Source organism: Gopherus flavomarginatus, chromosome 5 (genome assembly GCF_025201925.1).
Source record: "Gopherus flavomarginatus isolate rGopFla2 chromosome 5, rGopFla2.mat.asm, whole genome shotgun sequence".
NCBI lineage: Eukaryota > Metazoa > Chordata > Testudines > Testudinidae > Gopherus > Gopherus flavomarginatus.
Genome location: NC_066621.1, coordinates 8,796,403 through 9,346,491, shown reverse-complemented (window position 1 = coordinate 9,346,491; position 550,089 = coordinate 8,796,403). Strand labels below are relative to the sequence as shown.

At 43.3% G+C, this 550,089-nt stretch overlaps 9 protein-coding genes and 3 long non-coding RNA genes across 22 annotated transcripts; 5 read left to right on the top strand and 7 right to left on the bottom strand.

Annotated features, from left to right (window-relative positions):
- Nucleotides 1-84,600: 84,600 nt before the first annotated feature.
- On the bottom strand, nucleotides 84,601-87,838 carry LOC127051736 (uncharacterized). Of its 2 annotated transcripts, none has more exons than XR_007774578.1 (3): nucleotides 87,533-87,838; nucleotides 85,400-85,522; nucleotides 84,601-85,123 (listed from the first exon to the last, which is right to left on the bottom strand). It is a non-coding gene; the product is annotated as an uncharacterized LOC127051736 (long non-coding RNA). The 2 variants fall into 2 exon arrangements; XR_007774577.1 differs by having other exon boundaries at nucleotides 84,601-85,063.
- A 20,353-nt stretch (nucleotides 87,839-108,191) lies between these two features.
- On the top strand, nucleotides 108,192-117,919 carry LOC127051744 (uncharacterized). Its single transcript, XR_007774587.1, has 2 exons — nucleotides 108,192-108,432; nucleotides 117,574-117,919. It is a non-coding gene; the product is annotated as an uncharacterized LOC127051744 (long non-coding RNA).
- A 3,211-nt stretch (nucleotides 117,920-121,130) lies between these two features.
- On the top strand, nucleotides 121,131-347,643 carry MAGI3 (membrane associated guanylate kinase, WW and PDZ domain containing 3). 5 transcript variants are annotated; one of them, XR_007774572.1, is made up of 22 exons: nucleotides 121,133-121,492; nucleotides 243,114-243,230; nucleotides 251,027-251,146; nucleotides 256,554-256,763; nucleotides 257,630-257,804; nucleotides 259,895-259,974; nucleotides 264,986-265,043; nucleotides 282,339-282,433; nucleotides 284,302-284,490; nucleotides 293,395-294,003; nucleotides 296,606-296,637; nucleotides 300,712-300,868; nucleotides 307,599-307,690; nucleotides 310,700-310,892; nucleotides 313,033-313,221; nucleotides 327,090-327,275; nucleotides 331,574-331,676; nucleotides 333,738-333,864; nucleotides 334,498-334,641; nucleotides 338,133-338,271; nucleotides 340,522-342,101; nucleotides 347,625-347,643. XR_007774572.1 is itself a non-coding variant. In XM_050954268.1 (22 exons), the coding sequence occupies exons 1-21, from the start codon at nucleotides 121,162-121,164 to the stop codon at nucleotides 340,016-340,018; spliced, it is 3,396 nt and encodes a 1,131-aa protein (XP_050810225.1). In that variant the 5' UTR covers nucleotides 121,133-121,161; the 3' UTR covers nucleotides 340,019-340,057; nucleotides 340,522-340,617. The 5 variants fall into 5 exon arrangements, 4 of the variants coding, with proteins under 4 accessions (XP_050810223.1, XP_050810225.1, XP_050810224.1 ...); XM_050954268.1 differs by lacking the exon at nucleotides 347,625-347,643 and adding an exon at nucleotides 339,969-340,057 and having other exon boundaries at nucleotides 340,522-340,617; XM_050954267.1 differs by lacking the exon at nucleotides 347,625-347,643 and adding an exon at nucleotides 339,941-340,057 and having other exon boundaries at nucleotides 340,522-340,617.
- PHTF1 (putative homeodomain transcription factor 1) lies at nucleotides 345,017-365,988 on the bottom strand. The gene is made up of 19 exons (XM_050954429.1): nucleotides 365,840-365,988; nucleotides 365,008-365,083; nucleotides 363,774-363,830; nucleotides 362,481-362,550; nucleotides 361,400-361,558; nucleotides 359,356-359,515; nucleotides 358,390-358,530; nucleotides 357,365-357,524; nucleotides 356,305-356,478; nucleotides 356,144-356,221; nucleotides 354,531-354,740; nucleotides 350,638-350,766; nucleotides 349,533-349,805; nucleotides 348,655-348,786; nucleotides 348,335-348,421; nucleotides 347,575-347,730; nucleotides 347,051-347,146; nucleotides 346,270-346,395; nucleotides 345,017-345,807 (listed from the first exon to the last, which is right to left on the bottom strand). Exons 2-19 carry the CDS (start codon nucleotides 365,050-365,052, stop codon nucleotides 345,787-345,789), a joined length of 2,274 nt encoding a protein of 757 aa, XP_050810386.1. The 5' UTR covers nucleotides 365,053-365,083; nucleotides 365,840-365,988; the 3' UTR covers nucleotides 345,017-345,786.
- An 11,239-nt stretch (nucleotides 365,989-377,227) lies between these two features.
- RSBN1 (round spermatid basic protein 1) lies at nucleotides 377,228-423,145 on the bottom strand. Its single transcript, XM_050954302.1, has 7 exons — nucleotides 422,430-423,145; nucleotides 410,546-411,216; nucleotides 383,143-383,280; nucleotides 382,561-382,703; nucleotides 380,013-380,180; nucleotides 378,873-378,981; nucleotides 377,228-377,968 (listed from the first exon to the last, which is right to left on the bottom strand). Exons 1-7 carry the CDS (start codon nucleotides 422,839-422,841, stop codon nucleotides 377,498-377,500), a joined length of 2,112 nt encoding a protein of 703 aa, XP_050810259.1. The 5' UTR covers nucleotides 422,842-423,145; the 3' UTR covers nucleotides 377,228-377,497.
- Nucleotides 423,146-428,494: 5,349 nt separating this feature from the next.
- Nucleotides 428,495-458,919, bottom strand: PTPN22 (protein tyrosine phosphatase non-receptor type 22). 3 transcript variants are annotated; one of them, XM_050954290.1, is made up of 21 exons: nucleotides 458,518-458,917; nucleotides 450,760-450,868; nucleotides 449,773-449,849; nucleotides 448,587-448,682; nucleotides 448,120-448,158; nucleotides 447,581-447,652; nucleotides 447,406-447,465; nucleotides 446,167-446,309; nucleotides 445,258-445,324; nucleotides 444,089-444,166; nucleotides 443,497-443,589; nucleotides 441,496-441,572; nucleotides 440,092-440,882; nucleotides 438,622-438,705; nucleotides 438,343-438,473; nucleotides 436,048-436,075; nucleotides 434,027-434,107; nucleotides 433,097-433,203; nucleotides 432,398-432,428; nucleotides 430,758-430,835; nucleotides 428,495-429,459 (listed from the first exon to the last, which is right to left on the bottom strand). In XM_050954290.1, exons 1-21 carry the CDS (start codon nucleotides 458,602-458,604, stop codon nucleotides 429,395-429,397), a joined length of 2,394 nt encoding a protein of 797 aa, XP_050810247.1. In that variant the 5' UTR covers nucleotides 458,605-458,917; the 3' UTR covers nucleotides 428,495-429,394. The 3 variants fall into 3 exon arrangements, with proteins under 3 accessions (XP_050810247.1, XP_050810246.1, XP_050810245.1); XM_050954289.1 differs by lacking the exon at nucleotides 428,495-429,459 and adding an exon at nucleotides 432,757-433,003 and having other exon boundaries at nucleotides 430,757-430,835; nucleotides 458,518-458,919; XM_050954288.1 differs by lacking the exons at nucleotides 428,495-429,459; nucleotides 430,758-430,835; nucleotides 432,398-432,428 and adding an exon at nucleotides 432,437-433,003 and having other exon boundaries at nucleotides 458,518-458,919.
- On the top strand, nucleotides 432,974-475,462 carry LOC127051711 (triggering receptor expressed on myeloid cells 2-like). The gene is made up of 5 exons (XM_050954381.1): nucleotides 432,974-433,012; nucleotides 465,167-465,475; nucleotides 467,270-467,581; nucleotides 468,076-468,196; nucleotides 475,080-475,462. Exons 2-5 carry the CDS (start codon nucleotides 465,184-465,186, stop codon nucleotides 475,294-475,296), a joined length of 942 nt encoding a protein of 313 aa, XP_050810338.1. The 5' UTR covers nucleotides 432,974-433,012; nucleotides 465,167-465,183; the 3' UTR covers nucleotides 475,297-475,462.
- A 1,268-nt stretch (nucleotides 475,463-476,730) lies between these two features.
- BCL2L15 (BCL2 like 15) lies at nucleotides 476,731-485,368 on the bottom strand. Of its 2 annotated transcripts, none has more exons than XM_050954414.1 (4): nucleotides 483,199-485,368; nucleotides 480,709-480,893; nucleotides 479,928-480,143; nucleotides 476,731-479,242 (listed from the first exon to the last, which is right to left on the bottom strand). In XM_050954414.1, the coding sequence occupies exons 1-4, from the start codon at nucleotides 483,329-483,331 to the stop codon at nucleotides 479,225-479,227; spliced, it is 552 nt and encodes a 183-aa protein (XP_050810371.1). In that variant the 5' UTR covers nucleotides 483,332-485,368; the 3' UTR covers nucleotides 476,731-479,224. The 2 variants fall into 2 exon arrangements, with proteins under 2 accessions (XP_050810371.1, XP_050810372.1); XM_050954415.1 differs by having other exon boundaries at nucleotides 480,709-480,836.
- Nucleotides 485,369-485,448: 80 nt separating this feature from the next.
- Nucleotides 485,449-498,677, bottom strand: AP4B1 (adaptor related protein complex 4 subunit beta 1). Its single transcript, XM_050954296.1, has 10 exons — nucleotides 498,543-498,677; nucleotides 498,117-498,341; nucleotides 494,567-494,697; nucleotides 493,782-493,929; nucleotides 492,524-493,020; nucleotides 491,637-491,720; nucleotides 490,574-490,677; nucleotides 488,474-488,681; nucleotides 487,736-488,020; nucleotides 485,449-487,441 (listed from the first exon to the last, which is right to left on the bottom strand). Exons 1-10 carry the CDS (start codon nucleotides 498,653-498,655, stop codon nucleotides 487,014-487,016), a joined length of 2,223 nt encoding a protein of 740 aa, XP_050810253.1. The 5' UTR covers nucleotides 498,656-498,677; the 3' UTR covers nucleotides 485,449-487,013.
- Nucleotides 498,678-498,907: 230 nt separating this feature from the next.
- On the top strand, nucleotides 498,908-506,047 carry DCLRE1B (DNA cross-link repair 1B). Of its 2 annotated transcripts, XM_050954338.1 has the most exons (5): nucleotides 498,908-498,969; nucleotides 500,352-500,569; nucleotides 501,130-501,295; nucleotides 501,686-501,868; nucleotides 502,260-506,047. In XM_050954338.1, exons 2-5 carry the CDS (start codon nucleotides 500,381-500,383, stop codon nucleotides 503,417-503,419), a joined length of 1,698 nt encoding a protein of 565 aa, XP_050810295.1. In that variant the 5' UTR covers nucleotides 498,908-498,969; nucleotides 500,352-500,380; the 3' UTR covers nucleotides 503,420-506,047. The 2 variants fall into 2 exon arrangements, with proteins under 2 accessions (XP_050810295.1, XP_050810296.1); XM_050954339.1 differs by lacking the exons at nucleotides 498,908-498,969; nucleotides 500,352-500,569 and having other exon boundaries at nucleotides 501,209-501,295; nucleotides 501,718-501,868.
- Nucleotides 506,048-507,971: 1,924 nt separating this feature from the next.
- On the bottom strand, nucleotides 507,972-514,798 carry LOC127051735 (uncharacterized). Its single transcript, XR_007774576.1, has 3 exons — nucleotides 514,570-514,798; nucleotides 511,395-511,922; nucleotides 507,972-508,252 (listed from the first exon to the last, which is right to left on the bottom strand). It is a non-coding gene; the product is annotated as an uncharacterized LOC127051735 (long non-coding RNA).
- Nucleotides 514,799-515,201: 403 nt separating this feature from the next.
- Nucleotides 515,202-549,723, top strand: HIPK1 (homeodomain interacting protein kinase 1). 2 transcript variants are annotated; one of them, XM_050954270.1, is made up of 16 exons: nucleotides 515,202-515,319; nucleotides 518,814-519,891; nucleotides 527,788-527,911; nucleotides 530,394-530,513; nucleotides 531,547-531,633; nucleotides 532,518-532,702; nucleotides 533,166-533,328; nucleotides 534,060-534,282; nucleotides 536,559-536,680; nucleotides 538,554-538,688; nucleotides 541,618-541,757; nucleotides 542,045-542,227; nucleotides 542,720-542,932; nucleotides 543,282-543,520; nucleotides 543,927-544,063; nucleotides 545,015-549,723. In XM_050954270.1, exons 2-16 carry the CDS (start codon nucleotides 518,816-518,818, stop codon nucleotides 545,498-545,500), a joined length of 3,633 nt encoding a protein of 1,210 aa, XP_050810227.1. In that variant the 5' UTR covers nucleotides 515,202-515,319; nucleotides 518,814-518,815; the 3' UTR covers nucleotides 545,501-549,723. The 2 variants fall into 2 exon arrangements, with proteins under 2 accessions (XP_050810227.1, XP_050810226.1); XM_050954269.1 differs by having other exon boundaries at nucleotides 541,615-541,757.
- The last annotated feature ends 366 nt before the right edge of the window (nucleotides 549,724-550,089 follow it).

The following is a 550,089-nucleotide window of genomic DNA, read 5'->3' as shown; positions in this document are numbered from 1 at the left end:
GTTGCTTTCAACTCTGTCCCAAACCCTTAACAGAGTCCTCTTTAGCAATCTTGGGTATGTCCCTTAGCCTCTTACTACCTTACTCCTCCAGCTGTATGAGAGTGGGGATAACATAACTGCCCTGCCTTCCAGTGCTGGGGAGGTAAGCACGTTAACAGTTATGAAGCATTCAGTGTGTGCAGTCCTGGTGTCCAGAGAAGCACCTGAGAGGGATGCGTAAACAGGATTTAAATCCAAACTCCCCTTGTTTTCTCACCCACATTATTTACCATCGAACAATTACTGGGCTCCAGTATTCACTTGCTGCCAGACTCTCTCGATGAAATTTTCTGGCCTGTATTAGGCAGCGGGTTGGACAGGATGATGGGAGCAGTCTCTTCCAGCCGTATGCTCTGTGAGGCAGAACCTTTATTTTCTGATGTGCCTTGGTTTGGAATTAGGGGCCAGCTGCGTTTTGCCATTGAGACAACTCTATGGCACAGAACATAAGAACGTCCAAACTGGGTCAGACCCAAAGGTCCCTCTAACCCAGTATCCTGTCTTCTGACAGTGGCCAAAGCCAGGTGCCCCAAAGGGAATGAACAGAACAGGGAATCATCCAGTGATCCATCCCCTGTGCCTCACAAAGGATGGCATTTCGCTGGTTAGGGCACTAGCTTGGGACCCAGGAGATCCAGGTTCAGTTCCCCGCTCCACCATAGACCTTGTGTGACCTTGGGGAAATTACTTAAACTCTCTGTGCCTCACCTGTGAAATGGGGATAATAGCACTATCTGACCACTCCAGGGTTGTGAGGGTAAATGCTATACATGTGAGATGAGTATGGCAATGGGGACCGGACAAGAACCTCAGTTACATAAAGCCAAGCCCAGCCCCTCCTGTGCAAATTCCAGAGTGCACTTCCCTGCTAGCCTCTGCTTCCAGGCAGTGAAATTTTCTCTGTGCTAACAGAGCCTTGGCTTGTGATGTCCTTGTAAATGGAACTTGTCTTCTGCCTGTTTTTTTCACCATGGTCATAAAATACAGGAAAGGCACAAATTGCATTTTCCTCCTCCTGTCTTGTGCTCAGACATCTGAACAAAATGCTTTGCATCATCTACCATTTACAAAGAGACTTTCCTGATCATCTAAGCAGTTGTCCCCAATTTTTCGTCTGGTGGGCGCCAGGCGAAGGACCGTGGCGGCGGTCGAGCATCCACCGAAATGCCACCAAAATTCGGTGGCATTTCTGCTGCGACACCTCTCGATGACGTCGCTTGTTGGCGGCAAGTAGCGTCATCGGGAGGCTTCGCCACCAAAATGCCACCGAAATTCGGTGGATGCTCGATGGCTGGCTAGGACATTGGGCACCCCTGATCTTAAGGGGTACAGTGCCTCCTAGCCCAGCATCCCTCTTACACAGAGCAAGGAGCAGTCCCTGGTTCTTAGCGTGTTGTTTTATGCCCGAGGCATTGGCTTTTCACTGCATTCTTTTCAGAGTGGTGCATATAATCTCGCTGCTGCTGTTAGTGTCCTTTTGGAATATGCCGGCAAACTAACTAGTAAGTTCTGCCCCAGGCCACCTAATATACAGTATCAGTGAGCATGCAATGCCAGAGGGCCTTGCATGCCAATTTAGTGGAAGACAGAGGTCCCAGCTCCGTCCAGGCCTGGGCCATGCTATACAAGAATAAAACAAGTGGCTGTTGGCATTGTATAGCCAAAAGCAATTAGAGAGGAAAAAACACTTTTTTAAATTCTTTAATAAAATAACTACACCTCTACCCTGATATAAGATGGGTTCGCATATAAGGCGGTAAAGCTCTGACACGCTGTTAAGGGTGCCGGGCCAGGCCGGGGCCGAGGGGTTCGATAAGGGGCAGAGGGTCTCGGAGGTGGTCAAGGGCTCCCCCCCTCCCAAGGTCTGGGGGGCAGGAGCTGTGGGAGGGCACTTTTGGTAGCCCAGCAGTCCCAGAGTGCCCTGGGAGATTAATGGGGGCCTGGGAGCAGCCTGCTCTGCTTCCCTTGCCCCAGGCCCAGCTGTGTCGCTTGGGCTTAGAGGAAGGGATCCCCACCCCGCACTCACCGGCAGCGGTGGAAGCAGAGCAGCCTGGCCCCAACCCGCCCTACTCCGCCAGCCACAGCGCTCCGCTTCCTGCTGCAGGTAAGTGCAGGGTCCGTCCTTTCCCCAACCTCCCCACACTCACCCACGGTGGGAAGCGGAACACCGCGGCTTGGAGGTGGCAGAGTGGAGCAGGCTGGGGCCATGTCGCTCCACTTCCCGCCGCAGGTGAGTGTGGAGGGCATCCTTTCCCCAACCTCCCTGCACTCACCTGCGGTGGGAAGGGAGCAGCTCAGCCCCAGCCAGCTGCACTCCGCCAGCTCCCAGCAGTGGCGCTCCACTTCCCGCTGCAGGTGAGTGCAGAGGGGCATCCTTTCCCCAACCTCCCTGCACTCACCTGCGGTGGGAAGGGAGCAGCTCAGCCCCAGCCAGCTGCACTCCGCCAGCTCCCAGCAGTGGCGCTCAACTTCCCGCCACAGGTGAGTGCAGAGGGGCATCCTTTCCCCAACCTCCCTGCACTCACCAATGGCGGGAAGCAGAGCAGCCCAGCCTCAGCCTGCTCCACTCCACCACTTGCCAGCCACCACACTCCGCTTCCCGCCGTCGGTGAGTGCCTCTCAGTGGGTGGGGGGGTGTCAGAGGGGTCAGGAGACAGGGGGGTTGGGTAGGGCGTGGGGTCCTGGGGGTGATTGGGACGGGGGTCTCTGGAGGGAGTGGTCAGGGAACAAAGAACGGGGGGGCCAAAGCAACTTTGATATAACGCAGTCTCACCTATAATGCGGTGAGATTTTTATCTCCTGAGGACTGCGTTATATCGGGGTAGAGGTGTATTAGGGAACAAATGGAATGAAGGAGAGGAAATTACAGAATGAGCAGTGAGGTGAATGGCCAAAGGACAAGGTCACTCCTCCATCCATGATGTTCCTCTGCTGAAAGATCAGGGAGTAGGTCTCCTGCTGGAACCCTTGTTCAGCTTGTGTTGGCTGACAGACTGATCCCCTGGAAGGGAACGGCGTAACTGCGGGCTCTCATGTCAGCCTTCCCCAGTCCCTGGGACAGCGTTGTTCCCTGAATGTGCCTCGCTGACTGAAACCTTAATCCATGCTCTCTTGAAATGTTAATTATTGAGTTACCTAAGTGATGCCATAGTGCTGGAGTAACTCATGTTAAATTCAACATGGTGCAAAGTAAATGAAGGCAACAAGCTGTAGTGTAACCTGACACGATAGCAAACACTCAAGTGGAACATTGTACCCAGCCTAGGAATGAACACCAGTCCCATTGGGATCCAGTATCTGACTCACTGGCCGTGGAAACCGAGTCTCTTGTCTAGCTATCTGCAAACCACTTCTGTGTAAACATGTGTCTGGGGTAGGTAGAGCTAAATATCTGCCTTTACTTTGGCACAAGTCCCTTTCTGAGGAGGCTGTCAGAGCTCCCGAGGTTTCTTTCTAACAGCTTGTAACTGGTCTGTCCTCTCTGGGTGCGTTTATCCATGACCTCTTAACTGTCTCTTTTTTCACCTGCATTCCTCTGTGTTGGCACGATTGTGTTAGGGCCACTACATTATCTTTAGACAGCACCTCAGTGTGCTTCTCACAACAGGTGCTCACGTTACTTAAATCCTGAGGCTGAGTTCTCCTGCAACCACACTGCTAAGGAGCACCCTGCTCTAAAATACTTGCTCTAGTGTCCAATAACCACATCTCCCTGTATGCTGTGCACCTTTCTGTTGCAGTCACAGTGAAAGGAGCAGCGTAACACACATGAAATGTTAACCAAAGCGTCTCTGGCTTGGATAGCTTGTGCCCACCCACAGCGACGGCGCTCGGCACCTGCAACCCTGCAATAAAAGCCATATCCAGCCTGTCAGATGTCATTGCTCCGTCCTGCTCAGTGCTGCCTGAGTCTCCAAATGGCATCCTCTATACATGCTAGGTCACACGCTGAGCTGTATGTGTGAGGTCACGAGGAGGGGGCCCAGAATTGCAGGAGGCTCCCACAGGCAGGGTCGTCCTTAGGATTTATGGGGCCCTACGCAGTATTATTAAACTGGTGCCCCTATGCCGGATGGCAGCCCAAGCTCACAGCCTGGTGGGGAAGGGGAGGAGGGACTTGACAGCAAAGGATAATGAGATGCCCGGCCTGCCTCGTGGTGGCGGAGAGTCACAGTTCCCCGCAGAGACTTCCATGCCCTCTCCCTCATGCAGAATGGACATGAATAAAGTACCTAATTAAAAGCACTAAAATTTGGGAATAAAAAATGTCAGTCACAGGTTTTTTGATATGCCCTGAAGTTTGTCAGAGATTTATTTGCAAAAACTTCATAGTAAGGGTGAGTCAGCTGTCCTGCTGAATACAACATTACATATAATGGAATACATGATGCAGCTCTTCTCTGTTTTACATTTTCTTAATCAGTATTTCGAAACTGAATTTATATTTTAAATGTACTCAGATCTTAAGCCAGCGTTCCAGATTACTACATATTTAACACACTGAAACAAAGACATTCTTTTAAATTAATCAGAGAGGTTTAGTGTGTTCATAACAATGTTCATTGCTTTTAGAAAAAGGGAACAGTAATTTACTTTGTGTGATCTCCATAACAAGAGACATGGTTATGAAATTTCACCAACTTTAAAAAAATATGTTTCCAAAGATTTTAGGTATAACAAGGATTTTGTCTTACTAAGGTACTGATTTTGCTGGAGGGTTCTTTTAAAACTAGTTCGTCGGATAGTCAGAAGTAAAGAAAGGGAAACTCTTTGTCCAGCTATCTGGAAGGGAAGGACTGTTGTCCCTTTAAGGGCTCTCTTCAGTGGGGAGTGGGGGGAGAGGTGGTGAAGGGATGGACAGAAAGGACACAGGAAGACTTGGAAGCACTTTTTTTTTTAACTATAGTAATTAAAATGTGTATTTTAGATAAGGGAGGTCTTTTGAAGGATTTATTTAAAAAACTGTATGTCTGAAGATCCACACATTTAAGGCTAAAGATGATTGTGCATCTAAAACTCTATGCAAGCATTTTTTAGAAATGTGATTTTATAATCTTCACCAGCTCACTAATGAAATATTTTTAAAGCAAATTTTAAAGTAAGGTCCTGTAGACTGACATGTTCTGTGTAAATATTACATTAATGCACAACTATTTTTGTCAGTAAAGTCAGAAACTGACAGTATAAAAATTTATTTGGGCATAAGCTTTCGTGGACATCTGATGAAATGGGTTCTAGTCCACAAAAGCTTATGCCCAAATAATTTGTTAGTCTTTGAGGTGACACAAGGACTCATCCTTGTTTTTGCTGATACAGACTAACAGGACTACCACTCTGAAACCTGTCAGTATATACCTTGGGGTTGGCAAATGCCTGTTAAATGGCTTTATTACCCCTTGAATGTCTCTTTAACAGTTTCAATGTTGTGCTAATAGGTCTGGCAGGCTGGAGGTTTTTTCACTTTTAACTACTAGATTCCCTCCCAAGGAAGACTCACCAGGCTAGAGCAGCCATCTGTGGGAGCCTGCAGGAAGAGTCAGAACAGGGATAGGAAAACAAGAGGGTGGACACTAAGACCCAGTGGTGCCCCAAATTTTCAGGTGCCCTACGCAGCTGCCTATGTTGCCTATGCCTAAGGACGGCCCTGCCCACGGGACAACACTGCCACTGCCCACTTACTCCACTTAGAAACCTGACAGTGGTCCTGATGTGCTGGAGCAGGTGATGTAGGGAAGCCATATTGTCTGTCTCCGTATCCATAAGCTTCCTTAATGCCATTAGACTTATCATGACCCACATTAACTTCAGACTTGCCCTTAGCCCACTCAATGCATACTGTGTACAGTGCCAGCACCTGTCTCAAAACCCTGTTGCCGCTCTAATGCTAATCCTGGCTGGTGGAGAACTGAGTCTCTGTATGGTGCTAGGTTTCCCCATTGCCCCTAACTGGGCTCCTGCACCCTCACTGGGAAGAAAGGGGATTTGCTGAAGACCGATGATGGAAGCATTTTTACCACAATAGCCTAGTGTGGGGATTTTAAAGGAGCTAATATCATGCAGAAATGCTCCAGCATCTCTTCATGGCAGGGTGCTTTCCCAAGGGATCCGAATCCTTTTTCTCTGGGTTTTGTGTACTAAAGTGTTCATAAAATGAAGCTGATAGTATTTAAAAAAAAAAAATCTAGTCAGTACTGGGGTCTAGGAGTCGCTTGCCCCCAGTTTTTAATTATAAATTTTGAGAGACAATAGAATCTTAATGAGATCTTATCTGTTGAGATGCTTTGTGTGGCTGCTGCTTGCTAATCTGCATTCCAGTAAAGGGGGTAGTGCTCTCAGATATTGAGCGCCCAGCGCTTTGATTGTGTGATAGATTTCTCCACAGTATGATTATTAACCACAATGGTTTTTGTGAGCAAAATTGAATCATTGACACCAGATCAAATTAAAGGTGGGGAATATGCAAACATCTATAAATCAAGTGACCTTGTTAAAGGGAGAGTACCCCGCCAGCCTGTGTTGGGTCTAATTGGCTTGAGCCTAGCCGAAGTGAGCTGAGGCGTTATTAACAGTAACAGCATCTGCTCAGACTGAAGGCCAGGTGGAAAGGTCACTTTCCAAATGCTGTTTCTCAGTGCTCCATATTGATCAAAGGCTCCTGCTTCACTCTAATGACCAGCCTGAGGGATCTGCATCCATTAGCCACTGGCATGCTGCCACGGTGACTTCCCTTGCTTCTAGCATTAGGTGGTGCTAACTGCACATCCCCTTAAATGTCTGTGTCTAGGGCCTCCCCTACTCCACTGCAAGGTGCTGGAAGGCAAGACAACATTCCCAGTGCCGTACTGGATGGCTCAGAGCTTGGGTAGTGGGGCCTTTTGGCTGGCCATGCCTGAAAGTTGTTGCCCTCTGAGGATGGCCGTTCTGCAGCGTGGACGGTCTGAAGTTCAGCTCCTTAGTGTCATTCAGACTGATGCAGCAATTGGCACTGTTAGCAGTCCCAGCAGAGAGGCCGGGGAGCTGAGGTGAGGTTACTGAGGCATTCTGACGGGGCAGTGTGTGGAGGGGGGAGCTTTGTGTTGGAGTTGTGCTGGGAGAGTCTCCAGGGCTGTCAAGCCAGCATGAAGTCCCCACTTGTAGAAGAGAACAACCTACAAAGAGTTCCCAGAGCAGCCTGAGCAGAGCTCGTCAGCATTCCAGTCTCTGCACAAGCTTCACATGTCCCTAGCTCGTAAATCCTATAGATGGTGCCATTCTCTGGTTATACTGCTGCTTTCTGTTGCCTTTGGCAAATATCTACCAAAGGTATTAGAAAATACTGGCTCTTTTCCCATGTCATCGCCACTCTCTTCCATCAGGAGCCTGCAGCGTGTTCAGCTGTTAACTTCAAGGAGATGTCCCAAGACAACTGCTTCATGAGCTATGAAACCCCAGGTCACTCAGGGATGATGAGCTGCCTCTTGCTGAGTGCTCGAAATTGCCGCATTTTGATAACTGCAAAGAGGCTGTGTTCCTGGAGCACAGAGCAAGTCAAACACTATGGGGTAAGTGCAAAGCCCTCAGATGTTAAAAACTGCTCTTTTGTGGTCTGTGTAGCCAAGTCTCCTGTCCCTGGTCAGTACAAGATGCTTCGGAGGAAGATGCGAGAAAATGTCCTATTGTCCAGGCAGTATTTGGATCGTACCTTGAGACAGGAAGGTTTATATACCCATAAATACTCTGTCCTTTCTTAAGTGACATACAAAATGGGAAATGACTGACTAGGAAGGAGCACTGCGGAAAGGGATCTGGAGGCCATTGTGGACCACAAACTAAATGAGTCAACAGTGTAACACTTGCAAAAAAGCAAACATCATTCTGGGATGTATTAGCAGGAGTGTTGTAAGCAAGACAGGAGAAGTAATTCTTCTGCTCTACTCTGCGCTGATTAAGCCTCAACTGGAGTACTGTGTCTAGTTCTGGGTGCCACATTTCAGGAAGGATGTGGACAAATTGCAGAGTCCAAAGAAGAGCAAGAAAAATGTTTAAAGGTCTAGAAAACATGACCTGTGAGGGAAGATTGAAAAAATGGGGTTTGTTTAGTCTGGAAAAGAAAAGACTGAGATGGAACATAACCGTTTTCAAGTATGTAAAAGGTGGTTAAGAGGAGGAAGAAAAATTATTTTTCTTAACTCTGAGGATAGGACAAGAAGCAATGGGCTTAAATTGCAGCAAGGGAGATTTAGGATGGACATTAGGAAAAACTTCCTAATTGTCAGGGTGGTTAAGCACTGGAATCAATTGCCCAGGGAGGTTGTGGAGTCTCCATCATTGGAGATTTTTAAGAGAAGGTTAGGTAAACACCTGTCAGGGATGGTCTAGATCATACTTAGTCCTGCCTTGAGTGCAGGGGACTGAACTAGGGCGGTCCCTTCCAGTTCTATGATTCTGTGTTCTCATTAGCTTGACACTCGCCTAATTTTTCAAAGAATCCTAGTAAGCTCCTAGGCTCAGTGATACCTTGTGGCAGAGAGTTCCACATGTTCACTGTGTGTCTGATTCCTCTTACCAATTTTAATGTTGTTACCTTCCAGCATCACTGAATGTTCCATTGCTCTTATATCCTATGAATGGCTAAACAGATATGGCTAACTTGCTCTTCTTTCCCGTCTAATAGAAGTGAAAGTCCTGAGAAAGATGGAAAGAGATTTTTTTCTATTCCTTCCCCTCCTGCCCACCCCTTTTCTCCATTGTCTGAGCCGCTTCACTTTGTGTGTAACGGGAAGGAGATTTTATGATGTTTCCTTGGCATTCTAGGGCCTGTATCAATTTCTTTATAATTGCATAAAGTCTGAATTGCATGATTCATGATCCCATAGTCTCTTCTGCACCAGATGGAATTTCATAGAACTCCTATCATATCTTACACTATTTTTTATGATATAAATTATTAAATTATCTGGGATCAGACATCTCCAACCAGAGAGGCTGTTCCAAAGAAATTAAGAACATAAGAACATAAAAACAGCCATACTGGGTCAGACCAAAGTATCCTGTCTGCCGACAGTGGCTAAAGTCAGGTGCTTCAGAGGAAATGAACAGAACAGGTAATCAAGTGATCCATCCCCTTTTGACCATTCCGAGCTTCTGGCAAACAGAGGCTAGGGAAACCATGCCTGCCCATCCTGGCTAATAGCCATTGATGGACCTATCCTCCTTGAACTTATCTAGTTCTTGTTTGAACCCTATTATAGTCTTGGCCTTCACAACATCCTCTGGCAAGGAGTTCCACTGGTTGACTCTGCATTGTGTGAAGAAATAATGCCTTTTGTTTTAAACCTGCTGCCTATTAATTTCATTTGGTGACCCCTAGTTCTTGTGTTTATAAAAAGCAGTAAATAACAACTTATTTACTTTCTCCAGACCCATTGTGATTTTATAGACCTCTATCGTATTGCTGCTTAGTCGTCTCTTTTCCCAGCTGAAAAGTCCCAGTCTTATTAATCTCTCCTCATATAGAAACTGTTCCATGCCGCTAATAATTTTTGTTGTGCTTTTCTGATTCTTTTCCAATTCCAATATATCTTTTTTTGAGATGGGGTGATCACATCTGCAAGCAGTATTCTTGATGTGGGCATATCATGGATTTATATGGAGTCAATATGATATTTCTGTCTTATTATCTATCCCTTTCCTAGTGATTCCCAACATTGTTTGCTTTTTTGACTGCCGCTGCACATTGAGTGGATGTTTTCAGAGAACTATTTACAGTGACTCCAAGATCTCTCTTGAGTCCTAACAGCTAATTAGACTCCATTATTTTGTGTGTCTAGATGGGATTGTTTTCCAGTGTGCATTACTTTGCATTTATCAACACTGAAATTCATCAGCTATTTTATGGCCCAGTCACCCAGTTTAGTGAGATCCCTATGTAGAAGACAAGAGATGGCTTGCTCAATGATGGCTTCCCTTGCGAAAGTCTGGAAAAGCCATGACTTCTGAAAACATACAAAGATTCGACTGATAAACTTAATTTTTTCCATAGCATTTCATGGATGTGAGTCATGGGAAACCAATGCTGCTGGCAAGAAGAAAATTGAAGCTTTGGAGATGTAGTGCTGGTGAAGACTCTTGCTTATCGCCTGGATTTAAAAGAAAACGTTTGTTAGAAATATTATTGGAGAGAAGCAGACCTTGCTGTCAGGAATCAACAGGCACAAACTTTAGTCACATCAAGCACAGAGAGGGAAATAACTTTCTTGAGAAAGTTATCATGGAAGGAACAGTGGCAGGGGACGACTGTAGGGGACCATCAGTGAGGGAGATGGATAGATGAAGTGTGGTAGGCCACTGGGAGGTCAGCTGTTGAATGCTTGAAGCTACTGATTGGGTCAAGAAGGTTTCCAAAAAATCTGCAGTGATGTCACTGATATTCAAATGTGAATAAACAGATTTTACTTAGTAATAATCTGGTCTCGAGAGAGATTCTGTGGGAGGAGAAGCATGTTCCATGTGTAATCACCAGCTATGATGATACCCCAGTTTCAAGGCCTCAGTTGACATCATACCCTCCCCCAACCTCTTCTTCCATCCCACGCTTTCTCTGTCCGTCCAGTGAAGCAGGTGGGAAGTGCTAACTCATTCAACTGATCTGGTAGCAAATGCCACTGCTGCTGAAGCTCTTTTAACTGTAACGGCTTCTCTGTCCCTTCATCCTGAGCTGGTAGCAAGGTGCATGTAGGATGCAGAGTGATCAGGAACCTGAGCGCTGGACTTTCTTAGGCGTATGACTTCAAGCCACACCCATTAGGAGCCCCAGCATACCAAGAAATGGCTAATGAGGCCCCAATACCTGTGGTGCTTCAAACACACACCAGCAAAAGCTGCTCTCCTCCCAAATGCTGTTGCTCAAGATCCAGTGTCTGCTTGGGTGAAACTGACAATGGGCCAGAGGCACAGAATTTAGGGCTGCTCTGCTCCAGGAATTTGGACAAGGTGAGAGGAATGAAGTGGTAGCCAGACTGGGTCAGACCCAAGCCCAGTAGCCTGTTTCAGATGGCAAAAGCACCAGATGCTCCAGAGGAAGGTGCACGAACTGTAGAGCGGGGAGATGTGGAATTAAGGTATCCTCCTCATCCTTAGTAATCAGAGATTCTTAACCCCGGAGGCATGAGGTATTACAGCTTTTCCAAAAGTTTTTAAACATTAACTGTTACAACTCAGTCTCTGGATATTGGTATGATCTATATAAAATGTCCAGTCCCTCTGTTAACAAGGCGCTCTCTCTCTCTCTCTCTCTCTCTCTCTCTCTCTCCAGATTCATGCACTGCTGCTGTGGATTCACTGTTCCTCTGTTCACTCTTACCTCACCAGGTAGTGACATTTGCTCAGGAGGCTGAGCTATGGAGCTCCTGTTCCCTGCACAATATGATGCTTGTGCTGTCTGACTGCTACTCATCTACTCCAGAGCTGACTGCGTTTCAGTGGCACCACACGTATATCCTTGGAACATCCCTTTGGATCCTTGGAGGCAGAGGCACTAGAGATGTGGAGGGTGTTTGATGGGAAGATTTTCGGGTTTAATACTCAGCAGGGAGAGATTTCCAGTGGAATTCTCCTGAGGGGTGTCATGCTCCTAATGCTGCCATGCTAGAGGGAACAGGAATCGTAAATGCTCTCGTCTTCCTTGCAGTGGGTCGTACCTGTCCTTTCCTGCATGGTCTGGTCTTTCCTTTTGGCTGCCCTTCACTCCACTACTTAAGCCTGACAGCTCTGATTTCACTCACTGTCACAGAACAGGAAGTTTTTGACAGCTGCCTTTGCCATTATTCTTTCCTTAATGTTGTTGTTGTTGTTGTTTTTGTGTTACTGTCAAATCGCATCTTATTAAAGCTCCTTCCCATCCTGTCAGCAGCAGCTGAAGATAGTGAATGGCCACATATCTCCAGCCCCTGTATGGGGAAATTGCCTTCTATTATTGATAAGAAAATGCTGCTCTGGGAGAATGTGACTCTGCTGCTTATCCAGGTCAATCCTCTGGCCATGGACTCACCGCACTGCAGCGGTTCTGACTGCAAAACAGGCTTCGGTGCAGATAACCCAAACACCAGGCTGTGTGCGCTGTGCGGGTTGTGTGCCTCTCCCTCTGCCCTGAGCACCACATGGGAGGGGTCAGGCAAATAAGTTGGTGACCCTGATTGGCTGATTCAGGGCAGTGTGACAGTCTTCCCACTGCTGGGGAATTTGGCTCTGCATCAAGAAGGACGACTCCTGCAAGAGATGACCGAGCCATGACCAGCTCAGGTTGGGGTAATAGCAGCTGTTAGCCAGCCACAGGCAGTGAAGGATGCAGCAAAGGGAAATATTTGCCATTGGAGCTGATGCATTTAAATTGTACTGACCATGGTTACCATGCTGCTGGTGTTTAAACAGGTGGTGAAAGGCGTGGCACTATAAACGAGGAGATGAGAGAGATTAGAGTGCTTTCAGCAGGAGGCCTTTCCTTCTGCAGTTAGTCCCCACTGGAAACCTGGCTTAGCCCAAACCTTGCCATATCTATAATGCATTGAAAGACTCTCCACCCCCGCCCAGAGTCAGCTCTAAGCACTCTGAAATTGCTGATGTGTCTGTGTCTGCCCATTGGGTTCCAGTGCAGGAGGCTGGGGTCATGGTAAATTTGCTCCTGTGACGAAGTGGGACTGGTTTTAATGTTCCCTCTGAATACTGTTGGGGGGGCCTCATCTCTGGCCGACCCTCTGTCACCTAGCAACTAATGGCCAGGCCCTTCCCCCTGCAAGGGGATGCTAAAGGTGTTGGAGACAGAGAAATCAGGTGACCTCCTGGCCCGGGAAAGAGAGACAGCCCAAAGAGGAGGGGCTGGAGGGGTTTTGGTAGTTTTTGGAAGCTGGCTGGAAAATGGAGGGGAGCCCTGAGGAGGTTTGGGCCTCCCAGCGGGGCTGTGGCCTCCCTGGGGCCCCAGATGGACCTAACTAAGGGGGTTCTTGTTGTCTGTACTGGCAAGACCTGTTTTGGACTATGTTCCTGTCATCTAAATAAACCTTCTGTTTTACTGGCTGGCTGAGAGTCACATCTGACTGCAAGGTGGGGGTGCAGGACCCTCTGGCTTCCCCAGGACCCTGACTGGGTGGACTCGCTGTGGGAAGTACACGGAGGGGCACATGCTGAAAACTTCCTGCCCTGGAGACAGTCTGCTCCAAGGGAGAGGAGACTCCCCAAAGTCCTGCCTGGCTTTGTGGGGAGCAGTTCCAGAGCATCGCCTGGGGACTCAGTGACAGCTCCCTCTGTTCATTTATTGCTTTGGGGTTCATTGTTCCCAATCTAGACTCTGTGAAGTGGCACCTACAACCACTGTGACAAACTCTGTATAAATTCCTGCTAGAATGCAAATAGGTCAGCCAGAAGAGGGTCTCTGCTAACTTTAATTTGTATGTTCAGAAGGCTTTGGGTTGTTGCTGTTATTAAGGTCATTTATATGTTTTTGTCCACATGTCTGCCCTGAAGACTCTTGGTTGGTCCCAGTGTGGTGGCTGGGGATAGGTCATCTAAAATAACAGAGGAACCATTCTCTGAAGGTTAAGTATATATTCACAACATGGTCTGGCTTCAAACAGCAGAGGAAGGGCCGGTGTGCTATGAGAGAGCCTATTGTTTGTGCTTTTCAGCTCAAGTAGAGGGATTGGAAATCTCTTGAGGGAACTCTCGAGAGCTCCAGCTCTCTTTTAGTAAACTCAAGAGCTGGAGAAACATGATCTGTCCATCTGATTTGGACCTTCTCAGGCACCAGCAATGGCAGCGATGTTCTGTGAATGATGGCATTGAGCTTAGGAATGGCTTCGGACTCAGAGGCCAATGTATGGATCCATTCCACCCCAGCCTTTGCTTGTTCTGCCCTTGCTCCTGTTTCTGTCCTAGACACTTAATGCATTAAATAATTCATATCATACACTTTTTTTTAAAGTTGTGATAGGAGTTCTATGAAATTCCCATCTGGTGCAAAAGAGACTATGGGATCATGAATCATGCAATTCAGACTTTATGTAATTTACAAAGAAATTGATATAGGCCCTAGAATGCCAAGGAAACATCGTAAAAATCTCCTTCCCGTTACACACACAGTGAAGCGGCTCAGACAGTGGAGAAAAGGGGTGGGCAGGGGGGAAGGAACAGAAAAAAATCCCTTTCCATCTGTCTCCTCTTCTCATTATCTCACCTTCATCTCACAGCACCCAAAGTTTCTGGTGCTTTCTCAGTGTGGTATTTTACAGCAAAGCAGCTGGGTAGAAGAGAGCTGGGAGCTGCTACTCACATTTCTGCAAGCAAATTGGGCTGGCTGATATCATCACCTTTTCAGAATGATAGAATCGTCATTATCATTGTTAACTGAGGGTTTCACTGACAGATGTGCTGGGGGAGTTTCTCAGCCCAGGAGATCACAATGGTCCCTTCTGGCCTATGGATCTATGAAACTAAACAGAAGGGGCCAGATGTCACCAGTGAAGTAGCGAGTAGGAACAAAACCACCCAGTCCACAAATGAACCGGGACTGCAAATGTCCAAAGGGGGAGAAGCGAAGTTACTTCGCCTCCAAGGCTACTCCCTGCCCCCAACTTGTGTTGGCCTTCTCCTTGCAAGTTTCCATTGGCCCTGAGCCTGGGGGCAATCTTCCTTGACCAGAGGCAGAGATGCCATTCCAGGTGTTTAGAAAAGATGGATGCTCTCCAAGGCAGGGCCTGTTGCACTGTGTGTTTTGTGCAGTGGGATCCTGATTCGGAGCTGTTAGGCACTGCTGCAATGCCTGCCATAACTCATGAGGTGAGGCACGGCCTTCCTGAGCTTGCCACAAGGCTCTTTCTTGGAGTACGTATAAGTCTCTGTTGCAGACCTACTACTTGCTGCCCGGAGTGGGTCTTGCTGGCTTCTAGAGTAAATCCCCTTGCGTTGTTTCCTGCCCTGACCTTTGAATGTGAACTCCCAGGGCCGGTGCCATCCTTTCCCTCAGACTTCAAAGGTACTGCCACAGGGTGGGAATTATTGCAGGGAAATGATGAACAGCAATGTATTGTCCACTCCTGACTTGAAGTGGTATCGCAGTGGGGGTGAGATCACATGGCTACTTGGGGAGGAAGGGCGGGTGCTGCACCTTGCGTATGTCCAACACTCACTGCTCTCTGTAGTTGTTCACACAGACCCCCCCTTGCTGCATCTACCTCTGCACAATGCACTAGATTTTGCTTAGGATCGAATGATGATGCTGATTTATTTTTCTTCATCAGTGCTGAAGAAGGTGAATTAGCCAAGAGGAACTCACAGTAATAGTTTAAATTGCACTTGGCACTTCAGTTTTCAGTTTGATTCAGTGCAATTAGATGCATCAGTGTGACCTTGAATATGAATAATGCAAGCCAGTCTGAACGGACTGTCTTGGATGTGATGACATCATGCTTACCTCAGCCAGTAAGTAATGAGCAGTTATCTGGAAAAGGCTACTGGGGTAAATCACCCCAGTTCCACCCCCCATCCTGAGTACAGGTCAAGAAGTCTCAGGCTAGCAGAAGACAAGTGAGGTGTCATTGATAGCAGAAGGAATCTTTCCAGCTGCAACAATAAGATACGTGATGGACAGGACCAGCAGGAACTGGGCTACGGGTCACTGCAAGTTGGCTGAGGATGAGGAGCTGGTGACACGTAGTTGTTTGGCTTTTGGTGGGCATGGGGTTGTGTTGTGCTTCCCATCCTTCCGTAAGGACATTGATAGCTACCCTGGTTTCCTTTTGAGGGTGTATGATCCCAGGCAAAATACACCTCTACCCCGTTATAACGCGGCCCGATATGACATGAATTCGGATATGAGGTAAAGCAGTGCTCCTGGGAGCGGGGCTGCGCACTCCAGTGGATCAAAGCAAGTTCGATATAGCGCAGTTTCACCTATAACACAGTAAGATTTGTTGGCTCCCACGGACAGCGTTATATCGGGGTAGAGGTGTAATGCCCAGAGCCCAGCCCTTGATTTTGGGAGTATTGGAGCCAGCATGCAGCAATAGCAGCCTGTGCCCCGGCAGGGCCTGACCACCTGGAATTCAGGTGCAGTCAGTGGGAGCTGCGTGTGCTCAGCGCATCTGGAAATCAGAGCCCAAATGTCTTTAAACAACACAGAATGAAAAAAGCCTAGAGAGATTTAAAGCAAAGCTGTGTTCCTCAGCAGTCCCTCCTACAGGGTTCCATGGCTTACCCCAGTATACCTGCAGTCTGAGTCTGAGGGTGCTGGGAGACTTCTGGACCAAACCCTAACTGGAGATTCTGCAGCCAAGCTTCCCATCATGCCACAGGGCTTTGGAGCTGTTGAAGTAATGTCCTCAGCCTGTCCCTTGAGTCCAGAGTGCTTTGAGCATTCTCACTACCCAGTCTCCTGTGCCTTAGGTCAAGGACAGGGGGAAAGAGTGGGAATGCAAGTAGCTGCAGTGCTCTGGGGCTTGTCTCTTCTCAATCCCAAAGCTGCTAGCTTGCAAAATCTTGGCAATTAGCCTAAGACTCTCCAATGACTGTAGCCTGGATGTTTTCTTTGAAATATAAAAGAAAATAAACCCCCACAGTTGGGCTGTGCAGACTCCCCTGACGTGAGCCTTCCATTCCGGACACCGAGCTGAATGGAATAAGACAGTATCAGATTCTCACCTCCTCTTCAACTCTTTTCACACGTGCTGTCCGTCTCTCTCTCCTGGCAGAGAGAGATTTTAAATGTTTGGACTAGAACAGATCAGGACTCCATTGTTGCGGTGTCATTCAGGTCCTTTCAGGCTAACGCAGACTGGGTGGTGGGCATGACTTACAGGGTAGCAATCAGAGCTGGGCATCTTGCTGAGAGGCATTGATTGCCTCGCTATGGTGACTCTGTCAGGGACCCTTTAATGAGATTCATTTCAAAGGGAGCACAAGCTGTGTTGTATCTACAGCATGGACTGGAGCTGGTGTTGGCTGGTTTAATGGAGCTGCTGTTCTGGTTGATCCAGGGGGGCTTGTAGGGAAGAGAGTTTTATCCTGTCTCAAGTAAGGAAGTGTTAACCCAAGCCCCTTGCTTGTGCGGGCAGAGAGGATGTGGGGCTGTGTGCGCAGGGTGCAGTGCAAGGCACAGGCCAGTTCGAGCCAGTGGGAAACAGCCTTTTGCAAGCACCAGCCGGGAGACCTGGGGAGAGATGGAGACTGGCTGTGGTGAGCCCCTCTTAGCAGTAATTGCTCCTGGGGATGTGACCTGAAAGCAGGGATTAAAATGACGGGGAGGGTAAGCTGTAGGCATCACTCCCGCAGCTCCTCCCTTACTTGGCTTGAGCGTGTGTAAACACCCACACAACTCCAGCTCCTCCTAGCCTGGTGCAGTGGGATCTGCCCTCCTGTTTCACCCCCTACTTTAATCACTGTGTAAAAGTCTCTATCCTGCCCCACGGGGAGGTGTGTGCAGGCAGGGGGGGGATAGTTATACCTCCCAGCAGGGTGGGCCATTGCTGTCTCCGATTTACAGGTGAGGTGTGTGAGGCACAGCAAGAGGCAGTGACTAAGCCCAGGTCAGAGGCAGTCAGTGCTAGAGCTGGGATCAGAGCTCCACAGATCCCTTTCCCTGTGTCCGTGTTCGAGCTGCTCTGCCTAGCCAGCGAACACATGCTGTGATGCAAAAGGCAAGCAGGGTAAGGAGACTGGCTAATGCGTCTGCCACCTCGGAGTGAGGGCCACCCCTGAGCCACGTGCACCATTTTCTGTGTGACAGACCTGCGTGCAGACAGGCACAAGAGCTGCTTGCTACTTGCTCAGCAGAGATGTGAAAGAGGCAGGGCGCCCCACAGACAGTCTTACTGGGGCTGTTCATTGGGCTTCAGGTTCAAGACCCACAACCAATGACAACCTGTTTGGGAGTATGCTGTGGGCAGTGTCCCTCCTCTGGTGGCCAGAAAGAGCTTGTCTGTGCTGGGGCTTACCAGTTGGGACAGAGCATCTGCTCCACGCCCACTGCTTTTGTTTGGTTCTGAAGTGCCAGGTTCCAGACCGGTACTTGCCAGTAGGTCTAGTAACTGTTGCTGTCCCTGACTTGCTAACTCTCAACTGCATACAAGCATGTGCAGCATGCGTCTGTCCATCATCCAGTGCTGGAAATTCAAGCCTGTGTGCCTGGACCTAGCTGGGTCTGCCTGTATTAATTCGGATAGAATAAAGGGCCCAAAGAGTCAGAGGTATCCCTGTAACTGTCCCAACATTAAACTGTGTTAAACAGGGTTCAGGGTTGGAATGCAGAGACCTCAGCCTGCGTAGAATCTTTTTAGCCTTCTGTTAAAGACTCAGAAAAGAAGGAAGATGTTACAGCATTTGAAATGCTGTATTAAATTAGGCTTTTGTTCTAACAATAACATCCCCTATTCCCTTTCCCTCTAGCTGGAGGGAGTCTTGGGAAGGAAAACTCCCCTTGTTTGACAGTCTCTCAGAGCGTAAGAACGGTCCTTCTGAGGGAAAGAGAAGAAGTTCGTTGAGATGGGCTGGAGCTGTCACTGTTGCTGTTGTTCTTAAAGGCCAGTGCCCTTTACTAGAATGATGAACGAGACAAACCCCAACACAAAAAAGGGGCGGGGATGAGGGGAGAGAGCAAAGGTAGAAAATGCAGTGTTTGTCTCTGGTGTTCACTTGCATTTGCAGCCTCACTGCTGGAGAAACACAAGCCCAGTACACGGTATGATCAGACTCTCTACAGTCTGGCAAGCTTGTACTGTCTCGAGCAGTGTTGCAAAGTATGCTCCCTAAGCCAGCTAAGGCAGACTCTTCTTAGACCAAACCAGAGATGGGAGGGATAGGAAAAAAGAAATAGAGTAGGGAAGGAAAAGGGCACATAGGGAGGCAGTCTCACTTTCTCTGTGGTGTACAGGATTTAGCTGGAGGTGGTGGTGTCATCCAGGCCCCACTCTGGCCCAGTCTAGTCAGGGCCTCTCTCTGGATTAGGAGAGGGACCCAGGAGATAGTGGGGATGCAGTCGCTCCTTCTCTCATCTTTCAGTCAGCTGACTTTACGCTTTGCTTCGCCTCTGCTGCCCATCCATATTTCCCCCTCCCCAAAAAGTCTCTTTAGGGGCCCCAGATGGAACTGCTGGGTGCAATATCCCTTTCCCTCATTATTTTGTCCACTAGTTGGGCCTAATTTCTGACACAACAATTTGGGCTCATTGATTTCCGGTCCCACTCTGCTCTGATTTACCAGGCAGGATTTTAACATCACCCTTGAATTATATCAGCAGACCTTTGTGTTTGGACTAATTCAGTCTGTCTTCATTTTGCACCTTTTCCTATCACCATGTGTTGTGACATTTTACAGCCTTACCCTCATTTTTCACAGCTGAGCTCACAATTAGGGTCCATTTGTTCTTACTGCTAGAGTCCCTACTTGCATGTGCCTCCTGGTCCGCTGCATGCCCTCTAACCAGTGTGGAGCAACTCTGGATTTTGCAGAAGCCCTAGCACCGCCACAGGCTAAAACTGGCTGGTACAGCCGGGGAAAATGGGCTCAGTTACTCCAGGCTGGGCACTGCTCTGCAGCAAGTGATGCGTTGCTAAAACCTTGTCCCTTTGCGAGTGGGGTCTCAGTCTTGTGTTCTGCTCCTCGCATCCTGCCCAGTGAGTGGCTCTCCCTGGAGCTGGTCAGGGGTGTGTATAGCCAAGCTGCATGACTTTCCTTTTCCAATTTTCCAGCCGATGCCCATCACCAGCATTTGGCTTCAGTGGAGGCTGCAGGTTTGTCAGCCAGCAGATGTTTGCCTAGTTTATTTTTTTATCCCCTTCATCTTTTATTGGTGTTTGAATGCATCTGCCTGGTACACAACAGATGGCAGCATGAAAGGAGACAGTCAGCAAATCTTTGGGGAAGAAAAGGGGATCACAGCAAGAATGGCTCCTGCTCCAATCCGATTACACTGCTTCTATTTTTAAGCCAGAAAGATTAATGAGGAAAAAAATTCATGTATGAGTGAGAAGAGAATTGGGGTGAGGGGAGGGACAGCAGATGGAGAAAGGAAGAGGGGAGATAGATTTGGATATCTCTTGATGAGCTCTGATTGCATTCAACTTTTTATGCAGAGTGGCCCCTTTTGTAGAATGGCTGACACTCCCTGCTGCATACTAAAACCTCTTGGCGCTAAGACAATATCTCCAGGGCTGTTCAGTTGAAGGATGTTGTATCTACTGATAACGCATTAAGTACAGGAAACACATCAGCAGTTTCTGAAGTGTTTGCTGGTAGGTTGTCATGTGAGGTGGAGAAAGGGGAACCACCTACTGTTAAATAGGAATTGTTGGGCTCTGGGCTGGTCCTATGTGTTAGGAGGATGGAACAGATTAATCTTGGTGATGGGGGCAGCTTGTGTAGGGCCCTGCCAAACTCATGGTCCATCTTTGTCCATTTCACAGACATAGGATTTTAAAAATCATAAATTTAATTATTTCAGTTATTAAAATCTGAATTTTAGTGTTGTAATTTTAGGGGTCCTGACCCATAAAGGAGTTGTGGGGGCAGGTCCGCAAGGTTATTGCAGGAGGGGGCGGGGGGGGGGTTGCGATACTGCTACCCTTACTTCTGCACTGCTGCTGGCAGCAGCGCTGCCTTCAGAGCTGGCCAACTGGAAAGTGGCAGCTGCTGGCCAGAAGCCCAGCTCTGAGGGCAGAGCCGCTGCCAGCAGCAGTGGAGAAGTAAGGATGGAATGGTAGGGTATTGCCTGCAGAGCTGGGCCTTCAGTCAGCAGCCACCACTCTCCAACCGCCAACTTCTGAAGGCAGCAGCACAGAAGTAAGGGTGGCAGGGGAAGGTATTGCCACCTTTACTCCTGCACTGCTGCTGGTGGGGCACTGCCTTCAGAACTGGGTTGCTGGGCCAACATCCACCACTCTCCAGCCACCCAGCTCTGAAGGCAGCATAGAAGTAAGGGTGGCAATACTGCAACCCCTCCCCCCTAAAATAACCTTGTGACACCCCACCCCCCCCCACAACTTCCTTTTGGGTCAGGACCCCCAATTTGAGAAACGCTGGTCTCCCCCATGAAATCCATATATTATAGGGTAAAAGCATACAAGACCAGCTTTCACAGGAGGAAGACCAGATTTCATGGTCCGTGACCTGTTTTTCGTGGCCATGAATTTGGTAGGGCCCTCCCTGTGTGTCATGGATGTATATAAACAACTCCCTGCTACAGCCTTCTGCACAACTGTCCGACGTCATCCAAGTGCATCATTAATGTCTGTCTTCCCTCTCTTAATAGCCAATTGCTGTGGTTAATGGGCAGCTCACCTTCCCACTGCTTATCCATCTCTTCCCTCGGAGCTGATGGCAGCTGTGCATAGAAACCCTCTGTGTGGGGGTCCTGTCATCACACCGATTAGGAACAAAGGGCAGAGTTTGGATCCCAATGGGGAAATATTAAATGTTGCCTTTCCCCCAACACACAAATAGAGGGTGGGGAGATCTGTTATACTCTGGGCCCATGGAGAAAGGAGCCAGAGGGCCTGGTGACAAGCTCTCCTTTGTAATGAGAAAGGGGGAACTTACATCCAGCACGTTAGCATAGCTATCAATCGATAGCATGCAATCTCTCCCCGTAATGGACTTTAACCATATTGTAAATTCCTCTCAAATGCGATTCACTTTTGTATTAGACTTGTCATTTGGTTTCCTTTAGGGCACACAGGAGGCAGCATGCCCTAATGGAAGGGGCACTGAAGTGGAACTCAGGAGACCTGGATTCAGTTCTGCCCTGACCTGGTGGGTTACCTTGGGCAAGTCATGTCCCCTCTCTCTGCTTCGGTTTCTCCTCCTGCCATTTGTCCGGTTTGCCTATTGAAACTGTAAGCTGTTTGAGGCAGGGCCTGTCTTGTAGTCCATGTGTGTTATGTTGCTACCACCAAGGGTCCCTGGTCACAGTTGGGGTCTGCACGCACTACCAGAATTCAAACACAAACAAGAGGACTTAGTAACCATATTTTCAAATCTCCACACGCTGATATGCTAGAACATCTGTTGAGGCTTTTGCAGCATTCTGATGCCTGAATATTCAAGGCTTATGGTGTGTGTTAATGTGGAATTGGTTTCTATGTTAGGGAAATCCCTTCTAAGTCATAAACATCACATGTCTAAGCCTTCCGACTGCCTTTACTAGGACTCCTTGGATAAATGAGTGTAAATATACTCAGAAGCTCCAGTCTGAGTGAATACTTCTCTGAGATGTTGCAAATGAATCTTATTTCTTCCAGTTCAACAGAACCCCTCTCTTTGGTGTAACTCTGCATTCTGGGTCCTGAATCTTCCATTCCAATAGCTGCAGAAATCAAGCCCATGTACTTATTTATGTACAGATTCTCTTGTCACCATCTTGCCAGGGAGCCTCAGGAGGGAGGAATATAACTGAACCTGCTGGAGAGTGTCCTGTTCTCTGGAGTCTCTGCTAAGTATGGCTTTTCAAGGTTCTCCCTCATCCCCTCTGCATTTCCTTCCTTGGAGAGAAATGGATTAAACAACGTGTGTGTTGTAGGGGGCAGAGCAGTGCAGTGGGTGCTGGTGAAAGGGTTGGACTGAATTCCCTGGATACTGACTATGCAGCAAAAGCAACTGGTGGGCATGGCAGTCCTTGTGCAGCATGGCCCCATTACATCCCTCCATCCCACCCTGCCACTGCTGGCACTGAGAAGGGAGTTCACACTCAGTCCTTGGCCTCTGATTTTCTGCCAAAGAGTGTCCATATCACATAAAGCCACAGGTGAAAGTAAGCCGGTACGGTCCGGTACGGCATACCGGCGGCCGGGCTTGGGCCGGGATTTAAAGGGCTCGCAGCTCCCTGCCACTGCGGGCAGCCTAGAGTCCTTTAAATCCTGCCCGTGGCTCCAGCAGCCGGGCTGGGGCCAGGATTTAAAGGGCTCAGAGCGCCCCGCGGCTGCAGGCAGTTCAGAGCCCTTGAAATCCCACCTGCGGCTCTGGTGGCCGGGCTGGCGCCAGGATTTAAAGGGCTCAGGGCTCCCCACAGCGGGAGGAGCTCCAGGCCCTTTTAAATCCCAGCTCTATCCCAGCAAAGCTCGGGGTTCCCCGCAGCGGCTAGAGACCCGGGCCCTCTAATTTGCCCCGAACCCCAGGAGGCTCCCAGCCATCTCTTCAGCTGGGAGCCCCTCTCCCAGCCACAGCTGGTGCACCAGGGCCTTTAAATCTTGAGAGGCCTCGCCTCTTCTGCTTGACAGCACGCCTCTTCTGGATGAGGCCACGCCCCCCTCAGGACTCCAGCAGTACCAGTAAGTCCTGTAAAAGCAGCAAAGAACCCTGTGGCACCTTATAGACTAACAGACGTTTTGGAGCATGAGCTTTCGTGGGTGAATACCCACTTCCTCAGATGCATGTAATGGAAATATCCAGGGGCAGGTATATATATGTGTGCTAGCAAGCAAGCTAGAGATAACGAGGTCAGTTCAATCAGGGAGGATGAGGCCCTGTTCTAGCAGTTGAGGTGTGAAAACCAAGAGAGGAGAAACTGGTTCTGTAATTGGCAAGCCATTCACAGTCTTTGTTCAATCCTGAGCTGATGGTGTCAAATTTGCAGATGAACTGAAGCTCAGCAGTTTCTCTTTGAAGTCTGGTCCTGAAGTTTTTTTGCTGCAGGATGGCCACCTTAAGGTCTGCTATAGTGTGGCCAGGGAGGTTGAAGTGCTCTCCTACAGGTTTTTGTATATTGCCATTCCTAATGTCTGATTTGTGTCCATTTATCCTTTTCCGTAGAGACTGTCCAGTTTGGCCGATGTACATAGCAGAGGGGCATTGCTGGCATATGATGGCGTATATTACATTGGTGGATGTGCAGGTGAATGAACCAGTGATGGTGTGGCTGATCTGGTTAGGTCCTGTGATGGTGTCGCTGGTGTAGATATGTGGGCAGAGTTGGCATCGACGTTTGTTGCATGGATTGGTTCCTGAGCTAGAGTTATTATGGTGTGGTGTGCAGTTACTGGTGAGAATATGTTTCAGGTATATACAGCAAACAGGAAAACATCAAAAAAGAGCTCTCCAACCTGGAGACTCTCATTAATAACCAAACTTCTATACAAACGGACTTCACTAGAATAAGACAGGAGATCTACATTACTCACTTCACCTCTCTTCAAAGGAAAAAGGACTGTAAGCTGTCTAAACTCCTACCTGCCACATGGGGCCACAACAGTGGTACCCCTAACCCACCCAGCAATATCGTCAATCTATCCAACTACACACTCAGCCCAGAAGAAAAGTCTGTCCTATCTCGGGGACTCTCTTTCTGCCCTGCCACCCCCACCAACATGATACAGTTCTGTGGCGATCTGGAAGCCTACTTTCGCTGTCTCCGACTCAAAGAATACTTCCAGGACAACGCTGAACAGTGCACTGATACACGGGTGCCCTCCTACCAACAGCACAAGAAAAAGAACTCCACATGGACTCCTCCTGAGGGTCGAAATGACAGCCTGGACCTATACATTGAATGCTTCCACCGGCGTGCACAGGCAGAAATCGTGGAACAACAACATCGCTTGCCTCACAACCTAAGTCATGCAGAATGCAATGCCATCCACAGCCTCAGAAACCACCCTGACATTATCATCAAAGAGGCTGATAAAGGAGGTGCCGTTGTCATCATGAACAGGTCTGACTATCAAAAGGAGGCAGCCAGACAACTCTCCAATACCAAATTCTACAGGCCACTTCCCTCAGATCCCACTGAGGAATACACTAAGAAACTACAGCATCTGCTCAGGACACTCCCTACACTAACACCAGAAGAAATCAACATACCCCTAGAGCCCTGACCAGGGTTATTCTATCTACTACCCAAGATACACAAACCCGGAAATCCTGGATGCCCCATCATCTCGGGCATTGGCACTCTCACTGAAGGACTGTCTGGATATATGGATTCTCTACTCAGACCCTATGCCACCAGCACTCCCAGCTATCTCCGTGACACCACTGATTTCCTGAGGAAACTACAATGCATTGGTGACCTCCCAGAAAACACCATCCTAGCCACCATGGATGTAGAGGCTCTCTACACAAACATCCCACACACAGATGGAATACAAGCTGTCAGGAACACTATCCAGGATGATGCCACAGCACAACTGGCTGCTGAGCTCTGTGCCTTTATCCTCACACACAACTATTTCAAATTTGATGACAATATATATCTCCAGATCAGTGGCACTGCTATGGGCACCCGCATGGCCCCACAATATGCCAATATCTTCATGGCCGACCTGGAACAACGCTTCCTCAGCTCTCGTCCACTCACACCCCTTCTCTATCTACGCTACATTGATGACATCTTCATCATCTGGACCCATGGGAAGGAGACTCTGGAAAAATTCCACCATGATTTCAACAGCTTCCACCCCACCATCAACCTCAGCCTGAACCAATCTACACGGGAGGTCCACTTTCTTGACACCACGGTGCAAATAAGCGATGGTCACATTAACACCACCCTATATCGAAAACCCACCAACCGCTATGCCTACCTTCATGCCTCCAGCTTCCATCCCGGGCACATCACACGATCCATTGTCTACAGCCAAGCACTGAGGTACAACCGCATCTGCTCTGACCCCTCAGACAGAGACCAACACCTACAAAATCTCCACCAAGCATTCTCAAAACTACAATACCCGCACGAGGAAATAAGGAAACAGATCAACAGAGGCAGACGTGTACCCAGAAGCCTCCTACTGCAAGACAAACCCAAGAGAGAAACCAACAGGACTCCACTGGCCATCACATACAGCCCCCAGCTAAAACCCCTCCAACGCATCATCAAGGATCTACAACCCATCCTAGACAATGATCCCACACTTTCACAGGCCTTGGATGGCAGGCCAATCCTTGCCCACAGACAGCCTGCCAACCTGAAACATATTCTCACCAGTAACTGCACACCGCACCATAATAACTCTAGCTCAGGAACCAATCCATGCAACAAACCTCGATGCCAACTCTGCCCACATATCTACACCAGCGACACCATCACAGGACCTAACCAGATCAGCCACACCATCACTGGTTCATTCACCTGCACATCCACCAATGTAATATACGCCATCATATGCCAGCAATGCCCCTCTGCTATGTACATCGGCCAAACTGGACAGTCTCTACGGAAAAGGATAAATGGACACAAATCAGACATTAGGAATGGCAATATACAAAAACCTGTAGGAGAGCACTTCAACCTCCCTGGCCACACTATAGCAGACCTTAAGGTGGCCATCCTGCAGCAAAAAAACTTCAGGACCAGACTTCAAAGAGAAACTGCTGAGCTTCAGTTCATCTGCAAATTTGACACCATCAGCTCAGGATTGAACAAAGACTGAATAGTTTGCCAATTACAGAACCAGTTTCTCCTCTCTTGGTTTTCACACCTCAACTGCTAGAACAGGGCCTCATCCTCCCTGATTGAACTGACCTCGTTATCTCTAGCTTGCTTGCTAGCACACATATATATACCTGCCCCTGGATATTTCCATTACATGCATCTGAGGAAGTGGGTATTCACCCACGAAAGCTCATGCTCCAAAACGTCTGTTAGTCTATAAGGTGCCACAGGATTCTTTGCTGCTTTTACAGATCCAGACTAACACGGCTACCCTCTGATACTTAAGTCCTGTAAGTTACTTTCACCCCTTCATAAAGCCACTGAGGAGATGCCAAGAATATTAACCTCTGTTTCTCCCCACTTGTGATGAGCTCTAGTACAAAGATGGTACATTCTTCTGGGCTTGCAAGCAGCTGAAAGGAACAGGAGAATGTGGGAGCTTGTGATCGACCCTTTCCCTGCCAGAGTTGGGGCAAAGCTCTGGTGTGTCTGCACTGGGAGGTGGCGTTCCCAGCTCAAGAAGACATGGCCACACTAGCTGTGATCAAGTTAGCACTCTAAAGGTGGAGCATAGCCATAGTGGCATGAGCAGCAGGAGGGCATAGCTGCCCCAGGCACATAGCTGTCCTGGACGTTCCTGATTAGCAACGGGCAGTGGGGGTCAGACTGAGCAGACGGGTGACTCTTCTCCAAACATCACATTTGAATTTTTTAACGAGAATTTCCTTCAGATCCAGTATAGGAGCAGAGTGGGCGGAGCAGTGCAGGTCCCCTTCTAGCCAGTGCATGTGCCTGATTTTGTACCAGCCTCGTCTATTCTGACTCAGATACAATCTATATTTAGTCTGATTTCAATGCCAAATAGTGGCGGACTGGGATAGAATCTGCCTATTCAGCATTCATGCTCTGGAAACATTCTGCTGAATATGATGCTCCCTGGCGTGGCAAGGGAGCAGTGTGCTTTGCTGATAAATCTGATTTTTAAATTAGCTGCATGTGAAGGCAGTAAATAATGCATCCCATAAATAAAACCAGCGTGTGACTCAGGGCTGGAGCAAACATCAGAGCTGCAGCTGCTCCTGCTCTCATGCAGCCAGGTAACAAGTGGCAGCGGTGCTGAGATCACCACCTCCTGGATTGCTTTATAAACTTATTTGTTATATTGCACAACAAATTCTGTGCACTTCTCCCATAAGCACAAATCAGCCAGAGGCTTTATTATGAACATAAAGATTGTGTCTGTCTGAATGCAGAGGAAAAGAGTGCAAAGCTAGAGCTTGTATCTCAAACTCTCTTCCAAAGTCCTGAGAAATTCCCAACTCTGGTAACTGGGCTTTAAATGTAATTCCTAATTGCCAAAACCCTAGAAACAGAGACCTCTTCCCCCAGGCTGGAGAACTGGGCTGAGAGCTCTGCACAGGGTGAAGTCTCTGCATGAAAAGGAGAGAGGCCAATCTCACGCATGTCTTTTCTAGGAGGCATTTCCAGCTAGGTAACAAGCTTGGCTCCAAACCTCATCTATCTGACCCCAGTAGCCTCTTAGAGGCAGATTCAAGCAAAGCAGATTGTTAATTACCAGCATATAGGGTGACCAGACAGTGAATGTGAAAAATCGGGATGGGGGGCGGGTAATAGGAGCCTATATAAGAAAAACCCCAAAATTGACACTGTTCCTATAAAATTGGGACATCTGGCCACCCTACCAGCATACGCCCAAGAAAACCATCCTATACAATGTGTTGTCTTCCTGAGGACAACTGCTGCTGACGCCTGTCATCAACTCCATGTGACAGCATTAAAGCAACATTGTTCCCATGTGGTCTAGCCCAGTAGCACAACATGAGAGGCAGTTTGGATTGCACAGCTTCTGCCTCCCACTGCTATTCTGCATGGGGAAATCCAGTCCTGTGTTTGGCAGGTCCAAGAGGGAGCAGAACTGTTCTGAGTGCTAACGACCTCATTGCTTCTTACACTCCTTCCTCAAAGGAGGCCCTGGGGTGCTGGAATCAAGGGTTGATAGTTGGAATGGCCCTGGATGAAAAACTGGTGTGCTGATGGGGATGCCGTAGAGAGTAAAAGGTGAGGGAAGGGTGGACACAGCCTCCCCATGCGGTTATGGGGTGAAATCCTAGCTCCACTGATGTCAGTGGTAATTCTCCCATTGATTCAGTAGAGCGAGATTTTACCTATGGTGGGTCTATGATTAGAGCTGTGCCTGCAGGCAATGTAATAACTCTTCTGCAGTACGAGACATGGGAATGGTCCTGATGGCTCGAGCTGTGATCAACCCAACAGGACAATAAAAAGGAAAGTGTCCGAAGTGTTGTGGTGCCTCCCTCTGCCATGACTCTGACTTGAAAACCAGAGTAAGAGCTGGTGTAAATAGTAGCTGGAGGAAGCTATTTGCAATGCACATCTGTCATAAACAGATAGTTAAGGGTTAATGTCTCTTTTACCTGTAAAGGGTTACAAGCAGTGAACCTGGACCACCTGACCAGAGGACCAATCAGAAAACAGATACTTTCAAATCTCAGTGGAGGGAAGTCTTCGTTTTGTGTTGTTGTTTGTCTGTTGTTCTCTCTGGGTTCTGAGAGTGACCAGACATACCTACAGGCGCTCTAATTTTCTGTTCACATAGTAAGTACAAGTAGAAGGTCGGTTTAGTCTTTTTGATTGTTTTCTTTATTTGCAAATGTGTATTTTACTGGAAGGATTTTAGTTTGTATTTGTGCTGGGGGGAAGGCTTCTCTCTAGTGTCTATAAGCTGAAAGACCCTGTAACCTTTACCATCTTAATTACAGAGACAACTTTTACTTTTTTCTTTCTTTTATTAAAAGTTTTTCTTTTTAAGACCTGATTGATTTTTTCCCCCTTGTTGAGGCTCAAGGGAATTGAGTCTGTACTCACCAGGGAATTGGTGGGAGACAGGGAGAGAGAAGGGGGGGGGGGAAGGTGGAATCCCTCTGTTTTAGATTCACGGAGTTTGAATCTGTATTACCTCTTGGGGAGGGGGAAAGAGGAGGGGGCAAGGTGTACTCCTCTCTGTTTTTAAATTCAAGGAGTTTGAATCACAGTGATCTTCCAGGGCTAACAAGGGAGGGAAAGCCTGGGAGAGGCAACGGTGGGGGAAAGGGTTTACTTTCCTTCTGTAAGATCCAGGGGGTCTGGGTCTTGGGGTCCTCTGGGAAGGTTTTGGAGGGACCAGAATGTACCAGGCACTGCAAGTCCTGGTTGGTGGCAGCACTACAAGATCTAAGCTAGTAATTGAGCTTAGAGGAATTCATGCTGGTACCCCATCTTTTGGACGCTAATGTTCAGAGTGGGGAATTGTACCATGACAACATCAACCATGCATCTTACTGGTCCTGCAAAACCCAGGCGCTGTGCTCTATATTATTGAGAGCCATCCGGTGGCAGATTGGCTGTTTATGTATGTACAGGTACAGAGCGCTCCTATAACAAACCACACAGAAAAGATCCACAGTCAGAGTATTCACAGTGCTGACAGGTTAATAAACCCAGTAGACACTGCAGTTTGCTTTGGAATTCCTGTCCCCACAACATACCCCTTGTGCGCTGTAGCTCAAGGGATTCTTCTGCTATCCAGGTATTTTATGGCTGATCCACAGGATATGTGCAATGCTTGGGGAAAAATGGCTAGCTGGTCAGATGGTAGATTGGGTGGCTCTTAAGTGGCAGCACAGTTAGGGTACGTCTAGAGTACCCGCTGTATCGGCGGGTAGCAATCGATTTATCTGGGATCGATATATCACGTCTCATCTAGACAACTCCGGAACTCCACCAGCGCGAACGGCGGTAGCGGAGTTGACAGGGAGCTGCGGACATTGATCCCGCACCGTGAGCACGAGAGGTAAATCGATCTAAGATACTTCGACTTCAGCTATGCTATTCACGTAGCTGAAGTTGCGTATCTTAGATCGATTTTCCTCACCCCCTCCCTAATTTTAGACCAGCCCTTAGATAGTGGCAGACCTTTGAGGATTTGGGTTTGTTTGGCAGAAGCTCCCTATGAAGGAAACTTGATGACACTGGATCCCTTCTTGCCTGTGATCTCTGAATGGGTCTTAATCAGGAGATTTTCATTTGAGAAGAATTAGGTGCCATTATTGCAAGCAATTATGAGTCAGGAAGGTGCTATGAGCTAATATCTGGAAGTTTGCTGGGGAAGTGTGAACAGAGCATCTTAGTCTTTTTGAATATTGCTAAATGGTTAGAGAATACTTAAGGGCTAGTTAGAATTCTGGAAGGATTTAAAAAACAATCAAAAGGGGATAGTCAAGGTATCTGCAAACTGTTGTTAAAAGAAAGACTTAAGGTTTGCGCTTGTGGGGTTTAGATGAGAAGTTCTAGAAAATACGCACTCACAAATAGCTGCCCTAAGGGTGCTTGTAGGATTTCCTTCTTAAATCATCTTTAAAATTTTTCTCCTTTTCCCTCCCTCCTCACCTCCCAGGATGCGCTTTATGATTTTTATGCAGTATGTAGTTTCTCCTCGACCTGAAATATCTGTATTCTTCCTGGAGGACTAAGTAATGACACCCCGTGCCACCTGTAACAAAGGCTGCTATGCAGAATTCAATTCCATTAACGGAGACTGGGATCAGCCTTTATAGAGAGGCCTATCTTAGTTTCTATTTTTACGTTTAATTCCACAAATGTCCTAGAGCCCTGCGTGTGTGCCCCAGCATCAGAGGAGATGGCTGTATGCTGAGCAGACCCTCATCACAATAAATCTTAAAACTGAGCCTGTCTCCTCCTACCTCCGAAATACCTGAGCCCTGTGGACATTCTGGCAGAATTACTGCAGTGCCGATAGCGCTGTCTCTGCCCCTTGTTCAGCACACTTAAGTAGTGAGGTCTCTACACTCTCCCTGTGCCTAGATGACAGCTTGCTTGACTAAAACTTAGGCTGGCTATGTACATTAAGAGTTTATAATGCTCCCATTGCAATGGACATAATGTAGAAAGTAATGTTCACTCAGGGAGGACCAGAAACCTTGTTCCTTTGTTGATTTTGCTGCTTCCAAAGTGGGTTTTTCATGTCCAACTGTTCTGTCATTGCTGTTAATACAAGAAGGTTTATGCAAATAGGAATACCATGGAATTGATGTGGGGCTTGAATGGACAGCAGAGGTGATAAAAGGAATGTTCCTGGAGAGAAAGCCCGTCTTGTGGGCTGCTCCTGGATCTGTCCTTAATAGCAGCCGCTCATAGTGTTCTTTATGTGCACTTGGCAGTGGTGCTCTTTCTCGCTTCCCTCTCACCTTGTCACCCCCAGGTTGGGTCACTGCAGTGTCCTCTGTGTGGGGCTGCCCTTGGAGGTCGCTCGAGCTTCACCTGCTGCAGTAGCTGTAAGCCATATGACATCATGTGGGTCATTGTCTGGCTCCCTCTGTTGGCTAGACCACCTATAGAGGTTTATGAGTCTGCTGCCACCTCCTTTAGCTCAAGCAGCACAAGCTCCTGCTTCCAGGTCCCTACAGTGTCCCAGCCATGGATGTCATTACACAAAGCAAACAGGGAGTAGGTGACACTTGTGCTCTGGAGGTTGCCCTGGTTTCCAGTTAATTCTGGGCGTGATTTGAAGTACTGACTTCGATCAGTGACTCCTTCCATGCTTTCAGTCATGGCTGATTCACAGTGCATCTTGCTCCCTGTGCTCCATCCGGGGAGCCAAGGCCAGCCAGGGTGTTCGTGATAATTCTCTCCACCACGCACGCTCCATTGATCTGGTCGAGCTTGCATGTGTAGGACTTTCAGAGCACAGTGCAGGTCTCCTTCTGAAGGAGTGGCCAGGAGGTGTGTTCTGTGGGGTAGGGTTATGTTTCTGTGCACATTGTCCTTAGCTGACTCTGTCATTCTAGCTGATCTTCACGTTAACGTGTGTCTGTAAATCAAATCTAGTGCTGAGCGGATGTCAGACTTCCATCCCTGGAGCATAAAGCCCTGTCTGTATCACCAGAACCCCTCTGCTCGCATGGCCAAGAAGGGTGCCATCGGTGGAGTGTGGCTATTGCTCTGGACTGAGATCTCGCTGGAGAAGGCATTACAATGGTGCACATGCAGATTCCATGGTGATGGGCATGACATAAGAACCTATATGCTTGCTGAGATCACCCTGGATCACATTAAAACCAGGGACATAAAGATAAAATTTCATATCCCTGTCTCCATCCCCTTGCCTGGCACCGGCTGGGTTTTAGCCAGCAGTGACCTAAACGTGGAAAACTAGTGTTCTATGGATTTGAATCCATAGTACAGATATGGCTAGAATGTCAATTTGATCAGGCTTTAGCAATGTAATTCCCATGGTGTTAACAGCAATTATGTGACTGATTCCTCGGGCATTGCATTACAAGCACATGCTCATTAGTGGTGCATAGCTAATTAAAAGGGCTGCTGTAAATAGCTGCAATGAGGATAGCCTATCCTATATGCATTCTGCTGTTAAAATGCACTTTCCCCAATACTGATAGCAGAGGACAGAGACCCCTCTGATGCCTTTTTCTTGTACTGTCAGCCCAGTCCTTGCAGAACAGCTGTATATAAGGAAGGGGGGTAGCACTTGAGTCTTTTGCACCACCTGAGTCTGGACTCATAATCTGAGCTCCTGTGGTGAGAGGCACTCTGCCTGTACCTCGAGTAGAGGGAAATAAGAACACAGAACCCTGGCTAACATGCTGCATAATAAGAATTATGCAGCACTCCCTACCAATCTCAGTGGTTTTTAAATGAGAGGAGGAAGTATCGCTATCCCGATGGTCTCAGCTGGGGGGCAGGGGCACAGTGAGATGTGATGTCTTGCCCAAGGTCATGTAAACCATGGCACAAATCCTGGGGCCTTCCCCACTGGACCTTGCTGTCACTGGCTGTTTTTACCTCCTGGAACCAGCTCACTTTCCTTATGTTCCATGTAGTAAAAAATAACATTGGTTTTGCTGTGTAGCCAACTTAGTCATTTAATCTCCAGTAAAGGGCAGGGGCTCTGGAACAATGTGTACAGTGGGGGCGCTGGGAGCCACTGAACCAAACTCAACACTGTGTATGATGGAAACCACTTCGAGCCAGGGGGTGCGGCTGCACCCCTGGTTCCAGCACCCATAGCAGAGGGCTGTTTCTGCAAGAGCCCAGCCAAGGCGAGTGGCTGATACTGAGCATCTGGAGAAGGAAGGAAGAAAAGCCTGCTCAGGATCCAGCTGGCTGAAGTACTGGTGAGTGTCATGGAATAGCCCTCATTGAATATCATGGTTGGAAGGGACCTCAGGAGATCATCTTGTCCAACCCCCTGCTCAAAACAGGACAAATCCCCAGATGGATTTTTTTTTCTTTTTTACCCCAGGTCCCTAAGTGGCCCCTCAAGGATTGAGCTCACAACCCTGGGTTTAGCAGGCCAGTGCTCAAACCACTGAGTTATCCAAGGGGGTGGCTCTGGTTTCATGCCTGTGGCTTTGGCCGGAATTACTCCATCATAAAAGAAACCCAAATGACCAACGAGACTCATTCAAGAAAGCAGTGGTACCTGTTGAGATTAAAGCTATCCAGTGCTTGTGATATGGAAACTCAGCAAGCCCTGCAAATAACAACATACAGATCCGGTGTGAAACAGATTATTAGCAGACCCCGATAGTCTTAGTGACAGAGGGTGGTTAAGAATCGCCATCCAAATGCAGGTCTGAACTACAGTCACTTCCAGGGGGAGGAACCAACTGTGCAATTATCTCTGTTAGAGACTTTAGGTATTAACATATCTATGAATGGCCTGTGAGCTGCTGGAATGGGTATGGCTCAACCAGAAAAAGCAGGCACAGCTGGTGGGTTGCATCTTTTAATGAAGAAAAGGCCAAATTTGACCTTGGCTCCACTGAAATCAAGTGGATTTACACAAATCAAAGTTTTTGGCCCCATGCTTGTACCAGGAAATAACCAGCAGAAATAGAGTAAATGGGGAAACTTCCCAGCTTGGGGCTCACCTCAGTGATATGAGTCTGAACGGGGAACCTGACCTTTCTAAAGGCATCCTCCCCTTGCCCCCTTGTTACCTAGCAAGCCCCTGCTCCTCTAACCCTGCCCCCTGAGCACCTGTGTCATGGGTGGGGCATGCTGGGCCGGGATTCATCCTTTGCTCTCTAGAACCAGGTAGGGCTCTCACACACTTGCACTTATCACAGCTTCTCTCGCTGGGGCATGTGCTCCATCACGGCCTTCTCAGTTTCATTCCTGCTGCAGAAGAGCAAGAGTTCAGTCTTCCTTGTGCTTTAGGTTTTGCTCTTAGTGGAAAGAGGGCTGCAAAGCTTCCTGATTCAAATACGAAGTCATGAATGAGGTCAGTACAAGCCCAGAACTCTCTTCTTTCCAGTAGACATCAAAAGAAGCTGTCGTTACCACATGAGGTTAGGAACTGGCCTCCTCTTCTGGCTTTTGTTTCAGTGGCAGGAAGTTTTAAAGAGAGGGAAAAAAGCTTTCTCCTTTTAACTTTGCGTACACACGAGCCGGTATTTTTGCAGATTTTGACTGTTTTTTCCAGCGAAACCGTAGGCCTGCTACAATCTCACCTGGGTTTGTGCTTCAGGTGATGACAGTAGGAGGAATGAGAAACCCACAGACCTGAGCAGTGAAAATTCACCCCCTTTTTTCCCCACCTCATAAGTATTTTTTTGCAAACTTAATGCAGAGAAAAATTAACATTTCAAATACAGCTTTGGGGGCAGAGTCACCAATTTTTGTGACTGACACATACAGAAATATCATCGGCTTTCCTGGAGAACTGCTTTCTGCCTACATATGTTGGGTGAAGGCCCCGTATTGGCACCAGAAGGGTTAAAGAAACCTGAGAGTGCTGGTAACCTCACCGATTGCACCTGGAGCAGGTGTGGCCAGGTGAAGGGGATGGATTTCAAAGAAACTAGAGGTCAGCTAGGAGGAGACGCAGGCGAGAGGGTGTAGACCAGCAGTTCTCAAACTTCATTGCACCACGACCCCCTTCTGACAACAAAAATTACTACAAACGACCTGGGGGGGACGACTGAAACCTGAGCCCACCTGAGTCCTGACACAGTTTGAGAACCGCTGGTGTAGAGAGTTCTTTTGTCTGGGAAGGGGCCTGATAGAAGGTAGGAAGGGCAGGGGAACAGATGGTTTGCTCCTAAGCTGAGCCTCAAGGCTGCAGGAAGATCAGAAACCACTGAGGGACAGCAGGCTGCATGAAACCTTAGGAAGGTTGAGCACACTGCCAGCCCTGATCTATGGGGCGGATTGAGGTATGGAGGCCTGATAGAGGTGATGACATTGCATTATAGATGAGGCTTGCCTGTAAGACAAATGGCCAGACAGCTGGGCCCAGTTGGGGCTGAAGGTTCAGTTGACTTTATATTTCCACTGGACTTGGTAAAGGACTTTGTGACTCTGGAAGGGCTGGAAACCAATCATGACACTGCCAGAGGTCCAAGGAAAGACCACAGCAGGGCTGAATCAGTAGTCAGCAGGGAGCATTAAATGGGGAAAGAGCCTGGGATTCCATGCCTAATTGTGAGGAACACGCCAATGGGTGAGCCCTCTGTTCTACGTGCAGAAAAAACAATTTTCATTTTCAGCAGTTCAACGCCAGAACAATCTCTCCCAAATAGGTGCTGATATGAGTTTGCAGGACTTCTTTCTCAGTGCTGAGAAATGTGTTGCATATCTCCTCATATCCTGGGCATTTGAGCAGAGACAATTGCATGGGGTTCCCTACACATGGCTGGGAAATCCCCACTCTAGCAAACAGTCTGCAGTGCAGCTAGAACCTGACTGCCTGTGAGCTGTGCTGGTAAGATGCCAGAATGACGACGTGCCCACTAACAAGAGGTGCAGTGCCGGCAGCTGCAGTGTGACACACCAGCAAGATGCAACATCTTGCTGTTGCCCAGGCTCTGTCTAGCCTTGTGACTTTTGTAGCCATAAATATAAGGAGGTGGGGAGACAGCCCTGAATCTCAGTGGTGTCCGTGCAGTTGCTGCTGCTTCAGTTTAAACTATTACGCTGATTTCCCACAAAGGTAATTTTCTGCTTCTCTGACTCAATTCCATTCATTTCTTAGAATGTAATTAGTATCCCTTCAGTGTTCTTTTATGCCCAACTAATTGCACCTTGGTTCAGGAGTTAGTTAATGCCTATTCATTTAGGCTAGGACAGTAAAATCTAATTAGAGACCAGAAATGTGTACTGGGGCTACCGCTGTCTGCTTTGCTGTCTAGGGTCTTTTGGCTTGCACCAAGGAAAACATTTCCTATTTTATGTTTAAGCTGTTCCTGAGCTTTCTGTCTGCGTCATAGTGAGGCTGTTTGGAATGCTAAAGCCTATTGCACGCTACCACATGCAGCATTAGCTGCATCTCAGAGATGGGCTAAAAGCAGAGAGGATTATGCTCCAGCTTTCACATAGGTTAAACTGTATTTGCAAGACTCATTGGACATAGTTCATAAATTGAAACAAAAAAAAACCCCAAGTTTTGAACCGTAGAGGTGGAAATCCTGAACACAGCACTGCTGCCCTTGCTACAGCAGGCTAAATGGCCAGTTTGTGCCCTTGCCGTTCAGATGGGATCTAAGCTGGTAACTAATGACCAGAGCAGTATTACTGACTGACACAGTGGACAGGTGTTCACTTCACCACCACAGCTGGCACCAGCAGGCTTATTCCTGTACAGCTGGTCAGAAATTGTTCCTCTGAATAGGTTCTTTTAAGAAAAATGCCATTTTTTGAAATTTTTTTAAATGACAATTTCAGGATTTGCCAAAGCTGGGAATGGTCGACAGGATGGATCACTTGATGATTACCTGTTCTGTTCATTCCCTCTGGGGCACCTGGCACTGGTCACTGTTGGAAAATAGTTCAACATTCTTGCAATGGAACATTTTGATTTTTCATTTCAAAACTACTTTTCTGAACAAAATTATTTTGTTTTAAATCTATAAGAACCTTTAAAAAAAGTTTAAAAGGATGAAATTGGAACTAATTATGGTTTTCTCAGTGAAACATTTCCAGTAACTTGAAACAAAACATTTTCAGAATTGTGTTGTGCAGGAAACTTCTATTTTTTTTCGTTGTTTTGGAAGGATTAAAAATTGGAAACAGACTGAAATATCTGGTTCCTGCCTGGCTGCCTTGTCTTGCTTTAGGTGGCAGTTCCCTTGAGGTGCAGCAGCAGAGCAAAGTGGAAAGAGGGCACTGGTATTGTCACTATCCAAGTTTTGGCAGTATTGACAGGGCTCATTCTCCAGTGCTGCTGGTGCCTTTGCCAGCTCTTAGCTCATCCCTGTCCACCAGAGACTAGGAGGGAAGAGACGAAGAGCCCAGCCCAGGTCTTGTGAAATCTCTCTCTTTAGACCATGGAACAACCTCTTCATGGGGTGAAGGGTCAAACTGTCCCAGCCCAAGAAGCGCAGCCAACAAGTCAGTTGTTCAGGCAGCTTGGCTGGGTAACAGGGAAAGACAAACAGTCTTGGGAGTCGTCAGAACCTCTCCCATCAGGAGCAATGTGGGGGGCAGGGGGAGCTAGGCTAAGGGAAGGGGATGGCTCCTGTGAGAGGTTGAGGATGATTGGCTTGGAGTGACCATGTGGATGAGGACAAAGATTGGCTGCATAGTGGAGAGGATGGGATGTGTGGCGTGAGGGGAGCGTCTTGCCCCAAAGGAGACTTTGGGGGTGGGATTGGAAATGTATTCTTTGTACCAAGTCATGTGCAAAAGAACTAAAGCGCCCCCCTCCCCCCAAATCCCCTCTTCCTTCTCTTTGTAATGCTCTGACGGGTCATTGTTTAGCTGTGAAGCTCTTTGGGGCAGGGAACATGTCACCTGTTCAGCATCTGGCGTGCTGAGTGCCACTGCCACGTCAATATTACAAAACCTGAACTCCCCATGCTAGAGTAGTGGTTTTCTGTAAACCTCTCTGAGCACAGCTCGCTGCTGGTGCTGGGTGGAGCCAAAGAGTCTTGGCCCCACTTTGCCTGGTGGCAGGGAACAAAGAAAACATAACTCCACTTGTATGATGTGTTCTGAAACTTGAAGCTTGCTTAGTACTTCCATGACACAGAATGCATAATACCAGCTGTAGCCCAGAAACACACCCTCTAACAGAAGCACATATGCAAACATGTGCCCATGTTACTCTGGAGGGAGTTCTGCACCACTGCACGAGCACAGAATTCAAATTCCTCACAGATTTTTTTTTTCCTCTGCAGGATAATAGTGTCTTCCAGGGAGGTGTTGCAGTTACACCTTTCGCCCACTAAGGGCTGATGTGATGCCAGAAGAGAAGGCAGCTACCTCACCACCGGAGCAGCCAGCTGTGGAGAGGGAGGGGGGCGCAGAGGCTGCCTGCCTCACAGCACCCTGCCCACAGGGCCAGGTGAGGAGGCACGGGATATAAGGGGGACAGACAGGGCACATGGGGCTGCTGGAGGTGGGTCACATAGACTGGGATTCAGAAGGGTTAGTGGCGGGGACAGACTGTGGCAGGGGCACAGGAGCTAGTGGGATGACAGCATTGAGCCAGGGGCTGAATGGGAGTGGGGATGCAGGAACACATGGAGATGGGGAGAAGGGGTGCAGAGCCACACAGGGACGGGGATGTGGCTGGCTGAGTGGGGTGCAGGGATACATGGGGATGGGCAGATGTGCCTGACTGAATGGGAGAGGCTAGAGGGTCAGTCAGGATGTGCATGATGGAGGCTTCCCAACTCCCTAACAATCCCCCCTCACCCTCCAAAAAAAACTGTTCCATACTTCTCCCACCCACAACCAATAGTCCTCCAGGATCACTTCCAGGTCCTTTTCAGCAATTACTTCCCTCTCTTTCTGCCCCTCCATTAGCCCTGACTCCCCCAAGCCTTTGCACTGCTTCTGAGGGGGGCGGGAAATACATTTCTGTACTGTAGCTTAAATGAATTATTACTCACAGTTCTATAATATGCCTCGTAAGGAATCTATTTGTCAAAACATTTCCTGCATCTTTTTTGTCTGTATTGTTACAGACATAATTACTGACAGGTATTTTGAAATAAATTACCAAAATAATTGAAATGGCTTGATTATATTGTGTTATTTTGACAAATAAAATAGGCAGAATTTTAAAATATTGTGCACAGAATTTTTAATTTCTTAGCACTGAATTCCCCCAGGAGTACCACATGCACAGGCACATGCGTACACACGCACTCACACCTGCTTTACTCATATTGATCCACTTCCTTTAAAAAAAACCAGGAATTTAATAAAAGTGAGTTTGTCTCCAGGATTGTTGAAAAGCAAAGAATCTCTGGAGCTCCTTGCAAATCTGAGGCCTTGGCTACACTTGCGAGTTACAGTGCAATAAAGCCACCCACAGCGCTGTACCTCACTCCCCATCCACACTGGCAAGGCATATACAGAACTGTCTCTCTGCAGCTAAAGCGCTGCTGGTACTCCACATTCCCAAGAGGAATAAAGTGTATTGCGCCGGCACCAATGTGGCCACCCAATGCGCTCTGATTGGCCTCCAGAAGTATTCAGCAGTATCCCACAATGCCTGTTCTAGCCACTCTCGTCATCAATTCGAACTCTACTGCCCTGGCCTCAGGTGACCAACCATCAGACCCGCCCTTTATATTCCCCGGGAATTTTAAAAATCCCCTTCCCGTTTGCTCAGCCAGGTGTGGAGTGCTATCAGCGAATCTTTCCAGGTGACTGTCTCCACGCACCAAGCGATCCCCAGAATGGAGCAATGGCGAGTTGCTGGACCTCATCAGTGTTGGGGGTGAGGAAGCTGTCCATTCCCAGCTGCGCTCCAGCCATAGGAATTATGATACTTTAGGCAGATATCAATGGACATGATGGAAAGAAGCCATGACCAGGACACTCTGCAGTGCAGGGTTAAAGTGAAGGAGCTGCGGAGTGCCTACCGCAAAGCCCATGAGGCAAACAGCCACTCGGGCCTTCCCCCCCACCCCCGTGACCTGCCAATTCTACAAAGAGCTGGATGCAATACTTGGTGGTGACCCCACCTCCACTCCGAGCACTACCATGGACTCTTCAGAGGAGGAGGAAAGCAGGAGTGAGGGTGCTGGGGCAGGGCAGACGCCCCAGAATCCCTGGAAGCATGCAGCCAGGAGCTCTTCTCGAGCCAGGAGGAAGGTAGCCAGTCACAGCAGCTGGTACTTGGTGGAGGACAAACAGAAGAACAGGTTGCCAGTAGCGGCTTTTTTTTCCAGGAAGGAATTTTTTCGGTGCAGGCTCTTTGGAGAGGAGGGTTAGGGCTGCGTGCATGCCTAGATGCGGAGTAGCGCATTGATGTGGTCTATCACATCGCAGTAATCGGCCTTGGTAATCTCTTTGAAAGTCTCATCCAGAATGTGAGTAATGCGCTTGTGCAGGTTTCTTGGGAGAACTACTGCGGTCCTTTTCCCAGTCAGGCTAACGTGTTCACACCACCGTGCCGTGGGAGACCATTGCTGCACACATGCAAACTGCATATGGGCCAGGGCAGACGCCGCATTGCAGTAGAAAACTCTCCCTTGAGTTCTGAAAGATGCGTGCGTCATGCATCTTTCTGGGCCAGCCTGCATTAATGTCAATGAAACACCCACGGTGATCCACAAGCACCTGGAGAACCATAGAGAAATACCCCTTCCGATGAACATACTCGGATGCTAGGTGGAGTGGTGCCAGAATAGGAATATGCGTCCCATCTATTGGCCCTCCACAGTTAGGGAAACTCATTTTGTGCAAAGCCATCCACAATGTCCTGCACGTTCCCCAGAGTCACAGTTCTTCTGAGCAGGATGCTATTAATGGCCTTGCAAACTTGCATCAACACGATTCCAACAGTCGACTTTCCCACTCCAAACTGGTTCGCAACCGATCGGTAGCTGTCTGGAGTTGCCAGCTTCCAGATTGCAATAGCCACTCGCTTCTCCACTGGCAGGGCAGCTCTCACTCTTGTGTCCTTGTGCCACAGGGTGGGGGCGAAGTCCTCACACAGTCCCATGAAAGTGACTTTTCTCATCCGAAAGTTCTGCAGCCTCTGCTCGTCATCCCAGACTTACATGACGATGTGATCCCACCACTCAGTGCTTGTTTCCTGAGCCCAAAAGCGACATTCCACGGTGCTGAGCATGTCCGTGAGTGCCACAAGCAATTTTGTGTCGTCTGCGTTATGTGACTCAATATCATCGACGGACTCCTCACTGTCACTTTGCATCTTAAGGAATAGCTCGACTGCCAAACGTGACATGCTGGTGAGATTTGTCAGCATACTCCTCAGCAGTTCGAGCTCCATTTCCCGCAGACCAAAACAGAACACAGATTGCGCTGCACAGAAACCACTGAAAGATGGTGCCACATGTGGACAGAAACACAGAGATTGCTGGGATGCGAAGCGATGCATCACGGGGCATTGGGACAGGACCCAGAATGCCCCTTCCCACGGCCCCTTCCCACAACCCACGGTGCCAGAACGGGAAGAGGTGCTCTCTGTGGGATAGCTGTAGGATAGCTGCTCATAATGCACCGTTCCCAATGCCGCTGCAAGTGCCGCAGATGTGGCCACAACAGCGCACTGGCAGCTGTCAGTGTGGACAGACTGCAGTACTTTCCCTACTCAGCTGTACGAAGGCAGGTTTAACTCACAGCACTGTACATCTGCAAGTGTAGACATGGCCTGAGAGAGGAAAAGTGGGAATGAGAAACAGTGTGGGAATTTAGTGGAGGAAATGCCTAATTAGCTGTTAAATCCCTGCTCTTTTCCAGTAGAACCAGGAAAGAGACAGGGTGTTTAAAAAAAAAAAAAGTGTAGTCAGCAGCTGCAGCCCAATTAGACTCAGGTGCACTGGTGGTGCTGGAGAATTCTCATTCCTCATTTACCTAAACTGATCCACTCTTCCACAGGCCCTTGGGACTGCCTCACAGGAATATGTTTCTCCTGAGAGATCTTTGAAATCTCGTTACTGAGAGCAGCTGCTTCATCTGTGATGAAAAAACCTGGCAGATGAAAATGAAGGCTTTGGTAAGCTCCAGTTTGAAAAGAAACCAAAGCATTCGCTTTTAAAATTCTCCAAGAGTCTTTGGTCCTTTGTTATCTCAAATCTGTCATGGTCCCTTTCTGAGGAGGGAATAGCACCTAGTGGTTGGAAGAGGACCAAGGACTCTGGGATTCTGTTCCCTGCCCCAGGAGGGAGCATGATAGTGGTTAAAGTATGGGACGGGGATATGAGGACTCTTGGATTCCCAGCTCTGTTGCTGACTTGTTGTGGGCCTTAGCACAAGTCATATTTTAACTTTTCTGTCTTCAGTCCTGTGTAAAATAAGGGTGATGTTACACTTCCCAGGAAACGGGGATCGGTTCGTATTTTGTGCTGTGAGCCTCTGGAAGAGGTCGTGGCCTAGAAGTGAAAGTGTCGGGTCTGTTCTCTCTCTGCCAGATTCCTTGGCTTTGGCTATTGTGGGAAAGCTCCTTCTGTCTTTCTCTTGCTCAGCTCTTCAGTGACAGCATTGTGCATGGCGGGAGCTTGACTTTTCGCCCCTTTTGAAATGAGAATGTTTCAAATCTGTCTGCGATGGCCCTTCCTCAGCCAGTTGCTCCTGGCTGGGTTCCTCAAAGGTTCACTCAGGTGGAGGTTGGTAAGTTAGCATTTATCCGACGTCATGTTTGATGCAAAGGGTATGAATGCTGCAACCTGGCAACCCTGCTATGGGAGTTGAAGAGGTTGGCGTACGTTGCCTTGTTGATTTTTCTGTGGAGGACATCCTTGATAGAATTGAATGCACAGCAACCAGCTTTCTTTCTTCACGAGAGTTCACCTTCCTGATCGTGGCCTGTGTTAATTTCTTGGCCCAAACAGACATATTGTTCAACTTCTTCTATCTGTTCTCCTTTGACTATTTGGGCTTTTGGCAAGGCATCAGACCACATACATTTCATTTAAAGCAGTTCATTTGCAGTCTGACTTGACCACTTTTTTATGTTAAGTTCTTGCAGCATTTTCTAGATAGTGTTTTTGGCAATCAACACGATATCATCTGCGAATCTGAGGTGGTTAAACTGCTCACCGTTGACGCTGATTCCACCCTTCCAGTTCATTCACCTCATTAGCATTTCGAGGCAGGCTGTGAAGAGTTTCGGTGAAACTCTGTCTCCTTGCTTCACACCTTTTTTTCACTGGGATGTGAAGGGGAGTGTTGAACAGAGTTATATCCATGATGCAGTCAGAGTTTGCTTCCTTTAGTAGTTTGATATAGTTTGTGTCGATGCCCTGCTCTGCAAAAGCTTTCAGAACTGCATTGAGCTCTACACTGTCGAACACTTTTTCATAGTCGACAAAGGCAATGCATAAAGAGAATTTGTATTCCTTCTGAGGGATGTGCTGAAATTCCTTCAAAAGCTTGCCTGCTCTCTCGGCTGCTGCTCGTCCAGATTCTGGAGAGTCAATTTATTATTTTGGTAAATAGCTTGTAAACATGTGAGAGCAAGCATAAGAATTAGATGGTATTATTTATTTATTAATTGTTGGTAAAGGGAGCAGCAGGCTGCCATTAATCTGGGAGTGGCTGTGACATTTAAAGGAAGGTTTGCAAAAGAGTAAAGTTCCTTGTAGTCATATTAGGATGCAGTTCCTTTTTGCAGGGAATCCCTGTGTCCTGAACCGTAATGCCTTTCACTTTTATATAATCAGAGAAACTTTATCTAAAGCTCATTTAGGAGAAGTGCCATTGGAAGTTGCTGAGCCTTGACTTTGGGAGCTATTTGAAAGTAAGGCTAGGAAAAGAATGGCCATTCCTTTATTCTGCGACCAGTCATAATAAAAAAGAGAGAGTAAGTAACCATCAAATAACCTAGCCTACTGACGTACATGGAAAAGCTCCTGTTGTGGTGGTGGTGAAAGGTGTCAATGGTTTGCACACTGGGGATTGTTGATTTCTGAGCACACACACCCTTGTTAAGGAAGTTGTGTGGGCTAAAGCAGTCTGGCAGGTAAAGCGCTGAGGTTCCTTTGAACAACACTGTAGCTGCACAAGGGGAGGATGGGAGGGTCGCGGAGTGAGGGGCTTGATGCCCAGACTTACCTCTGAAGGCCTAGTGGCCCCAGTAAAGCACTTTGGGCTAGGAATGTTTCCTCTGTGACCAGTTCAGGGCCTGGTGCAGGAAGAAAAGACTGACTTGAGAGACAGAGGCAGGACAGTTGCTTCTGGGAACAGGGTAGTGATGCCTGACATGAGGTTTCTTCTGCCTTTGCACCATTTGCAATCACCCCTGTCTCAGGGAGTGGGAGATGCATACATTTTGGGAATAAACCAATCATACTAAGAAAATACCTGACTCTGCATCATCGATTTCTCCTCCAGTGAGCAACTGGCCTGCCAGCCACCAAAACCTTCTTCTACTCAGCAAAGGGACAGGAGTATAAATCATCCCCTGTCTAGCCAGGGAAGCTCTTCCTTTGTCATGACTGGAATCGATATTGACAAATCTGACTGGCTAGTAAAAATTATTCTTGTCTCTAGTGACTGTTTCGTTTCTTCTAAATCTAAACAAGTGATGACTCCGTTTTCTGAATGTTCAGCTCATTTGTTTGTCTTAAGGGGTTGTTTTATTAATCATCTTGTTTGGTGACATTATGGTCCCATGAGACATGGGACAGCAGCCTCTATATACAGTACTTCATGCTAGTAGTCCGGATCCAGTCCAGCAAAGCTTCTTTAACATAAGTAGTCCTATTGAATGGGCCTTTGTGACTCAGTTGATGCCACTGGGACAATTCGCTGAGGATTTGCCGTAAAAGGTCAGATTAATGATCTAGGTAGCCCAGTACCCTGCCTCTGTGAATGGCCAGTACTGGACACTTCAGGGAACAGTACAAGTTATGGCACCACCTGCCCGTGGGGAAAGCTCCTTCTTAACCCTGGCTAATACTTGGAAGCAGGAGGGTTTATATCCCTTCTGCAAACTCTTTTGCTGGCTTAACTGAGCCCCTCATCCTGCTGCTGTCAAGCTTAAGTGCCGGCCTGGGGGGAGACATTACATTTTAATCCAGGCACAGGATTCAGTGCATCCCCACCAGTACAGTGGGTGAATGAGCACAGGGATGGTACTGAGTTCTCATTGCAGCTCTGGGTCACTGCTCCAAACAAACCTTTACTTACTTATCTTGCCGTTCTCTCCTCACCTGCCCTCAATTGCACTTTCTCCACAGGAGCACCAACACCTCCAGTTGTATCTGCTGTGCCTTTTTATGGACATGCTATAAAGTGTAAGTTATTGTACTCTACAGTTTTGTCTCCACCACATCCCTTAGGTTATTGCAAGTGATTAGGCAGGCACTGTAATGTAACCTGATTTATATAAAAAAAATCAACAAAAGCTTGACTTACGAGCATTTGAATTTTCATTTAGTCAGAAGTGAATTGTTTCCCTCAGTAGAGGGCATAACTATCTGTAGTTGTGTCCTATTGCTTCTGAGTAGTGTGTTGCTGTCTCTCTGGTCATCTTTTTCTTGGAGATGCCCTGGAACCTCCTTATTAGGAAGGACCGGAAGGTTAAATAATATTTCTGATGCTTGGCACCTTCCAAGCAAACCCAGTGTTAGAAAGCAGACATCTGAGTGAACTCTTTGTAGGTGGGGTTGCAGTGCTGAGGATGAGGTGATGGATGGCTGACCCAGAATTGAAACCCAGGAGAATGCTGCTTAAAAAATAAAATTGTGAATATTCATTCAGATTGTTAATGAACTCTGACTACATTCGTGCTCCTCTTGAGTGAATTTTCTACAGGCTGACTAATGTATGAGCCTGTTCACAGGACCAAGATAAATTTTAAGTGACTGTTACAAAGCCGCTCTGCAATGGAAACCTGATCTTAAGAACTGTGCACATCAAATCAGATAACAGAAACATATCGTGAACTGTGTCCAATGAAAAAGTTCAAATTTTGAGTATTAAATATTCACAAGTTGCATGTAGACAAATAATTAGCAGAAATTATATGAATAATGAATAAACCTGAGAAGTGCAGTCTGTCAGCAGATGGTCTATGAATGAAAGGAGTTTAAATTCATCTAAGTTATAAATTACTTGCTCTAATCTACTCCTGAGAAATTGTCAGGTCCCTGTTGGCTGACTAAAGATGACTGTGATTATGTGGAGCAAAATAATTGGGTACCATTTGGAATGTGAGTACTTCTGGAACCCACAGTACCTCCTGGAGAACTGTTGGGTTTGTGGTGTAGAATCAGAACCATAGGGTTAGAAGGGACCACAAGAGTCATCTGGTCTAACTACCTGCCAAGATGCAGGATTTGTTGGGTCTAAACCATCCAAGACAGATGGCTATCCAGCCTCTCTTTGAATATCTCCAGCAAAAAAAAAATATCTCCTTCCACGACCTCCCCCGCCAGTCTGTTCCATTGTCCTACTGTTAAAAGCAGCAAAGAATCCTGTGGCACCATATAGACTAACAGACATTTTGGAGCATGAGCATGCATCTGACGAAGTGGGTATTCACTCAGGAAAGCTCATGCTCCAAAACGTCTGTTAGTCTATAAGGTGCCACAGGATTCTTTGCTGCTTTTATAGATCCAGACTAACACGGCGACCCCTCTGATACTTGTCCTACTGTTCTTACAATTAAGAAGTTTTTCCCTGAGATTTAATCTAGATTTACTGTGCTGTAGTTTGAACCTATTGCCTCTTGTCATGCCCTTTGTGTAGCAAGAGAGAACAACTTTTGTCCATCTTTTTATGGCAACCTTTCAAGTATTTGAAGACCCCTATCATATCCTCCCTTAATCTCCTCTTTTCCAAACTAAACATACCCAGTTCCTTCAGCCTTTGCTCATATATGGCTTGCATTCCATCCCTTTGATCATCTTTGTCACCTCTGGATCGTTTCCAGTTTCTCTACATCCTTTCTATAAATTGGTGGCCAAAACTGGACACAGTACTCCAGCTGAGGCCTCACCAGTGCCCAGGGCCGGCTCCAGGCACCAGCATTCCAAGCTGGTGCTTGGGGTGGCATTCTGCAGGTGGTGGCAGTCCCTGTTGTTTTGCCCCCAAGCAGCGCCCCGAGTTGCCGCTGAGGGTGGCGGGGACAGTTCATGTACCCTTAAGGCAGCTCGCAGGTTTCCGCGGTGGCGGCAATTCGGTGGCAGCTTCTATGTTTAGCTGTTCGCGGCTGCTTCAGCTAAACATAGAAGCTGCCGCCGAATTGCCGCCGCCACGGAAACGCACCTGCCACCCTAAGGGCACATGAACTGCCCCTGCCGTCTGCAGCAGCAATTCGACGTGCTGCTTGGGGTGGCAAAAACTGTAGAACCAGCCCTGCCAGCGCCAAGTAGAGCGGTACTATCACCTCCCGTGACTTGCATGCTAGGCCTCTGTTAATGCAACCTAAAATTGCATTTCTTTTTTTGCAACAGCATTGCACTGTTGATTCATACTGAGGTTGTGATCCATCAAAACTCCCAGATCCTTTTCAGCAATGCTACTGCCAGGCCAGTTATCCCCCATTCTGTGTTTGTGCATTTGGTTTGTCTTCCCTAAGTGTAGCACATTGTCTTTGTTGAATTTCATTTTGTTGTCTATAGTCCAGTTCTCCAATATATCAAGATCCCTTTGAATTTTAGCTCTATCCTCCAAAGTGTTTGCAACTCTCCCCCTAGCATTGTGTCATCTACAAATTTGATCAGCGTGCTCTCTATTCCTACATCCAGGTAATTAATAAAGGTGTTAAACAACATCAGACCCAGCACAGATCTCTGTGGAACCCCACTCGAAACCTCCTTCCAATCTGATGTAATTCCATTAATAGCTACTCATTGTTTGCAGTTGTTTTTACCAATTATGTACCCCTTAATGGTAGTTCTGCCGAGCCCACATTTCTCCAGCTTACTTATCAGAATGTCATGAGGGACTGTGTCAAAAGCCTTGCTGAAGTCCAAATCAGTTCCCCTGTCGAAGGAAATCAGGCTGGTTTGGCATGATTTGTTCTTAGTAAATCCATGCTGGCTGCTACTGATTAACCCTTCATCGTCCAGGTATTTGCAAATCGAATGTTTTATACATTGCTCTAGTATCTTCCCAGGTATCGAAGTCAGGATGACTGGTCTATAGTTCCCTGGCTCCTCCTTTTCCCCCCCTTTTAAAGTGAGGCACTGCCTTGGCCCTGTTCCAGTCTTCCAGGATCTCTCCTGTCTTATGTTCTTTCAGAAAACATCCAAGCCATTCTGCTCAGCTGTAGCATGTCTTTGCCTGCATCCCAAGGTAAATACTCCAGAATGCATTCCCTTTGCTAAAGTATCTGTCTTTCGGCGCTGGAGAAGTAGCAATTCAATGCATATATGTCCAGCAAGCAGGTTTATTGATACTTTTGGGGCTTGGGTTGTTGTTTAAAAGAAGGTGATTTCTTTAAATTTTTACTGACTGGAGTATTCAAAAAAACTTTCAGGTCACACAGAAAGGCACCTTAACTACAGAGTGAGCAAAGAGATGACTAGTTCTGTGCTGTTTTAGTAGCTCCTGGGAATGAAAATAGCAGGTTCAGAGGAAAACCTCTCTGCTCTGAAATGCTCCTTACCTTCACAGACTTGAATGGCTTGTTGAAAAAGTATAAAATCAGCTGACATCCCCTTGTGTGTGGGTAACCTTTTAAAGCCACCGTGTGAACTGCAGCAGTGAAGAGTGGCTTCTGATTCCATGGAAGTGACAGGGCTAGGCATTTGTCTGGGGTTAGTAGCCAGCAGCAGCCCTTCAGTACCAAAAACTGTGATGCAACAGAGCATCTTGGCTTCACAGTACTAGGGAAGGAGCTTTTTCAACAGTGAAGCCATAATTTGTAGGGCAGCAGTAATATATTTTCCTTCTCTCTCAGATGTTGAGGCTGATGTTTGGGGCCTCAGTCTTTCCACTGGAGCCTGTTCTCATTTATTGTTAGTCATTAAAAATACCTTAGAAAACTTATCCTGGGTGAACTGTCATGAATCCATGAGCCCATAAGACTTAAGGGTGACAGGGTGGCTCTAGGGAATTGGGTATGGAATGCTTCATCTCTAGGTCTCTGGACAAGGTGGGATAGACCAACAGTTGTTGCACTACTACTGTCTGTTGGTAGGATTTGGGGGACATGGTGCCTTGCAAGCAAGGTGTCTTGGTCCCTGCCTTGAGAGGCTTGCAATCTGATTTGCCAGCCCATAGTTGTTTTGCTAGGTCTGGCTTCTAGAGAATATCACAACTGGGCCCCTTGTCTGCAGTCTCAGCAGAGAATCCCAGGTCTGAGTTGGCTGCAGAGAGTGGAGTCATGGATGAGGCGTGGTAGGGGTGGGGGTGCTTGTATAACTGCTTCCTCCATACTCCTGTTTTAGGAATAAAGAGAGGATTTTGGTTTCCGGGGCTGTCAGTCGGACTTCTTTCACCAGCGCTAAATGCACTGTACACCCGAAATAAAACCACAACCTTTGGAGGATGGACACCTCTTTCACCGATCTGTGCCTGTTATATGCTGCAGCTATCCAATGTCAATACACATTATTTAACAATCAATTAGCATTTTGAAAAAACAACAAACTACACATGGTGCCTTACAAGAGCTATGCAGAATGCGAATTTGGGAGCCTTCATTTAAAGGGCTGCTGATTATGCATCAGTGACTTTGACAGTGCCAGGGACTAGAAAGTAAATACTTAAAAGGAGACAAGATTTAGACTAGGGGTATGGCTACACTTGCACTTCAAAGCGCTGCCACGGCAGCACTTTGAAGTTTCGAGTGTGGTCGCAGCGCCAGCACTGGGAGAGAGCTCTCCCAGCGCTGCACGTACTCCACATCCTCTACGGGTGTAGCTTGCAGCGCTGGGAGCCGCGCTCCCAGCGCTGCGGCACTGTTTACACTGAGGCTTTACAGCGCTGTATCTTGCAGCGCTCGGGGGGGGGTGTTTTTTCACACCCCTGAGCGCGAAAGTTGCAGCGCTGTAAAGCGCCAGTGTAGCCATGGCCAGGTTGTACTTTCAAAGCAGCTTAGTTCTTAGTTTAATATTGTGATGTCAATGGCAAGACAAGTAATTGGGCTAGGGACTTGGTTGTATTGTATTGAGATTAAAAGAAGAATTTGAACTGGTGGTGGGGGTGCGTGGGTTTTGTTGCATTTTGAGTTTGGTTTGGTTTTTTAGATTCGCCCTCCCCCCCCCCCCCATTTTGAATGCGACTCAGGAGGTTTTATGGACAGTGATTGTGTTTGAAGCTGGTTTTTAGCAGATTTGTGGAGGGGATTAAGGGGTTCCACACTAAGTGCAGGAGGAGATAACTGGAGGAACCTGGGGAAAAGGAAAGGAAAGAGTGTCCGTTTTTCAAAGTGAAAACAAGACAATGGACTGTGTGCTGGCTTGGTTTTAATTATCCTCCGAAGGTCCCAGCTTCTGGTGGCTTGGCAGCTTAAGGAAATGGCTGGTTGTGTGGAGAGGAGAGGGGGAATCATGCCCGGCTGCAGCAGAGTAAGGAAATGCCAGGTGGCAATGGGCCAGCCCCAAAATGACAAGCAGGAGGTTTTTCCACCCATAGGTTTATCGGGTGCTGCTCCCTACAGGAGTGATTCTGGGGGGAGGGTTGGGTTTGTATCTTTATTCCCTATCTGATCACAACAAGAGGGTGGCCCCATGGAAAGTTGATTCTATGATAGCTACTCCTACTGCATGTGTAATGAACTTGCTTGGGCTGGCCCAGGTTTTCAGCCTGGGTCCTTCAACGTGAAAGGCGTGAGTGGGCTAAGACTTTCAGCAGTGACTAGAGCACAAGACATGCAGTTCCCTGTAATTTGAATAGGAGTTTGTGTCTGGTTGGCTTTGAAAGTCTCAATAGCGAGACTACTGCTTGAGCTAAAACACTAGCACCTTTTGCTGGCAGCAGCGGCAGTAGACTCTGAGGGTCTTGTGTGTGTCCCCTACTAGAATGGACCAAAGACCCACATGGTTACGCAGACATTGCCACGGAGGCTGAGGATCTCATGCTGTTGGTGAGCCAGACAGATGCTGTTGGTTTTTTCTGTTCCCTGCTCCGTTTTGAGCCAGGCTGGCACTTTTGGAGTGGGCTTCTCATAGCCCACCCTCCCTCTGAGCAGCAGCTATGCTTGGCTTCTCTGCTTCCTGCAGGGAGTGGCTGAGGTATGGCCTGCAGGGCTCTGTGTGAGGACCTGAGCACCTCCTCTTCTTCAGCAAGAAGTTGTGGCCCATGGATACAACAATTCCCTTCATGAAATGTCCCACCTTGACCTGGCATAACACCTTGGAAGCATTGCATACTGGGCTCTTCCATCTGCATGGCCCCATGCTGCTGGGATAGGAGAGTGTGCTCCATTTTATGTAAGTTAGACGTGACGTGGCTCAGCAATGTTTGTGCATTATCCCTGGGACAACCCCCCACCCCGTGCAGGAAGAGCAGAGCCGAAAGGAGAAGTGCATCCGACGAAGTGAGTATTCACCCACGAAAGCTCATGCTCCAATACATCTGTTAGTCTATAAGGTGCCACAGGACTCTTTGCTGCTTTGAAAGGAGAAAGGTGCTTTGCTAAAAGCTGCTCAGAGGAAGCTGTTTGCAGTGCCCAACAGCAGCAAATTTTGTTGGCCCTGCAAATCGCAGGAACTGTGCTACATATTTCTGGTGCTGCCTGCTGCTTCCATCTATGCAAACCTCTCTCGTATGGAGCACCCCTGTAGCACCCCCGCTCCTCTGCACCCAACAGACACAGGCGCTTTGCCTTTCAGACCTGACAGAAATCTCTCTTCCTTAGGTGCTCCCATGTCTTGAATCTTTCCAGCAGCAGCAGTGATCTGTGCAGGAGAGAACAACTCTGTTTTTAATCCTGGCCAGTGAGTGGGTTGTCTTAATCCCAGTGAGCCGTTTATATTGTTGGTTATTAAATGTGCTCAGCACCCACGCAGGAAGGGAGATGGCCTGTTCTGAAGAAAGCTTCCTCCGTTCCTGGCCAGGCCCCGAGTTTCTCCCCAATCACGTGGACGGTTAGTTTCATAGCCCTGTCCCTTTGAGATCTGCAGGCTCTTAGGGAGTAAGGGCTGTTTTCTGCAGAGGAAAAACAGGCTTAAATCCTGATCGCCTGCCAGTATGACTCCTTGTTAGCCTGTGAGAATGGCTCCTTTTACCGTTTTTGTAGACAGAGGGCCTTGAGGGGAGCCAGACTTGCCGGATGTGTTGCTGGCACCACAACTGCTGTTTAATCAGGAGTAAATTTTCAAAGGGGCAGCTGCTGTTGTATGCAGAGCCCCCTTTTTATGGCTAATAATGGGTACCAATAAGGACACATTCAGCAGTGAGTAGGTATGTGAGTGTGTCTGGTTGTGAAAGGCCCCAATCCTGCAATCCGATCGGTGCACGGGCAGGGATGGCAGGAGCAGGAATGGAGAGGGCGGATAAGTGTGTAAACACTTCCTGCAGCTGGTCTGTAAAGAGGTGATGCGGTAAGCCTCAGTTAGGAGAGTTGTATGTGGTGAGAACCTTGCTCAGCTGGAAAGGCAGCTGAGGCTGGGTGCATGCAGATGGGGAACTGCATGTGTAAACCGCACTTGAGAAAATAATTCCAAACTTGCACATGCATCTTCTTGCACTCTTGCCTGTCACATACCATCTCTGAATGCCTGAGACACCACTCACTTGCAACCTCCCTTGGTATGTTCCCTGTTGTTGCCCATTAATTCGAGATTCTCTGAGCCTAATGGTGATCTTCTCTAAAACCCCAAGGCATGGAGTGCCTCTAATTACACACAAGAAAATATTCAGAGGCCTTATTTTCTTTCCTTCAGTAGGTAGCGTCCTTCAGGCCAGTACACTGCTCCCATTTCCCTGTCGCCTGAAACATCCCTGTTTAAATGTCTTTGCATTGTGCTTCTCGCTGTGTGAGAACCTTCTGCTGACCCAAGTATCCTTCCAAGTGGTGGGCCCGTGAAGCCTCAAGGCAGGCCAGGATGCATCATTATCCACCATTCCTAGGAGCCGATGGCAACAAAGCAGCTCCCTTTTTCTGTGTGAGGGGGAAAGTGCACTGCAGTTTGACCTTCAGCTGTGTTGGGGGACATGGACTCATTATGGCCCATATTCAGGAGGGTGCTTAAGCTCATGAGTAGCCACAGTGAAGTCACTGAGCCTGCACATGTGCTTAAAGTCTAGACATGTTTAAATGTCTTCCTGAATCAGGGCCAAAAGGCTTAATTAAGACACTTCCAAGCTAACTGATGGGATGCTAAGCCTAGACCACGTTGTGTCATCTGCAGTTCAGAGTGGTCTTGTTGTTTCTCTATTAACCGGTCAGTCTCTGTTTCTCTAGATGGTCTCGAACATGCTTCTTGCTTGTCTACTGAGGAAAATTTACTGGCATAACTATACTTGTATAATTACAGTGCTCTGGCTATACCAGTATAGCGCCCCCTGTGGACTCTCTTAAGCTAAAGCAAGCCACTCTTTTATTCTGGAATAAGAGTGCCCACAAAGGGCATTGTACCAGTAAATTTTCCCTGTGCAGACAAGCCCTTAGAAACTTTCGTCTTCCCCTTTTCAACCAGTCAGATGAAAAGAGATAATTTTTCAGGGTAAGGATGACAAAGGTTTTACATTCCAAGTCCTAACCTCCTAAACCCTTCCATTTATGCATATCTGGAGTGAATATCAAATAGGTGAACTGGTCAACCATGCCTAATGCAGATTAATGGTAAATCAGCTTTCCTATCTTAATTTGCTTATGACCTAGAGTATTAGAGAATGGGATCTGTTATCCTTCCGGTACATTAATGACTCCTCCAGAAGGAAAACTCCCAGGGGAAGGAGTGGTATTTACTAACCTTATCCCTGCCACTCTTTACATAATAGCATGCTCCTCCAAACCTCCTTCACGTGCTTCATCATTGTTTGCTCTGGATCATATTTTACTTCTGAAATTGCAAGAGTATTGCACAGCATGTGAAGGTGCTGAGTTGTATTGTATGTTGCTTGTCTTGAGTTTCCCTTTGGAGTCTATTCTTAGAAGCCCAGTCAGTTTAGGAATTCAAAGTGAGCCAGCTTCCTCTTTGAGGGTCTCCAAAGATTTCCTGTATCCATATGTTGAGAGAGGGAAAAAAAAAAACTTCTTCAAATCTGAGGCAGATTTAGAGCAATATCTGCCCTTCTGCTCTCACAATAGACTAATTATCTCCAACATGCATTCCAAAGCCGTGTACAATGGACAGGGTGTTTTTAGGGACCTGAGTTACAGCAGAGGAACTTTATTCAACTCTGTTAGGCTGTGTGTTTGAAGACTCACACACATTGTCATTGTTATGTGCTTGGGGAACAGAGTGATCATTTGCCATCCAAATGAACAGAAGTGCTGGAGCCGGTTACTCAAACATTTCCAGAATGTTGCTTTGTTGTTGTTCTAATGAGAGATTGAGTTTATTCATTATTTTAAAGGAATTTTTAAAACTTGCCATAATATTTCAAAATAGTAAAATAATGACTGTCAAAAACTTGTCAGAATTCTCTGGCTGGGGTTGCTATGAACATATTACCCTGCCAGATAAGTTATCTCTGAAGAAATGAATGCAGAATGTGCATTCACATGCAGCTTACCAAATATTTTAGTTAACTGTTAAGTGCCCCTTCTTCTAACTCCCTGCATGCACAGAGAGAGGCACATAAGATAAGACTTAAACATAAATAAAGGCACCATCTTTTGGGGTAGGGGAAGGGGGCATCTTGACTGCTTAATGAATCCTGATTTTTCCATAGCACTGAGCACTCTCCCTGTTAAAGTTGGGTCACTTTTTAGGTGTCTCCACTTGGATACTCAAAATCACTTGTCACTTTTGAAAATCTTGCCCATAAAATGTATCTTGTATGGGAAGATTTAAAGTTTTTCTTTTGTAAAATAAGTCATTGCCTAACATGTCTTTGTTTTCAGTTTTTCCTCTAAGCTTTTCTTAGCATGTCAACAAAATCAAATGTGATATAGTTTCCCGATGGACTCCAGTGCTGGCTCTCTTGCTGCACTGTGTACAGCCACTGAACAATGCAAATAGGATATTAAATGTCCCTGGGCAGCTCTGAGTCAAGGCTTCATTGGTATATACTCAGGCTTCTGCTGCAAACATAATCGATTGAACAGCTTGAAGGATGATGCCTAGGAAGTTCCCTTCTCCAACATGACGTTGATTAATGACCTGTAGGAACATCTAGCAAGGTTTGTAATATTTCTCTTGAAGCTGAAAACTGTGCTTCCCAGACCCTATGAATGCTGATTCTGCAAGAGTGTCAGCGTGGATTTTTTTACAAAGCATGGGCTTCACCTTTTTACATCTCTTTACTTTAGGAATTGTTCATTGTTTTGTCTCCCAAACTAACATCAGCATCAAGCTGAGAAATGTAAATATGCAGCACACATTTCTGAATCCATGATCAATACATTTTTAACTTTAGAATAAACCGAAGCTAGGCCAGGGCAGCTAGTTATCTAGCCTAGTGAATTCCTAGTAAGTTGGGCCAGATGACCTTTGGCCGTCAGACAAATGATCCTTGGATATACTCTTGTATTTTAGGGTCTATCAGGCAGTGCATGTATGTGACTGCTATGAAATATCTACGTTAGTATTTCAAATGCTTGACCGAGCTGCATGTTCCTAGTGCATCAAGGTTAATGGATAGCTGGCGAGCAAGAATTTTCGTGCCTGCGTAACGCTAGAAATAAATAAATAAAACCAATCCCCGACATAGGCATTATTTGTACATGGCAGAAACTACATCTGGGCTGCTAACAAAGAGAGAACACTTTCCCCTTTTCAGGTAGTATGAGCAGGATTGGCACTCGATCTTCTTGCAGGCGTTTCTAGCCCAGGAGAGTGCTGCAGGTACCCTTGGGCCTGGCAATATGCAGTGACACAAACCGCTCTTACCAGTGACTCTACAGTGCTCTCCCAGCACTGTCGTGTTAATTGTGGTACAGAAGACCTGCCCATAAAGTGAGACCTGTCGAGGTGAAAAGTGACATGCAGGTCTTCACTGACCTGCTTTGAAAGAGAGAAGCCTGAGCAAGAGCATCTTGGTAAACCACCTCCATGTTTTAACCTGAGCCCTGAGCTTTCATCAGTACGGGGACAGATTCAAATCCATATACACTATGCAAAAAAATTCCCATCTGGCCTGGAGACTGTCCCAGCTCAGCAGAGATTTTGCTAACCAAGGCCCCAGTCCTGGTCAGGCCACCCATATGCTGATGTTTTTCCTTCTTCTCCTGGGATGCTTGCTTGGTTTCATGGGCAGTGGTAAATCCCCTTCCTAGCATGCCACTCCCATGTCGGGAATGTAATCTGAGCTCCTAAGGGTATGTCTGCACCAGGAGCTGGGCGTGTGATTCCCTACTTGAGCAGACATGCCTGATCCAGCTAGAGACTACCATAGAGTTTGGGACAGCAGTAGGCAGGGTGAGCCACCCCAGCACTAGGTACGTACTCAGGACTGCTACCCCCTTGCACTGCCGTGGGGACATTCTATTTTTAGCAGGCTAGCTTGGTCAGAGCACAGGTATGTCTTCTGGAGCTGGGAATCACACGCCCAGTTCCAAGTGTAAACATACCTTTAGAGATGCTGAGCTGACTTTCCATGGAAAAGGGCTACAGTGGTGAATATAGTAACCAGTTATACAGCAATGCACATAAAGAATAATAGCAGCAATGGCTCACTTGCTCTTGGCTCACTCTGAGCAGGAGACATTGGGACATATGAAGGTCTCATAACCACACTTATCTCCTCTACAAGCTGCGTGAAGTTCCAGTCTACCCCATGCTTACACAGAGTTTGTCAGTCTTCCTGGTCTCCTCAAGCTTTTCTGTAGGGCTGCTTGGCTGCATCTATTTGCAGAAATTAAACTCTTTGTTCTTGGGAGGAACTTGTTGAAAGCGCTTGTGTAGCATGCAGTGTAATGGGGTTCATTTTGCACTGCTCCCAGTGTTGGGAGAGACTGAGCTGTGAACAGAGCGGGTCTTTATTCCAGCTAATATTTCTTGTGCTGTTGAGAAATTTTGACTTTCATTAAGCAGAAAGTCTCAGCTGCCAGACCACCAAAAATCTGTGCTCTAGTTTCATTTGTAAGAAAGCCTCTAAAATATTAATGGCTTTATCAGGTGCACTGGGAATGAATCTTGCTACCTTCCTGAGCCTAAAAGGACATTATTGTAGTCTTGCTAACGCAGACTAATGGGGAAAGGCACAAGAATACCTGTCTTGATGTTTGTAGGATGTAATCGAAGTTAAATATCTACATCATTATCATAACTGAAAAATGAGATTCCCCAAAAAGGTTTCAGGCAATCCTGTTACCAGCTAGAAAATCTGTCAAAGATTGAGTATAGAGCAGGGCCATAAACCTTTTATAGGCCAGCTGTAGCCATGAAAGCACGTACTCTGCTTTGTTACCTGGAACACAGTGCACGGCTGAGTGTGTTATGATCAATGTTGGCGTGTGCATGTCACCCGTATCAGAGGAAGTGGCAGTGGAAAACCATGCTTCGTTATTAATGACAATGATCATGATTTTTTGGAGTGGTGTGAGTGTGTGGGTGAGTGTTTTCCCCCACCGGGGTAAAATAACCTAAAACATCAAATGTTGCATACACTTTGAATTGGACAAAGGAGCATTTATCGTTGGTATGCTGTCTGCTCCCTATTGCCTGGGCATGGGGCAGGGGAATGAGATGCTGAGGTGATGCTGCCAACCAGTATCCCCTGCCCTTGGTAGTCTTCGTCTCCTGCCCAAACCTCTCACCTTTCCAGGGACATAGTATGGGAAGCACCCCAATACTGAAGGAACATGGGGAATACAACAGTGCAGGAAGCTCTGAGTGCTGTAAGGTTAATTTCTTCAGCACAAATAATCTTTCCTATCAGCATCACCCTCTCCTGCATTTTACTATTTTGTCTGCAGCTCTGGCTGCAGGATAACCATGGATTTGGTCAGGTGCAGGACACGTAAAGGGAGGGATCTGACATTGAGTAGAGCTGTTTGCCTGGTTCCCATAAGGGAGGCTCTAGTGGTGCAGCTGGCCTGGCTTGACCTGCCTGCAGGGCCAGCTCCAGGGTTTTTGCTGCCCCAAGCAGCACAAAAAAAAAAAGCCATGATCGGCGGCAGCTCCACCATGCCACTTTCTTCTTCGGCAGCAATTCTGCGGCAGGTCCTTCCCCCCGAGAGGGACCGAGGGCCCCGCCACCGAATTGCCGCCAAAGACCCAGATGTGCTGCCCGTTCCCCTTGGCCGCCCCAAGCAGCTGCTTGCTGGGCTGGTGCCTGGAGCCGGCCTTGCCTGCGTGTGGTGAATAGTGTCCGATATGCACCATGGAGCAGTGGGCAGGGATGGGAGCAAGGCACCTTCCTGAAGCAGAAAGGCTCCTGGGTTGGCAGCTGCCCTTCTCTGGCTGTAGGTCAGTGCCACTGCTCCTCTCTGCTAGGCACACAAGCAATGCCAAAGCTTCCAGCTGGAACGGGGAGGGCCACGTGCAGCTACAGCCATTTGGCTGTTGGCGACTGTTTTGTTTTCTCAGTGCTAGCAGAGCTGGCTTCAGGCTCTGATCTGGGCATGTTCTCCTAAATGAAACCCAGCAGCTCTGTGCCAGCCAAGAGCGCTTTGGATCCACTCCCACATTGCTGGCAAGGCCACCCGACTGGCTGGTTCCTCTCCATGCGCCCTGCCATCCCAACACCAGAACCCACCTGGATCCTGCACCTGCTGAGCCTGGCATGTTTCTCTGCTTTTGAAACGAGCTCCTCTGCAGACAGAATAACCAAGCCCTTATACTAATGGCTGTCACACTCCAGCACCTTCAGGTAGCGGAGCCATTTATTACAGCAGCAGCCACCCCGCCATGGCGTGGTTATTATAACATGACTTGGTGGGACTTGTTTCTTCACTACTAACATCAATCTCTGCCCACGTGCCTGAAATACCTTTTCCCTTCTGATATTTCTTACACACGCAGATGTGGGCACATGTGTGCGCACACACAGGTTTTCTACTGAATCCATCCCTGTACACTCTCTCTTAAAATGTATTCAGCAGCTCTCCATTTCTCTGCTGCTTTATCTTAGTTCTTATCTCTGGCTTTATTCCATAAAGTTTGGTCCCAAACAGCTTCTCATTAGAGCTGCTATTGATAACCTACTTAGACAGAACCCAACCTCCAGGAGCCCCTGTAGAGAAATTGGTTGTGCCCTGTCCAGCGAGTTAACATGCATTCTGTGACAAGATCACCTGCGTGGTGTGGCATTCCCTCCCATAGTACATGTAACGGGAAAGTAGCCCTTGCTGATGGTTTGTTTTAACCTCAAATTTAATTCCTCTTACAGTGCCTCCACCAGCCAGGAATCTGGAATATTTTGCATGTATATGAATCCTTAAAACCTGCAAGATAAAAACTGCTGCTGAACTCCCAGTGAACCAGACCCTCAGATAGTGCAGATCAGCTTAACTTCAATGGTGCTGCACTGCATTACATCCCGTGGGGAATATTTAATGCCCCTGTGACAATACTTTTGATTTTGGACCATAAATGTCCATTTGTCATTAAGTCCCGCTCAGTGACATGCAGGTTTCTGGCTCCTCAGCATGCAGTCAGCTGGGCTATTCATGTCTCGTGGGTGAGTTGTTCTCCTGTCTGACATGGCACAGGTTTCCTTTGGAAATGCAAAGACATGCCTGCACTCAACTCTCTTCAAGCTAGAGGCCCACCACCACGAAAGACCCCAGCCCCCCTGAATCCTCTGGGCAGCCCTGCTGTAAGGCTCACTGTAAATTTGTGTGATGTTTCTGTCTGGGAATATTTTTACCTAAAGTGACTAGAACTGAAAGATTAGTTTCTCTCTCTCTCTCTCTCTATTTCACTGGGTGACTTTGTTCATTTGATAGCACTTTGTGTAAGTCTGGCAACTTGGCCCTTTTCCATTTGGCAGGCAGAGGGATCTTCCTCTGCCCCATTTATCTGATGAGTTGATGGTAACATTGCTTCCTTTCTTGGCTTGTTTGGCACTGGCCTCAGGGCTGATGGTGATAGCCGCAGTTGTGCGCATTGTTCTGCGAGTGTGTTAGGTAACGGCTTCTGTGGAGCCAGGCAAGAGGGCCCACAGATTGCTTCAGTGGGCCTCAGATGTAGGTTAAAATGTTCCATAAGTATCGATTTAAAGATAGGCCTGGGACTTACAGGTGCATTTTCCAGTGGGACTTGTGCTCCTAACTCAATTAGGCCCTTTTGAAAATCACCTCTAGCCTTTCACGGGGCCATTTGGGGAATATGGCATTTGAAAAGCAGTCACTGTTTAAATTTTGCTTTTATAAGGGCCTCTCCCTGGCACACCGACATGCACCATCCCTTAGTCTCAATCTGTGCTGCTGCAGCACTTTCAAAACCAAATTGATTTATTGCACTTGGCCTCGAGCAGGCGCATCCAGGCAGTGTGCGACTCAGGACTGGAAGAGCCGGGGTTTCAGATCTGGAGAAGGAGGCAGGACAGGAGTAGGTGGAAAGGCTACAGCACAGGCATGAGGTGAGCCTGCAGAGTGGACAGTGGACACAGGGCTAGAGCAGTAGAGGCTGCTATTGATTAGGACTGAGGCACATTGAGAGAGCTAGGGGTGAGGCCCAGGACTGGGATAGCAGGAAGGGCTACACATGAGGACTGTGGTGCGTTGGCAGACCTGTGCAAGGGAAGCTATTGCAGTGCCTGTAGGCATTACGCCTGGCTCTAGCCCATGTCCCCAGCCTTATGCTTTCATTAGCAGTTCAGAAAAAAGATAAAAACAAAAAAACCAACAACCCACCAGTCAGCCAAATCTTATCCCAAAGTGAGGCCGGTCCTGCCTAGCCAAGGGGGCAGCAATAAGCTAAAGTCAATGATTACTTTTTATATTTTCTCTTTTAAAGATAAGAAAAAAGCCTGTGAGAAGCACATAACCAGAAGCCATTTGCAGGCTGAAGCTAAGAGAGTGTGAAGATAAGGAGCTAAAGCGGAGAATAAAATGAAAATTGCACAAGAAAGCACAGACAGATAATCAGGAAATTTTCCAGTATATCAGGCGCAGGTGGTGAATGCAGAAGTCAAAGGCCCCAGAGAGATTGTAGGGGATAATTTAGTTACAAACAAGAACATGCCACATTAAAAGGAAGTGTCCGTGTCCCAAGCTGCCTCATTCAGAACTGAATCCCACCTGATGGCCACAGGCCCCTGGACAGAAATCCATCTTCCTTCCAAATGAGGAACATGAATATTGCAGGAGTTTTCTGTCACATTGGGATGGTGAACAAGACCTCGAGCAGCTATAAGGTGCCAGGGTCTGACAGGCTCCTTTGTGGAATTCTGGTAAAGAGCATGAGTAAGTCCCACTCCCAACCTGTTCTTAAATGCACTCTGCTCCACTCATTGTATAGAGCCCAAACTCTGCTCCACTCATTGTATAGAGCCCAAACTCTGCCCTTTCCTGGGCTCTGTTTGAGCTTTTAATACAGGAAGTAACAATATGGGAGATGTTAAGAATGAAGACAGTACATCTGCCGTGGCAGGTATGCCATGGGGCAGCAGGAGGAAAATGTAAGCAAGGACAACCCAAAAGAATTCCCCCATCAAACAATACTCAGAGAGGGAAAACTTTCAGGACCTAACAGCGAAAAGGACCTGCAATGAGCAGCCCTGGACAAACTGAGATGATGGAGCTGTGTGTGCCCTAAGCAATGTCCAATGTTACAAGAAAGATTCAAATTCACAGGTAACAATGCCACGACATGTAGTTAAACTTAAACCTTCTCCCACGTTTGGCTTCTCCTAAAGTTCCTCTCAGGACTGCTCAGCCAACACCTGACATCTTCTCTCTCCTCCAGGTACTTCCACCTCTTGTGTATCAGAGTCACTTAACTTGGTGAGTCAGCAAAACTCACTCAGATCTCTCTAAGCACAATCAGCACTTGCTTAACAGGCTGGGGTGTTTTAGGGAAGATGTGGCAGATAGTCATAGGAGGCAAATAAGCCAGGAGAACATTTAGTGACAATTCTATTTCCGAGTCCTGCTTCTTTGCCCCAGGATCTGGAAGCCCTAGCAAGGTGTTGAATGCTTCGTCACATGTTGAAGAATTGGTTTTGCCTTGCTAGGCTACGGCTGTCTGATGGTAAAAACTCTAGGAGGTGTGATCTGTGACAGGTTGGAGGAGCATTTACAGAGAGTTTATTTATAAGAACCATCTGCCTGGGCTCCCAGGATGCCAGTGAGACCATGCCAGTTGGGGACTGATACAAGCAGTGTCCAGGAAAGCTATGAATACAGCACTCAGGTCAGGAAGAGGAGGAGCAAATGGAGCGATCCTGATCCATTCATTCATCTTTGAGAAACTGCTATGGACCATGTGCTAGGCTCTGTCCGACAAGCTGAAATATCACTGGTACAGCATGGGCTGTCAACATTTGCAATGGAGGCCAAAATGACAGAGGGATGGCTCTTTCCTGGGATATTGCACTGGGATGGGGGCACCAGCCAGCACCAAGAACAACAAGAACATCCCAATGGAGACTCGGCCGTGGGACGCTTTCTGGGAGAGAATCCCTCACTCACCTCTCTGCCTTGGAGCCAATTCACAAGGGAGTTTTATTTACTTCCAGGAATCCATTAAGGTTTCAATTCAGTCTCCTTCATAGTCCAAACAGCTCTGGCTGCCTCACTGCTCCTTATTACTCTGCCACAAAGCCCCCGGACGCAGCCCACGGAGTTGAAATGGTGGCGGGGGCAGGAGCTGTACAGTAGATGCCATGTATGGCAAATCCCCAGCTGAGGCAAATTAGAAGAGCTGACTTACTTAGGATAACTCCTAGCAATCAGTGCAGGAAAAGTGACTTTTTACTCAGGACACAGTAACAAAGCTGGCAGGGCCCCGCTGAGTCTGTGCAGCAATAGGGCAGGGAGGGCATTCAGTCTGTGCTTCATTCTTAAGCAACATGACAATTCTCCTTTCTGCTGCCAAAAGGGCACATGGCCTCGTTTCCACCAGGCAGGCTGCAGCATCCATGCCAGGGCACCCGCTAGTCAGGCTGAGATGATGAATTAATTAGCTAATTATGGTAAAATGTTGAGCCCAGCTGATCCTGTCACAGGGGCAAGTGAAAGCTCATCCCTCTTAGAGAGCGAGACAGGAGCTTTACTGCTCTCTGGCATGGTTACTTGGATGAAGACACAGGGGTCGGGGTGTGTTTTTAGGCTGCAGCATGGAGAGGGGAGAATCTGCATTGAGGGTGGCAGCAAAGAGGTCAATCCCATTCTCTCACCCCTAGCTGTGGCACGAATTTTCCATCTGCAGCTCGGGGCTGGGTCCCTTCGCTGCCATTCACCTATTAATCACTTGCCTCACTGTCGTGTCTACGAGTCCTAGTCATGGCCCTGGACCCCGATGCACTAGGTGCTGCAGAGACACACAAACAAACAAAAAGGAGGTTCCTGCCACAGGAACTTACAATCTAAGTAGCTACAGGGAAAATCTCCGCAGAGACGAGTGGTTTTTCCAAGAATTGAAATTGAAGGGGTGTTCAAATTTACAGGGTGTGTGTCAGGGCCAATGAGATATATAAAAGAGATATGAATAAAGTAAATGTTTTGTTAGGATAATCCAAATTTAACATAAGGATAATGCAAGCTACACCAAAACACATAATGGGTCTAGATTTCTAAAAAAATATAAAATTAAAAAAAAATGTATTGAATTTAAATTGACTTTTGAAAAGTAAGCCATCCTGGGATAAGAGGGCAGTCCTCTCAGGGGTCAGTAACTGGTTAAAAGATGGGAAACAAAGGGTAGGAATAAAAGATCAGTTTTCAGAATGGAGAGAGAGAAATAGTGGTATCCCTGAGGGGTCGGTACTGGGACCACTACTGTTCAACATACTCATAAATGATCTGGAAAAATGGGTAAACAGTGAGGTGGCAAAATTTGCAGGTGATACAAAACTATTCAAGATAGTTAAGTTCCAGGGAGACTGAAGAGCTGCAAAGGGATCTCACAAAACTGGGTGAAAAAAGCAAACAGAATGTTGGGAATCATTAAGAAAGGGATAGATAAGAAGACAGAAAATATCATATTGCCTCTAAATAAATCCGTGGTATGTGCACACCTTGAATACTGTGTGCAGATCTGGTCACCCCATCCCAAAAGAGATATATTGAAATTGAAAAAGGTACAGAAATGAGCAACTAAAATTATTAGGAGTATGAAACACGAGGAGAGATTAAAATGACGACTAAGGGGGGATATAGACTCATAGACTTTAAAGTCAGAGGGGACCATTATGATCATCTAGTCTGACCTCCTGCACAATGCAGGCCACAGAATCTCACCCATCTACTCCTGTAACAAACCCCTAACCTATGTCTGAGTTACTGAAGTCCTCAAATTGTGGTTTGAAGACCTCAAGCTGCAGAGAATCCCCCAGCATGTGACCTGTGCCCCATGCTGCAGAGGAAGGCAAAAAACCTCTGGGGCCTCTGCCATCTGCCCTGGAGGAAAATTCCTTCCTGACCCCAAATATGGCGATCAGTTAAACCCTGAGCATGTGGGCAAGACTCACCAGCCAGACACCCGGGAAAGAATTCTCTGTAGTAACTCAGATCCCACCCCATCTAACATCCCGTCACAGACCGCTGGGAATACTTACCTGCTGATAATCAAAGATCAATTGCCAAATTAATTGCCAGAATTAGGCTATCCCATCATGCCATCCCCCTCCATAAACTTATCAAGCTTAGTCTTAAAGCCAGATATGTCTTTTGCCCCCACTACTCCCCTTGGAAGGCTGTTCCAGAACTTCACTCCTCTGATGGTTAGAAACCTTCGTCTAATTTCAAGTCTAATCTTCCTAGTGTCCAGTTTATATCCATTTGTTCTTGTGTCCACATTGGTACTAAACTTAAATAATTCCTCTCCCTCACTAATATTCATCCCTCTGATATATTTATAAAGAGCAATCATATCCCTCCTCAATCTTCTTTTGGTTAGACTAAACAAGCCAAGCTCTTTGAGTCTCCTTTCATAAGATAGGTTTTCCATTCCTCGGATCATCCTCGTAGCCCTTCTCTGTCCCTGTTCCAGTTTGAATTCATCCTTCTTAAACATGGGAGACCAGAACTGCACACAGATTCCAGATGAGGTCTCACCAGTGCCTTGTATAACGGTACTAACACCTCCTTATCTTTGGTGGAAATACCTGGCCTGATGCATCCTAAAACCACATTCTCTTTTTTAACGGCCATGTCACATTGGCGGCTCATAGTCATCCTGTGATCAACCAATACTCCGAGGTCCTTCTCCTCCTCTGTTACTTCCAACTGATGCATCCCCAATTTATAACTAAAATTCTTATTATTAACCCCTAAATGCATGACCTTGCACTTTTCACTATTAAATTTCATCCTATTACTATTACTCCAGTTTACAAGATCATCCAGATCTTCCAGTATGATATCCTGGTCCTTCTCCGTGTTAGCAATACCCCCCAGCTTTGTGTCATCCGCGAACTTTATTAGCACATTCCCGCTTTTTATGCCAAGGTCAGTAATAAAAAGGTTAAATAAGATTGGTCCCAAAACTGATCCCTGAGGAACTCCACTAGTAACCTCCTTCCAACCTGACAGTTCACCTTTCAGTACGACCAACTTTAGTCTCCCCTTTAACCAGTTCCTTATCCACCTTTCAATTTTCATATTGATCCCCATCTTTTCCAATTTAACTAATAATTCCCCATGTGGAACTGTATCAAATGCCTTACTGAAATCGAGGTAAATTAGATCCACTGCATTTCCTTTGTCTAAATAATCTGTCACCTTCTCAAAGGAGGAGATCAGGTTGGTTTGGCACGATCTACCTTTTGTAAAATCATGTGGTATTTTGTCCCAATTACCATTGACCTCAATGTCCTTAACTACTTTCTCCTTCAAAATTTTTACCAAGACCTTGCATACTACAGATGTCAAACTAACAGGCCTATAGTTATTTGGATCACTTTTTTTCCCTTTCTTAAAAATCGGAACTATTTTAGCAATTCTCCAGTCGTATGATAGAGGTCCATAAAATCTTGACTAGTGTGAAGAAGGTGAATAAGGAAATTTTATTTAATCCTTCACATAACACAAGAACTAGCAGTCACTCAATGAAATTGATAGGCAGCAGGTTTTAAAAAAACAAAAGGAAGTACTTCTTCACATAACATAAAGTCAACTCATGGAACTCTTTGTCAGGGGATGCTGTGAAGACCAAAACTGTAACAGGATTAAAAAAAAAAACTAGATATATTCCTGGATAATAGGTCCATCAGTGGCTATTAGCCAGGATGGGGATGGATGCAACACCATGCTCTGAGTGTCCCTAACTTGTTTGCCAAAAGCTGGGAATGGGCAACAGGGGAGGGATCACTTGATGATTACCTGTTCTGTTCATTCCCTCTGAAGCACCTGGCCTTGACCACTGTCGGAAGACAGGATCCTGGCCTATATGGACCATTGGTCTGACCCAGTATGACCAAGACCGGCTCCAGGAGTTTTGCCGCCCCAAGCAGAAGAAGGAAGAGAAAAAAAAGCCGTGATCACGTTCTGCGGCAATTGAGCGGGAGGTCCTTCGCTCCGAGCGGGAGTGAGGGACCCTCCGCCGAATTGCTGCCGAATATTTGAAAGTGCCACCCCGCTCCGGAGTTGCTGCCCCAAGCACCTGCTTGGTAAGTGGGTGCCTGGAGCCGGCCCTGTGTATGACCATTCTTATGTAAAAATTGATTATAATAATAAAAATGTTTAGTACAGAAACTCTCCAACATAATGACCTCTTAAGAGAGCAACGATGTGAGATAAGAACCTTGGCAAAAACCGCATTTTAAAAATCTTGGCCTACTAGGAAACATATTTAAATAAGTTGCCATTCCCAGTCACAAATCTGGCATTCTGGAGCAAAGTCACTAAAATATAGTCTAACAAATGATTATTTAACGTGCCCCTCTCTTTTCCGTCCAGTGCACCCCACTCACCGGTATTGTCCTGGGTCAGTGGAGACTCAGAGTTCAGAGGTGCTTTCACATGAGCACACCTCCCAGGTGAGGGGCAAGAAGGCACCTTGCTCGTTCCTCCAGCTGCTCACTGTTCGATCTGGCCACTGCTGCCACTGTTCACTCCACCACTCTGTTGCCAATGGCCCTGCGCAGTCACCTTCTGCAGCCACCTGCCACTGTGATCTCTGCAAGTTGGTCTCTTGAGGTTCCACCCAGCTCTCAGTGATTTCAGCTGAGCTCTCTGGGGAGGAATCTCACTGCTAGTGCAGTCTATTATTCTATTATTATTATTCTATTCTATTCTATTATACTTTTTCAGATACACGTATTTTATCACAAGTATTTTATCATACACTGTATATGCTTTTAATGTGTGCATTAATGTTTCAATTTCAGTTCAGATTTCCAATCAGTCACTAAATTGGCATGTTTCAGAGTAGCAGCTGTGTTAGTCTGTATCCGCAAAAAGAACAGGCGTACGTGTGGTACCTTAGAGACTAACAAATTTTTGTGCATAAGCTTTTGTGGGCTACAGCCCACTTCATCGGATGCATAGAATGGAACATATGCTAAGGAGATATATATACATAGAGACAACATGAAAATGTGGGAGTTGCCCAACGAACTCCAAGAGGCTAATTAATTACGATGAGCTATTGTCAGCAAGAGAAAAAACACTTTTGTAGTGATAATCAAGGTAGCCCATTTAAGACAGTTTGACAAGAAGGTGTGAGGATACTTAACATGGGGAAATAGATTCAATGTGTGTAATGGCTCAGCCATTCCCAGTCTCTATTTAAGCCTAAATTGATTGTATGTAGTTTGCATATTAATTCAAGTTTTGCAGTTTCTCATTGGAGTCTGTTTTTGAAGCTTTTCTGTTGCAAAATTGCCACTTTTAAATCTGTTACTGAATGGCCAGAGAGGTTGAAGTGTTCTCCTACTGATTTTTGGTTGTTATGATTCCTGATGTCAGATTTGTGTCCATTTATTCTTTTGCGTAGAGACTGTCCGGTTTGGTCAATGTACGTGGCAGAGAGGCATTGCTGGCACATGATGGCATATATCACATTAGTAGATGTGCAGGTGAATGAGCCCCTGATGGCGTGGCTGATGTGATTAGGTCCTATGATGGTATCACTTGAATAGATATGTGGACAGATTTGGCATCGGGCTTTGTTGCAAGGATAGGTTCCTGGGTTAGTGTTTTTGTTCTGTGGTTTGTGGCTACTGGTGAGTATTTGCTTCAGGTTGGGGGGCTGTTTGTAAGCAAGAACTGGCCTGTCTCCCAAGAGCTGTGAGAGTGAGGGATCGACTTTCAGATAGGTTGTAGATCTTTGATGATGCGTTGGAGAGGTTTTAGTTGGGGGCTGAAGGTAATGGCTAGTGGCATTCTGTTATTTTCTGTGTTGGGCCTGTCTTGTAGTAGGTAACTTCTGGGCAGGGCCGTCTCTAGCTTTTTTGCACCCCCAAGCAAAAAAAAAAATCTTCCTCCTACTGCTTTCCGGACTGCCGAAGGAGGGAAAAAATAAAAAGCAGCTGCAGTGAGCGCATGGAGGGCGGTCAAGGCAGCTCGCAGGGGGGTGAAGGGCGGTGCTGAAGACTGCTCACAGCTGGGCGACAGGGGCTCCCCCCTCCGGCTTTGGGGTGCTTCTCCTGGCTGGGCTAACAGAGCCCCTGGGGGCTGCAGGAAGTTCTGTCTCAGCCGCTCCTTTAAAGGCGGCTCGGCCAGGCCGGGCTCAGAGTGGCACGGGAGGCAGAGTCCGATGCAGGCAGCGAGGAGTGGCAGGGATCTCTAGTTCCGGCCCCCTAGGCCAGGGTCCATGCCCCTGCTGGGCTGGGACTGGCAGAGTGCGGGGAGCCGGCCGGGGGCTCCGGAGCTGCAGACCGGACTGCCAAAGAAAAAAAGAAGAACCGGGGCAGGCAGCCGGAATGTGCTGCCCCAAGATTGGCCAGAATGCCACCCCTTACAATGTACCGCCCCAGGCACGTGCTTTCTCATCTGGTGCCTGGAGCCAGCCCTGCTTCTGGGTACTCTTCTGGCTCTATCAATCTGTTTTTTCACTTCAGCAGTTGAGTACTGTAGTTTTAAGAATGCTTAATAGAGATCCTGTAGGTGTTTGTCTGAGGGGTTGTATCTTAGAGCTTGGCTGTAGACAATGGATCGTGTGGTGTATCCTGGATGGAAGCTGGAGGCATGCAGGTAAGTATAGCGGTCAGTAGATTTCCGGTATAGGGTGGTGTTTATGTAACCATCGCTTATTAGCACTGTCGTGTCAAGGAAATGGACCGCTTGTGTGGACTGGCCCAGGCTGAGGTTGATGGTAGGATGGAAATTGTTGGAATAATAGTGGAATTCCTCAAGGGCTTCTTTTCCATGGGTCCAGATAATGAAGATGTCGTCATCCATGTAGTGCAAGTAGAGTAGGGGCATTAGGGGACGAGAGCTGAGGAAGCATTGTTCTAAGTCAGCCATAAAAATGTTGGCATACTATGAGGCCATGTGAGTACCCATAGCAGTGCCACTGACTTGAAGGTATATATTGTCCCCAAATGTGAAATAGTTGTGGGTGAGGAGAAAGTCGCAAAGTTCAGCCACCAGGTTTGGCATGTAACTAGTTCACAAAACTGGGGCGAGGGGGTGTTGGGGAAATTCAGGAGGGGAGTAGGGAAATCACTGGCAGAGACACATTTTCCAGTTACTCTTCCTTTGACTGTTCTTTCTGTATTGGACCCACACCCACACTGCATTTCTGAACACTGCTGGCAGAGCAATATTTTTTTTTTTAGTAGCTGGATGACATGTCTGTGGAATCTCCCTGTGGTCCTATCATAGTCTTCACATTAGAGGCATGCACACACATACTTGCACTCAGCCTTCCTCCATTCATATACATTATCCTTCCTCCTTCAACAGGAATCAGGACATTAATTACTCCATCAGCGGTGCAGAAGTGCTACAGGTGCAGCTGTCATTATAAGCTGCCATTTACATGTTTTTATTTCTACATCTACTTGCCATTAAAAGCCGGTAATTAAGATAATTAGAGCAAAGAAATTTGCCTTCTAATCAGCCTACATTTCAATAAGGTTTTTTTAAATTTACAGAGCAAAGTTAACTTATTATTTAATCAATAATGTTATGTATATATATTGACATTGCATTACTACTGCCAGCCAAGTGTTTATGGATCCAATTAATTTAAAGGATTATTATAGTAATATTTTTAATTCCTTCAATTTGGTGATCACACTTAACCTTTGAGGAAATGACAGTGTATATTTTAAAGGAGGCCAGGGTCCTATCTGCTGAAGTTTCCAGACTGAGTTCTGACCCCTGTACGAACCAGTTCTGTTCAGGAAAAAGGGAGCAGTTGTGAAGAGCTGGGCCATTTTGCTGTAGCAGTGCAATTGCTAAGTGCTAAATATTAAGTTGTTGGAGTCTCTCTGATATGGGCTATAGAAAGATTTGTTACAGGGCTGTAACTCAGTCAAGGTGTCTGATATCCTACACCATGAGCACAGCTAGCCTCCAACCTGTTGAATAAGCTGGAGATAAAGTTTCTGGCCCTGGGAATTGATTTCTCACTATATCCAGGTTTAGAGTTGGTAAACAATGTCTCTTTCTTTCTTTGACCTATACCAGCAGCAGCCCCATCCCTGCCTCCATGTCCCCAGGTTTGCTCCTTGTGGTGCCTGTGTTGTGTAACTAGGTTCCTTCGCAGCCTTGGGGCTCAATGATCTCTCTTCCAGTGGCACGCCTGCTCCTTGCACCAGACTCAGGATTTCAGAGGCCATTATCAATGGTGGCCTGTTTGCCCAGTGTGGCCTTTCCCTGGGCCCTCATGCCCCGGCATCTGAGTGGGCTGGACACAGCTCCCAAATGCTAGTTCCTGTAGAGCTGCATCTTATTTAATCTCTCCTTGGAGGAGCATTCGGCTGGTGTTCTAGCATCCAGGAAGACACTGCACAGAACTACTGGGCTTTAACAAAATAAGCAGAGCAGTTTTCTGGCCATAACCTTTTAATACACGTCCAAATCTCTCCTAAAGCTGCTGTCAGTCCTGGCCAGCGCCTTTGGGAAGGGAGTTTTGCTGCAGCAATAGTTTTCCATTTCAGTGAATCAGTCTCAGAAGAACTTTCTCATCATAACGGATAATCTTCAAGTGCAGTTTATTTGCCTGGCAGGGAAATTCTGGCCCAGACCCTGGAAATGTTCAAGACAAGGTGAGAGAGAGCTCTGATGTAGGCTCCTTTCTATTGGATGCAGGAGGCCGTGTGTCCATTCTTGTTTGCCCATCTGTGAATACATGCACCCTCCAGGTCTCCTGGGAATTAGCTGCCCTTTATTTTCCAGATTCAAAAATAGTCACCGGCATTATAAAGATCCATACAGAGAGCATGACTTCAACTTGCTTCTCCTCCCATCCAGGCTACATAGGAATGAACGCTCTTATCTCACCTAAGTGTATTTAGTTTATTTCTCCATACGAGAGAGAAATATGAACAAAGGTGGCTCATCAGATGCCTCATTTTACTGAAAAAAATGCAGTAATCCCCCCGCCCCCTTATTTCCACAAAGCTTCACATTCTTCAAGGAGCACCATGATGCCCAGATAGCACAGCTGCTTCTGGAGAACAACCTGGCGCTTGTTACCTAATGGAAATAGCATCCACTCAAAGAGGAGTGAAAAGAGACTTCCTAAGCTGCCTACAGAGCAAACATGTTGGCTCTTTCTCAAAAGCTCTCTCCAAATCCCAGGTCTTTCTGACAGGCTCCACATTAATAAACACTTGCACATTAGCAACTGAGAAGTTTTTATCCTCTGCTAGAAAGGCATGAATTATGCAGCAGTGAAACACATTGGCTAGTGGTGTATAAACTCCTCAGAATCACCAATGCTGGCTGGCCCAAAGGTATCTTGCATAAAGGTGTAATTTAGCATTGAATGTTCCTGCCTTTGTGGCTCTGAGTCAGGCTGGCTGGCAGTTGGGGCACACACTTTTATTGCTGGGCGCATTCCTCCTGTCTCCAGCTCACCCATGAGAGCTGCTTGGTGTGAGGTCTGTGGGCATGTCCCTCCCTTGTATTCCCCTGGCACTTAGGGTGGCTGAGCCTCGGCTGCTGAATAATGCAGAGGTGGCCAGGGTCTCTATCTATAGCATGCCCATCATTGTACCAGGCCTTGACTGTTCTACCTTTTCCCCAACCCACGATAAAAGTTCTAGTCCAGAACTGAATGAATTTTAACAGGACACTGTCGAAGTACTTTTCCCCATATGTTTTTAAAACCCTTTCATTTCATCACTGCATATGAGAGCTCTATAGAAGCTAGCTTTAACCTGAAAATGTTCTTTACCAAAACACTTTTCTCCAGGAAGTGCATGCTTGTTTGTTTATGTAGAGGATGCTACCAGCACTGAGTTCTAAATTTTATTTTTAAAGACCAGCTGCCTTCAGCAGGTCTGGCACAAAGGGGTTGTTAGCTGTTGTTTTACAAAGCGCAGAATTTCCATAATTACTTGACTGTTACAGCCTAAAGATTTTGTACCCTGTTGTTTGTTACACTAGCTAATGTGCCTAATAGGAACCTGGACCCCACTGTGCTAAGCACTCTGCAAACAGGTCGTAGGTTACAGCCTGAGCCCTGAGGAGCTGGCAGTCTAAATAGACAATACAGATAAAGGCGAGAGAAGGAACGATTATTGTTCCCATTGCATAGATGGAGAATTGAGACCCAGAGAGATTGTATCCTGATGACTTGTAACTGTTAAGTTTCAATTCTTAGGTTCTTATGTGTCTTGCTCAAGGTCTTACAGGACTGGAACCCAGATTTCCTAACTCCCTATCCAGTGTCTTAACCAGCAGCCCATCCTTTTTTGTGTAGTAAATACACCCTGCAAGATTTAATTAATGAATCACATAAATGCTGCCAGCTGGAGCCCGTCTGGATAGTACCCCGTCAGAGTCTTGACTTACATGTGAGGATTTCCAGTGTCTTTGAAGGCTTAGAGATAAGTGAGATGTTAACTGACCAGTGCAATCTTCAACTCCGATTAAAAGAATTTTTCCTAGAAGATGAAAAGTTAAAGAAAAGGTGGGGGGCAGGGGAAATGTTGCCATTGCTAGCCAGCTTGCCCAGTATCACTGTCTCTTGGCGTGCGCGAGCTGTAAGAGAGGGTTATCAATAAGCAACAGGGAAGCAGTTTTACATAGTTTTATTTTCCTTTAGTGCTACTGTGATCTATGAGCTGTCACAAGCAGATCTCTTCCAAAGCAGCTGTAATAAATCATAAATATTTATGGCATTTAATCATGAAGCAGCAATAGAGCAGAAGAAATAATTTTCAACCCAGTTAGGATGCACTCCACATACTTCCCAGGAGTAGCCAGAAAGAGCCCATTCTTTATTCCAGCACTGAACAGGCCCCTCATGTTCCCTCACCCTGTGCAAATGGCACCTCGTCCTTCCATGCTGCCTAGAGTGTGCGAGTGGGGAAAAGCCTGGAGTGAGTGTGCGCGAGACAGTAAGAGTAAACGTGAGCTGGGTTAGGGAGAGGTGTGGCACTGCAGTTATCAGCAGGGACTTCGCAGCCCTGGACAAGGCTGGGGATAGAGTCACTGTCTCAGCCGAGGAGCATCCTCTGCTGCAAATTCCTTCATTGCAAGAGATGCCGGAATTCAGAACAGAAGACGCTGTATTTTCCACCACCTGTATCAAAGGGGCCAAAGCACTAAAAAGAGGGAGATGATGGGTTTGGTCTGGATGCCTATTAGGCCGCAAGAGCTCCTAGCAGCCAGGCAGAGCTGGGGCAACTATCAGCAGCCAGATCCCAGTTTGGTTTCATGTTTGTGCATTTTCAGGCTTGGGTATCTGTGTGATGTAGAATGTGAATCTAGTGCTCCCACATCTCAAGTGAGTGCCCTGACCAACTCTAATGGCAACCTCAATATTCAAAGTGTCTGATGCCCAGGTAAGGAAGGCCCCCTCTGTAGACTCATCATAGCCCAAGGCTTCTTCTGATGAGCCCATGACAGTCACCCTGTGCCCGGAAGTAAATCTATCATCTTAGTTTGTAACCACAACCGCCCCAGAGCAAGAGGTGAGGAGGGGCAGTGCAGTGCTGAGCTGCAGTGGAAGGGAGGGGTGGAGAGGAACATTTTAGCAGATCGTTGCTTTTGGCTGGCACTGAAGAAAGAACTAAAACCATGGCATATCGGAGGTTGACACTGAAGTTTAGAAAATTCATTAATCTCTGGTTCAGGATCCTGGGCAGCCAACCCAGAAATGGGAAGCTACTGGGATCTGGGCTTCATGGTGTTTTTCTTGGAGTGTAAGTGTCTGTAGCAGGTTGTACCTTTTTAAATATTAGCCACACCGAGTTACTTTTTCTGAATGTGTGTGGGTGATTTTAGGCTTCCCACAGAGATCACTGCTGACTCTGAGGACTCTCTTCCTTACTGTCTGTCTGTATCATTATGAGGATGATGTACAGCCCATTCTATGTAGGCTCAACTGAAAGGTGCAGAGCCTAACAGCTCGAAACTTTAAATCTTGCTGTGGTTTTGTTGTTCCCCAGTGTCGAGTTATAGTCAGGAGCAAGGGAATGTAGGTGACATGACAGAGTTGAGAATAAAAGTTCTTCTTCCACAAGGAATGTCAATGAACTGTGCTGAGCTTGCAGCATGCCATGCAGCTACAAATACATACCTAAGATCCAGGTAAGACAAATGTAGCATAGTCAGAGCACAGGCTGACAGCCCTTGTATGCCTGGCTGCTGGCGTTCCTTTCGTATTACTCCGATCATGCTCTGGAAAGGGGTGACAGGGCTTTGGTTCTAACCAGTTCATCAGTGTCTCCTTGTCAGAGGGGACCTTGTTGGGAGTAGGTGGCACTCTGACTAGCTGAGGAACGTTCCAGGAACAGGACATCTCTTAGCGTGATGCATTTAACAATAGAACTCTTATGCCTTTTGGCTTCTGTGTACTGCACCTTTAAATGTCTCAGGACTCTGGCAGCCATGTTATATTGAATTTGATGCAGACTGTTTCAGAGCAGACACACAGTGTGCATGTGTGCGCTCTCGTGGAGATTTGCCGTGCACATTGTATCAGAAACATCCAGGATCCAGGGCTCCAGTCCAGGGCTTCAATCCATATGAAAATATTGCTGAAGCCCCAGGGCCCTGCTGCTCTCCTCGCTGAAAAATCATTACTCTTCTTCTTGTTCTTTGCCAATTATTCCTTCTCTTTTGGCTTCATGTGACTCAGGGTATGGCTACACTTACAGTTGTGCAGCGCTGGTAGTTACAGCTGTGTTCGTACAGCTGTGTAGGGCCAGCGCTGCAGTGTGGCCACACTGACAGCTACCAGCGCTGCAGTGTGGCCACATTTGCAGCATTTGCAGTTTTGTTGGGAGTGGTGCATTGTGGGCAGCTATCCCACAGAGCACCTCATCCCATTTTGGCGCTGTGGCTTGTGGGAAGGGGACGGAAGGGTGCGGGTCTTTCTGCTTCCTGTTCCAACGCCCCGTGGTGCTTTGCTACACATTCCAAGCAGTTTGGCGGCATTGTGAGTCTGCAGCGCGATTTCTGTTACAAATGGAGCCCGAGCTGCTGAGGACCTTGCTGATGAATGTTGCCAGCACATCACGCATGGCAGTGAAGCTATTCCTTCAGCTCCAAAGTGACAGTGAGGAGTCAGACGATGATATTGATTCGCCTGACGTGCAAGACACTAAATTGCTTGTGGCAGTAACGGACGTGCTCAGCACCGTGGAACGGCGCCTTTGGGCTCGGGAAACCAGCACTCAGTGGTGGGATCACATCATCCTGCAAGCCTGGGATGACGAGTAGTGTCTGCAGAACTGTCGGATGAGAAAAGCCACTTTCATGGGACTGTGTGCTGAGCACGCCCCTACCCTGCGGCGCAGGGACACGAGATTGAGAGCTGCCCTGCCAGTGGAGAAGCAGGTGGCTATTGCAATCTGGAAGCTGGCAACTCCAGACAGCTACCGATCGGTGGCGAACCAGTTTGGAGTGGGAAAGTCGACCGTTGGAATAGTGTTGATGCAAGTTTGCGCGGCCATTAATCGCACCCTGCTAAGAAGAACTGTGACTCTGGGGAACGTGCAGGACATTGTGGATGGCTTTGCACAAATGGGTTTCCCTAACTGTGGAGGCGCAATAGATGGGACGCATATTCCTATTCTGGCACCACCCCACCTGGCATCAGAGTACATTAATCGCAAGGGGTATTTCTCTGTGGTTCTCCAAGCACTTGTGGATCACCGTGGGCATTTCACTGACATTTACTCAGGATGGCCTGGAAAGGTGCATGATGCACGCATCTTTCGGAACAGTGCCCTGTTCAAGAAGCTGCTGGCTGGGACTTTTTTCCCAGACCGCAAGATCACAGTAGGGGACATCGAAATGCCCACAGTGATCCTTGGAGACCCCGCTTACCCCTTAATGCCATGGCTCATGAAACCATATACAGGGAAGCTTGACAGGAGCAAGGACCGGTTCAACTACAGGCTGAGCCGGTGCAGAATGACTGTGGAGTGTGCTTTTGGCCGTTTAAAGGCGCGCTGGAGGTGTCTCTACGGGAAGCTAGATTTGGGGGAAAGCAGCATCTCCGCTGTTATATCCGTGTGCTGTACCCTCCATAATATTTGTGAAGGGAAGGGTGAAAGATTCAGTGAGGAATGGGCCTCCGAGGTTCGACGCCTAGAGGCTGAATTTGCACAGCCAGAGAGCAGGGCTACTAGAGAGGCCCAGCAAAGGGCTTCAAAGATTAGGGATGCCTTAAGGGAGCAATTTGAGGCTGAAAGCCAACAGTAATGTTTGGTGCCTTTGCTGTGCCCGTTTTTCCCTTGGGGTACAGTATTTATCACTTCCTTCAATAATAAAAAATGTTTTATAAGCCAAGAAATCATTTATTCAAAATACAGTACATAAAGGGCAGGGGGGTAGGGTGGTGGACTGTACATTCAGAGGTTTGAATATGTCCTGCTTGGATTGCTGTTCAATGCCTGCTGCACTTCAGGATTAATATGCTGCATCGTGATGGGGGCTGAGTGCATAGGGTAAGGGTTGTAGTTATCAGGGCTGGTAGGTGATCGTACAGGTGTTGGGGGCAGCTGGGGGTGGTAAGAAACAGGCTGCTGGAGAAAGGTGTTTTGTGCAAATACTGGGGAACGAGAGAGAGAGCTTTGGAAGGAGTGGGGGTTACCACAGTACTGATCTGCCTACATGGCTATGAGAGACTGCATACAGTCAGTCTGGCGAGCCAGGAGGCTTATCAGCTGCTTCGTGCTTTTCTTGGTAGCCAATTCCTTTCTCCTGCTTTGTATTTGCCTCCACTCATGCATTTTCTCTCTCCATTCCTGCATCATCTTACTCTCTCTGGCGTACTGATTCATAACTGCTTTGATCAAATCTTCTTTTGATTTTCGAGGATTTTTCCTCAAGTTCTGTAACTGTCGGGCAGGCGGTGATAGTGCTGGATTATTCAAGGTCACTTAAAAAAACATAAATAGAAACATTTAATACACAGAGGCTACATTGTTTATTATCACACAGTGAAGGAGTTTGTAGACTTCTTGTAGCATCATTCCCACATAGCACAGAGAGGCCACGGCAGCGAAGGCATGGCGAGCAATGGGGTGAGTGTTTCTGCCGCGACTTCACCTGGGAAGGGGAACTGCCTGAGGGCTCACTGGGGTTTCTGTGCACTGGGGAAAGCAGAGAGCAGGAACCTGAACTGGAGAAAGAAGAGCGCAGGTACTTTGGGAACTGCACTGGGGAAAGCAGAGAGCAGGGACCTGCACTGGGGAAAGCAGAGAGCAGGGACCTGCACTGAACACTATCCCTACATTCTCAACAGGATTTCCTACTGCCCCAGATATATCACTGCTGCGTGTTACCTGGCAAGAGAGGGAGGGTCTTCTACAGCAATGTGGATTCCGCCCTGGTCCCTATGCAGCTTGCCTGTGTGCAGTAATGGTCCCCCCACCCCTCGCGGCACAGTGGCGCGGACGTGTTAGCCTGACCGGGACAAGGACCACAGGGGCTCTCCCTATAAACTTGCGAAAGCACATTGCCCACGCTCTGGCTCCAACTTTTCAAGAGATTACCAAGGCCGATTACAGAGACGTGATAACCAAATCAATGGGCTATTCCACATTTAGGCATGCATGCAGGCAGCCATAACCCAAACCGTCCTCTCCCAAAACATTTCCATCCTAAAAATAAAATCTGCTTACCGGGAACCCGCTCCTCTGCTTCTTCTTCGCCAACAAGTTCCAGCTGCTGCGACTGGCTAGCCTCCTCCTGGCTTGAGAAGAGCTCCTGGATCCATGCCTCCTGGGACTTCAGGGTGTCTCCCTCCACCCCAGTAGCCTCACTCTCGGCTTCCTGTACACCCTACCCCACTTCTCCCTGCTCTGAACTCTCCATCGTGCTCCTCGGATTGGCAGTGGGGTCACACCCAAGTATGTCATCCAGCTCCTTGTAAAAATGGCAGGTCGTGGGGGCAGCTCCTGAGAGGCGATTTCCCTCACGGGCTTTGCAATAGGCACTGCCCAGCTCCTTTACTTTTACCCTGCACTGCAACGCGTCCCGTTCATGGCTCCTTAGCAGCAAGGACTTTGATATCTGACCATAGGTATCATAATTTCTACGGCTGGAGCGCAGCTGTGACTGCACAGCTTCCTCACCCCAAACACTGAGGAGGTCCTGCAGCTCGGAAGTGTTCCATGCTGGGGCTCGTTTGGGGCGTGGAGGCATGGTCACTGATTGATTGATTGATTGCACTTCACACCTGGCTGAGCAAACAGGAAGGGGATTTTTAAAATTCCCGGGGCATTTAAAGGGCGGGTCACCTGAGCCCAGGGCAGTGGAGTATGAAACGATGAGCAGAGTGGCTGAAAAGGTATGCTGGGATACCTCCTAATACCCTGGAGGCCAATAAAAGCGCTGGTGGTGTCCACACTTGATGACCAGCGCTGCATCACCAGCACTGGAATCGCTACACCCGAGGCAGACCAGGTGTACAGCCAGCGCTGCAACCAGGGAGTTGCAGCACTGGCTGTGCTTTGCAAGTGTGGACACAGAGTGACTTGCAGCGCTGTAACCCCATCACCAGCGCTGCAACTCTCCAGTGTAGCCATGTCCTCAGAGTTGACCTCATTGCTGCTCCTTGCTTAGGGGTAGGGCTGGGGCTTGAGCGCATGTGGTCCCACTCACTGCCAAAGTCTAAGTAGCATGCTCACCTCCCCCTCCCCCAGTCTTTGCACTTGTGGATTTGTTTCTGGGTATCCTCTCTAGGCTAATTTACAGAGGTACTTAGTATGGCAAATGCTGCTTCATCCTACCAGCACTTCCACATTCCCTCCTGCCCCTCTTCCACCACCTTTCTCCTATTAACACCAGCAAAGGCTGTTAAAATTAAATGGGAAGCCACAGTGAGCTAAGTCTCAAGATGAGATCAGGTTTCAGAGTAGCAGCCGTGTTAGTCTATATCCACAAAAAGAACAGGAGTATGTGTAGCACCTTAGAGACTAAGGCCATGGCTACACTGGCGCTTTACAGCGCTGCAACTTTCGTGCTCAGGGGTGTGAAAAAAACACACCCCTGAGCGCTGCACGATACAGCGCTGTAAAGTCTCAGTGTAAACAGTGCCACAGCACTGGGAGCACGGCTCCCAGCGCTGCAAGCTACACCCGTAGAGGATGTGGAGTACGTGTAGCACTGGGAGAGCTCTCTCCCAGCGCTGGTGCTGCGACCACACTCGAAACTTCAAAGCAAGTGCACGTGTAGCCATACCCTAACACATTTATTTGAGCATAAGCTTTCTTGGGAAGTGGGCTGTAGCCCACGAAAGCTTACGCTCAGATAAATTTGTTAGTCTCTAAGGTGCCACAAGATAAGAGCAGTTCCTAGGGGGATGCAACCCCAAGCCATTTCTCTGTGGCAGATCGCTGCCAACATGGGGCAGTTTGCGGTGCTCTGGGAAACTGTTTGCTTTTAAATTGATGTCCTGTTATGACACCAAGTAAGGGGATGTGAAATACATTTCTTAAAAGCCCTTTTTCTGAAAAGGAAGGAAAATGCAATACATTTGGGTACTTATTCAAGATAGATTTGATATTTTTTCCAGACTTGAGGGAAACACTTTTTTTTTCTTTTTTTCTCCTCGTCTTCTGATCATTTCCCAAATGCCTGATAAAGATGAGAGATGCTGATGCAGCATGAGATAAGTGCCAAGAACCCTAAAAAGCCTGGCCAATATATTTTTTTTAAATGAGTGCCCAAAGTTAGGCTCCTAATCCGTACTGAGGCACTTAAATCAATGGCCTATTTTTCAAAAGGTGTGAGCATCCTACAGATTCCACTGAGCTCACTGGGAGATGTAGGTGCACAGCAGTTTCAAAAAACAGGCTCTTTTATTTAGGTGACTACATATGGACTCCTTGAGCTGGATTTTCAGAGGTGCTGAGTATATGAGCCTCCCTCCCACTGACTCTAACAGGAGCTGGAGCAGTTTTGAAAATTAGGGCCTAACCCTCAGTACCTATTTCTGAAAATTCTGGTTCACTGTGTCAGAACAAACCGGAGAATTGTCTGTGTTGGTGCTTACTATGATGGAAGTCATTTAATGTGATCACTGTATGTGGTGATCAGTCAATTAATTGGATCTAGACTTGTTGGAAGAGACTAATGAGCTTCCTTTTTATCTACCTTATCTAATCATTTTAATTAAACAGTTTTGATTAATCAGGAAACTTCCAGTGGGAGGTTTAGGGCAGCAGCCTGAACAGGACTCTGGGAAGCTTCTTGGAATTTAGGATGTGGGGTAAAGGCTTGCAGCAAAACTACAGAACATCCCCGAAAGGTGCAATATGCCCCCACCCCACCATAGGCTGACCCTTCCCCCAGCAACATTGGAACCGCCTGAAAGCTTTGTTCATTCCAAAAGTTTCATGGACAGTTTGGGCTTTGAATCTGTTATCATGGCACCATGGTCATGAATCCATAGCTAATGCTGCAGCTGAGACTGAAACCTTGGCATGGATGGGAATAGTGGCAGGTCTTCTGAAATTAAGATGGCCCCCTGGTGCCAAGGTGTAACCGTTACATTGCAGGTATCCTCCCCAGCTCCTGTGCATCCTGCAGGCTGTCTGCCTCTGTCTGGGTCCTCCGTGGCTGGGCCCTTCGGCCAAGTCACGTACAAGTTCAAAGTTCAGTTCCCTTCCAAGGTACTTAAAATGTCCATCACAAATACTCAAACTAATGCTTCTTCCACCACTCCTAGGTTCAACTCACAGCTCTTTCTGGGCTTCTCTCCAGTCCTCTGGTCTATATAGGCCCTAGCTCTGGGATCCCACACAAAAGGAGCAGTTTCTGGTCCCCATTCTGACCCAACAGCCCCAGGACTGCCTCCCTGGATGCCTGGCCCCATGTGCTAGGGCCTCACCACAAGAGCTGGCTCTACTCCTGTGGCTCAGCTCTCCAGCCAGCCCTCAGCTACTGGACCTTCCTCGCCACTCTCCCTCCAACTGAGTTCCCTCAGGCCCTGATGGTGAGTGTCCCCCTAACCCTCTCTCATAAGGGAGGTGGTCAAGGCAGGTGTTCTGTTCTACACGCCTAAAGCTGTAGGTATTGCTGGTTGTCTTCTTCCAGGCCCGACCAGCACCTTCCACTAAAACACAAACTCCACTCCCTGGTCTGCTATTGTTTTGATCCTGCCTTCCTTCTGCCACCTGGGAGTTTGTGCTTTCGTAATATAATGCACTCTTCAGCCTCTGAACCTGATTTGTGGCACCAGGCAGTATTTGATGTGAACCTGCCGTTAATTATGTTTCCTTGCTAAAAATAATTGGGCAGCCTAAGTTTTGATCACTGTAATTTCATCCTAATGAATTTGTGTCAACTCATGTGACTTCCGCTTCAGCTTCAACTATAAATATGAAATTACGTTCATTGTACAGTCTCCAGTGCATGAAGCAGTTACTTCATTGCCTGCTTTGCAAAGCTCTTTAATGAACAGATAAGAATGCAGACAAATCACTAGCTGTCCATTCTCTTCCAACTCCGCTCCACCTGCAAGTTAGGAAGCAACAGTCTAACTGTGCCTGGGGGATGGAAGGTACTGCCAGCAGCTGGAATATCAAAGAAACACCCCAAAAGCAACTGGGAAAGGCACTGATACTTCCCTCCTATAAGTGCCAGGTAGCCTGCCTATACCCCCACAAGGTAGTGCTAGTTGTTTTCTAAGGCCGATCATTTATTTATTGACTTCTAAAGTGTCCTTATCTAACAAGCTCTAAGTATATCTGCAGAAGTTTAAATAAATAACACATAGCTCATTAATCATATCAAATTAAATGATCTCCAGAAGTGAAATAGCTCAATATTAGTAGTACCCTTACTATGCTCTCTTCCCCACCCTGAGCGCCTGAATGAATAGGTGGGTCTCACACTATCCTTCGAAAGCCAGTAGATTCAGGCTCTGACGGACTAATAGCAGGAAGCAAGTTCCAGAGTCAGGGGCCCTAGGATGTACCACCTGTTCCCATATGTTAAATGCTATGGACTGTTAGTGAAAATGCTCCAATTGTCATGCTGCTACCTGGTAGGTGGAGAGGTGATTTCCTGCTTAGTCAGGATACAAACTATATTTGGGGTTTATAGATCAAAAATGAACACCTTGAAATAAAATGCAGAATCCTATTGACTTTAGGAGGAGTTGCATGCAAATACTGTTAATAATTATTATTTAATGGGGAAGAGACCAGATTCCCCATAAGTGTCCTGTGGGAGGAAAGAGCATCTTCTGCAGACACTGTACAGTTGGTCCCTCCTCTGACTGATCTCTGTAGCGCTCTGTTTGTTGTTGTTCATGTTATTCACCAAAATACCACCTACAGTGCCCATACAAAACTGTGTGTGTTAGTTAACCTCATTAAATCCTAACGGATTAGTCAGCTGTTCCTCTACCACAAAGCTGCTAGGAAACATCTAAGCCTCAAAGTTATATGGCTTGGAAAGTGATTTTCTAATTCACAAACTTCAAAGGAATTTTGAAAACCTACAACATAAGGGAGACAGCCTGACGTTAATCCACTGGAGTGCTGCTTAATGGCCTGTTTAACTTTTGTCTTGATAGGTCTTTAATAAGCAGCTAAGCATTAAGGCTGTCTTCAGATAAGCACTGGTTTAGAATTAGCACCCCCCCCCCCGCCAATCACATCCTCCATATACTGTTGGGCTAATCTCCCTCCCATATGAGTGTCATCTTTTAAAAGGGCAGCTCTATCACTTGGGCCTTGTAAGGTGCCAAGGGAGTGGAAAATGCAGGAAAGTGCTCAGCTCTGAGCTGGATCAGACCCTCTGGAACAGCAGCAGATTCCCACCTTGCAGCTAGAGTCTTTGCAATTTCTTTTTTTTTACAGCTTCTGCTATGACATTCCACGTTAACCAAGCAATTCCTTTCAGCCTGACCCACAGGCTTGTCATGCAGAGCTGCTAGCAGGATTTAACATTTTGTTCTCAGCAATGGTGGCTGCAGCAAAGTTGGCAGCTTTACTATAAGTATAAAAAGGTATGTAAAAATATAAATGTGCTGCTTATGTTCTTTGCACAGGGTGTGTCTCTGTGTCATGTCAAGAATAGTACATTTCCGTAGCATGGTCATAACCAGCAATTTGGGCCCATATACAAAAGGACCTGACATATTATTGCCAGCCAAGCCTGGTGGTGTGGATTAAGCTGTGCAAATAATGGATTTGTCAGTTAGTTGGCAACTTTTAAAAGTTGGAGAGAATCTGTTTGGGTTGGACCATAAATGAAAAATGTTGGTGACTTAAGGTCACTTTGGGTCAAGCTACATTTTTATTTTGATCATTTTTTAATGTTTTTATATTTTTTTAAAATAAAATGAAAGTTTCAGAAAAGTAATTTCAAACTGAAAAATAATGTTTTGAAAATGTCAACATTAAACATTTAGATTTTTGATTGTTTTTGAAATGAACAATTCAGCAAAACCAATATGGATTTGCAAAATGTTTGTGTTGCCAAATCTGCCTTTTTTCCACTAGTGTGTGGGTTGTGGGTGATCTTTTATTTGTTTTTTTAAACAAGTTTCCAACATGTTTTTGCCCCACTCCATGTGTCATCTTCCTAAGTGATAAATTCTCAGTCTGTAGGAGCCACATTGCCTGGAATAGAATTAACAAAGTACTACAACCTCCGTTCAGAATTTGTGAACACACAAGAAGTTCATTCACCTGCATGACCTGTGCAGGGAGCAAATGAAGATTGACATCTTTGTTACAGGTAGCAGCGATATTGCAATCTTATCAATAAAGGTTCTTGTTCCACTCGGTGACTTTTCGCTCTGACATTGCAGAATGAACAATCCATTGTTAATTCCAAGCAATCACATTCCAGAATGGCAGCTGTGTGCTAACCCAAAGGAAGCTGCAATTCAGTGACGGGTGAGTGATCATTCTGTGCAGCTTGTAAAGCACTCTGGGATCCTTTCAAATGAAAGATAACGCAGGAATGTAAGTCACTGTTTGTTTTTCATTTCAAAGCTTCTGAAAATGACACAGGACTGAATCAGAATTTGAAAGTGTCCAGAGACACTCTGAAGTCCGAGTTAGAATGGCCACAGCATGAGCAATTGTTAGCACCAGCTACAGAGCTTATGCATAGGAATCCCTGTGCAGCATTCAATAAGCAAGCGTTCTAAAAGGAGTAAGCTCTGATATAGGCAATAGCTTTAGAATATTATCACTACAGTTTGATATTTCAGTGGCACTCGGAAAGGAGGGCAACCCACCCATGTCGCAGTCTGTGCTTGGTATAATTACCTGATGCTGAACTGCTCATCCAGTTGGCCCCATAGCCACACACTAGTCAGAGGAAACTGTCAGTTAAATCTATCAGGCACACTTTCTGGACTGTTGACTGCAGGCCTCAGAACCATCCATGCTCTACTTTGAGGGGAAAAACAGGTTGTCCTCATATTCGAGAGCTGCAGAATGCAGTGTGTTGCTTATGCCCCATCACCATTTGACATCACTAGAATGGTGCAGATATACTTTTAACAACAATAGGGTTTCCCTTCCAGAGGAGGGAAAAATGTTGCAAGTGCCTCTTTAAAGCAAAAGAATGGAAAAATGGGGTGCTGGAAACTGTGGTGGGGCAGGGACATGTATGGAGAGTGGGTTCCTGTGCTGTGGACTGAAATGCTGCATGGATTCAGAACAAGGCAGGGCCAGGCTGCCTGTGACTCAGCTGGATTCCCTGCAGAAGGTTGGTGTCTGACGCAGACTTTGGTATTGAGCTCTGAGCGGGTGGAGATGGCTGGTGTAATTTAAATGTTTGTTACAGCTATAGTTTCCACCGCAGAGTTACTGCTGAGTTTAAAAACTTCCTACAAAATCCAAGCAGAGTTGGAAGGGTGAGCTGCCTAAGATACAATTTGCACAGCTAGAGGTGACAGATTGGAAACCTTTTACCTCTCGGGACCCGCCCATGGTAATGAAGCAAGGTGTGGGGGGGGGGTGCTAGGGGCAGCTGGCTCATTCCATGGCCCCAGGGGTTCAGTTAATGGCCAGGGCTTTCTCCTGTAGCTGGCAGGTTAGGCATGTACTTCACCATCTCCACATGCACCAAATTGTTGTTGTCCCTGGCCGATAGCGAGTGATAGGAGGAGCTGATGGTCTAAGTGCAGGACTGGTGCTTACCATCCTGGCATGCTCCCTGATTCACTGGACTGCCCGACACAAGTCACTGCACCTCTCTGCACTTTAGTTGTCCTGTCTGCAAAATGGGAGTGATGAAACCTGCTTGTTTCACAGGGCTGAGGGTGGGTAAATATTTTCAAAGCACCTAGGGGTGGTAAAGAGCTCTATTACCAGAAACCCTAAGTGGAAAGACATGAGTCTAGTCTCCTGAGGTTAGCAATTGGATCTCTCATTCCATTTGGTTTCTTTTCTATGAGTAAAGAGCAGCCCTTGTCTCTCCTAAGGGGAGATATGATTGAGGTCTATAAAATCATGACTGGTGTAGAAAAAATAGATAAGGAAGTGTTGTTTACTACTACTCATAACGCAAGAACTAGGGGTCACCAAATGAAATTAATAGGCAGCAGGTTTAAATCAAATAAAAGGAAGTATTTCTTCACACAACGCACAGTCAACCTGTGGAACTCCTTGCCAGAGGATATTGTGAAGGCCAAGACCATAACAGGGTTCAAAAAAGAACTAGATACATTTACGGAGGATAGGTCCATAGATGAGGGATGGTGGCCCTAGCCTCTGTTTGCCAGAAGCTAGGAAAGGGCGATGGGGAATGGATCACTTGATTGACCACCTGTTCTTTTCATTCCCTTTGGGGTACCTGGCATTGGCCACTGTCAGTAGACAGGATACTGGGCTAGATGGACCTTTGGTCTGACCCAGTAGAGCCATTCTTATGTCCTTTCCAGCTACTGCTTCGGGAGGGCTACCAAACATGCTATCTAGAGCAGTGGTTCTCAAACGTTTGTACTGGTAACCCCTTTCACATAGCAATCCTTTTAAATTAAAAACACTTCTTTACATATTTAACACCATTATAAATGCTGGAGGCAAAGTGGGGTTTGGGATGGAGGCTGACAGCTCATGACGCCCCAAGTAATAACCTTGTGACCCCCCGAGGGGTCCCGACCCCCCCGTTTGAGAACCCCATAGCTAGAGAGTTCCAAGAGTACCTCTGACCTTGATCTTCCTGGGGTAGAATAATACCTGGGGCCAGGGCCGTCCTTAGGCATAGGCAGAATAGGCAGCTGCGTAGGGCCTCACACTGCCTGGGGGCACCACTCTGCAGGCAGCCCAGACAGTGTAGAAGCAGGGCTGCTGGGTCCTAGAGAGAGACGAATGCAGCACAGTCTGAGGGACGGGATTGGCTGCTGGGGTCTCTGGGAAGGGGAGGGGGTGGGGGTTGGGAAAGGAGCTCACCTGTGAGTGTGACTCTTTCCCCCCGGCTGAGGTCAGGTGAGGCTGTGGCTCTGGAACCAGTATCCTTTGTTGTCTCCCATAACATCCATTCTTCTCCCCCCTGCCCCACGGAGCACCCCCTCCTTTCTCCCTCCTCCCCAGGAGCACCCCTCTCTCTCTCCTCCCTCCCCTCCGTCAGGGCTGGGTTGGGTGAGGTGCTGGGGGTAGGTGGGGGGAGGGGAGGCTGCCTGCCTGCTGAGGAATGAAAGTGAAAGTAACTCACTTCCTGGGCAGGCAGCCAGAATTGGAATGTCACACAGGGCTTGGCTGGGGTTAGCCAGATGTGTGAAAAATCGGGATTGGGGTAGGCTGAGCAGATATCCCTATTTTATAGGGACAGTCCCAATTTTGGGTTCTTTTTCTTATATAGGCTCCTTTTACCCCGCCACCCCCCCCATCCCTGTCCTGATTTTACACACTTTCTGTCTGGTCACTCTAGGTGGGGGTAATTGGTGCCTATATAAGACAAAGCCCCAAATATCGGGACTGGCCCTATAAAATCAGGACATCTGGATCTGGCCACCCTAGCTGGGGAGCGCCTCTCCCCCGGGCTGGCAGCTGCCAGCTATCCATCTCATCCGGGGGGAGCTGCATAGGGCAGGATGAGCTGCTGTGGCTCCATGGGTGACCTGTCTGAGATCAGATGCTGTGCTAACTTTACCATGGTCCATAAGGCTGGTGGTGGTGCCCATTGGCGTGTGATTGGACCTGAGGGTTTGCTGCTGCTGTTGCCACTCTGCACCCCAAGAGGTGGATTTTGGGGTCCTGCAGTTTTCCACCTATCTCCTCCTCTACTGCAGCTGTTGGACCAGCGGGCTGGGGGGTGAGCCAAGCATGAAAGCAGTACTGTGTTGCCATTTAGATTGTCATTTAACAACTTTGTTTGCCAAAAATTCTTGCTAACAATCCTGAATCCAATTTCAATATTATTTAAAAAAAAATCAATATCTTAGCCAAAAACAGAAAATTAAGTTGTTGACAATTATTAGTGACAGGTTTGGTTTGAGGCAGGGAGTGGGCCAGTTTTCATCAGAGAAACAAAAAATGTTGACTGACTTTCCTATAGCCTGTTACTCCTGATAAGAGCCCTCCAACAACTGTAATATGCTCATCTCCTTACTAGTGTATAAAGCAGGGGTCGGCAACCTACGGCACACGTGTCAAAGGTGGCAGGTGAGCTGATTTTTGATGGTATGCAGCAGCAGGCTGAGCGGCTCAGCCCATCACTGCTCTGGGGTTCCGGCTGCTGCCCTATTGCCAGCTGGGATACCAGCCATCGGCCCCACTCAGCACCTGCTGCTGGCCTGGGGACCCCCAAGGAACCCCAGGCTGGCAGTGGGCTGAGCAGGCCAGCTGAACCACTCAACCTGCTGTCAGCCTGGGGTTCCATTCACTCAGCCGGCAGCGGGCTGAGTGGGCTGGTGGCGGGCTGAGCAGGGCCGATGGGGGGTTGAGTGGCTCAGTCTGCTGCCAGTCTGGGGTGCCAGCAGCACTCAGCCTACTGCTACTCCAGGGTTCCGGCTGCCGGCCCTTTGCCAGTCAGGAGCTCAGCCGCCAGCCCCACTCTGCCTCCTGCCAGCCTGGGTGAGCAGAATCCCAGGCTGGTAGCAAGCTGAGGGGGGGTTGGCGGCCGGGATCCTGGCTGGCAGGAGTTGGTGGTCAGAACCCCAGACCAGCAGCGGGCTGAGCAGGGCCTGGGATCCTTGTCTAGGGTTCCAACCACCAGCCCACTGCCGGTTTGGGGTTTCATTTACTCAGCTGGCAGTGGCCTGAGCAGAACCGGTGGCCAAGACCTCAGATAATAACAATAGTTTATTTATATAATATAGACATAGAGAGAAACCTTCTACAAACATTAAAATGTATTACTGGCACGAGAAACCTTAAATTACAGTGAACTTGGCACACCACTTCTGAAAGGTTGCCGACCCGACCCCTGGTATAGAGTGACCATATGTTGTACTAAGATTCTCCTGCTTTTTTTTTTCCCTGTGAGTCAGTATAACTTTTGCCAGCCCAGAAGTTGGGCAGCCAATGTTTTACGTTTTCACAATGTTTTCTCCAACTTTCATAAAGTAAATACATAGTTAATATGAGTTAAAAAGACCAGGGACACTTCTTTGTGAAGAATCTGTACAGCAGATCATGCCCATAGACGATCCAGAAAAGAAATTTGAGGTTGAATTTTTTAATGTTGTGATGGATAAAGCAGTATCTGCTGTTGATGAAAGGTTTAATACCTTGCAAGTACACCATGAACAGTTTGGATTTTTGTATGACATAACTAAATTCAACGAAATAGGAAAACAAGAGCAACTAATGACAGTGCAAGAACCTAGAGAGCCTCCTGAAGCACGGTGATAGTTTTGATTTAAATGGACTTGAACTGTACGAAGAATTGAGTACACTGTCATCAATGTTGCCACATGCAAAATCGGTGATGGACATTGTACAGTTTATTCATACCCGCAAACTTGTTGACATATATCCTAATGTGTACATTGCCACTCGTATTCTACTGACAATTCCTTTAACAGTAGCGTCAAGAGAACGGAGTTTCTCAAAACTAAAGCTCATTAAAAACTATTTCCGCTCTACAATGAGTCAGGAACGCTTAACTGGTCTTGCTATTCTTGCAATCGAACAAGACACGACTTTGTCTTTGTCATACGATGACATTATTCCTGATTTTGCAGCCAAAAAAGCCAGAAAGATTGCTTTTAATTAAAAACAAATCTTTGTTTCAATACCTCTTCATATAAATTTCCAATAAAATTTTGATAAATTAAAAAAAAATTTGCATCATTCTGTCATCAGAATTTTTTCTATAGTGCTGCTTCTTTAGTGCTAGTCCATCAGCATTACAGTGTGCTTAATTAAGTTAAACTGGTTTTAATAACGTGAATGTGGCAAGTTTTCCAATACTGTAAGCTTATGTTTGTGTTGCTAAGAGCAGATCAGGCACAGGGGCACCAGTTTAATAATCTCGCCTAGGGCACCATAAATCCTAAGGCCGGCCCTGCCTGGGGCCTTGGATCAGCTGTGTGTACCACCATCTTCAAGGGGCCACTGTAGCTTTAGCCCTGTGTGATTCTAGAAGAGTAGAACTACACATTCATGGTTTGCATGAGGCCTCACACCAGCCTGGCATTCAGAAGCTCTTTGGCACTGACACAGCTTTGCTGCCTCACAGCAGCGCTGCTCAAGGCTGTCTCTTGTGTGTTCAAGGGAGAGTTTCTCACTGGGTTTCTGTTGCTGTAGCACTGAGAGGCCGCAGTCAAGATCAGGGCCCTGTTGTGCTAAGTGCTGCAGGATGCTGACACCACACAGGAAAAACCAGTCCCTGCCCTGAAGGGTTTACAGTCTTAGACAAGACGGGTGAAGGGTGGGAGGGGAAACAAGCACAGAGAAGTGAAGGGACCTGCCCAAGGTCACACAGCAACCGAGAGGTGCAGCCAGATGAATAGGAATGCTCTGGCCCCATGGTTAAACCCTACCATGCTTCTGCTCCTGGTCTGCCTATGTCAGCAAAGTGCTTTTAGTGCATTCCAGGAGCCCCCTTCTTTCCTGCAGTGCACGTTAGCACCAGCTGAGGACCTGCAGGACATGATGGGCCAGTCCCTGTTCCACAGGACACCTAGGAGTAATGATTCACTCACATTTGAATTAAATACATTGCTCTTTGAGAGCACAATGCATTTAAAGACATGAGTTAATTAAGCATCACAACCCTCCTGTGAGGTACAAAGATAATTGCTATTCTCATGGCACATATCAGGAGACAGAAGGAGGGATTTATTATTGTGGTGGTGGTGGCACTATTAATGTAGTGCCAGAAACATGCTTGGTAGTTTAACCCCTAAGCAGTCCCTGCACCAGTGGTTCACAGTGAAAACAGACCAAATCTACATAAAAGTTGGGTGAACTGGGAATCGGACCTGGGAGTCCTGCCTCTAATCACTGGTCTGTATGGCTCTTCATTGTTTATCTTCCATTTGTACTAGGGGCTAATAAGCTCCTGGAGAGAGAGAACTTCTGTCATTTTCATTCCAAGCAAGAAGCCGAAAGGGCAGATTATCAACTGCACCACACTCTGATCTGGGTTAGTCCCACCTCTGCCTCCTAGAGACAACAGAGCTTCCTTTTAGCAGGCAGCAACCCAAATGCAGAGGAAGGCTGAAGTACTCTGTTCATAAACATCAGAAGTATGTTAGTGTAATGGAAAAATTAAGCAGTAGAAGTTAGTAACTTCGGTTAAATAATTTATTACGTGGTATGTTATCAGCTGAAAATCTGTTAGTAATAAAAACACACACGGAGAAGCAAGATGACATGAATATTTGATTTGCCAAGGACATCCTTTGAGATATGCTGCAGTGCTTGTGTTTGCCTTGGGCTGCATAGAGGGAGCCTTTTCCCCTATATGGGCATTTTTTTTTAAATAAGGAAAATAAATTCTCTTTCTTAGCAACCCTAGGAACAGCTTACAAAGACTCCCTGACATGCCTGTGTTGCCCTGGGAATTCTCTGATCATCTTCAAACAGTTAGTGAGTGTCCTTATTTATCTCTTACTGGGGCTTTTTAATACATTTAAGGGTGAAATGCACCCTTGTGCTGAGGCCTAACCTGAGGCCTGGCACCACTCCAGCTTTATTTTGAGGACATAAGTTGTGTGCAGGCCTCCTGCTGGCCCTCTAAACAGCTGTGAATTTCAGTTCTGGCGATTAGGTGTTTGGATCCAGCTTTTTTCTAGCAGGGATTATCCAGTGGCCACTCTAGCCGTGAAAACAATCAAGTTATTTACAACAGTTTGAAACAGGGCTGCCCAGAAGGGGGGCAAGTGGGGCAATTTGTTCCTGACCCTGCAGGGGCTCCCACGAGAGTTTTTCGGGGCCCCTGAAGCGAGGTGCTTCACTCGCTCCGAGGCCCCAGAAAACTCTTGCAGGGCCTGGGCCCCCAGAGCTTCTTCCACTCCCGGTCTTCGGCAGTGGGGGTCCTTCCTCTCTGGGGCGGAAGGACCCCCTGCAGCCAAATTGCCACCGAAGCGGCACCCGCCGCCGAAGTGCAGCCAGGTCTTCGGTGGTAATTTGGTGGCAGGGGGGTCCTTCCACTCCAGGACCTGCCGCTGAAGTGCCCCAAAGACCCGCGGCAGGGATCCCCCGCCACCGAAGAGCCGGCTGCACTTCAGTGGTGGGTCCCACTTTGGCGGTAATTCGGCGGTGGGGGGCCCCGCCGTGGGTCTTCAGGGCACTCCGACAGTGGATCCCGGAGCGGATCCCCCCACCGCCGAATTACCGCTGAAGCAGGGGCCCCCTGCCGCCGAAGACCCCAGTCCTCTGGGCGGCCCTGGTTTGAAATATCTGAGAATTTAACTTGTCCGGGAGAGAGAAGTCCCAGGCAGCACAGGGGGACCTAAGTATCCCAAACTTTGGCTTTAAGTTGGTTTTAATTTTTTTTTCCAAACCTAAATTTCACAGCTCTGATTTTAGTGGGCTTCCATTTCTTGAAAAAGAAAGAATTGCCCTGGGGAGCTTATTTTTCCCAGAATATAAAATTTAGAACAGGAATCTGTTAAATTTAAAGGCAGAATGTTAGAAGCCAAATTCCATCCTTCCTTCCCCATCACCATTCTGGGTGCAGGGGGATTTGAATACAGACACATTCTGGGAGCTAGCTTCCTGTACATTATTCCATAGAGGGTTGACCATTATTGGAGTGTGCAGCAGTCGTGTACAGGTCCACCATTTATGACCCCTGAAAGAATGGGAGGTTAGGATTTCCCAGTCTTCCCTAGCACTAATGTTGGAGGAGTAGCTCTACTGCTACACCACAGCCAGGGAAGGGGAGATGTTCATAACCCAGGCCAGCCACTTGTACTCAGGGCAGGGACTAAAACTGGTCCCTAGTGCATATCACCTGCCTGTCGGCCTCCCAAGAGGGGTTAATTTTGTATTTCCAACACAAGCCTATCAGCCTTGTGAAGTCTCCAGACCCTTCTGAGCAGTGCTCAACAACTCAACTCTTTGCTTCACAGCCTTGCAAGGTTGTCAGGTTACTTTCCTGCCCTTTGCAATGATCACTGATACCTGTCCACCAAAAATATTTTTAGTGAGCAAGTAACAACTGCAAGGCTAGAGACAGAGATATTATCTCATATCTAGCAGAGAGTCCTATGGCACCTTATAGACTAACAAGACGTTTTGGAGCATGAGCTTTCATGGGTGAATGCATCTGACGAAGTGGGTATTCACCCATGAAAGCTCATGCTCCAAAACGTCTGTTAGTCTATAAGGTGCCACAGGATTCTTTGCTGCTTTTACAGATCCAGACTAACACGGCGACCCCTCTGATACTATCTCATATCTAGGCACAGCTGTTCCCTTTGTAGTGCTGGTTGTCCTCCGTCTTTGTTCAAATTACTTCTTATTTATAACATACATGTCTGTTTCTCTGTTGGTCTGCACCACATACAGTACTTTCTCCAACATTTTCAATAAGCCACTTATCTCCACAAAAGGATTACAATGTCTTTGCCATCCAGTGAAACACTGACCCCTCCTCTTAATGTCTTACAATGCAGAATGCATCCTATCCTCTTAACGCTTGTTTTCACATGAGGAGAGGGAGTTTGGGGAGCTGATTTCAAAAGCTCTTCTGGTAAATGGGAATTGTTCCTTAAGTACTTTGTCTGCTCACATCTGGTCTGCTTGAGCCTAGGTAAAACTAGACTTGCCTAGACAGGTAATGTCTTGCCACATTCCCACAGGGTATGTGATGAGACAGCAGAACGTGGCACAAGATTTTTGCATCAACTATAATTAAAAACCATACTGAAGGTGATGTATCCTGTTCCCTCCAGGAATTCAGGGTTAAAAATCACCTGGCCACATTACAGATATGTAATCTTAGTGGCCTGATCTTAGCCCAGATTCGTAAGGCTTGCAGAGGCACTGCTAAAGTCATGGCTCGGTCAATGTCTAACTGGGGCCAAGAGGTAGTTAGGACGAATGGGGAGCAAGAAGTCTGAGTTGAAAGACAGTAAAGGATGCAGCAGGGACAGTTAGTGAGGAGAGGCTGGGAAGCTGGATGGCAGCTGTCACTGGAGGCTAAGCATTGTCCTGCAAGGATGAATGGCTGAAGAAGTGAGCAAGATTTGGTTGCTGCCTCTGCAATAGAGGGTCGTAACCTGGATGATGCTCCTTAGGGTTGATCTGTTAGCAGCAGCATGAGGCTGTTGGGGTGGGGTGCAGACTAGTCAACCCATCTAGATTAGACAAAGGGACTCACCTGGAAAGTGTATGCTAGATTCCCGCTAAGGAAAGACATTACAACACACAAGCATTTCCATTCAAAGAGTGTTGACCACCCAGGACTGGACTGTGCTTTGGGTTTATATAGCCGCTTGTCTCTTTCCCTCCCAGCAAGACTGACAGTGTGACTGAGGTGTATGAAGGAAGATATGTTAAAATGTAATCATAGAGTTGCCTTTCTCCTTGGAGCACATTTCACACGTGCACCATGATAGAAAAGGTACATGCATGTAGATACATAGAAGGTCCCTTCTGTGTCCATCTAGTCATGCTGTTAAGATATGTCCTCAGTTATGGTGGTCTGCCTTTGTGTTCCTCTCTCCATGAGTTACTGCTTCCCCTCGCATACCATGTTAAATTATCAAAGCAAACCAATGCTTGCTGAGTATCTGTTCAATCTCTGGCCTTTACTTTTTTTACAGACTTGTCACCACTGGCTCAGCCTTGCTGACCTTAGCAAAATTATGGGCTTCTGTTCTGAGCCTTTACGTTACTTTGAAAACAAGCATTGTATGCAGCAGGGAGAAGGGATTTTGAAATGTTACATTGCTGGGTCTCTTAAAATAGGGTGACCAGATGTCCTGTTTTTAAAGGGACAATCTCATTTTTTGGGGACTTTTCTTGCCTATTACCCCTCACCCCCTGTTTTTTCACAGTTGCTATCTGGTCACCCTACTTAAAAGACATTTATGCACTGTGAACAAATCCAGAACCAAATGCTTAAAAATGCCCTTGGAAAGACAAGATGAGTGAGGACCAGCTTCTGCTGGTGGAAGAGACAAACTTTCAAGCTTACACACCTTGTGTCTCTAGTATCCTGGGACCAACACAGCTACACCACTGCAGAAACACCCTTGGCTATGAGTTTTAGATGGGCAAGTGGATTTTTGTGTGTTAACTGTTATGTTTTCTCAGTTGCGTGCATAGACTCCTTCAGTAGATCAGATCAGTTAGGTCTGTCTTTCTCCATCTGCTTGTCTTATTTTTGGTCTTGTTTTAGAGGACTGAGCACAGAAAGGGAGCCAGGAACTCATAGTTCTGCCGTTGACTACCTGTGTGGCCCTGGACTCCCTTTGACTTTACAGGGGATGATCCAAGGTCCATTGTGGTTTCCTTTACCTGTATGGCTATAGTAACATTTGTCTCACTCATGGAGGGTTTTCAGGTCTCGCTAGAAAAATATTTGGACAAAGGAAAATGACAGTCATTGGCTCTTGGGTTAACACTGCTCACAAGGAATTTTCTTTAGCTCTGATATTAAGCACATAAACTGTGTTGATATATGTCATGTCATTTGAGACCACATATTTTCCACAATAAAGAAACTGTGAATGAAAGCTCCCCACTCTCTGAAAAGGACCTCCCCACTCTCTGAAAAGGACAAAGGCTTGGTTAGAAGTGTTCAGAGTGCAGTAGTCTGCGCTTTTGGGAAGGAGTGAATGTTGAGATGAATTCCAAATTCTAGAGGAAAAATTCATTGATGAACAATTGACCCAGAATGGTGAAAGGAGCAGAGATGAAGCTTTTCTGTGAAGACTGATTCATAGTCAGGATTTTATTGTATAAAGAGTTTGTTTTTTCCAGCATTATACAACAAAAGTCATTTCTTTAATAAATGTGTAAGAAAGAGCTACTATCCTTTCAGGATCAACCAGGGAAATCAAATGACTGAGATTAGCATAAATGCAGGCATATAAGAATGTGATTGCACAGTATTTACAATGAAAAGGGTTCACAGCTGCAATTAAGGCTATTACATGAGTGGTTTTAAGTAGGATGCAAGTGCCCATAAGAGGAGAATAGAAAGTATGTGCAATTTCATAGATGGTCCAAGGAATATCATTGAACATAAAACATGGGATAACAACAATACTCAACTCGTATATAGATCTTTTCATCTGCAGACATCAAAGTGCTCTGCAAAGGAAGGCAGGTATCTTCATCCCCATTTTCAAGATGAGAGGGTGAGGGAAACAGACAGAGAGAGGAGAAGTGACTTGCCCAAGGTGTTAGTGCAAGTCACTGGCAGAGCTAGAAGTAAACACAGGACACTGAACTAGCTCAGGAGCCATATCTGCTGAACCAAGCTGCCTCTCTTACTATATATATCACTTTCATCTCCATTAAATGATGAACCATAATTTTCAATCCCAATTTACCATTCTCGTGTTCCCTCAGTTATATTGTGAACAAAAAACTAACCCAGCAAAAGTGCAACAAGAATATTCCCACCTGCCATTCCACCACTTTCTAAAATCTCTCCTGGATTCAGAACGCATTTAGTTATCAAACTATTAAATACAATGGGGCAACTTATGCCAGCTGAAGATCTGGCCCAATAATATATATTAGGTATATTAAGAATATGAAAATGTCTGGTGAGAAACCATCAAGATCCAAGTGCAAGCAGCTAAACACCAGAAAGATGGGAGCAGAACCCACTTTTGTCTGTCTTGTGCGTGTCTCTTAGTTTAGTTCTTCAGAGCCTACATCAGAGATCGGCAACCTTTGGCATGCGGCTCACCAGGGTAAGCACTCTGCCGGGCCGGGCCGGTTTGTTTGCCTGCCGTGTCTTCAGGTTCAGGCGATCAGGGCTCCCACTGGGCGCGGTTCGCTGCTCCAGGCCAATGAGGGCGGCGAGAAGTGACGCAGGCTGACGGATGGGTTGGCCGCCGCTTCCCGCCACCCCCATTGGCCTGGAGCAGCGAACTGCAGCCAGTGGACGCCACGGTCAGCCAAACCTGCCGATGCAGCAGGTAAACAAACCAGCACGGCCCACCAGGGTCCTTATCCCGGCGAGCCGTGTGCCAAAGGTTGCCGATCCCTGGCCTATATACTATGCTGAATAGCTCTTCGTGAATTCCTAAGAGAGACACAGACACTCTCAGAACATGAAAATGACAATAAAAAATAAGCCCAGACGACAGAATTCTTTTAGTCTGCAACAAAATCATTTAATATTTCTAAGAAAGTGGAGGTTCTTGGTGTCCTTGATGTTTGCAGAATTTTTCTTTTAACAAGAATGATATTTTTTTAAAGGTCTGACATTCTCAGATTGACATCCACATAAATCAAAAGAATAAACAGATCCTTGTTTCCACTCCAATGCTTTGTTCTTTATGGGGAAGATTAGCTGTTATCTATAAAATCAAGTTTAGAATCAATCAGAAAAAAATCTCAGCTATCTAAGACAGAAATTAATTCTGACATCTTAATTATAAGCACAGAGAAAAGGTTGGTGCTAGAATTGTGAGCTTTGAAGGTTATTATTATATTGTCATTATTCATTAATGACTGCAAAAGAAACCATCTCTAAACGGTAATGATTTTCACAATGGAAAACCTATGGAACTACATATTACATCTCATTTGTTCCAAAGAAGTCCTAAAAACAGAGGTAGAAACAATGTTTTGATATATAACAATACATGTTACTTTACAAACATTAACTTCTTTATTTCTAGCAGTCCAGAAAATCTATTGTCTGTTTGTCATTAGCATAATTATTTTTAAACTAAAAAGTACATGGGGCAATTTATCTGGCAAAAGGATGCAAGTCTAAGAATGGAAAATCCCACTCGATAAGCTGCAGAGCTACTTCTGGATTGTGGATCGAACAGATTCGAATTACTAGGGTAAATCTTATGTCTAAAGAAAGTTAATTGCTCAGCCAAACACTATGGTGGACCTACACAAACATCCTACATCTTAATTTCGAATCTTCCCTCCTCCATTCATTTACCTTTGCAGCTTTTAATGGAAACTCCCCTCAGTCAGTGAGCTGCCATAGGTTTCCAGCTGCATTTTTGCCCTGCAAGCTGTAGAGGAAACAAGTGATTACATTTTAGGGAAAGTTATTGTAAACCATGATTTAAAAAAAAAAGTTAGGAAAAGATGCTTTGACCATGTTCTTTGAAGCTACAGCTGACATTTGCAAATAGTCTCTGAATTTGAGAGAATCTCTTAAACCCACTGAAAATTATGCTTTCTCTGTGTCATTTATAAGCTGTCCTATGGCAGTGGGTACTGTTATGTCTGAGCACTTCACAAACATGAAGGCTGTCTGTGGCAGATGCGCAAAGTCAGTCCAGATCTTGGGTCCTTGTCCTGTTCATTAATCACATGATCATCTTTCACCCCATTCAGATCTATACTGATTTGTACTGTCAAACAGATAATTTGAATGGTGGTTGGAGACATTTGGCGGAAAAGCGATTGAGGTACATTGGAAAGATTCAGATTTTTGTTCGGTGCAAATGGGCTCTCAGCCATTAGGGCTGCACAGTGAGATCCTTGAAAACATGCAAAACTTTAATTTCCTAATTATTCAGTAGTCTGCAGCAAGTAAACAATAATTTAAGCACACTTGCCTCTGTTCTTAACGGAAGCATGGCTTTTTTTAAACTGCATAAGAACAGCTAGAATAGATGGAGGTCTCCTGAGGGTAGTGCTTGAAGCTCTGCATTCAAAAACAGGTTTAATTGCGATTCTAAAACTTTCTTGTAGTGTGGACCACGTCCTAACAGAGCATTGCACTGGTGTCTATCCTGTACAATCATGTCATGTTCCAGTGGATTGGTGCGCAAGCATGACACTCATGTACACTCTGAAGCAGGGAAGTATTATCCCCATTCTGTAGATGGGAAAATTGATGTAGGGAGGTTAAACATTAATTTGCTAATGCTCACATAGGAAGCGTAGCACTCAGCAAGGAGTTGAACCCAGCCTTCTGAGTCCAAGTCCAAGTCCAGTGTCCTGTCTGGTAGTGCCTCCCTGGAGAAAGGTGCCTCATCTACATCACAAATATAAATTACTTCAACACGTTTTGATCATATTTTAAGTCACGTGGCTTCTACAGCATTTGCCTGTGTGGACAGCATGGTCCAATACACGGTTGGTTAAACTGTGCTTTATGATAAGTACCAGCCTCCTTAGTAGCTATGAAAGTAGCAACTTTGACTTAGCAATGCTGGAGCAACTGTGTTTCTACTGTTCTTTTACAGTTAACTCATGTCGCGAATTGGTCCCTTTTTAAAAAGGCTCATTGGGTGCAAATCCTTTGTAAAGTCAAGCAAGGGATGAGAAAATGACTCATTTTGTTGCTGCCCATCAATATCTCAGCACTGTTAGGTTGTTAGATGATGGAACAACATGTGATTAGCCTGTTGAGATACAGTTTAATCATTCTGGGTGGAACAACCACCCAACTCTGGGATTAATTTAGAGCAGCATCATTAATAGTCAAGAGCCTGCACTTTCAGAGATATTGTAAACCATGATTTAAATTCTGGAAAGTGAATTGGTGCCCTAATCCTTGTGCTCATTTTACTTTTTGTGACTTTTTGAGAAGCAAGACCGAACAAACTAAATCTTCCTACAAAGCTCATTTTTCTCTTAAACAAATTTCTCAACAAGTCTTAAGCTACGATAGCATTATCTAGATGTTCCTGCCTTAAGGTGAAGTCAATTCCATTTGTGTTCATTATATAGTTTCTTGTACTAAAATGCAAATTAATTTAAGCTAACTGTGTAAGCAGCTTATTTCAATGAGCTGTAATTATTGCTGGGGAAAGATTTCCTTTAAAAAGTTTTATCACTTATTTTATGTTCTGTGACAAAGTTCCTCCTCTACCTTGATGGCTCCTGTGCTTATTAGCGAGTTTGCTCACCTCACAGATTCACCCTGTGGGTCAGGAAACAGCCCAGAGACCTTCCCCTCTGGTAGAAACCACAGTCCAGGTCAATTCCCCCTGTGTTTAATCAGGAGTTGGGAGGTTTAGGGGGAACCCGGGCCTGCCTTCTACTCTGGGTTCCAGCCCAGGGCCCTGTGGACTGCAGCTGTCTAGAGTGCCTCCTGGTACAGTTGTGCAACAGCTACAACTCCCTGGGCTACTTCTCCATGGCCTCCTCCCAACACCTTCTTTGTCCTCACCACCGGATCTTCCTCCTGTTGTCTGATAACACTTGTACTTCTCAGTCCTCCAGCAGTATGCCTGCTCACTCTCAGCTTCTTGCACACCTCTTGCTCCCAGTTCCTCGCACCCACTTGCTTCCCTTGGGCTGACTGGAGTGAGCCCTTTTATAGCTCAGAGGGACCTTAATTAGAGTCAGATGCTTAACAACCTCACCTGACTCTTAGCAGGTTAATTGGAGTCAGGTGTTCTCATTAGCCTGGAGCAACCCCTGCTCTGGTCACTCAGGGAACAGAAAACTGCTTATCCAGTGGGCCAGTATATCTCCCTTTGACTACTCTGCTGTTTTCCCTTCGTTTAGCCCTGTGACCTCACCCTGATCCTGTTTTTTCATTAGTTGTCCTGCGGAATTAGTTGGTGTCACAGACCTGTGGATCCTCCCCTTAGGCTGGGGGGAGGTCCTTTAGAAGTGGGCGGGCTTTGCCCGCCCACCGCCTGGATACCAACAGGACTACTCTGCTGTTTTCCCTTTGTTTAGCCCTATGATCTCACTCCCAATCCTGTTTTTTTTTCCATTACTTGTCCCCTGTATTTATTTGGTATCACAGACCTGTGGATCCTCCCCTTAGGCTGTGGGGAGGTCCTTTTAGGAGTGCCCGCCCACTTCTTGGATACCAACAGGACTACTCTGCTGTTCCCAACTGGCCTGAGTCTATCACAGTTCATATTACTTGCTGTGATGTGTATCTGGATTTTATTACCAGTGTTAGCCTGAAATACCTCACCCTGTTAGCAGAGGTTGATTCTGCTGGGAAAGGGTTAAGTGCATTCTGCTGACTCACTGAGGCTCACTTGTAACTTCTTTCAGATTAAAAAGGAGGAGAGACTGGCAAGCTGGAGGGAGAGAGGATCTAGAGTGCGGGTTGAGCAAGAAGGAAGGAGGGACCCTAGAAGCAGCGAAGCCTGCAAGAGAAGACCATGCTGAATGTAATGTTAATTTCTTCTTAGTAAAGCTAGTCCCCAGGGAAGGGGAAGAGTTTGGACTCTACTGGTCTTTGGACCATGTTTCAAATCAAATTAGGAAAGGCATCTACTCAAACTGCTATTTATTATTTGTATTATGGTAGCACCCAAAGACCGCAATTGAGCTCAGGTTCAGACTGTACTATGTACTCTACAGACATAGAGGTTCTTGCCCCAAAACACTTTTAGTCTAACTTGCAAAATCCTTCCTACCTTCCCCAAATTTCCTGTCTCTCTAGTTTGCCAATTTTTGCTCCCAGTGGCCATGGTTTGCTGCTCCAGGCCAATGGGACCTGCTGGAAGCAGCAGCGAGTACGTCCCTCGGCCCGTGCCACTTCCAGCAGCTTCCATTGGCCTGGACCAGCGAACCGCAGCCACTGGGAGTCGCAATCGGCCGAACCTGCAGACGCGGCAGGTAAACAAACCAGCCCGGCCCGCCTGGGACTTTCCCTGCGCAAGTGGCGAAACAAGTTTGGGAACCGCTGTAATAGGAACGTCAGCACTATTTTCATTTGCTTGCTAGATAAAATAAGGACTTCTAAGAGTGTTGAGTGCAACCCCAAACTAACTGTACCATGAAAACAATAATAGTCTCTTTCTGCTACCTCATAACCTCTATTCAGAGCATTTACCCACAAGTTCTCAACTAATAATCACCCGCTGGTAGAGAACAGTACAGTAAAATTCATATCCCAGCCAAAGTGAAGTTCATGCTCTTATTTTTTTGATCCATGAGAAGGTAAGTACTTCCTCTCTACATATTAATAATTTAATGGGTTATAATAGGGCAATAGGTGCTGCTCCATTAACTTAATAGAAGTTTATCTGCTTTTATGCTAGGGCTGGATTTACCTCTTGGTCCCTAAGTATTTTCAAATTAAGACAAAAAACTCAACAGAATGTCAAGAAATATAAACAGTGTCAGATACAGAATTTTATAAAAAGCTTTGCCAATGTATAAAGTAGTGAGGGGGAAAAAAACAGTTATCTAGCATTTATTGTGTTTCCTGTATTGGGAAAAACTAACCCTCTGCAGCACGTCTCCATTTTACAGTGCATAAACTCCAAAACCAAAATATAGATAGTTTGTTTTAATGCAAAACAGTTACGGTTCTTCAGCATCTGTGCTACTAATATATGAAATGCACAGAATTGATGGATGTTCAGCTTCCATTCCTGCATTAACTCTTACTCCAGAAACCAGCATGTTGTATTGTAACCTGATGTACTTAATAAGGATTTTAAATTCTCCATTCAAAATCTGTCAAATAATCTGAAAATGCAAAACCACTGGATTTCATTATGGATCTCAGAGGGTGATTTTTGAGCTTGCAGTTGCCTGAACAACACAGAAAGTTGAGACAATAGCTGTTAGGGGTAAAGATGGGGCCTGTACCATAAGCCCACATCCAAACAACCCTTAAACTATAAGAACATCTGGATCTGCATGCAAACTTTGCAACATGGGTCCATCACTGCTTTAGAGTACTGAGAGCTGCAATATATGAACCAGTAGAGCTCCCTTTGCCTGTGCTGTGCACTAGCTTGTCCTACTTGCTGTTGCTGACGCAGCCTGTTTCCAGTTGATGGATACAATGCAAGAAATAAATCCTCACAGGGGCTTGACGGATGCAATAGAATAGAGAACTGCATGTGTATTGATGGGAAAGAGGATAGGAAGAAGTGACATGATGAAAGTCTTACAGATGTCTGAAAGGTATCAGGGTTGAGAAAGGCAAACACCTGTAAGAATGGCCATACTGGAGCAGACCAATGGTCCATCTAGCCAGTATTCTGTCTTCTGACAGTAGCTAGTGCCCGATTCTTCAGGGGGAATGAACAGAACAGGACAATTTATCAAGTGATCCACCCCCTGTCGTCAAGTCCCAACTTCTGGCAGCCAGATTTAGGGACACCCAGAACAAGGTTGCATCCCTGCCCATCTTGGTTAGTAGACGTTGATGGAATAACCAATCCTCCTGTTCAGGATGGTGCAGGTAAGGAGACCCATGAATAATGCGAAAAAATTCCTTAAGGGGAAATTAACAAACAAAGATCAGGAAAGTTTTCATTAAGGGTTAGAATATGGACTAGTCTCCTGAAGGCAGCTTGGAAGCTCCTATATCCTGACTGTAAATATTCAGAAGCAGGCTAGAGAAAGTATTGATGAATATTTACATTTACATCTAGATTTGATTTTGACAAATAGGGAGGAATTGGTTGAGAATTTGAAAGTGGAAGGCAGCTTGGGTGAAAGTGATCATGAAATTATAGCATTCATGATTCTAAGGAATAGTAGGAGGGAGAACAGCAAAATAAAGACAATGGAGTTGAAGAAGGCAGACTTTAGCAAACTTAGGAAGCTGGTATGTAAGATCCCATGAGAAGCAAGTCTAAGGGGAAAAACAATAGAAGACAGCTGGCAGTTTTTCAAAGAGACATTATTAAAGGCACAAGAGGAAACTATCCACTGTGTAGGAAAGATAGGCAGTGTGGTAAGGGACCACCCTGGCTTAACCAGGAGATCTTAATGATCTGAAACTCAAAAAAGAGTCCTACAAAAAGTGGAAACTAGGTCAAATTACAAAAGATGAATATAAACAAATACCACAAGTATGTAGGGACAAAATTTGAAAGGTCAAGGCACAAAACGAGATCTAACTAGCTAGACATAAAGGGTAACAATAAAACATTCTACAGATACATTAGAAGCAAAAGGAAGACCAAGGACAGGGTAGGCCCGTTACTCAATGCGAGGGGGAAAACAATAACAGAAAATGTGGAAATGGCAGAGGTGCTTAATGACCTCTTTGTTTCAGTTTTCACCGAGAAGGTTGTTGGTGGTTGGACAGCTGACATAGTGAATGCCAGTGAAAATGAGGTAGGATCAGAAGAGGCTAAAATAGGGAAAGAACAAGTTAAAAATTACTTAGACAAATGAGATGTCTTCAAGTTACCAGGGCCTAATGAAATGTATCCTGGAATACTCAAGGAGCCGAGTGAGAAAATATCTGAGCTATTAGCGATTACCTTCGAGAAGTCATGGAAGACAGGAGAGATTCCAGAAGACTGGGGCCATGGCTACACTGGCGCTTTACAGCGCTGCAACTTTCGCGCTCAGGGGTGTGAAGAAACACCCTCCTGAGTGCTGCAAGATACAGCGCTGTAAAGCCTCAGTGTAATCAGCGCTGCAAGCTACACCCGTAAGAGATGGGGTTTACGTGCAGCGCTGGGAGAGCTCTCTCCCAGCGCTGGCGCTCCGACCACACTCACACTTCAAAGCGCTACCGTGGCAGCGCTCCTGCAACGCTGCCACGGCAGCGCTTTGAAATATCAAGTGTAGCCATACCCTGGAAGAGGACAAATATAGTGCCCATTTATAAAAAGGGAAAAAAGGACAACTCAGGGAATTACAGACCAGTCAGCTTAATTTCTGTACCTGGAAGGATAATGGAGCAAATAATTAAGCAATCAGTTTGCAAACATTTAGAAGATAATAAGGTGATAAGTAACAGTCATCATGGATTTGTCAAAAACAAATTGTGTCAAACCAACCTGATAGCTTTCTTTTACAGAGTAACAAGCCTTGTGGATAGGGGGGAAGTGATAAACGTGATATATCTTGATTTTAGTAAAGTTTTTGTTACTATCTCACATGACTGTCTCATAAATGAACTAGGGAAATGCAACCTAGATGGAGCTACTATAAGGTAGGTGCAAAACTGGTTGGAAAACTGTTCCCAGGGAGTAGTTATCAGTGGTTCACAGTCATGCTGAAAGGGCATAATGAATGGGGTCCTGCAGGGATGAGTTCTGGGTGCCGTTCTGTTCAATATCTTCATCAATGATTTTGATAATGGCATAGAGAGTACACGTATAAAGTTATAAAGTTTGCAGATGATACCAAGCTGGGAGGGTTTGCAAGTGCTTTGGAAGATAGGATTAAAATTCAAAATAATCTGGACAAACTGGAGAAATGGTCTGAAGTAAATAGGATGAAATTCAATACAGTCAAATGCAAAGTACTTCACTGAGGAAGGGCCAGTCAGTTGCACACATACAAAATGGGAAATGACTGCCTAGGAAGGAGTACTGCAAAAAGGGATTGGGGGATCATAGTGGACCACAAGCTAAATATGAGTCAACAGTGTAACGCTGTCGCAAAAAAAAGCGAACATCCTTCTGGGATGTATGAACAGGAGTGTTGTAAGCAAGAGACACCAAGTAATTCTTCTGCTCTGCTCCACTCTGATTAGGCCTCAACTGGAGTATTGCGTCCAGTTCTGGGTGCCACATTTCAGGAAGGATGTTTACAAATTGGAGAGAGTCCAGAGAAGAGCGACAGAAATGATTAAAGGTCTAGAAAACGTGACCTCTGAGGGCAGATTGAAAAAATTGGGCTTGTTTAGTCTAGAAAAGAGAAGACTCGGACAGGACATAACAGTTTTCAAGTATGTAAAAGGTTGTTACAAGGAGGAGCAAGAAAAATTGTTTTTCTCAACTTCTGAGGATAGGACAAGAAGCAATGGGCTTGAATTGCAGCAATGGAGGTTTTGGTTGGACATTAGGAAAATCTTCCTAACTGTTAGAGTGGTTAAGCACTGGAATAAATTGTCTAGGGTGGTTGTGGAATCTCCATCATTGGAGATTTTTAAGAGCAGGTTACACAAACACCTTTCAGGAATGGTCTAGATAATTAGTCATGCCATGAGTGCGGGGAGTAGACTAGATGACCTCTCAATGTCCCTTCCAGTTCTATGATTTAGTATGATCCTGTGCATAGAGAGTGCGGCAGAGCCTGTGAGGGAACAGATGACTTACAAGATTGTTTTCACCTATAAAATTTAGAGTTCTCTAAAAACACATTTTCATTTTGCCATGAGTGAACTAGGGAGGAAAATCACATTATTGGCCCATTCTAGTTATGACACCTCTGCAGAGCACTCAGATACCATGCTGAGGGAATTAACATAAAGCCCTAGATGCAGTAGACAGAAAGAAAAGATCCTTCTGTGATAGCTCTGTACATTTACTAAATAGATTGTCCTTTTGCTTGCATTTGAAACACCAATATGGAGCCAATTGCTGCACCTTTCTAGTGATTTGTTCTTCAGATAATTAAGAGTGTATGCATGGAATTGTCTGTGCACCTGTTTTCACCAAAGACTAAGAAGCTAAGGGGCTTGACAACCGAAACTCATTGCCCAGGAACTGTATACAATGTAAGGCACTTCTGTGCCTTAAAGTAATTGAGGAAATTTAAGGGTCTGAATCTCTCCATTGTCTCGTACCTTGTGCAGTCATTGATGCCACCCCATCAGTATGGCATTCTGAAGGGTCTCTGTGTAACACGGCTGTATCATGGGATTCTGTATTTTAATCATGAAGTAAGGTTCACCCCTTTGCAGTGAGTTAGCACAAGGCCTGTGCACCTTGTACGCCATGTTTTGAGCACGTAAGTGAGACTTAAGTAGTGCAAGGGTTGTATTATTCTCTGCATGGGGTTGAATTTTGCCCTCAGTGACTCCTTGTTAGATCAATTCACAAGTAAGAGCATTTTTTTTTTGTTCTAAATGCCAGCATCCCAAATTCACTCCAGAATCTGGAAATCAAGCTGCTGAGTTTTCCTTTTTTCTGGTTTGTGCATCATCCCCAGAAGCAAACATTCTGCAGCTGGAACTTAGCTAACACTTAGGTGGATGATGGGTGAGTAAGAACAGAATGCAGCTTCCTTTCTCATCCCTATACAGGCTTTGCAAGGCTACATAGGGTAAAGAGTAGTAAAACCTTATTTTGGCCAGTGAAGTCAATAGATATGACCTTGATTGTACAGAGGGAGTAAGTCTGCCGAGAAAGAAGACTGCACTTTTAGTCAGCCCTCATTTTAGTCACAACCTCACTTGAAGCAAGTGGGGTACTGGTCTGGCATTGCTGCTTACTGTTTCTTATATGGATGCCTGAAGGCTGCATTGGTATCTGTCAGAAGCAAATCTAAAGATCAGCAGTTGATGAGCGAACCCCTTTTTGCTGGGCTTTCAGGAACTCTTAAGCTGCTTACCTTTATGTCTACCTTGGCTTCAGGAGTTCATTGGCTGACTGGGCCTTTATCTTTGCTTGGTATCTATCAGCTTCCAAAAGTATCTGATCATCTCGTCGCATTTCAGATATTTAATGTGTGCCCCAGAATGAATGGCTGAGGGGTATTTGCTTGGGCTTCTCCTTCATTCATTTTGACAAGTAATCTTAGTTCATCTTTTTAACTGTGGTGGAGTGAGAACTACAGCAATCTGTAACTGCCTTTCTGGCAGGCATATGTCAACCAGTTGCAATTACGTTTTTTAAAAATCTTTGATTCTTCAGGGTGAGAATTACAGGAATCGGCAAACAGGATCAGAAGTGATTACAAACATATTGACTGAGCTATTCACAACAACAACAGCTGATGAAAAGGATTTTTCCTGCATCTAAGCATGCCCTGTTTGTTTTTAAATATTTGCAAAGACTAAAGCTAGCCAAACACCCACTGTCTATTTAAAACCTACACGACCCATCTGCAGAATGGATGCATCTGTTGTCCTGGCTATGTACCATTTGGGGTCACCCATCTCAAAAAAGGTAATTATCCTTTTTTTTTATTTATCCAATAATATGTTGCCTCTCTGCAGCTCTTTCAATTTGAGTTTCTTGCAGCACTTCATAAGTACTAGGTTCAAGCCATTCTATGGCACTTTAGGTAATAAGCATCTCCAGTTTGCAGATGGGAAAACTGAGAGCCAAAGGAGATGTGACTTTGCCAAGGACTCACAGCAAGTGAGTGACAGAACCAGAAGAGAACCAGGCACGATGACTCCCAGTCCCGTGTTCTTATTACTGGAGAACAGACCTGTTCTGCAAAGGCTTTGGATACCGACAGCATCCTGTAAATATGTATGAACAATTGTTATTTACAAAGTGCCCAAATGTGTGCTATGCACTTATTTGTTTTGAAATGTGGGAGGGAGAACATGGTCCTGGGAGGCAGAATTGATGCTATTCTTGCTTATATTAGGTGTCTACATGCCATGGTGATGTATGTAATAAAAACACACAGATTTACTCAGCAACATTTCTGACTATGAGGTATGGGTTGATGCTGATATAGAGCCTGCTGGATTTGATGCCTTTTCCATTCCCATGTGATGATTCTAGATGCCGCAGATTAGTCAGTCCAAGTTGACACAGATCTTTAGTAATACTTAGGTTTATTTTCTCAACTTTCTTACAGCTTGATTAAAATCCCCTGGTAAAAACTTCTTGTGTGGCAGCACATCTTATAATGTAAGCTAATTTATGTTGCACTTAAAAGTTTGCCTTCAAATAACTGTATCCTGAGGTCACACAATGTTCAAACAGACAATCCCAGAAAATTATGGCCGCAGAAAAGCAAGTGTCTAGCTTTGAACCATTCTCCTCCACCAGTGATTTGTTTGGGATTCCTTAGGGGCACTCCACTCACTGAATAATTTGTTACCTACATTTGAAACATAAAGCCTAATAAAGTGAAAAACTTAGACTGCATTTCTTCTGTCATTTCAAAGTCTTTAATGTCCTGGTCTCTAGACCAGAGGTGGGCAAACTACGGCCCGTGGGCCACACCTGGCCCTGCCCTTGAGCTCCCTGCTGGGGATGCTAGACCTCGGCCCCCTCCCCTGCTGTCCCTAATCCTTAGCAGTTACACCTCCACATGGCCGGGCAGCACAGCTGCCAGACATGCTGCTCTGAGTGGCATGGTAAGGGGGCCAGGGGCACTGGATAAGGGGCGTGGGGTCCTGGGGGGCAGTCAGGGGACAGGGAGCAAGGGACGTTTGGATGGGATGGAGGTTCTGTGGGGGGGGACAGTCGGGATGAGGAATGCGGGGGGTTAGATAGGTGTGGGGTCCCGGGGGGCCTGGCAGGGGTGTGGATAGGGGTCAGGGGATGGGGAACAAGGGGAGTTGGATAGGCATGGGAGTCCCAGTGGTCCTGTCAGGGGGCGGTGGTGTAGATAGGGGTTAGGGGTGCAATCAGGGGATGGAGCAGGGGGGATAGGGGATGGGGTGCTGGGGGGGAGGTTAAGAGTGGGGAGTCCCAGGAGGGGGTGGTCAGGGGACAAGGAGCAGGGGAATTGGATGGGTTGGAGGTTCTGAGGGGGGCAGTCAGAGGGTAAGAAGTTGGAGGGGCAGATAGGGGGTAGGGGCCAGGCTGTTTGGAGAGGCACAGCCTTCCCTACCTGGCCCTCAATCCAGTTTTGCAACCCCAGTGTGGCCCTCTGGCCAAAAAGTTTGCCCACCCCTGCTCTAGGCTGTTGTTATTATCAGTTAGCATCATAGGCCAGGTCTACTGTATAAACTTACATTAGTGTAAGTACATCACTCGGGGGTGTGAAAAATCAGTTATCCTGACACACGCACCCACACACACACACCCATACACACCCACCCACCCACACACACACACACACACACACACACACACACACACACACACACACACACAGAAAGCACTGTCAATGACAGGGCTTCTCCTCTCGGCATCGCTGCTGCCTCATTTGTGGAGGTGGATTAACTGCGCTGATGGGACAGTGTCTCCTGTTTGCGAACTAACATCTTCACTGCAGTGCTACAGTTGCACCGGTGTAGCTCTGCCCAGAGGCGTAGCGAGCACCCTCCGTACCCTCCGACCGGAGGGGGCCCCGCAAGGAAGGGGGCCCCTAAAAGTGGCAAAAAAAAATGTAAGGTATAACTAGGTAAGTGACATTTATTGACGCTATTGCACAATCCATGTCGGTTTTACTGACAAAACCGTGAAGTCATTATGAGACATCATAATGCTATTGGCTCCATCAGTTGTCTGTCGGTCAGTTTCGAATTTTAGTTGGACCCATTCAAAGAATGTGTATTTGCGTTCATAATGGCGGTCGGCGGATAAATGTTATTAATTTAGTTGTTTAGTTTTTTATCGTTTCCAATGCAGAAGCGTGCTTTGTGATGTCTAAGAGAATGTATAAGAGCAGAGCTAGTAAACGAAAGGCAGCAAAAGATGCCGAGAAGGAACTTGAGAAAATTCCAAAGTTGTCAACGTATTTTGCGCTGCAATCCAACATACAGGTACAGGCACATGAAACGGACAGCGCTAGCAGCGACGAATCGTATCCAGAAGTATCCAGAAGTGCTTCAAGTGAGGTCGAAGGTGAAGCAAGTTGTTCTACCAAACAAACTTTGACAGATATTCCAGCTGCTGCTGGGAAAGAAGTATCTGAATCTGAACCACTGACTGATGATCCAGGAGATTGGCCGTCTATAATATCGGACAGGCAAGTGTGTGACATTGTTGCACATGGCCCACCGCAGCAGAATGAAAGTTACGAATTTCCATTTAATGAGGAAAGACGGAGGTTCACAAGTACTCATTTCTATCGAACCACGGCAAATGGCGAGAAAATAAGACGTTCATGGTTAATGTACTCAGTTCAGAAAGATGCCATTTTTTGGTTTTTTTGTAAATTATTTGGCACTGGTGACATACCGCTACGTCGTGGAACATCTGCTTGGAAAGCACTGTCAAAAAGACTTCAGCAGCATGAAACAGGCAAAGGTCATCAAGACTGTATGGTGAAATGGTTTGACCTTCGGTCAGGCATAGTAAACCGTACATCTATTGACCAACTCGAATTGCAGGCTTTTCTGAAAGAAAGAGATTTCTGGAGAAATGTTGTCAAACGCATGGTTGATGTCGTTATTTTCTTGTCCAAAAGAAACTTGGCATTTCGAGGAAGTAATGAAAAGCTCGGCGATCCTTCGAATGGCAACTTTTTGGGACTGTTTGAATTGCTTGCAAAGTATGATGCTGTCCTCAGCGAACTTTTACAGAGGATTAAGAAGGCAGAGACACAAGTTCAGTACCTCAGTCCACAGATCCAAAACGAGCTGATTCAACTTGTTGCCAGTAACATTCAAGAGGCCAACATAGCGCAGCTTAAAAAAGCAAAATATTATTCAGTTATTTTGGACTGTGCTCCCGACGTGTCACATGAAGAACAGATGTCTGTGGTGTTACGCTTTGTTGAATGCAACGGTGAAGATGGTGTCAATATTCATGAAGCGTTTGTTGGTTTTCTTAACATTCATGATACAACTGGCGAGGGCTTATTGGAAGCGTTTCTTGAAAAGGCAAACAACTTAGGAATAGACATTGCTGACATGAGAGGCCAAGCTTATGATAATGGCGCAAATATGAGAGGAAAGAATAAAGGAGTTCAAGCCCGCATGCTAGAAATAAATGACCGTGCCTTGTATGTACCATGTGGAGCTCACACTTGGAATCTTGTGATCTCAGACGCGGCAAAGTCATCAAAATATGCCGTTGACTTTTTCGGTCTGATTAACAGAATATACGTTATCTTTTCTTCTTCACCTTCACGTTGGGATATACTTCAAGAACATATGCCAATATCTGTTAAAGGGTTATCAGACACTCGTTGAGAGTCGAGAATTGATGCTGTGAAGCCATTGCATTATCACCTTGAAGAATTGTGCAATGCTTTGTCATCTTTGTGAGAATATGCGCTCGAAAAGAAAGATGGCAATACAGCAACAGAAGCTGGTGCGCTTTTAGACCATGTTACTACGTGGCCTTTTGTTCTGACTGTGTACACGTGGTATGATATACTATTTCACGTCAATAAAACCAGCAAATTAATTCAGTCACCAGATGTGTCAATTGACGTACTGCAGGCAGAAGTCGGTGCTACAATGAAGTTTTTGGAAGACTATCGAAATACAGGATATAACTCTGTGGTCACAAATGCACGTGAAATAGCAGAGCATATGGGAATTGAGCAGGTGTTTCCAGAAACCAGGGTGCGATGTAAGAAGAGAATGTTTGATTACGAATGTGCTGATGATTCGAGTCGTCTTTCTGTCGAAGAAAAATTCAAATCGCAGTTCTTTCTTGTTCTCACTGATCAGGCCGTATCTTCTGTTTCGTCACGATTTGACCAACTCGTGGAGTGGTATAAGTTGTTTGGATTTCTGTACAACGCTAACAGCCTGAAGCAGTGTCACAGAGAAAATGAACTGGAGAATCACAGCAAAAATTTTGAAAGAAAAATGGGAGACATTGATGCCAATGAACTCATAATGGAACTGAATCGTTTTATTTATGTCATCGAGAAGGAGAGAGGACTTGTCACGGCAAACAATTTTTTAACGTACATATACAAGAACAGCCTTCAGGAGATATATCCGAATCTTTGCATTTGCATCAGAATTCTTCTGACCACACCAGTTACTGTCGCTGGTGCTGAAAGGAGCTTCAGCAGAATGAAACTGATCAAGAATATCCTGCGCTAAACCATGACAGATGACAGGGTTTCTGCGCTTGCAGTTATCTCAGTCGAAAACAAGATTGCCAGATCTCTGGACTATGACGCATTGATTAACCAATTTGCGGAGAACAAGGCTCGAAAGAAGCGCTTTGCGTAAATACGGAATACATGTACACTGCAGGCCTATGTATACATAATATGAACTCTGTATATTGTATAAAATAAATACTGCATTCCAGTTTCTGCATTGTAAGGGGCCCCGGACATATGTTCGGAGGGGGCCAGGTTCTTTGTTGCTATGGCCCTGGCTCTGCCACTGCTCCGTTTTGAGTGTAGACCTGCCCATAGTGTTTATCCAAAATGCCAGTTCTTACATTTTAATAATGTTGCAGGTGGTCCATTGGCCCCTGTAGATCATGCAGGGAACATGTCATGAATCCACATACATAGCCCTACACTAGTATAACCGCTTTTCATTTTGTGCTTAGTGTTTGTTGTTGTTCTACTTGGATTCTATTCCCCAAAAGTATCCAGAATTAATACCCACGTTTCACACCATCCATTGAAACAGGCAACTTTAAGGTTTCTCAGCTGTTTTCTTGTCTGGAGGTCCAGTCTTCCTTCTTACCTAACTGGAAACATATTAGTCTGGCAGTCTTTGATGCTTTTTTCCCTGCATGGCTTGTGCAGAGATAAGGGAGTGGAAATGCAACAGACTGAAACTTGCAGAGTTTCCTCATAATTTCCTCCATCAAGGAGTGAGATCTGACCCCCCAGTAGAAGAAACCAGGGGATTTATTCTCTAAACCCACTGTGGATCCCTGTAGGGAGACAAATGGCAAGGAGGAGTCACCAGAATCAGGGATTGTTGGTGTGAGGACTCCGTGCCTCAGCAATGTTCTTTGTCTCATTATGACCTCAGGAATGAAATCACATGGCCAGGGACTTACCTGTTATTGCCACTCTCTGCCCCCATTCCCGTTTTCACAGTAGGGTGGGGCATAGTGGTGGAACCTATTCCTTTAAATCCTTTTAGAAGACATGTAATTTAAGTCTGATCCGGCCAGGTGCTCCATACCTCAGAAGTCAGTGGGGAGCTGAGGATGCCAGCACCTTGCAGGATTGGGCCCTTTAAGGGGAAATTTGAGGCTAAGCAATCTGCATGGACCTATCTGAGGATCCTATACTGTGCCAACTGGAGCTGAGGGGAGCTTTGTCATTGACTTTGGGAGCAGGATAGACCCTTTCTGTGCACTTATTGACATGTGCTGGTATGCTGTGCCACATTAATTTTTGTCAGAAACCGACCAAGATTTCTCTTTAGAAGTGTTCTACATTAGGAAAATAGTTTTGCACTTGTCCTAATGTAACACCCAAATTCCCTCTTCCTTCTCTCTGAAATAGCCTGTCCCTAATTATTATTAGACATGGATTCTTATGATGCACTTTTAATGTTTGGATTGCCTTTGAACATCAGTTGTGCAATAAACAAACTGTTTCCCAACCTACCAAAGAGTTCCATTGACTTTAAACTGTTTCTTCCTTTAGTTAGGATATCAGTACAGGCTTAAGGTCTTATTTTTGTGAGATTTGTATATGTGCTGACTGCTGATAGCTTAAGCAAGATTGCAGCAGCCACTGTATAATGCATATTGAACTGGATACATTTCTCAGCTTTGATGGAGCTTTAGCTCTCTGAGATTTCAAACATCAGCACTCAGTAAATATAAAATGCTTCACACCCCAGTATATTAGGTAAGGTGGTTGTAAAGAACACATTTCTTCTGCTTATCTTTAGGAGAGCTCAAATACTTTACATGTTTGCAAGCTGAAATAAGTAAATCAGAAGAGGAGGAGGAATTAAAGGTGAACATACTCACTGTCAGCATGGCATAAATTAGAATTAAATTTGTCAGCCAGTTCTCTGAATAGACTTCAAAGTTTTCATTACAGTAGTATAGCTTTCCTGAATTCAGCTCCTGTAGAATACATGAAGTAAGATACATGGGCACTAAAGAGACAGGTTTGTTGAGAGCATTAGTCTTGAATAAAGGCTTTTGGTGCTGAAATGTTGACATGTCCTTATGGGTACCTATGAATAGAACAAAGTTTTGTTAATTCAGCAATCTGAAATCAGTGAATTGTTTCTGATTATTCTTTCTTTCTCTGTTAAGGATTTATTCACCAAATGTCTGATGTGGCAAATCTCATCATAAATTACAGAAACTAACACAGATTAGACTAATATGTTCAGAATTTATTTACTTGTTTTTTTAAATGTTAGGCTCTTTGGTCTGTTTCCGCATATTTTTTCCTCTTTCAACTGGGACAAGGGAATTAGGCTGCTTAGTCTGACTTGGTCCTTAGCATAAAAAGGAGAAAGCAAGACAAAAAGATAGAAGTCAAAAGTGAGAAAATTAAAATCTGTATGGATTAAAGTTACTATGGGAGTTACTTTATCACATAAACCAGCTCTTATGGTATTTGCTTTTGTTTGTTTGTTTCTTAAAGCCCTGGAGTCACATGAATTCACCAGAATCTCAGCTTTAAGTGTTTTGGGTTTGTTTGGTTTTGTTTTTTTATTAGTAAGTTCCAGGCTTCATGGTTGTGTAGATCAGCTTGAAAATGTGAACACTGACGTTTCAAAACCCAGAAGGCAAATAAAAAACTCCAGATGTATTTTTATATCTAATAACTTTTAAGTCAACCCCTGATTTTTTGGGGGGGCCTGATTTGTGTATATATATATATAAATATTTAAAAACATTTTAGGTTGGCAGTTCTGCAATCTCAGATGGCTTCCATACCTCCAAACAAAAAAGGAAAGCAGGATATTAAGGAAAAAAACCTTCAGTATAGCTAACAGGTGAAACTGAATGCTCACAACTACAAGATAATAATGCTCATGCAACTTTTAAGACTCCATTCTTTCCCCTCTGCAAGCAGCTCTCCTGAGTGCAACTAACTTTTTTTTGTAGATTCCCTGTTTTTAGTAATAGTTACCATATGAACTGGGTATATGGGCCTGTAGAGGTATAGAGGTTTGTAAGCATCAGGAAACTAACAGAAAGGTATTATGTATATATTTGTTATAAACACATGTCATAGCAATTTCTGAAAGATTAGTCATTTTCTACATCTGCACTAATATTAACCATGGAAAAGGAGTTCAGAGTTCAAAGCTGTTATTGCTGGCAGTCTATATTGTTGTGCAAACTGATCTGACTATCAGGACATACAGGTCATTAGTGGGGTCAGTGAAACAATACAACACATTGTTTTATAATTCAGTACATGGACCCTTTGGAATCTATAGTTACCTGTTTTTCCTGTTCTTTTGTATACAAAGGAATGTAAGTGTTTGAGGAATGTAAGGTCACACCCCTTTATATTTGCAAACAATGGTATTACTATACCTTCATGGTACTGAAAGTTGAATTACAGTGTGTACACTTAAACACAATCATGTTTAAAGATACTTAAGATTCCTAGATCGTTGAATGGGGACTTTCATGTAGTCAGTTTAAATGCAAAGCAATACTTTCAAGAAAGGAAACAAATACTCTTAAAATGTTTCAGATAGTCAGAGCGATTTGTAGTGAAAATAGTTTCTAATGAAGAAAAAAACAAATAAATTAAGAGGGATGGGTCATACCAGTTTGAAATGATGTGAATCAGCAGACTTTAAAATCCATAGATGATAAAACTTACTTTGAATTAGCCTTGTAAACAGTAGTAGTTACTATTGTCATTATTAAACAATTACTCTAATGCACCCAAACTTTGACTCTAAGAACTTGCAGTCTTAAGGCCCTGGTCCTGCAAATAAATGTTTGTGTATGTGCTTAACTTTAAGCATGTGGTTAGTCACAGTGAAGTTAGCATATCCATAAGTGCCCATAAAATTGAGGCCTGAATGATACAGAGAGAAGATATAATGACTTCTGGTGAGCAGCATTTATATATTTATAAATGCATCTAAACAAGCTGACTGAGCTGCTAAATGGCCAGGCGCTAAAGCAATTCTGCAATTGGGCAAGGATGCAAGAATATTTAGAGTAGTTAGATGTATTCAAGTTGGCCTGATAAAATTCATCCTCAGGTACTTGGGGAACTAGTAGAAGCAGTCTTGGAACCTTTAGCAATTCTTTTTGAGAAGTTCTGAAGGATGGGCTGGGTCCTAGGGGACTGGAGAAGGACAAACATAATATCTGCTTTTAAAAAAGGGACAAAGAGGACCTGGGGAATTATAGACCAGCCAGTCCAAATTAGATACCTGGAAAGATGCTGGAACAAATTATTAAAAAATCCCTTGGTAAGTGCCTAAAGGATAATAGGGTTATAAGTAATAGCCAACATGAACTTGTAAAGAACTAATCATGCCATATTAATCAAATTTCTTTTTTTGACAGGAATGCTGATCTAGTGGATAGGAGTCCAGTGGCACCTTAAAGACTGTTAAAGACTAACAGATTTATTTGGGCATAAACTTTTGTGGGTAAAAAATGCCACTTCAGCTGCATGGAATGAAAATTACAGATACAGGCATATATACTGACACATGAAGAGAAGAGAAGGGGGTTACCTTACAAGTGGAGAACCAGTGTTGACAGGGCCAATTCAATCAGGGTGGATGTGGTCTACTACCAATAATTGTTGAGGAGGTCTCTATACCAAGAGAGGAAAAATTGCTTTTGTAATGAGCCAGCCTCTCCGAATCCCTTTTCAAGCCCAAATTAAAGGTGTTAAATTTGCAAATTAATTGTAGCTCTGGAGTTTCTCTTTGAAGTCTGTTTTTGAAGTTTTTTTGTTGAAGTATAGCTACTTTTAAATCAGTTATAGAATGTCCAGGGAGATTGAAGTGTTCTGCTGGACTCCTTGTTGTTTTTGTGGATACAGACTAACATGGCTAGCCCTCTGATAGTGAATGGGTGGAAGCAGAAAATGTGATATACCTTGATTTTAGTAAAGCTTTTCACACACACTCATGACATTCTCATTAGCAAATTTGGGAGTTGTGGTCTAGATTAAATTATTAGAAAGTGAGTGCACAGTTGTTTGAATATGGCTTTTCAAAGAGTACACCTCCACCCTGATATAACGCTGTCCTTGGGAGCCAAAATATCTTACTGTGTTATAGGTGAAACTGTGTTATATCAAAGTTCCTTTGATCCGCCGAAGTGTGCAGCTCCCCCCTCTCCTCCCCCCCCCCCGGAGCTCTGCTTTACTGCATTATATCCAAATTCATGTTATATCGGGTTGTGTTATATCGGGGTAGAGATGTAGTTAGTTAATGGTTTACTGTTAAACTGGATGTGTGTGTGTATCTATGGGGATCTTCCGGAGGCCTGTCCTGGGTCTAGTACGAGTCAATATGTTCAATAATGACTTGGATAATGGAGTGGAGAGTGTGCTTATAAAATTTGTGGGTGACACCAAACAGAGAGAGGATGCAAATACTTTGGAGGACAGGATTAGAATTCAGAACAACTTTTTGACAATTGAGAGAATTGGTCTGAAATCACCAAGATGAAATTCAGTAAAGATAAGTGCATTTGATTTTAATTCCTAAGTAGAGTAATTTGCACCATTACAAAATGGAGAATAACTGGGTAGGTCAGGAATGGCCAACCTGTGGCTCTGGCGCCACATGCAGCTCTTCAGAAGTTAATATGTGGCTCTTTGTATAGGCGCCGACTCCAGGGCTGGAGCTACAGGCACCAACTTTCCAATGTGCCAGGGGGTGCTCACTGCTCAACCCCTGGCTCTGCCACAGGCCCTGCCCCCACTCCACCCCTTCCCGTGCTCTCCCCTGAGCCTGCCTTGCCCTTGCTCCTTCCCACTCCCTCCCAGAGCCTCCTGCACACCATGAAACAGCTGATTGGGAGGTGCGGGGAGGGAGAGGGAGGTGCTGATCGGTGAGGCTGCTGGTGGGTGGGAGGCGCTGGGAGCTGCGAGGGAGGGAGCTGATGGTGGGGGGCTGATGATATTACTGTGGCTCTTTGGCAATGTACATTGGTAAATTCTGGCTCCTTCTCAGGCTCAGTTTGGCCACCCCTGGGCTAGGTGATAGTACTGCTGAAAAGGCTCTGGGGGTTATAGTGGATAACGAATTGAGTATGAATCAACAATGTGATGCAGTTGTGAAAAGGGCTAATATCATTCAGGAGTGTAGTATGTAATACGCAGCTGCTAATTATCCTGTTTTACTTGGCAGTGGTGAGGCTACAGCTGGAGTACTGTATCAGATTGTGGGCACCAGACTTTAGGAAAGATGGCTAAGTTGGAGAGGATCCAGAGGAAAGCAACAAAAATTATAAAAGGTTTAGAAAATCTGACCTATGAGGAAATTTTTTTTTTAAAAAAGGGCATGTTTAGTCTTAACATAAGGTAGACCTGATTAAGTCTTTTCTTATCAAATATGTTACAAAGAAGACTGTGATCAATTGTTCTCTACATGAACTGGAGGTAGAACACAACTAATGGGCTTAATTTGCAGCAGGGGAGATTTAGGTCTAACTATAAGGGCTAGCTAAATTCTGGAATAGTCTTCTGTGGGAGGTGGTGGAATCCCCATTGTTGGGGGCTTTTTAGAACAGGTTGGACAAACACCTGTCAGAGCTGATCTACATGGTCCTGCCTCCGTGCAGAGGCTGAATGAGGTTACGTCTTGAGGTCCCTTCCAGCTCTACATTTCTAACATTGGTATGTTAGCCAGGGGCATGATGGATATACCTAATTTGTACATAAATTCATATACACTTTCAAATAAAATAAATTTAAAACCCCATTATATGTGGTTATATTTCTATTTTCATAGCTGGATTAAAAGAGTGTCTATGACTTTGGGAGCAGCAGCAACCTGTATTTCAGACACTGATTTGTCCTCATCTTAGGGTGAGAAAGGAGAGGGTACCCAAAGGTGGCATTTGAGGACATTGGGGGACTGGGAGAGACAGATCCTGGGGTGGTGGGCAGAAAGACAGGTGCAACAGATTGGGGGCAGGGCACCAATGGATAGCCATGGGTGGACCCAGCAAGAGGGACAAATAGATGAGGGGGTGGATGGACAGACAGCAGGGGGCAGCCAGATGGCGGGTGCTGGGGGGGCATGCAGGTGGAGAAATAGCAGGAGGGACCCATAGGCACTGACTCCGTTGGTGTTCCAGGGCTGGAGCACCCATGCGGAAAAATTGGTGGGTGCAGCCAAGCTCCCCGCCTTGCCTTTGCCGCTTCTCCGCCTACCTCCCAGTGCTTACTCCCGTGAAACAGCTGTTTTGCTGCATAACAAACTCCAGGAGGGAGAGGGAGGAAGCAGGACCAGAGCAGGTACTTTGGGGAAGGGGTTGGAATGGAGGCAGGGCAGGAGTGAAGCAGGGGGCTGAGCACCCACTGGTGCCTATGGAGGGACCGGTAGAGGGGATGGGGCAGATGGACAGACGTAGCAGGAGGAACAGAGGAAGGGAAGAGAGGTGGGCAGATGGACATAGAGACAGCCGGTCAGACAGATGGGTGGGGGGCGAACAGGACCGGTTGGGGGGAGGTCGGACAGACAGACATGGGGCTGGGATGGAAGGTTGACCATACATCAGGAGGGTGGGGTGGGAGGGCGGACAGACAGACAGGCAGCAGGACAGGCCAGATGATGCAGTGGGCAGAGGGAGGGACCCTGCACAGCAGGTCAGACACACGCGGGGCGGACGGACGGACAGACAGCCGGTGCCACGCCCATTTCCAGCGCCAGCGAGTGAAAGTTCTGCCTGTGACGTCACGCGGGCTCGGCTCCGCCCGGCCTCGCCGGACGGGCCTTGAGGGCGTGGCCGGCTGAGGGGGCGTGGCCGGCGGGGTCGGGGCTCTCGGCGTTGGGGGCGGGGCCGGCCGCCGCCGAGCCCAGGGCAACAGTCGGGAGGCTGCCGCGGCCGCGTTCGGAGGCGCGCGGGGCTGGGCGGCGAGCGGCCCTGTGAGGCGGGCGGGCCCGGCCCGGCCCCCCATGGTGCGGCATGTCGAAGACGCTGCGGAAGAAGCGGCACTGGCTCAGCAAGGTGCAGGAGTGCGCCGTGTCCTGGGGGCCGCCGCAGCCCGGCGGGGCGCCCGACCCGGACCTGCTGCGGGGCGGCGCCGAGCTCGGCGAGTTCCCCTACCTGGGGGGCCGCCTGCTGCTGGGCGAGCTCGGCGGGCCCGGCCCGGTGCTGCTCTCCGGCAAGCCCCCGAGCCCCGGGGACGTGCTGCTGGAGGTGAACGGCACCCCCGTGAGCGGCCTCACCCACCGCGACACCCTGGCCGTCATCCGCCACTTCAGGGAGCCCGTGCGCCTCAAGACCGTGCGCCCAGGTGAGTCCGCCGCCCTCCTCGGACCGGGCCCCGCCTCACTTCCCCGCCCCATCCCCCCGGGCACCGGGCCGCCTCACTCTCCCCGCCAGTCGGGCCGGGACCGGCCCCGCCCTACTGCCATTGGCCCCACCCCTTGGAACCTGCCTGGTGCCTCCTTGCCCCACCGGACCGCTGCCCCTCGCATCTTGGGGCACACCTGGTCTTGCTCCACGCCCCCCGCGGCGGCTTGGGTACACACAGCTCTGCCTTCCTATCCTCCAAATCCCCTTCCTCGGGGCCGGGTTCGGCCTTGGCTCTCCCCTGCCCTGCTGCACCCCCCAGGTGTTTCCTGCTTAGCCACTTGTGGGGCTGGTGCATTATTCCCTGTTCCTTGTACCTGAACTGGTTAACGGGTTATATAAGGGCTCTGGGTCTGTCACCCACAGGCCCAGTGGACCCTGGTCCCAGCGCCTGCTTTTCCATAAATTGGTTTAATCATTGTCCACTGTACACTAGTCTCACTGGAAAAATAATCTCCCCTTCTATGTAGTGGGATCGTTTTCTAAGAGCCAGGCGGTCCTGGAATAAGTTCTTTTGGTGTAAAAATCCTTTCTAGCATGTTATATTCTTCACCTAGTTTATTCAGGGCTTTTTTTTTTTTTTTTTTTTTGCTCTCTACAACAAATGGTTTGGCATAGCTGCCCTTAGTATTCATTATAACTAGTACCAATTTTGTAGTTGAAAATATCATTACTCTTCATTTTATCAGTAGATTGGGTTTATTTTGTGCAGGAATACTGAGATCACTGCATCTCCTAGAAGGAATCAGTTATCTTTATGTCCATTGTAATCAGATGTATGTTGTTATGTTGTTACTTGGACTTTTAAAGCATTTCTCTCTCAAAAATTCCATGAACGCTGTTCCTGGATTTTTTCCATTTTCCATTCTGTGTGAAGCTTGTGAAGGAGAAGAGTTCTTGCATCTGTCCGTTTCTATCTTGGGAGAATTCCCTGAGATAAATCACTGTTGTTGTGATTGAAGTTTGTGGTTGAGCAAACATATTCTCACACAGTCTGTCTATCCAAGGTGTGGGCCCTGCAACTTTCTCAGAACATTGGAACAGATTCATGTTAAACTAAGTGTCTAGCTTTCTGTTTGATTTTTAGTTCTACAGAAGTCATTCTAGTATAATGTTGGAATGACTAATTTGTATTTGACCTTCTCTTCCAGCTTTCCCGTTTTATCCACGGTACAGTGCTCCCACTCCAAAGCACACTTTGGGAACTAAGTTGTTTATGTTATGTGAGTGGAGTTTATAGGAAAGTTGTGTTTTGAGAGCTAATGATACTCTTAGGGTGGGGGAGAGGGTGTCAGTAAAGGCTATCACTCAGACCAATAGTTAGTTTATTATAAACTCTGTTGGTTTGCTAGGCCTTCATAGAGAATCAGCACTTTTATGTGCAAGAGTCAGGTGGGTTTATGATAGTAGGGGTAGAATAGAGTTAGAGATGTTTGTTACAAAGGATTCTTTCTTTTAAAATTGAGGGAGAAAGGATGGACAGGATCAAGTTATATATGGAATTGCAACATTTATTGTAGTCTTCCCCTCATCTGAAAACAAAGTGCGACTTACCCTTCACAAACTAGTCCTGACATACCTGCTTAAAAACTGCCCTGTGGTCACCTACCAATGAAACTCAGTCCTCATCCAAGACTTCAGCCTTGTAGTAAAGAGTGGCCTTTCAACAGGGATCTTTTATAGTTTCAGCGTTGTAATTTCCCTCTTTTATTCTGTGTAAGTTATTTCCACTTCTGTCTGTCTATAGAGCATTCAGTATTTTGTTTTTTGAATAAAGACAGATCAACTATTGTAGATCATTTGGATGCTTGTATGACACACTGAATACTTTTTCACCGCCAAAGTGTGACGTGTGTGTGTATTATAGGTAACATTACCTCTCAATTTCAAAAAATATTTGCTGCAGCTGTGAGTAGCATCTGAGAGGAATGCCCTTCATTTCCAGATGAGTAAGTGGGTATTTTTAAATACATTGATGTTCTGTGTTTGGCCCTGGTCACATTACTTAATGGATTAACATCTATATAAGAATAAAATGCAGTAATGATTAAAAAAAAAACAACCTTAAAATCTCTCCATCTCCCTCTTGAAAAGCTAAACAAAGAATCTCAAGAAGATCTGAAATTAAGAACATGTATTGGCTATTTGTAAAAGTATTGAAACTGGGTAGGAGTATAATAGCAAATGTCCTTGGGGAAAGTAGGAGGTTCATAGATTCATAGACTCTAGGACTGGAAGAGATCTCGAGAGGTCATCGAGTTCAGTCCCCTGCCCTCATGGCAGGACCAAATACTGTCTAGACCATCCCTGATAGACATTTGTCTAACCTACCCTTAAATATCTCCAGAGATGGAGATTCCACAACCTCCCTAGGCAATTTATTCCAGTGTTTAACTGCCTTGACAGTTAGGATCTTTTTCCTAATGTCCAACCTAAATCTCCCTTGCTGCAGTTTAAGCCCATTGCTTCTTGTTCTATCATTAGAGGCTAAGGTGAACAAGTTTTCTCCCTCCTCCTGATGACACCCTTTTAGATACCTGAAAACTGCTATCATGTCCCCTCTCAGACTTCTCTTTTCCAAACTAAATAAACCCAATTCTTTCAGCCTTCCTTCATAGGTCATGTTCTCAAGACCTTTAATCATTTTTGTTGCTGTTCTCTGGACCCTCTCCAGTTTCTCCACGTCTTTCTTGAAATGCGGTGCCCAGAACTGGACACAATACTCCAGTTGAGGCCTAACCAGCGCAGAGTAGAGCGGAAGAATGACTTCTCGTGTCTTGTTTACAACACACCTGTTAATGCATCCCAGAATCACGTTTGCTTTTTTTGCAACAGTATCACATTGTTGACTCATATTTAGCTTGTGGTCCACTATGACCCCTGGATCTCTTTCTGCCATACTTCTTCCTAGACAGTCTCTTCCCATTCTGTGTGTGTGAAACTGATTGTTCCTTCCTATGTGGAGCACTTTGCATTTGTCTTTATTGAACTTCATCCGGTGTACCTCAGACCATTTCTCCAATTTGTCCAGATCATTTTGAATTTTGACCCTGTCCTCCAAAGCAGTCGCAATCCCTCCCAGTTTCGTATCGTCCGCAAACTTAGTAAGCGTACTTTCTATGCCAACATCTAAGTCGTTGATGAAGATATTGAACAGAGCCGGTCCCAAAACAGACCCCTGCGGAACCCCACTTGTTATACCTTTCCAGCAGGATTGGGAGCCATTAATAACTACTCTCTGAGTATGATTATCCAGCCAGTTATGCACCCACCTTATAGTAGCCCCATCTAAATTGTATTTGCCTAGTTTATCGATAAGGATATCATGCGAGACTGTATCAAATGCCTTACTAAAGTCTAGGTATACCACATCCACCGCTTCTCCCTTATCCACAAGACTCGTTATCCTATCAAAGAAAGCTATCAGATTGGTTTGACACGATTTGTTCTTTATAAATCCAAAGTTCTGTATTGTTGTGATTAATTTTGAATCTCTTAGATAAATATGAATGCAGAATTTAAGAAGGGATGTGCCATTTGTATTTTAGTTTTCCTTTTATCTGAGATTTACATGAGAAATGAGATTTTTTTTGGCAGTTTTTCATTAAACTACAGTCAGATGTACTAAGCACTCTGCATTTTGTCTGTACTGAACAGCAGCTCTAAAGCACTACACAGTAAATTATAATAGCAGAGCTTAACCTTGGGGTAAGATGATTTTGAGGTAGTGATTATTCTCCTGGCTATAATTATATATGAATATATAGGTACATAGTGTATGTCTGTACCAATCTGGGTGAAATTGACAGAATTACTAGCAGTGAAGCAGAATTTAAAAGACTCTTGGATAAGTGATTGGATTATTTTCTGACACCTTTTAGAATCCCTTACCCTACCAAACCTTTCTGTTTTGGGTATAGTAGAAGATGGGCACTATGACTTCAGTGTGTTACTCGTACTCGTCCCAGTGTCACAAAGCCAGGAAATTGAATCTCTGCAAGCTATCTCCATAGTAATGTGTACTGCTTATTTAAAAAGGGTTAAATCTCATTTGTTGAATGGTGTCTTAGCTTCGTCAATGGTCAGAACCAGTGCAAATGACATTATCCTGAGAACATTCTTGAAATTCCCCATTCCTATTTAATGATGATGTTTTCACTTTCCGAAGAGAGCTCAGCTTCCAATCACAGAATATCATTAATTTGAATATATTGTAATTTAACCAGGGATATCAGATTATTGCAATAAAATCCTCTTTACCAACATGGATCTCAAATGTCAAGTAAATGCTAAGTAGTATTACCTGCAATCAGACTAATGATTTACAATTGTAAATTTGAAACTAATTATAGCTTCTCAAGTTCTGCCCAGCACAAGTATGAACTTTACAAAGTTTAAACAAAATTTAATTATGAATGTTTTCTTAAAGCTTATTATTTTGTGATTCCTACAGTGTGTGACAGGTCAATATTGTCATGATTGACTCATGCAATATCTCATCTGTGCCTTAATTACATTTAGGACACACTTCTATTGTTTTGTCTATTACCCAGACTCCTGGTGTAAAAGTTGACCTTGAGCAAAGCATGCTTTCATCATTTCAGTTTCTTCTTCTATTTCCACTTCACACAGGAGGATATCATTAGAATTTCAGCACCCAGAGTCCAATTCTGCTCCCAGAACTTCCACAACTTCCACTTACTTGAATTTCTTGAGTAAATTTGGGAGCAGAATTGGACTTGTGCATGTTTTTATTTTATTATTTGGTCATTTGTTTACAGTGGAATTGAATAGTTAATTTCAAAAGAAAGGCGAAGTCTGTGGGCCATGACAGTGATCTTTCTAAATATTTTTTATTTACTTAATTCCAGTATTCTCTCAGTTTGACAGCTTCTCTCTTACCAGTGGCATGAGAAGCGTCCTAGTTGTAAAACAGCACACTCCATAAAATCATATGTGCAGTGCTTTATAATTTGTATTGTGTTAGGGCTGTGACTTTGACAGCGGCAAACACTTCTAGCAAGGAAAGGTGGCAGGGTTGGCCTCTGATTTCCTGTTTGTTTTTTACATGGATTGTGATTTTGATTATGTATGTGTGCGTAGTCTTTTGGATATGTTTTTTGTGTGTGTTCAAATCAAGTGAACATACAGACACAGATCAATTTAAATTAATACAGCACTGCAAAATGACAGGAAAAATATTGTTTCCTTCTCTTCCAGTCATATCAAGGTAAAAATAAAAACTGGACTCTCACAATTTAACCTACATCTTTAGTGAGAATTTCTAAGTAGGCCTTAGTGTGCCTGGAGGCTCACCAAACTGAGGCACTGTCACACGAAGAGTGTAGGGGAATTCCAAAGTTGAGAGCCCTGTACTAAGTATGTCCTGCCTTCATCCTCTTGACACTGAAGTATTTGGTAGTACATTCAGAATCTTTTTGTGTCTGTACAACCTCAGTGCTGACTAGCTACATCCATCTTTTAATCAATTCGGCATTTCATTAAAGTCTGATGCTGGTGTTTCGGTAGCTTTCAGCAGTGGATCAACAGGCTAGACTTGCTTTGTACCACATGGTGACACACAGCTCTTCATTAAGGAAAGCAATATCTTTATCTGACAGCAATGAAATCTGCATTGGATGTTTCTAGCAGGCTCGGTTATGAATCTAAAATGAAAATTTCAGGATCTACTTTAGCTTTCTTGAAATATATGAATGTTAATCAGACTGTACTTAACTACACATTGCAAGGCGTGGACTTTCACTGGTGGAGAAATTTGTGTCCTCCACTCTCTGCCCTCTTTTAGTTACTAACATGTTAATCTACATGTGCCCCTGATTTTTCACACTTGCTGTCTGGAAAGGGAGTGGGGGGTAATAGGCACCTATATAAGAAAAAAGCCCCAAATATCAAGTCTGTCCCTGTAAAACTGGAACAACTGGTCACCCTAAGAACATGCCTAGTTTTATTTGCTATGGGTTCAAGTTTAGGGCCTGCTATTTAGTTGTATAACTCCTGTCCTTGGTAAGATGGGAACAATAGTGGCACAGAGAAATGTGTAAGGCTTCCTCTTACCACACAGTATAAATACTAAAACAGTCCTTGTCAAAAATAGCGGACTTGAGGTGAACCCTATATTTAAAATACATTTTTGTTAAAATGGTGGCTTCTGGCTAATCCGCAGCATACAAGTGTCCACGTTGTAACTAACAATGAGGCTAAGGACCAGTATGGGCCATGGAGACCAAACTGTTCCATCATCAACTAAAAGTGTATCCACACTTCCACATGAGAGATGAGGCATATTAGTAAGAGAGCATATGGATCAAGCTTGCACTGCTGCTGACTGTACTGTTGCTATTAAGGGAATAAATGAAAAGTTTTAGCCTCTACTGCAGTAAAGTCAACATCTCTTAGCGCTGAGTTTAGTTAAAAATGAGCCTTCTGGACGCAGTAAGTCTCCATTTTTAGTTTCCAAAATGTTCAGGCAGGTTATGAAGCCCTGCTGCCAAAGCACTGCCCAGATATTGTGAATGCCTATATTGGCTAAGTGAAACGTAGGTTAATTAGTTTAGTAGCCAGTAGTGTATCAAGAGTGGGTTGAGACTACCATATAAAGTTCTAAAGTAGGAAGAATTGCTGATTATATGCAAAATCGTCAACTTAGAGTCTGAATAGCAGGATTATCTTTCTTCACTCCCTTCAAGATGACAGAGCATCAGTGAAGCTACTCTGTGGTCACTATTGCAGTTTCAGGACCACAGTATGCCCATTCTGGAAGAAATTTAGTGCTGTATACAATTGGTGTTCTTCAGTCTCTCTTACCCACTGGGGCACAGTAAGCACTCCCATAGAGTACAGCTCTGTAATGTACAGGGAGTGTGACTTGACACATGTACTCCTTTTGCAGTGAATTTACATTGGTTCTGCTGGATTGGAAGCCAGGGCAGTATTTGCTCCTTTTGAAATGAGCCAGGTAGAGAAATGTGTTTTTTTCCTACTAAATAAGTGGGGTACTAAAAGGTACCTGTAGCACTCTGAAGTGAGTTATTGGATGAATGGTATTCACCATGCACTTCTGAACTAAAAAATTTGGTGAAGTATTTGATATAGTCAATAGTAAATATGCAGCAAACTACAGCAATAATTATTTGAGGACACAAGTCCATTTATCTTAGAAGTATGTGTACTTATACTTGATTTACTTTGTCATCCAGTTTCATCAAAGATTTCTTAATAGGGTATGGTATAAGCATCATGACATGCTCCTCTCCTTAGTTAAACATTTTTTAAAAAATTAGCCATTAGTAGACTGTTTAAATGCTTTGGATACGTGTGAATGGAGATTGTGCTCATCTTAATTGTTCTAGTTCTGTTGGTGATATTTTTCTGTTAAAGTAAATCAGACAGTACTGTATTTTGATTTACAGACAGTTTTTTTTCCTACATGAGATCTGCAAATAGTTTCTCTGATAAATCTCTCTTTTGGTGGGATGGTGTAAATTATTTTTGCAAACAATTGCCCTGTTTTATCTAAAACTCTCAAATTTGTCATTGTATTCATCACCTGATATGCAGATAAAGTGTAAAACTTGCAAAATCCACCCCTTCAGTCTAATGGCCATAGTTCATTCATACCCTAACAGAAGATGATACATAAACAAGAGGAAAACTGATTCACTTGTTTAGCTTTAAGAGATTTCAGTGTCTGGAATTTGGTCCAATAGTTGCCCATTGTCTGGTTCCTGGCATAGGTTAGGTCCCAGTCCTGCAAATGTGCTTAACTTCACTACCCATGAGTAGTTCCATCTAAGTCAAGGGGACTGTTCTCATGTTCAAACTTTATTACTGCAAATACATGCAGTACTGGGGCTTTAGTTTTTAACATTTAGTTTTGAAGACCATAAGTCTTTTTTTATACTTTCTCACTAGCATTGAATTTTAACTGGGATTGAAAGTGTTAAGAGATTTTGCAGCATTCTTCCATTTAGTACAAGTGGAAGAAAGGGGGCCATCCTTGACCAGATCTGAGCCCAGTCTTTTTTTCTGCCAGTTCTGCAGTTTCATCTTCTAGTTGTGAAATAAATGGACAAATATGATGCCAATGAAGTTAATTGCAATCCAGTACTGCTTTGATATGTATCATTGAAAGTGCCTGACTGGGCAGCCAGAGCCTCTAGTTGTTAGTTCGTAGTCTAAATGTTAATACCAATACAGGGTACCAGATCTGTGTGTTGAAGCTGCCTTTTTCCTGTAATTGCAGGGTGCTGACAACGGTAATAAACTGTACAAGGATGTCCTATCAGGAATTAGAAGGTGATGATCAAGAGTATGTCTGAAGCCTTTTTTCTCTCCAATTGCTTGGTTGAGGATCACATGGTCATACCTTTAGTGATAGTGGCTGACTTTCAGATATTTAAACTTTAAAGTGTCTAAGGGATTTTTTTATAATATTGAATGTCTACTGTTATTGTAAGTTTTGATTTATAACTAAATGGCTTACAAATAGCAGCTCCCCAAATAAATGTGTCCAATAGTGTTACAACAATTGGGACAATGCTAATCTGCACCTCTGCAGTGTTTATTTTCAGTTAGTACTACTTAAAGAAAAAGTGTGAAGAGTGCTATTAAGGATTAAAGATTACTGATCCTGTTGTTTAAAACACCTTCCTGCATATTTTTTTTAAAATGACAAGCACTCTATTTAGTGAGGACTGAGGAAACACTCTCCAATCTTTGTCTTCAATAAAAGTAAGAAATTGTATTCTTAATGTCAAGTATCAGAGGGGTAGCCGTGTTAGTCTGGATCTGTAAAAGCAGCAAAGAGTCCAGTGGCACCTTATAGACTAACGGACATATTGGAGCATGAGCTTTCGTGGGTGAATACCCACTTGGTCAGTCATGCATCCGACGAAGTGGGTATTCACCCACGAAAGCTCATGCTCCAATAGATCTGTTAGTCTATAAGGTACCACAGGACTCTTTGCTGTATTCTTAATGTTGCCCTTGTTACAGATAAGTTGGTTTTAAAAATTTTACAGTTAGCTTATTCTTCAGTACAAGTAATTATCTGCTTCTCTAACTCATTTCTACTGTGTTGACATGCTTAGCACCCCACTTAAATTGAGTGTGTTTTTTTTAAATCTTATGCAATTACTTTTTCTTTCAGCAGCTTATCTAAAAAACAACTTCAGAAATGCATTTCTCTCTGTAGAAATCTCTATCCACTTACTTCAGTATGTCTGAACTCTGGTAGCATGGATAGACCTGTTAGAATGGTACATTAGATTTACTTTATAACCTCTTCTGTGGTTGGGTGGAGGGCTACTTTTGCTATGCTATTTAATTGGCTCAAAAAGAAATAAATAGCATACTAATCTCTATTTCTGTGGGAGTGAGGTCTGTTGGCTAGGGCTGGGCTACAAGGAGTTGAAACTCTTAGCTTCTATTTGTGTCTCTGCCACTCTTTTCTTGTTTGAACTTTGACAAGACACTTAACCCCTATCTAAACCTCACTGCTCTCCTATAGTAATCTTTACTTCATGTGGCCATCTGTTTATTTAAGTGTTTTTTGAATTCTCTGGTACTGTAAAAAACAATCGTTACTGTTACAGTACAGTGCATTATTATACAGACTGCATTAAGTCTACTTTTAAGATCTCCATCTCATTGCATGCAGCATCACACTTGTTTTTGAATGTGCATTTATCAAATCTGCTGTTGGTATCAGGAGAAGACTTTCAAAGTGAAAAATGAGAATTAGGAACCCGATTCTGATTTTCAGTGGGAGTTATGGAGTTACTGCCCTGTATGCCTTTGAAAATCTCACCTGGGACTCTTCAATTGAAGTCTGGGATTATCATCTAGGGAAAATTTGAATACCCTATTTCAGTGGTCCCCAACCTTTTTGTCTGGCGGGCGCCAGTCGAGCCTCTGCCGAAATGCTGCCGAAATTCGGTGGCATTTCGGTGACGGCGACGCCTCTCGATGACATCGCTTGTCGACGGCAAGCAACATCATCAAGAGGCATTTATGGCTCTCGCGGGCACGGCATTGGGGACCCCTGCCCTATTTAGATTGGAGTAACCTGGTGTTAAAATGTGTCCAATGCTAAGCAAATTTAAGTAGTTCTGCTTGTGTAGAAGTGGCTGATTTTCAGGTTTATGCTTGGGGGTTAGTTATATTCAACATTTTAGTATTTGTACTTTATGATTTTTAACTCCGCTTTTGAATCTTTTGAGTACTCTGCTGTTACACTGGTCATTAAAAATGGTGCAATACCATTAATATTATTAATACACAGATTACCAAACCCAGTTTTTTTCTTTTTGAACATAAATGGATCTCTTCATTATTACTGTGATCTCCCACTTATGATATTATTTGTTGCTGTAGAAAGCCACGTGACGCACAAACGGGTTTAATATGAATAAGATAGGAGGAGCAACAAATTTCTCTAAAACGAACTAACATTCTTAAAACAAGCATTATGAGACAACACCTGAGAGTGCAACAGATCTCTCTAAATCTTTCTTTTTCATCATATGTTTATGACTGATTGTGAAGGGCCTTCTTCTAAAGAGTATGATTGGCATTGGTAAAGTTTAGCAAGTTTGCTATCACATCTCTATAGAATATCTTTAATTGGGTGTCGTGTTTCCAATTAACAAGTACAGTCCTAAAGCTACTATAAGAGGAATTGTTTTGCATGAAGGTTCCCACTTGTTGGAATGCTTGGTAACTTCTCCTTTTCCCCCCTTTTTAGTGTCAGGTTTATAAACTCAGGAATATTTCTTCGAAGATGCGTTTGTGATTTAGTTCTATCTACAGTACTTACCAAAAATGAGGAATGTAAGTCTACGAGCTTGAATATTTTTAATTCCATATTCTTGATTAGCTGAGCCTAAGCACTATAATATTAATAATTTAGTAATAGCTGTGCTGGTCAATTGCTATTTTAATTTTGTTTTATTCATACTTATCCATCTTCTGAATAGGCATTTTAGTTAGTGTGAGATCAATTTAAAAATAAACTTTAATAGTCCATTTTAAGGATTTGTAATGTTCTTTCACACTTTCTACTTTAGGTGTGTCTTGGTATTGTCACCTTACCAGTCTCTAAGGGAAATCATAACCCTTCTGAACAATGCACTACCATGTTGTTCGTTCTTTCTGCTTTGTTCAGTATTATTTATTACCCCTATTCTGGAGTGCTTTATTGTGTGGCCATTGTTGTCCTCTAAATGTTCCATGCTTTTTGCTTCTCCTGACCATGTCAGTCAATTTTATATCAGTTTTTCCCCTAGAGGAGAAGCAGGTCCATCATCCAAGAATAATTCTAATATTGCACTGTGACTTGGCCAGCAGAGAAGTTTAAACTGATAATGGCTGTGCTCTCCACATAGCGGGGCTGTAGGACCAAAGCTCTGTGTGGCGTACCCCATCATGCCCAGCCTCTTGCTGCCTTGATAGGTATCTTGACATTTGCCAGCTGAAGAATAGACCATTTACAGTGCATAGAAAAACTGATTTTATTTTAATAATTTTATTAGTCAGAAACGTTGGTGTACTAGAATGCAGTTTTTTAAAGCCAGTTGTTTGAAATTTGGTAAATATCTTAACTATGTAACTAAAAGAGTTATTACCTCTTGGATAATTAATTGATAAAACTAGTAGAATACACAATTCAGTGCATTGTAAAGCCATGTCTTCTATTCATATAAATAATTCAAGATTTTACAACTTTTATTATGACAGTTTGTCTTACCAACTCACAGGTTAGTTTCCTTTTCTGACACAGAAATAATCATAAAATGGGAGAGTAATGCACATGATATAACATTTGTTAATTTTTTTGAATACTTCTTTAATGATTGATCTAATCTCTTTGCCAATTGTTCATGATGTTCTTCACCCTGAAACACCCTGATACACTTTTTAAAGAATATTACCCAAAAATGAAATGCAGTCCTCTTAGCTAGAACATAGGAGCTTTGTAGAGGTCTTACTTCAGTGAGAATTAAGGGTATGTAGCAGGTTCAGGTCCTAACAGTACACAGCACTTTCATACGCATATGTAAGAAAAATGCTTCATCACCTGGAATTGCAGAGTTTTCCAGGGCCAAGCCTATTCTTGTCTCTCAAATTCTGAGATCTCATTTTGTCTTTATTTTGTGCTAATTACCTCTAAGTTTTGTTTGTATAAAAATAAAATGACACTTAAATCATGGGGGCACTGATATGCTCTCTTGAGAGTAGGGGGTTCTTATAGGTTGGTGGTTTTGTAACTAAAATGTAGCATTGTTGTAGTGCATAAGAAATTAAAAATGCAAAAGCTAGAAACTGGCCATTAACAAAAATGAAAATGACCTGTCCGTTTTCATTGTCCAGGTTGAAAAGTGTAAGTGGTGAAACATAAATTAGATTTTTTTTCTGTTATGTCTTTGGATGGCTGTTTGTCATGTCTGCTAGTCTACTTGTATTGGTCCTAAAACATATGGCCTGCAATCTTTGCCACTTGGAGTTGTGTTAAGTCCATTTGGTTTTATTTAGTGTGATATCTCGTTGCTATAGAGCAGAGATTCTCAAACTGTGGTCCGCAAGTTCCATTCAGGTGGTCTGTGGAGGGTTCCTTCTAAGGTGCACGCCTGGACGGCTGCACACAAGAGAATGAAGGGCCACCCACCTAATTAGTGGAGCCGTGCAGGCATGCCTCCACTAATTAGGTGCCTGACCCCTGGAGAAGACACATGTGTAAGGTGAGATTGTGGCTTTGGGGAAATTTCACATCAGGCCATATTTTAACATATTAACCCACCTCTTGGTTCATTTTACACCAGCACTGGGCTATGGGAAAATATGCATTCCATTCAGATCCATAGTCTTAATTTTTCCTCTAGTATATCATAGAAGATTAGGGTTGGAAGAGACCTTGGGAGGTCATCTAGTCCAACCCCCTGCTCAAAGCAGGACCATCCCCAGCTATATATGCTGATTTGAGCTATGTTCTGTTAAAATTATACACAAGTAGGGGATTGTGGTTTGAAGGTGGCTGGCACAATTTACATTATTATCTTCAGATTTTTAATTTAGAGGAAACTTGCAGCCTACATGTGAAAAGTTTGTGACTGGTGAGTGTGTGAAGGGTTGGAAAGTTGAGTATTGTGCCATTTGGTCAGCCATTATACTAAACTATTATTTTGACTAAGAAACCTGGCCTTTTTTTAAAATAATTCCCATCATGCAGCTTGAATTTTTATATTAAATTTAACATTTTGTTGTAATGTGACATGGGTGAGCGTTATGTTAGAAAAGAAGATTCGATGATCTGAGGGCAGTAGTAAACGTGGTAACAGTTAAGTATTGGGAAATATGCCATTCAATATGACTGTCATCTTGTACCTCTCTATAAACTGACTTGATCGAAACAAAGATAAAATAACTTTTTTGCATAACATAGGGATTAAATGCTGGTTTCTGATGTTGCTGTAATTGAAAGTTGGTGAACATTTCTGTTAAATCCTGATAAGTGGTTTGATATCTCTGCTACTTCAAAATGCAGAATGAAATTGTAATCTGAAATGTATATTTTATTTGGAGTGGGAGAGGGTTTGGGAGTCTTGTAGTATTCTTAGTTAGTTTTATTGCTACTTGAAAAAACTAGATCAAATGGGTTTTTGCCAAATTTTTACTAAAAGATATTTTAAAAGAGAAGATATATTTACAGTTAATTCATTCTTAAAATAGGTTTCCCAGACAGCAAATTATTTCCTCCTAATATATTTAAATAACAAAATAGTTCTAAAAGTTTTCACTGACTAAGGATAATGGCTACCATTCTTAATGTTTCTGGGATTGTACAAATACCTCTTAGCATAAATAAGGTTGAGGATAGCAGCAACCTCACTGATCATATTTACTGAAAGTCATTTTGTAACACGCAGTGAAATCAGGGTCTACCATTTACATAGCAGGTTCTGTGAGTAGCACTCTCCAGGCTGAGGGGTATGTGAGGTTCTGCATAGTGACATGTGAATTGCAACTGGTTGTTCCCCTGACTTCCTTCTAAACAGGAGGAGATCGTGTCCAGTCCAATGTGACGTCCAAACGATTGTAAAAATAGGAATAGAAGCAGACATAAAAGAAGCAGTAGGCCTGAAAATAAGGAAAAAATATTTAGCCGATTGTTCAGTTGAAGATTTATTATGGGTTTCAGTGTCGTCTAAAGGAGAGAGCTGATTTAGTTATAATTTCTTTGTGGAGGCTCACAGACAGAAGAAACAAATCAATAATTTTAGAAAGAAGATCTTTTTCCATTCTTCACTAGTATTCAACTATGTTAGCTAATCTTTCAGTGGAAGGCATACCATTGATTTTTTTCTGGGTGCTATTAAAAAAACAAAACGTATTTAGCTGTAATATGTGTTCCTACTGTGTGAATAAGCTGAGAAGGAAATCTGTCACTTAACTAAGCTTTTCTGTGCAATAGTAAGGTAGAACTAAATTTTTCAGTGTTCTAGATTTTAGTCCTGCATTATAATATGCGGCATATTTTAGAAACTAAATTGTACAGGAGCTGACTCTTAAATTTTCAGTGTTGCATACCACATACTTATGGGTGGATTGAGTTCTGTTTTTGTATAGTGTCTTCCCGTTTGTCTCTGGGTTCGTGTGTGTCAAGTAAAATGATGGTTTAGTTTGGAGAGAAGTGCAGATTTTTTTTTTCTTATGCCTAATTGTATGAACACATTTTTTAGACTTGAATACAAAGGTTAAATTTTAACCTTTTATCAGAACACAGAAACTGCTGTACTGTATCAGACTAGAGGTCTATTTAGTCTGTTTTTTTATCTGATAATGGCCAGCACCAGATGCTTTAGAGGAAGGTGTCAAAAAAAACCTCATAATGATCACCTGCTTTGGACAGGTGACATTCCCATCAGTTCTGTGACACAGTACGTGTGCTGTCTATAGGGTCAAAATACATCCCCTTTGAAGTTTGACTTTGTTAACAAACAAATGAATAAACAATAAGGTCCAGTCCAAGCCTCATTCACAGGCTTGACTGCTTAGCCCATTGCCTAGGTTACCTCTTAGTTAATATGTTCTTGGAGGGATGTTTCCTCCTCTTGTTTCCCTGCTAGGCTTAATATTGCTGGCAGGTAGTGTGTGCAACCCTTTCTGCCCTGATTCAGTGTGGAGATTGTCAGACACTGCATTTCATTTTTTTTCATAGGGGAAGTTAATTCCTAAAATGAGTCAGCTATTTAGTTTAATTCCTGAAGCATATGAGGGTTTAATCCCTTGTATATTTTTAGTGTCTAATATAACTGTGGATGTTCTCATCCACAGAAATACCTTTTAAAAAAAAAAAAGTCTGGTTAAGCTTTTGGATTCCATATTTTGTGCAATTAAGTTCCCTAGGATAATTATGTATTTACATGGCCTACCTTTCTAGACACCTGTTTGATCTCTGGTACACCTCTAACCTCTTATTTCCCTCCAGTCTCAGTGGGGAAAGAGCTTTGCTTTCTCCACCCATCTTTAAAAGTTGCTGGCTTTCGGAGGGTGCAGCATCCAGTGGGAAGGTGTCAACAGAGATTTTGGCTCTTCGGTTTTTTTCCTGGCTTTGCTACCAACTTCCTGTGTATTAGATAAATTACTTAAATGCCCTGTTTTCAGTTTCTCTGTGCCTACAAAATGGGAATAATGTTAATCTAGCCTTGTAAAGTACACTTAGATCCTTAGCTGAAAGGTACTATATAAATTAAATAATTTCTAAATATGTAGTAGCAGCAAAGAATCCTGTGGCACCTTATAGACTAACAGACGTTTTGGAGCATGAGCTTTCGTGGGTGAATACCCACTTCTTCAGATGCATGTGGTGGAAATTTCCAGGGGCAGTATATATATGCTAGCAAGCAAGCTAGAGATAACGAGGTCAGTTCAATCAGGGAGGATGAGACTGTGAATGGCTTGCCAACTACAGAACCAGTTTCTCCTCTCTTGGTTTTCACACCTCAACTGCTAGAACAGGGCCTCATCCTCCCTGATTGAACTGACCTCGTTATCTCTAGCTTGCTTGCTAGCATATATATATACTGCCCCTGGAAATTTCCACCACATGCATCTGAAGAAGTGGGTATTCACCCACGAAAGCTCATGCTCCAAAACGTCTGTTAGTCTATAAGGTGCCACAGGATTCTATGCTGCTTTTACAGATCCAGACTAAAACAGCTACCCCTCTGATATTAAATATGTAGTGTTTTCATATACGATATGAATATTAATATAAACATCATTGTTTGCATATTTGTATCCCAGATCGTTTCATGTAAGGGAATAATACTCAAAATAATGGTCAGGTCAAAAACCTGTTTGTGTGCTGTGTAGTTCCAATATTATCATCTCAGATTAAATGTTTTAAACATGAGGTCTAAGATTTTTCCTCCACACTGTATTTCAGTTAAACTGTGGGACTAACAGACCTTTATTAGTGATGCTTCTGAAAATAAAAATTTACCTTAATAAAACCTCTGGAAGCAAAGTTATGGCAAGGGGCTGTAGGAATAGATGTTGACCACAGATTGTTTGAGGCCGCGTTTCTATCTAGATCTGTGCTTGTTTTTTTTGTGTTGTGTTTTTCTTTTAAATCCATGTTTACAATAGCATTTTCAGAGTATATTCTCAAATCTTGAAGCATCCTTTTAGAATATTTACTTTCAAAGTAAACCATTTTTTCCTTGTTTAAAAAATTTGTCTGGTGAAAGATGTTTAATGCTCAACGAAGTATTGCAAGCAAGATGCCCTGGCCCAGTTGTATGCTGCTGTCATACTTGTCAGTCTAGAAGATGCTTCTCCATTCACTTGATTCATGACACTCCTGCATTCCCCAAAGGAAACTAATTTAAGGGATTCACCACACTATATCTTGACATTTGGAATATAAATAAGTGCGTTAAACAGGTGCCATGTCTAGTGACCATTCTTCCTTATCATTCAAATATTTAATGTCTCTGTACAAGATCTCTATCAAATGTTCTTACAACTACAATACCCAGCTGCTGAAGTGAAGAAACAGATTGACAGAGCCAGAAGAGTACCCAGAAGTTATCTACTACAGGACAGGCCCAACAAAGAAAGTAACAGAACACCACTAGCTGTCACCTTCAGCCGCAAACTAAAACCTCTCCAGTGCATTATCAGGGATCTACGACCTATCCTGAAGGACAATCCCTCACTTTCACAGATCTTGGGAGACAGGCCAGTCCTCGCTGACAGCCCCCCAACCTGAAGCAAATACTCACCAGCAACCACACAACAAAAACACTAATCCGGGAATCTGTCCTTGCAACAAAGCCCGTTGCCAACTCTCTCCACATATCTATTCAGAGGACACCATCATAGGGCCTAATCACATCAGCCACTCTATCAGAGTCTCATTCACCTGCACATCTACCAATGTGATATATGCTATCATGTGCCAGGAGTGCCCTTCTGCCATGTACATTGGCCAAACCAGACAGTCTCTACTCAGAAGAATAAATGGACACAAATAGATGTCAAGAATTATAACATTCAAAAACCATTCGGAAAACACTTTAACCTCCCTGGTCACTCAATTATAGACCTCAAAGTTGCAATACTCCGACAAAAAAACTTCAAAAACAGACTCCAACGGGAAACTGCAGAATTGGAATTAATTTGCAAACTGGACACCATTATATTAGGCTTGAATAAAGACTGGGAGTGAATGGGTCATTACACAAAGTAAAAACTATTTCCCCATGCTAATTTTGCCCCTACTGTTACTCTCACCTTCCTGTCAACTGTTGGAAACGGGCCATCCTGGGTATCACTACAAAAGTTTTTTTTTTTTCTCCTCCTGATAATAGCCCACCTTAATTGATTACTCTCGTGATAGTTGGTATGGCAACACCCATTTTTTCATGGTGAGTAGGTGGGTGGGGGTGTGTATATATATCTTCCTACTGTATTTTCCATTGCATGCATCCAATGAAGTGGGTTTTAGCCCATGAAAGCTTATGCTCAAATAAATTTGTTAGTCTCTTCCGTGCCACAAATACTTGTTCTTTTTGCTGATACAGACTAACACGGCTACCGCTCTGAAACCTGTCATAATGTAAATGTATCTTATTGAATAATACTTTGAAAGGCTTTGCTTTTACTGTTAGAATCTTAAACTACTTTAGAAAAAGGATGCAAGAAATTAAGAATTGCTGAAAAGTGGTTCTGTTCTCCATAAGTAGCAATAAAGTAATGCAAAAAGCAGAGGGAGAGGGATGCCCTCAAATTTTTGTTGACAAATTCCTTTTTATGGACTTAAATGATAAAGCGGTGGGAACTTAACTAAGCCATTAATGCTGTGGTGGTGGAGGGAGCTTTTTGCTATATACAGCATATTTTATAATATGTGTATGGCTTTTGTAAGGGGAAGCCATATGGATACTCTGTCTGTCTTGAGTACTTATATGGTTCATTTCTGTAGTATCGCCATTGTCTGTGTTTATCCCCCGTAAAGTAGGGAAGTACAGTTATCCCCATTTTGCACATGAGGAACTGAGGCACAGAGAAGGCTAAGTGACTTGCCCAAGTTCACACGGAGTCTGTTGCAGAGAAGGAATTGAACCCAGAGCTACCAAGTCCTAGGCTATCTCTTTAACCACTGGAGCTTTCTTCCATTTATAGTGATGACAAAATTCCCAAGGTCGCCCAGGAAATATGGGCCAAATCAGGGAGCTGAATGCCGGTCTCTTAAGCTCCAGGCTAGTGCCATAAACACAGAACTGTCATCCTCTCTGTGGAAAGCTTGGAGTTATGACCCTTGGAGGAAGAGACATGAAGTTGTCATTGCACTCAAAATGATTAATCATCATGATAAACTCAAGTTATAGCAACATAGATGTATGCTTGCACAAGAGAGGATTATAATTAGGACTTTACCAAATTCATGGTCCATTTGGGTCAATTTCACAGTCATAGGGTTTTAAAATTTTTAAATTTCATTATTTCAGCTTTTAAATCTGAAATTTCATGGCGGTGTAATTTTAGAGGTCCTGACCCATAAAAGAGTTGGGTGGGGGGTGTCACAAGGTTATTATAGGGGGTATTGTGGTGCTGCTAGCTTTACTTCAGTGCTGCTGCTGGAGGCAGTGCTACTTTCAGAGCTGGGCATCTAGAGAGTGGCAGCTGCTGGCCGGGAGCCCAGCTCTGAAGGCAGAGCCACCGCCAGCAGCAGTGCAGAAGTAAGGATAGCATGGTATGGTATTGCCACCCTTACTTCTGTGCTGTTGCTGGCATGACACTACCTTCAGAGCTAGCTGCCTGGCTAAGAGCCACTTGCATTTGAAGGCTGTGCAGAAGTAAGGGTGGCAGTACAATGGCTCAGTGGTTTGAGCATTGGCCTGCCAAACCCAGGTTTGTGAGTTCAATCCTTGAGGGGGCCATTTTTAGGGGTCTGGGGCAAAAATTAGCCTGGGATTGGTCATGCTTTGAGCAGGGTTTGGACGAGATGATCTCCTGAGATCCCTTCCAACCGTAATATTCTATGATTCTACTGTGACAACCCCCCCCCCCACACACAATAACCTTGTGACCCCCCTGCAACTCCCTTTTGGGCCAGGACCCACAATTTGAGAAACAGTGGTCTCCCCTGTGAAATCTGTATAGTATAGGGTAAAAGCACACAAAAGACCACATTGATGAGGGAGGACCAGGTTTCACGGGCCGTGACATGCTTTTCATGGCTGTGAATTTGGTATGCCCCTAATTATAATGCAGAATGTGAACTACCATTAAAATAAACTGACTAAACCTTAAGTCCCTAGCTGTTATCTTTTATTGATTTTTAAAAGGTGAGTTGTTTTAACTAATTCCTTTACTTCTCTGACTATAAGTAATATTCCCTGTGATATAAAAATGGGATTTAGCATTTTATGTAATAATTTCATTTTGCACATAATACTAAGTCTATGAGTAAAGTGGTTATATTGGTTCATTAGCATCCATGCAAGTACAGTGACTTTATCAGGGCATTTCGTTTTGCATCATGTTGCTGACATTTAAGGGAAGATGGGTGCAGGTAGAGCATGACCAATTTATTTTTCTTAGTTTGCAAAATGAAATGATTTGGCTTAACTAAGTGTTAAACTGGTGTACATACTTAACTGTTCATAATGTGAGTGAGTAAACTTTCCATGGTAGCTGAGTTAAGAAGGAGAATGCTAAACATTATAGAAACAGTCAAGTAGGGCAGGTAATATTCACATGTAGTTTGAGTCTGCTTTTTCCTACATTCTGTATATAAAGACTTCAGAGTGCATAAATAAAGTAACTTGTGAACATAAATGTTTGAAACAACTTGATCAAGGGAAACGGATGCACTCTAGAGCATAAAATAATTACACGTGAGTCAGAAAAAAACCCTATTCTTATTACATGGAATTGCACAATTGCCTACATGTAGATACTGTGTGTAAATTTGATTTCCTCTAAAACTAGAGACGTTGATCAAAATTAGAGAAGTTTATTGGACCAGATGGACCAATGGAACCTGTTGAGGTCCCTTCCAGTCCTACATTTGTATGATCTGATTCAATATGGCACTTTCTATGTAAAAGGTGTAACTATCAGCTAACTAGGATGAGGGCAGTCTAACCTCGTGGCCAGAGCGGGCAGTAGGCCTAATGGTTGGGGCTAGAGCTGCAATCAGTCATCTGGAGCCAAACCAAGGGTAAAATCAGAAGGCAGAAACTGGGTACTAGAACCAAGGGTTGAGCTGGAGTCTGTAGTCAGGAGCCAGAGCCAGATGTCAAACTGGAGGTCAGGAAGTAGAGCAGGGAGGGGCCCAACGCAGGGCAGGGCAGGGCAGAGCAGAAGCAAGGCTGGATGCAATACAAGAGCAACAGGAAAAAGGTAACACGAGTAGGAACAGTAGTGGGCATGAGGGTTGAGAAGCCAGTGAACTGCTGGCCTCTTCAGCCAGTCAGGTTGTGTGGCTAATCAGGCAGCCTGCTGCAGGTCAGCTGTACTGATGAGGCAGCCTGGAGACTAGCCCTGCTGCAGGCCCTTTTTCTTCTTTGAGTGCTTGCTCATATCCATTCCAATTAGGTATGCGCGCGCCGCGTGCACGTTCGTCGGAGACTTTTTACCCTAGCAATGCTCGGTGGGCCGGCAGGTTGCCCCCTGGAGTGGCGCCGATATGGCGCCTGATATATACCCCTGCTGGCCTGCCTGTTCCTCAGTTCCTTCTTACCGCCCGTGTTGGTCTTTGGAACTGTGGAGCACGGCTAGCTGTTCTCCACCTCCCTAGCGTTTCACTCTAGGCTACCTCGGCTGGTGGACGACGTCCTCCCAAGTGTGTGGCGGCCTACCATTTCACACCCCCCAGCCCTCCGTGTCCCTGACAACGGACGCGTCATCGCTGGGCTGAGGTGCCCACCTGGGGACCCTGCGCACACAAGGCGTCTGGTCGCCAAGGGAGCTAACGCTCCACATCAATGTGCGCGAGCTGCGGGCAGTCCGATTGGCATGCCAAACGTTTCAACATCATTTACACGGCCGTTGTGTTGCGGTGTTCACAGACAACACAGCGGCCATGTATTACATCAACAAGCAGGGCAGGACTCGGTCCTCCCCGCTGTGTCAGGAAGCAATACGCCTGTGGGACTTTTGTATAGCGCACTCTATACATCTAGTAGCCTCCTTTCTCCCGGGAGTACGGAACACCCTCGTGGATCACCTGAGCAGGTCCTTTCTATCCCACGAATGGTCCTTCCATCCGGACGTCCTTTATTCGATTTTCCGGAGGTGGGGGTTTCCCCGAATAGACCTGTTCACCTCCAGATCGAACAGGAAATGCCAAGTGTTCTGCTCTCTACAGGGTCGCTCCCCGGGCTCCCTGTCGGACGCGTTCCTGATCCCGTGGACGAGACCTCTTTGTTATGCCTTTCCTCCCTTTCCTCTCGTCCACCGAGTCCTGATCAAGATCCGGAGAGACAGAGCCCGCCTCATCCTAATCGCTCCGGCTTGGCCGCGGCAGCCCTGGTACACCATGCTGCTCGACCTGTCCTTGGCAGACCCAATTCCCCTGCCTCTTTGGCTGGATCTGATCATGCAAGACTTCAGCAGGATGCGCCATCCGGACCTACAGTCCCTCCATCTGACTGCGTGGCTCCTGGCTGGTTAAGCCAATCGGAGTTGCGCTGTTCCGCAGCAGTACAGCAAGTGTTGCTGGGCAGCAGGAAGCCTTCCTCGCGTTCAACCTACCTCGAGAAATGGAAGCGCTTCTGCCACTGGTGCAACCAGCACGGCCATTCTCCACATTCTGTAGTAGTCCCCACTATTCTGGACTACATGTGGTCTCTCAAGCAGCAGGGATTGGCGATCTCCTCTCTACGGGTACATCTTGCGGCTATATCCACCTTCCATCCAGGCGAGGCTGGCTGGCAAGTCAGTTTTTTCCCACTCTATGGTGTCAAGATTCCTCAAGGGCTTGGAGCGACTATACCCTCAGGTCAAACGGCCTACCCCTACTTGGGACCTGAACCTTGTCTTAACCAGGCTCATGGTGCCCCCCTTCGAACCTTTAGCCACATGCTTGCTGCTGTACCTGTCCTGGAAAGTCGCCTTTCTAGTCGCTATCACCTCGGCTAGACGAGTCTCGGAGCTTCGGGCACTGACTGTGGACCCTCCATATACTGTATTCCATAAGGACAAGGTAGAGCTGCGACCACACTGGGCGTTCCTCCCTAAGGTCGTCTCCGCCTTTCATGTTAGCCAGTACATCTTCCTGCCAGTCTTTTACCCAAAGCCGCATTCCTCCAGATGGGAGCAACAGCTCCATTCTTTAGATGTCTGAAAGGCTCTCGCTTTCTACATTGAGAGGACCAAACCCTTCCGCTGTTCACCTCAACTGTTTGTGGCAGTGGTGGAACGCATGAAGGGCATGGCAATCTCCTCCCAGCGTATCGCATCCTGGGTGACATCCTGCATTCGGGCATGTTACAACTTGGCCCATGTTCCGACGGGTCCTCTTACCGCCCATTCTACCCTGGCTCAAGCTTCATCTGCCGCGTTTTTGGCCCATGTCCCCATACAGGAAATCTGCCGCGCGGCCACCTGGTCTTCCGTACACACCTTTGCATCACACTATGCACTGGTCCAGCAGGCTAGAGACGATACCGCCTTCGGCGCAGCGGTTTTACATTCTGCAACATCTCACTCCGACCCCACTGCCTAGGTAAGGCTTGGGAATCACCTAATTGGAATGGATATGAGCAAGCACTCGAAGAAGAAAAGACGGTTACTCACCTTTGTAACTGTTCTTCGAGATGTGTTGCTTGTATCCATTCCACACCCGCCCTCCTTCCCCATTGTCGGAGTAGCCGGCAAGAAGGAACTGAGGAGCGGGCGGGCCAGCAGGGGTATATATCAGGCGCCATACCGGCGCCACTCCAGGGGGCGACCTGCCGGCCCACCGAGTGTTGCTAGGGTAAAAAGTCTCCAACGAACGTGCACGTGGCGCGCGCACACCTAATTGGAATGGATATGAGCAACACATCTCGAAGAACAACAGTTACAAAGGTGAGTAACCGTCTTTTTCTAACTGTAACTGATTATCCAGTAGCTAGTAGAACTAGATATACTCATTCTGGAAGGCTAGGAGTATTTGTGTGGTGTCTTGCACATTGATTTCTTTGGAGTCCAATCATAATAAAATAAATCTAATAATTTATTGTCTAGATACATAACAGCTGAGTTAACTGGCATAACAGTGCCAAGAATAACTAACATTTTTATGGGTCTGACTAAGCAAAATCACTCATTTGGCCTTTAAAAATTGACCGAACTAAGTGCCTTTCTGGACCAGAATTGTTTGAAGGATTACAACACAAATATGGCTGAAGTAGAATTACCTTGTCATTTCATCTTATTTGGCAGCTTTTGTGTGTTTGCACAGCTGTGACCTAGTGGTCTGAGCAAGGAGCTGAGTCAGGAGACCTAGATTGTAATCCCAGCTCTCACTGACTTTTCTGCAGAACCTTTGGCAAGTCATTTCAACCTCACTGTCTCATTTTAACTCACCTGTTAAATGCTTGCTTGGTCTTGTAAAGCACTTTAAGGTTTATGGATGCAAAGTGTGAAAGTACAAATGTATTATAAAACAATGTCAAGAGGATTCAAACTTTGATATTCAAAATTGTAGCCGACCTTTGTTTTTCTTAAGCATGTAACGGATGTGGATTTAAATAGATAGTAGGTAGTGACTCATTCCCAACTATTTAAGCTTTCCCCTCTTTTGAGGTGCCTGTGCAAATATAAATAACTATGTAGAGGGCTAAAGTGACCTCCCTACAAGTTGAGGAATCACTTATAAACTAAAGAGGAGTTTGCTAGTACAACTCATTAAATCCTAGAGGATTAGCATTCAGTTTATTTCCTCTAAACCCACAGAACTATCAGGAAATAAGTAACCCTAAAGTTTTAGGTTTGCGAAAATGATTTCCTCCTAATGCATGTACTTAAGAGAATTTTTAAATTCCTCTGAGGTACAAGAGAAGCAGAGTCCAATTTTAATCCAGTGTAATGATGCTTAATGGTTTGTTTCATCTCTTATTGGTCTACATAATTCTTCAGAAATCAGACGACCAGAAGTATAAGTGAGATTGTCTTTTATCTATGCTGCTGAAACCACTATCAGAAATTTCACTAATATTTCCAGTAAGATTAGATTGTCAATACGTTCATGCAGGAAGTTAGCTTCTGCTGTGTGTGTATATGAATGGTGCCTAACGAACTGTGGGCACTATTGTGGTACAGATAATAAAACAACAAAAACATTTTGTTTTGTGATATCCCATTTCTTGGTAGTATTTTGGGATATTTGCATTTGCTGGGCATTGCTTCATTTTTTTTCACACCATTTCTGTGCAAAACAAACATTGAGCATTTTACAAACAACTCTGGTATGGCTTTTGAATATGATAGAGGAGTTTGCCATTCATTGACTGTATTGGATTGAATACTTAGAACTGCCATCATTTAGTTATGAAGAAAAGTTCTTTTTAACAGCAGTGCTGTCTTTCCATAGCACTCTTCCAAACCTTCTTGTGCCTTTTAAACAGTTGTAACACACAGCTTCCCAGAGCAAGTATATAGAAAAGGGAGCACTGTAATTAATAATATATAAATCTAGTGTACTCAGTTTGGTGGCATTGACTACCAGTTTGATTGTTAAAAGGCAGTTTCCAGCATTCTTCAGTTTGCCTTTAAAATGTATGGTCACTGTTTTTTGTTTTCAGACAGGCTGGATACTTCTATGCTGTATTCTGGGGTGCCGTGTGCTCTGTAAGATCATGCATCACCTCATTTCTGACTTGTAACACTCTCAGAATTGAAGAATAGTCCCTCTTTTGTACAAAACTCAATTATGCATTTGTGTCTAGATTGAGATCACAAATCCTATTTCATTTGGGGTCAAGCCAGATGTGATTTCTGGCAAATGGCAATGATTTTTGTTCGTTAAACCTATGATGCTTTTAGATTTCCCACATACACATGTACATCTTTATTTGAAAATGTCTGTCACATATATGGCAGCTAGAAATATTTCATTTTTACAAATGTTTTATTTCTTTCCATTTTATACATTTGCTATAGCTCACTGAAGGGTATAAAGCTTGAAATTCTAGATGTAAATAACTGGTGTCTAAATTTCGTGGAATAAGAGAGGTGGCTCATACCAAGAGCATTTTCATGTTCAGTCCTGAATTAATAGTCCATCTCTGAACCTTGAAAACAACAATAGGCAACGCCTCCTGTATAGAACTTTGAACCATTAATGAAATTTAGTTGTAGCTTATTTGAGAACAACCTGAAAACTGCTTCTCTCTTCCCCTCCTCTCCCTGCCTTGCAACACATTAAGTACTGCTGGTATGTAGTGGAAAAAAAACTGTACTAATGGATCTCTCTGAATTAGAGGCTTCTGTATGTGCCCTACTTACTCAGTATAAGAATTTGTAATCCCATGGATTTCAATTGTCTCACTGTAGGACGGTGGTGAGTAATTACTTTTCTGTAGTGAAGATGGAGATGCTGGAAAAAAGTTTAATTAAAGTACCCATTAGGAGATGTTGCTAATTCTTAATTTTAAGTGCCCTGCTCTAATGAATTCACTTAATGTTCATCAAAATAGCAGTAATTGTAATTGATTTCCATGTAGTATATGTTGTATCTGCTGTAGTGCACATTACAACCTGTGGTTCTGCACTATTTTGTGCTTACATCTGGAGAAGTTTTAAAAAATTTCTCATTGTTGCCTTCAACCAATTTTATGTATGTGGATTTAAACAAATAGATAGTAGGTTGTGGATTTAGATCGTAAACCTCTTGCCTCTTTGTCACTAGAGCCTTGAATCAAAATGCTAATGGTGCATTTCCTGATACAGAAATATTTCCCTTGTTGGGTCCCTATGCTTCCAGCTAACGGAACTCTAGGAACTGTACATCCTTATTCTAGGTCTCAATCCCCAGCTGGATATTAAGCTCTCTGTATTAGAAAGTAGTCATCCCACTAAAGCTGATATTAATGTGGCGAGCCACTTAACCAGCTTATTTGGGACTTAGAGGGCATATGTGAGCATATGTATGTCGGCAGTTAGCTTATATAGAAGCATATGGAATAGCATCACTCATTTGTACGTTCACATGGTAACCGAATGATCAAATGGACCTTTATGAGCAGATCATTTGGATCCTGATGGATACCAACCAGTTATGAAAGGACTAGAGTATGTGTTTTTTAAAACTGCTGGGAAATTGAACACAAATAATTCCAAAATATTTATTTATATGCTTTTCTTCATGGAATTATTTATTCCTTCTAATTGTTTTCTAGTGGTTTACAAAGTAAATTGTAGAACTTAATGTTCTGAGTTTTAAGGGGAATTACATAAGCAAAATAGTTTCTAGAATGGTTTGGTTGTAATGCTTCATACAAGTTGTTGCACAAGTATATTGAGTAATTAATCTGCATATCATTTATTCTGAACATCTGATGCATGCTCCATAAAACATGGTTTTAATATGTTCTGTGCCTTGTCCCATGTATGCCACTTATACTATAGATATTTGTTTCAGAATGTTATGTTGACTAATCAAATTACATTTCTATATTAATCTGATATTCAAATTTTTAGGGATAATTTATCAGCATTTCTTTTCTTAGCACTGATCTTTCTAAAACACTTATTATTTTTATGTATGCTTACTTCCCAGTAGAGTGAAATGTTTTTAGCACTACTAATCTTTTTATAAGATTTTTTTCTGTCTGTCCTCTTCCTGAGATTATTATTTTGTTGTTGATAGATCCTTGAGAGCATTAAGAAAGCTTGGGCAGATGAGCATCCCTTGCAATAGGATGATTGGCATGCAATGGACGAATTCTTTGCGTTGCTATTTTTACTTTTAAATAGGCTTTTGAGGTCTTTGGTGAGTAAAATATTTCTGAAATAGTTCTAAAGGCTAATTAGGATGCACCATTATCATTATTTATTTTGGACCTTATCTCTAGATAAAGGGCCTTTGGTTGAGCCTTAATCCATGTTGGGATCTACTAGTGTGTACCCAGTTGGTTTGAGTGTGGCCCTGTGCAGGCATAGATGTCCATGCTCATGGACCCCAGTGCCAGATTGAAGCCTTGATTTATAAATGTTTCATAATAGACTACAAGTCTAATATACTGTATTTGTACTATTAAATACACTAGGTATATGAAGTGTATTATATTAGACATAAACAAGCGTGATTAAATAGATATACAATGATTCTTAGAACTTTTTAAAAACTTAATTAAATCTGATGGCCTCCATGCTGATTCATCTTTAATTGTTTGATGATTTAGCTCTGGAAACATAGTTTCTTGTTGTTGTCACCTACAGTTTGTATTAGAATATTGCACTGTTGTGTCCTTTGGCCTGCATATGTATGACATAATGTAAGAACTTCTCAACTCAGTCAGACCAGTGGTCCATCTGTTCCAATATCCTGTCTCCAACAGTGGCATATACCAGATCTTCTGGGGGAGTGTATAGAACAAGGCAGTTGACGTGATCCACCTTGTCTTCCCCTCTCAGCTTCTGGCAGTCAGAGGTTTAGAGTTCCCCTGAATATGAGGTTGTGTCCTTGACTGTCTTGGCTGATGGTGACTGATAGACCTATGCTCCACGTATGCAGTATTCTTATAGCTGTTTCAGTCCCAGGATATTAGAAAGACAAGGCGGGTAAGGTGATACATTTTATTGGACCAACTTCTGTTGGTGAGAGAGACAAGGTTTTGACCTTACTCAAAGCTCTTTTTCTCTATCACTCCAGAAAATTATCTAGCTCTTTTTTTGAACCTAGTTATACTTTTAGCCATCACATCATCCCCCGGAAATGAGTTCCATAGGTTAATTATGTGTTGTGTGGAAAAAGTACTTCCTCTTGATTGTATTTAACTTGTGGCCTATTAATTTCATTGGGTGTTCAGTGGTTTTTATACTGTGGGAAAGGGTGACTAACACTTTTCACGTTTCCCCACCATTCATGAATAGACTCTTATGTAGAACCCTTAGTCGTCACTTTTCTGACCTGAACAGTCCTAATATTTTTAGTCTTGCCTCATATGGAAGCCATTCTGTACCCTAGATCATCTTTGATCAATGAGCGCAAGTTCACATTCACACTTTGATTTTTGTGTGTGGCACTATTCCATGGCACATAGTGATGCTTACTCTTCTTTTCCTTTGCTTTTTAAAAACTGATTTATATAAGTTTTGAAGTTTCCCTGATATTTTTATGTTGAAGAGAACAAATTCCTAAATATTAAGCAGTATTCACAAGATGGTAGGCAGCAGTAATGAGAGATGCTGCCGTGGGATATGTCTGATAATGCAGCAGTGGAAGGGTTGTGAGGAACAAGGTAAAAAATGTTATGTAAATTGAAGGATGTTGGTGTGAGACACAAATAGAAACTAGAACCTGTTTAAGGCTCTAACGCAGTGGTTCTTAACCTGGGATGCATGCACCCCCCTAGGGATGTGAGACGCCCTTTCTGGGGGTGTGAGACATGCCAGATTTTTTTATAAGGTAAATCATTGAAAACACAAATTAAGCACAGGCGCATAAGTATAACTACATTGTTTCATAAAAGCTGTGTATTTATTAACATTATACATTTTTTTAATGATTACTGTAATATACAAACAAAATATATCTAGGTTTAAGGGGTGCGAGAACATATTTTGAGAACCAAAGGGCTGCAGGCTGCAGTAAAGGTTAAGAACCACCGCCCTAACGGTAAATGAAGAATCTTCAGAGAGATTTCTCAGTCGTTGGAAAGTAGCTGGCAATAAGATAGGAATGAAGAAGGCATAAGAGCATATAATAAAAATAGCAAATGCTGTGATATGACAGAATCTGGAAAAAATCAGTTGTGAATTGGGAAAGGCTGTGTTCCAGTGCACATTGAGTGGCATCGAGTTGACTAGATTTTATGAAGAGCAGCAGTAAGTGTTTGTAACATTACTCCTGAGGGAATTCTGCACTGAAAAATTAAAAATTCTGTGCACAATATTTAAAATTCTGAAAGTTTATTTGTCAATAAATTAAAAAATGGAGGCTTCAGCGTGGCAGTGGGAGTACAGGCCACTGGCTGCAGGAAGGTGGGAGATCACCCAGCAGCCCCTCCACGCCACAACCCCAGGACATGGACTCAGCAGTGAGGCTGCACCGAACCTTGATGCAGCAGAAGGGCTGGGCCTGCCCCAGAAACTCCCTGGGGCCCTGCCCCTCTGAGACAGGTGCACCAAGTGTGAGGCAGGCAGGCTCAACCAGGCAGGATCCAAGTGTGAAGGGGCTCAGTGTGGGGGCATCCAGGTGTTGGATCAGAGGGTTCTGTGAGGGGCAGTCTGGGTGCAGGCAGCTCAGTGGGGGGTCTAGGTGTGGGGGGATCTGGATGCACAGAGGCTCGTTGGGGGGATCTAGGTGCAGCGGCAATGGGATTCTGTAAGCACTTCCAGGTGAAGGTGATTGGGGATCAGTGGGAGGGTCTGGGCTTGGGGGGCTCAGTGGGGGTGGTGGTGGTCTGGGTGCTGGGAAAGTGGGGGTCTAGGTTAAGGATAGATATATAGACTCAGGAATACAAATGAAAAATGGCAGGAATGGTTCAGAAATATATCAGTGCTGTTGTAGTCCTTTGAAAAGATGTGAGGTAAACAGCACACTCATGGAGAGAGGAGAATGGGACACTTCACCATGAAGAGCTTTCTCACAAACACTATAAATCAAATCATGGTGGGCTGCTTATTTAGTAGAGTAGGAGGTGTGAGAGGCAGACCTGAATGTTGCAGCTAATAGATCACTGCCAAGCCAATGGGAAACGAATAGGACCTTACCAAATTAATCCTCCATTTTGGTCAATTTCATGGTCATAGGATTTTAAAAATAGTAAATTTCATGATTTCAGCTCTTTAAATATGAAATTTCATGGTGTTGTAATTGTAGGGGTCCTGGCCCAAATGGAGTTGGTGGGAGGGGGAATCACAGGGTTATTATAGGGAGGGGTTGCAGTATTGTTAGTCTTTCTTCTGCACTGCTGCTGGTGGCAGCACTGTCTTTAGAGCTGGACAGCTGGAGAGTGGCGGCTTCTGGCCCGGAGCCCAGCTCTGAAGGCAGAGCCGCTGCTACCTGCAGAACTGGGCCCTCAGTCAGCAGCCGCCACTCTCCTTCTGCCCAGCTCTGAAGGCAGCAGCACAGAGGTAAAGGGTGGCATGGTATGCCACTGCCACCCTTACTTCTGAGCTGCTGCTGGCGGGATGCTGCCTTCAGAGCTCAGTGCCCGGCCAACAGCTGTTGCTCTATGGCTGCCTGGCTCTGAAGGCAGCACAGAAGTAAGGGTGGCAATACCATTATCCCCCCTAAAATAACCTAGTGACCCCCCTCTTCCCCTGCAACTCCCTTTTGGGCCAAGACCTCCAATTTGAGAAACTCTGGTCTTTCCCGAGAAATCCCTATAGTATAGGGTAAAAGCACACAAAAAGTCAGATTTCACAGGGGGAGACCAGATTTTACAGTCTGACACATTTTTCATGGCCATGAATTTGGTAGGGCCCTAGAAATGAGAGATCCTGGCACAACTGGAAGGCCTCTTTTCACTAAACATGAAAAGACTTAAATATATTTGTCCATGTTGGAGAAGGTAGTGGCCTTGGGCTACAAGGTCAGTGGAGTGACATTATTCTTTATATCTATCTATATTTATGCATGATAAATGCATGTAATATATCCGCAGGGAGCCTTTAAAGTATTCATAAATCACCAACTGTTCTTTATCCTCTTCTTTAATTCAAGACTACTATAAATGGAATTGCCTTCCATTCAGTCATCCAGCTCTGATGTGTAATGCCAAGTGACATATATTGCAGGAATACTACATCAGTTTCTACTTGAGAAAGTTCATTCTGTTGGCCATTTCCCCCCTCTTTTTATATGGAAGGTAATGCAACACAGCAAAAAGGATATATATCAGTTTCTGCTTTGTTGAATCACCTTTGGGGCACACAGTTATTAATCCAGAGCCAAAACTATAACCAGGTCACTTCTGAAATGCTATGAGTTTGCTCCATCTTGGAAACTACATTTCTGATACCTTATTTTTTAAAAAGAGGTTCAACAAGTTCATTTAAAGGTCCATTATCTTTCCTGATCTGTAGAGTTCCAAGACTCAATGTGGATTTTAGTGAGAATGTTAAAGAAAGGCTATACCTGTTTGTTAAAGGATGTGTGATTTAGATAGTATTTCATTACATATATTTTATTTTGTCTACAGATAATTACATTTTAAAAAGAAAATTGCATGGCTCCCATTTTTTTCTCCTGTTCTTTGTTTCCATATTTAAAATGAAAAGTTATTTTCAAGGTGATTCAGTTCTGACAGTAATGAGAGTGAGAAAATGGGATTCAAATGAGCAGAGCTGGGGAATATATGAATTTAGCTTTTGAATAACTCAGTAGCTTGAAACATTAGTAAAACCTGACCCCAATACTGGGGCTGGCATTTTTATGACCTTTTTAAAAAAAATAAAATCAAGGAAGTAATACTAAATATAGAAACATAATTGGCAGTTTTAGTTCTTTCTTGCCTTCTTTGTGCTGTGGATAGAAAATGGAAGAGAAGCAATTGTACAACGTTTGATAGATATAGATAGCTTCTTTGCTGTTTGCATTATTTCTGAAGTAGTGTTGAAAGTGCAATATGATTTGCCTGTAGCAGAGTTTAATGTGGTCTAATAAACTTGGAATAAGGAAAAGTACATGTAGTCTCCTGTTCAGGTTACTTTCAGCTACCTGAGAATGTTACCTGTCCATTATCACCTGTATGTGTCTATCTTGAATAAAAAAAAAAAAAGAAGTGATTTAAAAATGAATAAACAGAGGTAAGGTTAGGTGCTACAGTGAATTGAGGTAATAAGTCTATTTCATGTGCCCCCAATAAAATAAGTAAATAGTATAAATGACCAAATGTTCCCTAATTATAATGAATGTATGCTCATAGATTCACCATACACAAAACCTACGTGCACTCTGCAGAATGAATTTATCAGCAAGGGATTTTTAAGACTATGAATAAATCCATTTGTTTTTCAAAATCTAGGGTTTATTTTTTAGTTTCCCGGCCAGGGATTTCTTTATTGTAAATAAATTATGAAACCTTTTCGTTTATGCAGTGTGTAGTCCCTCAGACACAATTTAAATCTACCTTAAGGTCCATTGCAAAGAGGTGCTGAACAGCCAAAGTGCACCTTGGTGTAATTTATACCAAACAGTTTTTAACCACGTGTATTGCATTAATTTCATATAACCACTATGACAGTAATTTAATTCCACAATGATTTCAGAATGAAAAATTAAACTGGCTCATAAACGCAAGTGAATCTTTGCTGTAGCATAGCATTTAAACATCCCAAACCCTAACGTTGAGTTTCCTTTCCCAGTTGCTTCTGTATAGTGAGATCCAGGCTCCCTTGATGGTAATGAATATAAATTAGGAATTGTAACACATTGATAAGAGAAGCAAAAGGACACAGAGAAATCTATGGCAAGCAGAGGCTAGGACAATGAGTTTTTTAAGTAAAGGGGGTAGAGGGGATGGAGAAGAATCTTGACAATGGCCAATTTTTTATTTCTAATATTTTTCTCTATTGACACTTTCTTGGCTTAAACATACCAGGATATGGAGTTATTCCAAATAATATTTAGTAATGAAAAATCCTTCTAGCAGTCCATAGATGGTGTGTGTAATTGTCACAAGGATATCTAATGACTTCTTTAAAATATCCAAATCTATTTGGTAAGGCTGCAGACTTTCAAAAACCCTGCAGGGATGGAAGTACTTTTACTATCACTAGAATCAGGAAGGGAAAAATTCATGTTATGGTGAAGTGTGAAGACCTAAGAACATTTCCAACATCTATTGCAGAATCATTTTGCTATGTAAGGGCTATTATAGATATTCTGATTGTTTTTAAATTTAAATGTACAGAGGTTTTCATAGTGTGGTGTCTAACATCTCAGAACGGCAGCCGATAGAAATGACCTATTCAACTTTTCTGTTTTTTCAAGTATGTCAGCATTAGTATGTCTAAAAGTTCACAATACAGAGTGGAAGGTAAGAACTGCCCTATTAAATCAAACCCATAGCTCTGATTTGATTGTTTTAAATCAGTGATGTAAGTTGCTGATCTAAATCATTAAAATCAATAAGCAGGAAACTTTCGTTCAAATAGTTGATTTTAATCTTGTTTTGCATTTGTACTTTAGTTACTTTCCTACAGAGAGGTTAATTTTCATTGGTTGCTAAACATCAGATCATGTTGCTTTGCAACTAAATATAGCTTTACACTAAATTTGGTACTTTTTGCTAACCAAGGGAATCCACTATATTTATACATATAATTATTAAATAAATGTAGCTTAATATAAATTCAGATTTTTAATTTTTACATTTTTATTATGTTAGAAAATGGTGAATGATACGTTTCTTGTTTACTAGATGAATTTTTACTCATTTGTATCAAACTGCGTTTGGATGGAAATTGGAATTCAATTAAAAATGTGCAAAGCTAGCATTTTAAAACTGTTTTTATTACGTTAAACTACTTTAAATGTGCCAGGTACATACGAAAGAAAGTAAGCTTATCAAAACATGTTTTACATTTAAAAACTGACTATTAAACGAAGGAAGTAGTTAATCAGTTAAGCTGGTTGTTTCTGGTGAGCTAGTCTTGGAAAGTTTTTAGAACTAGTAGATCTCATTTTCTCACACCTTTGTCTTACTCTTCTAAATAAGTAAAAATGAATAAAAATAAGTGTTTTTTTCCTGCCTCTTCAACACTGTGTCAGTTTCTCAATTGAACTAGTTGAATGAAGTGAAGTGAACAAAATATTGAGTGCGTTATACACATCTCTTTATGGAACCCAGAGTGTCATGGCACTTAGAAAATCCAGGAACTAAACTATGATATACAAAGTCGAGTTAGGCGCATAAATTCCCTGTACAATGAATGGGAGGCGAGAGAGGTGCCTGAGACTGCAATCCATAAAAGCCAGCATGCTAGACAGGGAGCTTCCTAAACTAGCCAATAGGAGATGCTGATGAGAGGAGGCGTGCTAAGCCCTGCTCCTAAGTGCCTAAATCAAAGCTGCAGGGAGGCATCTTGCTCTGCTTAGCAATCCATGAACAGACACTGTGTCTGGAATCAGATGGCATTAGCCATCTAAGCTGCTTCTTGAGGGGATGAGTTAGACATCTGCCTTGTTTCATGTAAAACGTTCAGAGGAGGAAGAAGCAGTGGTGATGATGGTGCCCATTCCATAATATGTAGCCCAATGGTTAGAGTACTCACCAGGGATGTGGGAGATCCATGTTCAATTCCTCTCTGCTAAAGGGGGAGAGAGGATTTGAACAGATGTCTCCCTTCTCTCAGGAGAGTTGTCCCAATGACTGTTGAAGTATTTATCTGCAGTGGAACAGTCACTGGGCCACAGAGAGGGGAATGACTGTAGCCCAGTGGTTAAAGCACCCATCTAGGAGGTGGGAGACCCTGGATCCAGTTCCTCTGCTTCTACCACTCTCATTATTTATCCACAGCAGAACAGCTTCAACAGGAGTCTGAGTGTGTCTCGCATCAGAATATCCTATAGCTCAGTGGTTAGAGAATTCTCCGTGATGTGGGGGACCCCTGTTCAAACCTCTGTTCTCTGGCAGAGATGAGGAAATTGAACCTGGGTCTTGCGCATCCCAGGCAAGGGCTCTAACCCTGAGCTACAAGTTGTAAGCTGGCCACCATCACCTTGATTTTGAAGGGGACCTGATCTGGTAGAGGCACTCCAAGCACACCTACTGGATTGAGCCCCTTGTTTATGAATTGCTGTTGGGCTTAGGTAGGAGATGAGACTCTCAACACATAGAGAGTGGTAGCAGTGCCATGCTTAGATGAAGAAACATAGGCATTTAGGCAACTTTTACTCTGAAAAACTCAAGTGCCTAATTAGTTTAGGCATCTACTGCTTTGATAGGATTTTTGTGGATCACAGTGGAACCAAACAGGGACTCACGTCCCTAAAATGGGGACTTGGGTTTAGGCACCTAAGTACTTCTGTGGATCTCATCCATTCTCTCTGCACCTAGGGAAGAGAAGAATCTACTCTTGTGAAAAGCTGGTTAAACATGGCAGCAAACGCTGGTTCCAAGTGCTTAGCCAGTGACTTCCACGAGTTCAGTCGTTTGATTTTTTTCTTGACAACTTTGGCAGCAAACATGCAGTATTTGAATATTATTAGTAAATAATTTTAATGGATTATAGTAAATTAAGGGTTTATACAGTTTGTCATTTCAGATTTAACTTAAATGTTTATTTAAAAAAATAAAGTATTTAATTTAAATGTTTACTTTTAAAAATCATTGATTTTTATCAACCTTCCCAATGCCTATGAAGTTCAGTATCCTGTCTGATACTTAGAGAAAGACGCAAGAAACCCTGCGGAAAGAAGATATGGGACAATCTATACTTCATGTTAGTCCAAAACAGATAAGTTGGTGTTAAACTCAGAACCATGAGATTCTATACCCCTCTGCAAATTTGTTGGCATTAACTATTCTAACTCTGGATATTCTTGTTTATTTAAATGCCCAATCCACTTTTAATCTTTCTAAAGTCTTACTGACATCTTGTGGCAATGCCTTTCAGTCTAATTAAGTGTTATGTGACAGAGTATTTCCTTTTATCAGTTTTGAACTCGTCACCTTTTAATTGAATGTCCCCCTGTTCTTGTGTTATAGGGCATTCAATTATATTAAAAGGGGCAGATAGTAATTATAGAAAGGTGGATTAGGAATCATACCAAAAACCTCATACATATGTAGAACATATATTTATAAAAGTCTGCATTTTAGTAGATTAAAGTGACTTGCAGAAAAAAAATAGGCTGGTGTAGAACTCATTTTGGTTGTACACAGTTACCAAGAAAATTGGTAATTTTTGCCTCTTAAATGTTACTGGTGTACAGAAGTACTATATAATTTAGTTAATGCAATATATAAAGTTTTAGAAATGTGCACTTTGCATTCTGAGTATGTATACTACAAAATTACTGGTACTCAGGGTCACCCAGAGGATTCAGGGGGCCCCCACCGCCGAAGACCCGGCACTTCGGCGGTGGATCCCGGGGCAGAAGGACCCCCTGCTACGGGTCTTCGGGGCATTTCGGCGCAGGTCCCGGAGTGGAAGGACCCTGCGCCACCAAATTGCTGCCGAAGACGTGGAGTGGAAGAAGCTCCGGGATCCCTGGTCCTGCGAGAGTTTTCTGGGGCCTCCGGAGCAAGTGAAGGACCCTGCTCCAGGGCCCCTGAAAAACTCTCATGGAGGGCCCCTGCGGGGCCTGGGGCAAATTGCCCCACTTGCCTCCCTCCCCCTCCAAGCGGTCCTGCTGGTACTTTAAAATTATTAAATACAATTCATGTAGCATTGGTGAATCTGAAATAGTTACCTTCCATCCCATTTATAAATAAAAAGAAAAATTATTTTTTATGTTAATATTTTGGAACCATTGTACTTCCAATGAGACGATGAGCAGAGTAATAAGTTTCAGAGTAGTAGCCATGTTAGACTCTATCAGCAAAAATGACGAGGAGTCCTTGTGGCACCCTAGAGGCTAACAAATTTGGGCCTAAGCTTTCATGGGCTAAAACTCACTTCATCAGATGCATGGAGTGAAAAATAGTGAGCGCTGTGTGTGTGTGTGTGTGTGTGTGTGTGTGTGTGTGTGTGTGTGTGTGTGTGTGTGGTATCTATTACAGCACATGAAAAGATGGGAGTTGCCTTACCAAATGGGGGATCAGTGCTAACGAGGCCAATTTAATTAAGGTGGAAGTGGCCTATTCTTAACAGTTGACAGAAAGGGGTGAATATCAACAGAGGGAAAATTACTTTTGTAGTGCTAATGAGACAAATGCAATCAAGGTGGACAGGTTTCAGAGTTGCAGCTGTGTTAGTCTGTATCAGCAAAAAGAACAGGAGTACTTGTGACACCTTAGAGACTAAAATTTATTTGAGCATAAGCTTTCATGGGCTACAGCCCACTTCATCAGATGCAAAGAATGGAACATAAAGAAATACATATACATACGGAGAATATGAAAAGGTGGAAGTAGCCATACCAACTGTAAGAGGCTAATTAAGATGAAGTATTATCAGCAGGAGGAAAAAAACTTTTGTAGTGATAATCAAGATGGCCTGTTTTAGACAGTTGACAAGAAGGTGTGAGGATACTTAACATGGAGAAATAGATTCAATATGTGTAATGATGTGGGAAAAGAAGAGATTCCCACCCCCACTGACTTCCTCATACCATCTCCTCCTCTCTCACACACACGTATAACTGATTTGTTAGGGTTTTTATGTTCCTTTTTAGGAACCCCAGATCACATTTCCCCCTGTGGTTGCTCCAAGGAACTTACTGGTGCTCTGGGGCTGATTAACCTTTGCAGGCTATCCGCAGGAAGAGTGAAATAGATTTTAAAGAGGGCTACCCAGGAAAGAGCAACTCCTTTTACATGAGCTTGACCTATGCCCTGTTCCTGCAGGGCAGGTAAAGAGCTCTTCTTCCTTTCCTGCTTCCACATTGAGCCTAACTTGCTTCAAAATTGTTGAGGCTAATGTAGAGCTGATTTGGACTTTTAGGGTGAAACTTCTGAATCCTCCATAAAGTCTGAATAAACTGCCATTGTGTGGGATGGGGGGAAATAAAATGTAACCCTAACCTGTACGTTAGCTGTAAGGCTGCTGAGCAGCCACTCCGCAGATGGAACAGTTGTAGCCTTTGCATCACATAAGTTAACATTAAATGGCCCTACTCCAAGTTTGCCAGAGTCTATCTCAACTAACTGTACCTTATTGGCATCTTTGGTGATATTGTGTATGCCCAATACCAGGGTATGATTTTTTTCCATCACTGAGAGATTTGCACAGTTCCCACCTCCAATGAATTTTACCCTTAAGGGACAGTTATGAGGCTATGCATGCGGGAGATCCATGGATCTCAGAGGAGGGGATAAAATCCTGCCCCCTAGGACACAGAATGACTTTGTTACACCACTACTGCCAATTAGTCACTGTTCCACATACGGGCAACCCCAAGATCTGCAGTGCGTGAATTTGTTGCCCCTTTTTGACCTAAGCAGCTTGTCAAAGTCTAGGGCCCGGGAGATGTTCCAGATGGAAGGAGAAATTGATGGATCCTGTCCCCAGCCCTGGGTTTTTTGTTTCTGCTAGTGGTGCACATCTGCACATGACTTTAATATTGGTGCTGTACATAACAAAATTAATTTTCTACAAAGTGTAGAAAAAATTAAGGAGAACATTGGCCCTAACATGCAAATTGCTTAATGAATTAGAACCAAGTTACTTCAGAATGATACACTAAGATACTGGTGCAGTTGGAAAGAGACAGTTTCAAATATTTTTAGACAGAGGCAGGTCATTCTTGGCCATGGGACCTTGGCTATGGAACTCCTTGGCAAAGGAGATCAAATTTTGGAGCATTCAAAACCTGGGTCTTTGGGGCTTTTTGCTTTTGTTTTTGAAGCTTGATTCCATCCCACCATCAACCTCAGCCTGGACCAGTCCACAAAAGAGAGCCACTTCCTAGACACTACAGTGCTAATAAGCGATGGTCACATAAACACCACCCTATACCGGAAGCCTACTGACCACCATACTTACCTACATGCCCCCAGCTTTCATCCAGACCACATCACACAATCCGTTGTCTACAGCCAAGCTCTAAGATACAACTGCATTTATTCCAACCCCTCAGACAGAGACAAACACTGACGAGATCTCTGTCAAGCATTCCCATAACTACAATACCCACCTGCTGAAGTGGAGAAACAGATTGACAGAGCCAGAAGAGTACCCAGAAGTCACCTACTAGCGGACAGGCCCAACAAAGAAAGTAACAGAATGCCATTAGCTGTCACCCTCAGCCCCCAACTAAAACCTTTCCAGCGCAGCATCAAGGATCTACAACCTATCCTGAAGGATGATCCCTCACTCTCACAGATCTTGGGGGACAGACCACTCCTCGCTTACAAACAGCCGCCCAACCTGAAGCAAATACTCACCAGCAACCACACAACAAAAACACTAATCCGGGAACCTATCTTTGCAACAAAGCCCGTTGCTAGCTCAATCCACATATCTATTCACGGGACACCATCATAGGACTTAATCACATCAGCCACACTATCAGAGTCTCATTCACCTGCACATCTACCAATGTGGTATATGCCCCTCTGCCATCTACATTGGCCAGACCAGACAGTCTCTTCGCAAAAGAATAAATGGACACAAATCAGATGTCAAGAATTATAACATAAAAAGCCAGTTGGAGAAGACTTCAGCCTCCCTGGTCACTCATTACAGACCTCAAAGTTGCAATACTCCAACAAAAAAACTTCAAAAACAGACTCCAACAAGAAACTGCAGAATTGCAATTAATTTGCAAACTGGACACCATTAAATTAGGCTTGAATGAAGACTGGAAGTGGATGGGTCATTATACAAAGTAAAAACTTTTTCCCCATGCTAATTTTTCCCCTACTGTTACTCACACCTTCTTGTCAACTGTTGGAAATGGGCCATCCTGGTTATCACTGCAAAACTTTTTCTTCTCCTACTGATAATAGCCCACCTTAATTGATTACTCTCGTTATAGTTGGTATGGCAACACCCATTTTTTCATGTTCTTTGTGTGTGTATATATATCTTCCTACTGTGTTTTTCCACTGCATGCATCTGATGAAGTGTGTTTTAGCCCACGAGAGCTTATGCTCAGATAAATATATTAATCTCTAAGGTGCCACCAAGTACTCCTCGTTCTTTTTATTATAAGATGAAGCTCTGAGTGAAGGCTCTTGAATACATTTTTTATTTTTATTTTTTTTAGAAAAGTATAATTTATGATTTGTAATACAGTATCTGCTTTGTGAAACACTGCTCTGGTGAGACTAAAGCTTTTAAAAAAATCACTGTGTCCTAAACCACCAGCTATGGTCTGAAAAGTGTGACAGTAAAGGGAGTAATGATTACTCTATCAGTTTTGGTTTTCCTTTTAGGGTGTACATAGTTGCCTTGTGATAGATTAACAATAGAGACTAGAAATTAGATTGGCTTTGCTTAAGACACCTTTTTATTTGAAATATTTTCTTACCAGAATTGTTTTCTGTGTTGATCTTGAGTTTAGTGAGTGCTTTTTTTTTTTAAGCAGACGTAAATGTCCAGCCTCTGCAGACAGCTGCATAAAGATGGAAGACTGGCAACGTTTCCTTATTGAAACAGAAAAGCTAACTAAGCACTCCAAATGTGAACTTTTTATGATTGGAAATGAAATGACCCTTTCTTTCTCAGGGACTACACAAATATAATTCTTTGCTGGGGACTTCTGCCTGGGGAAATTGCTTTGGAGTGAAAATTCATCTGAAAAACACTTCCTGAATGTTAGTCACAGAGTCCAGGAAAGAGTCTAACCAGCTCTAGTGGATTCTGTCCTAGAAGGTAGTTCTTTTCTGGGTTTTTTTCCTGTATTTTTTAATGCGATTCACTATTGACTTGCTTATTTTGTGGTCCTCTAATGGTCAACTTCCATGGAAAAGAGACAAACACCTTGGAAGTGGAAGATTTCAAAGCCAAAATGTTCTAACTTAGATATCTAATGTCAGACACCTGAGTTCATACTTTAGGGTCCTAAATAAGCAGTCTGCTTTTTCAGAGGTGTTGCCATGCACAGCTCCTGTTTATCGATTGTGATTGTGGGTGCTTAGCACCTTTCAAAAATCAAGCCCAGTTATTTGCATCTAAACATGGTTTTAGCTCTGTAAATTAGAGACCCAAATTTAGTAACCTTGCCTTAGGGGAGAGCCCCTCCTTTGTACCTTGTCACTTGGGAGACGTGGATTGAAAAAAGTGCATGCTGGTTGTTTCATGACTGTTGACACTTCTTAATTTTTGTCAGTTTTACTTTGGTTTGTGCACCAAAATAGTTGTCTTTGAATGAAATTACTGTTTTTCTCTGGCCTTATTGAATTGGTGCTAGTTTCTAACATGTTTGACTGTTGTCAGTGCAGTTTGTTCTTAAAAAAAAAAAATGTTTTAAGAAAAATGGAAATGATGATATTCCTGTCAAATCTCATGCACAGCATTACAAATAAACAAATGTGAACCAGTGTTAACAGATGTAACAGTGGGAATTTTCTTAACGTTTTGCATGACTATTATGTGTCTGTTTCTCCTGTGTATAATTGTCAATGATGGCTGTAAAACACAGATGCTAAGAATTTGATTTTTGATCACTTTATGGCACACCTCTGTTTCTTTTGTCTAACCAGTTTGAAGGCTCCACCCAGAACAGACTCTGGACTAAAGCTGGTTACCACACCAGTATTAATAATATTTAGCTACATTATATTGATTTATGAATTACTGATGTCAGTCTGCTACAGAAGTAGTGCTCGGGAAGGCTTCAAACAAAAGATTGCTCTAACACCCTGTTTAATTGAACCATTGGCCTCTTTCTTTATAAAATGGAAATTCGTGGTTAGAAAGGGCATTGAGACAGTATTTCTAGCTATCGGTTACATAACAAACAATCTCTCCTCATTAACAGTTGCCTATAAAATCATATTCTGTGACTAAAACTAAAGTTTGTACAACACTATGAAACTGTTTTGTCAGTGTTGTTAAAAACTCAGTGTGGCAGCTACTCTAACTTGGGTCACCTCTATTCTACAAGCTTTAATCATCTCAAGTTACACTGATGCAGTGGTGACGTGGGGTGGGTGGCAAAGGGTCACATGACTGTCCCCAAAACTCCGGGGGCACGAGGGGTGGGGCAAGGCCAGCAGTTGGGGAGATGAAGGGTCAGGGCTGGAGCTGGAAGGGAAGAGGCAGGACCAGAGCCTCCCTTCCCCTCTCCTCCCCCAGGTAATGTGGGATGGGAAGGAACAGGACAGCATGGGGCTCCCAGGCTGGGGATGGGCGGGGATGAGTTTTATGTGGGGAGGTCACATTTCTCCCCCCTTTTAGCTGATGCCCCCTTTGTGTCCCTCCCACTAGTCGCCTCTGCATTGATGTACGGTCAATATATCATTCGTGCAAATGCATACTTGACTGCTTGCATCTGTGTTTTGTGTACTTGCTACGAGTGCTTGCATCAATGCAAAGTGCAGTGCACTGTGAGTAGGTATCTGGCATGTAGTCACAATGTGTTAGAAGGTAGATGTGAGTTGCACAGTGAACTGTAAGTGCTAGCAGTCAAGTTCCCATCATACAACTTTCTCCATCTCATAATCCCATCCGTATTCCATAGTTTTCATGCCCTTAAGACCTCACAAATCTGCGTTGTGCTGTTCAGTGTGTGCCATCTCTGACAGAAGCATGGTGCTCACATAGCTCTGTACTATTCTCTTGAACGTTGCAAATGAAGGATGCATGATTCTCCGGTATTAGAGCTGCAAGAAGAACTGTAACAGTGAGAGACAAGATTTCTTCGAGGACAGATTCTGAGGGACAAGACATAAACAGTTCGAGGTTGTTGGTAGTGTTCACGGAGCAGCTTCATGGAGTTCGCAATTGTCCAGAGCTGTCACCGTCGGGCATTGTGGGAGAGCTTCTGGAGGGCTGTTAAGGTTGACATAGGTCACGCATAAACTTGTGTTGACTTCAGTACATTGACTATGGCTGAGTGCCATTTTGAGGAGGCAATTTTACTGTGTTGCTGTAATGGGCTGTTTGAATGTAGTCACGTGTAAATAAATCGACGCAAGATAACGTAAGGCAACCCAAGTTTGTAATGTAGACCTGGGATCCCATCATGTGACAAAGAACAGTATGTTGTTAATGACTGAAAACCCTAGATGCTCAGTGAAGGAGTACCACTGCTTCAAGTACCTAATACTGTTTAAGCCTGTTGGCTTGTCCACCAGACCGGGGAAGTATCTCAGAACTTTCCTGACAGATATCAGTGAAGAGTGCTAACGCTGCTCAAATCTATATTTTTCCATTAAAAAAAAAAAAGTGAAATCTGTTGTCTGAGATCAGTCTGAGCTTTGCCTTTGAAATGGCCAGGCTGCTGGTTTCCGGTTTTCATATATTACATTGTTTTCCTACCTGCGTATAGCAGTTGTCATACCAAAGCCAACTATTTGTATGTTTACCTACATATAATGGTGGAGCACCAAATATTAGTTTGTATAATTACTAGAGTTTTTTGTGTACCATAAAATTGATAATACCTGGGTTGAATTGTTAGTAATATTTTCTATTCTTCTTGTACTTTTTAATGAGCCATTTCCAAGTTGTAGCACTGAAAGTTAAGTATTTTCATTCTGTGTTCTCATTTGTAGCACAAAAATTGTAATGTTATGTAGAAACTAACATTTTTATATACAAAGAAGAAAAATTTAAACTATTTAAAATCTGGTAATATAGAACGAAATTAGATGAAAAGCTTTTTTTAAAGGTGCAAAATTTAAAGTTCAGTTTTAAACCAAAGGAGAATAAAGATTGGTATCAATTGTGGGAGCTAATAAGACAACTTAAAGTTCTGCACTTTTTGTTAAAAAGCAGAGGAATAATGAGCTTTGTAATCTACCATCAGCACTCACTGCTATCAGCTAGCCTGCATTGCAGAAGCACTTGACAGTGGGCCATCTTTACTTGTGCTTGCTTGTTCAGGGACTGTTCTGAATAAGTACAACTACCTGTTGCTGCTGCCTTTCAGATTTTGATGTTTTCATCTGATATTTCTGGGATTTAATCTGATTCTTGTAGTGGGTTATAGATGTCAAAAATGTGTTAATTCAAAATATTCCTTCCCATTGAGGTCTATCTTGTGTGACAGTATTCTGTACTCCAGTCCAATTCTTCATTATGATTTATGCTACTTTGAACACTGGGATTTTTCAATTTTGTTTATCTTTGGATAATCATACTTAGATTTCAGTGGCAGGTAAAGAAATACATCCTCTAATTTTTCAGTCATGAGACTGAGTATGGCATTAAAAAGAAAACTAGGTAAGACACTGATAAATATGAACTAGGTTAACTGAGATTTTCATTAAAAAATGACTACTATTGTCCATAGCTGGAATGGAGCCATTATCCAAAGTTAATTGTATATAATTACTGTAGAAATTCTACAATATGCAATACATACTATTCAAATGATGATTGGCAATGCGTGTGAAGTGTATAATCTTCTTCAAGCACATTTTGCTCATGTGCTTAAGTGCTTTCCTGAATTGTGACCATTGTGCTGACTAATATTCATAATTGGCCCAAATTTACTGCCACTTAAATCTGTTTACTTTGTTCAGAACAGAAGCAGACACAATACCTAATCAGTTTAGTATATATGGCTGTCACTGGAAAACTGTTCATTTCTGATCAACTGTACTTTAAAAAAAGTACTGCAGAAATAGGTGTCCAGAGACAATAACAAGCTTAGTGTTCATTCCTGGTCTAAGGAAATTAAAGATTACATCTTTTTAGAGAAGGGGACATGACAGATGTATACAAAATAATGAATGTTATAAAGAAGGTAAATTGGATTCTTGTTTACACTCTGAAAATACAAGAACAAGGAGACAACAATGAAATTGAAAGGCAATAAATGAAACATTGGTCAAAAGAAATATTCAGGCACAGATGAACTTTCTCAAGTTCACCAATGTCAAATATTCAAAATTTATGTATGTTTCTGACTTAGTCACCAAAATCTCATCAAGCAAAACAAAAATTAGCATATAACTTGAGCTAAAAGAGACTTGCCTTCAGTATTCAGAAGCACTCAGGGTATTTTATACTTATGGACTATACATAAATGACATACTTAAAACATTTTAGAGGTGACACACATGTAGAACATAGGCTAGAATTCTGATGAGATAATTACATTCATCTTACCCATTTTTTATGCATCTCTTTAGCCTGTTTGAAAAGATACACTTAAAAACAACATTTTTAAAAATAAAGGTCTTTAAAGTGCAGGGGAGATGGTTAAGTTAACATTTGTGCAGTTATAAAAAGCTCTCATCTTCAAATTTTTCACTCTTCCTCAAAGATCTCTAAACCTGTTTCTAGTACTGGTACTTGTTTGAGAATTACTTGTCATTCAGTTTTGGTTACATCAGTGAAATATTATTTTATGAGTATTTTATACTGCAGATATATTTGAGCTTTCCACCTGTGTTTTGTAGACTTGACAGTAAAATTGTTCTGTAAGATTATGGAAGCACCATATTTACTGGTTTAGAAATTCACTGCTATGGAATGAAATATTGGGTATTAAGTGTTTCTAAGGAACCTCGTAGTTTAATGAAATAATTTGATTGAGAAGCTGTTCATTCCACAGGTTTGCTGAAACCGGTATGTGAGACCTGTTCTCTAAAAAGGCATAACTGCCCATGTGTTTTAATCATAATGAAGATCTGAAGGCATTGAAATTGGCTTTTCATATATATATCTAGTAGAATGGATGCCAACTGAGAACACAGAATAGATGAGCTGATGGGCTTGAGTAGGATGTTGATACAGTCACCGTCCTAACCAAGCACCCAACTCCTTGACTCAAGTTTTGACCTAGTTTGAATTGCTGCTTATTTATATAGTTTCAGTTGAGTGCATTGGCCTACTTGTCTCAAATAGGAAAATAAGTGATAGTAAGGATGAACAGTTTGGGGAAAGTAAAAATAAAAGATATATGCAGATTTGATTATATCACATTCAACCTGATTGATGTTTCTTGAATTATAGGGTTAAGTGAGGACTAGTTATTGTGAGCATTAACGGATCATAGTCAATAAACTCATTTATCAATCTCTGCTTCTGAGTATTGAGTTAATATGTTCTGCTGAGACCACTTTCTTACAAACTACTAATAGATAAAGGAAAAGGAAGAAGTAATGTCGAGAAGCAGATGTTGTATGACTAAAATACCCAGCTGTGTACTAACAAAATTAATCTCATGCCGATTATTTAACAATTCCTTGGCAGTCAGAGGCATATGTAAAGCAGTAAACACAGCATGGGGAAACATATTTATTTTTAAAAAAACCAAGCATTTTCTGAGCTTACAACATTGGCAGCATGGAGTCAACCATCTGTGTTACCCACAATACAATCAACTCTTCAGTAAGTCGTATCAAGGTCAGTTGAACTGACTTGGAAATCCTTAACCCTTTGTTAGCAAAATGTGATGTTCCTATTCCCTTAATTTGTTCTCAGACTCTTTTTGCATATGATGATTTGAATGGGTAAAACATGGACAAAATAAACTGATATCTGAACACAAATATGAACAAAGGAAAATGCAGCATCTCGAACTCTGCTTGTATTTAACTGCCCTAAAACGGAGGTGTTCAGCCAAGGCTGTAACAGGATTGGGAAGAACTGAAAGGGCAGGCAGCCATTTAATGTGTAATTTAAAAATTCTAGGAATATAATTTACCACTAGTAGGCCTCGTATGTGAGTGTGGCAATTAAGATCATTTATGACCTTCTTCCAACTGTACAATTGAATAGGATGTGATTATACTTAACTAGAATTTGCTTTCCGAAACAGTATTCTTTCCCAGGGCCCTCATTTTTCTGCAAGGTAGGTTAAACAACCCATTAGAAAAAGAAATGAGCGGCTGCTAGCCCTGGTGTGTGTTTGGGGTTTTTTACTTTGTTTCTTCTGCCTTCTTTGCAAAAGAAATATAACCATGTCTGTCTCTAGTAATCAAATAAATTACTTGTTGTCACAGTTCCTAATGATCTAATAGGGCACAATATTTTGAGGGCAAATTTGGACGCTATTTTTAGCATCCGAAGTCACTTTGAACATACTTTTTAGCACTTTGGGGCTTAGTTGGGTTAATCAAAGCCAGAACTAATTACAAGAACTCTAGATATTAGTTCTGCTTTGTGACAGTCCTCTGTGTTGCAGAGAAAACCCTCAGTGGTGTTGTCAAGAGCCTCTAGTTCCCATCATCACCAGTAACCCAGACCCTGTGTTCAAATGGAATATTTTATTGAAATTGCAATTAAAGTTCTCTTTCTGGCAACTCAAGGATATTGATGCATGTCTTATAGTTTACCTAGTATATTCTGAGACAGACTGGGATGGTGAGTCTGGAGGAATGCGACTAGCACTTTCTGGGTAATGAGACGGATTAGAAGCATGAGGAGCAGAGACACAGACAAGGAGCCAGAAGTGGTGCAGTAGAGAATAAGACTAGGACAAGAACAGGTGAGTGGAGACGAGGCAGAGGGTGTCAAGTGTTTTGGGAATGGTCAGAAGTCTGTGCCCATTAGAGCACACTCCTCTCCAGAGCCTGGAATAGAAACCAGGATCCCTGAGTCTCACCATTCCTCTGCTGTGAGCATATACTTGTGAAACCCACTGCAGAATAACCCATTCCATTCTAATTCTGACTCGTTTAGTAGCAGTAGGTTATTATCTTCTCTCAGTGACTCCATTGACTCAAGCGAATATGTCTGTGCAGTATATATTAAAGGTTTTTAAGGTCAGGCTTGACAGTCTCTGGCTGGGATGATTTAGTTGGGGATTGGGCCTGCTTTTGAGCAGAGGGTTGGACTAGATGACCTCCTGAGGTCCCTTCCAACCCTGATATTCTATGATTCTATATTTAAAGAGTCCAGTCTTGCTTATCAACCATGTTGCCACATGATGGAATTTCCTGGGTTTTTTTTAGTTTGCTATTTTTAAAACCTATGACGTTACATGGAGGAAAAAACCCTACATTAAAAGAAAATTAATGTTTCAAATTCAAGCACTCAAAAGTTAGTGAATTCCAGAATTAAGGTTGCCCTTGCAACCTTAATTTGGTCCCCTTGCATATATGCATTATAATGCAGATCCCCTGCCTCATTTGTTGCAGAAGTTTGACAGCGTGCAGTGAACGAAGCAAAGAGATTGCAGGGAGAGAGAAGACAGGCTCCTGGTTAAGGTAGCTAAATAAGAACCTGAGTACTTGGACTCTATCCCTACCTCTTCCTTTGTGATACTGGTCAAGTCACTTAAACCATACTTCTCACAGAAGCTCACTAATTGTGTGGTTTTTCTCATTTTCTGTGTGCCCAGCTTGAGACCCCAAGGTCTGAGTTGCAGAAATGCTAAGCACCGATAGCTGTAACTGAAGCCAGTTGAGCTGTACTTTGAGCATATATTAAATGATCAGTACTCAAAAGAAAAAAAAATCAGGTACTAGGTGTCTCAGACTGGATGCCCAAAATTAGTGATTACTTTTGACTTTATATCCCCCATCTGTAAAATGGGGGTAATACCCACTCATCTCACAAGGCTGTTTGGAAAATTAATGTCTATGAATCACTCACACTGTTGTGATGAGCACTAAAGAAAAGCATAGACAATTAGTAGTGCTATCTTCAGGGCCAGGTTTGAATAGGGTACAGTAAATAAGGCATGAGGCCACACATTGAACAACAAGAAGAAAAGAAAATATTAAATACCTGCTCATTAATTGAGTACTGTCTGTTCTTTGTACTGAATGGGGCATGGGTCTTGTGAAATAACACGGTCTTTAATTCACTGGTCACATACTAGTTATGGCCACCTTGCGAAAACGTATTAAAAGTTGCACTTGGCAACCTTCCTTCTGGCATTTCCTAACTTATGAGTGCTTGACTTTGCAACCGTAATGTTCTTTTAACATATCTTTTGTATTTGATAGGGCTATACAGTAGATTTTAAAATAGGTGAAATCCTGAAGTTAAATGAATCCATATTTTGACAACACAGCTTTGTGCTCAATCTGTTAGTGCATTATACTACAATACTGTACATACTTTATTCAGGAATTTCTCTAAATTGAGAATATAACAAAATAGAAGTATGGCATGTATATACTGTCATCTTCCACCTCCTTAGTTAATATATTTTATAAGATTGTTCAAACTTGAAATAGCTGTTGTTTTAAACTCCACACAATATATTCTAAGCATCTCTTACTCTTCGGAGGTCTTGAGTTATAATTTTTGATGAGCAAGCAACCACTCATAACATATAATCTTTCTTGCATTGCACGAACTAAAGAACTTCTGTTATCTTTTCCCCCCACACCATTTCACTCTTTTTCTGCATCCTGATTAATTATATTATTTCTGGTTTTGCAAGGGGTAGGATGTTTGAAGACAAGCGTATATCTTTCAATGATACAAGAGGAATTATGAAGTACACTTGATATCTACTTGTACAAATGGTTCATTTATCCTGTATTGCACTAACATATTGATAACTCGGCTCATTGCACCTAGGTCAGCTGACTTGGGCTCATGGGGCTCAGGCTGTGAGGCAAGAAACTGCTGTGTAGATGTTCAGTCCCAGGCTGGAGCTTGAGCTCTGGGACCCTGCATCCTCCACCTTGCAGGGTTCCAGAGCATGGGCTGCAGCATCGGTCCGAATGTCTACAAAGCAATTTTTCAGCTCCAGAGCCCAAGCCTCATGAGTTTGAGTCAGCTGACCTGGGATGACTGTAGGTTTTTAATGTCCTGTCGACATATCCTGTGATATCCCCCCCGCTGTAAATTATTATTATTGTTTTGAACCAATCTTTTTCCTGCTTGTTTTCCTTACTACACACTATTAAACTAAACCAACGTTCATGCAGTAAACATCTCAATAATGAGGCCACGTACAGCATTCACAAATTATTACACAGCAGTTCCATATTCATCACAAGGGCTCTGAGTGTTTCACAAAAATGTAATCCACCCAAGTCCCCTGGGCTTTGGGTAGCAGATCCATTAACAACAAAAGAAATTGACAGTTACATGGCTGTCCAGTTTTAGTGTGGCCCTCTCTATACACAATAAAGGAAAAAATGTTATTTTTATCATTGTAATTGCCAGGTGGAGTACTTGTTATATCAAATTTATCTTTTTTCTTATAAAACACACATCAGCTATATTTTATGATTTTATTGTTGAACAGTTATGATCCTTAAAAGGCATCTGTATGGTTCTCTTTATTTTCCATCTTAATTTATTCTTCACTCGGTCATAAAGAGGCAACACGTGCAGAGTACTGAAATGGAATATGTGATATACAAATGCACACAGCTTAGGCATTGTTTATTTTACTCTTTATTTTATTTATGTTGCTGCTGTTAATGCCACCCTGAAAAGAAAATAGACAGCAGATTAGGTTATAGGAATTGTGCTTTTAAAACAAACTTGAAAATTAAATGAGAGAACCTTTTTAAAAATACATTTTGTTTGTCGTGTCTTTGTGAAGTTACATACTTAGTAATGTGGTAGGTAGGAAGGCAAATATTCTTCAAATACATTCTACTTTTTAAAATGAGTTTTCTTTAATTGTAAAAATATTAAGTGTAGAATAGAATCTCACCTTCTGACTCTCCAAGGTCTGACAAGATTAACTTGGTATATACATTTATGGAACATTTTATAATCAAAATGTTGAAAAGTGTCCTGTTGCCTTGCAGCAAATTGAGGCTCTCTGCAGTATGGTGTTTCCTCTTACTAACACTAAACTAAGCTTGTTATAAACAGATAGCTAAGGGTTAATGTCTCTTTCACCTGGAAAGGGGTAACAAACAACACCTGACCAGAGGACCAATCAGGAAACAAGACTTTTTCAAATCTGGGTGGAGGGAAGTTTTGGGTGTGAGTCCTTTGTTCTTGTTCTGTTCTCTTTCTCGGCTCTGAGAGTGACCACAGGAATCTCCAGGCTTTCTAATCTTCTGTTTCCAAGTTGTAAGTACAAGGATAGTAAGACAATAGGTTTATATTGGTTTTTTTTTTGTATTTACATGTGTGTAGTTGCTGGAGTGTATTCTTTTTGGATAAGGCTGTTAATTGATTTTTTCTTTTAAGCAATTGACCCTGTATATTGTCACCTTGATACAGAGACCCTTTTATGTCCTTTTTCATTCTTTTTATATAAAGCTTTCTTTTTAAGACCTGTTTGAGTGTTTTTCACTGGTTAAGGCTAAGAAACGAAGGGAGGGGGAAAATCTCTTTGTGTTAGATTTACTAAGCCTGACTTTGCATACCCTCTGGGTGAGGGGGGAGAGAGATTAGAGCTCTCGGTACTTGTGTTTCAAGGACTTGAAGCAGGGAGTATCCTAGGGTCCCCAGGGTGGGGAAATCTGGGAGGAGGTAAAGAGGGGGAAGGGAAATGGTTTATTCCCTTTTGTTGTGAGAGCCAAGGAATTTGGGTCTTGGGGTCCCCTGGGAGGTTTGGGGGGACCAGAGGGTATCAGGCCCTAAAATTCCTGATTGGTGGCAGCGATATCATATCCAAGCTGGTAATTAAGTTTGGAGGTTTCATGCTAGCTTCTCATGTTCTGAACTCTAAGGTTCAGATCTGAGTAGGACAGTTGTGACAAACCTATTTCAGTGTTGTGAGGCAACTTCAGGGCCGGCTCTAGCCATTTCGCCACCCCAAGCGCGGCAGCACGCCGCGGGGGGCACTCTGCTGCTCGTGGGTCCCGCGGCTCCTGTGGACCTCCCGCAGGCGTCCCTGCAGAGGGTCCGCTGGTCCCGCGGCTCCGGTGGAGCTCTGGGACCAGCAAACGCTCCGCAGGGACGCCTGCGGGAGGTCCACTGGAGCTGCCTGCCGCCCTCCAGGCAACCGGTAGAACACCCCCCGCAGCCTGCCGCCCCAAGCACGTGCTTGGCGCGCTGGAGCCTGGAGCTGGCCCTGAGCAACTTCAGTAGTTTCTGCCTTAACTTGGAGATTATCTCTACTTCGGTGGCTATAATAATAAATTGTGAGGAATGATTGGTTCAAACAGGAAATGTAATCAGTTGAAATCTAATGAAGTTTATATGTCAGAGCAGGCTCATGTGCTAAAATATGAGCCTGGCTGACTCTTTGCTGTAAGTGGGTAGTGTCAGTATGCATTTCAAATTTTGGGTTGATGATTTGTGCTTTTATCTATATCGTTAAAACCAATCTGCCTTCAGTTAGCTGACATTTTTGCAGCACAGTCCTGTTTTAAAGAAACAGACAATTGGGGCAAGTTGCTTTTGTGAGCATTAAAAATCTGCAAGGGGAAGATATGGTTGAATCCCACTAATTTGAGAACATACAAGGCCCATACCCCTAATTTTTCCTTCTGCTGCATTATGAAGCCTATTTATCAAGTGCTCTCCAGCCAGGATGCATCCTGTGTCACAAATTATTACATCAGTTGAAATAAAACTTTAAATGTCTGCCATTTCTCAGTGGTATTACATTTTGCTTCTTTATCAGTGAAGTGTGTGGTGTTCACAGCTAGTGTGGCTGATACTTAATGAGGTCTGTCTTCCATGGTGCATTGCTGTATCTTATCTTGCTGTGACTACTGTTCACTATTTGTTTTTGTATATTCCCCACTGACTTGGGGATACTATAGGAATATCTGTAATGTATTAAAGCTTAATCCTTAAATGCATGTGGTTGCATTTTAAGAATATTGTTTTAGTTAATAGTATAAGTTTAGTGATCAAATAAAAATGAGAAATCAAGCCTAACAAAATATAGTAGTTTAAAAAATACTAAATAGCTGTTTTAGTGCCTTGTGACATACTATGTGCATACAGTGGCTCTAGAAGATTGTTAATGCTTTGTGTTGTATTTTTTAGTTAGGTTTAACAATGTGCAGAAACTTTCTGTTAAGTAAAAACACTAATTAGCTAACGAGTTGGCAACTTACAAACATACGGGTCAGAGGCCTGTTTGAGGCTCCATGATGCTATGTCCTGGTAAATTGCTCTTCTGATCTATTTCCTTAGTTAATTTGTTGTTACTTCACGTTGTCATTGATTACCTCATTTAAATTTGGTCTGACATGTTTTTCGGCGTTCTATCTTATTCTTTTCCTTTCTTGTACTGAGCAGTTTACCATTATGAGTTAATCATCATGCTGGTGGCGAACAGTGAGCAGGCCCTTGGCTCCCTTCCATGTAGTTCTGAGAGTTAAATTAAGAATTTTACTTATTCTTTCTTTACTCTGCCTACACACACAGGCTAAAGTTTAGGCAAATTCCTTTAAAAATTTAAAAACAAAAAAAAATCCAGCATATTTTGACGTCTGTGGATTAGAGTCCCTCATCTAATCATCTATTTTATGTGCTTATCTGCCACTCCCACCCCCGATACTATAATGTCTGAGTGCCTCACAGTCTTCAGTGCATTTAGACTCACAATCCCCTTTTGAAGTAGGGAAAAGCTATTATCCCCATTTTGCAGCCGAGGGACAGAGAGGCTGAGTGACTTGCTTAAAGTCTCACAGCTACATTGAATCTGCAAGCTTTGCCACCTCATTGTTTACCCCCTTTTGGGGATCATTTAGGAATTTGTTGAGCAATACTCCTCCCAGAAGAGCAGGGGTGGGGAGACTTTTTGGCCCGAGGGCCACATCTAGGTATGGAAATTATATGGTGGGCCATGAATGCTCACGAAATTAACAATTCATGTTCAAACAGGGACACCACGAGTTTGTTTCAAAATCAACACTATTAAAATAATTCTGTTGAACAATGCACTGTTAGTACGCTACTGAGCTGTTTGTTGATTTTTACCACGCAATTTTGCCCCTCTCTGAACACAAATTGAATGTTAGCTAAAACTTTTCAGTGTACTGCACTTCATAAGAGTTTTTGGTAGTTTTCATGCTTATTGCTGATTTCTTTATGATCTGTAATTAACTTTGTTGAATTATCAGTGTTTCTCCATTTGACCATGGCAATAACCGAAATACATTCAAACTATTTTAGCTTCAAAGTAAACCATAATTAAGCAATGTTGTTAATCTATTTAACTCTGAAGAAGAGATGTTAAATAAAGTTTATTTGAATAAAGATACATTTTAGTGGAAATAAACATAAAATCTTCCTTCCTATTATAAATATCACAGCATATTCCAGGCGCAGCATGCCAGCAACATCAACCATGCATTCTTTCAGAAATTCCCCTTCAGCAAAAGGCTTACTTTGTTGAGCAGTTTAAAACGTCAGAACATAACTTTCCTTTGTCGTGGCTTCCTGAACTGTAGCTTGTTGCACATAAATATTTTGCTGAGCTTTTAAGTTTGTGGCGACTTTCTCAGCTTTTCTTGCCCTTTCCTCAGTTGTTAAGTTGCTGCCATAATTAGGATGTTTCGTTGAAAAATGGCGATTCAAATTGTACTCCTGGAATACTGCCATGCTCTCCTGACAAATCAGGCATAGAGCCTTTGAGTTATCGTTTGTGGAAAAAATTTTGTATTCCATTCTTCATTGAAATCTTGATAATCACTGTCCGCTTTTTGTTGTTGTTGTTGCAGTGCTCATTTTTTGAAAGGGAAAAGAAAATTCTAACTGCTGCCTTTATTTCAAACTACTGTTCTACAAGATTGCAGGCACGTCACGCAAGGCCTCATTTAAAACAAAAAAAGTTTTTTTTTGAAGTTTTGACAAAGTAAGGAAACTGTTTCTATGCTCTTCATTTAAATGTTTAAAAGCAGCATTTTTCTTCTGCACAGTAAAATTTCAAGCTGTATGAAGTCAATGTTCAATTGTAAACTTTTGAAAGAACCACCATAACATTTTGTTCAGTGTTATGAACAACCTCCATTCCCGAGATGTTTGTAACTCTGAGGTTCTACTGTAACTACACTTAAAAATGTGGTACTACCTTGTTCTTACTACTTATAAGAGCCATGTATTTCTATACTTTTGAAAATAAAAATCAGTATTTAATTGCTCAACACATTTGTTTCCTTCCAACTCAAACATTGGCAAAAGAAAAATAAAATAATTGCTGTCTCTTACTCCCTGCAGTTTACAGATGGAGACCATACATATTTCCTAATTTACAGTCAAAAGTTTAGTAATTGCTATTTAACTGTTGACTTTGGCAGAAAGCAATATGATCCAGAAAGCTGAGCTATCATTTTCCTTTTGCTTGTTCTGGTTCATGCTTCATGTGGAAAGTGATATTTCACATTTAATTGAAAACCGTGGGTGCCATAACTCAAAATAAATCTTTCTTAATGAATAGTGATGAAGCAGTAGGGCATACTGTTCAATGGAAAAGATAAATTCCTTCATTTTTAATATTCCACCATGTGCTCCTATATGTGCCAAGTTCATTTTCTCTGCTTATGTTGTAATTTCAGTAATGACACACCTTTTAAAGTCATAAACATAAGGGTGTCATGGTATAACCCCCACTCTGAACCTTAGTGTCCAAAAGATGGGGTACCAGCATGAATCCCCCTAAGCTTAATTACCAGCTTAGATCTTGTAGTGCTGCTACCAACCAGGACTTGCAGTGTCTGGTACACTCTGGTCCCCCCAAAACCTTCCCAGAGGACCCCAAGACCCAGACCCCCTGGATCTTACACCAGGAAAGTAAACCCTTTCTCCCACCATTGCCTCTCTCAGGCTTTCCATCCCTGGGTTACCCTGGAAGATCACTATGATTCAAACTCCTTGAATCTTAAAACAAAGGGAAATGCACCTCCCCCCCTTTTCCCCTCCCCAAGAGGTAACACAGATCCAAGTTCGTGAATCTAAAACAGAGGAATTCCACCTTTCCCCCTCCCTTCTCTCTCCCTGTCTCCCACCAGTTCCCTGGTGAGTACAGACTCAATTCCCTTGAGCCTCAACAAGGGGAAAAAATCAATCAGGTCTTAAAAAAAGAAAAGTTTTTTAATAAAAGAAAGGAAAAAAAGTAAAAGTTGTCTCTGTAATTAAGATGGTAAAGGTTACAGGGTCTTTCAGCTTATAGACACTAGAGAGAAGCCTTCCCCCAGCACAAATACAAATTAAAATCCTTCCAGCAAATTACACATTTGCAAATAAAGAAAACAATCAAAAAGACTAAACCACCTTTCTACTGGTACTTACTATTTAAACAGAAAATTAGAGAGCCTGTAGGTATGTCTGGTCACTCTCAGAACCCAGAGAGAACAGACAGACAAACAACACAAAACAAAGACTTCCCTCCACCGAGATTTGAAAGTATCTTGTCTTCTGACTGGTCCTCTGGTCTGGTGGTCCAGGTTCACTGCTTGTAACCCTTTACAGGTAAAAGAGACATTAACCCTTAACTATCTGTTTATGACAAAGGGTATCCTGGAAAAGAGGGTTCCACAGTGCACCAGGCTCTGCAGCAGTGACCTCTCTGGTTACAGTTTTGAAGTCCACTGCCCATGGGTCACAAGAGACTGGAAAACTCCCGTTCCCCGTTTAAAACCTCTGTGTATTTGAAATGCCTTTCCTGATTGCACATCTAGCATCTCATCTTTGTCATCTGTCTCCAACTGCTCAATCGACTGTGCTGGCTGCATGTTCACAGAGAACTACTAGATGTGCATCTGCCAGGAGTAGGCAAGAAGTATTGGGTCTCCTCAGCCTGTGGGGAGAAGGGTCTCTGCAAGCACAGCCACAGGCTAATCATGTAACTTACCTAATGTCACAAAAGCAGCCTGTGGCAGAGAGAGATCTTCTGAATCCATGCCACAGCACCATCCTCGCTTCCAGCAGCTGGAAGACCTGTGGAGATTCTATTCTATCCAAAGACTGATACAAAAGATGGAATCTTCAAACAGAGTCTAGGGACAGCATCCATATGGAAATCCCAGCACCTTTGTCACTTCTCAGCATCTGTGGATCATGTGGGGCCTGGAATTCTCCTCAGGGTATTATCTTGGGCCTTGCTGATGGAGCTTTCTTTACCCCCCACTTACTCTGCCCCAGACTAAACAAACCCAGTTTTTTCAATCTTCCCTCATAGATAGGTCATATTTTCTAGACCTTTAATCATTTTTGTTGCTCTTCTTTGGACTTCCTCCAATTTGTCCATCTTTCCTGAAATGTGCTCAGTACAATATACACTATTCTAGTTGAGGCCTAATTTGCACAAAGTAGTGCAGAAGAACTACTGCTTGTCTGACAACACTCCTGCTAATACATTCCCAAAATATTTGCTTTTTTTTTTTTTTTGCAACTGTTACTCTGTTAATGCATATTTAGCTTGTGGTCCATGTTGGCCCCCAGATCCCTTTCTGCAGTACTCCTTCCGAAACAGTCATTTTGTGTGTGTGCAACTGATTGATTGATTGTTCCTTCCTAAGTGGAATACTTTGCATTTGTCCTTATTAAATTTCATCTGATTTCCTTCAGACTGTTTCTCCAGTTGTCCATATCATTTTGAATTTTAATCCTATTCTCCAAAGCACTTGCAACCCCTCCCAGCATGGTATCATCCACAAACATATACTCTCTATGCCATTATTTAAATCATTGGTGAAGATATTGAATAGAACTGGACCCAGAACTGATCCCTGCAGGACCCCACTCAATGTGCCCTTCCAGCTTGACTGTGAAGCACTGATGATTACTCTCTGGGAAGAGTTTTCCAATAAGTTATGTACCCACCTTATAGTAGCTCCATCTAGGTTGCATTTCCCTAGTTTGTTTATGAGAAGGTCATAAGAGAGAGTATCCAAAGCCTTACTAAAGTCAAGATATACCACATCTGCCACTACTTCTCTCCCCCCCCACCGGATCCACAAGGCTTGTTACCCTGTTAAAGAAAGATACTAGGTTGGTCTGACACTATTTGTTCTTGACAAATCCATGCTGTTACTTATCACCATATTATCTTCTAGGTGTTTCTAAATTGATTGCTTAATTATTTGCTCCATTATCTTTCCTGGTACTAAACTGACTGGCAATTTCCAACTGTTCAAAAGTAAGATAATGAAAAAACAAACTTTGGATGCTATGTAGAAAGTTAATTGTAGCTTCCAAATTATGGTTGGCCCCATGGAGATAGCTGACTTGTCACAGTGGAAACAGCAAAACCTTATTGATTTTGGTGAACATTGGAAAACCAGAAAAGACTGATTTCTACTGGTGTGAGAAGAAAATCTGGCACTGTTTGGTGCTGCAGAGGAATCTCTCTGGCCCCCTCCCTGCTGTTGCCTGTACATCACAGGCAGTGGCTTACTGTGAAATGGGCTTCTGTTGGCCAGTGGTGAAGTTTGTAACCTTTTAGGAAACCCTTAACATCTGCTGTAATGCAGAGAGAGCTTTAATTCTTATTTTTTTTTTTGCTAATGGATTTCATGACTTTTAACCCAAACTTCCCATGTTAGTGTAGATTATCAATTTTCTGTACTACTACATGTTCTGTTGCATTCCTTTTCTTATATGACACTGAAACCTAAACCTTTAGTTTTGATGCTACATGCTATGAAGTTACATTTCTGGTCTTGGTTGAATGTTTAAATGTACTGGTCACTATGTTGTCAGGTTATTCGAGCTTCTGTAGTTCCACTTTTTCCATGAGACTGTTGCTGATAACACAAACTTAATTGTTATCCTGTGCCTGTATTTAACTTTGTGAATTAGTTCTATTTGGTTTTGCAGTACAGGGATTAAATACTGGAGTAAAGCTGTAGGTGAAGCACGCTATTTAGTTTTGTTCTTCAAGACCTACTAATGCCTGAGACACACACATTTGGTTTAAAAATAACTTTGTATGCATAATTGTGCATGTCTTCCCTTTAAATAATAAGGATATATGCATAAAACCCACATATTTAAGAGCCTGACCTGCACTTCATTTGCTTCTGGAGGTTAGATGGCTTTTGTGTGTCAGGTGACAGTTGTGGAAATGACAATAGCAATATATAGGCCTTACAGAGGCCTTTACAAACTTCCTGCTTGTGATATCACAGCATGAAGGTTTGACTTCAGGTGGAGAATAAACATTAGGAGCAGATGAAGCTCTTCTTGATCAAATGCCGCCTTCATGCAAATACCCTTAGTCATAAAGAATAAATTAAGAGGAATACGGAAATTACAATTGTTTTCTAAATGGGAAGATTTTAAAAGCTTTCTGAGAACTGTCAACAAGCCTTGAATTCCTTGCTGTAAAGGGTACCTCATATATACTAACATTCTGATGTGACTCTGGTGCTCAAAATAAAATATTTATTTAAAATTCAGTATAGTGGGTATTACATTCTCAAGAGGCCTTCAAAGGGAATTTAAATCATGTGAAGTGGTTTAAGTTTTAGAATACTTACTGAATGTTAAGTGCTGCTTTCCTAGACAGTTCTTCGGAAAGTGGATCTTTTTACTGTATTTTCTTTTTTATTGTAAAAACTGATGTAACTGAAATATTAAAAAAGAGTTTTTGTTTTGAAAACCAGTATTTTAAAAATGTCAGCACTTATAAATAATTGTCAGTAACATCGATTTTCTGTAGAAAGGATTTAAAATTTCTCGTCAACTTTTTAACTTAACATCTGCTTTCCTCCAGCACGTGTTTTATAAATAGGAGGTAGGGGGAGGTGTGAGTTTTGGAGATGTTTTTAATTTATGAGAAATATCTTGGCAATGCCCTTTTATGAAATTTTGTCATCTTAAATAGATTTACATCCTTTGAAAGAATTCCATCACTTTCTTTTCTTTGGGCAGTTTTAAGGGTTTGTTATGGGATACTTTTCTGCAGATTTTTGCCTTTTATTTCTTAACTTGTAAATATCTCCTCTATTACATAGACACTAATGCTTCTGGTGCCTTAGAGCTAAGTATTTTGAAACACATCAGTGAAGACCTCTTTAGTGTGACAATTCCATTAGTTTCTTCCAGTAAAAACTGAATATCAATATCTATAGGAACAACTTGTAGCAAATATGCGTATCAGCGATATTCTGCGTTCAGTAGAACCTCAGTTATGAACACCTTGGGAATGGAGGTTGTTTGTAACTGAACAAAATGTTATGGTGGTTCTTTCAAAAGTTTACAACTGAACATTGACTTAAAATTTCAAAGCTGTATTACTATGCCAGAAAAAAACACTGCTTTTAACTGCACCTCTATCCCGATATAACGCTGTCCTCGGGAGCCAAAAAATCTTACTGCATTATAGGTGAAACTGCATTATATCAAACTTTATATATTTATATATACTATATATATTTGATCCACCAGAGTGCGCAACCGCCCCTCCGAGCGCTGCTTTACCGATTATATCTGAATTTGTGTTGTATCGGGCCACGTTATATTGGGTTAGCGGTGTATCTTAATTTAAATGAAACAAGCACAGAAACAGTTTCCTTACCTTGTCAAACTTTAAACTTTCCCTTTTTTTAATAGTTTGTTTTTAACACAGTACTGTATGTATTTTCTTTCTCTTTCCTTCTTCCTTTCTTTCTCCCTGATTACATACTTCCGATTCCAGATGAGGTGTATGGTTGACCGGTCAGTTCATAACTCCGGTGTTTGTAATGCTGAGGTTCTACTGTACTTGTCAGGGTATAGTAAGAGCAATTAACAAGAAAAAATTACCTGATTCCATTTTCTAGCTTCTCATCAGTTTATAGTTAATGCAGTATGCCTCCATCCTGCTGGTTTTCAAGAATTTGCAAATAGGTCAGATTCCTCTGTGTGCTATGTCTGTTTAAAAAAAAAAAATCAGTCCAAATGACATAGGTGCCATGTGGAAAAGCTGTATACCTCTTGTTATGGCAAAGACTAGATTCTTTCTCTAGAGACAGTTTTTGCAGATTTGTGGACAGGAACACCATTTTTGCCCTCACGCACATGAGTTGAACTTTGAGGTAGTAAGTTTACTAGAACTCAGTTTTGATTAATATTGTAGTTACCAAAATGGTGGATTTATCTTGTTTTCTGAAGAGAAGAACTCGCATTGATCTGTTGAATGGTTGTACGAAGCTCGAAAAATGTATCTAACTCCTACTGGCTGGAGGACTAACACAATTCACATCAGATCTTCCATTACATCCGGTCAGTTTGACAATTGCCAAGTCTCTGCTGTATGTTGAGTTGAGTTTTGTTTTGCTCCCTTTCACAACAGCGAGTTTAGAAGAATTAAAATCAAGCCATTTGATTGTGATGGGTAAATTTTAACCCAACTGATTTTATGTTTGTTGTGACCACACGGTACCATTAGGCATCGATTTTAGTCTTGATAACTCAGGGATGGATGAGGACGCTTGTGTAGTTGTAAGCAGACAGTTGCCTCTTGGTAGTAAAAAAGTTCAGCATTTAATTTTTTTTCACTGAGTTTGTATGCCTTCCATTCACAGCATTAGATGTACATTGAATAGTAATCACGTTGAACACTTAGGGCTTTCCATCTAGCGTTCTTAAAGTGTTTTACAAAGATTGATGTCAATATAGCCATCTTACATATTGGTGAACTGAGAAATTAGGTGACTTAAGCAAAGTTACGCACAGTAGAAACAGATCTGAGAATACAATTTCGATCTGCTGGCTCCCAGTCTCATGCTCCGTTTGGAGTAGAATATGTGGTCCTTCCTTCAGTAGAAGATATATTGACAACGCAGAAAATCTAACCTGGAGACAGACTTCTCCTTCATTCACTGGGGGTAACACAAGAAAAGTGTAACGTGGAGGATTTATGGAGTGTAAAGGAAATCTTCAATTGCAAAATAGTTTAAATGAAAAACTCTTAGTACCTTTCCTCACTTTCCAAAAGTAGTTTACAACAGTAGTAACCAGTAAGAACACTGTGTATAATTGTTAAATAATAAATAAGTTGCCTTTTATTGTAAGTATAATACAGTAAAAACTATGTTATCTGGCACTTTACCAACTGGAAAGCTCTAGAAACTGGCATTTATTATATCCATTAACAGTCTAGTTGGTGCGGGGCTGGCAGGCTCCTTATGTTGGTCTGTGCGCTTCCCAGGAAGCGGCAACATGTCCCTGCTGCTCCTAGGTGGAAGAATAGCCATGAGAGCTCAGTGCACTACCCCCACCCCACCCTGCATGCTGGCTCCACAGCTCCGATTGGCTGGGAACTGTGGCCAGTAGGAGCTGCAGGGGCAGTGCCTGCAGGTGGAGACAGTGTGCAGAGCTCCCTGGCCTTGCCTCTGCCTAGGAGCAGCAGGGACATGTTGCCGCTTGCTGGAAGCCACCCGAGGTGAGAGCCGTCCAGATTCGGCACTCCAAAACTCCTTCTGCGCCCCAGCTGTAAGTCCCCTCCTGCCCCCAAACTCCCTCCCTCCCTCCATATAACTCCATATAACTCTTAGTTAACCGGAATTTTTGACTTACCAGCACCCCACATTTCCCCAAGATGCTGGATAACAAAACTTTTACTGTGGGGGGCGGGGAGCAGGAGTGTTAGCTACATTGGCATTGTATTGTGGAGTAGGTAGTTAAATTGATTATATATTTTGTAGAGTTACATAACGTATCACAAAATAAGAACTCAGAATTATTGTCAAATGGATTCCACAGGTAGAAAAAGTATTTTTGTAGTTAATGTCTCTGGGAGATGGGTTATGTTTGCTTTCACAGTCATTTCCAAGTTCTCTTTGCAAGTTATATTAATTTATATACCTTTCTGCTATTCTTTGATTTCTAAATCTAATGTCTGTTTCATAATCAGATTCCCAGGACTATTTGCAGTGCAGTTCCGGTGTGGTCTTTTATATTGTGTGCCATAGCGGTAATCTGTTGTTAAAAGACTGTGAGTCATGCATGAACATTAGTTGTGGCTACTGCACATCTGGAGATAAAAAGGATTTTGCTGACTTTAAATATTATATTATGTGATTTTCTTTGGAATTAAACCCTTCAGACAGGCCTTTAATCAATACAGCTCTGACTAATTTATTTGCATATGACATGAGTTAATTTGACCCATGGGAAGTGCTGACTTGGAATTTTAAGAGAGAGAAACTATGGGTTTTGGGCAAATTCATCATAAACTTCTGTGGGAATAAGGTGATGCAAAGGTATAGTTCTTGAAACTTGAAATCATCATTAATCTGCCCTGGTCTGTGGTTTATGACCAAATGAGGAGTACCATAATTTTGTGGCTTTGAAAAGTTGAGATTTTCTGAATTCCCTGTGTAACCAAGATGAGATAATTTTTTTAATTTCCTTCCGAATAGAGAATTAATGATCATGCTCTTTGGAGCAAGGATTGTATCTTTGGATGTGTGTGTCTGTACAATGTTTATGACAGTGGAGTCCCTAGTCCTGACTGGAGTCTCTGGGGACTACTGCAATAACATGAATATGTGCGTAGCTCCCAGGGTGGATAAAAATCAGTGATTTTTTTTTAATTGGATTTTTTTATTTAAATAGAATTTTTTTGATTTTTTTCCTCAAAAAGCATTTTATCTAAAGATAGTTTTAATTAAAATACATTATAAATCAGATCTCATCATGAAATAGGGATTATAAATTCTAATTCTCTAGCATGAGACAATATATTCACGTAATGTTTAAGAAAAGTATTGTAAATGAGTTCTAATAGTTCATAGATTAGGGGCTTCTGTATAGATTATTTAGGTTAATCTCTCTATCTATTCAGTGGGACTCAGTGCTCAGTCTAGAAGATACCGTCAAAGATGCTTAGTTTTGCAGTTCTCAAACTGTGGATTTGTGTCTCCAGAGATAACATGATTGTTAATGACAAAAATATTTTAAATAAATATATAGAGGTGAGAAATAACAGACCTTAACTCTATTGTCGCTCTGCAAATTTGTGTACAGAGTCAATCCCTTACCTCTCTATAAAAGTGCGTTTCAAAAAGTTCAGTGAATAGATCTGGACAAGGAGAAGTCTGGAGATAAATGTGAGAAGAGAGGGATAGGCAATAGGAAACAAAAGTGAAACTCCTTTGTTCGAGCAGCATATTTCAGAAGTTTTGAGGTCTTTCTGAGTATAGCCTTCATTGATTTGAGATCTACCATGCCATTCCCTCACTAGAAGGGAAAACCTACAATGGCAGCAGGCCGTAAAAAAGACCCAGTTTGGGACTGTTTTAATGAAGTTTCTCTACCTCTGGGTAAGACAAGCATGCGTGCAAAATGCAAACAGTGCAACAAAGAAATGCAAGGCCTGGTGATATTCCCCTCCTTATATAGCGTGGCAAAAAAATCCTCTGAATCAGGGGTTGGCAACCTACGGCACATGTGTCAAAGGTGGCACACGAGCTGATTTTGCCTGGCACATGGCTGCCAGCTGGGGTCCCGGCTGCCAGCTGGGGTCCCGGCTGCCAGCCCGCTCAGCCTGCTGCCGGCTGAGCGAACGGAATCCCAGGCTGGCAGGAGTCTGAACAGGGCTGCCGGCCACGACACCAGACCAACCGCAGGCGCGCCCCCGGCTCCCCACTCACCGTGCTCAGGTTCTACGGCTCCCGGGAGAGTGAGCTGCTGGGGCACGGGGCCCTGAGCCTGATGCAGGAGGGGCGGCGGCGGTAGCTCTCACTCCCTGGAGCCGCAGAGCCTGAGGGCGGTGATGGGGAGCCGAAGGGCTCATGGGGACCACCGCCTGCTTGCATCTGCTGCAGGAGAACACCCACAGGGGCCAGGCTGCTACCCCTCCCGCAGCTCCCGCCTCCTGCTGCCTCAGAACTCTGCGCGGGAGGGGCTGTGCGCGCAGCAGCCCGGCAATGTGTTTTGCCACCACGTGGAGCCAGTGTCTGACCGGCATGGGCATGTTAAGGGGAGTCCTGGCGGGCAGTCAGGGAGCAGGGGGAGGGTTCGATGGGTCGGGAGTTCTGGGGGTCCTGTTGGGGGTGGGGAGTGGTTGGATGGGGCGTGTGGGAGTCTTGGGGGTCTGGGTGGGGGTGTGGATAAGGGTTGGGGCAGTCGGGACAGGTAGGGAGTGGGGTTCTGGGGGGCAGTTAGGGGCAGGAGTCCCAGGAGGGGGCAGTCAGGGGACAAGGAGCGAGGGAGGGTTGGGGGTTCTGACAGGGGCAGTCGGGATGGGAAGTAGGAGGGAGTGGATGGGGCGGGACTAGGGCAGGGCTTTCCCCTCTTTTTTTGATTGTTGAAATATGGTAACCCTAGGCAAGGGGGAAGCCAGGGGGCGCATGGGGGGCTGGTGCCCGCATACATCCACTGCAACCTGCAGGAGTTCCCAGGAAGTGCCTGGACAGCAGCCTGGACAGGATGGGGGGGTGCTGCCACCTTTGCAGGGCTGGTGCCCCCCCTGCACCACACCGGCTCCTCCATGGCTGGGGTTTGCTACTGCTGCAAGCGTGACGCTCTAGCTCTCCGATGCCTCCGGAAGGCGACTACTCCCTGCTGAGCTGCTGCAGTGGCCTAAACCTGGCAAGGCCTGTGAATGGAGTCGAGACGGGGGCCACCGGGGTAGGGTGGGGAGGGCTCGCGGGGGGGCTGTGCATCCTCCAGGGGAGTTCAGGGGGTGGGGAAGGGGGAACCTGGTCTGAGGAGCAGCCTCTGGGCCTGGCTGGCCCCTGGGGTCTTTAAAGGCTCATTGGGATTTACCCCTCAATGAACTGCTGTGCGGGGGGTGGGCGGGACACAAGGTGGAAGTTTCGCTTAGGGTGCAAAATATCCTTGCACCCCAGGTTAAGAATCACTGCGCTAAAATGATCTGCATTTTAATTTAATTTTAAATGAAGCTTCTTAAACATTTTAAAAAACTCGTTTACTTTACATAAAACAATCGTGTATAGACATAAAGAGAGAGAGACCTTCTAAAAACATTAAAATGTATTACTGGCACACGAAACCTTGAATTAGAGAGAATAAATGAAGATTCGGCACACCACTTCTGAAAGGTTGCCGACCCCTGCTCTAAATATTAATAATTAACATGTTGATCACCTCCCAATGACTTCATGAATATCTTCTTCAGTTACTTTTGGTAAATGAAATAACTAATCATTCATTTTCTGCTATAGCTAAAAAAATTATCTGAAAAGTGTTTTCAGAATAAATCACTTGAAAAATGTATAGTGTGTACTGTCTAAAAATGACATCTACATCTATCTCTTAGTTGTGAAGAATATCTATTAAGGTTATAACAGCTAACAAGAATGCACTTTTATGTAGAAATCCATGATTAAATCAAGTGTTCCTGACTAATGATTTAAATCAAATCCACCTTGACAGCGCTTAAGGGTTCAAGAATCGTAATGGCACAATTGGTGTCAAATGATATGATTTTGGATAGAAGGATTTTGGCCTATAAAAAGGAGGAAGGGACTTTGAAATAGAGGGAGGAAGACGAGTCTAGTCTAAGCCAATGCAGACTGCTCTAATCAGTGGCATTCATGATGGAGTCACATAGATGACTCTGCTCCACTGTGGTTAGTAGTGGTGAGAAGCAGCTAATGGAAATAATGGGAAGAGAAATCTGAAAGGATGGGAAGTGCCTATTTAGGGTTACTTGGCCTGGTAGAGAGTACTATCATTTTACAGTCAACCTAATTCCAGCTTGCAAAACTGAACTACGCAATAATAGTTTTCTTGGTGAGGGGAAAATTTTAGTTTGAAAGAGCCTGTTGACTACTGATCTTTGTTCAGCATGAGGTGGTGCTTGAAAACATGTCATATCTTGTATTATTGTGGTCAGAATTTTGTTTAAAAATATACAGTACAATGCCAGGATGTTTGGAATAGATCAGCTGTTTTGAAGACACAGATAGTTATTGTATCTTTAGTGCTCACCAGCATTATGGGTTTGGGCTCATATACTGTGGTGATAGAAGTTGCTGACAGAGGGGCCTAAATAAAAAGGTGTCCTTGTGTGATTTATAGGTAGAGAAATAGCAGTTGAACTTTCACCAAGTTCAACTTTCTGTCATTTATTGTCTCTGTTGCACTTGCATGAACTAAAGCATTGATTGTTTTAATGCTGTTCTAAAGTCTTGGGTAACTTATGGCATTCAGGGTTGTGAGGCACCATGTCATCACCTGACTGTGATGGGGTGTCCATCCTACCTAAGGCAGATCAGTTAGTTCAGACAGGTAACCTGACAGACTGCACCTGGGGGAGAGCCATGAAGTGAAAAGCTAACTGATGATGAAACCCAGCTGGGCAGGAGGAGGCTGAACTTGTATAATGCCTACAAGACTTGAGAACAGAAGAGGGTTGCAGGGGAAATAGTCTGCAGTCATTTCCTGAGAGAAGGGATCTCTGTTTGGGCAAGTAAACACAGGGGGCAGAAGATAGAGAAGGGAAGTAGGAAAGAGTACAGGGAAATAGCATTAGGGCCTGGTAGCAAGCAGGTTCCCCTACCAGCCTGTGAGGAAGTGGCATAAGAGCTGGTCTTGGACTGGAAGACTGTGGAATGGCAGGTGGACAGCAGACTCAGTGGGACTTGGATACCCTAGAAGAGGGGCTGAGTCAAAAAGAGGGAGCACCTTGAGTCTCGGAGAGATAAGAGGGAGGCACAGTGTGAGGAAGAAGGGGGAGAATCTGACCTGAAAGGCACTAATCTCCAGTCCCAGTCATAAGGAAGCACCCCAGCAGTGAATGAAACCTGTTACACTCCCTTTAGCTGAGGAAGGCTTGCCTTGCCTACCCGGGGTCAGCTCCCATATTCCATAAGCCATGGGCAACACAAGCGGTCCCCTCCCAGTTTCTGCAGGCCCTGCTATCCCTCTGCACATTAGCAATAGGCATACTCCAACTCGTGAGCCCTGCAAGTATACCCCTGGAATGTCCAGCCCTTGTTCCACTGGACACCCATTATTTAGAAGATTCACTGCTCTCAGTGGAACAGGCCAGCTTAGCTTACCAGTCTCACCTCAGATCATGAAGCATAGGATGACTACTTCAACTAAAGTAGAGAATCTGGTATTGTCCACATAGATGATAAAAGCCTATAGTTTAGCCATTAGACATGCACATAACACACTTAGGATGTTCTGTACCTTTTGGAGGGGGTTATTTTATTTTTAAAGTCATTGTTAGTAATCAGAGTAAAATAAAAAAAAGCCTAATTCCATCCCCCCCCCCACTAGCTTAGTATGCCTTGCTAGCTCATTAACACTTTGCATCTTTGCAGTATGTTTTTATGTAAATCAAGTGGGTTTTTTAATCTGCCATGGTTTCTCAATAGACGTGAGCCTTACTTCGACATCAGGCTTCTCATAGAATTTCCATTTGAAACATGTCCCAAAATAGGACACCTCATGAACTGAATTAATGCCATGTGGTTACCGAAGATTTCTGAATACCATTAAAGCTGTGAGTACTAAAGTGAGTGAGGCACTTCATCTCATGCAAGTCCAATAGATAAAATGCACAATAAATGATGGAAAGTTGAACTCTGTGAAAGTTCAGTGGCTATTTCGCTTCCGGTAAATCACCCAAGGAAATCTCTTTATCTAGGTGCCTATGACAATCGCCTCCATCATAGTATATGAGCCTGTACCATAGTCTGTTTTTATTCACACTGTTTATTCTGAGGTAGCAGTGTCTGTTCACTCATGTCTCACCTTGATAACAATGTCACTGAAAGGTGGTGTGTAGTCAGTGACAGTAGGTAAGATGCACCCTTTTGCATTTTGCAATCTGTACTTTGTACCTCTCATCACAGTTGAAGTGCCTTTTTTTGTGATGGTATAGATGTTTTCTGTGCTCAGGTAGGATATGAAAATGTCCTTCCCTTTTTTGTCTTCTGTTTAATAATGCTTTCCCCGCCCAGTACCTTTTTGTTTTTAAAGGTCTCAGTAAACTTGGGTGTTGAAGAGAGCTCATCAGCCCTTATTCATTAATTTCCATTTTTAGATGAGCTCTCAAGATAATACTGTGGCAATTATCCCAGAACCCTTTGAACAATACTCTTAATATTTACTGACAGTAGATTTTTAATTGCTTTTCTGCATGTCAAATGGTTATTGTTGGTGTAAAAAGGATTTTCATAAGTTTTGTAAACTGTGTTTTCATGTTGAAGTCGTCTTGTGCTTGTGAAGGCAAGTCTGATAGCATAAGCTAAATCAGGCATACAGCATTATGGAAGGGCTCTATATGAGCTTCCCCATACAGTACCTCCCTGGGCATCCCTCCTGACCTGATATTTTTTAATTCTCTGCTTCTTTAGAGCAGAGATTATGAATGGCTGTACTGGGTCAGACCATCTAGCTCCATATCCTGTCTTTCAACAGTGGACAGTGCCAGATGCTTTAGAGCAGTCATTCCCAAACTTTTCGGCATTACACCCCTTTTTAATTTTCGAGAAACCCTCAGGCCCTCCACCTCTCCTTTACCGTCATCCAACCCCCCCCATCCTTGTCCCATGACCGCCCCTTCCTGGGACCCCCTGACCCTAATCACTCTCCCTGGGACCCCGCTCCCTATCCAACCCCTCCCATCCTTGTCCCCTGACCATCGCCACCCCTAACTGCCCCCCACTCCCACTCTGGGACCCCACCCCCTATCTAACCCCTCCTGCCCTGACCGCCACCTCCTGGGACTCCATCCCCTATCCAACCCCCCATCTCCTTATTGCCCCAACCCCTATCCACACCCCCACTGCCTGACAGGGCCCCTGGGACTCCCATGCCTATCCAACCCCCCCTGCTCCCTGTCTCCTGATTCTCCCTCCTCCCCCCAAATCTCCGCCTCATCCAACCGCTCCCTGCCCCCGGGTGGGACCGTCTGCCTCTTATCCAGTCCCCTCTTCCTGCACTCCCTGCCCCCTTACCAGGCTTCTCAGAGTGGTAGGACTGGCTTATTGGAAAGCCTGAGAGGTAGGCAGGCACAAGCTGTGCTGCAGGGGAGGGAAGACAGGAGGGGAGGGGCCGGGGGCTAGCCTCCCTGGCCAGGAGCTCAAGATCTGGGCAGCCTCACACTCCTCCTTCAAATTTTGGCATGCCCGCCAGTTTGGGAACCAATGCTTTAGATGGAGTGAAAAGAACAGGACAATTATTGAGTGATACATCCGCTGTTGTCCAATCCCAGCTTCTGGCAATCGGGCTTAGGGACAACCAGAGAGAGCATGGGGTGACATCTTTGATCATCTTTGCAGATAGCCACAGAAGGAGCTGTTGTCCTTTAACTGATCTAATTCTTTTTTGAACCCAGTTATATTTCTGGCTTTCACAACACTGCCTGGGAATGAGTTTCAGGGTGAGAGTGCCAGTTATGCAGAGTTGTGGAGAAATTCCTAAATTCATTTCAGTTCTGATGTAAGCACTTTAGAACCCAATTGTCATTGTCTAAAGGTTGCTGTTTCACTGCTCCAGCTAGCCACCTCTTCAGACCTCCTGATTCTTTCAGCTTGTGGGGGCCCAGAAGAGAAAATGTCATTCTATCATCTGTCTGCTCTTTCAAAAGTCTATTCTGTGCCTTGATTTATCCTTACAGTGAATGTAAACATTTAGCATGTCTCTGCAAAATCAGATACAATATTTGATTTTTGACACTTTCTGACTTTGCCACATCACATCTGTCTGGGTCATGAAGTCCAGGGATCTTTGTTTAGGCTTTGCTCTCCCCAGTTACCCAAGCAGAAAATGCCACGTGCATCACCTTAGTCTTTATTGCTGAAGTAGAACAAATTTCAATCCTGATTCATGTGGGATTTGCTGACATTTTGTTTTATTTCTCTACCAGTCTATATTTCTGGTTGTCATCTTGATTAAAAAGTGCACTTTTTTCCTTGTAAATTTGTATTTGCTCTAGGAAACTGAAGATTGATTGTGGTCCTGTACATCCTACTGAATTTGCCACTTATGTTAAAATATAGCTTTCCTTTCTGCATTAGGCTTTTTACAAAGTTTGTTGAAATAGTGGATTTCTTATGTGGTTTATTTAGTTGTTTATAAGCGGTACTTTGCTTGTTAAACTTGTAGTTGTCTTTGAAGGCCGCAGTACACATGGACTTTGATTTACCAAGCTCTGTTTGTCAACATGTCAGCTGTTACAAATGTTTTACAATTCAAGGATAATTTAAATGCCTTTTGCTGGTTAAAAAACCTGACATTTCTGTGAGCATAAAGGTTATGAAAAAACAGATTCTAAGCCCAGAAATAGTCTTGGCAATAGAGATTTATAATTTGTAAGTGTGGACTTTATGAAAACCTTAACACAGAGGTCGGCAACCTTTCAGAAGTGGTGTGCCGAGTTTTCATTTATTCACTCTAATTTAAGGTTTTGCATGCCAGTAGTACATTTTAATGTTTTTTAGAAGGTCTCTGTCTATAAGTCTATAATATATAATTAAACTATTGTATGTAAAGTAAATAAGGTTTTTAAAATGTTTAAGAAGCTTCATCTAAAATTAAATTAAAATGCAGAGCCCCCCGGACTGGTGGCCAGGACCCAGGTAGTGTGTGCCACTGAAAATCAGCTCATCGTACTGCCTTCGGCACACATGCCATAGGTTGCCTACCCGTGCCCTAATCCTTCAGGTATTTGAGCAAGTATCATTAAGTAGCCCTTAAATTTGTGTGGGAACCTAAACTTCCATGCTTTCTCATTGCAGTTACTTTCTCTGACTATGCTTCCTTATTATAAAGAGAAAAACAAAAATATTTACTGAATATTGTTACAGGCCCCAAGTTAAATTATATTTAATGGGATAGGCGTATCTACCAGAAAAACTACTGGTGAAATTCAAACTCAGGCTTGGTAAGTTAATTTGTCTCTTTATACAACCCACAGATTTGTAGGAATATTGAGGCAGTCTTAGTGTTTGTAAATATTAAGAACAACTTTGCACTTCAACAGAACGATTATAGATACCTTCCATTAAATTATCCTGTAATTAACCATCTTGGACAGATCTGGGGCAGTGTTCCCACAACCTCATTATTTTCTGTGGACAATGTTAAATTTAACTGTATGGAATTAAGTGTAATATATTTTCATTTGTAAATAATGCTGGTCATTAATCAGATTATCATGGTTCATCAGAGTCTGTAACATTTGCCTTTCTAAAAAATATGTCATGGCTATTTATTAGCTCTCTAGAGCTTTCATTAAAAAAAAAAAAATTCCAGCCCTTATGTCTGTGAAGATAGTCTTCCATATATGACTGAGTGAAACTAGTGTAGTTCTGTCCAAGTTCCCCCAACAAACAGTGCATCTTCAGAGCATGCTCTTTCTTTATACAAAGATCTATAGGAATTCAAAAAGAGTAGACAATGCTTTGCCAAAATAGAACATTCTATCAGTTTTATAAGAATTGCTTTATCAGCATTTTGTATTATGGATTTTTCTTATTTTGAATAATTTTATTTAAATATGTTTAAATTAAAAAACAATATTTCTTTAAGAAATGCCAACCAATTAGAAGTGTAATGTAGTTTTCACGTGTGAACGGCATTATACAATGACATCGTGCTTTTCTTATCATACCATTTTGATGGGTAACTTGAGTTGTACATGTCCAGATTTGAAATATTTTGTGAATACCAATGTAAGATTATTAAACCATATCCAGTAGTTGATAAAATACTTGACTTGCAGTTCAATTACATTTGATTATGTTGCCACCGTCTTGTATTTTCTGCATGGTGCTGTTAATCCATTAGCCTCTTGGCTTACTTTTTAACTCTTCTTCAAGGTTAGACCTACAATGGACTACAAAGCACTCAACTGCATTGTAAGCAAAGACTAATCCACCATCATGCCTTGTAGAATCACTTGCCTTTAGGGTGATTATGTACAGTGGACCTGAGGTATTTAAATATTACTAGCCTAAGGAGGAAAGTTCTCATGTTTATTGAACTTGTATAGCATTTCTAGTACCTGATATTGCATTCGATCTGTTTTTGACTTGTGGCAAGTGTTTAGGAAATGGAGTTGGCTTAATTGCTTTTAAACATCAGATGAGACAGATAAGTTGAGGTCATTGCTGTTCCCAGTGAACATTAGACTTTATGGTACTTGTAAGAGCAGTGTATGTTGTGCTATTTTCACTCAACACTTCCACTTCTTTCTGTAGCATGGTATGCTGTATAATTGCTCTCATATTTTACCCCAGGGATAGCTGCATAGTTCCTCTGGATGTATGTATGGTTTATGAAGTGCTCTAGCATTTTTGAAGTACAGGTTCTGTACATACGTCTAACTTGTTTAGTTTTTAATTGCTCTATATATCACTTGAGACAAGTGAGTGAATATTTTGTTTCTCTACCAGGATGACTGATTGACCAAGGCCACAACAAGCAGGTGATGGTTATATGTATAGTATTCCAACCTATTCATTTTCTGGAAAGGCAGCAGAAAACCTTTACCTAGGAGGAAGCATGAGGGTGCTGTGAAGACAAATTTTAACAATTTTAATCGGGCTAACAGTCAAGCACACTATCAGTTTTTGCACAAAGACAGGATTGGAAATGGAGGTTTCAGCCTGAAATTGAGCTGCATCAAATTGGATCAGCTAGGGTTATCATTTAGCAGAGAAAAAGGCCGTCACAGCAGATATATTATCTTTCTCTGAAGTAGATTTTCATTGTAGATCTATATACACCTCTACTCCGATATAATGCTGTCCTTGGGAGCCAAAAAATCTTACCGCGTTATAGGTGAAACCGCGTTATATTGAACTTGCTTTGATCTGCTGGAGTGTGCAGCCCTGCCCCCTCAGAGCGCTGCTTTACTGCGTTATATCCAAATTTGTGTTATATCAGGATGCGTTATATCGGAGTAGAGGTGTATCAATGACTTTTTTTAGTTAAATAATTTCTTGCCATGTTTTAGATGGGCAACTGAAATTTTTTGAGGGGCACATGGACAGGAGTGTTGGGTTGGGTGCTTAATAAATGTATGTAATATCTATTTGTGAAGAAATGAGTAACTGTTTTTATAGTATGTGTTTGCTTGCTTCATTTAGTTGAGAAATACCTTTTACTCCCTTTTTCTTATAGAATTTGGGGAAAATCATTGTCCCATAATGCTACCTGAGTCATATTTGGGTCCCTCTTCTATTTTAGTGCCAAGCCTTACAAAGCTAGTAAACATGCACATTTTCCATGGCAGTTTTGCTAGCAACTACTTTGTTCCGTATATTTAATAAAAGGCCAGCCATTACGCTGCAATCTACTAAAGATGTGGACATAGAGCTCTTCATCTCCGTGAATGTGGGCCGTACTATAGGATGTGGGACGTTATTCTTTGAAGTATAGACTCTAAAAAGGATTTGGGGATCATAATGGATAATCAGCTGAACATGAGGTCCCAGTCCAGTGCTGTGACCAAAAGGGCTAATGGATGCCTAAACAGAGGGATTTTGAATAGGAAGATCTGGCACTGGTGTGACCACCACTGGAATGCTGTGTCTGTCTCCAGTGTCCACAATTCAAGAAGGATGTTGATAAACTGGAGAGGGTTCAGAGAAGAGCCACAAGAATGATTAAAGGAATGGAAAACATACCTTGCAGTAGTACACTTAAGGATCTTAATCTATTTAGCTTATCAAAGAGAGATCCTAGTGGATAACTTGGTTACAGTTTAAGTACGTACACAGGTTAGAGAAATGTAATGATGGAGAGCTCTTCAATATAGTAGACAAAAGTGTAACAAGATCCAATGACTGCAATTTGAAGCTGAACAATTCAGACTCAAAATAAGGTGCAGATTATTAACAATGAGGGTAATTAACCATTGGAATAATTTACCAAGGTCTGTGGTGGATTCTCTATTTCTGGAAATCTTTAATATCAATATTGTTTTTCTAAAAGATAAGCTCTCAAACTGGTATTAATCCAAGGCAGGCTTACAGCCTGTACAGGAGGTCAGATGGTCACAGTGGTCCTTTCTGGCCTAATAATTTATATATGTCTAGGTCACTGATTTGGATTCAGCTCAGATAGCAGCAATTTTAAGTTAATACCTGTTTGGAGGTTGATAGCCTGTATAAACTGAGCTGTTGTTTTCAGTCCAGTTCTTAATGCGCCAGGGGCCTACAGCACAAAAGTCTCCATCTCCCAGTAAAATGTCTCAGTAGACAGGCCAGAGTTGTTTTTTTCCAGGTTCTAGATTAAATAAAACCTAATTTGTTAAAGCTATATTTTTCCCCTACAGTGTTTCCTTTAAAGACAAGGAAAATTGCTTGCTAATATCTAGTTAAGGTAGATTCCTCTGTAAAGCCACATTTAGCCACCACTCTTCTACTGGGAAAGGGTTAGTAACTATCTTCCCTTGGATACTTGCATATAATTCCCATTCATGTCATTGAGAGCTATGCATATACCTAAAAATGGTGTATGTGGGAAGATGACAAATTTAGTTCCCTGTAATATGTGACCTAACTTTTATGGTGTTGAGTGAAAGGAGTTCAGAATTACTAGAGCTTTTCTTTTCTCTCTGGATTCTTAGCTATGAGCACATTCCTGTAGGCCAGTGGTCCCCTACCTTTTCGTCTGGGAGGTGCCAGATGAAGGACCATGGCAGCGGTTAAGCTTTTGCTGAAATGCTGCTGAATTTCGGCGGCGATTTGGCGGATCCTCGACCGCTGGCCAGGACGCAAGTGCATTGGGGACCCCTGCTGTAGGCGATGCTGCACTTTGCAGTTCTTAATAAATAAGTTTTCTTTTTTTGCAGCTCTTTGGCTTCCTAAATCACTAGCCTGTATTCCCAATAATTAGCTACTCTATCTTGTTACTGGTCTTTACGTGGCTGATTTTCAGATACATTGAAATCTCTTCTCTTAACTACTTATTCAATACAATTGGTTTTACTAGCAGATTCAAAAGAATTTTTTTATTGAACCAAACTACAAATCAAGATACAAAAATTATTCCTTCAGTTGAAATATGTTTAAGGGAAATTTCATTACCATTACTTTTCTTTATTTTGCTTTAAATACGTTTTTGTGCAGGAGTACAGTACTACCTTAAAGTCTGTAAGAGTACTTACTGAAGATTTTTTACAGAAAATTAGTCAGGCTTTAATATTCATAGAATCATAGATTATTAGGGTTGGAAGGACCTCAGGAGGTCATCTAGTCCAACCCCCTGCTCAAAGCAGGACCAGTCCCCAAATCCGTAAATGGCCCCCTCAAGGTTTGAACTCACAACCCTGGTTTTAGCAAGCCAATGCTCAAACCACTGAGCTATTTCCCCCCCGCCCTCATTGTGGCATGTTGCCGTACATTTATGTAAATTAATTCCCAGGCTGCTGCAGGTGAGTCCAGAATCCTGTATTGTTGTCTGACATGGAAGCCCAGCAAATGTTCTCTGCAGTGTTGGGATTACAGAACTGTCTACTTGGAAGTGGGTGTTTGGAAGTGAGTGGTTGTGATTAACCCAACACAATGGGATTTTGGAGTGCAGTGGTACACAAATGTGTTTGAATATTGTTATATGCCAGGTGTATCAAAACTCATAATGTAAGAACCTAACAAGGGACCTTCATCCCCCATAGACTCTAGCACCTGAGGATTTGTGCTCAGACCTATGGTAGGCAGAAAGGAAAGGTTGCAAATATCCTGTACTGGTGTTTCCCAAACTTTTAAAAGTGGAGCTCCGTATTTCATGAAAACGAAACCAGTGTGCCCCTCTTCAGCCATGTGATGTGGTTTAAAACCTCACCTAAAATGAATGGTCACTCACTGTGGATTTGAGTAGATCATAATATACTTCCTTTGAACAGTAAAATCGTTGTCAGTGTTTACAGGTGTCATCAATGTCATAAGAACCGGCCATACTGGGTCAGACCAATGGTCCATCTAGCCCAGTATCCTATCTGCCAACAGTGGCCAATGCCAGGTGCTTCAGAAGGAATGAACAGAACAGGTTAATCAAGTGATCCATCCCCTGTTGCCAATTCCCAGCTTTTGGCAAACAGAGGCTAGGGACCTGTAAATGTTGCAGTTTACACATCAGCTATTATTTTTTAAGTAGATAAACACCAGTGCAGTGTTTATCTACTTAATGTTACCTTTGCTACAGGAAACAATTGATGCCCAGTTTTAGCAGAGATTGTTTTGATCCACAGAGACATCTGTGGTTTGTCTGTAAAACTGGTTTTGCTTTTTTTGTGAACCGTGCAATTTGTAGCTTTCTTCTGAAAACAAAAATATGAGAGAGAGGTTTATTGTATTAAAAAGCTTTGGGGATCTTGATGATTCCACAGTTTAAACCGTAGAACCAAATTTGAGGCATGAAAAGTACTGAAAAAATCCTAAAGATTTAAAAAGTTATTGTAAAAACCTATTTGTGATACTCTTGATCAAAAATAAATATTGGGTCAAAGCAAGAGAAAGCAGGTTTGACTGAAGATTTATTGTTCACCTTGTACCATAAAAACTCTTTAAACTATTCCATCCGCAATGGTGCTTCAGAGACTTCCTGTGATGCATTATTTCATAATATGGAAGAATTCCATAGTATTAGCAACAGCTGGCATGTAGTATGTCTATTGGATGACTAGACCTATGCTGAATGACCTAATTATTAACAGTCCTGTGTCCTTCATGTAATTTCACTGTTTAGTTTACATATGGTCATTTAGGACTTGGTTGTATTCTCAGGAAGTAATTTGATTAAAATCTTTTTTCTTTTTTCCCAAGCAGTCTCTCTTTGAATGAGGCAGGATTACATGCGTCTATAGTGTCACGTGGAGACTACTGAGTGCGTGTGGTGCATCTAGGGTTAGCCACATCTCCAAGCAAAGGCAGAAGCAAAATGCTGGCTAGTGGGCTCCCTGTAAGGAATTAATCATCATGCATGAAAAACAGGAAAAAGAGGTGCTCATATTTAAATGAAACATTTTGAGTTTCCACCATAATGAAATATAAGTAACTTGGGGAAAAAAACCCTCTGATTTCATTAAGATTCCTCTCTGGATGCTAATACTTTATTCAAAGGTAGAAAAAAATCACAGCACATAATTTGATCATAATAAAATGTTTATGGAAGAAGACAGAGCTTATAGGAGCACTAGAGAAAAAGAAATGAGAGATGGGAGCTATGAAAATTTGAGAGAGCTGCCATTAGAACAACAGGTATTACAGTAGCTCTAATACAAGATTCCACTCTGGACTTAAAGATGTATTTGCTGCTGCAAAGTTTGTAGGTTTATTGGGAAAGTATTTAAAGGGGTCTTAATTATTTTCTTAATCTGATATTTAACTAGTAAAGTGGCAATATGCTAATATTTCTTTCTTGAAATTATTTTGAGTAAGAATATTCTGTTAATTGACCCATTATTTGAAATGAGCTTAATTGTAATACTTAAGATGGCAGCCTCTTGGATCACATTAGCTAGCCACATTAGATGAAATACTGGGCTGGATTCTATTTTACCCTTTTTATTAGAGCAAATTAACCTATACTTCACAATGAGAATACTTTAGTAGGTGAATGTGATTTGAAAGTGTCAGACCAAGAGTACATTCTTTAATACTAAAAAGAGTTGTTTGGGAATTACCACTACTTGTAATGTGTTACCTTATAGTTCCTGTCTTCATCTAATCAAACCGTTTTAATTTTGAGTGGATGTGATTAGAGCAAGGACGAATGTGGAGTTAGTTAAATTGAGAAGTTTAGGTCAGATTAAATCAGCAGCACAAGTAGGGTGGTCCAGTCCGGGCCGTACCAGCAAGATATTTATATCTGGTATGCCGTACCGGAAAGAGGAGGAACCAAATGTGGGCCCGCAGCTCCTCTGGTGCAGCTGTACCGCCCCCGCCCTTCCATGCAGGGTCTCTTCTGTCTGTACAGCAGCTGTGCCAGAGAAGCTATGGCCACGGGGCCGCCTAGTGCCCCCACGTTCTGCTCCTTTCCAACTGCGGTTCCCAGGAGAGTCCCACATGTGGTTCAGGGCTCTCCTGGGAACCACAGCAGGGAAAGGAGCAGAACCTCCAGCTCGCCCGCTGCCCTTCCACAGAGCTGCGTCTCCTCAGGTTCCTAGCAGCAGCTGCGTCGGAGGACAGGGCCAGGGGCAGTACCGCCACCGGAGGAGCTGCCGGTGTTCTGCTCCTTTCCCCACTGCAGTTCCCGTGAGAGCCCTAAACTGCAGGTGGTAATGCAAAAATCTAGTGCTTCCTTCCAGACCACTAGCCCTTTTGCTTCCCCAATCAATTTAGTGAGGAAATAAAAGCAAATAATTCTTAAACGTCATTCTGTTTTTATAGGCATAGAAGTCTACTTAACAATGACAAAGGAGTTTTTCTGTCAATGTTAAGTAAACGTCTGTGCCTTTAAAAACAATGATGCATTTTAGCTTTGTATGGTGACTGTACTTGCTATAAGGCATGCTTCACACTGCCCTCGTAATGATGGTATTTTCTTTTACTTATGTATCCCCATATATGTACACTCAGCACTTCACAGATATGTAAGAGGTCCCTGGCTAGAGGAGCTTGCAGTCGAAATTAGATAGATAAAACATGAGTAATAATCAGGTGGCACAAGAAGTGCAAGTGCTGCTGGAGAGGAAAGATTAGTGAGAGAATTTTGAAGAAAGGAGTGGACAGAGGGATGCTGCTCTGTTTGTAGAGGACAGTGTGAAAAAGGCCTGGAGTCTTGAGTGACGGAAGAGAAAGTGAGCCTTAAGAAGGAGGAGAGGGAGGAGAAGCACACGCATGCACACACGCGCTTGCAGAGATATTGCCTTTTATTAAATTGCCTACTCTTTTGTATGTGAATATGTATGTTTCACTCTGAACACAATGCCAAGGCTCTGACAGAAGAGAGCCATTTAGTTGCCATGAACAGCAGCTGCTAGGGCATTTTTTGACTTGCAAGTGTGACTGAAATGTATCAGTTGTTCTATAGAACTTCACACTCCCTAAGCAATGAAATATGGTAGGTTATCGATAGCTAAGCAGGTGGAATGCCACAGGCATAAGTCAAAGGCAGGGATAATTTTAATCACCCCAGAAAATATGCACTTCCTAGAAGGCCTCATTACAGAACAAAGAGGCATTAATATCTAGTGGCTAGAAGAGGGGATTGGGAATCAAATGACGGTCTGTTCTCAGTTCAGCGATAGACTAATTTTATAATCTAGAGGAAGGTAATTTACCTGTCCGTTTTGTTCTCTTATTTAAAGTGAGGATTCTGATCACAACTTTGTAAAAAGCTTTTTTAAATCTTCAGAGGAAGGGGGATTTGTGATATATTTATAAATATATGGATAACCTCGCCATAGCTGAAATAAGGTTCTTAATTTGTGGAAAACCAACTGTACACATTAGCCACTGAAATGGCCAAATAATTTTTCTGTGGTTAAACAGGCAAATAGAAAGGAGAGAATGAGCAAAGATTTAGACTACAGAAAATGTTTACAAAAAAACCCTCCTTTTGTTATGTGAAATTTTTAACACTAGGCTAGATGACTCCATATAAACTCTACATTGTAAATGCATTAAGTGCTATAGCTGTAGTAGTTGGTCAGGATGTTGTGCAATAATCAGCTTTCTTGTGTACACATGGACGTTAATTGCTCTTACAATTATTTTAGTAAAACCACAGCTGTTTTTATTAGCTGAGCGCTATTTTTCACAGAAATGTTCACAACAGTTTTTGTACACACTTCCTTTGCATTAAGATACTAGACTTTCAAGGCTTATTGTCTTTCAGCAGAACAGATATGATTAGCCCAATAGTGGCTTAGAGCAGCGTTTCTCAAATGCAGCCACTAGGGGCTTTTCTTGCAGCCACAGCCAGTGGGCTGTGATAGGGTGGTGGTGGGTGGCAAAATAGTCTCTCCCCCTCTCTGTTGCTCCTGGATGCACCGCCTTAGTGTTGATTGCTGGGGCTGCTAGCAGGGGTTGGGCCCTGCCCCCCTTTGGAGACACCTGGGGCACAATGCTGGAGGAGCAGGCAGCCAGTGAATTCCTCACTTTCCCGAGGGCGGTGGGGCTCAGGCTTTGATCTTCAGCCTTGGGGTGGCGGGGCGGCAGGTTCTGGCTGATGGACTTTGGGTTCCAGCCCCTGGTTCTGGCTGAGAGGCAGTAGACCCCAGGCTCCAGCTGTGGTGCTTTGAGCTGTGGTTGCGGGGCTTCAGGCTCCAGCCCCCCCACTGCCTCCCTCAATCCCCCTATCCAGGGCTTAATTTGTCCCCAGGCTTGGCAGGGCTGAGTAAGGCCATGGCTACACTAGAGAGTTGCAGCGCTGTTGAGGGGGTTACAGCGCTGCAACTTAGGATGTGTCCACACTTGCAAAGCACGGCCAGCGCTGCAACTCCCTGGTTGCAACGCTGGCTGTACACCTGGTCGAGCCTCGGGTGTAGGGATTCCAGCGCTGGTGATCCAGCGCTGGTCAGCAAGTGTGGATGCCCACCAGCGCTTTTATTGACCTCCGGGGTATAAGGAGGTATCCCAGCATACCTTAGAAGCCTCTCTGGTAACCATGCACACTACACTGCCCTGGGCTCAGCTGACCTCACCTTTAAATGCCCCGGGAATTTTAAAAATCCCCTTCCTGTTTGCTCAGCCAGGTGTGGAGTGCAATCAATCATTCAGTCAATCAGCGACCATGCCTCCACGCCCCAGACGAGCCCCAGCATGGAACAGTTCCGAGCTGCAGGACCTCATCAGTGTTTGGGATGAGGAAGCTGTGCAAGCACAGCTGTGCTCCAGCCGGAGAAATTATGATACCTATGGGCAGATATCACAGTCCTTGCTGAGAAGGGGCCATGAACGGGATGCGTTGCAGTGCAGGGTCAAAATAAAAGAGCTGAGGAGTGCTTACTGCAAAGCCCGTGAGGGAAATCGCCGCTCAGGAGCTGCCCCCACAACCTGCCGTTTTTACAAGGAGCTGGATGCCATACTTGGGTGTGACCCCACTGCCAATCCTAGGAGCACGATGGAGAGTTCAGAGCAGGGAGAAGTGGGGGAGGGTGTAGAGGAATCCGAGAGTGAGGCTACTGGGGTGGAAGGAGATGCCCCAGAGTCCCAGGAGGCATGCAGCCAGGAGCTCTTCTCAAGCCAGGAGGAGGCTAGCCAGTCGCAGCAGCTGGAAGTTGCTGGTGAGGAAGAAACTGAGGAGCGTGCTTGGGGTAAGTAGATTTTTATGTTTTGGGAGAGGACGGTTGGGATTATGGCTGCCTGCATGCATGCCTAAACATGGAATAGCCCATTGATTTGCTCTATCACGTCTCTGTAATCTGCCTCGGTAATCTCTTGAAAAGTTGCAGCCAAAGTGTGGGCAATGTGCTTGCGCAAGTTTATAGGGAGAGCCACCGTGGTCCTTGTCCCGGTCAGGCTAACTCGTCTGATCCACTGTGCAGCGAGGGGTGGGGGGGACCATGGCTGCACAAAGGCAAGCTGCATAGGGGCCAGGGCGGAATCCACATTGCTGTAGAAGACCCTCCCTCTCTTCCAAGGTAACATGCAGCAGTGATATATCTGGCAGTAGGAAATCCTGTTGAGAATTTAGGGATACTTGAGTGCAGGGCGCCAGGTTCGCATTCCCCCCCAGCCCCGCGGTGCGTTCCGGTCTCCCCACCCCCTTCCAGCAGGCAGCCAGCCCCACGGTGCGCTCCGGTCTCCACCCCCCCTTTCCAGCAGGCAGCCAGCCCCGCGGTGAGCTACGGTTCCCCCTCCTCCTTTCCATCAGGCAGCCAGCCCCGCGGTGCGTTTCCCCCTCCCTCACCAGCAGGCCGGCATTTACGCGGACCGCCCCCCCCCGCCAGCAGCTCACCACCTTCCTGTTCACTACTGTCCCCTGTGTAGGACACCAGCTACCTCCTGTACCCAGTGCAGATAAACCCCAGTGACCCATCGGTCAATTCCCCTTCCCAGGTGCAGTCGGGGCAGAAACACTCACCACATTGATCGCCATGCCTTCGCTTCCCTGGCCTCTCTGTGTTATGTTAGGTATGTGGGAAGGATGCTACAAAAAGTCTAAAAACTCCTTCACTGTGTGAACAATGTAGCCTCTGTGTATTACATGTTTCTATCTGTTTTTTTTAGTGACCTTGACTAATGCAGCCAGATCACCGGCCTCACGTCGCTTGCAGAACTTGAGAAAAAATCCGTGAAAATCAAAAGAAGAATTGATCAAAGCAGTTATGATTCACTACAACAGAGAAAGTAGGAAGACGCCGGAATGGAGAGAGAAAATGTATGAGTGGAGGCAAACAGAAAGCAGGAGAAAGGAATTGGCTACCAAAAAAACCTCAAAGCACCTGATAAGCCTCCTGGCTCGCCAAACTGACTCTTTCGAGTCTCTCGTAGCCATGCAGGCAGATCTGTACCGTGGTAACCCACACCCCGCCCAAAGCTCTTTCTTGTTCCCCAGTATTTGCACAAAACACCTTTCTCCAGCAGCCAGTTTCTTATTACCCCCAGCTGCCCCCAACACCTGTACGATCACCTACCAGACCTGATAACTACAATTCTTACCCTGTGCACTCCACCCCCATTACTCTGCAGCATAGTAATCCTGAAGTGCAGCAGACATTGAACAGTAATCCAAACAGGACATATTCAAACCTCTGAATGTACAGTCCACCACCCTAACCCCCCTGGCCTTTTATGTACTGTACTTTGAATAAAGGATTTTATGGCTTTTACAATGCGTTTTGTTATTGCAGGAAGTGGTGAATATTGTACCCCAAGGTAGAAAGGAGCACAGCAAAGGCACCAAACATTACTGTTGGCTCTCAGCATCAAATTGCTCCCTTAAGGCATCCCTAATTCTTGAAGCCCTTTCCTGGGCCTCTCTAGTAGCCCTGCTCTCTGGCTGTGCAAATTCATCCTCTAGGCGTCGAACCTCAGTGGTCCATTCCTCACTGAATCTTTCACCCTTCCCTTCACAAATATTATGGAGGGTACAGCACGCGGATATAATAGCGGAGATGCTGCTTTCCCCCAAATCTAGCTTCCCATAAAGACACCTCCAGCGCCCTTTCAAACGGCCAAAAGCACACTCCACAGTCATTCTGCACCGGCTCAGCCTGTAGTTGAACCGGTCCTTGCTCCTGTCAAGCTTCCCTGTATACGGTTTCATGAGCCATGGCATTAAGGGGTAAGCGGGGTCTCCAAGGATCACAGTGGGCATTTCGACGTCCCCTACTGTGATCTTGTGGTCTGGGAAAAAAGTCCCGGCCCTCAGCTTCCTGAACAGGGCACTGTTCCGAAAGATGCGTGCATCATGCACCTTTCCAGGCCATCCTGAGTAAATGTCAGTGAAACGCCCACGGTGATCCACAAGCGCTTGCAGAACCACGGAGAACTACCCTTTGCGATTAACGTACTCCGATGCGAGGTGGGGTGGGGACAGAATAGGAATATGCGTCCCATCTATTGCCCCTCCACAGTTAGGGAAACCCATTTGTGCAAAGCCATCCACAATGTCCTGCACGTTCCCCAGAGTCACAGTTCTTCTTAGCAGGGTGCGATTAATGGCTGTGCAAACTTGCATCAGCACCATTCCAACGGTGGACTTTCCCACTCCAAACTGGTTCGCCACCGATCGGTAGCTGTCTGGAGTTGCCAGCTTCCAGATTGCAATAGCCACCCGCTTCTCCACTGGCAGGGCAGCTCTCAATCTCGTGTCCCTGCGCCGCAGGGTAGGGGTGAGCTCAGCCCACAGTCCCATGAAAGTGGCTTTTCTCATCCGAAAGTTCTGCAGCCACTGCACGTCATCCCATGCTTGCAGGACGATGTGATCCCACCACTGAGTGCTGGTTTCCCGAGCTCAAAGGCGGCGTTCCACGGTGCTAAGCACGTCTGTTACTGCCACAAGCAATTGAATGTCTTGAGCGTCAGGCATTTCAATATCATCGTCTGACTCCTCACTGTCACTTTGCAGCTGAAGGAATAGCTCCACTGCCATGCGTGATGTGCTGGCAACATTCATCAGCAAGGTCCTCAGCAGCTCAGGCTCCATTTGTAACAAAAATCGCATAAATCGCGCTGCAGACTCACAATGCCGCCAAACTGCTCGGAATGTGTAGCAAAGCACCACGGGGCGTTGGAACAGGAAGCGGAAAGACCCGCACACTTCCTTCCCCTTCCCACAAGTCACAGCGCCAGAATGGGACGAGGTGCTCTGTGGGATAGCTGCCCACAATGCACCACTCCCAACAGCGCTGCAAGTGCTGCAAATGTGGCCACACTGCAGCGCTGGTAGCTGTCAGTGTGGCCACACTGCAGCGCTGGCCCTACACAGCTGTACGAACACAGCTGTAACTACCCGCGCTGCAAAACTGTAAGTGTAGACATGGCCTAAGTCTGCTGTGAAAAGTGATACTGGCATGTTTGTTAATATTGCTTTTTACAAGAGACTTACTGGCTAGCAATACATAAACTACAATGGTTTGGACATGACTGTCCACATATTTATTTGTTTTTCCTAAAGCTAGTTAAGTATTTTAGGGAAAAGTGTGAGAGCGGCCACCAGGAAGAGTTGGTGGCCGCACTTTGAGGTCACCAAAACTTTTTTCCTGAGAACCCCTAGCTTAGAGCACAGCAGTTTCTTCCATTTTAGTCACTGACCAGCAAGTGAAAGTTTTTTGAAGCTGGATGTATTGCGATAAAACATCATAGTTGCACATCTGTTCCAGGAGTTCATAGTTTCAGAATCTACATTTCACAATTCTTTGTTTATTAATGAATATAATCCAGACAATACTGTTCATTTCAGAAATCTCCACTGTCCAGAAAGGCAATTATATATTGACTGGACCTCCACAGGGGGAGCACCTTTTCAATTGTTACACTCGCCGTGTCTGGGTCTTTGGCAGCACTCCGGCAGCGGGTCCTTCAGTCACAGATGGTCTGCTGGGTGAGTGTAACAATTGAAAAGGTGCTTTCCCTGTCTCTCACCGCTGCCTAAGCAAAAAATATAAATAATAAAAACAGGCTGCCACACCTGAAACAAAATATTGGGACAAATGGCGTCCTGGCCGTACTTCGCTGGGGACGTGGGACAAACTGCTCAATATCAGGACAATCCCAATTTTCTCAGGACATCTGGTCACCCTAGTTACATTCTTGAATGTGGCAATTATATTATTGTGCACTTTTAAGTTGCAACCTGATCGAGCCTTGGTAATCTCTCTAAAAGATCTTGACATCTGACATTATGATCTAGTCAGATGACAGCTACATTATCTCTGATGCTCTGTAATTGCATATTTGTACTACTTTACAGCAACAGTGTCAAATATTTGGCTTTCAAGTCTGATCTAACTTGATATTTGTGAGCCATATGACAAATTCATGTCCTGCAAAATCTAAGCTTTTGTTTTTATAAAGAACACTCCTCACCCCAAAGTTGCTAGTCCTCATGGTTTCAAAGAACCTTCAAAAGTGTGTGTTTATTCCATGCCCTCATCTTGAGTTTGCAAGCAATAAATTCTATGAGATGTGTAAGTTCCCCTCATGCCTATTCTTCCCATTCAGTATTTTAATTTTTAAGGCCTAATGTTGATACTAGAAATGGAGTTGACATTTAATTGCTGATGATTTTAGCAGGTGCAATTGGAAAGGAAGTAAGACTGGGATAGTAGCTTAAGTAGAGAGAATTTGAAATTGCTGCAGGGAGGAAAATGTAGCGGAAAGAAAAGGAGAGAGAGAAAAACTTAAGGGAGAAGTGGAGAAACAGAGGAGGATACAGTGGTGATCCCAAAAGGCAATCATATTTCTTCCCCCCCCCCAAACGATACTGAGATGCTTAAATAATAACTAAAGTTTTAGTCACTACAGTGATGCTGGCAGACTAGGTGCCAGCTCATGCCAGAGGCCCAGGGCCTCACAGACAAATGTACAGCTGGCAACCAGTTTGGCTTACCTATGGGTTAGTACAGTTAAAATATATATAGGTGTTTATAAGAGTATGCTTAAGGTTTAGACTTTATGAAATACTTGTAGGATGCTGCATGTATTTAATCCTACTTTTAATATCTGTATTCCAAGGTATAAAGTTATATTGAGTGTTTGCATTGTAAACCTCTACAATTGTATAACTCTCCAAACAGGAAAGGAAGAATTAATTAAGGTAGAGTACTTGTCCTGCACTCATCCCATTTGGATTTTTGGAGTGAAGGGGATAATAATCCCTGACAAGGAGAAATTGGGGGTCTCTGTACTACCTGGACTCTTCTATGTTTAGGAATTTTTGACCCTGAGCAAGAGACCCCCATGCTGCTTGGTGTGGGTCAGCCCTAAAGGACATACAGAGCTGCCAAGTTTATATTATCCTTTTTAACTCTTAAGACTGTAACTCATTTTTGTGTATGTTCCCTGTTTTAACCTTGTAAATAACTTTCTTTCTTTTCTTAGTTAGTTAGTTTATTGCAGGGCTGGCTACAGGCCTGGTCTTTGGCTTGAGATCTAGGCACAGTTGACCTGGGGTAAGTGACTAGTCCTTTGAGATTGGGAGTAACCTGACTATTGTTTTTGGTGCAAAGTGACCATCTATCACATAGTCCAGTTTGTCTGGATGGCAAGATAGACCAGAGTGTCCAAGGGGGCTGTTTGTGACTCCATGGTAAGACTGTTACCTCCTGAAGCACTGTGACACCTGTTTCTGGGTTGGTGAAATCTAATTATAGAACATACAACCAGTTTGGGGTTTCTGCCCTGCTTTTCGGCAGTATGCTGTGAGGCTGATACTCGTGGTCATGAGTCACTCCAGACAGCGTGACAACTACACAAAGGTGAGGTTCTACCATGGATCTTGGGCCCAACACCCCTCTGGTGTCAATGGTTGAACGTTCCTCTGTGGATTGTGTATTAGTATATAGTCCAAAATCTGTACCGGGGCCCACAAACAATTAAAAATGAAATTGAGCTCTTTTCACTTTGGCACCTTGCTGTAAGGAGATGTGAAGTGTTCCATGGGTTAAGCATGCTGCCTATGCAGCTCATTCACAATCGGCTGGGAAGTTGACTATCTTGATGTTTTGCTTGTCATCTTATAGGCATCCTCAGAAAAATCTAGAATTAAATTGCTTAGATGCTGAAAAATAAGCACTTGCAGTTGAACACCAGTTTTTTCAGTGCAATACTCTTTTTAAGAAAATATCAAGTCAAACAGATGAAAGGAAATATATCCATGTCTAGTACAGAAGGTCAAGCTATTCTCTTGTGAAAAATTCTGTTGCATTTTTTCTTCCCACTAGTAAGTGGAAAAAGACGGTTATGCTTGCATTTTATTTGAAACTCATTCATTATTTTAATGATTGAGTTCTCTTCATATCTGCTACTTTGTCTGATCTTATATCAGAAACAGCTGTACAGTCGTCTTTGTGCCTTGCCATTCTCCAGTTTAATAATGGCTATGCTAGAATGCTTGGCATTATTAGAAAAAATCCTACTCACTGGTAATTCTGCTGATGGTATCTCCATGGTTAAGGGATTTTTGTGTGTCAACTGCACACAATGTATAATTACAATCATATCTGACTGGTTTGTTTGAGAAATTTGACATCCAGAGCCTCATTCTGTTTCACTTTAAGGCTCTTCGTTTTAAGAATCCTTGAGGTTGGAGATGGAAAAAGAGGTATTAGGCTGTCCATGCCATCTTCATGCGAATACAGCATGTAAAATATACTTAGAATGACTCCTAGTGTAGTTTCACAGAAATTAGAGTCTGCAGATCTCTAGATCTTGATTTAACTCATATTCTGACTTTTCCTGCTTGTAATTGTGTCAAATTTTTTTGTTAATTACATTTGTCATCCTTGAAATAATGGTAATATAATGTTAACCATTCAAATCTTTTCACTAAATTTCTAATACAAGTAATAACAAACACTTGAGTTTATTTTTGCATGAATTTACGTTCCCTCTAATCAAGAATTCGTATTGCTATGCACTAGGTGTCCTTGACATAATGTAATATTGATATGAATATTAAATTGCGACTAACTAAAGCACAACAGTGTCATCCAGTATGGCCCATAACTAGTAAACCAGGCAAATAAAAAAGCTAAAACCAACCTCCTTCTCCAGGACCTCATTCTATTCATAATTCTCCTCTGTTTTCAGAATCCTAAGAAGAATGTGCATTTTGTAGCATGTCTTGATGGTAATTAGACCAAGATATGAGTTCTAAAGGGGTGGAGCCCTTGTAGAAAATGGCCAGTCAGCAGCCTCTTCTGATTTACACCAGCAAGACTTCAGCTCAAGCATTTCGGCGAATGTTAAATGCAGTAGTATGGTATACAGATAGTGGCCCCAAATATGCAAGAATATTAGCAGGCTGGACATATCCTTGATTAATTAACTTTTAACTGGGCCAGATCTCTCTGAGATGGCTCAGCCAATAGCCCCTGCTTTTTAGATCACTTACAAAGTTTTATTTTGGCTTCTTTGAATATTCCGTTACTAGGAAAAACAATATTATTGAAGTATAACTGATTGAGCCCAATTCAGGGAAGCTCTACAGAATTTTAATTTTTTCAGTGTAGTCAGTCTTCTGGGATTCTCAGCTTTTGTTAAATCCTGTAATTCAATTACACCACAACCCATTGTCATATTTGTTCAGTCCCTCCAAAATGGTGGAATGTAATTCAGTGTCCTGCACTGCTGCTCCAGCTCCCATTCCTCCAGTGTTTGTAGACATTGTGAGCAGATTAGTCAGCTATTGTGTAATGGAGCACAGATGAAAAAGTGGGCTCGTTGCTAACATTGCATGTTACCCTTTCTCACTGTTGGCATAAATGGCCAAATGTCCTGTCTTCATAAAACTGGCTTAAACTGTAACTATTTTAACAGTCCTGGAGGTGTTACATTATGCCAGAATAAAAACCTCTTTTTTTAAAGTCTATTATAGTGGTTCCTAAACTTTCTCGGGCTTATGGGGTGGGACAGTGGGGGTTGCTGCCCCGACGGGGGGTGGGGAGGTGGGAATACCTGGGTAGAGTGGGAGGGTGAATTACACAGCAAACTCACAGCAGTGGCTCCTGGAACCCTGTCCTGCTGGGTTGGCTTGGCTCTGCCACTTGCTCCAGACATTGCAACCAGATCCCTGGCACACAAGCTTGCAGTGCTGCTCGGGTTTAGTCCCCCTACCAAGGCAGCCTTTCCCTGTTGCCTCCCCCCTTTCATTGACATGTGCAGCTGCACATTGCAGCACGAACACACATTACTTATCACTGATGCATGTAGCTACACATACCGCCACTGCCAGTGTTTTGCAATGTAACTGTACCTTCAGTGGCTTACTGCGTTCTCTGCATGGTACACTTGATGTGATTCTTCTTGTCTGTGGGTTACAAGGTGGAGTTCATGGTGTTGATTTTAATTTACAATGTCTACAGTGGTATGGAACAAGGTTATAATAGGCCAACCTCTCTCCTTATGCTATACTGCTGCAGATGAGGTCTACAGAGGTGCTGGCTGAGTGGCAGAGCTACCACCAATGTGCTCCCCATGAAGTCCCAAGACTCTGAAATTGCTTCCTCCTTGGTCCACCCTTACATCAGACTTGTTAACTTTCCAGTTACACTTCCCCACTTCTATTGTATTTTGGGACAGATGCAAGTTTGGAGTGGGGAGGGTTTAGTGCATCTTCACGCTTTTTATCTGTCATGGTAATAATTGACTACAATTACAAGGTAGGGTGCTGATGTTCATGGTGTCTGTGTATGATGGAGTTTTAAAAATGTGTTAAGGGTTCCCTTAAAATATTATAAAATGTTTTGCCAGGCTCCTTAAAAAGCAATTCTTATAATCTAAGCAGGTAATATATTTTTGGGTTATTAAACTCCAAAATAATACTTGGCTTGCAGCATGTTTAGGACTTGATACTATGAAATTCTACTTCTGACATCTGATTCTAGAGGTTTCCCCTTTATTTTAGGCACTGAATTTTCATAATTCCCTGATAAGTTGAAATTTTGTTATAGAATTTAATTTCAGTGTTTGGAATATATTTTGTACACCTAAAAAAAGTTATTCTTATGGCTACTTGAGATCTATAAGAAGCATGGCATCCAAACTAGGCACCCAACTCCAGGAAAGGTAGAGAAGAGTTAGATTTTGGAAACTAAATAATCTCATGTGGTATCCATAATGTATCTACACTTGTGTACACTGTTTCATGCAGAATAGCCACTGGTTTATAATAGAAGGTGGATTTTGATTCTATTCCAATTGCTGCAAACCTTTAATTAGAGTGGTTTTATTCTGTAAGTGGAAGCTCATTGGCCAGAAAATGTTCATGTTTGCAGATGGTTCCACACAAAAGAAGGGGAGGAGGGGAGAGTAATAGATATTCCTAACAACATTTAAGACCGTTTCAGTTCAGAAAAGCCAGACCCAGTAGTATTTGTTCCCAAGCTTTGTACAGTTTTATTTTACATGTCTGGTTTGAAGACTGAGGCAGCTGTTGAGTTAGTTGAGTAACAAATGCTGTTTTCATACGCTAGCCAAATGGCACTCCAGGAATGAATCCATGTAATGCCATCTACATTCTGGTAGTATTTTTCTGGTTCTCCCTCTTATTCCTGCAGGAAACAAGTACTGTTTATGGCAGATGGGGAATTCAGCTGTGAATCCTCAAATCTAGGCGCCTTTCACAGCTGACTCTGCTGTTTCTGTATTGCACTGGTTATCAATTTGCTAAAGGGCTGAATATAAACTCCTGCTGTATTTTGATTGCTTTTCCAGCTCAGCTCCAGTGTGTCTTTCACAGTTAATAATACTTTATTCGCCCCTCTGTTCTTTACATTTAGTTGTAAAAAAAACCTGTTGTCTAAGTATTGGTGAATAGAGTGAATGTTGTGGAAGGCATAGCATTTTTCTTATAAACTTTTTCTTCTGGTGACTAACTTCAATTAATCACATCAGTTTAATTTTCTCTTACAACAGGAATTTACTGATGATTAAAATATGCCCATAGAGAACTGGTTTGGTGCTAGTGCTTTGCGGTGCTGCCCAGCCACCAGGGTTTGGGAATGTGAGACGGTATATGGAAAGTCTGCCCTTGTTCCAAAGTGACCCCTTTGTTTCAGTATAAGTGAATATGTGTGTTGTCTTCAGCTAGGATTGTGGCTAGTGTAAACATTTATGATACATGATTCTCAAAAGGTTTGTCTAGATAAGTGTCCAAATTTTATTATAATCTTAATTTCCTAAATCTGGAGAATTTTTAAAACAGTCTTAAAATTTGTTGGTACTTCCTGTTTCTGATGTAGCTGTAGCTTTTCTCATGGTGTTATGACAGTGCCACTAGCTGTGCTTCTGGTAACTAAGAAGTGCCCAAGAAGTGCAAAGATAGCATAGATGAAAAATACTGAAGGAAAAATTATCCAAAAATATCCTTAATAAAGGTTCAATTTGGGCTCAGTTTGAGTTGAGTAAACATTTGGTTTGGGTCTTTGTTTATCAAAATCGAATGACTGTTCAGGAGAAAGTGGAAGAGGTAATTGGTTGGGTGTCAGGGCAGCATCAGATTGCTAACGAAGAACTAGAGGAGCCCTAGGGTAGAGTGAAATACTCAAAATAGGATGATGTGGTACTTGGATGTTTTGGTTTTTTTTGGTTAAATCTGTTTATAAAATAAATGAATTTTTTTTTAATCACTGTAAAGCCTTTAAGATGATTTCAGTTTTTCTGCTGTTCTAGGTAAATGGTCTAATGAGACTATAAGCCCTTTCTTATCTGTTCCAGAATTTTGATATATTATCTGGAGTTACTGTGTGCTCATTTTAAACATGAATACATTACCAAGGTTTTATTGTGCAGTGTATAATAAACTAAATTTAAACAAGCGCTTTCAAAGTAAACCTTTCTAATATTTTAAACTTTCAGTTGGTGTGTGAATCTGGTTAATCGGATATTATGGTTATAAAGTGCATTGAGATCTTTCTCAACAAAAGACTGCGTAACTTCTACTGGCAATTGTTCTGCATCTATCATGTGGATGTAATTAGACCATTCAGACATACTGATCCTTTACTTTTCCTGTATTGACAGAATATCTTTGACATAGCTATAGTTCAACTACATAAGATCCTTAATTAGTATTTCTTAATGGGAGATCGGCATAAGTAACATTTAGCCAAGTAACAGCCTTTATTATACAGTAGAGCAGGGGTTCCCAACGTGGTGCCTGCAGGGGCATCTAAATGCGCCCATGTCCTGGCCAGCAGTCGAGCAGCCACCGAAATGCTGCCAAATTTCGGTGGCAGTTCGACAGATGCTCGACAGCCGCCATGGTCCTTCGTCTGGTGGCCGCCAGACAAAAAGGTTGGGGACCACTGCAGCAGAGTAATCAGCAGAAGCTGTCAGTCAGAGGGCCGTTATTGTTTTTCAGTGCTAAGAAACAATTTATTATTATGAATATACATTTACACTTTAATTACTTGTATTGAAGTAGTTGAAATAGAATTTCCTTATTGCTTAATTTCCAGAGTAGAAAAGTCTTATGGTTTATCAGGAAGTTCCCTTTGAACCCTTTCAGAAGATGAGAACTCTGTCTCATAAAGCTTAACTATTCTGTGCCTGCACTGGGGGAATTCTCCCCTGGCCAGTTGTATGTCCCATATGGCTCTTGTATGCTACTGGGATGGCGTGTAGAGGCCAGAATGAGAGAGAGAAGCAGTTCCCAAAATCTTGGCTTCTTCTACATGATTCTTCAGTGTTTCACAAACCTCCCAACTCTTGGACAGACTGTACAGGCAGGTCAGTGCACACTTAACACCTGTACCCATAATTCAAAATATGAAGCCCTGGGCTTCATTTTACTTACTTGCCTTTATTGTACCTTCAGGTGAAATTAAATTGTATTCTTTCCTTTAGATCTATGTAGTTTTTTAATAATATAGTGTCTGTACGGAAAGGCTATTTCTTTTATAGCTCCATCCAGTGTCTTTGAGAAACCATTGAAAAAACTAGCAACATAAGATTTTTATGAAACAGAAATGTTAGTATGAAATCACCCTGCATTTTTTGATTCAGACTAATATGGTCGTGGTGAATAGATAATTTTATACAGTTGTCTTTTTTACTGTATTTTGTATTGTCAGACAGTGCCCCCAAATGTCTTGCCCACCAACTTCTCATCATTACTCTTCCCTTAAGTGACCATTGAGAGCTTTTACCACATGTCCTGTTTGTGAAGACACAATAGAGCCATAAGAACTGATTACTATGCCTTCTTGAAATTTACTTTGTTGTGCGCTGTTTTAATGCTTATTAGTAAGGCTGTGTAACTTCTTAGTTAACAGAGGTTAAGACTTTAAAGCTGAAATTAATAGATTTTGTGCATCCTTATTTAAAGGAGCAATCTACATAAATTATGTAATCTGTATTTCTGTCTTTACCATAAGAACATATGAAAAGGAAGGAATTTAAAAATAACATTAGTAAGATTCTTGAGTGTGAAGAGAAAAGAATCACCAGTAGGTTTGTTCTCTTCTACTAAAACTCCATTTTAGTAGCATCTGGAGTGAAGAATTTTCCCTTCAGGTAATGTTTTAATGGCCTTCTGTACTTCTCCCAGCACTGATTAGAAACTTCAGTTTGTTTTGATCGTTCTAATTTATATGGTGAAGCTGCACTATCTTCTTTAACAAAAAAAAATTCCCCTTTAGCTACAATTGTAATTTTGACATGCAATTTTTCATAATGCTCTAAATGCTCTGGAATTTGCTGGGGGAGCTAGGGGATTGGCAACATATCTAGGAATTTCATCCAACTTTGCCATATTATTAACTTTGTGTTTGGGCTTTCAGGTTTCAGTTAAAAGGCCAATTTCCTTCCTTAACTTTTCTCTTAGCGTATTTGTTTTTGTTCAGTAGTTGTGTACTAAGATTAAACAAAGCTCCCTTTTCCTTCTGATCTTAAATATTTTAGCCCACACCAGTTTAGAGATTAGAGACACAAAAATTATAGGTTTTCTCATTCTGTGCACTCACTTTGCCAACATAACTACTTTTTCTGAAAAACTGCTGTGGTAGGCTACCGGTATGCCATTTATTCTGCTGCTTTACAAGTAATGAACTTAAGCTTGCAAGTTGTTCTTAGATTCTCTAGTAATATCATTCAGCAAGACCATTAAACAGATTTGATGTATTTTACACTTTTTTCTTTCCAGTTAAGATAGGAGAATATTTGTATATCAATTTTATAGATTGCTACTGGAATAAAATACTTATTACAGCATTTTCCACAACTCATCTTCAAAATTCAGTTCTTGAAAAGAACTCAGTTTAAAAAAAAAATCTCTTTTAGAGGAGATCAGATGTCACTAGAAGATCAGATTGGTTTAAAAAAAAATTTTACATCCGATATCTGACTTCAGAGATTTTACGTCCAGAAGGGACCATTTTGATCTCGTCTGCCTTCCTTCATAACGCAGACCACATAATTTTGCTAAGTGATCCTTGCATGAAGGACCTGATAACTGTAAATTGATTTGGCCCATATTCCTTTTGAAGGATATTCAGTAAGTGGTGCCAATTAGAGAAGACTTGGGGAGGCAAAGCCCCCTCCTCCCCTCCCAAGATTTATGCACTTGGTCAAAGTTCCTTAGGTTGTCTAGTTCACGTGGACCATAACACTATCACTTTTAAGCAGTGGTCCCATGCTAAATTAATACAGTGTTGCCAGGGTGATCCTGACCATTGCTTCAGCTGTGTGGTGTCATTGGCACGGCAGTTTGACCCAGTCAGATGGAGAGGCACCCAGGCCAAATTTTAGTAAGTGACATTGTGACCAGGTGCATGGGGTTGCAACACCACTCAAATTTGACCTGGTGCACAGGGAATCTGTTCCTGTGTGATGGAGCGCAGGGGAGTCCACTGAAAGCTTGGTTTCTGGCAGCACTGGCTTGTGCATTGTATGGATAAGAGAAAGGAGAGACTGGGAGGCCTGGGGTTCCTGCAGGAGGAGGCGGGGAAAGCAGGACTGGAATGAGGTCAGTGCTTGGGAATGGGGGAACAGAATTTCTCCTGCTCCCCACACCCAAATAAATATCTGAATTGATGTCACTGTATCCAGTCTTGATCTATGTCAAGTGAAGGAGAACCTTTTGATAAAAAGTTGGAAAATGGATTCCTTTGGTTAACTACCCGGATTATGAAAAACTTGCATCTGTTTTCAGCTTGAACTGTGCTAACTTCAGTTTACAGTTATTGGTTCTTGTTATGCTTACATCTGATAAATTAGTGTGTTCTCTGCAGAAGTAACATGACTATAGTAGAGAATATCTGTAAAGTTTACCTTTTAAACTGCTTCAGTAACAAGAAAATGTGTATAAAATAGCAGTACCAAGAATTGGATTTTTTTAAAAATGTACAGCTCATAGGACAATGGGACCTGGATCCCAGTGATTGTGGTTTCCAGTCATTACTCTAATACAAATATTAAATTATAATAATACCACCAGAGGAAATAAGTCTGATCCAATCAAATCACTACTTGGTTGACTAATTTCTACTTATGATGAAGGGTTTGCATTGGGGGTTAGGGTTAGCAGAGGATACAAAACTGAAGAACAACAAAGGGATCTCACTAAACTGGGTGACAAAATGGCAGATGAAATGTAAAGTAATGCACATTGGAAAACATCATACAACTATACGGATAAAATGATGAGGTCTAAATTAGCTGTTACCGCTTCGAGAGAGATCTTGGAGTCATTGTGGATAGTTTTCTGAAAACATCCACTCAATGTGAGGTGTCAGTCAAAAAAGCAAACAGAATGTTGGAAATCATTAAGAAAGAGATAAATAATAAGACAGGAAAATATCATTGTCTCTGTATAAAACCATAGTCTGCCCACATCTTGAATACTGTGTGCAGATGTGGTTGCCTTATATCAAAAAATGTATACTGGAATTGGAAAAAGTTCAGAAAAGGGCAACAAAAATGATTAGGGTTGTAAAACAGCTTCCATATGAGGAGAGATTAAGACTGGGACTTTTCAGCTTGGAAAAGAGAGAACTAAGGAGGGATATGATAGAGGTCTATAAAATCACGACTGGTGTGGAGAAAGTAAATAAGGAAGTGTTATTTACTTCTCATTACACAAGAACTATGGTTCACCAAATAAAATTAATAGGCAGCAGGTTTAAAACAAACAAAAGGAAGTATTTCTTCACACAACGCACAGTCAACCTGTGGAACTCTTTGCCAGAGGATGTTGTGAAGGCCAAGACTATAAGAGGGTTCAAAAAAGAACTAGATAAGTTCATGGAGGATAGGTCCATCAATGGCTATTAGCCAGGATGGGCAGGAATAGTGTCCCTAGCCTCAGTATTCCAGAAGCTGGGAATGGGCGACAGGGTGTGGATCACTTGATGATTATCTGTTCTGTTCGTTCCCTCTGGGGCACCTGGCATTGGCCACTGTCAGAAAACAGAATACAGGGCTAGATGGATGTTTCTTGGAGGATGGCATAGAAGTTGGCCAATGTTTTTGTGTTCTAATAACACATCTGAATTCTTTCCAGGAGGGAAAGAAATGGATAAGACAGTATGCAATGCCTTAGTCTTGCAAAGGTGACTTCAGCCCATCTTGGTGGTTAATAGGAAATAAGGCTAAAAGAGGGCATTCTCTATGAAGATATCAGTGGAAAAGATTTCCTTTGTAAAATGAAAAGAGAGTTGTGAAGGAGTGCCAAGGTACTCCAGGTTGATAAATAACTTTAATGCTTCCTTAAGCAGTTTTATTTATTCTCTAATAACGGACTGTTGAATTTGCTCAGACTTCCTTTTTAAAACATTAATCATTTCAACAAACATTGTTCTCTAAGGCCTAGAGATTCAGCCCATTGCTCCAGTTTGTAAGAGGAATTCCAGAAAGCATGTTTGTGTATAATCTGTCGAGTCACTGGGAAGGGGAGAGAGGGAGTTTATTAAAAAAAGAAAATTTTGCAAAGGAAGAGACAGTGAATTTTCAGTCTTTTTTCGGTTTGTCCCAGAAGTCCTGCTTTGAAAGATGTGGCAAAAAAATAAATCCATTTGAATGTCTTGTCCTAGACAGTATTGCTTAATACTATCATTTAAATGATAGCAACTAGGCTCTGAAGTTGACACCTTAAGTTCACATTTTGTGTCTATTTGTCTGAAAGCAGCTTTCTTCAATGCAAGGCTGATAGTATATCAAGTTGTATAGGGAAGGCACTTTTAACAATGGAGTGTGCTACAAGCTCCTTATTGTTAGCTAGTGGCAATGAAAGCTTAATTTAGAATCTCCCATGTAAAAGAATTAAAGTTCCTTTTTAGAGACTACTGAGAGCCAGCTGTCTTAATATGTAACTAGTGTCAACTATCTCAATTATCTGAATGGTCCTCTCTTCTTCTGGAGTTCTGAGGGTCTTTTGTAACTTCAGATAGTCTTTTCTAACTTATTTTTTTTAATCCAAATCGTGAGGTGGTACAGATTCTACATTTCATTTCCTTTAATCAGTAAGACCAGTCACTGCAGAAGTGCTGAAAAGTTGCCAGGAAAACCTAATGTGTTGTGGAGATGGCAAATGGACTGCAGCTCTTGGCTTTGGGGGAGAGAAAAATTGACGAGGAAGCTTGACTCGCACATAAAATCTAAGATCTCCTAGTGACAATGATCTGGTGCCTCTCTGATTAGCTGAATGGATAAAATATAGAGCTTTAAAACCTACTTTAAAATGAGGATGACTTTTCAAACAGTGTATGCAAAGCTTTGGTCTTTGAGGAAACAGTAGGAGATGGTTTCTTGATGATACAATTCTGCCTTGAGTCTTCAAGTGGAATTAAGGTGTCAGTAAATGTACCAATAAAAAAAAAATAAGGCTTTTCAGCTAAGAGTTCTAAAACATGGAACTGAAAAGCTTTTGTTGTGCAGTGAGCTTTGATTATGTCTGCAAAGTTACTGAAGAAGGAACGTTCCCGGGAGGTACACTGCAACTCTTCTATATAAGAATAAAGTTAGATTGTGTAGAAGCTTGTGAAATAACAAATTGGACTGTTCCTTAAGCTTTGGCCCAGTCAAATAATGATACTGCAGTATCTGCAAGATGCTGCAAGAATAAAAATTTTACCCTGCTTTTCTGTAGCACTTTCCATCTTAGGATCCCAAAGTTCCTTTATATTCTTTCACTGCACAACACTCTTGTAAAAGAAGTATTGTCCGCATCTTACAACTGGAGAAACTGAAGCACAAAAGGGGGTGATTTCTTTCTTAAGGTCACAGTCTATAGCAGAACCAGGAGTATAACAAGGAATTCTGGCTTCTTTTACCTTACTCGCACTGAGTTTTGAATGTAAGAGGTACAGAAATTTGGTAATTTTAATAGAATTCCTAATATGCTTTAATTTGAATATTTAAACTGTCCCATTCTGGATACAATGCAAATAATAAACACAAATTTAAGATTAGAGTTTGGAAACTGAAAATGGTAAAATCAAAGCATATGGCTGATTAAACAATGTGTCTGGTTTCAGTGATGCAGCGTATGGGAGCTCATATGTTAAACATTGCCTAGCTACATCCTTCAAGTGAATTTGCAAACACAGAATTTGAACAGAAACTGAAACTGGGATTAAATGTATGTTGCTGATTTGCCTTTGTTAGTGTTTGTTCTGATCATTCCAGTAATTTTCCAGTTGAAGTAACTAACATTGAGTCACTACATAATCGTGCCACAGTATAAATATGTTCTACATCCCTTGGGTGAGGAATTGTTTCATAAACTAGCCTTGCAACAATAAAGTTCTGAAAGTGTGATTTCAAAGGCAGGAGTGTTGTGGTCTTGCCTAGTAGTTGGAGCAGGAGACAGGTCTAGTGGGTAGAGCAGGCATCCAGGTTAGGAAGCAAAGCCAAGGGTCACCAGTTGAATCCATTGCCAGTTACCAGAGCCAGAAGTCGAGCCAGAGTCAGAAGCAGGAATCTAAGATGAGGGTCAGACAGCAAATGCCAGAGTCAAGGGTGGAGCCAGGACTAATGACTGATGATTGGAGGCGAGGAGTAAGGGCAGGGACTGGAGGAGAGGCAAGGATCAAGCATGGAGCTGGAGCATGGTGAGAACAGGAGCGAATGCAACAGTGAGGGAGGAGCCAGAAGCAGACCAGGAACAGGATTGGGTGCAGGAGGCAGGCATAAGCAGGGTCTAATGCAGCCACAAAAGGAAATAATCTTGTTGCTGAGACAAACTTCCTGTGCCACCTCCTGGCTTAAATAGCATGGTTGGATCAATCAGTCGAGCTAGGCGATCCCCTCAATCAGGATCCTATGAGTGGTGCCTTGGCTGAGGTTGTATTCCTATTAGCTTCTCTGCCCACAGGGTTTCAGCAGACATTGGATGGAGGCTAGGATGCTGTTGCTGTGTGGGGACTCCCAGGCCTGGATTCAAGACTTGGGACGTCACAAGGAGAACGCCTGTCACAAAGCTACTTAGCTTTACACTGGAGGCTGTTTAAACATACCATAAGACTAACAGAAGATGTGCGTACATGCAGAAAAAGTAGTAGGAAAGCAGCGAAAATACCAATATGATTAAATGGCAAGTTTCAAGACAAACAAATGTCTTGCAGAAAATGGAAATCCAACCTTAGTGAAGCCAACAGAGAGGTGTATGAATTATGGCAGGGAAAATATAAGATGAAAATTAAGGATGAGAAGGAATTTAAAGGACACGTAGCCATAGAGATACATTATTTATATCAGAAGGGCAAGTTATTCTGCAGTTGCCCACTACTGGGGTTTTTGCAGCCTACTCTAAAGTGTCTGGACTAGACATACCACTGATCTGATTCAGTTTGGCATTTCCTGTGTTCTTTCAGATTTTTGCCATTACGTTTTTCACAATTCGTCAGCACATTTATATTATGCCTATTTTGCTGAGGCAAAAGTATTCCACTCAAATAACATTTGAATATTCCCTTACTGTTTTTCCCTCTCATGAGCCATGTACAGATAAATGAAGCTCTTATTGCAAGGCATGTAAAGTGATCTGTAGCAACTGAATTTGCTGTTGTCTTACTACTTGGTATCCTTTTTTCCTTTTAATTTGATGCCCTTCTTTATCTTCTGGCAGTTCAAACTTTCCATTTTTTTGACTAATAGTATTTTACATTTGCATAAGGCTTTTCATCTGATAGAATTCCAAAACACTGCACCAACTAGGATGGATGAGGTCACCCAATGAAATGCAGTCATTTTTGAGGTGGAGGGCAGCAGGAAGGCAGACATTTAGTATACATCTTAAAAACAGGTCTGGAGATAAGAGAGGAGTGTGTGTCTCAAAAGGAAATTTTGGCCAAGGATCTAAGGCAAACTCCTACCCTTAAGAAGTGTATCTGGGGTTCCTTAACGTCTGTACAGACCAGACAGAATGTAGTCGATATTTATTTAACTTATTGAACCTAAAACCCTACATTTCAGTAATAGAAATTGAATATATAAGCAAGAGGACAGCAATTGACCAAACTGATAGACACTCCAGATAAAGAGAATAAACTGGCTTTGAAAAGTAAAAAGGTTGTTAGTATTAAACATTAACCCCATAATTTTATTTTCAAAACACTTTCATCTAATTTACCTTTACCTTGAAATTATGTACTCAACTTTTACTCTGCAACATGAATAATGCTGTGCATAAACTGAGATTTGAGATGGTGTTTGCTAAATATGAGGTTTGGTTTTAAGAGTATCATTAGAAGTTTTAGTTTAAGTTTGCACTGTGTAATAAACCATCTTGTTTTATTTTCCCCATAAAACAGAAAAATATGCTGCCCTTTTCTTTTTTCTCTTTTTTTTTTTTTCCTTTCCCTTTGCTTCAAGGCATTAGTACTATTATTCTCTTGCTGATCCTAGGGAAGATTGTGTGCTGCGGCAATCTGACTGGTGTTAAAGCATTCTGGGTTAAGTCGCTGTTGATGAATCTTGCACACTAATTAAATATGTGTTTCCTAATATAGTTTGTCTGGCTTGTGTAATTGAATTTGGTGCTTTAAATGGTATATGCTTAGAATCTAATCAAATCATAAGTTATTTTATTTTTATCTTTTTTCTCTTTTGGTGCGGGGGGGGGGGCGGGGTTTGTACTAACTTCCAGATTTTATTTATCATTTTAAAGGTTTTCCACTTGGCCAGGTTGGATAATAATTAATACTTTAGCTGGTCAGTTACTCAGAAGATAAACCATTATGGCTGTTATATTAGCCCTAATGTATGTCTTTACGTGGAATTTTCACTTGTTCCAATCATGTTTAGCTCTTGTGCACATATTGCTAATGTAATACGCTTACATAGCTTTATTGAAAAAATTGGCCTACTAGTTGTGTGGAATTCTTCTGGTTTTTGTTTTTAAATGTTTGGATCAATTTTGTTTGCACAGTGCTAACTACAGTAAGTAAGTCATACTTCTGCTTTTGAGTCTCTTTGCAACCAAATACTTTCCTTACATTAGCTTTAAGAAACAATGTGACTCTGATCAATAGTGATCCACTAATGATCAATAGTGTATACTTTTCCTGGGTAGTAGTGGGTAATGTATGTGGTGTCAGTTTCAAATTAACTTGACTGACTCCCAGTATTCATTATGCAGTTTTATGTCATTTGTTTTAACTTTTGGTATCTAAGTGATTGATTAGTTTCCAAGATTCTGTTTTATGAAATAGCAGGTGTTTTCTCCACTTTCAAAAGCTAATTAGAGTTTTATGATTATAGTTTTCACGATCTACCCGCTGCATAAAAATAGCCCAACCTATGTAAACTTTGGGAGAAGTAAGCTTTGCTGACTTTAAGGTATAAGATTCATGGGTGCTGTACTGCATTAGCCCATCAAAGTTACAGTTTTGATGAACCTTAATATGGATTAGTAAACTGGTCCTTTTTATTACTTTCCATCTTCATTATTAGTACGCTGTATTTGTAAAGTTGAGAGGTTAGTGTAAATTCTGAGATTTTGACATATTAGACAGGGTGTTTTGAGTAAATGCTTAAATATGATTGGCTGTTGTGAATAAAGTGAGTGAAAATATTTGAGACCTGGAAATAGTCTTGAGAGTTAAAACATTAATCTCTCTTGTTAATGAGCTTCACTGCGTAAGGCAGCAAATCAGAACAGGAAGGTGCTATGTCACATAAAATTCAAGGATTTTTCTCCTAACCTTTGATACCCATCAAAACAAAGTCCAAAGTTCAACAGTTTAGGAAGGGTGGGGGATCTCACAACTCCCCCGAGAGATGGCAGAAAACTGCATTATGTTAACAGGTTGTTTGGAAGTGTAATTTGATACTATCAGGAGGTCATCTACAGTAGAGATTGGACCTGGGAAGCTTGGCTTTACAAACGGGAACCTCTACTGCCTGTTGGTTCAAAGCCAACAGCAGACTCATAAACCTCCTTGGGAATGTCTGCATTGCATCTGGAAGTGAGCCTCCCAGCCTGGGTAGACAGACCCATGCTTTTGGAGCTGGAGGTAGCATGCAAAAAATAGCTGTGTGGCCATTGCAGTTTGGGATCAAACCAAAAGGTTGAGTGGGCTTGAGAGCCCGAGCTCCAGCATCCACACTGCTATTTTTTAGTGCATTAACTGCAGCCTTGTTAGCATGGGTCAGTCTGAGAGGCTCGTTCCCAGCTGTAGTGTAGACATACCCCGTGGGATCGTGTCACTGGAGGCAGACAGAGCGCCACTTTGTGAAAGCCTAGTTTGCAGACCCACTGTTGAAGTCCACAGGAAGGTTGAGACAAGGTTTGTGCAGCTGATACTGATCTTCTCTTTAACTGAGTTAGTTGCCCTCTGCTCAACACTTAGGGAATGTTATATTTTGAATAACTAATATGTTGAATTGTGATTGGTGTATTTTTTTGTGAGAATAATATGGATGAAGGACTGTACGGTGTGAGGGGAAAGTTCAAAATTTGACTGACCAGAAAAAAAGAATTGAGATTTCAGTTTTTTAATGCAACAAAATTATCCAATTGCAAAATAAGATTTGCTCCTTAAAGTATTCATGGGACTGATGGATGATGCCTTAGGAAAATATCAGGTGTGTATCTCCAGGTCACTTGACTTGGATATAAATCCTGAATGATGTGATCTTCAGACTAATTTTAATATGTTCAACCGAAGATTTCCTTTATTTATATTTACTCACAAGTTTCAGACCTACATTTAAAGACATAATTAAACACTGTGACTTGGTTGCGGTCAGCATGCAGAGATCTGATTCACCATTAGAAATATTTATGACCTGAAAATCTTTCTGGCAAATGGGATCCAGCATGATGCATTTTTGTGAAATGTTCTGATGTCATTGCTGATGACAGGAGAGGAAATGGAATGAGCTCTCAGTAGACAGGAATGGACTGAAGTTTATGCTGCAGTTTTACCTTGAGGGGATGAAACACTGAACTTAATAGCTGGCATGATGCCATGGTGTGGGTGGGAAGAGCATTTGGAGCTGCTAACAAGGACTCCAGAGGGGCTGGAGAGGACAAGCTATCTCCTTACATTTGAGCAAATTACTGCCTTCTCTCCCTGTACCTGAATCTATTTTTCTGAACAGGAGGGCACACTGAGTGAACAGTGGTGGTGCAGACTAGCTGGGGCCTACTCAGGGGGAAAGGTGGAGAGGGGAAAGTTTGGGGGGGGAATTATATTATATTATATATTATATTATATTATATCTAATCTTGTCTGTATATTACTGTTTCTCTGTTTTATCTGTTTAGATTTTAAGTTCTTCAGGGCACAGACCATGTCTTACTTTGTGTGTGTGTGTGTTGTGCCTAGTCTAGTGGAGCCTTGATCATGATTGGGGCCCCTGGATGTTATAGAAATACAGATGATAATGATATCTTTGTTTTAGGCAGTTTATTTTTTCACACATTATTAAACTGACATTCCTCATTCTGTTGTTGACAGTGAAAATGCCAGCCTCAACCTGACATTTGCAAGGCTAGCTTTTGTGCTGTTACGAGTAAATTCAGGATAGTTACTGTGGCTCTTATGGAGTGACTTGGCCTCTGAATGCAGCTTCCTGTCCTGCCTTCACATTTTGAATGACAAATACATACATCTGTTTTGAATAAGAACTGAAGATGACGATGCTACTCTGGCCCAGTGTAGAATCCGGAATGGAAACAGTAGCCAGATGACAAGCCATGTAGAATTTTTAAAACAGAATCAATCTGTGTGTTTCATCCCTTTGGATTATCTCTATTTAGTCACAGAAAAGAGAGATTCCATTCTGTTTTCAGAGTAACGCAAGAGACTGAGGGAATCTAGCACTGTTTTTTTCAGATACTTTATTTCTTGATAACTGAACCACCCTTCTATGCAGTAGTTCTTATAATAGGTGAAACTAAATATCAATAAGCTGTTCATAATTTATTATGATTAGAGATCCTGAGATCAGGATTCCCCTGCATGCACTTACCAGATGTCAGATTTCATAACTAAAATGCTCACCCACTTTTCACATTATGACCTCTTCCTCATCACATTTAGCTTGTCATCACAAAATCTTCACGTACAGGCACATAATACGTAATTGAATAGGCCCAGTGGCCTGTATGCTGTGGATGTTGTTTTTTATTCCTTCCTTCCTTGTACCCTCTGCCCCAGATCTGCCAACTGACTGATATTTAGGGTACAGATGACTGACCCAGAAGATGATTCTCTGATACTGACATCATTTATGGCTTTTAACGCTCCATCCACAAAAGGGGAGGAGGTAGTTACTTTCAATGTAACTGGAATTTGAATACAAAATAAAATGGTTCATGACAATAAATAAATTTTAGCAAAGAATCCGGAAGCAATATGCATCTTTTCAAGCATGTGAAATGCCTTTTTCACAGACCTTTCCATAACACCACATTTGTAACAACCAAATAATCTGCTAAATCAACATGAGTTTAAAAAAAAAATAAATCAAATCTAGTGTAAATGAGTGACCAGGGGAAGAAAGTAAGGGTCCTTGGGGCGTGTAACAATCTCAGCCAAAATGTGTAATAGTGTGCTGTATTGCCCACACACCCTTTGTGCCATGCCTTTTCAGAGGCTCTTGGGCTTTGGAACAGCCTGCAGGTGCAGTTCCCCAAGAGTGAGGATCTGTTCTGACAGTTGCTCAAGGGAGAACATGGGACTGCTCAATGCATAACATTGTGCACTTGCCCGTATGTGGTGGTGGTGAGATCAGAGCATAATCCCTATGCTTGATCGTTGGAGTAGTTCCATGAATTTACAGGGGCCATCATATGAAACAAAGAGCTGCTTCTGAATTCACTGCTGGTGGCGAAAGAGTAAAAGTGAGGCGTAGTGACAAATCAGTAGTGAGCATGTGCAGAGCAGGGAGCATATGACACCTTAAAGGTGGTGAGGAGAAAACTGAATCCTACCCACTGACCAACTGTAGTGAGTAGAGCCCTTTAGAGTACCTTGACCAAGAGCAGTGGGAACTTACGTGCAGCTGCATGTGTCACACAACGTCCCTTACATGCAGAGATTGAAATACCTGATAATATGGGCTCTGAAAGCATAAGCCTCTGCTTCTGGCTCAGGAACCAGTTTACTTATCTCAAAGGCCATCACACAGTATACGTGTACTAGATATTGGGAGACAGAGACATATTGTATTTGTGTATGATATATATGGGAACACTCATCAAATGGCAACTAAATAGCAAAACCATTACAATATAATGTTATTTGAATCTTATAATAACCAAAATGTCAAGAAATTGGTAAACCACTGGTGGTCTGTGTTGTGTTTCTAATGAACACCTGGCTCAGTGAAACATGATTATATGCATCTAGTATGTTAACCTATTAATGCAGAGTATTTGGCAAGGTTGTAATTACAACTTCTGAGCCTGTTTATAAAACTCATTTATGTTTAAGGGGGTTGTAATGGCATCAGCCATGCCACATTGGGTTATAATCTTGTTAGATCTTCTAAAATGCAGGATGAGGCAGCCTTTTATTGGGAGAGCTTAAAGAAAACCTGTATCTGTTTTTAAGTGGTGGTGTTGATCCAGTAGGCAGCAGTTAGAGTGGTGAAGTGTCTGGGTGTGGTGGTAGGGGGTACTGTTCTTTTGAACTTGCTGTTTTTCGGATGAAATTTAAAAGTGGCAACCTTACTCTTGTTAAGGTATTTCAGTGCTTTCCTCAGGAGTAGTTTTGTTTAACCTCAGTATCCTACTTAAATTCCAGCTTGGGAAACTGTGTTGCATGTCTTGCATTCCCTTTTTTATTTCTGTTGGCTTATTGTATTCTTCACACCACCTCTAAACTGCTGGGTTACAGTTACTGTGAATTGGTAAGGTTGCTTCATTTCAGTTACGAGCGTGCAAGCATTATGAAGGTCTGTAAAGCATTTGGAAATGTCTCAGCTTGCTTATAAGGACTATTTAAATGTAAGACACCTATCATTTGTACTGATCTTTTGAAAAAAGCTGGGTTGGTATGATTGGCAGGCAAAAGCCCTATGTAGTCACTGTCACAAAGACCATGAAGCCATGCTACATTCTGCTACATTGCCTTGGTTCTGGGGCCTTTTAAAATGTTTTTTGCAGCTTCCATGAGAACAGTGCTTTAATAAAGCTGTTGTGGACACACACGTGGCATTCGGAGGTTTAATCTGGGGCCTAGTTGGTAACAGTTTGTATGGACTTGTGATGTTTAATGTGAAGTTTGATAGTTCAAATGTTTTCTGGAGCATCCTTTGAGAAGATGGGAGATCAAGCCTTAGGTGAAGGGCTACTACATTGCATGTGCCTCTGTCATGCTATTGCAGACCTCTTCTTTTGGAAATGTCTATGGTTGGACACACTTCCTCTTGACAGATAATCTTTACTTTTTCAGTATGCGTGCCTTTGTGTTCATAGACCTTCCAGCTATTAGATGGCATATCAAATTTTGTTACTACCTACCCTTACTAGTTCTGTGAAGGAGAGAAACTTATAACATGAGTAGCAGATGCTTTCTAATGGTAAAGTGAATTGCCGAGAGAGGTTGGGAGGCTTCTTTGCATTTGTAGAAATATGAGAGCAGAAGTAATATGAGAGCAGAGAGCTCAGGCTGAGACTTTAAAATGAAACAAAAACTGCCCAGTGAAGAAATGCATTAGAATCTCTAACAAGTTCAAGAGTTGAGAAGAGTTAGTAATTTTATAAGATTTGTTGTGTAATGTGTGTGTGCTGAGGGTAATAAGGTAGGTGCACCTTTTTAAGGAATCTAAATAAATTCATTATATTGTACGTTATGCTGAAAAGTTTTCAGCTGTAAAGAATCCCTTAGGGCTGCTGTTCAAGCCCTGATTAAGTTTCCAGAATGCTCTCTATTTGCAATTTCATTCAGAGAGACAGATTTATGCCCAATTTTTCCTTTGTTTAAGGAAGGGTTGATAGTCAGAATTTACATGTACACAATAGTTAAGCCTTCCTTTTCAATTTAACTAAGCAGCTAGTTTCCAGTAAGAATCCAGTGTATAGTGCCTAGCTGCTTTTGTTTAATAGAATAGGAAGGTGCAGACAGAGCACCAGGTGAAACTAGTCAATAGCTTGCATCTCCTTGCATGTCTGTGCTCCCAAACATCTCCCAAAAAAGCTGTCCCTGTACAATTATTGTTGTCTATACCCTCAGCAGAAGCTTCACAAGATGGTCAGTGTCATACACAAGTAATTTTTGCCTAGTTAATTAGTTGTCTTCATTCATCATGATAAAGAGAGACTTAAAATAGGCTAAGTTTTTGGATGAATGATGGATCAACTCCATAATGAAATTGATTTGCAACCTTTGGGGTTTCTCCCCAGTAAGGTAACTTGGTGAATTAAGGATTCGCATAACCCCAAAATAACCTAAATTCAGCCAGCTCAAAGACAAACTGATTATACATGTATTTAGAGTGTTGTTCAAAAAAATTGCTTAATAAAATATGGTACTCAGTGCATGATGCTGAATGGTAAAGTTCAATTAGAATTTTAATCAGTGTTTGGAACTATAAATCTAAAATATATATACAGTACAAAAGCTAGACTTGTTTGTCTTCTATATCAGAAGTATGTAAGCTATTCTCCTTATGATATATGCTGGCTTGTTTTTCCAGAGGTAGAAGAAATGGTTACTTTCTGTTACCAGGAAATAGAAATCACTCCAGAAGAATTTGTATATATCTCTGTTTACTGGCATCACTTTAATATACCATTACAGCCAAGAACAAATGCTCTATTTCAAGACTGGTAATATTCAAAAGTCTGGCAGCTCTTTGAACACTCAATCCATGTTGAAAATGTAAATTCGATTTTTTGTTGTAATAAATGTGTGGAATGAGTCAAGCTTTCCATCATTTTATCTGAAGAGAGAGTGCATGCTTTGGAAGCTAGATGCCATTTGTAGTTCCAGCAGTGATTGATTTTGTTTCTATTAATTTTCTGTACCTTCTCATTCCATTAGATAAGCTTGTGATGAGTTGTGGACAGATTGTTAATCTCTGTAAAGAGCAAAAGAGTAATGCTCATCTGATTTGTTTCCCAAAATCGATACTTCTGTTTTAAACATTTGTGAAGGAAAAGTATGAAAAGTACTAATAAGGCAAGCAGAGATTATAATCAAATAGTGCAATATGGAAATAATACACGTTACATTTACTAATACTTTTAAAAGTTGTTTTTGTAATTAAATATATAGTATCTTTGGATAATACGCATTTTTAAGCATGAGGTTGGAAAGAAAAATGCAGCACACCTGTACAATCAATGCAACAACACCCTCTTCCCCCAAAATCTTATATGCTGTCAGAGTATAGATTTCAGTGTCACTAGGAGTTATCAGCATGGAAACTTGGGACCAAAACCTTTAAAAAGTTCTCAGTTCTCTGAGGAGAAAAGATGTTCATTTTAGATAGGCTTGTATTTTGTTAAAATGTGTGCATGATATGGCCGGTGCTGCCATTTGTATTCCTCTTTGGAGAAAGGTTTAAAAAAAACAAAACTCTTGATAGGGGAAGGTATATCAGAATGAGGGGGGCAGGCTTTTTCTTCAGCATAATTTATAGTGAAATATTTGCTAAATTGTTCTGTCATCTTGAGTGTTGCTTAGGGGCATTACCAAGAGTTCTTGTGAGAAGTATTTTGCTGTGATTTATTTTGGGGCAATAACATTGTCCAGCACAGCTTGAATTCATAGAAAATATTTACACATTTAAGATATAAAGAGCCCGAGTCACTGAAATGTCAGCCCTGCCATTTTGGCAATGACCACTTACACGTATTTCTGTTTTTAAAAAAACCTTAAAATTCCAAGTGTGTTTAAAGTACATTGCCCTCTTTGGCTCCTGTATTTCATCTGTTTACCCTGTGGGATAATTTTGTAGCACAAAGAATAGAATGTCTGAGGTGCTGCCACAGTGGCTGATAGGATGTTTTTAAGAGGAACCATGGGCTGTCTGGGAATGGTAGAAACTATTCTTATATAAGAATAGGTTTCAGAGCTGGAGTAAAGCATTTTTGCTATCACTTTATTTTGTACTTTCTAATTCATGTTACCGTTCTGTAGTTGGGTTTCTGGCATTTTGTTTCTCCCAATATTTTGTCTGCCTTTATTCTGCCTTCCCCAGGGGGATCATTTCAGACTCTGTATAGTAATTTAGTCCTGAGTTATTCTGAGAATATAGCCCGAATCCTTGCATTAGGTTATTGCATTTTAAGACCAACTCCTTCATGTCAGTCTGTCTTTAAGAGCTTCATTTATACTTTGTCTATACCATGCATGTTGATATTTATTGAGAAATGTTTAGTGAGTAACATTCCGTTTGCTATAGGGGGGCTATCTTTATGTATTTTACCTTTTTATATAAAGTTTCTCAGAATATGCTGTACTCTGAACTAGCTAACAACCAGATTCATCTAGTTTATCTAAGTGAAATATACTTGTAATGTTAAAAGTGAAATGCAACAAATCTAGCTATGACTGGGAGATAGATGGGCCATTTGAGTAGTGAAACATTTTTTTCAATATTGAGAAATGAGCTTGTCTGCAAGCAATAAACCAATTTGTTCTAACAAATGGAAAATACTTTTTTGTTCTGGAGATTACATCATTTATTTTCATTTTCCATGACATGCCTTGCTCATTATATTGTAGGAAGCAAATCCAAAGCTTTGTGCAGAACAGTTCATGACAGCAAAAGAGGGAATTCAGTTCAAGGTTTGAGTTTCATAACATTCACACTGCCATAACAACAAAGAATGCTTAACCAAGTAGAGTAGTGATAAGTTGTTTGAGTTTCAGATTGGAAAATCTGCCACTGTTCTCATAAAATATTCACCCTCTTTGTGATAAATACTTTATAAACTGTTGGTTGCTTGCTAAAAAAACTGAGAGAGTTGCCTTATGGAATCCTCTTAATGCTGCTGTTATGCTTCTAGGAAATAATTATTTCAGTAGCAGACATTATTAAATGAAGCTGAGAAACAAATTGCTAAGCGGCTTATTGCTAAGTACTAAGTACTGCATGTTGTTGGTACATGCTAGTGTTCTTTTGCTAGTACTCATTTCAGGAGGAAAGTGGAAATGTTAAGGTGATTAAAATCCATTCAAGAGCTTTCTCTGCATATATAGAGTTAAATCTGGAAATTTTCCTTTTATCTGTTATCTTACTGGAAAGAAACTAAGGAAACCAGGTGTTACACACCTAGAGTACATAATTGCAGACCTGTGTTATTGTCGGCTTACAGCTCTGTGTGTTTGACACTGGTTCAAAGTGGATTTTTATACTCAACCTAGCAAAAAATAGCATCCAGTGGAGTGCTACAGACTCTTTTAACCTAGATTATTAATGGATTTAAGAGAAACTCTCTCCCAAATACTGACACAATCAGAATGTTGTTCCTATTCTGTTTGCTTATGAGCTTCCTTAGCACCCACATTTTGTTAAAGCTATGCAACATTTAAATTAAAGAGGGAAGGTGCTGAGAATTGTGGCCAGCCCAGAGGTGTTCTGCAATTCAGAATTAGTTTTCTGTATTTCAGGCAAAGTATTCATGGGAAGACCAGGTTTCTAGATGCATTAACCTCTGGATATACTAATCTGGTTTTGCCAATTCTGAAATTCACCAACGGACTGCACTTGAGAGCCAGCTCCCATATTTTGAGTAATTATGTTGTGAAGTGAACTTGAATAAAAATCATACTAGATATTAAGACTTATAATTTCCCTGTCAAGACAGTAGGTAAGCATTATTGATCTATTTTACAACTAGAAAATTGTGGCACAAAGATTAAAAATATCTCATCTAGCTGATGTAAAATGCAGTCATTTCTTAACCTTCACTGTGTCTGGAAAATACTTACTATCAGAAGAAAGAACATAAGAGTGGCCATACGGGGTCAGACCAATGGTCCATGTTGACCAGTATCCTGTCTTCTGACAGTGGCCAATGCAAGATGCTTCAAAGGCAATGAACAGAACAGGGCAAACATCAAATGATCCACCCGCTGTCATCTAGTCCAGTATCTGGCAGTCAGAGGCCTAGGGAGACCCAGAACAAGGGGTTGCATACCTGACAGTATTGGCTAATAGCCATTGATGGACCTATCCTCCATGAATTTATCTAATTCTTTTTTGAATCCAGTTATAGTTCTGGCCTTCACAACATCCCCTGGCAATTAGTTCCAAGGGCTGACTGCGTGTTGTATGAAGTACATCCTTATGTTTGTTTTTAAACCTGCTGCCTCCTAATTTCATTGAGTGAGCCCTGGTTATGCTGTTATGTGAAGGGGTAAATAACACTTCCCTAGTCACTTCTGCACACCAGACATGATTTTATAGACCTCTATCATATCCCTTGTTGTTGTCTCTTTTCCAAGCTGAATAGTCCCAGTCTTTTAAATCTTTCCTCAGATGGAAGCTGTTCATACCCTTCATCATTTTTTGTTGCCCTTCTCTGTATCTTTTCCATTTTTAATGTATCTTTTTTGAGCTGGGGAACCAGAACAGCAAGCAGTATCCAGGTGTATGCATACCATGGACTTATAGATGTTACTTTATAAAGAATTGCTCTATATATTTGTATTGTTACGACAAGCCCCTTTCAGTGATCATCTGTCTTCTCACTTTTATTATAATGATTCTCTGTCCTTGCAGTAATATGGGTAGGGCCCTACCAAATTCACCACCATGAAAAAGACATCATGGACCTTGAAATCTGGGCTTTTGTATGCTTTTACCGTATACTGTACAGATTTCATGGGCGAGACCTGCATTCCTCAAATTGGGGGTCCTGAACCAAGAAGTAGGTTCAGGGGGGTTGCAAAGTTATTTTAAGGAGGTGTCACAGTGTTGCCACCCTTACTTCTGCGCTGCCTTCAGAGCTGAACAGCCAGAGAGCAGCAGCTGTTGGTCCAGCACCCCACCAGCAGTAGCGCAGAAGGTAAGGATGGCAATACCATACTATGCCGCCCTTACTTCTGCACTGCTGCCTTCAGAACTGGGCAGCCGGAGAGAGGCGGCTGCTGACAGAGGGCCCAGCTCTGCAGACAGCAATGCAAAAATAAGGGTGGCAATACCATACCATGCTATCCGTACTTCTGCGCTACTGCTGACGGCAATTCTGCCTTCAGAGCTGGGCTCCTGGCCAGCAGCCGCAGCTGCCCAGCTCCGAAGGCAGCGCTGCAGCCAGCAGCAACTCAGAAGTAAGGGTAGCAGTATTGCAACACTCCATACAATAACTTTACGATGACGCCCCCCAACTCCTTTTTTGGTCAGGACCCCTACAATTACAACACATGAAATTTCAGATTTAAATAGCTGAAATCATTAAATTTACAATTTTTTAAATTCCTATGATGGTGAAATTGACCAAAATGGACCATGAATATGGGGCCTAATATGGATCTTCTCTTCGCATTGACAATTCTGATCTATAAATATATGGGAAATCTTGGTTATTGTTAGCATTAATGTTTACATCATCATGGGCCATACAACATGTAATAAATAGCACCTGGACTTTCATATTACATTCAAGAAGTTGTAATTATTTAACAATGACTCTCTTCCGCACTGATGTCTCTTAAAGGTCCCACAAGAACTCATTAAATTGTAATAAATCACCAAAATAGGATGACCTGGTAAGGTCTGAAAATGTGCTCACTGCCCTTTCCCTTCGAGCCTAATGCTGTAGTTAGCCTGTGAAATCAAATGTCACAGCATCTTGTCTTCAGTTTATTTTTGAGAGGAGTAGTTGAATTGGGATATGTGTTTATCCCACCAAACTGTCAGCATTTTAACTTCAGTGTGGCTCCTCTTCCTTTGATTGTTGGGCTTTCTCTTGAACATGAAGGATTTGCAAATTTACCTCTTTCAGTTTGTGCCTGGAAACTCACTCAGACTGCAACAATGGTTTCTGCCTCCTTTTGAGATTGGCTGATGCTGGAAAGACAAGGTGAATGAGGTAATACCTTTTATTTGACTAATTTCTCTTGGTGAGACAAGCTTTTGAGCTTGCACAGAGCTTTGAGTAAGTTTCTGAGACCTGAAGAAGAGCTCTGTTTATGCTTGAAAGCTTCTCTCACACCAACAGCAGTTGGTCTAAGAAAAGCTATTACCTCTCTCACCTTGTCTATAATATCCTGGGACTGTCAGCTACAACACTGCATACATGGAATGATGCTGTCACTTTTGCATGTTAAGAAGGCAGATACTCAGACAGATGTTCTCTGATCATACACCTCTTTTGGATTCTAGAGTAATCTTGCTTCTTCAGTACTAGGACTGATGAATGCCGGGGAACCTTTATGGCTGGCCAATTCACAAGTGCAGTGAATTTTTCATTGTCTCCAGAATAGGAAAATGATCAAAGAACTGGCATTAGTATACTAATAACAAACAAATGTACAGCGTGTATTCCTTAACATTTAAGAGAGAACCCAGGTCTCCAGTTGATGAACTCTAGGGGTAGAAAGGGAATAGTTGACTATATTCTGTTTTACTAAATATAAGGTGAGGAATGTCTATTTGGGTGAAATGTGGGTCATTTTGAGACCAGAGCAAAATCTCGCCTTAAAATAGAGAGCACTTTTGCATTAATGTAGCTCTGCATAATGATAGGACACTCTATGTTCATAAAATAAAAGATGCTGAGAAAAATTAAACAAGTTTTTACTGATGGAATGTTGAGAACGCTGCTGCTGATTATGCAGAGTGGACTGAATTCTTAAAAAAAAAAAAAAAAAAAAAAAGGTTTTATAGTCTGCCTGCATATATTTTTGTCAGCATCTTGAGAACTATATGTGACATTTTGAATCTTCTCATATATATTCTTGATTAATGTTCCATTCAGAAAAGGAAATGTGCAATGCTGTTTTTTCCTCTCTGCCTCACTTAGAAATCACTCTTAATAGACCTGACTGCTATGATTTAAAAATAACCTCACTATTACATTAACCTGATTTCCTCTCTACCTCATTCTTTTGGACCTCTTGGTTTCAAACACCCAAGTAAAATGTGGTTTATAGATGTCTGATGGTGCCCTGGACTTTTTGTTGTTCAGCCATCTTGTGCTGCAATCGTAGCCATAATTCCTCCCTTGGCTCTCTTCTGGAAGGAAGATCTCAGCCTTCCCTGTGCCAATGCTCCATTTTTTATATCTAATCGGTCACTCTTTCTTTTTCTAGGCAACTTTGTGCATCTCCTTTTTAATACTGACAGCACATGATGAGACACTAAGAATTAGCCATTTATTATTCCTGAGTCAGCAAAGTGTTAACTCACTAAAAGTAGAAAGTCCTCTTGTCTCTGCAATAGCCTGGCCTGTTTTTAGACTCTTGAGCTGACACATGGTGCCAGCACTGGTCGATTAAGGTACAAAATGTTTTTTACAATTGTAACTTCATAAAATTGCAGTTTTTCGGCAATGAGATGTGAATGACTTTGCTGCTCAGTGGTTTGAGCATTGGCCTGCTAAACCCAGGGTTGTGAGTTCAATCTTGAGGGGGCCACTTAGGGATCTGGGGCAAAAATCAGTACTTGATGCTGCTAGTGAAGGCAGGGGACTGGACTCAATGACCTTTAAAGGTCCCTTCCAGCTTTAGGAGATAGGTATATCTCCAATTATTATTATTATTATTATTTTATTATTATAAACTGGGACAGCTATACCTATTGCACTCTTTGCTATGGAATCTTACCCAGCTCGCTCACAGCAGCCTTTCTGGACACCTGTTAGAATAACTGTATAATGACAGTTTTTTCTTATTTTACAGCCATTTAAAAGTATTTCAAAATTTTGAGCCTATTAATCTATTATAGATAAATAGGGATTCAAAAGTATTAGTTTTGGAAAATATCTCTTGAAATCCTATTTTCCATGCTACTAGTTGTAGTACTAGTTGTCTACTGTATGGTTGTTTATTTCTATTGCAGCTAGGGCTGTCAAGCAATTAATTACATGATTAATAATAGAATACCATTTATTTAAATATTTTTGGATGTTTTCTACATTTTCAAATATATTTATTTCAATTACAACACAGAATACAAAGTGTACAGTGCTCACTTTATATTTATTTTTATTACAAATATTTGCACTGTAAAAAAACAAATGAAATGGTATATTTCATTTCACCGAATATAAGTACTGTAGTGCAAGAAAGTCAAACTTACAAATGTAAAATTATGTGCTAAAAAAAATCTGAACTCAAAAATAAAACAATATAAAACTTTAGAACCTAAAGTCCACTTGGTCCTACTTTAGCCAATCACTCAGACAAACAAGTTTGGTTACAATTTGCCGGAGATAATGCTGCCGGTTTCTTGTTTACAACTTCACCTGAAAGTGAGAACAGGCATTCTCATGGCAGTGTTGTGTCACAAGATATTTACGTGCCAGATGTGCTAAACAGTCATATGTCCCTTCATTCTTCAAGCACCATTCCAGAGGACATGCGTCCATGCTGATGACAGGGTCTGCTCAATAATGGTCCAGAGCAGAGCGGACTGATGCATGTTCATTTTCATCATCTGAGTCAGGTGCCACCAGCAGAAAGGTGATTTTCTTTTTTGGTGGTTCAGGTTCTGTAGTTTCTGCATCGAAATGTTGCTCTTTTAAGACTTCTGAAAGCATGCTCCACACCTCGTCCCTCAGATATTGGAAGGAACTTCAGATTCTTAAACCTTGGGTCAAGTGCTTTAGCTATTTTTAGAAATCTCACATTGGTTCTTTCTTTGCATTTTATCAGATCTGCAGTGACAGTATTCATAAATCAGATGTGCTGAGTCATCATCCGAGACTGCTGTAACATGAAATATATGGCAGAATGCGGGTAAAACAGAACAGGAGACAGACATTTCTCCCCCAAGGAGTTCAGCCACAAATTTAATTAACACACTCTTTTTAATGAACATCACCAGCACGGAAGCATGTCCTCTGGAATGGTGGCTGAAGCATGAAGGGGCATATGAATGCTTAGCAATGCCTGCTATAAAAGTGCCATGCAAATACCCGTTCTCACTTTCAGGGGACATAAATAAGAAGGAAGCAGCAGTATCTCCTGTAAATGTAAACAAACTTGTTTGTCTTAGCGATTGGCTGAACAAGAATAGGACTGAGTGGACTTGTAGGCACTAAAGTTTTACATTGTTTTGTTTTTTGAGTGCAGTTATGTAACAAAAAATCTACATTTGTAAGTTGCACTTTCATAATAGAGATTGCACTACAGTACTTGTGAGGTGAACTGAAAAATACTTTTTTTGTTTATCATTTTTACGCTGCAAATATTTGTAATATAAAGTGAGCACTGTATATTTTTTGTATTCTGTGTTGTAATAGAAATCAATATTATAAAATGTAGAAAAAAATCCACAAATTTAATAAATTTCAATTTGGGATTCTATTGTTTAACAGTGTGATTAATTGTGATTTAATTTTTTTAATTGCAGTAAATTTTTTTGAGTTAATTGCATGAGTTAACTGCAATTAATCGACAGCCCTAATGGCCGCAGAACCTTATGGCCCCAAATCAGAATCAGATTCCCATTGTGTTGGCACTGTACAACACATACAACATTTACTTCCTTAAGAACTTATAATCTAAAAAGTTAATTTTATTTATCATCTAATGTATTGTTTGGCTGGTGACATTACGAGGTCCAGAGGTACATATGTTATGTAAGTTGCGAAGTATATAACGTAGGAGTATAAATTTCAGTGCCCTTATTGTTGTGATTCTGTCATATACCTCCATATACCATCCTTTTTATAGCCTTTTGAAAACAAATGATCGTTAAAATTCTTCCACTTTAAGATTTGGACGTTCTGATGAAGTACATAACTTTAATTTGCAAAGCTCACTGAACCCAAGTGAGCGTGCTTTCTCTGAAGATGACAGCGTACAATAGATTGCTTTGTACTCTTCTGTCAGAGGGATAAAGGAGTAAAACAAGGGTTCAGTTATTTGTGTGCTAGAAGGGCAGTGGTTATCTGGCAATATGACAGGTTTGCTAATGGTACCTGACAGGAGTGTCACAAAGGAATAATTGTAAAGAACCTTTCTGTAACATAATACGTTAAGTGGAACACCACGAATGCAGGATCCCATTTGACAATGGATCTAGTTTAGATGCATAACCTATTTGTTTACTTCTGACAGGAAGTGTTGTTATTGCCTGATTTTAATGGCGTTTGGGGGATGGGTCTATCAACAGATATTTACTTAATTGTAATGTAATACTTTGCAGTTTAACATCACTTTCTTATCCTATCTATAGATCTCAAAGCACTTTTCAGAGATATTATTGCCTTTTTACAAGTGGTGTAACACAGGCATAGTGGCTGTGGCTCAAGGTGACACATCTAGTCAAGTGGCTCTCAACCTTTCCAGACTGCTGTACCCCTTTCAGGAGTCTGATTTGTCTAGCGTACCCCAAGTTACACCTCACTTAAAAGCTACTTACACATAAAAATACAGAAGTGTCACAGCACGCTGTTATTGAAAAATTGCTTACTTTCTCCCTTTTACCATATAATTATAAAATAAATCAATTGGAATATAAATATTGTACTATACATTTCAGTGTATAGTATATAGGGCAGTATAAACAAGTCATTGTATGAAATTTTAGTTTGTACTGACTTCATGAGTGCTTCTTATGTAGCCTGTTGTAAAACTAGGCAAATATCTAGATGAGTTGATGTACCCCCTGAAAGACCCCTGTGTATCCCAGGGGTCCCTGGTTGAGAACCACTCATCTAGTCAGTGATGGTGAGAATTAGGGATGGAACACGAGTTCTTATTCTCTGACCTGGGCTCATTCTGTTACAAAACAGCTGCCCCTCATGATTAACTTGACTAGCTGATTTTCTTGATTATTATATATTTTGCTACTCTGATTATTAAGATGTGATTTTTCTCAATTGCAGCAGCCAAATACGGCAACAATACCTTAAAGAGAGTTTTGTAGAGAGAGCGTTAATTATTTAAATGATTTCGAAACGTAGTTTTATCTTAACCGTTTTTATTTTAAACTGCAAAAATCTGTCAACATAGATAAGTCAGTAGACGGTGCTCCAGAAAAATCCATTTGCACAGTAGAAAGCTAAAGACCTTTTAAGTGGGGAAGGAAATGGGTTCTATTGTACGGCAGCACTTTTTTTTGTGTGTACCATTTGTTGTAAACTGCCGGAAGCATAAAGGCGGATCCTTAGTCCATGTGCTAGTTATCCCATTAAATACCAAAAACAGGTAGGCAAAGCACATAGTTAACAGACTCTAGTTGCAAACAATTTGACCTATTATTAAATTTCAAGTCATCTCAAACTCTGTATTCAATGTTCTCACACACCCCTTATGGTCATGGTTGGGACAAATATTCTATAAGGAATTTTGAAATGGAATCACTATGATGACAGTTCACATTTTTGTTGTGCTTCCAACTTTGGTGGAGCTGTTCTGCTTTTAACTGTTGGAGCTGACCACTGTACTGCAGTAATGGGTAGCTCTTGAATCATGGGCTTTGAGAGTCACTGCTTGGTTGGGTGCATGTGGCATCTCCCAGTACAAAATAAGAAACTGCTGCTGAAGTGCACGTGCAGTTTTTAATGGTAGGGACTTAGTTCAAATGTTGTTGTTTTTTAAATCTGGTGTGGACAGGCTTTACAGAACAGTCATTAGAATCCTGGGAGAATTTGTAAATCCAAAATTTGTGTGTTGGATTTATTTTCTTTCAATTTGCAAATCTGTAATAGGATTTATAGCTCCAAAGTGGGATTTATAAACTTTCATCAGGGTTTGTAAATCAGTTTTCTTATAAATCAATAAATCAAATATTTGCTTATTTAAGAAATAAAGAAGCTAAATCTAAGGATGCAAGATAAAAGTTTGCAAATCAGAACAATAATTTTAAGACTTCCTGACACAGTTTACACATTTGAAATAAAATATCTGGCTTTATTATTTGTGGATTAATACAACCTTACATGATTTTCTGATTAGTGATGAGCACATTGGTGATGCAGGCAACATTTAATCTCCAGCTGGGTTCTGAGTTGATTATATAGTCACCTGGATTGTACAGTTTCTCTCCACTATCTGCTTGTGAAGCAGTTAAAAGCACTGTAAGATGTGATTTTTTTAAAGTTTTTTTATTTTATTTTATTTTATTTTTTTAAAGCCCAGTTTGCCAATACTTTTTGTATGGTATTCTGCAGTTGTCTCTCCCATTAAACTATAGGCAGTATGCTATTATTCAGTTCCTGGGCCATTCTACTCATTCTGTCCATTCCCATAAAATGGTTTGGAAAGTCAATAGTCCTTAGCATTGCATCTGTTGTGGCCAGTAATCCTCAGCACTTTAGTACTTCACCTATGTTTTTCTTACCGTCAGAAGTAGACGACACTAAGATTGATGTTGCACTTATGCTTCTTCATGGGCTTACGTGTTCTTTGACGCATAAATATGGGTTGGCTAAAAGTATTCTGCTCTTAGCTTTTAGTGAAGTTTTAAAGTCTTAACATTTCATCTGTCCTGCATAAAAGGGCTGAGTCTTGTCACAAGGACTCTTGTTCATTGTCAACAGACTGGTGGAAATCCAGGAACCAGATCATCAGCTGGTTATAAAACAGCATAGCTCTAAGTCCATGGAGCTATACCAATTTACATCAGCTGAGGATCTGGCCCTGGGAGCATGCAGCTTTTCTATCTAGTCTAGTGCTTTTGAATAAACTAATTTATAGCTTCCTTTCTATTTTAGATTTTGCAGAGATGTTTACTGCAGTGAAATGCAGTTTAGTTGATAAGAGCATCATCTTAAATGTTTTTTGCAAGTTTTGCATTAATTGTTTTCTTATTTTAAAGGAAAAGTGATCAACAAAGACTTGCGTCACTACCTGAGCCTGCAGTTCCAGAAAGGCTCAATAGACCATAAACTCCAACAGGTGATCAGAGACAATCTTTACCTGAGAACCATCCCATGTAAGTATGCAGAGTGCTAGCATAAATTAATCTATTTCAGTTAAATTCTGCATAACTCAAGAATCCTGTAAGCTTTTTTCCTTTGATCCTATGTTGTTTCACATTTCCACCCTTTTAGTGGGGATTCCTTTGCATAAAGGCTATTTTTAGGTAGGGTCTTTGTTAGAACATTTCTCAATATGGATTCTAAGTTAACTAGAGATGCAATGGAAAATTAGTCTATTGATAACCATATTTATTATATATTAAAGGATTGACAAACCAGCAAAAATGTCAAAATTCCAAGTTCAGAGGACTTAGAGTATGTATATTTTTTTAAACTCATTGATACTGCCTCTAAAAAACATTAAAGAATGCAACAGATGAAGATTTCATTTTCGCATAAGAGTAAGTAAACCTGAGGGGATGGGGTGAAACATCATTACCATAACTAGTATAATATAACTCTCACCACTTACTTTGTGGCAGTCTCTCTCGCACACGCACACACCCACCTAGCCAGTTTTGTGGTTTATCACAAAGGGGAGATTTAATACCTCCAGGTGACCACTTGTAGATAGACTGGGTGTTAGAGAAAACAGAAAGGAGAGAAGAGAGAATAATTGTAGAAGAGCTGTTTGTGAGGAAGGAGACTCTGCTGGAACATAACCAAGCGGGGTGCACAAGGGAAGTTATGGGTGCACCTGTAACATATCTGAGCCTGAAATTTAGTGGGCTGGAGGAGGGACCTGTAGCATGGCCCAGTGATTAGGGAAAGGAGGAGCAGCCTTCCTAAACTGGAATAGGCACAGTAGAGTTGCAGAGCAAGCATTAATGAGAGGATACCATGGGATGAGCCTTACCTCTTGATCCACTATAGGCTGGAATGGCTGGCATCTCGTAGTATTTCCCTATCCATACAGCCCACCTGCTAACACGTCTTCAGCCAGGAATCATTAAGAGGTTGCTGCTCCGGCAGCCTGAGTGAAAAGACATTATCTTGTCAATTTCTCTCATTTCAGTCACCCATCACTGATCAGCTTCAAAGGCTCTTACAAATATGGTTAAAATGCTTGATGCTGATTGCCTGCTTGTATGTTATTACTGGGCTCTTAGACTTTACCGAGGCTAAAATTGTTCATTGGAGCAGTGCATTTTCAGCTCATTATCTTACTTAATTACTAAAAAAACAAACTATTCAGTGTACTTTTGATGCAAGAATATTTACTATTTAATTAACAAACAAGCCAAGGCAAAGCTTTACTGAAGTGAATGGTTTTCTAGTGGCAACAGAGACTGTGTGGCATGCACATGGCATTCAGTAAATGACTGATATAGGACAGTTCTGACAAAACATAAGGTCTGAAGCAACTCATTTTTATTCACTAATATGAATGCTAATGGATATTGAACACCATTTTACATTTCTAAATGCAATCTGAATTTTTTTAAGGAGTCATGAGGACCCAATTGGGTAATCATAGCTTTTAGAACCACTACAAACTGACAGCTTGGATAAAAATAATATACTTTCCAGCTTATCAGAGGGTATCTTTCAGTTTGAAGAACATCTCCACAATTACTGAAATACCTGTCTGTGCGATGCTTTTCACGTTATCATGCCATTCCATTTCTCAGTTATCCAAAAGTCACACTGTACCTTCCATATGAGATATTTACTCATTAGAACGACTGATCAAATAAAAATTGTGAAGTATTTTTACTTAAAAACTTGAATGATATTAAATTAACATGGCACACATTAAATTAATATAAAACTGGCTGATAGGTCTCAAAATGTAATCGTAAATAGGGAATCGTCATCAAGCAGATGTGTTTCCAACAGGGATCCATTTTTCACCCTATGCTTTTTCCTATTTTTATCAATGACCTGGAAGAAAGCACAAAATCTACACTGATAAAGGTTGCAGATGACCCGAAAATATGGGGGAATGGTAAATAATTAAGAAGACAAGTCATTGTTTCAGGGCGATCTGGATCACTTGGTAAACTGGGCATAAACATTATGCTTTGTAATACAGATTAATGTGAATGTATACATGTAGGAACAAAGAACATGGGCTATAATTACCAGAGGAGGATTATGCAGGGAAGCAGTGAGTCTGAAAGTATTTGGGTGTCGTGGTAGATAATCAGCTGAACATGAACTCCCAGTGTCACACGATGGCCAAAAGAACTAATGGGATCCTGGGATCACAAACAGGGGAATCTCAAGTAAGGGAAGAGAAGTTACTTTACCACCATATTTGGCACTGGTGCGATGGCTGCTGGAATACGGTGACCAGTTCTAGTGCTCACAATTCAAGAAAGATTTGGTAAATTGGAGATGGGTTCAGGAAGAGCCATGAGAATAATTAAAATATTAGAAAAGTGTCTCGTAGTGATAGATTGAGCTCTGAGAGTCTTATTTGGCTTACCAAAAGAGAGGATAAGGGGTGACTTGATTACAGTCTGTGAATATCTACATGGAGAACAAATATTTAATAGGCTCTTCAGTCTATCAGAGAAAGGTTTAAACTGATCTGGTGCTGGAAATTGAAACTAGACAAATTCAGAGTGGAAATGAGGTATAAATTTTTAACAGTGTGTAATAAACTGCTGGAACAATTTACTACATGTCATGGCAGATTCTCCATCACTGACTATTTTTAAATCAAAATCAGATGCTTTTCTAAAAGCATATTTTTCTAGGACTTATTTTGGAAGTTCTATGGCCTGTGTTATAGGGGAGGTCAGATTAGATGATCACAGTGGTCCTTTCTTGCCTTAGAATCTATTAATTACATGTTAAAGCATTTTTTGTTGTAGCTTCATACATGGTTTTTTAACACATTTTTTATTTACCAATTATTTTGTGACCAGTGTAATTAATGGCTTAGGTCTTTGCAAGTTGATGAGTGGTTCTAACATTCAGCATGCCAAGGATTACACCAGGGAAGATAAAATAGCCACTTAATCTTATGAGTAAAATGAATGAGGAGTTAAAAAAAAAAATCAGTGTAATGGAAATGAGGTTCATTTACTAACAGAGCTGTTCACATTGTTCATTGGAGTAAAATTGACAAGTATTTTTAAAAGATTGAGGTTAAACAAGATGGTATGCAATAATGAATCATTGTAATCCTTGCTTCAGGAGTGCGTTAATCACGCTTATGTTAACTAAAACTTCCTTGTTTGCTAGACTTGTATGTTTTGAACATTTCTTAATTAGCATGACCAGTTTGCTGGATTGCTTTGAAAGTTTAGTTTTTTTGCTATCCAGCATTGTTTACTTACTGGAAGACTCATGCAGTGGCAACACCACATTCCAGGCTCTATGATAATTTACATACTTGGGTCACATTCGGAATTATGAAAGCAGAAATGAATTCATCTAATAATAGAGTACAGGCATACAAATGACTGAAAAGACTGAAATAAATTTGATCCAACTCAATTATGTAATAGGTGGTCAGAAATCAATTTTGCTTTGTTAGTGACGACATTATACTAAATTTCCAAGAACATTCAAGAGAAATTAAGGAAATGATACATCGTCATAATGGTGGCAGACTATATACAGCTATTCCACAACCCCTCAAAAAACTCAATTAATATTGCTTGGCCCAGGTCTTCACACTTGCTGTGAGCCTGACTGATTTACTGTACAGAAATTGGTGAACATTTTTTTCTCACGTCACCTCATCCTCCAGCTTTTATTGTCTGTCTTCCTCTCTTATCATAATTTCTAATTTCTAAAACTCTCTCTTCCTCCTAAAATCATAGCATGATGATTGATGCTCCCTCATTACCTCCAGTTTTCATCTTTTCAGTGGTGTGTGACTGTATGCTGATATAGCTCAGCATGCTATAACACTATCTTATTCTTTAAATAATACTGCTTTATAGCAAGTTACATACAAGTCATTTTCATTATAATAATGGTTTTGCCTTATCTTTAATTGCTTCTCATTAGGTAACTCCTGCCAGCCGTAACTTTGCTTTCAATTAATGCTACGCATTGTGAAATTAGGAACACCCACATGTATGAATACCAATACTGCAGAATGGAAATCACTGATCTAACAAGTGAATAATTTGTTTGAGGAAAGAAACATTGATTAGAAAACTCATTAAAAAAGGACAAAAAAGTCCACTGAGCTGTGTGAATAGTATGAGTAAAATACACCTCTCCTTTCCCTGTGAAATAAGAAGACCCTAGTAATGAAGTCAACAGGACCTCCTTTTCTACAGGTTCGGAGGTGTATTGATACGGTATGTGGTTCTAGGGGTATAGTATTGCAGCTCTGTAAACAGCAAAACCAAACTCCAGTCTGATCACTACCATGTCTCCAAGAACAAAAAGCCCAAGATTTTAAAAAATGAGGTCTTAAATTTAAACTTAGGCTCCTAACTCAGTACTTAACCACCAAATAAGTGACCTGATTTTCAACAATGCTGCTCACTGAGAAGTTCTCACTGACTTCAGTGGAATAGGCTGGGGTGCTGAGCACCACCGATAAATATCCCAAGGAAGTAATTTGCATAGGAAGACCTTTTCAGTCTGTGTGACTTCTTGTTATCTACAAAATTCACTGGGATTTATGTGCAGTTCATTGGCATATCAGAGACGAGGCACCAGACTGACCAAATCACTGTATGACCTCCTGTTTTAAAGGATGATATGCATGATGAGACACATCCAGGAAGGTGAAAGAGGAAATATTTGCCATTTCTTTTTGGTTAAGTAGAAATTACAATAAAAACTCAGGTTCACCAATGAATCTCATTTGTTTTTGGGGAGTAAGTCTTATTGAAATCTCATGCTAGTGTGTGGGTGTTCTTCCACACTGAATTTATCTTGTACTGTGGACTTCAAAAAAAATCTTTAGTTAAAATGAAGTAATTCAGGGAGTTGAAGTGAGTTAAGTTGATATTTAAAACTGTTTCAACATGTGTTCCTTCACACACCTAATGTTTCCATCACACAGGATAACATTCAGTTTGTGTCATCAGTCTGTGTACAAGGGGCACATGTTGCATGGTATCAAACTGTTTTTAATTAGTATTGTATAACACCTACATTCTCATCAGAACATTTACTATAAATTTTATGAGATGTCTACCGGCAAAAGTTAAATGCTAATTTTATGTGAATGAGCTAGCAAACAAGCTAGACAAAACTGTGAGATGAGAAAGTAATTGTAAATTTAAATTTTCATAAGATTATACCTCTCAATCTAAAGTGCTGTCATATACAGAAGTAGTGTGTTGGGGGATGGGGATCAAAGGCTTATGAATGTTTTGTGTCAATATTTGTCATATGGGCACAAAAGCAAAGTGATTATTTTATTTCATCTTAGCCAGATTAGAAAATTTAAATCTAATGGAATTCTTGACAAAGTGATCTTATGCTGAAGGGCAGAGGCTGTTGTCAATTGGTTGTATCTTGCATATTGAAATACGATAACTTTAAGCCATTTGAATGTTTTGGATTGATTATTGACTTGAAAAAAAAGTCCATTTGCCTTTATTCTTAAGATATTTCCACTTTCTACACTCAATATAAGATTAAAAGGCTTTTTCATTTAATAGATGCAGCTAAGATACATGTCAAAACATGTAACTGAAGTTGAAAGTTTTCATCATGACTAATATTTAAAACTGTTCTGGATTCATTAGAAATGAAGTTTGTCAAGTATCCCATGTACAATGTGATATGAAAAAATATATGCTTGTTGCCAGAATGTCAGTTTCAGATGATTTAAAGGTTGTGTGTGTAACCCTGAAACTAAATAGCAAGATAGTCTATTTCCTCATCTTTTGTCAGGAGACTCCATTCCTAGGGAAGTAGGATATTTTTACATAACTAACAGGATTCTGGACTTGACTTAGCAGGTAAATCAATCACTCATTAGCACACCCTCTCAAGGTAAAGTTAATTAAAAGGCTCTTGTACTACTTGTAGAAGTACCTGAGATGTTTTGGCTTCATTGGCTACTATTCCTATGGCTTTCATTGTATGTAAGCTTGTCAGCATTAGCAGTTATAGGAAAGATTTGAACATGACAATTGTAGAAAAATTTGAACCATTTTGTATTTGCTGTTGTTTTTCACTTGTCAGTTTAACAGATTATCAGAATTCTAAAGAGTATGAAATGGATGTAGAATTAACTGTTGTCTAAGGCAGTGCATAACCTACAATCATCTGACAAGTTGCCAAATGAAGTTCATGTTGTTTCTATTGTAACGATCAAGTTGTATATTTCTTATTTACTCAGGAATTTCCATAATTTGTATAGATTGGAAATTAAACTTTTTTTTAAAGTTACACTCCTAAAATGAAATTTGCTTCACCTGCATTAAAAACCCTTTGCAATCTGGTTTTATGTTGGTGAAATGAACATGAGCTGAGAGGAAAAATCTACCCTCAACCTAGGTTCAGGCCACCAGATTGCAGTGCAATGTACTCTCCTTTCTAAAATGGCTACTATTTAGCCTATATGCTGGAATTATAGTCTTCATTCCTCTGCACCATTTGTGTGGAGCGCTAGGGCTGCTAGCCACAAAGATGTGGCCACCCCTTGTCATTTTCTGTATTGGCCTATGAGAAGCTAGTGTAGATACCCCTTCACAACATGCAAACAGTGCAGAGGTCCTTCTGTGCAGCCTCTCAGCTTGCAGCTTCTGCTGCACAGGGCCATTAGGTGCTACAGAGACACATGAAAGGACCATCTCAGCAGGATGAAATTTGCCCTATTGGTGTAATTTGATACAATTTAAAAAAAAAACAAAAACAAAGCTATTCCATGCTGTTTGAGATTTATAGGAAGCAAAAGGCATCAGATAGTGGGGGAGTAGCTCCTTTATGGATTTGTATGACTTGTCCAGAAAAACAGCTATGATCATAAAAACGTTAGGAATATATATGAATTACACCCCCAGAATAACTCAGAGCAATGAGCAATTGTTTGTATTTTAATAATGAAATCTTAAAATGGGGGCTTGTGGTGAAGGTGCAGTTGTAACCTGAATAATAGAAGCAGCGGAATGGTGAACCGCTTTGCTTTGTTCAGACTGAATTTGGACCATTATATGAATGTATTGTAATTATATATATTGATGAGTCTTTGGTCATTGCAAACCATAATATAGAAAGTGTTAAGACTTGTTGCCATATTAGTGAAAGTTGGGGACTGAGGAGTTGATAACAGCGAGAAGTTCTTAAAATTGAACATATCAGAATTACCAGAGGTAAGTTGCAGCATGGGTATACTGCATCGCTTTCTTGTCCTTTAAACCACTTCAAAGCGATTCCCAATGTTTGAAAGCATCGGAATGTGAAGGGATGTTGACTTGTTTTTCCTGGACATTGCTTTTTAAACATGATTGATTCATTATTTTCCAGTTGGAAAAAGGGATTCATATAACTGGTTAGTCATAAGATTGGCTTTCATAAAATCAAGGTCCTGCTGTATTGGGATTTGAATGTTAGTTCTTAGGAAGTTTAACTCTGGTATCGAAATTCCTTTTTGGATGTCCATCATAATAGTAGATTTAATAAATTCATGAGGGCTTCTATTTCTTGTTAAAATATCCTCTCTTATTCCTACATAATTTATTGACCTAGTTTCACATGCTGCAATGTTCACTTTCATGAGAATGTTCTGATCCTTTATCTTGCCAGAGTGGCACTGTAGCTCTGCAAAGCTTCAAATAACCACTGTTTCTTTTTATGTTGAATTCTGGAAGAGATAGTATTTTGTAAACCAACAGCACTAGACAACCATACAACAGTTTCTTCTCTGTCTTTTCAGGCACTACAAGGGCTCCCAGGGATGGGGAGGTCCCAGGGGTGGACTATAATTTCATTCCTGTTGAACAGTTTAAAGCATTGGAAGAAAGTGGAGCCTTGCTAGAAAGTGGAACATATGATGGTATGTTACAGAATTTGAACATGTGTACCTACAATCTTTTATAAGAATGGGAATAAAGACCTGGAAGAATTTAATGGCATGAGTGTCCAGTCTTTTTGTTTCAGGCTTGGTCTAAATTAGGAACTTATGTTGGTATAACTACTTCACTCAGAGGTGTGGAAAATTCACAACCCTGAGTGACATAGTTATACTCACCTAACTCCCAGTGTAGACAGCGCTGTGTCGATAGGAGGGCTTCTTCTGTTGACATAGCTACCACTTCTCAGATGGGTGGAGAACCTACGCTGATGGGAGAAGCCCCCTGTTGGCATAGGTAGCGTCTTCACTGGAACGCTACAATGATGCAGCTGTGCCGCTGCAGTATTTTTAGTGGAGTCAAGTCCTAAATTTGGATCCTTATACTCATGAGGCGTAACAGTGCTTTGCAAGGGTAGGGAAGCAATATTATCTCCATTGTATAGATCGGATAATTGTGGACCACAGTGGTTGTCTTGTCCCAGCTCACGCTGTGATAGTGACCCAGTATTAGAACCCATGTGTCCTGACCTATGTTCAGTTCACTTTAACACCTGTTTCTTTTCCATATCATGGTGCTTTTCAGAGTCATTCTAAAAAATTTTATGTATGTTTTTGGTTGACTTTAACTTTAAATATATTTGTGGTCATAGTTCTGGGTTTTGTGTGAAAAGTTTTCTGTAGCTTTAATTTCTTGCTTAAGAGTTATTAAATATATTATAAATTATTCCAAAGGTTTCTACTTAGTAGTCCACTTTTGTCTTTTCTGCTTTTAGTATTAGCCACAATATTTGCTAGAAGCTATCCTAATTAGTTGCTGACTTTATTTTTATTACTGTTGTAGTGGTTTTTGGTGTTTAGTCATTTTTAATGAGTGTCTCAGGTGAGGATGTTTCTCTAAATATATGATTTTTAGCTTTCATCACTAACACCTGACTCTTTCTGAATTAAAATGTAAATACAGTAGATGCCGGTTAATAGCAATCCTGATACTATCAACTTCCAGTTAATGGCAACACGTTGTTGTGAACTAATCCCATCCTATTAACATCAGTGTTAATGGTATTTGACTTTGCCACAGTATGCTGCTTAGTAGCAACTTTTTTTTAAGAAGGGCCCTCCTGCAGGTTGGTTTGTGCAGCTGCAGTCAGGGAAGGAAGTGCTGGGGCCTGCCTGTTTTGGCTGCAGCCCTGCAAACCTGGCTGCAGTCAGTATTTATACCATCCATCCCAGTGCTTCCTTTTTGGGCTGCAGCTGAGCAAACCTGCCTGCTCACAGGGACCACACAAGACATAAGGATCTGCAGGCCGGAAGAGAAGGCTATGGGCAGGGCATTAGCAGGGAGTGGGCTACAGCCTGGATGCTGGAGCTGCACAGTACCTCTCCCTGCAGTCTCTAGGCTACTCCCTGCCAGGGGACTGCATGCAGGGGAGGAAGCGCTGGGAAGCAGAGAGCACTGGCCCTCTATACAGCACAGGCTGAGCCTTCCCACCCATACCTGGTGCACCCGGTGCAGAGGGGCAGGGCCCTGGGGTGTTTCTGGGCAAGCCCAGCCCTTGTACTATGTCAGGGCCTGGTGCAGCCTCACTGCCAAGCCTCTGTACTGGGGAAGGTGGGGGCTTCAGGTTGATCTCCCACCTCAATGCAGCCAATGGCCTGTGCTCCCCACTGCCATGCTGGAGCCACATTTATTTATTGACAAATACAATTTTCAGAAATTTGCAGAATTTTAAAATATTGTGTGCATAATTTATAATTTTTGGTGCAGAATTCCCTCAGGAGTAAAACATGTATAGACATACAATACTGCTTCTTTTGGTAGAAAAGTTGAAATCACAACCTTACCATGTGATCTTGCACAGCTGATACCCTTCTGGACATAGTAACCTTTTCCCAAGCTTTCTGCGCACTGTACCAATGTTCTCCATGCATATACGTAGGATTCAAAGGCAATCTGATCCACATAGCCCCTTATGTCCTGGAGTCCAGCTGAAGTCAACAGGAGAGCCTACAGATCTGCGGATATCTGCTTTATATCCTCAGATGGATGCGGATCCAAATGCCCTATCTAGAGGCCTGTGTATGTTTGCGGATTGTGGGTTGGATGCGGATACAAATTTTGTATCCGCTCAGAGCTCTAATCAACACAACTACACAAATCCGATTACAGAATCAAAGCCTGAATTAGGAAATTGTCCAGGCATGCTAAGTCCTTTAATTAGCATCACACCTTTTGTACTTGTAATTATAAATTCTTCCCTATTTGGATGTAAAATCTCTTTAATATTGCAGATATTTTAGACAATAATCTTAGTTGTGTCCTCGTTTTCCCTTTTAATTGAAGTTTGTGTGTATTTCACCAAGAAAAGTCTAGTGTGGCCGGCTCCCATGGGTCCTTCAAGCTACTACATGGTTTCCTTCTCTTCTCCTGTGCACACACATTGTACTGCCATGGATCTTTCTCTGCACTCCCCCACTTTCTCCAGAGGCCTCTTCTCTGCCTGCTATCCTGTTCTTCTGGGTTTTTTTTTTAGTTTTTACACTTCAGGCCATCACAGTTAAAGCTTGCTGCCGTGGTTGCTGTTTGAGTCTTCTCTCTCTTTTGTACCTCTGTTCATACTAGGGAACTGAGAATATTCAGCCAGTCTGGGAATCTAAGGATAGGAAGGAAGGAGTAATTGTAGTGCGAGTAGACATATGCCTGCTAGCTTTAATTTAACTAGCACAGGTAACAATGACAGTGTAAACATGGCAGCACGGATCCCAGCATAGGCCTGCAATCTGAGTATGCCCCACAGTTCCCCAGTGGACTTGTACTGTTCTGAAGGCCATGCCTCCATGTCTTCACGGCTGTTGTTACCTGCACTAGCTGGATTTAAAGCTAGCACTGGTAGGCCTACCTACTGTTACAATAACACACTGATTTGTGGTGTTGACACATCTTAAGTGTCTGCCTGTGTGTGAGTGGTTATGGTTAAAAACTATTCTAAACACAGAGCCGGTGCAAGGATGTTTCGCACCCTAGGCGAAACTTCCACCTTGCACCCTCTCCCCCCTCTGCACCGCTGCCCTGAGGTGCCCCCCCCATGGCAGCTGTCCCCCTCCGCCTGGAGGCACCTCTCCCCCACCCCACGGCAGCTCTCCGCCCTAAGGCACCACCCCCCACAGCTCACTTCTGTTCCAAGCACAAGCACGCTGTGGCTGCTTCACTTCTCCCGCCTTCCAGGCTTGCGCCACCAATCAGCTTAGGCGCTGCAAGCCTGGGAGGCGGGAGAAGTGAAGCAGCCACGGCGTATTCGGGGAGGAGGCGGGGCAGGGGTGAGCTGGGGCAGGGAGTTCCCCTGGGTGCCGCCCCCCTCTTACTTGCTGCAGGCGGCCCTCCCTGCGCTCCCCTGCCCCAGCTCCCTCCACCTAAATGTGGAAGAAAATGGCGCCCCCCAAATCCTAGTGCCCTAGGCGACCGCCTAGGTCGCCTAAGTGGTTACACTGGCCCTGTCTAAACATGGGGCAACAGGAAGCAGTTAACATTAGAAATATGTTCTAATATTTTGTTAAACTGTAGCTAAATTATCATGAGTTTATGGTGGTCAGACCAGGCTTTTCTCTTTCTCTGTGAGTTACTAACATTATTTTTCCTGTTTCCACCCTGAGCAGGAATCCTCAGTCACTGGCTAGGTCCATTAGGAAGATGAAAAGCATTAAAGTATTTAACTAGGCATAGAACTGACTAAAGTATAGGAGTGATATGGTTAATATCCTTTTGCTCAAGGACCAGGCAGGCGTGGGCTCTGTTCTTGAAGATAAAGGTACAGTAGCTAAATCAGTGTCTCAGATGTAAACCCTTTTTTATAGAACATCCATAACCTAGCTCCTCTAAGTTTTCTTCTGGATTGAAATTTAGTGTTGAAGGTTTCTGTTCAGGAACAACTTATTTAAAATATATAAAATAAAAAATATAAAGTTTTCACAATATATTTAAAACATCCTTGTTTAGGTACTCTTAACTCAAATAAATGATTTTTTTCCCCAAGAAAAATCTGGCATGCATATATTAAAAATATATATATGAAAACTAAAGTAAAAATGCTATTTTTATGCATACACATTTTCCACTAGAAATATTTGTATTAATATAGATTATGTACACTTCAAGTGTTTACTTCAGTGACTAAAGCTTCTTCAAGAGTAAACAGTCTAGAAATTGTATGAAACCTTCTCTGTGTAAAAGATGATGAAACTTGTAAAGAATTGTGATTTATTGGACGTTTTCTTGAGACTTAATTCTTCCCTAATATGGAAAAAAACAAATAAATGAAAAGGTATATTACTATTAAAATAACCAAAAGAAGGAAATTTTTTGAGCAGCTCTCTAAGCCAAGCTCTTTTGAGTGTGCTGTGGTTTTGCTGCCCATACAGTATGCACAATTGCCTCAGCAACTAGACTTTAACAAGCCAGGCTAACCCAAAGCTTTCACCTTAACTCCCATTTTTAGTTGAAGCCTGAAAGGTATTTGAATATATAGGGGGTTTTATTTACTATTTTATGCAGTCCAAACAAAATCTATCTACCAAATGTTAACCCAGCAGGAGCCCTGCTAAGCTCTGTGCTCAACTCCCTAATTAAAATGACATGACTAATTAAGAGGAGAAAGCCAGTTACTTAAATTCTGTTTGAGCATTTATTTCATTGGGAAAAAAATGCTGATCCTTTGAACTTGTACAACATATTAGAATCAAAATGTTTTCAGTTTTCTCAGGTATAATTCAGTATTGCATTGATTTATTAATAGCTTTATTAGGTAAGAAAATTATAAGCTGAAAACATAGGATTACAGCTCTAAGAAATCATTTTTTAAAATTGCTTTTGTGCAAATACTTTGTGTTTCAGCACAAAATGAATTTACTTTTTAGCTTCAACCTGCCTACCGGCTGCAAATTACTCCAGATTAGTTAATTACTATATGCTGTACATTAGAACAGAAATGATTTTGGTTTTCAAGGTAATCCTCCACTTTACTCCTACCAGGCTCTGCTATAAATCTCATTCTGGAGCATTAGTGAATGCAAGGTAAAACAACAAGTCAGTCTCTTGATTTGGAAACCTGTGTAGAGCAGCCACTTTGGAATTAAATGCGTTATACCCAGATGCACAATAACAGCATTAGCAGAAATACAGTGTAGCTATAAATTCCAGGTTTTGAGCATTCATTGGTTACTGATAATGCTGATGTCTTAAGTAGTGAAGTAAATTACCTTTTCATTCATGTATTTCACAAAACTATGTTACAGTGGCAGTAGAATATGTACTGTGGCTTGAGTCATTCCTGTGATTGTAGAGATCTTTACCAGATATCACTGCTTCTGTTTTGTACCATTTGTTTCTTAATGCCAGGTAATTTCTATGGTACACCAAAGCCTCCAGCAGAGCCCAGTCCCTTTCAGCCAGACGCAGTGGATCAAGTTCTTTTTGACAATGATTTTGATGCAGAATCCCAGAGAAAAAGAACAACGTCAGTCAGCAAGATGCAAAGAATGGATAGCTCTCTCCCTGAGGAGGAAGAGGAGGAAGAAAAGGAAGCGGTTAATGGCAGTGGAGGTGCAGGTCAGTTACAAGGGGAGAAATTCCTGACTGCAGTCAAGATTTTAATCAATCAAATTGTTACTGACATTGTCAAATTAACTTGGGTAGGAGCACTGTCACATGATCCAAAAACTAGGTAAAGGAATGTTCAGAGCAAGTGATAATGAAGAACAGTGCGTTGAGTCTGGAACAAGGTGTCCAGTGGAGTGTTGCAAAGATTAGTCTGAGATCCTATTCTTTTTAACACCTTTATTATCTCAAAAGGGGGACAACCAGCACATTACATTTGCAAATTGTGCTGCATCTAGGCATTTCTTGGAAGTCACCCATTCAAGTACAGATCTGGCCTAGTCCCGTTTACCATCAGAGCGCAGGTGATCTGGCTGCAGTCCATATTAATTTGTCACAAATACAGAATTGTAAAAGTGAGGTTACTGGCAATGGTTTCTAAACCGAAGTGCTTAAATTCACACTATTTAAAACCTGCTGCACAATTGTTTTCCTCGTATCACTCGGGGTTCTTGTACCACACTTGGGTCTTGATGCACTGAGAGGGATGCTGATGTGGATTCTCTAATGAGCAGTACAAATGCTATTCTCTTTGATAGGAAATGCAGTAATTAGTCTACCTAGATGGGTTCCAGTGCTGTTTTTTCAGCCTAGGCTCAGACAAGTATGAGGTTAATGCTATTTGGCAAGGGAAGAACAGAACTCAGTGTGTTCACTTCAGTTTTTTAAAGTTCACAGCAGAAAAAAATGTAGTAGGAAAATACAGATAAAATACAGTGTTGTTTGGCATTCTCTCGTTGTAAGCAAAAGCGGTGGTTCTGTGTGAGCAAAGCAGCATGAAAATCTTAACTGTAACGCTTTGCTTTTAACAACTTCAGAAAACAGAGAGAGACATTCAGATTCTTCTGACTGGATGAAGCCTGTTCCTAGTTACAACCAGACAAGCAGCTCCATGGATTTCAGAAATTACTTGTCAAGGGATGAGAGCCTAGAGCCTCTACCCAAGAACTGGGAGATGGCCTACACAGACACAGGCATGGTCTACTTCATAGAGTGAGTAGAAGTTTGTATCTTTATAGATTTAATGTACCTTCCAGAAATGCATGAGCTCTAAGAGTTTCTAGTCATAGTCTCTATGGAGATTTCTGCTGATTTGTATATATCTTCCTCCCTACCCACTTTTTATTGCTGAGGCCTTTGCATGAAAATATAATCTTCTGGCTTTGAAGTCGCAGTCTGTTCTCACTCCATGATCTTCACTAAATGTCGCCAGTTTTGTGTGTTTGATTTCGCAGTGGTTCCTGTGAAGATTATTATAATGTCACTTAGAGAGGATAGTGATGTTGATCTGAGGAATAAGCTGCAAGAATTTTTATTTTCATATATATCTATATCTATAACAGAATCCATACTTGGTGTTGCCAGCATTTTCATCCAAGTAGCTTTTCCTTTCTGTCCATCTTCATAGATGGATATTTGCACAGGTATCTTAGCTACCGTATATAGGGACTTCAGTATGGTGTTTATTTTCATGGGGAAAATGCAGATAAGGAAAGAATCCATGTAAATACACAAAACACTATCATACTAATAGTATCTAAATAAATTAAGTGTGAAAGCACAGTAGTTCCAGCTACGAAGTCAGTTAACTTATTTATGACGTGCATTCTGTATCACACAGAATGCAAAGCTCAGGTTCTGTGTTGTTAGCTGGATAACGGTCTAATTTTATGTGTACTTTTACTCTGCAAAATTTCATTGTAATCCATGGGATTTCCCTTATTCTCTCTGCTCTGCCTGCGATCTCTGGTATGAAATCGAATGTGAAAAGCAGCTATTAGAATGTGTAATAGTCTCTTTCATGAATTTTAAAGCATCAGACTACACTGATGGCTAAGCATAGGCAGAAGTTAAGGGTTTATTCCCCCCAAGGTGAAAAGTATCAGATATCCTCAAAATGATTTTTTGTAGTTGCTTCAATGGTAAATGTATGGAAGGCTTTGTCATACTTTGTACACAGAAAAAAAATATTGGATGGAGAAGAACTTTATGCTGAGACTGTGCTGCCTAATGCAGATTTATAGAACAGAGTTAGAACTCCCTGAATAAATGAGTTTATAATCACAGCATCAATAGACCTGAGATAAAACCTGGTTTCTGGATAACTCTGCTCACTTACGTTACTGTGTTATCTCAGAGTTAACATGTACCATATGTTCCTGCAGTGCAATGATAAGTACTACTTGTCATGGAAGAGCAAAATCAGTAGTCTTGCAAACTCACTGGCAATTTCTTATGTGCTTTGGTTCAGAGTGGTGGCAGCCTTTACATCTACATTCATATTGTGACTTTTAAAAATATCGGATTTCTGGAATACTTATGTGTATTAACTTTTTAACAACTATAAGATGCTCTTTTAGGCCTTATCAGTTTTTCTCCATTACTTTTCCCATGACTCTTTTCATGATCAACCTATTTTAGAGGTGGTGTCTGACACCTTATTAAAGTACACAAAACTTTTCCTATCTGTTCCCCATAATTAAATTTTTAAAACCAGGTAAAGAAAAAGTTTGTATTTTTGGGTCTGTTCTGATGAGAACCAAAAGGGACAGGTATATTCAGTGTGCTCTTATTTCATTGGTTCTGTTCTCTACTTACAAATACATCTCCACAGTTCTTCAGAGCTCTTGAAGTCAGCTCCATGCACAAGTTGCATTGGCTAGTGAGATCTGATATTTTTTGACAGATGAAACCTAGGCTTACCTCACTCCCAGCAAACCTGCTACTTTTAGAATGAAACTGTGTAGATTGTGGCTATAAACATGTACCTTTTGAAATATTTGAGTGCTAAGAAACGTTTGCACCGCTGTAACCTCCCATGTCACAGTGGTACAGAAGAGCCTCAAGTATGTTAGTAGTAGTTATATTTAAGTGGTACCTTTCCTAGGTCGTATTTTTTATGTTAGAGGTGATAACAGCAGGTATGCTGACTGAGAGACACAGATTTGCATGTGGAAGGAAATTTATGAAGAGAAGTCCAAAATATAATAGGTTAAATCCCTTCCTTGGGAGTCTTTTTCGTCACTCTCCCTTTATCTCCTCCTGTTTTTCTGCTCCTGATTGGGTTGTCCTATATTCCGCAGTCACAACACCAAGACAACCACTTGGCTTGATCCTCGACTCTGTAAGAAAGCCAAAGCTCCTGAAGACTGTGAGGATGGAGGTGAGATGTTCAGAATTGTCCGTCTGCTATATGTAATGCATGTTTGGATGTTGTTTTTCCTGCTTGAAAACTAGACTCAAATGGTGCCCAATTAGCATGTTATCAGTAGAGTTTATGAAGGCATGAAGTATTGCTCTGGTAATTGTTTCAAAGACTTCATTTCTTCTTTGCCATTTGGGACTAACCAGACAGATGAATTGTACGCCTCTACCCAGATACAACGCTGTCCTCGAGAGCCAAAAAATCTTACCATATTATAGGTGAAGTTCCATTATATTGCACTTGCTTTGATCCACTGGCCTGTGCAGCCCCCTTTCGCCTCCCCCCCGGAGCACGGCTTTACCACATTATATCTGAATTTGTGTTATATCGGAGTAGAGGTGTACCTCCAAATGCAACCTGGAATAGGAGTTTACTTGTGCTCTTGCTTCAAGGTCAAGTTAATCTGAAACGAAATAGAATTCCTAATAAATCGGATGTATTTGCCTGTTTACCAACCAAAACTAGTCCTGAGTCCTGTGGAACTGGCTATCTAGCTATTTTGACTTGGTTCATGAAGGGACTTTCTGTGGGATTTGGTAGTAATGAATCCTTAAGCACTTTGGAAAGTCCTTTCCTTATGCATATTACATATTTTATATCAAGTTCATCTTCAGGGAGATCTGGGACATTCCTAAGAATGTCCTCTGCACTGATGGGAGAATTAAGTCATTTGGGGGTCTTCAGATAATGCTGTTTGTGACTGTCTGATGTCCCATATGGAGTCATTTCCAGGGTTCTTTACAATTCGATAAGATCTATCACTGCCAAGACAGAAGTTTCTGCCTGAAGTTTATAATTTTTATTCTTTCTACATCATACCCTAATGGTTTCAGAATAGAGGTAAGTGCCTGTGGCTTGGCAGCAGCAGTAGGATGACTGGGCTTAAGAGTGGCTTCAGTATATTTTCACTGGAACAATGGAGTTTAAGTGAATTGTGGATACACACGAATTCTGGAGAGCAGAATGACACATTACTTGGTTCTAAATTTGCTGTAACTACTGAGAGGAAAGACCTGGACATCTTTGTAGACAGCTCAATGAGCACCGTTGTTCGAATGAGCAAGGGAAAAGCCCTCAAATACTAGAATGCATAGATGATGGGCTACAATGTAATACTAAAAGTACAGCCTTGTCACTTTATATCAGTGGTACACTCTCACCTGAAATACTCTTCAGTTTCCGGTTGAGAGAGAAAAGTGAAATTTTGATAGAATAATGGCAAAGCTTTTGAGGACGATGTGGGAAAAAATTAGGGATACAATAAGTGTACAAAATAACACAGTAAATAAAAGGTAAATCAGGTGCTCCCTTTTACCCACTGTCATAATACAAGAACAAGGGTATGTTGAGTTAAATTGAAGGGGGCAGATTTAAAACTAATAAAGGTAAATACAATGTATAATTAAGCCATGAAAATCTCACTGCCACAAGAGATTATTGGGACCAAAATCTTAATAAAATTTTTACAAGGATTGGACATTTGTATGAGTGAGAAGATAGATTTTTGTTTTTAGAAGGGATATAAATACTCATGCTTTAAATCATAAGCAAGCCCTAACTAAGTTTAGGAAGAAACTTCATTGTCTAGTAAGAGATTTCTGTACTATCCTCTGAAGCTTCTGGCATTGGTCATTGTTGGAGGCAGGATACTGGACTATGAGGACTGCTAAGATAAATGGTAGTCCCAAAGTGAAGGGATAGAAGAGCCTTTGGACTTCATATGAATTGACCCTTAATTGGGCCAGGTGCAGGAGGTGCAAACCAAGCTACAAGGCTTGGGAGTGAAGGTGCACAATAATAGGTGGCTTTATTGAAGGAGTATTTTAAAATCTCTGAAGCAGCTGCACGTTTTAAGCGTCAGTGTCGTCTTATTTCCATTTAGGGGACAGCCGTAAAATATAAATAGTTTATAATCAAGATAGGCATCTGTATTAGCAAGTTTGAAAATAATTAGCCTCTCTTTAGATGCTAAAAAATACGATAAGATTTTTAAAGAAATCCTTACACTCTCCTTTCCTGTCCCTCTGGCATCTCCACCCTGTCTAAATTAATTTGGCTTAAACATTTCCCTGTTGTCTGGTTTCACATGGATAATTTTTCAACAGAAGTGCAAGTTCCTGATATGTGAAAATGCCCTAGAGAATTCATTTTGCCTAAGTTGTCTCATGTCTCCCTATGATGGCAGAGCTTAAACCTTCACTAAATAAAGCTTAAAGTGGGCTGAACACTGACAGAATTTTACTGCTTCATAAAATGACAGACATGTTTGAGAATCATAATCTAAGCAGGGTTCCATGGTTAAAGTGCTTGTCAGTCATGCTTTTTCTTCAAGTGAAATCCTATCAGTTAAATAGAGAAGAAGTAAAAGCCAAGATGCAGTACCAAACTAGCTACCTAATTTTGTTAGTAGTGACCCGTTGCTGTTGGGACTGCGTTGTTGAAATAACTGGCTAGCAACTGGGTGCTTTAGTTCCATGGAAGGATGCCTTGTTCTGCAGTTGCTGTTAGGGGAAGGAGTCGTCAGAGATTTTTGTCCTGTGTGGCAGCGCTTGGACTCAACCTGTTCCCCAGTGATACAGAATTTCCATAGCTAATGATTCTCAAACAAGAACACTCTAACCCTGACTCCTATGTGTATCATCATCTGTAGCATTTCCGTTGATCATAGCTGCCATGTTCAGTCAGAGAGAGTGAATTTGTCTATGAAATAATGTTGGTCTAGCCCAGGGACGGCATCCGGCCTTTCAGATGTTTTAATCCGTCCCTCAAGCTCCCGCCAGGAAGCAGAGTCCAGGGCTTGCCGTGCTCCAGCCAGGGAGTGGGGTTGGGGGCTTGTCCACCCCTGGTCTAGCCCATTCAGGGCTTTAAAGAGAGAGGCTAGTACCAAAACTGTATCAGCATTCAGACCATAGTTGTCACTAGCAATATCTTGAACTAACTTCCTTCTGTCCAGATTCACATTTCCTTGAGAGTACAATAGCAGGGATACAGCATTGTTTCCATTTTAATATGGAACCCTTAATTACTTAGTATAATAATTTTTATTTTATACTAAATCTAAGAAACTTCTAGTTTTACTTTTCAGTTCTCTTGCACCCCAACTGGCTTTTTAAAAATTATGCATATTCACTATCTTCTCTAATATGGGACAATGCAGGGAACTGACAGGCTGGCTGGCAGTAGGTAACTAAGAGTGGCCCTCTATCATAATTTATGATTGTTTGGGGAGAGTGTAGGAACTGACTTACATTCGTTTCTATTCACCTCTTGCATCAAGACTTCACATTGTGAATCCGATCTGTGAGAATGTTGGTGGTAATCAGCCTACAGGCAAATCCTGCAGACACTTGCAAGGCAGTGGTGCAGTGTAGCCAACCAATAACATAAAAATGTACAGAGAAGCAGTCTCGGCAGCAAACATCTCCCGAGTTACAAGAGTCAATAGGCGCTGAGATGAGACTGAAAACAGCCTTTTGTTCCCCTAAATCTGTTCATAATGAAGCCAGCTTGAGCCACTGCCTCATACTACTGCTTTTATTAAACATATGTGAAGCTCACCACTGGGAGAGGATGGGATAAAAAAAGGCGTTTTAAAGAGAAAGATGCAGGACATTCTAATGAACAGCACTTAAACAAATAGTCCCACTGGGGTATTTGTCAAGTTCTGCTGAGCTGTACTGATATTCATAATTCGTAACATGCTGCCACATGCTAAGAAAATTCCTGTTACCTTCAAGCCTGGGGCAGCCACAAACAACAAACAAAATAATTACACAGAAATCTTACCCTTCAAAACAATCCAGACATCTGAAAGAAAAATAAAAGGCAATTTGTGTTCCAAATGGAACAATATTTCCATTTTGTCTTAACTTTCACACCAAGCTCCTTTCAAGCAGCGCTTCCATATTTACATTTCTATGGTCAAACTACTATAGCTTTGCTACTCTAATCAGGCCTCTGTGGTGACAGCTCATTACATTCAACCAGTAATGCTCTGATTCTAGCAGCCATCCTACAAGAATTTGAATTTAGTTCAGAAACAAGGGAGCTTTCTGATTTTTATGCTGTTTCAATATGAATGTTTATTTTGTAAGGATTTAATTTCATATTGCACACAATTTTCAGAATATAGGATCATTAGTTTCCCTCTAGATTTGTTACTCTGGAGACTTGGATTCAAATAATAATAAACACAAATGGAAATTAATTTGGGGATGATATCTTTTTAGTCCTCATTTGTCCTTGTCACCACTGTACTGTACTCTTTTTGATTCTGATTCAGGAGCCTAGGTGTAAAGTAGCAAGTGATGTAGGTCAGGCTTGCAGTGCATTGGGAGAGCAAGGTGGGGAGTCTGGCCTGAAATGCACTGGTGTTAAGGGGATGTGTGTGTAAAATTGGAATAACAAGGGGGGTGCAGGTCAGAATTTAGGCCCCTTGGCAGAGGTTTCTGGAAGCACCACATGACTTGCCTAGCATGGCCCTACAATTCAGGGCTGAGATGGACTGAAAGTACTTCTTTGGGAAAAGCTTCAAAATCTCCTTCCCACTCTATGGGTCAGCCATAGACAGTGCTAGCCTATAGTTACAGATTGGGGAGTTAAAAACAAAATTACACAAATGAAACTAGTTATTTATAATTAATAGGCTTAGTCTAATAAAATGAGACCTTTGTCTTTCTCTTCTTTCTTTCTTAAGATATTTCTCTGCTTCACTTTGAAGCTTGTTAAAACTTTTTTTTTTGGTTTAAAATGCAAGTCCCCTCCTCCAATGGATCAGCGAGTACAAGGGGGCCCATTTTCCCTCTGGGAAATGCAAGCACTCAATTCATGGGAATATATAAATTGCTTTCATATTTCCAATACAGTCAGTCCATAATCTTTCCATTCTTTTTTTTTCCACATGAACTTTGACATTTTCAAATACTTTTGCATTATAGTACAGAATTTTGTTCATCTGTTCTAATTACAGAACTTCCTTATGGCTGGGAGAAAATAGAAGACCCTCAATATGGAACATACTACGTCGAGTAAGTGTTTACACCAATTATTCACTTCATGTGGACATCAGATATGGTAGAGAACAATGAAACAGTTTTCAAGTATCAGAGGGGTAGCTGTGTTAGTCTGGATCTGTAAAAGCAGCAAAGAGTCCTGTGGCACCTTATAGACTAACAGACGTTTTGGAGCATGAGCTTTCCTAGGAGAATACCCACTTCGTCAGAATCTGACGAAGTGGGTATTCACCACGAAAGCTCGTGCTCCAAAATGTCTGTTAGTCTATGAGGTGCCACAGGATTCTTTGCTGCTTTTAATGAGACAGTTATGTAATAAATGCAAATTGTAATGCAGCTAATTTAATGACTGTGTATCCAATGACTATATAAATTAAGGGCCAGTTCTGGTGGCTGTAACTGAATTGTGCACTATTCCTATAAGTTAATATGTAAGATGATGATGTGTGTAGCTTCCCTTCACACTAACTGAGATACATCCATCTATCATCTGAAGGGGAGGAATAAAGCAGTAACCACTTCCCTGGGCTGGAAACCAGAAAGCAGCAAGTAAGCAGTAGGATTCACTTTGCCTCACAAATGTCTGTGTGATTTTTCTTGTATAACTAAGAATTAGAGTAGTTTGTTACAACAGTAACTTTATCTGGCATTAATGACTTTGCCCAAGTGGTTGAATCTCTTTCTTAACATCCTTATTGTAATAACTGAAGATGCTGAAAGTTGTATGTTTTAAAGAGATCAGAGCATGTCTCTGTTCTGAAATACCTTTAAAATGGAGCCTCTCGAGTAAAACATGTGATATTCACAAACCAGCAGGAAATTGCTTTCCCCTCATCCTTGGGCTCCAAAGCAGTACCATGTAGCAGAAAATCCCTAACTTACTGTGACTGGGCTTGCTTATTCTTCTTCAACTCAGGCTGAATGAAAACCACCTTCAATCATCAAGAGAAAAATTAGCAGAGAATTGAAAATATTAGCATTTGTTTGAAAAATGTTAGAGAGATCTCTGCAGAGCCAGCACTGTTGTTTTAATATTGTCCAGGTTAATAAATATTTTGATACTTCAGCTCTGCTTTCATATTTCAGAGTTTAGCAACAAAGGCAATAAATACTATGGATATATGGAAGCAGCATCCATTTCGTGTCAGGAGAAGAAATAAATTTGCTTTGCTAAGCCGTTCTCTTATTGCCCAATATTATGGTCTACAGCGGCTCTTTTTAAATCTGCGAAGTTGTGTTAAAATAGATAATATGCTTGTTACTCAGAGTTCATCCTATCACTCCAAAAGCAGCCTCAAAAGTCAAGGCTGAATTGTACAGTTGTTGAGTTTCTGTTTTGAGTATTGAGAAATTAGTAGTTGGAATATGCTTCAAAGGGTTAATCTTTGAGCTCCTCATGAGGAGATGGTTGGTCCTGCCCCTGAACAGGAAACTGGCATTGTTCTGAATAACTAGTTACCAAGATACTTGAATATTTTTAACCAGGTTTTTTTTCCTGCTGTGTTAGTTGAAATTCCTTTGGTTTTGATAATCTGATTTTTCATCATAATTGTTTTCTTTTAATTTTTTTCTGTTTAGATACTGAAAATAGGTTACTCATTTTCACTTTCTTTGCTCTCATGAATTAGCACAATGCTGTTGTGTTTGAGTTGCACACACTACAGGGGAACAAGCTGTTAAGATTAGGCTTTGTATAACTTTTTTTAAATTAAATGTTAGTTCTCAATTGTAGTTACCCTTTGAGAGACAGGAGCAGAATATATGGACTTCTGTAATTTAATGGATGTGGTGCTGACTCTTAAATATATATATACACTAGAATTTGGACAGTCACAAGGGAATGAAGATTTACCACCACCCCAAAACACTTAAGTTTTTTTCAACATTGAGCTGTCCTTTTATATTTACCCTTTTGCTGAAATGAAGCAAATGTGAGCTTACACATTGCAACATTCTTTGATACACTATGTTAATCATTATTGGGGATCTGACAACATTTGGCAATTTAATCAAGGAGAATTTTGCTGTGCTAAGGTAGTATCTCAAAGTTTGGGGTTTTCTTGGGTTTGAACTTTTTATTAATGCAAAGTTACAATAAAATGTTAACATATTACATTGCATATTACTTATTCAGGATCAGGTTAATATTCATAGAACCCGACTAAAGGAGCTGGCTTGCTGGCTGGGGAGCCCTCCTCCATTCAGAAATGTGGTCACCCATCTTTTTGGCACTTCTCTTGTGTACATACTTGGTGTGAAAGCTTTTCCATTACAAGGACAGTCCACATTACTATACCAGAATTCCATAGGGGAAGTCACATTTTTCAAATAATATGCAATATGAAGTTTTGCTGCTAACAATAAAAAGGAATTAATTTGTCTTTCTGTTTTACGTAAGCAGATTAGGGGATCTCTGGGAAGCTGGCCCTTTTCTTATACGGTTAATCTCTTTAATAATTTCCTCTGCAATCCATCGAATTTCTGGACACAACCACCACATGTGCAAGTATGTTCCCCTATCCCTGCAATCCCTCCAACAGAGTGCCTCCCTAGTAGCAAAAATACAGTGAATCCTAACTGGAGTCAATTACCAACTATACAGTCATTTGTAAAAGTTTTCTTTGTGAGCTACACAAATTGAAAATATATATCTGCTTTCCCATATAGAGACCCATTCATCTAGATCAATTTCTTTGTCCAGATCTCTCTATCTTTTCATCAGGGTTGTTTTCCTATCAACATCTTTTTCAATCAAAATTGAATACATCTTAGAAATTAAACCCTTTGTTCCAGCTTCCACCTGGGTCAACTCCTCAGATATGTTTAAAGATCAAGATAGAACTGTCTTGTATCCAGATTTCACAATAAGGTGTTTTGACTTATAAATACTGATACAGGATCTTTCTAATATTTACTTTATTACATATGTCTTGGTATGATGATAAATCAGGACCCTGGAACAGCAGTCCAAATTGAGGAATATCAGCTCTTACCCAGAATGAATAATCACTTTGATATTTCCTAAAAATACATTCATGATTATTAATGAAAATAGCTAAGGGAGAGGGCTTGGCGACAGGAATTTTAAAAAGCTACGGTGGGCTGGATGAATGGGTGGCTTTTATTTTTGGTGATCTAAATTTCTTTTGAACCCAACCGTTACTATAAATATACCTCTAACCCGATATAACACTGTCCTCAGGAGCCAAAAAATCTTACTGTGTTATAGGTGACTATGCGTTATATCAAACTTGCTTTGATCCGCTGAAGTGCACAGCCCTGCCCCCCTGGAGCGCTGCTTTACCACGTTATATCTGAATTTGTGTTATATCGGGATAGAGGTGTAATTGTATTTGGGCTACAGTCTTATTTGAGCTTTACCCAGTGTTTGGATGGTCTGTTAATCCTGTTGATCATATCTTTTAATTGCGGTGCACAATAATAAGAAGCCAAATTAGGGAATGCTCATCCACCTGACTTTGTAGATTTACACAGAACTTTAGAACTCACCCTTTGTCTTTTATGAGTCCCATATGAATTTTAATAGTGCATCTTGATCTGTTTTTAAATGTCATGTTGGGGATACCAGTAGGGGAATGCACTGAAACAAAAATAGTAACTTGGGGAGGACATTCATCTTTACTGAGGCTACACTATCTAGCCAAGAAATTTCATATTTGTTCCATTTCTCCAAATCTTTTATTTTATGCCACAGTGGAAGGTAATTAGCTTTAAAAAGATGTTTGTTTCTCCACAATATTTATTCCTAAATATTTTCAAGATTCCTTTACCCATTTAAATTTATATAGGTGACAACAGTTTGTTTTGACCTTTGGGAATATTAATTTCTAAAATTCCAGATTTATCAGTTTTTGATGCCTGATTCCGGCTCAAATTCCAACACCAGCTGTTCTATAATTTTTAATTATGCTTCTGGATCCTGCAAATATAATAGGATATTGTCAGCATATAACAGCACTTTTTGTTCTAAACTTGAAGACATCTTTACCAAGGGGCTGTTTCTCTCATGTATTGCAAATGACTACATTGCCAGAATAAACAATGGAGGGGCAACCCTGTCTTATACCCCTAGACAAATTAAAAGGAGGAGATTGAAGTATACAGGCCAATATATGAGTATAAAACTGGTTTCCAAAATCTGTCTGAGGTTCTCCCACTGCAAAGATTGATGGTTTCTCAACATCCAACAAAAGCAGTGCATAAGAATAATTGCTAAAATTAACACTATAGATGAAATTCAGAGTTCTTCTGACATTACCAGAGATGCCTGCCAGCAATGAACCCACCCAGGGTGAACACATTTGGGCAAGATGACACTCAGTCTGTTTGCTAGCACCTTGGCGTAAACTTTAACATTTGTATTAATTAAAGAAATAGATCAGTATGATTCACAGTTGGCAAGACCTTTTCTTTGTTTAGGAATGACCACAATTTTTGCTGCTTTCCATGAATCTGGAATCTTGTTCCTCTGCAATCTTCAGTTAAAATAGGGATCAACACTTGCTTTTGGAGCTCTGTTATACTCCCCAGAAAACATATTGGGACCTGGAGGTTTATTAGATTTTAAATTCTTAATTACAGTTTCTACAGCAATTTACCAATCAAGAGCTGCCAAATCCTCCTCAGAGGTGAGGTAGCCTCACACTTCTCCATTACTGTTTATAAATTCAGGATTTGGATGTTCTGAAGTGTACAAAGTGTGGGAAGAGTTAACTAAGATTTCAGCAATCTGTTTAATGGCAGTTATTAAATCTCCTTTTTTATTTCTAATCAGAGGGATGGCTGACTTAACAGTTTCTTTTTAAAAAAACTTTCTGGCTAAAGACCTATCAGTTTTATTGTCCTTTTCATAATAATTTTTGGGGGGAGGGATAGCTCAGTGGTTTGAGCATTGGCCTGCTAAACCCTGGGTTGAGAGTTCAGTCCTTGAGGGGGCCACTTAGGGATCTGGGGCAAAATCAGTACTTGGTCCTGCTAGTGAAGGCAGGGAGCTGGACTCAATGACCTTTCAGGGTCCCTTCCAGCTCTATGAGATAGGTATATCGCCATATATTATATTTATTATTATAAGCTTGTCTTTGTTTGGGAGCATATTCGTTGGTTACGGTGAGAAGTTTACCTTTCAAGGACCCCTTAATTAAAATATAACTGCCCTCTGTATAAGTTGTACTGCAACAATAAAAGGGAAGTGTTTAGCCAAGTGTTGCCAATCCTTTTCTACTAGATTGCCCTCTAGAGACATATGGTAGATATGTCCAAGCAGTATTCAATTTATCATTTTTCTTCAAGTGAGCTTCCAACAAATAGATTATACTAGGAAAATCCTCTTTCAGTGAGCAGAATACCCTTTTCCTTGTGTTGGATTTTTGTTCAGCCCCTTAGTGTTAATAGTCATGACATTAGCAAACTCTCCCATGAGTATCAAGTCTGCTCTCGCCCGGTGTGTTACCCTTTGCTAAAATCAGTGACATGTACATCCCGCCCCCCCCCCCCTTCCAGATGCCAGGTCTCTATTACATTTGCACCTCTTCTTTAGATAGGACATTTTAGAAAGAGTTCATATTAGACACACCAGTAATTTTAAAACTCACACATGTTGCTTTCTCTTTTTAAAAACCTATATTGTGGTACCATAATCCTGAATCTGACTTGCTGTAAATTTTTTAATTGAACCCTGTTTTTATTAATGTTTTCTATTAAGACACATAACAATATTTAATATCTCTCTTTGTTCTCTTATCCCGTTTCCCTCCCTCCCTCCGCATTCCGCCACGGCCACCTGGTCCCTTGAAGCCTGGCCTTTGGTTAATTCTCCTATCAGCATATTAATTCTGTGCTGGGGTGTGTGGGGAAGTGTAGAGTGTGTGTGTGTGTGTGTGTGTGTGTTAAGAACCAAGCCTTATCTAAACTGATCAAACATCTTTCTAACACTAGGTGTTAGGAGATTATTATACCATCAATAACTTCACATATTCTTAAAATTTTCCACTCTACCTGACCCTTCTCCAATCAATATAAATTTTAGAATGTTTGTGATAACTCTGAAGTCAAACTTACTTCATTGGTGTGATCTGATTCTCCTATTTCATTATTAACTTTTGTTATAATCTAATATAAATAATAGTAAATTAACTATATTATACTCCGTAAGCATGCTATATCCACATAAGCTATCCTGAGTGCTATCCAGCCCATCTTCCATTCCATCTATTCCTTTTTTCATTATAACCACATGGATAGAATATCCATGTATTCATTTTGTTCTTCTGGATCTAGACGGTTTATTCTGATTTCACAGTCCGTCCTTTTGTCTTGACAATATCTTTTTGAGCTGTTCAGGTTCTCTTTGATCTCACTGATTCCTAGTGATTTCTGGGAAAGCCTTTGACCCTATTCAGATTGTTCTGGAATTGATTTACCCATTCCCATTTTTGTAAGAATCTGTTCCCCTTTTTTTGGATCTGAGTTAGACGCATAGGTCCTTCCATTTAAAGAACAGTCTAAATGGGAACCCTGATTATATTGTTCTATCCAAGAAGTGTGGTCACCTGGTATAGTTCTCTTTGATTTTTGAAGGTTGAGGTTACCAGATATGGGAAAATTTGTATGGGTTGGTTAAGAATCATCAGAGAGTCAGCTCTCTCCCTCGTTGCCCTGAGAAATTTATCCTTTTAGCCTGGAGCTTGCTGGGAGCCTGGGGAAAAGGGATCTGTGAGCCCTCCCAATATGAGTACGATAAATATTGCCCAGTTTTAATATGTCATGGGAAATATTGTCCACATGTCCAACAGATTTTTTCCTTCAGTCTCCTCTGGAATATATTTAATCCTTAAGTAATTCTTGTATTCTCTGTTTTCCATGACCTCCAGCTTTAATTCTATTTTTTCCTCTTTGTTCAGTAGTTTCAGTTTTTTCAGTTAGATTAATAATGCTGTCCAATTGGTTCTTTAATCCTGCTTCCACATCTAATATGTTCCCATTAATTTCATTTTTGTATCTTTTTTGTAAGCCTGGAACTCTTCCTTCCTGTCCTTATTCATCTTTTTGATTTCTTACAGCAGGTCCTTCCAGTCAGCCTCAGTGACTGGTGGTTCTCCACCTGCCTCCATTAATTTGTTTGTTGGCAGGAAAGTTACTCTCTTGTTTTGGGATGGGGAGGGGAAAAGGATTTCTTTTGGAGGATTTTGGAGGATCCTCTATTGGAGGATTTCTTTCTTTTCCCAGACATCTAGATTTTGTCTTTTCTCCTTGCCTGTTGTGCCTCTTTCAAGATGACTGCTACCACACTCCCTCTGTTTGTCTGAGCTTTCCAAAATGGCCACTGCTATATTTCCTCCCCCAGCCACAATAGTATAATTTTATTTTATTTAAATCTTTTTGCACTCACCCACTCTCTGCACAGGATAAGGAATCCAGTTCAGTGTCTCCAGGCTCAGAGTCATTTTAGTATGTTCTTTAGGCTGATTGCCCTGGATTCTGTTGCTGTGTTTTCTCTCCCAGAGCCTGGGATCTGACAGCTCTCTTCAGCCTTCTTTTATTTTTCTTCTCAGAACTGGCTCCATGGGTATAGTGATTCATATTTAAAGCACAGAACAGTGGCTTCACGTTGGCTTGGTCATTTTTATCATCTTAAATTGTTTTCATTGATTCCCCCTTTCTTGCAGAGAACTGCATTAACCCAGCAACCCTGTATTCTTCTCCCCACCCCCCAGTTTTGTTTCTCAAGGCTGCAGCTTTGGAGGACTAACTGGAACTGTGGTGCTTTGCATTATGTAACTTTCTCTTCTGTGTCCTCCTGTTAGTACACAGCTGGTTAACTGCTTCTTGCATACGTGACATAATGTGGAATTTATGGCAAATGAAATAAATGTTTTCCCAGTACAAAGCTGGTAAAAACCAGACTTCAACAGATTTTGCTGTGGATGCTGAATTTTTCTTCCCGTCCAACACCACGTTCGATTTAGCAGGAGGTCCAGTTCTCATTGTCTGGTGTGTGTGCTTTTTGAAGACCATCAAAAATTACTTGTGCATAGATTTCAGAACCAAACACAAATTAAATTTAAACTTGAAATTTAAACATGCAGTGAGTGCATGGGAGGTATCAATTGGTGTCGGGTGTTGATTCCAAGGGAACAGAGAAGAGAAGCTTGTTCTGTTGGATTGCTAATGTGAGTTGCTCCTACAGCCAGCTATGTTCACAGTCGCAACAGGAGGAAGTAGGGAGATGGGTAATATTCCTTGCATATGCAGCAGCACAGTGGAGGGGTCGATTTGGGGTCCTGAAGCTTGCCCCACCTGCACTGATCCTCTCCTCTGCCATATCCTCCTGAATTAGTCTGGTGTACCCCAGGTTGGGGGAACACTACATTAGGCTCTCTTAAGAGATTGCCAATATGGCTGCCAATTATTGTCACTTGTGATGGGAACGTTTGCCAATGTGGCGCTGCACAAAACGTGCATACAAGGCACAGCACACAGTAAGCCTGGTATGACAGTGACTTATAGTCACTGTAACTTTGTCCGTATTCAAACCAGCTTATCCAAAGGGAAAGGGCTTGTTCCTTAGTGCAAATCCCTGGGATATTCAGTCCCAACCAAAATGGAACATACTAGAGCAAGTTGAAACAGTTCCTGTAGTGCTCTAAGTACTCTACCCAAATGGAAAAAGTCACAGAAGTGCTCAGTGATTTTTAACAGCAAAGAACTGTGGTGATGTAAGAAATTTCCTAGGGCAGGCATGCTTTATGGTTGAGTAATTTATTAGATTTTCAAAATGCAGGCTGTACTCAGGGTACAGGTGAGCAGAGTTGGGTGCACTGTGGAGACACTGGCTTGATTTCCAGACTGTTGAAATTTGCATCACCAGCACAGTAATCTGCAGTGAGTTGACTGATGGAGGTAAAGGTCTGCTACTTGAATGGTTGCTCCACAGAGCTCTTACTTTTAAACCAGATGGCTTCATTATTGTTACTGATAGTGACACCCACCAATGGCTTTAGTGGTTTTGATATGTGAAGGAGCATGGACGAAAATCTAAACGTACGAATAAATAATTTTGATAGAAAATTTGGAGAAAAACTTGGTAGTACAGATTTCTGGCCCTTCTTAATACGATGATTTGTATAGAATTCTAGTTGCTGGAAGCCCAGGGTGATTCACAACCTTCCTACTTCAGAGTTTTGTAGATTCATAAAACATGTTCATGAGCCATAATATTCCAGATCCCTGAGGCAGAAGTATTTGCTTCAGTAATTCTGTATGGGTCAGCAGTTCTGTTTTCTGGAGTGAGTTCAAAGTAATCTTTTTGGCATGTTCATATGTTTTTCGATGAAAAGCTATTAGGCGTTTATTTAGGATGGTGCATTCATTCAAATATGCTGTAGAAGAGATACTGCTTTACTCTTAGAAAGTTTCCTTGTTCAGGAGATACTCATACCTGTTACATATTTTATTGTGTGCTTAATCCTAATCTATGAAGACAATGCTGTTTACAGTGTTCTTTATCATGTGAAGGAATATTTTAAGGCTTTGTGTTTTGGAGGAAGCTGAAGTATTAGGTTGCTTTGCTGGAATAATAAATCCTTGTTGATCACTTCTCCTATGCACACTTGACATAACTGCTCTTGCCTCTTCTGGCATGATAGAGAGTCTCCAGAGAATTAAGTAAAAATTCAATGACTGTCTGTTAAACAAGAGACTAGAGGAGGGACATTTTGCACCTGAGAACCTTGCTACAAGAGACAACCCAGGGCAAAACCTCGTAGTTTACTTCAGAGTTCATATTTGATAAGCAGAAATATTCAAACTGCTATGGAAAAAATAAGGATTATAAGGATTTAGTCAAAAATGATTCTTGAGAAAAACCTAAAATTCAATTTTTCCTCTTCTGTGCTTCATTCAGAGATACCCAGACACACACATGTTACATTTCTGGTCTATAAATATAATCTGAAAGTTTGTTTGTTTTTAATTGAAAGCCTTTTAAAAAGGTTTTAATGTAGCTGGGGAACAAAGGCAAAAAAATATAATAGAAAGCGAAACTGAGATTTTGATGTGGACTGTTGAGCTTCTGGGTTTGTCATACAGTTAGAAAGTCCTCCAGGACTTTTGCATTAAAAGCATTGCATTATTATTTTCCAAGTAATCCTTAAATTATGAAATCAGAAATTGATAATCTTGCAGTGCCAATGCTCTTCTTCAGATGCTGCTCTGAAATTATTTGAAGATGGCTGCACCTGTATCTTAGCTGTTCAAAGTGATTTCCTTCCTAAATTCAGCTTTCCTTCAAAAAAATGAATGGCATAGGAGTAGTTCCATGTAGATGGCAAATTTAAAACGTATATCTGCATTCTGAATAACACACAGAGCAAGCAGCCCAAATAATGCTGCTTCATTGCACTAGCTTTTATAAATGAATTAACTTTTAATAATTGCTGAAGACTCATAGAATATCAGGGTTGGAAGGGACCTCAGGAGGTCATCTAGTCCAACCCCCTGCTCAAAGCAGAACCAATCCCCAGCTAAATCATCCCAGCCAGGGCTTTCTCAAGCCTGACCTTAAAAACCTCCTAAAGAAGGAGATTCCACTACCTCCCTAGGTAACCCATTCCAGTGCTTCATCACCCTCCTAGTGAAAAGCTTTTTCCTAATATCCAACCTAGACCTCCCACACTTCAACTTGAGACCCTTACTCCTTGTTCTGTCATCTGGTACCACTGAGAACAGTTTAGATCCATCTTCTTTGGAACCTCCTTTCAGGTAGTTGAAAGCAGCTATCAAATCCCCCTCATTCTTCTGTTCTGCAGACTAAACAATCCCAGTTTCCTCAGCCTCTCCTCATAAGTCATGTGCTCCAGACCCCTAATCATTTTTGTTGCCCTTCGCTGGACTGTCCCAGTTTTTCCACATCCTTTTTCTAGTGTGGGGCCCAGTAATGGACGCAGTACTCCAGATGAGACCTCACCAATGCCGAATAGAGGGGAATGATAACGTCCCTCATTCTGCTGGCAGTGCTCCTACTTATACAGCCCAAAATGCTGTTAGCCTTCTTAGCAACAAGGACACACTGTTGACTCGTATCCAGCTTCTTGTCCACTGTAACCCATAGGTCCTTTTCTGCAGAACTGCTGCCTAGCCAGTCGGTCCCTAGTCTGTAGTAGTGCATTGAATTGTTTGGTCCTAAGTGCAGAACTCTGCACTTGTCCTTGTTAGACCTCATCCGATTTCTTTTGGCCCAATCCTCTAATTTGTCTAGGTCCCTCTGTATCCTATCCCTACCCTCCAGAGTATCAATCATTTCTCCCAGTTTAGTGTCATCAGCAAACTTGCTGAGGGTGCAATCCACGCCATCCTCCAGATCTTTAATGAAGATACTGAACAAAACTGGCCCCAGGACCAACCCTTGGGGCACTCCGCTTGTGACCGGCTGCCAACTAGACATGGAGCCATTGATCACTAATCATTGAGCCCGATGATCTAGCCAGCTTTCTAGCCACCTTTATAGTCCATTCATCCAGCCTATATTTCTTTAACTTGCTAGTAAGAATACTGTGGGATCTATGGTTTAAGAAAAATGTATGTGGAAGGAGTTCTCTAAAATCTTATAGCATAATTGGAAAAACACTATTGCTGCAGTGCACGATCGTAATGAGGTCTCCTCCAAAGTAAAGTTACCTGTGATGTCATACTACTCTGAAATCCGTTTTCTTTCATCTTAGTACAACTCACTCAGCCACTATACATTCCTTAGCTCCCACGCACTGCTTGTGACGGGTCTGGGCCCTTTGGAGGATTAACTGAGTGCTAGGGATTAACTGAGTCAAGCTGTTCTGCCAGCTTGGGTCCCTTTTACCTGGCCTTGCTGGGTTAGGCTCACAAGCCTCTTCCAGCCAATCACACAGGCAGGGCCATACCCAGCTGCACAGAGAGACAGAGATACACTCTGGAAAGATTCAACCTTTGGGGCTTGCTCCAACACTCTGATGCCCAGTCCCTTCAAGGGATACAAATCCAAAGGTTTTATGAAATTCACCTCTGCCCTCAATGTGGAAGGAGATATGCACAAGTTCTCCACCCTCCCTCCCTCCATTAGAAATAGCATAAACTGGGTTATATTATAAACAAGCAATAAGTTTATTAATTACAAAAGGTGAATTTTAAGTGAATATAAGAGATAAGACAGAACTAAGCAGATTACTGACCAAATAAAGCAAAATGTGCAAGCTAAGATCAAGATACTTAAGGAACAGGTTACAAAATGTAAATTGTCATCCTAAATGTTGTTTTAGGCAGGTTACAAAGTTTCTGTGGTTCAGAGTTCCAGTTGTATTGCTTTTCAGACTGGACCCCTGTCTCAATCTGGACTCCCGGCCCTCCTTCCCTTCAGGTGGCTTTAGCAGTCTTCCTTCTTTGGCCAATAGGCCATGGAGAGGAGGAATCCCCTTTCCCTTCCTCACCACCCTTAAATAGGGTTTACATAAGGTGGGAAGCCTTTGTTTCCCAAACTCAACCCCCCTTTCCTTCCAGTGGAAAGTTATAAGAAGTCCCAGGTTTAGTATCAGGTGACAAGACTCGTGTCTCTGCAGGACTGTGGCAGCCATTGCTCGCAGGTGGTCTCCAGCGTCCACAGGCAGACTGAGCTCTTTCACAGTCCATTGTCTCTGCTAGTGGCCCATTAGCCCTGTCTGGCTTTTCCATTGTTGTACCTGAAGCACTGGTTGGGGGCGACACCCAAAGTAACACATTTGAAATATAAATATTTAGTTAATATTCCTAACTTCAGATACAGAAGTGATACAAGCATACAAATTGGATAATCACATTCAGTAAATTATAACTTTTTTCAAATGATCTCTCACATAAGCCATCTTGCATAAAGTACATCTGTTACGTCATATTCATATCATCATCATATTTTCACAAAGAGTTTGGAATGAAACATCACACAGCCTATTATCTCTGTTGTGTTTGGAATGGAAATGGGGAATTGGCCTGTCTTTTGATTTCCCCCCTTCAAACCTGAAGCTGAGTCAAGTGTATGTTTAAGTTCCTGGTGGTTTATTGCTGGAAGAACCCCATCTTATTTAAATCATTAGCTAGAATAAGTGCTTGGATTATTCCACTTAGCTCAGAAGTAATCCACATTCCCATTCATGAGCTGGGACCGGAAGGGCTTTAGATCTTCTTAAAAGTTGAAAGAGGGCGTGTTCTCTTTTTTGTATAATGTGTGGGAGAACAGGGCTGGGACCTACCAAAGGAAGAGAGCTTCAGGTACAAGTATAAGGTTTAATCGAGGGAGAGAATTTCCTTCTTCCTTGTTTGATTGAAACAAAAATGTAGCAGGAAGTCAGTCATTTCATCTTTCAAGCAGTGTTTACCAAGTGCATCGGCATTGTCTGTTTAAGACTGGATACACAGTGTGTTTAGCACTGGAAATGTGCTGCAGTGGGACTGACTGGTTACTTCTGGGTTCTGTTCTAACTCTGCCACTGCCTCATTGTGTGACCTCAATCAAGTCTCACAACCTCTGTCCCAGTATATCCAGAGAACTTTTTATAGATTTTAACTGACAGTTATGGCAATTTTCTGCAGTATCTTGAATAACCCTTATTGAATTAAATTTAAGTATCTTGAAAGCTCATTGTATTAAAAATGCAAATGTTTGTCTTATTGTGGGATTGTATGTCATTTGTCTAGGAGACATGACTAATGTAAACTTTGGGAAGCGTTATGAGCTTTGAAGCCTTCTTTTAAACAAATATGAACGTGTTAGTTTAGTAGGTTTCCTTGGGAAGTGGGGAATGCAAATGCCCACTTCCACCCCATTTGTAGCTTCTCCATGGGGAGATGATCTTTGTCTACAAATGACCTATTTCCACCGTCAAAAGGCCCAAATGACATAAAGGAGTAACTCTCAGGTTCATGGGTGTTCTTGTTCTGAGCATAGTTATGAACTTGTGGACTGTTCATTGGCCAGAGCACTTGTTGGAGTCAGGGCGATTTCTCTAGTAAGCTTATTTGTATGCTTGTAGGTTCTTTTATTGTTGTTGTTTTTTCTGTAATGCTTTTGCCTTAAGAATAAATGTATTTCCTTAGAAAGAGCTTTGTGGCAACTTAACTGTATTTAGAAGGAGTTGTGTGGAATTATGCTGTTTACTACCTCTAAGGAGAAAAGTAAAGCTGGTTGGCTTAGTCAGTATGACTTTGCGGGGAAATTTGCAGTGTAGCCATGGAGCTATGCAGCCAGGAAGTACCCTGTTCAGGACAGGGAGAGATACGTGTCTCTGCTACAGAGAGGCAACAGCTGCAGTGCTGGAACCCTACGAATAGGTGCCCTTGCAGGACCATAGAGGGGGAATACAGGTGCAGTTGTCCCCAGATGCGACTAACCATTTTTAAAATTGTATAATACTGACCCATATTTCAGGGGGAGTTGAGACTTCAGGGATCTTTGATTGCTTTTTAAAATTGTATTACTGTATACCTTATTTTTTATGCTCTACTTTGTATAATTAATCACCTTTTTTCTAGTTGTTGGATTTAGATACTCCCTCTGCAGAAATATATGATGAGTGTAGGTAATGCAAGTAATAATGACTACCTACTGAAATAAAGACTTTAAGGTAAAACATATATCCTGCTCATAAAAACTGTGATGAAATGAGTGTCAAAACAGGTTAGATTAGTATACTGTTTTCTGGCAAAACCACAGTAGACGAAAACGACAGTATAGCAATTAGGCTAGGTGAAGAAGAGACCATGTTCAGCTCTGATGTTGGGCAACATATACCAGTACATGTAAATAAAAAATCTATTCAATTGACTTCAGTAAAACAGATTTATTTTAAAGTATGTAATTCTTTAGTAAGTCCTAAAGGGCAAATTCTGTCCCCTGATAAATGCATATGGGAACAGTTTGTGCATAGCTAAAGACGATGTGGACCCTAATTTATTAAAACTCAAAGCACATAAAGCCTAGGATTTTCAAAGCAGTCTAAGGGAGTTAGGTGCCCAAATCCCACTGAATTTGTATCCCTTACGTGCCTTTGAAAATCCAGACAAAATCTCATTTGTTTTTCATTTTGATGGTGTTTATAGACTGCATTTCTTTCAGCTTTGGATAGATTAGACTGGTCTGACTTTCTGGGCTCCTACACTAGCACACCAAAATATTTATTTTTTTCAGTGTAAGTAACACATTTTCATGAGTAGTAAAATTTAGTTATTTAATAAGACTGCCCCTTATTTTTACAACGTCTAATTTTACAGTTTGCATTACCTGGCAGAGTGTGCTTTTAACATAATAGTAAAGTTAATAATTTTTCAACACATAATTTTAATTAGGAAAAAAGGTCTGATTCTTTTCAAGAATACAATTAATGGAATGCCCCCTGTGATGGGTTGTCACTCCCAGGATAAAGTCTGGAAGCAGATGGAACCAGTGTCTCCCTTAACCATTCAGCTGGGCTGGTCCCTCTCACACTGCTCTTCTAGTGATTCAGCCAGCCTCTCCAGGCCATGTTATCACCCAACATGACAGCAGGTGGCATCACACACCCAACTGAGCTACCTGAGTACTTTACCTAAGCCACTCAAGGATAGACAGACAAAACAGCAGCCAATTTCCTCGCTCCCTGGCCTTGCATCCTTGCTAGAATATAAACCTAGTATTATACCATCTTGCACTGCACAGAGATCTGTACAATGCAAGCTCATTAATATAGTTCGCTTTCCCATTGATGTGTGAAATATATGCACAACAAGCCTGTGTTAACCAAGCTGAGATTTTCCCAGACACTTCACTTAAAGACACACTGATTAACATAAAACAAGTTTATTAACTACAAAAAGATGTTAAGTGACAGCAAACAGATCAAACAGCAAACGGATTACCTAGCAAATAAATAAAAAACTGCAAACTAAGCCTAATATACTAGAAAGATAGGATTTGAATTAGCAATATCTCATCCTGACTGATGATACAAGCAGTCCACCAAATTTCCATACACAGGCTAGAAATCCCTTTAACCTCGGACCAGCACTTGCCCCAGTTCAGTCTTTGTTCCTCAGGTGTTTCCAGGTGTTCCCTTGTGTGGGGAGTGAGACCCTGAGATGATGTCACTCCCCAGTTTGTGCAAAAATACAGGTACCAGAATGAAGTTCAGTGTCATGTGGTCTGGTCACATGCCCTTGTGTGCCTTGCTGAGTCATAGCAGCGGATACTCATTGGCTGGCTGAAATGTTCAGAGGAATGCTAAGCTCTTCCATGGTCCATTGTCTTTGTTGATGAGCCATTATCGTACCTGAAAGACTAGTTGTGGATGTTACCTAGAGTAAGCACATTTGAAATACAAATACATTGTCAGTATTCATAACTTCAGATACAAAATTGATACATGTACAGAAATAGGATAATCATATTTGGCAAATCATAACTTTTTCAATGCACCTCACATGACTGATCTTGTACAAAAAGGATAATAATTATGCCATAATCATATAATCACTGTGATGAATATGGGGTTCAGTGTCACCCCCCCATTCCTCCCTCACCAGAATTGCAGGAAATATATTAATCAAGCACTGTTAATGAAATTATATACCCATAACTATATTCCTCAATCTGAGTTCTGAAGTTTTTCATCTTGTCAAGAATTGCAATCCACAACTGAAACAAGGGGAAGGCAGACGTGCAGTGCTGAGACTGCATATACATTTCTTCTAACTGTGGAGCTCTTAATGTTCATATAGTCAATGGAGAACAAAATGGATGCCAAACTTGCTTGGGTCTGTTTGAGCGTGGGTTCAACCTATCTAAAGACGAACAAACCTCCTGTGCTTTCAAGAAGCCTTGAGTGCTGGCTTAGTCACTTTCTGTGATTTGATGATTGGAGCTCTTCACTAATGACCTTGTATGTCACTTTAAAATGAAGCCAAGTCACAAATTTTGTAAAGGAGAATGGAATTTACTGAACAGCGTGTCTCTTTGCTGAAATACATTATTATTAAGGCTCCTAAAGAGCTAGAACATGATTCACTTTGCTTCTATAAGCATCTTACTTTGATTTACTTTTCAAAGCCATTGAGGCTTTTAGTGCCTGTATCTGGATAAAAAAATGTCACTGTTATCCACATTGATTATAATATTATCTTAGTGTTCATTGCTCCTTGGTGTTTATCTAAGATAAAGCAAAATAATATTTGTACTAAAACCACCTGTAGTTGGTTTCCCTGTGAAATTGGAATAGAGCTTTTTACCCTGAAATTCTAACATGTTTATATATTTTACAGTCACATTAATCAGAAAACCCAGTTTGAAAATCCAGTATTGGAAGCCAAGAGAAAAAAACAGCTAGGACAGACTGATGTTGGCCCTTCAAAACCAGGTACTTTAAGTGGCTTTCTCTCACTATTAGCTGCAGTATCTTTATGAATGAAGAACAGTCTTAAAAGTGAAAGTTTCTGGGTGTTTTAGTTCAAGTAGATCTTCATTTTGTGTTTTTGCCATTAGTTTAAATGTTCAGTGTGCGCCTAAATAAGTGGCTTTTCCCTAACTTCTATTGAGATGACAACTTGGACTAAATTAACGTGCTTGAGTATAGGGAGTCCAGAAGTTAAGCTGAAAAACAGTTTTAATCGGCATTTTCACATTTCTGGCATTTTGAATGCTTATTGATGAAACCTTGAAAATATTGCTTTAATTTAGTTAGCTGTATTTAATTTTCTAGCTTTTTCAGAACAAGTTACTGGTTCTGTAACAGACAGTAGACATCATAGGTCAGCTTGTGTCTGTCAACATCATAAGTAAACTCTGCACATACAGCCTTAACAGGCTGCAATTGGTCAAAGCTCAACTAGTGTCTGACTATTGCAAGCTGAGTTTTCATCTTCATATCTGAGTACGTATGTGGTGTTAATGCCTTAAGGCAATATTAGTGTTTCCTGTCCACTGGCCAGATCATTTGTAGTCCCCCCCCCCCCCCAAAACTGTGAGGGTTTTTGCAGTTGAAACTGATCTAAGACCTTTAAAGTTGCTTAAGCAGCTTAAACCATTCTAAAGCTGGTAGTTAGAACCAGTTTGAACAGTCCATTTGGTTAGGCAGCAAGGGAATTGGGAGAGCCAGTCAGAGGGTGCGGATGAAGCAGCAGCACCGAATTATTAGGCTTCTGGCTCTTACCAGTTTTGGATTGGACCTTGTTAAGAGATTAGAGCACAGAATCAAGGGAGCTGGGAATGGAGACATGACAGTTCTAGTTCCAGCTCTGCTGCTGTGCCGCTTTATGGCCTTGGCAAGTCATTTAACCTGTTGGTTCCCTTAACCCAACAGTTAAATGGGGATAATAGCAGTGGCCTAGCTACCTATTTCATAGCGGTGTTGCAGGGATTAACCACCGTTTGTAAAGGCTTTGTGCATGTAAAACATTATAAAGCTGTTTTAATGCACTCTTACGATACATATGCACACAACACATCTGAGTGCATGCCTGTACATTTAATAAGGAATATTGCATGCTCCAACACAATTTTCAAATGCTCCTAACTTTGTCAAATCAAAGCTAGTTTTTTTCACTAACCCTCACAGTGAGTTATAATCATACCCACTTTCAACCTTTAGTCCTCTCAAAACTGTCATTTGATTTTTTTTTTACAGCGAAAAGGTTCCTGTCTTCCACTCTTCCATAATTCAGAAGTTGCTGATGGTTTTGGTTAAATATTCAAAAATTTCCTCGTCCCATCCTGTTTTGCAACATTATGTACATTCACAGACATGTTAATTGGGTATTTTCAACCACCCTTTTTTCTTACCCTGTTAAACTATCTGGACTTACCTATGGGTCATTTCTTAGCAGAATTGCTGATGATGACAGATCATAGACTCATTGGAGTACTGGAAGGGACCTTGAGAGGTTATCTAGACCAGTCTCCTGCCTCATGGCAGGACTAAGTATTATCTAGACCATTCCTGACAGGTGTTTGTCTAACCTGCTCTTAAAAATCTCCAATGATGGAGATTCCACAACCTCCCTAGGCAATTTATTACAGTGTTTAACCACCCTGACAGTTAGGAAGTTTAATCCTCCGTTACTGCAATTTAATCCCATTGTTTCTTGTCCTATCCTGGGAGGTTAAGAAAAACAATTTTTCTTCCTCCTCCTTGTAAACACCATTTTACATACTTGAAAACTGTTACCATTTTCCCCCCTCAGTCTTCTCTTATCCAGACTAAATGTGTTGACTTCTCTTTATGTGCAGAATCAGAGAAGTCACTCTTCACCAGAGATCCAGCCCAACTTACAGGAGCCCTTATACGGACATCATTGAAGAAAAGCACTATGGGATTTGGTTTCACAATCATTGGTGGAGACAGACCGGATGAGTTCCTCCAGGTGAAGAATGTGCTGAAAGATGGACCTGCTGCGCAGGATGGGAAAATTGCGCCAGGTGAAGTAGCATTTCTCCATTTCAAGTGATGCTGCTTGGCCAAAAGAGAGGGAAGCAGTTGATGGGCCATGGGGAATTAGATGACTCCACCTGCAGACATTCTTTTTGAAACAGCCCCTTACCTGAAGCTGTTATCAGAGTGGGGAAAATATTATGCAGTGTCCAAAACCCTCAATTAGAGAAGAAGCAATATTTTAATACAAATCTGTGTTTTAGAAATTTGAGAGTTCAGTGGTTCTGTCTATTGCAGATCTTTTGCTGCATGTTGTAAAAGATTGTCAAGCTCAACCAATGGGCCACTTGAAGGATCCCTTGAACCTATCATTTTCATGTTATTGTTTGTGTAATTTCCTATTTGGAGCTCCATTGTGCTGGGCAGTACACACACATGCAGAAAGTAGCAGTCCGTTCCCCCAAAAGCTTATGATCTAATTTAAGAGAAGACTCTACAAATGAGTATAACAGGCAGAGTAGAGGAGGGATAATTGGATAATAAATATTTTAGATTGTAGTCCTTAATGAGCTAGTTCAATGTGATGGTAGTATTAATGTTAAATCTTGCTGCTTATGTGCGTTATTGTCGTGGTATAAACTGTAATACAAGTTATTTTTTAAAGTATTTGTTTTGTGAGCTTAGTTTCCTCTGCCAATCATAGTTAATTGTTACTAATAAAATTTGAGCTGGTAGGCTGAGAATTTAAAAGGTTAAAATTATACTGTTCTATGTTTCTTTCTTTTGAGACTTTCTGGCTTCCAGGGTTTTGATGCTGAGGCTGTGTGCAATGTAACAATATTCCAAAGACAAACTTCTGCTTTAGTGTTGTTAAAATAGTTACTGAATCTAGAGAAGGGTATAAAGAGATTTTTCTCAAATAGTTTTAACATTATATTGGACTGGCTACTTATGATGATTTGGCCTGCTTTGTATACTTCTCCGTCCTAGTATATATGTTGCCTACTCACAGCTAAACTCTTGTGATTCTGCCTCTAGTACAGTGATACTCAGACTGAGGGTATGTCTACATCTACAATTTTGCAGCGCTGGTTGTTACAGCTGTATTAGTACAGCTGTATAGGGCCAGCGCTGCAGAGTGGCCACACTTACAGCAACCAGCGCTGCAAGTGGTGTTAGATGTGGCCACACTGCAGCGCTGTTGGGCGGCTTCAAGGGGGGTTCGGGGAACGCGAGAGCAAACCGGGGAAGGAGACCAGCTTCGCCGCGGTTTGCTCTCGCGTTCCCCGAACCCCCCTGCAAACCGCAGGGAAGGAGACCTGCTTGAACGGGGGTTCGGGGAAAGCGAGAGCAAACCGGGGAAGGAGACCAGCTTCGCCGCGGTTTGCTCTCGCGTTCCCCGAACCCCCCTGCAAACCGCAGGGAAGGAGACCTGCTTGCTCGGGGGTTCGGGGAACGCGAGAGCAAACCGGGGAAGGAGACCTGCTTGATTACCAGAGGCTTCCTCAGGTATGCTGGGATACCTGCTTATTCCACGGAGGTCAAGAAAAGCGCTGGTAAGTGTCTACACTTGATTACCAGCGCTGGATCACCAGCGCTGGATCCTCTACACCCGAGACAAAACGGGAGTACGGCCAGCGCTGCAAACAGGGAGTTGCAGCGCTGGTGATGCCCTGCAGATGTGTACACCTCCTAAGTTGCAGCGCTGTAACCCCCTCACCAGCGCTGCAACTTTGTGATGTAGACAAGCCCTGAGTCTTGCAAGCCGCAATTGGCTCTTTCCAGCACATGATATTAAAACATTCTATGCTTCAATTAACAACCAATCAGGATGTTTTTACTATCTTCTTAACCAGTTGTAATTGATAAAATCCTTGGTCAGTCATTTTGCTGTGAGAGTAAATGTATATAATATATAAAAATTAAGTATTTCCCCCATACTGTTTAAATATGAATCTATAATACTATAATGAATTTATGCTACTATGTTCTTTTGGGTAACACTGATCATTAATGTGGCTCCTAAACCACTGAGGTGTATCACATCGCTGCTCTGGTATTTGGTAACCGTTAGATTTCTGCTAATGTAGGCCATGTACAGATTACATTGTGCATGTTGCTTTTTATAGACCACCGCAATCTTCTTTTGGATTATTGGAAAGTCTAGCTTCCACATATGATAAAATTTGTACATTTTGTCGAGTGTACAATTTACCATTTAAAACACTTTTTAGTAATATGGATACTTTCTTGAGTTTTCTGTTCTTTTCAGAAAATGATTATTGCTACAAGGGGAATAATTTATGTAAATATTCCATTGGTATCAATATGTAATTTTCTTTTCTAACCTGGATTAGATTTCTTAATAGTCTAGCTTCAAACTCGTTTGCCGAGAGAGGCTTGAGGAACTCCAGCCACCGAGTAACTGGCCTTCCATCGGAGCAGTGGATTATTTAGATTAGTTTAGTTGCTCCTGTGCTCTGTGCCACCCAGTGTTTCCATTTCTTTACGTCTAGTGCCATGTTTCTTGCACCATTGTGGTCCATTTCCATGATAGCGACATCTTTTCAAAGGTTCTATTATATGTTATCTATTGTCTTCCTCTTTCCCATCTTCCATCAAATGGTATGTAGTCAAGGGCTTCTCTAAGAGTACCTTTTTTGACATCTACACAACATGCCCAAACCACTTCTTGATTCTTTCTTGAATCATTGTCTGTACAATCTGTTGGCCAGTCCTTTGTAATCATCAGCCTTAGTGACTTTATCCCACCACAAACACCAAGTATTCTCTGTAAGCATCTCTGATGGAATGTGTTGTGTTGTATCTGCATTGTTTCCTTAACTGTAACTTTAGATGTACAAATAGTTATCTTGACTCACAAGCGCAGGTCCAGGCTCTTCATTCAATATATTGCATATGGTACCCTTATCTGTCACCGATAGAAGTGCCGAGTAGTTTTGGATGCTCCAGTTTTGGGAGCAGTTGGCCATTTTGCTACACCCACCCCACTCATTCAGCCAACATCTGTCCAAACTGACCATGGCAAGTGTGATCATTTAAGGGCTAGTTTCAGACGTTACTGATGTGCCACTGCCAGCAGCTATGTTTGTATGCTAGATAATTAGAATCATTCCTAAAATAAAAATTGAACTTTATAATCTTTGCACTCGTGACACACCATTTTTGCAAGGATCTCTGTGTGCTTTACAAATCCCCTGTTAAATGATTTTGTTCTCATCTTACATGTGGGAGACAGAGAGGGTGGAGTCATTTGGCCTAAGTCCCCCACTGAGTCAGTGGCAGAGACAAGGATAAATTCAGTTCTAATGACTGAACCTCACAACCCTTCTTAAAAATGTAAAATAAATGGAAAGTGTGTTAAGAATGTGGAGGTTATCTTGCAGAGGGAGCAGATCTTGGGGAGACATGCTGATATGCACAGAACAGTGGGTGCTCTCTTCTCTCACTCCTCCTTTCTGTGGCAACCTGGTGTGAAAGAGGAAGAAATAAGGCAAAGGTCAAAGGAAATATTAAAAAAAAAATATTTGTGGAAAAAGTTTTAGAAACTTAGTGTGTTAATGAGATATTTAGTCCTGAGCATTTGGGTATTTGAGATATATGTAAAGTATATGTCTCATCTTTCTGTATGGAGAACATAGGAGAAGCAAGGACAGCAGGGACTGGATGCTGCTAGTTATTCCTCTATATAATGAGTAGGAATTTTTCAGTCCATGCATCATTCACAATTCTACTTCAATTCCATAAAGGCAAATTACTTTCCTAAACAAAAAAAAGAGGAGTGTACTTTCTGTATGCTGCTGCTGACTGGAGAGTAAGATCTAGTGAAACATTGCATTTTATTTCCATTGCACAAATTCTGTCAGTCACTGAGCAATATTTTTCAGCTCAAAGGCTATAAATAAGACAGAAAAGAGGGATTTTTTTTTGCCAGTATTTGGACATGATGCCTATTCTTTAACAAAGCTTATTCAAAATCCATGTCACTTCAGTTGCTTTTACTTTCTAGTGGTTCCATGAATTGCTGCTAATCCACCTGCAGTATGTTACCTGTCAGTTTTTCCTAGCAGGCATTTTTAAGGCAAGGAATCCAGGAAAGAGAGCACTCAAAGTACAAGTAGGTGACACTTGCAGTGAGAGTGGTTCCTGCGCAGTATGTGCAGTAAAGATAAAAGTTCTAGCAAATCACACAGTATGCTCTGCTATATTTGAAGTGGCATAGCAAGGATTTCCTGCATTTGTGGACAGCACCTGTTCTCATCAGCTGCAGGCATTTGTAGGGAATGTCTGTGCTTACATGTCTTTAATGCACACATCCCTGTACTGTGAATTCTCTTGAACTTACAGCTGTAGGTTATGTTGTTATCTCTCTAGTTTAATAAAGGAACAGAATTTGTATAGTTTACTCTTTCTATTTAAGTATATTTTCTCCCTCTATGATGATGCAATACTGATGCCATCATATAATCCTTAGTCAATTGCCATGAAATACAAGCTCCACAACATGAAGAAAAAGGAAGCAAACTTAACATCAACATCTACTTTCCGAGCAAACGCAAGAAACAAAGTATCCTCCTCAGAGAGATCACTATCTATAACCCTCTGACCATTACATACAACTGCAAATATAGTGAACAGCTCTGCAGAAGGACTTCAGAAAAACTGAGGAACCATCTCCTGCACTTCACATACTCCAGAAGGGACACCCCAAACAATAAATCATCACACACTCCCATATGCTGGAAAGAAAAAAATCAGGAAACTTATTTGGAGATCATGGAAAAAACCCCAAACTATTAATTAAAAAAACAAACAAACAACCCAAACTTGGTGACAGCTGTCCAGCACACAAACAAAGAGTGAAACCAGCTACAACAAGACCACAACCCACAGAACACAAACACTGGGCAAAACTGTGGCACCAGGACCCACATTCACACTACACAAAACCCCAACATCATCGATTTATTAAGACTATTCAACGGGAACTGAGTTATCTGTACTCCCCAAGTGATTGAACTTCTGCCACCTGGCAGAACCTGGTACCATACTAACGTGGAGAACTAGAAGAATTATTTTGCCGACTCCGCCTCAAAGAATTCTTTCACAATATTGACAACACCCTTACCTACCACATCCCCATCAACAGTCAGAAGAAAAAAAGAATCATCTGACCGGGCACCCCATAGTGGATGAAACCACACACTTAATCATTACACTGATTGCTTCGGAAAAAAAATGGACACTGAAATCCTTAACAAAGATCACATCCACCACAATCTCTCCATCACTGAGAGGACAGCTATGCAGTCCCTGAAATTCAACCACCAGATAGTGATCAAATCACCAGACAAAAGGGGTGCTGTCATAGTTCTGCTCCCATAACTAGTAAGTGTATGTGAAACCAGACAATCACTATGCTCTCCAATGAATTCACACAGAAAAATGATAAACGACCAAAAACACCATATCATCTGGGGGTGAACACTTTTCACAAAACAATCACTGTATGTCTGTCTTCTCAGTCCTCATCCTTAAAGGAAACCTGCACAACACCTTCAAAAGAAGCATGGATTCTTAAATTCATAGGTTTGCTAGACACTAAAAGTCATGCTCTTAATAAAGATACTGCATGCAGGGCCAGCGCTTCCATTAGGTGACCCTAGGTGGTCGCCTAGGGCACCAGGATTTGGGGAGTGGAATTTTGTGCACTGCCCACAGGGCACTCGGGAGCTTCCGTTTCCACTCCCATTGCGCTGCCGAAGAAGGACCTTCTGCTGACGTGCTGTAGAAAACAGCAGCAGGTAATCGAGCAGCTCAACGATTGCCGCTATCACCTGCGGCATTTCGGCGGAGGGTCCTTCTTCGGCGGCGCGATGGGAGAGGAACCAGAAGCTCCTGCGCGCCCCGTGGGGAGTGCACAAAATGCCGCCCCCCGAATTCTGCCTAGGGCACCAGAAACTCTGGCACCGCAACTGACTGCATGTATGGCTTTTACAACAATCTGTAAACCCCCTTCTTTGTCCTTTGACTGGAGAGGTGTTAACGTGCCACTTCACCTTGAATGGTCTCCTAGAGTGTGTTAACTACTTATGCAAAACATATCTAGTTATGACACGGAGTACTTTTCCCAGACCTGAAAAAGAGCTCTGAATAGGTCAACAGCTTGTCTTTCACCAATAGAAGTTGGTCCAAAGAAGGTATTACCTTACCTACCTTGTCTCTCTGGTCCATTGCCAGGCAAACATTGTACTGGATGCCACATACCCTATTTACATTTTTTGGCAGAGTCAGATATTTTGATAGCACTTTCAGTAGCGTGAGCAATCCTGGGCCTTTGCATCCTGAGGTGTCCACTTAAAATCTTTAATATTTTCTGCAAAGAAAAAGGAAAGTACAAATTGTACAAAAATATATGTGTGATAATTGAGTGGGAAGAGGCTTGGTTCCCATATAAATGCTTAGTGCTCAACTTTTCTGTTCGGAAAACCAAAATTTGTTGTCAGCAGCGTCACATTCTCTCAAATGACCCTATAACAACAAATTTATGTATGCATGTGCACCCTAGCCCGTGGCCACAAAGCCTCCCAATAAAGGAAAAATATCACAAGGAACTAGGTTTTGATTATCAGCTTCTGAAAGCCCTGGTTAATAAATAACAATGAATAATACAGTTTAAAAAAAAAATTCCCTGAGTGGCCTTTATAAGAAACAAAAAAATTATTCAGGGAACAGCCTTTTTCTTTAAAAGGAACATGCACTAATCACCATTTTAAAGGATTGGGGTGACTTAAAGGCTAATAACATTTGCTCTTTCAATTCTTGATTTTTTTATTTTCTTTTATTTTTTTTACTCTTTTTCCAGTTTTGAGCTGGGATGAGTCGCAGCTGCTCTTCATTCTTGCCGGATTTTCTAATTTTAGATTCTTGTTTATCTTGACCATGCATGACATAACAGCGGGCTTATGTGGCATTGCATATTATTCTTGTATATTTAAATTGCTTACATGAGGGCTGTGGAAACATTTGACTTAATGTTCCTTGGCTGTGTTGTTTCTTCCTTTATTTTTCTCAAGTTCTCTTCTCTTCTCTTCTCTCTCTCATATTTAATTTAAATTTTAAAAAAAGTATAAAACAGCTTGTCGGACTATAAGTGCAATATGCATTCAGTTACCAACTTATTTGAATGAAACACTTCCTGTGGCTTGCATGTCTAGTGATTAGACTGGTCTGGGACTTCGGAGACCCGAATTCTATTCCCAGCTCTGCCTCGGCCTGCTGGGTGACCTTGGGGAAAATCGCATTTGCTCTGTGCCCCATGTTCCCCATCTATAAAATGAAGATAATGATACTGATCTCCTTTTGTAAAGCACTTTGAGATCTGCTGATGAAAAGTGCTATATAATAGGTATTGTTGTTTATTCCATTAACACTTATGAATATATGGCCTTCTCCCTGAAAAGTAACCATTTATTTCAGCTTTATTTCTGCTTTTTAAGCTATACATAAATATATATCTTCTGTATAAACAGCTTCATAAGATTTAGGACTTGTTCAGTCTCATTTATTGAATGGTCTCTGATCCCTGTATACATGTAATGTAAAAACAGTGCATTTTCTCTGCCTGGGAGCAAATTTGGATCCAGGACTATGTTATGAATGGTCGCTGCCAAAAGTAAAATGCCAGATGTTAAAGCTGACAGTGGAACAACAATAGGAATAAATAAAGCAACACAGAATGGGCAAGTGAGGCGGCAAGAGAGGTGAGAAAACCCTGCACGATGTGAAGAATTAAGCACATCGTGGATATTAGTTACAGTGGTTTATTTAAATTGTCTCTGGAACCTATAATTTATACTGCCTTCACTAAGATGTGTTCCCATACCCCTGTGTATTGGATAACCGCTCTTACTGTTCTGGTAAGAAAACAACTTATTCTTAACTGCTTTAATACTAGTTCAAACAACAAAAGAACTTAGTAACTAATTCCTAATTCTGCTGCTGACCTGTGCTTTGACCTTGGCAATCTGCTTTTCTTGTCTTTCATGTTCCCATATCTAAAAATGAGGATAGTATCTTACCATTATTGTATAGTGCTTTGAGATTTTCATATGAAAAACTGTATGTCTGTACATATAATTATTTTTATATAAGAGTTATTATTTTGGAGACAAAGAAGCCAGAGTGTCAGAGGGGTAGTCGTGTTAGTCTGTATCCACAAAAATATGCCTATATCTGTAATTTTCACTCCATGCATCTGAAGAAGTAGGTTTTTTACCCCTGAAAGCTTGTGCCCAAATAAGCCCAAATGATTGGCCAGTTTGCTAACTGGAAATATTTCCATGCTGAAAAATGTACACCTGCTGAAATAGACTTCCAAGATGTAACACTTGCTGCTGTTTAATATGCACAGATCAGAATGTATTTTCAGTCAAAGCAAAATCAAAATACAAAATATAGAGAGGCACTCAGGGAACTGTGTGTAGAATCTTAGTTTAAGTTTAGCCAATCCAACAGAAACCAGAAAAAAAAACCTGTTTCATTCTGGATTGAGTTTAGACTGTTGTATAACATGAATTAAAGTATAAGACAGCTATTTGCACTAATGTGTGCACTGTTTCCTTTTCTGAAGCCCATATAGTGTCATTCTCTAAATCTGTGGCAGATTAAATTGTATATATTTAGAAGAGTGTCTTTTTAATTTAGTAGTCTATATTTCAGCTAAGAGAAAATCCTACCATTCTGGTAGCATGTGACTAAGGGGAATGATACAGGCCCCTATGCAGTAATATCTTAAATGATTGCCCATAATCTCACTTTGTAGTTATTAAGGGCACAGTAAGTGTTTCTGCTCCCTAGATTAGAATATTTGAAAAGTAGATATGGTTTAGTTTCTGATTTTAATGATGTTGAACTCATTTTTATAACAGGTGACGTCATTGTAGACATAAATGGCAGCTGTGTCCTTGGCCATACCCATGCAGATGTTGTTCAGATGTTTCAGCTAGTTCCTGTCAACCAGTATGTGAATATGACTTTGTGTCGGGGTTACCCGCTTCCTGATGACAACGAAGATCCTGCTGTAGACATGGTTACAGCTACACCCATCATCAATGGCCAGCCAATGACCAAGGGAGATATCTGCATAACCAGCCAAGATTTAATACCTGGAACAGTTATTTTAGACCATAATGGGAAACCGGGTCACATTTTGGTCAATGGTCGCCTGAACAGCCCTTCCATGGACCCAAATGAACAGAGGATCTCCGTATCTTCTCCAGGAGGCTCCCAGCCGGAACTGATCACTATTCCTCTGGTCAAGGGCCCTAAAGGATTTGGGTTTGCAATTGCAGACAGCCCTACAGGGCAGAAAGTGAAGATGATTTTAGACAGCCAGTGGTGCCATGGCCTTCAGAAGGGAGATGTAATCCAAGAGATTTACCATCAGAACGTACAGAACTTGACACATCTGCAGGTGGTGGAGGTGCTGAAGCAGTTTCCAGTGGGAGCTGAGGTCCCACTGCTTATCTTAAGAGGAGGTGGGTAGGAATAAGACTTTATTATAATTTATCCTGTCTAATATGGAGGTGTTTAGAAAGTGATATCTAAGCACTGTACAAAGCTTTAAAAAGTAGAAAACGGGCTGTCAGCTCAATTCTCTACCCTGCTCTAGGTGTAAACCATGCCTCTGGTATTGAGCATGTTATTAGTTCTATGTTTTACTGTAGATTTGATTGTAGGCTGCTGCTGAATGCACAGTCCGTTATGGCTCTTCAGGGAATATTGGGGCAAAGGTGCACATCGCACAGACTGACCTGAAGATGGCAGGGAATAGGGCTTTTTCTTTCTCCTTTTGAGGGTAGTCCAGAGGCTTTGGCTTATACTATGAAGGTGATCGCAGGTGTCTTGCAGGGAAGCGTGTTTAAGATAACATGGGCCTTGCCACCTGGAACTCTGGAAAGTTCTCCTTTTTGTGTGTATTTATCTCTTAATTGCCGTTCATTGCAGATCGGAACATCTCTTCTCCCCATAGACTAGCTGGTAATTAGCATGCATTTGCCAGAAGGCTCAGTCTGATGGCTGCCAGACAGGATCCTTTCTGTGCACTTTCCTGGTTATTAATGAGCTCATTGGTGCCCTCTACAACTTGTTGTTTTTTCTTTTTTTTATATCTGTTTGATTCCTGAAAATATTCATATTGGTATTACTTATAGTGACTTAATAGATTGCGTTTTGCTGCAATATATTATCTTACTGACATTATCTCACCCTTTATATTGCCAAGAGAGGCAAAGGAAATGGGCACAGGCTGTTTTATCAAAGACCCCCCACAGGAGTTGCCGCTGATGCCCACTTCATAATCTCAGCCCACAAAATAATTAACCCTTTTTTGAGGATATGTGATGCAGTAACATTAATAATACTTTGCATTTTTATGACCTAATCTGTCCAAGCATCTCAAAACACTTAAGTATTCATAATAATGATGTTTACACACATTAATAAATTAACCCTTCTGCCCCCCTGGTGCCTCTGAACAAACTGAGACCCAGAAGTTAGCGATTTATCCAAGGTCACACAGTAATTCAGCTTAGTCAGGAAGAGAACCAAGAATTCCCCCTTCCTAGTTCTCTTTTCCAGGTCATGCTCCTAAGGGATGTCTCCATTCTCCGTTTTGAGCAGCTGATGTTTTTATTGGAATGAACTCTAGAATGGTCTCCGTGTGAGCATTCTATGCAAACGGGGCATCATTTCTTTTATCTTGAGAAACTTTTATCTTGTTCACTCTTTCGTTTCTCTCTGCTTCTCTGGGCACCCTGACAGTACCTTTCAGTGGGGCAGATAAACCATATTAAAATATCGTTACCATGCCATTGTTTATGCCTATCTTGCTGTGTTGTAGAGATTTCAGCACTCCAGTCAGGAAAAGTGCTGATTGATCTGGTTTATTTTTCCTGACTAAACAAACACAACATTCACTTCCCCTCTATGGCTTACTGTCAGGTATAGGCTGACTACCTATTAATACTCCCTGGATAGTGTACTGGAGACCAGCATAAAGCTGAGAGGCAGAAATCAAGTCTGACATTCATTTCTGCATGCTGGGAGGGCAGAATTCAGGTCAGGCACAGCTGCTTCCATGCTGACTTGTGCTCATGGAACTTTTATGAAGGCAGGAAGGACACTGTGCTGAGGGAGTGGGCTGTGCTGGTGTTGTCATTTTAGTCGCCTGTCCTGAAGGCCTCCCTCAACCCTCTCCACCCTGAATAGACTGTGAGTACTGTTGACTATCGCCATATCTGCCAACTGCTCAAACAAAACACTAGAAGTAGAGAGACAAGTAACACATTTGCCTAACTCATATTAATGTGGTGATGAAAGAAGAATGGGCAAGAGCCAAAGCCCAGTAAACAAACAAATGGATTCCCATTGACTTCAATAGTTTTTGGGTCAGAGTCTGTAAGAACCAGCCAACTGTCACATTGACATCTCCTCTTTTTGTTAATATATCTCCATCTAGAAAGCTACCAGGGATTCAGCATTGTTGGCCCTGTGGGAAGCACAACAGAGCCTTGTCAGTGATGGCCTGTATTGTAGAAACTTGTATGCAAGGTGAGATCTGACCCTCAGAGCCCCTTTCAGGCTCTTCTTCCAGCCTCAGGAAAACCACCTCAAAACACATTCCTACCGTTTGGGAAGACAACAAAGTCTTCACTATATAAGTGTTACCGTTTCCAGTTTGACTAGCAACGAACGAGGGAAAAAATAAGATTTCCTTGGTAATAAATAGTGTTCTTACCAGCCAAACTCATTAACTTGCCTCAGCACATTAATTGGAGTATGTAGCCTCAAACCACAGACTCTGGCAGCATGAGAAATGTGTGGTGTTTGTTAGTTGCAGTTTAAGGGATCTCTGCTTGTCAATATTGTTGGCCAAGTAAATATTCATTTAGAATTTTAAAAGAATCATAGAATGTATAGCAAACCTATGCCTTCACAAGGGGAGTGAATGAACAGTGATCAGTTGCAAGCCAAGAATAAGAGCTGAGCATATTGGCTCTGTTCAATGTAAAGTGGTGGGTTTTTAATTATTAAAGTTGCTTCTTATATTCAGATATTTTTCCTCTTCTTTTTCTTTAGGTCCCCCCTCACCTGCTAAAACTGCCAAAGTGGTGAGTATTAAAGTCATCCAGATTATTATATTTATTGTTTAGTGCTGATGGACAGACTTGATTTTCAGGCGCAAAATAACAGATTCATGGGTCTCCATGGCAGCCTGTTAACTAACTTACTGATCCCTGAATTCTTCTGTCTGTTCAGGCACGGGTGTCCTTTGACTGCCAGACAGGCATGGAGTGTGCTACAATAGACACATCCATGATCTCTGGACCATTTATACAAGATGCAGGGGGCTCCTACAGGCTGTGCCAGGCTGTCTGTGGTTTTTAGTCATCCAGTTACAGACTGCAGTTAATTTTTTTCTACTTGTTTGGATGGCGGTTCTGCTTGTTATCTCTGTAAGGATAATTTTTTCAAAATGCTATTTAGTCACAAAAAGATCTCAAGTGTATCTGGTGAAATTCTCTCTATTTACCCTCTACCTCATGGGAATAAGTAAAATCAGTTCTTAAGGATCATAGATTATTATGCACATCGCATCAGATACATGAAACGGATCCTCATTTCATTGACAGTAATTATTAGTGGAGAGAGAGAGGGAAGCTGTCTTTGTTTGTCCTGTCTAGCTAGGAACTCAGATAACGTGATTGTTGTGGGTTCTGCTTTCTTCCCTTGAAAATGTAGGTTTTTTATATTGATAGACAACATAGGAAACAAAGCAGCTTTGAGCACATCTGTGACCTTCCTCTAAGTGATGTAGGTTCTTTAAAGGAGAAGTGGGATCAATTCTCTCACTATCAGAGTAGGAATCATTTCTAGGATTGGAGTCGTGGGGAATAACAAGAAAGGTACAAAGAGCTTGATTGTGAGGCTGCATGTAGCATTTGTGGTCTGTAGGTAAACACCGCATTGTAACTCCAGTGTCTTCATGTTCCCAGACTCAGACACTTGCACCGCACCTGAAAACATGTATTTTTTTTTAAAATAAGTAAACCCATAGTTTAACATTTTCCCGTGTGCTTACTTTATCCCATTTTCATAGCCCACTCTCTCACCCTCACCCTGATCTCCTTGTAGGAGTCTGCAGTGATTATTCTTTATCAAAGCTTTGTTGCCTGACACAAATTAATTTCCCTATGTAAAGGCTGTCAGGATAGCTGTTGAAGGGAAAACACATACTGTTTCATTTTTCTCTTGCTAATTGCCTGCACCATGTATTCAAATTTTCCTTTAGAAGTCTGCATTTTACTTTCTTTGGAGAATTTTATGTTTTGTTTTGAGAAATCTCCAAAAATGAACTTCAGTGTTCCCCTCTTGAGTGCCTAGTTTATCACCGTTTCCTTTGTGTTTGAATGGGCAATTTATATTTTCCCAGAGTCATCACGGTGTCTGTATTTCTGATATTAATTGTTGGAAAAGATTGGTCCACTAGGAATATCTTTTGATTTAAATAGGATCTGGTGGAAAGAAAATTGTACAGCCTTTGGCTTAATGAAATACACTGGAGATCCAAGAATAAAGGTTGTTAATAGGAATCTGTTATGTCGTGGAAGACACTGCTTTTCAGCATGGGAGTCATTAGAGCCCATGTATGCCCTTCTGATGTGTGTGTCTAGGGGGTGCGGGGATAAAAAGCCTTTCAGGAATTGAGTCATTTTGGCAAGAAGAATTCTTGTACATTGCAGTTCATTGCATTTTAACAAAACCTCCATTCCCAAGGTATAGAAGTAAATTCTTTCTCAACCATGGCTGCACTGTGCAAATATATTAATTTCTAACCTGAAGCAAAGGCTATTGCTGACAGTTAACAGTGGAGATAACATGAGTATGTCAGCTCTACACATTTAAAACAGAGCATATACTGCAAAAAATTGCTAATTTAATTCCTAAGCAGAAACATAGCTGCTAAAAAGACCTACCTCGAATAAAAACTTTGCAATATGAAAACACTTACCAGTCATAATTCAATACACTATGTGCACACATGCTAAAAATATTTAGGAAATAACATTATAGTGCATGTGCAGTAGCAGTTTCCCTGAACAAAACCCAATGCTCAGTGGCATTAATTCACATCATGAGCTAGTTCAGTTTAAAAAGGCCACGGTCTTATGTCTATAAACATGTAAAAAGTCTCAAACTATTGAACCCTATGGGGGATTTTCTTCTGCTCTCAAAAGGGCAGACCTAAATCTAATCTAATTTTGTTTATATTAAACACACACATGCACTGCCACACTGAGACTTTTCAGGTTGGTTTTCAGCCTAGAGCAAACATTTAAAGTCATCTTGTTATATCAACCTTTGGAAATAAGGATTTGAAACCACAGAGATGGCTGAAATGTCACTTCTACCTGTAGTGTTGTGATGAGTCCTTCCTGCTGTAATATCTAAGGGAGGAGTTCTAAGTGTTTCAATTTTCTTAACTTTGTTTAATTCCTCCTGAATATTTTCCCTTTTATTCAGGGAGATTTCCATCAGAGAAAGAGGTATTCGTTTACAGGACTTTTTAGAGAGGCAAACTAGCAGAACCTGGCTTGCATGCAAAAACAAAACCTCAGTTCTGCACTAACCAATACTGAGCTTCTGCATAGAAACTAGAATCGGGCTTCAGATTTAAAAACTTCCAAGGTGCAGCAAATGGACGAAACTGGGAACACTGATTTAGCAGAGACTGAGTGACAAGTAATAAAAACTTATCCCTTGGTTTCCTGTTGTATCTCAGGATTCTTTCAGGATTCAGATTCTAGAAAATATGTAGATACTTGTTTTCTCCACTGCAACTTCATAGCTCAGCTGTTCAGAAGAAGTGCCACAACCTACCACTCTGTGGATTCCTTTGACTACTGCAGTTTGGTCAATTCCAATTCATTACAAAAGTTAGACATGCTAAACAGATCCACTTCTTTTGAAAACCTGATACTGATCATGGAAGAAAATGGTTGAGAGTTCATGCTTTTTCATGTGCATTAATCCCTTGCTTTCTGGTTTGGCTGAGTTATTGTAGAAAGTGCTCAGTTGCCATTATCTTGCAGAAGGTAAGTAGCTGCAGCACTCCTTCTTATATCTATGCTGTCCATCTGTACACTGATCACAGATCAGCACCTGCTTGACAGGGGGCAAGATTTCAGGATACTCATACTATTTTCAGTTGTAGGTGCCAAATTAGCCTACTACAGAATACATGATATTTTCCACCTTCAGGTGGAACAAACTAAATTAACATAGTTCAGTGACTTTCTGGAGGAAGATTCTTTTTATAGACACATCTCCCTGCATTTCACTCTGAAAGCAATTGATCAGCAGTTATGTTCAAGGACCACTTAAAGTAGTTTGTATTAAGAATAATATAAACTGACTGACTGGGGTAATCTAGGCCATGGACTCAAACTTTTTCATAACATAGAATGCATTTTAATAGTATCTTCTGTTCACCACCTTTCCTGTTCACAATTGCATAGTTACCTCTTCTAGAATTCGTGATTGCATAATATTCCTATGATAAATGCAGCAAATACATACACAGAAAACTGACACTGGAGAAGAACTTAATGTATTTTTAGCTTTCTGATACAATTTGGCAGCTTGGAATTAGGAGAACCAGCACCTTGTGACCAGCCAGCAGTCTGCAGCCCACCTACAGTGTTATGCAGACCAGAGTTTGGGAAATGCCAGCCTAAAAGATGATCTCTGAGATCCACAACCTTATTACCAAGTAAAAGGAGAAAAATAAAAGCCTTATACTCGGTATATGTTGAGTCCTTTTCAGTTGTGTACACCAAGTAACACTTGACACAAGAAATTACAATACAGGCAGTGTACATGGGAAATTGCATACCCTTGCTCACACTCCGGGCATGAGCCACTTCACGCATATTGTTTCCAGGCCCGTTCTCCAGTAAAAGAGTTGTCGTTTTTTCAAGTTTTGAACAGGCTGAATGGAAGCATACAGTGGAGGAAGCCCATATCTTACTGGGAGAAGCCGGGTTGAACTGGAGTAGATTCTGCAGTTGCATGCCATGTATTACAAGTTTACTATTTCACTGTTTTTTCTCACCTATTTAAGCCAGTTTATTGATAATTTTGAACTTAACATACTCTTCTTATTCTGCTTTTTTTTGTTTCAGAAAGCAGATAAACAGGAGAATTCAGGAAGCTTAGAGGCTATCAGTGATTCCATTCCGCAGCCTATGCCATTCCCACCTACTGCTGTGAGGTCAGGTTCTCCAAAACTAGACCCTTCAGAAGTCTATCTGAAGTCTAAGACAATATTTGAAGATAAGCGTAAGTACACTGACCTCTTATGCTGGGAATATGCTGTAGCACAACAGGATGTGTTCTGTATTTCCTTCATGTACACAAGTCTTTAAACTTAGTGCTCCTCAGGGCATATTTAGAAAGAATATGAGGAAGTAAAATGACCATAGTCGTTTGTGTGATTATATCCTAGCTAATGATTCCATTGGAAATCACAGCTCAGCAGTCCGTCTTGTTTTGGGTGGATAACATAGTCTGTTTACTAGCAAACATTTACAAACGGTGCATGAGAACAGGTGCAGATACAGAACTGCTGCCTAGCTATGATTTTAAATGTAACAGTATACACTGCATAAACCAAAGCCATTTGGCGTGCCAAACATGCCATATAAAATAAATACACTCCTGGGTGAGCTCGTAGGGATTAAAGTAGCCCCATAAATGACCAGTCAAGAATATGTTTTATAGTAAATAAGGGGATACAGTGTCAGCAGATGGGCTGCAACATGAAAATAAACAGTTACATAACTACAAATGAAGCATAGCAGCAACTTCAAGGTCACAAAGGGCTTGTTGCCTGTGAATTTCCCACTGTAAACAAACATGCTCCCCAGTGCAGTGTTTCAGCCATACATTTAATTATATAGCACTTCACAGAAATGCTGTAAATATGCCCTTAATTAGATTTGCTTTGTTTTTCTAAAAGGTTGGTTTTGGATAAAGTGATAACTTTGCAGGCTCAGGAAAAGCAAACACATGTTCATTTTCCTAAACTGGTGGACTGGAGTATGGCACATATGTACTTTATCTTAACCTAGTACCCCAATAAGTTGCTGCTGCTTTTCTCTTCGTTTCAGTACATCTGACCTGAGAGAAAATTAACCTTCAAATTTTCTTTCGGTAAAACTTCTTACCCAGCAATAAGTTTCATACGTGAAATAGGAAATAAACAGTCAGGTTCTCTGACATTGACCTAATTAATATTTCATAACTGTCTTCAACATTTTATTACTGTTTAATTTCCATTTTCCCAATCATTTTTTTTATAATTTTGCAAACATGAGCTTTGATAATTGGATAGTACCAACCCTGCAAAGATACCCTGTAAGACACTTCTTTTAAGAAATGCTTCATTGAAATTTGAATTTACTTTGGCTATAGACAGGCTTATATGCACTTATTACAAAGTGAAACTACAATTTCTAGTTACTCCAAAAAAAAAGTGGTCTGTTTAACAATTGAACCATAGGTAGCAACAACTATAGAGCAAAGCAAAGACAAAAGTCAAACTTAAACTGGAGACAAAAGCATAATTTAACATATTGAGAGTGAGTTAGTAAGACTTGATTGGAAAGTATGATAGGAAATTTGTGTATCAAGTCATATGAAATCATATCTTGGTGTATTTGAAATGATGCGAGGTGGAACTCGCACTATTTTGGCTGCACCATGTCTTGCAATATTTTTGAGGAAAAATTGCCAAATTGAAAGATGTTCCCTAAGCAACCGAAGTAAATTAGATAGTTCAGTTGTTTGTCAAATATGGTCCTGTCTGAGATGAACTGTAGATTGACTGATAGATTCCAAAGCCAGAAGGGATGATTGTGACCCTATTCTAACTTCCTGTATAACTCTGGTCATAGACCTTCTCCATCATAATTCCTAGAGCAGATCTTATAAAAAAAATATCCAATCTTGATGTAACAATTTTCAGTTACGAAAAATTCACTGCAACCCTTGGTAAATTGTTCCAATCATTAATTATTCTCACCAGTAAAAGTTTACACCTTATTTCTAATCTGAATTTGTCTTGATTCGACTTCTAGCCATTGGATCGTGTTATGCCTTTTCTCGACTAGACTGAAGAGCTCATTATTAAATATGTGTTTCCCATGTAGACACTTACCAACTGTACTCAAGTCACCCCTTAACCTTCTCTTTGGTAAGCTAAACAGATTGAGCTCATAGACTTTAAGGTCAGAAGGTACCATTATGATCATCTAGTCTGACCTCCTGCACAATGCAGGCCACAGAATCTCACCCACCCACTCCTGTAACAAACCCTTAACCTATGTCTGAGCTACTGAAGTCCTCAAATTGTGGTTTGAAGACCTCAAGCTGCGGAGAATCCTCCAGCAAGTGACCTGTGCCCCACGCTGCAGAGGAAGGCGAAAAACCTCCAGGGCCTCTGCCAATCTGCCCTGGAGGAAAATTCCTTCCTGACCCCAAATATGGCGATCAGTTAAAGTCTGAGCATGTGGGCAAGACTCACCAGCCAGCACTCAGGAAAGAATTCTCTGTAGTAACTCAGATCCCAACCCATCTAACATCCCATCACAGACCACTGGGCATACTTACTGCTGATAATCAAAGATCAGTTGCCAAAATTAATTGCCAAAGTTAGGCTATCCCATCATGCCATCCCCTCCATAAACTTATCAAGCTTAGTCTTAAAGCCAGATATGACTTTTGCCCCCACTACTCCCCTTGGAAGGCTGTTCCAGAACTTCACTCCTCTAATGGTTAGAAACCTTCGTCTAATTTCAAGACTAAACTTCCTAGTGTCCAGTTTATATCCATTTGTTCTTGTGTCCACATTGGTACTAAGCTTAAATAATTCCTCTCCCTCCCTAATATTAATCCCTCTGATATATTTATGAAGAGCAATCATATCCCTCCTCAATCTTCTTTTGGTTAGACTAAACAAGCCAAGCTCTTTGAGTCTCCTTTCATAAGACAGGTTTTCCATTCCTCGGATCATCCTAGTAGCCCATTTCTGAACCCGTTCCAGTTTGAATTCATCCTTCTTAAACATGGGAGACCAGAACTGCACACAGTATTCCAGATGAGGTCTCACCAGTGCATTATATAACAGTACTAACACCTCCTTATCTTTGCTAGAAATACCTGGCCTGATGGATCCTAAAACCGCATTCACTTTTTTAACGGCCGTATCACATTGGCAGCTCATAGTCGTCCTGTGATCAACCAATACTCCGAGGTCCTTCTCCTCCTCCGTTACTTCCAACTGATGCGTCCCCAATTTATAACTAAAATTAACTCCTAAATGCATGACCTTGCACTTTTCACTATTAAATTTCATCCTATTACTATTACTCCAGTTTACAAGGTCATCCAGATCTTCCTGTATGATATCCCAGTCCTTCTCTGTATTGGCAATACCTTCCAGCTTTGTGTCATCTGCAAACTTTATTAGCACATTCCCACTTTTTGGGCCAAGATCAGTAATAAAAAGGTTAAATATGATTGGTCCCAAAACTGATCCCTGAGGAACTCCACTAGTAACCTCCTTCCAGCCTAACAATTCATCTTTCAGTATGACCCATTGTAGTCTCCCCTTTAACCAGTTCCTTATCCACCTTTCAGTTTTCCTGTTGATCCCCATCTTTTCCAATTTAACTAATAATTCTCCATGTGGAACCATGTCAAATGCCTTACTGAAATCGAGGTAAATTAGATCCACTGTTTCTCCTTTCTCTAAATAATCTGTCACCTTCTCAAAGGAACAAATCAGGTTGGTTTGGCATGATCTACCTTTTGTAAAACCATGTTGTATTTTGTCCCAATTATCATTGACCTCAATATCCTTAACTAGTTTCTCCTTCACAATTTTTTCCAAGACCTTACATACTACAGATGTCAAACTAACAGGCCTATAGTTACTCAAATCACTTTTTTTCCCTTTCTTAAAAATAGGAACTATGTTAGCAATTCTCCATCGTACGGTACAACCCCTGAGTTTACCGATTCATTAAAAATTCTCGCGAATGGGCTTGCAATTTTATGTGCCAGTTCCTTTAATATTCTTGGATGAAGATTATCTGGGCCCTCTGATTTTGTCCCATTAAGCTGTTCGAGTTTGGCTTCTCCTCGGATGTGGTAATATCTACCTTCATATCCTCATTCCCTTGTGTCATCCTTCCATCATCCCTAAGCTCCTCATTAGCCTTATTAAAGACTGAGGCAAAGTATTTATTTAGATATTGGGCCATGCCTAGATTATCTTTAACCTCCATTCCATCCTCAGTGTTTAGTGGTCCCGCTTCTTCTTTCTTTGTTTTCTTCTTATTTATATGGCTATAGAACCTTTTACTATTGGTTTTAATTCCCTTTGCAAGGTCCAACTCTACATGGCTTTTAGCCTTTCTCACTTCATCCCTACATGTTCTGACCTCGATAAGGTAGCTTTCCTTGCTAATCCCGCCCATCTTCTACTCCTTGTAGGCTTTCTGCTTTTTCTTAATCACCTCTCTGAGATGCTTGCTCATCCAGCTTGGTGTGCAACTCCTGCCTATGATTTTTTTTTCCCCTTTGTTGGGATGCAAGCTTCTGATAGTTTCTGCAGCTTTGACTTGAAGTAATTCCAGGCCTCCTCTGCCTTTAGATCCATAAGTTCTTCAGTCCAATTCACTTCCCTAACTAATTTCCTTAATTCTTTAAAGTTAGCCCTTTTGAAATCAAAAACCCTAGTCCCAGATCTATTTTTGTTTATCCTTCCATCTAGTTTGAACTGATTTAGCTCATGATCACTCGAACCAAGGTTGTCCCCTACAACCATTTCTTCTATGAGGTCCTCACTACTCACCAAAACCAAATCTGAAATGGCATCCCCTCTTGTTGGTTCTTCAACTACTTGGTGAAGAAATCCATGAGCTATCACATCCAGAAAAATCTGAGCCCTATTTTTAGTTCTAGCACTTTTCCTCCAGTCTATATCTGGGAAGTTAAAGTCTCCCATGATCTCTCAATTCCAATTCGTGTTTACTTCATTAAAAATTCTTTGAGTCTATCACTATAAGGCAGTTTTTCTAATCCTTCCACCATTCTTGTGGCTCTTCTCTGACCCCTCTCCAATTTATCAACATTCTTCCTGAATTGTGGGCACCAGAATTGGACACAGTGTACCAGCAGTGATTGTATTGGTGCCAGATTTGGAGACAGGACAACCTCTCCACTCCTCTTCAAGATTCTCCTGTTTGTGTATCCCAGAATCGCATTAGCCCTTTTGACTACAGCATCACACTGGGAGATCATGTTCAGTTGATTATCTGCCACAATCCCCAAATATTTTTCAGTCAGTGTTTCCCAGGTTAAAATCCCCCATCCTGACAGTATGGCCTACATTCTTTGTTCCTACATGTAAATATTTATATTTAGCTGTACTAATACATATATTGTTTGCTTGCACCAAATTTACCAAGCAGTCCAGATTGATGTAAATCAGTCACTTGTCCTCATTCATTCTCCCAAGGTTTGTGTCATCTGCAAACTTTCAGTGTTGATTTTATATATTCTTCGAAGTTGATAAAAATGTGAACGAGCATAGAGCCAAGAACCATTACCTACAGAATCTTATTGGAAGCACACCCACTCAATAACCATTCCCCATTTAGAGTTACATTTTGAGACCTGTCAGCCAGTTTTTAATCCATTTAAAGTGTGGCATGTTAATTTCATATCACTCTAGTTTTTTAATCGAAATGTCATACAGTACCAAGTCAAAGTACATTATGTCAACCCTATTATCTTTATCAATCAAACTTATTTTATCAAAAGAAGATATCAAGTTAGTTTGACAGGATCCATTTTTCATAAACCCATGTTGATTTGCATTAATCACATTACCCTCCTTTAATTCTTCATTAATCGAATCCAGGGTCAGCCACTTTATTATCTTGCCAGGGATCGATGTCCAGTGGATCATCTACAAGAGTCATCTCTTTTTAAAAATTGGCACAATATTAGCTTATTTGTAGTCCTCAGAAACTTCCTCAATGCTCCAAGACTTATTGAAAATCAACATTAATGGTCCAGCGAGCTCATACGCCAGCTCTTTTAAAACTCTCGGGTTCAAGTAATCTAGATCTGCTGATTTAAAAATGTCTTGCTTCTGTTTGACATCCTCCTGAGATAGTAGTGGAATGGAAAGAGTGTTATCACCATAAGAATAGTCTGTATAGTCTGTTTTTCCCCAAATTTTGAACGGAACTATGTACTGAACACTTCTGCATTTTCTGCATTATTTTTGGTAATTCTACCATTTTCATCTAGTACTGGACCTATACCATTATCAGGATTATTTTTGTTTCTAATGTATTTTAAAAAATCCTTCTTTTTACTCAGCTGGCCATAGATCCGTGTGTCATTTTACTTCACTTGTCAATTTTCTACAGTCCCTAACTTCTGATTTATATTCATTACTATAAACTTCCCTTTTCTTCCATTTTTTTTATAGTTGCCTTCATTTCCCCTCTAAACAAGGCTAGCTTGTTAACCAGCATGGCCTTCTTCCTCAGTGAGGCGTTCTTAAATGATTCCCAATTACCATTCACTTTTCTGTTTAAATTCTTCCTCCCTGCTGATTTGGCTCACAATTGTTTTCAGCATTGTGAAATTAGCCCTATTTGTAGCGATTATAGACTGCACCTTAATCCCAACCCATACAAACATAATGATAGGAGGTGTTTTGGTCCCTGTGAAATGATGTTAGAGTGAAAGACACCTGCAGCTGTTTCTGGACATGCTCATCATTCCACATGCTAGGAAGATAATATCACTGAGGAACTGGTGATGTTCCTTACTAAAACAATCTGACCACTCTGTTTTGTCAATGGAAAACTACAAGCTTATAACTGGTTGCACAACTGTGTTGATTAAAGAAAAATGTAAACACATTTTAATCTTCTCTCCAATAATCAAATGTAACTTATGCACTTTTCATATTTGTCTTAATTAGCTCCAAACACAAAGGATATGGATGTTTTCCTGCGAAAACAGGAGTCTGGGTTTGGCTTCCGCGTGCTCGGAGGGGATGGACCAGACCAGTCAGTAAGTGAATTAAGTTACCTTTTACTGGACTTTGGGAGCTTGTGCTGTAGCTCTTGTAATGTCTCCTTCTCATGATCGTTTTAATTTTTTTCCCATGTTGAGTTAAGTGGATCAGCTTTATATCCATCTTCACCATAAACAGCTATATTGTATGTTGATATCATATTCAGCTTAAACAGACGCAGTATGTTTTTAGACTCCTTCTCTCCTGGTTCAAGTTGGCTTTCTCAAAATGCTTTCAGAGTTAAGTTGGTGCAAATTTAGTTGCAAGTGGGCAGTAGATAATCGAGAATGGAAGGCAAAGACATTTGGCTCTGCCTTTAAGCTTTAGAGAAATAATGTTCATAGTACAAGTTCACAACAATCGACAAACGGGGAAAATGGGGCTTGGTGTTATGGGAGGATCTACAAACATGACTTATTTAATTGAGCCCTAATGACCTTTAGTTGGCAAGAGAAACTTGGGGCAAAATTCCATTTGGTCACTCACCATGAAAGCTGTGAAGTCCCTACTGTCACTCAGTATTCAGACACAACCTGGGCCAGATTTACAGAGGCTGGCATGACTGGGGAGCTCATCAGCTTGGGAATGGCCTTCCACAAATTGAGGTGGCAACTCAAGTTAATTTGTCACGTGGAAGGAGAGAAATACAGCACCCCAAATTCCTACAGAGTGTTCTAGCAGTGAAAGAACTTAGAACAGAAATACTTCAGCAGTCAGATGTTGAGCTAAAGCTTCGATGGGTAAAAAGAGTAAACGAATTGGGCAGGATGGTTTAGTTATCTTTTATTCAGTGATCAGCAGAGTCCTTTGCCAAAATCAGCAATTGTTGGATTTCTGCAAGCATCACTGGGATACTCCTCCATAGCAACACTTGTGTCTTGATGGAGAGAGAAGGGCCTCAGTGACAAGCACATTAAAAAGTTGTGGTTTAGATTAGATCTGGGGGAAAAACCCTTATCTGCATGTTTGGCACTTAACTTGCCAAAATTCATCCTGGTAGATCAAACATGCACTGCATCTGTCCAGGGATATCTGAATGTGGGCTGGTTCTCAACAGAATGCGGATGAGTGACCGCAGTGAGGATCTACAGCAATAGCTAATGAAACAAGTTGAGTGTGGAGCTTTTTGATGTGTTGTGTTAGACAAAATTTTAAAAAATGAAACAGTTCTGGCTAAAGAGTAATTTAACTCCAGTCCCGTTAAAATCCAATGGAAGAAGATAAAATGGTTTGTTACCTTTCTTCCCTTTCCCCTTCATGGTTTATTTCAGTCCCCCCAAGCTTTCAGTCACTTTGTTTGTCTAGAATCTTTCTTGGCAGCAGCAGTTCTCCATTGAGCCTTTACACCATAATTGTTCTGTCCTGAGAAGGCTCTCAAGGATGGGGTTGGCACCAAGTCTTTGCACGTTGTAGCACCTAATCTTATTAATGGACTTGGCACCAATGCATGCTGGTAATGCTCAGTACAACATATGTGTCAATTTAACTGGGAAATAAACTAGTGGAGAGGACTTTCTGGCTACCCCAGAAAAATCACCTCCAGCTTTCTTACCAATTCGTTGCATTATTATGCTGCAGAAGGGAAGGAAGAAAGGAAAAAATTATTATAATCTCTTTTTAAAATAGTTTTTCTAAGTCTTTTGCTTTAGAGATTGCAGTTCAGATCTGGTTTTAGGTCACCAATTAGTGAAGTTTTTTGGTTTCACTCTGGAGAGCTGTCATACAATTTGACTCAGGTGGCAGTCTCTGCTTCACAGAGGACGATGGAGGCAGATTGGCAAAGACATGAATGGGAATTCCCTGAGTCCCTATTCATGCTATGCCTGGCTTTAGGAAATTCTGCCCTGTTTATCACTTGACAAAGCACAGCTTCACCCAGAAAAGTGGGACTCTGTCCCTGACCATATGACAGTGACTGCTTCTCTCCTGCCAACCTTCAAAGGTGCTAAAGCTTTTGGGATAGACACACTGCTAGATAGCATGTCCTCACATATGTAATTAAACTGCATTCTCCTTTCACATCTGAGATCCAATGCCAGTTTTTCTGACTTGCATTTAAAGGAAAGGAAGAACAGAATGCTTTTTCTAGAGGAAATAATAAGCAATTTTAGGGTGTTTTTTTTTTAATTCCACTGTTTTGTTGCTATCGCAACTGCAGTGGTGTTGGTAATAGTCATAGCAATGCCCTGAGTGCAGTGTGAAGATGGGTTTTTTGAATGAACATGTTCTCTGCTACTTAACCCTGGACACATGCTGGACATAATTGTTTTAAGTCTTTTACTTAAACTGAACTTTTTTCTAGCATATAAAACTACTGCATGTTTCCTGCTCCTGTCTCTATCATTTAGCTGGTGTTTGCTTGGGAGGAAAGGTGCAGGCCAAAGGGGGGTTGGACTGCAGCTGTTTGAATTCATGCTATTATCACCAATACTTGCACATTGCAGATTTTGAGTGTGGCAATTTCTGAGCAGCTGTGCTCTTAGGCTCTTTGATGAACTTTAAATTCTACACTGGAGTCACCTTGCAGGTCTCAGTAATGATAGTGTGTCTTTGTTGTGTTGATTGAATGACACAGGCATTTCTTTTCAATAATCTTGAGTAATTTTTGATGCACAAAACAAATACATAAATAACACACGAATACAGTGAAACAGCAAGACAAACAGGTAAGTGTACAAATGCAGAGCTTAACCTACTCATGAAGTGGTGACCCTTCAGTTGATAGGAATTAATGAATAATACATGGCAGTAATAAAAACAAACCTTAAAATAAGATGAGCATTAAGTTTGAACGTCAGGAAGCTGGGACTGTCACAGTTTGCTCATTTCTACACATGCAAATGAGGTCAGTCTAGTATGGCTTCTGTAGCGTGAGTTTCTGCTAGTTTTAGGTGGGGGAAATAATTTTGAAACCCTGCAAAAAGTCCTTCTTTATCTAGGGATTCAAACATTACGTATTCTGTACGTTCTGTACCCCAGAGCCAATGATTGCACTCTGTTGACAGATATATATTGGGGCCATCATCCCACTGGGAGCGGCAGAGAAAGATGGCCGACTCCGAGCTGCTGATGAGCTGATGTGCATTGATGGAATCCCTGTCAAAGGGAAATCACACAAACAGGTCCTGGACTTAATGACCGGTGCTGCGCGGAATGGCCAGGTGCTGCTCACTGTCCGGAGGAAGATCTTCTTTGGCGGTATGTGCCAGATGTCCAGACTAAACCCAGTCCCACCACGTTTGCCAGAGTCTGGTAACATGGCCATTGGAGCCCTCGTTCCTGGACTTAGTGTAAAGGAATGTTTCCACGGCCATAATCGAATGATATAAAGCAATACAGTAACAGAACTACTAGTACATCAGGAATTATGTGAACACAAGGGGTCAGCTCCACTTCTGGATGAATGGGGTAGCACAAAATTGTATCAAGCAGATGTTGGAGGGAAGAGAATGGGATAAAAAAGGGGGCACCCATTTGCACTGTGGCTCTGGAAAGCACCGTAATAATGATGCTGTCTTGTTCTATAGTGCTTTTCATTGGAGGATCTGAAAGTACTTTACAAGCATTAGTTATTAAAGCTGCTCATGGCTCTGTGTTGGGCAGTAACACAAACCTTCTTTCTGCATTACAACACTCTACATTCTGAGGTTTGTTAGAATTTGTGCAGCAGGTTTAAGTGCATTATTTAATTAAATGCAGAAATTAATTTTATAGTCAGATCAGAGTTCTGTAGGCAGTTCAGTGGCAATGGAATTTACAGATATGGAAACTGAGGTACCGAAGAGTTGTCATGTGGCTGAGATGTCACTAACTATATCAGTGACAGAACTGAAAACAGAAACCAGGAGTCCTGGCTTGCAATCTCCTGTTCTCATTAGTAGACCCCACTACCTTTCATGGATCTTTCAGTCAACTTAACTAGTCATTCCTTGTAAACTGAGAAAAAACAGGAAGTGTATCACTTTCATAACATCTTTGCTTTCACCGTCATGCAAATGGCAGGCAGCATGGCCTAGTGGGCCAAGTATGAGTCTGTGAGCCTAGAAGGCCCTAAATTCTAATTCCAGGCCTGTCACTGACACACTGCATTCTTTGACAAATCAAGTGACTTCTGTGTCACTGTCCGTAAAATGGGGATATCATCTACCTACCTCCCAGGGGTGTTAGTGAGTTAAAATTATCATGGTGTTTCTCCCAGGTGCCACACGGAAACCAGCCAAACCAGGAGAGGGCAGGGTCTCCAGTCACACTGTGTATTTCTGTGTAGATTGCAGCTACTTCCTGAGTTTCTTTCATTTTTTGTTCAAAGTGAAAATACATAAAGTATTAAATTAGGTATTATCCACCTAGTAACTATAGATGTATTCTATATTGGTGCTGTACCTGGTGGTTGCTGCCAGCCTGTCATAGCACAGTGCCAGGAGAGCAGATTGAGCCAAGCACAGAAAGAGGCCATCTAAAGGCTCAGAAAAGATTAATCTAATCAGAGGAAAAGCAATTTTCTGTCTTTGCATCTCAGGTTGCATTGCCTCCCTGATAGTGTAATTTTAACAGTGTAACATGTTCATGAAAGAGGGGTCTGATTCAGAGATCTTGAAAAGCTTACATGGCTTCGTCTGCATCAGGGCCAACTCTACCTCTAGTCTCTGGTTTATTTCTCCTTTATTTAATTTAAAAAGAAAGAAAATGAAAAATCCCTTCATTGTACAGCTTTGTTTTCCTCCGAATTCCCTGATGTGACATGGTCCTCACAGGCAATGCTTCGAGACTGGGATTTTGTTAGTTTTCCGTTGAGGAGGCTGGGCTTCAACATTTGAATTACCCTTTAAAATATTGGTAAATCTTCTGAGATAAACAGCTGGTTCTCTGCAATGAAAATAGCATAGTCCCAGTTTTAAGGTGGGTTTCTGCCATAGCTCTTGTGCTTACAACACACAGGAAAATTGTACTGCCAAAAAAGAGCCCCTGAAGAGACAACCAAGGTTAGGCTAGCATTATTAAGGGCATCAGCAACTGAGCGCAACCTCTGTGCTGCTGCACACGCAGACTGTTCCCTTCTGAGTTATAAGTGTGGACTGCAGAATGGAGTTGGCAAACATTTAAACTCTCCTATTACACATTCTTAAACCTCTGTAGCAACTTCAGCCCAAAGTGTAAATGGTTCTACCCTGTATTCTGATTCCATCTGGTATCAATTACCTTGTTAATAAGCCCCCAGTGGGAGGGGAGGTGCTTCTCGATTCTGTTAGTGATCTGATCATGTTTATCCTTGTAGTTAACCAGCTCCACAGCACTCTTACTGATTCTACCTTATACTTTATTTTTGTGGTGTTTATAGGCGAGAAACAGCCAGAAGAGGAGGAGTCGCAGCTGCCCATTTCCACTCAAAATGGATCTCCTCGGCTGAACCGGGTAGAGGTCACAAGCAGACAGCCCCCAGAAGCCTATGATGTCCGGCTACAGCGGAAAGAGAATGAAGGATTTGGCTTTGTCATCCTCACCTCAAAAAACAAACCTCCTCCTGGCGGTAAGGGCTGATGCCTGTGTGTTGGCGTCACCTGCTCCACTGATGCCTGACTGGGCGAAATTAATTGGTTTAACTCATAGTTCCTCCTTCCAAAGCTGCTAGCAGTTATTGCCAATAGCATTCAGGGCTGGGGACTGCCAGGAGATTCTTCTTTCCTAGGATGGTGTTTATTTTCCATGTCCAACCACCTACTGTGCTGTGATCTGTTGTTTCACTCATCATACTGTTCACAACTTCAGCGGCTAAAGGCTAAGTCTGTCTCACTCACAAAAGGGAATATGGTTTCTCTCATCTGTACGTTTTGTAGAAAGTTTTTTGCATGTGCAACAATTGAAGTGGGAGAGGGAAATCACTCCTTACCAGTACCGGGGCAGGGGAAGAGAGAGAGAAATGTATCCTTGTGATTGGCTGACTTTCAGAATGTGTAAGGTGGTCAGACTGTGATGAGTGTGGTAATGGATGCACCAGTGTAGTCCATGGTAAATGCAGGTAAACAGAGGTTTACCCACTTCTCATTTGAGGAATATGGAACTTAGTTTAGATAAGTATCAGAGGGGTAGCCATGTTAGTCTGGATCTGTAAAAGCAACAAAGAGTCCTGTGGCACCTTATAGACTAACAGACATTTTGGAGCATGAGCCCATCCGACGAAGTGGGTATTCACCCACGAAAGCTCATGCTCCAAAATGTCTGTTAGTCTATGAGGTGCCACAGGACTCTTTGCAGTTTAGTTTGCCCACTTTTTTTTACCAGTACACCACTGGATGCAGAGAACAAATATGCGCACATGTACTCTTTACACTCTCTGTACAGCAGTGCCCAATAGATAAAATCAGCCATTGGGTAGTTAGTGCATGGATTAATCTTTTGCTAATAGAAGTATAGTTACAGACTTAGACCTGCGACATCCATTCAGGGTGTGTAGCTTATTGGCCAGGTCTCTGGCTATCTCAGTATTTCGAAGAAAGCAATGGAGGAATTAGTCAGGAGAACATTCTGTATCTACCTTGCAACATGTTACAAACTGGAGATATTATCCTAAGCAATGTAGCGTGTCTTAGGGTTCTAACTTGTGGATTTGTCTGATGGATCAGTTGCTAAGATAAAGAGCTGAGTGGACCACATGAAAATAAAGAAGGTATCTTGTAAGTAGCAATAAGAGACAAGCTGCTTGAGGGAGGCATCTGAAATTCTCCCTAATTAATGGAAAGATTTCTGACCCCTAGCACTAGAGTAATTTAAAAGAAGTGCCCATTCTTTATAATCAAATACATTTTTTTATTGAGTGTGATCCTGGCTGCCAGACTCCCAGAGCCTTGCCAGGCAGCAGTTATTAACACCACCTCTGCATAGATAGATGTGCCTACCTTTCACAAACTGTTGACCTTTATGAGATGACTTCCACACTCTTCTCAGATACTTTTGGCCAAGATTTGAGTAGTTTGGTTGTAAAATGAAAAGGGATGATCAATCTATAACTAGGGTCGTTGGCTGGCATTGTTCCCCTTAGTGAGAATTGGAGAAATGGATGTGGTTCTCAGTTCATAGAGAATGAAGAGCTTACAGCCGGGCTGAGCCTTGTAACACAAAAGGGATGCCGGACTGCTCAGTGGATTTACCCAGGGCACAGCAAGTTACTTCCTTGTTTTTATTCCGTGAGATGTGGACACACGGGTATCTGTACCCCAGTGATCTGAAACACCTTTCTTAAATCTCTTATGTCCCCTGCTGTGAATCACTTTCCCAGTAACTGCCCTAATGATCCCAGAGCACTTACTGTAATAATGACTTGAATGTTTGTATGTGAGGAAAAGGATGCCCTTTTTTCCAGCCCAGACAATTTACACTGACATTTTGCTCTGCTTTAGTTCTCTTAAGTTTATTATACTGTGAAAGAGCAGAAATACAGACAAAAGTGTTGCAGGCACAGAGGGTGCCCGAGGCAAGCAACAGTGGTTCGTGCCCAGAGTGCTTAGCGCCAATAAACACACCAGGGTGGAGAAGCAAGCAAAGTTTATTTGAGATCTCAAAGCGGTGCCGGGAGACTTAGCACGCCTCAAATCCAGCACCCCTACAGAAGTGGCTTCCTCCTTTTATATCCCAGTTGCTTTCTGAGAACTTTTTCTTGCTGACTAGCTGATCTCTCACTCCCCCATCCTTTCCCATCCAGCTGCAGTATCTTTTCTCACTCAATCTTTTGTCTTCCCCCTTCCTCCCCCCTCTCCGCTGCTGAGACATGTGTACTGTATCTAAAAGCGGCCTTGAAACTTGCTTCAGTTTAGCTCCAGTGTGTTACAGCAGGGAACTGGCTGTTACAATCAGAAAACTAACTGCTGACATTACATTTTACAGCTCTTAACATATTAGGTTACACTAGGTTACACAAAGTGTTTAACATGGAGGAACATTGGTTCGTTGAGGCCTACAACAGGAGGGCTTCATTGGCACTTGTGGTCTACCACCCTCCCGAGTTACCTAGGGTTATGCCTAGTGACACCAACAAAAGCAGTGACTCTGAAAGAAGATCATTGTCTCATTATGTTGTTGAGTTTACGTGATATATATTTTGACTTAGAATGATTTGAAGTCATGGCTAAAAGAATGCATTTTTATGAAGTAGAAAACAAAAAAGTGCAAAGTATCAGTGAAGGCTGTGAGAGAGTGAACAGCTGTGGAGTTGAGTATTGCTGCAGTACTAGCTCAGTACGCAGAGATGCTGACTTCTGTTTGATAAAATCATGTGCTATAGCTGTGGGCCGCATACAGCCCGCGTGGGCTCACTGTGCAGCCCGCGGGCAAGCGGCAGGGTGGGGCTGTCGGATTTGCCCAGGATCGGTGCACTCGTCCGGGATTTTTCCTCCTTCCCCTCACACAGAGTGCAGCATGGTGATTGAGCGCCTGGGCCTGATTTAGCTGTTCCCATTGGCCTCCAGCAGGCAGAGTCCCTTCTCCCCCCAGCATCCTATCGCAGCATTCTGCGGGCGAGGGGTTCTTTGCTTGGCAGCTTGTTTGGTTGGCTCCAAGTGGAGCCAGCAGCTGGAGCAGAGTGGTAGTAAGGGGAGTCGGGGTGTGGGCAGTCAGGGAGCAGGAGCAGGGTTGGATGGTTGGAAGTTTGGGGGGCGGGCTGTCGGGGGCATGGAGAGGGATCGGAGCAGTCAGGGGACAAGGAGCAGGGGGAGAGTTGGATGGGTTGGGAGTTCTAGGGGGGGCTGTCAGGGCGGGGGAAGGGTTGGGTGAGTCAGGAGTTCTGGGGGAGCGGGGGTGCGGAGGGGAATCAGAGAAGTTGGGACAAGGAGCAGGGGGAGGGTTGGATGGGTCGGGAGTTCTGAGGGGGCTGTCAGGGCGGGGGAAGGGTTGGATGGGTCAGGAGTTCTGGGGGAGCGGGGGTGCGGAGGAGGATCAGAGAAGTTAGGACAAGGAGCAGGGGGAGGGTTGGATGGGTCGGGAGTTCTGAGAGGGGGGGTCTGTCGGGGCGAGGGGAGGGTTGGATGAGTCAGGAGTTCTGGGGGAGTGGGGGTGTGGAGAGGGATCAGAGCAGTCGGGACAAGGAGCAGCGGGAGGGTTGGATGGGTTGAGAGTTCTGAGGGGGAGTCTGTCAGGGGGCGGGGGGAAGGTTGGATGGGTTGGGAGTTCTAGGGGGGCTGTTGGGTCAGGGGTGTGGAGAGGGATCGGGGCAGTCAGGGGACAGGGAGCGAAGCCAGTAAGTGCCAAGCAAGGGGAGGGGTACCCAGCCTGGGCTCGAGTCGCAACTTGGAGGTTGGGGGGAGGATTGGGCCAAGGCCCTCGCAACCCCCCTTCGGTTGGGGGCGGGGTGGCTACTGCACTGGTTGCTCCCAGAGCGGCCTCTGTAGTGATGGAGAGGGGGGGTTGAACTGTCTGTGGGCGGCCAGGAAATCCCTGGGGGAGAGGGGGATGTGTGTGTGTTACACCTGCCCTGCCCCAACTGCTGCCCCCTTCCCTGGTCCAGGGACCTTCCCCCTCCACGACCCCTCTCACACTGCCCCCCCCCCGGCTCCCGCGTCCCCTGTGTTTGTGTTGGACAGTCACATCCAATCCCTTCACACTGCCCCCCTTGCCCCTCCCCGGCTTAGCTCATAGCCCCAGAAAATCCCTTCAAACTGTCCCCCTTTTGTCCTCCCCTTATTTCATGGGGGTATGACGAACCGAGCGGGTGGGCTGCGCTGGGATGTGTGTTGTGTTTCAGGGGGGCTGAAGGGGTGCTGTTTCAGCAGTGGGAGTATGGGGGACGGCCATACTGGGGCAGACCAAGGGTCCGTCTAGCCCAGTGTCCTGTCTTCTGACAGTGGCCAATGCCAGATGCTTCAGAGGGAATGAACAGAACAGGGAATCATCTAGTGATCCAGGCCCTGTCATTGCCAGAAGCTGGAACTCAATCAGAGGTTTGGAGCATGGGGTTCATGGGGTTGAGTCCCTGCCCATCCTGGCTAATAGCCATTGGACTTATCCTCCATGAAGTTATCTAGCTCTTTTTTTAACCCTGTTATAGTCTTTGCCTTCATAACATCCTCTGGAAAAGAGTTCCACAGGTTGACTGTGCGTTGTGTGAAGAGAGACTTCCTTTTGTTCATTTTAAACCTGCTGCCTATTAATTTCATTTGGTGACCCCTAGTCCTTGTCTTATAAGAAGATGTAGATAACACTTCCTTATTTACTTTCTCCATGCCATTAATGTTTGTATAGACCTCTATCATGTCCCACCTTAGTCATCTTTTTTCTAAACTGAATAGTCCCCTTTTTTAATCTCTGCTGTGATGGAAGCTGTTCCATACCCCTAATCATTTTTGTTGCCCTTCTTTGTAGTTTTTTCAATTCTAATTGTCTCTTTTTGAGGTGAAGTCACCAAAGCTGAATGCAGTATTCAAGGTCTGGGTGAATCAGATTTACATTGTGATATTTTCTGTCATATTTGCTATTCCTTTCCTAGTGGTTCCTCATATTCTGTTAGCTTTTTTGACTGCCGATGCCCTGCATACTGGGCAGACACTTGCAAAAAACTATCCACGATTCCCATCGTTTTGTATATATAGTTGGGATTATATTTTCCAGTGTGCATTACTTTGCACTAGGGCTGTCAAGCGATTAAAAAAAATTAATCATGATTAATCACGCTCTTGAACAATATAATACCATTTATTTAAATATTTTTGGATGTTTCCTACATGCTCAAATATATGTATTCTTTGTTGTAATTGAAATCAAAAGTGTACAATGCTCACTTCATATTTATTTTTGATTACAAGTCTTTGCACTGTAAAAACAAAAGAAACAGTATTTTTCAATTCACCTAATACAAATACTGTAGTGCAATCTTTTTATCATGAAAGTTGAACTTACAAATGTAGAATTACGTACAAAAAAACCTGCATTCAAAAATAAAACAATGTAAAACTCTAGAGCCTGCAAGTCCACTCAGTCCTACTTCTTGTTCAGCCAATCACTCAGACAGACAAGTTTTTTTTACATTTGCAGGAGATAACGCTGCCCGCTTCTTGTTTACAAAGTCACCTAAAAGTGAGAACAGGCGTCTGCATTGCATTGTTGTAGCCGGATGCGCTAAAGATTCATATATCCCTTCATGCTTCAACTACCATTCCAGAGGGCATGCGTCCATGCTGATGAAGGATTCTGCTCGATAACGATCCAAAGCAGTGCAGACCGACGCATGTTCATTTTCATCATCTCAGTCAGATGCCACCAACAGAAGATTGATTTTCTTTTTTGATGGTTCGGGTTCTGTAGTTTCTGCATCAGAGTGTTGCTCTTTTGAGATTTCTGAAAGCATGCTCCACACCTCATTCCTCTCAGATTTTGGAAGGCACTTCAGATTCTTAAACCTTGGGTTGAGTGCTGTACCTGTATTTAGAAATCTGATATTGGAACCTTCTTTGTGTTTTGTCAAATCTGCAGTGAAAATGTTCTTATATCAAACAACATATGCTGGGTCGTCATGAAGAGACATGTGACTGTTTAGCATATCTGGCATGTAAATATCTTGCAATGCTGGCAACAAAAGTGCTACGCAAACACCTGTTCTCACTTATTGTAAATAAGGAGCGGGCACCATTCGTCCTATAAATGTAACAAACTTGTTTCTCTTAGCGATTGGCTGAACAAGAATTAGGACTGAGTGGACTTGTAGGCTCTCAAGTTTTACATTGTTTTGTTTTTGAGTGCAGTTATGTAGCAAAAAAAAATCTGCCTTTGTAAATTGCACTTTCACAATAAGGAGATTGCACTACAGTACACCTCTACTTCAATATAACGCTGTCTTTGGGAGCCAAAAAATCTTACCGCGTTATAGGTGAAACCATGTTATATTGAACTTGCTTTGATCCAACAGAGTGCGGAGCACTGCTTTACCGTGTTATATCCAAATTCGTGGTATATCGGGTGGTGTTATATTGAGATAGCAGTGTGCTTGTATGAGGCAAATTGAAAAATACTATTTCTTTTGTTTGTCACTTTTATAGTACAGATATTTATTATAATCAAAAGTAACATAAGATGAGCACTGTACACTTTGTATTTTGTGTGTAATTAAAATCAATATATTTGAAAATGTAGAAAAACATTGAAAATAGTTAATAAATTTTGATTGGTATTTTAACAGTGTGATTTAAAACTGCGATTAATCAAGATTAAATTTTTAATTGCGATTTTTTTGAGTTAACTGCGATTAATCGACAGCTCTACTTTGCACTTCTCAAAACTGAATTTTATCTGCCATTTTGTTGCCCAGTCACTCAGCTTAATGAGATCCCTTTGTAATTCTTCACAGTTCGCTTCAAATTTAATAATCTTGAGTCATTTTGTATCATCTGCAAACTTGACCAACTTACTGCTCAACCCCTTTTCCAGACATTAATAAATGTCTTAAAATGAACCCACTGAGAGAGAAAACTGGGATATTTTACACAAGATAATTCATCAGTAATTGTAACTCTACAATCCTGTGATGCTTTTCTCATCACAGGTAACTCTTACATAAATTATATTTAAAATGTAGGCTTTAAAAATGGGAGAAGAAATTAAAGACAATACAATTAAATCTTTAAATGGAGGTAAAAATTGAGAGGCATCAATGTGTGCTCCTTTATGGCAGATAACAAGTGTTTGCTAGCTGATTAATTACAAGCCTGAATGGTAAATTAAGGTCAGGTTTCCGATGACTTTCAGAAAGTGTTTGAGATTTGCTGTCATAGTTTGAAATCCTCTTAAGTACATAATTCGGCACACCTCTCTTTCCATTCACCATCAGTTTCCTTTCAGTGAAGCATGCCTGGGAGAGCAATTGCAATAAAGTTAGGAGGAGGACAGACACACCTCCCTCCCTCCAGTGGGCTTTGGGTGTACATAAGGGATTTCAGGTGAAATTTCAGTTGTGACAGGAAGAGCATCAGTGAAAGGGACAGCTGGAACCAATCGATCTTTGGTTACAGTCTAAGGTAGAAATGCGATTACTGCAAATTGTGTTGTACGTGTGGAGTTTTATGGGCAGCTGGTCCAAGAGCCATTGTAAGAGACTGTAAAGATCCATGCAGAGGGGAACCATCTTTGCTACACCTTCAGGGATCCAGAGAAATTAAAGGCAGCTCTGGTTGCATGGAAAGGCAGCACATTGAGGGTATGTCTACACTACGGGATTATTCCGATTTTATATAAACCGGTTTTGTAAAACAGACTGTATAAAGTCGAGTGCACGCGGCCACACTAAGCACATTAATTCAGCAGTGTGCCTCCATGTACAGAGGCTAGCGTCGATTTCTGGAGCACTGCACTGTGGGTAGCTATCCCATAGTTCCTACGGTCTCCCCCGTCCATTGGAATTCTGGGTTGAGATCCCAATGCAAAAACAGTGTCGCGGGTGATTCTGGGTAAATGTCGTCACTCAGTCCTTCCTCTGTGAAAGCAACGGCAGATAATCATTTCGTGCCCTTTTTCTCTGGATTGCCCTGGCAGAAACCATAGCATGGCAACCATGGAACCCGTTTTGCCTTGTCACTGTCACCGTATGTGTACTGGATGTTGCTGACAAACACAGTACTGCAGTGCTACACAGCAGCATTCATTTGCCTTTGCAAGGTAGCAGAGATGGTTACCATCCCTATTGCACCGTCTGCCATGCCATTGTAAATTGGCGATGAGATGACGGTTATCAGTCATTCTGTACCGTCTGCTGCTGTCATGGGTGCTCCTGGCTGGCCTTGCTGAGGTCGGCCGGGGGCGCATGGACAAAAATGGGAAAGACTCCCTGGGTCATTCCCTTCTTTGTTTTGTCTAAAAATAGTCAGTCCTGCCTAGAATATGGGGCAAGTATACTGGAGAACCAGAGAGCACAGCCGCTCTGTGTCAGAGCCCCAGAGATCCCGCAGAAATGATGAGCTGTATGCCATTCTAGGGGGTGCCCCTGCAACAACCCCACCCGTTGCTTCCCTCCTCCCCCAACCCTCCTGGGCTACCGTGGCAGTGTCCCCCCATTTGTGTGATGAACTAATAAAGAATGCAGGAATAAGAAACACTGACTTTTTAGTGAGATAAAATGAGGGGAGGAAGCCTCCAGCTGCTATGATAGTCCAGGCAGGACATTAAAGGGTGGCGAGGGAGAGGAGCCCAGCCTCCCATTGCTATGATAGTCCAGACAGTACAGAATCTTTTCTTTAGACATGAAGGGGGGCACGAGGGCTGATGGAGCTCAGCCTCCAATTGCTATGGTGAAGACGGTTACCAGCCGCTCTGTACCATCTGCTGGGAATGACCGGGAGTCATTCCCCTTTTTACCCAGGCGCCCCTGGCCAACCTCACCGAGGCCAGCCAGGAGCACTCACGAGCTGATGATGACGATGGATAGCAGTCATATTGTACCGTCTGCCACCGGGAAGGGGATGCTAGTGTTCAGCGCTGCAGCATCCCGTCTACCAGCAGCATGCAGTAGACATAGGGTGACACTGAAAAAAGGCAAGAAACGTTTTTTTCCCTTTCAGGGGCGGGGGAAGGTGTCATAACATTTCTTCCCAGATCTGGACCTTAGCGTCCAAAATATGGGTGTTAGCATGAAAACCTCCAAGCTTAGTTACCAGCTTGGACCTGGTAATTGCTGCCACCAGCTAGGAAGTATACAGTGCCTAGCTTACTGTGGTCTCCCCAAAACCTTCCCTGGGGGACCCCCAGACTCAGATGCCTTGAGTCTTACAACAAAGGGAAATAACCCCCTCCCCTTGTTTCCTTGTTACTTCCTCCCAGGCTCCCTTCCCTGGACGACCCTAGGAGATTCCCTGCTTCCAGTCCTGGAAACACAAGTACCAAGAGATCTAATCTCTCTTCCCCCTCACCCAGAGGGTATGCAAAGTCAGGCTTAGTAAATCTAACACAAAGAGATTTTACCCCTGACTTCTTCCTCCCACCAATTCCCTGGTGAGCTGCAGACTCAATTCCTTGGAGTCCCCACTAAAGAAAAACTCCAACAGGTCTTAAAAAGAAAGCTTTATATAAAAAGAAAGGAAAGGACATTAAAAATAGTCTCTGTAATAAGGTGACAATATACAGGGTCAATTGCTTAAGAAAAAAAAAGTGAATAAACAGCCTTATTCCAAAAGAATACAATTTAACACATTCCAGCAACTACACACATGTAAATACAAAAGAAATCAATATAAACCTATTGTCTTACTATCCTTGTACTTACAACTTGGAAACAGATGGTTAGAAAACCTGGAGATAGAAAAATCTCTCTCAGAGCCGAGAGGGCACAGACCCAAGACAAAGAACAAAGAACTCACACCCAAAACGTCCCTCCACCTAGATTTGAAAAAGTCTTGTTTCCTGATTGGTCCTCTGGTCAGGTGTTTCAGGTTACTGCTGTTACCCCTTTACAGGTAAAAGAACATTAACCCTTAGCTATCTGTTTATGACAGAAGGGTGTAAATTGACGACATATACCCTGAAACACTCGGGAAAATGTTTTTGACCCTTCAGGCATTGGGAGCTCAGCCAAGAATGCAAATACTTTTCGGAGACTGCGGGGACTGTGGGATGGCTGGAGTCCTTAGTACCCACTCCCTCCCTCCATGAGCGTCCATTTGATTCTTTGGCTTTCCGTTACGCTTGTCACACAGCACTGTGCTGTGGACTCTGTCTATCATAGCCTGGAGATTTTTTCAAATGCTTTGTCATTTCGTCTTCTGTAACGGAGCTCTGATAGAACACCCGTGCTGATCAGAGCTCCACGCTGGGCAAACAGGAAATGAAATTCAAAAGTTCGCGGGGCTTTTCCTGTCTACCTGGCCAGTGCAGCCGAGTTCAGATTGCTTTCCAGAGCGGTCACAATGGTGCACTGTGGGATACCGCCCGGAGGCCAATACAGTCGATTTGCGGCCACACTAACCCTAATCCGACATGGCAATACCGATTTCAGCGCTACTCCTCTCGTCGGGGAGGAGTACAGAAATCGGTTTAAAGAGCCCTTTATATTGCTATAAAGGGCCTCATTGTGTGAATGGGTGCAAGGTTAAATTGGTTTAACGCTGCTAAATTCGGTTTAAACGCGTAGTGTACACCAGGCCTGACAGATGGGCTTTGATTTAACGTGAAGTTCCTCTGGCACCAGTGTATTGTAGCTCAGGCAGCACAATGAGCTGAAATTTCTATAGGCTTCCTACTGGTGCATTGGCCTCACGTGAGTTGTTGAGTGCAATTTGCTGTATTGACTTACAGATCATCAACCACCAACCTACAGTTTTCCATTAGCATCAGTCCAGATCTTGCTAGTTGGTAGAGTCTGTGCGAGCTGCTAGGGAGTAGAGATACTGGCTGATTTCTGCCAAAGAGATGCCTGAAGAAAAGTATTGTATTTCTGAGAAAAGGATGATCATATTTTGCTACCAGGGGAACTTTCCTCTGCCTGTTGGAAGCTTCTTAGTTCTGCCCCCTCCTATACTCAACCCATTGTTTGGCCCGATCCTGGGAAAGTGACTAATGTGAATGAGGCCCTTAAAAATACTCTCCCTCTCCCTTACTTTCTGCTTCCCCTTCTCTTTCCCAGTCCCATCGCTTTGGCCTCTAAAGGAGTGTTATTAAGGAGAGTGGCAGTGAGGTGAGCAGCCTGGATAAGCAGAGCTCTAGGGCTGGTTAAAACTTACTTTATGGAAAACACCGGGGGGTTATGGGTGCAGATCCATCTTGAAGCCCAGAAATGCGGAAGCAGGAAAAATCTTTGTCCAGAACCTTTACTTCTCTGGCTCACTTTTGCATTCTGTCTGGCTACACCCAGCACCACTGTCATGAGCCGCGTTCTAAAGTGAATATGTTGTCTGAAGGTTTTATTTTTCTTCCCTAGTGTACTTAGGTATTGCTGGGTATTTGTACTATACATGTCACAGGGTCAAAAAACAATCTGTGTGCCTAGATTTGCCATTGCTGCATCAAGCTGGCTCTTTGTATCTATTCCTCCCTCCAAAGGATGCTTCAGTACTTTTAAGCAAGCAAGCAAGAAACCAGCCCCTTCCATATGGCAGAACAAATTGCCTCAGAGAATCCTGATGCATAAGATTTTATTCATTCCATGCAGATGTGATCTGCTTCCTTTAAAGGTTTTCATTTAGGCATAATAATAGCTCTCATGTGCCAGGGGAAGGCTCTTAGTGGCTTTGCCTGGTTAATGTTTTTCCTTCACTCTGCTGGATTTGCATGCTGCGTGGGTTTTTTTGTGGTTCCAGTGGATCTGTCATAGTTGGCTTGTTCATGTATAAGACTATCTGGCAAGCTGTAATGAAGGGAAAATGACCATGGAGATGGAAGTTTCTCAAGAGTGTGCAGTGTAAAGCTGTTTGTAAACCTTGGACTTTGCACACTCCCTACTACAGCAGAGAGATACCTGGAAATTGGAAAAGGAACACACCTGTCCCCATGTATCCCAGACTGGAACTCCACACCATGGCACTGCCTGGTCCCATGTGTCATTCCTGAAAGAGGCACATTGGGATCAGTCTTGTTAGGAATGACTGTGGTCAAGAGGAGGATCAGTCAGGCCAAGACTCCAGCAGCGTCTGAACAGTACAAATGCTCCTTGGTACCAGTGGGCTGGTAGGGTTCCCATAGTCACCCTTAGGATTCTGTAAAGTTTTGCCCTTTCCTTCTCAACTTCTCTTTTCTGTTTTCATGGTGACCCTCTTCCCCACTCTGTGGTGATACCAGCTTCAGCAACCTATTAATCCATGCCTTCTTGATGCCTAGCTCCTGTTGATCTACTAATCAAAGGCATTATATAAGAACTGGGGGGTATTCCACACTGTATACACAGTCCATGGGAATGCATACTTCTTTCACAATTTAACTTCCACTTTTTATTTGCTGTAACATTATATTAGCCATATTAATTTTATTATATATAATACATTATAATGTATTTATGGATGGACTACCTTTCTTGAGATGCTCTGTAGGGCCACTGCTTTCTCCTCATTCACATCCCTCTAAAATACTCCCTTTCATGGCAATGTTTGTTTGCAAGACACTAACTGGCTGAGTGTGGCTCTTTCATGAGTATTTGGGGAATCCTCTATCTAATTTTTTTTAACATTGATATTAAAACACTTGGTCAGTTGCCAAATACCTTATGTTGTTAACCCCCTTCCTTCCCTTATGTCTGTGTGTATCTTTTAGATAAGGGACCATACCTTCTCTCCTGTTCACATAGCACCTTGCACATTGTGGAGAATCTAAAAAACACATTCCAGTAACGCCCAAATATCCAGTTTATAGATTGACATCCTGCTCAGCACATCTGATGTAGCCCAAATAATCCACAGAGCTGATATATTTATTTTGTTTAATTCATTGGCACAAGTAAAATTTGTTTTAGATGGAAAAACTTGTTAGAACTCAAATTTTAACAGTACATGACCCCTTATGACCTAATCTGTTTTAGTATAAAAACTGCCCTGTACAAACCACAGCAGTGGGCCTCATTAACTGTTGGTTGCCTACTGCCAGCCAGGCAGTGGTGCAAGTTGCTGCTGGCAGTTGTGCCACCTTGAGGAGGTTATCAGGAGCCACTTGGCCTATAATGTCACACCTGCTAGAAACTGAAGGAGACATGGTAGGAAATGTATTTTGATAACCTGCACTTCATAATGGCAAACTTTAAGATTCTTTTAAGGAAGGGTATGCATAAGTAATGTTGTGTTTCTTGTAAATCTGCCAGATTGGTGCACTAAGTAACAGCTTTGGAAGTGGAACCAATGATGCTTTACATATGTCTCCATTTTATCTAGTTACAGGTTTAGCCACACAGACAGATCAGAGGAAGTCCTTTTTTCCCCATTCCTCTGAACATTTCTCTGCTTACATGCATTCCTGCTTGTCTTGCAAATCAATGTAACAAGGCTGATTTATTGTCATTAGTTCTGATAGTGCCTCCTTCCATGTACGCAATGGAGAGAAAACTCTTTGTGAAATTATATGATGCCCTTTTTTGCTAAGGCTCTTGATTTTAACTTGCTCTGATTTAAGGCTAATGAACCTTGGCTGCAAACAAAATGAACCACCACCGTAAGATCCACTTCTTAGTACTCAGACAGCCAGTATTGCACGGTGTGTGGAATTCTCTATACCAACTCCACCTACTGCCTGTTGTTAGCCAGATTCAAATATGTAGGTCACAATGACAATAAATAGCTAGTTCCTTTCAAGTTAGAAGCACTCCATGGTAGAGCCACTCTGATTTATTTGAGACAGTTAACAGCAATTGTTTACGTTTGTAGTGCTTCATACAAATGAACAGTAACATCAGCTGCCTATTAACAAGTAAAATGTATGCTGAAAAAGCTGACGTGCCTCTTCTTGGTTCCCTAGTGATTCCCCACAAGATCGGGCGTGTAATTGAAGGAAGCCCAGCCGATCAGTGTGGGAAGCTGAAAGTGGGAGACCGTATCTCAGCCGTGAACGGGCAGTCAATCGTAGAGCTGTCCCATGACAGTATAGTGCAGCTGATTAAAGATGCAGGTCACGTGGTCACCCTGACTGTCATTGCTGAGGAAGGTAAGGAAAATGCCTGCTTATTTCTCCCCAGTGCGGACACTAATGGTGGCACAGCCTGCAGGGTGGGGCGTGCTGCCACATGATCACCAAGTATTTCTGTAATAAAATAGCTGCGAAGCCCCAGAGTCTGGTTTTATATTTTCTTAAATTAACAAGCTGAAAAGGAGGTATTATGAAGACATCAGAGGTTTTAGGAAAATAATCTATCTAGCGAGTGACGGACTGTGAAGTTCATTTCATTTGCTTGATGGAAGTTGGGTATAAGTGCAGAGGAGTGAGGTAGGGGAGACAGATGCAGAGAGCGTTTTATTGAAAAGACAACATTCAGGCATTATGAGAATCAGTGCTGTGATATGGAGATACCTCCACAGAAATCAGAGAGAGACTGTTCCTGACAGGAAATATTCCCCATCCAGCTCTAGCACTTTTGTGTGAAAAAGATCTGATCCTTCAAGTTTTAGAAGAGGGAAGAAATTACTGCACTCTGGGATGCTAGTGAAAAGTGGGTAGAACGTTTGTTTTTACCTTACTTGGCATCCTAGAGTTCTTCAGCAGGAATTCACATCAGGAGAGCCCCTGTCCCAGAACTAAAAGGTAAGTTCCTATGGTGATACTGCCTGTGCAAGCCTAAAGAGGCATTGCCCATAGCTGGGGCAGCTGTGCCTCAGGAGCCCTATTGCTGAACAGAAGTCAAGCCTGCGAAATATCCAGTTCTTAGATATCCTGCCCTGCTGGACATTGTCAGTGTGTTCCTCTCACTCTGTGAAAATGCACAGATTTGCCTGATGCTGCATTTCCGGGACACAATGTTCTTCTAAAGATACATTTGGAAAAAACTTGCATCCTGATCGCTGTTCTGCAAAGCCTCTCAGGTTGCTAGTAAATTCAGTGCACAAAATCGTGAAATCCTCTAGGCAGCAAAGTGAATATTTGTGATGCCAAAGTCCCACCTTCAGAGATGGGATTTTCTAATGAAAGCTCCCATGTCACACTACTGTCAATATATTGTTCCCTACACAAACAATTGCTATAAATATGTGAAATCCAATCACTTGAAGAGAGAGCTTTTTTCCAGCACTGCTTACCATTGCATTTTTCTGGATTGCTGCTTGTAGATTTTAATTAAAGTTGCTATAATTATTTTGCCAGTAAGATGGGTTTCTCCACTCTTAAAGAATAAATACGTAAAACCAGCATGTGGATAAAGCCAACAAATGATCCCCTCTCATTTCACATTCATTGCAAATATTTAACATGGTATCTTGGCCTTTCATATCAAAGACTTAATTTACCTGCTCATTAATGCTTGAAACATGGAGGCTCTTTTTATTTATAAAATCCATTATATTTCAATGAAGCTTTTCATTTTTATCAAATCTCATCCGTTTCAGGCCAAAGGGATGCAGCTCACAGCAATCACCCTGCCTTTAATGCAGTTGAAGTTGCGGTTGCGCTGAAGTCCATTTCTATCTAGTTTTTAATCAACCTTGTCTTTGAGATAAATTGCCTCTGCCATTAATATCTGAATCTAACACCCCTTTTCTCACACCCTGTAGAAACACTGATCTTAGCTTTTCACCATTCCTAAATCATATGGAATTTGCAGATAAAATTCAGAGATAAAACATGGACCTGAGCGAGAATCAGTGTTGGAAAAAAATGTCAGTAATAGATTATAAAATTAGCCCAAAGTGACCAATGTTGCTTGGAGATTTCTATAAATGTTTGGAGGAAATACAGAAATCCATGTTGCTCATAAACAAGAGTAAATTACTGCTTCTAAAATAATCACTGGTTTAAGCTTGGGGAATGTAGTTCAGCTAATAGCACAGCTGCAGTGAGCACCAAGTTCCAGCTCACAAAATACTAGGCAGGCACTATCCTCCTTAGAGCAGTCAGACCCTGGGGAAAGCCAGTGCAGACATTAGATCATGCAGACCTCTCAATCAGTTACACACTCTGGGAAGCAGGTTGGGCTTTATAGGGTTGGCCATCTGGCTACTGCTGCCAGTAGTTAGTTGCATTGTGGACAACACTGAGGGGAGAGAGAAATACCCATTTAGCCAGAAGGTATTCAGAACCATAGTGCTTGAGCTCTGACTGACTTTGCTGTTTCCCAGTGCATCTTCTGTGCTGACCTCTTAGATTGGCAGTGAAAATGCTACAATGCAACTCTGATCCCTCCACTACTCCCCTCCAGCTTTCAGAAATGTGTGCTCTTTTCTTTTCATCCTTTGTCCCAATAGTCTCTCTCATTCTAGAATAAGTGAATTCTGCTCCATGCTCCAGAAGACATTCTACAACAGCCTCGGTCGTGTACTAACCAAAAACATGGGACAGCAGGCAGGACCGGCGCCAGGGTTTCTCGCGCCCTAGGCCATTTCACCGTCCCCCGCGCTGATCCCGCCACAGGCATTCCTGCGGAGGGTCCGTTGGTCCGTGGCTCTGGTGGAGCTGCCGCAGGCATTCCTGTGGGAGGTCGACCGGAGCCGCGGGAGCAGCCGACCGTCCGCAGGCATGACTGCGGCAGCTCCACTGGAGCCGTGGACCAACGGACCCTCCGCAGGCATGCCTGCGGCAGGTCAGCCGGAGCCGCCTGCCGCGCCCCTGGCAAAATGCCGCCCCTCAATAATCCTGGCGCCCTAGGCGATTGCCTAGACTGCCTAAACGGTAGCGTCGGCCCTGAGAGCAGGGTGAGTGGAGGAGCCGAGAATTCATGCAGACAGATGGCCTTTTTCTTACCTGTGCTTATTAACTAAAACTTTGAATGTGCGCCAGGAATAAATGTTGACTTTTGTCTCTGGGGGGTGCGGGGGGAAACCTGTTCAAGGCATGTCCTAGCAACTCTGCAGCGTCTGGTATAGCTGAGAAATGCTGCAGTCTAATGTAATAATCTGTACTGAGAAGCAGTAATATGCTTTCCTTTACCTCAAGGTGCATAATTACTTGTGTTTTTCAATTATTACCCAGAAATGCATTTACCTAACACACCTAGCAACACTGGGCTGGAATGTCTGTGAGACTTTCCATTATAAGAACTTATTTTTAGAGTTTGCAACTGAACTATGAATGTTCATTCCAGATTAAAACTTGCCCTTTAGGGGTTTCTGAGTGCATTTTGGTGGAATATGGTTTACTCTGTTGTTTGAGTAGCAGTCACTTTGTATTTCAAAACATGGTGAGTGTTTTTTGTAAGTCATTTGATCAGACACGTACAGTAAATGTGTTTTCTGTGTTGGGGAGAGGTTCGCTTTGTGAAGGCTATTAAGAGGGATTTTGTTAAAATACCATTATAGGTAAATTGCATGTTAAGGCTCTTTGGGGGGAGGGACCTGTGGCACCTTTATAGACTAACAGACATTTTGGAGCATGAGCTTTCGTGAGTGAATACCCACTTCCTCAGATGCACGAAAGCTCATGCTCCAAAACGTCTGTTAGTCTATAAGGTGCCACAGGACTCTGCTGCTTTTACAGATCCAGACTAACACGGCTACCCCTCTGATACTTGGGGGCAGGGAGAACGTTCTGATATTTCAGTTCTGATTAAAATATTGAATAGACTAGTCCCTTTAATACAGCTTCAGGAACCGTTTCTATCCTTTCCGTGAGAGTTTTCCTATGATGATCTTCTCCACCATGGATTAGCAGATGTGACTGTCAGTAGCGCCTCCAGGGGCCTGGCTGGGTTGGGCTCAAACCCTGTTCACAATGGAGCTGGAGTAGGGGTGGGGCAGGCATCATGCTGATCTTTCTGATTATTTGTTAAATCACCATCAAATACTGTGGATCTGTTTAGTTCTGACACTGCTCCTGCCTTTACCAGGTTACACACAATATAAGTGTCTGTATGTTGGTGACTCAAACTTAATCTGTGCTGTCATTCCTAGAATAAAGTAGTTTAGTTTAGCAAAAAGTTTCTCCATTGGGAGGATGAACTTCACCCAATACCCTGATTTATGGAACTGAATCTAGAAATCTCCACTTCTCCTCTTCAGCGCAGCATCAACCTGGCATGTTACTGTCATCCAGCACAGAAGTATTGTGTGTGCTTGGCTGTGTGGCTCAGACCTGCCCAGTAGCTTATCCTAAGGAAAATGGATATTCTGTTCCTCCTGAAATTTTAAATTAAAAGCCCTGCATTCTCACTCTAGGTAGCTGACCGCAAGAGCTGCTGTTTACCTAGAAGAGTCAGAAATGTTCAGAACAGCAATTCTCTCTCTCTCGTGCTGTTTACTCCCCTCACGCCACATGGTGTGTTTTTAGAGGTCTGTCTGTTCTGTTTTGTTTGACTTTATTAGAGCACCGTGGCCCCCCTTCAGGAACCAACTCTGCCAGACAAAGTCCAGCCCCACAGCACAGACCTATGGGAACAACACAAGCCAACTCTGCAACAGCAGACAGGTATGATGCTTTTCAGACAGATGGGAACCAAAAATGAACAAAGAATGAGCCTGGCTGGTGTGAAACTAGGGATGACTTAGGCTGGGGCTGAATCCGTGTGCAGAAATGAGGGGAAGGAAGAGCAGCCAACTGTGGGTCATGTTCCCCATATCCTGCAGCAAACCCTCATCTCAGTGCTTGGGAGCATCATCCGGGCATTGCCCTTGACTGTATCTAAAAAAGGCATAAATGCTCCATCGTTCTGGGTACCTAACAAGGACTTTAAATTGTGAGGAATTGTTGCCTCAGTAATTCCCGTATCAGCCTGGCCCTTATAATCTCATGTAACTGTTAGTGTTCGTGCTGTGCACCGTCTTTGGCATATGTTGTGGGGAATTGTAATTAATACACAGATTTTGCACACTCATAGCTGATGACTATTCCTGTTCTGCTACGGAAGAGGGTGTCTACTGAAGGGGTTGAGGACTAAGCTGGATAAGTTTATGGAGGGGATGGTATGATGGGATAGCCTAATTTTGGCAATTAATTGATCTTTGACTATTAGCAGTAAATATGCCCAATGGCCTGTGATGGGATGTTAGATGGGGTGGGATCTGAGTTACTACAGAGAATTTTCTCCTGGGTGTGTGTCTGGTGAGTCTTGCCCACCTGCTCAGGGTTTAGCTGATGGCCATATTTGGGGTTAGGAAGGAATTTTCCTCCAGGGCAGAGACCCTGGGGGTTTTTCACCTTCCTCTGAGGCGTGGGACACGAGTCACTTGCTGGAGGATTCTCTGCACCTTGAAGTCTTTAAACCATGATTTGAGGACTTCAATAGCTCAGTCATAGTTTAGGGGTTTGTTACAGGAGTGGGTGGGTGAGATTCTGTGGCCTACGTTGTGCAGGAGGTCAGACTAGACGATCATAATGTCCCTTCTGACCTTAAAGTCTATGACTCTGTCTAGGAGAAACTGAAAGTGTCATTCTTGTATGGCTTGGCTGTTCAGGGACCCAGTAAATCAGGAGGCAGATATCTAAGACCAGCTCTGATCAGAGATGATACTCCATCCCTTCAGCACTTTTCTCAGACCAAGGGGTGATTACATATGAGTGGAAATCACCCAGTAAAACCCCAATCAATAAATGGTTTGAGATCCTGGGAGATGCTGTCAATGGGGAAAGTATTTACAGGGATACTCTGTTTCACAGCCAATGTATCAATTATGTACCACAATGAATAGATGGACATGCTGGGTTTTTCACCTATTTTTCCCATATTAGCATTACTTTTATTACATCAGTAATTCAGTAGTACCCTACCTACCCTGGGCACTATTGCAGGTAGCTGTTTGGATGATCTTTTCTTATCTGCTTTCATTAAAATGAACATTTAAAAATTAGATGCTGTCACTGCACAGTTTAAATCCATTCATAGCAGTTATGTGGCCTTTTTCTGGATGGTGCACACTGATTTTTTTTAATCATTGTGATGGCAAAGAGTCTGGGATTAAATCCTCAACAGTGATTCATTTCCTGGATTTTGCATGTTTGTTACATTGCTCAGAAGCACCTGATCATGTTCTGTGTACGAATTGGGGACACTTCATGCTCAGGATAAACTAAGCATTATATACTGTCGAAACTGTCTCACCTGTGAGGGAAGTATGGGAAGAGAGAAGGGTTCCCTGCAAATGAGAACAGAGAGTAAGACTGAACTGCTATTTTTTGTACTCTTTATAATCCTTGGGTTCACAGAAGATCCTAGTGTCAGATGTCCCTAACCCAGGAATGAAATAGCTGATGCAACTCCTTGTGCCAACCAACAGACTGATAACTGATGGTCTGCTGTTGATGTGCTGCAGTAGGTTAAGGTTATAAATTACAGATGATGAAGAAACAACTATTAAATATTCCCTTTTAATTGTCTAAGCTTTGCATAAGAAAACTATATTTTTGTACAACTGACATGTTTCTTACTGGTCCATCCACTAGTAACTATTAGCAAGTTGTTGCTGCAGATTCATTCAGTTTCCATGTAAATGTGACCTGAGTAACTTAACCTTTCCTTCTATCAATTTGCAGGGGAGTCACGGAAGATGAAGCTGGAAGAGAACTTTCCAACAGTTACAGGCTTCCCTGGCCTGAGCACAAGCACTTGCCGCAGCCCGATGGCAGCGTTCTTTCCATTGTAGGCAGCCGTCCTTCTCAGGTAGACACCTATCCTGAGTAGCCAAAAGACTCTGCAAGAATCTGGTGGTACTGAGGCCCTAAAGCTCAACTACCACTGACATATGTATGCTAATAGTCTAGGATAACCTTTCCCTTAGGAGATATGGTGTTGAGAAGATATTCTTTGTTATGAATGTGCTGACTAGGCACGTGTCAAACAGTAGGGAGGATGTTTTGCTAATACTTAATATTTTAATGTTGTTATAAACTTAGTCTAGTTTAATATTGCTGATCATTATAATTATAAAAGAAACAACAAACCTTTGAAACGGAACTACTGTAACATCTTGGGAACATTCTATATGGCAAAACAATTCATACATATTTAGAAATCTTAGAATTAAACTGCTCTGCAGATTTTGGCTGGGTATAACTCTGCCTGATACCAAATCATATGATGTGAGTTTGTGACTAGTCAAATTCAATTGCATGTTGCACTTAATTGAAACCACATCCCTTCATAGCTGTGTATTAAAACCTGCCTAGTGTGTGAAACTGAAGGGATTTCTCTGGTTTTATAGAATACCCTTCCTGAAAATGTAGGGGAAACTAACAAACGTTAAAATTCCTCAGTCCACAATTCTTCATCTTGTTTATCTTGTTTCTTATGCAGAGTCTTGGCTGTTCTCCAGTAGAACTGGAACGAGGCCCTCGGGGTTTTGGATTCAGTCTTCGCGGAGGAAAGGAGTATAACATGGGCTTATTCATCCTTCGACTTGCTGAGGATGGGCCTGCTATCAAGGATGGAAGAATTCACGTGAGTGTCAGAGATCACTGATGAATTCAGATAGGTTGGGCTCCTCAAGATGTTAATTACCCAGTCAAAGAATTTGCTTCCCTGTAAGTGGTTAGCGTCTCCCTGTACACACACAACAGTTATTTACACTGCTGCTGGTCTAAGTGTTGTAATTGCAGAGAGGTAGCAAACTGTGTCAATAGTTGTAATGTTTCAGGAAATAAAATTCCCAGCAGAATGTTAGGGGCAAAGAACACTGCTCTCTGCACCACTGCCACTCTCCAAGAAAGCTGGACGCCATCTACTCTAAAGACATAGTAATAGATGTTTCCCACAATGAATTCTTCTCTATAGACAGTAGTTTGCCAGAATGAGTGGTTTTTAGAAGCCCAGACTGGAAATAGCACAATGAAATACAAGTCTATTGGAAGGTTTCCAGAGTCCAGGTAAATGGGGGGTTGTGAGAGCACCCAACCTTTGTGTTTATGCTGAGCTTTCATTGTTCAGCATAAAATTTTTAAATGTTTCCAAACCAAGTGCCTTCCCTACCAACATATCCTAATGTTAATTCTTGTGTGTCATATCTAAGAATCCCACTGTTTAAATATGGTCTCCTAAACAAACCAAATATATGCAAAGGGCGAAGGCAACATCACAACAGTTGGAGACCAAATACAGTTCTGTAATTACTGTCCATAAAATGACTTTTTACTGGCTGGAGCATGGAACTGAGAATCAGAGACTCTTAGTTCTGATTCCATTCCTGCCAGTGACATGTGGTCTGGCCCTTACACAAGTCACTTCACCTCTTTCTCTGTCAGTTTTGACATCTGCAAAGTGAAAGTAGTAATCAGCTACTTTTGAGAGCTGATATCAGGCTTAATTGGATGCAAAATTCAAAGTTTTGACTTTTATTATGCTAATTCTTAACATGTAGAGTCATTAGTTTTTCTTATGCTTGGGAGATTGCATGAGTCTTATAGCGCTGGTTCTGTTTTCTCTTGTATTACTCTTTCAAGTGCAGTTATGCTAAGCTCCAGACCTTGGCATTCAAGTCACCAGCAACAGAAGACTTCCCAGCTGCAAATCTTGGATTTCACTGGAGAAATTTGACAGCAATAAACAGAATCGAATGTATACAATTCCCTGAACTCTTGCTGTATAAATTCCCTATCTATTAGGGACACATAATATAACTCTTTAGGCTCTGTTCTCAAAAATGACATCAGCACGCTTATCTGCTTTTTCCGATGGATCTTCTGTGCTAAAGAATGGGTGGGCTGTAGGCTAAATTTGTCTGTGGGGTATTCATAATAAAATAAATGTCAAATATTCATCCTCACACTGGAGCTCATCTTTCTTTCATTTATACTTCTTGTGATATTTGCATTTCTCCAAATATCTGGTAGGCCTGGCCAGATATTATGTAATAAGATCTCTTCCTGCTCCCAACAGACAGAGATAGGAAAACAAAACTGTGGTGTCCTCCCTGTTCCTCTTCTCAAGCACTTTACCTGGCTGGTCACACCTAGCTCTTTCCTGTCTCCCTGCAGGAGCTGATCACCTTCTGGTCAGCTAAACTAGGGGATGCATTTTGTTCACGGTTACTGGTTTTAGCAGGGCTCCTTCCACTGTAACAATCTGTATGGAGCAGCCCACTGTTAATCTGCTTCCTGCCCCTGCTAGAGGCAGGTATTGTTCCATTTCAGAGCTCCATGCTGATTGACTGACATAGAGGGTCCAGTCTTGGCTAAGCTGTTTCCCAGAGGACATCAGTGAATTAGCTGGGTGCCTGCACTGTATGGGAGAGGCATATTCAGCTTTGTTTAAAATGTTGTTGTTTCCATGCTTGAAGCAGTAACAGTTTCACACTGGAACTACAGCACCCTGAAAAACGAGTTCATAATGGGACAGGCTCATTTCCTGTGCTCTGGCAGTGGGTATGTGCTCCCCTCCAGCCCTTGAAAGGGAAAAAGCTGGTGAATTTGCTTTCCATGTCCACTGGGCTGATCATGCCTATACACTGATAAAATTGGAACCTATCTATCCTCATGGTGCAGGTCCACCAGTGGTGGTAGCAATGGAAGCACTAGTATAGGCTGAGTCCTGTCTGTACCAATGCCTCCCCTGTTGCTACTGCCATTGAAGCCATACCCCACTGGGAATCTTGAGTCCTGAGGGCCAGCAAGGCCTAAACGGTGTCGTTATTATACTCCATGCATTGGAAAATATTTGCAACCATCTCCTTTATGGCACTTGACTCTCTCTTGCAAGGGCCACTTCTCATAGCTTCTGTTGCAGAGGTCAGCGGGATGAATAGAATTAATGCTCATAACAAAACATAAACCGTGACATCAATGAAAACTGTGGGAGCAGGTTGTAGACTCTGGAAAAAGGAGCTGCCTCTAGATTCTCCCTGGGCAGGGCAGAATGTCTCCATGCCTAGATAAGCTTGTTCACAATTCTCTGCTGTCCAGTCTTTCCCAGTTCAACCACAGACATGGCCCTAGGCCTTTCCCAGCCCCAATTTAAATAATACTTTCGGAGGGAGCTTTTCAGATACTGACACAAAGGAGCTCGAATAACCCAGTTTGTAGCTGGTTTGAACATTAGATGGTAAAACAGCACCTTTACCCCTGTGTTTTCCCGAATGGTTTTGTGTCCTTCTCCTGGTTCATTTATTATTGTATTAGCTCTCTGTGATCATAGGGTTCTATGTGGGACTGTTACCTTCTTCAATAGCATTTTATGTAACTGATCTAAGATACATGCTCTTTAAACTGCAACTTTTATGCAATAGTGACACCTAATGGAAAATCAGTTTAATTGTGAGATGGATCTCATGCTCTTTCATGGGTTAGAATCCAAATGTTTTCTGATATTCTGACATCCATTATCTGATAGGTTTGTTAATTTGCATCAGAGTCCTTAAAACTGGTATCTCACTAGTCAGGAATGAGCTGGTATTGCCATACAGTGAACTCTCACTCAGAATAATAAAGCCTTTCCTTTATGGGAAACCTATGGGCAACCCTCTCGGCTGTATTAATATAAGGGTGTTTGGCGGTTTATTAATTTTAGAGTAATTACCACATGCCTTATAACAATCTATGTAAGCATCTACACAACTTGATTAAGTATCTTCATGGTGCATGTCTTTATAACAGAGCATCAACAAATTACTTTTACGAAGATGTACTCAAGAACATGGATGTATTAAACATTTATCAAATGGAAAATTCATTTCAAGTAACCCGAGTCCTTTAGTGAAGCCAGCTTGGCAGAATATCTGCATGAAAAATTCATTGACCAGCCAGATGGTTGAATTATATTAATTTTATATGTTAGTGGCTGTAGGAGAGTAGTGCTAGAGCAGAGTGGGTTTCAGATAATGGAAGGGACTAGGGAAAAGGAAAGCTTTCTTGAGCTATGGCTTTTCCTGTATTGAATAAGAATCCAGTTACAGTAGCAGTGCTTGATGACGTTTAACCGGGCTAGTATTGTCTTTTCAGGTTGGTGACCAGATTGTTGAAATCAATGGCGAACCTACCCAAGGTATCACTCATACACGAGCCATTGAGCTGATTCAAGCAGGAGGAAATAAAGTTGTTCTTCTTCTGAGACCAGGGACTGGCTTGATACCAGATCATGGTAAGTTACAGGTTGTGCCAGTTTGTCAGGAGGGGACTGGGGGAAGGTGGTAAAAAGAAATGTGTGACAAACGTGTCTAAAGAGGTTGGAGGCTGTTGTGCATACACTAAAGCTACTTAGCAATATCCTTCCATTTCTGTGGACTTTCAAACTGCCTGTTTTCATACAAGCACAAATAATGTTACCAGAAAAAAAAATCTGTTGCCACATAATAGTTGTTTTACTGGAAAGACAACACAAAATGTAATGTTATTGCAAGTATTCTTTTGGCCGTGTTTTGTTCTGATGATCCCATCCATCTTCAACTTGATTTCTGTGCTCCTCTACATGTTATTAATAAAGACACAATTTGTTTTTACACTTGAATAAAATTTTGTATGGTATAGGGCTTCTGTCAAGATTATTTTTGTGGTGCTTCAGTTTCTCTTATAACTTAAAACGATAAAACGTTAAATTTTTCAAAAACAACTTCTGAAAGAGTGAAGGTTTTGCTCTTGGAATAGAAAACTTTAATTGTGACATTTGTTTTTTGCATATAAGGCAGCAAAGCATAAATCCATAAGCAAATTGCTTAGGCAGAAATGCCTGCAAAAGCTTCAACTGAGTTCAACTGCAGGGCATGCTCCAAAATCAAAAACTATTTGTGGCTGTCAGTCTTTCAAAGCAGAGCACTTTGAAAGCAAGAGAATGTATTCCTCCCCATGCCAATTATATCCTTTTAACCCTTGCTGCTGCTGTCAGGCTTTTGACAGGAAAATATTTAAACCATGTAAGGATCCTTTTTTGGCATAACAGCTCTGTAGTGAAATTGGAATGGTTAGATACAGAGCCACTTTCCCGCTGTAAAAGCCCATGACTTTTGTAAACAAATTAAAATCGGACAACTTGAACCTTCAAGCACAGTGTAGCCTATGAAAGTTCGTAGCATTCTGTTATATACAGGCAGGAATCTACCTCCACTTGAGATGAAATTGCTCAAAAATGTTACTTCCTATATTTTTCCCTTCTCCCCAATGAGCTGGAAAATAACTTCACACCATGGTCCTCAAATACACTGCGCAGTTGCACCAGAGCAAAGAATCTTTGAACTACAGGAAGACGTATTGTCTTGTTTTTATCCTTTGGGTTAGATCCCCTCAACTGACTTCTATTGAGATCACATGCATCTCCTATTGAGTTAGCCCTTATGCTCATAAGGCTTGGGGTTAATTAGTATTTTGAAAACTTAAAATAGATCTCCTGAGGTACTGCTGAATTTTTAGACTAGTCTCAACTCTAAGTTGGTTGTAAACCTTTACCCTTTTGTGTCTTCTCTAAAAATATTAAACATATCTGTGCCTAAGAGAGAGCCACTCAGTAAGTGAACTCAAGCTCTCTCTATTGCCAGTAGGTATTTAAGCTTAAAATAACAAACCTAAGAGATCTGTTTTGCTTTTTCATGCAGTCAAATATTTGGCACAGAAGTGTGCTGCACTTCATAACAATCGCAGGCATCAGTAATATTCCACATCTCCCTCCCTGAGCTCTGCCAGGCCTAAGTGCAGTAATTTAGAGGGGAGGGGGGTAGCTCTTCCATACTATCACTATGTTGTCTCTTGTATTCTGCATTTGAATCGTACACATCTAATGAAATCTTTTGCTTTCTGTGATTTTTTTTTTTGGTATATAGTCCTGGGCTTTTTCTCTTCCTCATTCAGGTCTGGCTCCTTCCAGTTTGTGCTCCTACATGAAACCTGAGCAACATTAAGGCTTTCAGTGCTTTTCTTGGTCTTTCCTTAAAGACTTGGTAAATCTGCATGTCTTGTGATTCACTTTTTTTTTCTTTTGAAGTACAACACTATAAATAATCACCTCACCTTCTCCCTATTTTTAGTTTTCTTTTGGCATCAATTGCAACAGTGTAGGGAAAAGATTTTTAATTTGTGATTCTGCTACATGAGGCCTACAGCTCTGCTAAACCTCCAGTCAGTTAATGCAAACCTCACAAGCCCTTACCAGCCTCGAAGATCTTGCCAACATCCTTAGCTGTATTTTTCCAAAAAATTGTTAGCTGTAAACTTACATTTTTAGCTCACAGAAAAGTGAGGAAATCTGTTTTGTTTAGTGTGTATTATGTAATATAATGTAAAAGTTTGCTTTAAAAAAACCTGGTGTTTAGATCATATTTTGGAAGTTTATTACATTTAGATAAATGTGTGAATATTGGTTAAATGATTTTTTTGCCGAACCATTCTGCTTCTTCACTTCCAGGTGATCAAGATAGTTTTAATCCATCATCCTCAAATATAATATATGATGAACAGTCACCATTACCCCCCTCTTCAGTATGTGATTTACCAGTACTGGAAGAAGCTTTAGCACATGTTCACATATCTGAGAAACTGGAAGAAGCTAAGAACACTGTGCCTGACAAGAAAAGCACTTTAACTGAAAACCAGTCTGAGCTGAAGCATCTGTCTTCTACCCAGAAGCATATGAAGAGATGGGACCAGCCTACTAGTTTAGGGTATAAGCTGTCAAAAAATAATTTAGAATTAGTAACTGATGACATCATTAGGAGAGACAGATCTGAGAGTCCAAAAAGATTGGGCACATCTGGGGAATCGCAGCAAGTGGGGCTCCACAGTCCAAGGAAAGGTGAGAGACAAAACACACACAGCAATCTCTCAGACCAGTCTGAGCATCCCAGGAGAGGTGAGAATACACACTCAGAAATCAATTTAAAAGAAACTTTGAGAGCAAACCAAGGCAGATCTGTCAGTCCCCAAAAGCATCCCAAAAAAGAAGAAAGTGGGGACAAATCAGACAAGTTACTAGAGACTCAAGATAAAATAGCTGGTGGTGGTGATGTTGAGACTATTGAGCTGTTCAAAGATGGAAATGAAAAATCAGGAGTAACACAGCAAGACACAAAGCAGAACATTGCTGGAAAGAATAAGAAGTGGTCTCAAGAGAGAAAAAAACCAAAAGTGGATGAAAAGACTCTTCCACTAAATAAGGCCAATGAGCCTAGGAGAAAAGTAGATGAAGATGAAAAAGTAAAGAAAGCCAGTGCTGGAGAGCCAAGTTCTAGCAACTTCAAAACTGCAAGTCTTTCTGATGTTTCACAGCTTTCCAAGGAAAAAAAAAGTAGGCTTGAAACACAAGATCCAGTTATTCTGAACAAAGACCACACAGAAAAAGTCTTGGAGCCAACTGATGAAACCAAAGATGATGGAATTTCAAAAACTGAATGCAGCTCTCCAGTCAAGAAAGCACCAATAACTCCTGGACCTTGGAAGGTACCAAGTGCAAGTAAAGTCACAAAAGCAACAGGTGTCACTGAAAAACCAGTTTGACAAACATTTTCAGAACATGTTTTAATCAGGTTTCTAATCTGGTCAATTAAAAGCATCTTTTTTCCACAAAGTTGTCATTTTTCAGAAACTAACTCTAGAGGCTGGACAGTACGTTTGATCTTAAACTTAACTAAGCTGCATGAAGGACCTTTCAGATTGCTTGTAAGCAACTCTTCCATAAGCTGCTGTCCCCTCGTCCTTTTGAAGGCAGTGTCCTGCTGCTCTCTCAACATTGCACTGCTAAGGCTTTCTCAGATAGTATTGTGAGATTCTGAACAAACTTTCTTAATGCTTGTATTGCCAATGTGATCATGACTCACTACTTCTTCTTGTGCCAAGTTATCTACTGTAGCTAATCAATTTCATCCTCCTTGTACGTTTTTCCCAGACACAGCAAAGCCAAGATTTTGTTTGAAAATAGCTATTTTCTCAAAGGCATGTCGCATGTTTATATAGGGGAATAATTCGAGTTCTCACAACTTCAGTAAGAAGGTGAGTGTGCTGGTTCTATCAACTCTAGGGCAGCAAATGAGCCACTGATGCTGCCCCACTGGCTTCTTTTCTTAAAAGTTCCTAATACCTAATGTGACATTTAAAGAGAGAATTGCATTTTGTTCTGATCTATGGGATCAGTTTTGCTTTCTATTAGCATAGCAAAACAAAATGTTTAATATGCTTAATTCATTTAAGGTAATTATAGTAACTATCTGCAAAACACATATTGCAAACAATTTTGAAGACTAAGTGGTGAAATCATGGCCCTGTTAAATTACTGGCAAAAATATCCATTGACTTCAGCAGAGCCATGATTTTACCTTGTCAGTTCTTTAGAAATAAGGAATGGACTTGGTGCTATGCTTTCAACCTCCCTCTGGTACTGTATGTCAAAGCACCACATACTGTATGTTTTAAAAACACGTGGAAATGTCCCATCTTTACTTGTAAAACTAAAAATTGATATGTAAAAGTAGTATTTGAAACAGCAAATCCTGCTGTTGCAAACACAGACAGAACCAACCACCACCAACAGCTTCTTTTAAAAGTCCCTCTGACCTGTGCCTACTATTAGAAGTCTCCTGTGTTTTGTATGTGTGTAATTGCTTTTGGGTTGAGTGAGAAACAGATGACATACAGGGTACATGAGACTTAATATCTATTGTTTGGGCTTTAATATGTATTTCAATAATGTTGAGGAATGTTAACAGATGATATTTTTATAGCAGTCTGCAGAAATTTCATGGATTGATTTACTCAGTAGCATTCTTAATGGATTTGATTTCCTGACCTGTGCTAAGTTTTCAATGACTGAAAATAAAAAACAGTAAAAGGAGCTGGGCCAGTTCCCAAAAGGAGAGGAAAAATGGTAAGGAAAGTCAAGATCAGTTTCTGGACCCTCATGTTAAACTAATCTGACTTGCTCATTAAAAATATAACTGAGCAGCTAAGTTGATTAGCCTCACTAAACTTAAAAAAAAAAAATCAGTTCTGACTTGAAGCTAGACACTTTTGAAATAGACAACTACTGAGCAGCAGGCTTAAATGAACAGTTCTAAAATAAACAGATTTTAAAGCACATCTGAACTGCCCTCTGCTGCTTCACATTTTATGAATCCATCAATTTGCTGTAGCATAAACTGTACAAATCCTCAATATTGTAGAGCTTGACTGTGAAAATATTTGAGTTAGCCTATGTAGATATTAATCCTGTATTCTTGGTTGATAAACCTGTGGGATCCTCTTTAAGTAAGGAGTATGCACTTGTTCTAACCATTGAGAATAGTACCAAATTCAGAAATTTAATACTGAGATGAATTAGCACCATTTCAATGGTTAACAGTCAGCAAGTACCCATCCATCCAAATGTTGTTTTCTGATTGTTAACATTGTGACCTGCTTTGGTGTCCTCTGTGAGTCTTTTCTAGAGAACTTGTACCTGTACTTACTGTATAAGATGACTTAGCAATGTGGCCTTGGAATGCTAACATATGGATGTAAATGTTTATATATTGTACAGCACCTTTATATATACACACTTCTGAGGTTCTGACTAGAGACCTGTAAATCGCTCATTATTTTTTATATAGATATATTAAAAAGAAACTCCCATTCACAGCCTGTTCATTCTTGCACTGTAAAATGTTAGCTGTAGCCTTATTTTACAATGATGCGGTCTGCATTAAAACTGTCTTTTAGCTAAATATACTGCCCAAGTTACCCATAAACATCCATATTTTCCAATGATAAACTGCATTTATCATCTGAAAGTTACCTAGTCTCCCTTTTCACATAACATACTCAACCACAGTCCTGCAAAACATAATACCAGCTGTTTGATGGAGTTTGCTTCCATGGGTTTATTTGTGTATTAAATGTCACTTTTTACATTTTTACTACTTTTCATTGTACAGAAAATAGCTTTGCATAAACAGTTTACTACAAACAATGACCTATGTCATCGTCCCTTTATGGCGTGAGATGGAACACTGGAATTAAAGGTATCCTTTTCTCTCAATCTTAGTCCTATGACTGACTTACTATTTCTTCCTTTATTAAAAAAGGAAAGAGTCACCAGCCTAAGAAAAACACAAGCTGCACTTACAGCAAAACAACTTCTCCTAGAGAGGTGGCTTTAGATTCTTTCCTCATACCAGTTGTAGACAGTTAACTTCCCCTTCAGTATGAGATCTATCACATTCGTGCCTCACGTGGTTTTCACAATCAGCCCTTACCCCAGAGGGCCATTTACTTTGGTCCAAGGTGCTTTATTAGTAGTGTTGCATAAAAGGCAGCTACTGTATACTTTCAGGAGGCTGTGAATTAGAAAAGGGGAATCTCCTTTTCTTCCACTTACCACATCTCTGAATAATACTTACCTGTGTTAGAAAGGTAAGGCACTATAGAAGTAGAAAGCATTAATATTTTCCAGAATGCTTTAACAGCGCTATTGATCCACCTCCTCATTACCAAAGATTCAAGTGTTACATGTAAATGTTACTCTATTCTTCAGTTTTCTAGCTGCTACCAGCATTCTGAAGGGTGTTTATACACTGATGGTGCTTTACAGATTGAGAGGTTGTAGAGAACAAGTGTTTGCATATTCCCTTGTGGAGAATGCTTTGCTTGTTCTATTAGAGCTTATCAGTCGAGAATAATGAGTTGTCTGAAGAACACTTAATTATATAAAAACTATCATGTCTCCTGGTATGTGCAGCAGAGTGGCTTTACTGTTGCTATGCAACTGAAAGTTTAACCATCAAGTGCCTTTGGAGGCCATATTTATCTTGGGTGGAGGGACTGAATTTTCATGAAAGGCTGTAGTAGCACAGAATAAAGGGGCAAGGTTCAAAGCAGACTTTGCCCCTTTAGCCTAAAAGCACTTTAGTGGCTTCAAGTAAAACATTCATTTGACACATGCACCTACCAAATGGGGCATTGGAGGAAGATGCAGCTGATGGAAAGAGGAATAGGGATCTGCTCTAATATGTAAACTGAAAAGGCACAGATAGCAGAATTTTAAAGTCTACCCAGCACCTGGCATGTTCTGCTCAGCTGTAATGCATTTAGCCTGGACAGTTATTAGGAAAGTGAGTCCTCTTGTCAAGGCCTTAACACCATATTTTAACAAATGAAGAGCTTTTTTATATCTTAAAGCAGTAATTGGGAGTCATAGTACTGGCTTACTGCAGTGAAATTAAAGGTCTCACACTAACAGAGGAAATGGAGAAGCTGCCACAGCAAGTTAGTTGTGTAAGAAAGAGCCAACCTGCTGCAGTAACTTATACATATGTAAATGGGCTATGGACATAAGCTGTTGTATACAGAATCCCATATCATTGTTCTCCTACTGTTTTGAGGCCCCTCAAAAATGTGTGGTTGCTGCACACTTTGGGCACCTACTTAATAGGGAAATGCCCTTAGAACAGTGTCACACTGCTGATGGACAAATCAAGTTTTGTTTCCTTAGTGTGCAAGTCCTGGGCTGCCCTCACAAGTTAAACTAGTTTATTCTGTAGGCTCTGAATCTAAGCAATGTGAGAACATCTTTGATATACAAACGTGTAAGAAATATGCCAATATTTAGGACCACCTCTGCCTCAAGCCAATGTCTTGCTTCTATCCGGTGTCGTCCTGATGGTTTGATAATCCTCACAGCATTGAGGGCTGAGCCTTGGCCAGTTCATGGTTTGATTTTCCATAACTGAAAAGAGAGGTTAGGAATTGGTGTTTATCTGACAGAGACTTTAAATAACAAAGCAAAAAAAAATCTCTTGAATAAATTACAGCCATTGTAAAAAATGCAACATGCAATTGCTAGTCTTTGAAAGACTGAGATAAAATGCATACTATTACATAATGGTTTAGGCACGCTAGTAAACTAACAGTCATTGCAACTCTGCTTCGGAGGCAGCCAAAAACTTGCAGTTTTTTGGGCTGTAGTAGTCCTATAATCTGAATTTATCCACTCGCCATTCCTGCTGTCCTAAAACATGAGTGGGTTTGCCCCAAAGCACAGATAAGAGAGGGAAACAGGTGAAGCAATTGTGCTAATGACAGCAAGTTAGTGGCAAAACCAGAATTAGACCCAGGTCTTCCATAAGTCAGTTGGGTCCCAGTCTCCTAGAACATGCTCCTTGCCATCTCAAATGGCAGCAGCACTTACTCTGATATTGAATCCAAGAAGATCACTTATAACACCTGAGATGGCAGACAGGATCACAACTCGTGTGATGTTGTAGATTAAAGGGTTCATAGTCAGGCCATAGAGTCTAAATGGTGTGTCTAACTCCTGTAATGAGAAAATGGAAGTTACACCTGGACCCAGTTGTAGTCACCAACATTTTCAATTACTCTGATAGCCTGCTATACCCCAGACACACTTCTGCCAACCAGATATTGCAGAATCCTTTTGGGTACATTAAATAGGCATCTCTGCCTCCCCAGGGCTCAAGCATTTCACTGACCCTATCATAAAGGGTGAGAATCTTCCTTAAGGCAACACTTAGATCAAACTAGTGGGCTGCTGAACGGTTTAGAATTTTAAATCTGGGGAGCATCTTGTAGGTGTCACACACCAGGCTCATTCCCTAGTAAAAAAAATGACTGGAATCCAAAAATTCCAGTGAGGGAGAATGAGGAAACAAGACAGTACAACTAGAATGACAAGCTAGTCCTCCACCTCCCTAGTCCCTATTCTTATCCATGTTACTACTGGTATCACCCAGCACCTCAGTCACTGATAACCACACTGTGCTAGGCACTGTACAAAGACAGCATCCCTTACCCCAGAGAGCTTACTGAATAAGACAGACATATATAGATGAGAATACAAGAAAGCAATGAGATGACATTGGTCAGCATGACATGCAGTGGTTTCGGCACATTAGTGACCTAACTATTGTCTTTTTTGGTAGGCAACATGAGTGTTAAGGATAGGAACTCACCTTCAGTAGCTTTGTAGACAGTTTTAAAACATTGTTCACTAGGGACAGCTGTTCTTTCTTGTTTGGCTTCTTTTCCATCTTTAGGTATAAATTAATCTGTGACGGAAACAGGTATTTTAGAGCAGATTTTACATCCAAGCACTTCACCCAAGCCACATCTGTGTTTACAGCACAGGGACTGCAGGCCTATGCAAAAGTCACTACCTTGCTGTGGTGCTTACTTGTGGTTTTCAAGCGGAGCAGTAATAGATTAACAAACATCCAACTTTTTCCCAGAGTGATAGGTTCTTCTCTCCCCCAGCCATCAACAAAAAATGAAAAACATTGGCATTTGGGCCTGGGTAACTGGCTTTCTTCCTTTAAGCCTGCTGTAGGAGCTACTCTTCTATTATGAACAAATAAAAATCAAAAGAGGTCTTAAAAAAGGCACTAAGCTGAAATGAGGGAGTTCATTTGAACTGGAAAGATCACTTTCATACTAGAAAACAGTAAGCCCATAGGAGGGTGAGCTGCAGCTGAGATACCTGTTCAGTGAGCAGGATTGAAATATTACTATATTTTTTGTTGGTTTCAGAGCCCAGTGATGCCAGGCGCAATAGAAAAAGGAGGAGGGCTGTTTCCCAGATGAGGAACTCCCAGTTGTAAGCTGCATTCAGGAATGTTTTGTGCCCTTTTAAAACCTGTAGTAAACAAAACAATGAAATTGGCAAATAGACCGAAATGTTCCTATTCACCTACTATAAACACTTTCTTTCAACACATAGAAGCAGCTATGGCCTGTGTGACCACCATAACATCAGCCAAAGAACTCACCACTCCCAAATACACGAATAAAAGGTAGGACAGTAATTAAAGTGAAGTGAGATCAGTCTATGTCAGCTTGATCAATACATTAATATTCATTCCCTTTATCCCTGCCATCTGATAGTTAGATACTCTGAAGAGTGCTGCCCAATGTAAGTGGATTTTGATTGTTAAAGGAACTGGCTGGATGAGTCTCTTTCCCTCAGCACATATGAAACTGGATCCCACCATTACTACACTCAGCAAAGCCAAAGTTGAGATGGGCAGTTAACTAGCAAAAGCATAAGCATTCATCTGCAGCACAATGAAACCATTTTGCAAACTGTTGCTAACAACTATACTTACCTACAAAAGGGAAAAAAAACCCTCTGAAATCTACTTAAGGACTAAAATCCACCTGCAACGCAGTTACCAGTTATACTGAGAAGTTGTTTTTCACTGGCTTTTTATTCCTCACAGAACATAAAATGTGAGTCTCACCTGTGCACAGCATATGAAAGCAATTGATAGAGCCAATAAAAAGATTGAAGAGACAACTACATCCACAGATCGCTGGGGCCCTCTCCTCTGTGGAAACAAAATGTTTAATCAGACCTGGGGAAACCTTTTGAATTTCAGTAAAAGATAGCACAAATATAGCAATAGTTTTCAGCTACCCAGGAAAAAGTTGTAATATCCTGAACTCCAGCTTCTGCAGCAGCTGGAGTCCACCTGCAACCTTCCACCAACTTTGTTTACACCACTTGCTTTAGTCTGTTAACATTTAAACATATACTTGCACTCTTTGGATCACGACTTGCCTTCAGATAGGAGCGCAGTGACAACCAAATTTTAATATTCTCCACCTTCTTGAGTCTGAAGTGGGGGATTTCATACTTCCTGGCTTTCCGGGCAGATGTTATGTGACTAAAAAGCTTGGCAAACAAAAACCGCTGCAAAGAAAAGTGTGTCAGTAAAGAAAATCCACACTGATATAGTCTAATGTTAGCATCCATATGATGCTTAATATAATATGTACATTAGTTGCTAAACAAATCATTTGTGCTTGCCAGTGGTAGGAATAACATTCCTGTACAAGAGGAAACCATGACACTTTTAGTATCTCTCTCACTTAAAGGATAACAGTCATCCTAGTATACCACATCTATATCAAAAGTAGCAAACTAGCAAATCTGTTAGCCACATTCCCTTGTGGAAGGATGTGATAGATACAAAGACACATCCTTATGACCTGTCAGGATTTGTCTTTAGGCCAATCAAGTCGAGCCAGGCAGCTGTAGTCTTCCACCTTGGGGTCACATTACTTCCTGGTGGACCCTTATTTCTCATTCTAAGACAAATGGCATAACTGTAAGCTTCACAGTAGGAAAAGCTGTTAGCTGTACCAGTAGAGTGCTCCAATTTGCCCCAGACTTGTAAGACAGCAAGTACTTAAGGTTAATTTCCTTTCAGCAGTACGGAGAAAAAATAGCAAGCTTTAAAGACTAATTCATGGTGGAAGTTAGTCTTTGCATCTCTCAGGTGAAGAGACCTGCCATAGCACCTCAGGTATAAAGATATCCCAGCAGTCCCCACAGTGTCTTACTGCTCCCAAACACGCATCTCAGCAGCTGCTTTAAGAGGGGAAGCAATGACAGCAGCATGTTCATGAAAAGTAACTCAGCACATTTAGACAAACCTGTTTGTAAGTTCTCTCAGCAACACACATCATAAAGAAAAACATCCAAGTCAGGCAGAGACGCTCAAGGAAGTTAATCACAGCCAAGACAATGACAGGGGTGATGGTAGGAGCCCCACAAAAGATATTCAAAAGTTCCTTCATTGAAATGGATCGCAGCTGTTCAAGATTCTTTGTATGGATGAGCCGGTAGAGGAAAGGAAGACATGCTAACCCAATGGTGACGACGTTTCCCAGCATCTGATAGCCTACTCCCTGCTGATAGGCATTAACCTGGAGAATAGGCAAATATCATTAGCACTATATGAGCTACCACTAATTTTTAAAATTACTGTATGTTAAAAAAACAATAGGGGAAATCCTCCAATTCTAAAACTCCATTAGAAAACCTGTATGTGTAAGTACATACATAACCTTCCACTTCAAAGAAACAGTATTTGGTGTGGCTGTAAGATAAAGGTCAGCCATTACACACTTCATCTTTCCACTCACTGAACTCAGAACACAGCAAGTGAGCAAGATTAAACCAGAAAATATACTAGAAAAGCTACAGTGAAAGAAAGTGAAAAACCGAAAGTGTGGCATAAAATGATTCCATATTATGACAACACACTGTCTGTAGAGACATTTACTTCCATCACCTGTTATCCGTCAGGGTGGCTGACAGCCAGATCCATGAAATTGACAATGTCAATTTCACTGCTGGTAGGGTTCCTGTTTTGCAATTGAGCAGGGGGGTATCCCAGCTGTGAGCTCCAGATGTCAGCACTGCTTCACTGCCCAGCGCTGAGTGCCTAGATTGTGGGCTCCCTGCAAAGCTCTCAGCTCCCCAGTGTGCAGGGAGCTTGCTTCATGGGGAGTGCAGAGCTGAGAGCCTGGGTGGCGGCCGGGCTCTGACTGGGAGCTCGGCCTAGAGCTTAGGTCAGTGAAAGTGCTCCTGGGAGGACACGCATCGCTGACAGGAGAATAGTGTGGACATGAAAAACTGCAGTAATTTATTGCTGTGGCTGTAAATCAATCTAACATAAGTAGACTTAACTTTGTAGTGTAGACATGCCCTCGGGGAGTTGGGGGGAAGAGGGAGAAAGGAGGAATCAGTCCTTACTCTGCTCATGATGATCCCGCTGATCTCCAGCACAGACATGTCCACCTTCTTGCACTCACTTCCCTCCCAGATCAGGGCACTTACTTTTGCAGATGCAGGGCTCGTATTCTGAAGCCAGAACAAATGGTTCTGGAGAAGAAAATGCAACACTGATACAATATACTGAAAACATTTCTCAACTATCTACAGGAAATGGTTTCAAAATAGGCAGCATTTTTATTGAAAATGTTTAAATATAGTTTTAAAATTCAACATGGAAACTATAAGCTATTCAAGGAAAAATTGTCTGCATGTATATCCAATAGCATCTAGCACAAGGCCCTAATCCTGATTGTGACTCTGAATGTAACAGCCACACTGAGTCAGACCAAAGGTCCATCTAGCCCAGTATCCTGTCTTCCAACAGTGGCCAATGCCAGGTGCCCTAAACAGAACAGATAAGCCATTCCCTGTTGCCCATTCCCAGCTTCTAGCAAACAGAGTAGGGACACCATCCCTGCCCATCCTGGCTAATAGCCATCGATAGTCCTATCCTTTGAATTTATCAAGTTCTTTTTTGATCCCAATTAGTCTTGCCCGTCACAACATCCTCTGGCAAAGAGTTCCACAGGTTGCCTGTGTTGTGTGAAGAAATACTTCCTTGTTTGAAGCCTCCTGCCTATTAATTTCATTTGGTGACCCCTATGTGTTATGAGAAGGAGAAAACACCAGTTTACTCCACACCAGTCATGATTTTATAGACCTCTATCATATCTCCCCATCCTTAGTTGTCTCTTTTCCTAACTGAAAAGTCTCAATCTTATTAATCTCTCCTCATATGGAAGCTGTTCCATGCCCCTAATCATTTTTTTTTTGCCCTTTTCCAATTCCAATATATCTCTTTTGAGATGGGGCCACCAGAGTTGCATGCAGTATTCAAGATGTGGGCGTACCATGGATTTATAGAGAGGCAATATGGTATTTCCTGTCTTATCGATCCCTTTCTTAATGATTCCCAATGTTTTTTTGACTGCTGCTGTACACTGAGTGGATGTTTTCAGAGAACTATCCACAATGACTCCAAGATCGCTTTCTTGAGTGGTAACAGCTAATTTAGACCTCATCATTTTATATGTATAGTTGAGATAATATTTTCTAATGTGCATTACTTTGCATTTATCAACATTTGAATTTTTCTGCCATTTTGTTACCCAGTCACCCAGTTTTGTGAGATCCTTTTAATGCTTCAGTCTGCTTTGGACTTAACTATCTTGTAGTTTTGTACTATCTGCAAGTTTTGCCACCTCACTGTATACCCCTTTTTCCATATAATTTATGGATGTTAAATACCAGTCCCTGTACAGACCGCTGGGGGACACCACTCCTTTCTGAGAGATGACCCTTTATTCCCACCCCTTGTTTCCTATCTTTTAACCAGTTAGGGATTCATGAGAGGATCTTCCCTCTTACCCCATGACAGCTTACTTCTCTTAAGAGCCTTTGGTGAGGGACCTTGTCAAAGGCTTTCTGACAGTCAGCGTACACTATATCCACTGATCACCTCTGTCCACATGCTTGTTGATCCCCTCAAAGAATTCTAGTAAATTGAGGCATGATTTCCCTTTACAAAAAGGATGCTGACTCTTCCCCCAAATCATATTCATCTGTGTCTTGTCTGATAATTCTGTTCTTTATGATTTTTGAAACAATTCGCCTAGTAATAAGGTTAGGCTTACTGGCCTGTAATTGCCAGGATCACCTCTGGAGCCAATTTTTAAAAATTGCCATTACGTTAACTATTCTCTAGTCATCCGGTACAGAAACTGATAGGTTACAGATTACATTTTAGTAGTTCTGCAATTTCACATTTGAGTTCCTTCAGAACTCTTGGGTGAATGCCATCTGGTCCTGGTGACTTATTACTGTGTAGAGTTTTTTCGAACAAATTGATAATGACACCACAATCTGGGACAGTCCCTCAGATTTTTCACCTAAAAAGAGTGGCTTACATTTGGGAATCGCACTCACATCCTCAGCTATGAAGACTGACTGATGCAAAGAAAACATTTAATTCTTCTACAGTGGCCTTATAGCAGTGGTCACCAACCAGTCAATTGCAATTAACTGGTTGATCCTGGAGGATCTCCCAGTCAATTGCGATCTCCAGCTGCACAGCAAGGTTGCTGCTAAGACTGAGGCAGCAGGGGTCTCCCTCCACGCTTTGCTCTTGCCTGTAAGCACAGCTCCAATTGACTGGGAATAGGGGGCTGTGGCCAACAAGAACTGTGGGGGCAGTGTTTGCAGAGAGGGGCAGCATGCAGAGCCACCTGCCCCTCCCCCCCCAAGTCCCCTCCCACACTGCAAACCCCTCAGCCCCAGCCCAGTGAAAGGAGTGAGGGTAGGGGACAGTGAGTGAGAGGGGGGATGGAGTGAGTGGGTGGGGCAGATCCTGAGTTGCCCTTAAATTCAGAAAAGTTATCCTGGGCATAAAAAGGTTGGAGACCACTGCCTTATAGTCTTTGATAACTACTTTAACATCTCAACCAGTGGGGCCACTGGATGATTGTTTAGCAGACTTCTTGCTTCTGAGGTACTTAAATTTTTGTTGTTGTTACTTTAGTCTCTAGCTAGCTATTCTTCAAATTCTTTTAACGTTCCCAATTATATTTTTACACTTCACTTGCTAGAGTTTATGCTCCCTTCTGTTTTTCTCAGTAGGATGCAACTTCCATTTTTTTAAACGATGCCTTTTTGCCTCTATCTTTTACTTTTGTTTTTTAGCCATGGTGGCACTTTTTTGGTCCTCTTATGTTTTTTAATGTGGGGTACACATTTAAATTGAGCCTCTATTATGATGTCTTTAAAAAGTTTCCATGCAGCTTGCAGGGATTTCACTTTTGGTGCTGTGCCTTTTCATTTAACTTCCTCATTTTTGTGTAGTTCCCCTTCCTGAAATTAAATGCTATTGCGGTGTCCCCTACCCAGAATGTTAAATTTTATTTTATAGTCACTGTTCCCAAGTGGATCAGCTGTATTCACCTCTTGGACCAGATCCTGTGCTCTACTTAGGACTAAATCGAGAATTGCCTCTCCTCTTGGGGGTTCCAGGACTAGTTGTTTGAAGAAGCCGTCATTTAAGATGTCAAGAAACTATCTCTGCATCCCATCCTGAGGTAACATGTACTCAGTCAGTATGGGGATACTTGAAAGCCCCCATTATTATTATTGAGTTTATTTGTATGCCTCTATCCCCCTGAGCATTTCACAGTGACTCTGGGTGCTATTACTAATAAAGTGATAATATTACAAGCTTCCTACTGTAACACTGAAGACTGAAATGCTAGATCTGAAGAGTTAGAAGCTATGATTGGTGCATATGCACACCCCTGAACTAGGAGAATATAAATAATAGTATCTTCCCACCTAAGGTTTAGAGGCTATTGTGATGCTTTCATAGCAAGAACTGCTGTGGCTGGAATCCTGAATTTCCACACTATTTCCCTCAGGATACTTTTGCTAAATAGAATCAAGGTTCGAGTCTATGTGCCAGAGCATTCGTGCATCCTGTCCAATGCTTCCCTCATTTATTTTTACATTCATATTTCACTTTAATACAGCCAACCACAGTCAAGGTACTGATGGTAACTTGTTTTATAAATCCTAAGATAATATCTATGCTCATCATTGAATTTTACAGAAATGTCCATCTGCTAAACTCTGTCCATCCTCAGAGGAAACAGATTAGGCCATGGCTTTTTTAATTCATTTTGACCTGGCAAAGTCAACTTCTAGCAATGTGATTGCACAAGTTACAACTACAGAATTTACCTCCTGTATTATTTTAGAGGGTACAAATTACATCAAAAGAAAAATATTTTATAGGCTCCTCATTTATTGCAAGTGGTTGAACACACCTGTTGGAAAACATCGTCTTTCAGGTCCCGTTTACTTCCTTTTACATTCCCTTCCTCACTGTCACTGGTATAGGAAGAACGGCACTCTGGTCCATGAAGCAGGTCATCCCAGAGCATGTCCTCTGTCTCAGAGTCATGGCGGGTGCTTTCAGAGTCTCTCCGAGACACACTGCAGCTCTGGGACCCACCACTAAAACAAGACCTTGATTCCTTTAAAGAAAAAGGAAGTTTACAAAAGTAACTCCTCCATACTGAGCCTTCAACAACAAAAATCTTTTAATCTTCAGGTAATATGTTCACAACCACATGGTCGAGCCAAGCCAACTTGAAGCCACGCTGACAAGCTAGAACAGAAAGGGCATTTCGACACAGGGATGCTTTTGCTACATGAACTCACAGCAACAAGCTATTCATGTTTTCCCACCTTCAGAATAACTTACACTAATTTCATGAAAACTCTGAAGGCCAGGAAAATGGAACCAGAATTTAGAATGCATTTTGATAGCTTCGTTGTCATTGTGGGACGGAGTTTAGTGAGAATTTATACAGCTGATTTCTATGAAAAATAGAATTTTTAGAATGCCTGATGTTTCTCCAGTACAATATGATCCTCCCAACGGCCAAGTCCCTAATGAATAGTGATTATAGTAGAATAGTAGAATTTCATAATTCAAAGCACTGAAAAGGTACAAAAATTAGGGAGTTTAAATGGGGTCAGTCATAAAGCTCTTGAAAGAAAATCAACTCTTGCCTGGAAGAGACAGACTCTTCATCTAAATTCTTCCCTGCTTTACAACCTGGAAAGACTATAATCCCAAATACACAGCTGAGGGCCGTGGAGTCTGCCTGGTGGTGACTCTGAATTGTTATTGGCCAGCTGTCTAAAACACATTTAACCTGTCTCCCTTGTTACTGCAACAACCACTATGCCTTTCAGACTATGCAGGCAGTAAACAATGGGGTCAAATGAAAGCACTTTGCATTGGAAACAAATCTCATACACTCCTCTTGTGCTATAGTCTATTATGATCCACAAGCAGGGAGTATCATGTCATATGAATGCTCACAGAATTAAATTTTTTGCAGATCTGACCATAAGACAGGGCTATATAAAAGTATCAACAGGGGAATGACCAGTGGAAACCAAGACAGCATTGAGTGTGACAGCCCAGGATTCCTAGAAGACTGCTTAGAGCTCTGGAATGAAGACTGATCGGCAGCTTCACTCCTCTGGCAGTGTGAACAATAAGGGTAAAGTCTGTGTGGAACACTAGAACCTTCTCAGAAGCTAGTCCGAGACTGTGAAACTAACTCTTCAAGGAGCTAAAGACCATCACAAACCTCACCACTTTCTGTTCCAAATGCAACACATAGCAACAGGTATATTTAACAAAACAAACCCTATTAAAATAAGACATCACTGCACACTTTTATCCCTCTGGGCAGAGGATGAGAGAACAAGTGACAGATGTGTAGTCACATGCTCAGTGCACTACTGGAAGGCATTCAGATACTACAGTGATGAGCACCCTATTAAAAACCCGAATAGAATAGATGTACTGCTCTGCCCACCTTAAATGATGCAAAGATCTCTGGTATTTTAGAACCCCTACCTGACTAAAGGCTGTTGAGTCTAGTTCAGATTCAACCACACTATCGGACTCTCTGGTCCCTTTAATGGCTTGATTGACCTGCCATAAATAAAAAGGAAAAGTTAGTTGAGAGCCAGTAACAGTAAACTTTATGGAATCTTAAGGTAATCCAACAGAACTACCTGTGAAACTGACTGGTTTGAAGAAATAAGAGGTCTCCGATTCTTGTCTTCATAGCTATTGTCACTGGAGGCCCCTTCTACACTTCTGCGTAACAAAATCCTCTGTGCCATGGCTTCAGCATCCTCCTCACTTGACAGCTCATCAGAAATGCCACCCGTATGTGTGCAGCCATCCTGGAAGAAAAGCAACCATCTAAATGAACTAGAAGATGGGGCTAATAAAACTAAGCAGATCTGCATCAAGCAGAAGTATCTGGCCAGTGTGAATTCTAGACTAATACAGTAGCCAGTAAAAGGGAAATTACTTCTAAAAGTATTAGCAGAACGAGTTGTCAAAGAATCACACAAGTTCTGCAACTGATGGGCCAGCCTGTCATTGCAGCAGTGGAAAGAGAGGGGGGAGAAACATCCAACCTCTCCAGCACCTAAAACAGAAAAGGAGGTAATTCAACTCCTGATCTCCTCCCCTCCACAGCCTGACGCCTCAAAGGCAAGCAACATCCACAAGTCTTTGTGTAACCCTGGGCATGGGATATGACTGGGTTGCCATGAAATCTGTGGCCCAACAACCAAATCTATTCCCTCCCTGAATACTTCCTTCATGTATTAGAGACTCTGGGAGCAATGCTGTTTGCATCACATTCTTGTCTAAGTGATTCTCACCAATCCCAAAGCCTTCATTTTAGCGCTTCCATGGATAAAACTGTTTTTTAAGGTCACATACAAAAATTCCATCAGGTGAACCTGAATTATCTCCCAACAGAAGGACAATGCACTAATTGTTTGCAGGGCAGATATTTTACATGGTAGAACTCTGAATTTCATTTGTTTTTAACTCAACCAACCTTTGAATTAAAGACCATCCAAATAAACAAGCATTTCAGTATAAAGAGGCCTCCTTTATTCTTTCCACAGGTTTCCATGTTTAGCATATTTGTGTTCTATTGTAAGTTAAAATGGAGTTTATATTTATATCTGATATTAAGGTACCAGCACCAAGTCAGTCATTGACCTAAGAATCAATGCAGAAAGGAATTTTCCAATAATGACTCAATCTTACCCGATGACTCTTCTCCCCATCTGAAAGTCTGTCTCTCTCTTTGAAATGCAGCAGCCTATATTCGGATCTGGAAAGTCTGTTCTTAATGCCACTATACACAGAACTCACACCACTTTCTGTTTCAGTCCCTTTATCAGCTACCAATTTCACCCTCCTTAACCTGGGGAATCAAAATGCAACAGAATGGTTCTGACTTCAGAGCAAAGCTCTCGATAGGGTAATGTCAATTTACTCTGTCACTTGCCTGCCTGGTGCAGAATTAAACAACAGCTGAAAGGCTACAAAATTCTCTCAATTTCAGGCACTTCATGGCCCTGTCTTAGAGGGAACAAACCTACTCCATTGTCAAATGCCAGTTCCCAGATGTCCTACAGATTCTAAATCCAGGGGGAAGGCAAGATTCAGGAGTAATTAAGTAAAAAAGTAGTTAAAGGAGAAACTTTTAGGTACCTTTTTAAATAGTAACAAAAGGGGGCAGCTTAGATCGGAGGCTAACATTCAGAATAGGTTAAGTTTCCAGCCAAAAAAACAAAACAAAACAAAACAAAAAATCAGTTGGGAGAGGAGATAAAAGGGATGAACCCAAATAGTGCATCCTCCTTTTCCCTGGTTTTCATTGTCTTAGAAAATACTTTAAAAAATGATCTGCTCAGGTTAAACAAAGGGTAAATTGACTCTGAACTGAGCAAAGCAAGGTAACTAAATACAGGGCCTAATGGGGAGTACATATGCTTAGGACGGTCACTCAGAGACTAGAGAGCCTCTAACACTCCGCACAATTGTGTTTCTAAAATAGGCTACCAAAATTGTCCCATATCCAGAATGAGGACAAATATATGGACTCCTAGTAAGACAGACTTCCTCCAATGGCAGTGCCACTTGGATTTAGTTTAAGAACAGCTGTAACTTGTGCAGTTTGGGAATGTGAGACTGTTACTTAATAAGCACTGTTTGTCTTCTGAATGCTCAACTGTTTGTACACTACCATTACAAACACACACATCCTCGTGGTGCAGTATACACACCTCCTACGGAAGAGCATGCCAAACAAACTATTGATAATGGATGTAGGTTCCAACTGCTTGTCTCCTTTATTGGCTTTGTCAGAGGAAGACCAGCTGCCAGCATCTCTGCTCCCATCACTACCCACAGGTTTTCGTAATTTTCTATTTAAAAAAATGGAGTGGGAAGAGAACTTAATTTACAATAAAGCATCTTAACACCCTAAAAACCACATACCAAATCCATACACCACTCTAGCTGCTCTGTCAAATGCATCATGCAGATACTGGGTCAATCCCCCTCAATATGCACAGGTAATTTTTACTAGCATCAGTAGGAATTAGGTTTATGTCCCCAGAGGAGAATACACACTAGTATAATTACATCCTTTATGGTACAAGATAAACATGGAAAAACAGTCTGTGTGGAAATGTTGTAAGGGTAGTAGTCACAGCCTCTCTCTCAGCAGGAAGGCTGCACTGAGACCGACACTGGGCAGTTTTAAATTAAATAAAAAAGAGCTGCAATGTCTCCCATGCAACAAAAAAGGCAAGAGTCACATGTCATCCTTTGCCCCCTCTGAAAGTGTGTGAGAAGCACCTCTGTTAATGTAAGTGTAAAACATTGGTCAAGCTCCCAAAGCCATAAGCATGATGTGGTTTGTGGAGCACACACCCCTGGCCACAGAAAGAAACTGGACTATCAAGGTTTCATTAGAAGAACAGTCCAACTGTAAAGTATAAAATAAAGGGGACATAACATGGCCAGACTTCCTGAGAGTGTGATAGCACTTATGAAAGCTGTGAAAGGGGGAAGAAGGTGGGCTATCCATGATCAAGCATATGATACATGTATCCCTGCATTTTACAGTTACATAATATATTTACTTAAAACAGCAGCAAACAAGACCTTTATCCAGTAACTTGACGCTGTACCCTATTACTCTAATTCTTACAAATGCACACAATTAGCGCTCTGTTTCATCTCACCTCCGCCTCCTGCTGCTTCCATTGGTTCCTGGGGGTTTGTTGATCTGGGTAGACACGATCTGACAGTGAACAGTTCCCATCAGTAGCATAAGGCACATTGGTCCAATGATTTCACTTGCACTCGCAACAGGTATCATGAAATACAACACGACTGCTATAACTGAAAGAGAAATTGATAAAATGCAAAAGCTACACTGGGAATTCCCTATTTAAGGGTGAAAGGGGCATGTCTGTTTTTATTATTGTCCCAATGATTAATTTTGTTCACTTTAAAAGCTTTTGCAGATACTAACTCCACCCTCATTTTGTTATGTGGCCCTGGTATTACTACTCTGAAATTCCTTCTCTCTTTGCAATGTGATTTGTAAGTATATTAAAACAATAGAAAACAGAACCACAAAAGGGATAAAAGGTGTGTGTCAAAAAAATTACTTTCCTCTGTCAGAATGTGCTCTATGAAAGCCATTTACAATCTTTAGAGGATACAGTTCCAGCTCACTTCAAGAAATGACTACTACAGAAGCTGGACTGACACAAAAAGGAGTTGAATGTCAGGATATACAGTACCTTCACTAACTAGGTTCTTCGCCAACGCAGGGTGGGGTAGGCAGTTTATCCACAGAACAGGTCTAGCATGTGCAGTGGCAAAGTAAGTTTCCCCCACCCTGTGGCCTCATTTCTAGCCTGGAAGATCACCTCAAAGGGAGGCGAGGGGAGTCCAGTCCCAGCATGAAGGACCAGATCTCAAATATTCCTGGAACTGCATGGAAAAATCCATGGGGACCAGGACAACGGTAAAAGCCTGCAAATTCAGAGATTTTAAGGCCAAAAGCGATCATTATGATCTAATCTCCTGGGTGTAATGGGCTGGAGAATTTCACCCAGTGATTCCTGCATCAAACCCTCACCTTCTGGTTGAGCGAGAACAGGAGTTCTCACTCTGAGGACTGGGATCCCTCAGGGGGTAGCAAGGTTATTACATGGGGAGGTCATGAGCTGTCAGCCTCCACCCCAAACCCTGCTTTGGGTCCAGAATTTATAATAGTGTTAAATATATTTGTGTTTATAAGGGTGGGGTCACACTCAGAGGCTTGCTATCTGAAAAGGGTCACCAATACAAAACTTTGAGAACCACTGAGCTAGAACTACTTTGTATAAACTAATGAAGTTGCCTGAACTGTGGTGCCCACAGCAGCTTCAACAGAATGTATTAGAAATGCTAATCCCATTTTACCTAGTTGCTTATACAATGTGGCCCTTCCCTCCCCCACCCGACACACAAGAGCACTTCCCCATCTGTAAAATGGGGCTAAATTCATTAACATATGTGAACTGAAGCATAGATTAAACCAGTGGTTCTCAACCTTCCAGGTGGTACATCAACTCATCTAGATATTTGCCTAGTTTTACAACAGGCTACATAAAAAGCACTAGTTAAGTCAGTACAAACTAAAATTTCATACAGATGACTTGTTTATCTTGCTCTATGTACCATATACAGAAATGTAAGTACAGTATTTATATTCCAATTGATTTGATAAGTATATGGTAAAAGTAAGCAAGCAATTTTTCAGTAATGTACTGTAACATTTATGTATTTGTCTGATTTTGTAAACAGTTTAAGTGAGGTGAAACTTGGGGTACACAAGACAAATCAGCCTCCTGAAAGAGGTACAGTAGTCTGGAAAGGTTGAGAGCCACTGGATTAAATGATTTGTCCAAGGTTACACAGGAAGTACTAAACAGAAATTTAACCCAGATCTCTCTCACTTATATGAGCCCTGGTCCACTGCTTCAGCCACAAGACCATCTTTCCTCCCTTTTGCTGAATCAAATGTAACAGAGTCATTTAAGCACCCTTACGGTAGATTAGAAGGTGGAACCCAAGAAGCATGTGGCATGGAAAGCCGTGCAGTGTCTGCAGATAATGCTCAAACACACACTTCAAAGCTGCATCCTTACCATTGCAAATGGCATTAGCGAACAATAATATGTTTTTCATAACCACAAACAAAAAGATGACACAGCATCTTCCAATGCTTACCTTGCATGAGGTAAAGGACCAAAAGCCACATAAAAATACGCTGGGACGTAACCCGTATCCACCAATGGCTGAATAATGGAAAAAACACAACCCGCACAATCCCCTTTCTAGTTAGTGATGTCCACGGGATTTCAGGCTTGGCTTTGGCAAATGTGGAGCCTTGAAAATACATGATGTATAGGTAGTTTAAATGGGAGTTATAGCTAATGCTTTACTTGTAACTAAGGCTAAGCTTTTGTAACAGAGGTCATGGAAGTCACAGAATCCATGACTTCCAGAAACCTCTATAACATTTTTCCTTCAGCCCTGAAGCAGCAGGGATGGGGCTCCCCTGCAACTCCCAGCTGGTACTGTAGGAGGACCCCACAGCTCCAAGTTGCTGCCAGTTGCATGGGGAAACTCTGTGCTCTCAGCCATCACTGGAGCCCCAGCAGCAGTGGATGCTGGACCCACCCTCCTCCCCATTTAGTCAGTGATTTTTAATAAAAATCAGAGACAGGGCACGGACTTCCATGAATTTTTGGTTATTGTCCATGACTTTCACTAAATATAACTGATAATCTTAGCCTTACTTATAACTTCTTCCCTAGACAAGGCCAAACTCCCTCTAAAATACAGTATAATTTGAAATGGGAAAGAACTCAAACTTCAGCCATTCACCAGTTCCATCAATCCAAAATCATATGAATCCCTTCTCCTCCTCTCAGCCCACTTGCCCAGTCCCAACTACCTCTATCTTACGTAAGCTGTCATCCACAACACAAACCTGCAATGACCACCCTTCACCCCTCCTCCCCCAGGCATTATCTACAACCTCAGCCCTTAGCAGATCATGCTGTGTTTCCAGCAAACCTCCAGTCCCTCTGCCAGGTGTCACACTCTGGGCAGTCTGTGTCCTCTAATGATAACTTCAAGCACTGCTGACCCATGATCTAAATAGCTGTCCTTTCAGAAACCAGACAGTAGTAGTAAATTATGTCAAACCTAGGTAAAAGGTAAGATATTCCTCTTCCCACCATTGTGTAAAGCAGAAGTGTATGTCACATTTAACCTGAGGGCATTTGATACAACGGATACCTACCTCTGATTAAGTCAACATCTATCAGATCAGGCTGTATGTGGCCCTTTTTTTTGGGTTTGTTTTTGAAGCCCTGCAAATTTAAAAGCAAAGAATTATTAATTTTTGTAGTGAATAGAAAAGACTGCCTGCATTTTCTTTACTCTGATCTCTCCAGAAACCACGATCTCCAGCACTAACATCAGGAACCTCATTCAATACTTCTAGCGCTCTTCTGGTGACAAGTTTATTAGTCAAAGATCCTATTTGTATTTATTTATTTTAAAACAAGTGCTGCACCCTGCAGGAACCACAGTTAGAGCCACTACTTCCATTTCCTGGGGGTAAAGAGGACACTGCATCTGTGACTGGTCAGCTGACTCCCAGTTAATCTTAAAAGAGGGCACCTGGGCCCTGGAAAAGAGATAGGACAAGCCAGATACAGGAAGCATAAATAAGAGCTGCCTGAGACTCAGACAGGAGCAGCAAGGAAGAGCTGGCAGAAGTTGCTTAATAGAGCCTCAGGAGACCCAGCGGAAAGACCTGAGCTCAGATGGGAGTGTAACAGGACTACTGGTAAGAAATGACCAAAGCTGAAAACCCCTAACAAGCAGAAGGCTTGGCCAGTGACCTCTTGGAAAAAGAGGAAAATCCAAACTCACAAGCAGGCTGGTTGTTGCAGGAGGGTAGACTGGCAGTAATAGGTAATGACACCACTTGTCAGTTAAAAGATATAAAAAATAAACTTAGTGTTCATTGTGAATACCTACCTGCCCAAGTTGGAGCTGACCAATATGGCTCTAAGCAGCCCTGGGTTTAGCCAGTTTGTAAATATCTTGATAAATGCTTATAAATGTTTTGTTCCTGTTTGGATGTAGTAAATTGCTTTCTTTTTTACCCAAATTTAGAGAAATAGGGTAAATTCTGTTCAACTTTTGGATGTAATAAAGGAACTTATGGTTTAATTAGAATCGTAGTAGTATCCTGCATAAATAACACCAATAGTTACCACTAGTCATTGAGTAATACCTGAAAATAGATTGTCAGTTCTTCAGGGCAGGGCCTAGGTCTTTTCATTTTGTTCTATAAAATACCTAGCACTTTTAGCAGTGTATAAAATAGTAAAGTTCAGATTGATTCTTCCCCTGAAGACAAACTGTATTGTACAGTACGTATATCTATGGCATGCAATGCCTTTCACTGTATGGGCTTCTGGGACTTGCATTAAGCCAAACTGCTGCAGCCACATCACAGGGGCCAATAAATGGCATGGGACAAACAGCAAATTTAAAAGAAAACTTTAAATGAAAAAATTACCTTCGCCTCCGTCTGTTCTATAGATTTTTCCCATATCTGTTGGTCATAGGCGCCAATCTGAAAAAATAAATTCTTTACATGACAAAAGCCTTCAATTTACAACAAACCAAAACAGGGTAAATAAAATTTGATTTAAAACCTGTTTGTTTTTTTTAAATCAGGTAAATTTAAAATTAAATTTGTTATAACCTAGTGACTTAAATATAAAAATATTTAGTACATATTTCCTACCAAATTTTTAAAATAGTCAAATTACTGAATTGTTGAAAATCACTGGCTAACTTGTTAAAGTGCTAAACCAGCTTTTGACAGCAGTAGGCTCTTCTGCAGGCAGATTTTCTTCATTTCAGTTTAATGATTTGATTAATTTTATTTAGTTGCAAATCAACATTGTATTGCTTACAAATTAGAATCAACCTTTCTTTAGGAAAATAACTCAATTGCAAAACAATTCAAATTCATGAAATCAAGGTTTCCTTCTTGAATTAAATTGTGACTAAAATCATTCACTGGCTTAAATCAAAGCAACTTCAATCATGCCTGCCAAAAAAAAATCAAGATTAGAGACCGCTACATATTTAAATCAGGGGTTCTCAAACTGCAGGTCAGGACCCTTCAGGGGGTCACCAGCTGTCAGCCTCCACACCAAACCCTGCTTTGCCTCCAGCATTTATAATGGTAAACATATTAAAGTGTTTTTTAATTTATAAGGGGGTTGCACTCAGACATTTGCTAATGTGAAAGGGGTCACCAGTACAAAAGTCTGAGAACCATTGCACTTGATGTATTGTTGCTTTCTGGGGATGTCTCAAATATCCCTTTAAAATAAAGTAAAACAAAATGTTGTCGTGCTCAGCTGAAATTTTAAAACAGTGCTGCAAACTCTGTATTTATTTTTTTCCCAAGCTGAGAGCTAGGGATGACTTAGAGCACTGGGAGCTGGAAACATTTAAAAAAAAGAGAGAGACAACCATGCATTGTGCTATTATAAACAAACAATAGTCACAGCTGCCCCAGGGAGGCAGGTACCTTCCCTGTGCTTCCTCTCTAAACCGCGAATGGGGGATAAGTGATCTGTCCAAGGCCGTACAGTGGCCAAGGACGGAAGGGGCTCGCTCCCCCTCCTAGCAAAGTCAGTGCAGGGACAGACGCTCTCGCCCAGCAGTGATTAGAGTAAAGGGGGTTTGCAAACTGCAGGGCTGCCAGCGGGGCAGCTCTTTGCCCTAGGACTGACCTTCTTCTGGTACCAGGCGATGGCATCTCTGCCACGTGCGGCCATCGGGCTCCTCAGCCACCGCCGGACGAGTGACCTGGAAGGGAACAGGGCACACCGCTGCCCTCACACAGGCTGGGCCCGCGGCTCCGACTCATGAAGACCACCAGACCGGGTGGGCAGGGACGCAGCTGCCCCTGGCCCCGGAACCATCCCAAGGCCTGGCCAGGCCCCCCGCCCCCGAGGCCACCGGCCTCCTGACCCTTGGCACAGATGTTTCCCAGGGGTGAGAATTACCCTCCCGCCAACCGCTCGCCCCCTCCCTGCCACCTGCTTGTCCCCTCCCCGATCAATTACTCGCCCCATTCCCACCCCCACCACAGCCCCTCGCCCCCTCCCCCACCCGCTCACCCACTCCTCAGCCCGCCCCCCACCCCCTCCCTGCCACCTGCTTGTCCCCTCCCCCACCAATCACTCGCCCCCTCCCCCCCCGCCCACTTCTCAGCCCGCCCCTCGCCCCCTCCCCGCCAACCGCTCGCCCCGTTTCCCCTCCTTGCCCCCCACCCCAGCCAACCGCTCGCCCCCTTCCCACCCCCACCACAGCCCCTCGCCCCCTCTCCCCATCACAGTCCTCCGCCACCCGCTCGCCCCCTCCTCAGCCCGCCCCAGTCAACCGCCCCTCGCCAACCGCTCGCCCCCTTCCCCGCCACCGCCATCTCCTCCCAGCCCCGCCTCAGACGGGAGGGACCGGCTCCAGTCTAGCCCCCCCTCACGGCCCCTCCTTACCCCCCAGCCCAGCTCCGGCCTCGCCCCACCCGCTGCCCAGCGCGCTCCCTCCGGGGCTGAACGTTACCATGGAGACAGGAGAGCACGAGCCCGGATTGGAAACCGGCACTCGATTGCCTCTGCCTGGCTCTCCCGCTGCTCCCCTCGAGCTGAGTCACCGAACGCGCTGGGCCGCAGAAAAGGGGGCGCAGACAGCACCAGCCGAACGCCGACCCAGGCTGTCTGCCCAGCGCGCGGGCCCAACTCACCTTCGTGGCGGGCGGGGGCCCCGGGCGAGCCGGTCACAGCCCCCAGCACCATCGCCCCAGGGCCGGGGCGCTGCTGTGACTTCGCCCCGCCCCCGCCGCGGCCAATCACCGGCCGGGGCGGAGCGCGAGGGGCGGGCGCGCCCCCAGCCCGACGGCAGCGGCGGGGCCGTCAGCGGGGCTACTTAGGTCCGTACATGCGCGGCGCGCCCCCTCCCCCACCCGACAGCACGCGCCAGGCACGCGCGCCCCCTCCCCCGCCGCAGCTGGGCCAGCGCCTGGGCTCGCGAGCGTCCCGCACGCGCTTGGGGCTGGCCGAGAGCTCCAGGCTTCACCGGGCTCCGTCCTTGCAGAGCTCCGGCTGGAGCCTGCCGCTGCTGTTCCGCGAGCCTCAGCCCCAGCAGGGAGCTGCACGTTCCGCTAAAGCCGCTAAAGTTCCGCTAAAGTTCCTGCGGCTGCTGTACGCTGGCTCCAGTTAGTACCGCCTCGAACACACGCAACAGAGGCAGAATGTACATCAGCAACAGACGGGCACGTTTACAACACCGAGGATCAGAGGTGGATTAGGGGTTTGTGGGGCCCTGGGCCAGAGCACCTGGGGGGGGAGCCCTCCCCACCCCTTAAGCCTCAGTCTCATCCCCCCATGCCCGTCCTGTGCTCCTGCTGGGGAGTGAGCTTCCCCACCCCGTCCGCAGCAGAAGCACTAGTCAGGGTGCCTAGGGACACCCCACCAGCTGCATTTGCCTAGTGGTTAATCCCACTGGAGAGCATTGGCCTGCTAAACCCAGAGTTGTGAATTCAATCCTTTAGGGGGCCATTTAGGGAACTGGGGTAAAAATCTGTCTAGGGATTGGTCCTGCTTTGAGCAGGGGTTTGGACTGGATGATCTCCTGAGGTCCCTTCCCACCGCAATAATCTATGATTCAGAGTGTGAGCCTTAGTGCACAAGCAGGACTGCAGGCAGTAGGCACATATACACAGAGGCAGGTTCAGGGCAGTTTTTAAGAGTAGCAAACAAAAAAGCATGTCTCAACTAAGCTTTTTACTTCTGATTTCTTTGAGAGCTTTTGTTTTCTGTTGTGGAAGGCACTGAATTGAAGAGGAAGATGAGTTAACAGTAGCAAAAATTGTCCTGAAATAGTAAGCAACTTATACCACACTATTACTATAAAGACTGATTAAAGATCCAATATAAATTGGGCACAGGTAGGGTGTTGTATAAGCTGGACCTTGCATGTACGCTAGCTCCGTAATTAAAAAAGGATAATATAGCAAAGTTGCCAAAGAGAGGAGATCTCAGTCAACATAAACCCTGGAGGGGCATTCAATTGCTGTCTAGCCCATATAAAGTATTTACACGTATTCTAAACAATAAAGAAAGGGATAGATCCAAGGTTATGACAAGAACAGATAAGATTCAGATAGAAATCACATATAGATCAAATAGCAACCTTATGCAGCATCATAGAACTGTCAATCAAAGGGCAGTCACTACTTTATTGGAATGTTTTATAGATTTCCAAAAAGTCATTGATACAGTGGATAGAAGTTTTATGGAAGTTGCTATGCCACTATGTAATCCCTCAGAAATTTGTGACTATCAGTCAGAGCTTCTATGAAAATATGACATGTCTAGTAATATATATAACCAAACTGACTAAACCAGGGGTTCTCAAACTTCATAGCACCATAACCTGCTTCTGATTTAAAAAAAAACAAACCAAAAACTACTACCTGACCGCAGAAGTGGCAACTGAAACCTGAGCCCCACTGCCGGGGGAGGCGGGAGGGAGGGGGCAAAGCCAAAACCCAAAGGCTTCAGCCTCAGGCACGGAGCTTGTAACCTGAGCTCAGCTGCCCAGGGTTGGAGACCTCGGGCTTTGGCTTTGGGCCTCAGCAACTCTAAGCCAGCCCTGGTGACCCCATCAAAATAGGGTGGCAACCCACTTTGGGGTCCCAACCCACAGTTTAAGAACCACTGGACTAAGCCATTTCAGGTTACTATAGCCATTAGCCAATGTGTTCCAGCTTCAAAAATACCTCCATCTTCTTGTCCGGATCTCAGATGCTTTACATTGTTTACAAGCAGTGTCAAAATGCTGTATGGTTGTAAAAGTAAGCATTCCATTTTCAGCCAAGATTTTGCTAATTCAGAGAATACAAGAGTTATAGAAACTAAGAAATACAAGAATCATGTTTAAAAAACCTCAAAAGATAGCAGCCAAAAATGTAGGACAATCTAAGATTCTAGAATTTTTATACCTACTTTTAGTTAGCATTTGTTATACAAGTTGTGTATTGTTTAAACTTGTACACATGCCAGAAACTCTTTTAAAAAAAAATTCAAAATCCCCCTGCATTAAATTAGTTTAATCACTTGTGTTTTCAGACTGGTACAGTTCTGTCAGCTAATGTCAATTTCTCACTTTCCCCCTCCACCATTCTAATAGTTTAGCATTCTGAAAAGTAGTTTGGGAATAATACTTTAATTCAGTAGAGTCACTAAGGGAGTTTGTTTTTGTTTTTTTTTCTGTTTTTGTTTTTAAATACTGCATAATAACTCTCTCTCTGCTGAAGTTAACTTTCTTCACACAGCAGAGAGTTACTAGCATGAACATGCTCTTTCAAGAAATTTAGGTTCAATAGAGACAGATTTTCTGAGCAAAAAAAGGAAAAGACGGTTACTTACCTTTGTAACTGTTGTTCTTCGAAATGTGTTGCTCATATCCATTCCAATTAGGTGTGTGCACGCCGTGTGCACGTTCGTCGGAAGATTTTTACCCTAGCAACACCCAGCAGGTTGGCAGGGCACCTCCTGGCATGGCGCCGTTATGGCACCGAATATATACCCCTGCCGACCCGTCCGATCCTCAGTTCCTTCTTGCTGGCTACTCCGATAGTGGGGAAAGAGAGCAGGTTTTGGAATGGATATGAGCAACACATCTTGAAGAACAACAGTTACAAAGGTAAGTAACCGACTTTTCTTCAAGTGCTTGCTCATATCCATTCCAATTAGGTGAATCCCAAGCCTTACCTAGGCGGTGGGGTCAGAGTGAGAAACTGCAGAATGCAGAACTGCTAAGCCGAAGGCTGCATCGTCTCTGGATTGTTGGACCAGGGCATAATGGGAAGTAAAGGTGTGTACCGAAGACCATGTAGCTGCTCGACATATCTCCTGAATAGGTACCCGAGCTAAGAAGGCGGCTGACGAGGCCTGGGCCCTGGTAGAATGTGCGGTAATATGACCCGGAGAGGCATGAGCTAGATCGTAGCAACCCCGGATGCACGCTGTTACCCAGGACGAGATCCTCTGTGAAGAGACGGGCTGGCCTTTCATCCGGTCCGCCACTGCAACAAAGAGTTGGGGCGTTTTGCGGAAGGGCCTCGTACGGTCAATATAGAAGGCGAGCGCCCTATGGACGTCGAGCGAATGTAACTGCTGCTCCCTACGAGATGTATGCAGTTTGGGGAAGAAGACCGGGAGGAATATGTCCTGGTTGAGATGAAAGGCCAAGACTACTTTATTGTGCCACATCTGGCATTCCTCCCTAAAGTACTAGAACGAGTGAATAGCTAGGGAAGTGGAGATCAGCTAAGCCGCGCTCCACTGTTCCAACGACCGACATGGGCAGTAAGAAGGAACTGAGGAGCGGACGGGTCGGCAGGGGTATATATTCGGTGCCATAACAGCGCCACGCCAGGGGGCACCCAGCCGACCCGCCGGGTGTTGCTAGGGTAAAAATCTTCCGACGAACGTGCATGCAGCGCGCGCACACCTAATTGGAATGGATATGAGCAAGCACTCGAAGAAGAAACACAGGTTTGTTAAATTTTTAGGAGGATGTTCATTGGGCCGTTCAATTACTTGTCATTTCAGCAGCTTAACCCTGAACAATATTGTATTTTTAATTATGACTTCAGTTTAATAATGCATAGCTTTTTCATGCCTTTTTCAGGGTTTTTGTGCTACGGATCTAACATTAGCAGTCACTTATGGCTCTCAGTGTTTGTAACTCCAGCAAAAAATTCTACTCTGATAAGTCCAAGAATCTTGTGCAAACAATACTTATTTGAATTTTTTAATTTAAATGCCAGTCACAGTATATTTGCAAAATACATTTTCACCGTGCCAAAGGATCCACAAGTGGCTCTCAGGAGGAAACTATTCTCTATTTAAAGTCAATAGAACAATTTAGGATCCACACCATTGACAGAGAAAAGTGACTTTGATCAATCAAATAGCTTAATTAACGTTGCACAACCATCAAAACTCTCATTGCTCTTCTTTCCGAAGGCATGTACATCTGAAACTATGCTATCTCATGAATAGTTTACTGGTCCAGATGACATTCTGCAGTGTGCCAACAACAGAAACAGTGCTCTATGTTTGCCTGCTTTAGCCATGAAAGTTCGAGAATTGTGATAAAGGTAAATTACACTATGCTACTTTGCCACATATAAATAGCACCATGAGTGAAAAGCCACTATTTCACAGAACGTAGTGGAGATAGTGTTCTACAAGTTTTACCTGATGTTGTAGTGGCCAGTCAGTTCCCTGTAGGCAGACTATAGATCAGCAGCAGTCCTGCATGTGCCGATGCAGGAGAGAATTTTCTCCACTTTGAAATACTGACTCACTATCAGGTCAAATTTTTGACATACACTTTTACTAAGGTTAAGTAAAATATCCAAGGATGTACAGGACCTCCTGTGGGGAGAGAAGTATTGTTATACAGTATTCAAATTGGAATAGATTGTAGTGGGACTGGGATAAATCCATTGTAGGGCTGTTTGGGGTTTAACAAACTTTTTAAAACATGCCATTTGGTACAGTTTGGCGCATTCTAAAGCCAGAAATTGTCTCTAAAATACTTCGAAAGAGCAAGAGATCATCCACATCATCATCATCATCCCTAGCAGGGATGGTCTGTAGTATCTGGAGACAGGATAGGGAATTGTAGCAGAGGCATCATAACTTAAAAAACAAATCTTGCAGAGGTTTTAGTTCCATTAGAGCTGTTGGCCACCTTTCCCATACTGCCATTATATGCAACACATAGCAATCATGGTTTCTCTTTCTCTCCTCAAAGGCTACGTCTAGACTACCTGCCGTATCGGCGAGTTAAAATCGATTGCTCGGGGATTGATATATCGCGTCTCATCTAGACGTGATATATCGATTCCCCAAGCGCACTTATATTGATTCCGGAACTCCACCAACCCCAACAGAGTTGCGGAATCGACAGGGGGAGCTGCAGACATCGATCCCGCGCGGTGAGGACGGGTGAGTAATCCGATCTTAGATATTCGACTTCAGCTACGTTATTCACGTAGCTGAAGTTGCGTATCTAAGATCGATTTCCCCCCGTAGTGTAGACCAGCCCCTAGATAAAAGGTCCAGTGATTGCAGGCTTTAGTTTTTCTACCTCTTAATTAGGATATGAAATTAAACATTTTATAATAGTTGCTATCTCTGTCTGCTTTGAAGTAGCTTAGATTTTGTTTTTCTGGGCTACTAAGAGAATGTAACAACCCCATTCTGAGAGTCGGGGCAGCTCCAGGCCCCAGCACTCCAAGCATGTGCTTGGGGCGGCATTCCGCGGGGGGCGCTCTGCTGGTTGCCAGGAGGGCGGCAGGCAGGGTGCCTTTGGTGGCATGCCTGTGGAGGGTCCGCTGGTCCCGCGGTTCCAGTGGACCTCCCACCTGCGGGAGGTCCACCGGAGTTGCGGGACCGGCAGGAGCACCCCCGGCAGCATGACACCGTGCTTGGGGCGGCGAAATGTCTAGAGCCGCCCCTGCTGAGAGTATGATGTTATGCATACCCAGCATTTAGCAGACATTACTAGAAAGATCCCCCTAAATTTCTCTTATCCTTACATATTTTGTCTGACTAGGACATACACCTGATGGGGCGATTTTTTTTCCCCCCCCCCCCATTCCCATCCACAAGCCACCATATTTTCCTGCTTTTAAAAGCCAATTCTCAGGATTTTTAGTTTACCTGTACCTGCAGCATGCTTCAAAGTGATCCCAGCACTAGCTAACCACTGGAGATAAAAAAAGGAAGGTGAGAGGAGGCATGGGGACAAAATCAACCTTTGAGACCAGAGCCGGCTCCAGGTTTTCTGCTGCCCCAAGCAGCGCAAAAAAAAAAAAAGCCACAACAGCACAGTCGCACCACTCCACTCTACAGTGGCAATTTGGCAGCAGGTCCTTTGTTCCGACAGGTACTGAGGGACCTGCCACCAAATTGCTGCCAAAGTCCCAGACATGCCACCCCAGTAGTGCACGGAGTGGTGCCTCTTGATATTGGCCATCTCAAGCACCTGCTTCCTTAGCTGGTGCCTGGAGCCAGCCCTGCTGATACTGCCAGTGTTACTGATCTTTGAAGAAAGTGTTCAGATGTATCTAGAGGAGAGGATAGGCTTATATTCTAAACATTTGCTGTTGCTCAGAAGACAGGAGTTATTGCTATTAATTTAAAGAAATTTAAATAAGGAGAGACTGAAGTAAAGGACGAAATCAGGTTTATTAAAAAAATACTTTACAGGAAAAAAATCTATGCATTCCATTGTACTATTTTACAAAGAAATAGCTTAATAGTTTGACACGCTTGTACAGTCAGCTACTAAAAGAAATACACTGGTTAGAGGATTATTCACATAGAGGTTCTGTTTACACTACGCATTATAAAAACCTCTTTAAAACTTTTCTGTTAAATGTCAATAAATATACTAGGGTTGCACAAAGCAAACAGTCTTCCAGGCAATTGTACATGTCCTCTGTATGCAAACAACTTAGATACATTAAAACCCACAGAAAATATATTAGCTGCCAATCAAATTAAATCACAAAATCATATAAGAAATCTCTTTACATGTTGTTCAAAGAAATTAGAAGTACAAGTATTTCTTTAGACAGTTGAAGAGTGCTATAATATTAGCTCCTCGGCTACATGTGCTATTTGATCATAATTATTTATATTACTGGAAGGTAATGTAAGGCCATAATATTGTTGGGGAAATCTTCGAGACCAATGTAAGTTAATTTACAGTACAAGCCTTCAGGTGAAAAAAGGTCCCTTTTCAGGAGCTGAAGATAATGTCCCTCCCACACCTCATGCCCTTTAAAAACAACCAATATGGCTACATACACTTAGCATTTAGAACAATAAATGTAAAGTGCTTATCACTCAGTAAAATTCAAGCATGTGAATGGCAGAATGAGCAAAATGAAGGACTTGAACTCCCATCCATCCTGCAGCTCTGACAAAATAGAATTATGTCAAGAGACTGGGACTAAGTACTCATGTAGGAAAACAGCTGACAGATTAACAGTTTTTCTATATGGCAAAAGGTATATTAATAACTACTTTATTACAAAGCCCTGGAGAACACTTCATTGAGTGTTCCATTTTCTTGCAAGAAAACATGTCAACAACAGAGAACTGAACTATTGGCTTCACAAAGTACTTTTAAAACAGGTCAAGTTTCTGCACAGAAACAATTAGGACACCCAAGAAGAGGAAAATGTAATATAACAATTATTTGACATTTCTCATATTTAGAGTTTCTGTTTGGCTAACTGATCTCTGGCACAACATGGCCCCTCACTTTTATCCCAGTTTGCAGTTTTCCTTGGCTGCTAATAAAAGAATTGTAAGCTGCGCTTAAAACAGAAGCCAAGCCCAAGTTTCCATCTTAGAGTATGTCTACACTACCGCAGTAAGTAGACCTATGCTACTCAACTCCAGCTACATGAATAATGTAGCTGGAGTCGATGTACCTTAGGTTGAATTGCTGTGGGATCTATACCATGGGGGTCGTCAGGAGGGAAAATCTCATCGACTTACCGTACTCTTCTCATTGGGCGTAGAGTACAGGGGTCGCCTGGAGAGCCATCTGCAGTCAATATGGTGGGTCTTTACTAAACCCGCTAAATCAACACTGGTGGATCAATCTCAGAGTGTCGATCCCGGCTGCAGTGTAGACCTGCCCTTACAGCTAGTTATGCTCTCTAGTATCATGTCCCTGGACTACTGCATTAAAAATCTGACTTGGTTTCAAGGCGAGAGAGTATTCCAAATTTCAGTTCCAGACTTCAACCAAACCCATAGGTTTCTAAAAGACAGGGCAGATCTTCAGTGGATCTATGATGATTTACCCCCACCAAAGTTAATGGAATTATTATAAACACCAGCTACCTGATGTATCAATGAATTCTAGAGGATTATTACCAAAATGTGACACAGACTATTCTGAAATTTATTCCATCTTTATGTATAGTTCTATTTCATCATATCTGTAAATCCTCAATCTACTGACAGCTGTTGATATGATATATTCTTGCCAACTGAATTTGAGATATGCCTGCATAAAAAGTATAGGCATTTAAATTATCATTAAATTCAATGATAATCTTCTGAAATCTTTGAGTGATTAAGTCAATCAGAAATTGCCATTTTCCACCAATTACTTGCAAATATTTTACTCAAGACTAGCCAAAGATTTGACTTGCCCGATATTGTACTGAAAAGGTTAACTTGTCCATCTGTCACTTGATTTCTCACAAAGCACAAGTACATCTGTATTCTTCACATTTGTTATTCAGTAAGCCATTCGTAGTGCTGACCAGTTTAGAGTACTGCACATCCAAAGGTATTATTCCAACTATAATTCACTGATTTCAGAACTAGAGATACAATCTAATGGGCAACAGATTTAGCCATTGATTTCATAAGCAATTCTTTCCATACCTATATTTAGAGATGAGCTGGAAGAGTCAAGTTTGGCAGAAGTGTGGTAATTTTGGATTTTGCAAATGTTTCAAAATTTGCATTAGTGTTTCATTAAAGATTAAAATGTGTACAGGCAAAATTAAGAAAAAAATTGAAAGCTTCATGAAATTTTTACTTTATATCTGAAACAAATCTATTAATCTCTACCTCAGGCTTACAAATAACATCAAGAATAGCAACATCATCCAAATCATTCTATGGCTAATTTATAATGAAGAGGAGGACGTCAACTTGACTCTAAGTTTTGAACTAGTAAACTAAGTGAGTAAAAGGAAAGTATGGTACAGTGGTTAAAGGCATTCAATCCACAGAAGTAAGAGTGAGAAGCATTTTCTTGATACTTTAGAAAGAATAGATTATTTCACACAAGTAGGATACTGTTTTGAAAGCAGTGTGAAGCACTCTGCTGGTCTACTGTATTCATTAGTTTACAAAGCATGCTATTTAATATAGTTTACAGAGAGATACTTCCAATACACATTTACAAATTATGTCTCTCTCTTTTCATTTTATTTCAAGCTCTAGAGGAATACAAGTAAAAAATAATGGTGCACAGTGCATCTTAAATTGTGAACCTTTATAGCCTAAGCATGTTTAAATTTTGCATTTTAAGATATATGGGGATAATTGGTTTTATAAAGGGATGAATAGCTTTTCCTTCAATTGTAAGGTCTTTGAAGATATGTCAGTTCCTGAGTGATTATACACAGTGCTGACTGTCAAGGGACAATCACCTTATTAGTTAGCAATGACTTAGAGATGATGATACCATCTTTGACACGGCCAATGAATACCACATGGGAGAAGGGAAATGAGCACTTGGAAGACAAGCAGAGTGAGTTAAAAAAGAAAGGGAAAATAACATTAACGTGATATTAACCAGTGCGAACATGAAAGAGGCACTGAAGCCAATATTGCCTGCGAAGAATTCTACTTTGCACAACCCATTAAAGCTCTATAAAATTCTTCAACAAAAAAGTGGGAAAAATGCCAGAGAACAGAGGGCCTGTTTCTGAACCAGCTTTGATAATCTATAATTTAATTTTAGCAAAAATTCTACCCCTGCATGAATCATATTACTTTTCATAAAAGCTTTCCATTCTAACACCTTATTTACACAGATTACTAAACAAGTCACCACCACTTCAATCTGTAAATTAGTCTGAAATATTTTCTAATTTGTCTTCATTTTTGTACTGAAGACAATACGTACATATACATATATAAGGAGTAATACAGATTCTAACTAATCACTGCAATATTTTCTGATGATTATTTTGCTATCAGTTTAAAATTGTGACCTCTATATTGAGGTGCTAAGATGCATATAAGTCTACACAAAACAATATTGCACAAAGTAATATTTATAACAACATATTTCAGAACCTTTTTAAAGAGAAGATTCATAATTGATATTTAAAAGAGGCACCCAGAACTAATAACACAGCATCTTTTCTTTTCCTTATTCTAATATAGTGTTAGAAATCTCTCTCCTACCCCAGTGAGGATTAGAACATTAAGTTGTCTGGGGACAACTTCAGTGGCACCACAATCAAGTTTGTAGCCTAGGTGTGGGGGGAACTCTTCTGACTAGAAAAGACAGTTGTTATATAAGTGGTGAGTGAAAGTCAAATACAGATCACACAAACATTCAGAAATATCATAAGACTATAAAAAGAACTATGTCAGCAGATGACACTCAACATATTAGCTTGTGTCACTGATTTTTCAAACACAGCACCAGGGTACCCAAGAGCTACAAGTGGAAACAGCAACCCAATGCCATAATATTTTATTTTGAAATAGCAATACAGAACTTCAGAGAATAAGGACAACCAATATAAATTGGTTATCACTGACCCAACTCTATTAGATTAAGTGCATCAGTACCAGGGAGAGGATGTTTTCCATCAGATGCTTATTGTGAATTTATCAAAACAAGCTGCCAAGGTTGTTAGTATTTTAATGCTTTAAAGTGCTCAGACAAGAATGCAGTTACCTCCATAAGACTGCCTTAAAAAAACAAAAAAAACAACACTAGAATTAGTCATGTTCAGGAAAAATGTATTTAGGAAACAAAATCCTCACATCAAACATTACAAGCAGTACTATGGAAATTGTTGTGTCTAAGTGATTACATTTCACCAGAATAAGATGTCACACTTCACCTTTTTATGAACTGTTTAACAATTAAAAATTAAAAGATTTATACATCTAGTAATTTGAGTATCCACCACAAATATAAGGACAGACCAAAACATCACTGATCATCAAAAGTGCTGTGCTTTCTCTTTGATTTTAGCAATTAAAATCAGATGGGAGAGTCTTCTACAGAAGCCATCCTTTTATGGTGAAGGATAAAGAAAAAATTAAGTAGGGGGATTAGATTTACCAAGATAGTTCAATGATTCCATTCTGATTTTGATGAGGAGATATTGAATTATTACCTCATTAAACAGAAAGAAGTGGTAGACCACTATTACATGCTGTACTATGGGAGTAAAATACAACTTGATCTTTTGCATAATCTGTGTAAAAAAGATATGCTTGACATTTTGGAATGTCACTTTTCTTTATAGAATTATAGGCAAGATTTCTCCAATAAAACATAAGCAAGTTATAAAACTATAACTTCACATCAAAATTTTAAAAAGTTGTTAAAAAATGTTTGACTATTTACATATCACACAGAAGAGTCTGTGCGATCCTGTGGATTATGTTGGTGATCAGATTCTAGTTTAAAAACTGGAAGAGGCTGGGCCACCTGATCTGGTTGCAGAATGAGTCCCGATATTGATGAAATTGAGGAGGAGGAGGATGGTGCCCCCGTTGTAAACTGCATTTCTACACCTGGTTCCTCAGACTCTGTTTTTACACTCACACATTGGGGTTCACCTTCTGACTCTGTCTTTTCAGGGATATTACTGTTCATGTCTGAATTGCTTTCTGTATTTTGAGAAGACTGCCCCACAGGATGGTACTGTTTGAGTCTTATATGCCAGGCTAAACTGCAGACAGCTGACACTGTTTTGAACTGATGAATGACATTTCTAGGGATGAAGTAGATGTCATTGTCACACAGCTGGATTCTAGCATAGCGAATGCCTTCCCGTCTCATTTGGTTTAGCTTGGCTTCATCCACCCATTGAACACACTGAGGGGAAGAAAGGGGAAAGTTACTGCTAAGCTGTATGCAGGGTCCAAAGCTGGGCATTCACTTAGATAGAATAATACACTTTCAGTCCAGCAACCCATTTGATTGCGACTACTCTTTAAAGAATACAACTTCAGTTAAGAAGCTACTTGCAGCAAGAACAAATCTTTAATGTCTCATTATGAAGTGTTCTGCGCACCTATGAGGTAACAAATAATGACCCATTGCCACTGCATTATGGGGTCACAGGCAGGTCTTAAAACTAGAATTAGAGCTTCAGTAAGAAGCTTTTGACCTCGCATTACCAGACAGAGCTGGGTGTGGTTGGTCTGGTACTAGGAGACCAAAACTCCAACTCTTTAGCATCATGTGGCGGTGGGGGGGGGTAGGTTAGAGGCATGTGTGCACAGTAAATCCTCACCCAGTTTAAAATTATTTCTGTAGCACACACCATATCTTAGACATTTCATGGTATTACTGTCTTGCAGGAGACCAGCTACTCAAGAGGCTCCAATGCTTTATGGTGTCAGACAGACATGGTTTATGCCAGAAAGAGTCTGAAGCAAGTGAGGGGGAATGGAAACCCAAATTATGTGAAATTCCTGTAACCCATACTCAAGACTTCTTGGTTCCTTGTCTCATGAAGAAAGGAGCTTTGTGACACTTGGTCATGCTAGGATCAGAACCAATGACCCTCATGTGGTGAGCCTACCACCACTAAGACAAGAACTGGAGATAAATAGTTCTAGTCATAAGCCTAGAACCATGTCTGAGACACCCACTATTGATACCTTTATTTCAAAATATTTGACTAACACTAATTTTTAAAAAAATCCATAAATATGCTGCTTTTGCAGCTATTTCCAAAATGCTGGAAATAAGTTGCAACTAGGGAACACAGTACCTGTGACACTGGAGGTTCATGCAAGTCTAACTGAAGTCTCTGTACCACATCAGTGAAGTCTTCAGCATGGAAACAAACCACATCTTTGGTTATTCGAGGTTGGACGCTCCTAGAGATGAAGATTGTCAAGACTGAGTTTTAAAGAATTTGTGGTTACAGCTCTGGAAAGCAAGAGTCACCATAAAGAAAATACCTATTATATAGTTTTCTACTGGGTAATAAGTCTCTCAGCATCACAACTAGTATAATAACATTAGTGTATGCATATTCTTTAGACTCCACAGATCCTACCTCATTTCCTGAATTGCTTCATTTTATCTTTGACTTGAACTTTACATAGCAAAAGAGACTGCATTAGGGCTCCAGGGGGCTAGGTGCAATTCCAAACTCTGCCAGAGACTTCCCATGTAACTTCTGAAAAGTCGCTCTGCCTCAGTTCTCCTATTTTATAATTGGGCTAATATCTATATTTTAAAGGAATATTGGAAAGAAAAATTTGTAAGACACTCAGATGCTATGGTGATGGGGACCATATAAGCAGAAATTGCTTGTTCAATGGATTTGAAATATAGGGCAAGGGAAACACTGGCGCTGCTTATTTATTTTAATCTTGGCCAATATTGTTGCTGATGACACTGTTCCTGTCGTCCAATTTCTACTGTAATTGCTACAGACAACATTACCAACTCAAAGCTTGTGATTTCTTCCCAGGACTTAGTTACCAGCAATGCCCTGAATCCGGGAGCTGGAAAAATATTGTCAGTACCATCACAAATGAACAATTGACCTGACAATATTCTGTTTATGGAATTGAACTTATATTATAATCAATTAGGAGATGAAGGAAAAGACATGCAAGACACACCAGATACAGTGGCCTGCACTGCATATCATGCAAGCTCCCTGAAAACTACTCCATGTTAACACAGTTTTTGCGCTGGACTCAGGAGGGAGAAGGAAGTAGGGGTAAAAGTTGCCAGAGATATGTATTTATTAGATTATGTTTTACAGACTTTACACAGCATTTGAATAGTCACTACTAGGCTGCTATTCAACCAACACGTCACATTTTTTCCATTTTATAAAGGGAAGTCAGTCTCAAATCCAACTGGAGTGGTTACAAAACTCAGTCACACTTACCATTCACCAAACTGTACAGCTTTCAGCACTCCTACAGCAGCTGTACTCTGCCAGTCAAACCCCTGACCTACATGATCAGCATGGGCTCTTGTTCGATCTTCAAAGAGAACTTCACGGGGCTCACTGGTCCGAGGTAGGTACTGGAGGTTTTTTATTTCGTTCATTGATCTATAAAGTGGGGTGAAGAGAGGAGGGAAAAGGATGCTCCAGAATACTCAGAGACGAGAGGAATGGTACAGCTTTCCTATCTGTACATGTATTAAGGTAATTTTGAAGAAATATTGCTAGTGTCCTGTAGCATTCAAAATCCACGACCAAAAATGTTCCCTTTGTTTTTGCTATATGTATTACGTATCAAATTTGGTATTCAAAGATTTAAGTATAGTTAGTGCTGCAGATCTTTCATGGCATTTTTTTAAATCAAAAAGTCACAGAGCAGTCATGGTAAATTTAGTAAAAGTCATGGATTTAGTGACTGCTCTGAGACATTTGATAAAAGATACCCTGACAAAGGAAGGGGCACCAACCACCTCCAGCAGCACCCTCCAACCAAGAACTGCAGCCCCCATCCCAGCCTGGTGCAGAGGGGAGGACTGGGGTGGGGAGATGGGACTGGATAGTGAGCCACCCTGCACTCATCCCAAGCAACAGCAACTTCTGTATCTCTAAGGGCTGGGCCCCAGGATTAAGAAGGAGCCTGCTCCACACTCACCTCATGCCTGGGCTTTGGTGGCTCCTGTGCTGGGTAGAGCTGAGCCTGGCTCCCTGCTCTGGGCATTGTGAATTGGTATGCCAGGTTGTAGTGTCACTCAGGTTTGACCCACCTCCCATCCCCATCATGATGGAGGGACAGCTGGACCAAACCTGAGCAGTTGTGTGACCCCCGTGCAGCCGATTGCAACATCTGGAGCTGGGAGCCACAGCCAGCCCTGCAGGACATGAGCTGCTGGTATGGAGTGAATCACAGACATAAAAAAACCAACAACAAATGGGGAAAATCACGCTATACGTGACTTGTGTCCTGCTGTTACAAATCTATACCTCTAACTAGTCTAGATAGATTTAATTCAGACTGAGGAAAAGACAACAAGTAAAAAGGACAAGTAAAAAACTCTTTAGTGAACCTCTGAACAGTCACATTGGGATGTTTTATTATCCTTTGAAATACAAGAATTGGGTCATACTTAAAAATTCAATTTAAAATACAGATCCTTCAAAATACTAAGTTATCTGTTTAAAGCTGCGATGAAAACGTGATTCAAATTATTTCTCTCTCCAAGCTTTGTTGCACAAAATACTCCCAAGAAAAATTGAAGGTAAATTTGCCTCTTGGATTTCAAGCAGCTGCTGGGAGGTAGATGTTAATGGTTTTACTCAAAAGTTGAAAAATTACAGTTTTACAAATTAAAAAGCAATGTAAACAAAATTAACACTACTAACAATTAATTTATAACTGCAGAGTCAGATTGTCCATTTGGCGTTTCCTTGGACTCTAGAGGATGGAAGGCTTTGTCAAAGCAATTTAACTACAGCTGTGTGGTTTATCAAAGTGTTAAACAAAAAACTGTCATTGGCAAGAGGCATTTTAAAGATTCACAATCAAAGCTTTTTTTTTTTTTATTTTTTTTAAGAGGACAAGAATATTTCTCTAACAAATTCTCTTTGGCAAAAAATTATAGCCTTCATTTCCCTACAGTTACAAAATAATGGCATAATTTTGTGCTTGCTGGCTTCAGCACAGTGCTGAAAATGTTTGTCATTTGCTAATGTAAAACAGTGAAGGGAAGTCATGCGGTATAGTGAGATGGTACCCTCAAATAGTAGCCTTTTAAAAAAATTACTGGAATAATGGATTTAGATTTGTGTGTTAGATATAGTGCAATACAAATCCAGAGAATAGACCTTACCAATACAACATTTCAATAAGGGCAGCTGAGGAGATTTAAGTAGTTAAGAGAACATTCCTCTGGAATACGGCATTTCTTGAGAAGGAAACCAATACCAAGACTACTTAAATAAGTAGCATTAGGACCAGCCTTGAATGCAGGGTAGGGACTTTTGCACTGTGTTGGAGAAGTACACCAAATATTAGCTTTTTCACAGACAGAAGTAGGAAGCAGACAACAGGGGATGGATCACTTAATGATTGCCTGTTCTGTTCATTCCCTCTGAGGCACCTGCCATCAACCACTGTTGGAAAACAAAATTCTGGTCTAGATGGACCACTGATCTGACCCGTATGGCCATTCTTATGTTCAGGAACCCAAGAAATCTGTCAAACAGGGAATACATAATGCTGTCAACCTCGAGGAAACCTTAAACTCAAATGCACTTATCTGGAACATAGGCAACATGTTAGTTTGGCTTAAATAACTGGACTGCTTGCTTCTAAAGCAAAAGGAATGAAGTCACATGGGAAATTTAAGAAAGCCATGAAGTTTACCTTTGAAAGACTAATTTCTCACACAATAAGGACCAATGTTAAGACCTTAGGACAGTACTTTATCTACCTGTAATTTTCTTTTCTATTAAAGGAAAATAATGTTACCGGCGCCGTTTGAATGGTGATTTTGGCATATCTGCTGTCGGGATCATCTGTTCTCCTGGTCTCACCCACATTATGGGGCCATCATCACTTTGTGACCTACACTGAAGCTGGAGGCTAGAAAGTGTGCCCCAGGGCAAAGTCATCTAAAAACAAGAACACAAAAAGCTATGTCAAATGTTAAATTTTTGATAAGCATTGGTTCATGTTCATTACCAAGAGATCTATATGAAAACCAAACCTTATTCTTAGAGATGAAACGTTGTATTCCACCAGCGATATAGTTAACTTATTCAGCTTTTAGAGAGTAAGCCATTGTGAAACAGACATGCAACAACAGCCCAATAGTTTCTCCAGTTAAATAACTGATTGCTGTAACCTCTAAATTAATCTCCTTTCAGTATCTACTTCTTTGAACAGAGGGTAGATTTTATCAGCATCCTCAGTAAGGTAGTCTGAAAGTTCATCACCATCTGAATGGAGAGGCTGTACCTAAATTCTCTCATTATTTAGCAACCTGAAGTTGTAAATTAGAAGTGTTAAAACATTTATGCTTGATAATAATTTAAACAGTATAATGCTCACTCTCAGAAATGGAGATTCCTCCAACATATCAAGAAATTCTGGGAAGTAGTCACCAACTTCTTCATCTACTGCTCCAACAAGACTTATCTGCCGCATCGGACCTGCTCTGTAGGTTCCACAGCAGTACGTTCTATTGACCTGAGAGGGGTCAGAAAAAGCAAAGACAAAATGAGACACACTGTTCCATTACAGGAAATTAAAGTTGATTAAATCAGTGTTTCAGACTGCAATGGAGTTTACATTCAAATCCAGGACTTCTTTACATACTTGAGAGCAGTTAGTATCTTTAGAGTACATGAAGAAGCTGTTCAGCGTCAATATACACTGAGCATGAGCACTTCAAGGGGCAAGGGGAGAAAAAAAAGAATTTGACTCCAAAAGGAATAGTACTAGGTAGCAGACTGATAAACATTATGTTGTTTTCTTAGCTTAACAGCACCAAGTCAGTAATTTAAAACAGATTAAAAAAGCCACTGTAGCCAGCACAAAGAATGCTGTGTTTCATAAAAATGCCTTGTCATATTTTCTATCAATAAAAATTGATCACAAACCTAAATAATTGCTTTGAGACTGGGTTAGCTACTGCCTTCAACTATATTTGTATACACCAGAATACATCTTTGAAGTTATCAATAAAGCGTTAAATGAAGTTTAGAGGATTTAAGAGCAATATACTCTATATTGCTAGGAAGCAGCTTTTTTTTTCTTTCTCCACAAATGATAGTATGTGACTAAAATGTAATGTTATTTAAAAAACCCATTCTGCAATACCAGAATTAAAAGTAGATAATGACCAAGCAGATTCACTCATGTTCTTGCATTTTTCTCATGCAAAGCAAACACTCAAAGTAAACAGGATACTAATAGGGAGCACAGACTCAGAGGTTGCATTGATGTGCCCAAAATATTCCTCTATTCTTGGGGTAGATGAATTCGATTTCAAAACTGGTGTCGGCCAAAAGAAGAGATGCATTCCCATTCATTGAGTGGCTGTGAAGCAGGAACTGGACATGTGCCTTATACTATCAGTAGATGTGACACCACTTCAGCTTTCAGTGGCATGGGAAAAGACGGCACTGCCACACACACACACACACAGGTGTGCAGAGGAAAGGGAGGTCCACAGTGCCTCTCACATAGACACCCTAACACCCAGTTTCAGGGCTCTCTGTCTGTGGCATACATCGAGACTGCCTGTTCTCAATTCTCTACCTGGCGTTTTGGGGGTGAGGCTGTGGGCTGCACTGATGGTGCCTATCCTGCACACCCCACCCTGATCTCAGTGCTTGTGGCATTCATACCCATTCTCAGCTCTCAGGGACGTAGCGATGTGTCTGTGGTATGAACCGAACAACCCCTCTTCTTTGGTCTCGGGGCTATTCACCTGAGTCATGCCCATTCCCAGCTCCTGGACACAGCGTGCCGAGGCTCTGGGAGAGGGGGGAGGTGGGGGTAAGCAGGATGGTAAGGGGGCTGGGGCCAGGGGGGTTGGATAAGGGGCAGGGAGTCCTGGGGACAGGGAGGGGGCAGAGGTTTGGGGGGGCAGTCAGGGGACGGGGTTGGATCTTGGGCATTCCAGGGGTTTTTCAGGACTTGGCAGGGGGTCTGGGGGGGGCGGTCAGGGGAAAAGGAGCAGGAGGGGTCAGGGATTCTGAGGGGGGCAGTCAGGGGGGGCAGGAAGTGGGTGGGGGTCAGATAGGGGGCAGGGCCAGGCTGCTTGGGGAGGCACAGCCTTCCCTACCCTAAATCTCATTCAGCAGTTTGAGGCTTGTAGACAGCTATTTAACACAAAGAGTCAAGCTGTTATCTTTTCCCTTAGGGCTACCATCCCTTTCACTTCTCAAATGCCAAATTATAGTCTACATTTATTTCAGTGCCATAGGGAGATTAATGTCGGGAGGGCAGCTTAATTTAAAATTAGCCACTTTAGATTAACAGTGCTATAGCCAAAAGAGCCATGGGGGAGGGATCACATGAGAAGAGCAATATCCTACACCACCTACCTCCTTCCCAACCCTACCAAGGGAGACCCCCTTCCCCTGCATTCCTCAAGACTCCAGAAGGGTTAATTCAGTGGTTCTCAAACTTTTGTACTGGTGACTCCTTTCACATAGCAAACCTCTGAGTGTGACCCCCCCCCCATTATAAATTAAAAACACTTTTTTAATATATTTAACACTATTATAAATGCTGGAGCCAAAGCAGAGTTTGAGGTGAAGGCTGACAACTCACGACCCCCAGTAATAACCTTATGACTCCCTGAGGGGTCCCAACCCCCAATTTGAGACCCTCTGGGTTAATTTAATTTTAGCACCGTGTCCATTCACATGCATGTGCTATTTTGAGCATTTCAGTTTTCACAACATAGGCTCATCCCAGATTCTGGAACAAGCTCAAATGTTCAGTTTGTGGAGTATGTACATAAGCTATACTAAAGACAAACCCACAATAACCGTCTCCAGTTTGTGAGGGACCCCATCGAGCAAGTGTCTAGGAAACAGATAAATTCATGGAGGTTAAGTCCATTAATGGCTATTAGCCAGGATAGGTAAGGAATGGTGTCTAACAGCACAAGAAGAAGAACTCCACATGGACTCCTCCTGAGGGTCGAAATGACAGTCTGGACCTATACACTGAATGCTTCCGCCGACGCGCACAGGCAGGAATGGTGGAAAAACAACATTGCTTGCCTCATAACCTAAGTCGTGCAGAACGCAATGCCATCCACAGCCTCAGAAACCACCCTGACATTGTCATCAAAGAGGCTGATAAAGGAGGTGCTGTTGTCATCCTGAACAGGTCTGACTACCAAAAGGAGGCCGCCAGACAACTCTCCAATACCAAATTCTACAGGTCACTTCCCTCAGATCCCACTGAGGAATACACTAAGAAACTGCAACATCTACTCAGGACACTCCCTACACTAACACCAGAACAAATCAACATACCCTTAGAGCCCCGACCAGGGTTATTCTATCTACTACCCAAGATCCACAAACCCGGAAATCCTGGACACCCCATCATCTCGGGCACGGCACTCTCACTGAAGGACTGTCTGGATATGTGGACTCTCTACTCAGACCCTATGCCCCCAGCACTCCCAGCTATCTCCGTGACACCACTGATTTCCTGAGGAAACTACAATGCATTGGTGATCTTCCAGAAAACACCATCCTAGCCACCATGGATGTAGAGGCTCTCTACACAAACATCCCACACACAGATGGAATACAAGCGGTCAGGGACAGTATTCCTGATGATGCCACAGCACAACTGGCTGCTGAGCTCTGTGCCTTTATCCTCACACACAACTATTTCAAATTTGATGACAATATATATCTCCAGATCAGTGCCACCGCTATGGGCACCCGCATGGCCCCACAATATGCCAATATTTTTATGGCCGACCTGGAACAACGCTTCCTCAGCTCCTGTTCACTCACGCCCCTTCTCTACCTACGCTACATTGATGACATCTTCATCATCTGGACCCATGGGAAGGAGACTCTGGAAAAACTCCACCACGATTTCAACAGCTTCCACCCCACCATCAACCTCAGCCTGGACCAATCTACACAGGAGGTCCACTTCCTAGACACCACGGTGTAAATAAGTGATGGTCACATCACCACCACCCTATACCAAAAACCTACCGACCGCTGTGCCTACCTTCATGCCTCCAGCTTCCATCCCGGGCACATCACACGATCCATTGTCTACAGCCAAGCACTGAGGTACAACCACATCTGCTCTAACCCCTCAGACAGAGACCAACACCTACAAAATCTCCACCAAGCATTCTCAAAACTACTATACCGGCACAAGGAAATAAGGAAACAGATCAACAGAGCCAGACATGTACTCAGAAGCCTCCTACTGGAAGACAAACCCAAGACAGAAACCAACAGGACTCCACTGGCCATCACATACAGGGACCTACAACCTATCCTGGACAATGATCCCACACTTTCACAGGCTTGGGTGGCAGGCCAGTCCTCGCCCACAGACAACCTGAAACATATTCTCACCAGTAACTGCACACCACACCATAGTAACTCTAGCTCAGGAACCAATCCATGCAACAAACCTCGATGCCAACTCTGCTCACATATCTACACCAGCGACACCACGACAGGACCTAACCGGATCAGCCACACCATCACTGGTTCATTCACCTGCACGTCCACCAATGTAATATACGCCATCATATGCCAGCAATGCCCCTCTGCTATGTACATCGGCCAAACAGGACACTCTCTACGGAAAAGGATAAATGGACACAAATCAGATATTAGGAATGGCAATATACAAAAACCTGTAAGAGAACACTTCAACCTCCCTGGCCACACTATAGCAGACCTTAAGGTGGCCATCCTGCAGCAAAAAAAACTTTGGGACCAGACTTCAAAGAGAAACTGCTGAGCTTTAGTTCATCTGCAAATTTGACACCATCAGCTCAGGATTAAACAAAGACTGTGAATGGCTTGCCAACTACAAAACCAGTTTCTCCTCCCTTGGTTTTCACACCTCAACTTCTAGAACAGGGCCTCATCCTCCCTGATTGAACTAACCTCATTATCTCTAGCTTATTTGCATATATATATATATACCTGCCCCTGGAAATTTCCACTACATGCATTTGACGAAGTGGGTATTCACCCACGAAAGCTCATGCTCCAAAACGTCTGTTAGTCTATAAGGTGCCACAGGATTCTTTGCTGCTTTTACATGGTACAAACAAGCTCATACTTCATGTGACTACAGCCTTGCCTTAACTAAAGGCAAAGAAAGCACAGGAAAATGCATAAAATAGATCACCTTGACTAATCTTTCGCAGACTGCCAAAGCGGTACTATTTTGAGTACATAGTTGCATTATCACTTGTATTTAGCAGCTTTCTGCCAATTTTGGTCAAAAGTGAACTACGTTTCTATGAGTTATGGCCTTTTTGTGATTGGGTGGGGCAGGAGCTGCATCACAATTAATAGCCCCTCCACCACTATTTTCATTGGCGTTCTGTTCCCCTTTGCCCACTGTTGGAAATAGGCTATGTCTCTATCAGTCTCCAGACTTTATTAGCCCTTTGCCCTAGCTGGGGTTTTCTGCAATGGTGGCTGATCCCAGTTAGACCACATCAGCACAGAGGCCTCAAATCTGAAAAGCACGTATACAAATGTTTAAGTGCTTCCTGAACTGGGAAGGGCCAGGGCCAGACCTGCCAAGGGAATTAATGTTACTAAGCATGCCCTGACATTCCAAGCTCACATTGACATCTCTTACCCAACTCAGTGTCCATCTCTGCCTTTGACCTCTGGTGTTTCCTCCTGTTGATCCCAATTCATCTCAGAGTTACAAGGTTGGTTTCCAACAAGTTTATACAGTTTGTCATTATATATGGTTACTTTCTGGTGGAATTTAGTCTAAAATTCTCTTCCCTATCCCCCGCACCTTACTATCCACCCCACTAGTCACAATCTAAGCACAGCAGAGCACAGACAAGGATCAAAGTGGCAGCTTGTGAGCTAAGAAATTATTTCAGTTTTCAGTTCCACTTTTCTTTTCTCTTCTAATTTTCATCTCCCTCTGGAAGCAAAATACTAGCCTTGCCTCTTAATACCCACTACGGGTTTATACTGCATTTATTAGACTAAGCACTAAGCTTTCTGGCAAGCCTCTTTACCAAAGAAAATCAAATTTGATCATCCTGTAATAATAAGACTGAAAAGGAAAATATTGATCCAAACCAAATTAACTTCTGTGGATTAGTATCTCTGACCCAGGAAGTGATGGGCTGTTTAAAAACTGCCGTTGATTTTGTTCAATAAGACCAGATTTCTTAATAGGGTCACCTCTAACCTGAAGTTTCTCGAGTTAGTTGGTTGTAGCCTCAGATGATGTGTGATAAAAATAACCCTTTGCCCCTACAGAGCTGCCTTTGTCAGCAGATCCTAAAGTGGTGCTTAGGAAATGTTCGTAAAGCCACTGTTGTGATGCCCTGTTTACATACGGGAAAATTTAAGTTCCATGCCATGTTTCCTATGCTGAATGCCTATGGGGTAGAGTGATAATCCACTCTCTGATGTCATATATCCAGACTTTCGAGTCCAGTCTGCACTACGAATTAGGACCGTTCATTCTCCATGGATGAACGCAATGGTAGGGCTAGAATATAGACAGGATTTTGATATTTTTATCACTTATCTACATGTATCCTGAGCAAATTATGGCTTAGGGTGGCTTTGGCTTTCTGCTCTAGGGGTTTGCTCTGGTACAACTGCACTGCTTTCTGGCCACCAATGATTGTAACTAGGGCAAACCCTAAGGCTTCATAGGGCCCTAACTGGCAGATTATGTGTTGGATAAACTTTATTGGCTGATTTGGAACGTATCAGTTTCAGATGCTTAGTGTCACATTAGCAGAGCTGCTGGAGAAGAGCTGGAGGGGAATTCCACTCCAAATCAAGCGCTTGCTTACCATCACACTCCCTGTAGCAGCCACCATGCTTACCCTAGACCAGGGGTTGGCAACCTATGGCACACGAGCCAATTTTTAATGGCATGCGGCTGTCTGCTGAGACTCTGCATGCCATTAAAAATCCTGCCAACGCGACAAGCCACAGGGTCCGTGGTCCCGGGCCGGAGCGCCAGTCGAGCACAGCAAGCCGCCAGCCCCTCCCCCGCCTTCCCCCAGAGCCCTGCCGCCACACCCACAGCACTCTGGGGGCTGGAGCTGCATGCTCCTGCAGGGCAGCGCTTGGCTCCGTAGAGAGGTAAAGATGCTCCCCACTCATCCAAAGCCCTGCTGTTGCGTGCACATCACTCTGAGGGGCAGGGCGGGGCAGGGCTGGGCTACATGTGCGGCAGTGGCAGGGCTCCAGATGAGCGGGGAGCCTCATGGTAAGGGGACCCGGGGCGGGGTTGGGTAAGGGGTGGGGGCAGTCGATGGGGGGGTGGGATCCCAGGGGGGTGGTTAGGGGCGGGGGTCTTTGGAGGGGGCAGTCAGGGAGCAGGGGGAGTTGGATGGGGCATGGGAGTCCCACGGTCTGTTTGGGCGATGGATAGGGGTGAGGGCAGTCAGAGGACAACGAACAAGGAGGGTCCTGGGGGAGCAGCTAGGGTGGGGAGGGGTCCTCAGGAGACAAGGAGCTGGGGGGGTTGGATGAGTTGGGAGTTTGGGGGAGGGGGCTGTCAGGAGGCAGGTGTGTGGAGAGGGGTTGAGGCAGGCAGGGAGAGGTTGTATGGGTCCAGAGTTCTGGGGATCCTGTCAGGGGGCGGGGAGTGGTTAGACAGGCATGGGAGTCCAGGGGGTCTGCCTGGGTGCAGATAAGGGTTGGGCAGTCAAGGCCAGGTAGGGGGTAGGGTCCTAGGGGGGCAGTCAGGGGACAAGGGGCAGGGAGGCTTAGATAGGGGGTGGGGTCCCAGGAGGGGGTAGTCAGGACAAGGAGTGGTGGGGGGTTGAGGGTTCGTGGGGGGGTAGTCATCCAGCCCTCTGCCCTGACCTCCCCCCTACACCCCTAGTCCTCTACCCTGCACCCTCACACACACTCCAGGTCCCTGCCCTGAGCCCTGTACCACCCAGCCCTCTGTTGACTCCTTCATCCCCCCACCTTCATGACCCCAGCCCTGATTCTGGCACCCCCCCACACACCCAGACCCCCTACATGACACCTGCACCCCCTCACAAGCCCCCAGCTCTCTGCTGTGACTCTTGCACCCTCCACATCTCCAGCCCCCCCCGCCACATCCCCTGCACCCTGCACATCCCCACCCCCACCCCGGAGTACCAAATGGGAGTCACATTCCCACTTGCACCTCTCACACTAAATGGGAGCTGCCCAGGTAAGTGCCCCCACACCCAAACCTCTTGACCCAATCCTGAGGCCTCTCCTTCATTCTAGCTCCTGGGCAGACCCTTCACCCCCAGCCCTGTGCTCAATGCACTCCCACCCTCAGCTCAGTGCAGAGAGAGGAAGAGAATGGGCCAGAACCAGGGAGAAGGTAGGTAGCCACTCTATGGGGGCAGGACCGGGACCCCAGACTGGCAGCAGGCTGAGCGGGTCTCCCAGACAGGATCCTGGCTGCTGGGAGCCAGAGGATGGAACCCCTGAGCGGTAGTGGGCTGAGCCGCCCAGCCCACAGCTGGTCTGGGGTCCCTGCTGCCGGCCCCACACAGCCTGCTGCCTGTCTGGGGTTCTGGTTGCCAGACCCTTCCCAGCTGGGGGTCCTGGCCACAGGCCCCACTCAGCCCACTGGCGGCCTAGGTGAACAGAACCCCAGACCAGCAGTAGGGTGAACGGGCCAGTGGCGTAAGATCAACTTTTTAATTTAATTTTAAATGAAGCTTCTTAAACATTTTGAAAACATTGTTTATTTTACAATACAACACTAGTCTATATATAAACAAACTTGTAGAGAGAGACCTCCTAAAAACCATTAAGATGTATTACCGGCACACGAAACCTTAAATTAGAGTGAATAAATGAAGACTCGGCACAGCATTTCTCAAAGGTTGCCGACCCCTGCCCTAGACTATCCCACCCCACAGATGTGAAACCAGTCCCAGCAAGTGGCCATAATCCCTGAGCTCTCACAGCCCTCTAGTTTTGTACACTGAACAATTACAAAAAGACATGAAACAGAGCCACAAATAATAAAATTCTGATCCCATCAAACGTCTCTGCAATACATCTCAGAAAGCCTTTGGCAATATAACCCTTAGATGCAGGAATAAGTAAAGCCAGGGAAATTCCCAGCAGCACAGGAATGTGGTTTGTCCTTCCAGGCTGCTGCTTAGGTGACCCCCTTCACTATAGCATATTGTAATAAAGTTGCCATCATGAGTTGGGGTAGTTTTTCAAATCTAGACTGACAAGCATGTTTATTTCACTTTCTAGCAATACATGTGGGTGGCTCACAGCTGCTCCACTGCATAGGAAAAGGAGGTGGAAAGCAGATTTTATTTCTTTTAGATCATTCAGAGTAGAAGGTCTAATTCCATTTTTAATTGTCACTGGGCCAGGACAACATACTGCCCTTGGTCCCCAACAGAATACCCACAGGCACTGAGAGGAGGTTACACAAAGAAAGAATGAAATATGACTTTTATGAAGTAACTCAGTATGTAGTCATAATTTACTAGTTGTCCAGTGCCTTACTATCCCATCAGTTTTATTTCTTTGGATTCAGAACTGGTTTTGCTAAAGGACTTAACTGAATGGGATCTCTATACCTCCACCTTCATGAGTAATTTATAAAGTTTAGTTTTCCCACAGAAGCATCTTAGTTATCTGTTTCATACAGACAAAAAAAACCCAAAACAAAAAAAACAAATACACCCCCACCCACACCCAGAGTATCCACTCCTGCTGAAGTGGCATCAAGCTACAGCTCTTGTGGAAATGGGCTAATTTTTTCCAGCATTGATTCAGCTTTTGAGTCTCTGTATATTATAAAAAGAATCCTTCAGAAGCATTTGCTCAATTTGAGAAGTCATTAAAGGAGGGAAAAAACTTCAGAGCCAGAGTGGAAAAAAAATTTAAAAAAAACAAAAAAGCATTTTTATTTCAATCAGATGTATTGGATAGGTTCCCCTCCCAAAAAAAGCATTTTATCTAAAAAGAGTTTTAATTAAGGTATCTTTGAGCTATAATCTCACCATGGAATAGGGATTATACATTTTAATTCTATAGTAGAAGATAATATATTCATGTACTGTTTTAAGAAAAAAAGTTTTGTAAATGAGCTCCAAAAGTTCATGGAATAGAGGCCCAATCTCATGAGGTTCCAAGGGCTTCTGTACAGATTTAGATTAATCTTTCTATCTACACAGTGGGACTCAGTGCTCAGTGTAGAAGGTACCACCAGAGAAGCTTAGCTGTGCAGTTCTCAAACTATGGATTTGTGTCTCCAGAGATAACATGCTTAACAGCAAAAAGGTTTTAAAATAAAAACTAGAGAGGTGAGAAATAACAGACCTCAACCCTATTGTCCCTCTGCAAATTTGTGTACACAGTCAATCCCTTACCTCTCTATGAAAGTGCAAAGTTTCAAAAAATTCAATTAATAGAAGATTGTTGGGGGCAGAATAGATCTGAACAAGGAGACCTAGTCTGGAGATAAATGTGAGAAGGGAGGGACTGGCAGTAGAAACAAAAGTGAAACTGTTTGAGCAGCATATTCCAAAAGTCTTCAGGTCTTTCTGAGTGTAGCCTTCATTGATTTGAGATCTACCATACCATTCTCTCTCTAAAAGGGAAAACCTATAATGGCAGCAGGCCAGAAGAGAGACCCAGTTTGGGAATATTTTAATGAAGTTCTTCTACCTGTGGTTAAGACAGGCCTGGGTGCAAAATACAGATAGTGCAATAAAGAAATGCAAGGCCTGGTGCCCAAATGAAACATCATGAGAAGTATTTCTTCTCAGAAGGAAGCTGTGTTGAAGATGATGAAAGGAACGTGTCTGAACATGCAGGACCTTCAAGCTGGTAAGCTTTTTTATTTCATACTTTTCTTACAGACTGCCTGTCTTCTTTCTGGACTATTTTTGAATTCTCATGTTTGAGCAAAAAAAGACACTTGTTACTTATTTTAGATGCAGTTGTGATATAATACAAATAGCTGAAATAGTATTACTTTAAAGGTGAAATCTGCCTGAGTGCCACTGAATGCAATGAGTAATACTAAATGAGCAGTATGGTAATTAAACAACAGCACTGACTTATTCTGTTTAGGAGAATCCATCCTCAACATACAGGTTACTGAAGACAATTCACCTTCAAGACCACCATCATTTTCCATAGTTTCAGAGTTCTCTACCAATGATAGTGTTTCAGTCACATAACCACAGTATATCATCTGTAGCAAAAAGGAAAAAACCCTCCATAATCCAGAAACAACCAAAAATAATTTGTGATAAGAACCAGATTACAAAATTGATGAAAAATTGACTAGTTTATGCAACACTCTCCTTTCCATATGACTGAGAACCCACACTTCATTAACATGGCTCAGTCATTAAGACCAGGATACATTCCACCCAACATAGCAGATGTCGCAGGCAAATTGCAGGACAAAGTCTATGAAAGAGAAATTTAGCAGTGTGCAAAAGGTCTAGAGGGTAAAATTGTTAACCTGAGTCTTGATGGGTGGAGCTAGGTCCACAACGATCCTGTTTTTCCCTTCTTCTGTTGTCACACAAGCACATACGTCTTCCTTATAGAAACAATTGATACATCCGGAAATGCACACATAGCAGAATACTTACAAGTAGCAGCAGTAAAAGCTATAGCAAACTGCAAAAAAAAAATTGAAATATGTCCAGTATGCAGCTTGGTCATAGACAGTGCTGAAAATGTATGCAAGATGAGGAGAAATTATTTAGGAGAGAGTGTGAAGAGAGTCCCAAGCTAACACGGTTGCAGTGCTCATTTGATGCACCTCCTAGCCAAAGACTTCAGTGTTCCAGAAATAAAGGCTAATGTTGAAATTGCAAAATACTTCTGTAACAACCACTTTGCAGCAGCTGCTCTGAAAAAAAGTGGGAGGAACCAAACTAACTCTCCCACAAGACATGCGAAGGAACTCAGTAGTGGACTCTTTTGAGCACTATATCAAGAACTTGCCTAATCTGATGACAGTCTGTGAACAAAATAGATGGCACTGTTGCAGCCAAAGTTCTCAACACTGGGCTTAAGAACACCTGCAGATCACCCTGAAGCCTAGTTCTGTAGCCTTGAACAAAATGCAGGGAAACAGCTGTTTTATTGCTGATGCTGTTGAAGTTTGGAAGGAACCAAGTGATATCTTAAAGAGAAATATGCAATGAGAATGTTAGGTTACAAGCATAAAAAAAAAAAAAGTGCTTGTTCCACTTGTCTATCTCCAGCTCATTTTCTTGCAAATATTCTCAATACTTAGTATCAGAGTCAAACCTTAACTGCTGAAGAAGAGGAGCTGGCTATGACATGGACATCCAGCAATCATCCCTCCATAATGCCAACTATAATAAACTTCAGAGCTAAGGACGAACCATTCAAGAAATATACGTTTGCTGATGTTTTAAAGAAAGTTACACCAGTGAACTAATGAAAAATCACTTAAGCACTTGGATTCAGAGACTGTTGAAGTGATAATCTCACTTTTAACAGTAGTAGCAGCTTCTTCCAGTGCAGAAATATTTTCTTCGTTTGGACTAATTCATTCCAAACTGAGAAAGCATTCGGGACCTGAAAAGAACAACAAGCTTTCCTGCATTTTTTCCCCACATTATGAACAATCAGGATAATGAAGGTGAAGACGACTGAGTTAGCTGCAGAAGCCAATATTTTAAGTTTATCATGTTGACCTGGCTGACAGTCAATTTAAATTTTTAAATATTTCATTTAACTACTTTAGTTAATTTTAACAAAAACCACCCTGATTTTAAAAGACTTGAATGTTTTAACTAAATTTGAATGCTTGTTTTGTTAAAATGTTTGCTGCTGAAGAAAAACAAATCCAAAATACATCTTGTTTTAGTTATTTTAAATTGTTTTGTCTGTCTGTCTGGTGAGGTTCTCCTCCTAATACAGCATGGCAAGAAAGTTCATCATTTAATATTTGGAGGATTTGTCTCCAATTCAACAGGCTAACCTCCTGATGACTTCATGAATATCTGATTAGATTACCTTTGGTAAATGAAATAACCAATCATTCATTTTCCCATATAGCTGTAAAACTAATCTGAAAAGTTTTCAAAAATTAAACCACTTTAAAAACAAATGTGTACCTTCCAAATACAAAACGAGTTGTGAAGAATATGTATTAAGGTTATAACAACGAACAAGAATGTACTTTTACATAGAAATCCATGATTAAATCAAGTCTTCCTGATTAGTGATTTTAAAAATCACTAATTTGATTTAAATCAAATCCACCCTTTTCCAAGCTAGTGCTGGAATAGTATCAAAGCAGAAACTAAATGCTAAATGACTACAGAACAAGAAAACTGCCGATCTAGCAGTAGATGGGAAGAGGGGAAAGAAAAAAAAAAAATAAGATTTGGAGAACATGAAGTCTCTAGGCTAGCTAAACTGGTGTCAAGTCAGAATAGCGAAGTTTATCAGTATTTTGCAGGTCCTACAGATGAAGTCAAAAGGGACAGGCTTTACCTGGAAGTGATATATGCTCACAGGATGTAGTTCTCCCTGGACTAAAACAAGGGACATTTTCCAGCTGACAAAAGAATCAGAAACATCTGATACGTATTCCAAATTTTTTTTGGGGGGGAGGGAAGGGGAAGAAGAGGGACAAACAACCTAGATAGTGTTATATGTTCAAGGCATAAATTATAATTCAGGATCCAAATCTTGAAGTTAAAGTTTATTGCTGACCTACAGAATGTTAATCATACTAGTTTCAAAGAACACAAGTATATTACTGTATTATTTCAAAATTTGACTAGTTTTCCTGTAAAAAAATCAAAAGGAAACAGTTGATTTTTTAAGTGTTTTTCTACTGTAAGTGGGCCTTCTGTTTTAAGACTTACAAAGTAGTTACCACCACTTACCCTTACCTTACCATATGCCAGTTAGCAATATCTTTCAAGAGACCATCTACTAGATGGGGATTGCCAGATTGCAGCATGCTCCAGCTGTTCTTCCTCAGCCCTTCTACTGAAGCTTGGAAAGGGGAAGATGAAGGTGACCCATTAAGAGCACCCCACTGCCAGCTGGCACACTTGTCATGACGACACCCAAAAGGTGGCATGTAATATCTTTGAACAAAAGACTCCAGTTTGTTAAATCAGGTTTTAATCTTAGAAATAGTTTTACTTTTGTTTGCTTGTAACTCTATTACTACTTACACCTGGTATCCCTTAAACCCATCCTTTACTTTAAATAAACTAATTTTACCATAAAACAATTCAGTGCTTTGATTAAAATATAGTGTTTGTTAAACTGGTGGGACCTGTCTAAGAAAACAGCAAAACTTAACTTCTGTAAGTTTTCAGCAAGAGGGCCGGACGCTACAGGGCAGATGGTTTTGGGGAAATTTAGGACTGGGAAGCTATTGCGGTCACCAAGCAAGGAATAACCGAGGCTGGTAGAAGCTGGGTGAGGCTATTTTGCTGTGAGCATGTTGCTGGTGTCAGGGCTCTGAACCAAAGCTGCACAGCACAGAGACAACCATATTACAGGGCAGTGGGTGAGAGAGTCCCTTACTTGTCTGTTGAACCCCAAAACTGTCAAGATGCAGAAGTAATGTCAAGTCAAAAGAAGAATCCTCAGGAGGTAGCTTACAGCTGGTTCTGTGGCACATGAGCAGTGTCATGGAACAAAATCTGACCAATATCCCCTAGTTTAAACAGGTCAATGGTGATGTCAGCCATATGGAATGTCACTTTACTATGGAAAGTTTTATTTATGTACTAATCATACCAAGGGAAGCTTGGGTGGCCAATACACTTTAATGATAGTGATGCAGACAGTGTCTGCTAAAGGAAAAGGAAATTCTAATGTTTAGATGGGCATGCAGCCAAACTCCAGCAACAATACCTGTCTCAACTTTTGAGTACTAGTTTATTTCCCAGTGAGACTTTACGTGTTGGTTACTTTGCTTGCCTTCTTCATTATCTCTTAGCTATGTACCTTTCCTCCCCTGCCCAAAAAGTTACTTATTTTCACTTTACACAGCCTCACCCCTCTTCTTTCAGAGGCAGGTAAGTGACTGGGTCATTTATCTGTGCACACTAACAAAGAAGACTGTCACGCAGCATGCTTTTATGGCTGAAGTCAGCAAGCATTTGTGACCACCTCACCCTACACAGCTACAAGGTCTCACTGCTTTGAGTTAATTTAATTATAGAATCACTAGGATGGCAGTTTTTTCATCCCACTAGATGCTTGGGCTAGAGTTTTAGGCACCCTTTTAAGTGGGACAGAAGGTACTAATAATCTCACACTTACTACAGCACTTTAAGCAACATTTATTACTCTTAAACACCAAAAATTTGTTCACTCCATACTGGTAACACATGTTGAGTAAAGAGTTTAGGGTTCTACCTTGGATCAGATATTGACTTATAATAGACCAAATTTGATTCTTTACTCTACCTTCAATGTTGGTGAGGTTAATAAGAAATGTAGAACTAGTTATACAGAACTATCACAGTGTTTGTCTTAGTTGCATGATTATCATCCTTATGCTTACTCATTCCTTCGTCTATGACCCACACTCTTCCCATACTAGACAATTTTAGATATTCTCTGCATTAGTAGGGATTAGGTCTTCACTTGTTTCTGAAATACATTTTGGGGGTACTCAAGAATGTTGCACTTAAGTTCCCACTAGTAGAAAAAAACCATCAGTAATTTACTTAGTTATAAAGTAGGGAAGGCTTAGAGTATGGGGTTTGTAAAACCTTAAGCCATTTGAAAGGAAGGCACAATAGAAGTGAAAAAATATGCATGTTTTAGGAAAAACTACAGCTTTTAAACTGTATGTTAGTTAGTGGGGTAAGAGTTTTAGACCTCTCCCCCTCAGCTCAGATAGAACAAGCAGCACACTTCCCCCGGTATGTCCAATCCAACATCTAAGCGCATCTAGAGCCGGAGATTATGTCTCAGGAAGTTAACTGTTAATTGGCCAAGGTACTCTGACATGTTCTTGTGACACTTGTGTATCTTAAATTGCCATTATTCATTCAGTAATGCAGTTGATTTGACATTTTGGAAGCCAGCCATTCCAGTACTTGAGCAGGAAGCTGAAAGCAACACCACAAGCAAGATTACTACTCAAAAAACAACCAACCAACCAAACAACTGGCGGCTAAGCCATTCCAGTAGGTGTTTTGTTTCACTTGGTGAATGAAAATCATTTAGAATTAGAGAAGTAGTGTAGACATTAAACAAGTCTTGCTAGCTTTTAAAAAAAAAAAAGTGATAAGCCTAATTAAGTTTCACATAGAAGCCTAACACCATATATTTTCTCTAAGAAGTTGAAATTGCCCAATAGACAAAATTAGCACATTGTGTATATAGACAAGCTTTTGTTTAAGAAAGTAAGAGCACAGTTAGTCTTGGACATTTCAGGAAGCAGTCAAATCAGATATGGAGAAGGTAGTTTTACAACCACTTGTGTTAACATGTGATGTGCTGATATTTTAAGAGAAAAAGGCAGGTAAGAAAAATCATAATCTCATCTCTTTATATCGTTTGCATTGCAAAAATGCATAGAACTGTCTTATTTCTCTACCCTCTATAGCAATAAGGAAATACTTAACACAGACACACTACAAGCTACTAACAATTAACTCATAGCTGAGGATATTCAACAGCTGCAGGAATTAAAGTATATCATTATTATATCTAACACAGCATCCCCTGACAGAGTGTAGAGAAATTGGTGAAAAGAAGCAAAAATAAAAAAAAGTGAAGAACATTCAGGCTTTACACGAGCAAAAATATTTCATTTCAGATACAGGTCTTATACTGCAAAGAAAAAGCCATCTCTACCAAAGGGGGAAGCTAAACAAATGTAACTTTCTTTTTAGGGAGTGAAAAAAATATAGGCTTCCAGAATGTCTTACAAGGCAGGCACATTCACCATTGCTAGCACAAAGTCTTCTCTTGTCACAGAATTGGTTTCAAAGTTGGATTTGAAAACATTTAGTAAAATAGTCATTAGACAGAGACCAGTTAAAAACCAATGCAATTTAACCCACGTTACGACACCTTGTTCCCACTTCCCCAACAGAGGCAGGCAAGAAGCATTTGTTCTCTTAGTGATAGCTGCTTGTTTTAGGTACCCAAATCAAAACTAGTTCTCTGAAGAGGGCATCTTCCTATTTCATGGGTCAGCTAGCTTTGAGATAGGGGTGCTCACTTACTAAAATAAATTATTCACACCCCAGGTCTAACACAGCTCTGGAAAAACTTGGGAGTTGATGTGAGCCAGAACAAAAACAGAACTAGATTCAGGGTATGGCTACATTTGGAATTTCAAAGCGCTGCCCCGGCAGCGCTTTGAAGTGTGAGTGTAGTCAGAGCGGCAGCGCTGGGAGAGAGCTCTCCCAGCGCTGCATGTAAACCACATCCCTTACGGGTGTAGCGTGCAGCACTGGGAGCCGCGCTCCCAGCGCTGCTGCCCTGATTACACTGACGCTTTACAGCACTGTATCTTGCAGCGCTCAGAGGGGTGTTTTTTCACACCCCAGTTGCAGCGCTGTAAAGTGTGAGTGTAGCCAAGGCCTCAGGTTATAGAATCTTTGTTGATCAACATGCCAGAAATAACTAAAATTGTCAGAGAGTCTAGGTCAAAACTACAGTGCTGGAAGAAAGTGTGTTGCATATTGGAAAAGCTGAGTTAACAAGTAACTCCAGCTACCCTCTACCCCACAAAAAAGGTTTCATGAAGACTTGGTTCAAGCTAACACTTTCTGAAGAGTACAAGCCTCTTCAAAGGGCCCAAATATAAGCAGTTTTTTTTTTTTTTAAGATCAGTGGAATTTTGCAGTTGAAACTCCAGAGAACTGCATTGTCAAGATGTTCAACTAAGCCAATTACATAGGATTGCTATAAGTTTAAGTTCAGCAGAGAGATATGAATATTAAGAACATCCTGTACATAGCCTAATTCCTACTAGAGTAATGGCCACAGTACACAAGCTACCAATCTGGGCAATTTTATTGCCAAATGAGTAAAGAGACAATGAATGTGCTTTTAGGAAGCTTCTTAACCCTAGAGGAGGTCAAGAGGTAGATATTCACAGGACTGTGTTGCAGAACTTATGCCACCGTGCTCTCTTCTGTAGACAAAGAGCTCCAGTCCTCTCTAGCACCTTTCAAGAGCAGCAAATTTTAAAAAAGAGTTTAACTGCTTTCTATAGTTTTGAAACAGTTTAGGGCTTATCTACATGGCCCCACAGTAATCAGACTTCAGACAATGTAAACTCCAGTATGCATTAGAATACTGTGCTGTAATGCTTCCTTTGTACCTCTAGGTTAGGTCCATAACTAAAAGGCTCCTACTTTGCATTAATGGATTCCTGTTTAAGGAGGACTTTTAGTTCACAGCAGCAGCATCCACACAGGAGAGTTACAGTGTAGCACACTAGCCTATGCTTCAATTTACAACCTGTAATTCTAACGACTGGGCTATGCAGATGCAGCCTTTTAGTCAAACATATACAACTCTACATTCCCATGAGAGTTTGATCAATGTGACAAAGGTAAGTGTGTACTTTAAGAATTTACAGGTTGTACATTATGTTTTGGCATTGTGTGTCTACAATTTTTCTTCAAGGCTCATCTGGTTTCTATGGCATTCCATGTACTGGGTGTAATCCACTTAGGGTGACCAGATGTCCCAATTTTATAGGGACGGTCCCAATTTTGGGGTCTCTTATATAGGCTCCTATTACCCCCCTACCCTGTCCCAACTTTTCACACTTGCTGTCTGGTCATCCCAAATCCACACCTTCCTTCTCTTCTGCCTGTACTGCTGTTTATAAATTGTTGTTACTTAGTCCCACTTCTTGCTGATCTCCTCATCTGCATTCCCCTCCTCTTCATCAAGGTCTGCAAGTGCTTGAAATCTGTTCTTTAACTGCAGAATGAAGGCTTTCTATATTTCAAGGGACTTAATCTTGTCACTGTCATAACATTATGTCCCTTGTTTGGTGGACCCACACTTCAGTTGTAGCTTGATGGAGGCTGTCACAAGGTGATGGTCACTGCCAACATATCCACCTCTTCTCACTTTCACATCTGTTAATGAGTGTTGCCATTTGCCATTGATCATAATATGGTCAATCTGGCTATCATCTCTGCCATTTGGAGACCACCATGTCAGCTTGTGAATTTCACAAGGTTGAAATAAGGTTCTGCCAATTACTAGGTCATTCATATTACAGACATCAACAAGTCTTTCTCCATTTTCATTCATGGTGCCACACCCATGTCTTCCCATTGCATTGTCCTTATCAAACCTGGCATTCAGGTCTCCTATGGCGATAGTTAGGTCATGGCATGGTACTCTAACTCTGCCTGTAGTGCAAGGTAGAATCTGTCCTTTACTTCTTCATCACGGTCATTTGTCAGAGCATATCACTGAATCAGGGTGATATGTTTCCCTTTCAGTCTGGCTCTCAAGTCTGCTGCTGCTGAATTTCCATTTAAGCAGGGAATGCTCCACTCCCTTCTTCAAAAAGGATAGCAACACCCTCATGGTGTTTTCCATCACCCCAAGCAGAAAACAGCAAAGTTTCTCCCAAGGCTGCTGTTATCTTCCTGATCCCATCATCTGCTCTCACTGACACCCAGGATGTGTAAGCTGTAGTGTCTCATATTTGCTGTGACCTGAGATAGCTCCCCTGTTTCATACATTCCGAAAAACAAGATTTTTTTGTTCTTGGTGTTGAGCACTTCAGTCTTCATACCAGTGGCTTCCCTTTGGCTTTCACCACTGGCAGGACAAATACCATGAGCAGTATAGCAAGGCACACTGGGAGGTCAAACGTCTGTGATAGCGGACAAATGGCATTATGTTGATAATCTAACATAAGCAGAGGCTGCAGCTGCTTGTGGTGAACAAGGAACCATCCACAAAATGATGCAGCTTATCAGTAGTAAATGGCAGACACCAATGCACACTCAGGAACAAACTAGGACACCTACTAATAACCAAAAAAGAAGAAATATGCTGGACAGTGAATTTAAAAGAACTGCTGAACAGAGAGACACCTAAAGAGGAAGCAAACATCCAGGAGGCAGAAGATCTTGATATCAACACAGACACCCCAACTAAGAGATCATTCAAGCCATCAAATTAAAAAAATGGGAAAGCTCCAGCAAGGATAACTTGAATGCAGAATTGTTCAAGGTAAATCCTAAATTAGCAGCATCTACAGAATCATAGAAGATTAGGGTTGGAAGAGACCTCAGGAGGTCATCTAGTACAACCCCCTTCTCAAAGCAGGGCCAACCCCAACTAAATCATCCCAGCCAGGACTTTGTCAAGCCAGGCTTTAAAAACCTCTAAGGCTAGAGATTCCACCCCACCAATTCCAGTGCCTCACAACCCTAGTGAAAGAGGGTTTCCTAATATCCAACCTAGACCACTGCAACTTGAGCATTGCTCCTTGTTCTGTCATCCGCCACCACTGAGAACAGCCAAGCTCCATCCTCTTTGGAACCACCTTTCAGATAGTTGAGTGAGGGGGGGATTTGATAGCAGCCTTCTTCTCTTCTGCAGACTAAACAGGCCCAGTTCTCTCAGCCTTGCCTCGTAAGTCATGTGCCCCAACCCCCTGATCATTTGTGTTGCCCTCTGCTGGATTCTCTCCAATTTGTCCACATCCCTTCTGTAGTGGGGGGCCCAAAACTGGACAATACTCCAGATGTGGCCTCATCAGTGCTGAACAGAGGGGAATAACAACTTCCCACAATCTGCTGGCAATGCTCCTACTGATGCAGGCCAATATGCCATTAGCCTTCTTGGCAAGAAGGGCCCATTGCTGACTCATATCCAGCTTCTCATCCACTGTAACCCCCAGGTCCTTTTCTGCAAGACTGCTTCTTAGCCAGTCGGTCCCCAGCCTGTAGCAGTGCATGGGATTCGTCCATCTTAAGTGGATGACTCTGCACTTGAACCTCAGATTTCTTTTGGCCAATGCTCCAATTTGTCTAGGTCACTGTGGACCCTATCCCTACCCTCCAGTGTATCTACCTCTCCCCCTAGCTTAGCATTATCTGTGAACTTGCTAAGGGTGCAATCATCCAGATCATTAATAAAGATATTGAACAAAACTGGACCTAGGACCAACCCCCAGGGCACTCTACTTGATACTGGCTGCCAACTAGACATCGAGCCATTGATCACTACCTGTTGATCCCAACAATCTAGCCAGCTTTCGATCCACCTTATAGTCCATTCATCCAGCCCATAATTTAATTTGCTATCTATTCTGGCCCCTTTACTTACATCAGTCTGAGAAAGGGAAAGCGTGCCAGATGACTGGACCAATGGGGTTATAACAAAGATACCAAAGAAAGGAACTCTCAGTAATTGTAATAAAAGTGTGATATCACGCTAGTTATCTGTGCCAAGCACAGTACTGTGTATGATCACAGTCCAGCGTATATCAGAGGCAGTTGATAGTGTTCTCAGAAAACAGCAAGCTGGTTTTCAGAAAGGGTATGGATACACAGACCAGATCTTCACTGTACGAAACATAGTAGAACAGTGCTTAGAATGGCAATGGCAACTCTACATACATTTCATAGACTTGGAGAAGGCTTTTGATTGCATTCACAGGACCAGCCTATGGCACATTCTGTATAATCAATATCAAAAGCTTCTATTTCAACTTTCATGCAGTGTTGATCAGAGAGCTCATTTCTGAAGTCCAAACAGGAATACGACACACCCTGACGTGTCTGCAGTTCTCTTCAACATTGCCTGGGTAATGTGGTGAACAATAGAAGACATGCCAACAGGTATTAAATGGACACTTCTCATCCTTTGAAGATGTTGCTCTGCTATCACATACTCAACACCATATACAAGAAAAAAATAACTCGACTCAATGCATTCAGCCAGCAAATTGGACGGAAAATCAGCCGCAATAAGACAGATATCATGACCTTTAACAACCATAGACTGACTCTGGAAGCACCCCAATGCCAGTTTGCAAAGGGCTCCCTGGTACATAACAGATTCAGATGGCCTGACCAGCTTAAACTCTTCACACATGTGTAATTTAAAATGTGTCACAATTATAACTGGAAAAATAATAACTCACTGATCTTTAATATTATTGCATGGTGTATGTACTGTTATCTATGTAATTCTTTGTAGGTTGTGCTGGAAATGTGTATCTAAAATGGTGTTTAAACCAGGCCTGTCAAGGGAAGTCAAATAGGTTTTCCCAGACCAAGAAAAAAAGGGGAGGGGCAGAGGGAGGGGGGTGTCAACATCCCAATCCAGGTGTTACCGAGGACAGTGGGCTAATTGTTTGTATTGACAATTGCAGGAAGATTAATTGCATTGTATTAAAAAAAACCCACAAATGTGGGGGAGAAGCCATCATGGCATACACACCAGACAGCATGTATCTACACTGAGCAAGGAAAGGAACTTCACCTGGGAATACACTTCAGAAGAATAAATTTCAAAGGTTTGATGACTAAAGAGATGAGAGAGAGAGAACATATTTTATCCATCATCTAAGGAAGGAAGGACGGACAGAAACTAAAAAGTCTTTGAGCTCAGTGTGTTGAGCCCTGACTAAAGAATGAGCTGGCTAGCCATGCTGGAAGAATGACTATGGCAAGGAAAAAAGGAACAAATTCATTTGTTAAGTGTATTTTTACTTTTATTTATAACCACTTTTATCCTCTTTTCTTATACTTGATATCACTTAAAAGCATACATCCTTGTGTTAAGGAACTTTAACTTTTACCATAAGCCAACTCAGTTTGATGGAAGTAGGTGGTTTGTCATCCTACTAAGTTAATAAGCAGCTGTGTGCTCTCTTTAAAGCAGCAAACTTGATAATGTTCTGTGGGTGCTACAATCAGAAGGGCTCAGCACTGCAGAGAAAGATGTTTTAGGGGAGAACTCAGGATTGGGAGGGTGTTAGTATCAACCCTGCAAGGAATAACCAGCCTGGTAGAAGCCAGGGTGAGGTTACTGTGCCGCGAACATGCTGATGTCAGAGTTCTGAACCAAAAAATGCACAACACAGAAACACCCAGGGTTACAGGAAAGGTTGTGAAAAACTCCTTACTGGTCTGGGTTGAACTGTTGACCATCACAACTTCTCCAACTTTTTGATGCAGTGGCCATATTCAGTTTATGCATTCCTTTAGCTGGCAAATTTTGATCATCAAGGGTTATTATAGGCACTAAAATCAAGCAAGCAATTGAGTTGCTAGAGGCTACAATAGAAAAAATAATGAAGACAAGTATTATAAGAGACTTTCCTATAAATCTGATTTCTGTAGGTTAAATAGTTTTCTGACAGCAAGGCATAGGTTACGGATGTCAATATTATTACAGACATTTAAGTTCTTGCTGCTGAGTAGCCATTTGTGTTCTACCAATTTGAGTTCACTCTGTGCACGGAGTGTTGTAAACCCTCTTTAGAGCTGCCAACACTTCTCCCTCGAAGTGCACACATATCTGTGCTAGCTCTCACTGAGCCAGCACAAGTATACCAGCATAGCTACAGTGCCATGGGTAACAGCAGCGGAGGCACAGATTAGCCATGGGAGCATATACTCCGTTTCAGGCAAGTTTGTACTTGGTCCAGCTAAGCCATGCCTTTGCTGCCGCTATCTGTGCTACTGCAGCTACTCTGGTATTTACACCCATGCTAGCTTAATAAGAACTAGCATAAATATCTGTATGCAAGCTAAGGGGGTGGGAAACCACACACACCTACCCTGTAGTATAGGCATAGCCAAAAAGTCATAATGGTAGCAGGGAATGCACAGAACTGGCAACACGAACTGAAAATTTGTTAACACCTGCTGGAAGACTGGTTCACAGCTAAATATGCTTTGGCATAAGCAGATAATAAATAGTTTCCTTACGTAAACCTCATCTCCATTTAAAATATGTTTAAGGAAGAAGACACGATTAATATTTTATTTCTTCACATGAATAGTTTTTAGTCTCAAATGGGACCACTTCAAATAGATTTGGCCAATACTTCTACCTCAGTCATCCTGTTTGGTCAACATGGTCTTTCTACTGTGGTATTGCCTCTTCCCCATCCCAAGTACACTGGGCTGACTTCTCAATCTTTAGATAAAAAAAACAAACTAAATTGCCAAGTCATTTGTTACAACATGGCAAATGTATGCATCCTCTGCAATGCATTTCTTAGATGACTTCAAGAGACCTGGCTTATTTTGCAAGAACATGCTGTTGTGCTCCTGCCTCTTATAAAATCCTATTTAACCTTACAAGGATAAAAACTAAAAACAGACTATGAAAGTCAGCACTTTGGTACCTTATTATGGTAATATCAAAATCCAAGATGCTTTTTGTTTTGCATGTTCTTCCACCAGGTTGCGCCATCTTGCAACCTCTCTGTATCAGCCTTGCCTGCTGTCTCTACTGTACAGAACTTTAAAATTTAGAGTATCTCTAATTACAGTTCTGCTTTGGATACTTATTGCAGGTGGAAATAGGAGATGTTGAGAAGCCCGAGTTAAAACAGCAGATGGACAAATCCAGTAACTGACTAGTAAAATATGAGCTATGCAGACAGCCACATCATACTTCTGTTCAATCTAATTTACAGAGAACTGAAGTAATAAGGCCTCAGAACATCAACTGGAGAAATATAGAGAAACAGGTTAAGTCATGAGTAGTATATAAATGTGACTCCCCAGTGAATGGGTAACTTTATGGCAAAGGACCTGTTGAGAACTTGATATCCTACAGCCTCAAATATTTAGCTGAAAAATGATCCAACATAGTAACAGCTTTTGAAATCTGTGAGACTGGGGCAAGATCCAGATTGTTTTTGAATAACTAGTTCCTAGTTTTGATAATAGCTCATTCAACTTGAGGCTCAGAGAAAGGCAAGCTTCTTTTCCACATTTATGTGATTTATCAGCTTGATTTAAACAATGGGCCTTGCTTGAAAAAGTGTCTTTTCAAAGCAAATTAGATGTAACTGATTTCCCCATGCAAGACTCCTAAATCAAAATTAATTCTGTATTCCTCATCTATCCATAACTCCTGAATAAAAACAATGAATTGTAGATACAAGAATTAAGACTAGGCCCATAGAGGGATAATGTATGCCTTCTCAGATGGAATGCCTGCCAAAAAGGTATTGGAAAGTTAGGATTCCCAAAAAAAAAAAAAAAAAAAGAGAAGAGGATTTTTTTTGGGGGGGGGGGGCGGGGAGGAGAAGGGGTAAGTGGACTACAACCAAAAGATTAATAAGCAGGCTAGGTGGTGTGTTTGAATATCACTGGAGCACCTCCCCACTTTGAAAGTGATTTTACAGATTAGCCAGCACCATCTAGTATGGCCAATGTTTGTTTTACAATATGAATTTTACGTGGTTTCCAGTTTCCTTTAAATGCCAAGTTTTTCCTACAGCTAACATTACTAGAGCACATGGAAGACAGTTATGTTTGCAGGCATTACAGTCTTGTAAATTTTACTTACCTATCACAAGTAAAATACTGATGTTTACTGATATGAAGAGAGGCTAACAAGTGGCCAGAATAGCAAGTTCCCATGACACTATTACCATGTTACATTTTAGATCAGGACTGAAGCAGATTCTCCTGGGAAAACTAGAGTTAGAAGTTATTGTACAAACAGTCACACTAAGTTACATGGAACTTATGAGAGCTGGAAAATATCTACACAACACAAGTGATTAGAAAACTACTGCTTGCAAGTAGAGAGCCTAAACCAGGGGTGAGCAAACTTTTTGGCCTGAGGGTCTCATCTGGGTATGGAAATTGTATGATGGACCATAAATGCTCACAAAATTGGGGTTGGCGCAGAAGGGGGTGAGAGCTCTGTCCAGGGGTGCAGGCTCTGGGGTGGGGCCAGAGATGAGGAGTTCAGGGTGTGGGAGAAGGCTCAGGCCTTCAGCTGGTGGTGCAGGCTGGGGGGGTTGAGGGATTTGGGGTGCAGGAGGGTACTCTGGGCTGGGATCGAGCAGTTCAGAGGCTGAATCAGGGATAGGGCAGAGGGTTGGGGCACGGGGTGCAGGCTCTGGCAGTACTTACCTCAAGCAACTCCCGGAAGCAGCAGCAGGTCCCCCTATCCAGCTCCTACATGGAGGTGCAGCCAGGCAGCTCTGCGCACTGCCTGATCCACAGGTGCTGCCCCTGCAGCATCCATTGACCACAGTTCCCAGCCAATGGGAGCTGCAGGGGTGGTGCCAACATGGCAGCCATGGGGCTCAGCACTACTTGTAGGAGCCAGAGGGGGGACATGCTGCTGCTTCTTGGAGATGCAGCATGCATGCACAGCCCCGACCCTGCTCCCCGGCTGGAGTGCAGGAGTGGGGCAAGCCCCAGACCCTGCTCCCCAGCAGGAGCTCAAGGGCCAGATTAGATTGGCTGGCAGGCCAGATGTGGCCCACAGGCTCTAGTTTGCCCATCCTGGCCTCAACAATCCATCTCTGGAGTTTTTAAAAGAGTTCCCATCCCTTATGGATGTGTGACTTTGCTACTGTTCTTATTTTTCCACAAGCAGCTGCTTAAAGCTGACAAGACTGGTTGATTTTAGTGCCACTATATGTTGCCCAGGGGAGGCTTCTGAAGTCTCATTTTTAGTTGCTGCTGCTTGTGAAAACCAGGAACAATTGAAAAAGGCAGGCACTGGACCTATTAACAGGGAGAAGGAGCCACTAAATGGAAGGCTGGGGAAGGACTAGCTTAGTCAGTGTTTCTCAAACTGGGGTTCCTGAGGGAACTTCTCAGGGGCCACAGGCCTTGCTGATCAACTCAAGTCTTCCCCCTCCCTCCCAGAGGCTACTGAAGGCAAAATGGGAGATTTTAGGCATCAAAAGTCCAGCAGCATAGAGAGGCTAAGGCAGGTGCTCTGCCTTCCCTGGGCATGTGCCACTTGTGGAAGCTGCCAGCACATCCCTGTTCCGGGCGGGGGGGGGGGAAGAGAGAAGAAAGATGTATGTGTGCACTCATGCACCCCGCATGCAGAATGGGTCTCTGTGCACTGCCCCCACCCCTGAGTGCTGACTCTGCAGCTCCCACTGGCCGCAGTTCCCTGCAGGGGTGGTGCCTGCAGGCAGTGGCAGCGCACAGTGACCCCCTGGCCTGCTCTTCTCTCTGGCAGTACCCTTAAAATGTGTCGGTTGCTTTTGGGAGCTGCATGAGGCAAGTGCCACTGGGCTGGAGCCTGCATCCCTCACCCTCCCACACCCAAACTCCCTCCCAGTGCCCACATCCCAACCCCTCTGTCCCAGCCTGATGAAAGTGAGGGTGGGGGGAGAGCAAGCAAGGGGCAGGGCTGGGGACTTGGGGGAAGAGATAGAATGGAACAGGGCCTGGGGCTGAGCCAGGGTCTTAGTGGCCCCACCCCAAAAAAAAAAAGTTTTAAATCAAAATGGGGATCCTCAGATTGTTGAGGTGTGAGAACCGCTGGTTTAGTACAGAGACCTATGTACTAGTCAGCAGGCTCTGGAATGGGGATTAAGGTTTAAGAAACATCCTAATCAATCAAGCATGAATGCAAAAGGATGGAGCTCCCCCAAGCACAGGCCAGGGACAAATACCATCATCTTCCCCAGTGAGTGGGGAGAGGAGGCTTTAAGACACACGTCCATGGATTATCACTCCTCATCTCTTGTCCATCGGTATAAATCCAGAGACTAAATTAAAATAGTTGTTCTTAAATGTATGAAGATTCATTTACATTACCTGAGTGTGAAAATTTGAAATAGTCGTTGTTTCTATGTCCTTCTTGCCCAGAATTTCCATTTTCACTGGAGTGTTAGGGAAATTAAAAGCAAAATAATCCAGGAAGTCTGGCAAGTAGGCAGCTGCACCATGTACTATGGCTAAAGCATAGTAGGCTGCATTTTTCTCATTTTCACTGAATGACAAAGCAAGAAATTCTTCTGCAAATCTCTCCATCTCCACTGGAGACAAAAATGAGAGTTCATCCATGTAGGCATGAAGGACCAAAGCACCACCATTAGACTGATGTTCTTCATGAATAAAGTTACTAAATTTTGTGCCAGTTTTCAAGAAACTGCTGCGAACAGAGTGTTCTTGATGAGTCATAAATGGTGTCTGAACTCCCTGGGGTACCCGATATTCCTGCATTCCCAAATTCAATCGACAGAGTTGCTCATCCTTCAGATACCTGAAGGATTCTTTGTTCACTTCCGAGTTATCACTCTGTCCTTGAGTCAGAATCTCTTTGTTGATGCGAGTAAGTCCAGCACAAACTGTTTGTACTTCTTTGTTGTACATTTTAAGGCGTTTCCCTCTCATATCCTCCCGGTGTTTCTTTTTCTTCTTTTTCTTTATCTTCTTCATAATAAGACTGTCGACTCGCTGGGTTTTGCCATTTTCATCTGGAGTTTCTGGCAATAAAAACAGGAAGATTAGAGTTCTACAGTTATAGCAGATCTATCCAAAAATGAATTAAGAAAAATGCCACACTTCCCAAAGCCATCTTTTTCTGAAAACTATTAGCAGATTTCACATTGGTTGAATTTTATATTAGCATGTTTGCTTTTGGATTAGCATATATGTAACAAAGCTGCATTTGATTACATAAAAACACTAAGAAAAGCAACATCTAGTTACTATATAAAGTCTTGAATTAAGAAAAGCTGGCAGAATGAGGAACTATAGGTATCTAAGAAATTTTGATTAAATTAGTAACAATGAAATTTTTAAACTAGCTATTTAAAAATAAGAGGCATCCTAAGTGCCTCTTACAATAAATCATTGCAATCCAAAAAAGTCTAGCAGCTACACAAAATATAAACTAAAATAAGTGAAAGAAGGCAGTGTGAGTAAGAGTTAAACATTTAAGTCTCACTTATGCAGGTTGTGTGCAAGCAGGCATACTATGCAGAGCAGCTTAAGATTTGGGGCCAGAACTGAAGTGTGAGGAAGGAAGGGTGAAGGAAAAAAACACAGCAAACAAACCCACATACAACCACCATTTTAACATGGTAAATGGAATTAGTACAGGAGTTTGCAGTAATATTTAAAAGGACAAATGTTTAGAGCAAATTAGTCAGTTTAGTAACTTTTTCCTTTAATCAAAGTTAAGTCTTCAAAACCAAAAAAGCTTGTGGAAACATCTGGCAGAAAGGTGGAGAAACTGTAAATGAGCCCAAATTACACATGGACAATCTCATGCTTTTTTTTTTTTTTTAAAGAAGCTTTTTATACTTCAGTAATCTTTCAATATGAGAAAATGCACATTTGAAATGTAAAACCCTTTTCCGAACGCAGCACCACCCTAGTTAGGTATTTCATAATATTTTGCCAACAAGTTATGTTTTCATGTTAATATTCCCATTGTATGGATAAATTCCATGTTGTGTGTAGGGGCTGGAGGGGAGCAGAAGATAGGAACTGAAGTACCCCTGCTACCCCATGGTCCTTGCAGTTCTTGGCCTCACTGCTGAATGCCAGTGAGGAGTGATTAGGACTGAAATTGAGACCCAAAATGTATTTCATAGAGAGGTCAAAGCCAAATTAGACAGGAATTTTTTTTAATCTCTACTAAGATCGCTGGATTCAGACTGGTGAAAGGCTGTGCAGCTCACTGGCAATGCCCTAAAGCATCCAGGATGCCAATAAATATCTGATCCAAAGTCAATGGAAGGACTCCCATTAAGGGCATGATCCAGAGCTGCTGAGATTAAGTGCTAACCTATGAGTGGCTCCAGACACCTACATTTAATATATCATTTAAAATGTTCGTTGTGAAGTCAACACCACATAAGTAGGGAATGCAAGAATTAATGCTACTTGGGCAGCTTCAAGTCACCCTTCACTTGTGCATATACAATATATAGTCTTTAGTCACATACTGTTTCTCACATGGGTTATCTTCACACATGCTCCTCATACTTGAGCTAAAAGAGTAACTGGTACTGGAGTGAGTGTGCCTGGTATACTTCAAGAAGGCTGTGATAGGTAGACAGTGGCAACCTGGGGCTCAGGATGTGGGGAACTGCAGAAGCAGACACCTCCACCCCTTTTCTGCCCAATTCTCCCTATCCCTCTTCAGGCCCAATCACACTATCTAGTCTCAGCCCCATCGCTGACCACTCCCCATCCACCCCATTTTCTCCTCCAGGTCAGGTGCCATAGCTGCGTATTGTGGCTAGCAGGAGAAACTGCAGTTGTTGCCCAGAGCCACACTGGATGCCTGAGAATCTCAGAGATAAGGCTGTAAAAATGCATGGGTGTCACAAGAGGCATGATACTTGGCAAGATCATTGAATTCTTAGGTTTTCAGAATCAGTTTTGAGGATGACATGTCAGATTACACAAAACAGTCAGAAGCTTCCAGATATATTTGCCTGTTTATTACAGTTAATACAAGAAGTTTGATATAGCTGACCAGGGCTGAGACCAATGATTAAGGCTACTATTTTGTCATGAGGTCACAGAAGTCACATAATCCATGACTTCCAAAGACTGGCATGACTTCAGCCCCAGTGGCTGGGAGCCGCAGAGTCCCACCACCCCCCACAACAAGCTGTTAAGTACCCCACCGCTTGAGGCAGCAGGCCCCTGAACTCCCAGCTCCCCAGGGAGGGGGCAGGAGGACCCTGGAGCTCTGAGCCCACACAGGTGATGAGGGCCCCAGAGCTCCCAGCCACCCTGCAGCTGCCCAGTCCCTTCCCATTTTATCATGGATATTTTTAGTAAAAGTCAGGGACAGGTCATGGGCTTTGTGAATTTCTCCATTGCCTGTGACCTGTCTGACTTTTACCAAAAATATCTAGGACAAAAGCTTAGCCTTACTTATGATCTATTAATGGGACTGCTTGTAGACCGCTATCTCCTTTTTCTCCTGCCCATTTTGTGATCTGCATTGTTTTTTGGAGGTGCACAAATTAAAAATTAGCAATTAGTCAAGTCTTGTTTGAATTACTTTGGTGAAATCATACATCACCATTGCTGTTTGCTCCATCTTTATGTACATCAGCAATTCCCCAACTTATATTAGTGACCTCTTTCACACAGCAAGCCTATGAGTGCAACCTCCCTTATAAATTAAAAACTTCTTTTGCATTTAAACACTACTATAAATGCTGGAGGCAAAATGTGGTTTGGGGTTGGAGGCTGACAGCCCATGATCCCGCCCCCATGTAATAATCTCCCAACCTCCTGAGGGGTCACAACCCCCAGTTTGAGAACCCCTGATGTATATAGTTTGTATAATGGAGGGAGTGATCAGAACAGTTATCTGACTTTTTATAAGAGTTGGGGAATTCACAAAACAGATCATTTGTTATACTACCTGAAATCAGAGTGACTTGTGTTATTTTACATCAACAACGCATGTAACAGCAATTACCACTTAACCGGGATGGCTGCTTAAATGTATCGTAACCTTAATCTGCTGCTAAAATTGTTATCTGACTGGAAGATAACATGGAAAATATGTTCGCCATGGTAGCAACCGCATAGGGCTTTGTATTCCTAACACAGCAAAACTTTTATGGACTTTACTGAAACTCATTTGTATTCCCACTCAACTCACTTGCAGTACTGAAAGTTATAGACCACCACAAGTGTTACTGGTATTACTATGATAAGCAAGAAGGAAAGCTATGGCTATAAATTCATATAAACTCAATTTAAAGCTGCAATACTACCTTAGTGACTTTAGAAAGAGTTTACAGTTACTGTAGACCCTTATGAAGACTACATTCTCTAGCATTTTAGAGCTTCTCTTAGGTAGATTGCTAGAAGCTGATGTTTTAAACCTGCATTATAGTCCTTTAAAACCAAGAGAATACCAATTTAATGGTTAAAACCAGTCAAAGCAAAGAATTTTTTTTTAAATATTAAATATAAAACTATTTTTGAATCCTTGAAATATCAGTCTTTTGTGATGCTGTCGGTTATGCTCACCTTTTACCTGGCATCTTACAAACAGCAAGTATATTTGTTCCAATATTATAGATGAGGAAATAGATTGTATCATTTTCAGTGTTATCCAATATCAGTCAAACCCTGGAGACAACTGCTTGGGAAGCCTTGGAGCCAGCCACACTGACTGCCACAGAAGTCACGGAGGGTGCAGAAAGTCACAGAATCCGTGACTTCAGAGGAACAGAGCTGTAACTATAACCACTGGATCACACTGCCAGCTACTCTGTAGGCCTTCAAGTATATAATGCAATAAAGATTTGTTCTAAAAATCCATGAAAAAAGCTGAACAGCCAGCTACTGTTGAGGTCTTTTTGTAAGTGTAACCGTGATTACAGTGTGTTTACATAATTACTAAACTATGAAGTTTAGATTGTGTGTTTTATCAGATTAAATAGTACAATTCAGGATTTAGAAGATCATCTTGTAGCTAAAACACAGGACCTGAAGCAGGAGATCTAGTTCTTTCTGGATCTGCTACACACCACTTTTCTGAACGTGGTTTTTCAGTATGCCCATTAATGAAGTGGTGATATACCTCAGAGGTCATAAGATTAGACAAATTTTATAACAGATCTGGATAGAAGGTATTAGAGTCAAATACTTTGCATTTCTCTAATTTCAGAAAAGTAAAACGTGATGAAATGGAGGATCCATCTATGTATGCTATAGTTTGTAGTTTTGTCAAAAACATATACATAGAGTTCATAATCTCTAATTTGACATTGAATGTGAGGCTTGTCTGCCATCTCAGTCTTTTTAACTCCATGCTGGACTGAGATTCCAAGCAGTAGTGGCACCAGGCAATTAAGTATAATTAAACTTTGATGCCATATGGAAACACACTCCCTTGGACAAATAACTGGCTACCTTTCTGAAGCATCAGTTGGCCCAGGCAGTCTTGTAACTAAGCAACAGATCACCTGATGAGGCTGATGGGGTGATGACTGGAAATAGCAAAAAACGGGTGTCTCACTGGCCATTTTAGAAAGAGGAAGAAGAAAGCATAAGCAAAAAGCTGACAGCAGAAGTTAGAGCGGACTCCACATTCCAGATAAGTCACGAGCAGGAGGGAAGGATCCTGGACTCCTTTAAAGACTCTGTCTTAAGCTCAAAGAATGCTCAACAGTTGAGAGTATGTTATGTGCTTCAGCTAGCACATGTCCCTGGATAGATAAACAGTAAGCCAGAGAGCTCACAAGACTGGAGATCTCTGGGAAATGGAGTGCCTACACAACTGGTCCTGGGGGACTAGGGCAACTGGATCACAGGGCCCCACTTCTATCAAGGGGTAAGAGTTCATGCCTGGGAAGAAGCATGCCAGAGAAAGAGGGTGCTGGAGCCTAACTAGTTCAAGGGATGCTTAAAAGTACATGGGTCCTGCATAGGGTGACCAGAGAGCAAGTGTGAAAAATCGGGATGGGGGTGGAGGATAATAGGAGCCTATATAAGAAAAAGATCCAAAAAATCGGGACTCTTCCTATAAAAAAAATCAGGATATCAGACCCGAACAGCAACCTGGAGTGTGTCCAGCAGTGGAGCTTTCCCAGGCCTGAAACACCCTTGTCTTCCAAGACCACAAAAGTAAAAATCTTTGCTCCTAGAGGGACTAGATATTTAAAAATCCAAAATGAGTCAACGTAAGTTGTAAGATAATTTCAGGCTAACAAATGTACTGTATCATTGAGGAACATCTAAGTCTACTTCTAAGTGACTAATAAGTAAACACCTACATTCTCCTGAAGTCACATTTTAGTATTTAAATAAGAACACCCACTATTGAATATTTAGGTTTTACTATTGCCTGAATGCAAAATGCTCTTAAGAGGGATTTACTTCATTCAACATGAAGTATAAGCTATACACACACATTGACTATTGCATCAACTGTTTTCAGTCTTTATCAGCATCAGATCCCGTAAATTAATCTTATTTTAACTGCTGCACTTAAACTTAACCTTTGCTCAGTATGGTGAAGAGTTTCACTATTATATTGACAATGCATTTGGTATTAGACAACACCTGCCTGTTGGCAATACTTGACAGTCATGTAGAATCTCTAGTTTGAAATGAAGAGTTTAAGCAAAGACTGCCCATTCATCTAATAGTGGGAGAGAATTCTTTGCACACCTCAGTGAATCCAGCAGCAGTTAAGTAGTGGATTAAGGTTTTAGTACTGCATTCCTGATGTCAAGAGGAAACAACACACTGCTGGCCATTCTTTAACTAGTTCAATATATGGTAATGTTACTAACATGTCAACTTGTAGTTGGGTACACTAAGGTACCTAGACATAAAACTTCAAGATGCATTGTCTTCAGGGAAATGTGTTAACAGATAGTTTGGCTGGTCAATCAGCACAGCCTAAAGTGAAGGGAACTTTTAGAACAGCTGAAAGGAGGAAACAGGAAGTTGAACCAGACCAGTCACACAAATTTATGATGGTAGGTAAACTATTTTATCAGTACAGTGGAACAAGGAATGTAAAATCCTCACTCCCAAAGCAGGAAAGAAAGTACATCCTGGCAAGAGTGGGTTAAGTCTAATTTCTGCAGTATTTCAACTTTCGTTTAAGAAAAAAGCAAGTTTTTAGCCTTTGAGTCCCAGTGAGAATGGATGCAGTGTGGTTGTCCTGATTCTGCAAAAAAAAAAAAAGACTGCTCTCCTGTGTCTCTGAGCTTTGCTAAGCCACAGCTTGAAATTCAGATTCTGGTCAGTTTCACAGCCACAATTCACCAGAGATTTCTGCAGTATTAACAGAAGTAGTAAAGAAAATCCTGTCAACCCTGTCATTAAAAACTTGACTCAGATACACAGGAAGTAGATCTGTTGAAGATACATTTTTATGCTATCTCTTTACAGACCAAAACTGAACACCTGCTAGTAATTTATAATTGTGTAAAAGCCTCCCTGGTTTCTCTTTCTGGTATTCTAAAATGCTTTATACTTACTGCTGAAATATCACCCAAATATCTCATAGGAGAAATGTATAAGGTATCCCATCCCAGTATCCTGGTATTAAAGAATCAGCACACATGAAAAGCACACTCAGCCGAGTTATTTTAAAACTAAACATTCCCAAATCATAATTTTAATTAATAAGCCTCACATTGTTGGATACTATTCATAATAATTATTCTATCTTCATAGAAATAAAAAGTTATGAGAAAGAATGAAATGACAATTAAATTCTCTAGAAGTGCTTCAAGAAGAGTTCATACACCATTCTGTTTGAATTCAGATATCTAATGCACACTTCTATACCCACTCAACTTTGCAGTCTATAGAATTAAGTATCTAAACTGAAAAGAAGTCTTACTAATTTGCATTATAAAAACTTCTGTATAGTTTAAATTTTACAAATACACCTCCAAATTACTACAGTATTTCAGTATAACATCTTGATAGCTTCAGCTCCACTGCTGGAACTCAGACCCAAAATACGGAATTTTCATTACAATAACTTTCTTAGATAAAAGCAAGATGTTTTTACTATCATAAAACTTGATAATTTTACTACTCAAGTAACCATTTAATAATGTCCAAGATACTTTACAAAAGAACAGCCACACTGGGTCAGACCATGGGTCCATCTAGCTCAGTATCCTGTCTACTGACAGTGGCCAATGCCAGGTGCCCCAGAGGGAGTGACTGTAACAGGTAATGATCAAGTGATCTCTCTCCTGCCATCCATCTCCACCCTCTGATGAACAGAGGCAAGGGACACCATTCCATACCCATCCTGGCTAATAGCCATTAGTGGACTTAACTGGATAAATTCATGGAAGTTCTTTTAAATCCGGTTACAGTCCTAGCCTCCACAACCTCCTCAGGCAAGGAGTTCCACAAGTTGACTACCCACTGGGTAAAGAACTTGCTTTTATTTGTTTTAAACCTGCTGTCCATTAATTTCACTTGGTGGCCCCTAATTCTTGTATTGCGGGAATAAACAAACAACTTTTCCTTATCTACTTTCTCCACATCAATCATGATTTTATATGCCTCCATCATATCCCCCCTTAGTCTCTTCTTTGCCAAGCTGAAAAGTCCTAGCCTCTAATCTCTCCTCATATGGGACCCATTCCAAACCCCTAATCATTTTAGTTGCCCTTCTCCGAATCTTTTCTAGTGCCAGTATATCTTTTTTCAGATTAGGAGACCACATCTGTAGGCAGTATTCAAGATGTGGGCATACCATTGATTTATATAAGGGCACTAATATATTCTCCATCTTATTCTCTATCCCCTTTTTAATGATCCCTAACATCCTGTCTGCTTTTTTGACTGCCTCTGCACACTGCATGGATGTCTTCAGAGAACTATCCACGATGACTCCAAGATCTTTTTCCTGATTTGTTGTAGCTAAATTACACACCCCCCCTCATATTGTATGTATAGTTGGGGTTATTTTTTCCCCAAATGTGAATTACTTTATATTTATCCACATTAAATGTTATTTGCCATTTTGTTGTCCAATCACTTAGTTTTCGTCAGATCTTTTTGAAGTTCTTCACAGTCTGCTTTGGTCTTAACGATCTGCAAATTTTGCCACCTCACCGTTTACCCCTTTCTCCAGATCATTTATGAATAAGTTGAAAAGGATTGGTCCTAGGACCGACCCTTGAGGAACACCACTAGTTACCTCTCTCCATTCTGAAGATTTACCATTTATTCTTACCCTGTGTCTTTTAACCAGTTCTCAATCCATGAAAGGACCTTTCCTTTTATCTCATGACAACTTAATTTACCTAAGAGACTTTGGTGAAGGACCCTGTCAAAGGCTTTCTGGAAATCTATTAATTTATCAAGTAAAAGCTTTTATTACATGCATAATCTAAAATGGACCACTAGAGCATGTAAAAGCTCTAAGAGTTTCATATGCAGTTGCCCAACTTTCAAAAATCTTTGCTTTGAAGAACAGGAATATTCTAGTAAGGCTTCTTAAGCAATGAGTGCTTACCACAATGTATTGCTATCTTGATGTTATTTGCCTGGGAAATCTTTAGTTATTTTGATCAAGCTTGTCATGGAGAAACAGTGATAGCTCTGCTAAATGGAAATATTTATTCTTCATTAAATATATAAGTAACCCTAAATGATGGCTCTATTAATCATTGCTTCTTACTTTCTAGAACTCCAGAATTAGTATAGTCCAACAAAGAGTTTATGTAATTCAAGGTTAAAAGATGTGCAGGAAGTATCTTCAGAATAACCCAGCAGGTTTACCCACAAAACACTCAGGCAGGGCCGGTGCTTCCATTTAGGTGGCCTAGGCAATCGCCTAGGGCACCAGGATTATTGGGTGGCGGCATTTTGCCGGGGGGGGGGGAGGGGAGCGCCGCAGGCGGCTCCGGTGGACCTGCCGCAATCGTGCCTGCGGAGGGTCCCCTGGTCCCGTGGCTCCGGTGGAGCTGCCGCATGCATTCCTGTGGACAGTCCGCTGCCACGTGGCTCCGGTGGACCTCCCGCAGGCACGACTGCGGCAGGTCCACCGGAGCCACGTGACCTGCACATGGGGCGGCGAAATGGCTGTGCGCCTAGGGCGCTAAAAACACTAGCGCCAGTCCTGCACTCAGGGTACATTTACACTGCAGCTAGGCAGGGTGATTCCCAGAGTAGGAAGGCAGATTCTGACAAGCTCTGCTCAAGCTAGAGCACTAAAAATAGCAGTGCAGACACTGCAGTACTGGGTGGCTAGTCCAAACCATCACCAAGTCACCCAAGTTTGCCAGCCACTGGCCAGCCAATGTTCACTATTTTTAGCACGTTAGCTGGACCTGAGCTAGTACATGTCTGTCTACCCACACTGGGAATTACACCTCCCAGCTGCAGTGTAGACTTACATGTTCGTGTACCTTTTGGGGGCATTACAGATTAACAGAACTGTTACACTTAATGCCTAGGTCTATCTAAAAGTGCTGAAAATATAAACTTCATTTTTCCAAATGAAAATCTCATGTATGGATGTATTGCAACATCGTGTTTGTTTTTTTGACTGCCACTGCATGGACTTCTTCAGAGAACTATCCACAATAAATCAAAGATCTTTTTCCTGATTAGTTGTAGCTAAATTAGTCCTCATCATATTATATGTATAGTTGAGGTTATTCCCCCCCCCATGTGAATTACTTTACATTTATCCATATTAAATTTCATTTACTATTTTGTTGTCCACTTAGGTTTGTGAGATCTTTTTGAAGTTCTTCACAGTCTGCTTTGGTCTTAACTACCTTGAGCAGTTGAGTATCAGTAGACAAGTTCTCATAACATCAAGTATCAGAGGGTAGCCGTGTTAGTCTGGATCTGTAAAAGCAGCAAAGAATCCTGTGGCACCTTATAGACTAACAGACGTTTTGGAGCATGAGCTTTCGTGGGTGAATACCCACTTCCTCAGATGCATGTCTGCTCATGCTCCAAAACGTCTGTTAGTCTATAAGGTGCCACAGGATTCTTTGCTGCTTTTAAGTTCTCATAAGTAACTCTACAGTAAATTAGTGCAGATACAATGGGAAGAAAGCAGATGAATCAATATATTTATACTTTGAACTTTCAGTGGATGTAATCAAGAATAGTTGTAAAAGGGCAACATCACAATACTCTACCATACATACTCTGTACACATTAAGTCCATCTGCCACAGGAGTCTGAACTCACTATTTAGTCTCAATGATCGATATGCTCAAGTATATACACCTCAATATCCAAACCCAGAAGGAATAATGGTACATTTATTCAGTTAAATTCAGGTTAAAATCTCCAGCAGTACTTTTTATATTAACTACTATTAGGAAAATGAGACTGAACAGTAAAGTTGTAATTAGATACCCATTTCTCCAGGGAGAGAAAAGCCTTCCTTTCCCCTTAAATATTGTGATTTATCAACAGAAGCTATGACCTACAGAGACTAACTCCAAACAGCCCTAACACCACCATGCCCCCACCCCCGTTGACAAAATATGGTGGTAGAAAAACCTTATAGATGGTTGTTACTGACGCAGAATCCACTATTGCTGGGGAAAGCAGCGTTCAGCTACATAATCTTGAAGTGATGCTGCGACAAGTGGTCTAAAGGTAATTGTGCCATTCCAGTCCTTTATTTTAAGTCTCTTTAAATCAGATCACGTATCTGGTTTGAAGCTATGACTTTTTCCTGGCATATATGCCCACGCACCAGTTAAAGGACTGAATATTAGAACGAGAGACCAGGCTCTTTAGTCTTACACCTACTAGTTCGCTTCCACCAGGCCAAGCAATAGGCAAGTTAAGAACTACGTCCCTCCGTCCCGGAGCTCTAAAGAAGGCTGCCGGGGTGGCCTATGGGCGGCCTCTATAGCTACCTGTTTGTCTCTTAACAGACTTGCAGAGCTGCGGGCGAAGACACTTCACAGACCCGGTGCATCACCCGTGCTGCTTCACAAACAAGGAGCAAGTGCCAAGCGCGGTTCCCACCGACTGGAGCCGCTGAGCCAACCCGCGAGTCCGCCGCGGCAGCTCTGCCAGGGCGGTTTCACACGCTCGCTCAACCAGCTCTGGGTGAAGGCACGGCCGGGGGGGGGGGTGTGTGACAGCCCCACTGGCACCTCACACCTCCGCCCGCCCCTCCTGAACGCCCCCAGCCCCTCATGCCGGAGGCAGCCGAGCCCCAGACCCTTGTCCGCCGCCTCACCTCGCTTGCTGGGCCGCCCAACTGCCCCGTCCCCGGGGCTCCCCCGCTTCCCCTTGTGCGGCTTGGCCCCGGCAGGCTGGCCGGGCTCGGAGTCCCCAGCGGGGCGATGGCGGTGGTGATGGTGCCGCTCCTGCTGCGGAGATCCCTGCGGTAGGCTGAGGGGAGAGAAGGTGAAGACCCCCGCGGCTGCGGCCGGGGGCAGGCCGGCCGGGGGCATTGGCTCCGCCGGGCTGGGCCCTACCAGGAGCGGCTGGCTCAGCGTAGCCCGCTTGCCGCCGACAGCCTCGCCAGCTAGTCCCCGCCGCCTCCTGCCACCACCCCGGGGCCGGCCGGGTCGGTCCCCCGAGGGTAACGGGGGTGAGTCCTCTGGGCCCCGGGATACGGCGCGCACCGCAGCGACCTGCGCAGCCATTTCACAGTCTCCCTCACACACATTTAAATGGCCCGAGCGCCAGCAGCCAACGCGCAGGCGCTGCGTGATGTCTCATGGGAACTGTAGTTCCAGCTGCAACATCGGGCCCCCAAGTCCTAATCTCCACGCGCATGCGTAAACGCAGAGCCTGCTGGGGAAATTGTTTGTGTTGGGCTTCCAGGAGAGAGAAGCGTGCGGCGAGTCACGCAGGCTGACCCAGTCACGTGGGCTCTGGGGGGAGCCCAACGGTCATAACGGCCCAAACACTCGAAAGAGGTGAGGCGTGTGCCCCGCCCACACAGCTGTGATGTAGTCCCGGCCCCAAAGTATCCGCTCCCCTTCAGAGCCGGCCCGCCCTGGCGCCGCCTATTCCTCCGGGCTGGCCTCCGGGCCTCCAACCCCACACCTTCCCCTCAGGCCTCGCCCAGCCCGCCCTCCTCGGAACCGCCTGGCGCTCCCTGCCCGTCTGTCAGTCCAGCCTCTCCCAGCCAGCCCCACCCACACCCCCGCGAGCATGAGGGGCGCTGCGCTCCGAGCCCCCTCTCCAAGGGCCAGGCCCGTTCCGGTCAGTGGAGGTGAAAGTGCCGCAGGGCGAAGCGGGGCGGGTACACGTAGCGCTGGGGGCAGGCGTGTCAAAGGAGCGGTCAGCCCGCCAGGGTTAGAGCTGATGCCGGGTTCCGGTTTTGGGCTGGTTATCGGTGAACGTGCAGCAGCCCGCTGCGTGCAGCCTGAGGACAGGGGCTGCTCTTCAGTCGAGGGGTTTCCAGCCGGCCCCCTCAGCCCGCCATTCCGTTCCCCTGAGCTTGCCCGTGGCGCCGCTCCCCGTTTAATGTAAAAACCGCCTCTGGTTTGATTCCCAGCTTAAATTTGCAGAAACTATTTTATTTTCCCAAACGAATAGCTCAAAAACTGATATACTAGGTCACCAGCCGGCGGTTCGGTTAATCGCTAGAGGGGGCTCAAGAGTTTCCGCACATTGGAAAAGGCTTTAATCTAATTTAAATTAGAAGTGCAGCGAGGAAACCAAGAGGCGAGCAGAACACCCACACGTTTATCTTACCCAGTGCAACCGCACAGCTGCTTAAGAGGGAAAACAAGTGTTTGTTTGATGCTACACCCGATCTTTCTCTGCTACTCAAAATAATAAATGTGCCTTGAGCACCAGTGTGCTAGGTATGCCTTTTACAGGTGCTGTTACCCACACACAGCCACAAAGCCGAATACAGAGTATTGTAGAGATGCAGATCAGTTACAGTACCTTATTTGGGCCAGAGCCTGCTGAGTCTGGCAAGTCTACTGTAACTTTGTCAAGGCATTTCAATTTTATTGTAAACTTATTGGGATAGAAACTCCCCCTTTGTCTCTCATACTGTGGTAGGCATGCTTGCAGCATTTAAAAATCACAAGGTGGTGATTATCTCACATACATGAGTCTGTTATGTTATGAAGAGCATGGGAATTCAGAACATAGTCAAAAGAGAACAGATAGTCTTCTGCCCTGTCAGTCTAACTTTGTGCCTCAGCTGGTTAAAACATACAAAAAATGTTATTTTGGCTATATCACCCTACTCTTTGCATACCTCCACTGGCTCCCCTCTTTCTATCACACAGTAGCTTCTTGTATGCACTTTCACGATTATTCGAAGTCTATCCCCACCCTACCTATAATCTCTGCTCTGCTACTGAGGTGTTGATTCCTGCCTCCCAGTGATGCCACTCTCCGTTGCCTTGTCTACATGTTAAATTTTAAAGCAAGCATCTTTGTGCTTACTTCCATGTTGCCCTTTGTGCTTGGGAGGAGCTCTCTAAACTAGCTATCTCATAATCCTTTAAATTCTCACCTAAAACTCTCCTTTGCCATCAAGTCTGTGAAAGACTTGACAGCTATTAGGCCCATTATGCTTACCAATACTGTTTCCTTGTACTCCCCCATTTGTCTATATCCAGCTGTTGTCTCTTGTATTAGATTAGGGCATCTTTCATAATTGGGGCAGGAACCATATTACTGTCTTGTGCTTGTACAGTGTCTAGCAGTGCACCATGGAGCCCTGGTCCATGACTAGGGATCCTAGGCACTGAAATAAAAAAAAACACAACAATTTTGAATAAAAGGAATGGTTCTACCCTTTGAACACAAATGAAAAATGAAGATTTGATTTTCTGTAAGGGCCTGTCTACATTACAGCAAAAATGAAGGGATACAATTACAAAACACTGAATATTTGTAAAATGGATGGGACTTAATTTGGTTGTATAAGCAGGCTAAAGCCTTGCAATGTCCATGACTATGTGTAACTAATTTAATTGACTCAGTTGTGTTTGTGATACAAATGAGCCCTTAATCTGTTTAGTTACTCCCATTTTTGCTTTCATGTAGATAGCAGACCCTATCCATATGACTTTAATACTAGTAATGAGAGTCTAGCTATTGGCAGTTCGATAAACATAAAATAATACTTTATTTTTTATTTATATAGTGCTCGCAATGATGCAAGGCACTCTAAAGATAAGCATGCAATATTCAGTGCTCTTTAAACTCGTAAAAAAATTAGAAAAACTAGTATGCTAGATAAATAAACTTTATTTTGTATAGCATCTTTCATACACATAAAATGCTTCACAGATTCAATACTCCATTCACTGAGATTGTGTGTCTGACTTCCAGTTATTACTTTGTCAATATTTTTTAAATTAAAAGGCTTGCTGTCAATTTAATTTGATTTGGTATCAGATCATTTTTGTCTTAAGGCTGCTCTACTTTACACAAGGGGTCAAGCAGGCCCCAGCTGTCCCAAAATTAGAAGAGCACAAAGAGGTCTTGCAGCCTTCTTTGCTCCACTCCCTTCCACACTTAGGCCTGGTCTACACTACGCGTTTAAACCGATTTTAGCAGCATTAAACCGATTTAACGCCGGACCCGTCCACACTACGAGGCCCTTTATATCGATATAAAGGGCTCTTTAAATTGGTTTCTGTACTCCTCCCCAACGAGAGGAGTAGCGCTAAAATTGGTATTACCATATCAGATTAGGGTTAATGTGGCCGCAAATCGACGGTATTGGCCTCCGGGCGGTATCCCACAGTGCACCACTGTGACCACTCTGGACAGCAATCCGAACTCGGATGCACTGGCCAGGTAAACAGGAAAAGCCCCGCAAACTTTTGAATTGCACTTCCTGTTTGCCCAGCGTGGAGCGCTGATCAGCATGGGTGGCGATGCAGTCCCAAATCCAAAAAGAGCTCCAGCATGGACCGTATGGGAGATACTGGATCTGATCGCTGTATGGGGAGACAAATCTGTTCTATCCGAGCTCCGTTACAGAAGACGAAATGCCAAAGCTTTTGAAAAAAATCTCCAGGCTACACAGTGCTGTGTGACAAGCGTAATGGAAAGCCAAAGAATCAAATGGACGCTCATGGAGGGAGGGAGTGGGTACTGAGGACTCCAGCTATCCCACAGTCCACAGCAGTCTCCGAAAAGTATTTGCATTCTTGGCTGAGCTCCCCATGCCTGTAGGTTCAAACACATTGTCCGGCGTGCTTCAGGGTATAGCGCGTCAATTTACTCCCCCCACCATGAAAGAAAAGCGAAAAAAATCGTCTCTTGACTTTTTTTGATGTTACTCTGTGTGTACTGAATGCTGCTGGTAGACGCGATGCTGCGGCAGTAAAAAGCAGTATCTGCTCCTCTTTTCTCCCCGGTGACAGACGGTACAATATGCTTGATTGCTGCAGTACCATCATCTGCCCGTGAGTGCTCCTGGCTGGCCTCAGGTGAGGCCGGCTGGGGGGAGCGCCTGGGTAAAAATAGGAATGACTCCCGGTCATTCCCAGTAGATGGTACAGAACGGCTGGTAACCGTCCTCATCATAGCAACTGGGGGCTGAGCTCCATCAGCCCCCCCCGACTTTCATGTCTAAAGAAAAGATTCTGTACTCCCTGGACTATCATAGCAGCAGGAGGCTGCCTCTCTCTCATTTTATCTCACTAAAAACTCAGTGTTTCTTATTCCTGCATTCTTTATAACTTCATGACACAAATGGGGGGGACACTGCCACAGTAGCCCAGGAGGGTTGGGGAGCAGGGAAGCAACGGGGGCGGTTGTTGCAGGGGCACCCCCTGTGAATGGCATGCAGCTCATCATTTCTGCAGGATCTGACACGGAGTGGCTGTGCTCTCTGGTTCTTTGGTACACTTGCCCCATATTCTAGGCAGGACTGACTATTTTTAGATACCATAAAGGAGGGATTGACTTGGGGAGTCATTCCCATTTTTGCCTTTGCGCCCCCGGGTGACCTCATCCAGGGGTACCCATGATAGCAGCAGACAGTACAGAATAACGGATAATCATCATCTCATTGCCAATTTACAATGGCAGCAGACTGATAACCGTCTCTGCTATCATGCAAAAACAAATGAATGCTGCTGTGTAGCACTGCAGTATCGCCTCTATCAGTGGCATCCAGTACACATACGGTGACACTAAAAAAATGCTGAACGGTCTCCATGGTTGCCGTGCTATGACGTCTGCCAGGGCAATCCAGGGAAAAAGGGCGCGAAATGATTGTCTGCCGTTGCTTTCCCAGAGGAAGGAATGAGTGACGACACTTACCCAGAACCACCCGCGACAATGATTTTTGCGCCATCAGGCACTGGGATCTCAACCCAGAATTCCAAGGGGCAGGGGAGACTGCGGGAACTATGGGATAGCTACGGAATAGCTACCCACAGTGCAACGCTCCAGAAATTGATGCTAGCCTCGGACCATGGACGCACACCACCGAATTAATGTGCTTAGTGTGGCCGCGTGCACTCGACTTTATACAATCTGTTTTACAAAACCAATTTATGTAAAATCGGAATAATCCCGTAGTGTAGACGTACCCATAGAATCAGGATAAATGACAATCAAGTCACAGGGCTGGTCTACACTGGGGGGCGGAAATCGATCTAAGATACGCAACTTCAGCTACGTGAATAGCGTAGCTGAAGTCGAAGTATCTTAGATCGATTTACCTCTCGTCCACGCAGTGCGGGATCGACATATGTGGCTCCCTCTGTCGACGTCACTGCTGCCGTTCGCATTGGTGGAGTTCCGGAGTTGATGGGAGTGCTTTCAGGGATTGATATATCGCGTCTAGATGAGACGCGATATATCGATTCCCAAGAAATCGATCGCTACCCGCCGATACAGCGGGTAATCTAGATGTACCCACGGTACTTGGCAGTTCCCTTATCAGAAACCACTTACGTGCAAACTGCCTGTGGTTGTAGCATACCCTGTAGGGCAAGCTCTTCCCTGTGACAAGTGTAAAGGTGCAGAACAAAGGGATACAATTTAATTCAGTGACATTAGCACTTTGGAGATAACCAGGGAATACAGTGTGCTGATCATTAATTAGCCACATTGTTTCAGTAATTTTTGCTACCTTAGAAAATAGTTGATTTTGGAAAAAAAAATGCTACAGGTACTTTTAGGGCTGTATACCCAGCATTTGATCCACAAAGCAACTTGATGTCAATGAGTTCTGTATATTCTGTTATTCATCACTGGGTTTTGCTGTGGACCAGAGACTGCATATGTGGCCCTAAAATACCTGCAGTATTTGTTGCCAAAAATCAGCTTTTTTTTCCTAGAAGAGAGCAAAACATATTAATCTGACCCCATTTATTAGCAAGAAAACAAGATTCCTGATTTTAGGAGGGAAAATGTTCAGGTTGGGGATTTAACTGACAACTGTCAGCATGGAACTTTGTGTTGTATTGTTAGGCAAGTTACAGACACCTTAAAATTTGCAGCATAAAAGCCCAAACTAAGATGCACTTACATTTTGCTTGATGTGGAATTTTTTCAGTAGATTATGCAGTGTTTACACATCCAAGTTTGGTTCCTATATGAACAGTCAGCACCTTAGTCTTCCTTTTTGGATGGAAACTTAGAAAGACAAATTATCTGATTAATTCAAATGGAATTAATCATAATGTTAATATAATCATTAAGAAAATAGATGAGTTCTAAAATCTGAGAGCCTGATTCTCACTTAGAGTCTGAATCTACAAAAACACTTAAGCACATACATATCTTTAATTATGACTACACATATGAGTAAAGTTATGCATGTGCTTAAGTGATGGGAGCATCATTCTGCAGTGGTGTCACTTGGTTGATTTAATTGGGACTTACTACTGTGACAGGAGAATCAGGTCCGTTGTCATATAATAAACTGTAAAGAAACTATACAAATTCTCCAAAAATTTTTATCCTGTTTTCAGAAACAGTTTTATAAGAAAAAAAGTTTTCTCTGAAATGTTTTTAGTTTACATTAACTGGAAGGGTCAAGCAGCTTATGTGCATTTGCGCATCCCTCTTTATATAAAAAAACATTTAGGAGAGCTTGTATGCTATTCTCTGGTTGTGGACTTTATACAGCAAAGATAATTTTTAGTGCTAATGTTCTGATAGCAATTCTGTAATGTGAAGAGCATGTGCAGCATGTCAGAGGGATATGGCAAATCTGCAGTATTGGAAACGACATGCATCTGTAAAGTTGAATTAAATATTCCAAGATGGTGGAGGATTTCTTGGTCCTTTAGGTTTTGAAAATCGATTTGTAAAGCCTGGGAGCAAAAACAAAATATTACAAGAACACAGTAAATACACTACCTATATTTTATACATTGCTCATATAATTCCATAAGAGATTTGTTTCTGAAGACGGTATATTACTTTAGTTATGTTGATTGAATTTATGATATTAAACAAAGAATTATAATGTTTATATAAGACGACTCCTGCTACACACATGTAGTTATATTAAGGCGCCTCATAAGCTAGAAGCCGTGTCAGGGTTTGACTTCATAAAGACTGTGGTAATATTAAGTTTACTCAGCACAAGTACTGTCAGGTCAATGATCTAATTCAATATGCTGTCTTCAACAGCATCCAATACTGGGTGCTTTTGAAGCATAAATGCATGTAACTGTGCTATACTATACTGTGGAAGGATGTTTCTTTCTGATCTTAGCTTGGGATCAGCATATGAGACATCACAATTGATAGCTCTTAATTTTAGTCTAGCTAGTGAGACTGGATGCCATTTGCACATGAATGTTCAAATTCTTTTTCAATATTGAAAATCTATGTGGTTTTAAATAATATCCTGCACTTGTGAGTTCCACAGATTAGCTGTAGCAACTCTTATCCTACAAATAATAGAATACAATTGTATTGTATAAGGATGTCTGCTAGCAAACAGGATAATTAAAAGAAGCATATTAAGAGCATATCAATAGGATTATGTCAAACATCCTGTTGTTTTTCTGGTCCATGAGTTACATGACATTAGGCAACAGCCATTCTCATTAGCCTTTCAATGTGGAAGAGTTAAATTGTATCTTCTGCTGTCTCTTTTGCCACATTTACCTTGTGCAACATTTTGCCACAGAGCAGCCAAATGTTCATGGTATGTGCACCCTGTGTGTTGATGCACAAGTAATATTTATGTTACAGGGTTTCTGGTCTGTCTAATTTTATCTTTATATAAGGCATAAGTAGTTTATGAATAAATTATATATATATATTAAAAATAAACTATTTTTAAATTATTAAGTTATAAGGTCACTTCAGCTTTAAACAAATCCATAGTCTTAATTTTTATGCATATGCATGTGCCATAAAATTACACAGACCACCAGGCAATTGCTGCAGGGCCTGGCAAAAAGTGTTTGCAGTCATAATTAAGCTACATATTAAAATTACTTTTGCATCATACACTTACGCACCCATTTGGTGATTTATGTCACTCTCCTTGCCCTAGCTAGTAGCTGGACTCCATATATCTATCTAGTCTTTTAAAAGTCTTTGTAGTTAACATTTCAAAAAGTCCAAATAGAAAGGAATGATGTGAAGAACATACCGAAGCTCAGGAAAGAGCTGGAGTGGTTTGACTGGGCAGATTCTGGTGGTTTTGCCAGTGAAGATGGGCTACAGATACCTGGAAACACATAATAAAACTATAGCAGTGGGTGGCACTTTAATTGCCTAAAAACGTTAGATATCAGAGACAAATAAACACCTCCTCACTTCCTGTGAGGGGAGGCTATATGCAGATTGTTACTTTAACACAAGAGGTAATCTCCCTAGCATACAAGCTTTATGGGCATGAATGAATAATGAAGATGTCATAGTACAATACACTGGGCATCTTGTTTGCTCAAAGTCCATTTGAAATTTTAAGCAATCCAAGTTTAAAAATAAGTCGTTTTAATTTCAGAGACTCAGCATGGAGTTAAAGTGACCATACAGTCTTAGTGAGAAATTCCTTATTAAGGTACGAAACACGGGAGGGAGTTGTATTCCATGCAAGATCCAAGACAGAGGCAAATGTGACTGTATGCCATCTTTCCTTTTCCTTACTCCTACCCAGTCATGGGACCAATTTAGCCTATGGCATAATCTACCGCAGCCTTGAGTTTTCTCTAATTTGCATCCACTATAATAGTCTCCCAGGCTGGTATGCCATCTCGTAAAGTACCTCAGCATTCAGGCCACCACCCCAATATGCCTCCTACTCTGGAGCTAGAATGGGGGAATGACATAGAACTGAATACTCTGGTTGTATGCCACTTTGGAATACCACTGTGCAGGAGGAAATCTGCAACTAGTTTGTTAAGGCAGTTTTCCACCTGCTTTGTGCTGCTACCATGATGGAAAGCAAATGGAACAGGGACCAGGATCTGGCCTAGGAGAGCCCATCATAATGGGATAACAGAGCATGTGAATGTCAGACTGTCTTGGCAGCTGCAGTTAGAGAACCGTCCACCATAACCAGTGCTCAGTAAGAGAATATCCCTGTGAATATGGAACCTGATCTTGCAGAACCTTACTTACACAAGATATCATACTGTTTTTTATAGGATTACTTTTGAAGGAATAGTGTAGGATCAGGCCCTACACCATTCCTCCAAATGGTGGCAAATGAACTGACAATAGAAATACTAATTATACTCTTAATTCTGCTACAAGTAAATGCTTTGCTATTACATTAAATCAACACATTTGTTTCACAATATGTTTTTGGCTGTGACTAATTTAAAAGTAGATGGACCAGATGTTAGGATGCCTGCAGTTTTAGGTAACACTTTTTATATGACAGCATCTCAGAATGCATGGGAAAGGCTAGGCAAAACAAGCCAAAAGCATGATTAGTTTCTATCCACAGGAACTGGGATGGCAGGCCAACACAGATTTCATATACACTAGCAACCTTGATCTTGAGTGAGCCTATTAGCAATAATGGCTACATTGAGACATATAGATATCTAATTAATTCAGTCTCTTAAGTGCTTTGAGATGTCCAAAAGAAAGGTATTAGAGAAAAGCAACAGATTACTCATCCAGTCAGCTGGTGAGTAGCCTCCGCTCCAAGCAAGACCAACAGGAGTGAAGGAGCCTCAGCATCTTGTCCGTTCAGGTCTTCAAAGAGTAACAGATCTGTTTGCTATATTATATACACCCCACCAGACAGACTGACTTGCTGATGATGAAGAGACTTACTCTTTTTCATGTTTCGTAAAATTTTCAAGCTCTGTAAAAAAAAAAAAAAAAACTTTTGAAATTAAAGATTCTGTTGTTGAGAGAACTATTTGCATCAAGCTGGAGATTAGCGCCTACTGCTGACAACCATGTAAAACAGTATCATGTATCATGTCACAAGTGCAGAATACTGCAGTTTCCTTTGCTGGCTTTTCTCAGCCAAAATGAAAACTTCCCAGAGTGGTAAAGTTAGTGCTATTCAAGCTATACTTTTCTCAATAACTCTTCCCTGCAGCAGACACACTGAAAGGCTAAATGAGGGCATTCCTTAGAGTAGCACCTGAGATGGGGATTGATGAGGAGTGGAGTCTGTCCCTTACCTGGGAGTTGAGGCCCTAGGTGAGCAGCTTTTCTGAGAAGAGTTGGCATGGTACATGGAAAACTGATTGCAGTTAGGCAGCCAGTTACATAGCTTGACAGAGATTGCTTTTCCTCCTGTTGTGCAACTGTGAATCTTTTCATCTTTCCTGCAGCTCTGTTTGCAGTGTCACCACAGAATATGCTGCCTAAACGCATTCTCTTGCCATAAATACAAGTCTCAAACCCAGGCCTCTTTTCTCCTGTCATCTACATGAGGTAAGTGATAAGAAAATAACAGCTGCTGCAGCTAGAAAGCTTGAGCTGTCTTTCCTCCCCTTTTTCTCTCTCAGATATCTTTACCTTACTCCTCCTGAAGCATTTCACAGATTCTTTTGATGACTCTTCAGAAGCTTTATTTCCCGACTCCCCAGGGTTGCTAGTGGAAGTCCTCACAGTAGGCTGCAGACCTAGGAAAACAACCAGGGCCGGCGCTTGCATTTAGGCAACTTAGGCAGTCGCCTAGGGCACCAGGATTATGGAGGGGGTGGCATTTTGCCGGGGGGGGGGCGGCAGGCGGCTCCGGTGGAGCTGCCGCAGCCGTGCCTGCGGAGGGTCTCCTGGTCCGCGGCTCTGGTGGAGCTGCTGCAGGCAGGATTGCGGCAGGTCCACCGGAGCCGTGGGAGCAGCGGACCGTCCGCAGAAATGCCTGCGGCAGCTCCACCGGAGCCGCAGGACCAGCGTGGGGGGCAATGAAATGCCGTGCGCCTAGGGCGCTAAAAATACTAGCGCCGGTCCTGAAAACAACACACAGCAAAACATTTCCAGATCACACGCACATCCTCCTGCTTCATTTCTAAGCATACTGTGTGTTATATTTACTGTCTCTTTATGCAATTCTTGAAATTGGTGGTTTGTTTTTGGGTTGGTTTTTTTTTTTCCCTTTTGTTTGTAATCTGCCGAGCAAGTCTCCTACTTGCAATTTTTTTTACATCCATTATATTCTCCTAAGGAAGTAGTGGAACCACCATCATGTGGGATACTTAAAGGTAGACCAAGGATATAGTATGAAATACAACTAGCAAGGAGCGGGAGACAGGAAATGATTAGCGAGTAACTCCAAGTCTCTTCCATCCCTGATTTCTGGAATCCTCTTTATTTAGTTAGCTACAGGTTTTTCAGAGAGGAGATTTTATTTACTTGGATACCTGGTCTTGTGTCCTTGAGTTAATCCTTTAATTGAAATTATTGTGCTAAATCTCTGTTACAAGTGAAGAAGACACTGCTACTTACTCTCCTCATCTGCAAGAAAGAATGACTCAGGGGTTCTTTCAGGAAGTGGAGGAGGGGAGGAAGAGTGATCCCGGTGTTTCTCTGCGATATCAAGTGTGACACAAGCAAGGGAAACAAAACAGTTTATTAGTGTTTTAAAATCCTTTGTGACACTGTCAGACTGGTCAATTTGGGTATGACCCATAACAACTTAAGAGGCATTGAAATGTAATCAAGACAACGTACTTATATGTGAATTTCAAAGAGATGTACTAGACCAGGGGTTCTCAAACTGGGGGTCGGGACCCCTCAGGGGGTCACAAGGCTATTACATGGGAGGGGTCACAAGCTGTGAGCCTTCAGCCCACACCCCGCTTTGCCTCCAGAATTTATAATGGTGTTAAATATATTTAAAAGTGTTTTTAATTTATAAAGGGGGCTGTGGTCAGAGGCTTGCTATGTGAAAGGGGTCACCAGTACAAAAGTTTGAGAACCACAGTACTAGACCAGCAATCATTAACCTATTTATTTGTAGTAATAGAAATCAAGGATAGATGCTAAGTGTATTTGTCTGTGTTTATCTGTATCTTCATAGAAATTTAACAATATAACCAGATTAGTTTGTAGATGCTAATTCCCTTTCATGTCTTAATTGCATTATATTTGGCATGCAGATGGTTCAGTAAACCTTAAGATCAAAGATGCAAGATGATTCAAGAAACTAATACTATTTACATTGTCTTCAGCTTAACTGTCTAAGCTATAATTAATTACTGGCTAAATTGTCTTATGTGAATGAATGCAACTGGTTTGCCTGTGTATGCTTAGGAAATAAATTAGCTTCAGAGCAAATGTCTGCACTGCCTATTCTTCATTGGGGAAGGTCTTGCTGTGACAATTGCTGTGAGGAGGCTTATTAGCTTGCTAGAGAACTATAAAGGAAGCTTCAGGCCTGATCCTTTTCATCTCAGTTCTGCTTAAACTTTAACAGGGAAGGTTTAAGCTGTAAAACAGGTTTCCAGGGAATTCTCATGGAAGAGCTTCAGCAGATGCTACACCTGGATTGCCTACCTATTAAATTATAACCTTTTAAATTTATTCCAGAAAGACTTTTACAAATAAGTAGCCTCACCTTCTCTGCTATGCAACTGACCTAAGGACTTTACACACATTTGTATGTATATTGATCTTTTAATCTTTTGCATCTCTTTTCTTTTTGTTATGAAGCCTTTAGTTTTAGTTGCAAAAAGGTTGGCATCAGCATGAGTATTAGGTAAGATCTGAGACTCTCATTGACCTAGGAATCAAGTCTGGTCCTTTGGAACTGGTGAACCTCACATAATGGTGAATCAGGTTTTCAGTAACCACTCACTCACTATATTAGACTTATCTGTCTGGATGGAAGTCAAGGGCTAGAATGCTTAAAAGGACTGTATTTGGCTTCTTGGTGACCAGTGTGGTATTACAGAAATGGTTTTGTTACTGGATTGGTGAATCTAATTATAGATTAAACCACCAGTTTTGATGATTGTGTGCCCTATTCCTTGCAGTCTGCCTTGAGTGTAGCATTCTCAGTGTGGCTCATCCAGTCCAGTTTCCATATCAGCTTGCTGAGCTGGATTGGGCTGACATCCCCTATGGTGACCACAGTAATGCATCAGTATAAATCTACAATCCTTCCCAAGAGAACATGCAAGTGCTACAAGTGCCCATTCCCAAAAGAATGGCAGAGAACGTTCCCAAGGCAATAAACAGTCTGAGAAGGAAACAACGACAACTTGTTTGCCTGATAAGACTGAAAGAAACAGTAGCACAAAAGGATACCAGATGATTCAGGGACTGATTAGGAGATATAAAAACTAGCACTATCTTGATTGATGCACTAGTTCGTCATGTGTACAACAAAGCTGTTCCTCTGGGCATGGAGCCTAGAGACTTTTACAAAGTGCAGTTCGGTACAGTTACAGTACACTACTGAGTTTACTACCAAACAGACAGGCATCTCAACTGACTCAGTAATGCAACGTCAAGATAAACTGTACCTGATCTGGAGCTCCGGAGCTTCACACTCTGGAAACAAACAAAAAGGGAAAATACTTGAAATTCCAAAAGCCAAATGTGAATCTTTATGTTGTGAGCAAGTAGGCAATGAACAGGAAGTGATGTTACAAGCACTGAAACACCCACATACATACACCACCTACTAATGTAATGGAAGATGAGTACTACTCTTCTTATATTCTTGTTATTAATTGAATCTGTGTTTCAGAGGAAGGATGATTTTGTGATTAAGACACTGGCTGTGGAGTTCAATTCATCGTTCTGTGTGACCCTAGGCAAGTCACTAACTCTGTCGGTCTCTGTTCCTCATCTCTAAAATGGGGGCAACAGTATTTTCCCATCTCATATGGGAACTGAGAGAATAAATTCATTCATGTTTGGGAGGGACTCAAGCCTTGTTTACACTTCAAACTTAGGTTGACATAGCTATAGCACTTGGGTGGGAAAAATCCACATGCCCGAGCACCATAGCTATGCAGACCTAACCCTAACCCCCAGTGTAGATGCAACGAGGTTGATGGAAGAATGCTTCCATTGACATAGCTACCATTGCACAGAGAGGTGGAATTCCTACAGCAATGGAAAAAACTCTTCTGCCTCTGTAGCACCTGTGCCTCAGATGCTACTGAGAAGGGGACCCATGGGTGGTAGCTGGAGCCTCCCCTTCAGGGAGGCTAGCCCCTGGCTCCGCCCCTTGCACCCATGCACCCCTCCCCCTGCGGCCAGGGCCCCGAGACCCCCGACCTCCTCTGTGGACGGGGAAACCCACACACATTGGCCGGGGAAACCCAAGGCTGGTCGAAGCCCCGAAGCCTCCCCCACACCTGCCTGGAGGTGCCTGGGCCAGCCGCAGCCGCTCCACACCTCCCCTCCCCAGACCCCAAGCCATCCAGGGAAAAGCATCTCTTCCCAAAGACGCTTTTGATATGACCCATGCAGGTTCCGGGGTGGCTTAGGAGGTGGTATTTGCTACTCAACTTCCTGGGTTCATCAGGGAGTCCAGGCAGATTACTGATGAACCCGAGAAACTTAATAGCACATACCACCTCCTCAGCTGCCCCAGAATCTTTATTATGCATGGGGCTTAAGAAAGCAAAAACTTTGCTGCCAAAGCCTGCAACCAGGGGTCTGGCGGCCACAGCAGTCTCCCCAGGCCTATTATACCCACCGCCTTTGAGGGGACCCCATAAATACCAAGACAGATGTAAAACTGGCGGCTCAGGTCACTTATGGTAATTAAATAACCTAGAGCATTTTTCACAAGGGGGTTAATTAATGGTACGGCCCTAGTCAAATGTCATCACATTCCACCTTCCTAAATTCCCCCTGCAGTTTCAGAGAAGTTATTCTTCACTTGGCTACTATGCCACCCCAGAATTAGCTGCATTTCAGGAGTGAGTTAGTGACACCCATCTAGACACTTGAGGTGTGTGTTTATCTCAAGTTAGCTAACTCGAGATTAAGTCCTAGTGAAGACTAGGGAAATTGGTTGTTTTAACACAAGTTAACAGGTTAAAGTAAATCCTAGGCTCCTCAGTTATCTTTACCTTGACTTGTGAACTCACGTGAAAACTACAAGCTGCTTCACCTTGTGTTATCTAACTCGAGTTAAAAACACACCTTTTTTCCTAGTGAAGATGTACTCTTATAGAGAGCTTTGGGATCCTGCCGGAAGAATGGTGCTGTATAAATGAACACTGTTATTTTTAATAGGATAGGCAAGTTCATCATTATTTATCCTTGTAATACAAAAGGGCAATCTCCAAATATTTGTTAGTAACTAAGTTTCCTCATTTCCTTATATTCCTTGTTTGCCACTTCACATCTATTGCATTACAGGATGCTGCTAGGTATATTTTTAAACATTTTTCTAAGTTAGCTACATTAATATAGGATCCCAGTTCGTTGCTTTCATTCTGATGGGATGGCAACACAGTGACTGAGTGACTCATGTCTCCCTCTGCACTATCTCCTGTCTCCATCCCCAGTGAAACTCTGAAATGTATTTTGTCTCTTATGGTTGTAGACATTAGTGTGGGGGCTAGTGGCACTTCTGTTTTCTCTTAAACCACATTGGCTACTACCCTAATAGTCTGTCTTGACAGCCTCAACTGAGATCACTTCTGAAGATTGAACTCCGAATCTGAAATCTGCAGTAGTTTAAGAAAAGCACATGCCATCCAGACTGGTGTATTTCTTGCAGAAGCAGGGAGCATTACATGGGGATCTGCATAGCAAAATTGCTGGAGAAGAGAGAAAAATATCACTTTAGTTACCTTACTTGGCCTCAGTCTTACTGAGTCATCAAATAGCTTTGGCTGAGACACCCCACTCCACTCTGAAGAGGTTCCAATGTTTATATTTCTTGGTACAGGTTGGTGGTTTGACGTTGCCAGTGGAGGTTGACCTGGAAATAATTAAATACAAGAGGGATTTGTTTTCACTTCCTGAGTAGCCCAAGTAATTAATTGTTGGATGCTGTGATTCAAGCATTGAGCAAATCATCAGAACTGTCACCTCAGCACTTAAATTAGCACTTCAATATTTGCACTTACCAGTTTCATTGGCCACAATAAAGGACTCCGGGGTTCGCTCAGGCAGAGGGGGAGGAACATCATCGTCTGGGTCTGGAGAAGCTTCTAATTAAATAGACATGGATAGTTATTTGGATTTCTTTGGACAGTCCTATCCTTACCACAGTACACAGCTAAGAAGGGTCCCTACAAAATTGTGCAGCCTTGAGAACTGACTCACCCAAATCATTTAGTCCACATCAAACATCTAATATAAACCGATTGTTGACAATCCATCTTCCACTAAGAAAAAAAATCATCCCCATTTTCCTAGGCTGTGAGGGATACCCCCATAAGCAATCCACAGAGCTTGAAACCCATCCATCTGGAGCCCTGACTGCTGTTATCCAACCAGGCACTATAGATTGTGATCAAAATCTTCTAAAACTTTATTTTTAAAAATCTAGGTATATTTTAATATGATTTCCACTTGCTCTAGATAATTATAAAACTGTGTGCCTGCTTCCACCTGTGTCAGCAGCAGAAAACCCATTGTGGAGCAGAATCAGTTCCTAGGCATGTTAACCTGCATAAACTTAAAATTAACGTTGTTACTACTAGGTGGCAGTTGTGTTGGTAGCTACTCCAACCTAAACTCCAGGATAACACCTTCAGTCAGGGATTAGGGGTCTGAAATTCCATAGAAAGCTGGAGAATTTCCAATGATAGAGGGACCTCAGAGCACTTTTGACATTTGGGTCCTAAAGAGCCTGAATGGAGCAAAGATGGTTTTAGTTTTAACACCACACCTACAGCAATTCCAAAGTAACTGACAAATATTGCACTGATACCATTGACTTGGACATGAAGAGAACAGTCCTATACCCAGTGGAGTAAATTTTATGTGTGCAGAATGTAACTTTGCAGGCTTAAGTTCAGCCAGGACACCAGGAGTGAAATCCTGGCCCTATTTATCTCAGTGGGAGTTTTGCCGCTGACTACAACAGAGCCAGTATTTCCCCCAGGGTTCCAATCCAGGACTCTTTCAGAAAGAGCTATGGAATCTTTAAATAACTGAGGGAAGGGATCCTTAGTGGAGTCCCTAAAACCACTTCCTACAGTTCCCTTGGTTTACTGTGGAGTGATCCAATCCAAGTATTAACCAAACCCAACCTTGGTTATCTTATATCTGCCGAGGTCACAGCCTGAGGTGACGTGGTAGCATAGAGCAGAAGTACTAGCAGGATTCTGATGGTCATGCTACCCCAGAAAATTATGGCAATTTCTATGGAAAACTGAGGCAGAATCAACAGTTTGAAGCCCTGTTCTGCCCTCCACTCTGTGGCTGTGGTTTCTACTGAAATCAGAAGGAACATTTGAGTTCCTTGTCCAACTGAGTGGCAGTGCTGGATTCGGAAATAGAACAGGCTGCAGGAAAATCCTATGTGAATTTTAAAAAGGTAAGATCCCAGAATAAGTGAGCTCAGCTGGCAACACAGCCACACAGCTTACTCTGCGAGGATGCCTGCCTGCCATCCAATGAGTGAACATGCTGGGACAGAGGAGTTGACACTGGAGGACTGGCCATGGTAGAATCCAAGGGCTGGATTGTAGAAGTTGCAGCAATGAAAGAAAGGGAAACTGTTTCATACAGCTCTGAAAAGTAGTCAATAAACATCGGGGATCCTGGATCATCTGAAGAGAGCGAAGAAAAGTAAGGGTCTTCCGCTGAGCAACAATATGGGGAAGGATGTAGGCCACTGCTCATGTGTCGTGGGGGAGCGTCTACTAGTCTGCTTGAATGGTTCAGTTCAACAGAAGAAAAGTCAGCCTGCTTCTTAACCTCAAAGCCCACAGAACTGCAGGAGTTTGGTAGCCAGGGGCCCAAAGAGGATACTGCATCCCCTCCATCCAGTTCCTGGGTGTCTCTCTGCTGCACTAACTCAAAAGGAGTTGATTTGGTTTGTATTAATGGGGCCTTGACACTAGGGTTTCTCCTACATGCAGCTGCAGAGTTCATGTTCAGAGGACGCTCATCAGAAACAATGCTGCTCAAGTCTAAGCTGTGATGTTTCTGGAGTGGTTTCCCAGACAGCAGAGTGTCCCATTTCACAGCAGCACCTGCATTCTTGCTGCTGAAGTTCAAGGCCCCAGAAGAAAGGGCTTGTCTAATGGGAGGAACACTGTGCCCATAGTTGTCATGTACTGTTGAGGGTCTACAGCTCGACGCATCAGTCAGTGATATTTCCCCTTGTGCCATATGATCAGAACTTTGATGTAGCTCCTGTTCCTCTCGCGCTGAACTGCAATAAAGTACAATTATATGAGAGCAGAACTACTTACTGCTCAGAAATCCCCATTACTATATAAGCAGAGCTCCACAGCGTTCTAACCCCCATGTGCATTCAAGAGCATGTCCCCAGCAGTCCTTGCCATGTTTTTAGGGGGAAGCTCATCCTGTGCAGTGAGCCTACACAATGCTTCTGGACCAATGAAGTCATGATTGAGTACTACTTTGAGGGCTTAAGCAGTGAATAAGCCTGTGCTGGCCTCTCTGCATCGGTGAATTTTACCAAACAGCAAAATAAATGTTTCCTGATCAAAACAGAAGATGCAAATCAAAATCAATCTTCCTTCTAATATATATTGAAAAAGAGACCCATATAAAATGGACATTTGGTACCTGAATCTTTGTAGGAAATTACCATGTCTGTGTCTTCCTAAAAAAGTGTCTATTTTTGTTTCAGTGTTTTGTGTGCACTCATTATGACCACTCTCTATAGACACACACAGGATCCAAGTGCTAGAAGAACCACCACATCTCCAGCTATTACATAATGTTATTTCACCCTGAAATTGGAAGTCACTGACACATAGGATTTGCACCATGTGTGTCTAGATTAGACTTGCCCTTACCAGCTTGGTAGTGTCAGAGAATAAGTTTCTTCCAGTGGGCTCAGAAGTGGCTGGAGTCTTGGATGGTTTGTCTGAATCTATTGAAAGAGAAAGTTAGTACTTGTATTGCATTGTCAGGAAAGCATGCAGGCAATACACAAGGTTTCATTTCACTTTGTTATTCTGGTGATTGGCTCTGCCAACTACCTCTGCCTACCATTGATTGTTTGGAAATGGAAATACAGGAACAGCAGAAACAGACACTGTCTTATTGGAAGATGCATTGCATACGTTTTTACAAGAATCAAACTCTTCCTCAAAAAGTTTGCAATGTCTGTGTAGCTGGCTGTGCTTTTAGGACCCACATGCTATCTGGCTATGTGGAAGTTGGTTTTGCTTTTGACACTTTAGTTGTGCACTCATCCCCTTCTTTTGGTACAGCATTTTCAAAGGACAGCCAGGTCTCTGCAGCCGAGAAGGTTTGGCCAAGAGCTATAAAACCACATCCGGACTCAAGTGTTTCTCTGCTTTCTATCTCAACCTGGCCTCTCATCTGCACCTAACCATGTGACTGTCCACAGCACAAGAGAAGGAAGCTGACTCCCACAATCTGCTCAACCTAGTCTGGCTGAGAAGTCTCAGCAAATACCAATTTATTACATGTCTAACTCAGGTACATATTTTAAAGGGTTCTGTTTGAAAGTTAGACTTTATTGTGGAGTCAGTCTCAAGACCTTTGCTAACAATGCCAAATATTTTTCATTATAAGTCCTATTTCCACCCCCTTTTAACTGATGTTTCTCAGTCTGAGTCTGTTTAGAAATGCATTTGTTTCAGAAAGTTTGCAGACAGCCAGACAAGCCATGTTTGACGTGGGGGGCTCTGAGCAATTATAACAAAGAAAGGTCAGAATTAAGAAGTGTTAACTCTGTTTGGGATGTTACAACTCAAATATGATTTGACCACACAGTTTCAGACTCAGACATTTCATCCTCCATCAGAACTAGTCCACAGGGCTTGAAAAGATGTGGCTGAGGAATTTACATGTATTTTTTCACTGTACATTTTAGCCTCTCTTCTTTGAGGAGTTAGCTGTAATGGGCATTACCTACTGCAGCTCCTATCTATTTTGTTGGGAGCAGAACCTTTTGTAGTGATGTCTTTGATTTGTGTTTTGTTCTCCTAGAGTAGATTGTTCTCAGGGGAATTTAGGATCTCTTTTATATTGTTAGATTCTAGTCAAAGCTATTGGAGATGAATAAATGAGGTGCAGGGCCCAACCCTGGATTGACAGCTGCTGCTGCCTGTATGGCATCTCTCAAGGCAACATGTTAATATTAGCTTTTGCCTCTTATCGCATCATCCACTCCCATTTGGCCAATGCTGCCAGTTTGACCGCCAACTTGTCCAATATTCTGAAACTTTCGTCTGTGATGCTCTGCACATAAAGACACTACGCTCTGCTCCTTCTGATCCCTCCTCAAGATCCAGCTCTGCTGGGATGCCTACTAGCAATCAGCCAGTCGAGGTTGACAGTTTGGGGAAAGTCAGTACTTTATTCATTCATTATAATAAACAATTACACACAAAAAAGCAAGCGGAACCCTCTTCTGCATCTTGCTACTGTAACAGGGATTGCATAATGAAGGGGAAGGCTGGGCTTGTGGTCAAGGCACTTGACTGGGATTCAGGAGATTTGGGTTCAGTCTCTGCCTCTGCCATAGACTCCCTGTATGACTGTAATCTTTTTGCCCTTGTAGAGGGTTAGTTAGGATGAATGCAATAATGTGCATGTGGTGCTCTCATACTACAGTTCTGGGGACCATACATGCACCTACATAGATTGGAGCCCCTTTGTGCAACCATAATATAACCATTAAGTATACAAGAGCAGCAACTGCAATACTTTATTGCAAATCACCTCCCAGTTCAGCAGGGCTTGGAGGAGTTTGAATCTGAGCTAACACATCTCAGCCATAAGAGGACAGCTAAAGGCAGTATGCATTGGGGCAAAAATCTTACCTCTGTGGCAGCAGAGTCTGACTGGACAGTGAGCACTTCAATCTGTCTTTTAAAGAGTTCAATCACAGCATCGTAGACCAACTCATACTGTTCCTAAATAGAAAACAGAAGAAACACAGGAGATGCAAATATCCCCATTACTCACATCCACTTCAGACAGCAGCCAATTCATCTGAACCATGCAACATATTAGCTCTTACAGTGCTGGAAATTCCAGTCCTTGGGTTAGGTTTGAGTATGGTCAAGGTATGAGTATGTGTTAATGTCAACTGAATAAACGTTGCATGCTGAGCTTCCTCTCCAATACATCCCAGTTGAAGCCAGCTTCGCTTACTGGACAGTAACTTGTTTCAGCATAGACAATCACAAGTTCTAAGCTACATCATCATGTACTCATTTGATTTCTCCTGATAAGCTTCTTTTGGGAAAGGGTCTTACAGAATACAAAGCAACATGCCTGCTGCACACAGAGGCTTACCCCACAGTGTAACAATATAAATTTGGTTCTTGCAAACCCTGAAGAGAAGTTATGGGTCTGGTTTTATAGCAAGCATTTAGTAGCTATGACCTGCTTGGAGCTTTCTGAACATACCTTGGTTTGCACTATTGATGGCCTTTGTGTGCGCATTTCCTGGACCAGACTAAAAATACTGAAGTTCTCTGGAACAATCTTATAAAAGAGAGATCATGAGAAATTAGAAATGGACTTGAACCAAAACCACTCCCAAATGGTGATGTAGTTCAGACCTGGATCCAAACTTCAGGCCCATTGTTACAAGAAATCTTTACTACTTGTGATTTCTTCTTTGTTGATGAATCATTTCCCTCCTCACATATCCCCTCCCATCTTCTACTCATTAGGAGGCATTCCCTTCTCTGACAACAGCATGAGAGACAAATACAAGTTCCATGGAGTACAAAGAGAAGCTGAATTTATGGCAACCTGCTCTGAACTGTGATCTAGATGGATTTTAGTGTGACCATGATACAGAAAATAGCCACTCCTAGAATCCTATGTTGAGACAGGCATTCATCCAGGAATTACTTCACTTTAAAAGCAATGAAGTAAAATAATAATCTAGTTTTAGAAACCTCAATTTCTTACACTAAAGGACAGAAGATCAGGACTGCAGCCAGGCACAGGATTGCAGGCAAAAAGCCAGTTTAACGACTTATGTCAGAGCACTGGTAAAGCACTGTGACCTGCAGTTCAGATAGGAGGATAGCAACAGGAAAGAGGCTTTTATTGGCTCTTTATGTCTTAGGTTGTTTTAAAGCTTGAGGAGTGGTTCATATTAGCATGTGGAGAGAACACAAGCCTGGGAGGAACAGTAAACAGTACGGAGGAGGAAGAGACAGGATGAAATTAGGACATGAAACAGGGCATGGGGTTTATTAAACTCATCTGACACTGCCTTCAAAGAGTTGGGCCAGCATAGGTGCTGGAACTAGGGGTGCTGCTGCACCCCCTGGCTTGAAGTAGTAATAGCAACCCAAATACATGGTTTCTGCATTCAGCACCCCCACAGTAAAAATTGTTCCAGCACCACTGTGGGCCAGAGGGAGTTTATAAGAGAATTAGGATGTGAAATAGACTCAAAGGCAGCAAGAGAATTTGCTGTCATTGGGAATATGGTTCAAAAAAGACTGAGCCAGACACAAGCACTTTGAGGGGAAAAAGAGCCCAGGGTAAAAAGCAAGCACTGGGTAGGCATACAGGAAAACAAAAAGACTGATCCCAGGCACTGCTGAGATACTCACCCCATCCTTCAGCAGCTTCCAGGTATAGTCAATGGCACAAATAACTCCTGTTCTCCCACAACCAGCACTGAAATGAAAATCGGAGCCCTGAGATTTGAGGAGGGGTTTTGCCTTTTCTTATTACTTCACATTAATCTCTCTTCCTTCTGTGTTTTTATTCATGGATCAATATAGTTATTCTGCAACTGATGCAAATCCAAATCTACATTGCCTAAGCCCATGCACTGTATTTTCTGACCAAAAGCAGCCCAATCAATCAATCTATCATATCATATATCCCATCAGTTCCATCCCTGAGCCGGCCTCCAATGATGCCTTAAGGAGGGAGCTGGCTGCTGACACTAGTGCATTGCCCTGTTCATTTCAGCCATGTTACTCTAGAAGCAGCACCTCTAGTGCCTTACCAACGCCCAGAGCATGCTGCAGAGCAGTCACTTCCACACAGGATTGCAATCTCTGCAAACAGATGTGGCGGCTATTCTGCTCTTGACGGCAGGAACATAGATTTGCCAGATCGTGAGAGAGCATTGGTCCATCAAAAACAGGACCCTCCTTGCATCCACCACACAACACTGAGGATGAAAAATCCCACATCGTACTTGAACAAATTCCTTCCATAGACCCTATGTGATCAGCTGATGCATGGGGACTGATTATATTTTTCTTGGTATGTAACTACAAATATAATTGTACATACAAAGTAGCCAGCTCTTTTTTCTACATCCAGCCATCCAATTTGCTCAGATATAGCTTCTGGCTTTAGAACGTGCTCTCCTCAGACAGGGGATTTGACCTAAGACTTTAAAAAGTGACAGCCTTTTTAACACCCACCTAAATAGAAAAAAAGAAGCTGTTCCATTCACTTGAGGCTAAACAGCAGCATTTCCCTTGCCAGTAAAACCTTCTTACCTGCAGTGAATACAGATGGGGATGTTGTCATCTGCCTGGTAGCAGCGCATCTCCCAGATAAGCTCAAGGATGGGATTGATGGTGGAGGGTACATCATGGTCTGGCCAGTTTTTATAATGGAACTGATAAATAATGCGAATTACCTGTAAACGAGAAGAAAGAGGAACAGCTAAGGCTAGGAATTCTGCCTGTTTTATGTGAGGAGAAAGCCCCACGTCTCAGATATACATGTCGGTACAGAGCCTACAAACAGGTGGCCATTCCAAGATCAAAAAGGCATGAAAAAAGTCAGTATGTGCTACACCTTCCACCAGTACCCATTTACACTATATTTCTGGAATATAACCTGTCTGTCACTCCGTAAATGTTCTCTTAGGCCTTTTCATTTTACATGCCACTCTCTATATTGCCTACTAATAGTTTCTAAAGTGGAAACAGTGAGGCTAAGTCCTGGTCTATGCTAGGAAATTAGGTTGGTATAACTGTGTCGGCTTAGAGATATGAAAAACCCATATCCCTGAGTGATGCAATTAAACTGACCAAACCCCAGAATAGACAGCACTAGATCAATAGTAGAATTCTCCCTTTGACTCATCTCCTGGTTATCAGGGAAGTGGAGTACCTATGCTGATGGAAGAAACCCTCTGCGTAAGTACAGTAGAACCTCGAAGTTATGAACACCTTGGGAATGGAGGTTGTTCATAACTCTGAAACGTTTGTAACGCTGAACAAAATGTTATGGTTGTTCTTTCAAAAGTTTACAACTGAACATTGACTTAATGCAGATTTGAAACTTTACTATATAGAAGAAAAATGCTTCTTCCCGCTCCCTTTTTTTTTAAAGTAGTTTGTGTTTAACACTGTACTGTTAAAAAATTTGCTTTTTTTTGTTGCTGCTGCTGCCTGAGTGCACTTCCTGTTCCAAATGAGGTGTGTGGTTGACTGGTCAGTTCGTAACTCTGGTATCCGTAACTCTGAGGTTCTACCACAGTGTTTTCACTGAAATGGTACAGCTGCGCCACTGCAGCATTTTAAAGTGAAGACAAGCCCTATGTTTTTCTTATCTAGAGAATAACACCTTGGCTCTTAGTATATAATTACTATGGAATACTGGCAGCTTCTTCAAAGCTTACTGTAGAAATCCTGTATCTCCTGCAGTCAACAATGGTACCATTTAATTAGATTAAGTGCAGTAAAGCCAGTTGGATGCTCTTCCTGCCTGACCATTTCCCTACTTACTTTGTTCAGTGTCACCTTTAGAGTCCGAATCACATATTCAGTTTTCTTTTCCTCCAATTCCTGCAGAAGCAATGTATTAGTCACTTTCTGCAGATACATGGCACTGGTTTCCATAAAGAGTTCCACAGATTGTGGAACACTTGTTAGGCAGGATGGAAAAGGCTGATGTACTTACACAAGTGATGGTGAAAGGACCACACTGGAGTGGTGAATCGCCCACTTCAACCCAGTACCGCTCACACTTTTTCTATTGTAAAAAGCAGGAAGAGTCTGTGGTTATTTGTCTCTACACCTGCCTGCCATGTCTCCTGCCTTGTCTTTCTCAATGGACAGTTATTTGTTTCGAAATGCCTGGCTTTGTTGCTGAGCTGACTCTTGTCTTCCTCTTCCTTGGGGCTCCCAATAGACGGTTTCTCCAGAGAGACAGCACCATTTTCTGATGATCCAAGCACCTGCTTGGCTGCTGGAGTGAGCCAACAGCATCGCAGTGTGTGGTCTACAGAGACCTTTCTCTCTTGCAGAGGCTAATCTCACTCTCAGAACCAGTTTAGTGATGATTGAACAAAATTGTGTGCATTTGGGAGTCTCCAGATATGAACTATTCACTGATTTCTAAATATGAACTAATTCTTTGTGAAACCCAATGGAAATGGACATTATTCCTTCCCCTGGTGACACCAAGACACCGGCTCCATGCTCTGACACATTACTCACCTTCCCCATTTCAAACTCCATGCAAGCCATAACCACAATCTGTAAAAATAAAGTACATAAAGCCTGAATGTCTCTTAATCAGGGGAGAAAGGCAGATATTAGATAGAATAGTTAAGTAGCATTCAGGGATATTTATCAGTGGTGAGAAAAATTATTTTGGGCCACATATGGTCCTCTTACTCTGATGCTTCTCAGCTAGGCAAAATTTGGGCACTGTTCACAGCATGGGTGCCAGAGACCTTTCAGCTCCAAAGCTGTCCCATGGAAGATTGTCATGAGACAATACTCATCCATCATGCTGTTTTTGATAAAGACCCTCATGAAAAATGAAGTGAGCATGGTGCACAACTCGTGATCCTGGAACACTAACAGCACATACCCATTATCCAGCCAGTAACACAAATACACATGGACTTTATTGCAAAGCTGTAAAAATACATAATAGAAAGCACCGATCTGCACCTTACCAGGACTTCATATTCCCAAATCATCCTCCAGAAGTCAAGAACAGTGGTGGAGAGAGGACCCTGGGTAGCTATATACGCCCTCGGCCCATATACCCCCTAAAATGAAATTCAGATTGCATATTAATATAATATTTGTATGGGCACTAAGCACCCAAAGAGACAGAACTAGCTCTAATTTAGAACTGTACTGCATTTACATCAAAAGACTGAAGTGCTTTAATGACTTTTGTAGTTCCTTCAGCTTTTTGTCTGGCTCTGTGAAAAGCTGTGTGTTTTAGCCCCTGCAGTATCACTAGTTGGACTGAAAGTCCAGTCAACAGCTGACTAGCAGAATCTACCCTTCTCTACCGATAGTGAGAGATGGGTTTGGAACAACCCCCGCCCCTCAGTTCCAGACAGCATCAATTTTTTTCTATTTTAGGGGGGAGCTTGGTGACAAATGTTCAAAATACTGATCTGGTCTATGTTTTGCAGTTGGGCATATCCCTACTTGTTAATATCCTGGTCTGGCATCCTTTATAATGGTCTGTGCTCTGTACAATGTGGTTAGGCAACATTCTTTGGCACAGATGGAGGGAAATGTCTCTGCTTCATCCAAAGCAAGGGGAGAGGCATTTACAAACTGAACAAAGCTGTAGAGGTGGAGGAATGAGGTACTGACTTGCCCCCGTTTCTTGCTGGCCACAGACGCCTCAAGTTGTATTGATGTAACTGGGTCTCAGCACTGATGTGGGTGCAGAGCTTCCTGTCTGAGCAGTGGTGTCAGAGGCCTTTGCTAGCGGCAGGCAGTGTAGAGTCACTCGCCATTGAACACGTACACACAAAGGAATATAAAGCTGATGGGGACACAGGGCTCTGAGCTTGGAGCTGTAATCTGAAAACTGCTCCCCTCCCCAAGATCATGCACTTCTCATATACCAAAGCCTGGCTTCCTGGACATTTTAAGGGATGTTGGCATGGAAGGTTCTCAAAGGTCTCCTTAATTTCCCCCCAAGTTCATTATCACTGCCATCATGGTGAGCCACCCCATAGCCAATGAGGACAGGACGGAGCTCCCTCCAGCTCTAGATGTATGTACTTATTCTATATCACTGTTCGCTCATTCCATGCAGCACTGCCATGGGAGCTGCCTTTTCACAGCTCAGTGTGATGCACTTGGAAGTATGGACTACAAACCAGGCAATACCTTGATGAAGTTGGCATTTATATAATGAGAATCTTTATCTGATGTGATGAGGGAGAGCTCCACTCTGCTGTGATCAACTGCAGGGGAGAGAGAAAGGAGTAATTATTGTATCACATTAGAGCCTAGAGAGTCCAAGTTTTGTAGATTTTAAGGCCAAAAGGGACCACTACGATCATCTAGTCTGACATTCTGCCCAGCATAAGTAATAGAATTTCTTATTGTGATTCCGGCATCAAGCCCATATCTTATAATTGAGCTAGAGCATAATTAAATCAAGGCCCATTGTAGTAGACATTTGACAGTTTCTGCCCTGAAGAACTTACATGGAATTAATGTGCCCCAAAGACATCTCTGTCTAAGCCTTGCTTTATGTGGTTTCTCTGAACTTGGACAGCATGCACATTAAATATATGGAGATATACCTATCTCATAGAACTAGAAGGGACCCGGAAAGGTCATTGAGTCCAGCCCCCTGCCTTCACTAGCAGGACCAAGTACTGATTTTTGCCCCAGATCCCTAAGCAGCCTACTCAAGGATTGAACTCACAACCCTGGGTTTAGTAGGCCAATGTTCAAACCACTAAGCTATCCTTGTAACAACTTATCTAATAAATAAGAAAAAATATTTCCTCCTACTGAATAACCTACAAATTCCCACAACTATGTATATACATTAACATTAAAAAGTGACATCTTAAATATGAATCATGGCATTCAAAGCATATTAAGAGTTGGTCCGTGGAGGGTCACATGGAGATATGCACAGGTATGTCTATCTGATGAGCATGGGAGAGTATATGCCTATGTATGCATGTTCTGATGTGTGCTGCATAGCCTACTTTGGTGTATGCATGCCCATACATGCTAGGCTTACATACTGATGTCTATATCCACATATGTACTGGGCAGAGGAGGAGAGAAAAGCTAGTATGACAATAACTGGTAAGAAAGAAAGGCTAACTTGCAAATTTGGTATTTTCAACCTACAGGGTAAGATGTCCTTGTATCGATTTTTCTTGACGTTTTCTGGTTGCTCAGATGCTGCAGTCGGGTATATTTTGTCTGATCTGTATTTTGTTGATTGCCTTTTCAGCTTCTGTGGTAAAACAATGGAATAGATTAAAGTGAATGTGTTACAGACAGCACGGTGCTAGAGAGCATGTCCCTAGGGGGCCAGACTCACCACCACAAAGCAAAGTCTGCACTATTCATTCTTTCCTGAATGGCCTCTCTCGAGGCACTGAGGCCTTGGCTACACTGACGCTTTACAGCACTGCAACTTTCTCGCTCAGGGCTGTGAAAGAACACCCCCCTGAGCGCAGCAAGTTACAGCGTTGTAAAGCGCCAGTGTAAACAGTGTCCCAGCGCTGGGAGCGTGGTTCCCAGTGCTGTAAGCTAATCCCCACAGGGAGGTGGAGTACCTGCAGCCGCGACCACACAAGCACTTCAAAGCACTTGGAGTTGAGTGTAGCCAAGCCCTCAGTACGTACAGAACAACAGTAGCCACTCGAGAACCATTTTGCAGCCAGGAGTTCTGAAGACCAGAAAGTCTGCATACTGAGCTGGGGTTGCTAGAGGCTCTGACACAGGCTTTTGAAGTGTCTCTTTAGAAAGTTATACATTTATATGGAACACAAAACTTCTGCTGTGCAAACTTATAATTTTCAGCATAGATGCCAAGCAGACAACAGGCAATAGTGACATTAAGCTGTCTCCAACAAATGATAAGCAATTCATTTTTCTCACACTGTAGCTAAGAACTGAAGCATCTTTGTCAAATAATCTCTGGTTTGTGGTACCACCTGAATTAGACTGAGCTGTGCAACCGGAGGAACTGAAGAAAAGCAATTGCAGGTACTGCTGAACGGGATTCTAAAAAAGACAAACACATGGCTCCAAGAAACCTCTAATCAGGCTCTCTTTGGTAGCGTAAGGCTGCTGCATTGTGGATTGTTTTCCCTGATGCCAGAGAGGTTATATGGAGTCTTGCTGGTGCAGTCTAAAAAGATTTGTGATTTCACTGGGCTGAGCCATTAGAAACACACCTTTTGCTTCACTAGACACTGGCCTTTAAAAGTACTAAACATTTAATTATTACTGCCACCATTTATTAATGGTAACATCTGGCCCGCTGTGCTCGGTGGTATGACAGGCAAGGAATTAATGCTGCTGAATCTCAAACCAGACAGTGAGAGATGGTCCCAACACCTCTGTGCTTTGAAATCCTGGAGTCTAGTGCCCACCTTCCTGTTGCTCCTGGAGTTGTGTTATTGTGCAGATCTTTTGTTGCTGTGGATTGATTCTAGGAAATGAAGACCTGCTCCATCCTGGCCTCAGTTCTGGCATTTCTGCCCCAGGCAGACCCTAGAATCTAGTGTCTGGGGAGACTAGTGCAGGGATGGCTGCCAGAGGATTTGAGTGAGGAGCCTCCATCCTGTCTGACAGAGCTGATGCTTTCTCATGCCCTTATAGCCCATTTCATGGCAGCTCTGTGGTTACCTCTGGGATTTGGAAATGAAGAAAAGCAAATAAAAAGCTTTGGGCTAAATGTACGAGGTCACTCGGGCTAATGTTCCCCTTTAGAAGGAACATGTCAGAAAGGTCCTGCTCCAGTTAATGGCGCATGCTGGATGGGCCAAGGGGAAGCTGCACGGCTTTTCTTTGCATCTAATATGCATTGAATTACCAGCTGAGGCTGCTTTCCGACAGGATGTGGAAAGGGTGGCTAAACCAATCAGGCATTAGGGGAAAAACAAAACACATTGGTCTTATGACACTTGGACAAAAATAGCTCTGTGGTCTGGTGAGGGAGCACTGAGAAGCTGGCATCCCCAGGGGAAAGATGCATTTGGAAGGTAGTTTTCTCCTAAAAACTAATAGGTTCAACCCATAGGTTTATCGGAGCAGAACTCCGCATTTGCCCTACAGTTGAGGGATCACCCAGCAGTTTGCCAGAAACTCATGAGAGGCAACTAATTTGCATCCATCAACTGGATAGCAGCACACATCCTGTTTAATAAAGGAGGTGCAGCCCATGAGGACTACACTCCCAGCAAGCAGGGCTTCCACGATCCCACTTTCTCTGCTGTGTGTTGTGCAAGGGAGAAGGTCAAGGTCAGAGCTAGTATCAGCTCACAATTCTGTTACATTTTCAAAGTAAATGTAGTCCTTGCACACACACCACTGTGAGTTTAGAGGGATGTAGCCCACATTTAGGGATTGCATTAATAAAAGGAAACACTGTGTTTGGAACATTGTGAAAGGACTAGAGAAAGTATTATTTACCCTTTCATACAATACAAAACCAGGAATCGCACAATTAAATTTTAAAAAAGGGAAGTACTTTTCCACACAATGTACAACTAACCTGTGAAACTCATTGCCATGGGAAGCTGTGGTGGCCAAAAGTAGAACTGGGTGAAAAAAAAAGAACTAGATAAGTTCATGGAGGATAGGTCCATCAATGTGTATTAGCCAAGATGGTCGGACACAACCCCATGCTTGGGGAGACCTTAAACTTCTGAGTGCCAGAAGCCAGAAATGGAAGACGGGGTGGATGACTCCATACCTGCCCTATGCTATACACTTCCTCTGACACTCTGGTAAAGGCCACTGTTGGAGCCAGGACACTGGCAAGATGGACCATGGTCTGACTTAGTATGGCAGCTCTACTATAAGCCCCATTTATCTTTTAATCAATGTGGACAGAATTAGTCATGGTACAAATAATTAATCAGAACTATATTTCAAACAGTTACTATTTAATTATTAATTCTTTCCCCATCCCCGAAATAAAAAAAAAAGTTGTCTACATGCCTGTTAGCAGCAGCAAGAGTCTCAGACAGACATCCCAGGAGGCTGAAGTTCCCTGCTTACATGCAGGGGTCAGGGTAAATACTGTGCAGATACCTTAACTGATAAACAACTTAGTGTGCTTTGTATGATCTTTATGCAGACACCATGCTGTGCAAACATGGCACCAGCCTGTCTCAGGCCTGACGTGGAGGAACAACCGGCCCCTGTGGCACTTCTGCTGAGACTGCCAAGGAAGAAGCCAGTCATGGTGGTCATTTCAGTGACACAGACACGTGCCCACTAGGAAGCAGACTTAAACCCCAACTCATTTCACAGCACTGAGCAGCCATCAGATGGTGAAAGCTTTCCATCACTACTAAACTGGGTTTGATTTGAAAACAGACTTGAAGGTGAAAGCTTCTGTATCTCATGACCAATCTCCTGAGCCAACGAGTCAGCAACACTCACTCTCAATTGTTTTCCTCAAGCTGTGAAGCCCACTGGTTGCACAGGACTTTCAAGCAGAGCCCATCCACCCCATCCCAAGGATTTGGGAGCCTAACAGTTGAACACAGTAGAGTCCAAAGGTAGAAGAAAACTCTCTGCCCAAGAAGTTTTCATTCACCGTGCTTCAGTCAACCACACACCCACAAGACCTGGGTTTTAAAGAGCTCTCCAGCCATAAAAGGAGGAAGGATTCCTTCTTAGCAGGTCCACTTGCTGGTGGAAATATACAGAGGCTGTGGTGCCATGAGGAATTGCCATTGTGCTTTGACTTATGGCTGAGTGAAGCTAGCACAGAGCTGCAGCGAGGCACAGGGACGCAATGAGCTGGTGTGGAAGAGACTGGTTTCTAGGACCACTCTACAGATTTACTTGTTATGGTCCTGTTTCCCTTTGCCCTGTTGTTCTGGACTCCCTGAAGAGGAGTTGTGAGTGACTTGGTAGTTTTTTCATACACACTTGTGGCTTTTATTTTGGCTGGATTTGGGGTGTCTTGTGACAAAGAAATCTACTATGAGGGGTTTTGGAACGAGGACTATGGAAGGAGTTATAATTAATTTTATTTGCAGTTATTTTTCAGACTGATCTTTAGGGAGCAAATCCCACTCCTAACAGTTTAGTTCAGGGCAGCATTCAGAATGACAGCATTTACCCCCTTCATTCTTTCCTCAGGGAGCTCCACAGCAACTAGCCACATACACTTACAGCAGCCAGTAAATAATGCTTCCCTCTTCCCTCAAAACTCACCTTTTCCTACAGTCCCTCATAAATTGATTCACATAACCCTAGTGTAAGTAAAACACCAGACCCCTAGACCTACACACAGTACAGGGGCCCCCATAGCCCCATCACCTTATTATGTATTGCTTCACCACAAACACCCATCTGGCTTTGTCAGATTCAGTCTGTGGGTGCCCTAGTTGACACATTTCATAGGGGCTTGATTTCCAGAAAGTGCAGAGCACTTGTCCTCTGATGATCAGTACTCTGTGAAGGCATCTTAAATTGCACACCCAACATTACCGGCCACTTTTGAGAATCTTGGCTGTGTTTTTACTCACTACGAGCCTGATCCAAAGCCTCTTGAAGGTAACAGAATGTCCCTAAACTCGAAGTGGAGCACCATGCTGCTATGTGTTACATTTCAAATGATAACATTACTACCAAGAGGGGTCTCAGTAACCTAGAGACCTGTAGCCTATTCCCTAAGTCATCCAGCATCTCTCGCAAAACAGATTAAAAGGACACGCTGTGTGGAGGCTGCAGACAGGCCCTGACAAGAGAATAATTCTGTTCATGGAAATTCAGAAGTTTTTAGACTAAATTAACTTTAGAGTCAACATTAACTTTAAAACATCAGATGAGTTAAGGAAACGGCTGTCGCTTGTCACGTTGCTTTACAAACAGAGGGAGACAGGAGCACTGTCATTTATTTGGGTAGACTGAGTCAGTAACAGAGTTACAGAAGTCACAGGACTCTTATGTATCAGCCCCACATTAACAGGAACATAGGGGGAAGCCCAAGTGCAGGGGAACAGCAGGATGTTCTCCCTGGATTCCAAATCTGTAACTCCCTCAAACCTGCTGCAGATTGCACCCAAGGCTGGACTTTGTGGGTTGCACCCCCTTTAGTGCTGCCCCCCACTTCCAGATCATGTTTTTAATGAAGGGGACTAGAGCCACTTGGCATCAAGGGACCAATACTTTAAGCCATAACTCCAAACCAGGTTCGTTTCTAGTCTGCATCTTCTATCACCACAGAGCTTGACATGTGGCAACTTGGCAGACTGATATCTGTGACAATGCAAATGCAAATAGCAAGGGTTAAGCTTTTCAACATGAGGCTGCCCAAATGGAACATCTGGGCACAAACCAAGTACTGCCATTGGCACCAGCGGTTACACAATTTGCATGTGCAAGGACCTGTTTGTGCACAGTGGGTGTTTGCAGGGATAATGGACACAGGCTTATTTTTGTGGCTCATGCACGGCAAGCAGATTTGAAAGTTTGGCCCTTACCAGTTTTCTTCTAAGGATCTTAATACACAGAACAGCTGTCTGAACCATCCTGGGCTTTGGGAAGAGCCTTTCCGAGCACCAGAGAAGACACTTTCCTACCTACTATTTTTGGCAGATTGCAGGCAGTGCACAAGCTACAAACCCACTTTCCCCAGAGACCCACACATTCATCCTGGCCTGACACCCCCGACACCTTATCCTCCCTCACACAATAAAGCACAAGCTTTAGAGACTGGGTGGGGAAAGTCAGCCACCGGTGACATTGCTTTTTTCCATGGAACAATTGGACTGTTACTGCAAGGTACTCAGCGCTCAGATTAATCACTGTTCTCTGACAGAAGTACCTGAGAACCGGAGATCATCAGTGAGCAACTGACATTTTCCTAAGCCTTTGAAGTGACTCCTCTCTAGGAAGACATAGTGGGGGCTGGCTCATGTGCGGGCCACCTGAGCAGACTGGATTCTCACCAGCAGCCTTGGCCATGCACAACCTCTTTCCCTTCCCCTGGGAGGATGGAAGAGGACTCTGGTCACTAGTTATACAAGTGCCTCTGGGATGCTGAAGGCTTGTGGCTACAACAGCATCAGCATCCTGCCGAGGTTTCTAAGTCTTGCTGAGCAATAAAAGTGGGGACTCTGTCCTAGAGCACCAGGGACTAACCCAAACTGTGGGGTTAGTATGGAGCCTACTGTGGAGGCCAATCTCCAGCTGGGATGTCCAAAAGCAACTAACGAGGAAAATCCCCAAATACAATTCCTGCAAATTCCTAGGACTGGATCATTGTTAAACACGAGATTCTGGATTTATGTGACAATCCCTCCACACCAATGAGCCCACACCCAGCTGATGAAGACTGGGGCCTTGAAAATAGGTGCATTAAACAGAACTATTATATTATGATTGGTGTGGAGAAAGTAAATAAGGAAGTGTTATTTACTTCTCATAACACAAGAACTAGGGGTCACCAAATGAAATTAATAGGCAGCAGGTTTAAAACAAACAAAAAGAAGTATTTCTTCACAAAATGCACAGTCAACCCGTGGAACTCTTTGCCACAGAATGTTGTGAAGGCCAAGACTATAACAGAGTTCAAAGAAGAGCTAGATATATTCATGGAGGATAGGTCCATCAATGGCTATTAGCCAGGATGGGCTGGGATGCAAAACCATGCTTTGAAGTGTCCCTAGCCTCTGTTTGCCAAAAGCTGGGAGTGGACAATGGATGGTTCACTTGATGATTACCTGTTCTGTTCATTCCTTCTGAAGCACCTGGCTTTGGCCACTGTAAGAAGACAAGATCCTCGGCTAGATGGACCATTGATCTGACCCAATATGGCCATTCTTATGTAACTCTGCAAGGAAGCCTTGAGCCTAGCCCCCTGGCCAAATGTATCCCAGAGGGTCCTAAAATGTAGATTAGGGCAAAGATGGTCCATAGCAGCTTTTACTGCTGGTGACCTGAAGCAATAGGAAACTTCTATTCAAGGAGGGGGAGAGAGAAATGCCACTAATATTACTTGCCATGTTATTCTAGCCATGCTGGTTCCAGGACACAAAAGACAAGAGAGTGAGGCAATACCTTTTATTGAACCAACTTCTGTTGGTGAAAGAGACAAGCTTTTGAGCTCTACGGAGCTGAAGGAGAATTCCGTGAAGCTTGAAAGCTTGTTTTGGTTAGCAATAGAAGTTGATCCAATAAAAGATTAACAAATCTTACAGTATATACATAAAATGCATGTTTCCATGCAAACTGGTACAGCCCAAGACCTCAGAAGTTGCCAGTATGGACCTTAGTGACATCCTTCTTTAATACCTCCAGTTTAATGACTTTTTTCCTCTTTCCTGCTATAACCATGGTCCCAAATGCCAATATGAAATAGTGACTGGACCAGTCCCTGTGGGAATTTGTCAGGGAATTTCTCTGCAATCAGATCCCTAGTCTGGATTTTCTTTGACATGGCAAGATGGGTTACTGGTGTGAACCATATTGAGTGGTCATCTGAGGTACCCAGTGAATATTTCAGTTCTGACCCACTTCAATTCACACTTTTCTCTAAGATAGATGGCTGAAGGGAAAAGGCTTTTTCAAATATTTAGAGACATGGCCCCACTGGTGGTATTAGGAATGAAGCAGCTAATCCCCCTGCAGCAAAAATTAAACTACATTCCTACAAGTGCGTTTGCAAATTAGGAAACAGGAAGCATCGAATCAGGTAATTGTTAAACACAGCTTCACTTAGAATGGAAATTATTAAACTGCTCTTTTCTCTTTAACACTGTTCCTAGATCCATTTTTGTTCTAGAATTAGTAGAAAAACAAAAAGTGTTACATGAAATCATTACATTCCAGTTCAGAATTTGCTTCAACAATTGAGAGTTTTCCCATAAAATTAGGTTAGACTCAGAAATGTGCCTGTAGGTGACTTACCAAAAACTCGTTTGCAAACTCCTCTCTGTTCAGTTTCCTGCTTTGGGCCCTGTCCAGGTTTTGCAGCAGAATCTTTCTTTGGTCCATGTTGTGTGACAGGGAGAAACTGCTTCGGCCAAGCAGAGGATGGACATGTCAAGTGCATGTCATAACGGAAAGCACCGGCATGGAGAGCGCCTGGTGAAGGCTGTGGTTTACTGACTTCATTGCAAGTCTTAAAGGAAATTAGTACGTAACAGCTCGTGTGGTCAAAAACAAAAAAACAAGATTCTTAACTCAGGGCCCTAGTGCCGCCTTTTCAGAGTGTGAACTACTGCTCTCATTTCTTTATGGAAAGAGGAAGCTGGGTGGTCTAAGATTACCTATGCAGTTTTCTTCAATATCAGACTTCATCATATCCCTCTCTGAAGTCAACTCCACTCTATGATCAAACAGCCATAAAATGCAGATGGAAAAAAAGGAAATTGCATCAGCTGTGCAAACCAGGGCAGTATTGGTCACGTTCACCAGCATTATCTGTAGTTCTCAGTCTCACCGGAAATCTTCCAGTGCTGATAAAGAGCCATCTGAGCAGAAGACTTGACAACTCTCTCTCCAGGAGTGTAGGTTCTGAAACACAATAGTCACACCTCAGGTAAATCCTGAAATGCTCAGAGGTCACTGCATTTTCAAATGGCCTGGGATGAACTCTTGAAAGCCACATCAGGATCAAGGATTTATATTAGAATGTAGAAGTTACACAAATGTCCACAGAGGCCACTCACTATGAGACTGTGCAGGTTCTGGAATGTAGGCTGTTTAAGTGACTGTCCTCAGAGCTTCCATCCCAGAAAACGTATCTTTAGACCACCATTCCATTAGGGATAGTCTGTCCAAAAACAGAAACGTAACATCTCTCCTCCTGTATTTGTAGCAAACCACTTACGGTTGAAAAGCCAGTAACTCCCGTTCCTCTTTGCAGTAGAATGCTGCCCCCAGCAGTTTCTTGGCTGGGACGTGTAAATTTTGGGGCCAGTAAATGCTGTATCACACATGTGCAACTGATCTGATTAGAACATGGAGAAGCAGAGCCAGTTTCTTCAAAGCTGGCTTCTGGGGGTGATTGGGGCTCTTTAGCACAAGAAAACATTTGGCAGTATGACACCCTTGATTAGAGAGAGAGGGGCCCAAACACACACTCAGTCTGGATTTCCAACATCCAGTGTTCAGCAGTGCTCAAGAGCTCCTCAGCTCCCAGCTCTAGTTCAAATGCCAGAGCAAACAAACCAACCAAACAAATATTTATATGGCTCTCATCACTGTGTATCAGAACTCTGCTGCACGCTTTACAGAGCTGCTGGAGTTCAGCATAGCTATATGCAGTTACCCATATTTCCAAAGAGCAAATCTGAGGCATTTTAATAAGATAATGTTTTACCCTTCTCTAGCAGCTTTCAGTTGAGGCTCTCAAAGCACTTTACAGACATGAATTAAGCCTCCCAACTCCCACCCAGAGTAGGTTTAATGTGAAGGATCCTGAATTTCTAAGGGGCTCATCAGAGATTATTTAGTATGTCTCATCTTTGCTTAATTCTGTTGGTAATTAAAGAGTTTTGCAGCAGTTGGTTTAGTGAGGTATTTGTGGATGAGGGCACTATAAGTGACTACACAGAGGTTGATAACTCAGCCATAAGTAAATGCTCAGGATGGAATCTTGGACACAGAGTATTAGTCCAGGACTGTTTATTCCAACGAAGTGTTTTAATATTGCTTCAGATAAAGCTGTATAAGCGAAGCTCCAAGCCTTGGAAAAAAAATTGTTTGAACAAGATGAAAGAAGTCTGTGGGTCAAGTGAATGACTCCCTAGATACCTGAGTAAAACCCAGCAGTGATTTGTTATTGGCATGTCTTAGCTACATTTTTTTGTCCATAACGTCATTTTTTTAAAACACTCAAAAGAAGGAAGGCTGTGTTTTGGTGGGCCATGGAGCTAGCTTATTGTTTTATCCCTTCTGTAAGCCTGGATTCAGATACTGCAGAGTGGGATCAAGTGGCCGAGAGGTCAGATAGAGTGAGGCCACCGAGGTCAACCCAGAATTGGATTAAAAATACTGGAAACATTACTTCAAACCCTATCATATTTCACCAATCCAAGAATCCAGCATTCTTGGTGAAAAATACCTGCCAAAATCAGCTCACAGAGCCCTTAGATTCTGCTCTCTCCAATGGAAGGCACGCTGACAATCAGATTGGATATTTCAGTGAAAACAAAGGCACAGCAAAAATAGCAGATGTAATAGCAAGGTGACCTTTTAACAAAAGAATGTGAGTAGTCTAGAGAAGGGGCAATGCTGGGTTCTGCACCCTGTAGACAGCAGTGTCTGGGCTACTTCAGTGCACAGTAATACCAGGTTGAGAAGCAGCATCTTTGAAAGAAATTTGATGTTATCTTTGTAACAGAAAATTTACTATGAGGACCAGGAAAAGCTTCCTAGCAATGAGGTCTATAAAACTGTGCAAGATTAGCCCAAGGGAAGTAATGGACCGCCTCCTTACATGAGGCATGTAAATTTGAACATAATACAAGATACTGTAGGAACAACCCTGCATTGGCCTTTAGGGATGGATTGGATGTGATCTAACAAGGCTAACAGTGATTTAACTGATCCAAATTCTGTGAAGTGGTGGAATTGTTCCAGAAGGGGGTCATCTAATTTTCTGGAGTTAGGCTTTCTCAAAGCCACATCAGAAAGCATGACTTACTGGCAATGCAGCAGTCTCTTGTAAATGGGCGGCAACAAGAACAATGAACTCACGAACAGTTGCAGTTAAGAGCTGGACATTTCCTGTACAGACTAATTTGCAACTGATCTCAACTCAGGATGAGAACCTGCTTTGTACTTTGGGTTTCTTTATGTACAGGTAAGAAAAATACTTCAACATAGCTGATTTCTAAAATGTGTTTTGAGAACCATGGCTCACAAGTGTGTGCATATGTTTAGTTCAGCGTTGAATCATCACACATCTCATACGAACACCTGGGCAGACTCAAGACTTTTCTGCTCTGGGTTGTTTTGCACTGAGGTAGCTTCATTGGTGCAAACACATGGCACACCAGTGCAAAAAGAGACTGTTTCAAATTTAGGTAAATTTCCCTGGTGCCAGTCACTTTTTACTCAAGTGCAGGTAAATGGCTTGAAATGGGGCATATACATTCATTTCTTGCTTTATAAGTTTGCAATATGATGTGAAATTTCACATAGGTTAAGTTTTAGGCCCTTTGAATTTTCTCTGTAGTTCATGTTTGGTTGCTTTCCATATATTTTTAATAGTATGTTTCTGAAATTTGTCTATGACAGTCTCATTTTTGTCAAAGTGCATTTTAATAGCATTGTGAATCTACACAAACCTTGGCAGAAAAGTTAATCTTGAATAGTACATGGCTGTAGTTTTATTCAAAGAAATGTTTAGGATTAGGAGTAATTCTTTTCCTCTGTTCATCAGCACTTAAAACTTGTATGTAAGTTAGCATGTAAAACTCTCCCACTGAGGTGCTTGCAGAGCCACATATGTGAAACCATGGATTTATTCCTGAGATGGGTTGAGGGCAGTGTGTGGTGATTATGAGGGCTATTAACTGGTGAGATGGATTTGAAAGGGAATCTCAACATTTATGTAGCAGATAGATAACATGTTGTGCTTTGTTGCGGAGCCTCAACAAAGCAACTGCTACTTTAAGAACAGGATCTTCATAAATGTTCCTAGATGGCTGAAATGTACAACTGTTAGCTCTGAGAGTGTGCTGACCTGTTCTCTAGCCATGCCCCTTGCTCTTCTCCTGGCCCCTGGCTCCCCAAAACATCTGATGAAGAAATTTGGTGAGAAACATCAGAGTCCCTCAGTCAACATTTACCAAATTTCAGCAGTAAGAAGAAATTCACAAAGTTGACAGTTTTTGTGCCATCTGGATACTTTCGTGAAGACTCTGCTGTTTGTGAAATAAACCACAGCCATGGAAGAGATGCTTTCTATATCTAGAAATACCTGGGAATTAATATAACAACAGAACATTGTGGATTATGTAAGGCAGCTTCGCAGACCACCTCAAAAGCCAGAAAGTGATAGTAATTTAATAGTCCGTACCTTCTCCTACCCCCAAGCCACACCCCTCTGACTGCCAGCACACGCACCATACATCACAGATAACAACTCTTCCCTGACCTGCCAACATCCCCTAACTCAACCATAAGCTAGTATGATTCCCCAGGCCGCCAGTATGGGTGGGAGGGTCTGTTCTGTTTGCTGTGATAAGAAATTGTTGCAGGGTATGCCCGCATGGTCCCAATGTGTTGTGGTGCATGCTGGTTGTGTTAGAGCTGATGTTCACATCTCTGAGTATATAACATTATATGACAACTTTAAATTTGTTTTTGAGGAGGGTGTGTTAGGTATGTTACATGTGCAGATACCTGAACTGATAAACAACTTAGTGTGCTTTATGTATGATCTTTCATATTGTCATGTCCAGGCTGAGCACTGCCAGCTTCAATAGAAGTCAAGGGAACTGTAGATACTTAACTGAAAAAAAGGGACACCGCATTTAAAATAGAGAAAAATTTTCAGAGCTGCAAAATACACAAAACCTAAAAGCATAGTCTAGACTGCACGGACCTCTCTGCAGAAATGGGTCTTTGCATGGTCCAGACTAAGACTTCACTGTCTGACATTTCTGTTACAGAGAAGAGACTGGTATTACAGACTCTGTGGAGAAGGTAAATAAAGAAGTGTTATTGACTCCTCCTTATAAACACAGGAACTTGGGGTCACCAAATGAAATTAATAGACAGCAGGTTTAAAACAAACAAAGGGAAGTATTTCTTCACAGAACGCATGGTCAATCTGTGGAACTCTGTGCCAGAGGATGTTGTGAAGGCCAAGACTATAACAGGGTTCAAAAAAGAGCTAGGTAAGTTCATGTAGGATAGGTCCATCAATGACCATTAGCCAGGATGGGCAGGGATGGTGGCCCTAGGCTCTGTTTGCCACAAGCTGGGAGTGGGCCACAGGGGATAGATCACTTGATGATTACCCGTTCTGTTCATTCCCTCTGGGGGAACCTGACATTGGCCACTGTTGGAAAACAGGATACTGGACTAGTTGGACCTTTGGTCTGACACAGTCTGGCTGTTCTTAAGTTCTTATGACTTAAACATACATCAAAAGACAAACAGTAACACTGTGAATTTCCTGTAATTTGACCATTTCCTATGTAAACAAGTGTCTAAGTGAGACCTTGTCATCTTAGCACTCTGGCATCTTTATTTACAAGAACAAAATAAGTTACCTTACAAAATATATTTTAAATTAAATACAAAAAAGCTACATCAAAAACTATGTCCAAGGTCCAAAGAAAAGCACGAGCGAAATGCCAAGGGTATGGTTGCCTGTGCAACATTGACTCTCCCCCTCCATACGTATTATTTCTCCCACAAGTCCCCTGCCTCATTCAGTGCACAGGTGAATTGGGCAGCACACATTTGGTGGGGGGGCAAAGGAGAGGAGAAGTAGCATTCTTCTATTGAGTCAGCCTGTTAGGTGGAGTTAGATACTTGCCTAAAGCTGCCAATTACTGCTGATTCGTTATTGCTGCTGTGATTTCTCAACTCCACCTCAGACATACAGGAGGCAAGTCTGACTCTTTGGTATGATCTCTAACAGCAGCCATGGCTGAGCAGAAATCTGGGTTATTTACTTTAATAAAACCAAACCGCAGGGAGAGAAGTGTGTCTGCACTTTATATAATGTGAAAGCAGCAAAGAATCCTGTGGCACCTTATAGACTAACAGACGTTTTGGAGCATGAGCTTTCGTGGGTGAATACCCACTTCATCAGATGCATGTAGTGGAAATTTCCAGGGGTAGGTATATATATGCAGGCAAACTAGAGATAATGAGGTAGTTCAATCAGGGAGGATGAGGCCCTGTTCTAGCAGTTGAGGTGTGAAAACCAAGGGAGGAGAAACTGGTTCTGTAATTGGCAAACGATTCACAGTCTTTGTTTAATCCTGAGCTGATGGTGTCAAATTTGCAGATGAACGGAAGCTCAGCAGTTTCTCTTTGAAGTCTGGTCCTGAAGTTTTTTTTGCTACAGGATGGCCACCTTAAGGTGTTTACTCTTAAGAACAGCATTCAAATGCTATCTGCTCCCACAGCTGTGAATATTCTCTTGGAGTCCCCCTCTGCACAGCTTTTATGGAAGAGTCCTACAGAATGAGATCATTTTGCTACATATTTTAAACAAAAAAAAACTTTATAGATTTGTATACAGAGATTTAATTCTCTGTTAAATCCTATAGGATGGACAGACAATTATATCCCTGCTTTAGAAATCTGAAAATTGACCTCATACCATTGGTCTTTTCCACAATGGGCAACTGCAGCTGAGGGGTGGAATTTAGGTCCATTTACATCAAAGGGAGGTGCACAGGTATGAGTGAGGACAAAGTCTCACCCAAAGTTTTGTAAAGTATAACCGGAAGCAAGAGAGTGAATGAGAGAATGAGCACATGCTTGAAATGGAACAAGCTCACTTTCTGAAACTGTATGGAGACTTTGTGAGGAAAACAAACAGCTTCTCTTGCAGTTTGGTGTGCACCCCTCCTCTCGTCAGATCAGGAAAAGACAGCTATGGAGGGAAGGAGCACTACAATAACCTGCTCCTACGACAGAAAGAAGTACATGTTTAACAGAAAGTACTGGTGCCGTGGAGGATCTAGGTCATCTTGTGATGTTTTAGGCGACACAGAGAATTTTGTTAAGAATGAATATAAAGGAAGAGTGTTGCTCTTGGATAACAGAAGAGGATACTTTTTGGTCACAATGCACCAGCTAGTAGAAGATGATTCAGGAATGTATTGGTGTGGAATACAAAGGCCATATGCAGATGCGATGACTGCAGTGAAACTCACTGTAACTGAAGGTAAAGATTCTTTAAATATTGTAAGGTCTCATGAGATTCATTAGTTTTATAACATGACTGAAAAAAATAGGATACCTGTAGTGATTTAGTTACTTGATGTTTGATGTTAAATGGGAATGAACAATACTGCAGTTGCAAACCCAGAAAAGTGAAAATACTAATGAATGCACAGCTGGAATGACATCGAAACAAGAACAGAGCTGCTCTGTGTGGCTCAGCACCTCAATAGCAAGAGGTACTCTGCAGTTATACAGAAACATTATTATTGTTCGTATTCTAGTGGTATCTAAGATATCCAACTGAGATTAGAGCCCCTTTGTGCTATACAGTGTACAAATACACAGGAAGAGACAATCCCTGTGCCCTGAAGAACTTACAATCTAAATAGACAACACAGAGTGAAAGGGAGTACTGTTATCCCACCCCCCTCTGGCAGTGAGAGAACCAAAACACAGACAGAGCACAGGCTTGTCTACATCGGGGTAGGCAACCTGCAGCACGCAAGCTGATTTTCCATGGCACTCTCACTGCCTGGGTCCTGGCCACCAGTTTAAAACATTTTTAAAACTTTATTTACTTTACATACAACAATAGTTTAGTTATATATTATAGACTTACAGAAAGACCTTCTAAAAACATTTAAATAATACATTTAAATGTATTATTGGCATGCGAAACCTTAGAGTGAATAAATGAAGACTTGGCACACCACTTCTGAAAGGTTGCCGACCCCTGGTCTACATGGTGCAGCAATGTGCACTAGAGAGGTGTGAATTGTAACGCTCCTTAGTGTGCATTCACGTAGTACTAGTACTACATGAATACACACTAGAGAACTTTTCGTGTGCACCTGTAGGATCTACTTGGGCCAGTTAGTGCCCTTTAGAATTCAAACCCCTGTAGTGTTTGAATAGACAAGACCTAACTGACATGCCCCAGGTCCCATTAGGTCTAGGGTGGAGCCAGGAACTAAACCCAGATGTCCTGAGTTCCAGCCCAGGGTCTTAACCACTTAGTCATGAGAGGAAAGGCTGAGGTTTAAAAATACATGGTATCCCCTTCAATCACAGAATTCATGATGTAGTAGCAGCTTCACCTTATCCTAACAGATGATTCCTGATCCAGAAGGATATCAAGTAACAGGCCTTGAGGATAAATTCTTTCCCATATCTAGAGATCATTTCAACCTTAACCATATCACAATCCTCATTTTACGCAGTGTGGCTGTAGCAGTGTTAGTCCCAGAATACTAGTGAGACAAGGTAGGTGAGGTAATATCTTTTATTGGACCAACTTCTGTTGGAGAGACACAAGCTTTCACACCACACAGAGCTCTTCAGGCCTGAAGAGGAGCTCTGTGTGACTTGAAAGCTTGTCTCTTATTGGACTAACTTCTGCTCGTAAAAGATATTACCTCACTCGCCTTGTCTTGCTAATCCTCATTTTATTCAGTTTTAGATAAATATGTATGCCAAAGCTGGCACATATTTGTCCAGAGATTAATCTCAGTCTGGTCTGGTGAGGAAAGCGCTTTAAGCCCAGAGATGGGGCACATGGAGGCTTTTGTACTGTGAACTCACTAATCAAGGATCAATAGTATGTAAATGCCTCTGCCTTCCCCACTCTTTCTAAACTCAGCAGCGAAACCATGTAGCCTCTTGAGACTAATCCTTGGAAAGAGCCTAGAATTAGACAAAGATATCTATAGCCAAGTCTGATTGAGTAATCCAAATAGTGCTTCACACCCTTCTGTGTATTTCATCTCACCAGGATAACTATTTGGTTCCATTTCAGAGCCTCTCTCCACACCCCTTATTACTCTCACCAACCATCCCAGTGAATCCTGCTTAGGGAGATCAGTGACTGTCCGATGTCATTCAGCCACTGGCTCTAATGTTTACTACACATGGTACAGAAAGAGCTTTCCGACCAATATCGTACTAGTGCACAGCAGTGACCTGGTGCTTCGCTGTGGAGACCTCCTGGAGAGTCAGAGCTATTACTGCCAAGCTGCAACTCGCAGAGCAAACAAATCCACCCAGGTGTTGAGAGCAGAGGTGCTGATCCCAGCAAAAGAGAACTGCACATACCAGTTACAATTAACAGGTAATGTTTTTATTTCAGTGTTAGCTTAATGGAATGATTAATAACAGGCAAAAAAAAATCTGTACAATACATGTTAAACTCCTCTCACACTAAGTTATGCTAACTAAATATGGACCCCCCTCCCCAAAGCAGAAAGGACTCAAGCTACAAATACAGCAGTATTGTCTCCCCATTCTTATATTGCCTACTGTACTCGTCCTTAGACGCCTAGTACACGTGCAAACAATACCAGCACATCTGCTGCACAGGGAACAGAATGTCAGACATTTTGCTCCCACAAATACCACATCTTCCCCCCCCTTGAGTTAAAAGAGAATGCTCCTGAGCTGTAACAGACAGGAAGGTTTAATTTTCCTATGTAAATAGAGAACTGTTCAACATAATGTACCTTATTTTCTTTGCCCGCCTTGTAGTGGAGGGAAGAGAATGAAATGTCGAATGCCAAGTGGATATACATTGGCTTCTATACAAGCAATTGTATATTTTTATTACAGATGGTGAACCATACAACTGTGTAAGAACCACCCCAGTGTTTACAGTTGAGATGCCTTCAACACTCTTCACAGGCTGTTCAACACCTTGCCCCAACTCCTCTAGCCACCCTGGCACAGAAGAGTAGGTACCAGTCATCACAACTATGTGCTCCTGATTAGATGGGGTTTCTCTCAGAAATCCTAGTGGAAATTTCTGTCTAACGACATTTAAAACTGTAGCTAACGTAGTGGGAATATTTGTGCCTAGGTACCATGCCAGTTGGCACACTGGGAATATTAAAAAGAGACATGATTGTTCTTTCTATCAGTACAGAAGAGATTTAATAGGGAATAGAATTACCAACTTGATCCAAATGTCAGAGCACTGCACCAAAGTGTCACAGAGGACAAGAGCTTGACAAGACTTAAAAAAGGATCAAGCACTTATATGGACATTGAGAACTTTCAGTTACAGAAGGAAGGACTAAAGTTATAAAGAGGATCATGCTTCAGGGCACAGACTGATTGCTGAACTGCCCAGGGTTAAAGAAAGATTTCCAGGTGGGCAGGATATTCCATAATTGTCTCACTGGGTTTCCTGAAACTTTCCTCTAAGACATCTGGCACTTGCCTCGGCTGGTGTCAGGATACCTGACTAGATAGACCATTGTTCTGATCCACTATGGAAATCCCCATGTTCTTCTTCGAGTGCTTGCTCATATCGATTCCAATTAGGTGTGCGTGTGCACGTTCGTCGGAAGATTTTTACCCTAGCAACACTCAGTGGGTCGGCTGGGTCGCCCCCTAGAGTGGCGCCGGATATATACCCCTGCCGACCAAACGGCCCTTCAGTTCCTTCTTACTGCCCGTGTCGGTCGTTGGAACAGTGGAGCGCGGCTCAGCTGATCTCCACTTCCCTAGCTACTCGTAGTTCTCTCGTTATTCTTGTGTATATAGGTGAAATTTCTATAGTTGCAATTAATTCTTATTCGTTTTTATAACATTGTTAGTGTATATCGTTAAGAGGGGTTCGGGGATTAGCCCCTTCTCCGCACCCAGTGCCGGGGCCCATGCCCGGTTCACCGGGTTTCAAACCGTGCTCGGCCTGTCACAAGCCGATGCCAACAGGAGATCCCCACGACTCCTGCCTTAAGTGCCTCGGGGAATCCCACCTTGCCGATAAGTGCCGGATCTGCAAGGCCTTCAAGCCGAGGACGAGAAAGGAGCGGGACTTTCGTCTCAAACAGCTCCTGATGGCAGCTCTTACTCCTCCGCCCTCGGCACTGAGCACTGGTCAATCCACAGGCAGAAGCGCTTCTTCGGCACCAGATCGCACCGGTACTAAGGCCTCTCGGCACTGACCATCGCCGGCACCGACGTCTGCTCGGCACCGTTCTCTCCCCCCGCTGGTGAAGAGACATAAGACTCACGCTGCTTCCGTGTCACCTGCACCGCAGCCAGAGCACCCCGCTAGATCGGATCGCCTGGCACCTACACCTGCCGTGTCACCAACAACGTTGGTACCGTCGATTCCGGTCCCGCAAGGGCCGTCGAGTCCAGTACCTGAAAGCTCCCCGGCCAGAGCCGTGGTTGAGCTCACTATTCCCTCCACGCCGGAGACATTTTCCACGGCGAGGGAGCCGATCGCGATGACAGAGTCTGCCCTGCCTCAACCCCCGGCACTGCCGGTGCAGGTCATACAATCGGTAGGCAAGCCGGCCTTGATGAGACCACCCTCTGTCGGCACCGCAGAGCGGCACTGCTCATGATCACGATCGCGCCGGCGTTCTCGGTCCCATCGTCGATCCTGGTCCCGAAGCCGATCGCAGTCCCGGCACCGATCCCCTTCTCGGCACCAGTCGCACTTGCAGCACCGATCAGCATCCCGTTCGCCGGCCCGGTACTCTTGGCAGTGCTCCAGATCCCGGCACCGCTCCAGGCACTGTGACTCTCCAGACACCAAGCTTCAAGATCCCGGTCAACCTCCCGGCACCGCTCCGGTCGTAGGTCCCGATCTCGTTCCTGGTACGGCTCCCGGTACCACACAGAGCGAGATCACTCATAGAGAGAGACTTTTCCCAGGGGTTTTCAGCCCCTTCTTGGCCATCCCGACATGCATCGGTGTCCTCTTATGCGGACGGTTCCTATGCACAGGACCGTGACTCTGATGTGCCCGCCAGAATCTTCCAGAAGACTCAGGCCCAAGATCAAGGCCCCCCATCAGTGGTCGTTCTGGACACCTTGGGCGCACCACCAGGCCCAAGGTGTACCTCCAGTCCCATCTCGCTCTGCTCCATCGGAGCACCGGGTGCCGGAGGCGACTATCAGCCGCCCCCTCCTACCGGTACGGAGGAAGTGCCTATTCAGCCACCAGACTCCCAGATTCCACTGGAGCTGGAGGTCGTTCAAAAGCAAGAGTCCACACAGGACCCGCTTGTCCCTGGCGCCTCTTCTTCTCATGAGGCAGTGGCGGGGACATCCTCCATGAGCTCTCCTCCAATTGACCTGAAGGCCCATCAGGACCTCCTGAGACGCGTGGCACTCAATATGAATCTCCAGGTAGAGGAGGTGCTGGAGACAGATGACCCGGTGGTGGATATTCTGTCGGCTGACGCCCCCACAAGAGTGGCCTTACCATTCATCCGGACGATCCAGGACAATGCTGATACCATCGGCAGTCTCCAGCCTCTATTCCGCCCGCTGCCAGGGGAGTTGAACGCAAGTACATGGTGCCCTCTAAGGGGTACGACTACCTGTACATCCATCCTCCTCCCTGCTCCCTTGTCATACAGTCTGTCAATGAGAGGGAACGCCATGGCCAGCAAGCTCCAGCTCCAAAAATCGAAGGAGGCTAGGCACATGGACTTACTGGGCCATAAGGTATACTCTGCAGGGGCCCTCCAACTCCGGGTGGCAAACCAACAAGCCCTACTTAGCGGCTACAACTACAACACCTGGGTGGTGGTGGGCAAGTTCACGGAGTTAGTCCCTCTCAAGACTCTTGTTAAGAGTTTGCTGCCCTCTTGGAGGAGGGTAAGAAAGTGGCGAGCACTTCCCTCCAGGCCTTGCTAGATGCAGCAGACTCTGCAGCCAGGACTCTGGCCTCGGGAGTTGCCATGAGACTCATTTCATGGCTTCAACTGTCAGACCTCCCGCCGAAACTACAACATACCATACATGACTTGCCCTTTGACGGTCAAGGCCTCTTTTCTGAAAAGACTGACCCTAGGCTGCAAAGCCTGAAGGACAACAGGGTCATTACGCGCTCTCTTGGCATGCACACGTCGGTAACTCAATGCCGACCTTTCCGCCCCCAGCCTCACCGCCCTTACCCTCCGCCTAGACAGAGGCAGGACTCTGGCAGAAGACGTGATCGAGCCGATCGCAGACGGCAGTCAAGACCCCAAGGGGGCCAAAATCAGGGCCCCTCCAAGCCACCTATGGGGCCAAAGCCAAACTTTTGAATGTGCGCCCGAGGACGGCATACCAGTGACTTTCCAGGATCCATTCTCTCTCTTTTACAACCGCCTCTCCTTTTTCCTCCCTGCGTGGTCCCAGCTAACTTTGGATTGTTGGGTCCTATGCATGGTGGAACTTGGGTACCACCTCCAGTTTATTTTGCCCTTCTCTTCCCATCCCCCATCCTTGTCCCTCTTCAGGGACCCCTCTCATGAGCAACTCCTCTTACAAGAGGTGCGGACGCTCCTTGCCATGGGAGCCATAGAGGAGGTACCAAAGGACGAAAGGGGCAAGGGGTTCTACTCCCGCTATTTCCTAATCCCCAAGGCGAAGGGAGGTCTCAGACCTATCCTGGACCTGCGAGAACTCAACAAGTTCATGATAAAGTTGAAGTTCCGCATGGTATCCCTGGGGACCATCATCCCATCCTTGGATCCCGGAGACTGGTATGCCACCCTCGATATGAAGGACGTGTATTTTCACATCACCATCTATCCTCCACACAGACGATACCTCCGGTTTGTAGCCAACCGTCAACATTTCCAGTTTACGGTCCTTCCGTTCGGACTCTCTACGGCTCCAAGAGTATTCACAAAGTGCATGGCTGCAGTCGCCACCTCCCTCCGCCACCGGATACACGTTTTTCTGCATCTCGACGATTGGCTCATTCGAGGGACCTCCGAGGCACAAGTTACCCATTATGTGAACATCGTCAAGGACCTATTCATGAGTCTAGGCCTGATGATCAATACAGAGAAATCCACTCTAGTTCCCACACAGAGGATAGACTTCATTGGGGCCATCCTGGACTCCAATCTCGCCAGAGCCTGCTTACCACAGCCTCAGTTTCAGGCGATGGTAACAATTATCCGAGGCCTACAGAACTTCCCGACAACTTCGGATCGCACTTGTCTCGGTCTCCTGGGTCACATGGCTGCCTGCACGTTCATGACCAAACACACCAGGCTACGCCTCCGTCCCCTCCAATCTTGGCTCACCTCAGTATACCACCCGGGCAGAGACACCATAGACGTGAGTCACGATTCCCCCAAGCATCCTAGGCTCCCTCTACTGGTGGTTGACGCCCTCTCTGGTGTGTGCAGGGATGCCGTTCCATCCACCTCAGCCTTCTATGTCCCTGACGACGGACGTGTCATCTCTCGGCTGCGGTGCTCACCTCGGCCATCTTCGCACTCAAGGCCTTTGGTCATCTCAGGAGCTGGCCTTGCACATCAATGGCTGAGAGCTGAGAGCAGTCCACCTGGTGTGCCAGGCATTTCAACAGCATTTGCAAGGCCGTTGTGTCTCAGTGTTCATAGACAACACAACGGCCATGTATTACATAAACAAACAGGGAGGGACACGGTCCTCCCCTCTTTGTCAGGAAGCCATCCAGCTTTGGGACTTCTGTATAGCCCACTCAATAGACCTGGTAGCATCTTTTCTCCCAGGGGTTCAGAATGCTTTGGCGGATCGACTCAGCAGATCCTTCCTGTCTCACGAGTGGTCAATTTGTCCAGACATTATTCATTCTGTTTTCCGGAAGTGGGGCTTTCCCTGTATAGACCTCTTCGCTTCCATCGAGAACAGGAAATGCCAGATGTTCTGCTCCTTCCAAGGCCTCTCCCTGGGCTCGATCTTGGACGCTTTCCTGATGCCGTGGACGAGCCAACTGCTTTACGCCTTTCCACCATTCCCGCTGGTTCATAGGGTCCTGATAAAGCTCCGCAGGGATCAAGCAAGCTCTGTCATGATCGCTCCAGCGTGGCTCAGGCAGCACTGGTACACCATGCTGCTCGACCTGTCGATAGCCAACCCAATCACCCAGCCTCTTTGCCCAGACCTTATAACTCAGGACCACGGCAGACTTCACCACCCAGACCTACAGTCTCTTCACCTCACAGCATGGCTGCTGCGTGGTTAAGCCAGTCCGAGTTACGTTGCTCTGCCTCAGTACAACAAGTACTCCTGGGTAGCAGGAAACCTTCCACTCGGTTAACGTATCTGTCCAAGTGGAAGTGTTTCTCCTGCTGGTGCGAAACGCATAATGTTACTCCCATCGAGGTCTCAATCCCCACCATCTTGGACTACCTCTAGTCTCTCAAACAACAGGGCCTAGCGGTATCATCAGAGGGTGCACTTGGTGGCCATCTCTACCTTCCACCCAGGGGAAAGTGGCCGCTCTGTGTTCTCACACCCTATGGTTTCTAGGTTCCTCAAGGGCTTGGACCGCCTATACCCCCAAGTACGCCGTCCCGCCCCAACCTGGGACCTCAACCTGGTTCTAACCAGACTTATGTCTGCCCCTTTTGAGCCGTTAGCAACCTGCTCGCTACTATACCTGTCCTGGAAGACTACTTTCCTCGTAGCCATTACATCGGCCAGACGAGTTTCCGAGCTTAGGGCTCTCACAGTGGACCCACTGTATACTGTGTTTCACAAGGACAAGGTGCAGTTGCGACCACACTCGGCTTTCCTCCCTAAAGTGGTATCGGCCTTTCATATCAACCAGAATATCTTCCTTCCAGTCTTCTTCCCGAAGCCACACTCATCAAGATGGGAACAACAGTTGCACTCCCTAGACGTCCGTAGAGTGCTCGCATTTTATATCTAGCGGACAAAACCCTTTCGTAAAATGCCCCAACTCTTCATCGCGGTGGCAGACTGAATGAAGAGCCTACCTGTCTCCTCCCAGAGGATCTCATCTTGGGTGACGATGTGCATCCGTACTTGTTATGACTTGGCTCATGTCCCCTTGAGCCACCTCACCGCACATTCTACTAGGGCTCAGGCTTCATCTGCCGCCTTCCTGGCTCATGTACCCATCCAGGAGATGTGTCGCGCAGGTACCTGGTCCTCCGTCCACACCTTTGCCTCACATTACGCTCTGGTTCAACAGTCCAGAGATGATGCAACCTTTGGCTCAGCAGTTCTGCATTCTGCAACATCTCACTCCGACCCCACCGTCTAGGTAAGGCTTGGGAATCACTTAATTGGAATCGATACGAGCAAGCACTTGAAGAAAAGACAGTTACTCACCTTTTAACTGTTATTCTTCGAGATGTGTTGCTCATATCCATTCCAAACCCGCCCTCCTTCCCCTCTGTCGGAGTAGCTGGCAAGAAGGAACTGAAGGGCTGTTGTGTCAGCAGAGGTATATATCCGGCCCCATGGCGGCACCACTTTAGTGGGTGACCCAGCCGACCCACCGAGTGTTGCTAGGGTAAAAATCTTCCGACGAACGTGCACGCGGCGCATGCACACCTAACTGGAATGGATATGAGCAACACATCTCGAAGAACACAGTTACAAAGGTGAGTAACCGTCTTTTTCTATTTAGAAATAAGGGCAACAAATGGGACAACAGAATTCAGCACCACTATTTGATAAACAAATGGTAACAACGTGACTTGTGCTCCTAAAGTCTGTAGGCATTTTTGAAAAAATCTCCACCAGTCGAACTTGTGCTTGTTGTATTAAATGTTTGTTAAAAGCATCTTTTACCTGCAGATCCAGTATTTCCACAGTGGCCACTCAGACTGATTTATTGTCCTCTTTGGCTTTAGTAGTTGGATCCCATTTCCATGGGCTATTCTGCGCTGGCTGTTCCTGTTTATTCTAGTAGCAACTTTAATTATCATTCAGAGCAACAGGACATGGAAAAGTGGTGAGTTTCTCTTAACTGTAAAGATAATTTTCATTCAGTTCAATAGCACAATTAACAACAACAATTCTCTACCAAACGGTCATGCAAAAGATGCTTGTGTGTATAATTCTACATAAAAGCTACGTATTAAAATATTAATGTGCATTTTACTAATATATGCTCAAATGTGACTTAAAAGACTAGGTAGGTTTTGATTTTTTTATTTTATTTGCTGTAAATATTTTACAATATTTATAAAGACAATTTCCATTTCTACTGAAGCTTTTTAAACCCATGATCAAGGAAAAAAGCTTATTTACTGAACAGAAGCAGTTTCCCTGCTTCTGCACTGCTGGAAGCTAGCAGTTCTCCCTAGAACACCGCTTCTGGGTATTGCCAGTAGTGTGCGCTCTGATATACTTACTCCCAAGCAGTAAATATTTGGCCCACCAAGTCTTAACATATTGTATACTTATTCTCTGAAAAAAAAAAAAAATTTAAGTGTAAAATTTTAATTGCTTTACATTTCTGTTCATATCAGTGGAACTATTTTCTCATGTGGTATTGGCATGAGGTTTAAAAAACAAAACCAAATACCAACAGAAGTTGAGTCCTAAGACTAATACTGTAGTGAGTTACAGCTCTTTGCTATCAAAAACCTGATACTTTGCTCTTATGATAAGTCATGATCATGACACCTTACCAATTGTTTCCTCTCCTTTTATATACCATAAGCCTGGAGATATTTGATTAAAATATGGATACTTGGAATTATAAACAAAACTACCAGTAAAAATGTATTAACAAAATCAAAGGTACCCATGGATTATAAATTTGTCCCAAATCCTTGATAAATGAGAATGTCGTGCTTCTTTAAGAGTGAGCTGCCTGCTTGTAGCTTGACCCAACCATACCCTTATTCACTAATAAAGATGCCCATTCAAGAAATATTTAAGAGGCCCAAATTAATCATGAGCATAAATCAAATCCAGAACCTGCAAGGAAATCTAGGAAAATTATTTTTCCAATATACAAGATTCAACTCCTAATGTGCCAGGATGATGCATCTATATTTATCCTGCTGATCTTCTGTATACAAGGGCAGGTGGCTATGCAACATCTAGACTACTTGACCACTTGCTGGGTTTCATACAGGGATGCTCTGAGTGGGTTTGAGTGCAGGATTCAAACATAATCAGAACGCACATTACAATGAAAATATCCTTTAGTTTTAGATTAAAACAAACAAATATTTTATTTTTAAGACTTCATTTCCAGAATCTTTGAAGTGCCCCCTCCATCATCCCATCAAGAGAAGGTCAGAGAGACTCGCATGGTCTTTGGTGAAGTCTAATTTCCAGGCCATCATCAGCAATGCGATATTGACTCCTCCCTGGCACAGGAAGGTGCAGTCATCTGGACCTGTTATCAGTAGAACATCTGGATACCTCCAGCACACTGGGTCACCCAAGAGACCACACTTCTCTGTACACCATTCAGCATACAGGAAGCAATGTACTGATAAACTCTGAATACACAGATTGTTCTAGCAACAAAGACAATATGCAAAATCCAGTTTCCGGTCACATTTATAACTCTCTCTTTTGCATGTGAGCCGCACTCTATGTTCTAAAAATGCATTTGACAGATGCCGTGCACACAAAACAGGTTCAGTTAGCTTGTGCATTCATCACATTAATCTGAAACCTACATAAGGTTCCTAGACAGAGATAATGCCTGGGTGTATGTTTGGGGCCCACCCTTCCCAGCCAGGCTTCCCCAGATCCAGGCCAGAGTACCTAGTCCTGCTCCACCAGACATCACTGCTAGGAGACAGGGTCAAGGGACTCCAACTCCATTAGCCTTTAAAAAAAAATCCACTATGCCAAACTACTCCACCTTATACAACTTCCTAGTGAAACTTCTCCAGCTGACAAGACCCAAACACCCAGAGTGAGTCTACAGTGGCAGAAAGGAGAAGACTTTAAACTGGGAACCAGATACGAGAGGAGAAAACCCCCCTAAACTTCCTAGACACTCAAAAGATTCTGCACCAGTAGTCAAAATCTCAGATTGAGTGTCCCTGGACAGACAGCCAGTAAAGAAAAGCCTTTGGGGGATTTCAGAGTTAGTTACAGACTCGCAAAAAACAAGCAAAATGGCATAATTATTGGATTTTGGTCACAAATCCAGTTCAGAGTACTTCTGCAGAACTCTTGCCTGGTTTTCTGAGTGCAACAAACCTCTCTATCCCCAAGAGAGGTTTCTGTCAAATTTAAATTTTGTAAAAGCAATCCTTCATGTAACTGCAGAGCAACAAAAATGTATGAAAATTCTAAGGGAAAACCACCATTTTAAAACAAACACTGACCTGCAGAGTTTGAAACCCAAACATGCTCACATTAAGCCACTGGCCTAGAAGCTAACTGTATGCCAGTGAAACTGATGCCATTGTCCAAGTAGAGAGAAATGCAGATAGCAAATTAAATGCATAAGAATGACAAACTGGATTTTTAGATTCTTTCCCTTCAAGTGATCTAGGGTGTGTTAGTAACAGAGAGAGACACTAGTTTGCAACCTGATTTTTAAATTGACATCTTTCGTTTGAGAGGCTGTAAGGGCAAATCCCCTAATTAAATCAACTAGCAGCACAACTACTTTCCCTCAAGCCAGCTCATATCCTGCCAGATTTCCACTCCAAGGGGCCCACAAGACCCAGATCCAGGTTGGAATTAAGTATTTAATAATTACCCTATTGCCTAGAGACCCCAAAAGAGGATTGGAGCCTTGTGTGTTGGGTACTGTACAAGCACACAATAGGAGATGTGGTCACTCCCCTGAACAACTGACAGTATGAAACAAGTGACAAGATGGGAGGGAAAGGATGCAATCAAATTCATATAGTTTGCATAGATACAGATTCATTTGCTCATTTTATTAAAAATACATTAAGTTGGGCCACTGTGCTCATCTGCCTCTCAGCCCAGACATCACTGACCCACTGGATTTCATGTAAGTGTCAGAGCTGAGTCTGGAAGTGGGTTAACAGAGGAATTCCAAACAACTCCCTACAGATCCCTTGAGCAGCAGCAGCTGGCTTCTGAGGGGACTGCTGGTGGGTGGAGCCATCTCTCTATGACCACCCCAGTGATGATATGGGGTGGGATATTCCAGGTTGAGCTGGCTCTCCCACAGAGTCCTGTATGGTATGTAGGCCTTGTTTCACTGAGCTACTCATATAATGAACTGATTCAACAGCAGCATCCCAAAGAGCTCTCTGCAAATTGCAGGATCATGTAAATCCTTGAATCCTTATGGAGTCACTCCAGCAAACCCAAGTGTAATGTGGCACAGGCTAAGGCACAGATTTGGTGTAGCTGATTTTACTGCAGAGCATATATACTAATAGCTCCTGAGGGACTGTATGTGAGTGCCTCTGTTAATACCAACTCAGAGGTAGCAGAAGGAGGTTTGAACGGGCTTTCAGTGAGTATGGCCAGCTACAGAAGACAATTCCCCTAACTGTAGAAATCTGTTAACTCTTTAGAGCACTAGAGAAGTAGGATGGCCAAGAGTGTTTAGTGCTACCAGTTCTCACATCTGTGGGCTCTGCCATAAATAGCATTCTTGTTCACAATGTCTCCTTTTTAGCTTCCTTGGACTCAATGTCTTGGCTGTTCTGTTTCCCAGCATGATACTAGGCAGCCATCTCTGGCTCCCTCTCTCTTCGGGGCTACAGGGTAGGACAAAAGCTTGCAGAACAAAAGTGTCACTGTCAGTCCTCACACTTAAAAGTTGCATTTACAGCCTATGTTGGAGGGAAACAAAATCAGTCCTACAAATTATTTGTAAATAAATGAATAAGTGCAAGAACAAGAGAGCCACATCTGGTGTGGAAGAATAGCTACGTGTTGAGGTGTCCCAGTTAGTGACTGGATCGATCTTCGGGGCAGATGGAAGTAGAAAGACTGATGGCTGGGAAAACAATTTTCCGAAAACAGTTTAATAGTTTAAGTCATTGAAAGCTGCCATTTCACTTCCTGGGAGGCAGTGAAGCCTTTTCCATCAGTTTTCAAAGTTCTCCTAAAAAAAATTGAAAGAAAGAATTAAAAACAATGGTTAAAGGAACTAGCAGTAAGAGAGGTGGCCCAAGTGCAGGATGGGGAAATCAGTTCTCCAATTCTACTCCCAGCTTGCATGCCAACCTTCCCTCTGGCCTGGGTCAAGTCACTTCATCTTTCCAGGCCTCAGTTTCTTCAGCAGTAAAATGGGGAGCACTACCTCCACAAGGGGGTGAGAGAGTGTCTGTAAAGCCCATAGGAGCTAGAAAATGCAACATATGATTAACTTTTATTCCTTATGAACTTATCTAGGGCAGAAATGTTAGACTCTCAGGGTGCTGAGACAGTGGTGAAATCCTTTTGAAGTCAATAGGAAGTATACCATTGATTTCAGTGAAGGCAGGATTTCACCAAGACGTTTAACACAGCAGTGCTTCAGATACAGAGACTCCATCACCTGAAACGTAGGACTATAAGGGGGAACAATCTGGTGTTTTTGGGGTCAGTGGCCGGCAATGCCAGGGCATGCCCCAGGATGGCATGTTGCAGGGCTGAGCAGCTAGGCTGACAGGGTTAGGACATCTCCTTTGATGTGCCAGTGCATGGTGCCCTCAGAACACTGGGTCACACTGTAGCCAGCGCAGACTGGCAAAGGAACAGAGCCACAAGTACCAACAGAAGAATTTCAGTGATTCTTGAGCACTCACCCAGCCACCACGGGTCTCAATGTATTCTCTCACTTCACGGTTCCCATTAATCAGCTCCACAAGCTGGATTCGACGGGCCACAGCTGGAACTTTCCGGGAAAGGTATGCTAACAATTTCACAGACACTGCCAGAAAAGCTCTCTCATAGCCCAGCTCAGGATTCAGGCTGCTCCAACTCTTGCTGAGAGAATCCACCATGACTTCAAATTCTTCCACCTGGAAACACCAAGAGGAGGCTTTATAAAATACCACCATCAAAATAAGTCTTGGTTCAAACCCCACAGGGTTATCCAGGCCTGGCTTGCACTGCTCTATGATTAAGGCAGGTGACCCCCTTGGCCAGTGCACTGTGCTTGGCACAAATAAGTCAGACTGTAAGATCTTCAGGGCAGAGACTATATGTACTATGTGTTTGTCCCTCCTTTTCCCCCAGCACTGTTGTGTGAACTACAGTAGCACTGTACAGTTTCCAATTTAACTAGGACTGCAAAGAGTTCAGAGTTAGAGGTGCATGAGTATCCATATTGAAACTGGGCCGGGATGAGTTTCAACCTCAGACCAGACTCATGTCGGGTCTGCTAACACAGACTGGGGCTGTTCACACAGCTCCCCTTCTTCATTCCCCTCCCGCCCCTCATCCTGCAAGAGCAGCCCCTCCCATCTCAAGACAAAGCATCGTCTCACATAATAGCACTTCAGTTAAGAAAGGATGTGCTGGGGCTCTACAGCATATTGTAGGAGAGGGGTAGACCCTGGTCTAAACAGAGCGCTTGTGCATTACCTTTCCCTTAGCCACCTCAGCAATGATGCGCTGGGCAGGCTGCTCCAGATCCTCGTTATATTGGTCTCCTAGTCTCCGCAGACGACTGGCAATAATAACCGAATCAAAGCTACTTGAAGCTTCTGCTCCTGCAGAGGGATCACGTTTTAAGACGGCAGACTGAAAGCAGGGAAAGGGGGTACAACCTGCAGGTCAAGTGGTTGAGGCTGAGAATGCCTGTTTCATATCTAAACTTATTTTTTAATTATTTTATATTACATGAAAAAAAATTGTGTTAAAAGAATGAAGTCAGGCACACAGAAGTTAGGAAATGCCAGATGAAGATTCCCCATGCAACCTTAATTTGGACCCCTTGTACATATGCATTATGGGATGATCTTTAATTATATTATTAGAGTATTTCCTAATAGTTCCTAATTAACAAAATCCAAAAGACTAAAAACCAGAATTTTTATCATGTGGAATCATACGGATGCCTGATTTGGGTCGTCTGTCGGTTTCAGATATTTAGATCCACAGCACAGATCTCTACCACTTGAGTTAAGAGAGTAACTGGTAATAGAACTAGGCTGGGTATGAGGTTCAGGCAGTAGGCGAGACAGTTTGCCAAAGGGGTTAACACAGCTATTTGTTGACAGCAGAGGAACACAGACTTCTGGGTTCAAATCTAGATTCTGGAGGCAGTGTGTCTTCTGCCCTTGCCCCTGGCTGTCCACAAGCATGACCCTCTCTGCCCCCTCTAGTCTTTGTCTCAATCCCTCCACCTCACATGGGTTCAGGTTCCAGTTCACTACCCTTTCCAGACCCTAGTCTCATCCTCCTACCAACGTCCTCAATGCCCAACTTATTATTTCCTCCTCCTCCATGCTTCCTGGCAGCCAGCAGGGGGAGCAATGAGAACAAATGAGAGATTCTCTGATTTGGTGCCCAGTACCTCAGCAGCTCCCATCAGCTGGGAGCAGCATGTGCAGAAAAAGTCATGCTTATCCCCTGCATTTCCAGGCTGAAATACGCTCAGTACAGGCAGAATCTTCAGCAAATTCACCCATCATACCATTTAGTTTCTAATAAACGTGCAAACTGCAATTTTTCAAAGGCTTAACCATTTGGCCAGTTTGGGCTCTTTTGCCATAGGGATGGTAAAAGGCACAATCCTGACACAAATGTGCCCTCTGCCCAAGTTTCAAGTTCCTGTTCAAATGCAAGATGGTGCTGGAGCTTCTCAGCAGAAAGGTTTTAAAAATTTAAGATGGGCAAAACACGTTTCCCTAAACACATTCTAAGACATAACTATTTTTTCTTGACATTTTCCAAAGCAGAGTTCAGGCTGAGGCAAATACCCTGCACTGAAAATTTCAATCCAAATTGTTACACTTTGGCAAAGTTGTAAGGCACTGAAGACCGGAAGTGTTGAGCAATTTTATCAAGCACGGTTGCTAGCTGCTCCGCCCAGGCTGGGTAAGTCCTACTTGCCCTTTCTTATTACACTGCTAAGTTGCTCTCTTATTACTCCAAGTATTTGGGTATTTTAATATTTAGCAGCCCCCAGCCCCCTCTAGAACTCTGGTTTAAACCCCACACTAGATTCCACAGGTTCAGGAAAACCTAATTTGAGCTGCAGCCATTCACCAGGCTGTTTTCACAATACTCCAGTCAATGGAAATAGACTTGTACATGACCCATTAGCCCAGTGGGAGCTCAGCACAGGGGACAAGCAGATGGGAGACTCCCTCTGGGCCAAACTTCCCTTTCCTCCTTCAGCTCCCTCCTCCAAGCATGCTTCCATTAAACCATTGAGAAACAAATGCTGCTTGATGCTTGCAGCACCTCCCACTTGCACCAACTCTCAGCCACCCTCTGGCCCTGATTGTCTCTTGGCTGGGTCTGAACTAGACTGTACACTCCCTGGGATGGAGACCAGAGCCTTCCTTATTCGTTAAGCCCCAAGTACAGTGTTGGTACTCGATACATTAATGATAATTAGTTCTTTGGTTACAAGGACCAGGACCAGTTACACTTTCCCGATCACTATTAAGAAGTTATTTTTACGGAGATTTGGCGAGTGAAAAAGTTACTGGCATTTATAACTTGAATCCAAAAATCCCAGGTGCTTTACAGGCTATTACAAATAGATGTAATCTGCACGTTTGTGATGCAGCCTGGGTTTTTCAGTGACAAGCAGTCAGGATCTCCATTCTGCATCTCATTGGAAAGAGTCCTTTCCAATAGCATAGTTCTCCATAGCCCCACATCAGGCAAATGGTTCAACATGGACTGAGAGGGAAGGGCAACACAACTCCTTGCAGTCACCTGGAGACTCTCATGGAAATACTGACTCATGCCAACCCTGCTTCGCTTGAGACCTGCCAGCCCAAACTGCAGCCCACCTCTCTATCCATTCCAGGAACACCCAACAGTACGTTTACTTAGAACCTTCAGCCAAGAAAGCCTCCTGCCTCCCTCCAGAGATTTGGTCCCAGGTGGCTTTACCTGCGTGTGACTCAGCAAAAGAGTCTGTCTCCAGACTGCGGGGAGCAAACCCTTCGTCTTCCCCTAGGAGATCAGAGAGAAGTGCCTCCACAATGCACTCTGTTTGCTCCTCAAAAGTCCTAGGGCTCTTCATTTTAGTACGTCTCCCCTTGGATTATCTGAAGTTCGAAAAGAAGCCAAGCTGCCCCTGCAGCTGTTCCTCTTCTGGGTAAGGTTTGTGCACAGAACCTTTGAAAGCCTTCCTCCTTCCTGGTCAGCTCAGCATGCGTCACACCCTCTCAAGGGCAAGTGCCTTAGGGAGACTCCTCCTCCCCAGGGCAGGGTAAAGCACTGACAGGCTATTTCAGCCCTCACTCTTGCTCCCCTGCACATGTGTACGGCAAAGTTTCACAATAACCATTTACTATAAAACACACAGCTGTCCAGAATGAAGTTTTTCCAAAGTCCCTGCTTCACTAAGAGCTACCCTGCCTAGAATGAGTCTAGGCCTCAAAGGTCACGTCTACACAGGGACTGGAACCAGATTACCTGCAACTGTGTAAACATGAGGAGTTGCTGACCGGGTATAAGGGTGTTTTTGCTGATAATTTCATAATGCAAATATGCTCCTATCACCCAGAGGTGTGGCTGAGTGAGCTCGGCTCACACAGGAAAGGTCCTGCAAGCTGGTGATAAGAGACACCCGACTACAGTCTATGCTTAAACCCAACTGCAGCTATATCAGGCAGCCTCAGCTGAGGTTTTGCTTGCGTGACCATACCTGCCGAATGCTTGCTTACTGCAGAGAACCAATCCACAAAGATGGTCAGTGGACTTCACAGCAAATTCTGCGCTGTTGCTCCCAAGGTAGCAAGAGCAGCCACTTCACCAGCACAAGAGGGGTTTTAAGGCTATGAGGGAAGAAGCCATTCCCTAAGTGTGGGAGGTCTAACCTGGTGTGGCTCTTAACTCAGAGTCATAGGGTGGACAGTGAGGGTACATCTACACTGCATACAAAAAGCCACTGCAGCAAGTTTCAGAACCTGGGTCAGCCACCGCTGTCTGGGAGCTAAAAATAGCTGGTCACATACACATTCCTAGTTGTGCTGATGCCCGAGCTCTGAAACCCAAAAGTGGGGGCTCCAGCCTGAGTGGGCACGTCTACACTGCTCTTTTTAGCCCTATAGCATGAGCCCATGTCAGTTGCTGGCGGCTCTGAGGCTTGCTGCCATGTTTTTTTTGGCGGGGAAGGGGCAACGTAGACATGCCTTAGGAGGAAGTTGGTTCAGCCCACCAGTGCCTCATTTCCCAACTCACAGTGGCACATGATAGAGGACAGCTGGTCTCTATCAAGAGAGGGGAACAGGAAACAGCAGCATACAGTGTAAGAGCTGCAGTGAGCAAGAGGTGCCTGGTGCAGGCTACAGGGGAAAAGACAAAAACACTCCAGGAAGGGTTGGGAGTGGCCTACTAAAAGCAGCCAGTTGAGCTGAGCTTCATAGACTATTTGGGGATTTTGAAGTTAATAAGCCCAGCCCCTAAGGAGCTATGGCTGAACAGAGAGAAGCCTGCATGTAGTTTACTGCGGAGCCCTGAAGAGGAACACTAAGGGTCTGTCTCCACTGCACACTCCATATGGCAGCACATCCAGTATATACACTGCATGCCCCTCTAGCACAGGTATAAACAGCGGTGTCCAAACACTGGAGTATGTATCTACTCAGCTCTTTGCATACCCAAGCAGTGCCTCCCTCAGCTACACTGTTAATTTTAGCGGTGTTGTGTCCTGCTGCCGGAGCCTTTTCATGCCACAGTGAAAGGTTCTGGAAGTGTGGGAAGGCTCGCTGCTAGCACCTTTAATTGACATGCGTAGCTACACACCGCAGCGTGGACACAGCCTGGTTTTCACTAGGGCACACAGCTACGTGTACAGTACTTGCTGCTGCCAGCAGTGTTGCAGTGTAGACACAGCTTAAAGACAGAGAACTGGAGAGCCACTCAAGGCCACAAGGGGCCGCTTGGGAGACAGCTGCTTTTACAGGGAGTCATAGTCTAAGACTCCTCAAGAGTCATGCAAAGGCTCTGGAAACTGTATATTTTTATTCTTCTCCTCTGAGAGGAGACATCAGACACCAGCACAAATTAAGGAATTCACGGGCAAGAACTACCTGAGGAGGAAACTTATTTTCGAGCTTAAAAAAATGCATGTTTTCAATAAATTGAACAGGTGAGAATGCTTAATTCAATTCCAATAACAATCACACTCGGCAGTTAGGGCATCACTGTAACTTGGTGCTTTACTCAAATAGATCAGACAAACAGCAAAAAACAAGCAAAGGATTAAGAAAAAAAGCCTGACCATGAGGTAGCCAAGGACAACTATAACAAATGCACGGAGATAAACATTTAAAGAAATAAAGAGTAAGCAGAATATGCCGCACCTGGGTAGAAACATGGGAATAGTAAACAAGGAAAACCAGAAAAGTGGAGGGAAAAAGAAAAAATACTGAAACACAAGACTATGCATGGCTGTGAGAAATACCTGTGACAAGCTGCCCCACATGGATCTAGTAGGGAATTAATAACTGACCAAAAGCAGGGGGATGTAAAGAATACTAAAGCTGCAGCAATAAAACCAGGAACGTGATACACCACACTGCTGGACAGAGCACTTGCAGGATTTTATGAGCAAAGGGGATGAGTGTTGCTAAGCATAAGAAGCTTTACATAACAGTCCTAGTTAAAAAGCAACAAGTTTGGGTAAAACTTGGCTTAAAAAAAACAAACAAAATATTCCTCTTGTAAAGATATAGGTTAGCTACGTCAACTGCAATGGTGCAAAGATTAGCATGAGCAGTGAAGAGTCAGCTAGCCTAGTGACCTAGTCAGGCTGTGCCGTATTAATTCATGCCCACTGTGGCCTTAGGATAACTCAATCTTGGGTGTTCCTATAGTTTCATCACCACAGAACCTAAAAGCTGAGGTGGGAATTCACAGAGGTAAATTCTTCCTCTGCAATGATGTATTTCAGTTAGAAAATACATTTGGGTTTTTTAAATAAAAAAATCCTGATTTTTTAGAAAACAGGTGCTCTCCCCCACTTCAAATCCCTTTAAAGCTGAGCTCCTAACCCTGAAGGGACGCTCCCCACAGAACTGCATCCACCGACGGACAGATTAAATCCCTTGAGAAGGGAACCAAGCACTGGAAAATTCTTCTAGAAACAGAACCAAGGAGTTATTCTGCCCTCTCTGCACCTCTTAACATGAGAGAAGCAACTCCAGGCTCAAATTCTCAAAAACGCTTTTAACTGGTTACACAATTCTAACTAAACCGGGGCTATGCCCACCTTGACTTTTGTTTGTTTCTGGTCCTGAAGAAGTACTACTCACAGTCCCAATTCCTTCGGCTATCAGCTTACTCCACTCCCAGTCCTCTCTAGAGAGATCTGACGCCAATATTTAATCTGTCTTTTATTCATGTAACTAGCATTGGAGTTGCTCCTGCTTCAGTGACCATATCAGAAGCACCAGACTGATGATCCATCCCCCAGCCTTCGGAGTTGTGAGACCTTGATGGATTTTGAATCTTTCCCATGCACTTGTTATAATGCAGTATGTGAGGAAACTAGCTACACTCACACCATATGCTGCCCCTGGGCCACACACTATTCCCACTGGCACTAATGGCAGCTCTAAGGCAGATCAAGGGCTGTTCAAGGGTCTTACAAACAGTTTAGAAGAAGAGCAATTTAACTTCAGTAACACCACACTGAGCCATAGAAAAAATCTTCCCTACACCCCAAGTGAGCCTGCTCCAAGTAGGGCTTAGAGGAATCAGGATTTCAGCCCCTGGACTGTCCCCATTACAGTTCTTAACACTGAGATAAAGTGTTGCAGTGCCTCAGTCCTCTCTTCACTCTGCTTCACTGAAACCTGCATCTCTGAGTTCCCAGTCTCAAGCAGCAGTTCTGTTAGGAAGAGACAGCCAGACTCATTCTGGGCACTGAGATAGGCCTTCCATGGCTGGGCACCAGCTTTGCTCATAGCAATAGTCTGGATGTGGACAACTTGAAGCGCAGTCTGTATGGTGTCTGGGTGAGCAGCTCCATGCCAGGGCAGAGCCTGCCGGCAGTTCACATCCAGACTCAGCCAGGTCTTCTCAAACTGCTCCGCAGTCAGGTGTGCCTTGGGGATTAAAGTCAAGCCAGCCAAGTCGGAATGAACCTGGAGAACTTCCTTATTCCCTTCTGAAATCAGTGACTCTGAAATCAAATATGGAACAGGGTGAGAAATGGCATTGGGAATGCTGCCCACAGCATCACCAAGAGTGTCTGACGAACCTATCAGCAACACAAACCCAGGAAGTGTAATGCCTCCAATATCCCACCAGGGTGAGCAGACTGTGGACAGCCAAGTGTTAAGTGAAAGGCTCAGACCCCATAACAGCCTTTTATACTCAAGGTTTCAGTGCTGAAACCTGGGATCTTCCCAGAGGGTCAAACATAGGAAGATTTATCAATGGAGGAAGATATTTTTCTAGCTGAATGTGTGACTACCTGTTCCTGCAGTCATGGGAGCAGCACAGGGAAAGCCTCCGCAGCGCGGCTCCGTTGCCCAGTTAGCAGTGATAACTGCCCAATGTGCTTTCCCATATATGGGCACCAACGTGTTAAACTCTGAAGCCCATTTGTTCACAGGTCGCTCAGCCTGATCCTCCAGGAGTCCTAGAGAGGGATCAGACTTGGGGCTGCACAGCACCTGCTTCGCTTCTTCCACGCCAGCTTGTAAGAGACGATAGCAGAACAGGCCCCGGTCCCGTACCACCATATCAGTCTCTTCCTCTGGAAAGATGAACACACACACGTTCACTCAGGGCATGCTAGAATTCATAGATCAGACCTCAATGGACAACCCTTCGCTGGTACATACCAACAGGCTTACACCTGGATCCTGAGGGCTGTCCATTTCCTCTACCACTTTGCAGAGCTAGGGGCCAAACAGCAGCAGGAGTAGCAGCAGCAAGGTGGTAAACAGGAGCAAGGGCAAAGAGACGGACAGAAAGGGGGCTAGATTCTGCATTTGCATCCACATAGGAGGATGTCAAAAACTTATTTTAAAACTAGTCTGGATCTTTGAGCTGAGGAGTTTCTGCCACAAAATTCTCCATCTGTCACTGCAGTGTGTGCGAGAGTCCCCAGCAGGGACACACCCATCTATGCAGTAATACAGCAAGTGCCCGGACATAAATTGATCATAGGGCTGCGGGCGTGAGAGTCTCAGCAAGACATACTCACCTATGCAGTAATAGAGCAGTCGCCCAAGTATGTCCTGGCATTCGGCAGGACGAAACAGGAAGAGTCGGACCAAAGCTGTCAGCAACTCCATCTTCACTGCTGGAAATGTCTCCGATCTCACATTCTCTACGAAGTCCTCCAAAACATAGGGTGCATTGGGAACTCTCTCCCCATGCACTCCCAAGAGCCAGATCAGCGCTTGCTTGCCCTAGGGAGTCAAACAACACCACTGGATGCTCAGAGCCAAGCCACTCCACACTGCACTCCTAGTACAACCTGTGACCAAGGACCTTTGACACCAACTGGCAGAAGGCACAGGGATACATAGAAGTACAAGGATCCCCTGGGTTCACCAAAAGAGGTCATCTGGTGGCCATAATCATTGCAAGATGTATGTAAGGAAAGCGTGAGTTATGTATATGTGCTGAAAATTATGTTCTCTAGGTTTTGTAGATAAAGGCAGGTCACTCAAAGATACTGTGGCTTGAGACAAACTTCTCCAGACAGGAGATGGGAGACCTGGTGGACCACTGTGTACCATGGGTCTTACAACAGAAGTTTAACAACATACTAAATCAAATGCTGAAGAAGAGCTTGCAGAGACTTCAGAAGGAAATTAACAAGAACAGCTGGGGGAGAGGTAGAAACCTATTTTCTGGTAAAGATCATAGGTCTGGTCTGGAATATGGGGGGCTCCACAGAAACATCCCAGCATCCTTCAATCTCTGAAGACAAGTGGTCAGTAAGCTTGAGGTTATGAAAGGGGGATCTCAGCCATTCTGGCTAAAAACACGGAGAAAAGGACTTGGACTAAGCAATCTTGTAGGAGTTAAGTTTTGGCTCTAAAAGGCACATCATGTTGTGATTTTCCTTTACATGTAACCATCTGTTTCTAATATTTTTATTTACTGTCATTTGAATCTCTGCTCTTTGATAGATTTATAGTGAAAACAATAACTTTATCTAAGTGCTGCATGTTAAGTGCAGTGGGGATCCTGAGTTAAATCTTGTCTAAATTGGTGTGTACTGTTCCTTCGGGAGAAGCGAAGCTGAGTTCTGTGAATGTTCAGCGGAACAGGAGCTGGGTAGTCCAGAAGCTTGGTACATGCCTATTGCTAACCTGTAGAGAGTGCGCGTTGCCTGCGGACACCTGGATGGCAGTGCTTGTATTACGGGGGCTGGTGCAGCAGGCACTTACAAGACTCCCTCATGCTAAGGGCAGGAATTAGCGAGGTACCTCATAACTCTGGGTACCCCTGAGAAGAATATCACTATCACTGGAGCATCAGGTGGACTGGGAACCCCTGGCTGCAGCCCACCAGGATGGTGCTCAGCTCAGAACTGTTTATTGGAGAGAGAAATATTCAAGACAAGAGTCTTCCGATATTTAAATAGTAACATCAGCCAACACGGAAACACCCAGCACTTAATACCAGACTTTCCCTCTCCAGAGCACTGGACCAGCATGAACCAACAGCCTCACAACAGTCCTGTGAAGCAGGACTATTGTAATACCCTTTTACAGACCGGCGAACGACAGCAGAGAGGTGATGGGACATACCCAGGCAACAGCATGATTCCATGTCAGAGCTGGAATAGAATTCTAGAGTCCTAGTTCTCAGGCTAGTTCCCCAGACCACACTTCTATTTGCCCTAATTACAGTGGTTATCTGGGGTTAAGGGAAGCGGTGGGATCTCTGTTGTCCTAGCCCAAAAGGGGCCACGTACAGACAACTTGGCTGACATCACTGTACTGAGGAGGGGTCTGCAAACAGTGCTGCTCTAAACTGCCAAGCAGCAGGTGCTCACAGATTCAAAGGCCAGAGCTTCCCTGCACCCCATGGAGACATTTTTCTACAGCTGAGGAGATCCCATCATTCAGATGCTCTTGAGATTCAGCCTGAATTTGACTAGGAGGGATGGGACGTAACTGAACAAAGGCACACTCCCTCATCCCACCCCAAATGATTCCTCTCCCTCCTTGGTGCTCACACCCTTCAAATACTTGTTTGGCCACTCCAAGCAGAGCTGGCTCTGTTTATCAGTTCTACATGACAGGAGACATATCGCCATTCGGCTAACTGCATGAAGCCTCCCTACCTCGCTGTCCTGCATGGCCTCCTCACAGCTGGGCAGAGCCTGGCACACAGCCTCAGTGCACGGGGGACAAAGCCACACCAGGTCCCGGAAAGCCTGCACCACAGCTGCAGTGGAACAGAATGCTCAGCATCTAACAGCAGCTTTTTAAAATCACCACCCAAGAAAACAATTCATCACCTATCAGATCTAGCCAATTCAGAGTGAACCAGGTCAGTGCTGCATTCATTCGTGCTATTTGGAGCACTTTTCTTCAAAGCCTCACAGCACTGGGGTTTGCCATAGTAAATGCAAAGCCTTTGCTTCCCCTATCCAAAATAAAACATTTAAATGGCAAAGATTGCTTCTTTGGCTGCAGTGAAGCAATCTCCCCCAGCCATCCCCTGTCCTTGAGAAGGCAGTGTCTGACTGTCTCACAGCAACAGTGTTTTAAAGTGAGTCTCATCAACACTCTATAGCAACTGCTGCTAACTTATAAACTTGCAAATACATTCTGAAAATTAATTCATTTGGTGACTAGAAAAACCTGTAATTCTGAAAGCTCATAAAAGGTAGAGCAAAATTATTCAAAAGAAGCAAGAGAAACAGTGAATGATGTTAAATCTGAAAGCAGCAGGAAAACCAGAGAGCAGAGTCAGTTACATCAGTAACAAATTACAAAAGAGGCAGAGACTAAAGCAGCCAGTGGGAAACAACTTCAAGGTCAGAAATTTCAATCAACTTGACCTTTATAAAAGAGCCATTAAAATATCTCAGTACAGTCCCTCTCTCCCTGAGCTAGCCGGTTCAGTCCACATCACATGGTGGATGGAGCTGTGTCCAGTCCCCGCTTAAGCACAAGGAAGATGGCTAAGATAGGAGAAGTTATAAAGTCCACACAAGGAAGATGCCAACTAGGTTAGAATCCACACCAAATGATCATCTTGTGGTCACCTGGAGAGGAATTTCCCAAATCCCAGCCCAGAACCACACAACCCTACCAAATCTAGATGTCCTGGTGTTGAGGCCATTTCCTGAAAGTGTGAAGCAAGCAAACCCGAGAACTTAGCCAGCAGCAAATCCTTACCTGAAGTGATATGTTCTTGCTTAAGCCCTAGGAGCTCCGTTAGAATCCCCACACACTGCTCTATGTATGTCCTGGCAATGCTGCCTGAGAAAACACCAAGGGGAACAAGTCAAGCTTTGGTCAGAGAAACAGACAGACCTACACTATCCACCACAAAGTCATGTTAGAGTGATATTCTCCCTCGTCTGAAAACTTGTTAGCCTGCTATTACGGCAGAGAAACGATCTACAGGTTGGTCCTGCTTTGGAGCAGGGGGTTGTACTAGATGACCTCCTGAGGTCCCTTCCAACCCTAATCTTCTATGATACCGTTAACTACAGCCAAAAAAATGAAAACAAAAAATCCTCAGAAGAATGCTCTAGTTCCCTCAGCACACACACAAATGACAGAAAGCCTGGTACACCTAAGGGAAGAATCCATTCACAATTAAAAAACAATAACATTTTAAATGCAATTATTAGGGACTCCAAACAACCTTAACTCTGCCCCCATAGCACTACCCAGAAATGTAGAGCCCACCCATCCACCCCACAGGTTCATTATGATTCCATGTTTTCATGCTCCCTAATAAGATGGGTGGGTGGGTAAAGTCACCTCATGTGCACATCAGTCCAGCCCAGCCTGCCAGGAGCCAATGGCTTGCTAGCAACTTAGCATTTCTGGGGCCCTGGCCCAGGCAGAGCAATTCTGAAATGCTCAGCACAGGCTCAGGAATGCATTCGTATTTCTGGGGATCTAGCTCAGCCTGGGGTGCGGCACACCAGGACGGCTCTGACACACAGTGCTCTTTCGTCGCTGGCCAAGGCTTTTTTCAGTGGAGAAAGGCCTATTTGGGAGATTTCAGAGAGAAATCCCGGCTGTTTCTGAAGCAGAAGCAGAGCTCTTACCTATGGCAAAGATGGCCCCCTGGGCAAGCTCGGCTGACACATCAGTGCAGTAACTCTTCAGCTCCTCCAGCACCTGCTGCACATTCTCATCATTCACTAGCTCACACAGCACTTCCATCTTCTGACATTTAATGTAATGGGGCTCCGAGTAGGAACAGAAAAACTTCTTGTAATGGCTGCTGAAGTGGCCAGGCAGGCTTCTCAGGATCTGGCGTACATGACACAAGGCAGTGAAGCAGAGCTCCCGGCTCTCGGAGGTGCAGGCCGCCAGCAATGGCCCCTTCACTCTAACTAGTACATCTGTCTGTACCTGTGGGAAGTCCTTGGCCAATACCAGAAAGAGTTTGGTGGCTGCCATCACAACACTGGGGCTGCTGCTCTTGAGGGACCCATCTAGTAAGCTGAGGATGTCGAAGAGTTCTTCTTCACTGCGGGGTTTGTAGCGCAGCAGGAAGGCCAGCACCTCACTCTGTCCCCACTGGTCTAAGTCAGACATTCTGCCAAGAAAGTAGCACGGTAAACAGGTCACAAAAGATGCAGCACTACACATGGATCGTTCCAGGGCAGAGCCTGTAGCTGTTGCACTTTGTATGGTTTCAGCACACCCACCAATTGCCAGGTTTGTACATGCGGATACCAGTGTTCTCCCTCAAGGGAACCAGTCAGTTCACATGCACGCTGAAGCTGAACTCTGTCTCAGTCACTCACACCTGCCCTCAAGCACTAAACCTGAGAGAAACACTGAGAAGGTGCATGGCTAGAGCAAAAGAGAAAGGATGCCACTCCCTTGACCAAACCAACCCAGACCTGTCTGAAGAGAAGCTGATTCCTTCAGACACTGGACACCATCCCTGCCACGTTACATGTATTGGGATGTAGCGGGACCGACAGGCTAGAACAGCTGGTCCTATGCTGATGTGCCCCAACTGTTGTCAGGGAAGAAAGAAGCTTTAGATAAGCCATGATACAACTTATAATTCTAAATAAACCGATAGTTGGTCACAAACTTCTCCTGGAAACTGAGGCTGGTTCTGTGTATCACTGGGAAGGCCTCAGATTTCACATGTGACAGTGAGGTTAATCTGGCACTCTCCTATCTTTGGGGGGGGTGGGGAGAGAACAACTTACAGCACTGGAATTTGTTTCCAAAGCGTCCTCTCAGCTCTGCCAGGAGCTGTGACATCTGCTCTGCTGACATACAGAACACAGGGGGATCTCACTAAAGTGATACTTCCAGCTTCTCACACAGAGAACAGACCTTTTGAGAAGGTGATGGGCTATGGGCTTGTTGATGACAACTCCTCCTTCTCGCCTCAGAATCTCTTCTAGAGACCTCAGACAATTCACCACTACAATGGGATCCTGGTCACGAAGCAAACTGTATAGCTCATTCACCAGCACGCCATCTGCAGACACACAAAAGGCACTTAGATCAACAGAGACTCAGAGGCACTGCATCCATTCAGGCAAGACAATGAATGTCCATGAGCAGCCTCAGGAATATGGGGGCCATGACACAGCACCTGGAAGGAAGATTTGTTACCAGCAAACTACAAACACCCCTGACTTTCCAGTAACATTTGAGTATGGCAAAGGTATTCTCTCAAGAGCCATCTCTAGACAATATCACCGCATGTGCTGCAGTCAGGTGCTAGAGGAAGAGGCTCACACATAGCACAGAAAAAGCAGCAGGAAAGGAAGAGCTGCTGCCCAGTGAGGAAGCAGATATGAAAGGAGTGTTCCTCTGTGAAAACTCACCCTGCCAGACCCGAAAATGCCCAAGAAGCAGATTCTATTAGGGATCTGCCTTATGTTCATAGGCTGCCCCCATCCCCCTGCCTCCACTCCCGTGGGATCCAAAACCAACGCACAGCCCAGTGAATCCAGGCCGAACAGGGAGGCTTGACACTAAAGAGAAGCATCTAAATGAGCTGTATGTATCTTATCTAGTAAAGAAGCATAATCTTCCTCTCCCCAGTGAGAGCGCTAGAACAAAGTATGACCATACACCCACTTCCTCCAATGCAAAATCTGACTACTTACCCACTTCGGTGTCACCCTGGAGTTTCTGCATCTTTGCACAGCCAAGAACAGCTACTCTCCTCACATAGGACGCTTTGTCTCGCAGACCATTCAAAACGGGCTGCTGGATGTACTCCTGTATGCCAGGCATCCTATGAATAAGCATGTATCATTCTGGATTAATTCAGAATTCCTCAAGATATCCGAGGGGGCTCTCCCATCTACAGCAACCACTTTTACAAACCAAGGGCTTTCCTTGCTGTTCTCTTTCCTACACGCAGGTAACCATTTCCTATTCTGTGCACATCTCTTTTGCATCTTTTAAAATAATTATGCAGCATAAAGAAAACACTCAAGGCATTTGTGTCATTTTTGAAGTCCTGAGTTCCATCCATAATATCCAGACACTGCTATTCAGATGAATACATTAGAAAGCCAGAAGAGATCCCTGTTATCATCTAGTGTGACCCACTGCATAACACAGGCCATAGAATGACCCTGAATTAATTTCTATTTCTCACAGAGAATATCTAGAAAAACATCTAATCTTGATTTAAAAATTGCCAGTGGAGAATCCATCATAACCTTTGATAAATTGTCCCAATTGTTAATTGCCCTCGAGGTTAAGAATTTGCACCTTATTTCTAGCTGAACTGGTTAAGATTCACCTTCCAAACACTGGATCATCTTATATCCCTGTGTGCTAAACTGAAGAGCCCGTTACTAAATATTGGTTTCCAGAGTAGGTATTTATAGTTTGTGATCAAATCATCCAATTTCTTTAAACTAAATAAATTCAAGGACCTCAATGTAACACTCTAAGGCTATGTCTACACTATGCACCTTTTAGTGACACAACCATGCTGCTAAAAGGCGCACAGTGTAGCCGCTCTTTGTCAGCAGGAGAGAGCTTTCCTGCCAACAAAAAACTTCCACCCCCCACGAACAGCAGTAGCTTTGCTGGCAGAAGAGCTCTCCTGCTGACAAAGCGCTGTTCACACAGGCGCTTTTTGTCAGCAAAACTTTTGTCCTTCAGGGTTGTTTTTTTTTCCCCCCCAACATTCCTGAATGACAAGAGTTTTGTTGTTCACGTTCCAGTGTAGACAAAGCCTAAGACAGTGGTTCTCGGCCTATTTACCATTGTGGGCTGCATCCAATGCTACCTATATGGATGGCTCTGAGGATGTAACACGGGCTACAGCTCAAGTGCTGATTGGGCTGAAAGCAGCCAATAGGCTGCAGGCTGAGAACCACTACTCTTAGACAAGTTTTCAAAACCTTTAGTCATTTCTGTGGCTCTTACCTGAACCTTCTCCTATTAATCAGCATCCTTCTTTAATTGCAGAAGGCAAAAGCAGACACAGCATTCCAGTAGCAGTTGCACCAGGCCAAGTATAGAGAGACTATAACCTCCCTTCTCCTACCTGAGTGTCCTCATTGCTGGAACGCCTAAGCCAGAGGTGGCCAACCTGTGGCTCCAGAGCCACATGCGGCTCTTCAGAGGTTAATAGGTGGCTCTTTACCTGGGCACTGATTCCGGGGCTGGAGCTATAGATGCTAACTTTCCAATGTGCTGGGGAAATGCTCACTGCTCAACCCTTTGCTCTGCCCCCACTCCACCCCTTCCCCTTCTCTATTCTTGCTCCCCTACCCTTCCCCACATAGCCTCCTGCACAAGCGAAACAGCTGACTGCAGTCGGAGGGGGAGTAGGTGCTGATTGCTGGGGGCTGTCAGCAGGCTGGAGGTGCTGGGAAGCTGACGGCAGGCTGCTGATATATTACTGTGGCTCTTTAGCAATGTAAGTTGGTAAATTCTGGCTCCTTCTCAGGCTCAGGTTGGCCACTGCTGGCCTAAGCAGTCTATAATCATAATCTTCTTTGTTTCGGTCTTCACCGAGAAGTCTGAAGGAATGCCTAATATAATGAATGCTAATGGGAAGGGGGTAGGTTTAGAAGAGAAAATAAAAAAAGAACAAGTTAAAAATCACTTAGAAAAGTTAGATGCCTGCAAGCCACCAGGGCCTGATGAAATGCATCCTAGAATACTCAAGGAGCTAACAGAGGAGATATCTCAGCCTCTAGCTATTATCTTTGGAAAAGCATGGAAGACGGGAGAGATTCCAGAAGACTGGAAAAGGTCAAACATAGTGCCCATCTATGAAAAGGGAAATAAAAACAACCCAGGAAACTACAGACTAGTTAATTTAACTTCTGTGCCAGGGAAGACAATGGAGCAAGTAATTAAGGAAATCATCTGCAAACACTTGGAAGGTGGTAAGGTGATAGGGAATAGCCAGCATGGATTTGTAAAGAACAAATCGTGTCAAACCAATCTGATAGCTTTCTTTGATAGGATAACAAGTCTTGTGGATAACGGAGAAGCGGTGGATGTGGTATACCTAGACTTTAGAAATGCATTTGATATGGTCTCGCATGATATCCTTATCGATAAACTAGGCAAATACAATTTAGATGGGGCTACTATAAGGTGGGTACATAACTGGCTGGATAACCATACTCAGAGAGTAGTTATTAATGGTTCCCAATCCTGCTGGAAACGTATAACAAGTGGGGTTCCACAGGGGTCTGTTTTGGGACCAGCTCTGTTCAATATCTTCATCAACGACTTAGATATTGGAATAGAAAGTATGCTTATTAAGTTTGCAGATGATACCAAACTGGGAGGGATTGTGACTGCTTTGGAGGACAAAGTCATAATTCAAAATGCTCTGGAGAAACTGGAGAAATGGTCTGAGGTAAACAGGATGAAGTTCAATAAAGACAAATGCAAAGTGCTCCACTTAGGCAGGAACAATCAGTTTCACACATACAGAATGGGAAGAGACTGTCTAGGAAGGAGTATGGCAGAAAGGGATCTAGGGGTTATAGTGGACCACAAGCTAAATATGAGACAACAGTGTGATGCTGTTGTAAAAAAAGCAAACGTGATTCTGGGATGTATTAACAGGTGTGTTGTGAGCAAGACATGAGAAGTCATTCTTCCGCTCTACTCTGCACTGGTTAGGCTTCAACTGGAGTATTGTGCCCAATAGCAGTTTTCAGGTATCTAAAATGTTGTCATAAGGAGGAGGGAGAAAACTTGTTCACCTTAGCCTCTAAGGATAGAGCAAGAAGCAATGGGCTTAAACTGCAGCAAGGGAGGTGTAGGTTGGACATTAGGAAAAACTTCTAACTGTCAGGGTGGTTAAACATTGGAACAAACTGCCTCAGGAGGTTGTGGAATCTGCATCTCTGGAAATATTTAAGAGTAGGTTAGATAAATGTCTATCAGGGATGGTCTAGACAGTATTTGGTCCTGCCATGAGGGCAGGGGACTGGACTCGATGACCTCTCGAGGTCCTTTCCAGTCCTAGAATCTATGAACCTCCCACACCCCCTGCCGCTTTCTCAGGCAGGTGGAGATCACTAAAATGATGACTAACAACAGACTGCATTCACCTAGGAAACAGTAATGTTCCCAAGAGCTAGGCTACAACGCTGCACTTAGGTGCCCAGTGCCAAGTCCACAGGAAGGGTCATGCTTCCATCTCCACCCAAGTCGCACCCATACCTGAGGCTGCACATGCTGCGGAGGGCGAGGCCTCGGACCATGGGGTTGGGGTCGGAGCAGTCCTTGCACAGGGTGTTGATGGCCAGCAGCGCTAGGTCGGGCTGCAGAGAGGCGTACGTGCACATGTACAAGTAGACCAGCTTCTTCTGCACGATGTCCGCCGTGGCACTGGCCTTCACCATCTCCATGAACACCCCGGACACATCCACGCCTTGGGTCATGCGCCTGAAAGCGCCGCAGGAGCAGCAGAGAGAGCAAAGCCGAGCTCAGGGCTAGGGCTAGGGCTAGGGCTGGGGCTGGGGCTGGGGCTGGGGCTGGGGCTCTCCCGCTCTCCCTCCCGGGCCGCCGCCAGCCCCGCTCGCCCCGACCCGCCCGTCCCGGGGGGCGCCCCGGCCAGCCGCGGGGCAGCGCGTGCACGGGCCGTACCGGATCACGCGCAGCAGCACGTTGCGGTAGCGCAGCCGGTCGGCCTGCGCGTGGCGGTTGGACAGGGCTCGGCGCAGCTCCGCCACGGCATCGTCCGCGCCCCAGTACGGCATCCCCGCGGCACCACCCCACCCGGCTCTTCGGATCGGCACAGGAAGTCCCGCCCCAAACCAACCGGACGAGCGGAACAGCTCTCGCTACGCACGCGCACTGCATCGCTACCCAGAGCGCCGCCGTCGCACGACGCATGCGCAGCATTTCCAACGTCCTCGGGGAGCACGGCCCCGCCCACCAGAGCAAAAGAACGCATGCGCCTAACTGGCCCCACTACCGCGATGCACTTCGCGCTTGCGCAGTGCCGCTCGCTGGCGCTGTCACTCAAGTCATCGGCGGGAACGGGACGTTCGGGAAGAATTTGGTTGATCGGGTGAGGCAGGTCTTGGATCCGTATCCACCCCCCCGCTCCTGCCCCTGCCCCTGCCCCTCACTCCCGACCGGCAGCCCCCCTGCCCTGCGACGTGCTCCTTGTTCCCCTTCCGCCCCCCCCACCCGCCCGGACCCCTCACTCCGGATCCACCCCGCCCGGACCCCTCACTCCGGATCCACCCCACCCCGCCCTGCCTCACCCCTGCCTCTCACTCCGGATCCACCCCGCCCGGACCCCTCACTCCGGATCCACCCCACCCCGCCTTGCCTCACCCCTGCCTCTCACTCCGGATCCACCCCGCCCGGACCCCTCACTCCGGATCCACCCCGCCCGGACCCCTCACTCCGGATCCACCTCACCCCTGCCTCTCACTCCCGACCGGCAGCCCCCCTGCCTGTGACGTGCCCCTTGTTCCCCTTCCGCCCCCCCCCCACCCGCCCGGACCCCTCACTCCGGATCCACCCCGCCCGGACCCCTCACTCCGGATCCACCCCACCCCGCCTTGCCTCACCCCTGTCTCTCACTCCGGATCCACCCCACCCCGCCCTGCCTCATCCCTGCCTCTCACTCCGGATCCACCCCGCCCGGAACCCTCACTCCGGATCCACCCCCTCCCCGCTCCTGCCCCTGCCCCTCACTCCCGACCGGCAGCCCCCCTGCCCTGCGACGTGCTCCTTGTTCCCGATCCGTCCCCTCCCCCCCCCCCCCCGCTAGAGCTGCTTGTTCCCCTTCCGCCCGGAACCCTCACTCCGGAGCCACCCCCCCCCCCGCCATACCTCTGCCTCTCACTCCGGATCCACCCCGCCCGGAACCCTCACTCCGGATCCACCCCCCGCCCTACCTCTGCTCCTCACTCCCGACCGGCAGCCCCCCTGCCCTGACAGTGACCTTCCCTCCCATTCCGCACCCCCCACCTCTGTGACGTTCCTCTTGTTCCCGATCCACCCCCCCCCCCACACTGCTAGTGCTGCTTGCTCCCCTTCCGCCCCACCCCCACCCGCCTGTGCCCCTCACTCCGGATCCACACACCCCCGCCCTTCTCCTACCCCTCACTCCGGATCCACACACACACCCCCCGCCCTACCTCCGCCCCTCACTCCCAACCGGCAGTCCCTGCCCTGACAGTGCCCTTCCCTCCCATTCCGCACCCCGCGACCTCTGTGATGTGCCTCTTGTTCCCAATCCGCCCCTCCCCCCGCCAAGGCACCCTGCTCCGGATCCGCCTCCCCTCCGCACTGCCAGTGTTGTTTGCTCCCCTTCCTCCTCCCTAGCCCTGCCAGTGCCGCTCACTGCTGACCCACAGCCCCCCAGTAAACTCTGCTGATGCCCCAGAACCCCAACCATGGGGGCTTTAATGCTGAAAATGTGACTCTGTTTTGCAGTGCAGGGTCGTTCGCCGGTTCCCCGGGCCATGAATGGGGCGCTCATCCCAGGCACACCCATTGCAGTGGATTTTTGGAGCATCAGGAAAGCCAGCCATGCTCGCTTGTTCTTTCTCTCCCACATGCACTCTGACCACACAGTGGGTTTATCCAGCACCTGGCACCGGCCCATCTACTGCTCCCCCCTCACGGGGCGAATCCTGCACCACAGGCTGAAGGTAGGAGCCAGCCCACAGGGCCAGACAGCAGCTCAGGTGGGCCAAACCCAGGGCCATGGTTTGCATGTCACTTGGATAAAGCCGAGTGTTGGAAGGGTGAAAACACAGTTACTGTGTTTGCTACCCAGGAGTCTGTGATGAGGAAGGGGCATCTTGGGACCAAGATTTTGGAGTGGGGGGTTAAGATTCGCTGTTTTTCATAATGCACAAAGAGCAAGTCAGACTGAGAGCGATCCGGCTACAGAGCTCTGCTGTGCAGCTTGCTGAGGAGATGAGAATGGATCCCGTCCCTCGGGAGACGCCCTGGTTGGATTGCGGTACCCAACTCCCAAAGCAGAGCGTTCTCTCCCATGGGGCCAGCTGAGGGGGGCCTCCTGCCAGGAAAGGCAGCGCAGGGCAGGGAAGCGACTGGGTGAATAGTGAAGAACAGCCCAGAGAATGGGGTTGGGCCCTAGAGCAGCTAGTCGGCTAAGTGAATGGGGAAGGAGGCTTCATCCCTCTGTTGGGAGGGAGTAGGTCTGAGGCCGACTCCACCTGACCAGCCCTGTGCTTCCTTCCAGGTGGCAGAGCGCTGGATTTGGCCCCTGGAAGTGGGGCAGAGCCACCTCGTGGCCCTTGATGAGGTTGGTAAAAGGACCATGACGGTGACCCTGATAGATGCCAACCACTGCCCTGGCTCAGTCATGTTCCTGTTTGAGGGCCCCTTTGGTGTCATCCTTTACACAGGTACGAGCCCCAATCCTGGGGCCCGGAGACCCCCTTTGCCTTCCTGCCCAGCACTGGGTGTGTTTTGTTCTAGGGTCCCTGCCAGAGCCCTGTGCTTCTACCACAGGTCACCCCTGACCTTTCCCGCACACCCCGGGCCCTGCCTCCTGTCTTGGAGTTTAGGGGCTCGGAAGGGGAGTCATGCTAGCACCACCCCTTGGGGAGAAACAGGTTACTCACCAGGCCAGGAATCAAACCTGCATCATTCAGGTGGCAGCCCAGGGCTAGAGCCAGCAGGCGGTGGGGCCTTGGCAGGCAGAGGCTCTAAGCCAGGTCTCTGCCGTAGCAGCGCATGGACCACCAGGCTGGGCTCCCACAGTTCTGTGTGTTTGGGGTTTTGTCTTGTGCCAGGTGACTTTCGTTACACTCCCACCATGCTGCAGGAACCGGCGCTAAGGAACCGGAAACAAATTGACGTTCTCTACTTGGACAACACAAACTGTGACCCGCTGGGCGACCTGCCCTCCCGCCAGCAGGCCACTGAACAGATCAAAGAGCTGATCAGGGCCCACCCAGATTACGAGGTCAAGATTGGTGAGTAGGCATCACGGCATGTCGGTGGGGCTGGCTCCAGAGCCAGGGACTGACTATTTCTGGGCACTCAGTGCCTAATGGGAGGGAATTGCATTAGGAGGGGACACACAGTGGAAGAGGTACAGCAGCTCGCTGAGCCTGGGTTGTGCATTTTGACTGGCTCAGAGGACAGATGTAGCTAATTTTCATTCCTTTGAGGTGTGCTGCATGGGTCAGGTGGTGGTTTTCCTTCCCCTTCCAGCGTAGATTGGAAGGACAGGGCCTGTCTCTTCCTGGGTGCTGGGCCCAGTAACCTATAGTTCCCATGCCACTCACCCCCGTCCTTCTTGTTGCCTTTGCAAAATGCTGTTTAGGTGTGAGTTCCTGAGCCCCCTTGTTTGCTTCTTCCCAGGAGTCTACAGCCTGGGCAAAGAGTCGCTCTTGGTGGACTTGGCCTTAGAGTTTCAGACCTGGATTGTGGTGAGTCCCAAGAGACTGGAGCAGATGAAAGTGCTGGGCCTGGTGGACGTCTTCACTGCTGAGAAGGGGGCTGGCTGGATCCACGGTGTGGACATCTCTGAAATCTGCTGGGAAGCCATGATCAGCTGGAACCAGCAGCACCCCACCATTGCCATTCTCCCTACCAGCCGCCCAGTGAAGATCCCCCACCGCAGTGTTCACCTCGTGCCCTATTCAGACCACTCCTCCTTTTCAGAGCTGCTGGAGTTTGTACAGTGGCTGAAGCCCTGCTCCATAGTTCCAATTGTCAAGAGAAACGTGTGCTTGCCGTACTTTGAGAAATACCTGAGCTCTGACCACAAGGCGTTACCTGAGCCCAGGATTCCAGAGTCTGGGCAGAAGTTTACGCAGCTGAGAGAGAGCAGGGAGCAGCAAAGAGCCACCCAGCAGCCCGTGCCTAGGAAGGACTCCTTTGCATCCCCAGAGAGACATACGAACTGGCTGGAGCATTTTGGGGATGTGACGATTAGCCAGCAGAGCTCCTCAGAGCAGCCTAGGGACCCCAACACCCATTCACAAGGCAGCTTTGTGTGTTGCAGGGGCGAGAGGAAGGGAATCAAAGTGGAGTTATGCCAGCTGCATGGTTCCCAGAGGCAGCTTTTTTCAGCACAGCCCAATACACAGACACCTGCCAGAACGCAGCCACTGCCGCCCAAGGACACCGGTGCCCGGACGTCCCACAGCAGCACAAAGGGCACAGCACAGCCACACACAAGTACTTTATTCTGGCAAACAGGGAAGAAACACACCAGCCCATGCCAGCCTCCCCTGGGGGACTGGGCCCCCTTAACGCTGGCCTCCGTGCAGAAGAAGGCAGCTCTCCCCTCACACAAACAGAGTTTAACCTGCCTGCAGACTGAGAAATTTCTTCCCCCAGGAGCAGCTGGTGACGGTGTCACCCTGGCCAGCTGGTCCCCTGTGGCCAGCAGTCATGTTGCCTGTGGGCTTGCAGAGGAGTATTTGCTTGCTCCATTAAACACCCTAAAGCAATACTCTGCAGAGAGCTTTGACTGGCAGATCGAAAACTATTTCAGGAGAGAGGATGGGCTCTAACAGCCAGCGCGTGTGGAGCTAGCAGCAAAAGTCCTGTTCTCCCAAGTGTTGTCAGTGTGTGCTGTCTGCCAGGGCTGCTCTGAGCCAGCCAACAGGAGATGGCCCATCTCGGGGCTTTACGCTGAAAGCTCCCTTCTGTTGCCTGAGAGGAGAATGGCAGAGTTTGCAGCAGCTCCTAGACTCTCTTTTTGTTTGTTTGCTGAACATTCTAAAATTGCACGTTTGTTGTGTCATTACTGGCCACAGTGCGGGGATAACTCCCAAGTACTATCTGTGACCCTGTCCGTGTCCTGGGGTGTCACCCTGGCACTCACGCAAATGCAGATCCCAGGAGGACACTGTGTTTGCTACACCTTATGGCAAAGGGAATTGGAATGGTTCCAGGGAGGTGAGCCGTAGGGGGTGTGAGCTGCTGGACGTGACTCTGCATTCATGTTCCTATGAGAGGAGAGAACCATTCTCCTGCTTGACAGCAAACAAGAAGGAAGTTGCAGAGCCCTATCCTCTCCCTCCTGCTGTTTGCATTCCTAACTGCTGACAGGGATTGGTGTGTGCTCAGCTATCCTAGTGGCTTGGGAGCTTGTTTTAAAGAGACAGTGAAGTGAAGAGTTTTCAGGCCTCTCTGGATCGCTGTCAGGCTGTATTTAGAGACACTAACATCACAGGCTTGTGGGAGGCTCTCCCTGGCGACACAGCTGCTGTCCCATCCTGATTGGGCCAGCTTGTGGTTGGAGCTGTAAATGCTCTCTCATGTCATGAACTGGGGCAGGAGGAATTCTGTGAATTCCAAGGACTTGGGTCTCTGGTGCAGTTTGTTGCATTGTTTGGAGTGTCTACGTTCATTTGTGAACTGCTGTTTCTTCTCCCTCCAGCCCTTGATCCTTGTGCCCCATATCAGTGAGTCAGACCAGAACGACAGCCTCCGGCAGTGTGCAAACTCCAGGCACCTTCGCTGGGTCAAAAGTCACGGAGTCTGCGGCTCTTTCAGTGCTGCCAGTGTTAGCCATGCCGCATTCGAGATGAGAATGTGCTTGCTCTCTTGCTGGGTTAAGCTAGATTCTGAAGGAAGCGATCGCCACCTTTCAGTTCTGCTGAGCTGGACATAACCAGCTTCGCTCTCCTTGGCGTGGGATTTAGGGACAGCTTAGCTCAGCCGACCTCAAGGTGACCCTCTGTGGGCATTTCCTTTACTTGTTTCTGCTTGGGCAGGTGGCACCTTTCTAGTTTTCCTAGACGAGTGTTAGACCTGCTGCTTTGTGCCTGTGCCAGCAACGGGTGGGATGCGAGGGAGGGGGCAGCCTTCAGGTTCTTAGGGAGCTACTCCTAGCCCAATAGGGCTGAGATCCCAGACAGGCTGTCCCCTGGCGAAAGAGCTTTGCTGCCACCCCCACATTGACCCCCTGTACGAGTGCAGTGAGGGCTCAGCAGACTGGCTGCCTGCCCAAAAAATACCCTGCCATGGGCACTGACACATCTGCTGGACGCCAGGGAAAGATGTGTCCTTCAGAGCCACTGGAAGCCCCCCCAGGGCCCCCGTAATTTTGTTGTTCAGTTGCAACTGGCTGTACAGAAGGAGGCTGCAGCACTGGCCTTCCCTCCCTGGTGCCTGAGGAGAATCTCGTGAATCGCTGTGTCTGTGTTAAGCTCTGAAAGTGTGTGGAGAAAAGTGTTATTTATACAAAACTCAAATAAACCAAGTGGAAAAAATCTGGCTTCTGTGCTGATGTCATGGAGCTGGTATAATCAGCCTGTCCCGTCCTGGCTTCCTGTCGTTCTTGGGGAGGCACAAAGCTGCAAGCCGGCTGAGTACTGCTGGATAATCTCTGGTGGTTCAGTTAACCAAGCCCCATGATCCTCGCAGTGACAGCTGAGCGTCAGCGTCGTGTTTCCAGTTGTGCGTGCTGCAGAGCCCTGGCTACGCAGTGCCGTGTTTGGCATTCGGGGTGCATTCTCTCAGACGGGGCTTTGGCAGGAGCATTAAAAAGCAAGTAAGGTTTACAACTAGCACTGTGTTTGTCAGGGAGCTCAGATGTTGAAGGAAGGACCTTGCCAGGATGGTTCTGATCCCTCCCCTGCCAGCCGCCCATAGGAGTGCGGCTCGGAGTCTGCGCTGGAGTCACTGGAGACTGCGACCCACATCAGCTTGTGATGTCTGCAAGCTGGATTATAAGCACTGAACTCAGTCCATACAGAGGCTGCCCAGCAATTTCTTTGGGGCCTCGAGGGCTGCTCCTAACCTGCACTAAACGAGGCAGATTGTAGCCCCATGCAGGGCGCGGTCCTGCCATGTGGTACACACAGGCCTTTCCCATCACAATTGGCTCTCCATCTCTCTGGGTAGCAGGCCATGCTAAGATGGGAGAGGCTTGCTGTGACCAGCCCTGTGACAGAGCAGGGGAACAAACAGTGGCGTAACTCTCCCACGTGCCATCCCAGAGGCACTGCTCACATGGGTTCTCATGTTTGCATGGGTTCTGCAGGCCTCCCTGCAGTGGGGTTTGGTTGCGCATCTGGCTAGCGCTAGATTACGTGTATTGGACCCCAGGTGCGAGGCATGTGGTGGTGGCTGAATTCAGCTTTCATCTAAAACCAAAACTTGCTCTCATGGTTCTGAAGAAAAGCCTGAGCCCGTGACCCAGGGAGGCAGTGGGGTGATGTTTGCCCGAGCCTGCAGGCAGCCTCCTTCGAAGGGAGGCTTAGTGAACACAACTCTAGAGCCAGAACTAGGCAGATCAGGACCTTCCTGCTAAGGCAGGACCCCTGGGTGAGAGGGGTTCAGGCAAAGTGCTGAGTTTAGTGGGATCGGCTGCCCCTTGGTGGGGCTCACACTCCCATTCTCCCACAGCCTTGTACCTCCACGGATCGGTTTTGGGTGATGGCTCCCATGCACCATCCCCTTGGGGCACCAGAATGGGGGTTTGTGTTGACTGCTCTCCTTTCAGGACAGGCTTCGCTCAGCAATGGAACAGGTAACAATGACATGTTTCAATTGTCCGCCAGCAGCTGCATTCATCCTGTCCCTGGAGCTGAGGAGGGTGGATCATACGGCAGAGCTATTGTCTCAAGCAAACCGAAGGCTCAAGCAGATCTTGCTGCACTGGCTACACCCAGGTACACGACAGGGTTACAAGATTTTCTTCACAACTATGAGGGCCAGAGATTTTTTTTTCTTTTAAATGAAAACCGATGGCACAGCTACACTACAAACTGCTGCAGGCACATGTCACGTCAGCATGAAGCCGCTGCAGAACGTGTGCTGCTTGTCTGCATGCATGCTTGGCTTCTTGTGTCAGTGCCGCGTGTGCTCACCAGGAGTGCTTGTGTGAATATACGGTGATTGCACCATCGGTAGGTGTGTGTCTTTGTACCCAGTGTGCATCTGGCCACTATCCAGTGCCCTGTCTTTGGGGCTTTTGACAATGCATGGTAGGGCTGAAATGAGTCACGCGTGGGTGACTGGGAGCATGCAACTTTTTCTATCCCATAATTTCATCTATATCCCGAAAACACCATGGTGGCTGGCGTCAAGCTGTGGGTGTCACTGTCCCCCGGCATGGAGTGGTAGGGGCAGGGATGCCATGTGGAATATTGGGAAAGGAGTTCCATTTTCCAGGCTCCTGTTCTAATCGTTAGATATGTCCCTGCTATTCTGAGTAGCTGTGTAGTTCTCTTCTGCCATTTGCTGTAAATGACCAGTGTGGTTTGAACAGTCGCAAGGATCCTGCCCTCAGGTTTACAGCCCTGGCTGTTAGTCCCCAGCAGTAACAAATAAACTAGACCGACCCCTGGATTAATGACTCAGCCGAGTGCTATCGCTGTCTTACTCTTCAGAAAGTTAACCCACTTCTTTCCCCCACCCAAACCCAGTGACCGTCCTGCAGGCTGAGTGTCTGCTCCCAACGGCTGAACATTGAGAAGCTGCAGGGGAAACTCTGAGTTCTGCTACTGGAACATAAAAGGTATTTCCTGCCATTTCAGTGGACATGGCTTAAATTACATAGGAGCAGGGGAACCTAAAGCCTCTCCCACAGGTTTATTGAAGGGCAATAAAATTTTGCAGGAGAGTCTGAATGATAGAAGTGAGGGAGATCTCAGCCACAAGGCTGCCTGTGCGTTAGGCACATTCAGGTGCTTCCCACAGTGCCAGATGGGTGTTTCTGCTTCTGTTGGATGCTTTTTTCTGTGCAACAGCTGCCACTCTCTGGGGAGGGCCTGTCACCATTCCTCCTCTGGGTCACAACTGAATACCAAATTCAGGACAAGCTACTGGGAAAAAGGGCTAACACCCCCCAAAACTCTTCCATGAAAGGTACCAAACCAGCAACAAAATAAACTTCTGTCTCACCACACTGGCTAGCAAGAAGTCAAAAGTGCAGCCTCCTTAGGTATTCCAGTCCTGGATTCCACACCCAGACAACAGATTTAAAGATGAGTGGTTATTTGAAACCAATTTCATCAAACAAAAGGGTTCTTCTGATCCCAAAGGACCAGCCATATACCCAGGTCAATACATAACTCAAATCTTCCCCAATAATCATGCTATTGCCAATCCTTTAGTATTTAAAATCTAAAGGTTTATTTAGAAAAGGAAAGAAAGGAAGGTGAGAGTTAAAATTGGTTAAAGGAATGAAATACATACAACAATTGCAAAGTTCTTGGTTCAGGCTTGTAGCAGTGATGGAATAAAATGGCTTGTTAAGTCTCTGGTTGCTTCCAAATTGTTGGAAAGTCCTCAGTCCCTTGGTTAGATGCTCCCATTAGTATAAATCCATAGTCCAGAGGTTTGAGCAGAAAAGAGGCAAAATGGAGGTGTTTCCTGGCCCATTGTTCTCACTGTGGAAAATTACAGGGAACAAGATGGTATTTGGAATCATATGGGCAAATCACGTGTCCAAGCATGCTTCACTTAGGGCTTGTCTACACTGGAAATGTTAAAGTGCTGCCACGCTTTAATAAGAATGAATGTAAATGAGGGAGTTAGGTTCCAGGGAAATTTTTTTCACCAGACAAGACTATATTATATATATACACACACACACAATAAGTTTTAAACCAATAATTTAATACTGGTACACAGTGATGATGATTGTGAAGCTCGGTTGAGGTGGAGGAGTCAGAGGGTAGGCTATTTCCCTTACTGCTAAATGATGAACTAGCAATTGGCTGAGCCCTCAAGGGTTAACTCTCTCACTCTGCAAGGCAGCAGGAATGGAGGGAGAGATGTGCATTTCCCTTAAGTACACTGCCTTGTTAATTAAGACTGCAGCTGCTGCAAGCTCCCTCCATCCTGAGCCCTGGTGTGTCCCCCCTGCTCTATGGAAGATGGGGTATGTGGGGGGGAGGGGGACATCCTGGCATTTGCACCCCTCTTCCTTCTCTCTCTCCCCGTTTGTCTCCAAGCAGCTCCAAGGCAGAGGGCAGGAGCAGCACATGTCATTTGGGGGAGGGACACAGCTGAACTGCAGGCAGCTGCTGCATAGGGAATGGGGAGCTGATAAGGGGCTGCTGGTCCACCCTGGTTCCAAGACCCCACGAGCTAGCTCCAATGGGCTGCTCTTCCTGCAAGCAGTAGACAAAGCAGGCGGCTGCCAAACGAGTTAGAAGGGAGCATCATACAACTTTAAACAAGCATGTTCCCTAACTGATCAGCAACTAAGAATGAAACATTAACCGGGATGACTTGAAGTGAGGAGTTACTGTACAGGCAATGTGCCACTTTGTCATCTCAACCTGCTCTGACAACGTGGTCCTAAAACCGCTGTGGCTGCCCGGTGCCCTGGCTACGCTTATTGCTACCACGGGGACATGTCTAGGAGCAGCAGCCCTGGTGGGACATGCTGAGTGTTGGCAAAGCCATGAAGTGAGGGTCCTGCATCATGTGGGGTGTCCAGCCTGGCCCATGTCATGATGTTCGCTGTGTCTGATGTTGGAGCTGACAGTTGTGCTAGCTGCCGTGCTGGGGACTGGCTGAGCCCTCCCACTTAGTGAGCCATCCCCGGGAATAAAATGTGAAATACAGCCTTTTCTATAAACATGCAGTGCCCCAGAAAATCAGGCATTCAGGGATGAGCTGTGAACAGCTTGCCGGTCATGCCAAGGAATGAACTGGCCACATGTGCGTTAGCTTAGCAGGACTTTGGTTCTAAGAACAGATGTAAAAAAGTACATCCTGTAAGATCTGCAGCAGCCATGGATCCTTTAAGATAAACTTGTCCCTCTCTGTCTTTCCCATCTGGGTCCTGAGCCACTTCCTGAATAGGTTTTAAATGTGGCTCAGAACTTCATCAGGCCGAAATAGGTTAGCCAGCCACTGAAAACAGGACTAGAGGGTGTTAGGACCATGCTATGACATGTGTTTGGTGTTGCCTACATTCGGCATGGTTGTGAGACCCCCCATAACCCGTGTCCACACCCTACATTCTGTTGTCATAATCTTTATATGAAGATTTGTATCATTTGAAAACTTACAATTTGCTGGTCATTACTGACCTGATAAATTGTGTGTGGCAACACTGTTTGTGAAGTTATAAGATTCTACTGTATGTCATTAACACATGTTCCAAACAGTGGTTGACAAACAGGTCTGTCTCAAATAAAGGAATATGTGCTCTGCTTAAAACACGGCAGCCAACATCCTTCCCTGAATGAGACTCCTTGTTTCCTCTCTCTCTCACCCCGCCTTCCCCCCACCCCCGCATCCATCCATCTATCCATCAGTTCACTGCACCAAAAGGGACAAAGGAAACAGCCACTGACCCAAGAGGTTTGGTCAGTAAGAACTGCTGAGAGCATGCAATGAGAAAGCTTTGCTTTGAATTTAACAGTTTAAGTTAGGCACCAATTGTATTTTAGCTTGTTTTTCTTGTAACCATTTCTGACATTTAATTCCTCGTTAATTGTACGCACTTAAAATCTGTCTCTTTGTAGTTAATAAACTTGTTTTATTGTTTGATGTGAACCGGTGGGTTTAATCAAAGTGTCTGGGAAATGCTGTTGGGGGTAACAAGATGTGTGCGTATTTCTGTGGATGAAATGATGGACTTTATATAAACTTGCATTGTCCAGGAGAGGGCTGGGCAGTACAGGACATACGCTTCTGGGGGAAAGGCTAAGCCTGGAAGTGAGTTGGGGTCACCGTGCAGTACAACTCAGGCTGGTAAGAGCCAAGGGCTGGCTGGCTGCAGCACACAGACATGGCTGGGAGTGACTTGCAGGCTCTTTGTGAGCACTCCAGACTGGAGGCTACAGCAGCAAGACCGTGTAAAGGGCACCCGAGGTTAGAGGGCAGGTGTGACGCAGTTACTTGTTAGTCTGGATTGTACCCTGGGTATGTCACAGTGGTGTTAAAAATGCCTGCACTCTGCCACAATACACTGGAGCTGAGTCAGTGAAGGAAAACACATAGGATGCAGCTCTGCTTGTGATACAACAGAGACACTGGTGTAGACAGAGCATTTTTACCACCACTTTTCACGGAATAGGGCTGGAAACACTTCAGCTCCAGCTACACTGCCCACTTGGCTCTCATTGGTGTATCATTGCTGAATGTTGCTGGAACACAGATTATTTTTTTTCTATTCTTGATACAAAGCTTGTGAAACTGGAAGAATCCCACTCCCCACCTTTGCAGATAACACTGACTCAGGGACTTTACATAATTTCCTGTACGACTTGTCATAGGTTCACGATCAAGATGAACTGACTTAAAGCAGAAATTCTCCCTTTTATGTCATTTCTTGAATCTGAGCCTCCACTTTCAAATCTGCACTGAGCAAATGATGCTACACGCAGTTAAAGGCATTTCTTAGTTACCTTCATAGTTATCACTAAAGAGAAGCATTTAGAACCTCCTATAAAACACGGGCTGTCTAAGTTTCTCTGTTTGATAAAGTGTTGGGTGCATCTATGGCTGGCTCAGTCAGGCCTGGGGATTTCTCTGAGGAAGTCGCCACGGTGTTCAAAACCTGATTCTTACCTGGTTTCACTTTACAATAGACCAGGTGCCAGCCACAGCTCGTACAGTCCTGCAGTGACAAGTGACTAGTTCGGGACAAATCTTGCTGCACAGTGAGCCCACTGGTCCCTAACTAGAAAGTCCAGGCCTCTGCAGACAGCTGACAAGCCGCTGAGGAGAATATTTTCATGTCGCATACAGCCTCTGCTGGTGACAGTCATGGTGCACAAGGTGCCATTTGTGACCCAGTCTGTGGTTTCCAGTCATTATTGCCAGTGAATGGGGGGCACAAAACACTCTGCAGCAGATAAAGTGGAGTCGCTTCCTTTTCACATAGCCTCCTGGCTGCTCATGTGAGGCTGGGGCATTGTGTCCTTCACTATAGACACGGAGGAGGTTCAGAGTCAGTGCAGGAAGCAGCAGAAAGGTGGGTTTCCATGGGTCCATCTTCCAAGGAACACTGAACTCACCTCATCACGGGATCATGCCAGAGCCCAATGAAATCAGTAGTGAGACTGCTGTGGACTTCAGTAGGAGTTGGCTCAGGACCTAGATATAGCATGACCATAAAATCTTACTCTGGTACTGGTTGCACAAGTGAAGAAATGTGGACCATAGAAACAGTCCCCCCATTCTACCCCGCAGGACACAGTTCTGCCACAAAGACAGCCTGCGGCAGTACCTCACAGTGTGATTTTTGTTAGTGGCAAAGAATCAAGATGCCAATTGGTATCTCCTGAATCTCAAACCCCTAAATCAAAAGACTAGCACCTCCTCAGCCCTGCTGTGCTATAGGCTCGGGCACTGCCCAGGCTCTGCCCCAGCCTTCATTAAGGCAGAGTTAAGGTTGCCCAGTGCTGCTTTGTGCCCTTCCAGAATGTAGAGAGCTCCTAGACTTAAACCTCTGTAAACTAGGCACTAGAGAGTCAAGGGACATGCAAAGCAACCTTAACCCCTGCCTCTGGCCAGAACCACTGGGAATGGTTCAAGGGAGGGACATAGTAAGTAGGCCTGAGGAGCCCCCTTGCCCAAGTGACAGCTTTGCGCTACACCATGCCAGCATACCAGGTTTTCAAGCAGTTTGCAGACCCATGGATTTTAGTGCACTTGGACAAAGGTAAGGAGCTGATTTTGGGGGCAGGTTGAATTCCTGGAGCCCTGGAACCAAATGTCTCAGAATTTGTACCACAAGGGGCAAGGGCTGCAATGTGCAATGTAAATGGTGGGGGACTGGGTTTGGGGAGGGCATGGCTCTGCTCCATAGACTACATGCACTGTCTGCTTCACCATGGATTGGCTAAAGATGCTATTTAAGACCCGCCTCTTCCCTTCTTAGCAGCCTGACCCCCCCTCTCTCTCACAGGCACTTTGCAGGTGGGGAGCTGGGTTCAAGGCTCTTTGCCTTCCCATGAGCCCCTACACCCACCTGCTCCCGGGAGCCTCTCTCAGGACTTGAGAGAGAAGCTCCCTGTAGTCCCCTAGAAACAGGAGCCCCTGCCTTCCCCCCATGACCCATGTACTCCCAGGAGCCTCAGCCCTCCACTGCCCCTGCCTCCCACCTCCATCCGCTCCTTACCCCCCTGCTGCTGAACCTTGGACCCAGCCAGCCTGCTGCCAAGATCCCAGTGCCAGGAGGAGCAGGAACCTCAGCTGCTGCAGTTTTGGCACCTTGAGGGCCCAGCACTTAAAGTGGGCCCCAGGTGCCATGCTGCCCATGCTTCTGGCCAGGTGGCCTGTATGCCAGAGTAGGGAGATTGCAGTACGACTCCCTAGTGCGGTTGTGCACACCTGCAGCTTACAGTTGCAATGTGCCAGTGTGTAACGAGGGATATATTGCAACCAGCAAGGCAGTAGAAAAACCAGCCCAGCCAGGACGAGGTGGCAACCCCAACACAGCTCTGGGGCCTTTACACTGTACTCAGTTCCTTGTTATGCTAGTGCAGGTTTCAAGCCACACTCCCTAGATGGCTAGATTTTAGTGGACTTTGCTTATTAACGTCTACTCCTTACTGGCGGCCGGCAGGTGAGGAACCCTTGACCACAACATGCACTACTAGCTCATCCCCCAGCCCCGATGTGGCACCACAGTTAAGCCTGCACCAAGCTTTCCTTCACGGGGGAAAAGGGCTGAACAAGATTCCACTGTTGGGTTATTGCCCCACCGTAATGAGGTGCAAACCATCACCGCAGAAAACAAATCACAAGACTTCTGCTTCCTAATGTGATGGGCACCATGGTGAAAACCAGCTCAGTTAAGGGCTTGTCTACACTCAGAAATGGGGCCACTTCAACTAGTGCAGTGCAGTTAGGGAAGCAACACCCTGCTCCCTAAGCTCTTCCCCCAAGCCCAGCGTGGCTGCAGCGATATCAGTATGAACGTTTAGTCTGGCTGGGGGTGGGGCAGGGGGTCCGAGGGAGGGGTCTGTACTTCCCGGGGGTGGGGTGGGGGGTCCGGGGGGGGTCTGTACTGCTGGGGGGGTCTGTACTGCCCAGAGGGTGGCAGGGGGCCCGGGGGGTCTGTACAGCTGGGGGGGGTCTGTACTGCCCAGAGGGGAGCAGGGGGCCCGGGGGGGGTCTGTTTTGCCCAGGGTGGGGCAGGGGCCCGGGCGGGGTCTGTACTGCTGGGGGGGTCTGTACTGCCCAGAGGGTGGCAGGGGGCCCGGGGGGGTCTGTTTAGCCCAGGGTGGGGCAGGGGGCCCGGGGGGTCTGTACAGCTGGGGGGGGGTCTGTACTGCCCAGAGGGGAGCGGGGGCCCAGGGGGGTCTGTTTAGCCCAGGGTGGGGCAGGGGGCCCGGGGGGTCTGTACAGCTGGGGGGGGTCTGTACTGCCCGGAGGGGAGCAGGGGGCCCGGGGGGGGGTCTGTTTTGCCCAGGGTGGGGCAGGGGCCCGGGCGGGGTCTGTACTGCCGGGGGTGGGGAGGGGCAGGGGGCCCGGGCGGGGTCTGTACTGCCGGGGGGAATCTGTACTTCCTGGGGGGGTCCGGGGGGTCTGTACTGCCGGGGGTGGGGCAGGGGGCCCGGGGGGGGGGTCTGTACTCCCGGGGGTGGGGCAGGGGGCCCGGGGGGGGTCTGTACTGCCGGGGGTGGGGCAGGGGGCCTGGGGGGGGTTGTACTGCCCGGGCAGGGGGCTGCAGGCCGGGCCTGGCGAAGATCAGAGCAGTGGAAGGAGCCGGGGAGGTCCCTGGAGACGGGCTGACCTGTGGCTGGGGCAGAGTCTGAGGCGAGGAAACACCAACAGCCGCCCGCCGGGCACAGGGAGCAGCGAGGCCCAGCGCCGCGGTTACCCGGCCTTGCTCCGGGGCCTGCTGGAGCGGGAGAGCTGCGCAGGGGCCACGTTCCCATGGCAACGCGCCGAGGCCCAGCGCGCCGGCCCGGGTCCTTCCCCCGAGGGTGGGCGGTCAGGACACTAGGGCTCTGGCCACTAGGGGCGCACTCACTGCTGCGTCAGGCATAGCGCGGCTGGAGGAAGGGACGGAATCCCGCAAGGGTCAGTTCTAGCGCCCTCGGCCCATGCTTCCGTCTCACTAGCACCACAGAGGCCCTTCGCTTCCGCCTCGGTAACGCTGACGGCGATGGGCCGAGCCGTCACGTGACCCTGGTTCAATGCCTCGGCGCTCGGCTGTTCCGGGGCTGGGCCGCGTTCGGGGCTCGGCTGGCTCAGTCTGGCGTAGGCAGCCGAGGGCCCGGAGCGCAGCGGGAGCCGGAGCGGGCCGAAGGGAATCGGGGTCCGGCGAGCGGCGGGGGCGCGGAGCGGGGGGAGCCGGGCCAGGCCGGGCCGTGGGGCGAGGCGGGGCCTGGCGGCGGCGGAGCGGCCTGGAGGCTCCTCCCGGGCGGGGCGGGCCTGGACCGGCGGCCGCTCCGGGGCTATGATGCGCCTGCTCCGGGGCCCCGCATCCCCTCGTGTCCCCCCGGCAGCTCCAGCCCGCGGCTGAGACCCCCCACCAGCGGTGAGTGCGGCGCGGCGCGCCCGGGCTCTGCGGCCTGCTCGGGCCGGGCCTGGCGGGGGCAGCCCGGAGCTCCCGCGGGAGCGGCTTCCCCGCGCGGCCTTGCCCCGCTTGTGCGCCGATCCGGGCCGGGCCTGGGCGCCGCGGGCCGGGCCGGGCCGCTCAGGTTTGTCTCGCTCCGGGGTCCGCCTTGTGTCACTGCCCGGGCGGGGGGTGAGGGCGGATTGTGAAACACAACAGCGAGAGCTCTACGAGCCCGTTAAAGGCTGATTATTGAACAGAGCAAACAGCTCCCAGGCGGCAGGATTGTCACCTGTTTTCTTTGTCAACGTACCACGCACAGTTCCTAAGCCGAGTTCGCTCTCGGTTCCTATTAGTTGGCCGTACAAACCAAAACCCGAGACAGCCAAAAATAATCGCTCATTTGGAGCAACAAAACTCTGACAATTATTCAAGAGGCCCCATTCACATATTCCAGTGAATCTGTTTAAAAACAACAACAGTCTCGTTTATAAATATCTCAAAGCCTGTAATTTTGCCCTTAAAAGCTGCCTCTGATTGGGAAGAACTGGTCTTGGCTCATTCTATTTTAAAGTTAATAAGAGAGAAGAATCTGTAACTCTAAATCAAAGAAGCTGTTTTATAGGCTACATTTGACTCTTTAAAATGGGGTTGGGGAGTTCCTAATTTAGAATTTGTTGGGATTAGAAATGCTTCAGAACATGCAAATAAGGAAGCTATGATAGTATTGCTATGTAAATCCACTTTTCTTAAAATATAATTTAGCACCAAAGCTCACAGTGCTCCCTAGAAATAGACCACTATAAATGTCTGCTGGCACAGGCTGGTGAAGGAATGACTCCGACTGGCATAGCGGTGCCAGCAGAAGCCCCTAAAGTAGATGCAGTTCTTCTACTTTTTACAGGTCTGGTTTATTTTGCTCATGGAGAGTGCTCCTATTCTATTGGTACAAAGCTTTGCTGGTATAGCTTTGTCAATGCTTGGAGCACTTTGCTGGTATAGTAGGCGGGGGTAAAGCACTTCCAGTGAGGCTATGGCCATGATTTCAGATTGTGAAAGCCCCACTCCATTTCAAGTGTACGCTCTGAATATATAAACAACTGTTCTCTGCCAAGTGGCCCCTCACACAGTAATCTGTATGCATAGTGCAGTTTCTTTGATGTGGGAGGTTCTGGTTTGGTTCCCCACTTTGCCTAGTCTGTAATGAGGCTATATTGATGGGGGTGGAAGGAAGGCTGTTGAAGCTGTTTCACTTCAATAAGATATTTCTATGGGCTAGCTAAAGGATTAGACTATGGTCCAGTGGCTAGGTAGGCCATCTCTGTTCAAATTCTTTCTTAGGGAGGCAGGCACAGGACCTGAACCAGCATCTCCCCCTTTCTAGGTGAGTACCCTGACCACTGCACCAGAGAGGAGTTCTTATGCTTGATTCTTGCATTGGCCCAATTAGCATTTGATTAAAATGGAATAACTTCAAATGCCCCATAGCAGACTATTTCATAGCCCAACATTTAGGTAATTCACTTGGAGTGGCAGATTACTGTTCAAATCCCTTCCTAGGAGGGGAATTGAACCAGAAGTCCCTAGATGCTAGGTGAGCATCCAAACCACTAGGTTAGAGAGGGTGTCTGGTTTTTGCCAAATTAATATTTAATGAAAATGGAACAGAGTTCTAGACTAGCACCTACATGAAATTTAGGAAAGGAGACTTTTTTTTTTTTTTTAAGACTGTGCCCATCACTCAAAGAAAATAACAGTTTAGAATACATCTTCCAGCTACATCCTAGAATGACTAGTCTGGTCTGGGTCACTAATAATTGAAGGCATTACCATCTGGAATGAGTTGGTGGTCCTGATCCTACAAGACAGGGACTGGTTATAAGACGCTTCTCATAGATATGTCATTCACCTTAATGTAAGTAGGATTTTATTTTCTTTAAATAGTAAGGTGGATTTACTCATCTCTTGCTACTGGTGATTGTTCCATTGTAGCAGACAAACCTAGCTAATAGTTCGCATGCCTACTTGTTTTTTTTTAAATAGATTGCACCAGCACCTGAAATGCAAGTATAGACAAAATACCTTCCCCAGAACGGTTACATTATTGTCTGTCTAGGTTATTATATTGACAGTATTACCTTTCAGATTTCTGGGGAATCTTCTATAGAATATTGTATTGTGTCATCCCCAAGCAACTCAGATTCAGTTCTGAATTGCAGACTTTGTATCTATTCCCCCCACTCTGTGTATTAATACTGAGAATTTGTGGTTAGGTTCTGACAGGAGAGAGACAAGATGTTCTGACTTGTCGGGCGATAAAATGAGAGGCTTATTGGGCAGCTCTGAAGACCCAAACTTAGTATTTTCCTTGGAACGCAAAGAGAGGAGATTTGGCTTATGTCTCTGCAAAAAGCCTAACAGAAGATTTGAGAGAGGAGCTTCTTAGCTTTTTTCAGTTGTCAACCCTCCCATAATGTAGAACAGAAGGAATCTGTATTTTGGGCGTAATGTGACATACAGAGTTCCCAATTTATTAAGCACTGACTTTTCAGTTTGTAAACTGGATAGTCTCCCCATCTAAATTCCATTCCCGGTTTACGGGTGAGTGGACGCCCTGTTCTCGGGTATCGGTAAGCAGCTGCTGTATTGTCGCCCTTCCTTATTTCCCCAGTCATTGTGTGCTGCTGTTCTCTTTGGAGCTGATCCTGGCGGGTGCCGAGTGCTCCATTTCCAACTGAAGTTAGTGGGGACTGATGGTGCTCTTGAAGGATGGGACCCTTTGACTAGCTCTAGGGCTCTTATGTATGTTTAATTAAATGCTCTTTAAACCTTCTGAGGCAAATAAACCAAACTGACAGTTTGAAGGCCAGTATTTGGTTATGTTATGGCACCTCAGGGTGTGGAGATACTGATAAGTCTGTATTACAGACATGCCAAGTTCCTGCCCAGCATCATACACTAGACCTGCAAGAGTGCTCTCATTTGCAATCTTCTTTCCTTGTTTGTTTTAGATTCCCCCCTCCCCCCCACTGTTTCTTATGCTGTTCTGAAACCTGTGGGAAACGTGTGGTTAAATACACAGGAGTAAGCTGAACTAGCTCTGCAGTTTCCCCTCCTCCCAGCCCTTAGTCCTCTCTTTCAGTAGGATCCCCTTAATGTTGGGCAAGGCACGTGAGGAGCTGGGGCTTTTCTGTGTTACCCACAGCAAGGTCAGTGTCAGTGCTTAGCAGGTGAGGCTGGTAAATGTTCACTCCAGCCCCCAGGAAGGCCTGGGTGGCAGCTGTGGGAGCAGCTATTAGAAAAGAAACCTTGTTGCCTTCCCTGCTGACATGGGTCATGTGGTGAAAGATCTCTATATCAATAGGGTGCTTAGAAAGACTAATGTCTTGGTTTGCTGTGCAAACTGAGGATTTCCTTGATTCTTGACCTGCTATTATGGGGCCATTACTAATCAGATCTTTCTCTTCTTATTTCAGGTATGGCCTCACAGCTGCAGGTGTTCTCCCCTCCGTCAGTATCGTCGAGTGCCTTCTGCAGTGCCAAGAAACTGAAAGTGGAGCCCTCTGGCTGGGATGTTTCAGGACAGAGCAGTAGTGACAAGTATTATACCCGCAGCAAAACCCTCCCAGCTGCTCAAGGGCAAGCAAGCTCCTCTCGCCAGGTAGCGAATTTCAGCATCCCTGCTTACGATCAGAACCTCCTTCTCCCTGCTCCTTCAGTTGAGCATATTGTGGTTACCGCTGCAGACAGTACAGGCAGCGGTGCAACAACGTCCTTCCAGAACAGCCAGACCTTCACACACAGGAGCAACGTTTCTTTACTGGAACCATACCAGAAATGTGGATTGAAAAGGAAAAGTGAGGAGGTTGACAGCAACGGTAGCGTGCAGATAATTGAGGAACATCCACCTCTCATGCTGCAAAACAGACCTGCGGTGGGTGCTGCGGCCACTACCACCACTGTAACCACTAAAAGTAGCAGCTCCAGTGGTGAAGGCGATTACCAGCTGGTCCAGCATGAGATCCTATGCTCCATGACAAACAGCTACGAGGTCTTGGAGTTTCTGGGCCGAGGAACGTTTGGGCAGGTGGCAAAGTGCTGGAAACGCAGCACAAAGGAGATTGTAGCTATCAAAATCCTGAAGAACCATCCCTCCTATGCTAGACAAGGCCAGATAGAAGTGAGCATCCTCTCTCGCTTGAGCAGCGAGAACGCTGACGAGTATAACTTTGTTCGCTCTTATGAGTGCTTTCAGCACAAGAACCACACATGCCTTGTGTTTGAGATGCTAGAACAGAACTTGTACGACTTCTTAAAACAAAACAAATTCAGCCCACTGCCCCTAAAATACATCCGGCCAATTCTGCAGCAGGTGGCCACTGCCTTGATGAAGCTGAAGAGCCTGGGTCTGATACATGCTGATTTGAAACCAGAAAATATCATGTTGGTGGATCCCATCCGCCAGCCCTACAGAGTGAAGGTCATAGACTTTGGCTCAGCCAGTCATGTATCTAAAGCTGTGTGCTCCACTTACTTGCAGTCGCGCTATTACAGGTAAGGATTCATACCCGAGGCTATCTCTGTACCCTTGCATCTGTAAAGTAGACCTGGCACTGGAGGGGTGTCACTTACTGGGAGCAGGTGAGCCCCACATCCTCAATCAATATGCAAGAACCAGATCAGGGAGGACAAACCTCATCTCTTGGAAGGACTGAATTATTGTCCAGAGGGCAAGGTGTAAACTTAGGAGTGCACTAAGGCCAGAGCAGTACATCTGCTGACAGCGGTGGGAAACGTACACAAAGATAAGGGGCAGAACGACCTTCATGCAGTACATAAACCTGTAGCCATTACCATTTCTGGCTAGTACCTTTGTCACAGTCACTCAGTAGGAAAACAAGCTTCATTTTATACGTGTTTTTACATCTGCCCTTTATTTCTTTTCCTTCCCTGTCCTCCTCATTTCTCTGCCTTTACCCTCTGTCCCCCTCCGTATCTCCTTCCTGGCAGCAATTCCCACTGGCCCTTGTACACTTTACTCCCGCCTCTTTCCTGTCTCATCTGCTAAAATGATGAATGGTAATGCTGACGTGTAGTGTGGTCAGGTTTAGTGCTAGCACAGAGATAAATGAAGCTCAACTGTCGTTTCAGGGTGTCTGCAGACCCAGGAAGACTGTATTTGCATCAGTTAGCCTCCCAAAAGGGAACTAAGCTTTTCTTTGCAACTACAAAGTCTAGAAACTTTTCAACTGAAAGCCAAGGGTTCTCTGATCAGCTCAGATTAGGAACCTCTGCAGCAGAATGTTCAGAGTTTGACTAAACAGTTATTTTGGAACTGCCATTTTGGAGAGTTACTCCTTTAATAAAATGACCGTAAGTGGCTAGTGTGGGAGGCTGTATGCCTCTTTCATCATTAATACCAGAGATGCTGACTTGACCTGTGAGTGGATGTTTAATCGAAGGCTGTATGGGCTCCAGGGTTTGAAGAATATACCTGACACCTCTGCTAGCTTGAGGGCTAAGTCTGCTAGTCATAATGAAAATGACTTTCCCACCTGCCAAGCCACGCATTTCATAGAGAGTAGTTATGAGAAGAAATTCCTATACAGGTGAACAGAGCTGCTGCTTTGGCAATGTGACCTGCCTAAACGTGCAGTCCTCTTCTTTCCCCCTCACCCCAAATGCCTGCAGTAAATTGCAACTAGCATATTCTGTGCATGTTCAATAGAAAATTAACTGCTGCAGTACACTACTGGTAGATGCAGCAAAAGATTTGAATTGTCTCCCTTTTCTGTAAAATGTCTCTTGACCAATTTAAAAATGAATTTATCAACTTTAATTAGCCAAACAATTTAAATATGTCAGACGTTCACAACTTGTCCAAGGCTTGTCAGTCACCTGTTGTCCTTTTACCCAGTCACTCCCTGTATCTAGCATTGTAAGTGAACTCCATTGCACTGAAATAAGCCCTGCCATGCTTAACCACCCGGGGAAGGAAAGTGGGTTTGCGGACAGATAAGCTGAGATCTAATAGCGCTCTTTACAAAGGATTTCAGCGAGCCAGCTCTCTGCTCCCCAGCTTTATTCCCCCTTGGGGAAGGTAGAAGCAGCTCCACCCCACACCCCAGGTCCCTACACATCAGTCCAGAATTACCATTACTCATTAAACTCAAATAGGCATCTTTTCCCGTATAGATAGAGCAGACTTTGCCTTTCCCTTCCAGTTCTTCCTGAAGGAAGGCCTCGTGCTCATCTGTCTTCCTTCCCAGTTCATGGTGACTTTTCAGTGTAAGTTACAGTACATTTTAAAGTGATCTCTTATGCCAGCAACCTTTTATTTGCCCATTTATTAAAGTAACTTTCACAAAGGTCCTTCTGTTCCTGCATGTCTAGAGTTATGCTCAATGGAGCACTATTTTTCTCATGGTCATACAGCTACCCATTCAGTGTCTTGAACAAAACAGTGTAACTACTCTGTGATCCTTCCAGCCTGAGAGAACTACCAAATAAATATCAACACCTCATCCCCTGGCGTGGAGGGAGCATGGGGAGAGAAGTGTCTCAAGGGGCCCCTGGCAAGGAAACTGCTTGCTCTGCTCTGCATATCATACTAAACTGAAAGCCACTTCCATCTCCCCGAAGGTGGGGTGACTGACCCTGCTGGAGAGAGGAGTATTCAAATGCTGTCTAAGACTAGGCCTGCTTCACTGGAGTTGGGAAGAATCAGGCAACAGTGGAAATCTATTTACCATGGTGTGAAATTTACATCAATGTTGAGGCTAACTAAAATCTGCTTTCTAGGTGTAGAAACTAGTTTCTCTTGGGGAAGAGTTGTGTTGCTTCTGGCTTAATTTCACACTGAAGAAAGCTTTGAAGATGAGGCTTGAGGCTCCAGCATTGTGGTTGTGATAAGACAGACTAATTCGTATTTTACTTCAGCGGCTGTTTTAAAACAAACTAATTGTTTCCTGTCCTGTCTTCACTTCGTATTGGTCCTATGTCAGTGTCTTGGCCACTCACTCAGGAATGGCTTTTTGAGCTAAAACTTTCAAATCTGGATACCTGAAGTGAGGCTGCTACAGGGACTTAAAGCAGTGGCTTTTTCCAGAAGTGCTGAGCACTCAGACATCCCCTAACTTTAATGGGCTGTATGGGGGCTTGTCTCTTCAGGGGAAAAAAGCAGTTTTGAAAGTCTGTGTGTCTGAATTTAGGAGCCAACACTTTGGCTCCTAGCCAGCTGCTGTAATGCGTGTAGCGTGGGCTCGAATTGTACAGTAACAAAATGGAAGACGCTCTACTGTTCTGTGTCTGATTCTGTCACCGACTTGGATCTAAATTATGGTGAGAAGGGTGGGCTAAATTGTTCCTCCAGTACTTGTGCCTCTGAACTGCACAAATTTTTCACAACAGGAGAAGCCTAGTTTCATAATATTGTGCCTCTTGTCATTGAACCTGGACTATTTAAATCCAGCCGGTAGGGTTTTATGGGCTAGGAGAGAAGGAGTCCACAATAGGTGCACTGTGGTGATTTTTGCTCCATCCACTGTGGTATCAAGCACTGGCAGCAGTTAGAGAGAGGCTGGCACCCTTGGATTGCTGTTCCAGAACAGGCTACGGCCACGTGAGGTGAAGTGTGAGCAAAGGAAACAACTTCTGGATTCTCTTCTGCCTCATTGCATTCCTGACTTACCTAGTTGGATGATGCTGCTGGAGCCATATTTCCAGCAGAGATTTGACGTTGACTTTGTCAGGCCAGGATTTAAAATGCACAGAATGTGCAATTGCTTTCCATACACTGGTTGTGAGGTACCTGCTCCTAGGGAGAGGTGTGCTTGGGCTGGCTCACTCTCCACTTTGGTGTTACTGTTAGCTCTGCAGTGCTGATCAGACTGAGGTAAATCCTGATGGAAGCAGGCATATGAATGTCCGGCCACGCAGGATATTTTCAGATGTCATTGATGCCTAGTAGGGGAGACACATTAACAGCAGATCCATCAGACAGTTTAAGCTGCTTTGATAAGACACTTTTACAGTTACCAGCTCCAGGAGAGGGGACAACTCTTTCCAGTTCTATGCATCCTATTGCCTATAACAGCTAGTGTGCTGAGTATGGGCCATTGCTACCTTGAGAGAATGGGGGAGGGTATTTATACTACTATCCTCATTGCAAGAGAAGACTCTCCTTACTGAGGCAGTCTTTTGCTGGAAATACAGGGCAACCACAGTAGTGTAGAAGATTCACAGTAGTCTGCATCGCTAAACAGGTGGGATGAGATGTGCTTAGACCCATCTTGTAACCTACCAGTACTGTACCGTATGTTGATCAGAGGAGCCTCCAGTGTGCAGTACTATCTGTTCCTTAGCTATGCACTGGGCCTTGTGCCCTGCACTGCTCTGGCCCTGGCTGGCCTGGGGAGCAGTAGTGCATACCACCAAAAGTCTGACTTTCTCCACCTCTTAAACTAGCTTTGCTTGTACATGACTCTCTGGCATCGCCATTGCAATGGCATGAGCCGGAGATCAACACTTGCTCTCTGGACACGATCAAGGGCAGGTGTCCTCTCCACAAACACCACTCCTTTTGAAACATTCTGGTGGTACTGGAAGAGTCTGAGTTTTGTGGCAACCTTCCCTGAGGCTGGCTGGGGGTACTTGCTGGCCCTGGAAATCAGAATGTAACAATCTGATACTCAGAGGAGGAACTCTTATCAGTTGTCATTTTTCTACTTCATAAAGAGCTTCTGATAGTGCATCTTAATAATTTAATCCTAGAAAGATCAGGTGGGTGGTGCCTTTTATTGGACCAATTTCTGTTGGTGAAAGAGATGAGCTTTCGAGCTACAAGGACTCTTCACATCTGAAGAAGTTACTCCAATAAAATATATTACCTCAGCCACCTTGTCTCTGATATCCTGGAACCAATGTGGCTACAACACTGCACATTTAATCCTAGACAGTCCAGCTGTGAAGATGACATCTGGCTGCTGTTCTGTTTCGACACCACTTTCAGTGGTCACTAATTTTAGTACTGCTAACTGCTGTCATTAGCAACCCCAGTCTAAAAGCAGATGTGAAGGAGACTGATGGCTGTTTCATACCAGCTGTGTCTTGAGCCAATATGAAAACTGAGGCCTCATGAGAATTTAATCTATTTAGAGTGTAACGGGTTCAGGGCTAGGGAGCGTCTTTGACACTGCAAGACTGTCCCTGGATGCACACACGGGATAAAGGAATAATCCCACCTCCACTATCCATAGCCATTTACAGTCCGTTTCATTTGAGTCAGGCCATACGTGTTCATGCAGGTTTGAACAAGATTGTGCTGTGGTCTGCTCTACCACAGGGCACTTCCATTGTATCCTGTGAGCTGTTTGATCTGTTAAACTCCCATGGACTTGGCTGGGAGTGCTATACGAGTACAGGCAGCAGACTTAGTCCTGTCTGCTAATTGGCAACACCTGCTGAGCAAAGCGGCCTTGACATATTGGAATAATGGCACCTGGAGTTGGGAATCCTTTCAGTCTGCTAAACACACTGACTCGTCTCAGTACAATTCTTTAATATTCATGTGCTAATTCTCTGGCTAAACATTTTCTTTCCATTTTGGACACGTTTGAGTAATGTTACATATGTTTACAGGTAACAGATTGCTCCCAGAGCTAGCTAAGGATGAACACGCACACACTGATGTACAGGGCAGGGGACTAAAATGAAGCGGCATGTAACACTGCCTGGGAGATATCCCTGGCTCACTGTATTACTCTGAGAGTCGGAATAAAAGCTTAATTGCCACAGTTCTATTTCTCGGGGGCTGAGATAGTTAAAAGGGTTCACCTGTGCAAGAGAACTGCTTGTATTAAAGCAGCAGCCATGTACTGAATCAGTGTGACTGCGCCTGCCACTGGAGTGTAGCAAGGGAGGTTGGGGGAACAGTTCACTGAGCTCATCTGTCAGGTGCACTTGCCTCATTCCCCGATGACCTGCATGTCAGCCAACTGGACAGCTGTGAGAAGTGCATTTACTTTGGTAGATGTATGGCACCCGTGTTACCGTTATCTGGGAATCGTTCCTCACCATGCACAGCCAGGTGAATAGTCAGAGGGAAAATGGGATTAAGATGGGCTTTTCAGTGTCCTGCTGCAGAATGCAATGTGACGGAGAGATCTTATTCCTAATACTTGGACATTACTCAAGGCCAGAGTCCAAAACTGTAAAGCAAGATAACCAGTTTCAGAGCTGCTTTAACTGGGATGACTATTGTGACAAAGTTCCTCCTCTGCCTTGGTGGGTCCTGCGCTTATTGGCAGATTTGCTCACCTCACAGATTCACCCTGTGGGTCAGGAAACAGCCCAGAGACCTTCCCCTCTGGTAGAAGCCACAGTCCAGGTCAATTCCCCCTGTGTTTAATCAGGAGTTGGGAGGTTTGGGGGGAACCTGGGCCCTCTGTTTACTCCAGGTTCCAGCCCAGGGCCTTGTGGACTGCAGCTGTCTAGAGTGCCTTCTGGTACAACTACACGACAGCTACAACTCCCTGGGCTACTTCCCCATGGTCTCCTCCCAACACCTTCTTTGTCCTCCCCACCAGACCTTCCTCCTGATGTCTGATAACGCTTGTACTTCTCAGTCCTCCAGCAGTATGCCTGCTCACTCTCAGCTTCTTGCTCCCAGTTCCTCACACACACTTCTCTGACTCCCCCTTGGGCTGGCTGGAGTGAGCCCTTTTATAGCATCAGAGGGGCCTTAATTAGAGTCAAGTGCTTAACAGCCTTGCCTGACCCTTAGCAGGTTAATTGGAGTCAGGTGTCCTCATTAGCCTGGAGCAGCCCCTGCTCTGGTCACTCAGGGAACAGAAAACTGCTTATCCAGTGGCCAATATATTTCCCTTGTACTACTCTGCTGTTCCCAACTGGCCTGGGTCTACCACACTATGGAATACATTTTTCTTGATGTGTGTTTGCTACACGAGAAATTACATACAAGTGTTAGGATCTACTGCCCAAGACCTGCCCAGAAAGCAGCGTAGACCAGTGTTTGGGATGCTTCTGTCCTCCCCCACGTTGGGGTTACGATGGAATTGGTTATTCCTAGGAAAACAGAGGTGCTAGTGTTTCCTGTACCAGCTCCCATGATCCCTTGGCCTTACACCATATGTAAATACAAGCTGTGAGCAGGCAGAACTGCAGGTGTTTGTTTCACAGTTGTGTGTGTGAGGCAAAGGGATACCTGTGCTAAAATATCGTCTCCTGCAACATTTCTGTCCGGATGGGCTATGCAGAAAAAGTCCTCTCCGAGGTTTGAGATTTAAAAGCAGCACATTGTTTTGTTCATAATCTCCCTGAGGAAGGCTGGGCAGGGGGTTTTATGCTTAGTGAGATTCTGTTGCCCCAAGCTCCATAAAATAATGTGGCAAAACACTGACCATCACAGAGTCTGGCTGTGTTCTCTTCGTCCACCTTAACCTTGAGGTGTCCAAAATAAACTCTATATAAACACTAAGCAGTGTAAACAAAGTGGCACTCTTCTCTCTGCAGAGTGCCCTGGCTTGGGTCTGCAGACCACTCTTTTCCAGGTGAATGCAGCCAAAGCCCTTGTAAACCTTCTGAACCTATCTAGATTCCTCTGCTGATGATTAGCCTAGCTGAGGGAGCATCACTCTATAGGAATTACCCCCCACAATGCCATGCTGCTGTCTGACATGCCTGTGGGAACATGCTAGGGCTGGCTTGTGTAATGGCTGTGGGTCACCCTGTCATGTGACTAAATCAGCTGGCAACATAGGGGGAGGGATAGCTCAGTGGTTTGAGCATTGGCCTTCTAAACCCAGAGTTGTGAGTTCAGTCCTGGAGGCCACTTAGGGATCTGGAGCAAAATCAGTACTTGGTCCTGCTAGTGAAAGCAGAAGGCTGGACTCAATGACCTTCCAGGTCTATCAGATAGGTATATCTCCATACTTGCCATTTACAGGGGGGCTGTAGCATAGGGTAATTTGCATTGGTATGAGATGTCTCTGGACTGTTGAGTCCTCTCCTCTTGAGCTAGAAGACTGCACTGTTGATTTACTAAAAAGAACAAGAGTACCTGTGGCACCTTAGAGACTAACAAATGTACTTCAGCGTGAGCTACAGCTCATGCTGAAATAAATTTGTTAGTCCCTAAGGTGCCACAAGTACTCTTGTTCTTTTTGCGGATACAGACTAACACGGCTGCTCCTGTGAAACCTGTTGACTTACTGCAGCTGTAAAGCAAAAATAATCAGCACTGCTAAATGAGGCTGAGACAACACTATTAGGCTAGCGAGAAATGCTGCACCTTTACAGGGAGCCACTTTTAACGGTACAAGAAAGTATCTCGGGGGACCTCTGCTGTGCTGTACAAGGTGCTCAAGTAATATGTAAATAGGCACTGTTTGCTTTCTGTGCCAGGCTGAACATTTTAATCTTGTTTTGCAGAGCTCCTGAAATCATCCTGGGTTTACCATTCTGTGAAGCTATTGACATGTGGTCCTTGGGCTGTGTGATAGCTGAGCTGTTCTTGGGTTGGCCTCTGTACCCAGGAGCTTCAGAATATGATCAGGTAAGAGCATATAGTGCAGACAGGGCAGTGCTTGTTCAATCAGAAGGAGCTTCTTTTTTTTTTAATAAACTCTGTGAAACTGAAGTACTCTAATTCAGATTCTGCTCTGATATGGTCTGCGCAACATGTGGTCTTCAACTCCTTCCCTGCTTTGATCCAATTTTCTTTTTATCTGTGATAATGGGGGGCTGCTTCCCGTTTGTGCCCTGCCTCCCCCTTTGTCTTTGAATGCAGAGGTCTTGCGTGTGTCTGACTTCTGTTTAATATACAACCTGCAGTTCCTTTGTGGCACAGCTGAAGTGCGGTGTCTCAGTCCTGGTTGTGCACAGCACTCTGCAGTTCAAGAGGTACAAGTTAGCTACAAGAGCATTGGTCCTAGGGCAGCCTGCCATGCAGTTCCTGTCATGTTAATTCATACAGAAGCTCTGATCTCATAATGCAGAGCATGTCCCAAATACGGCCTCTGCAGCCTGTAAAGTACAGTGTGCGCGTATGTGGAGGTGTCTCTTGAACGGCTGGGTCTTGCAGTGTACAAGTAGCAGTATTACCTGGCTGTTAGGCTGCCCATAAAAGATCAGCAAACCTAAACAGAACAATGCTTTTCCAAGTACAGCTTCTCTATCACGTGGTTTGTTTTGTTTTGTGGTATTACCATTTAACAGTGTCTGGTATATTTCACTCTGAATGAAAAGATCCTCTCAGATTAGTTTTTAGTGTCTCGTCACTGCTGTAAATTTCCAGAGGAAATGCAGTGGTACATTAGTGAGCAGGCTGAGTTAGAAATAAATAAAGAAAAGTATGGCATGGTGGTTTCTTTCTACAGTAAGGTTCATGTATTTCTGTGAACCTTATCTCAATGCGTAGGTGGGTGGGGACGAAGGTCGCGTTCTCATCGCTTAGTATAGAGTTCTGCAATCCTCCAGAAACTCGGGGTAGCCCATACTCTGACTTCATGTGGTTGAGTTTGATGATGTCTGTAGGGAAGATGTTTGGTCTTACCTGAGCTGCAGCAGTAAATGCAGGCCCAATCAGGGTTTGGAGGAGGCATCTCTGGAAATGAGCACCAGGCTTAGCCTTGTTAAGCAACCTTGGCCTTGCAGGAGGCAATCTGCTGTACAATAATGAGGACACTGTAACTAATTTGGCCTCCAGCTTTAATTGCTCAGCATCTAGTGGATGATGGTTGTTGGAAATTATTTCTTAATTGTATTACTGAAAATTTTGTTGCTTAAGTATGAAAAATATAAACACTGCTCAGTTTGAACCCAGATTGCTAGAAATGAAAAGCTAGGCCACAAATTCATCTTGGCTCAGAAGCAACACGAATGTAGTAGCTTATCTAGTGCCCTGTGAACGTTCAGCTGCTCAGGAAGCGCCTCATACCGGAATAGCCAGTGCATTGGCAGAACTACGTGCAGTAATTTGGGCTACAGATCACGATATCGGTAACTACAGAGCCTAACTGCCTTCAGCCAGTGTTTCCAGTCCTGCACTTTCACAAGCGGGTTACACGTTCACTGATTATTTTTTTTACTTTCAAGAAACTGGTCTTTTTTCTTATCATAACAAATTATATCATTTCTCACACTGAAACTTGAGGAGTAGATAGTATTATCAATTTAGACCACAAAGCTTGGGGGAAGATTTGAGAAAATACGTTGTTGATATGTAAAATTATTCCTCCGCTTTATAATGGAGTGTCCTTTTCTCTTAAGGACAGCTTTGTACTTTGGAATGTAGCATATTGCTGTGTTACTGATACTGTAGCCAGTGTTCTTTAAACTTGTTTTATGCACTTTTCTGGGGGGAGGGTTATTTATTTGATTTTTTTTTTTTTAACTCCAAATGTTGATGCCCTAAAGGATACAGGGGATCCACATGCTTTCGGAATCTAAACTTGCACCCTTGAAGTCAGTGGGTGCTTTGCCACTGGACTCTTTGTGATCAACACATTCAAGGGTGGATATGCCCAGACCCAAGTGCATCACTCAGATACCTGTATCTTTTCTGATAATTATATATTTAAATAATACATATATTTGGTAACATTTTTAAAACCCTTCACTCCTCTTTAAAAATATTTAGTGATTATGTTGGGGAGTGCTGCATTTACGCTATACTTTTCCCTTTTTATAAATAGCTTATCCTCAGTCTGCTAAAACAGCTTTGGGCCAAGAAAATTTCTGTAAAAAGACAGAGAGGCATATTAGAGTTTACCAATACCTGAAATCTCTGCAGAAAATTAGAAAGAAACAGTTAAATGTGCTTGTAAATTTTGAGAATTGCATCTTTCGTTTTGTATCATGAAATTTCAGTTATCCGGACAGTCTATGTTTTTAAAAAATTGAACTTTTAGAATTGTGTTTAGAGCCTATTTCCTATTTATTATTAACAAAGTTGGTAGAACCTCAATATTTTGTTCTACTAGATTTAGTTATCAGTCCGGTTGTTGGCGTCTTTGTTAATTTTTTTTTCTTTACAGATTCGTTATATTTCACAAACCCAAGGCCTTCCAGCAGAGTATCTTCTGAGTGCAGGAACAAAAACAAGCAGGTTTTTTAACAGAGATCCAAACTTGGGATACCCACTATGGAGGCTAAAGGTTTGTCTCTCTCTTTAACTTCAAAATCTGTTCTGATCCAAATCTCATTGTTACATGATTTTAGTATGTTGTGAAGTACCCTTTAGGTTGTAAATATTATTCAGATGTAGTTGATTTGTACATTTCCTTTTAGAAACTGGACAAACCCCTAGCACATTTCTACCAATAGCAACTGAGAGTGATATAGAGATCAAAATGTGTGTGATAATGGCCATTTATTATGTCTGCATGTCAGAGATGACCTACTTCAGCTGCTGAGCAGCCTTAGGGGTGAAATGAAGTGTATTTCCTGGTAGTTTGTTAGTTGGGCTGTTGATGGCTTTTAACCGAGACAAACTCCTGGTGAGCTCTTGAGAGAAACAGGCTTTCTTTGTGAAAGATTCGGAACAGACACGCGCCTTGTGAGAGTTTGGAAAATCTACTCTAGTTCTAGAGTTCTCCCAGGAGTTCCCCCAACAGAAGTGAAGGAGAATACTTGATATTATTGATGTTTCTAAATAATCAAGCAAAACAAAAAATGGCAAAAACCCACACCCTGGTTCTGGGGAATAAACTTCCAGGCCTTCTTTAGATCACAGAAGCAAAGGAGGTGAGAAGGCCATCTTATCCCCCTTAGAGTTCACTTTTACATGTCTCAGTTTGGCTTTTGGCCATATTCTAAATACTCCTGCGTCCACTGCTCTCAGATACCCTCTCAGAATCTGGCATTCACTTTGGTAGAACTCTTCTAGGATGGTGGAACATGAGCAGTGTTGGAGTCTGTCCTTGACCAATAGTTGGCTCAGGTTTGGCCACATTCTCCTCCAAGCCAATATTTCAGTTTGCAGTGAGTTGCTCCTACTGGGTCACGGAGCAGGGACCTGATGATTGTTTACTCCTGCCCAACTTGCAAATGGTTATTGCGTTTGCCCTCTAAAATAGGCAAAATGATTATATGGCCCAACCTTTTGGTCATGGGCTTTTCTTTGTTTTTATTTCAATCAAATATTAATGCCAGGCTCCAGCTGATCCGAACAAATGTTTTATTTTATAGACTCCAGAAGAACATGAGTTGGAGACAGGAATAAAATCAAAAGAAGCTCGGAAATATATATTCAACTGTTTGGATGACATGGCGCAGGTGAGCAGGGGAGGCTGCTGGAAAATGAATAATGGCTAGAGGTGGTGCTAGGCCATTGGGGGCCCTAAGCAGGGATATTCTATCTCCCCCCCAACACATACCAATAGAGTGAATGGGGGCCCCCCTTCAGCTGCTTGGGGCCCTGCACGATTGTTTAGTCTGCTTATGCCCAGCGCCGGCTCTGATAATGATGCCATTTGAAAAACACACATATGTACAATGTCAAGGGGATTATGAGGAGGAAACTGCTGTGGCTCAGAAGTCCTGACTCTGCTTGTTCCCTCCCCCTCGCCCCCCCATCCACTGTGAATGCTGGTGCCACTCTGCCAGTGGTAGCAATGGTGAGAGTGCAGTGCAGGCAAAGCAGCACTACTGCTTTTACCTGCTCGAGCAGGCCTAGAAGGCCTGGTGGTTAAAATGCTGATGCCTTGTCTACAGAAGTGGAACAGCGCTGTTAGCAATGGTAGCAAAGCTTTCAGGAAAAGGCTAGGGGAGACACACACAGGTGTAACAGATCAGCATTTTCTGCCAAAAAAGTCCTTGAGTGCACATTCAAAACTGCCTGAATCTTAAGTATGGAAACGGTTAGAGGCTAGCTTTAGCATTCCCTTTGCGTAGGATGACATATCTGCAAGGCATTGGGGAATCAAGCCCAACTGATTTCACCTCAGTGCACCAACTAAATATTGAAAAGGAATTCTGTGCAACAGTTAGAGTCAGATTTCTCTGCATTAGTGAATGTAGGCTGGGGAAGGAGAAACCCTTCACTGGTTATCAGCACTTTCGTAGGCTATGGAATTACCGATTTGTATAGCAGTGATGGATTTTACATTGACAGTACCTGTTCTTGTTTTTTTCCTTTTTTTTTTCCTTTTTTCCAAAAGGTGAATATGTCTACGGACTTGGAAGGGACAGACATGTTGGCAGAGAAGGCTGACCGAAGGGAGTACATTGATTTGTTAAAGAAAATGTTGACGATTGATGCAGATAAGAGAATTACTCCGCTGAAGACTTTAAACCATTCATTTGTTACAATGACCCATCTACTGGATTTCCCACACAGCAACCAGTGAGTTGGTGGCAGTTTGGGTTTTGCATTGTTCTAGATGGATTTCTCAGCATGACATAGAACAGCATATCTCTAGTGTCCAGCATGTCAGTCTAATCTGCCAATTAAAAAGGAATATTACCAGGGGGTGGCTTCTGTTGTGTTCCTCTCTTCCAGTTTAGTTACTTAGACTGAATTTGTGTTCTCCCAATTTGCGAGACACAGCAGGAAGCTTATCCAGGTGACTTTTTTTGGCTCACATAAATCTTTTTCTCCGCTAGTTAGGGGCTGTATTATTTAGTTTTGCCAGATCTCTGACATTCTTTGTTACTGTAAAGCTAAAGGCATATACATGCACCTGTAAAACAGTATTCTAAGAGCTATGTAAATCCCTTCCTTCTCTTTAATCCACTGCTTACTGTGGCAGATACACTGCATATACTGCTTTGTATGTATAATATTTCCCTCACTCATTCTATTTCAGTGTGAAGTCCTGTTTTCAGAATATGGAGATCTGCAAGCGAAGAGTTAATATGTACGATACAATTAATCAAATCAAGAGCCCATTCACAACACACGTAGCTCCTAATACAAGCACAAACCTAACAATGAGCTTCAACAACCAGCTCAATACAGTGCACAATCAGGTATGTGAGTCTTTCGCTTTGGGAAATGTTTTTGATGCTGCGGGCCAAATCCTGCCCTGCAAAGTGACTCCAATAAAGTTGGATATTTTGCATTTACACGTAATGTAGCTGAGGAGAACTTGCCCCTAAATTAATAGAACTGTGTTGCTGCCATATGAGAGCCAGTTCTGAGTTTGTGTTCAAGTGTTGTAGCTACATACGATTTTAGACACGTTCTACACAAGTGATATTTTCAGTGATGTGTTAAAATTCCGTAGATAACGTCTCGATTCGGAATTTTTTCCTCCGCTCATAAGGCTATAGAACTTAGAGATGGGGCAGGCCTATTAAGACATACACCCCAGCTGGGGGGCAGTGCAGGCTCGTTCAAGGGCAGCTGACTCATCACTTCCCCACCTAGTGGAGTTGTTTATTTTTGAAGATACTTTTCAGAAGGTGTAGGCTGCCTTTGCAATTTCATTTTCCATATAGTTGGCAAGGCCAAACTGACACACACTTTCTCTGCTCTGTTACTCTGATTGTATTGGCCTGTCAGCTCAGAGGCATGAAAGGCAAAAAATAGAAAGTGGGTTCAAATACAGCTTTTTTCAGGTCTCTTTTCTCCCTTACCTTTATTTTAATTCTTTAGCTAATGTCACTTCATGCCAGGGTTCTGCTGCCTGCAGTGGTTTGTTCCTGGGATATGGGGTACATAATACAAATATGCCCATTTGTAATGTTTTGTTTTCTAGGCCAGTGTCTTGGCTTCCAACTCTACTGCCGCTGCTACTCTTTCCCTAGCAAACTCGGATGTCTCGCTGCTAAACTATCAGTCTGCTCTGTACCCATCAACTGCAGCGCCAGTTGCAGGCGTAGCGCAACAGAGTGTTTCCTTACAGCCCGGAACCACCCAGATCTGCACACAGACCGATCCATTCCAGCAAACATTCATTGTTTGTCCCCCTGCTTTTCAAAGTAAGTGGAAAAACCTGTTGCTTTCTACTGGAGTTTCAGCCAAATGAAAATAAAATCTTGTGATTTGGGCCAGTAGAGAAACTCCAGGAGATCACTCTGTGCTCTCACATGTGAATCTGAAACCATTGAAATCAGCCCTGTGTGTATGTATGTCTGGTTCTCCTCTCCCAGGACACGCTTGGACAGGTGAGGAGAACATACCTGCCTGCTAGACAATCTTCAGTCACTTTATTGCTCAGCCATTTTTCCCTCCGAACGTAACACAACAGCATTCCTCAGGGCTATAGGAGTTTGACCTATCTGAGACTTAAGAAAACCTCTGAAATGTTTCTCATTCCCTGAACACCACCTCAGCGCTCATGATGTTCTATTTGACCTTTGAGTGGTCAGGGTTGCACATGCGCACAATCTACTTCCCATTGAGAACCAGCATGAGAAAGTTGTGATGAAAAGGGGATTTTTCTAGAGGTTTTAAGTGTCTGAAACTCAGGCCTAGAATAGAAATCCTTCCTGAGTCTTGTCTGTGAATCTGTTTATTGGGGGGGCTAATTTTCATTTTCATAGTGGAGCAGAAATTTATGTCTAGGCTTTGGTTTCTTGGCACCAAAAGCATTTGGAGAGACACTCTAGGGTTAGAAAATGCTTGGAATATGCACACGTGCCATTGCAGTTAAAATTTTCATCCCGACAGTGATTCCCTTAAATTTCTAGAATGAATTTGCACTCTTGGAATCTCAGTTCACTAGTGTTAATACAATTGTGCAGCTTGGTGGCAAGAAGTAAAAGAGTGCCATTTGCAAAGAGGATAAAGCTACACAGAGTAAGAAATGCAGCTGCTGATTGTGAAGGCTTCTCCATTTGTATCTGGCTTACGCTAATATGGTAGGTTATGAATGAAGCAAAATATCTTGATAGAGCGAGTGCAGGACACAGTGGCCGCAGTATGTGGGTTGTATTTGTTTTTAGGTTGCATGGTAACATTAGAAGTGTTTGACTATGTTCCCCTCCAGATATGATTGAGGGGAATGCATTTGGCTGGCTTGTATGCACCTAAGCTTTAGAGAATTCTCCAGTGCTATCTTGAGAATTTTAGGGACTTGCAGAGATTGTAATTGTTCATTAGCCAGGGCTTTATTGGTGAGTTGTCTGATAACTCCAGCTACACACCTGCCATCTCTGAAAGGTCCATCTAGTGCCAAATGCTTTCGAAGACTAGGAAGTCCATAGACAGTGAAGGCAAGCCGAGGTCTTTCAAGGGAGAATGTAGGTGCCAAACTGATCTGAAACATTCCATTTACGTACTACTTGTAAAGTTAAGTCTTGTCTAGACTGTCAAAAATAACACTTGTAGTGGTGGAGGAGCACCAGTGGAGCTGAATTATAGGTCCCACTTTTGACAGAGTAGATGTACCTTTCAAAGAGCAGACAGGGAACATAACTCAGTGTGGACAAGGTGTTTTCATGCACACAAGGATTTCAGTTACTGTAAAAAGGCAATAGAAGGGAACGTGAAGGGAAGGGCATCATGACCCAGTGGCACCAGATCATTTTCCCATGTACCCCAGTAAAGAATTTCTCTTCTCCTGGAGGGGGCAGCACCTTGCAGACACTAGTAGATGTATGGTTTGGCTTAGTTGTGACTTTAATTGTTTAGAAAGTGTTTCCGGTAGTGTTTTCTATACGTTGGGAGTGATTTATAATCTTTTAATGGCTGGCTGGAGGTGGTGTGTAAGTACAGTACATAAAGACTTCAGAACTCCAGAAACTATTCTTGTTTGTTTCCATTGAAGTATGGCATGCTTAAACTGGGTGGTGTTTGGCTGCAATTTCCGCCTGGCCAGCAGAGTCTGAAAGCGTTACCATCTCATGGCTGTTCAGTGATCTAAATTAAATAGGTAGCAATAGTCTCAGACCAGTTCTCACTGAACAGGTGTCCGTGTTGCAAAAGGCAAGACAGAAAGTGCAGCACTGTTACCAGCACTAATTCCCAGCAAAGCCTTTCAGAAGGCGCAAGTGGCCATGTGTGGGTATGAATGCATCGAGCTTGTCATTCGCAGTGGGAAGCAGGTTGCTGTTGGACAAAGGGAGCTGCTCTGTCTGGTGTGGGGTGCACCATTTCTGTGCCCCTGCAGGAAGGGGCCCTTCGTTCCCTGATGGCTGAGGCTGTGACCGTGGCTCCTGTTCATCCTGCTTTGGTTGGCAGGAAGTAGAGTCTGAAAAAACATTTGAATAATAAAGAAATCGGTTTAACCATGGCTTCTTCCTTTTCCGAACAGCCGGACTTCAGGCCACTGCAAAGCATTCTGGGTTCCCAGTACGTATGGAGAATGCCGTTCCGATTGTACCACAAGCACCAGCAGCACAGCCGCTGCAGATCCAGTCAGGAGTTCTCACACAGGTAAGAACGGGGGTAAATGGAATTCCACCTAGTGCAAAGCACAGTCCAGCTTTGTTCTCTGCTGTTGGAATGGCAGCCATGTCTTGTTGGGGGTGTGCATACGTGTGGGGGGGGGGGCTTCTTTGTTGTTTACAGAAATTTCAGAATGGATGAGGAGTTGGGGACCTGGATCCCAGTGATATATAGGTTCATATCAAACTCAAGTCTGCCCGGTTCTGCTGGGATATTGTATGTCTGAACCTTATCTGTTACTTTGACACCTCACAATTCTCCTGTGCCAAGTGCCTGCCAGGAGGGATTATTAGTGGAGTCCATAAGTCCTTTAAAATCTGATATTTGCATAGAATATTGACGTGCCCTACCTATCTGCAGGCAGAGGATAATTGCAAAACCAGGAGAGTAGTTTGTATTTCTTTATGATCACTGGCTGTGGGGTTTGGCCTTCCATAATGGGGTAAATATTGAGTCTCTTGAGACTCCCGTCTTCTTCTGGATGGGACTGCTGTTCAAAACATTTGGTTCTTGTCTGGACACAGGTACCTTCCTACATAAGGCAGGCTATCTGCTTAAAAGCCAGACAGCAAATTCCATAGGAAATTAATTGCTTTCTATGCATTATTTACCATGTGAAAAATGAGATCCCAGAAAACAAAAGTAAAGAGTTGAATTATTGATGTTGTATATTCCCATCTTTAATTCAATTAAATTACTTTTGCGTCCTCTTTTTTTGCATAACTGCATCCGTGACGTGCGTGGATGTGTTTCACTGATTGTATTTATTTCCAAATGTGTTATCAGAAGTAATGATTACCATTGAAATTTGAAAAATATAGTCTGTTATTTTACAAAAACTTTAAACTCTTATTTGTCTTCTGCCATAAAAACAAAACTATTTCCAACAAAGCAGTGTTTTATTTAAATATACAATGGGTACACAGTAATAAGCACATTTATTGTAGGACATTTTTGTACACTGAAGACTCCATCATCTTTATGGATAATACTATAATTTTACTAGTTTGCATAGTTTCACAGTTTCTGCTGACAGTTACACAGGGAAATAATGTGCATACTCTTAATTGTAATGGCCAAGAAATTTGAGGGAAGTATATCACAGTGACTGGTGTAGTCATACAGGAGCAATTTTAGGTGATAAGTTGTAATTTATTTGTTCAGTTCAAATAATTGAGGTAGCATTTGATGATACATGCATTTGGTTTAGTATAGTTGCACAGATCACAGTATTCAATGAACAGAATAATCTTAAAGGAAGCAATCATGGAGCAGACCATTTCTGCTGCTCTTCATGATAAAGTACCAAACTGCAGTTAAAAAAAACCAAAACAAACAAAATGATTTTATGGATTAGGTTTGTTTCTCAGCAATCTCTCCATGATTGATTAATGTTAATTTCTAGTAATCTAAAGACCTGGTGACTAAGATTATTAAAGTTCCTTAGTTTATCCTTTCCTGAGAATACTGTACACGAAATAGCCTGTGTATGATTATATATGATGTATTACATCAGCAGTGCAGCATGTATCACTATGGCCTAATACAGTATATACAAGAGATGGCCTGGAATACACACATCTAGGATCCACCCAGAATAAGGTAGTATAAAGTTTGAACCAGTTTTGTGAAGCTGGTTCCTGTGTCCCTCGCGCCCCTCTCGGGAATGTTTGCCAGTTGGTCATATTAGCCCACCTGGAGGGTCAGAGGGAGTAGTGGTTTGAATACATATGTTTGACTGCTCAGAGACATTGAAGAGTTGTTAGTACCACTAGGTTGAGAGCCTTTCTGGCCCTATTGCTGAACCCAATTAACCTGCCTCAGGACGTGTGTTTCACTCACTGCCTAATCTACGTTTCAGGGAAGCTGTACACCACTAATGGTAGCAACTCTTCATCCTCAAGTAGCCACCATCACGCCGCAGTATGCGGTGCCCTTTACTCTGAACTGCGCAGCCGGCCGGCCAGCGCTAGTAGAACAGACGGCTGCAGTACTGGTAATTGCCTCCCTTGATTGTGTTCACTAACGGAGTTTTTGTTTTAACTTAGACTTGCCGAGGGCATGGAAGCATGTGCCATCTTGTGGCTGTGTTCTTGCTACATCTTAATGTCTTGTTGTTTTCCTCCCCAACATTGCTGATGCACTGTCTGACTCTGATGTTTAGTGTGGCTCTAAAGAATCCAAATCCATTGACTGTTGCTCTTTACTAGTCTAGTATTGTAAAGCTCTTCTCCTAAACTCAGAAGAGCCATAATCCTATTTGTCTTTTGCTTACCGTCCTATCTTTACCTTTTCATTGTTGAAAACAAAGGAAACGGCCTTTAGGTTGACTCTGCTACAGGTACCTGGATGGCCAGAATTTGAACCAGTTGGCAAGTTAGCCGCATTTTTTGTTTTAAAGCTTCTTTGCATGTAGAACTGTTTCAAGTGCTTAAGCTCAGGTGAAAACCTCTAATAATAGCAAGTACTTTTTAATTGATTCCTTTAGAAACCAAGAAATCTTAACCTTCATTGAATATTGACAATAATTCTTTGACCTTTCATTATCTATAACCAATCACTGGCAGCTTGCATCACCCAAAGAAAGATGTTGCTCACCACAGATGCTTTTTGTTCTTATTACATTTTGTGGCTGAAATTAAAGGTGAGCTCTAGCTTTTTACATGGCAGCAGTTTCTCAGGCTAGTTCTGATTAAGCTCAATGTCCAACTAACAGGGGCTATGGGAGGAGGTGCACCTGGTTTTAAAATCTGTGCTTTCAAAATTGTTGCCCTCTGAATTTGTCTGGTATCTGCATCAGAATTGACCCGGCAGATGTCACAAGCCAGTCATTTTAAAACCCCAGAATCAGATCAGTGAAGCGTATGGAAACATTACAATGCACTTTAAGTCCTTCTGTCCTCACATGTCTTTCAAAGCACACTCCATTTCTTACATAAACCATTTTGTCTTTTTGTGGCTTTAAAGCAATAACTTATTAGCATTTTTTCACCCAAGTTGGAGACTCGTTTTGGGGTGAAATTTGCTCAAGCCGGAGCTCTGGCCTTACTCTGACTAGTGACTTAAGCTTGGCCAGTCGAGTGTCTGCTACTAGCCACAGCATTAAATGCTCTCCGTTTTTGAGGATGGAAAGGCAGGCAAGTGGGTTCTGGTGGATCACAGTGGTGTGCACAGAAAGGACCCAAAGGATCTTATCTCTCTTCCACCTCTTCTCCAATTCTGCTTGCTGAAGGGTTGCCATTGAAAATGGCAGGAATGGATGTAGCAGAGCACAGGCACTATTAAGTGATTGGTGACTCTTTCAAAGTGCATTTAGGTTTCTGAGCTAAGAGGCCAATTAGATCTGCTCTTCTCTCCGTGTGCAGTGGACTTGGGCGCTTCACTCCCCTGTACCTCAGGAGGAGACCAGAGCCATCTGTCTTCAAACTAAGAGCCTGGATTCTAATTCTCTCCAGAGAATTTGATATTTCCATTTGCTTTCCTGGAGTCTTTGGCCCAAACTGCTCACCTTTAGTGCTTCCAACACTTCTCTCTTTGCTTCTTAACTTACGTTTGCATTAGCCATTTGCTAAGCTTTGCCTATTTTTGTCCTTCCTCTGTCAAAACAGTTCGTCGCTTGGAAGGCCTGGTTTCTGCCTCCCGTTGGGAAGTTAGATTTCGCTCTGTATTAAACTCTCTGCTTTGTCTTGTGCAGGTGTTGGCTTTTGGAAAGACGCATGGTGTGACTTTTAACATATTTCTCTTTTTTATTATTCTGCTTATGTTGGCAGAGGTGTTAGGAGTTCTCTGCTTGAAGGCTTCTTGTTTGGAGCCAGTATTTGTAATAAGTGGATCTGTTACTTGCAGAAATATTTTGTTTAAAACAGCATGTGTTTGTGGTTTTGCAGTTTAAACTGCAAGAAATAGAACCATGTGTGTTCTACATCATAGAGCTATTGTACTGCAGAAGCATATTACCAATTTAGACTGAAAAGCCAGTATCCCTATGACCTGAAAGTGGGTGGAGTTTAAGCATCTCACATGTGACAAGCACAGCAAGAGATGCTTTTTTTTTATTTTTTAATATATTGACTGTTGTTTTTTTTTTCCCTTTGGCAACTAAATCCAAGTGGTAAAAAGTCAGTATTTGTAACTAGATTTTTATTTCTGGGTCATGTGAGCAAGATAAACTCATTTGCAAAAAGCCGATTCATAGACTCTAGGACTGGAAGGGACCCCACTTATGTTGGACTCCACTTATGTAGACTACTGAAACCTGCATTTTGCTCCATTTCCTCAGTTTTTTTGTAAACTATGAAAACATTGAAAATGTGGCCTAGACCCTTCGGTAATAGTGCTTGAATCAGGGGAGACTGGCATTTCTGCCATTACCCCACTTTCTCTCTCCACTGCTGGAGAAGAGATTGGGGAGGAGCAGAGAGGTTTCTGTTGCCTTTGCTTCCCCTCAGTTTGAGCACTATAAACAATGTGTTTGTGAAACAGCTGCTGAATGGGCTAAATGGCTTCCAAATTGAACTACTTCATTGAAGATTCTTTCATTTTATTGTCCTTAGAACTATCTCAGATGCACTTGTTCTCTAGTAATGGCCTCTTAGGTGCTCAGCAGAAATGGCCCCTAGTATTCCGGTGGATGTTGTCTACCCACTTCCTGGCACTCTTTCTGCAGTACAGTCTAAACACCATCCGCTTCCCCAGGTGACGTTTGTGGTAGAAAAGGTGGACAAACTGGCTGAGGAAGTTTGTTTCTCTCGTTTTCTTGTTCTCTTCCTGTAGTGAGGCCATGGGAGGAAGTGCAATCACATACCTTTATCTCTGCAAGTTAACAATCTGCACAGCTGATTCTATTGTTTGGAAGAGTCTTTCTCGCTACTCTTGGAAGCTGAAGCTTAGCGAGTCCCTCTTTCTGTTTTGTTGTTCTGCAGCAGGCCTGGCCTGGAGGGACCCAACAGATCCTGCTACCTTCCACCTGGCAGCAGCTTCCAGGGGTCGCACTGCACAATTCTGTTCAGCCCACAGCTGTGATTCCAGAGACGATTGGAAGCAACCAGCAGTTAGCTGACTGGAGGTAAGGGTCTGTGCTAATGCAGAAGTGCTCCTGAGCCCAATGACATGATGGCATAATTTGTAGCAGGTAAGTGTTTCTGTCATTAACAGCTTCTATGTCACCTACGCCAGTGCCACCATTGTCAGGACTAGGACTATTGAAATGTGCAACCTACATCCAGTGGGCATGTGAGCCCAGTGCAAACCCACAGACCTGCCTGAGAGCACCGCTCCCCACATTCCTGCCTGCACTGTGCGCTCCCATGGTGCCTGCAGCCCAGTCAGCATTTGGGTCTCTCTCCCCTGTAGGAACGCCCATTCCCATGGAAGCCAGTACAGCACCATCATGCAGCAGCCCTCCTTACTGACCAACCACGTGGCTCTAGCTGCTGCGCAGCCTCTGAATGTTGGAGTTGCTCACGTTGTCAGGCAGCCTCAGAGCAGCGGCCTCGCAGCAAAGAAGAATAAACAGCCAGCACAGAGCACAGCCAAGTAAGGAGCCCTCCCTGCTGACCCTTCGACACTGGGGGGAGATGTGCAGATCCATAGGGGCCCTGTCTGTAACTGTTTTTAGTGAGCTGCCAGCTAAGGACTGAATGCTGAACTCCTTCCTCAGGCAATCTTCATGGCAATGGGAGGGCAGGGACTGTCCCCAGGTGTGTGCATTGCAAGCAGAATGGGGCCCTGCCCTTGTCAGGGCCTCAAGGTATTATGTAGTACAGTCTGCACTCTGAACAAGGGAGGACCAGAGGAGATCCTCCTGCACTAAGGGGAATTCCACCCCTTTAATCCTGCGCACTGGGACTTAGAACTCAACACCCATCAGGTCAGGAGAGCCAGGAAAAGCTCCGTCAGCTCTGGGGCTTTTCTTTTCCTGCTGGCCCCAGGCCATGGAGAGCTCTGACACAGTCTGTCTGTCTCTAGGTGGGCAGCATGGTTTGGCCACTGAACAACCTCCTTGTCTTGCCCTGTTGCTTCCTGCAGGCCCACCGCTGCACTGGAGGCCGTGCCTTCCCAGGTCTACTCATTGATTGGGAGCAGCCCCCTTCGTGCTGCCTCCTCCTCCAACGCTCTCATTGCAGTGCAGGAGCAGCACCAGCCCATCGTAATCCCAGACACGCCTAGCCCACCCGTCAGCGTCATCACCATCCGCAGCGATACTGACGAAGAGGAGGACAACAAATACAAGCCCACAAGGTAGAGAGTCTGGCTTTAGAGCTAATAGCATTTCACCCTGAGCTAGGCACAGCCTGCACACTTCCACGTCCAGCCTTGACCCCAAGAGGATGCTAATGGGAGGAGAAGAGCACCAGGATAGAAAAGAAAAACACATGCAGAGCAGTTTGTCAGGCTGCGCTAAGAAATCTGTGCAGTGAAATCTCTGATGTGAGGCACAGAACATCCCATCAAGCCTCTGTGCGATTTGGCTTTTCCACTAACTTGAATTACCATAAAGTTCTGGATAAGGGGAGAGAGCCATGGCAGGGCCAAGGGTGCGCCCTGTGGGCACTCCAGGTAAGTGAGTATGGTGTGTTTTCTCCCCCAGCTTGGGCATGAAGCAGAGATCCAATGTCATCAGCTACGTTACCGTGAATGATTCCCCAGACTCAGACTCCTCCCTCAATAGCCCCTACACCAGCGATCAGCTCTCTGCTGTCAGGAGTGCTGGGGGGGTGCTGGAGCTGCCTGTCAGGGGAGCGGCCGACAGCTCCAGCTCCCGCACCATCATCGTCCCGCCTCTGAAAACACAACTGACTGACTGCATCGTCGCCACACAGGCCTCAGGTAGGTGCCCACTCTGACAAAGACAGGACCTGCCAGCCTGTATCCGTAGCTCTGACAGCACTGTCTCCTTTGTCAGAATAGCCAGGACTAAGTTGTAGGCAGCTAGTGTTCTGTGCTGGCTTGTAGCTGCTGTCCTCAGATTCTAGAAATCTGGGTCTGTTAAGATTCGCTGAGTATAAAAGGATTTCCATTGAGTTATTGGCAGCAGTTCCCCCGGTAGCCGATTGCAGCATGTTACTCAGATCTCTGGGAAATGCCGGCATGTTATTGATTCATCCAAGCATGACACTGAAACTAGAGAAATGGCCCTGCAAGGGAAGGGCCCCTGCATTGTTGAAGGTACGCAAGCTGGTGAGGTCGCAGAATGAGTTGGAGAAGAATGGACTAACCGGCTCGTGTTTTTCAGGCATTCTGAGTAGCGTCAGCAAGACCAAACCAGTGGCATCGGTGAGTGGGCAGTCATCAGGATGCTGTATAACACCAACCGGGTACCGGCCACCTCGCATGGTGACTGGTGGCGTGCAGCCACTCAACCTTAGCCAGGTAAGCAAGGCTGTGGGTCTTGCTTTGTCTTCTGCTGGCTTCTGAATGTCCCTGAGGCTTATTAATACCAAACAGGACACTGTCAGACTGGAACCTATGTTATGGGGAGGGGAAAAGGGCTGGTTACCAGTGACAGAAGCGCCGTAGCTACTTCCTCGTTGTTGGCATTAAGTAGCTGGTTCTGGTTCAGTCCTTCACAGTTCAGTATGACATAAAACCTGCGCTCTCTCCTGTGGGGATGTCTCCTGGCAGTTGGTGCTTCAGGGAAGGGGGCCAAGCAGTGCACAGATCCTACCCTTGCCATGCTGGGGAAGGAGGTACTAGGTAGACTGGCTTAGCCTCTAGAGGGAGGACTTCTCTGCGCCTCCCACCCACCCCCCGAAGATCTCGCCAGGTACCAACCCAGAGATGGCTCTGATGAGCTATATGCGCATTCCCTTCCGGGTCCTGAGCCTGGCCTCGCTACAGCTGGTGCCCCTGGCTCTCACGTTTGACTCAAGCTCAGATCGTCTGATCGCAACAGAGCAGTGCCAGGCGCCTCCAGCCAGGCTTCTCGGACTCCATGTACACATAGCCTCCAGTCCTCCTTTGTCAGCTGCACCAACGGTGACTGCTGTGCAACCAGCCCTGCCTGCCAGATCCAGAAGTAGAGCAGCCTCCCTGCGGTGTGCTCAGTGCCTGCCCAAGCGCGGCCAGACAGGAGCCTTGGCTATGGCACCAGAAAGGCTGCGGTTCCACCTCTACCCCCAGTAACAGTCTGACTTATCTCCGTAGTCAGTGAGAACTGCCCTTCCTCAGGCTGCCAGTCTCCTGGTGCTTTCTGAAGAGCCCTGCACCATGAGTGCTTGAACGTCCCCAGTGCAGGGCCTGCCCATGGCTGGTTTTCCTCCCCCACTGACAGGCGTCACATGGGGGGTGCCCACTCACTTCACTGATTTTTCTCCTTTGTAGAACCAGCCAACGCCAGTGTTGGCCTCACAGGAGAGAAGCGGAAATCCGGCTCCACGCAGGCAGCAAGCATATGTGGCTCCCCTTCCATCAGCTATTTCTCAGGCTCCCTACACGTTCCAGCACGGCAGCCCAGCTCATCCCCACCTGGCAGCAGCTACAGCGAGCACGCATCTTCCCAGCCAGCCCCACATGTACACCTATGCTCCGAGCACTGCTACAACCCTGGGCTCCACAAATTCTCTCGCTCATCTCTTCTCCCCTCAGGGCTCTTCCAGGCACGCCACGTATGCTGCCCACCCTAGCACTCTTGTCCACCAGGTACCAGTGAGTGTCGGGCCCAGCTTGCTGACTTCTGCAAATGTTCCGCCTGCCCAGTACCAACATCAGTTTGCTACTCAGTCCTATATTGGTGCTTCCCGAGGATCTGCTATCTACGCTGGATACCCGCTGAGCCCAACGAAGATCAACCAGTACTCATACTTGTAGTTCAGGGGCTGCCCTTGGTAGGGTTTGCAGTAATTGTGACTAGCCCACTCTGGGGAGAGCTGGGTTCTGCTACAGGCCTGGAGAATTCAAGGAGGTTTTCAGGTGAACCTTTACCTGGTGTTGACTGTACTCTCATCATCTCCTCTAAGTCTGGATTTACCATGTATGACTATGTCTCTGCTTGGGGAATTCAGCGACTAACTTGGCAGCATCCATTGGTACCAGTACAAGGGCCATTGATTAAGATTTTAAACTTTTACTTAATTTTTATAGATGCTTTTAAAAAGGTCACAGTCCAATTTATTTAAAGCTATTCTGATATTATGGTAATCGGAGGAGAAAAGGAAAATCAATGTCTTTAAAGACAAATGCTGATTTTTTTTTAACTCTTATAATTTAAACAGATTAGCATATTATATTTTAGCAGCTTGCACAAATCCGAATTGCCACTAAAAATATAATGCACATTATCTCAGTAAGTTGCTAGAGCAGATTTCAAACTTCAGTTTAATATTTTCAAGTTTTTCTATAATTCATTTTCTCACTAGAAGATTACTGTTTCTGCAAAAGCAATTACATCTCTATTTGTCACTGTCAACATTTTCTGTTTACTTTCCTGCTTTGTTTAAGGGTATGATAGAGGCAGCTATCTTGTACTAGCAACCTAATATTCAAAAGTCCATTTAAACCATGAAATCTTCATTTTATTGTCTTATAAAGTCTGAATATCCATAACGCAGCTGGGTTTTTATCATTGCAGAAGCTATTAAATTAAGTTTTTCATTTATACGCAAGATCTCACTGTATAACGTAACACGACGGCTTTGCCAAAATGCTATATTCTTCAGCTGAGAATTGATAGTGCTGCATTGCTCTTTTGAGTTTGATTTTTTGGAGTATTAGACACTGGCCCTATAATGGAGCTTGATTCCTCTCTCAGAAGCACAGGGCTTTTGTTTCTTTTCTTTTCTTTATCTTTTTCCTTGCATGACTCATTTAGGAGGGAGCTGAACAATCTGAAATACAGTGAAATAATGACATGTACAGCTTTTTATATTCTGGTGATCCTCTCCTCCTGGGTATGCTAGCAGCCAGCTTTAAAGCGCTCTTATTAAGACTTGCATACAGTAAGTGCATGTAGGAATTGAGGGGGGAGGAGGGAAGGAAAAAAATATCCAGATTTTAAAGTTTATTACTGAATTTAAAACTATTTTAGAAGTTTTGTAATGGTGGTGTTTTAATATTTTACATGAAATGAAATATGTACATATTGATTAGAGAAAAAATATAACAAGCAAAACTTCCTGCTAACCCCAAATGTTCTGTCTTTGTAATCAAAATGTGTAGTGATTATACTTGAACTCTGTACCTAGTGTTTGTCTAAATCTTAAACGTTCCTGGGGATGAAATTGATGTATCCTTTGTATTTAAACCAAAATGATACGTCAGAATGTATGTGAATTAATGCAATCATTAGCGCTCATCACTGTAGCACTGAGAGAGAGAGAACGTAGAGCCTCATGAGAGAAAAGGATACCTTCTGATTTGTTTTGCACAGGTATGTGTGATGAAGAATTGTTTGATGTGTCCCCTTATTGTAGTGCCTTAAATGATGTAGTGTGAATAGAGTTTACAGTGAGCTTGCCTTATGAGGGACCAGCAAGCCCCCATTGAATTGAAGCAATTCATTAAGCTTATCATAGCAAGAATAGCAGGATGTTGCATAGATGCATTGTTCTCAGTTTTCATGCTAACATAAAAGGCTACATTTTTGTTTGGAGTGAAGCAATGTTTTCTTAAGCTTTCCTTGAAATGGCACATATACTGTTAGATGTCTGTCGGTGCATTTCAAATAGGGTAGTGCTGGGAATGCATTGGAATATTTAGTCTGATATTGCAGAAGTGATTAAGTATGTGCAATCACTTTATTAGATTAGAGTGTGATGTTACCGTCCCCTGTGTTACTAGCAGACGTTTCTTGTAAAATATTGCTAGCTTGGTGACAGAATGTTTATACCAAAGAGAGCCTGCTATAAAGCACATAACAATCCCATTAAAAAAAATTATATTTCACTGGCTAATGTGGAACTGTTGGGAAGGTTTATTAGCTGTAGCACTAGTGTTATGAGGAATACTCCTTTGGGGTAACCCGTGTGGTTTTGAAACTACACTGTTTCCTTGGGTCTGTCGAACTAGGAATTATTTCGTGACCTTCAGTACAGAGATAAGCATCTTGGCCAAATGGATAATGAACTGGCTTGAGCAGTGGTATTGCTGCAGCAATAAGAGATTTTTGCAGCCTTGAACCCCCAGTTCCATCCAAGTTGAAAACAGGCTAGTTCTATGACTGGTGCATGACATGACGATGTCCAGAGGGGCAGAAATTCAGTTCTGAAGTTCCACATTACTGGGTTAGGAAGGTCTAGGCTGGTCTGAAATTGATCAGCTGTAAGAGGTTTGGTGTCTCTTTCATAGTAAGGACTTTGGAACTGGATGGGAGCGATTAGCAACGTCACTAACCAGAAGTCATCGTCTAGTGTATTTTCTGTCACAGCACTCCTCAAAATGTGGGGATAACTTAGCAATCCCAACACTTCCCGTCACTGGTGGTGCCAATGCTCTGTGTTGCTGTAACATTATCCAAATGTTTCTCACTTAGTGCCAAGCACTTCCTTATTTTGTCCACGTTGTGGCTTGTGTTCAGTACTTCCCCTCGAGACAGATACCTCTTGGATACAGAGTTGTGCCTTTCCTTCACAAGGCAAACAAATGCCAACATCTGCATTACATGAAAACTTTTCACCCAATTTCACAAAGAGTTCAGTAAATTGTTTCTTGGGAAGTTCTTAAGAAGAGAATAGTAACCAAGGCCTCCAACAAAATGAACTAATCAACTGGAGACAAGCCTTTGTTTAAAAAGAAACTAAAAAAAACAGCACCTCTTAAATAGTAAAAAAAAAAAAAAAACAACTGCCAAATTTATCTACTAAGAACATTCTCATCTCTTCCACTGATTCAAACATCCCTCAGCACTGGAAAAAGGAGGATGAGATGGGACCTGCATAAATGAGATGTCACATACTACACCTAGGGTACATCCAGCTTAAACTGTGATACACACCATTTAAAAACCCCACAGGCTAGACTCTGATCTCATCACTAGATTTACGGTGGTGTAACATCAACATGTGGCCCACAGTGCGTGTTGCTCTGTCACATGTATGCTAAAGATTCAATTCTGAGGAGGTACAGCCTTTCTCCCAGTGCACTCCAGCCCATGCGGCCCCAGTGAAGCATTAATGACTGAGTGGCCTCACTGTCACAGCTGGTTTGCATAGTGTGTAACCAGACATGCTATTTATGAATATACATTTGTCCTTTCTTTAACTATGAGCAATTAGCCGGAATTTGGGATTCACCTTTTGAATTATAGATAACTTGTCTCATCTAGATTCATTCTTCTGATTCACAAACTGTGTTTAATTAGAGTTGTTCCTGTTCGCTGACTTGCATTCACAGCTGTGATACCCTACTGCAGAAGCAACTTCAGAGCTTTTCTGCTTAGCACCTAGTTGACTGATGCAGTAATTTACCTCTGACTCAGCAATTTTTTTTTTTTAAGTACACAGAACTAAATTGCTTCTAAATGACAGGATTGGCACAGCCCTGCTTTCTCTTTAATTTAAATTTATGAATGGTGCCGCATGTCTACATGGTTGTTTGTTCGTTGCTAAACTTTATTATAATGTGTGATTTCAGATTCAGCTTGAAATATATCTATCTCACTACATGTAGCAGTACATTATATGTAATGTTAGTATTTCTGCTTGAATCCTTGATATTGCAATGGAATTCCTACTTTATTAAATGTATTTGATATGCTAGTTACTGTGTGAAATTTAACTTTCTTTTATGGTTGTGCTCTTCCTTTTTAAAGCCGCTAGATACAGGTAGTTTCTGACATTTACTGATCTATGTTTGTATTGCCGATGTACTTAGGGGGTATGTAAAAATCATTTTAACAAAAGAAATATAGATATTTAAAAATTTAATACTAACTATATGGGGAAAGGGTCCATTGTGAAAACACAGTTTATCTTTGGATTCAGTGTTTGTCTTTGGTTTTACAAAGTAGCTTGTATTTTAAGTATTTTCTACATAATACGGTAAAAATGTAGAACAATTGCAATGCATCAATAAAAGGGTTAATTTTCTGTTCTCTATTCACTTGGCCGTTTCTGAGACTATCTAGGATAAATGCAGAGCCTTGCCCCTTTTCAGACAGGTGGACCCTCTAACTATCTGACCAAGCAAGGCTCATTGCTCAGTTCTGTGTTCTACATGCCCAACAGTGAGCAGCAAAACACCCTCGATAGTAAATGTAGCTGGGGCCGCTCCCAAACTGGTTACAGGATCAGATGTTAAAAACCGAGCTCTTGCTAGCTCTGAGCTGATGGTACGGGTCCAAGCCCAGGGTGTTGTGTAACAGTTGGGAGGTGCTCTGGTATCCTTGGCCAAAATTTTTACAGCCGTGCATGATGCTAGGAGCAAGTTGGGTGGCTGGCTGGCTACATCCCAGTCATGCTACG

What these genes read in the sequence shown, in the direction of transcription:
- MAGI3 (XM_050954265.1), top strand. Translation starts at nt 121,162, where the DNA reads ATGTCGAAGACGCTGCGGAAGAAGCGGCACTGGCTCAGCAAGGTGCAG. An exon ending in TTACCTGAGAACCATCCCAT is followed by an intron (nt 243,231 to 251,026) that starts GTAAGTATGCAG and finishes CTGTCTTTTCAG; the next exon opens with GCACTACAAGGGCTCCCAGG. An exon ending in CTGCTAAAACTGCCAAAGTG is followed by an intron (nt 296,638 to 300,711) that starts GTGAGTATTAAA and finishes TTTTTGTTTCAG; the next exon opens with AAAGCAGATAAACAGGAGAA.
- PHTF1 (XM_050954429.1), bottom strand. Translation starts at nt 365,052, where the DNA reads ATGGCCGCACGTGGCAGAGATGCCATCGCCTGGTACCAGAAGAAG. An exon ending in GGAAGCAGCAGGAGGCGGAG is followed by an intron (nt 358,531 to 359,355) that starts GTGAGATGAAAC and finishes TTTTTTAAATAG; the next exon opens with AAAATTACGAAAACCTGTGG. An exon ending in CACTGCGCTCCTATCTGAAG is followed by an intron (nt 348,422 to 348,654) that starts GCAAGTCGTGAT and finishes TTGTTTCCACAG; the next exon opens with AGGAGAGGGCCCCAGCGATC.
- RSBN1 (XM_050954302.1), bottom strand. Translation starts at nt 422,841, where the DNA reads ATGGCTGCGCAGGTCGCTGCGGTGCGCGCCGTATCCCGGGGCCCAGAG. An exon ending in GCTGTACAGTTTGGTGAATG is followed by an intron (nt 378,982 to 380,012) that starts GTAAGTGTGACT and finishes CTTCATCTCTAG; the next exon opens with GAGCGTCCAACCTCGAATAA. An exon ending in ATGAACCTCCAGTGTCACAG is followed by an intron (nt 377,969 to 378,872) that starts GTACTGTGTTCC and finishes TCTTCCCCTCAG; the next exon opens with TGTGTTCAATGGGTGGATGA.
- PTPN22 (XM_050954288.1), bottom strand. Translation starts at nt 458,604, where the DNA reads ATGGACCAAAGAAAGATTCTGCTGCAAAACCTGGACAGGGCCCAAAGC. An exon ending in TAAATGCCAACTTCATCAAG is followed by an intron (nt 448,683 to 449,772) that starts GTATTGCCTGGT and finishes ATTTCATTTTAG; the next exon opens with GGGGTATATGGGCCGAGGGC. An exon ending in CAGACTCTGCTGCCACAGAG is followed by an intron (nt 441,573 to 443,496) that starts GTAAGATTTTTG and finishes CTCTTTCAATAG; the next exon opens with ATTCAGACAAACCATCCAAG.
- LOC127051711 (XM_050954381.1), top strand. Translation starts at nt 465,184, where the DNA reads ATGGAGGGAAGGAGCACTACAATAACCTGCTCCTACGACAGAAAGAAG. An exon ending in GAAACTCACTGTAACTGAAG is followed by an intron (nt 465,476 to 467,269) that starts GTAAAGATTCTT and finishes GTTCCATTTCAG; the next exon opens with AGCCTCTCTCCACACCCCTT. An exon ending in AGCCACCCTGGCACAGAAGA is followed by an intron (nt 468,197 to 475,079) that starts GTAGGTACCAGT and finishes CTTTGGCTTTAG; the next exon opens with TAGTTGGATCCCATTTCCAT.
- BCL2L15 (XM_050954414.1), bottom strand. Translation starts at nt 483,331, where the DNA reads ATGAAGAGCCCTAGGACTTTTGAGGAGCAAACAGAGTGCATTGTGGAG. An exon ending in TTTTGCTGAGTCACACGCAG is followed by an intron (nt 480,894 to 483,198) that starts GTAAAGCCACCT and finishes CTTGACCTGCAG; the next exon opens with GTTGTACCCCCTTTCCCTGC. An exon ending in CTGAGGTGGCTAAGGGAAAG is followed by an intron (nt 480,144 to 480,708) that starts GTAATGCACAAG and finishes TGGTGTTTCCAG; the next exon opens with GTGGAAGAATTTGAAGTCAT.
- AP4B1 (XM_050954296.1), bottom strand. Translation starts at nt 498,655, where the DNA reads ATGCCGTACTGGGGCGCGGACGATGCCGTGGCGGAGCTGCGCCGAGCC. An exon ending in GTGCTGCTGCGCGTGATCCG is followed by an intron (nt 498,342 to 498,542) that starts GTACGGCCCGTG and finishes CGGCGCTTTCAG; the next exon opens with GCGCATGACCCAAGGCGTGG. An exon ending in ACTGCTCTATTACTGCATAG is followed by an intron (nt 488,021 to 488,473) that starts GTGAGTATGTCT and finishes TCATCTTTCCAG; the next exon opens with AGGAAGAGACTGATATGGTG.
- DCLRE1B (XM_050954338.1), top strand. Translation starts at nt 500,381, where the DNA reads ATGAATGGGGCGCTCATCCCAGGCACACCCATTGCAGTGGATTTTTGG. An exon ending in TGGTGTCATCCTTTACACAG is followed by an intron (nt 501,296 to 501,685) that starts GTACGAGCCCCA and finishes GTCTTGTGCCAG; the next exon opens with GTGACTTTCGTTACACTCCC. An exon ending in AGATTACGAGGTCAAGATTG is followed by an intron (nt 501,869 to 502,259) that starts GTGAGTAGGCAT and finishes GCTTCTTCCCAG; the next exon opens with GAGTCTACAGCCTGGGCAAA.
- HIPK1 (XM_050954269.1), top strand. Translation starts at nt 518,816, where the DNA reads ATGGCCTCACAGCTGCAGGTGTTCTCCCCTCCGTCAGTATCGTCGAGT. An exon ending in ACCCACTATGGAGGCTAAAG is followed by an intron (nt 530,514 to 531,546) that starts GTTTGTCTCTCT and finishes TTTATTTTATAG; the next exon opens with ACTCCAGAAGAACATGAGTT. An exon ending in CAGCAGTTAGCTGACTGGAG is followed by an intron (nt 541,758 to 542,044) that starts GTAAGGGTCTGT and finishes TCTCCCCTGTAG; the next exon opens with GAACGCCCATTCCCATGGAA.